Source organism: Malaclemys terrapin, chromosome 12 (assembly GCF_027887155.1).
Source record: "Malaclemys terrapin pileata isolate rMalTer1 chromosome 12, rMalTer1.hap1, whole genome shotgun sequence".
Lineage (NCBI taxonomy): Eukaryota > Metazoa > Chordata > Testudines > Emydidae > Malaclemys > Malaclemys terrapin.
The window spans coordinates 29,338,633-29,915,348 of record NC_071516.1 but is presented as its reverse complement, the minus strand read 5'-3'; the positions used below and the strand labels follow the sequence as shown (position 1 = coordinate 29,915,348).

Below are 576,716 nucleotides of genomic sequence, written 5' to 3'. Positions count from 1 at the left end.
CAGACAAGCTCCTCTGAGCTTCGGCGCTGATTAAGTAGCACTGCTGTGTCTCATTCTGTTACACACACGGCTCACCTGAGGGGAGGATTTAACCAATGATCTTTCCTCTTATCTCCACTCTGCTGCTCCATCCCACTGTCTTTATTGCCAATGGGGGCAGAAGTGGCACCGCAAAAAGCAGCTAACGGTGGGCTCACCCGTTGTTAGTCTCCCTCACAGCTACAGCAGGCAGTTGCTACAAGCGAGAGTGACTCTTAAAGGGACACACTGATGTTTTTAAAGGTCCCAGTTCTGATCTGTGATCCGATGTCCACATATGTGGTAACATTAACTGCACCTTTGGTGTTGCTCTCGCACATTTTGTCCTTTCCCCTCTCACATAGCGGGTGTGATTTTGACCCTTTAATACTGTTTTGGGTAAGCCCAGAAATCTTCTCCCCTAAGGAATTTTCTAACCACGCCCTCTCTACAGAGAAAGCCAGATCACACCGCCAAAATGGCAACTGTAGTAACTCCCCAGGAGTGAAGCCGGAAATACATGGAACGGGATTCCAATGCGTGTTTTCACCTCCTGGATGGATTTGGGAAAAACTCTAAATCCTGTGCATAGATTAGATAAAGGAACTGAGCCCCAGAGGTGAAGCTAGTAGGGGGCCCAGGGGATGAGCACCTGCTCTCCCGCAGACTTTAGGTGTATGTATGATACCTTTTCAACCATTATATGCACAGAGGCCGCTCTAGGCATAGGCAAGCTAAGCAGCTGCCTAGGGTGTCAGCTTTGCAGCAAGCTGGGAGGTGATCAACTGTACACTCGCCTGCTGTGGTGTGGACTGACTGTCCGTGCGCACCCTGACACGGGAGCAGTAACCATTACTTGAGGCCTTTTTGAAACAGGACTAGACCAAAGAGTGATAACAAACCTAATGGGCATCAGCAGACAGCACACAGTGCGCATTAACACACGTACAGAGGCCTCAGCACAGACCATGCAGCTGGAGGGCCCAGACCAGTGGGGCTGCCCCCAGGCCCTGGCGGTGTCTCCCTGGACAGGCATGAGGATGAGGGCCCCTCCCTGGAGGGGCAGTGACTAGGTAAGTAGCATCCCTGACCCCCATCTTCCCGCTCTTGTAGTCCTCCTGCTCTTCTCTGGCCGACATGTCCTACCTCCACCCCAGCTGCCCCATCCTGCCCTCCTGTGTCCTACCCCCCACACCCTAGCCTTCCCCCATTGAAAAACCTGGCTCTGCCACTGCTTAGCCCTACAGGAAAACCTACTCATAGGTGGCACAAGAATTGTGGCTAGAGTCACAAAGAGAATTAGGCACCTAAGTCCAACATTTAGGCATCACTGGCATTCACAAACCATTGCTCAGCTACTGCCTCACCATGCGGGTGCCTGAGGTCCCTAGACACCGACATTTCTGCTGGGAAAATGCGTAAATTCCAACAACTGAGCCTCTGCACAGCCGTCCCGTTCTGACACCCCCCAGCAGGTTTAGCCAGGCATTTCCCTGCCTAACTCGCCTTTAGGTCCAATCCGGTAAGCATACTCTGGGAACACCTAAAACACACACAAAACAGCCAGGGACATGTCCCCACCCCTGGTAACCTTTAACCACTAACCACTAACACAGGTTCAAGTCCCCGCTTGGCCTAACGGAGTGGAAGGACTTGAACATGAGGGCAGGGCCCCATCCACTGGGCCCTGGGGTATGCTGGTAGGAATCACTCTCAGTCTTTCCTGTTGAAGCTCTTCCATGGTGTATTGAATATGCACTGGGCCACAGACTGAGTGCAAATGACTCTATGGCCCAGTGGTTAGGGCCCTCACTGGGGAGGGAGGAGACCGAAGGTCTGATCCTTTTGCCTCTCTGGGTGGAGGAGTAGTTGAACCTGGGTCTCCCACATGATTGGGCTGAGCACTGGGCTGAAGGCTACTGGAGCAGCAGCTGCAGTTTAGTTTCTTACAGAAAACAGCTTAAGTGCCTAACTCCAGGGACAGGTTCCTGGTTATGTAGGGTTACCATATTTTGTGCCTCCAAAAGGAGGACACTCCACGGGGCCCCGGCCCCGCCCCCAGCCCCGCCCACGTCCACGCCCCAACTCCGCCCCCTCCCCAAAATCTCCGCCCCCTCCCCTGCTTCCCGCGAACATTTGATTCACGGGAAGCCTGAAGCAGGTAAGGGGGAGTGTGGGGGGAGGAGGCGCGGCCCAGGCTGGCCCCCCGGCGGCTCCAGCCTGGGTCGGCTCGGGCCCTGGGGTGCCGGCCCCGGCCCCCGGCCGACCACCCCCGGCCCGCCCAGCACTGCCGGCCCCCAGCGGCCCGGCGCACCCCCCGGTGGCCCGGCCCCGCGACCCCAGCTCCCAGCCCCCAGCCCGGCCGGCGACCCCGGCTCCCCGCCCGGCCCCGCACCCGGCCCGGCCCGGCACTGCGACCCCGGCTCCTGGCCCGGCCTGGCCCCCGGCCCGGCACTGCGCCCCTGGTTCCCGGCCCGGCACCGTGCACCCGGCTCCTGGACCCCGGCCCGGCACCGCGCGCCCGGCCCGGCTCCCGGCCCGGCACCATGCCCCCGGCCTCGCGACCCTGGCCCGGCCCCGCACCGGCCCCGGCCCCGCACCGCCGACCCCAGCCAAAGAGGCCCCGGCCGAGCACCACCGAGCCCTCCCTCCCTCCCGATTTTCCCGGACATGCCCGGCTTTTGGGGATTTCCCCCCGGACGGGGATTTGAGCCCCCAAAAGCCGGACATGTCCGGGAAAATCCGGACGTATGGTAACCCTAGGTTATGGATCCCATGCAAAGACAGGCACCTAACTCCCTTGGAGGGGAGCAGCTTAGGCCAGCCCTTTCTCCTCAGCATTTCCTTTGGGCTAGCTTAGACGGCTCCCTGCTGAGCATGCTGGCTTTGTAGATCCCATTCTTAGGTGCCTAACTCTCCCCAGGCCTTGTGTAGGGAGCCTGGGCACCTAGCTCAGGGCAGTGAATTCCACTGGGCAGCAGGACACCGGGTGTTGCAATGCTCAGCTTTACACTGCCTAAGTCCCCTTGTGAATCTGGCCCTGAGTGCTTTCCCCATTAGACTTCTTAACGAGTTAACCTCCCCTGTGCCACTCCCAGGGGACCAGAGGGGACCAGGCCTTCTCCTGTAGCCACCCTTCCAGGCAGCTGAACAGCACAAGTCAGGTGTACGTGGGAGTGCCAGGGGAGCCCCTTTCCAAATGCCTCTTTACCCTTGCGCTGTGATCAGTGGAAGGAGTGGGGGCCGCAGCCCCATTCCCCGGAGGGGCGGTTATTTGAGGCGAATAAAGGGTTTGTGGGGCCCTAGGCTAGAGCAAGTGGGGACCCCTCCCCACCCCTTCTGCCTGAAGTCCCCCTGTCCCCTCCGGCGTTGCTGCCGGGGAGCGGGGTCAGGGCATAGGGGCTTCCCCCGCTCCCCTGCAGGAGTGCCAGGTGGGTGGAGCAGGTCAGGGCACGGGGGTGCCCATTTTTCTGGGGGCCCACAATTGATGGGGCCCCTGGGCACGGGCCCCATTGGCCCAGTGGCTAATCCACCACTGCGGTTATTGAAGGGACACTGGTGGAACTTGGCACAGATGGCGTGAGGCTGCGGGTCAGCCACATGGACAGAGCAGTGAACAGCGTTTTACAAGGTTCCACTTGCTCAACATACCCTGCGTTCAGCTTCGCTCTTTGTGACTGAAACAGCCTCCCTTACCTAGCCCGTGTCTTCCTCACTCTGTCCTGCCGGAGGAGGGGGTGCTGAGGAGAGATTGGAGCGAGACCCCTGCCCGGCCAGCTGAGCAGGCGATGGGAACTTCCATCCTTCCAGCTCACGGCTGCCTTCCAGAGGGATCCTCTCTGAAGCTGAACCTGGAGCCTTTCCAGCTCCCTGCTCTCCCTGAAAGGATGTGGGTCTCAGTGCCGTTAACCCAACACAGATGGGGGCTGGGCCACACCGGCCTTTGTGAGCCTGCTCCTGGCTTGGTGCTACAACTCCGGTGGTCAAGGCTCATGTTTTAAGCCCCAGAGATCCCGATCCCCTGGTTCAGTCATTCCTGCCAATAGCCCTCTCGTGGGTGTTGCAGGTCACCACTTATAATTCAAATACAAAGGACCAAAGTCCCCATTTGTGTTATGCCTTCTCAGAGCAGCGGAGCCCAAATTTCTCCCATCACAGGCCCTGATCCTGGACTGAAAACTGTGAGAGTGTTTCCCTCCCCCTTCCACCCACTGAAACAGCCACACTTCCCCACAGCAGTCACAGAAGCTCCCCTGACATCCCCTCTGCCAGGACGTGCTAAGTGGCCAGACAGAGCAGCCATGCTGGGGGAACGGTCCCCTAGCTGGCCAAAGGGGGGTTGCAGTCGCTGCACGCTGCGGCCGTGAGAGTCCGAATCCTATCCCTGCGTCGTTACGCAGTAATGTGTGTGAGCTGGTGCAGAGGCACTGGCCCCCGGTGAACAAGGGGTTAACTGAAGCTCAGCAGCCTTCTCCCCGGGCACAGGGGCAGGGCCATCAGTGTGATTGCAGGGAGAAAGCCGGCAGGCCGATGCCTTCTGATTAATCACACAAACGTCTCCCGCTCTGCCCTGCCACTGTGCCGCAGCCAGGGGCCACAGGGGAAGGGACCGGGTCTCTGTGCCTGTCCAATCTGCGCATCCTCTGCTACGCGTGCCAGTGAGGGGGCTCATGTGGAGGGTGTGCTTTGTGGGGTGGATACTGACAGACCAGCGCATGGTCTGAAGTCCCCAGCTCCGAAGTACTGTTCCCAAAGGCCTGGTGGGGAGACACTGCATCTGGCCAAAAACGAAGAGGGGACAGTGAATGAATTGGACTGGAGTGACCCAGATGTGATGCGCCTGAAAACCAGAGGCCTCCAGTTCCCTGGCCTTTCCCCGCCCCTTCTTTGACCAAACCGTTATTGGCATTTCTGCTTTCACTGCTGGTGCCTCTCCCTCCGTAACTCTTCGGTGGGTGCTGAGCAGCTGGAGGCTTGTTTAAGCGTCACGTTCTCGGGCGGCCCCGTCTGTGCAGCATTGCTGCAATTATGACTTGCCAGTTCCCGCCGTTGTAGGCTGTTAACGCGTATGGTTACTGTGGCCAATGTCCCCTTGCTCGAGGTGCTGTACTGGAACCAGTCGGTCCCTGAGTCTGGAGGTTATAGTCCCTCTGGGCTTTTGTGGCCACTTCAGTAGCAGCAGCCTCCAGCAAGTGTCGTTCTCCCTCTTGATCCTCCAGCTCATTCGTCTGCTGGGGCTGCTGGAGGTCTTTGAGCCCGGACAAATCCATGCTGCTATTAGCACAGTTCTGTAGAGCCATTGCAACCACGGCCACATTCTGCAGTGGAGGGGTCAGGTACTGGAAGGGAGCCAATGGGGGGGTTGACCAGAGCTGGGAATTTGGGCCAGTCTCCCCTCCCCCCAGCAGATCCTCACAGGGGGTGGGGTCAGGGCAGGCACTGGTGTGGGGCTCTGAACTTTGAATATCAGCGTTGTCATCTATTTCACTGCTCAGCCAAGCGCAGAGGGGAGACCAGAAGGTGGGAGGCTGCAGAGCTTGGCACAATGGGCTCAGTCCTGTGCCATGCGTGGCTGGTGGCTGGGCTGCACCTCCACTTATCTGTCTAACCAGACGGGGGAGCCCAGCCTGAGCAGCCCAGGCAGGCATGTGAGTCCCCTCAAGGGGGAGCGCCAAGATCACGACCGTACTGTGAACATGGGCACCCCCTGCTGAAAGCGGCGACTCACCTTGGCACCTGGGCTGGGCAGAGTCTGGAGGATTCCACTGCCTGTTTGGCCAGCTCTTCCCCAGGCCTTTTCACTCCTTTCTGCAAGCGCTTGGGGATAGATGTGCCAGTGCAACAGGACCCCTCGCCACAAACAGCAGCGCAGTGACCCAGTGGAGGCCGTCAGCCTTCTGACATGGGCAGTGCCCCTCATGGCACATCTGGTTCTTCAGCAGGGCCTGGGTGGCTCTTTCTGGGGCGAGGATCCTTTTCATCTCGTTCCCATCCCTCCTGCTCTATCTCCCCTGAATATGTTAGTGGTGCAGCTGCCTGCATTCTGGATAGTTGTTCTAGTCATCTCCGCTCTGCCAGGTAGAGAGCAGGGCTCTGCAGGTAAGTGAAATCCCAGTCTCCAGGTTGGATTTGCCTTCTGAGAAGCAAGGTTTTGTTTTGGATGTGGAATGGCACATCCCAGCAGTGGCAGCTTTGGAACTCTGGGTGCTGCCTCCATACCCAAGAACCTCTGAGTCAGCCATATTTGTAAGGGAAGAGTTCTCTACACAGTACTCTGAATTCCGCCCCACAGAACTATTACATATCCTAGCTGGGATCGGTCTTGTTTGTGTTCCTGTCCCTTGTTACTATCCATTAATCTGCTCCACAGAGCCACTATGTACCTTTCAATTATTCATATCTTGCAGCGTAGGACTTAATTGAACATTATCAAGTAAACACTGAAAGATAATGATAATGACTTGCACTTAGCTAGCTCCTTTCATTTCAAAGGATCGCAAATTGCTTTGTAGGCAGTATAGACATAGATCACTTCACCCATCACGAAAATGCACCCACCTCTTGGATGGAACATGACAGCTGTTCAACAACTCACACAGCAATGCATGATGGTTTAGGACAGGAAGTGAAGAAGAGCGTCGAATCCAACTGAAGTCTGAATGAGGCAGGATGTAATTGCCTGGATTGGAATGTGACTAAGATACCCGGGCCAGCTCCCTTTACTCCTATACTAGGTGCTCTGTGATCTTTGACAGTCACATAGCGCAGTAGCAGAGCCTCAGTTTGTCATCTCTGTGAAGGTCCCACGGGTGATGCAAGAGCGTGAGTACCAAGCTCAGGGCAGCCTGTTAAAAACCATGGCACAATCCCCATGTTGATTGTGAGTTCTACACTTAGATTTCACCAACCAACTGCACCAAGTGCAAACTCCTCAGGTGCTTTAACAGCCTTACCATGGAGTCATCCTTGGATGCTTTGGTCTGTCTTGCCATCCCAGTGAGTACATCTCTGTGACAGATGACTCCTTATACCAGGGGTCGGCAACCTTTCAGAAGTGGTGTGCCGAGTCTTCATTTATTCACTCTAATTTAAGGTTTCGCGTGCCAGTAATACATTTTGACGTTTTTAGAAGGTCTCTTTCTAGAAGTCTATAATATATAACTAAACTATTGTTGTATGTAAAGTAAATAAGGTTTTTAAAATGTTTAAGAAGCGTCATTTAAAACTAAATTAAAATGCAGAGCCCCCCTGATTGGTGGCTAGGACCCGGGCAGTGTGAGTGCCACTGAAAATCAGCTCACGTGCTGCCTTCGGCACATGTGCCATAGGTTGCCTACCCCTGCCTTATACCAAGAATCACAGCAATATTCAGGTTACTCCTAATCTCAAAGGACCAGTTGCTTACCCCAGGTCAATTGTGCTTTAGGTCTCATACCAAAGACAACACTCGTAGCCAATTCTATAAACAATATGAAGATTTATTAAATTGTTGAGTTATTTATAAGGTTAAAGCAAGCAAACATAGACACATGAATGAGTTACAATCTTAGGCTTCTATAATAATCAAGCTCTATTTATCCTTTAGGGATAACCCAGGCTAAACAATGGGCGATCTCTTGCTTATGCCTAGAAAGACCTTCACCTCCAGAGCCCAAGCAGCACAGAGAACCTTAGTTCCATCTTCACAGTGAGGAGAGCAGAACAATATGAATCTTTAGTCCTTTTGTTGACAGTTTCTCAATCCAGATGTAAAGAGTTTACAGTTGTAAGCTCCAATCACAACCCATCTGAGCTTGGTGGGTCTCCTCTTTCGGGAGGGGCGTAACAATTTCTGTAGAAGAGCACACTCAGTAGTGTTGCTTTCCTGTGTGGCAATTCATAGAGTCACAGATGCTCACAATACAACCACACAAATATTATGTTACAATATGGGACACAGATATTACAAGCGAGATTAAAGCAGGCAGCAACTCACAAGCATTCAATAGAGTCTAAACACTAAACACGTTCTTTATAATTCTAATATCTATTTTATCAATGTGAGCCAGACAGATTCCAGCAGTGTAACTGTCAGTGCCCAGCTGAGAACCTGGGACCCTCCCTGGTGCAAACTGGCACCTGGCCAGCCACCATGACAGGCTCATCCCAAAGATAAATGAAATCTCTTTTTTGCTGTCCCATGGGCATTTGATATATTGTATGTTAGTAGGGAGAGCTCATCATGGACACCTTCCCACCTGTTCCCAATCCCAGGGACCCTCTTCCCCACCCATCCATGCTTGTGGAACATCCCTGTGACACCTACAGCAATCATTTTATGTGGAAAAGCATTAACAGGTGTTGGCAAGTTCTTATTCCAGCCCTAGAAACCCAGGCTGGTAAGCCTTCCTGGTGATTAAAAGCACACGCTCCACCAGTTAACTCCACTAAGTGTCTTTATTATTATTTCTTTCCTTATGCTCCAGGTACAACACAATGTAGCAGCAGATAGAAGGGACTTCCTTTGTGTTCCCTGGCTCAGCCTTTTATACTGCTTGCTTTCTCCTCTGTGCTACCTAGTTAGTGAGCTAATTACCTCATTAGCTCATCAGACTCCCTGTAAGAACATAAGAATGTCCATACTGGGTCAGACTAATGGTTCATCTAGCCCAGTATCCTGTCTTTCGACAGTGGCCAATGCAAAGTGCTTCAGAGGGAATGACCAGAACAAACAGTTATCCCCTGTTGTCCACTCCCAGCTTCTGGCAAACAAAGGCTAGGGACACTCAGAGCATGGTGTTGCATCTCTCCCCATCCTGGCTAATACCCATTGATGGACCTATCCTCCAAGAACTTATCTAGTTCTTTTTTGAACCCTGTTATAGTTTTGGCCTTCACCACATCCCCTGGCAATGAGTTCCACAGGTTGACCGTGCGTTGTGTGTAGAAGTACTTCCTTTTGTGTGTTTTAAACCTGCTGCCTATTCATTTAATTTAATTGGGTGACCCCTAGTTCTTGTGTTAGGTGAAGGAGTAAATAACATGTTGTTATTTACTTTCTCCACACTGGTCAAGAGTTTATAGACCTCTATCATATCCCCCCTTAGTCTTCCCTTTTCCAAGCTGAACAGTTCCAGTCTTTTTAATCCTCATACCTCCACAGGTGCAAAGGACCCCCTCTAACCTTTCAAATTCAATCAGACTGCCTAATTCCCTCCTACTCTAACTACACCCAGTGTCCCGTGTGTTCTAAGTAACCAGGGTGCTGGCTGTCAACAGAGGCTCTGTTTATAGCTGCTAACAGCACCCTGTCAGATCAGGAAAGAATTTAGTTATTTTATAGTTCTGGAAGTGGTCCTGATCCTTAAGAGCACTTCCTCTTTCCCCTGTTCCTCCTCTGATGTGACAGTCTGCTCTCTCCGCTTCCTTGGTTCCAGCTGTTTTAACAGGCCTCCATTTTCTCCTTTACATGAAGAAGCTGGAAGCAAGGAGTAAGAGCCAAGATGATATGATTTGTCAGCCCTTTGGCGGAGTACCAGTGGCCACTGACCACAGGGTGAGAACCACTGCAACATGGCACTGTCAGAGTGGAACATGTCCCATTTTAAGGCCACATGTCAGTTGTCACCAAGTCCCATGGGACTTATGGTGCAGTGAATGCTATGCAGGATTTGAGAGCCCAGCCCTCTAGGCCTGGTGCTCGAAGGTTTAAGGAAGGGGTGCTGGCAGGTTTCTCCCAGAGTCAGCGCTACCTTCCTGACCATGTACATTGCAAGATACACAATGCTGACTGACAGCATTAAAGCCATCGGAGGGGGATGCTCTCGCAGGACAGTGGATGAAACACTTGGGGCCATTGCTCGGGCTGCCCAGGGTGGGCATGAGGCAGAGTTTGGCTCCTAGCGCAGAGCATGTTCTTGCATCCTCTGCTTTGCTCTGGGTGTCTGTGTCATCCTCAGTCCTTGCCAGCACAGCATGGACCCCAGCTCAGGACTCAACTGCTGGGAGCAGGAGGGACTGAGTTTGATTTAGACTGTGATATTTGTGCAGTCGTTAAACCTCCGCAGTCTGCCCCTGAGGTGGCCTCTTAAGCAGCTTACAACGTCTATGCCCCAAACTTCGCAGGTCCTTTTTATCCAGAGGATGCTCACACTAGTTGCAGGGATCCTCTGCCAGCACATCCCCCGGGCTCCCTGCTCCTGCACAGCATAGAACTCAGCATCTAAGGAGAAATACACTCCGGACTCCCCCCTTCCCAAAATGGAGCCCTCATTACAGGGCGGTCTGGAAGTACCTGGCCATGTCTCCTTCCCGCCAGTGTAGCCATGCTTGGGGCTTCTTGGCTTCCTCTCCAATCCCCCAGTGCACCTGAGGTTGTGGCCACTTTGATTTACCTCTTCCCTTGGCCCCGGGGACCTGCACAGGGTCTCAGCCAGACTGCCCCAGTATGAATGTCAGGAAGTGCCTGTGCAAAGGTATTTAGAGATGCATTGGCCACACCTGGGGGCTCTGAAGGTGAGCATGGGTGAGAGCACACCCTCCATCCACTGGATGCTCTGAGACCAATTTCTCCTGTTGGAAGCCATCAGACTCCCGTCCTTAATAGCTGATGTATCAAGTGCTATTTCTGGCAGATCACTAACGCTTAAATGGCAGCTACATTAGCTGAGGATGTAAATTTGCACTGGGGAAGCTGAGGTTTAAGCAATAAGACGCGGCAATGGCTGGATTTCTAAGGGTACGTCCAGACTACCTGCCGAATCGGCGAGTAGTAATCGATCTATCAGGGATCGATATATCGTGTCTTGTCTAGATGCGATATATCAATCCCCGAACGTGCTCCCATCAATTCCGGAACTGCACCAGGGCGAGCGGCGGTAGCGGAGTCGACGGGGGAGCCGCGGCCGTCGATCCCGCACCGTGAGGACCCGAGGTAAGTCGAAATAAGATACGTCGACTTCAGCTACGCTATTCCCGTATTGCATATCTTACATCGACCCACTCTCCCCGGCAGTGTAGACCAGCCCTTAGTGATTAGACTCTGCCTCTGGTGCTCTGGTAAAGCACAAGGCTGGAGGTCAATTGACTCTGAGCACCTGTAGGGTGCGGCGATTGCCCAGAGATGTGCACTCTGGAGGGCCCTCTCACTGTTGCACCCACACAAGCACCTACCAGAAGGAAGTTTAAGAGTTTTATTGAAATGACAGAATAACACACAAGGGAAAGGAAAACCACCAGCAAAATGGAAGCCAGCGGCGGTTATACCGATAGGGAAACCTGACAAATTACACACAAGACCTGATGCACATTGACCTAGTGCCCTCACATCGCGTGTGGGCAAAAGTCTGGAAAGAATGATACATGAGAGATTAGTAGCATACCTAGAAAAAATGAAATGATAACGAGTGAACAAAATAGGTTCAGGAAAGGAAGATGCACAGAGGATCATATTGTAAGGTTAGAAACAGAAATACAAAAAGGCATGAGGAACAGAGAGTTTATGAGAGCTGTCGCTTTGGACATTGTATGACATGCTGTAGAGGGAAGGCTCCCTGTATAAACAGCCCACAATTGGAATAATAATAAGAATGTTCTGCTGGATAAGTGACATCTTAAGTGATAGAACTGTACTAGTCAGGGTGGGGTTGGCATTGTAGAATGTTTATAAACTTACTAATGGGGAGTCTTATCAGCCCGACCATGTCTATCATTACGACTAAGGACCTCCCCGAGAGCACACAGGCAGGAATACATATTACTATATTTGAAGATGACTGTATAGGCCAAATTTAGAGGACTTAAGATAGCTATGGAAAGAACCAATGAGGCACTCAAAGCGATTCCTGGGGATTTAAGTTCTCACTTGCTAAAGCAAAGGGAATGAACGTCACAAAAAGGAAGCTTGGGGGAGAAGGGAACTTTATGCAGAAACAATTCAGATAGTTCCAAATGATATGTTCTTAGGAGTTATGTTTGATAACAAACTAACTTGGAAGGGTCATATAGATAATATCAAGACTAAATGAAAAAATTGGACAAATCTGCTTAAAAATATTGCTGGGAACAATTGGGGTACAGATGAGAACACCTTGCTGATGCTGTATAGGGCACTAATTAGACCTGTTATAGATTGTGAGTGCCAAGCCTTTAATTCAGCTTCTAAATCAACATTTAAAAAATTAGAGTCGACCCAAGCCCAAGCTCTGCCAATCACACGTGATGCGAGCATTACGACACTTGTGTGTGCTGCAGGTAGTGACCAGAGAAATGCCTATAAACTGAAGGATGAAATTATTAGATTTAACCTTTTGGGTAAGGTTAATGGAGACAGTGGAGATAAGAGTACTACACAAATATACCAGGGCAATGAGGATTAAGTGGACAAGATGTAACTGGGCGCTACAAACTCCCACATGCTAACGACATCAAAGGTGGGTAAAAGGCCTGGGTGAAAAGGAAGGACTGGAAGAAATGAAAATCTGTAGTCCTGGGAAATCAAATGATAGCTGGACAGTTGTCTCTGAAGTTGTGGATTTGGAATTATACAATAACAAAAAATGGAAGAGCAGGACTGTCAAATATAATACTTAAGATTTATGAGTTTATACATGGCAAATGGGGTCAGCATTGCCAATCTATACTGACGGCTCTAGAAATGACAATAAGGGTGGAGTCAGGGCCGGTGCAACCTATTAGGCGACCTAGGGTGCTAGCATTTGGGGGGCGGCATTTTCTTCAGCGGCAACCGCGGTGGCCGGATCTTTGGCTGCCCCGGTCGTCATCGGCATTTAGGCGGAGGGAGCTGGGGCAGGGGGGCGCGGAAAGGGCTGCCTGCAGCAAGTAAGGGGAGGGAGGGGCGGCACGCAGGGGAACTCCCCACCCCAGCTCACCTCTGCTCCACCTCCTCCCCTGAGCACGCTGCCCTGCTCTGCTTCTCTCCCTCCCAGGCTTGCGGCGCCAAACAGCTGATTGGCGCCGCAAGCCTGGGAGGCAGGAGAAGTGGAGCAGCGACGGCGTGCTCGGGGAGAAGGCGGAGCAGAGGTGAGCTGGGGTGGGGAGCTGCCGTATGGCTCCCCGGGTGGGGGGGGCAGCTACCACGGGGGGGGGTGCCTCAGGGTGGAGGGGGGGGTTGGGGAGCTGCTGCAGGGCTTGGGGAGGGGGCGGAGCAGAGGTGAGCTGGGGTGGGGAGCTGCTGCACGGCTCCCCGGGTGGGGGTGGGGAGCTGCCATGGGGGAGGCGCCTCAGGGCGGTGGGGGGGAGCTGCTGCAGGGCTCTGGGAGGGGGCAGAGCAAAGGTGAGCTGGGATGGGGAGCTGCCGCACGGCTCCCTGGGAGGGGGGGAGGAGGAGCTGCCACGGGGGGGGTGCCTCAGGGTGGGGGGGGTGGGGAGCTGCCACAGTGTGGGTGCCTCAGGGCGAAGGGGGGGGCAGGGCTCAGGGAGGGGGAAGGGTGCAAGGTGGAAGTTTCGCCAAGGGTGTGAAACATCCTTGCACCTGCCCTGGGTGGAATGAGAATGGCCTTTTGCATCCCTGAATTGAAAATTAAGAAATCTCTGACTATTCAGTTTTGTAGCCATTATGACAGCCAAATTGATGGGTATACTGTTGGCACTAACCTGTGTAAGGGGTGCACGCCCAACTATGGTTGCTATCCTATCTGTCTCTTTATCAGCTATAATGGTAATCAGAAAGGGAGCCTTGGAAAGGAGGAATGACTTAATCAATGAAATATTGTTCTGAACTATGGAGACAGTACAATTAAGTATACATTGTGATAGACCCAGACCAGTTGGGAACAGCAGAGTAGCAGAAGGGAGATATACTGACCACTGGATAAGTAGTTTTCTGTTCCCTGAGTGACCAGAGCAGGGGCTACTCCAGGCTAACAGACCACCTGACTCCAATTAACCTGCTAAGAGTCAGGTGAGGCAGTTAAGCACCTGACTCTAATTAAGGCCCCTCTGATGCTATAAAAGGGCTCACTCCAGCCAAGCCACGGGGAGCTAGAGGAGAGGAAGTGTGTGTGAGGAGCTGGGAGCAAGAGGTGTGCAAGAAGCTGAGAGTGAGTAGGCGTACTGCTGGAGGACTGAGAAGTACAAGTATTATCAGCCATCAGGAGGAAGGTCCGGTGGTGAGGACAAAGAAGATGTTGGGAGGAGGCCATGGGGAAGTAGCCCAGGGAGTTGTAGGTGTTGTGCAACTGTACCAGGAGGCACTCTAAACAGCTGCAGTCCACAGGGCCCTGGGCTGGAACCCAGAGTAGAGGGCGGGCCCGGGTTCCCCCCACACCTCCCAACTCCTGATCAAACACAGGAGGAATTGACCTGGACTATAGCTTCTACCAGAAAGGAAGGTCTCTGGACTGTTTCCTGACCCACAGGGTGAATCTGTGAAGCGAGCAAATCCGCTAATAAGTGCAGGACCCACCAAGGTAGAGGAGAAACTTTGTCACAACATATAGTAATAGTGTGGATTTCGGCACATGTCGGATACCAGGCAATTAAATGGTACCTAAAGCAGCCAAAAATGTCTTAAAATTAGGAGGTTGATAAAAAGATCCCTTTAATCAAAAGTTTGGTTAGGAATGAACTTAAGAAGGAATGGCACGAACTATGGAGCAAGGAGAAAAAAGGGTGAAGGATCTATGACGTATGCCCTCAACTTTAGCATAATGGTTTGGTTAATAGCTATGATCGAAGAAGCAAAGTAACTATCTTTCGAATGCTAGCAGGTCACTGTGACCTAAATGGTGATTTATATTTGCTAAACATGCATCCAGCTGGGTTGTGTGACACATGGAAGTTAAAGAAACAGGTGAGCATCTGCTGTGGCAATGCAGGGAGAACAGCACAGAAGGAAAGATTCTTGATGAAGAACTGAGGTGCCTCAAGGTGAAAGAACAATCTGAAGGGGCTGAGGAGAGTATAGAGACCATGGGGTAGCATTGAACAAGAACTACTTTGCTTTTTTAAAGAGACAGGACTGGGTGAGAGTTATTTAGTTTTTGCTTATGTCAAAACAGGGGTAGATGGTGGTCATAGCCTCATGTTCTGAGGCTGCTGTGCCATAAAATGACAGGGAAAGAAAGAAAAATGGACAATCCTGGGAGGGGAGCAGACAATTGAGCTTCCCAGCTCCCAGGAAGAGGCCTGGAAGTTAGCAGAGCCTCTGCCCTCACAGAAAGGGAATCCAGGTCCGCTTTATTAAAAAGGGGGAAGGGACTGTATGCTGTAGCTTGTGCTGGAGACCTCAGCAAACATTGGAGAGAGGCCAAGGACCTGGCTGGAACTGCCTACAGGTTTTGCCCTTTTGGTTAATTTCTTTTGCTGCCCTTGGATTGTTTGTTTCCCTTGGAACTCCTAAAAGGGGAGAAATAATCAGAAGGCCTCGGCCGGAGGGCTGAAAGCCTGTCATCACTAGACTGCACTGAACTAGGGTTACCATATCTCATAAATAAAAAAAGAGGACCCTCCACGGGCCCTGGCCCCGCCCATTTCCCCACCCCTAGCCCCGCCTCAACTCCGCCCCTTCTCTGCCCTAACTCCGCCCCCTCCTCCCTCCCACTCTCAGCCAGGGGGAAAGGGCTGCCCCAGCGCTACCGGCTTCAGGGTTTGCCGGGCAGCCCCCAGAACCTGCGCCCCCAGCCAGCGCTTCCCCAGTGCAGTTGGAGCCCGGGAGGGGAAGCGCCCAGCCGGGGGCGCAGGGTCTGGAGGCTGCCCGGCAAACCATGAAGCCGGTAGCGCTCGGGCTTTGGGCAGCCCCTATGCCTCCGGACCCTGCACCCCCAGCCGGGCACTTCCCCTCCCGGGCTCCGGCGGCGCAGGGTCCGGAGGCACAGGGGCTGCCCGAAGCCGGTAGCGCTCGGGCAGCCCGGCTCTTAAACAGAGCCGAAGAGGAGCAGAGCCTCCAGCCACTGCGGTTCTGCTCCTCCCCGACTCTTCGGCTCTGTTTAAGAGCCGGGCTGCCTGAGCGCTACCGGCTTCGGGCAGCCCCTGTGCCTCCGGACCCTGCGCTGCCGGAGCCCGGGAGGGGAAGTGCCTGGCTGGGGGAGCAGGGTCTGGAGGCACGGGGGCTGCCCGAAGCCGGTAGCTCTCGGGCAGCCCGGCTCTTAAACAGAGCCAAAGAGGAGCAGAGCCTCCAGCCGCGGGGGCTCTGCTCCTCCCCGATTCTTCGGCTCTGTTTAAGAGCCGGGCTGCCTGAGCGCTACCGGCTTCAGGCAGCCCCCGTGCCTCCGGACCCTGCGCTGCCAGAGCCCGGGAGGGGAAGTGCCCGGCTGGGGGAGCAGGGTCTGGAGGCACGGGGGCTGCCTGAAGCCGGTAGCGCTCGGGCAGCCCGGCTCTTAAACAGAGCTGAAGAGTCGGGGAGGAGCAGAGCCGCCATTTTCCCGGACATGTTCGGCTTTTTGGCAATTCCCCCCGGACGGGGGTTTGACTGCCGAAAAGCCGGACATGTCCGGGAAAAAGAGGACGTATGGTAACCCTACACTGAACGCTCCTGCTGGACGCACTTCCCATGCCACCTCCAAAGGAGGTGCTCTGGTGGGGACACATCCTCGATAGAGAGTTAGTTCCACATCCAGAATTTTAAGAGTTCTTGGGCTGGGCTGGATGGGATGTCCTTGTCACTTACATAAGGGTTTTCCCAGCTTAAAAAGCATGGCAAAATATACAAATAGGGCTAAGGATTGATGGGACTTTTAAACTGAGACTTAATATGTTCCGCAAAGCTCCTTAGGGAAATGGAGCAATGAGTCTCAGTGCTGGGAGAGCTGCAGGAAAGTGGAGCAGCATCCAGTGACCAAGTGACAGCCACTCTGGATTCAGCATCAGACTATCCCCAAACCACTCCCCGATGTTACTAATATACTAGTGACTGGGTAGCTGGCACAGGCTGCAGTCGAGTCATTCAGCAGAGTGCAATGTGTGCAACTGGCACTGAAGCACAAAGTTCTGCAAGTGGCAGCTTAGAGCTGGCACACACATTTCTGTGCTGCTGCTACTCCGTGCTGAGGGGAAGCATGCACCCTAATGCGATGGTAACTGATTGTCTTCCCGTGCCTGGGGAGATGAATCGCTGTGCCTTGCGATTTGCAGCTCAGGGCTATCCATGAGGCTACATGTTTAGGAGTGGCCGGAACTTAAGGTGCACTCCAGTTTATACCAGATACACAGGGGCTCTCTCCAGGGCACCAGCCCTGCCAAAGAACTGGGAGCTGGTGTTTCATGAGCTCTCTGCATTGGGGTGCACACCCACTGCCACACCCTGTACTGGAGTGCAGCATGCGGATAACAGGGTGCAATGCTCATGCTCTGCAGAGCAAACATGCTGCAGGTGGGGCTGGCTCCGCCGCAGGTAGAGGAAAGGTTCCCAGCTCTATTCTTCCTACTAGAAGTACACCCTTCCCTCATCCAGTATCCACAGGGTATATTTCCTTTGCTAGCAGCTGCATGATTAATTTGCTCTCACTATAAACAAACATCTTTCCTCCACGAGTAACCTGCAGCCAGGGGACGATTTGCAGTGTGGCAGGCTAACATACTGTGATCTAGCTCTAAATCCGGCACATCACTTCTTCTGCAGTGTGCAGAGGGGCTGAGGTAGCAAGAAGAGCGAGTCTCTTGTTGCTTCTTGGCAACTTGACAGATTCTGTCTTTGGCATTAAGGGCCAATAAAACTGCAATCAAAGTTTCCTGTACCCTCCCACTAATTTTCTTCTAACCAAGATTAGGGATGAACTGTAGTATACGAGTAGCTGATCCCTGAGATAGGTCAGTTCCTGGCCATTTGCCATACTGGATCACGTCCAAATTCTTGCCTTCAACAGGAGATACTCATGCTTCAGGGGTAAGGGGAAAGGGAGAAAATCTCATGCCCTGGTTTTCTTGAAATGCAGTGCACGATAAGTGTGAGATTCCTTTTCTGACCCCTGTAGTGATCAGTTTGTGCCCTATGCTGGCTCTATGCCCCGTGGGAATTCCCCTTACACCAGAGGAATCCCCATCTGGCTGTTTAAACCAGCCTTGTTCCTGCCAGTTCAGCATAAGCAGACAGAGTGGAGGGCCCAGGATCTGGCCCTAAATTTCATAACCTTGTATTTTAATGGCTAGTATCAACCAAGCAACACCTACTAAAGTGAACAATAAATGTGTCAGTTACACTTCAGAAATGCATCAGTGCAGGACTGAAGAAAGAACCAATGAATCTCTTTAGCTTGTGGAAGCTTTAGCCTAAGAAATCCCAAGGATCACAAGCTAAATGATGTGTAACTTGTTCCAGAACTCAACACATTTCAGTAAAATCAGCTCACACGTTCTGGAACTTCTACTGCAGGAAAAGTATTTAGTGGCGTTTGTTGTCCTGGTACCAAGTCCGTGTGGTGTATTGAAATTGTAAGCTGTCCCTTTAAATGCTCATGGAAGTTTCTTGGTCCTGCTTGCAGGCTAGGGGGTCTGTGTGTGATCTGGATTTAGCAGCAATCAATCTGCAGCCAGTCAGCCTAGAGTAAGGTGGGATATGTTGTGCATCTTTGTTTTAGAGAGCAGCCTGCTTTGTCTCCCTCTCTGGTTTTGAATTCTTGTGTGTATTATTTTTTGAATTCTAAGAAATAACACTTTTATGTTGCAGTCTTCTCACAAGAGTACCTATGTTTTCATCTGAAGTCCCTGTGGGTATGTTGTGAACATAGCAGTCTGATGTTCACAGCACTCCAGCTACCCCGTCGAGTGGGATAAGGGACACAAACAGCTGGGCCCAAAGAGAGAGAGCCCAGATTTATACTGATCTAACACAGAGGAGGCAGCCGTTTCTGATCTTCACTCAGGGAAAGCCATGCTGAGCTGGCTTTAAAAAACGAAGAAATGGATATTTATATGGATACCAAGAATATCCAGTCAGAATTGTTATTGCTAACTAACATTGTGGAAGGGATATTAAAGCTCATGGTTCAAGGCTTATGACAAATGCTAACTACAAGGAAGACCTAAAGTGGGGCATATTAGCTCATATCTGCCTATTGCCAGGTACCTGCACCTTCCTCTGAAGCAGATGGCGCTGGCCGCTGTCATAGACAGGACACTAAGCTGGATGAACCGTGTGTCTGATCCAGTCTGGCAATTTGCTTGTTCCTATTTAAAAAATCAAGTGCAGACAGCATTATTGTACCACTTATTACATATTATTACCTTGGCCCTACTTGATATATATGTCTAGAGTGGTCCCATAACTATATCATGTTAACACAGAAAAACACTACCTTGTGTCGTCAACTGAGGTCACTCAAGATAAGCAAACAGCGATGCAAACATAAGAAATCTAGGGAATTGACAGTTTTCACCGTGGTGCTCCCCAGGGGCACCCAGGGTTCTGAGGCACCCACATTCCCACCTGGCCTAAGCTTGAGGAAATCTTGTCTGTACTTGTTGTGGATCAGCTCCCTGAAACCTGCAGCCTCTGCACAAGCACTGTGAATGGATTGATTTGAATGCATCTTTGGTCATTTGAAGGGTCGCTGGTGTGGTTTACTTACACGATTGGACCTCAATGATTCTAGTTGTATAGGGCAATGGAACTGAATACTGGCACCATTTTCCACAGGTGGTGTTGATTTTAGCTGCTATCTCACTTCTGAGTATAACAGAGGCAGAAAGAGCCCAGTTGCTGCTGCTGCTGCTGGCATCCCAATGCCACCCAGACCCATATGCTGCTAGCCTATGTACTGTATTGGTTCCTGCTGAAATAATCACTGAGTGGCATGGGAAAGTATTCTACCACAGCAGAAGAAATAAGATAGACCTTCCCAGAAACCTTTGGCAGAGGATTGCAGAGTACCTTCATGAGAGTTTCATTGAGATCACTACACAGGATTCACAGGACATCCCGGTGCACATAAACAAACTGCTCCATGTGGCACCCACTGCCTAACTCTAGAGGGGAATGAAAAGCAGATAGCAACTCTACCTCTCTTGGTTGTTCCACTACTTGTCCTAGCACAAGTAAAAATGAATACATCAAATGATGTGTCCTGTTACTTTGGGAGTATCAACCCTGTAATTTCAAAGCAAACTGCACAATTGCCAGCAGTTCCTTCCCCTGCATCAGGCTCACCCGTGCTGAACTGTTGGGACTGGCTGGACTGTGGTGGAGTCAAAAACAGGTCTGGGCTCGCTGTACAGTAGGATCCTCCTGTCACCTATGCTCCTCCTCCTCTTTCTCATCCACCTCCTCCTCCTGACAGTTCACAGCAGAGGACTGTGACTCAGGCTTCTTGAAAGTATCCATGGTGCTGTTGGAAGAGGTGGTGGGGTCTCCACCAAGGATGGCATGCAACTTTTTGTAAAAGTGACAGGTCTGTGGCTCGGCACCAGGCTGATTGTTGGCCTCGCTGGCTTTCTGGTATGCTGTTGCAGCTCCTTGGCCTTCATGCAGCACTGCCACTGGTCCCTGTCATAGCTCTTCTCCTGCATCCCTTGAGCAATCTGCTCATAATGTCCACGTTCCTATGGCTGATTTGGAGCTGTGCCTGTGCAGCTGCTTGTCTTCACAGGCCCAGGAGATCCAGTACCCATAGACACCCTGGCTCCGACCAGCCCCACCCCCACTCCACCCCTTCCCCCAAGGCCCCACCCGCACCCTGCTTCTTCCCTCCCCTGCTCCATCCCTGCCCCACCTCTTCCCTGTCTCTTCCCATCCCTGCCCCGCCTAGTTCAACCCCCTCCCCCGAGCATGCTATGCCCTCACTCCTCCCCTTCCCCCAGCACCTCCTGATGCTGTGAAACAGCTGATCTGCGGCAGGCGACAGGAGTTGGCACCTATGCCAGTACCTCCTGTCTACTCCAGGCAGGAGCACGTCTGGAGCATGTAGCTGGCATGGTCAGCTGGGCAGTTGCACTCAGCAAGGGAGAGCTGTTAGTTGTGCTCGCCAAGCTGGGCAACCAGGGAAAGGAATTTCAAAACTTTGTGGGTCTTTAAAGGGGAAAGGGAGCTTCCAGTCTCCATGACCCGTGGGCAGCTGAGTTCACAAGGGCGACCAGAATGATCAGTGTGGGACATTGTGGGACTGCTGATAGAGGCCAGTAATGGTTGATGTAAGTAATGCAGTTTCCACACTCTCCCTGTGTTGACCTAAGTACATCGACCCTGACTCTATGCTGCTCAGGGAGGTATTGTTATTAAATTGGTGTATCACTTACATCAGCAGGACCCAAACTGAAGTGAAGGCACATCCACAGCTAGTGATGTAATCTGCCTTGCATCAACCTAACAATGTAGTGTAGACCAGGCCTAGGTGAAGCATGCCAAGCTGTCTTCTTTGCCCCCCAAACAGCAAACTTTTGAGGGTCGCATTGAGATAGGGTCCCTCCCCACCCCCGTTTACCTCTCCCTGTTAGTTTCCTTTTGAACTCCCCACTAGCTCTTCATTAGCGTTAACTTAGAATGCTAACAGCTGCCCATTATGAACCAGACTATATTCAGTTTACTTGTAAATGGACAGAGGGATAAACATTTCTTGCCTAGAGAAAAGCCTGCTTTTCACTTTTCCTGGTGATCGATCCCTAGACACAGACCTTAAGGGCACAATTTTCATTGTATGTACATAACTCCATACACAACAACTGTACATGCATTTCACAATGATATTTATGGCAAGTAAAACACAGGCTTTCATTAGAGATGCCACATGACACTCTTGGGTGAACTAGCATGTAAATACCAGATCCAGGGGATTCCTGTAACCCATATGCACACCGGTGCCCTCTGCCAGTTGGCATCAAGATGTCTCTGGTCACACACACACACAGCACAACCACTGATCCATACGCTTTTCCGAATGCGCAATCTTTACCCAGACCACAGAACGCATGGGTGATAAATGTCACATTCCAACAGAAATGCCACAAACAAACCTTGGAAAAATTTCACTCCACAGTGCCCAAGTAGGTTTCAAACTCAATCCTCAGAATCAGTAACTCTGGAAAGGATTTGGGAGACATGGTGGATGATCAGCTGAACAAAAGTGCCTGGTATGACGCTATGGCCAATGAGGTTAATGCAATCCTTGGATGCATTAGCAGGGGAATCTCGAGTAGGAATAGAGAAGATGTTGTTTTACCTCTGTATTTGGCACTGATACAACCGCTGCTGGAATATTGTGTCCAGTTCTGGTGTGCACAATTCAAGAAAGATGCTGATAGATTTGCAAGGGTTCAGAGAAGAGCCATAAGAATGATCAAAGGATTGGAAAGCATGCCTTATAGTGATAGACTCAAGGAGCTCAATCTATTTAGCTTAACCAAGAGAAGGTTAACAGGTGACTTGGTTACAATCTGTAAATACCTACATGGGGAACAAATATTTAATAATGGGCTCTGCAATCTAGCAGAGAAAGGTCTAACATGATCCAGGGGTTGGAAGTTGAAGCTAGACAAATTCAGACTGGAATTAAGGTGTACATTTTTAACAGTGAGAGTAATTAACCAATGAAACAACTTAGCAAGGGTCATGGTGGATTCTCCATCACTGACAATTTTTAAATCAAGATGGGATGTTTTTCTAAAAGGTCTGTTCTAGGCATTATTGTGGGGAAGTTCTCTGGTCTGTGCTATACAGGAGGTCAGATGAGATGATCACAGTGGTCCCTTATGGCCTTGGAATCTATGAGTCTATGAAAATGATATAAAAAGAAACACAAAAATCATGATGACCTAGACTATAGAATCATAGAAGATTAGTCTCAAAGCAGGACCAACCCCAGCTAAATCAACCCAGCCAGGACTTTGTCAAGCCTGACCTTTAAGGATGGAGATTCCACCACCTCTCTAGGTAACCCATTCCAGTGCTACACCACCCTCCTAGTGAAATACTTTTTCCTAATATCCAACCTAGACCTCCCACACTGCAACTTGAGACCATTGCTCCTTGTTCTGTCATCTGCCACCACTGAGAACAGCCGAGCTTCATCCTCTTTGGAATCCCCCTTCAGGTAGTTGAAGGCTGCTATCAAATCCCCCCTCACTCTTCTTTTCTGCAGACTAAATAAGCCCTGTTTCCTCAGCCTCGCCCCATAAGTCATGTGCCCCAGCCCCCTAATCATTTTCATTGCCCTCTGCTGGACTCTCCAATTTGTCCACATCCTTTCGATAGTGAGGGGCCCAAAACTGGATGCAGTATTCCAGATGGGGCCTCACCAGTGCCAAATACAGGGGAATAATCACTTCCCTCGATCTGCTGGCAATGCTCCTACTAATGCAGCCCAATATGCTGTTAGCCTTCTTGTCAACAAGAGCACACTGTTTACTCATATCCAGCTTCTCGTCCACTGTAATCCCCAGATCCTTTTCTGCAGAACTGCTGCTTAGCCAGTCAGTCCCCGGCCTGTAGCAGTGCCTGGGATTCTTCCATCCTAAGTGCAGGACTCTGCACTTGTCCTTGTTGAATCTCATAAGATTTCTTTTGGCCTAATCCTCCAATTTGTCTTGGTCACTCTGGACCCTATCCCTACCCTCCAGCGTATCTACCTCTCCCCTCAATTTAGTGTAATCTGCGAACTTGCTAAGGGTGCAATCCGTCCCATCATCCAGATCATTAATGAAGATGTTGAACAAAACTGGCCCCAGGACTGACCCCTGGGGCACTACGCTTGATACCGGCTGCCAACTAGACATCAAGCCGTTGATCACTACGCGTTGAGCCTGACAATCTACCCAGATTTCTATCCACCTTATAGTCCATTCATCCAATCCATACTTTAACTTGCTGGCAAGTGGGAGACTTTATCAAAAGCTTTGCTAAAAAAAAAAAAAAGCTTTGTAAATCACGTCCACCGCTTTCCCCATATCACAGAGCCAGTTATCTCATCTAGAAGGCAATCTGGTTGGTCAGGCATGACGTGCCCTTGGTGAATCCATGTTGACTGTTCCTGATCACTTTCCTCTCCTCCAAGTGCTTCAAAATGGATTCCTTGGGGACCTGCTCCATGATTTTTCCAGGGACTGAGGTGAGGCTGACCAGTCTGTAGTTCCCCAGATTATCCTTCTTCCCTTTTTTAAAGATGGGCACTATATTTGCCTTTTTCCAACCATCCGAGACCTCCCCCAATCACCAGGAGTTTTCAAAAGTATTGGCCAATGTTTCTGCAATCACATCAGCCAACTCCCTCAGCACCGTCAGATGCATTGCATCCAGCCTCATGGACTTGTGCATGTCCAGCTTTTCTAAATAGTCCTTAACCTGTTCTTTCACCACTTAGGGCTGCTCATCTGCCCAGTGCAGCAGTCTGGGGGATGACCTTGTCTGTGAAGACCGAGGCAAAAGAAGCATTGAGTACTTCAGCTTTTTCCACATCATCTGTAACTATGTTGCCTCCCCCATTCAGTAAGGGTCCCACACTTTCTCTGACCTTCTTCTTGTTGCTAACATACCTGTAGAAACACTTCTTGTTACCCTTTACATCCCTTGCTAGCTGCAACTCCAATTGTGTTTTGGCCTTCCTGATTACACCCCCGCATGCTTGAGCAATATTTTTATACTCCTCCCTAGTCATCTGTCCAAGTTTCCACTGCTTGTAAGCTTCCTTTTTGCATTTAAGCTCAGCAAAGATTTCTCTGTTAAGCCAAGCTGGTTGCCTGCCATATTTGCTATTCTTTCTGCACATCGGGATGGTTTCTTCTTGCACCCTCAATAAGGCTTCTTTAAAATACAGCCAGCTCTTCTGGACTCCTTTCCCCCTCATATTAGCCTCCAAGGGGATCCTGCCCATCAGTTCCCCGAGGGAGTCAAAGTCTGTTTTTCTGAAGTCCAGGGTCTGTATTCTGCTGCTCTCCTTTCTTCCTTTTGTCAGGATCCTGAACTCGACCATCTCATGGTCACTGCTGCCCAGGTTGCCACCCACTTCTACTTCCCCTACCAATTCTTCCCTGTTTGTGAGCAGCAGGTGAAAAGGAGCATGGCCCCTAGTTGATTCCTCCAGCACTTGCATCAGGAAGTTGTCCCCAACACTCTCCAAAAACTTCCTGGATTGTCTGTGCACCGCTGTATTGCTCTCCCAGAAGATGTCAGGATGACAGAAGGCCCCTGGGAGAACCAGGGCCTGTGATCTGGAAACTTCGTTTAGTTGTCCAAAGAAAGCCTCATCTACCTCATCCTCCTGGTCTGGTGGTCTGTAGCAAACGCCCACCACAACATCACCCTTGTTGCTCTCGCCTCTAAACTTAACCCAAAGACTCTCAACAGACTTTTCTCCAGTTTCATACTGGAGCTCTAAGCAATCATACTGCTCTTTTATATACAGAGCAACAAATCTACCTTTTATCCCCTGCCTGTCCTTCCTGAACAGTTTATATCCATCCATGACAGTGCTCCAGTCCTGTGAGTTACCCCACAAAGTCTCTGTTATTCCAATCACATCATAGTTCCTTGACTGTGCCAGGACTTCCAATTCTTCCTGCTTGTTTCCCAGGCTTCTGCGTTCGTATACAGGCACCTAAGATAACTAGCCAATTGCCCTACTTTCTCAGTATGAATCAGGAGACCTCCCCTGTTGCACCCTCCTCCTTGTATTTCCTCCCGGTATCCCACCTCCCCACTTACCTCAGGGCTCAGGTCTCCATCACCCGGCAAACCTAGTTTAAAGCCTTCCTCACTTGGTTAGCAAGCCTGCCTGTGAAGATGCTCTTCCCTCTCTTCATTAGGTGGATCCCATCTCTTCCTAACAATCCTTCTTCCTGGAACAACATCCCATGGTCGAAGAATCCAAAGCCCTCTCTCTGACACCACCTGTGTAACCATGCATTTACTTCTACAATTCGAAGGTCCCTACCTGGGCCTTTTCCTTCAACAGGGAAGATGGACGAGAACAAGATTGCGCCTCAAACTCCTTTATCCTTCTTCCCAGAATCACATAGTCTGCAGTGACCTGCTCAAGGTAATTCTTGGCCGTATCATTGGTGCCCACGTGGAGAAGTAGGAAGGGGTAGTGGTCCAAGGGCTCGATCAGTCTTGGCAGACACTCCGTCACATCCTGAATTCTAGCTCCTGGCAAGCAGAACAGTTCTCGAGTTTCACTCCCTGAATGGCAGATGGATGACTCTGTCCCCCTTAGGAGGGAGTCCCCGACCTCCACCATACGTCTCCTCCTCTTGGGAGTGGTGGTTGTGGAACCCCCATCCCTAGGACAATGGATCTCTTGCCTTCCGGTCTATGGGGTCTCCTTCGGATCCCTTCCCTCAGATGACTCTTTCAAACTATTCTCCACTGTAGTACCTGTGAAGAGAGCCTGAAAACAGTTTCTTACCTCTGTCTGCAATGGGGGTACATGGGTTCTCCTCTTTCTTCTTCTGTAGGTCAGATTCTGCCAATTTTCTTCCCCATTCTGCACTGCCCTCTCTGGTTCTTCAGCATGCTGTGCCTGCAATACCAAGCACTGACTTCTATCCAGAAAATCTTCATTTTCTCTGAAGAATGTGTTCATGCCTGAATAGCTGGACAGGGCCTTAATGTCAGGTGTTTGTCTGAAAACAGGTCACATGCTACCGATGGTGTTTCTCCCTATGGAGCGACATTGTGATGCATTCTACTCATAACTAACAAGTAATGTAGTATCTTGATTCCCTTTCTCTTTGATTTTACATCCGTGAAAAACTTTTCAGTTGTATCTTGCCTCTGAAGTTGCTGGTGTTATTTGAATGTTGTCTGAAATAGAACAAACAGACTTTTCATTTAATGAAATGCCATTCTCCCATCCCTAATTTAAATAGCAAAAGCAAATGGTTTGATTTCTGTTTATACATACCTAGGGCTGTGCATGCAGACAGACACTTTGCAGTACCATGGGTGATCACTAGGTGACTCTGATGCACTGCTGGAATGGCTCTGCCCGTACATCTGCCTGGCTGGAAAGGTGTCTGATAGCAGATACTCAGGAAGGGCATTTGCAGAGGTCCAGCTCCCTAGATGGTTCTATAGCAATGAAATCTGAGATCTTTCAAATACTGCAGCAGTAAAGAAATGGTGTCTCAAACCACTATCCAGGGAAGCCTTCACTTCCCCACCATTTGCCTGGTGTCACCACTTAACTGAGGGTTGCAGTGGAGGGCATCTCACCCACTATAACTACCTGGGATTGCTGATGGAAAAACTGTGCCCACCCCTGGAATATGTGACGGCAGAGAGAGAGGTGTACTTGACACCGATTGCAGTCTCCTTCTTCCAGATCTGCAGGCAGCAGAGGTAAAGATGGGATGGGGCCATTATGTTCAGCTATGATCATCCCCAGAGGAGTTCAGATCCAATGTCTTGATTCTGACCCATCTCAGATTACATAAGTGTGACACCCAATGGCTCCCTATAATGGGCTGTGATCTACATGGGCCATGCACTGTGCACAGTATAGCACTTCTCCACTGCTTAAATGACCACAGTTGCCTGAGAAGTCTTGGATCCTGGGGAACGTCATTCAGTGGCTAGACTAGCTAGGCAAGTCTCCAGGTGTTCAGAGGTTCCATTCAGTTTGGAGAGTTCTGTGGGGCCCTTGTCTGAGCCTCTCGAGCCTGAATCTTTCAAAGCCAGTTTTTTGGAATTCCCAGCACATTCACTTCGGACACTGACTAGAGCTGGGAAGGGCAACGCTGAGTGCAAATGAAAAATGCTCCAAATAAAGCTAGCTGAACATTTTCAAATCCGCAAGAGGGTTCTGCTCACAGCTGTGTTACTCCATGTCCTGGGCCACTGTTGCATTCCTTGGACTAGAGCTACAGTAAGGTCAAGTTTCTCCCCAAATGTTATTTGACCAACTTGATCATCAGATTTTTTTTTCTGAATTCTTTGTATTACCTTGTGCCCATGTTTGATAATTACTACATCTTCCCCCTAGTCCTTCTGCCCTCCCAGGGCTAGAAACTAGTACAATTGTCTTTTTTTATCATGTTGTTTAGGAACATAGGAATTGTCAGCCTGGATCAGAACCAAGGCCCATCTAGTCTAGCATCCTCTGTACGACAGTGGTCAACATCAGAGGTAGGTGTAGGAAACCTGCAGTGGCAGATGTGGGATGATCTGCCCCCCCCCCCCCCCCCAACCCTATGTCCTGAAGCAGGAGGTTTAATATCCCTTCTATGACTCTGGTAGTGTTAACTATTACAGTTCTGGACAGTCTTATTATCCATATAAATGCCCAATCCCTTTTTGAAACTTGTGAAATTTTTGGCCTCAATGACTCCCGGTGTCAGTTCCACAATCTAATCTCATATTGTGGGGGAAAGTATTTCCTTTTATTGAATTTGAATTTTTCTACCTTGTAATTTCAGTGACAGTCCCCTTATTCCTGTGTTCTGAGTAGGGAGAACAGTTGTTCCCAATCTACCATCTCTAGACAATTCAGTATTTTATATACTTTATCGTGTCCTCTCTGATTTGTTTCCTTTCTAAGGCAACAATACTTTTTCAATCTCTCTTTACAGGAGAGTTTTTCCAGCCCCTTGGTCATTCTTCTCACCCTTCTCCAAACCCCTCTAATTCTACAATATCTTTTTTGAGAGGGGGTGACTAGTGCTGCACCCAGTATCTGGATGAGGCCATATCATTGATTTATATAGGGCTATGATAATATTCTCTCTGTTATTCTCCATCTTGTTCCTTAGGATTCCTAACCTCTTCTTCTTCTTTTTTTTTTTTTTTAATTGCAGATGCATATGGAGCAGAAGTCTCCATGGAGATGACTACAGTGAGGCTGTCAGGCCTCAAAGCACAGGCTGCCACGTGGGAGCCTTGTCCTGACCACCCCCAAGCTGCAAGGACTGGTGAGGGAACTGCTGCTAATACCCCACCTCCAGAAGCTACACTTGCTAATGCAGCAAGGTCAGGTGGCTAAAAGCAGGCTGCTGATTGGACACCAGAAGGTATAAAGCTTCTTGTTCCTGTCCCATCCTTTGTCTGAGCAACTAGTTGCTAAGTCTATTGCTGCCTAGCCGCATGAGGGTATGTCCACACTGCAACTTAAGCCCGGAGTACAAAATCAAGCTCAAGCATAACCAGTGTTCCATCTACACACAAATCCTACTAACCCAGAGCTTGGACCCGGGGTTTCAGGATCACAAGGGAGTGAAGAGTCTGAGCTTGCATCAGACTGGGATCCAGGATTCAAGGCCTATTGCTTTCCAGTGTAAACATAGGCTAAATGGACTCGTGCTTTGGGAGTCCACCAAAAATATCCCATAATCCCATGGGCCAACTTTCTTTGTTGTCCGGACAGTCAAGTTTGGTGGACAGTCAAGTTTCCAACGACACCATGAACAAACGGCTAGAGCAGCCACATTTTGGGAGGGTGCTAGGAAATCTGGGATATAAGTGGTTGGATTTGGGCTTGCATAATGCAATATAGACACTGGAACCCCAGTTAGGGACCGAGGGTTCCTGTGATGTTCTGTACCTCGTGGGAACACCCTGCATCCCATGTCATCCATATAAAATGATTGTGTGGTATCCAATGCAATGTTTGTCATGTTGGGTGTCTTCGGAAGGTTCATGATGCACTGAGCATTGTTGTTATAGTAATATTATAGTAATTGTTGTTATAGTAATGTTATAGGTTGTAATTTCATCAATATAGTTATGAGGTTAAAAATGTGTGCTCATGGCTTAAAACAAGCCCAGGCAAAATTCTCCAGGAACAGAGGGGCAGTTCACACCTCGTGAGGGCATGTATGGGACAAACCCAGCCCAACCTCACAGGAACAAAGGACACTGGCCTAGTCAGAAACAAAGGATCTGTTGGACTTTGGAGTGAGTCACCCCCCTTCCCTTGGACAGTTTGGGACTACGATGAAGTAATGCTCACTTGACCCCCGGGGGGGGGGGTCAAAGCCAAGAGGAAAGAAAGAACATGATAAAAGGGAGAGACGTTTGCCATGCTCTTCCTCTCTTTTCCACCTCCGTCTACAAACATCACCATCAAGCAACTGAAGTGCTGATCAAAGGGGAGAGCCTGGCTGAAGGGCAACCAGCCAGCCTGTGGTGAGAAGCATCAAAGTTTGTAAGGGCATTGAAAGTGTTTAAGATCAGCTTAGAATGCGTTTTGCTTTTATTTCATTTGACCAAATCCAACTTGTTGTGCTTTGACTTATAATCACTTAAAATCTATCTTTGTAGTTAATAAATCTGTTTGTATATTCTACCTGAAGCAGTGCATTTGGTTTGAAGCGTGTCAGAGACTCCCCCTTGGGATAACAAGCCTGGTACATATCAATTTCTTTGTTAAATTGACAAACTCATATAAACTTGCAATGTCCAGCGGGCATAACTGGACACTGCAAGACGGAGGTTCCTAGGGTTGTGTCTGGGACCAGAGATATTGGCTAGTGTCATTCGGTTGCACAATCCAAGCATGACAGAGGCTATGCATGAACAGACCAGGAGTGGGGGTTCTCACAGGGTGGATTTGATTTAAATCAAATTGATTTAAATCACTAGTCAGGAAGACTCAATTTAATCATGGATTTCTACATTAAAGAGCATTCTTGTTGGTTGTTATAACCTTAATACATATTCTTCACAACTCAGAGATAGATGTAGGTTTCATTTTTAGAAGGTACACACTATACATTTTTAAACAGTGATTTATTCTGAAAACTTTTCAGATTTGTTTTACAGCTATATCAGAAAATGAATGATTGTTTGGTTATTTCATTTACCAAAGGTAATTGAAGCAGCTATTTATGAAGTCATTGGGAGGTGAACTATCTCCAATTCAGGTTAATCATTAATATTTGGAGGATTTTCTTGCCATGCTGTATTAGGAGGAGAACATCACCAGACAAACATTTAAATTGTTTTATTTAACTAAAACAACAACGTTAAATATTCTCGATTTTTTTCTTCAACAGCAAACATACAATATTTTAACAAAAAAGCGTATGTCGCTCGCTTCTCACATTTATCTCCAGACTCCTTCTCCTTGTCCAGATCTATTCCGCCCCCAACAATCTTCTATTCATTGAATTTTTTGAAACTTTGCACTTTTAGAGAGAGGTAAGGGATTGACTTTGTGTACACAAATTTGCAGAGGGACAATAGCAAATACCAATCATCTATCAAATGTTTGGGGTTCATCCTTTCAGCAGATGTGTGGATGGACCCTCAAAAGGTGTTTGCAATTCGGGATTGGTCTGAACTCTGGAACATCTGAGACATTCAGATGTGCATGGGATTTGCCAACTTTTACAGGAGGTTTATTCCATTCTTCTCAGAGGTCGCAGCCCCTATAGCTGCCATCCTTTACAAACCTACAAGATTTCACTGGCCCCAGAGGTCTGATAGGCCTTTGAATGCCTGAAGATAGCTTTCATTTCTGTCCCGACGCTGCTCCACCCTGATCCTGACCAACCCTTTATCTTTGATGGTGATCCCTCTGAAGTAGCAATTGGGGTGGTACTATCCCAAGGAACAGGGGCCCAGCATGAGATGCATCCATGTGCATATTTTTCATGAAAACTCACCTGGGCCAAATGCAATTATGAAATAGCTGACATGGAGTTACTCGCCATTAGGGTTGGATTGGAGATTTGGAGACACTACCCTGAGGGGGGTATCCTAGTCTTAACCAACCATAAGAATCCAGAATACCTATCATTTGACAAGGTGCTGAATCAGCGGCAGTTGCATTGGGCCCTAGTCATCTTGAGATGTAATTTCACAATCATGTGTCATCCAGGCGATAAGAATGGCAAGGCTGATGCCCTCTCACAAAAAGGGGAATGATACACAGAATCCACCAATGCCAAAGAACCACCAGCTGGCATTTTAAACCCATACCATTTCATTTGTGGGTCGGTATCTTCAGACTTCCTTACCATGCTTCAAGCAGCCCTCCCTAACAATCCTTTTTTTAAACTCATAACCTCATCCAAGAATGTCTTCCCAGTACCACCTTACACCTTATTCCTGTGTCAACAACCTCCTCTATGTCAATAGCTGCCTATATGTCCCCAACAATTCCCCAACATGCTGCACATACCTCATGATACCTCTGTGCCAGTCACTTTGGGCAATCTAAGACTTTGCGCATTATAGTCCTCTCGTTCTGGCAGCCACAAATGTGGGATGATGTTTGGTCCTATGGCAGGTCCTGCAACACCTGGACTCAAACAAATACCTCCTGGAGCAGACCTTTCAGCCTCCCGATGCCATCTGAGACCCCTTTCTGGCCCTGGTAATGCATAACCTTTGATTTTTATAGAGGAGCTACCTGAGTAGGAGGGCCACTACACCATAGCGACTGTCGTGGACCAGCTTACCAAAATGGCCCATTTTGTACCATGCACATGTCTCCCAACTCTGGAAACCACTGCATGCCTTCTGGTTACACGTATCTTCCGCCTCTATGGCCTTCTGACCATTTTACCATAGACCGGGGATCCCAGTTCATATTCAGGTTCTGGAAGGAAGTGTTTCACTTCGTAGACATCTGACCCCATGTGTCCAGCGCATACCACCCTCAGCTGGATGGCCAATTGGAATGGGGCAACCAGGTGCTTAAACAATATCTCTGCTGCTTCCTAAAGCACTGTCAGAACAGCTGAGTTCCATTACTCCTGCTTGCTGAATTTGGTCATAAAAACGTGGAACATCCACCTGATCCAGCCCCTGCTATGCTAACTATGGTTTTCATCCTCGTTTCCACCCTTCCATCCCCCCATCCACAACAGTTCCTGCTGTCCCTGATCTTGTACAAACAATTCATGAAACCCAAGCCAACCTAGAGGAGCATTTGAAAGCAGCCCAAACAGCCTACAAATACCGTGCTGACAAACACCGCCAAGGAGCCCCGACTCTAAAGGTAGGCCAGAAAGTGTGACTGTCCACAAAACATCTACGGACTGGACAACCTGCATGCAAATTAGATCATCAGTATGTAGGCCCTTTCACTGTTACTCAGCAGATCAATCCAGTGGCATTTGAATTACAGTTTTCCCAATCCTGGAAGATCCATCCAGTCTTCCATGTCTCCTTCCCGCAGCCTTTGTTTGACAATCCATTTCCTGGCCGGCATGTGCCCCTTACTCCCCAGTTCAAGTGGACTACCTTGTCCATGATATCCTGGACACCTGAAAGTGGAGAGGGACCCTGTACTATCTGATTGACTGGGAGGATTATGGGACCAAAGAACATTCTTGAGAGCCAGCTCATCATGTGCATGCTCCTGAAAAAGTAATGGCCTTCCACAAGGATCATCCAGAGAAACCTGGCCCCATGGGCATGTGGTAGTATCAGGCACTACAGATCTTGACCCCATGCCTACAGAGTTGGTAAGCAGGAGCTGTCTCTTCTGTACTACCAAGCTGCAAGGAGGAATGTGGGAATTGCTGCTAATACCCTACTAACAGAAGCTACACTTGCAGACTCAGCAGGATCAGATGATGAACTGCAGATGGCTGATTGGATACCACTAAGTATAAAGCTTCCTGTTCCTCTCCTATCCCTTGTCTGAGTAGCTAGTTGCTAGGCTTGTTACTGCTTAGATCTCTAAGGCCAAGTCCTTGCTTGGGAACTGCTACTTGTTCTTACTAGCACACCCTATCTCTGTCCCTGTCACCAACCCTGGTTCCTGCTTCCTTGCACTAACCGTAGTTGATGTGTCTGGCTTGACCCTTCATATGACCTTGACCCTGACCCTACTCTGGGCTCCCACCAGTAGGTCAGAGAGCCCACACTACTGGCCCTGACAGATGCCCAGGTCCCTTTCTTGAGTTGACACAATTAACTTGACCCATGTAAGAGTAGTTCACATTTTTTCACCTTCCTATATAAATAACTTTGCATTTATCAATATAGATTTTCATTTCATTTGTATCATTTTAACCCAATGTGTTAAAAGAGAGACTATTACAGTATGAGTCCCCTAATTAAAGTAATGGCATGTGACCTCTCAGGCTGGAAGTGCACTGTTTATACCAAAAGCTGGACAATGGGCATGTTAACTGGACACAAAGGGCCAGATTCTGCCCTCATTTTCTCTTGCTTTACACAGGTGTAATTTCACTGACTACAATGGAGTTATTCCAGAGTTGCATCAGCATTCCTAAGAGCAGAATTTGTCCTTTAGATAGCTTATCTGAATTCACACTTTTCTAATTCTCTCCCCATTGCACTTTCTCCAGTGCAGCCTCAGCAAGGCTAGCAACAGTTTGCCAGTGGATAGGCACTGATATTGATTGCAGTATGTGGGCTGTACTGGACATGGAATGGACCACATAGAGTGGCTGGCCCCAGACTCCTCCTTTTTGAAGTCAACTCATACCTTCTCTCTCTTCACCGTTCATCCACAGCTTGGAGTACCTGCAGAACCCCCTTCCCTCGTTCTACAGGATTTTCTTTCAGAATAGAGGTGAACATTTGGGATATTTTTAGGTAGGTCTTTCTGTGCTAAAATGTACAAAGGGTCATGAGGCTAATGCAGCCTAGCAATATTTGGCCAGATATTGACCAAAGTAGGTCAAAAGTTTTCCCTCGAGATGTGTTTTTGATGGACAAAATGGTGAAAATTTCAAAATATTCATCAAAAAATGGTGGTGGGGGGGGTTGTCAATAAAAAAGAGAAATTTTAAGAGGCTGCTGAAAATAGAAAGGTTTCAGAAAAGAACCAAAAGCTTTTGAATAGAAATGTAGATGAAAATGAAAAAAAAAATTTCACATGGAAAAAAATTTCCCAGTCGATGCCAATAGTGAATGAGCCAAATCCTTGGGCCAGACTCCTTGTGGGTGTAAATTAGCACAGCTCAAGTTGCACTCAATGGAGTGGTGTAAACTGACATAAGCACAGAATTTGGCCCCTCCTATGGCAAAAGAACCAACAACGAATCAAACAGCAGAATGCCTTCTGCTCTGAGCTACCCTGGTGCAAACCCAGTGTAGCCTCATAAACTTCTAGGGTGACCAGACAGCAAGTGTGAAAAATCGGGACAGGGGTGGGGGGCAATAGGAGCCTATATAAGAAAACGACCCAAAAATCGGGACTGTCCCTATAAAATTGGGACATTTGATCACCCTATAAACTTCCCTGGAGCTCATTGGGATTTACGGCAGCACTGAGAGGGAGGTTCCTCCATTAGCCCCTTCACTTTGCTCAGAAATGGTTGGCGTTGCATCATTCTGCGCACTGTGCATTGTGAGCTGTGTGACCAGCGCCAAGCTGGGAGTGGTTTTGCTCGCTTTGCGTTGAAGAGCGGGGATTAGCTTAGCCAGGAGTGCTCGCGTTTGCATGCGGGGACAACCCCTTTACTCTGGTTTGACAGGACGTGGAATTCTGTCCCTCAGAAATGAAGGGGGGTGAGGCGGGGGAGACAGGACAGAGAAATCGCTCTCAGTTGAAGGCCTGATTTTGATCTTATTTACACCAGTCTAAACTGGGAGCAACTCCGCCGACTTCTGGAGTTACATGAGAGTGAAGCTGTAAGTGAGAGGAAGATCAGGCCCTGGGTTACTTAGCCACTCACCTGCTAATTTGCTAATGAGCTGGAGAGCCTCCATTATTAGCATGTATTTATTTTCCTTCCACTTCACCACTAGAATCCCTGCCGTGGCAAATTCTCCCTGACATTTCAGCCGTTTACGCTACCCTTCCGCCTCCCTCCAGCCCCCACCCCCATAACAAATGAATATTACAGGGATAAATAGCAGCTTCCATCTTTCAGATTCAGCTTTGCACGCTCACCCATATGGCTGTGACAGTAAAAAATGGCCTTTTATGTGCTGCAGAAGTTCATAACGTTCCCATCTTTATAGCAATTGAGTGCAAAAGAAATAAAATCAATAAAATATTCAAAGCTTTCACATGATAAGCGCTAGCAAAACTTTTTACCAAATGTTTACTGTATAATAAATTCTATTAAAAAGCCCAAGCTTGCATGGTTAAGGAGGGTGCAGGGTGGGGGGTGGAACGTTGTCACTTTAATTGCAATGGCATAAATATTTGATATTCAGTAAATTAGATCTGTAGCTATGAAAACATTCTTGCAAATGGATTTTTACCTGTAGCACAGTGCCATTAGCGGGAGAAAGTCAGCACAGCCCCAGGGCCTGTAATTAACTCAGCCCAAGCAGAACTAAATATTTTTGACAGTTTTCCTGGTCTGGAATTAACTGTCATAGCAGAGAATGAAAGAAAGTGCATTGTCACATTATGTTTACGTAAAGTCTGTAAAATGCTGTGTTTTTTATTTTTGTTTTGCTAAGTCTGGGTTTCATGCCCCATTATTTTTTTCATCATTAGAGACAAGCTTAAAAGCAACTAATGATGTATTTTATATCCTCAGACTAGTATCGAAGCCTTCTGAAAAAAGGGGAAATACATTAGCTCAGTAATTCAATTTTTCCCTTCTATAATAAAGCATGGTACACTGTGTGCTGGTATAAATCATAATACTGTGACATTTGAAGACATTAAAAAACTGTGTTTTTTCCTATCTGAATCAAGATTCTCAGATAATAAGCAGTTGTCTAGCCACTGTCTGTTTGTCTATCTTACTAGGTTTGGGGGTTTTGTGTGTGTGTGTTTTTGTATTTATGAAAATAACTGTCATTCGAGTGAAATGCAAACCCTTGAGGGCAAATCTACTTAATGCTTCCCTGAAAGCTACTTATTGTCCAGTAGCTCAGAGGAAATCAGTACAGCAGTAACTGAAGGGTTGTGTTGGGTTTCCTGACACATTGTCCTAGAAATTATTTTACCTGGAATAAAAAAGGTTGTTTTTACTGAAAGAGTTCTGTTGCAGTAAGAATGCTTATAAATCAAAGAATTAAAGTAGAAATGACTTGTAAATATAGAATGATAACCTAAAGAGGGCAAATATTATAGCTTATGTTAAAAAGAAAATGTAAAAAACTGTTTACCTAGAATATCTATATCTATTTATGTATCTGTACACAGAGAGAGAAAGAGAGATGTGCAAAAGCGTGTAGTGTGTTCTCATGTTTTTCCTTGCTGACAGATTGAGAAGACAAGCAAATAAGGACTCAAAACTACCAGATTTTTTCATGGAAATTGCCAAGCAGCGACAAAAAAATCTAGAAGAAATTACAGCTATTTCAGGGCTCTTTCTTTGTAGCATTGCCACAAACGTTCTTCTCGGAAATAATTCATGATCCTTTTATTTTGAATTTCTGAGTGTCTCAGTAAAAGAAGAGGGGAAAAAAACCACCAACCCCCCAAACCCCTCTTTTCCCAAGACACAGCACACAAGACATTTTTATTTTGTAATTCATTTCAGCAAAGAAGTCCTTCTGTTTTTGCTACACAAATGCCAGCTTTGTTGAGGGGCTTTTTTTTAATGGTTTCTAATCAATTTACAGTTGCCTGTTAGCGTTAACCTTCTGTTTTGTCAATTTCAGCATCTTCTGACATGTAAAAAACAGCTTTTTGACTAACAAGCCAAATATTAAGAAAGAAAGAAAGAAAGAAAGAAAGAAAGAAGAGAACAAAAAAATCTGAAGATAAACACCCTCCATATGCTGGGAACAGCGAGTGAACTTTCCAGTCGCAATGGGAAAGGGACCCTAACACACACAGGATAAACAAGAGACAGCAGATGAGAGCTTAACTGCTCTTGACAATCAGAGGTTCAGTTTCAAGTGACTTAATTCAGGTTAGAAATTGCAGCCTCTGCAATAAAGGACCTTAATTTTTTTTATCTGTAGCTATTTAAGGGCCAGATCTGGTGAGATGCTGAGTGCACAGCAGAAGTCAATGGGAGCTTCAGGGGCATAGCACTTGGCTGGAAGCACTCAGCACCTTACAGGACCAGTCCAAAATGGAAGACAATCATTGCTACCAAGATGACTGCTGCTGCATATCCTATTACCAAATTAACCAAATTACAGTACACAGTATCATTACTAAATTAGTTAGTGCAGGTAGGCAGTGAGGGATGGAGAGATGTGTGTTCTTGTTAGTTTTCTTTTTTGGATCAGACATTTACTTTGCCTTGTAGACCCTAAGGCCTGGTCTACCCCAAAAATTTAGGTTGACCTAGCTACATGGGTCTGGAGTGTGAAAATTCCCACCCGTGAGAGATGTAGTTAAGCTGACCTAAGCCCCAATGTACACAGCACTAAGTCGACAGAAGAATTCTCCTGCCAACCTAGCAACCGCCTCTCGAAGAGGTGGATTCACTACAGTGATGGAAGAGCCTCTTCTGTCATTGTAGTAAGTGTCTCTCCTACCGCAGCACTCCTGCATCCACTGCACTGCCTCCATGGGAGGTACCTATCCCTTTGTTCTTAGCATGGCTCCTTTGGTTCCCTTTCTCCTCCCCTTTTGAGGGCCACATCTCCTTACAGCACCAACCCGACCTCTCCAGAACTGTTGAGTTCCCAGGAGGAACATTGGATGTAGGGAAAGTTCCCTCTTTCACTCCCTCTCACAAGTCCCCTGCTGCCCCACTCCTCCTCCCCTTCCTCTGGAGCCCCAATCTTGTGCAACTCCTGTGGCTTACAGGTCTACTTCTCAACCCCCGTGGACATCTGGAGGGGTGTGTGACGGGGTTCACTCACCATTCTGGCACCTCCTGCTGGCTGTCTTGGGAATTAGCTCTGTGTGTTAGTGCACCCTCTTTGGGTGGTGCCTTGCTGCTGTCACTCCTGCTCTAGGACCCACCTCTCTCCAAGGACCGTGGCAGCCTCTTTAGTGACACAGCCCTCTGGCCATGCCACGCACTGTGCTCCCCCTTCCAGGGGGACCTCTAGTCCGCTGTTCAGCCACTTCCCTTAGTGGCTATTGCAGCGAATTGTCTGGCCAGTTCCTTGTGGCCCCAGCATCCTCTTTGCCATTGCCTCAGGGCTTCAGCCTGCAAACCCCAGCAACCAGACAGGAGCTGTTTCTCGCTCCCCCGGTCCCTGCTAGAATCACTGCTCTGTCCAGGGTGCTGGCAGTTCTCTCAGCTCCCTTTTTATATGGGCCTACTTGACCCTGATTGGCTGCTTCCTTCAGCCCTTCTCTGATTGTCTGCCTTCTATAGAGCCTTCCTAGGGCTCTATTAATCCCTTAGCAGGCGCCCCATCACAGGGTGAGAGGTCACTTACATTCATATTAGATACAATCTTCAAGGCACTCTCCAGCACTCCCCACAACATTAGAAGCCCATGTTTTTTGTGTTTTCGCAATATAAAGGTTTCAGCACTAAGTGAGTAAACCGAGTTCCATTTTATTAGCACCAGCTAAACAGGACAAAACAATACATGGCCCATCATTAGCATTCAGTGTTTAAGACCCAATTCAGTCCAATGCACTGCAAAATAATCCAGCAGGTCACTTTTCACGGGATTCACTAGAAGCAATAAGAGGTTTCACAAACAATGCCCAGTATTAATGATCTGCTATAAACAGGATTGAATACACATACTAAAGAAATCATATGTTTCATCTTGGTCTGAGTTAAACAGCCACCTTGTAAGGCTATAGAAGTATCAAAATATTAACTTAATTGGCAGGTCCACTACTCTCCCCAACAGAAATCAAATTGCAGCAGCTTCAGTGTTAATATCCTAGGCCTCAGCTGACAAAGCTTCATCTAGCCGGGGTTTGTGAGTTAGTAGGTGTGTCATAGAATCATAGGACTGGAAGGGACCTTGCGGGGTCATCTAGTCCAGTCCCCTGCACTCATGGCAGGACTAAGTATTATCTAGACCTTCCCCGACAGGTGTTTGTCTAACCTGCTCTTCAAAATCTCCAGTGATGGAGATTCCACAACCTCCCTAGGCAATTTATCCCAGTGCTTAATCTCACCCCGACAGTTAGAAAGTTTTCCCTAATGTCCAACCTAAACCTCCCTTGCTGCAGTTTAAGCCCACTGCTTCTTGTCCTACCTTCCGAGGTTAACGAGAACAATTTTTCACTCTCCTCCTTGTAACAACCTTTTGTGTACTTGAAAACTATTATCATATACCCCCTCAGTCTTCTTTTCTCCAGACTAAACAAACCCAATTTTTTCAATCTTCCCTCACTGGTCATGTTTTCTAGACTTTAATCATTTTTGTCGCTCTTCCCTGGATTCTCTCCAAATTGTCCACATCCTTCCTGAAATGTGGCACCCGGTACTGGAAACAATACTCCAGTTCAGGCCTAATCAATGCAGAGTAGAGCAGAAGAATGAATTCTTGTGTCTTGCTTACAACACTCCTGCTAATACATCACAGAATGATGTTAGCTTTTTTTTGCAATAGCATTACACTGTTGACTCATATTTAGCTTGTGGTCCACTATGACCTCCAGATCTCTTTCCTCAGTACTCCTTCCTAGGCAGTCACTTTCCATTTTGTATGTGTGTACCTGATTATTACTTCCTAAACGGAGTACTTTGCATTTGTCCTTATTGAATTTCATCCTATTTACTTCAGACCATTTCTCCAGTTTGTCCAGATCATTTTGAATTTTTATCCTATCCTCCAAAACACTTGCAACCCCTTCTAGCTTGGTATCATCTGCAAACTTTATAAGTGTACTCTCTATGCCATTATCTAAATCATTGATGAAGATATTGAACAGAACCAGATCCAGAACTGATCCCTGTGGGACCCCACTTGTTATGTCCTTCCAGCATGACTGTGAACCACTGATAACTACTCTCTGGGAACAGTTTTCCAATCAGTTTTGCATGCACCTTATAGTAGTTCCATCTAGGCTGCATTTCCCTAGTTTGTTTATGAGAAGGTCATGCAAGACAGTAACAAAAGCTTTACTACAGTTAAGATATACCATGTCTACCACTTCCCCGCATCCACAAGACTTGTTACCCTGTCAAAGAAAGCTATCAGGTTAGTTTGACATGATTTATTCTTGACAAATCCATGCTGACTGTTACTTATCACCTTATTATCTTCTAGATGTTTGCAAATGGATTGCTTTATTATTTACTCCATTATCTTTCCGGGTACTGAAGTTAAGCTGACTGGTCTGTAATTCCCCGGGTTGTCCTTATTTCCCTTTTTATAGATTGGCACTATATTTGCCCTTTTCCAGTCTTCCGGAATCTCTCCAGTCTTTCGCAACTTTTCAAAAAATTGCTAATGGCTCAGATATCATCTCAGTCAGCTCCTTGAATATTCTAGGATGCATTTCATCAGGCCCTGGTGACTTGAAGACATCTAATTTGTCATGTTTGCTTGCAAGCTCAGAGGCCCTGATTCAAAGCCCATTGAAGTCAGTGGAATGACTCATATCTAGCCCTGAACCTTTGTGTTACCAGCCAGCATTCCAGGACATGCCGCTCATCTGCTAGCCACCTTTGCCCTCTCAGCTCTCGGGAGCAATACGCAACCTTGCTTCTGGTCTAGCTGGTCTCATTGTCTCTTCTTGCATCTATCTAGGGTCTGGTGAGGTGTATCCTCTCATGAATCTGAAAATCTCCTTTTTCTCACTTTGGCTATGAGCCACCTGTGTGCCTGTAAAGATTACAGAGACCCAGGACACTGAGGCTGGGGTGAATGCAAGACTGTCTTAATTTCCTGTTTACACAGACTACACCACAGTGCCCTCCCACCTCTGGGCTCCTCTGCACCTCCTGGCATAATTTAGATATCTGTTGGGGCCTGTGTAAGTTACGGTAGCCTGTAATGAGCACTTCCCAGAATCTATATAGTGCTATGGGGTGGTAGGCCCACCCCATACATGCCATTCCTCCCCCTGTTTATGGCTAGGGCTTGAAAGGGGGTCCTCAGAAGGTAGATGTAATACTGATGCCAGAAGAATTCTCTCTTGGATGGAACTGACCATTTAGACCTTTCCCCAGTGTAAAGAGCCTGGATCAGGATGAAAATCTCACCCTGAAATCTCAGTTGGGGCTGCCTGAGTTTTCTGAAAGAGTTTTTGCAGGGTATCTAATGAAATCAGCAACAGGACAATAGAAAAGAGCATCTGGTTAAAGTTTGCAGAGGCTAATTCCCATTTGGTTGTTTCAGGCTTTACTTCTCTTGTGTTAACTTCAGCACACTTGGAAATGATAAATTCTGAAGTGGCTGAGTTCCCAGTAGTGCTGCTGCCACTGCTCGGTGCTCTGCCTCCTCTTAGTATATTTTCACAAAGGACCCTAAGCACGGGCAAGATGGTCCACTCAGATGCACCCCACAATGGCAATCCCATGGACTTTTACATGGCTACACTGGTTGAAACTTACGTATTTCCTAGCATCAGCTGTTGGCGCCAAGGAAGATGAAGGGGTACATCAGCCCAGGCAAACTGGTCTTCATAGGTCAGCTGACGAGCCACTAGAACAGGGTTTTGCCAGTACTTTCATGAGGCGTACTCCAAATATCATATAAAACATGACTCAATGCAATAGGGAAGAAGGTATCTCAATGTTCCTCCTGTATGTGAGCTACATGCTTCTTCAGAGTCCCATGCAGTCTCGCCACTGTCCCATTTCCTTGGGGATGGGACACAGCAGATTTGTTATGTACTGTGCCAATACTTGTCAGAAAGCCTTCAAACTCTCTTGATACAAACGGTGTCCCATGATCTGGGAGGCCAAACGTCACAGATAAAGTGGTTAGGCAAGCAATGACCTCCTTTGAAGTGTCTTATGAAATTAGGAATGCAAAGGGGTAACATGAGTAATAGTCTAAAACAATCAACAGTGTGTAGCAATGTAGTGCAATCAAGAGGACAGTAATAGCCACTCAAGTTCTTTGCTATGGTCTGTCTATGACTACCCATTTCAAAGGGGACAGGGGAGCAGTAGTTCTATGCATAGGGCATGCTGACCATGCCTTCATATGATGCTCAATGTCTGAGTGCAGCCCTGGCTAGCAAGCACAACTCTGTAGAAATCCCTTCATCTTCATAATCACCAAATGTGCTTGATGAGCCACATCTAGGACTGCGTGTTGCAATGCTGCTGGACAAACACCTGGGCTCCTCTGCATAAGGTATGTTGAGTAGCACGTGTCTTCACCAGGAGCTCAGAATGAATGTTGTAGAATACAGACAAAGTTCTCTTAACGCTGTATCCATCCAACCCATTTGTACAGTTCTTATCGCCTTGCGCAGTTCAGCATCTTGAAGAGTGGCATCAGCGGTCCACTCTAAGTCAACTGGCATTTCTTTCAGTAAAAAGCATGCCATGTACTCTGCTGTTTCTGTACTCGAGGGTGCCAGCCCAGAAGAATTTCTTGAAAGAGCAATGGCAAATAAATCATGTCTTCCTTTGATATGAATCCAATTAAAGTTTGCTGCAACTGAATAAGCCTCTGCTGTAGCCTCAGACTTAGCAGATCACTGACCTTATGACAGAGGCCCAGAAAAGGTAAACAATCAGTTTCTAAGGTAAAAGTTCTTTACCTTTGAAGTGCGCAGTAGCAAAACCATTGCTAAGAACTCTAATTCAATCCGGGAATATTTTGCTACCACTGAGGTGAGAGTATGGGACACAAATATAACTTGCTGTCCCTCCTGGAGCAGAACTGTGCCCAGACCCCAATTGCATGCATCAGTTTGAATCACTCCAGGCTTTCTTGGATCAAAATAAGCACAGGGGTTGGATCCAACAGAGAGCTTGATGTAGAGGTTCAAAACCCTGCTTTGCCTCCTTGTTCTGCATACCTCCAAGTGCATAGGGATAGATCCCTGATCCTGCAGACTTCAGAGGAAAGTAACAGGAAGGGTGGAAGGGACATCATAGGGCCAAACTGGGAGGACTATTGCACAGGGTCATAGAGTTTAAGGCCAGAAAGGACCATTAGATCATCCAGTCTGACCTCCTGTATAGCACAGGCCTTTACATTTCACCCAGCTACCCTTGTATTGCACCCAATAGCTCGTGTTTGACTAAAGTCTCTTCCAAAAGGGCAGCCAGTCTTGATTTGAAGACATGAAGAGATGGAGACTCCACCACTGCCCTTGGTAGCTTGTTCCAATGGTCAATCAACCTCCCTGTTAAACACTTGTACCTTATTTATCATTTGTATTTCTCTGGCTGCAGCTTCCAGCCATTGGTTCTTGTTCTGCCGTTCTCCACTAGATTAAAGAATCCTTTCACATGTGGTATTTTCAGCCTGGGAAGGTATTTACACACTGTAATCAAGTCATCTGCTGCTCTTCTTATTGATAAACTAAACCTTTGCACTGGGGTAGCTGAAATGCTGGTGCTTTTGGTCTACACTGGCATTGCAATAGTGCTGGGCAGCTCAGCGCAGGATGCAGTGGTGGTGAGCACAGCTCCCAGCAACTGCCATTGCAATGGCTTTGGCATCACTTGTGACTGGGTCAAGCAGTTGTGTGTGGGGACACAAGGTGTGTTATAAGCAATTGGCAGGTGCCTGCAACCGGGGCCGGCGCAACCCATTAGGTGACCTAGGTGGTCGCCTAAGGCGCTACAATTTGGGGGGCAGCAACCGTGGCAGTATTTCAGCAGCGGGACCTTCTGCCGGCTCTGTGGGGGGCGGCATTTCGGGGCGGGACCTTCCGCCACCTAGGGCGGCAGAAAAGCTGGCGGCGCTCCTGCCTGCAACAGCAAATTTCTCTGGTGTGCATAGGGTTAAGGAGGTGGAGATACACTAGGCTGCAACTTTGACTTTGGGGCAAGGAGAGGAGACCACCTTTTTCAGTCTTCCAAAGGGCAACAGAGTAGGACTGCTGAGCATTCTGCATACAGAAAGAACAGGAGTACTTGTGGCACCTTAGAGACTAACTAATTTATTAGAGCATAAGCTTTCGTGGACTACAGCCCACTTCTTCGGATGCATATAGAGTGGAATAAATATTGAGGAGATATGTATACACACATGCAGAGAGCATAAACAGGTGGGAGTTGTCTTACCAACTCTGAGAGGCCAATTAAGTAAGAGAAAAAAAACTTTTGAAGTGATAATCAAGCTAGCCCAGTACAGACAGTTTGATAAGAAGTGTGAGAATACTTACAAGGGGAGATAGATTCAATGCTTGTAATGGCTCAGCCATTCCCAGTCCTTATTCAATCCTGAGTTGATTGTGTCTAGTTTGCATATCAATTCCAGCTCAGCAGTCTCTCATTGGAGTCTGTTTTTGAAGTTTTTCTGTTGTAAAATAGCCACCCGCAGGTCTGTCATAGAATGACCAGACAGGTTAAAGTGTTCTCCCACTGGTTTTTGAGTATTATGATTCCTGATGTCAGATTTGTGTCCATTAATTCTTTTGCGTAGAGACTGTCCGGTTTGGCCAATGTACATGGCATGTGATGGCATATATCACATTGGTAGATGTGCATACGTTACTACAGAATAACGAAAGCTGAATGCGTGGGGCACGTTGTCCATGAGGTATGTAGGGCATTGACCTCTATAAAGGCTGTATACACAGGGTGAAATAGGGTGACCAGATGTCCCGATTTTATAGGGACAGTCCCGATTTTTGGGTCTTTTTCTTATATAGGCTCCTATTACCCCCCACCCCGTCCCGATTTTTCACACTTGTTGTCTGGTCACCCTAGGGTGAAAACAGCGTGGAGAGGGGATGTGAGGAGACGTGCACCAGCAGGAAGCGGGGTGACGTAGGATTCAAGCAGAAGATCTGTAGAGAAGTGGAGAGAGAGAGAGAGAGAGAGCAGCTTTCTGTATAATTAGAACTGGTCCGAAAATGGATTTTTTTTCTCTGAATTTTGAATTTTCAGCAACAAAAATGAAAAACTGAATGTTGGGCTGAAAATAAAAAAAAAATAGATTAAAAGATGCCATCGTGATGCCTCATGGGAATTGTGGCTCAGACACCTCATGTGCTCATTCTCCTCTATGGGGAGGGCTCCCTGACAGGACTACTTCTCCCATGATGCACCATGGTCTCCCCTCTTGGTGAGAGCCCCTGGTCGTGCATCACAAGAGATGTAGTCCAGTCAGGGGGGCCAACCCATAGAGGAGAACGGGGCCACACAGCACCCAAACTACCACCCACACGCAGCACCACAATGGCATTTCTGAATTGAAACTTTTGGGGTTTGTTTGTTGACACAATGTCAAAATTTTCTGCCAAAAGCACAAACTCTGGTGAAAAATGTTGTTTAATTGAAAACTCAATATTCTGTCCAAAACAGTTTAAATGGAAAAATTTCCACCAGCCCTTGGGCTAATGCTGTTTTCCTTATTGTAATAAAGTTCCTTGTTCAGAGCTAATAGCAAGTGTCATAGTTTGGAAGCTGAAACAACGAGGCTAGGTCAACGCTGCAAATGTAGCACAGGCAGGCACATGCTAACACAGGTAACAATAGGAGTGACATCATGGCAGCACAGGATTCACTGTGGGGTAGCCACTTGAGTCCTTGGGTATATACATGGGTGGCTAGCCCATGCTGCCACGTCTTCACTGCTATCGTTACATATGCTAGCTAGATTAATGCTAGCACAGCTATGCCCACCTGTGTTACAATCACTGCCTTGTAGCGTAGAAATACTCCGAGAGAGCCCATTCAAGTTCTTCCCACTGTGCAGGAGCAGGGAGTTGCTGATCAGGTTTGTTCCTGAGTTCTGACCCAGTGATGCACCTGAACTTTTGGATGCTTTTCCAGATTCTCTGATCTTCTCCAGTCACTAACCAGAGCCAATAAGCTGCATGTAATTTATCCATTCTCCTTTAAAAACAGCAGCACAGATTATACCCTTGTCCATTTTTAAGACCACAGTCTGGTTTCTTATCAGCTACGGTGACCACTGTGCAAAGTGCTGCTAAGGACATCCCTCCCACGGGTCACTAAGGGGCAGAGAGTCAGAGGACCATTCCCATCAACCTGGCCTTGGGAGCAGAAGATAATGGGGACTTTCTGGATCTTCTGAAGAGCCAGGCTCGTGGAGATTTATGTTACTAGCTTTTGCCTCCTGGAATTTGGGCTTTAAAGGTTTGAAACAGCTGTGGTAATATACAGGAGAAAAAGGAAGTGAGCTAGGGAGAAACAAAAAAAGAGGCTTTTAATGGCACTGTCATTCTATGCCCAACGCTGTCAATTTCATGTTTTGGTAACCTTAAAAGATGAGCCATGTCCAATGAAGCCTTTAGCTCTGACATCACCCTGACCATCCAGCCTTAATCCCAAGCTCAGTTTCTCCATGAGCCATTGCAATCAGCTCCATCTCGAGATATTTCTCTCCTGCCCCTTTGTCTCTCATCTCTTGCCCATCCCCCAGGCATGTACCAGCATGATATTACCTCTCTGAAACCAGGGGAGAAATGAAGGGAGAGCAGCAGAACATGTGAATCACAAGGAAGTGGTTTTCCTCGTGACAATAACCACATGAAAGCGCTCAGCATTTACTCTCATGGGACCTCTTCGCAGTTTGGATTGTGGGAGAGTAAAAGCAGTTAAAAATATTGTAGCTGATGAAGAAACAGGCAAATGCTGAAATGCCAGCTGGTGTTTGCAGCTTGTAAGCTATTGGGGAGCCTCAAATGGCTGATATATCCTATGTAGTGTTTATTGGTTGTTCTCAAGGCCCTGTGTCCAATGTGGTATGTTAGATCTACATTATGCAGCATGGACCACAGATCTATCCAGCAGAGATTCCCCCCAGCTTTCTACCCCCAGCTGACCCCTTATAGTCTAAATAATACAGTCTGCCTGATTTAGTCTGATATACAATTTACTTTGTTTTACAATTCCTCCCCATTCTATTCCCCCACCCCTGCTGCTGGTGTTGAGTAGCTGTACGATGCAAGTTGTTGTGTGGAAGCTGGAGGTTACAAGAGCTAAGTAGGGGACAAATTAGAATATTAGTGGCATCCAGGAAGTCATAGGAGGTCACTGAGGTTTCCAAACTCCAGAGGCCTGTGAGAACCTTGTTATGCAGATCCAGTATACTTGAAAAGAATTCAGTTATTACTGCTGTGGATGCTATAGATAACATGTAGGTAGATAGATGGAGATGGATGGATGAATGAATAGATGGACAAATGGATGAATAGAGAGACATTTATTCCTTAGCTCAATATTAACAATTTTCTTTCTCTGTCTGGAATTTCTCTCTCTTTTTAGAGCATTTCTGAAAGAAAGTGGGAGGAATGGACAGAGGGGCTAAGAAGAGCACCTGATGGCAGATCTCCTACTGGCACAGAGACCAGGAGAGTATGACATCTTTTGTTGAAGCAGGACTCTCTTCTCCTTCGGCAGCACCACACTGGCCACATTAACTTAATAACCAGCTTTTTAGCAGATCTTAGTGAATGAGAAGAAATATCCTTGTTGTCATGGTGACAAAAAGGGGACCCTCTGAAAAAGAGTATGGAGCGAAGAGAAGAAGAATGGTTACTATGCAGTACAATGAGACACTCCCTTCAGACACTGGAATCACAAAGGCCACATCATGGAAGAGAGTGAAGCCAAACCTTTGGATGCAGAAAAGAGTGTTGGTTCTTGATCCTTCGGGGGAGGGGGGGGGGAGAGGGAAAGAGAGAGAATGGAACTATCTTTCTGAACTGTTGTGTGATGCCTGCAAGAGAAAAAAAGCCCAATACCTGGGGAAAGTATGTGTAGTCCCTTATGTTAGACAGCTGAACTTCACTTGCTTGCATTAATGATTGGGAGCCCTATTCCCAGTTAATGAATTCTGAGAATCAGCAAGTGAGTGAACAAACCCAGAACAAGCCAGGAACATGCATCACCAATTATACTTTGTTCATGTATTTTGACAACTCTAGTTTTCCTTTAATTATTTATAACACCTCATAATGCACTGGAGTTGATTTTCACAAAAATAACGAAGCTTTAGTAATACAGCTTTTGTGCTCAGATCTGCAGGGAAGTGGAGAGAGACAGCTGCTCTCTGATCTGAGTCAGAAAGTGAAATACAAGTTGGAGGTGCGTTCTGCTGTGGCAAAGATTTTCAAAGGTTGCAGCAGAGAAGAGGGACGGGCCAGGGGAACTCAGCACCGTAGACGTTACAGACTAGGGACCGAGTGGCTAGGCAGCAGTTCTGCAGAAAAGGACCTAGGGGTTACAGTGGATGAGAAGCTAGATATGAGTCAACAGTGTGCCCTTGTTGCCAAGAAAGCTAACGGCATTTTGGACTGTATAAGTAGGGGCATTGCCAGCAGATCGAGGGGTGTGATCATTCCCCTCTGTTCGACATTGGTGAGGCCTCATCTGGAGTACTGTGTCCAGTTTTGGGCCCCAAATTACAAGAAGCATGTGGAAAAATTGGAAAGAGTCCAGCGGAGGGCAACAAAAATGATTAGGGGGCTGGAGCACCTGACATAAGGAGAGGCTGAGGGAACTGGGATTGTTTAGTCTGCAGAAGAGAAGAATGAGGGGGGATTTGATAGCTGCTTTCAACTACCTGAAAGGGGGGTCCAAAGAGGATGGATATAGACTGTTCTCAGTGGTAGCAGATGACAGAACAAGGAGTAATGGCCTCAAGTTGCAGTGGGGGAGGTTTAGGTTGGATATTAGGAAAAACTTTTTCACTAGGAGGGTGGTGGAGCACTGGAATACGTTACCTAGGGAGATGGTGGAATCTCCTTCCTTAGAGGTTTTTAAGGTCAGGCTTGACAAAGCCCTGGCTGGGATGATTTAATTGGGGATTGGTCCTGTTTTGAGCAGAGGTTGGACTAGATGATCTCCTGAGGTCCCTTCCAATCCCAATATTCTATGATTCTATGATTCTAAGTTAAAACTGGAGCTGGTCAAAAATTTTCCAACAGAATAGTTTTCCACCAGAAAATGTAAAACTCAGCAAATTGAAATGTTTTGTGGGAATGTAACAGTGTTGTGAAATTATTGATAGATAAGGAAATAAAGCTAAGGTCAAGATGTTTTGTTCTGAAAAGGTCAAAATGTTGTGTTTTGATTATTTTATGCCGTAATATAAGACAAAACAATAAGGTGTAAACAGATTATTTCCAAATATTTCGTATTGTGAAAAATTTTCAGCCCAAATTGGATGAAACAAAATTTGACATCTCAGAATTTCCCATGGGATGGAAAATCTGTTTTCAGCCAGTTCTATTTAAAAGGCTCCTGCCACTTTAAAGCCAGTTGTACAGCATCCCAAGTGTTTCAAAGGAGTGGGAGGGCTGGAAAAACTGCATCATTATTATCAGCCTAGCAACCCTCCCTGTGGTGAAGGCACATGCAACAGGGCATCAATAGCACACAGGCTGCTCACCCAACTCCAGGCACTAGCTGAGGGTTGGGGGCTGATGGAGTCTGAAACTCCCTCTGGCCTGCTTGACTGGAGGCAAGAAAGCTCAGGGAGGTCACCCCATGGAGTTTGCTGGCACTGTCCCCTCCCTTCTGCCACCTGTGCTCCTCACTCCATGTCCTGCTCAGATTTCCATTTGGAAATTTGGGCCCAAAGCAGGGCTGGCACCATGGAAAACAGCATCACCCCAGCTACGCTGCATCCGGCCTCCGGCGCCATTCCCAAATGGCCACAGGGCAATGCTCATGCTGAATCCAGGGCAGGGCCAGACATGGATGGCCCCATCTTTCCACCTGGCTCAGCGATGAACCCATCTTTGGAGGGCTGTTTCTGCTCATGGACCTGCCTGGCATGTGGGTCATAATGGGGCATGAGGACCACTGTAGCTGTGGGTCCCACTGAAGTAAAAGGAAACAGTGCCTGCTTACCCCAGGGCTGAGTTTGCCACAGGCTCCCTCATCTACCAAAGCATGGGTACTGCAGGCTCCAATCTATTGCCAGAGCTGCTTCTCCTTCACACTGGCTAGACACACTTATTGACAGCAAAAACCCCATTCTCACAAGCCAATGGTAAGAAAATGCAAAACCACAACCAGTTTATATATGTAACCCCCCCCCCAGCAATATAATTATTCTTTTTAATCAAGTCTATTCAAACCATTTATTACTTTATTCTTCCATTTCAATAGCAGAATGATTAAGATGGAATCTTAAAGGAATTCTTCACAACAACAATGTCTCTTATCGCAAGAGGCAGTCTCTGTCTGCTCCGTCGTGCAAATTCCCAGCATTTAAATATTCACTATATCAAAAAACTCCATTTCAGTCTGCAAAAAACAATTCAGAGGCTACGGAGAAGAAACAGAAAGAAACATTACTGCCTGCAAACAAATTAAAAAAACAAAACCCACAGCCCTAGCATGCGTAACTAGTGGCAAATTTAGCTGCTCCTACAGAACATCAACTTTATGGCAGGAGCAGTCCTGTGGCATATGAAAATTATCATTTTGAAGACTCCTTTATTTCAATGTGCACTGTACATTATATAAGGGCCAGGCTTTTTTAAACTCACAATTTGTTGTCATTTTGTTTTTCAATACAACATATATTGGTAAGAAAAAAACTGCATCTACACCCTGTCTGGGACACATTCGTCAAGGTTCTCAGTGCCCATAACAGAATAATAAATAGGTGGAAAGCAGTGAGCTATGAATAAAGTCTGAATCCTCTTTGGCATAGACAGGACCTTAGCCATACATCCACTGGAAGCTGTTGCAGTACAATGAGGAGAAACGCTGTATGTGCAGCAGGATAACTAGAGGCCACGGTGCTGGTTTCACTGGACTCTCCTGGCTGTTCATATGAGGTTGTGGTGTCTCAGGGACTTGTCTCAGGTCCCCTGAAATGCCTTGATTTCTCAATTCCTCCATTAAAACATTGGGTTTTATTAACAATAAAAAAACATGTGTTTGGAATATCTTGCTGTAACTCTTGGGTCACTCCCATCAGGTAGTGAGCATGGATTTCGTGCCAGCCATTGTTCAAGGCCAAAGCTTATCATAAGTTATCAGGTGGCAACATTGCTATAGCTGAGTCAATGGCCCACTCTAGTCAGTGCAAACCCCTGTTTTAGCCTCTGGGTGGTCAGAGGTACATGACAACACCGGTGTCCCTTGCTTTACAGTCACCAGAACCATAGAGAGGACGAAAGTGAATGTCAGAAGGCTGTGCAAGAAGAGGGAGATCTCTGCCGTGCTTTGATGGCCCCACTGCTCCATTTTCCCAGCCCAAACGGAGCAGATCCAAAGAAGTAGACGGAACATGGAGCGCTGGAGTATTTAGTGACCCTAGCCATGTTGCCACAACAGTGCCCCAGTTTTTGATTTTGAAAATATGGTACCTTAAGCATAACTCTCAACAATATTAAAGTGGGGGAGAATGTCTGTCTGGGAATATTCCCATCAAACTGAAAGAGCATATTGACTGGGGTTCTGCAGGGACCTGTCCTGGGTTTGGTTCTATTCAATATCTTCATAAATTATTTGGATCATGGCATAGAGAGTCCACTTATAAAGTTTGCAGATGATACCAAGCTGGGAGGGGTTGCAAGAGCCTTGGAGGACAGGATTAGAATTCAAAATGATCTGGGCAAATTGGAGAAATGGTCTGAAATAAATAGGATGACATTCAATAATCAATTGCACAAATACAAAAAGGGAAATGACTGCAGAGAAGGATTTGGGGGTTATAGTGGATCACAAACTAAATATGAGTCAATAACGTAACACTGTTGCAAAAAAAGTAAACATCATTCTGGGATTAATTAGCAGAAGTGTGAGCAAGACATGCTAAGTCATTCTTCCACTTTACTCAGCAATAATCAATGTTGTTTCCAGTTCTGCGCACCGCACTTTGGGAAAGGCATGGACAAATTGGAGAAAATCCAGAGGACAGCAAAAAAACCCCACACAAATGAATAAAGTTCTAGAAAACATGACCTATGAAGAAAGGATGAAAAAGTTGGGTTTGTTTAGTCTGGAGAAGAGAAGACTGAGGGGAGACATGAGACCGGTCTTTAAATATGTAAAAGGTTGTTATAAAATGGAGGGTGACAAATTGTTCTCCTTATCCACTGAGGATAGGACAAGTACTAATGGGTTTCAATTGTAGCAAGGGAGATTTAGGTTAGACATTAGGGTTCAGGGTCTGCCTACCTCAGGCCAGATATGCAGCATAAGGCTCAGGTCTGCTTTGGAATGACCTGAAGTTATGTGGTCACATTGCGATGGTGGTGATGCTGTCAACTCTGTGCTGTCGGTCCCAGACCCTAGTGCATGGGGAGGAGTGGGAGGAGTCCATATTCAATTTCCTCTGAATGCTGCAGTATTAAAACCCTGATTTTCTCTGGGTTTTCCTATCACCTGCACTCTGTGCACTGTTGTAGGGGGGCAGCAGCCCACAGACACTTTTCTCCATTTCACTCAAGTGCAGTGCAGGTACACTTTGGGGGCTGAATCCTACCCATTAAGGCATGACCCACTGCAGAACCTCCATACTCACCAGTCCTGTCCATCAGTGGAAAGTAGTCTGCCTGCTAGCAGAATTGCTTTGCCTTTGGTGCAAATTGATCTTGGGCAAGACCCTCAGCTGACATAGATCTAGTGATTTCAATGGACTTATATTGACTTACAGCAGCAAAGAATCTGGCTGCTTGGGTGTTATCCTGGAGACCTCTGGCCAACATTTTCAAAAGTGATCAGGGATTTTGGTTCCTCTTGTTTGGCATTCCTTCTATACACAAACCACTCATATATTGGAAGTTCACTGCTCAGCCTATTGTGCACAACTGATGAGGCACACATGAATCATGACAGTATGTGCTACTCCCAGAATGGAAGAGAAATAGATTCTCTTTGATCTATCATAGCCATTTCTCTCTTAGAATGATGAGTGTGCCAGTCATGGTTTTCCATAGATAAGGTTGAGTTGAATTTTGCACAGTTAAAACAGATATTCAGTATCATTGCTATGTATAACAAATACAGCATATAACATAAGAACGGCCATACTGGGTCAAACCAATGGTCCATCTAGCCCAGTATCCTGTCTTCTGACAGTGGCCAATGCAAAGTGCTTCAGAGGGGATGAGCAGAACAGGGCAATTATCAAATGATCCATCCCCTGTCAGTCAGGCCTAGCTTCTGGCACTCAGAGATTTAGGGACACCCAGAGCATGGGGTTGAATCCCTGATCATCTTGGCTAATAGCCATTGGTGGACCTATCCTCCATGAACTGATCCAAATTTTTTTTTGGAACCCAGTTATATTTTTGGTCTCCACAATATCCCTTGACAATCAGTTCCACAGGTTAACTATGTGTTGTGTGAAGTAGTACTTCCTTATGTTTGTTTTAAAACTGCTGCCTATTAATTTCATTGAGTGACCCCTAGTTCTTGTGTCATGTGAAGGGTAAATAACACTTCCCTGTTCACTTTCTCCACACTATTCATGATTTTATAGATTTTCTATCATATCCCCCCTTAGTCGTCTCTTTCTCAAGCTGATAAGTCCTCTTTAATTTCTCCTCAGATGGAAGCTGTTCCATACCGATAATCATTTTTGTTGCCCTTCTCTGTACCTTTTCCAATTCTGATATATTTTTTTAAGATGGGGTGACCAGAACTGCAGGCAGTATTCAAGGTGTGGGTGTACCATGGATTTATGTAATGGCATTATGATATTTTCTGTTTTATTATCTGTTTCTTTCCAATTGTTCCTAACATTCTGTTCACTTTTTTAACAGCCACTGCACATTGAACAGATGTTTTCAGAGAACTAGCCACAATGACTTCAAGATCTTTCTTGAGTGGAAACAGCTAATTTAGACCCCATCATTTTGGATGTATAGTTGGGATTCTGTTTTCCAATGTGCATTACTTTGCACTTATCAAAGTTGAATTTCATCTGCCATTTAGTTGCCCAGTCACCCAGTTTTGTGAGATCTCTTTGTAACTTTTTGCAGTCAGTTTTAGATTTAACTATCTTGAGTATCGTCTGCAAACTTTGCCACTTAACTGTTCACTTCCTTTTCCAGATCATTTATGAGTATGTTGAACAACACTGGTCCCAATGCAAATCACTGGGGGACACCATTATTTATCTCTTTCCATTGTGAAAAGTGACCATTTATTCCTACCCTTTGTTTCCTATCTTTTGTCCAGTTACCAATCCATGAGAGGACCTTCCCTCTTATCCCATGACAACTTACTTTAAGAGTCTTTGGTGTGGGACCTTGTCAAAGGCTTTCTGAAAGTTCAAGTATGCTATATCCACTGGATCACCCTTGTCCACTTGTTTGTTGGTCCCCTCAAAGAATTCTAATAGGTTGGTGAGGTATAATTTCTCTTTACAAAAGCTGTGTTGACTCTTCCCCAATATATCATATTCATCTATGTGTCTGACAATTCTGTTCTTTACTACGGTTTCAACCAATTTGCCTAGTACTAAAGTTAGGCTTACCAGCCTGTACTTGCCAGGATCGCCTCTGGAGCCTTTTTAAAAAGTCTACATTACATTAGCTATCTTCCAATCATCTGGTACATAGGTACCAAGTATCAGAGGGGTAGACGTGTTAGTCTGTATCCACAAAAACAACAATGAGTCCGGTGGCACCTTAAAGACTAACAGATTTATTTGGGCATAAGCTCTTGTGGGTAAAAAACCCATTTCTTCAGATGCCTCTGAAGATTCTTCCATGCATATGAAGAAGTGGATTTTTTACCCATGAAAACGTATGCCGAATAAATCTGTTAGTCTTTAAGGTGCCACTGGACACCTCGTTGTTTTTCTGGTACAGAGGCTGATTTAAGCAATAGGTTACATACCAGAGTTAGTTGTTCTGCAATTTCATATTTCAGTTCCTTCAGAACTCTTGGGTGAATACCATTGGGGCTGGTGACTTATTACTGTTTAATTTATCAATTTGTTCCAAAACCTTCTCTAATAACACCTCAGTCTGGGCAGTGTGGGAGTCTCCCTCACATCCTTAGCTGTGAAGACCGATTCAAAGAATTCATTTAGCTTCTCTGCAACAGCCTTGTCTTCCTTGAATGCTCCTTTAGCACCTCCTCAAATTTATAGCACTTATACTTTGAGCACAGAATGGATTATCACAAGTAAATCTGTTAATTAGTTTCATGGTTAAAAATCATTTAAAAATGGATTCTTTAAGAAATTTGGTATCCTAAGTCAGATCCTTTTTTTCTCTTGTTCTGAATGATTTTCATAACAGAATATCACAGACTCTTCAAACTTCCCACATACTTAAAATTCACTTAAGTCTTGCGCATTGGCTACATTTGAAGACAGTTTCTCCTTCTGTAAGACCTGATGCATAAAGTTCTTCTACAGAGAGTTCCATAAAGACCTGCCCTCTTTCAAAATGGCTGCCATCTCTCATTATTCTCAATGGCACTGAAACAACAGGCTGGCCTCAGGGAAAATAGTGACCTCCCTTTCAAAATGGTCACTGAGTCCCATTGTTCCTAGTGAGAGCGAAGCCAAGCTACCCTCATGGCAGATGTGGAACCCTTTGGGAACAAAGTGAGGCAGTGGCCATTTTGAAAGAGTGAACCACAATTTCCCCTGAGGCAGTCTGTGGGACCTCAAGTGCTGCTGAATGCCTACCATGTTTCTGACCAGAGCAATCCTCTCTGTCCTCTGTGATCTGAAACTAGCATCTGATCCAGCAGAGATATCCAGAAGTACTGAGATCTAGAGCTTGGTTTGACAATGTGCCAGCCTTGAAAGGTACTTTTTCCAATGTTGGCAACTCAAGATTTTATCATGAGACTCATGCTAGTTGGTGTTTAACTGAAAGCCCTAGCTGCTTGAGTCAAGTGATTACGTGTGAATCTCTGTTTTCAGTTTGAAAAAAGGAAGTTTCTAGCTTTTGTGGGTGCAGAGAAAAGCTTGAAAATGTGCAGTGAGTGCCCCCTGATGCTCAAAACCAGAAGGCAAATAAAAAGAACCCAACATTCATTATCTTTAAAAAACCTCCTGATTTTTAAGTCTCTTAAGCCAATTCTGGGGAGCCTTAGCCTGACATGTTTTTGAACTCTTGGAGTTGGCAGTACAGTCTTTTAGAAGATCCCTTTTATATTTACCTTGCAGAATACAGATCTGCCTTCTTGAACCAGGGAAGATCCACCAAAAACTAAGACAGGCAACATACTCCTGAAATCCTCCCATTGGATCTGGAAAAATCAGAGGTTGACTGACACAGCTGCTATATTTCCTGGGCCAGTTCTCCTCTCTGCAATTGACTCAGGCAGTGAAAGGGGAGGAGTCAAATTGGAATGATATGTTAGCTTGTCCTGCACCTAATTCCAGAGGAAGTCTCTGTGCACCTTCACTTACTAGCCTTTTGTATCAGATTACCTCCCATTTATTGAGGTTGCTGAAGGCTCAAATGTCACTGAGTAAACAATGAATAATATAGGAGAGAGCAGGGGTTTTCAAATCGCCACATTTAATTTATTAAGTAAACAGCTCCTGGAATGAGGCTCTGCCCATGGCTTGATGGCCTGGCAAAGTGGTTTCAAAATTGGAATATGTTTCAATATATTGCAAGTGTTTTGCTTCCTCCAATATGATGAGGCGTGTGCTAAATACGGGACTCACCAGAGAGCTGCTAAGAGATGGAACTTTATTTTCTGGCCTCAGTCATCTGATACGGCTCAGGGTTATCAATGGCCCTGTTACATGACAAGAGTCATTAAAAAAAATTAAATGAAATTAAAACAAAAAACCAATTGCAAACTGGAGATGAAGGATGGTCCAGTGGGTAGAGCACTAGCCTAGAGCTTGGGAGACTCGATTTTCTGCTCAGTCACAGACTTCCTGCGTGAACTTGGGTAAGTCACTTAGCCTAACTGTGCCTCGGGTCCTTATCTGTTTTTTTAAAATGGGAATAATAATAGTGCCCTACGTCCTAGGTGAGTTGTAAGGATAAGTACACTAAGGACAGTGAAGTGCTTTGAAATGTACTGATAAATTGACCTGGGGTATTAAGAGCCACAGACAAATACAAGCAATTAAACCACACACACATGACGAGGCCTGCTGTGCAGGTCAGGGGCCCACCCTGGCTGATGCAGAGCATTGCGACCCTTATTGGCGTTCTGTCGATAGCTCTGAATCCCCGTGACTTTCTGATTACATGGTGACTTCCTGTTCTCAGAACTGTTCCTCCACGTGTCATCTAAAGGACAGTCTAGCACTCCAGGGGCCTGATCCAAAGCCCACTAAAGTCAACAGGTGTCTTTCTATTGGCAACAATGGTCTTTTGGATGTGGCCCTAGAAGCATAAATCTGGGAGCCAACAGAGTGAGCCTAGACAGGCATAATGTGCTGACCCTAAGAGAGTAAAGATGTGGAGTGTGTTACAATACAGTGTTACAGTTACCTGGGGTACCTGGACCAGCGTGAAAAACACAATTGGCCTCCTGCATGAGAACGGAAGCAGAGTTAAGAAAACAGAACCAGGGTTTGCGAAACTGCACAACAGTGGTTTGCTGGTGGAAAAATTAGTTTTCATCCAATTGCCCATTGCATCCAGGCTATTGGTATTTTTTTATTAATCACAACCCACCTTACGCTGGGGTTCAGACTCGGCAGCAGACATAGGGACTGGAGAAGAATACTAGTGCCATCAATCTGGCTGTCTGCCAGGCTCCTCTGCCCACTTCCTGCCACTGTACCTCCTGACTAGTGCTGCCAACAGTCCCTTCTTGCAAGAGACGTCCCTTATTTTTTCATCTCTGCACAGCAAGATTGGGAGTGGCTGAGTGCTGCAAAAAGAAGCAAGAAATACCCTTGGCAAATGGAGGTGAGTCCTACTTATTGATGATGATAATATCGGGAGGATGGGTGGGGTGGGGGTGCCAAGAAAACAGTCCCTTATATTTGAAATACAGTGTTGGCAACCCTGACTCCATTCATGTGCCTGGCCATTAGCTGAGTGCCCCAGTGGATTGGTGTGACAGAAACCCCCTTTGGGACTGCCACCTGATATGCCGCGACTATCTCTGAGCCCGTTTTCCCTGGCAGCTTGGGACTCAGTGCCCTGCCTGGTTTGAGCCAGACATGCTAGCCTGCTACAAACACAGACCCAGGTCTGAACAACGTCCCCCAAAAGCTGCAGGGTTAACTGAAAACAGCTTAAGAAGTGTTCCTGTCTTCAACACTCAAATGCCCAGCTCCCAATGGGGTCCAAACCCCAAAGAAATCCGTTTTACCCTGTATAAGACTTATACAGGGTAAACTCATAAATTGTTCATCCTCTATAACACTGATAGAGAGATATGCACAGCTGTTTGCCCCCCGCCCCAGGTATTAATACATACTCTGGGTTAATTAATAAGTAAAAAGTGATTTTATTAAATACAAAAAGTAGGATTTAAGTGGTTCCAAGAACAAAGTGAATTACAAAGCAAAATAAAATAAAACACGCAAGTGTAAACCTAATACAGTAAGAAAGTGATTACAGATGACATATCACCCTCAGAGATGTTCCAGTAAGCTTCTTTTACAGACTAGCCTCCTTCTAGTCTGGGTTCAGCAATCACTCATACCCCTGTGGTTACTGTCCTTTGTTCCAGTTTCTTTCAGGTATCCTTTGGGGGTGGAGAGGCTATCTCTTGAGCCAGTTGAAGACAAAATGGAGGGGTCTCCCTGGACTTTATATACTTCCTCTCTTGTGGGTGGACACCCCTCCCTCCCCCTGTGTAGAAACCCACGATGGAGTTTTGAAGTCATATGGGCAAGTCACGTGTCCATGCGTGACTCAGAACTTTACAGGCAGCAGCCATTGTTCACATGCTACCTTGAACGCCCCCAGGTAGTCTTCTTATGTGGATTGGAGTCTTCCAAGGTTCCATTGTCCATTAAGTGTTTCTTGATTGGGCACTTAACTTGCAAATTCCTTTCTTAAGAAGATGACCAAATGCCTTACTAAGGCTACTTAAAATCAAACAAGTACACAACCAATGATCATAACTTTGAATACAAAAATGATACACGCATATAAATAGGATGAATATATTCAATAGATCATAACCTTTGCAGAGATATGTTACATGGCATATGTAGCATAAAACATATTCCAGTTATGTCATATATACATTCATAAGCATATTTCCATAAAGCATTATGGGGTGCAACATCACAACTGGTCTATTAAAATATGGCAGCTAAGTAGCAGGCGATAGGAGTCATTACACCTTCTGGTAGGGGCAAGGAGAATGACTAGACAGGAAAGGAGAGAAGCAGGAGCTGTAGGGTGGGGTCTCAGAAATGCTCATAACCTTACATTTCTATTGGACCTTTCTCCCCAAAGGACTCCACCTTACATTTCTATTGGACCTTTCTCCCCAAAGGACTCCACCTTACATTTCTATTGGACCTTTCTCCCCAAAGGACTCCAGAACACTTCACAAATGTAATTCGCTGTCATACCAAACTGTACACAGAGCTCACCAATAAAACGCATTCACTGCTGCATGGCACCCCTACACAGTTGGGCATGGCAGAAAGTGCAGAAAGATGTTTTCCAAATGGCATCACAAGGGGGTGTTGGAGACAGGCAGAATGCAAGTATTCGAGCTGGAATTTGGCCCGGACACCAGGGGTATTACTTTTACCCTTGCAGGCTTGACCATATAAACTTTCCTGACAACAAGCAGTCAAGTTCTGCATCTCACTTCATGGCCAAGTGAGGCTTTTAATGCCCCCAGGGAGAAAAGCTAGGCCCCCAAGCACCATTTAGGTGTGTATTAGAGGTCTCCCAAGAAAGCTCTACTTAACTTGTGAGAGCTAATAGGAACCCAGAACCAGGTGAGACAGCTCTATGCAGTGGCAAGGCTTTCTAAACAGCTGACCAATGATCCAGAAAAGGAATTAGCTTCATGTTAAAGTTTGGGGGGTTTAGATCATTATTCATGCCTGGCCTACATTTCCTAATTTTTATCTGGATGGAGAAAGGACTCAGAGAGCCCACACTTGCAGAGACGTAAGATCTATACTGTGGTTCAACAGATGGCGCTTTCCCCTCTGAGTCAGTACAGAAGGAAGGACTCAGCATGGGACTGGAGGGCTCTGTGCTGCCGGAACTGCTGTCTTGCAGATGAGGTGTAAAACTGAGGCGTTGACTAGCTGTTAGTAAGAGCTTTGGGTGCAAGCCTGTGATGTTCTGACCAAATTCAAGTGTAGGCAACTACATTTCCTCTGCCTGCATTTCCCCTGGACTCAGGATTGTTCTTGGCTTCTTGACCCCATAGGCTCTGTAGTGTGCCATATGCTATTGCAGAGCTGCTGCATGTCAGCGGGGATGGGATCTCTGTACAGTATATAAAGACCTTTGGGTTCCTTTAGGCTGACAGGGGCTATTGGAAGGTAAGAGGTTAATATAATGATTACTAATTGCTTTCAATTATTAGGCTGATGGTAGCGCTTTGAAGTGCTATCCACACTCAGGGCCCCATTGTGTTGGGTGCTGTAGGTACGCATCCTGACAGACAGTCTGTGCCCCCAAGAGTTAGCAATCTAATGTGACAAGCCAGACACAGGGATGTGACGCAGAAGCAGTGGACAGCGCGATGGCTGACAGACAGACTGTTAGTGCCAGGAGGGTTGGCTTGGCTGGGTTTGTTTTTAATATTTTGGATGGAGTGTCAGTGGGGGTGGGGGGATTAGCAGAACAGAGAGACACAGGAAGGGAGAAGGGTCACGGAAAGGTGGGAGTGGAAGAGATCCAGGAAGGGGGAAGAAGGAGGGGAGCATGGGGGGTGGAGCAAAGAGACAACGAGGGGTGGGCAGGGCTTGTGGCAAACAGCCAATCAGCAAAGGGGGGCGGGGAATGTTCAGCACAAACTCTGTGGAAAGCAGCCAGGCACTGATGAGCTCGTCTGCATCTGAAGGTTCCAGCCTCAGCAGTGGCTGAGGTCCTGCTACACCGCAGCTGGGACGTGTGATTGCAGCACTGTCGACATACCTGAGTTAGATTGGCTCTAACTAGCTCAAGTAACAATAGCAGTGAAGCTGCAGCAGCACGGGTGGCAGCCTCTTAAGTATGTACCCAGGGCCCTGGCTGGGCAAGACTAACCTGTGCAACGAGCTGTGCTGCAGCTTCACTGCTAGTGTCATTCAAGCGAGGTAGCTCAAAGCCAGCTCGGGTATGTCTGCATGCGCTGCAGTCACAGCTCCTGTGCCAGACACGTCCTGTGTCTCTGGCTGACTCCTCCCTGGGGTTTTCTTTCCCAAGCGCCAATGGCCAGCGAGAGGGGTGATGCCATGGGGAACCTAGAAGCCCAGAGGGGGCTCTCCCCTGCACTGTTCTGGATCTGGGGGGAGGGTAAGGAGGGTGCTGTGGGGAGGGTAATCCCAGTGTGGTCTCAGCTTCCCACCTGCTGCTGTTCCTTGTCTCTGTTCCTGCTGGCTCTCCTGACCTCATCTTACAAAGCACACTGGAACTCTGAACTTCTCACGTACTCCAATTTCACCCTTTGTTCCGATAGATCAGCTCACAACACCACAACCATTGCAGTATCTGCTTTATATGCATCCGAAGAAGTGGGCTGTAGCCCACGAAAGCTTATGCTCAAATAAATGTGTTAGTCTCTAAGGTGCCACAAGTACTCCTGTTCTTTTTGCGGATACAGACTAACACGGCTGCTACTCTGAAACCTGCTTTATATTGAGAGCTAGAAGTCTGATAGTATGGTGTAAACGCAGTGAATTCAGTGGGATTACCCTAAAGATGAATCTTGTTCTGTCTAGCCGATGATGACCCAAAATGTCTAAATTCAGGTAAAATACAGATCACAATAGTTATTGTTAACAAAATATTTGGATGGGAAATTAAACCTCATGCTTCAGAGCTTAAGCTAATCTCTACCTCTTAGAGAGCAGGATGAGGCAGTGGGCTTGTCTAGACGACCAGTTTGTGTGCAGGAAGCTAGGGTGTAAATCTACAGCGCACAAGGCTGCCAGGCACTAATGTGTGGGACTGTGTGGACCCTGGTAGCATGCACTAGGAGTGCTCTGGTGCTCACTGACCTATGCCCAAGCACAGTAGATCAAAGCGCAGTAGGGGCCACACGGACATCAGCGCATGGCTGGCTCGTGTGCTGTAAATTTACACCCCAGCATGATGTGCACTAACTGTTCATCTAGACCAGGCCCTAATGTGACAGGTAAATTATCCCACATCTTCCTACTGCAGGGTTCTTGCACTTTCCTTGGAAGTATCTCATGCTGGCCACAGAGAAAAGTTCTGAACTAGATGGACCCTGGGTCTGATCCAGTCTGACAATTCCCGTATTTCTATGTAGCAATGGTCAGGAGAAAGACAGAATCTGATCCAAAGCCCAGCACAGCTAATGGAACCTCTCCACCGCACCCTTTGGCTTCAATGGGCTAAAGATAGGCTCCTAGCAAGTGTCTTCTGAACAAAGAGAGAAATTATTTCTTCTTGACTCTTGATACATTTTGTTGGGATTGTAGATTTCTGAGTTCCTTTGAACTGACATGTACAAACCTTTTCCTGTGGCCAAGAAGAGCTAGTTTTAATGCGGCGCCACATGCATAATGCGGAGCCAGTCAGAGAGAAGTCATCTTTCGCCGTTGGCTCTCCCATGAGCTGCAGAAAACAGCTCCCCATTTTGCATCCCATTTGCTTTGTTGCTTCTTCCTCTACTGTGTCTTTCAGAAATATCTTCTGGTGGAAGATTTATGCAGAGGACACTCGTAGATTAATGCACTAATGTGTTAGCATACATAGAGTTCCATGCCTGTGTGGTCTGTACAGCTGGGTTTAGACTGATACCTTTCCCCTGAATTGTGATCTTTGATAATAATATTAGCTCTTATTATAATATGTATAATTAATAATATAATTAAATATATCAATTATACTAATACATAATCAGATCTGTTAGGGGACTGAATACCATCCTGTGGTATGTGATAAGATTAAGGTGTCTGAGAGTAACATGTCCGACATGTGGACACTAGAAATGCCTATAAATATATAAAAATCCATAAATACAGTATTGGATGGATCTCTGAGCTCTGATACGATTGCTCCAGCTCAGTGAGTACAACTCTCAATGAAATGAAAACTCAAACGTTTCTTTAATGATATTTGCTAAGCCTTCTTTACTTTAATTTATTATTTGCATTTTATTTATTTATTTAATTTATTTATTACTATGATGGGTTCCATCACAGAGACCCCCTTGGGACTGTCACCTGATGTGCTGAGACTACCTCTGAGCCCATTTTCCCTGCCAGCTTGGGACTTCAGAACCCTGTCTTGTCGAGCCAGACACACCCGTCTGCTCCAACACTGATCCAGGGTCTGAACCACACACCCCAAAGCTGCAGACTTAACTGAAAACAGCTTAAGAAGTGCTCCTATCTCAAGCACCCATTATTCAGTCTTTCTGGGAGCCTAAACCCCAAATAAATCCATTTCACTCTGTATAAAGCTTACACAGGGTAAACTCATAAATTGTCCGCCCTCTATAACACTGATAGAGAGATATGCACAGCTTTTTGCTCCTCCAGGTATTAATTACTTACTCTGGGTTAATTAATAATCAAAAGTGATTTTATTAAGTATAAAAAGTAGGATTTAAGTGGTTTCAAGTCATAACAGACAGAACAAAGTAAGTTACCAAGCAAAATAAAACAAAACACGCAAGTCTAAGACTAATACATTAAGAAACTGATTACAGATGAAATCTCACCCCCAGAGATGTTCCAGTAAGCTTCTTTCACAGACTGGACTCCTTCCTAGTCTGGGTCCAGCAATCACTCACCCCCCCCAGAGTTACTGTCCTTTGTTCCAGTTTCTTTCAGACATCTCTTGGAGGTGCAGAGGCCATTTCTTGCACCAGCTGAAGACAAAATGGAGAGGTTTCCAGGGCCTTTTATATTCCCTGTCTTGTAGACGGAAACCCCTTTGTTCTTCTGTGCAAAGTCACAGCAACAAGATGGAGTTTGTAGCTGCCTGGGCAAGTCACGTGTCCATGAATGATTCAGCTTTTTGCAGGCCAATGCCGTTGTTTATATGTTAGTTTGAATGGTCCCAGGAAAGCTCAGATGTGGATTGGCATCTCCCAAAGTCCATTGTTAGTTAAGTGTTTCTTTATTGGGCACTTACTGAGAATAGTCCTTTCTCAGTGACCGAATGCTTCACTGAGACTACTTAGAATCAAACACATTGAGATACAAGTACATAGCCAATATTCATATCTTCAAATACAAAAATGATACACACAGACAGACAGCATAATCATAACCAGCAAACTACAACCTTTCCATAGACACCCCACTTGACCTCCTCTGTACAAGACCTGGTGCAACCATAGGCCCCTGGATGCAACTATGATCTATACGGTCACAGTTCATGTCAATAACATCACAATGGCATCGTACAAAAGGTTCAGCCAACTGTCTGCACCATTCAACCACACTGGACTATGTGAGAATGATCCAGACAATGGAGCAAATCTTCACAATGATAGCAACACTGCAGAGTGTAGGATAAACTCACTTTAATGAGAAATCAGCTCTCTTTAGTGTGAACCCTCCCTTCCCCCTCTACCTGTTCACATCTACCGAGCTTCAGACATTATAGACTTGCCTCCATTTGCAGCCTCCACTTGACTGTTTCTAAGCTAGGAGATGGAAGTTTGGGATCTGACATTTCCTAGGGCCACTGCTAATCAGGATCTCTTTCTCCTTCTCATCTCCTCTGCTCACTGCAGGATGTTTCTGTGGGGAAGTTTGGGTCCAGATCAGAACATCCTAACTCAGGCTCATCATATCTTTTTCTAAATAAGCCCTTCACCCTATTCCTCAGCCCACTCTGCAGAGCTGAATTAAGACAGAGCTGGGCCTGCACTCCAATGTGCTCCCAGGAGCATAATTTTGCATCGTGTCTCACTGCATTAATCCAGGCAGTTCCCAAGAAATGCTGAAATCCACAACTCCCACTGAAGTCACGATCAGACCTCTCTGAGGGGCATGTCCTGACCACCCTGAGCCAGCAGAGCTCACGTTCCCTGGAAAGCACCAAACTCCAGCACCAAATTTTACCTTTTCCTCCAGCCCATGCGTTAGTTTCACAGCAACACTGAGAGTGGAGAGGAGAGGAGAGTTTCCATGGCCTATCCAGTCCTTCTGTCTGTCTTCCCTGAGAATGCCATGAAGAGGCCCAGCTGAGTGCTTGCAGCAAGGTAACAGCTGTCCTTCTACCTGCTGCATTAGGATCTGCCCCTCTCCCCCGTGATTTCCTGTCAGTCACTGAGCCAACTTCTAGTCAGTAACAACTTCTGGCCATTTCCACCCATGGCTGGGTTGGAACCTGAGAGCTTGAGTGAAAAGGGGCCATTGGCCATTACCAAGTCTCAGCGCTGCTCAGGCTCCAGCTAACAGCACAGTTCCCCACTCCCCATAGCACACTCTGGTAGTCTCAGCACATCCCTTGGAGGACTGAGGGTGGCATAGGAAGAGAATGGCAAACAGGCCCTGTAGGGGAGGTGGAATAATGTGTTCCTTCACACTCCTTGCAATGGAGGCTGATGGGAAGGAATTATAGAACCAGGGGGTTAGAAGGGACCACAAGGGTCATCTCGTCCAACCCCCTGCCAAGATGCAGGATTTGTTGTGTCTAAACCATCCAAGACAGATGCTCTCCAGCCTCTTTTTGAAAACCTCCAGTGAAAGAGATTCCACGACCTTCCTAGGCCATCTGTTCCATTGTCCGACTGTTCTTACAGGTAGGAAGATTTCCCTGAGATTTAATCTAAATCTGCTCTGCTGTAGTTTGAGCCCATTGCCTCTTGTCCTGCCCTCTGTGGAAAGAGAGAACAACTTTTCTCCATCTTTTTTATGGCAGCCTTTCAAGTATTTGAAGACTGCTGTCATGTCCCTTGGGGGGAGGATAGCTCAGTGGTTTGAGCCTTGGCCTGCTAAACCCAGCATTGTGAATTCAATCCTTGAGGGAGCCATTCAGGGCTCTGGTGCAAAAATCTGTCTAGGGATTGGTCTTGCTTTGAGCAGGGGGTTGAACAAGTTGACCTCCTGAGGTCCCTTCCAACCCTCATTTTCTATGATTCCCTCATTAATCTCCTCTTTTCCAAACTAAACAGACCCAGTTCCTTCAGCCTTTGCAGGTATGGCTGTATTCCATCCCTCTGATCATCTTTGTCACTCGCCTCTGGATCCTTTCCAGTTTCTTCACATCCTTTCTATGCATTGGTGACCAAAACTGGACATAGTACTCCAGCTCAGGCCTAACCAGCACCAAGTAAAGTGGTACTAGCACCTCCCAAGGCTTGCATGTTTTGCCTCTGTTAATGCAACCTAAAATTGCAGGGTTTTTTTTTTGCAAGAGCATTGTATTGCTGACTCATATTGAGGTTGTGATCCACCACAACTCCCAGAACATTCTCAGCAGTGCTGCTACCAAGCCAGTTACCCCCCATTCTGTATTTGTGTGTTTGTGTTTTCTTCCCTATTTGTAGCACCTTACATTTGTTTTTGTTTAATTTCATTTTGTTGTCTACAGCCCAGTTCTCCAATTTATCAAGATCCCTCTGAATTTTAGCTCTATCCTCCAAAGTGTTGGCAACCCCCTCCTCCAGATTTGTGTCATCTACAGATTTGATCACTATACTCTCTATACCTACATCCAGGTCATTAATACAGATTTTAAATGACACCAGACCCAGAACAGATCCCTGTGGAACATTACTTGGGACCTCCCTTCAGGCTGACATCATTCCATTCATAGTTACTCTTTGTTTGTGGTTGTGGTCTGTATCCACTTAATGATAGTTCTTTTGAGCCCACATTTCTCTAGCTTACTTATCAAAATGTCATGTGGGACTGTGTCAAAAGCCTTGCTGAAGTCCAGGTATATTATGACCACCACATTCCCCCTATCCACCAGGCCAGTTACCCTGTGAAAGAAGTTGTCTGGGACCTCGCCTGTCATCGATGAATTAGCAAATATTATTGCCAGTGGCGCTGATATTTCTTCAGCTAGTCCCTTCAGCTCCCTGGGGTGAATAGCCTACAGCCCTGCTGACTTGAATTCATTGACATTGGTCAGAAGATCTTGGATGTGTTCTTTATGGCCAAGGAAAGAAGAGTGAGTGAATTAGTGTTTGGATGGGATTTTCTCTGCCTTTGCTGATCGGCTGTTTGCTTCAACCCTCTTCCTCAGCTCCACTCCAAACCTGACCTCATTACTCTCTTTCCCCCTCCTTTCAGTGTCCCCTCTCCCTTCCCTTTTCTTTCCTTGTGGCTCATCTCCTCCTGACTAATTCCCACTCCTCCCCAACGGTGGAGTGAACAGGATGCTTGCTGCCGTCACACTGTTCACTCTGCTGGTGTGTTCTACCATCTTCCCCCACCCAGAGTCTGTCTTGGCTATTTACACTGTAAGGGCTTCGGGGCAGGTACTCTGTATTTGGACAGTGCCTGGCACAACACACGCTTGGTTGGGCCTTAGGCATCACCATAATAAACATAATTCATAATAAAAGAGAATGGGGAGTTGAAGGGAAGGAGAAAGTGAAAGAAGAGGGGAAATATGGAAGGAGAGAAGATGGAACAGGGTGAAAGATCTGATAAAGAAGAAAGTCAGAGGAAAGTGCCACGTGTGGGAAATATAGAGATGAAGAAAGGCAGAGGCAGCCCAGAAGTAAGTAGGAGGGGCTGGGTGGCTCTGGGGATTGATAAGGGATTTGTGAGCAATTCACCACTAGCAGAGAAGCTTGTATTGTGCCCCAGTCAATACTTGCTCTCTGTAGGCTGTTCCAGTAACTGTGAAATGAGTTTGCCGGGTCTCTGCTTGAAATGGATGGGGGCTGCCATCACAACTGGCAAAGTCAGCAGAGATGCTAAAAAGCGAATGGGCCAGAGAGACTAAGCTGACATGCACCCCCATTGGACTCTGGAACAGGGTGACGCACATTAGAGGGGAGCTGTCCATGGTGCAATGAAAAGGCTGTTGATCTCCAGGGCTGCCCAGACAGCACCGAAAGTAAAGGGTGCAATTACTTTATTTTTTTAATGTCTTTACAAGAAAGGAGAGAAGAAGAACAAGGCTGGCCCTGGAGAGAAAATAAAATTAAACCAAAAAAATACCCAGCCTGGGAAAATGAGAATGAGGCATGGAAAATGATGGAGAGGAGATAGCTGGTATAAGGAAAGGAAAAAAGATGGAGCAAGACATGAGATTCGTTGGCGGGCCTGATTCTGCATTGGATGAGCAATCAGGAGGAGCTCTGCTGAAGCCACTGGAGCTAATGCTGGACTGAGCAGGATCAGGACCAGTTCGTTTTCATTTTTTTTTTCATTTTCCAGAAAATTTGGTGCCAAGATACCCTGCTATAAAACAGAGATAAATGTGAGTCTGTGCATCAGGACACGGCAGGGGCTATGGCTGTGTGGGAGGGGCATGAGGGATGGGCTCAGCTGCTCAACAAGCCCACGCATCCGGGGAAAGCTTAATCCCACTTTGGGAGGGAAAGTGGGGCATTTTAATTAGGAAGGCAGGGCCTGGTCTTGAGAGGTGCTGAGCCCTTGCAGCCCCTGTTGCTATCGACTGGCGCTGTGAGTACTCAGCACCTCCACGAGTTAGGCCCCAAAGGGTTTGGCAGAGATGAGCGCACACCGCACATTAGGAACCACGTCCCGCTCTGGCTCTTTAACCCACTCCAGAGCTCAGATTCGGGGTTGGAGGCCAGCCCTTTTTCTAGATTATTTTTGCAGTGGGGATGCTACATTTTGGACCAGTTTCCTGTAAATGTTTGGCAAAATCAATTCCAGTTAGGAGAGTTGTATCTTCTAAGCTGCTCATTCATGAGCACAATGGAAATTCCAAACACAAGTCAGGGGATCTCTTGAACTTGCTAGAACCAAGCCTGGCTTCTTTGAGCATTGGCCTGTTAAACCCGAGGCTGTGAGTTCAATCCTTGAGGGGGCCACTTAGGGCTCTGGGGCAAAATCAGTACTTGGTCCTGCTAGTGAAGGCAGGGGGCTGGACTCGATGACCTTTTGGGGTCCCTTCCAGTTCTATGAGATAGGTATATCTCCAGATATTATTATTAATCTCCCCTCACCGCCATGTATGGGATTGTGCTGGCACTTGCAGTGCCTCTGCCTCTGTGGTACCTGCTCTGGAGATAAACAGAGCACCTCAGTGTGCAGGGTTTCAATCCTATCCCTTCCACCAGCATTGAATTTGCTAAAAAAGGAAATCCACAGAAAGCAACATGAATGGTCAGCTCACAACAAGGGCAGGAAAACAAGGAACTTCCAAAATACTTGCCCATCTGTATAGCCAATGCTTTATTATTTTTAATTATTGTGATTTTGGTTTTTTATTATTTTTATTATTGCTATGCCAAAAAAAAGCAAACCAGAATGAAGTTTTCTTTTGGACTTTATAAAGCACTCCCAAGTAATTATCCGAAGAGCAGAGTTTAAAAGGATCTGTATACAATTGTGAGAAAATGTAATTAATTTCCTGTAATTCACAATGTAGAAAAAGTGCCGTAGAGAGTAAATTGGACAGGAGACTTCAGTGCTTGGGAGATGAGGTTTTGAAAGGCTGCTGACTAATACAGCACTGACCTGAAAGCAAATCCTTACATTCACGCTGGACCGACTGTTTCCATGACAACCGTTGTTATTAGTAACTGAAAATGTATCGCTGTTAAGAGTGGCAGCATTTTTTTTTCAGTTCAATTCAAGAGCAGCTGGGTACTTTATTCATGAAGATAAAGTGCTCAGATCGCAATGACACTAATGTTATGTGCTGCACCTATCATAATACAAACCTTATACTTATACATGATACAACTAGATGTGTGGATTGCTTTGGGGGAAAGACCTAGGGAAGGCAAGAGGAAATGAGAACTTGTGTCAAAGAAACCATCAGGAAAAAATACCCACATCCCTCATCACCCTTTACATTAACTCTTTAGTGGAATTCCCTGTGGATTCAGTCAGACTGAAATGCTTAAGGAAAAGTAAATCCTGTTATGAAATCACTGTGCGAGCCTAATGCCCCCTGAGAGGTACTCCCTTATATTAAGCAGCTGATCACACTACTCCCCTCTTGACTCTACCCTGCGAGTAATACTTGTTACTATTGTTGGGAAACAACTTCCAGGGCAAAACTCTCATGCTAATTTTACACGTGTGTGTGTAACTTCAGCGGAGTCACTCCTGATTCACATCAGTGAGAGACCAGGGTCACCCCAGCACAGCTAGCAAACTAGTTTCACTCTCTCGTTCAGATGAGTTATTCTCACCCTCGTCTAGTCTAACCTCTCTCTGGCTTGATGACACTTATTGATCATTTAGATTGCACTGGGCCTGATCTGGATCTCATTTACACCAGTTTAAATTCAGAGTCATTCCACTGATTTCAATGCAGTTACACCAGATTTACACCAGTCTACATTTCAGAAGCACTGTGTTGGGTTTTGTGGATTTACATCAGTATAGTGGAAGCAAAATCTGGCCCCAGCGAAGCATCAGTTGTCAAAGTAGGTTATATAGGAAAGAGTCAGTCCTTTATATTGTATGAATCAGTCTGCAAATAGCAGGAGCACATTCAGAAAGCAAATAAATTACAATCCATAATCAAAATATGTTGCAAATTACATCCTTAATAGATTACATTTATAATCTATTTGAAAGAGATCTTTAGGCACTTAATTGACATATTCCAAGATAGCTATAACATATTGGCTAGTTAGATACCAATTGACATACTTATTAAATATCAATTAGCACATTCCATAATTTGATTCCTAATTAGCTTGCTATAGCTATTCTATCAAATGCCAATTAAATGCTTGAAATTTCTTACAAGTCAGCTGTACTAAGATAATAATTAAGTATGCATTGCTTAAGTAATTTTTAGTTAATTACATGGCAAACTAATTTTGGCTACACATATTAGACCTTCCAATAGATTGTCCTTTATCAATCAATTGGTAGCTAATGAACTCATTATTCATTTCCTACATTGGAATGAAATGCATGTTTGCCATTCTTGTTTTTAGTTCCCTTTACAAGTGTAGTTTAGCTCCATCATTGTTCATACAGGCTGGGCTCTATTGTGCTGTTGAGGTCCTGGTGCTGGTTGGAGCATTGTGGAACTGCAGCAATGCAGGGGAAGCTCAGAGTAGCACAATGCCGGCAGCTCCCCAGTACACAGTGGTGCACACAAGGGAGCACAGTACCTGTCCCTCTTTGCAGTGGGCAGGGCCGGCTTTAAGCTGATTCAGCCAATTCCCCAGGATGGGTCCCTGAGCCTAAGAGGGCGCCGCAACGTCCGGGGCTGCCAGCGGAGAAAAAAAAAAAAGGCCGCGTCCTGTTTCTGCCCCCTCCCTCCAGCGCTTGCGCTACCATACAGCTGATCAGCGCAAGCCTGGGAGGGAGGGGGGAGGAGGAGGAATGTGGTGTGCTTGGGGAAGATGCAGGGCCAGGGCGGGGATTTGGGGAGGGATCCAGTGGGGCAGGGAGGGGGCGGAGTCAGGGCGGGGCGGAGGGCGAGACAATTCACGTCCCGGCGTGGGGCCCCGCACCTGCTAAAGCCGGCCCTGGCAGCGGGACAGCTCGCCTGGCAGGCATGGGGCAGTGGCTGGGTACAGCTGGGTGGCTATTTTTCAGTGGAAAACATGTTGAAACTGACACTTTTCTCAGGAATGTATCAGCTCCAACAACATGGTCTCTCAGGTCCCGGACTAAATTTGTGGGCAAGAAGGAAAGGTTTGTAAAGAAACCACAGTGCAATACGAATATGTCTACTCCCAGGACTGCAAGCGAGGTACTTGCTGCATTATTTAATTGCATCACAACAAATTGCGGTGGAGGGCAGGGGGAGGGGGAGGGAGGATGCCCCTTGACTAAACAAGAAGTGAGGGAGGGATGGAGTAACGTCCCTTATAATATTTTGAGTAACACAGTTAACCCATTGGTGACCACTTTACTACAGAAACATTTTTGTGGCAATTTTTTTTTTAATGGCAGCTGTGTGGAGCTGCCCATCAGTCTGGAAGATTAGAAGGGATCCTGGCAGGGGTGGACTAGTGGGCAGAGAGCACAGGTGTGCTGGGCTACTGTGCATGATAACTGCAGCAGTGTATATACAGCACAGCAGTGTACAGTAACTCCTCACTTAACGGCATCCCAGTTAACATTGTTTCGTTATTAGGTTGCTGATCTATTAGAGAACATACTCGTTATTAGGTTGCTGATCTATTAGAGAACATACAGAGTCCTGCACTTAGGACGGAAGAATCCCATGCACTGCTACAGACTAGGGACCGAATGGCTAGGTAGCAGTTCTGCTGAAAAGGACCTAGGGGTCACAGTGGACGAGAAGCTGGATATGAGTCAACAGTGTGCTCTTGTTGCCAAGAAGGCTAACGGCATTTTGGGCTGTATAAGTAGGGGCATTGCCAGCAGATCGAGGAACGTGATCGTTCCCCTTTATTCGACATTGGTGAGGCCTCATCTGGAATACTGTGTCCAGTTTTGGTCCCCACACTACAAGAAGGATGTGGAAAAATTGGAAAGAGTCCAGCGGAGGGCAACAAAAATGATTAGGGGTCTGGAGCACATGACTTATGAGGAGAGGCTGAGAGAACTGGGATTGTTTAGTCTCCAGAAGAGAAGAATGAGGGGGGATTTGATAGCAGCCTTCAACTACCTGAAGGGGGGTTCCAAAGAGGATGGAGCTCGGCTGTTCTCAGTGGTGGCAGATGACAGAACAAGGAGCAATGGTCTCAAGCTGCAGTGGGGGAGGTCCAGGTTGGATATCAGGAAAAACTATTTCACTAGGAGGGTGGTGAAACACTGGAATGCGTTACCTAGGGAGGTGGTGGAGTCTCCTTCCTTGGAGGTTTTTAAGGCCCGGCTTGACAAAGCCCTGGCTGGGATGATTTAGCTGGGAATTGGTCCTGCTTTGAGCAGGGGGTTGGACTAGATGACCTCTTGAGGTCCCTTCCAACTCTGATATTCTATGATTCTATGATTCTATGAAAGTCGCACAATGTTCTGTTATAAGGTTGTTTGGCTTACCCCGCTCCACCCGCCCGGTGCTCCTGCTGGGGAGCGGGGTCGGGGCGCGGGGGCTTGCCCCATTCTGCCCCCCCCGGCACTCCTGCCAGGGAGTGGGGTCGGGGCATGGGGGCTTGCCCCGCTCTGCTTGCCTGGCGTTCCAGCCGGGGAGCAGGGTTGGGGAGTGGGAGTTTGCCCTGTTCCACCCACCTGGTGTTCCAGCAGGGGAGCAGGGTCGGGGCACGGGGGCTTATCCCACTCCACCTGCCCGGCATTCCAGCTGGGGAGCGGGCAAGCCCCCGATCCTGCTCCCCGGCAGGAGCTCCGGATGGGTGGATTGGGGCAAGCCCCCATGCCCTGACCCCACTATGCCCCACCTCAACCAAGCTTCACAATCATCATTGGTCAATAGAGTATTAAATAGTTTGTTTAAAATTATTTAAAACTTATACTGTATATGTATATAATGTCTTTTGTCTGGCAAAAAAAATTTCCCTGGAACCTAACCCCCCCCCATTTATATTAATTCTTATGGGGAAATTGGATTCTTTTAACATCGTTTCGCTGTAGCATTTTTCAGGAACATAACTACAACATTAAGCGAGGAGTTACTGTATATACAGCCTGTGGAGGCATTGCTGTACCAAGATTCTCCCATTCCTACAGCAGCCCCACTCAAGAATTAGAAATAACAAACAATATCAACAGCTTTCTGTCTTCCTCCCTAGTAGACACCAGTCAGCTACTTGATTAGATCATTGCTGTGGGTGTGAGTGATAGCGTGTATCAGCCCCGCATTGGTGCAGCAGGGGTTAACCCTTCTCTCTTGCCCAAGGAGGCCACACCCCCTCAGCTCTGCTGGGCATGCTCCAGCTGGAGACAGGCTATAAAAGGCAGCAGAGCAGCAACAGGGGGAGAGAAAGCATCTGCATGCAAGGGGAACTGACTGAGGGAAAGCGAGCTTGGAGATAAGGTTTGCAGTTAGCTCTGAACCCCTGCTCATGCTTTGTCTGTGCTGAAGTGAGTTTTGTAGTCTATGACCCGCTCCTCTGGCTGTGGAACTTTAGGATGGCAGGTTCATGGTTCAGATGGAACCTGACTGCCATGGGATGCCATGGTCACAGGGGCGAGATGACCTCTACGGGTGCCAGCACGAATCTCATGGAGGACTTTCAGTATCAGGATGGGCATCTTGCACTGGACTTTGTATTCACTGGGGATATGCAGGACATAAACCCCAGCTTGGTGTGATAAACTGCATTTATTATGCCCCTCTGACCATCTTGCTTACACTCTGTGTACTCACTCTTGCCTTCTGGGACCACCTTTAACCTCTGAGCAGATTCAAACATTTGCCAGTGCTTTTTTAAACCAGCCTGCTGGAGAAATGGCTTATTCTTGTCCCAGAAATGTAGAGATATTTGACTACCACATGACCGTGTAAACACAAGGTATATCTACAACACAAACCCACACTCAGCTATAGATCCATCACATGTGTCAAGGTGACAGCCATGTGATAAATTGTGATCAAAATTTGGGAAGGATTGTTTTCCAAATCTCTTTACCTGTAAAGCCAGACTCCATTCCTTACCAGGAGTCCAGCTGGAGAAGGCTCAGAGGGAGCTGTAAGAACCTCTAAAATAGTCTTTCTATAAACGTGTTCAACATTCACTCTCCCGGGCCATTCCAGGGCAAGAAGTGACTGCAGGGGCCTCCAGCAGGAATTCCCCCCATCGAATGACACTGATCTCCCGAGGGTGGGGAGAGAAAAGATTCTAAAAGGGAGACAATGAAAAACCTGTTACGGTCCAGGGCTGATTCTTGCTCAACCTGGGCCTGGGGCAATTGTAACATGGGGGCGGAATCAACATCCGGAAAGATAAGGAAGAAATCTCTCTAAGCGGGCTCTTTGAAGCTTGTCTGTGATAAGGGCCTATGAGATACATCAGTGGGCAGAATCCTGGTGAGTGAGCCATGTATGTGATCTATCAGCTTGTCTGGGGAAGACAAATAACCCAATGGTTAGCACACATGCCTGAGTTTTGGGAGACCTAGGTTCAATTCCTTGCTGTGTCTTTAACTTCCTTGGGCAAGTCACTAGGTGCCTCAGTTCCCCATCTATAAAATAGAGCTAACAGCGCTGCCCTACCTCACTGGGATGCTGTGAGAGTGAAGATTGTGAGGGACTGTGGCGGGGCGACGACTCACCAGCGTGGCACCTCCTGCTGGTTGTCCAGGGAATTAGCTCTTTTTCAGCCTCTGGAGTGCCCTCTGCTGGCCGATGCCTTGCCTGCTGTTGGCCCCCCATGTCCCTCCCGGACCCCAGTGCCCTTTTACGCTGAGGTTCTGCCCCCAGCAGTAACCCACAATCTGGGTCTCCCAACTCTCTATCCCCACCTTGCCTCAGTGGCTACTGCCAGGCATCATCTAGCCCCCGCTCCCTGGGGCAGACTGCAGTCTATAAACCGCTCATCATCGGCAAGGGGGGCTGGACCAGCTGCCTCTGCCTATCTCTGGGCCGCCTCTCTGCAGCTCCGGTACCCTTGTGGGCCCTTAACTCGGCCTGCAGCCTGGGGCTTAGCTAGACTGGAACTCCCCAGCTCCCTCTGCCCTTCCCCAGCACTACTCCACCCTAGGTACCTTCTCCACTTCCCAGGCAGCCAGGTCCTTCTCTCTCAGAGAAACTAGAGAGAGTGTGTGTCCTCTTGAGCTCCTGGCTCACAGCCCTTTTATAGGGCCAGCTGTGGCCTGACTGGGGCATGGCCTCAGCTGTGGCTGCTTCCCCAATCAGCCTTTCCCAGCCAGAGCCCTCTCCAGGGCTGCTTTTAACCCCTTCAGGGCCAGAGCGGGGTAATCACCCCGCTACAGGGACTATCTTAGATTTTTTTAAAAATTTTGTTTATATCCATGAACTAATTAATTACACCGGTGCAAAGCCACTGCAAATGTCATCACACTTTTCCATTCACTAATTTATTGTTTAAAAAAATAAAGTGTAGCTATGATGTTGACTGAGATCATGAACTGAAAAAAGTCAGACAAATAGTCTCAACTGTATTCATTGCTGACTTTTAGCTCATGGTGCAACTTAGTATTTAAAAATTGTTCCTGCCAAACAGTGCCATTGTGTTAGAATAGATATGTTCTGTATTTACATCTTACAAAATTTTTTTGGCTACTGGATTTATATCACGTTAGACGTTATAGGTCTAATCCTCCACTCGGCTATATCAATCTTATACCAGTATAACTTCATTGACTTCAATGGCGTTACTTCTGATTTACACCACCGTGAGCAGAGAATCAGGCCAGAAATATGTGAATTAGCCTTTCCATTAGAAATAAATAGCAAATGTGGGAAAAGCAAAACCGGCTATTGCACAGGTACTGTTGAACTACAGTCCAGGCTACCCCTGTCTATGCAGCACCAGAGACAGGGCTGGTCTTACACTCTGGTAACCATGAGAGCAAAGCCAGCTAACTGACCCAGGTGATGTGTGCATTGCTGTGTTCACATTTCATGTGTCCCTCATGATGCACGGATCACTTATTACCCTAATCCTGCATGTACCCCCAGGTGTGGCGGTTTTAAAATTCATTTCTTTAGTAAATACAAGGAGCACAAAAGGTGTCATGATGCATGTGACAGAGCTGGAGACTGAGATTCTCTCATTGTCCACAGATGACACATTGTAATCTATTGCCCCTAAAATGCGCCATCCATGTACTTGCCTGGAGAAGTTGTCTCCATGATCCCTTCAGCCCTTGGACTCTGAGACTGCTAGCAAGGGAGCCAGGGAGTGGCATTTGTAGAGGCTTTGTGATATGCACACCTGTGATATGTGGGACTGAGATCCCCCACCCCCCTTCACAATGGCCCCATAGTCATTTACAAAAGACCCTAAGCCCACCTGCATCTTTGGTTATCTGCTGCAAAATGCTGATTGTGAGCAATTTGCTTAGAGGTGAGCTCCTGTGCAGACAGGCACCAAGGATTCTTGCCAGGCCCTTCTTCTGGCAATGGGACAGGTAGCAGCTCAGCCTCATCCTCTCACTGTTACCTTGTGTTTCCCCCTCTGTGTGTTATATCCCCCATTGTCTCTGATATTCGACTTAAACTGTAAACTGTTCAGGGCAGGAGCCATCCGTTGATTATGTGTGCATATACAGTGCCTAGCACCGTGGGGCTCTGATCTTTGCTAGATCCCTGTACGTGCGTCCACAATATAAATAATAACACTTTCATGGGATCTAGCCTGTCATTTAAACAGGCGTGTCCACACAAATGTCCTCCCTTCAGCTGTTGTATAGCAGTGATATCTGTAGCTACAGAGTGGAAGAGAGAGGGACTTGGTGTTCTATTCATGTATGGCTTACCCAGGAGACCTTCAATGACCTGAAACTCAAAAAAAGAGTCCTAAAGAAAGTGGAAACTAGGTCAGATTATGAAGGATGAATATTAAAAAAAACAATATAAGGATATAAGGACAAATTAGAAAGCACAGGCATAAAATGAGATTAAACTAGCTAGAGACATAAAGGGTAACAAGAAAACATTCTACAAATACATTAGAAGCAAGAGGAAAACCAAGGACAAGGTAGACCCATTACTCAATGAGGGGGAAAGTCAATAACAGAAAATGTGGAAATGGCGGAAGTGCTAAATGACTTTTTTTGTTTCAGTTTTCACCAAAAAGGTTAGTAGCAATCAGACATCTAACAGAGTGAATGTGAAAATGAGATAGGATCTGAGGCTAAAATAGGGAAAGAACAAGTTAAATATTACTTAGACAAGTTAGATGTCTTCAAGACTGTAGGACCTGATGAAATACGTCCTAGAATACTCAAGGAGCTGACTGAGGAGATATATGAGACATTAGTGATTATCTTAGAAAATTCATGGAAGGTGGGAGAGATTCCCGGGGACTGGAAGAAAGCAAATATAGTGCCAATCTATAAAAAGGGGAATAAGGATAACCAGGGATTATAGACCAGTCAGCTTAGCTTCAGTACTCAGAAAGATAATGGAGCAAATAATCAAGCAATCAATTTGCAAACATCTAGAAGATAATAATGTGATATGTAACAGTTAGCATGGATTTGTCAAGAACAAATCTTTCCAAACCAACCCAATAGCTTTCTTTGACAGGGTAACAAACTTTGTGGATGGGGAGAAGCAATAGATGTTGTATATCTTGACTTTAATAAGGCTTTTGATACTATCTTGCATGACCTTCTCATAAACAAACTAGGGAAATACAACCTAGATGGAGCTACTAGAAGGTGGGTCCATAACTGGCTGGAAACCATTCCCAGAGAGTAGTAAACAGTGGTTCACAGTCAAGCTAGAAGGGCATATCCAGTGGGGCCTGGTTCTGTTCAATACCTTCATCAATGATTTATATAATGGCACTTATAAAGTTTGCAGATGCTACAAGTTGGGAGGGGTTGCAAGTGCTTTGGAGGATAGGATTAAAATTTAAAATGATCTGGACAAACTGGAGAAATAGTCTGAAGAAAATAGGATGAAATTCAATAAGGACAAATGCAAAGTACTCCACTTAGGAAGGAACAATCAATTGCACGCAGACAAAATGGGAAATGACTGCCTAGGAAGGAGTACTGCGGAAACGGATCTGGGGGTCATAGTGGATCACAAGCTAAATATGAGTCAATAGTGTAACACCGTTGCAAAAAAAAAGGGAACAGCATTCTGGGATGTATTAGCAGGAGTGTTGTAAGCAAGACATGAGAAGTAATTCTTCCGTTCTACTCTGCACTGATTAGGCCTCAACTGGAGTATTGTGTCCAGTTCTGGGTGCCACATTTCAGGAAAGATGTGACCAAATTGGAGAAAGTCCACAGAAGAGCAATAAAAATGATTAACGGTCAAGAAAACACAACCTATGAGGGAAGATTGAAAAAATTGGGTCTGTTTAGTCTGGAGAAGAGAAGACTGAGGGGGGACGTGATAACTGTTTTCAAGTACATAAAAGGTTGCTACAAGGAGGAGGGTGAAAAATTGTTCTCGTTAATGGGCTTAAATTGCAGCAAGTGAGGTTTAGCTTGGACATTAGGAAAAACTTCTTAACTGTCAGGGTAGTTAAGCATTGGAATAAATTGCCTAGGGAAGTTGTGGAATCTCCATCAGTGGAAGTTTTTCAGAACAGGGTAGAAAAACATCTGTCAGGAATGGTCTAGTTATTTCTGAGTCCTGCCTTAAGTGCAGGTGACTGGACTAGATGATCTGTTGAGGTCCCTTCCTGGGCTACACTTCTATGATTCTACAATTCTAAGTTCCCATTTAAACCAAAATGCTTCATCCAAGGAAGGAGGCAAAGCCATCAACCAACAACTTACACGGAGCTGCATTTTGCTGGATATGATCATACACTGTTCCTCAGAAATCTGTGGGGTCTGACACCCCCCTGCCCTGTATTGTCATTTGAGCCTGTGCACAGAGAGCTCAAAGTGGGTCAGAACTGCAGGGCCCAATCTTGTGCCATGCCACGAAGCAGGTGCAGGAATCGGAGCCCAGCTGGAGAAGGGGCAGGGGTGACTTGGTGCCGCATATGCACCTTCCTAATTCTGAGCTGCTCCAGGGATTCCTTTAATTTACAGCAGACTTGCATGACTTCCCGTGGGCTGCTCCATTTTGGCCACTGCACCTTGTCCTAGGAAGCCCCAGGGTCAGCAGCATGGGGTGTTTACGGCAGTCCTACACAACCCTGCATTGGGGAAATTCCACCGGGGGCTGTTCCACTTCCTCCCCCTTCACACTCCTCTAGAGGCGGACAGGGGCCGTGGGGGGGAGAATTTGTCCTGTAGCGTGTCTCCCCCACTGTCCCTGTCCACGCATGTAAATGACAGCACAAGGTGCAAGGTGGGGGAGACTCAGGGCCCCAGGTAGGTGGATCGGATAGCACTGTGTTCAGCGGTCACCACTTGAAGCTGTGAGGAGGGGAGGGGTGAAGACTTTGCTGGGGGGACCTTGTCCTGTAATCCCTGCCATGTGGTACAATTGGCTCCATTCCCAAGTAAAAGAAACTGCTCTTCAGAAGTATTTTTATGAGCCTGGGAATAAGCTGTCTCTGGCAGGGTTGGCTTAGGAACATCCTGCGTCTGGCTGACTCCATCAAGGCATGGAAATCCACTAGTCCTCCCGTTGATTTGAGGATAACAGAAACCTGGTGCAGAGCAGGAGCAGGTAAACTGAGACCTCATCATCAAGGGACATTTTCCTACAAACGCTGCAGGGGCTAAAAACACATGCAGGCAGTGACGGGGTGGTACTCATGTCACTGGGGTAGAGTATGGCAGACAATGGAGAGAAAGAAAAATGGAAGATAGTTATTTTGCCAGTGTCAGGGATCTGAGTTCTGTAACCAGCACTAGAGATCAGCGAATAATTGATTTTTTTTTGGTTCAGTGACTGAACCAAAAAAATCCCAAAGAAGAATTCAGTTCGTTTTGACCTGAAGCTAATTTTTTTTCTTAATGAAACTGAAAACCAAAAAAATAAAACCTTTCCACAGTTGATAAAAACAACATGCTGAAAAGAAATGTCAGTCTGAAATGAAACAGCAGAACAGTTTATCCTGATGGTTCCAAAATTTTGTTTTCAGGTTTTTTTGGCTGAAACTATTTGCCAAATTCAGCCCAAATTTGTGAATAGTCTGAGTGTCACAAACAATGCATTTTTTTTGGTGAATTTACTATTTTCCACAAAAAAAAACCACCATATGTTCAACTCACTCTACTAACACCCTTCAGTTAGCTAATCCGTTCACCTGCTGGCAGAAATGGGCTTGTGAAGCAACTGTGATTGCCACTGGTGGCACCCGCAGCCGTACGCACATTACGCACGGTGCGTACCACTGGCAGCAGCGAGGACAAGCAGCACCAGCCGCTCCACTGCCCACTTAGGTTTGGCCCCACCCGCCCTCCATTGTAATGGGCAAGCTGCAGGGCCAAAATAGAGTAAGCTGCATTGGGGGGGGGAGATCGCAGTGCCACTCAAGTTTGGACCCGCAGCCCCTTTGTCATGATGGAAGGCTGGCGGGGCCAAACCTGCACGGTGCCGCAACCCCCGTGTGCTAGGTCACAATGCCACCCACACAACTTTGTCTCCTCCCCTCCCCCCACATAATGACAAAGAGGCTGCAGAGCCAAATCTGAGTGGGCACACTGGGCAGTGGGGGTGCCCAGCACTGCTCCTCCTTGCAGCTGCCATGGGGCTGGCTCCTGCACCAAGGTTCCTGCAGGTGGCCTGCCTGGCCTCACCCTGCTTCCAGCATCCCATGTCCCTTCTCAGTGGTGGGCGGCAGGGCATGCCAGGCTGGAAGGCAGGGGCTGAGCATGGCGCGGACTCAGCGGGCGAGGCTCTGGGGCCGGCGGCTGCAGCCAGGATGGCACCACAGGGATTGATGGAGCGTACCATGGGGATAATTTCTGGGGATGACCTTAATCTATATGCTTGGTCCCTGCAGAGGATCAGACCAGCTGCCCAACAGCTTTGCTACTGTGTTGCTGCTGACCTTATTGTTTCAGACTCTTACACCTGAAGTTTTTGCATTGCTTAACTTTTTAAGCATGTTAACTGTAGCGTGCAACTGTAACACAGCCCGGCATGGAGCTATACAGAGTCAGGCTACAAATGCACATGCAGACGCAGGAGTTGATTGGGAAGGGGTTAGGAAATGAGTGTATGTGTAAGAGTGACAGATTACAGTGCAACTATACCAGTGGGGTTTGTTCTTTTAAATTATCAATCCAATTTAGTTTTATTTTTTGGTTTGCTCCTCCAGCTTTGTTTCTGCGAGGAAGCAGAGTCTAGTGGTTAGTGCACAGGACTGGCCTGCAGGGGTTGTGGGGTCTATTCCCAGTTCTGCCACTGACTCGCTGCGTGACCTTGGTTGAGTCCCTTCCAGTCTCTGGACCTCAACGGTTCCATCTGTAAAATGGGGATGATAATACTGCCCTATCTTGCAGGGCTGTTGAGAAACTCACTTAATTATTGCTTGTTATTATTGATCTTACAGTAGTGCCTAGAGGCTCTATTGTGTCAGGCACTGTACATACACAATGACAAATCCATCCATGTGCTAAAGCATTTACAATGTAAGGGTCAGACTGGGACATCTCACTCTCTTTGAACAGTACCTCATGCCAGGTGGAGACAACCGGGCTATCTATCGCTCAGAGTGAGCCAGGCTCTCACACACCAGCCATAACAAGGCCAGGTAGACAAAGGGATGCTGCTGATGAGGGAACAGGTGAATCACTTAGCCCGTCAGAGCTGGGATTAGAAATCAGGGCTCCTGCTCCCAGCCCTGTGTCCTACCATGGTACCTGCCTCCCCGGCTTTCAGGTCCTTTGTTAAAGAGTCAGGGACACAACAAGGGGGGAACCCTTGACCCCTGACTGGAGCGGGAAATCTGACTTGCCCCCATCATCACAGAGGGGTGGGCAGGCCAAACCTGAGAGGGGTTATGACCCCATGTGCCTGCTTGGACCCCCACCTTTGCAGTCCTTCTGGCACCCACAGGCACCTGCCCCCCAGCCCCAGGGAGAAGCAGAGCAGGGCACCGGGCACCCCCAGCCGGGGGGAGGGTTGGATCTGGGCTTTTGGTGGGGAAGGGAGATGGGTCAGGGGCTCCCAGAACTGCCTGGCCGCTGGTGGAGATGGTGCTCTTAGCCTGACTGGCTCCAGGGTAAGAGCTCAGGGGTCAGGGTTAGGTTGGCAGACCGTGGGGCTGGGTTCCGGGGGTGAGTGTGGAGCTGGGTGTGGGTGGGGCAATGTGGGGGGAAGAGCACAGAGCTGGCAGTGGGGCAGCAGGAGAGGAGTGCGCGAGGCTGGGTGCAGGGCAGGGGAGGGAGAGCTCTGGGCCTTCTCCTTAAGCAAAGTCTCGTTGCGCTCTGGAAGGAGGTGCTGCTCTAAGTTCCTCCTCCAATAGTGCCCCAGAGAATGCGCCTTACCATTTCCCCCCAGATCTGCGACCATTCCCGTTCGGCATTCCAAACCCCACGCTGAGGAACGTTCACTTGTGGCAACAAGAGAGGGGCCCCTGCTCAGTCAGCACAAGGAAGTGAGAGGCTGCCTGTGTCTTTGCTAACCCAGGGAAGTGCAATCCCCTGCCTGCCACTTGACAATGGCATTTTTTACTTAGACTGAAGCAAGCAGCCTGAACAAACGCCTTTGTGGTGACAGAATGAAAGGGCCGCACGCTTAGTTTTGGTTTTGGCAGAAAGAAGAAAGGCGTTTCACAAAATCCATTCTGTCCTTGAACTGAAGTTAGTTGTTTGACTAAATGCCATGCCTGTGTCAAAATTATTTATCAGACTTGCCAGTCATTCCAGGCAACCTTATTCCCAGCAGTGCTGGGGACCAGACTTGGGACACTGGGCTATTCTCAACAACTGGTTACAAATAAACCATGTCAAAGAACTTCTTTCTAACTGTGAACTCAGCCTGGGATCTGAGAGTCAAGCTGGGCTTTGCTTCCCACACATCATCATCATCACCAACAGAAAGGTTCTGCCCTTGGAGACATCTGAACAGCCACATTTGCTGTCAGTGGGTTCGCACAGGCATCACTGATTGGGACTTAGTAAACAATTCTGTTGCTGATGACAAGAGAGAATAGACTTCAGCTCCCTCTCCCAGAGCTGTGTGAGCCCTGCAGGGCTGAGAGAAGTAAAGGGAAGAGAAAAGGCTTAAGGTAATGAAAGAAGAAGAAAGGAAAAGGAGAAATGAGCAGCGCTAAAATGAAAGAGAAAACAGTGATGCTGAAAGAAGAGAAGATAGAAAATGTGGGAAAACGAGATGCTCTGGTAGAAAAGAGAAGGGGTGGAGTTAGACATACACATACCGCCATTGCAAACAATGTTATAAAAGTCTTTGGAAAAAGCGATTGATGAAAGTAATGCAGAGGAACAAGGGCAATAAGAATGGGAGCCAACAGCCCTGGGGAAAATCTGGTTCTTGAAAGGCAGCCTTGTGTTGTGCACATTGAGCAGAGCAGTGGCCTACATTCCGGATGAATATTCCATCCTGGAGCACGTGTTGCCTTGCTGGAATCCAGAGAGGTCCGAGCTGGCATTAGAGGGCCAGGGGTCCCGGTGAGACAATAGCACAGCCTCCAAGAGTGTGTAATTCACCGGTGCCCACTGCAGAATCATACCTCCCTCCCCTCCGCTGCGGTTCTCTTCTTGCTAGCGTTCTCTGGGACGCTGCGCTTGCCATGAGCTCACAAACATTCCACTCCGAGGAATTGCCAATCCATAGAGCCCCAGCCAGCAGTGTGTGGCTCCTGGGCACGTGAAGAGAATGCTGGGTTCTTGGCAACTGTTTCGGGAACATTAACTTCTATGTCCCCATTGCAGGCTGAATCAGTTGGGAGCCTCATGGAAAGCAGCTGCTGAATATTTCTGAATCTTCAATCCTGTGGCTCCTACTTCTCTGGAGGAACGAAACCAGTTAACCTACATTGTTCAGGAGAGATAGTCCTGCTCTTCTGAGAGGCTCCCATCCCTTTTTGCAGTCAGCAGGACTTAGAGACATACTCCTGCATTACCCTGGAGCAATAATAATAATTCTTAGCACTTACATGGCACCTTCCATCCATAAATTCCAATGTGGGGATGTCTTATTATTCCTCTTTTCATACATGGGGAAGCTGAGGTGCAGAGAGAGGTGGTGACCTATATTTTGAAGAAGTGGCCACTGATTTTTGGGGAGGGTCAACTTCAAAGAACTAAGACCTGATTTTCTGAGGGGCTGCCCATGTGCAGATCCCATTGACTGCAGTCAGAATTGTGGGTTCTCAGTGCTTCTGGAAATCAGGCCCACAGGGCTGGAACCGAACCCAGTTCTCCTGTGTTTTCATGCAGTGCCTTAACCACAAGACCTCTCACAAAAAACACCAAGCCCTATTATAAAACAGCAGTAAAGGAAACTGGGCCATTTTATGATGCTTGGGATTCAAACACTCTCAGCCACGGTAGGGGTTGTTGCCATATACATTTCAATTCTGGAACAATCAGTTGTATCTAAACATCGAACACCAGGGTCCCAGCACATGCAAATGTGTTCTGCCTCTCTACATTCTCTGCAGTTTCAACTGGATACAGCATTTCCCTTCCCTGCCTCTCCTAACTGTACAATGTTGCTGTGCACAGTTAGACAGCTGCTCCAGACCATCCCAGAGGCAGGCACTTCAGTGATAGGTGCAGAGCTCCGTGTATCTCAGAGGGGTCAGGTAAAGCTTTATTAATTAATATTGGTAATGCACTTGCCTTGGTGAGATGAAAGGTCTTGTAAAAGTGCAAAGTATTATTACTATTTGTGCCAAGGTGTGGAATACCAAGGTGTGTTGATTGTGAACATTGTTAGTTTGTTATATGGAGCATGATGGGGAAAGTAGTTAGTTATTTCATTTTCTTTTTCTTTCCTTTTATTGTATTTTGTGCCTGGTAAAATATTTGGATTATATTGAGTTTAAGATTGTGATACTTGAGTTTATCTATATCTCCCACATGTATACCTCTTTATACTCCAGTGGAGTTTTGACTAAAATTGTTTTCTAGAAGATGAAGCCTTTTATTGGTTTCCTCATGTCTGAACATTTAAAAATACAAAATATATTTACAAAATATACTAAAGCAAACCGTTGGAAGATAGTATCCATGTTAGTCTGTATCCACAAAAACAACAAGGACTCCGGTGGCACCTTAAAGACTAACAGATTTATTTGGGCATAAGCTTTTGTGGGTAAAAAACCCACTTCTTCATGCCATGCATCTGAAGAAGTGGGTTTTTTACTCATGAAAGTTTATGCCCAAATAAATCTGTTAGTCTTTAAGGTGCCACTGGACTCCTTGTTTTCGTTGGAAGATTGATCTGGGCTCGCAATTCCTGAGTTCATTCTCTGGTGTTCCGCCCTGGGCAGTGGCTAGGGCTGATGCCCCATCTCCCTTAATGACCTCACACGACAATGTTGCAGTGCTCTTTTTCTGTGTGAGTTGCTTGTGAATGGGTGAGTCTGTGGAATTGCTTCCTGACCCCCAGAGGTGAATAGTTTGCACTCTGAAGTTTTAAAGTTGATTAACTTACAATCACTCTACTCACCAGGAACCCTTCCCAGACCAGGTGTATCACAACCGTTCTGGTGAGCTGTAAAACCTTCTCTCCCACATAGCTGGGAGCAGGGGAAGCGGGCAGCAGCATACCCGCTTCTAGCACCTGGAACACAGCCGTCAAGCCTGGTAGGTTCGCTGAGAGCTCAACATCTAAGAGGTGGATTGTTCACACACACTCCCTGGACACATCAGGACACAGAAGGAAGAGGAAGAACAGAAAGCACAAAGGCACCAAAACCAGACTCCCAGAGAAGCATTTCCCACCCACTTTCGTAGCTGCCAGTGCTAGAGAAGAAGGAAGGGGAAGCTGTCACTTCAAGGAGATGATTATCTACTTCTCAGTTCTGGATGGGCGAGAGGACCTTACCCTTTCACAATAGGTTGTAGAGAAACAGGGGGCCAAATTTGGCTCTCATGACATCCATGCATGCTGTGTTCACTGGGACTTGGAAATGAGAGCTGAATTTGGGCCCAGGTCCTTTCACTATATAGACGCATAACACTGAGCAATTTACTTTGAATATTAATGTTGATTATGGTAAATAGCAAGTATTTTTTTTGTTTTTCTCCATACATAATAGATGTTGTCAGGCTTTATTTTAGATTAAGAGACTATGCAAACGAGAAAGAAGAGACGCAAAGTCTCCAAGAGGGAGCACGATGTGTGTATGCCCACCGATAACAGTCTGTACTGAACAGAACACAAAATGGCGGTTGCGTTCTGCAGCCGGAAGAGTCCTTAGAGATTTCAGAGGTGCAGTGCACAGAAGCAGGGTCCTAACACATACATAGCTTATATACACCACAGTTTAGTAAAAATGAGATCCTGCTCCTCTAAGCATAATTTCCTAGAATGCCTCACACACTGCAAGTTTTGGGGGAATCTTTGCCCTTGGTTTGTGGGTCACTGAGCAGAGAGAGTTTGGCAGATCTCCTTACTTGACCATTCAGATGCTGGATGGCAACTTTGTATGTCTTTAAAAGAAGTCTGTAAGTGCACATAAATGAATCCCAGTCACTTGAGTGTATGTGCCTGATACAGCTGCAGAGAAAACCAGGGCAGTCATCAACCTCTAACTGGTTATTAGTGATGAGAGAACTCCAAAGATGCCAAGGTTCAGACAAGTGTCCAAAAGTCTTACCTGGGTTCCAGTATATCCCAGAACTGGGGCAGAGACCCCAGGAGATCATCCCATCTCTTGGCACCTGCACATATTTGCTTCCCAGAGTACTGAGCGTTTTCTGCCAACCTGATGAATAATTGTGTTGTGTTGCCGAGTCACAATGAGGCAATTGCCACATCCTGATGCTACGGCAAGGCGGAAGAGCTAGATCAAGGACAGTTTAATAGGGCCCTGTGTGCCTAGAGTGCACGGGGCAGATGATCCAAGTGCAGCATGGGTGGCAGCCCTGATTCTGGCCTGGTCTAAAACCAGGAAGTGCAGAAACCCATGAAAATGGGGAAAAGAAATAGACCCAAATATCTTCCAATCTCAACACAGATTGGGCTATGAGGGGATCTCACTGGGCCCCAAGAGGAGACAGTGGGGGGCAACAGCATATTGTGGTTACTTTCACTCCATATTCATGGATTCCTCTGTTCCCAGAGAGTAATGGGATACAATTAAACCAAAGGGATTTAAGGGGGAACATAAGCCTCGCAGCAAGATCTGTCCAGTTGTGGCTAGTCTTACCTGGGAATTGGAACAAGTCCCTTCACCCAACCATTGAAAATGAGGCTGTACAAACGCCAGAGAATATAGGGAAGGCAACTCTTGTAGTGTTTGGGGTGGGAAAGTTGGCCTAGATGTGACCTAACAGGCCTTTTCCATTTACTGAGCTCGAGACCCAAATGTATGTTTGTCCCTCATTGACAGAGCTCAGTGCTGATTGTTGGAAATTATTGACATCCGAAATGCTGACTCTGAGGTTACAGAAACTGAACCTAGCAGCGGCAGTTCAATGCCCAACGGCCCCCTCCTCGTCTCATTGTTCTTTGTGGGCTGTTGTTTTTTTGTGGTGTCCCTCAACACAGGTTTTGTTCCTGCATTGTAAAGGCCAGTGCCCTCGGTTTGGCCTGGGTGGGTGGAGAAGTGTGGGGCGGGGTGATCACATTTATTCCGAAGTGGTTTTGGAGATGTTTCACTAGAAAACATCGCATTGGAAGGAGGGGACCATTCGACTGACACAAAGGGAAAATACAATCAGCCAGCACCTTTGCTCTGCGGTCACAGGGATGGGACGCCTCTTTTCCCCCGCGCCAAAAAACCCATATGCGTCATGGCCGAATAATGTCGATTTCGCATGGCCTTTGACTAAACCCGAAAGCTAAGAGAGGCAGAAAATCTGTGGAAATTACCAGGCAGAGCTAAACCACAAGAGGAAAAGAGTTCAATTCTTCTCAGGGCCCAGCATTACTGGAAATATTGCTCTGGGTGCTATTACTAATACCTGCTGAATAAATATCATGCTGCTAAATAGTTATCACACACATTAATAATCAGACCTAACATAATATTTAATCAAATAATTTAGTCTGAAGCAGGACTTTCCTTTGCTTTTAATTACAGTTTTTCTTTTACGCTAACTGTACAAATTAGCTAGATTTATGAAGTCACTCAGCACCATACCCCTGCCTGCACTATGGCTGAACAATTAAAATGCTCATTCTTGAACAGTAGACTTGTTTAATCTGATAAAGGACCCGCGGAGGCAATCAAAGAAATATTTTAGCTTTCATCACCTACCGGCTTTCAATGGGGTTCCATGCTGGATGAAGGTGTCTTTACGAATGCCATGCAAATGTAAACACCACCAACAGCATGCGCTTAGGGCCCCTTTTTGGTTTTTAATGATGGATGAAGAAGGCTGCACAGTTATTTGTTTATTATTTGTGTCAGGGAAGTGACTCTGGTTATTTTTCACAATCGAAATCTGGGTCTTGGCTCCTTGCTTTTCATGGAAGGCTTTAACAACAACAGAAGAGCTGGCACAATAAAAACAGCAGGAACGCCTTGCAGAGCAAGATTTCCACTGAAACTGCTAAAATCCTTTTGATTTTCAGTTTATTGCTATTAGTATTTATTATGTGTTGGTGCCTAGAGGCGAAGGCCCCGCTGTGCCAGGCATTGTACAAACATATAACGAATGCCCCAAAGAGCTTACAGTGCAAATACCCTAAATAACTCAAATGCCTGAGATACACTAGGGAGAAAATTGTTCTCACCAAGAAACTCCCTTGTTAATGATCCCCCTTCAGGAGAGAGGCAGGAAAAACTCTCAATCCACCTTTCTCAATCCACCTCTCCAATGAGCCATCTGGCAACACCAGGAAAGACCAAACCTGACCCTGGTATTTTTCCCCACTTCCAGGCACTCTTTATCACCCATGGATAGGAACAAAGGGCAGAACTCCATGTTTTATCCCTTTGTGGGTCACGGTTAGTCTCATCATGGAGGCCCTGCAGCTCTAGGTAAGAGTTTCCAGAAGGAATCTGAGTTTCTAGCAAGCTTGGCTGGGGCTTACCTGGGTTCCAGAGAGTGACCCCCCCTCCCCAAACATCACTCTGCCCTTTGGGAGGCCGCCCCGCCCTGGGAGGAAGCGTTCAGTAAGCCGGAGGGTCTAGGGTTACCATATTTTGAGTGTCCAAAAAGAGGACACTCCACGGGGCCCCGGCCCCGCCCCCAGCCCCGCCCATGCCCCCGCCCCAACTCTACCCCTTCCCCAAAGTCCCCGCCCAACTCCGCCCCCTCCCCTGCTTCCCGCGAACATTTGATTCGCGGGAAGCCTGAAGCAGGCAGCAGGTAAGCTGGGGATGGGAGGGGGAGAGGAGGTGCGGCCCAGTCTGGCCCCCCCAACCGAGCAGCTCCCTCCGGTGGCTGGCCCCAGCCCCAGCGTCTCCAGCCTGGCTCGGCTCCTGGGGTGCCGGCCCCGGCCCAGCCCCCGGCCCAGCACCCCTGGCCCGGCCCCCGGCCCAGCACCCCCGGCCCCGCACCCCCGGGCCAGCCCCTGGCCGAGCACCCCCGGCCCCCAGCCCAGCACTGCCGGCCCCGGCCCCCGGCCCAGCACCCCCGGCGCCGCACCCCCGGGCCAACCCCTGGCCGAGCACCCCCGGCTCAGTACCGCCGGCCCCTCCCTATTTTCCCGGACATGTTCGGCTTTTTGGGATTTCCCCCCAGACGGGGATTTGAGGCCCAAAAAGCCAGACGTGTCCGGGAACATCCGGATGTATGGTAACCCTAGGAGGGTCTGGGCTTCTGGGAGCCGAGCCCTGACATATATTTTCCAACAGGGACTGAATCCCAGTGCAATTCTTTTGGGGTAAAGCGAACAACCAACTCAAATGTCACTGTGCTGATTGCCAAGGAAGCCTATGGCTGCGACGAGAGGAGAGAAGGTCTTAGGAATAAAACACAAAGCTGGGAACAGATGACGGATCTGGTCTGCAGAGCACACTCTTACATTCCCAGCTCCCCTCTTTGTCTCCCTGGCTCAATGTCACAGGGGCTCCTTGGCTTCCCCATCTCCTTCTGGGCTGCGATCCCTGTGTCCATGAGCAGCCTAGCGACACCTGCATCCCGGGCAAGCATGCACCCTCGGCACAGGGCATGGTGTGCACAGCACAGCCTGGCCCTACTGGCAGCTCACACCCTGCAGTGCCCTCACACAATGGGCTGACTCTGTAAGTTTCGTTTCTGAGCAGGGCAGCTCCTGTCTGCCGAGGAAATGAAAACCAGAAAGAGCGTTTCCAAGTCCTAGCAGCCCCCTCACATGGCCCCTTCCTCCTTCGCACCTAGCCTGCCGGCACCTCATCCAGAGACGTGTGAAGAGCTGACTCACACCCGACATTTTCCCTACCTCATGGCTGCCTCCAGCATGGCTCAGGGCAGCCTCCCACCAGGACTCCACTGACATCTGCACCGAGTGCCTCATGTACAGACAGAGCCAGCTGTGCCAAGGAGCACTGCTGGGGGGATCCTGCCACTGCCCCTGCCCCAGAGCGCCTGGGAAACACCTCACACAGCTCTGCCGGGACACCTGAACTGGGACTGCATGTGCAGCAATGCCATCTTGTGCCAGCAATGCCCAGACTGGCTCTGCGGGGTCCCATCTCATGCTAGTCATGCCCAGCCTGGCTCTGCAGGGTCCCACCTTGTGCCAGCGATGCCCTGCCTGGCTCTGCTGGGTCCCACCTCGTGCCAGCGATGCCCAGCCTCGCTCTGCTGGGTCCCGCCTCGTGCCAGCGATGCCCAGCCTCGCTCTGCTGGGTCCCGCCTCGTGCCAGCGATGCCCAGCCTGGCTCTTCTGGGTCCCACCTCGTGCCAGCGATGCCCAGCCTGGCTCTGCTGGTTCCCCCTCGTGCCAGCGATGCCCAGACTGGCTCTGCGGGGTCCCACCTCGTGCCAGCGATGCCCAGCCTGGCTCTGCAGGGTCCCACCTCATGCCAATCATGCCCAGCCTGGCTCTTCTGGGTCCCACCTTGTGCCAGCGATACCCAGCCTGGCTCTGCTGGGTCTTCTGTGGATAACTGTTGCCTGGGCACCCCCAGCATGTCCCCTCACACTGAGCCCTGGCACCATCTCTCCTTGTCGCCCTCCATTTCCTCTCCTCTATCCTTTGCAGTGCCTTCTCCTCTTTGTCCGTCTGTATTTTGATTCCTTCCCCTTTTCTTGTATCCTCCTTTGCTCTGTTACATGTTTTTTGCTGTTTTCCCCCTCCCTTGTGTTCTTTCTCCAGGGGCCCTGACCTCCCTCCCCAGGCCTCCCTCCCCGCAGTGCCATGCAAGGCTGAGTGGAGTGCCATGGCAGAGAGGAGAGACACATGGGCTGGTGAGCCAATGCCTGAGCCTTTGGCCCTGGGACCTGCGCCTGCAACAGGAGAAGGGGAAGCGGTGGGGGGCTTTCAAGGAGCCAGCTGCCTCTGCCTATAGAGCAGCAGGTTGGCATTGTGTGCATGGGGAGGGCTAGTATGAGTTCCTGCGGTTCTTCACACACATGCTGAAAACTCCCTTCTGTCTGGCACCCCGGTGCCTGCCCCTCGCGGAGTGAGTCACTGTGTGAGCAGCTGCAGAGCTCCCATGGCTATCCTCAGCCTTATCTGTGCCCTCCAAGCAGCCCTGGTTTGGCGCTATATCTCCCAGTGGTTCTCTTCTTCACCCAGTCATGGCAGGTAAGGGCAGACGGGACCATTAAACCATCTAGTCTGACCTGCTGTTGAACCCAGGCCAGAGACTTTCACCCCGTCACGCCTGTAGTTAGCCCAATGACTTGCGATTGGCTAAAGCATCTTCCCAAAAGGCCTCCAGCCTGGATCAAGAGATGGAGACTCCACCAATTCCCTTCACGGGTGCTGGAACTACGGGTGCAGAGTGTGCTGCTGCACCCCTTGGCTTGCAGTGGTTTCCATCATATCCAGGATTTAGAGTTTGGTTCAATGGCTCTCAGCCCCCTGTCTCCCCCCCTCATTGGGTCCTCTTCTGCCCTTCTCCATGAGATGAAAGAGCCCTTTCCTACCTGGTGTTTTCAGCCTAGGGAAGCATTTATGCACGGTGATCAGACACCTCCCAGTCTTTTTGATGAGCTAAACAGATTGAGCTCTTTCCGACTCGCTGCAAGGCATTTCCTCCAGCCCGCAAATAATTTGTGTGGCTCCTTTCTGCACCCTGCCCAGTTACTGAACATCCTTATTTCAAGGAGAGCCCCAGCTCTGTACACAGGATTCCAGGATCAGTCTCACCAGAGCCACAGACAGAGATAGAAAACCACCTTCCTTCTTCTACTCCCTATGCCCCTGTTTATCCATCCAAGGATCGCACTGGTCCCTTGTGCCACAGCATCACACTGCCAGATCATGTTGAGTTGCTTGTCCACTATGAAAGGAGCTAGGGGGCAGAGTCCCTGCTCTCCAGGGTACAGTCCCCCATTCAGTAGGTACAGCCCACAACCCTTGTTCCTAGGTGTATTTTCATGCAGCTAATTGCAAAGTTATACATTTTGTTTGGATGGCCCAGTTTACCAGGCGATCCAGATCGCTCCGTGGGGCTGCCCTGTGCTCATCATTACTTACCACGGCACCAGTCTTTGTGTCATCCGCAAATTTTATCAGCAGTGCTTTTATATTGACTGCCAGATCACTGATGAAAAGGTTAAACACTATCAGGCCTAGAACCGATCCCTGCAGAACACCACTAGAAACATCCCCATTCCTCACTGACAACTATTCTTTGAGATCTGTCAATCAGCCATTTAATATATGCTTTTCTTCAGTGGCATGGCTCATTTGCAGACACTGGGAGCTGCTACATTGGCTGATGGCTGCAGCTCTGCTACTCCCACTTTCTACAGAAGAGGGAGTTTGGGGGTTACTCTCCAGTTATTAATAGAAATCTTTCTAAAGCCAGTCGATAGCTCAGAATTTGTGTAGAGGGGGAGACTAGCAGCCTCTAGCAGTTGAAGGCAGTAGCATGTCAGCTCCTATCAAGCAGCATTGCCTGAAACAAAGAGTGTGAAATTAACTATTGAGTGTAAAACACAGAGAGGGGTTTTCAATGCAGGTCACGACCTGGAGGAGAAAATCACTTTTTTTCAGTTCTTTCCTGTACATTTTGCTGTGCTCCTAAACACCAAGCTGCCATTCTGTCTCTATAAGGCCTCCAGCCCTGCTTGCAGTAGGAGAAACTGCAGACTGCAAACAAGTGATCTCCAGATAGCGAGCGAGGTGGTAAGCCCCTCCTCCACCTTCACACCCATGCACCCGCAATCCAGACATTGCGCCTGGGTGTGCTCGGGACAGCTGCAGAGCAGGTGGGGGAGCAGTTGAAGAGTGGAGTGGGGACTGGAGTCTTGAGTCCATCCCTCCAAGGTGCTGCAGAGGAGCAGTGTCCTTTGCTGCTGCTTTCAGCCAGTGGTACAATTCTACCCTCCCATTGCAAGTGGAGAGCAGGGAGGGATAGGCTTGTCCCCGGAGTGGCACAGCATTATGTCACTCCTCGCTGTGGCCTGTGGCCTTGTGGCACAGAATAGCCCCGAGAGATCGGAGAAGTGCAGAACAATGACAATCCTAGAGACCAGCAACGGGAAATACTCCAGTCATCCCCTGCCAACAAAGGATGGTTTCCTACAGAACAGTCTCCAGCCTGGAAGCTTATTCCACATGCTAGCAGAGCTCATCCACTGGAAGTTTTTAAAATCAATATTCATGCTAAATACCAAACTCCAATCTTAAACTGCTGGCCGCCTGCACCTGATTCATCACAGAGGAACATCAGGTACAGATGGCCAAACCAGGTCAGCTCGTGTGGGGTCTGCCCAGAACGCCAACATTTGGGGAGAGATGGAAGAAAGTTAATTTCACTTTTTCTTCCTTTTCAAATAGTCACATGGCTCTGCCAAGATCCGGGAACAGAAATCCCCCCAAAGGCTGTGTCCCTGATATATCTGGCTGGAATGAGACCTCCCATCCTGTGAGCATGCTAGTGCAAGATTTCCAGCCTGCCTGTCAGTACAAAGAGGAGCTTCAGAGAAAGCATCTGATCTTTTGGGTTCATAACCATTAGAACTGGGAGACTATCCATGTTGGGTGGAAGCAGAGCAAGGCCCATCTGAACCGAGACCTATCATTTAAATCATAGAACGACATGGCAGCATGAGCTGCAGAAGCAATGCCATTCTCTGATAATCCAAAGGGGTAGGTCTCAACTGCAGGTTCCTTGGGGACCCATCGGCCAACAGGCATGATTTCTGAGGATCTGAGGGACGCCGTGGGAGACATAAATAAGGGGACAGGGAAGAGACAGCAGGTGGGAGAGTGTATGTAATATTTGTGTGGTGTGCTTCATCTTTAACTAGTTAATTATGCCATACCTATTTGGGTTGGATTCAGAGGGCAAAGTAGCATTATCTATGGATCCCTGTTCATCAGATGTGCCACTGTTTGCATTCCTGTGTCTTGACAATCTAGCATCTTTTTAAAGCATGGGATATTCTGATGATCTGGGGCGGGGCAGGAGAGTAGCATCTGCAAAGTGCTGCTGACTTGGCATCAGCTATGTACAAAATGGTGAAGGAAGCTGGGGAAAGTCTTTACTCCATTATGAGTGTGCGCCAGGATGCCCAAGGGCAATACACCAGTGGGAGAAGTTCCCAGACTAATAATCAGAGGGGGCTGGAGAATGGGGACTTCAGGGACATTTCTGCTCTTGTTCTGTGAACAGGGCCGGCTCCAGCATTTCTGCTGCCCCAAGCAAAAAAAAAAATAGAAAAAAAAAAGCCGCGATCGCAATCGCGACCGGCGGCAGCAATTGGGAAAAAAAAAAAGCCGCGATCGGCGGCAGTAGGTCCTTCGCTCCTAGAGGGAGTGAGGGACCTGCCGCCCCCGAATTGCTGCACATGCCGCCCCTCTCCCTTGGCCGCCCCAAGCACCTGCTTGTTAAGCTGGTGCCTGGAGCCGGCCCTGTCTGTGAAGGAAATTTATCATTTTAGGAATGTCCCTTACTACATGGCAAGCAGAAGGACTCCCTAGTTATTTCTCCATCTGAAATATTTTTGGTAAGCAGTTGAGTCTGAACTAATACGATTTCGCTGACAAAGAAAAACGAGTGAGGATGTTGAGTAGAGAGGTAAGATGAAAGGAAATTTCAGAAGAGCCTGAAATGTAGAAGTCGCTGTGATCTAGTGACTCAAGCATTATACTAAGGCTTGTTAGGCCTGGCTTCCAGTCCCCACTTTGCCAGAGACTTAAGGCAAATAACTTCAGCTTCCCTGATGTGTCTTTCCCACCCCACCCTTAGTGTGGCTTATTTAGGCTGGAAGCACAGTGGGTCCCCGATTTCAGTGGGGGCCTTTGGGCACTAGAGCCAGTTGGGGATTTTCTGACAAAACGTTTTGGAGTCTGAAAATGTTGATTTGTCCAAACGGATCTGGTTGCAGGAAAGGAGCAGTTCCAGCAAATCTCCCAAGGCACGCATCTTTTGAAATTATTTCTGAAACAAAAAGTTTATTTTTTTATTTGAAACAACACTTTGGGTGGAATTTTTTGTTAATTTATATTTTAAAAAGTTAAACAAAATTAAAAAGGTCAAAATTGAAATGAAAAGTTCCTAGATTATTGCAACAAAAACATTGGACTTGACCCAAAATGATTTTTTTTTTTTTTTGGATTATCAATCAATTAACATTTTTGAGATTTTGACCTTTCATCCTGGGATTAAATTTTGAAATCACAAAAATTCACAGTAAGGAAAAGTCATTCCCTGCCAAGCTCCCATTGGTGCTACTGTAACACCAATCATGGTCACACTTTCTGTTATAGTTCTATTTATATCCCGTTTATAAAAAGTTAATAAATGATTAATAGATGTTTAAATAAATGGTTGATCAATTGTTATAGATTTATTGTAGAGTTCAACTGGCCAATAGGCTGCTTATAATTGCCTATACCACCTTCTACTGATGTGCCTTTAACCATCTATAAGCATACTACTCCTGTCTGTAACTTGCTTGTAACATCTATTAATAATGTATTAATCTTTTACAAACCATTTACAAATGGAACCTCAGTATAAAGTATGATCAAATAATAAGAAGTTCTGAAATAAGTCCATGCTGAAGATGCTGTTGAAACACTAAGGCCCTGGAGGAAGAAAAATAGGACCTGCTCTGGACCCCTTCCAGCCCTGACAATTCTAGAAGGCTGAGCAGAAGACCATGAAGGAGGGAGATGTGTATGGAGCTTTGCAGGGAAATGGATAAGGAGATCAGAAGAAACATCAGCAGCAAAAAGAGTTAATTAAGGAGCAGGGTGGCACAGTCACTTCCATGTTGGGGTTCTAAAGGTTTTCCTTTCCAATCAGGATTTATTAAAAAGACCATGAAGCCAGAACCAAAAGCTACTGTTAGCAGCCAAAATGGTCTAAATTCAGAGTGAGATGCCTGGAGGCCCGTGTCTGCTGATTGCGCAAAGATCTCGTTTGTAATTTCACAGCCAGTGATCTCTGGCAATCTGTAACGAATGAGGAAGATAGAATATTCCACCGCAGCCCTAGTGATGCTTGGGGTGAGATTGAGAGACCACTTATGTTATTAGCTTCTATTATCACAATCTTTTGTCTCTATACGATTTAACACTTTTGTTCTCAGGCTGGGAGTAAATTTCTGGGCCAGAATTAGGGAGGGAGAAAAAAGAGTATCTTTGTACCTTAAAATGGCAGTTTGGGGGTTTTTTTGCATGGGTCTGATATGGTTACGTTTGCGTGGGATTCTATTCTCAGGCACATGAAAGGGTATAGACTGCACTCCTGTGTGCGTGAGTAGGGCAGTGGAAAATAGCAGCATAGGGCAGTAGCCCACACAGACTCAAAAAGTTCCATCTACATCAGCTGCCAGCTGTGGAGTCATGTGACAAGAAGCCAGAAAATCAGCATTCCCAGACAATGTCTCTGCAGCTGTGATAAACATAGGTGATTTCCTGTCTCTGCCATAGATGGGATTCTGTTAAGGTCACTGGTCCATCTCTCTGCAAATGCAGGATCAGGCCCCATCGAATGCTTCAATCCTAGGAGAACAGTGACGTGCATGTTGTCTAGATGGCAGGTTTTGACTGTGTTTCAGCCGACTGGGTGGAAGAGCAGGTGAAGGCGAAGGAGCTGTTTGGCTCTAAAACACTGCAACAAGGCACGAGGAAGAGAGCCCTTTTGGTTCTGCACCTGCTTTTTCATCATCTCATGTGCCACCCTGTGCACTGTATAAGCCACCCTGCATTCCTACCTGGAAGCAACCCATGAGCTCCACCGGGGTCGGCCCCATCTCTCAGTGGGTGCCTCTGGAATGGCCCCTGCAAATCTTTGGTTTCCATGCTGCCAAGGCTAACAATAAAGCCCAAAGCTCCTAAGGTGTGGGCAGGTGGCACAGACAGCCATCCGGGCAGCGTCTAAGGGCTCGAGTGGGAGTGAGGTACCCAGAGACGTGCGAAGCTGGGGCTGGGCTGTGCCCAGAGTGGCTGAGTGCCCAGTGCACAGGGATTTTCTAAAGTGCTCATTAAGATTTCCTGGTTGCTCAGAGCTGAGTGGACATGTCTGCTAAGTGCACGTTAGCATATGTAAATGATTGATTTACAGTTGCTAATTTTGCCTGAAAGCAGAATGGGGAGCAGTGTTAAAGCAGGCACAACTGGAGATTGGCAAATCCACAGGCTTCAGGGCAGGGGCAGGTGATGGCAGAGGAAATTAGGGGGCAAGAGGGTACCCAAATACACAGACCTGGAAACCATCCCCATAGTTACAGACATGCCCCCAGCCAGCTGGGGGAGGGGGTGAGGTAGGGGAGAGGAGCCATCCCTGCCTACAGCCCACAGGGGCTGGACCAGGGATGGAATGCCTGCTGAGTGCAGGTTTGGGGCTGCCAGTTCACAAGGAAGCAGCTCCGTTGGGCTGTGAGCTTGTGGATCACACCATTTAGGAAGCCATCTAGTTTCACAGAGGCAATGGACTGTCTTATTTCAGTGGTATTTCCCTTCATCCTTTGAGAACCCAGTTGAGAACACATGTAGAGTGAGACAGGGAGAGCCTGGCTCCCCAAGGATGGCCGCTCTAGTTCCCCCGTCAGCAGATCACAGATGTCCTGGTGAGCTTTGCACATACTGGAAACTAAAAGCTCCCTAATTCCATGCTATTTTCTTGGGGGCTGTATCACTGCGTTGCTGTCACTTTGCCACTGTTCAGGAGCTGCTGGGAAGCAATCGGACACTTAGAACCTTGATTCTTCTCCCCCTAAAAGCAGAGTAAATCAGGACTAATTCGACTGAAGCCAGTGGTGTTGCTCCAGTAGAAAACTGGTGATGAAGGGAGAAGAATCAGGCCCCAAAGTGTCCCAAACTGGAGAACCAGAAATGGAGAAACCCTAAATGAGAGGGCACTTTTGAAAAAGTGGGCCATGGCTGCTCTGTCTCAGCTTCCACTAAAAGGGTAACATTTGCCTGTCTCCCAAAGGGGCTTGTGACTCACACTCGTATTCCTGACAATTGCTATCACTGCAGTGCCAGCGGCACCAGCCAAAGTTGTTACCATCGGCTCATGGGACACTAAAGATGTAAAGCACCAGGGAGCTGGGAAATTGGCTGGTGCCTCCACTGTTGGCCCATGAGTGGCTTAGGTAAAGCACTCAGGTAACTCAGTTGGGTGTGTGGCACCAGCTGCTGTCATGTTGAGCGATAACAGGGCCCGGAGGGGCTGGCTGTGTGTCACCAGCTGAGCAGGGGAAGAGGCCAACCCAGCTGAATAGTTAGGGTGCTCAGCAGTTCCAACAGTTTCCAGGCTTCACCCCGGGGTACATCCCGTCACACCCATCATCAAATATTTGTTCACAATGTAGGTACTTGTAGACTCTAATCAAGTCACCCCTTAACCTCTCTTCGTTAAGCTAAATAGATTGTTTCTTGAGTCTATCACTCTAAGGGCTTGTCTACGCTGGCAATTTACTTTCTCGCTCGGGGTGTGAAAAAACACCCCCCTGAGCACAGCAAGTTTCAGCGTTGTAAAGCGCCAGTGTAGACAGTGCACAGCGCTGGGAGCTACGCCCCTTGTGGAGGTGGTTTTTTTAGAGCGCTGGGAAAGCTCTCTCCCAGCGCTATGCCGCGGCCACACTAGGCCATCAGCTGCACCAGGTGCTCTTGTTGCGTCTGCTGCTGGACCGCTAATTCCCGGAGGAGCTGCAGCTGGTGCTCTTGGTGCTGCGGTAGTGTTGCCAATGTAGACTAGGCATAAGGCGTGCTTTCTAATCCTTTAATCATGCTTGTGGCTCTTCTCTGAAACCTCTCCAATGTATCAACATCATTTGGACACCAGAACTGGACACTATTCCAGCAGTGGTTGCACCAGTGCCAAATACAGAGGTAAAATAACCTCTCTACTCCTTCTTGCAATCTGGTCCTCAATGAGCTAACACCACATTCTACAGGCCATTATCCTCTGATCCCACTGAGGATTACCTAAAGAAACTACACCATCTGCTAAAAAAACTCCCTGACAAAGCACAGGAACAAATCCGTACAGACACATGCCTAGAACCCCGACCAGTGGTATTCTATTTGCTACCCAAGATCCATAAACCTGGATATCCTGGACGCCCCATCATCTCAGGCATTGGCACCCTAACATCAGGCTTGTCTGGTTATGTAGACTCTGTCCTCAGACCCTACGCTACCAGCACTCCCAGCTATCTTCAAGACACCACTGACTTCCTGAGGAAACTACAATCCATCGGTGATCTTCCAGAAAACACCATCCTGGCCACTATGGACATAGAAGCCCTCTACACCAATATTCCACACAAAGATGGACTACAAGCTATCAGGAACAGTATCCCTGATAATGTCACAGCTAACCTGGTGGCTGAACTTTGTGATTTTGTCCTCACCCACAACTATTTCACATTTGGGGACAATATATACCTTCAAGTAAGCGGCACTGCTATGGGTACCCGCATGGCCCCACAATATGCCAACATTTTTATGGCTGACTTAGAACAACGCTTCCTTAGCTCTCGTCCCCTAACGCCCCTACTCTACTTGCGCTACATTGATGACATCTTCATCATCTGGACCCATGGAAAAGAAGCCCTTGAGGAATTTCACCATGATTTCAATAATTTCCATCCCACCTTCAACCTCAGCCTAGATCAATCCACACAAGCGGTCCATTTCCTGGACACTACTGTGCTAATAAGCGATGGTCACATCAATACCACCCTATACCGGAAACCTACTGACCGCTACACTTACCTACATGCCTCCAGCTTCCATCCAGGACACACCACACGATCCATTGTCTACAGCCAAGCTCTAAGATATAACCGCATTTGCTCCAATCCCTCGGATAGAGACAAGCACCTACAAGATCTCTATCAAGCATTCTTAAAACTACAATACCCACCTGCTGAAGTGAAAAAACAGATTGACAGAGCCAGACGAGTACCCAGAAGTCACCTCCTACAAGACAGGCCCAACAAAGAAAATAACAGAACACCACTAGCTGTCACCTTCAGCCCCCAACTAAAACCTCTCCAGCGCATCATCAGAGATCTACAACCTATCCTGAAAGATGATCCTTTACTCTCACAGATCTTGGGAGACAGACCTGTCCTCGCTTACAGACAACCCCCCAACCTAAAGCAAATACTCACCAGCAACCACACATCACTGAACAAAACCACTAACCCAGGAACCTATCCTTGTAACAAACCCCGATGCCAACTCTGTCCACATATCTATTCAAGTGACATCATCATAGGACCTAATCACATCAGCCATACCATCAGGGGCTTGTTCACCTGCACATCTACCAATGTGATATATGCCATCATGTGCCAGCAATGCCCCTCTGCCATGTACATTGGCCAAACCGGACAGTCTCTACGCAAAAGAATTAATGGACACAAATCTGACATCAGGAATCAAAATACTCAAAAACCAGTGGGAGAACACTTTAACCTGTCTGGTCATTCAGTGACAGACCTGCGGGTGGCTATATTACAACAGAAAAACTTCAAAAACAGACTCCAAAGAGAGACTGCTGAGCTAGAATTGATATGCAAACTAGACACAATCAACTCCGGTTTGAATAAGGACTGGGAATGGCTGAGCCATTACAAACATTGAATCTATCTCCCCTTGTAAGTATTCTCACACTTATTATCAAACTGTCTGTACTGGGCTAGCTTGATTATCACTTCAAAAGTTTTTTTTCTCTTAATTAATTGGCCTCTCAGAGTTGGTAAGACAACTCCCACCTGTTTATGCTCTCTGTATGTGTGTATATATATCTCCTCAATATATGTTCCATTCTATATGCATCCGAAGAAGTGGGCTGTAGTCCACGAAAGCTTATGCTCTAATAAATTAGTTAGTCTCTAAGGTGCCACAAGTACTCCTGTTCTTCTTAATGAGCTAGCTCTGTCACTAACTTGAGGTCAAGTCAACTTCCTTAGCAGAGGGGTGGTTTCCTGCAGCTTGTCTGGGGGCTGCAGTGCTCAGAGCCAGGATGACTCTGGGGTGACTTTGCCAGAAGACTCCCAGTCGGGTTACTAATTATTATTGGTGCCCAGATCATAACAAAAGGCATGCGTGGCATTAGAAGTGATAGGACCTGTCTGGATCTGATTGGGTGAATCAGCCAAACCTCTAGCTGCAGAAACATCCCTGGTGTCAAGGTGTCCTGTTCCATGCAGAAGAAAGAAAGACTTCAACACATGATTCCTTAGCTGAAGCCAACATAGTGGGTACAAATTCAAAACAGGTCATTTGATAATAAATGCTCACTTTCCACACACCAATTTTCACTTTAACTAGAAACTGTTAAGTGACACTTTTGGTAACACCAGCCCAGAACGCATGCTCATGAATCACTATTTAATTGCATCTCTTAGTATCAGTTTGAGGTGAGTGTTCTAATGAAGAATAAGTGGAGCTGTAAGAAAACAGAAATTTTCACACACAAGACTTTCCTTAGCCAGAGGAAACTTCACCGCTCAGAAGGCTACGGATGTGACTGTGAGCCACAGTGCAGACATTTCTAAACACAGTTGTTCTCATGCATTTTTAGAGTCATAGAGTACTTAATGATCAAACCCAGCACTGGGGCTTCTTTCTGAAGTGCATACATGGAGATAGTGACCCAGCCGGGCAGATAGCTGGGAGAGGAAATCTCCTATTGTTACCCCCCGATGCTCACCCAGATGGCACACTGCAACTTTGACAGCCAAATGAAATCTGAAGGGGCTAAGTAGCAATTTTGATGGCACCTCCAGCCGTCAAGGGAATCATGCTTATTTCACATGAGGGTTCAAGAAAAAGTGGCCATTGGTTACTACTCCCTTGTTGCTGCAGCAATTCCATTGTGTCCTTGATGGAGAGCACCAGGTTTGTCAGCCTGCACCACAACATGAGATAGGGTCACGCAGACCACTCTGCCCCAAACTGCTGCCTGTACTGCTACCCTATATGGTGCCAGGCTTGACTGGGTTCCACCTCCAGGGGAAAGGAGAGAGAAGGTGGCTTTGCATTCCCAATATGCTTGAGCCATTTTGCACTACATGTATTCTTGGGCCTTCTGGAAACAGACCTTCTTTCTCCAGTCCCACTCGTCGTATGACAATCAGCACAAAGATTTTTGGAAATGTGACACCAGCCAAACAGCTTGGAACAATTGATCTAAAGCTTCAATGAGCACAGAACTCCCGGCAAATGAAAGCTACTGCTAAGGACAAGAGACTGAGCTCCCTTTCCCCAGATTCAGGAACAAGACTGAGACTATAACAAGATGGTGCTGACAAATCTTATGATGTGCCTGATGGGACAGAGCATCTGCAATGTCGCCGACTCTCATGAGTCTTGTGATATCTGGTGTTTTTGTTAGAGCCGCAGGTGCTGGAATCAGGTTATTTCCTGAGAAATTCAGTCTTCATTTTTTTTAAAAAGTAAGTTTCTGGCCCTCATGACTGAACCAAAAAGCTGGAAAATGTGACCTCAGTGTTCTGACACCAGAGGACAAATAAAAATTTGTTATTTTTTAAAATCTCCTGATTTTTTGGAGCACGACTCATGACTTTTGAATGCTTGAGTTGGCAACACTGGTCCCGACTGGTCATCTTGAACAAGAAACCCTACCTTGGGGCTCATCTCCTGACTGGAGTCCTGAGCTAGAGGGGGTGAAAAATGGGGGAAAGACAGACACCCAAAATAAAGTCACAAAGAAGGAAAAGGGACAGTCAAAAGTCAAGGAGAAGAAGGAAAAGGCCAAGCCTACAATGACAGAGAGGGAGGGTCACATGGGTCAGCCAGAGTCAAAGACAAGAAAATGGAATAGGAGGAGTTGGAAGTCAAGGAGAAGAAGGGGAGAAATGGCAATTTAAAGAGCTGGAAAATTACATTTTTATCCAGAACATTGTGCTAGTTTGGTCCATTGCTCCATGGTCCAGTTCTCTCTCCCAGCTATTGGATGGCAACATCAATAGGCATAGACATTTTCCCATTGTCAAATCATGCAGACAGTATTTCACTCATGGCTGGTGGGTATAATAGGCAAGGGGAGGTTGTGCCTCCCCTAGTGCAGCTGCTCCTGCCACCCAACACCGTAGCCATGGTGGCCCACCCCCCTGCCCTTTCCCCTCCTTGCTCTGACCCTTCTCCGAGGCTCCCACAGCCTGCTGTTGCTGTCTGATGAGTCTTCCTCCTCTCCTCCACTCCACCCCTCCTCCCTTGGGAGGTCAGCACAGCTGGCCTCATCCCTCCTCTTCACCCCCCTTTCTCATGGGGAGGGGAGAAGGGGGAGGAGGTGGCAGCAAGCCAGCGGCAGGCGGAAGAGCGAGGAGGCGGAAGAGATCCCTGAGTAACTTTACACAAGTGAAAAAGCCTTCCAGACACCTAGTAGCAGATCACCGAAATTGTTAAAGGGGCCATTGACGTGGTAATGAAGCCATTTAACAGGCATTTGCCCAGGAAGCCTTTGGCCACATTCAGTTGGCTTTTCTATGGTAGGAAAATGTTTTATTGGGGTTAAAAACAGTTTCCAAATGACCCCTCAGTAATTCCCATGCTCTGTACCCAGCAGAAGTATTTTTGACTAACCTGGCTCAAGGAGGAGCTGACAGAGCCAGTGAGTTTATTTGTTGATCTAGTCGTTTTATTCAAATCCCGTTTAAGTAAACGAGTCTGGCAGGGAAGTCTGTGTAAGAAAGGTGATTAAACTACTGCCTTAATGCAGGCTGTCATCGACAAACACTTGAAAAAGGAGAAATTAGGCATCAGTTTGGCGCAAGTAGCCTGAAAAGCCACGTCTCTCTATACAGTATACACTCAACTCTAACCACACAGAGGAGAATCCATCTGGCAATTGATCTATAGCTGTTCACTTCCCTTGGGGAATGTTATTAGTGCTTTAAGATGAAAAGAGGGGAGGGTCTTGTGGCGGGAGGGCCAGTGGCAGGGTGAGGAGGTGAGCAGCCAGTCAGCGGCACAGCAGGCAGGCGGGGGGACTTGGTGGGGGGGGGTGAAGAGGTGAGCGGTGCACCAATGAGTCAGTGGGGCAGGGCCTGGGGTGGAGCAGCGGTGGAGTGTGGGAGGAGTCATGAGCAGAAGAGGCAAGACAAAGAGCTATCCTCCCCCAAGGGAAATTTCACCCACCACCCAGGATTTCACTCCTCTCAGCCATTTGGCAGTGTAGAGAAACACACATCAGTCCGGCTGAGTTTATTCAGTTCCTCTACCCGTACTGGAAACCACCATAGCTTCTTTATTCACAGCTAAGATCTACCTTTCTATTTCTATCAGAGAAAGAAACGGTAAATTTAGCCTCATAATTGATTTGGGAATAAGAGGTTCACTTAATTAATTTCTCAGCAGACATAGGATTAGGTAGGTGGAGCTACTGGAAAAGCTTTTCCACCTGCACTGGTGGATTGAAATTTGTACCTGACAGAATTGCTTTCCAGCTGCAGGTTCCAGCAGAGGATTTGGTCAGCAGCCAATGTACCTTGCTCAGCACTTAGCATACAGAGGCCACTGGACAGCGGCCGCACTTGTTATAGGCAAACTAGGCAGCTGCCTAGGGCGGCAGATTCTGCCTAGGGTGGCAGGGACAAACCTGGGTGGCATTCTGACCTCGTCAAACAGGTCACTGAAATTTGGCCTGGCCTCACCTGTCATGAGAAAAGGGCAGTCAGGCCAAACCTGAGCAAGTGGCACTGTGACCTGGTGCTTGGCCCCCCTAATTCTACCATTACCACCACACCCTCAGAAGGCACGTCGCCCCCACGCCTGAATGTCTTACACATACTTCCAGGGGACACACCGTGGTTGAGAACCTCTGTCCCAGGGGGCTGAACACTGAAGGTTTGCCTGGGGCATCAGAGTTGAGTTGTCTCTGCCACTGGATCTAGTGAGCTGGGTCCTCCCCCCACGCAAGTACCACTCAGACACAGTGGTGGCCCCGGGGAGCTGGCTCCGCACCAGCGTGCCTGGTGTGAGTTTGAGGTGCTGAGGAGCATGTCTGCTGTGTGGCGCTGCAGTAAGGTCCCTCAGTGATCCTATAGAAGAGCGGATTCATCACTGGCATGCCCCCTTCCGACTGGCCAGGGCCTAGCAGTTCTCTCTTGTCTAGCGCCCCCTGCCAATGGTCACTCTGGCCCTGCATCTCCTCATGTCTCAGCCCTCTGGCCAGGTCACTTGAAAGTCTCTCTCCTTTCAGGGCCACAGAAAGTCCAACAAATACAAATGTCTGATCCCTCCGTCCAGGCTGCTACCCTCAATTCTGGGTCTGGGTCCATATGCCCTTTTCTCAGGGCTTCCAGTTACCCACATTCCCTACTTCATGGCACCTTCCCAGTGGCTGGTAGGGGAGCTCACCCTCTGCATTTGGTTCCAGTCCAGGGACCCTAGGGCAGGCAGTCTGGGTTCACTCCACCAAAACCCTTGTGGCCATCACCCTGGACTTCTTCCTACCAAGCCTTTCCCTGGGCTTTCTCCTCTCCCTGCAAGAGCCTTCCTGTTCCCTGCAGGTGTCTTCACTCCCTACTGCCAGGAGAATGACTGCAGAGTGCCTCCCCTCTCTCTGCACCCCCAAAGGCCAGGCCAAACCCCCATCACTGCCTCATGGGCAATATTGCCACTAGCTTCCTCTGCCCTGAGCATTACAGCCTCCCAGGCTTCGTCCTGGCTCAGGTCCCTCCTGCTCCTGTTCCAAACTTCAGGCTTCTCTCAGCCTTTAGCCCAAGAGCAGAAACTCCCAGTTACCTCTCCTCTGGGTCTCCTCCCTCTATGTGACCATCCAGCTCCTCCCCAACAGGGCTTCCCCTTCAGTTGGGCCTGGGCCACCCTTCAGGTGCAACCAGGTGGGTTAATTGCCACTCAGGCCCATGTTAACCCTTTCACCATGTGTGTGTGGTAAACACCCCATCACAGACTCTACATCAATGGAGGCTTGGGCATCCTGGAGCTCTGCTCTGCCCATTCCCAGCCTGCCTTGGGAGAGCTCAGTACATCCCCTCCCCCTACGCTGTAGGCAGTGGGGTCAGTAGGTGTAGAAGCCAGACCTGCCTGTAGTGTGCACAGGGGGAGTTCACTCACCACTGGCAATTTCTGGCCACTTTACAGCACTTGGGCTAAGCCAGCACCACCCTCTCTCCTCTGAAGTGGTCATTTCAATTCCTCCCAGAATCTCTGGTGAGATATCAACACTGAGCTCTGCCGGGGCATAGCTGTGGCTTGAGCCCACATGAGCTGCTTCCCCTAGCATGAGAGGCCATTTGTAGCACTCATTGTATGTTCACCAGCCCCTCTTCACAGCTCTTGGGCATTTAAGCCTCTTTACTGAGGAGAGGGATTCATACTTTGCACCGAGATAGCACCTTTCACCAGAGAATCTGAAAGCACTTTCCACCCCACGAGGTCTGCTCCCCATCCCATGCTCATCTAAGCCCAGACCACATTCTCCTCCCAGAGGTGGGAATGGAACCCAGGAATACTGGCTTCCAGTCCTCTGCTCTGAGTATTAGACACCGTACTCCCTCTTTTTGCTAAAAGCCTTGCAGCTTTTAACTTCTGTTTGAACAGGAGCCACAGATGGACCGAGGGGGCCGCCAGGTGCATCGCCAATGCATGCATGTGACACCCAGGCCTAGTTGGGGAGTTCAGCCCTGATCACGTGTCCCAGAAGGGTGGGCGAGCCCCAAGAGCTGAAGCAAGGGGAGCATAAACTCCATGTTTACAAGTCATGTTTCTGGTGTAGATGAGCAGGTTCAACAGGTTGTGCTTCTTGTTGTTTTAGGATAGCTGCAGGCACTTGAACTTCATGTCCTGTGCTAAGTGCCCTGTGCAGCATACGGTCCTGCCCCTCCCCAGCTGTGGCCTACAATGGACAGCTAGGTGGACAAAAGATATTTCCAATCTTGCAAAACCCAATCAAAACATCCAATTTTTACAAATATTTTAGCAACAGATGGGATTTTCCAGTCCAGTCCACCGCCTTTGTGAGACGTGAACCCACTGATACTTGAGCACAAGGCCTGGCCTGCATAGCTTCCCTGTGCTCATCCAGGCAGCTTAATATGTAGAAAGCAAAATTTCATCTGGTAACCCTGTATGATCAGAATAAGTTTTCACAGACACAAATTGCATTTCTGCAGGAGGCATTTCAGAAGTTCCATTCGTGATGATACCGAAGATGGAAGGGAATAGGTGTAGAAACCCCTTTCCTTTGAAATAATGCCGGGGCATCATTGCTCAGGGTTGGCATATGCGGATTTTATGGGGCTGTGAGAGATGGAGGCAATCTGAGAATGAGATTTCTCTTTTTTTTTTTTTTTTTTTTTGCCTGAGGTCTGATAATTGTCTGACCCATTGATGGAAGGGTCTGACGGGAGCAGAGTGCTAGTGACTTATAGGCTTCTGTTCAGTGTAATATGTGGTGATGGCAGGGAAAACAGTGAAGGGGCTTTGGAAGACATCTTGCATTTGGTAACTGACTCTAGAATGGCAGCTGATGTTTGAGCTAATATACTAAATTTGAATCTCTTGGTTCAGCTACTGTACCTTGATTAGGGGGCTGAAAGCCTTGAACTTACCTGCCTGCCTGAATGTAGTGAACAGCTGGTTGGAAGGCTATCTCTTACCATTTAATTTATCTCACTTACCCCTCCACTCCGTCACTTTAAAGTAACTACTCTGATCAAAGAGATGTTGTTTCCCCTTCTATTTGGAGGCAAATAATGGTTTCACAGAAAGACATCAAACACTCAGTGCCTAAGTGTTTGTCTTACAAACCGAGAATTCCTAAAACATGTTCCAAGCCCTAGACATAGGGAAGAGTCAGCCCTCATTTTTTATGATGGATCAGTAAAGTACTGCCCTGGACCTAGGTCAGCGCAGTGCACCTTGGATTGGAATAGGCTGCAGTTAATGAGGTAATAACAAAAGAATGACTATTGTGCTCTTTAAAATGGGAACTGATGGGGCACTGGTTAAAAATAATTGTTCCCATGTATGTGTCAGTGGTCGGTATGAATTTATTTGGGCACAGGTTAAAAAGTGGTCAGTAAGCAGGTAATATGGACTAACTGGGTGCTAGTGGAGTTGTTGTTTTAAGGAAATCTTCAGTATCATAGTTATTTTCACAAAAACATGGAGTGACATTTTCAAACACGGGTGCAAAAACTGACTCCAGTGCAGGCTGCATGGAACACTCCCCTCTGAAAAAAAGGCCGGATGTCTAGCTATGAATTTCAAGGTCCAACTCAATGGAAAGTCAATGTAAGGACTTCTGTTGACATCTCTGAGAGCTGGATCAAGCCCCACATCCCCAGCTTCTGGTAGCCAAGTTGGAACATTTTGGCCAAGGCTCATTCTGACATTAAGAGAAATAAACCACAAATCAAATATAACCAACATGGAGAAAAATTAAAGTCTATGGCAGAACCCGCTTCCATTCCCAAGCTATTTTTCTAGCCCACGTTTAGGATTGGTTTTCATTTGGTATCCATGCTGCTCTCCTGCCCATGTCCAGCACCAAGCTTACAAACATCTCAGGCATAGGTTTCAGTGATATTTCCTAGGGCTAGACAGGTCCAGGGAGTGGGGTGGACAAACCACTGCAGGTCACTTTAGCCTACAGGAGTACCCCTTATGTGCACAGCACAAGCGCCTGTTTACAACACCTTCCTTTGCTCACCATGATGCCTGAAGCAGGTGGGTGACCTTGTCGCTGTGGAATGACTTTAATCGGAAATAACCAGCAGAGAAAGAAAAACTCATCTCAGAATTGTGCGACATATCAAGCCAGGGTTTTACAGCGTGTTCTGTCTGCTAGGACAACATCACCTCCAGGTGAAAGTCCATGTTTTGTGAATCAGGTTCTAACGTCTAATCAGCACCTATGCATGTGTGGAATTCCCATTGACATCCAGGGCTAAGCCATGCGCAGCTCAAGAGAACAAATGAGTTGCTTTTCTCCCATATGCCAATCCAGCTAAGAGCTGTCCAGCTCTTCACTGAGAACTCAATGTAAAAGGAGGAGGAAAGAAACCTGTTGCAACCTTCTAATTGAATGATACCAGTTTGGGTAACAGTGTGTTACCTCCGGAGGTGGTAAGCAAGTCATAAATCCTCAAAGAATTTAAGTAATAGATAGGAGACCTCCCCTCTCTCCCTCCTCTATGATTCCATGTGGCTCTGCTCCTGTGTTAATGGATATTTTAAATCTGGAAGGAATTCAAGAGGCTGTAGTAGGCTGTTAAACATCCAGATGTATCAGTAATAATTATGCTCAGCTTAGGGAGGCGAAGCACTTGAATAACAGTCATGGTTTCCATGGATGGCTACAAGATTATAAACATAAAATTTATAAGTGGAATGGGAACATTTGGTTTATTTTCTCTTCTCTTTACAATCACTGCAGTTTAAATTGAAAACAGTGAAGGGTAGCAGAGCCAGGCAACAACCTGAAGATTGTAAACAAAATAATTCATGTCTTACTGATGGGATATGGTCATATAATCAGTAAATTAATTTAGCCTACTCTAGTTTCACCATTAACTTTCTATTTTCTTATTTCATTGGCATTTCTCTGCCCAGTTTATGTCTCTCCTCAATGCATATTGTGCTATAAACCAGAAGCAAATTCTTGAAGGGTAAATAGAGAGGTAATGAGTCTACAAAAAATGTTATTGAGGTACATTAACTCCTACTTACTATCTTTTAAACTTTTCTTGATCCAAGATTCATTTTACTATTTGAACAGGTTCCAGTATAAAAACAAGCCAATACATTTATTACTTTGTGTCCTCTGTACCTAGCACCACAAAATGCTTCACAGAGACAAGACAATCCTTTGTGAGTGAAAGGGGAAAGGAAGCGTTGTAAGGTCAGATGCATAAAGGGCATGTGGAGGTGGGGGAGAGTGCCCCAGATTGGTCTTCCCAGCCCTCTCTCTCCCAGTTGTGGAAGGATGAGGCCAGGAGGAGCCCAAAAAGCACACTCATTTAAATAAGTGCAAACAATGCTTGTGCAATAGCACATCTGTGAGAGTGTGCAGTTAATGCAATTGTGTATGCAAATCAGGTCAATTTATATGCAAACAGATATCCCTTTACTTCATCTGTGTACCCATTTGAATTTAATTCTATACGGGTTTTCTGCTGGCAGAGCTGGGCCTCTGCTTTTTCAAAATTTGGCCCTGCAGAGCAAACTTTCCATAATGTGGACCATGTTTTCATAAACAGATTCCCTCAGGCATATCTTGCAGACCCTTACAGTTCCCAATCACGTGGATGCCACTGTGCAGACCCACTTCATATGAACTTATTACCCGGCTCATTCACCATGGCCTGGCCCCCAGCTCCCCTCCCACACCTTATCACCCAGCCTGACCCTGCCTCCCCTTCCATTCCCGATCAGCTACATGACCACAGTGGTCAAGGAGAGCTGGCTGCTTGCATGGCGCTGGCTCTGCCTCCTTGCTTTCAGCTGCTAAAAGAAGCTACACATGCATCGTGTCCTGTCCCCGTGTTCCCCGGCTGTTTGCAAAATCAGTAATGGCATCGCCTTCAGAGCAAACTCAGTGGGGAGGGGAAGGTCATATCTCCTGTCCTGACAGCCTCACCGCAAGGAGGAAGGTGGAAAGTTGTGGTTGGCTATAAACAAAGCACAGGGTGTCACTAGCATGACAGGATGAGGGATGTGGAGTCAACAGTTCATTCCTGGACTGCTAAGACTGAACCTAGTGAGATGCACCACTGTGTGAGTCAGTCTGGCAGCTGAAGAGCCAGTGAGAACCACAGGGTCTGTCTGAGTCCAGCAGCCTCAATAAAGAATATCCTATGTATTCATGAGGCTGATGTCTGATCTCTTTTCTACTGCAGGAGGAACTAGAGGGGCTGCTCACCTTGAACAACATCAGCCTGAAGTAGCTGCAATAAAGGGGTGCCCAGCATTCAGATACCATGGGGATATATAGCGATACATAGAGTACAGATCTGTATAGCTCTGTCCCTTATGGGGAGTGATGTAAAACCATAGGAGACAGACTGTTATCAGGCAGGGCTGGTCTCTTCCATTGGCCTTCCTGATGGCGGGGTCAATAAGGTGATCAGGAAGCTGAATTCCATGCACAAGCCTGGGGACTGCGCTGTGCCTTTCCCACGTGTGTGGCAGAGTAGGGGGCTCTGTTGGCTTGCACAGTTACTGCGAGCTGCTGTCCATATATTCCTTAGGAATTAGCCACACCTCTGTCACAGCTCTGTCCCATCCCTACAGGGAGCAGGGCCTGCCAGGGGTCTATGCAGTGGGGGCTGCTGTGGGGGTGTTCTCTCAGGATTAATCTCGAGCTGTCAGTCAGGGTGGGACACCTCCTGTGCCACTGCAGTTAGCAGGGGCAGAAGGGCAGCCCCCACACAGCCATCTCCCATCTGCGCCACGACCCGCTATGGCCGATGCCCTCTCCCCTCCTCCCTAAGGCAGACCTTTGCAGGGCTCACGTGGGGCACAGAGAGGGGCAGGCTCCTTTGCATGAGCCCCCCACCTCCTTCAGCAGCTCTGCAGTTGCTGAGCAAACACATCCCCTCTTGACCCTCTGCAAGGCGGAGGGCAGGGACAGCTCACCCTCCTTTATCTTTCCCTAGCCCACCCCAGAGAAGGGCTCTGTTCCCCTCTTGGGACTCAGCACTTTGGATCCCTGGGTGCCTATGACCACTGCCCCCACACCTGCCAGCTGTGCCCATTAACCACTCAGCACCCACTCAGTGGGTGTCATCGGTGTGTTCCAGGATGCCCTGGTGATGGCACTAGCCCAGTGTCGGTGACTGGCCAAATGCCTGGGACGGGACAGTGGCTGTTTTTCCACAACAGCTAAGTTTGGGTGGTGAGGGGCAATACGGGTAACTGGGGCCAGGGCTCTGGGGTTGAGCCCTGCTACTGCTCTGTGTGACCATAGCTGAGTGTCTCAGTTCTCTGTCTGTAAAATGGGGGTTATATGGCTTTCTTGTCTCTTTCAGCTGTTACCTTTTTGGGGTAGGAGTTGTCTCATTCTGCTTGTACAGCACCTTGCACAACAGGGCCCTGATCTCTCCAGGTGCTGCTGCTGAAATACAAAGAGAAACAGTTTTCACCCTTCTCTGGAGTTTGCTTATCCCATGGACCCTGCAGAAGGAATCCAGGTAAGTAAGACGTCTCGGTATGATAGCACCTGACACTATAAATGTAGTAGATTAGATGAGTTAGAATGTAATTGGCCCACTTGGAATCAGGCCAGCTTGCTTGGGTTAAAACCCACAGACAAATTAATGGGAAAGGAGGAGTGGAAATTGTGTGTGTGTGTGTGTGTGTACACATGTGAGTATGTTCACGGTACACAGTGAACACACAAGTTTACAAAAAGAGTATAAATTTTAATGGTAAGAATATTTTTAACTGTTCAACATGTAAACAACAAGCTGGGCTAATCTGATCAATGCTGCTCTCCAGGCCACATTTGGTATGGTGCTATATATAGTGTTCCTGGAGTTTTATTTAATAGGATGGTAGATTTGATCCTAATGTGCCATCTCAAAAGTAATGAAGCAGAAAAGATCTTTATCTTCTGTGAAAGTTGCAGTTATTGGCAACCATTCAGAAAAAAATAAAAGTAATTGCACAATCTTTGGAGATATCGTATTGCTAACTGATTTCAGCGCAAAGCTTGGGTGGTTTTCATTCTGAGTTAATCAGGCAATGGACCATATATGTTGCAAATACATCACTTTCAGCCACTCTCCTGATATTGACAAATACAATTGCTGGGGCTGCTGCTTTGGTCCTTGATCAAATGCTTTTGGGGGCTTGGGCTTCTCCTTTTGGAGCAAAAGAACAAACAACAAAAAAGTTATAAAAAGAAAAACTCGTAATGTGCTAAAAGCACCCTCTGCCTACAGGATGACGTTTCTATCACCTGACTGGCTTGTTTTTTCACAATTGATGCAGATGGCAAAGGAATTCATACGACTGTGATTGCTCAATGTGCTATAAATAGGCCTGGAAGTGAAAACTGTATGTTTAATGTATGCTAATGACCACCAGCTAAGAGAAGCTCAGCACAGCTCTTGCTGATTTGGGTTAGGAGGATTGCATGTGGTGTTCCTTTATTTTTGTTGGGGACCTCAAGCTCCTGATCTTCAAAGGGCAGAAGCCAAGGGTGATGCACAAAAATGCATGTGGAATCATACACCTAATTTATGTGCACACATACCATGACCGTGCATGCAAACTGGAGATGTGCACAAAGCCCTGGAATTGGGAAATCAGGCCCCAAGCATCCTGGTTTGATTCTTGCCATCTGTGCTGACACATGGCTCACAGGGACAGCTGTGGGGTTACATACTTTGGCTTTGCTGAATCACTTTTCTGCCTGGCTATGAGCTAGAAACAAAGCTGAATTTGCCAGTGTGGAGTGTTTTTCTCAGCAGCTGGCAACTTCTAGGGCACGTCACCACTGAGGGGTGTTCTTGTCTTTCACTCTTTGTGAGGTCCCTGTGCAAGTCCTAGCACACTCCTCGACTGTGACACTCACTAAAGCATGTTCAGACTGCAGATGGGCCTGACCCTCAGATCCAAACACAACTGCACACTGAGAAAGTTTAGATCTCATCTGGGCCCATTCCTCATTTGAGATGATGAGATTGATAATTCTCCAGCACCCAGACTCCAGCTGAGCCAGCTACCAGCGCAGAGCTGAGCCAGCACACAGAGAGAACATATTTCCCAGCTAGGAGATGTTAGCAAGAGCTCATCAGAGAGAATGAGGAGGTGGCAGGCTCTCCCTGTAGAAAAGAGGATCTCTGCGGAAGATAAGAACATAAGAATGGCCAAAGGTCCATCTAGCCCAGTATCCTGTCTTCTGCCAGTGGCCAATGCCAGGTGCTTCAGAGGGAATGAACAGAACAGGTAGTCATCAAGTGCAGGAAGAGGGGATATTAGAAGCTATTGTATTAATGGTCATGGACAATGGATGATTAGAATGTACCCCAAGGCCATCAGTAGATTAATCCAACACCTCTCAATACTCTTCCTGGAAACATCGAAAACCAGCTTGGGTCCCTCAGTCTCTGGGTGGCCCAGTTACAGAGGCCATCAACCCTATGGGAACTGTGGTGAGGCCTGACTTCAAACTGCACACAGAACATGTGTAAAAATGCAAAATGCTACAAGTGCAAGTGAGCTGAGTTCTGTTTGCTGCCGGAGCCACAACTGGGGATTGGCCTGAATTTGATACATTTAAATTCATTTACAAAATTACTTCTGTTTTAGCTTCACTGCCACTACAGCCTGAAAAGCTCAATGTTGAAAAGGAAAATAAAAGTGGCTCTGACTCTTCTCTCTCACATTCCTCTGGTACTCACTCTTGTTGACTTTTTGCACAGGAGAGGATTTCACAGAGGCGGTGCTAATTTTACAAAGACTGCAAGAATATAACTTTCTTTCAAAAATACACAGCCAAAAAACGAAGAATGCTCATTACGGGCAGAGGAAATCATAGAATCATAGGACTGGAAGAGACCTCAAGAGGTCATCTAGTCCAGTCCCCTGCACTCATGGCAGGACTAATTATCTAGACCATCCCTGACAGGTGTTTGTCTAACCTGGTCTTAAAAATCTCCAATGGTGGAGATTCCACAACCTCCCTAGGCAATTTATTTCAGTGCCTAACCACTCTGACAGGAAGTTTTTCCTAATGTCCAACCTAAACCTCCCTTGCTGCAATTTAAATCCATTGCTTCTTGTCCTATCCTCAGCGGTTAAGAACAATTCTTTCCCTCCTCCTTGTAATGACCTTTTATGTACTTGAAAACTTATGTCCCCCCTCAGTCTTCTCTTTTCCAGACTAAACAAACCCAGTTTTTTCAGTCTTCCCTCATAGGTTATGTTTTCTTTACTCATTTTTGTTGCTCTTCTCTGGACTTTCTCCAATTTGTGCACATCTTTCCTGAAATGTGGCACTCACAGAATACTCCAGTTGCGGCCTAATCAGCACAGAATAGAGCACAAGAATTATTTCTCGTGTCTTGCTTACAACACTCCTGCTAATACATCCCAGAATGATGTTCACTTTTTTTGCAACAGTGTTACACTGTTGACTCATATTTAGCTTGTGGTCCACTATGACCCCCAGATCCCTTTCCGCAGTACTCCTTCCTAGGCAGTCATTTCCCATTTTGTATGTGTGCAACTGATTGTTCCTTCCTACATGAGTACTTTGCATTTGTCCTTATAGAATTTCATCCTATTTACTTCAGACCATTTCTCCAGTTTGTCCAGATTATTTTGAATTATAATCCTATCCTCCAAATCACTTGCAACCCCTCTGACCTTGGTATTGTCCGACAACTTTACAAGTGTACTCTCTATGCCATTATCTAAATCATTGATGAAGATGTTGAATAGAACCAGATCCAGAACTGATCCCTGCGGGACTCCACTCGTTATGCCCTGCCAGCATGACTGTGAACCACTGATAACTATTCTCTGGGAACGGTTTTCCAACCAGTTTTGCACCCACCTTATAGTAGCTCCCACTAGGTTGCATTTCTCTAGTTTGTTTGTGAGAAGGTCATGCAAGACAGTAGCAAAAGCTTTACGGAACCAGCACCCTGCTTACTAAGTGCCACCAGTGAATGTCTTAAAAATTAATCTTAGAATCATAGAAATGTTGGCTGGAAGGGATCTTGGGGGGTCATCTAGTCCTGCCTCCTCTGTGGGGCAAGGGTGTTTGGTTTTGTGCACGTAGAAAGTTGGCAAGCCTACATACAACACTCCCATTCATACACTCCAGAATTAGAGTGGCCTTTTTCCCAGCTGCTTCACCTTCTTGACTCATATTCAGTTTGTGATCTACTATCACCACCAGATCCTTTTCAGCAGTACTACCATTTAGCCAGTTATTCCCCATCTTTGTACTTGTCTTTATTGAATTACATCTTGTTGATTTCAGACCAATTCTCCAATTTGTCAAGGTCATTTTGAATTCTAATCCTGTCCTCCAAAGTGCTAGCAACCCCACCTAGTGGGGCATAATCCGCACATTTTATAAACATACTCTCCACTCCATTAGCCAAGTGATTAATGAAAATGTTGACTAGCACTGGATCCAGGTACAGGGCTGCCTGGGAGTGGGGAGGAGGCCCCAGAACCCCCCAAAATCCATGGAATAATATGACCAGGGGGTGGCCGAGCCAAATTTAAGTGAGTGGTGGTGTGGCCTGGCATATGGGCTTGCAGTGCTGCTCAAATTTGCCCCAGTCATCCTTCTGTCATGATACATAACAGGGCCGCAGCATCACTCAGATTTTGCCTGGCTGTCCCCCAGTCATAACCAAGAGGCAGCCAGTCCAAATTTGAATGAGTGGCATTGCGACCTGGCACACAAGGTCATAGCACCACCATAGCTAGAGCGGCCGCTGCATGCAGCACACTGCATGCCAGGCCCTCATCAGCAAGCTTCTGAAACCACAGCAGCTCCTCTGATTGCCAGAGACTATCTGGGAAGGAGAACGGGCTGTCACCTAGGGTGAGGCTTGCCCACAGGGAGGGGTAAGGTAAGGAAACATATAAGATATATTCAATTTCAACTGCTTCTGCCTACCTAGTAGGCCAGTAACCTTGTCAAAGAAGGAAATTTGGTTGGTTTGGTGTGATTCATTCTTGATAAATCCATGTTGGCTATTTCTTATACTGCTATTATCTCCTAGATGCTTACAGTCTCTCAGAATGGAGAGAGGTAAATAGTGGTGTCCCCAGGGGTCTGTACTGGGACCAGTCCTATTCAACATATTCATAAATGATCTGGAAAAAGGGGTAAACAGTGAGGTGGCAAAATTTGCAGATGATACAAAACTACTCAAGTTAATTAAGTCCAAAACAGACTGCAAAGAGTTACAAAGCGATCTCACAAAACTGGGTGACTGGGCAATAAAATGGCAGATGAAATTTAATGTTGATAAATGCAAAGTAATGCACATTAGAAAACATAATCCCAACTATATATATAAAATGATGGGGTCTAAATTAGCTGTTACTACTCAAGAAAGATCTTGGAGTCATTGTGGCTAGTTCTCTGAAAACATCCACTCAATGGGCTGTGGCAGTCAAAAAAGTGAACATAAATGTTGGGAATCCTTAAGAAAGGGATAGATAGTAAGACAGAAAATGTCATATTGCCTCTATATAAATCCATGTTATGCCCACATCTTGAATACTGAATGCAGATGTGATTGCCCCATCTCAAAAGAGATATAGTGGAATTGGAAAAGGTTCAGAAAAGGGCAACAAAAATGATTAGGGGACAGATTCCATATGAGGAGAGATTAAAAGACTGGGACTGTTCAGCCTGGAAAAGAGACGACTAAGGGGAAATATGATTGAGGTCTATAAAATCATGATGGTGTGGAGAAAGTAAATAAGGAAATGTTATTTACTGCTTCTCATAACACAAGAACTAGAGGTCACCAAATGAAATTAATAGGCTGCAGGTTTAAAACAAACAAAAGGAAGTATTTTTTCACACAACACACAGTGAACCTGTGGAACTCTTTGCCAGAGGATGTTGTGAAGGCCAAGACTATAACAGGGTTAAAAAAAGAACTAGATAAATTCATGGAGGATAGGTCCATCAATGGCTAATAGCCAGAATGGGCAGGGCAGAGATGATGTCCCTAGCCTCCATTTGCCAGAAGCTGGGAATGGGTGACAGGGGATGGATCACTTGATTATTACTTCTGTTCATTCCTTCTGTAGCACCTGGCACTGGCCACTGTCAGAAGACAGGATACTGGGCTAGATGGACCTTTGGTCTGACCCAGTATGGCCATTTTTATGTTCTTATGTTCAAATTGATTGTTTAATAATTTGCTCCAGCATCTATCCAGGTATCAAAGTTACACTGACTTGTCCATAATTCCCCGGGTCATCTATTTCCCCCCTTTTAAAGATAGGTACTATATTTGCCCTTCTCCAGTCCTCTCGGACCTCACCTGTCCTCTATGAGTTCTTGAAGATAATCACTAATGGCTCTGAGATTGATTTAACTAGTTCCTTCAGTACTCTGAGGTGAATTTCATCAAGCCCTGTTGACTTGAATACATCTAACTTAACTAAATAGGCTTTAACCTGTTCATTCCCTATTCTGGCTTGTGTTCCTTCCCACTTGTTTATATTGATGGTGTTAAGCATCTGGTCACAATTAACCTTATTAGTGAAGACTGAAGCAAAATAGGCATTAATCTCCTCAGCCTTTTTGATATCGTCAGCTATTAGCTCTCCTTCCTGCTAAATAGTAGACCTACTTCCTTCATCTTTCTCTTGCTGTATCTACAAAAGCTCTTCTTATTGGTTTTATATCCCCTGCTAGATATAATTTTGTGCCTTAGCATTTTTGATGTTGTACCTTACAGGCTTGTGCTGTTCTTTTGTATTCATCCTTAGCATTTTGCCCATCTTTCCACTTTTTGTAGGATTTCTTTTTGATTTTCAGATCATGAAAGTGCTCCTGATGGAGCCATATTGACATCTTACTATTCTTCGTGTCTTTTCTTCATATCAGGATAATTTACTGTTGTGCCTTTAATATTGTCTCTTTGAGAAATTGCCAGATCTCCTGAACTCCTTTTTCACTTAGATTTTTTCCCATGGGGGACCCTACCTACCAGTTCTCTGAGTTTGTTAAAGTCTGTTCCTTTGAAGTCCATTGCCCGCAGTCTGCTGCTCTCACTTCTTCCTTTCCTTAGAATCACGCAATCTATCATTTCATGATCACTTTCAACCAAATTGCCTTCCACCTTCATATTTGCAACTAATTCCTCCCTGTTGGTCAGAATCAAGTCCAAACTGGCTGCCCCCCCCCTGGTTACTTCCTCCATAGTTATACTGGGAGCAATGATAACATTTGAAAAAGGAATTCATTTGGAATCAAGAATATGAACTTTAGAGGAAGTACAGTCTAGCAGTGAGAGCAGGAGACTGGAGGCCGCCCACTCCCAGCTGTACCAATGGCTAACTGTGTGATCTTGGACACATCTCTTAATTTCTTTGTGTCTCGGTCTCCTCATCTGTAAAGTGGGTGTAATGTTACTTACAGAACCTTCCTCATGGAGGACAATATTTTGCCTTTCATTCCATGAGCATCAATGGGGTTGTGTGGGTGAAGACAAAGCCAGGCCCAGCCCTGTTGTGGTACTAATTATTTTTCTAAAAATAAAAAATAAAATAATTCAATAATAAGGATGATAAAGACTGAGCTACGTACTGACAGATCCAACAACATGTCAAGCTCACCCCACACGTCAGCAAGTACTAGGTTTAGCTCCTTAGATCTCCTACACAGTTGAGAACTCTTCCAGGCTGGGGTGTTACATGCCTTTGCGAGTTAATGCTTCCAGAACCTTCTAGCAAAGACATCATATTAAGACAAAGGATTAATCGTGCCCCTTTTCTGCTTGCTACACTTCCTTGTATTGCTCTAATTAATTCCTCTCCATCCCTTGGTGTTTACACTCTTCAGATACCTGCAGACAGTTATGGCTTGTGGCTTTACTTAGGGCACGAGCTCTTTGGGGCAGGTACTATCTTTTTTGTTCTGTGTTTGTACAATGCCTAGCATAATGGGGTCCTGGTCCATGACTGGGGCTGCTAGGTGCTACCACAGTACAAATAATGAATAATAGTAATGTGGTCATTTACTCAAGGTATTTGTATTAAATTCATTTAATCTTGCCTCACAAACCAGCCCCGCCAGCCCCCTGATCATTTGCGCTGCTCATCTCTGAGCTCACTCCCATTATTTGGTATATTTATGGTGACCAGGAGTCCACAGTGAGTGCAGAATCCCGTCTGTGTATCAGAAGAGGGTCTAGCTCACCGGGGGCTTGTTACACCCTGCAGGCTCTTTGGCTGCCTCTCGGGGAATTTCCCACATGTGTCTCTGTTGGTTTGACTCATGTGAGATTGAACCTCCCCAACTGCCATTGCAAGTCATCTCTCTGTCATGTAAATGTCAACATGAGTCATCAGGATGGAACCAACCATATCAAAATGGCTGGGTTTCCTGTGGAAGGAGTGATATTTAGCACATTGTGCTGGCCAGCCATCTCCATGTGCGGGGGCTTGACGGGACCTAGTCCCGTGATCTGAACAGCTTTGAGAGCTGCCTAATGAGAAGGCACAAGTGAAGGCATGCAATAAATGGCACACTGCATGAGCATCAAGGCTGCACCTTGAGGAGAGGAGTACCACTGCCTAGGGTATGTCTACACTGGAGCGGAAGGTGTAATTTCCAGCAGTGTTGCCATTCCACTCAGCTGCCCTGAGTACAATCCCATCTGCAAATCCCCCGCAGGGGACTAGCCCATCCCACCACCCATGCAGCCTTGGTTACACTGCTAATTTCAGCACATTAACTCAATCAGAGCTAGCATGGGTACGTCTACTCGAGCTGGGAATTATATCTCCAGCTCCAGTGCAGACATACCCTTTGCCTGACCTCCACCATGAGCAGTACTGGACGGAGTCCCATGGATAAGTAGGAGAAGCACTTCTCCTGTTCTTTCCTCAGGCACGCAGAACTGTAAGATGGTGTTTTATAGCCCATTTCCGCTTGCACTGGACTCAGTGGGAATTCTGCCATTAAAGCAAGCTGGGGCAGGAATGGGCCACCAACCTCTCCTGTTAATTTCAATATTAACAATCAAGTTATTTTTGACTGGGCTATTAACATGATCATTAATGAGTGTTTGGGCATGAAAGGAATGTGGGCCCTTGGGTATTAAAAACAAGTTCTTGTCTCCTTTGCACTCACATCCACACACAGGGGGGCCAAGGCAGGCTCTGTTCATGCTTATGTTCCCCGGTACAGCTCGACCCTGGATCAGAACTCTATTCTGCAACCTTGTGCGCCTCCACCCTTTCTGCTTAACAGCAGCCTCTGTGGGATTCACATTGCGTGGGTTGTAATACGTTTTCTAAATAATCTAGATGTGATGCTGTGTGGATTTAATTTCTTTTGCAGCTGCCTCACTTTCCAGTCCTAGTTGTAATTGTTTGAGTCATTCCTTTTACGAAGGAGAATGGTTAGCCCATTTAATCAAAGTATTTACTAGGAAGAATACCGCCAAATTGGGGAGTGATTTTCCTCGGTCAGGCTGCTTCAAAGAGCTTTTGTGTTTACGGTCTCCATTTCCAGCCCTAGAGAAGAGGCTGCTGTCTCAGCACTTCCACTGCAAACCCATATTTTTCAGGGGTACATGATGAGTAGTGATAAAACTTCCTTTGGGACTGTAGCTTGGCAGAGAGTTAATCAGCCCAAGGGGGCGAGGGGTAATTTTTCAATTATCCATTTTCAGTTAACCTTTTTTAAGCCAAGCTTGAAATGAACAAAAAAATTGTTTAGGTAACTAAATTAAAACCAATCAATCAAACAAACAAACAAACCAAAATACACTCCTACAATTATTTTTTCTGTCCTAACAACCTGGTAGAGCCGCGCACTGGAGTGAACTGAACTGAACAACAAAATGCCTGAAATCAGTGAAAGCCCCTTTGGGCAGCAGCTTTTTAGGTTTGTTATTTTTCTCCCTGAAGCCTCTGTTTCTGTGATTTGTGGCAAAGGGATCCTTCTCTCTTTATCAGTAACATCATCATCACTCTCTGCTTCCTCTCCTGGCTTGTAGATTCCTTCCAATGAATCTGTCTGTCTGTCACAGGTAGCTGGTTCATACTGAAGAATGACAGACTGCCTGCTGCAGGGGTAGGTACAGTACATGAGATAGTCTATAGCCAGTAATAACTATTTCATCAGCATCAATGCTGTTGTTTTATAAAGCATAATTCATAAAAAGAAAACCCTCTCAGAGATGTGCACAATACATAAAAGCATATAAATAAAATATAAATGATGAAAACAAGACATGTTAATTACATACACTGGAATAGGCACATCTAAAAAGCTTGGCTGTCAGTTCTAATCTGAAGTTTGCTGGTGATTTAGTGGGCTTTTTATGGTGTGTGGAAGCAAGTTGGAAGAAAAAAAACCCCACATCCAGAGACTAAAGGCCTAACATGGTTTACGTTTGGGCTGTGGGGTCACAAAAAGGCCCTGGTCAGATGATCTGTGAGGGCAAAAGATTCTACCAAATCAGACTCCAGAGAGAGAAGGACGAACCACAGGTTCAAATAAAGTCTGGACTAAGTGCTTCTAAATTCAGCACAGGACTGCATAAGGAGCCAGCGAAGGGAGGACTAGCTGGGGGACAGAGGCCTAGCACATTCAAGGTGAGCCTATAGCTGGGCACTGCAAAAAAGAATGGAAAGAAGTGACAATGACTGTAAGGCTGGAACTATCAGTCTATGAATCAATGTCTCCATGTGAGAAGCTCAGACAGCAGTAATTCAGAGGAGGTGGAAACAGAAGCTGGCCATGTGATTGATATGGGGCCCAAGAGAGCTGTGACTCAATGAGAACGCCAAGGCCTCGCAACAGAGGCAGGGCAGGGTGAGAGATGCGGTCAAATTCAAATGGAGCGAGAAACCAGGGCCTCAGCAGCAGGACCAGAAACGACAGCCTGAGCCCACGCTTGCTGGAATCACTGGAAAGACTCCCAGTGACTTCCGAGAGCTTTGGATCAGCCATTCTGACTTGGACAGATTTTGCTCTCATCACAGTGTGATAATAAAAGGGGACAAGGCAGGACAAGCGAACCTGCTCCCTCAGGTGACTCGCATGATAAGTTTGCTCATTAACTACACAGAGGAGACGGAGCACTTGCAGTGCACCCTATGAGCCAGAGGTGGCACCTAAGTATATTGATACACAAAAAATGTTGTTATGAGGCACTCGGAGCAGCAGTACACAACATGCCTGACACAAACCCACAAAAGCAGGGAAATGAATAGTTAAGCCCTATAGCAGTACATACTTTCTGCTCTTCCTCTCAGGGGCACACACCATATGATTATCAAAGCTACCATACATGCACCTTACCCTGCAACCTTAACTCTTCCCCTTATTGTCCTTCCGCACTTGCCCTTTTACCTGCTTGTTTCTTTCCCAACATTAGCAGTTGTGGGTGTCTGGTGTAGCAGTTGGTTGTGGTGGAAGAGGCAGTTTGGTAAAAGATTGTGTGCAGAAGGGTGATTAAAAGGGATGATGGAGAGCTGGCATCCCTAGAAGGGCAGAGTTAAGGTTGTGGTATATGGTCAGTGGTGGTACAGCATAGGTCTGTGAGTAAAGCTGTAGAGCCTTTGTGCTAGGAGATGGCTTTTCCTTCCTTTTGTGGGGTTGTGTCAGGCATGTGGTGTGTGCAGCAACTAAGACCACTTCACAACGAAGTTCTCTGTGTGTTAATTTCCTAGGTTTTCTTAAAGCTTAATCGTGGGGGTGAACCTGTAAGGAGTAGATGCGCAGCTCCTGACAGAATATTTTATCTGCCAGCCACCTTAACTGTTCTCTGTTCTAAGATAAAATCTGACAGAAAAGCCTAGCTCCTCAGTGAGAATGTTCCGTATGTGCCCAGTCCCAATCAGATAGGTTTGCATGCCCCCATCCTCACCAATCATACCTGTGTGAGCCCAGCTCCAATCAACCTATCAGACTTGTGTGCATCCACCCCAATCAATCAGATTTGTGATCCCTAACCTCCATCCCCATCAATCAGGCTTGTGTGCACAGCCCGTAAAGTTTCAGTTCTAACATGAACAACAACTAAAAATTACCCCAAATGTAATATTTTAAAAAAATCCTCTGATCAGGATCCATCTCTCTGCCCAGCTTTGTGTAGCTAGACAGTGTTTGGAAATACCTATCAGTCAACAATGGACAGGAAATGTTCCAACCAGAGCCCAAATTTAAATGATGTATAATAAAAATATATGGAGAGAAACTTACCAAAAATGGCACAGAAAATTCAAAGAGCGTAACAACTAACACTGACACTGATAAGCTCCTTATTGTCAGCAAAACCAGGAACGTTTGCCCCTTTTCAGGCCCACTTTAGAACACAGCCCTAACTAAGGAATCACTCCCTGGCACCTCCATGGTAAGAAAATGACACCTTGACTAGATCCTCGCAGAACATACGTGCTACTGCTTGCCAGTGGCAGCGAAGGAATTGTAAAGGAAATCTAGTGGCTCCTGGTTAGAAAAACACAGTACAGGCCTAATGCTGGAAATATGCTGTCCCAGATACAGCAACATATAATTAATTCAAGAGATTATAAAAGAATGAACTGCTCTTTGGTATTAAAATCAACTTTCCTGTCTGGATGGAATAAGAGGGAAATGACTAAAGTTGGCATAATGTAAGATTTTGGTTATTACCCTCAGTAAATTCATTTCAGTATTGGTGCAGTATGTGTCCAGATCAGAACTTCACTAAATGATTGAGTCAAAGGGAAAAGTGGTTCCTGGGAGTGAAATCTCAGGTTTAAGGATATTATTAATAATATATAATTTTTTAATTTCTAAAATACACTGTTACACATTTCAGGGCCCATGCACATATTTAATAACACACCCATGTGTTTACAGAGAACTGTGGGTACAAATATTCATAATTAAATGTGTAATTGCCAGATCTGCAGGTGCAAATGGGGGAAGTGGATGCAAACTATACTAGCATTGCTATCGTTAAGACTGAGATTGTACTGTTGTACAATTACTGTTTACCAGTCAGTTTTTCCAAGCACTCTAAAATCCACAAGCATACTTGAATTGTCTTGACATTTGCTGTGCTGCATCAGGGTTTAGGATACGGTGAATGGTCCAGATTTGGGGACATTTCAATAAGGGGTTCTCGAGATACAGCCCTCTCACGATATTGTTATGTTCACAGTACACACACAGAGAAGCTAGATAAAAACAGAAATACTCTTGCTGGAAGGCTGTAATGTAACACTATGTTATTTCTTAGTATTCAGAATAGTAACACACAAGAACCCCAAACCCGAGAGAGACAGAGCAGGCTGCTCCCAAAGGCAGAGAGGCACAACTCACCCCATATTGTTCCCCAGCAGAGTGTTGACTCTGATCCTAGCTCCCTTACTAAGCCCCATGTCTGCAAGCAAGACCTGAAAATCCCCTGAGAATTTAAAGTATCAGAGGGGTAGCCGTGTTAGTCTGAATCTGTAAAAAGCAACAGAGGGTCCTGTGGCACCTTTAAGACTAACAGAAGTATTGGGAGCATAAGCTTTCATGGGTAAGAACCTCACTTCTTCAGATGCAAGTGAAGAAGTGAGGTTCTTACCCACGAAAGCTTATGCTCCCAATACTTCTGTTAGTCTTAAAGGTGCCACAGGACCCTCTGTTGAGAATTTAAAGTGATAGAACACAGTATTAACACAGTTTTCAATACACCACAAATAGCACATGGTATCAAAATTGTACTGTTCTTTATAACATTTTTGTGTTCTTTATAACACTTGAGGCTCAAACTATGGCTCTGATCCTCCCCAAACTGCTATCATGCAATTGGGATTGATCTCAGCATGGCAGGGCTGGTATGAACCTTAACTCTGCATTTCCTGGTTTCCAGCGATTTAAGATTCACCTACTCTCCACATTCTGGAAGGGCATGAGGCAGCACTGGGCACCTTTAACTCTGCATTAATGAATGTTTTGGGCAGTTAATAAATACCGAGGACATGCCTTGGAAGTCAACAACAGCTGCAGGCGTTCAACACCTCTGAAAATCAGACCCAAGGTGATCAAAAGCGGACACCCAAAATAATAGGCAACTTTCGACAATGTATGCCCTCACTACTGATACTTGTGCCCACAGGTTTTGCAGGCAGAAAAATGCAGATGCAATTATTTGTGGGCACAAAACCAGAGGCCATCTCTGTGGCTATCAGTATGTGCAGGACATGTGGATAAACATGTGATGAAAGGAGTGCTAGAGCTCACTGGTGTCGTGCCAGAAAGCATCTGTCTCAGCCACTGGAAGTGACTTTTGCAACCCAGCTGCTCCCTGGGTTTATCAAAGATCACACAGCAGCCAATGGCCTTTCACAGTTTAAAGACCAAATAAATTGGTGGCTTGCCTCCCAAGGTCTTTCCCCTGGTGTTAGCTGAACTGCCAAAAGAAGCAGTGATGTCAGAGGAGTCTGAGATGGCCAGTTCACACACAGGCTGTACCGCTGCACACTGTCTGAACCCGAGAGGCTCAGAGAGCAGCAATCAGCTGAGCCACTCCATGAAGGCCTGCAGAGCTCTTCAAGGCGGAAGGAGGTTTGGTTTGTGATTCAGGCACAGGCCTGGCAGCCAGGAAACCTGCATTTTAATCCCAGCTCTGCCTCAGCTTCCTGTGTGGCCGTGGGGAAGTCCCTGTGTGCCCCATTTTCCCCGGCTCTAACTAATGAGAATAGTCAACTCTTGTCACCCCTTGATATTAAAGAACAAAGTAAGTAAGACTCATCGGCTTGATGATACAGATGTGGAAACTAAGGGACAGAAACGTGAAATCCCTGACCTCAGGGCAGAGCCTGGAGACAGCCCCGCGCTCCTGAGTCCCAGCGGTGATCATGTATTACTACTTAAGAAACGTGTGAAAAATACAATCTTCCTGTATTCTGAATAACACTGTGATGGGTCTCCTCTCCCCAGGAGCTGGGCAGCTGGTGGGTGTGGTTTGAAAGAGGCTGGGGGAACGGAAAATGACAGTGGTCTTATCTTGGGTGCTGCTGTCTGGGGCTAGAAGAAGATATGGACATGGCTGTGGAACAGCTCTGGCTGCACTGAAGAACTGTTGGATTTAAAGGCAATAAAGATGTTGCCTCATTCATAGAGATACTCTGGATACTATAATATACGGTGTCCTTTTTGCAGTAGCAGGCTGTAGCATGTGGGAACTTTCACCCAATAAAAAGGCAGCAGTTGTGTGCATGACTTTGACTGAACTAGCCATACCAAAAAATGTTGCAGCCACATGGGAACAGTTTCCTCTGTTAGCAAGTTTTATTGAGGCTGTCTGGCCAAGAATCAGTCTTGGGCTGTTGTCTTCTCAGAACTCACAAGCTAAGCAGGGTTGAGCCTGGGCATTAAAATTGCAAGGGTCACGCATGCAAGAGGCAAGGATCACACATGGGACAGACAAGAGCGTCCATGACTCGTATGAAACCTTGAATAGATGCTCTTGCACTATCCATAAGGAACCATCATGCTTTGGCTGGAATTGGGATGCAACACACATTAACAATTCCCTGCTTTCCCCAGTATGAGAAAAAATTCACCCAGCTAACTCCAATGACCTGCTGCAGCATTTTCCCTTGTGTAGGCGATAGGCAAATGTCAGAAGCTAGTTCTGCCTCTTAATGGTATTCATATATCAGCAGCAACTAGTTTATTGCTGGTTGCTTGTATGCTCTTCATTGTTGTATAGGTTTCCATGTGGTGCCAGTTTCTACTAATCAATGTCATACCCCCGCGCATGGATTTGTTCCCTGCCTCCCCTGGAAAGGCTACCGCACCAGTCAGCAAAGCACTGAATGGAGACTTTCTCCACCAGCACTTCCAGGTTTCCGCCTGATAAAAACATTGCTTACTTCTCACAGGCCTCATATGCCCTCGGGCACTTCTGAAAATAGGGGGTATGAACTTCTCTCTGTGGCCATGCCAAAGTATCTCAGCCAATTGCACACATCTGTCTTCCAGCATGCATGGGCTCTGCATTGCACCCAGCCACCCCCTGCGTGAACAAATTTCCCAGATCTACCTGGGAAACACCTGTGTACCAAATTCTGTAGAGTTACATCAGGCTTTTTTTTTAAAGGATATCAGTCGGCAATGGAGGATCACATTGCCCCAGGAAAATTTCAGCCAGGACCTAATTTCAAATATTTCTTATTTAAAATATATGAAGGGAAACCATATAAAATCACATAGAAATTACTAAGGACATAAGAATGAACCCTGTCTGAAATTTCAGCTGATGGGCCCCCTACTTGAACAGAAAAAGCCCATTTTGAAATGCAACCCTAACTATGGTATTGCTAATAGTTGTCACCTGTGATAGGGTGTCCACCCTGCACTGGGCAGAGCAGGTTGAATTAGGACAATTAACCTGATAGGCTGCACTGACCTGGGGGAGAGCCTTGGATTGAAAGGCTGATTGTTGAGAGATCCCAGCTGAGAAGGAACAGGCAGCGCTGGTAGAAAGTAAGGAAGTTGGCAGCAGAAAACGGCTGCAGGGGAAGTACCTGCAGTTACTCCCTGGAAGGAGGGAGTTTGTGCTGCTAAACTCAGAAGCAGAGGAAGGGGTCAGAAAATAGAGCAGAGAGGTAGGAAAAGGTTCAAGGAAATAGCAACAGGGTCTAGGAACAAGCAGACCATAGTTGCTAGACATAAGGTCTTTGGACTGGAACCTGGAATAGTGGGTTGGCAGGCCAAGATTCCCCTGCCAGTCGCTGGGAAAGAGACACAGGACCTGGCCTTGGACAGGAAAATTGTCTGGAGCAGCATGAGAACAGCTGATCCAGTGTGACTTTGACCCCCTGGAAAGAGAGGACTATAGAGTCACCTGGCTGGTGTGCTGAGCCATGAAGACAGAGCACCCAAGTCCCAAACAGAAAGCAGGGAAGATATGGTGTAAGCAATCATTGGGAGGGAGCATCAGACCTGGACAGATCTAATTCCCAGAGCAGCTAGGAGTAGGTGCCATCCCAGAAGTGAGTAGAGAACCCCATGACCTCACCATAACCTCCTTTGCTACTAGTACAACCACTACAATGTCAGGGATGTCTGAAGGGGGTTCACTTGTAGCCTCACTGCCTGACAGAACCAAGATAGAGACATATCTGAAGATGCTACGGGGGACACTCTGATGCCAAACAGCAAGCACTATTGAAAGAGAGACCTGCTAGAACTGACCAGTTTCCCCAGCGTCTTCCACGTCTTCTGAGTCCCGGCATCTTCTCTTCTAAAGGATGTCTTTGGGCTGAGAAGCACAGCCGAGGTGCTGCTGGCATAAGCACCCAGCAGCAAAAAACGTCCACTCCTGTAGCACTGCCAGCTTCATCAGTGGCAGAAGCCTATTTGAATGACACTAAATTACTGCCAACGTGAGGAAATCCCTTGGGCCCTGGTTTCTGAAGCAAAAAGATTGCCTCGGCTCTAACTGCTGTCAAATATTTAAGCCGTTCTCCTTCCAGTGTTAATTCAGAACACATTTTCAGCACAGCTGGGAGTGTTGCTAACCACCAGCCAGTCTGAACACCAAGAATGCCGGAGTGACGGACATCTTTAAGAATAAACATGGAGACTTTGTACTGAGCAGATGCTGTTCACTGCTACAGATGCCGATAGAACTCCTGACACTAATAGTGATGAGTGGCATGAGACGGCTCTTCAAGAAGAGAGGCTCCAATATGGTGCATAGGAATCTTCCAAACATAAATCCCAGAGCATCTCAGCAACACTTAAATGCTTTCACTGCCCTGACTGGGAGACAGCTGGATTTCCTAGAAGGCCAGCCGTGGAAGCAATAGTATCCTTGCCAAATGCATGCAGCTCCTACTTGTCCTCTGGCAACGATGCGACACTTTTCATTTCGCCTCTCTCACAGGCATAGGATTCTGTGGACTACTTCGATTGTAAGGGACTTTTTGTTCAGTATCTGTACAGTGGGGTCCTGGTTCATGACTGTGGATCCTATAATAATAAATAATAATACAATGCCACAAGCAGCAGCTTATTAATGGGAGCGAGGCTTGTGCTGAATGTTCTTTATGAGTCAGAAATTGTAAACAATTTGACCTGCCCAGTTGTTTCATAGAGTATTATTTTGTTTTGTAGAATATTAGGGTGGGAAGGGACCTCAGGAGATAATAAATATATAATAATAAATAATAATGGAGATATCCCATCTCCTAGAACTGGAAGGGACCTTGAAAGGTCATCGAGTCCAGCCCCCTGCCTTCACTAGCAGGACCAAGTACTGATTTTGCCCCAGATTCCCAAGTGGCCCCCTCAAGGATTGAACTCACAACCCTGGGTTTAGCAGGCCAATGCTCAAACCACTGAGCTATCCCTCCCCCCGAAAAAAAATATGTGAAGCGCGTGCTCTACCACTGAGCTACATCCCCCAGATCATCTAATCTAACCCCCTGCTCAAAGCAGGACCAATCCCCAATTAAATCATCCAACAGATTTTTGCCCCATATCCCTAAATGGCCCCCTCAAGGATTGAGCTCACAACACTAGGTTTAGCCAGCCAATGCTCAAACCACTAAGCTATCCGTCCCCTAACATATGGAGATATACCTATCTCATAGAGCTGGAAGGGACCCCAAAAGGTCATCAAGTCCAGCCCCCTGCCTTCACTAGGCAGGAACAAGTACTGATTTTGCCCCAGATTCCTAAATGTCACCCTCAAGGATTGAACTCACAATCCTGAGTTTAGGAGGCCAATGCTCAAACCATTGAGCTATCCCTCCTCCCATGGGTTTTCTGTTTTTATTCCTGACTTGTCCAGAGAGACCTTGAGACTGCAGCAGTGACTGAAAATTCCAAACCGAAGACACCAGGATAGCATGCAGTGCAAGAGAGTTGGTATTTTGTGCTTCACTGCAAAAATCCCAACTTTCCATTTTGATGTTTATCTGGAAATTTCAGGCTCAACCCTGCCTGAAACCTTTAATCAGGCAGAACCACCCTTTGCATAAGGAAGGAGAACAGACTTGGGCCATATAACTGATTTCCTTCATTTTGTATTTATGCAAACGTGTTAAATGACAAGACCCTTTTGCCACTGGGAGCCTCATTGTTCACTATTACCATTATTCATTATTACCATTAACCGTTCATTTATGGGTGTCTTGGCCCAGGGAGTATTTTATAATGAAACTGCCCATCCAATTCCCTGGGCACATGTAAGAAAGTTCAATACTTTAGTCTTATTTTTTTATACGGTGTATTTGAACCTAAGAATCAACAGTCAAGTCCAGCTTGTTGGTCACATACCCAGTACAACAGCCAATTTATCACAATTTATCTAGAATGCACAAACGTTGGTCACACCACCAAGTGCTGTCATGACAGAACCACAGCACACAAACAACCTTAACTCTGCCCTTGTAGTGATGTCAACTTCAGATCTTCCATGCTTTGTTCCTTTTGTATCTAGACAACTATTCTTATTCATACTGGTAAGGATATCAAGAAGGTTAATGGATCTGGGCTCTGCAGGACAAAATGCGGGAGTGAATTCTGGAGTCAAGGGGCTTACATTGCAATTTTTAAATCAAGATTCAATGTTTTTCTAAAAGATCTGTGCTAGGAATTATTTTGAGGAAGTTCTCTGGCCTGTGTTATACAGGAGGTCAGACTAAAGCAGTGGTTCTCAACTTATTTACCATTGTGGCCCACATATGCAGTTCTCTGTGTGTTATGTGGACCACATCCACACAATATATATACTATCTGTATGACCCTGAGGATGTCACATGGGCTGCAGTTGTGTGTTGATTGGGCTGCAAGCAGCCCACAGGTTGAGAACCACAGACTAGATGATCACAATGGCTTTGGAATCTATGAATCTATATATACCTTGCCAACAGCCCCTCCCATTTAAACCCTCGCTTGTGTGCCTCCCCCAACTGAATGGGGAGACAGTGGGCTTCTCAGTTAACCTGTCCCCAAACCATTTGTCACCCGATATCTAGGCATCTTAACAAAAATAAATTGTACACATTAAGGGCTTGAATTTTCAGAGCACCCAGAATTTCCCTAGAAGACAATGGGAACTACAGGGAGTCAGCACCTTTGAAATTCAGGTGCTAAATGCCCACCCCGTAAGTACAATCCCCAGAGGTACCATTACCAATGCTGAAAGGTGTCAGGCCTTTCTGGTGTGGGGAAACAGAGGAGTAAATGGGTTGCGGTGATGGGGGAGCGTTGATCGTGGAGGGACAAGGGAAGAGGAGGGAGTTGTTGTTTTGTCTCTATGGGAAGGTGCTAAGACACCCTGGGGATAGGTGCGGTGTAAGGCGCCAGAGAGAATAGAATGGGGAAAGCACCGTGGTGCTGAATGGGCACATCTGAACACATGGAAATAAACGTATGCATTAATTCACTGAATAAGAGAGGCTGCAATACATAAATAGCTATTCAAAATGGGAGAACTTCAGAAGGAGCAATTCAGAGCAGCATAGCCTGGTAGTTAGGACACATCCCTAGCAGGGGGAAACCTGAGTTCAAGTCTTTGCTCCAATGAATTTCTGAGTATTTATACAAAGTGGAACAGCTTCCACAGGAGGGACTGAGAGCAGCCCACCCCAGAATAGCCTATAGCCTGGGGGTTAGGATGCTCACGGGGAGGAGGGAGAGCTGAAGACAAGTTCCTGGTCCAAGGGAAGGATTTAAACCAGGGTGTCTCACATCCCAGAAAAGGCCCCTGACTGCTAGGCTAGGGCTATAAAGTGGGACACCCACTTTCTCTTTGACTTACTTTTCTGACGCTGGCCCTGGAAAACTTTTTCCCAGTGGCAACTAATCAGGTCCAACTCGAGAATAGTTTTGGGTTGGCCGAAATGACATTTTTTCAGCAAACAAACTGTTCATCTGAGAAATTTCACCCTGCTCTTGTCACAAACTCCAATGAATACTGTGACCCCAAGAAAAATCTTTCTCAGTACCTCCAAGTCCATGACAGCCGGCCCATCCCTAGATATTTTCATCTGAAGAATGCATTTGAAGAAGTGTGTTTTTTACCAACAAAAGCTTATACCCAAATAAATCTGTTAGTCTTTAAGGTGCCACCGGACTCCTTGTTGTTTTTGTGGATACAGACTAACACGGCTACCCCTCTGATAGCTATCTTCGGTTCGTCAAGCTGTGTCGGTCTGCAATGTGCTTCCCAAAAGCTACTCCGAGCATTTCTGAGACTGAAAAGTAACTGCAGTTCTTCTGACCAGTCACTCTTTGGATAATCATTTTATCTTGCTCTTGAACTTGACAGCACAGCTGAATTCATCTTGTTAGGAATCTGTCATCCATTATACTCATACCCATACACACATACACACACTTTACAGAGTGCAGTATTAGTGGAAAGTAAAATCACTGCCAAATGGACAGTTGATGGGCAATGAGTGGCATCACTGATTGTTCTTAATTGTCTGATTAGCCTAATGTACATAGTGAGGAACACAATTAGTGTCCTTTGCTTCTGTCACTTACACATTCTTCACACTTCCACTGCTGTTAAACTGAGAAAAGTGACTATGTGAAGCCAAAACATATTACCCAACAGATCTTCTCCCTCTTTACCTCCAGCTGTTGACTTTATTGACTACTTTTTAATCTTGTTAGCCCTACAGAGACAGCCCAGTTGTAGGAGACTGAGCTGGAGTCTATTCTGCCTCATGCGTCACCACCAGAATTGTTAGCTAACTTCCCTCTACAGAGCCTCATTCCTGTCTTGCTGACAGTCAAGGCATTTTAGGGCATTTCAGAGGTATTGGTGGGCCGCCAGCTGTGATACAGTCAGCTGGTAACCTCTCTGTGCAGTGTTCAGAGCGGAAAGTCTCCCGAAGCTTCGTGGTCTGCGTATTGGTGGGCTAGCAGAAGTCAGCCCTGGAATAATGACATTCATTAAATAAAAGAGACTGGTCTGCATATCACTGAAGAGACTGCACAGGCAGCTCACACCCTGCTGCTGGTTTTTATGTGCACTGCCCCCTCCTCCCCCAGCAGCAGGGAGAGCAACCCCAGCCCCTGGATACCCTCAGAATCATTTTCCAATTCAAGGTCCTTCTCAGATGAGAGGAGCCACTCTCTTGCGGCACTTGGGGAGTGCGAGTGCCCCATCGAACGCTCAGCATTTTGCAGTCGAGTTTAGGTGGGGTTAGCGAGGATTGGCCAGCTAAGCCTGACCTAAACTAGGCTCCCATACCCAGTCAAGACGAACCTCATTCCAGCCAGCACAGCGACTCGACTGCACTACTGTGTACTCACATGGGGCTAGAGCTTTTGGGTAACAGTGGAAAACTGCTGCTCCTTGGAGGGGATGATTTCCCAGCAGCGGGCCTGAACACCCAAAGTTAAACACGCTTGAACTCGAGCACAGATTGTACCTAGCTGCAGTGACCTTCGTTTCTAAGGGTGCATAGGTAAGGAATCATCATTTTTCTTTACATTCTTTAATGCAAACGTATTTTGAATATAAGGTAGGTGCATCTAGAGCCTTGCATCTTTAATTCCTAAGGATTCACTATACCCATGTGGCATCTCCGAAATGCAGCTGTCTTAGGGGAAGAAGGGTAACAAGCAAGCACACAGAACACTACTCAAGGAGGGACTGGGTATTTTTGGCCAGGGACACCAAAGCAAACTCCCACTGTTATGATCAGGACCAGACCTCTTATGGCCATTCCAAGATGGTACGATCTGTTCAAAATATCTGCACACACATAGAGTAATGTGGAACTCAAGCTATGTTGCTGAAGGCCAGATTTTCAGTGCTTTTCTCCATTTGGGTGGGTGTGATTTTGTATCATCTAATAACTACAAAGATGCATTTTTACTCCTTCAGTGAATTGCAAACATAAAAATGCAGATGTTGAATTTCTGCCCCCAGTAGATGGAAGCCAGGTTGAGAATCTGGCTCTAATCATGCAGAACTGTTGTGGGTTTTCACCAAAGCCATGAATTCCTAAGGGGAATGAGATCTCTGATTAAGAGAACTGCCACCTTTCAACGCTGGTTTTCTCCTGAACATTGACATCCCAGACTCCTTTTTCCCCTGCTATTTCATAATGAAACTTTGTTCCATCCACATTTCGGGCCAAATCATGACCGCCTTTCACAGGTGAGTGGCCCATGGACATGAGTGAGTGTATTTGCGTAGTGTGGCCCATCGGAAATGAGTGAACTCTGAGAAGCTGAGGCTTGGATGTAGCTGTAGCTTTCACAAGCGTGTATGTCGCACAGGCCTCTGGGCCCACATCCAGCTTCAACCCTAATGAAGTAGTGCTATGAGTCTCCGGAAGGTGGGGTTGTGTTCAGCTCCAGATAAGCTAGAGTTTAGGGTTTGAGTTTCAGGTTCAGTCAGAGCTAGGGTTACAATTTGGATTCTGCAGCACCAAAATGTCGTGAGCTGATTCTGTGAGATTTTCAAAATGGAGGCCATTGGAGATGATCTGATATTGTGAGATCTCCTGTCCTCTGAAACCTTGCAACATGTCAGTATTGTCTAGCTGAGCTTGGCCTTACCTATCAAAATCAGGAGAGTCCTGCATAGCAGATAGACTCTCTTCCTACACAGTGTTGTTTAGATGCCAGCAGATGGTGAGTAATGCAGGAGGATTGGACAGTAACACCTGGATGGCTTCTGATAGATAAATGATCCTTTTGTAGTTTGCAGATGGAAATATTGGAAACTGTAACGTCCTCAGAGTCAAATGGCTTTGGAGTTACACTCCAAGGTGAATAAGGACCTGCTCCTGACTCCTTTGATGCTGGTAGTTCTGTGAAGACATTTTGACTGCAATCATCTGCTGAAAACTCATGCTACCATTCCAGTTAGCTCAGGAGTGGAGGAGTTAGATGCAGCATCCTGTAATGGAGAAGCTCCAAGCCCTGTTTTGCTCATGCAGGCATTTTATTTTCCTTTCACAATTCAATTCCTGATGCAGGTTTTTAGGGAACAAACAGTCCTTTTGTAGACCAAATATAAACGGTTCATAATTATCTTGAGAACAAATTGTTTATTGCTACAGTTGTAAACACACGGCACACAGATATTTAGTCTTTCCACTATAATTAAAAGTAATTTAGGTCATCCTTGCCAGAGGTTGGTGCCTTCTCAGTATATTGGGCACAAAGTCGGAATTCTTTGACTTGTTATTTGTGCTGCTAGCTACACACTCAGAAACAAGACAATTTATTAGTTTGTCTCTAAATCACAAAACAGAGAGAAAAGACGGTACGCATGCTGCTTCTTTACGTGCGTGTGTGTGTGTATGTGAAAGTGAAAATTAGATCCAGGGTTTTCTGACAAAACATTTCTTGTCAGATGTGCCTAAGAGGCTAAGAGCTTATTTAATTGAACTGAATAAGAGGGAATTTGCAAAGTACATTTTTTTCCCTGGCTGTCTCACAAATGTAAACCCTCCCTCCTACCCCCTGCTTTAAAAGTAGATAATGTCATAAGTGTAATTGTATGCTAATTTTTTCCTCTCAAAATATTTTCAAATAGGAGTAGTATATTTAAACAAAGAACCACCTCTCCTAATTGGTAGCAATGGCCCAGACTCTCTCAATGTTTTTGGATCATCAAGTATCTTATCTGTTCAGTCAAAGAAGAAAACAGCTGAACATCTCCACTTGGGCCCTGACATTTCAGGGGTTCATTTTCATGTTGCAGTGATTCACTGGGGATGTTTCCTGTATCAGGGGTTATCTCTACACAGCAACTAGACACCCATGGTTGACCCATGCCAGCCGACCTGGGCTCGGGGCTGTGGGGGCTGTTTCATTGGCTGTGTAGACCTCTGAACTTGGGCTGGAGCCCAAGCTGTAGGACCCTGCGGGCTGGGAGGGTCCCAGAGTTTAGGCTCCAGCTGGAGCCTGGAAGTCTACACAGCAGTGAAACTGCCCCGCTAGCCTGAGCCACAGGTTTTTCTTTGCTGTGTGGACACACCCAGGGTGGCTTGTCCCTTAAAGGCTGGGGCTAGCTAATCCTGATTACAGAATGAGCCACACCTGGGAGAGATCAGGGTGAATGCCCTGTGTAGAGCAGCAGGAAGCTGCAAGGGTGGGGTGGGGTGTCAAGAAATGGTAGAGACAATGCAGCAAATGTGAAAGGCTTCTGCAGGGAAGACCCTGAGACCAAGGGAGCTGTGATGGACAGGTGCTGCTGTGAGCAGGAGGCTCCTGCTAGAGACGCTGCTTGAGAGAAGGGCTTGGGGCCTGCAAGCCAGAGGGCTGACGAAGGCTGAGTTCCAGCCAGGTAAGAGACTGAGAGACGTTGAACTGGGACCTAGCTCTGGGAAGACGGGCTGGGAATTTCCTACCTCAAGGAAGAGAGTGACAACTGAGGTTGGGACCTGTCAATAAATGGGACTACAGGAGGGGAATGCTGTATTTACGTGAGGCATGTGAGTTATTAAGGGGCACTGAAGCAGAGAGAAATTGGTAGTAGGGTGCTAGAGAGAGTCCTCTGGCCATGAGGGGGCGCTCAGGAGGCAGCCAGCCCTGTTACACTGCCCACATGAACAGATCTGTAAATTGTGTGAACAGCAGCTTGTTCTTGCAGGCATGAAATGCGGTGAGTGTGTGTTTTGTTTAAACATGCCAATCTAACCTAGTAGCTGGGTGGAACAACTTGTTTGGCCCAGAATGAAAATGGCCACGTTTGGGGGGCAGCCTGTGGAATGTATGAAATCTTGAATTAAACACTGGTAGTGCTCACCAGCTAGGTGTTGGGATGCTATTCACCTACATGGGCACTTCAGTCCTACCCTGTGCCTTAGCCCACTGACAGTAGGACAGGAAGTAACGGGCATAATCTGCAGCAAGGCTGATTGAGGTGAGATATTAGGAAAAACTTTCTAACTCTCAGGGTAGCTAAGCTCTGGAACAGGTTTCCAAGGGAGGCTGTGGAATGCCCACATTGGGGGTCTTTAAGAACAGGTTGGACAAACAGCTGCCAGGGATGGTCTGGGTTTTACTTGGTCCTGCCTCAGCACAGGGGACTGGATTAGATGACTTCTTGAGGACCCTTCCAGCCCAACATTTCTGAATCTCTAATGTAACAAGAAGCTCAGTGGATCACTCAATTAGGCCTGTGGAGCCTTGCAGTGCGATCCAATATACAGCGTAACATCACCAATGTGCAATCTCTTCCATTCAGATGCTATGGGCACCGTTCATTCCCAGTGGCAAAACCCACTGCCAGCTCACCTGCAGCCATGAGGTGCAGCTTGGTTTTTATCCCTTGCCAGCGATGAGTATTGCCAATGGAAAGGCCATCAGTGTCCTGCCATTATTTTCCCATGGCTGCCCCGTGTAGCAGCCAATGCTGGAGCTCTGAGGCAGACCAAGAGACAAAGCAACATGTCACTCCAGTGCTTGCTGCTGGATGTCCCAAGTGGTCCAGAACTGCAAAGTAGCAAGCAACTGCAAAGCACATGCATGGGCTCAAAGCACAGCAGCCTACTCACACATTCACTAGGTAGAAACACCCCTCTCTGCTAGAACCCATCCCATATGTGTAGCCCAATTAGATGGCAATATCCAATATCCTTGAGGGGCTTTTAATAACATTGAATGCTAGCAGTTCATTACAGGGGCTGTGTCCTGCTCCCTGCCCAGCAGATCAGTGACTAGGCAGCTCTTTGTTAGCTTACTGTGCTCTGTACTTTTCCATCCAAGCAAGGTCCTTTTGCTTTGAAAGTGCATGTCTCAAATGGGAATTCGAGCACAGAAAGCAAGCTCCTTGCTTGGTGCCCTGTACACAATGTTATCTTGCATGTCTGAAAATGTCACATAATATCAAAACAGCAATTTCAGACCAGACTTCATTTCTGATTTGTTTGTGCTTGAGAAAAATTAAATAGCCAGAACATCAAGTTGCAGAAGAATGTGATGATCTTAAATGCATGAACCATGCCAAGTCTCTCAAAATCCAACATTAGACATGTGAGTTTGGGAAGGGGCAGATTTTTCCCCACTTTTTCCCATCAACAGTAGGTATTCTTATATTTTGACCCTATTCCTGCCTCCCTGCTCCCCAGGGGATGTGGAGACTACTAGAACCAATCAACCTATTGGCCCACAAACAACTTTCATGAGGAATTTAGTCCATGGTTTATATAGAGAATCATTCACCAGCCGACTCTAGCTTTCTGCCCATGGAGTCATTACATGCCCAGCACTGGAGGAATCATTTTCAGATGGTGGGACATTCACAAGCTCTTGGCTTTGACTGTTCAGTGTTCCTAATTTGTGCTGTGCAGCTGGGCACCTGAGACACATGGCTTGGCGGTCTGCCTAATGGCAACCTGGCATAAGCAGGCTTACCCCCCAAGCAATGACAGCAAGCCGTGTCATGACTCCTGGGTCTCAGACCCAGGCCCACAGGAACAGCCACACTCCAACTCTCCACCTGGCAGCCTGCTGACCATGGCTTACCTGGAACCCATGAAGCCCAGCCCCAGGGTGAGGCTCAGACCCTGAGGTCCAAACGACAGAGTCCCAGAGTGGCTGATTGGCCAGCTGGCCCTATTTAAGCCAGCAGCAAGGACAGGGAGCCATCTGAACAACTGGGCTCCCCCCTGCTCTGGACTGTGTGCCTTGGGCTCCCTGCTTCTGCACTTCATTTCCTGCCATCCAACCTGGCTTGACATCTGGCATCTGACTTGTGGTTCCTGGCTTCTAGTTTGGTTCCTGCCTCTGGCCCCCTGGTATCCTGACCCGGCCTGACTCTAGTTCCCAACTTGTGACTGTGGACTCTAACTCTGACTACTGGGCCTGGCTTCACACGATCTGGCCACCATAGGCACACAAGTCCACTGGTCTGTTTCTTGGAGACAGCTCAGCTGCTGCTGCAGTTACGTGTTCTGTTTCCCTCTCCAATGGGAGGAACAGACACCAGACTCCCTCTCAGAATTACTTCCGGGTCCTTCCCATGAGAATAGCCATTCCCCTTGGGCTGCGTGCCCAGGAACCTCCCTCACAGGGCTGGATTAAGGCAGCCCAAGGCGCATCTCACCACGCAGTGCCCCAGGACCCCACCTCCGTGTCCCTGCCCCTACACATCACAATGACATGGACTCAGCACTTTTATTCCTGTACATGTTAGTGCATACATTCACCAGCAGGTGTGGATGCAATGACCCTCTCCAGGTGAGAAGAGCATCCCAGCTGAACAAGCGTCCTGCGATGGAATACAGAGGAATTGTTCCAGGCTTCATCCCCTCCTCCGAATGCCCAGCAGTCAGAGTTTTGGACTTATAAGCTTAATTCTGACTTCTACTCTTTAGCCTCTAGTAGGGGCTTGTTCTCTAAGGGCTGCTCTGGGGGAATCAGGCCATGGTGTGGATATATAGGGCCTTTGCTCTGATGGCCTTGTGCCTTCCCAGATCTCCAAGGTCCAGGGGGTTTTCAGGAGTGGGGGTCTCCAGCCATTCCCTGGAAGGTTAGGCAGTAACCCTCACACACCCACAAAGAATTCTGGGGACCCCGTAAGTCTGAACTCACAGAGCCCTGCCACACACACACACCAGGAATGGAATGAGCATCAGGATAGTTCGACTTGGTTTTTGTTTGTTTATGATTTCTTTGGTTTTGAAGTGCCCTGTGTCAGTCATCTGAGTAAAATCTGCAGCTCTTGCAGGTGACCGCAACTGACCCAAGCTCAGTAAATGTCATACCCAGCTGCATTAGCTGGCTGTGCGTCACAAGGACAGCATGGTGGGCCGCCTGGCACCTTCTGCAGTCACCTGCACCTATGCAAAGTGGAGCTGAAGTGCTACCCGATCAGCGCGCTCCACTCGCACCCATTTTAGCATTTTACACCCACCTTGCACAGCCATAAATGATGGTGCAAAGCAGGGCAGGAATACACCCTGGATGTCTGTTGTGATAGGGAATCAAATCCTCAATCAAAACAAAATCCTTCTCAGGTAGGTGTCTGGTGTAGAAAGAACTGTATGGTAGAGACCCGAGCAACTAGGCTTCCACCCCATTCAAATTCCAGCTTTGTTTCCTTTTTTTATCAGGGATCCCACCCTGCCTGGAACTCTGTACAGTGCACAGAGGCAGCTAATGGCTCAATGACAACACCACAGCTGCAGCACATATCAGTACACCACTACACCACGTTTGGAAATGGGCACCTTTGGCCAGCTTCAGAGCACCCTGTACGGCTGTATCTTCTGCGTCTGGCTCTGTGCACGCTCACCTGCACTCACACGTGCACGCTTGTTCCATAGTTTGGACACGCGCCACTGGCACACAATAAGCCAGAGTCTGATTTCAGATACACCCTGTAACTCTGCTGCCTCCATTGTATTCGATACAGTGTCACTGAGAGTGGACCCTGGCTGGCCCTATGTCTTTAAAATGCAAGTAGCTTGCACGTGCCAAACCTGGCCTCTCTTACAGGAGCACAAGCGCACAGGCGAACGTGCAGAAGAGTAAGCTAGCAGCAGGCGCATGTACGGCTGCATATGGAACTTGTAATTCCTTATGAGCTCAGGAACAGACTGTCACGAAGAGGCACAGTGCTGCGAGGAACACTCCTGATCTGGGGATAATTTATGTTTATCCCATTTGCTACAGGAAAAGCCTGTTTATTTTTCAGAACATTAATGTTTGACCAATATCTCAGGAATCAGTTTTTTTACCTACTGTGTATTCACATGGTTAGACTGATATGGTCACCCACTGGGCTACAACTAGTGCTGGCCCGGGGAGGATGGGAAAGACAAGGCATTACAGCCAACTCCCACCATGACTCTTTAGAACTCTAACACCTTCTTACACACACATACACATCAGGATTGATCCTCTCTCTAGTGCCATCTCTTCAGGGTCCATGTCTGAGCACCTCCTCTTGCGTCGACACAGCCCTGCTCTGTGCTAGATGACAGAAGCAGGTCACCCAACCTCCAGCATCACTGGCTGCTACTAGGACTTGCCTTCATGCATAGAAGCGGTGGGGGCTTCTCCTTGCTTCTTTATTTCTGCAGCTTGCTGCCCACCTAGAGGGCCAGTCCTGCTCTCACTGAAGCCAGCATGGGCTTTGCCATTGGCTGCAGTGGCCATTCTTGCCAATCCCTGAGGCATGGGAGGAAGGCTCTGAGCAGCCTCTCTGCCCCCCCCTCCCTCCCCCCTTCAAATGTAGCAGAGAGGACTTGAATTCCCAGTAACTTCTACAACGGTGTGTATGTCTTTTAAGTAGGGAGGCAGCTGGGCCAAGGTCAGATTCACATCTGAGCTTCCCCAAAGGCTAAAGAGGTTCAGGGCAAGCCCCTCTCTAGTGTAAAATGCATGAGAAGGAGAGTTTATTACTTGTGCCCTTTGACACATCTGCTCAGTCTGAATCCAAACATCAGACTGATAACCCAAAGGCAGGCTCTGTCTGCCTCTCTCCTGTAGGAAATGATTTAGATGGGCTCCAGCCCTAAAGGGGTTAAAGCAGCCCTGGAGAGGGCTATGGCTGGAAAAAACTGGGCTCATTGGAGAAGCGACCACAGCTGTGACCAGTTCAATCAGGGCCCAGCTGGCCCTGTAAGAGGGCCGAGGGCCAGAGACTGAAAACACACTCTCTCTCTAGCTTCAGAGAGAGAAGGACCTGGCTGCCTGGGAGCTGAGCAGGGTACCTGAGGTGGAGCAGAGCTGGGGAAGGGCAGAGAGAGCTGGGAAGCTCCAGCCTAGCAAAACCCTGGCTGCAGACCTAGGTAAGGGCCCACAAAGAGGTACTGGGGCTGCAGAGAGGCAGCCCAGAGATAGGCAGAGGTCCAATCCCCCTTGCCGATGATGAGTGGTTTACAGACGGCAATCCACCCCAGGGAGTGGGGGCTAGATGGTGACTGGCAGTCCCCACTGAGGCAAGGTGGGGATAGAGGGTTGGGGGTTCCCCTGGGTGGGGAGACCCAGAAACTGCAGAGGGCAGAACCCCGAGAGAAAGGGCACCAGGGTCTGGGAGGGACATGGGGGCCAGCAGCAGGCAAAACATCAACCAGCCTGCAGAGGGCGCTCCGGAGGCTGGAGTGCTAATGCCTTGGACAACCAGCAGGAGGCACTGCAGTGGTGAGGTGTTGCCCTGCCACAGGGGCCTTGGAGGATTAATACAAATGACAGCAGAACATTGGTACAGCTCCACTCCAAAGCCCTTATGGAGCAGTAATAGAAAATGCAATAGAGAATCCCTTTCTGTATGCTTTAACCATCCTCTAGAGAATTCTACCCCCCTGTTATAATAAACTATAGTACAGGTTTAACAAAAAACAAACAAAAAAACGTGATAGAAATGGTTTCATTCTCTGTTAAAATCTACAGCTTATTAGAGTCATTTTTATAAAACTCTACATTTTGATGGAATCCCATTCGTTTCATCCCTAACAAATTTGAGAGGACTTTTCTAAAAGGGTGATAGATTACGTGACCCAGTCTGAGTTCCCTTCTATGCACAAGGTCATCCTCCTAGCTGTTCACAGCAGTTACATGTACTCCCCAAGAGGACAACAGAGCTCTAGACAAGTAGAAAGATGATGGAGCTAGACTACATTCTTAGCCAATGCTAATACCCCTTTCAGTTTATGGACTGAATCCAGTTCACTGCTGGAAGCAGATTGCTAACCAGTCCAGTGTTCCTTGCAAAATCAAGTTAACCTCCTTTAATTAAAGCAAAGAAAGGCGCATCTGTCAATGACAACTCCCTTTGGAAGCAGATTTAGAAAACCCTTTCCATTCAGCTTTATGGATGTATAGAATAGAGGGAACCATACATGTTTACAGCTTTTAAGTGGGGATGACTATATTCCACTGAGAGATGCTACCTATAGAGTCTGGTTTAGGATTCTAATAAAAACTAGTTCAAATAGCCTCAACACACACTAGTTACTGTCTCCGTTTGCATTGCTGGTGGAACAAAGGAGAACTCCATTTCCCCGAAGAAAAAACTTTTGCAACCAAATACTATACTTTCACGAAGTTTCTTTCAGGTGAAAAATGATTTGGCACTAAGAGGAGCTTTTCTGTTAAGCAGGTGTAGCAGTCATGTATTTTCCCATCAGGCCGGCTGAATGGCGCGAACAAGATGAATAAATAATATTTTGACGCTCTAAAGTACAATTGAAAAAAAGCCTGATGCCCATCTTCTCCTCTTGCAAGCATCTGCAGGGTTTCTGCCCACAAAATGAGGTGCCAGTCTGAGCACTTGTACTGTGAACTCACTGCCTACATCTGCGCTGATGTTGTTGGAGGCTCAAGTACTCGGATTAATGGTTGTAACAACGAGGGCTCAACTTGCACCACAAAAGGGAGGTTGCCATTCTGTAAAAGATGAATGATGCTGGGATACAAGGAAACAGGAGAAGGGAATGGGGGAATGGTGGGAGACGGGGAAGCACGAGGTGGGAATGAGGTTGATGGTGGGAGATGGGGAAGCCTGAGTCGATAATGGGGGGATGGTGGGAGATGGGGAAGCAGGAGGAGGGAATGAGGTTGATGGTGGGAGATGGGGAAGCAGGAGGAGGGAATGAGGTTGATGGTGGGAGATGGGGAAGCCTGAGTTGATAATGGGGGGATGGTGGGAGATGGGGAAGTAAGAGGTGGGAATGGGGGCGAGGGTGGGAGATGGGGAAGCAGGAGGAGGGAATGGAGGTGAGGGTGGAGAAGGGGGTAGCACAAGGTGGGAACGGGGGCAAGGGTGAGAGGGAGAGAAGTATGAGGTGGGAATGGGGGTGAAGGTGGAGAAGGGGGTAGCACAAGGTGGGAATGGAGATGAGGATGGGTGATGGAGAAGCCCGAGGTGGGAATGGGGGTGAAGGTGGAGAAGGGGGTAGTACAAGGTGGGAATGGGGGTGAGGGTGTGCGATGGGGAAGCCCAAGTCAGGAATGGGTGGATGGTGGGAGACGGGGAAGCATGAAACAGGAATTGGGGGGGATGGTGGAAGATGAAGCATGAGTGGGGATCGAGGGTTAATTAGAGGGGAGGGGAATGTGAGAGTGTTTTACTGAGCCAAATAGCAGACCAAGCAATGCAGAATCCCATAGCCAAGTAAGCAATGGCTGTATGCAAGCCTGAAAGTTTCTGTGTTACACTGGAGAAACTGTGGACAACATGGCATAACGAGGCAGCTGCTTCTGGGAAGATTTAACGAAAGAGCTTTCTCCCCAGTCTGGGGGGACAAAGATCTACTGCTAGCCTTGTTCACATGCCCTCCCCTTTGGAGCTGAGGTTGTAGCTCTGGATGCTGGGCTCTGGAGCCCAGAACAACCTTCCCAGCCAGAAAGTAGGAAATCTCCACATTCCAGAGAGAGAGAGACATAATTATCCCTGATCAACTAAGCCCTCAGTCTCTGATCAGTAAACAGCTGCTTGCACATAATCATCATCCTCATTAAAAACGACAATACTTTTCTTGCTAAGTTTCCCCCACACTCACTTCTCATACGCTCACTCCACATTTCCTCTCATCTCCTCTTCCTTATGAATGAGTGATCTGATCTCCTTCCAGCAGCTCATTATGAGCATCACATACACACAGATGCTTACAAAGCAGAGCTGATTTCTCTGACTGCATGTCCTCTTGTCCGACTTGCACACGACTTCAAACTAGAGACAGAGCACGAGCCACAGAACTTAAATTCAAACTTCTACAAAGTTTGGAGTTGTTTGCATCTGATATACCAAGTCAGGCCCATTTGCTTTTGGTATGTGAACACTGTACATTACCAAGAGCTATTATTGAGACCACTAGCTTAGCGGGCTTCAGAAAAGGACTGGACGTTTCTATGAATAAGGAGACTATCCAGAGGCATAAGAATAATTAAAAACAATAATTCTTAACTCTGTTCAGGTGGGAATAGCAAAAGGCTTCACAAACTTGAATATATTTATGCTCACAACACATCACTGAGGTAGGAAATGCTGTTATCGCCATTTTTTATAAATGGGGAACTGAGACAGAGAGCCTAAGTGACTTGCCCAAGGTCATACAGGAAGTTTGTGGTAGAGGAGGGAATTAACAGACTGTGGTTCAAACCCTAGTGAGTGTCCTAACCACTGGACCATACTTCCTCACTATTTTTGAAATGCATTTAGGAAGAGAGATAAACCCTCATGGTGCAGGGCCTAAGCTAACCAATGAGGGTCAGGAAGAAACGTGCTCTCTGGGCAGATTATTCCCTAGCTGCCCACTGCAACATTTACTATCCTTTCCCCTGAAGTAGCTGGAATTGGCCATTGTCAGAGACAGAACACAGGAGAGACCCTTCTTTTACTGCTGTTATTCTGAGGCATATGTTAATATCTTTGTCATGAACTCCTCCGTCACTCTTTCAGTCTCTATGGTTTCTTCCTGCCACAGATTCCATAGAACAGCTATCAATGACTCCTCCCCACAAAATAAATAAATATAAATAAAATTTAAAAAAAATCATTCTTTCATATGTTGCTTAGATGCATCCACAAACATCCTTACTGTAATTACAGGTTAGCAGACTCCAGAAATACCATTACTGGTGAGTTTTCTGTAAGACACTCAGGCCAGAAATTGTACTATTTTGGAGGAGAAAACATGATCATGTTTTGAGAAGACATAGGGCCTGGTTTACCCCACTATCTTACACCTTGTGTCTAGAGCTGAAGAGGGAATGTTTTTTCCAATCCCGCAAATATTTTCAAGAATTAGGAAAAAAAATGTATCTCGAATGAGGTTGAAAATTTGAAAGCGCCAATATTTGCAAACTGAAAAACAGAAAAATTTCATTCTGGGTCAATTGAAATATTGTTTTGATCATTTCAAAATGTTTTGCTTAGATTTTAACCACTTTTCTGTTGTAAAATCTATTTCCGTTTAATTAGCTAAAATTTGAGAATAAAAGTTCATTCCAAAATGGAAAAGCAGAATTTTTCATTGAAAAAAATGTCAAAACAAAACATTTGAAACTTTTTTCTAAACATTTTTCAAGTCAGCAATTTACTGAACAGGACCCTGGATTGTGAAGTTTCAGTTTTGACAGATTGTTTTTTTTCAATGAAAAATGCCAATTTGTCAAAAAAAATTCCCAGCCAGTGCCACATGTGTAGACACACACACTCGGGGCCAGTGAGTGTAAAATGCTGCCAAATCAGGATGGAAGGCTTTACTCACGTGTAAATAATGACAGAAGTGCAAAGCAGGACACAATCAGGCCCTTCAAATATAAAACTTAAGGCAGAGGTTTGAAAATCCACCTAGGGGATTTAGATGCACAATTCCATTAATTTGCATCTAAATCCCATAGATGGTTAGAAAGAGCTATCCCCTCATGTACTTAAGGCTGCAAGGGAACAACCTAACTAGGATTACGCCCACGCCCATGCCGCCCTATTCTTGCTCATTTGCATAATTGGATACTAGTAGTGAAATGGATCTAAACCTTCCCTCTCTGATTCTTGGCTGCAAACAGACATTTTGTGCATGATTGTGAGTGATATCCCAAGCAGTAATGGATGTACTTAGATCGGATTTATGGGTGACACCTGTCACACAGACCATTATATCAATGACACGTTAGAGAGATTTACACAGTGATAGTGAGCGGTAGTGATGTGGCAATATCCCTCTGAGTCATGAGCAGGACACGTAATCCTGAGATCATTTGGCAGAAACAACAAATTGGGCTTCATCATATGCTTCACATGCCCATGAGTTTGGATATCTTGGTTTGTGTCTACAACAGAATTCCTTAACCCCAAATGATTCATTGGCCTTTTGAGCAAACAGTGTGATGAGGGGATTGATGCACTGTTTGGCACGACCAGTTCATAGAACTAAGAATCATTTGATTTTCTCCTGTGTGTTGTCAGCCCTTCTTCCATTATCCTTGTCCCCTCTGCCCGTTCCCATACCACATCCTTCACTCCATCACTCTGACTTACCCACAGACCTGTCTGTGCAATTAGATTGCCCCTCCTACTCTCCATTCCTCCATCCTAAGTGTACAGATTGCTCACTTCAGTTTCCTATTCCACACTACTCCTGGGAGCCAACTTTGCTGCTTCACCTCCCACCGTGTTTCATTTTCCCTTCCCTCTGTTTCAGCTGCAAGATCCACAGTGGGCATCTACCCCAAAACCTATCCAGACATATATTGCTGTCTTTGTGCCCATTCCCAATAGAGGATTAGCAATAGAAACGATGATGAGATTATTTCTAGGAGACCCACATGGTTCTTATGCTGACCTGGAAAGTCAGTTTCATTCAGGCATAACAATACTGCATGAAAGTTCTAGTCATGATTTCTATTGTTTAAGATTAGGGGGGAAGGGCGGGCAGCGGTAGAATGGGTAGGATGATTTTTGTTTCTTTGCTCTCTCCCCAAAGATCTGTCACTTCTTATTAGTGTGGAGCAGCTCATATCACAGCACACATGCAGCAAAGAACTGACGCTGCCAATCAGTCTAAACATGCAAAATGTGTCCAGCACTCATCCCAGCATGCTGTTTGCTGAGCTGTCCAAGGCAGCTGGGTAGTACCTTGAACTGACCTGTGGGAGTTGACTCCGCAAGACTGTTTTCTCAACAGTGACATGATACATTTTTTGATTCCTTAGGCTTTTTTTAAAATAATTCTGCCATAAGGCAGCGATGGATTTGTAAAATTAGACTGTCATAACAAATTCATGTCCTCATCAAGAGCTGCTGTTGTGCTTCCTCGCAGACTGGAGCATCCAGAGACGAAAGCTGCATTATCTCAGTAATTTCCAAGTTTGATAGTGTATTTGCAAAAGCAATTGCTTTTAAATGTGGTTTGTTACATAAAAGCAAAGCCACGCATACACCTTCCTCAAGGATGAAAATGGAATTCTTTAAACAAATAAGTCAGCTCCTATGCGCTCTCTCCTTTGCTTCTAGTGTTTATTTTAAAATGATCTAGTTGCATTTGGTACCGTGAAAGGGAAGGGCTTTTAGCATTGGCTAGAGCCAGGTTTTGCATGACCAGTTCTAATCCAATTGCTATAGTTGGTGTACACCCCACTACCTCCCATGGGTGACAGTGAACATCAGACCCGAAGGAAGGAACCCGAGCAGTGGCCAACGACAAAGAGCTCAAGAAGGAAAGGAACGAGGAGGCTGCTGGCCCTGCAGAGAGTGAGGATTTCTCTGACACCCAGAAGAAATCCACCCAGATGAGCTGGGACTCACACAGAGCCCAGTGAGGAAAGGGAAGGGAGCTCAGGGAGGTGTATTGAAGTATGGCTCCACTTTCCTTTCCCTCTTCACAGGCCCTTGCCTCCCACCTTCCCACTTCCTCCCCCTTCAAAGATGGCAGTCAAGTACCCACAGAGAGAGAAAAAAGGAATTGCCTTTTCAAATAGCCAGTTCAGTTTATAATGTGCCCTGGCAGTTAAATTAGAGAAGACTATAAACATTTAAAGACTATGAGCATAAAAGCATTTCTATATGCATGCTTTTGGCAGGGCAGCCAGATAGAATTCCTAGCAGCATAAATCAATGCATTGCAAACATGGAAAGAAATATACTGAAACCGATATGTGAGCATTCAAACACAGGACAGAACAAAATTACAAAAATCCTTGCCAGCATACTGTGACGACAGGATTGTTATGAATAAACCTGAAAGCTAAACACGTAATGAAAACACTACAAGAAACAGTGTTTTGGTTTTCTAGTCTAAAGATACGTCTACACGGGGATAAAACCCCCACAGCATGGCTGTGGCTGGCTCGGGTCGGCTGACTTGGGCTCACAGGGCTGGGCCTGAGGAGCTAAAACTTGCAGGACAGATGTTCAATCGGAGGCAGGAGCCTGAGCTCTGGGACCCTCCACCCTCACAGAGTCTCAGTGCTCCGGCTCCAGACTGAGATTGAACGTCTACCCAGCAACTTTCAGATCCTCAGTTTGAGCCCCCCGAGCCCAAGTCAGCTGACCTGAACCAGCCATGGGTTTTTTATCCCAGTGGGGACGTACCCTGAGAGCCTATTTCCATAGCAAATCACTCGCAGGCTGTGCTTGGATTCTGGACAGAACGAGGTAGAGACTTTATAGGGCTTTGTGTTGCTTGTTGGTGTGAAGCAGCAGTACCAACCCTCTTATGCTTGCAGAGTTTTACATTTATTTTCTTATGTATCTCCCTTTTGTCCACAATCTCTGTAAACTTTCGAAGCAGGCACCCCTTAATCTGTGCCCAGACATTTCTGGGGAGGGCAGCCTTGTTTTGCCCCCGGGGCTGGACCTTTCCACGGCACTCTGCACTGAGCTTCTGGGTAGAGTTGCCAATTTTGGTTGGACATATTCCTGGAGGTTTCCTCACAGGACATAATCCTGGAGACTTGGCAACCCTACTTCTGGGGCACCGTGGCTGTGAAGAGCTGGCAGCATAACATGCCAGGGCAATCTTGAGCCACCTAAGCAGCTGCATTTCCTGGGCCTTTGTCATCCCCAGAAGCAATATATCAACCAGGATCAGAGGTGACGGGGAGGAGGGAGGGGCGCACTAGGTCATCTCCCCCCATTTGCTGCTTGGTTTGTATTGAGCACGCTCAGTAACATCTGCTGAAGCTACTGCCCTCACTCTGCTCCCCCACTATCAGCAGGTACAAGTCCTTCCTGGCCAGGATCACCACTGCCTGTAACCAGTTTAGCAACATTTATTACACTAGCCCTACACATATTACCTGGGACACCCGGCAGCTCAACCCATATCCCGCACAGCTACCAGCTTTGAACAGTGCCCTATAGACTCACCCTGCAGGAAGCATCTGTAATTCCTGAAGCTAGCAGCCATGAAGCAAGTCTGACCCAGTTCCTACTTTTATTAATCTCTTTATGGGAACATTTCAGGGAGTTTTTGACTTATCTTTCCTTGTCTGGTGAGCCTTTCAGTCTAACACTGGCAATGTCTACACTTGGGATGTGATTCCCAGCTGAAGCAGACATGCCCACACTAGCTCTCATTGAGAGGATGCGCTATAAATAGCACTGTAGCAGCAGTAGCATGGACAACACAGGCTAGCTGCCCCAAGGATGTACCCATAAGGTCCATGCGGGTTTGTACTTGGAGCAGCTAGCCGGTGCTACTGATGCCCATGCTACCACAGCTGCACCATTATTTTTTGCATGCTAGCTCAAGGTGAGCTAATGTGAGTATGTCTACACAAGCTGGGAATCACACCCCCAGCTCCAAGTGTAGACATAGCCAAAGTCCTACTATACCTTGTTCGTGTGTCACCTGGGGTATCATTGAGAGGCACCCCCTGCACACCTGCTGAAAGACAGACCTTGAGCAGAAGAAATGGACAAGGGAGGACATGATCTCCATTCTTCTCAGGAGCTCTGAGGCTGGCTCAGAAGACGCAGGGGATTGGAGGTACCACATGCTCAAGGAAAGGGAGAAGGAACGAGTGATGCATTTAGAAGTGCACCAGGATGTATTGCAGCTCCTCAGACAACAAACACAAAATATTATGGAGCAAAATTCCAAAAGACTTACACCCCAGTCACCATTGCAATGCATGGTGCCATGGGCCAGGTCCACCCCTGCAAGGTGCCTGCGTGGCTTGATGCAGTATCCCTTCCACTCGACCCCAGCTGCTGTGAGTACAGGCACGCTGAACTCTGACTCATGCAGGAGAACGCCACATACTGCACTGTGCTTATCAATTGTTTTAAATGGTTTTCGTTGACTGCACTGTTCAATAATGTTGGGTTTTGTGAAAATCAAGATTTATTTACTTTGTCTTACAAAGCCACCATGTGATCTCCCCGAACCATCATCTCTCCCATCTTTATGGGTTTTACAGTTTTAACAGGGCACGTACAATTCATATGGAAGCCAACTAAAGTTTTTTTCCCCATCAAGTAACACAAAAGAGCATCCAGCAGCACATTTCCTTCAATGACACAGTGCCAGAGTGTGCGCTCACGGCCTCTCTCAGCCACACAAAACTTCAGTATGCTCTGGTTAGTGCCCTGATGTGTGGCTGTTGAAAAAGGATGTTGATAAATTGAAGAGGGTGCCGAGAAGAGCCAGGAGAACGGTTTAAAGGATTAGGAAGCATGCCTTATAGTGAGAGATTCGAGAAGCTCAATCAATTTATCTTAACAAAGGGAAGGTTAAGGGATGATTTGATTACAGTCTGTCAGTACCTACATGGAGAACAAATATTTAATAATGGGCTCTGCAGTCTAGCAGAGAAAGGACTGACACAATCCAAAGGCTGGAAGTTGAAGCTAGATGCATTCAGACTGGAAATAAGGTGTAAAAGTTTAACAGTGAGGGTAATTAACCATTGGAACATAAGAATGGCCATACTCGGTCAGACCAACGGTCCATCTAGCCCAGTGTCCTGTCTTCCGACAGTGGCCATTGCCAGATGCTTCAGAGGGAATGAACCAAACATGGAAGTTACCAAGTGATCCATCCCCCATTGTCCACTCCCAGCTTCTGGCAGATAAAGTTTTAGGACACCCAGAGCATGGGGTTGCATCACTGATTGTCTTTGCTAATAGCCATTGATGGGCCTGTCCTCCATGAATTTATCTCATTCTTTTTGAACCCACTTATAGTTTTGGCCTTCACAAACAACTTACCAAGGGTTGTGGTCGATTCTCCATCACTGGCAAATTTTAAATCAAGATTGGATGTTTTCCTACAAGATCTGCTCTAGGGATTATTGTGGGGAAGTTCTCTGCCCTTTGCTGTACAGGAGATCAGACTGGATGATCACAGGGTCCCTTTGGGCCTTGGAATCTATAGAATCATAGAATCATAGAATATCAGAGTTGGAAGGGACCTCAAGAGGTCATCTAGTCCAACCCCCTGCTCAAAGCAGGACCAATTCCCAGCTAAATCATCCCAGCCAGGGCTTTGTCAAGCCGGGCCTTAAAAACCTCCAAGGAAGGAGACTCCACCACCTCCCTAGGTAACGCATTCCAGTGTTTCACCACCCTCCTAGTGAAATAGTTTTTCCTGATATCCAACCTGGACCTCCCCCACTGCAACTTGAGACCATTGCTCCTTGTTCTGTCATCTGCCACCAATGAGAACAGCCGAGCTCCATCCTCTTTGGAACCCCCCTTCAGGTAGTTGAAGGCTGCTATCAAATCCCCCCTCATTCTTCTCTTCTGGAGACTAAACAATCCCAGTTCTCTCAGCCTCTCCTCATAAGTCTTGTGCTCCAGACCCCTAATCATTTTTGTTGCCCTCCGCTGGACTCTTTCCAATTTTTCCACATCCTTCTTGTAGTGTGGGGACCAAAACTGGACACAGTATTCCAGATGAGGCCTCACCAATGTCGAATAAAGGGGAACGATCACGTTCCTCGATCTGCTGGCAATGCCCCTACTTATACAGCCCAAAATGCCGTTAGCCTTCTTGGCAACAAGAGCACACTGTTGACTCATATCCAGCTTCATATCCACTGTGACCCCTAGGTCCTTTTCAGCAGAACTGCTACCTAGCCATTCGGTCCCTAGTCTGTAGCAGTGCATGGGATTCTTCCGTCCTAAGTGCAGGACTCTGCACTTGTCCTTGTTGAACCTCATCAGGTTTTTTTCTGCCCAATCCTCTAATTTGTCTAGGTCCCTCTGTATCCGATCCCTACCCTCTAGTGTATCTACCACGCCTCCTAGTTTAGTGTCATCTGCAAACTTGCTGAGAGTGCAGTCCACACCATCCTCCAGATCATTAATAAAGATATTAAACAAAACCGGCCCCAGGACCGACCCTTGGGGCACTCCACTTGAAACCGGCTGCCAACTAGACATGGAGCCATTGATCACTACCCGTTGAGCCCGACGATCTAGCCAGCTTTCTATCCACCTTACAGTCCATTCATCCAGCCCATACTTCTTTAACTTGGTGGCAAGAATACTGTGGGAGACAGTATCAAAAGCTTTGCTAAAGTCAAGAAATAACACATCCACTGCTTTCCCCTCATCCACAGAGCCAGTTATCTCATCATAGAAGGCAATTAGGTTAGTCAGGCACGACTTCCCCTTCGTGAATCCATGCTGACTGTTCGTGATCACTTTCCTCTCCTCTAAATGTTTCATAATTGATTCCTTGAGGACCTGCTCCATGATTTTTCCAGGGACTGAGGTGAGGCTGACTGGCCTGTAGTTCCCCGGATCCTCCTTCTTCCCTTTTTTAAAGATGGGCACTACATTAGCCTTTTTCCAGTCATCTGGGACCTCCCCCGATCGCCATGAGTTTTCAAAAATAATGGCTAATGGCTCTGCAATCTCACCCGCCAACTCCTTTAGCACCCTCGGATGCAGCGCATCCGGCCCCATGGACTTGTGCACGTCCAGTTTTTCTAAATAGTCCCGAACCACTTCTTTCTCCACAGAGGGTTGGTCACCTTCTCCCCATGCTGTACTGCCCAGTGCAGCAATCTGGGAGCTGACCTTGTGCGTGAAGACAGAGGCAAAAAAATCATTGAGTACATTAGCTTTTTCCACATCCTCGGTCACTAGGTTGCCTCCCTCATTCAGTAAGGGGCCCACACTTTCCTTGATTTTCTTCTTGTTGCTAACATACCTGAAGAAACCCTTCTTGTTACTCTTAACATCTCTTGCTAACTGCAACTCCAAGTGTGATTTGGCCTTCCTGATTTCACTCCTGCACGCCTGAGCAATATTTTTATACTCCTCCCTGGTCATTTGTCCAATCTTCCACTCCTTATAAGCCTCTTTTTTGCGTTTAAGATCAGCAAGGATTTCACTGTTTAGCCAAGCTGGTCGCCTGCCATATTTACTATTCTTTCTACACATCGGGATGGTTTGTTCCTGCAACCTCAATAAGGATTCTTTAAAATACAGCCAGCTCTCCTGGACCCCTTTGCCCTTCATGTTATTCTCCCAGGGGATCCTGCCCATCTGTTCCCTGAGGGAGTCAAAGTCTGCTTTTCTGAAGTCCAGAGTCCGTATTCTGCTGCTCTCCTTTCTTCCTTGTGTCAGGATCCTGAACTCGACCATCTCATGGTCACTGCCTCCCAGGTTCCCGTCCACTTTTGCTTCCCCTACTAGTTCTTCCCTGTTTGTGAGCAGCAGGTCAAGAAAAGCTTTGCCCCTAGTTGGTTCCTCCAGCACTTGCACCAGGAAATTGTCCCCTACACTTTCCAAAAATTTCCTGGATTGCCTGTGCACCGCTGTATTGCTCTCCCAGCAGATATCAGGGTGATTTCTATGAATCTACACAAATGAGCAGACAGTCTTTCTGCTTCCCACCCACTCCACCCTGCCAGCAACATAACCCCCTTTACTTCACAAATAGTATGTAAAACACAACAAGGAATATTGGGCTCTCTGAGATCCAGCCTCATCATGAAGCACCAGCAGCCTCCTTTCAATGCATATTCAGCAGCCATCCTGCACCTGCTCCAACAGTACTCAAATCTTTCCTTGCTTCTGTCCTGGGGGCCTGTGAATGACTTCCTGAGCCAGGGAAGGAATGGGTAGGTTAGGTCCCTGAAAATCATGATTGGCATTGCAACCTTACCAATGTGAATGGCTGGTCTGCAAAAAAAACCCCAAACCCTGCTTGCATCTTTTCAAAAAAGTGCTGTAGTCCTAAACATGCATGCATCACCCACCTTTCTTGACCAGCCAACGTTAATGTCAGTGAGATGTTCTCGGTGATCCACCACCACATGCATAACCATGGGGAAGTACCCCTGCTTGTGCACTGAAAAGCAACGTGGGGCTGGGCTATAATAGGGCTATGTATCCTGGCTATCACCCCACCACAGTTTGAGAAGACCATTGCATTGAATCCCTCAGCGATTTCCTGCACGTTGTTCAGAGTCACAGTCCCATGCAGCAGGATGTAGTAAATGGCCTGGCACACCTGGCTGATGCCCATCCCTTTCTCCATTGTCCAAGCAGCTCTGGTGTCTCAGCTCACAATGCCAGGAATGTGGCCTTCCGCATCTGAAAGTTCTGCAGCCACTGTTGATTTGCATCATGACCCAACCCCACCACACGGTGCTCATGTCAGGGGCCTAGAAGCACCACTCCACCATATACAGCAGCTCAGTGAGAGCCTGTGGCACCTGACGACTTTCATTCACTCCCCGCAGCAAGCACTTCTTTCCTGTTCACTACTGCACAGCTGGCCGTTGTGGTAATTGTTGAAGTTCCTCAAATACAATAGAATTAGGTGCCCTGCCTCTAAAACAGACCATCTTTGCCCCAGTCCTGAGCCCCCTCCCGCACCCAAACTCCTTCCTGAAGCCCACACCCCCTCCAGCGCCCCAACCCCCTGCCCCAGCTCAGAACCCCCTTCCACACTCCAAACCCCTCGGCCCCAGCCTGGAGCTCCCTCCTGTAACCCCAAATCCCTCATCCCCAGCCCCACCCCAGAGCCCACACCCCCAGCTGGAGCCTTCACCCCCTCCCACACACCAACCCCTTGCCTCAGCCTGGAGCCCCCTCCCACACTCCGAACCCCTCGGTTCCATCCCCCAGCCTGGAACCCCCTCCCGCACCCCACCCCACTGCCCCAGCCTGGTGAAAATGAGTAAGCAAGGGTGGAGGAGAGCGAGCGACAGAGGGAGGGGAGCTGCAGTGAGTGGGGGGACTCAGGAAAGGGGCGGGGCCTTAGGGAAGGGGTGGGCCTCAGGGCAGGGAGCAGGGCAAGGGTGTTTGGTTTTGTGAGATTAGAAAGTTGGCAACCCTAACTGGGATGCCAACCCACAATGCAGTGCATCCTTTGCCGGGACAGACTCTCATGCTGTGGACATGCGGCACTGGCAAAGGCAGGCAAATGTGCATGAGCTCTAGTGACAGTGTGATGTGGGCAAATATATGGTGGCAAAAATGCTATTGGCAAAACTTTTTAGTGTAGACATGGCCTTACTTTCAACACTAGGGTCCACAAGACAGATGTTTACCCTCTGGTTAATTAGGGCTAGCTTTTCATTTGTCTCTTCCCCATTGTGGTTTCAGACACCAACAATCCAAATGAACAGGAGACGCTCCCAAGTTAACCTTTCTGTTACTGACAGTTTAGGAAATTATGGTCTATTGATTGTCAGTAAATTCCCTACCAACCAGCACTTGAAATCCCAACCTGTGAACAAACTACCATAAATGATAGAGACCTCTCTAGTCCCTCACATACTGAGATTAGACTCACTGATGTGCTAGCCAGGCCCCCCTGCCCAAGTTGTGATCAATAACCACCAGAGGCAAAGTTCTAAGAAACAGCCTATAACGTGGTGTCTGTTGGTAGGTGCTGGTGATGAGTGCCAAAGAATGGCCTCTGTGTTGACTTTTGAATGACAACTTCTGTATTTGGACAGAAGGAATGTGAAAGACTCACTCAGATGCTGTTGGCCTCATGTTCTGCAGAAAACAGACTGTGGGGGAGGGAGAGACAGGGCCGGCTCCAGGTACCAGCCTGGCAAGCAGGTGCTTGGGGCGGCCGCTCCAGAGAGGGGCGGCACGTCCAGGTATTCAGCGGCAATTCGGTGCACGGTCCCTCACTCCCACTGGGAGTAAAGGATCTCCCGCCGAATTGCCGCCACAGATCGCGATTGCGATCGCGGCTTTTTTTTTTTTTTTTGGCTTCTTGGGGCGGCCAAAACCCTGGAGCTGGCCCTGGGGAGAGAACAATTATGGAGACAAAAGTTCACAAATTCTTTACCCCTAGTCTAAGAGAGACATAAAACTTGCTGCCTTACCCCCTCGTGTTCTTTGTACCTCACAATTTAGAAACACATCAGGCTAAATTTCCCCAGATGCTTAAGTCCAGATTCACCTCTACATATCTAGCTCAGCTTTAGAGGCAGTTTTACCCCTTTACATTTTTTTCTTAAAAGACAATAAATTTGCATGCTAGGATGTGTAAATCTGTATTTATTCATGCCATACATAAGCAAATAATAAAATTCATTTCCTCTAAGCTTATAGAAACCTTTTTAATTTTAAGAATAACTGAAATGTACTAACGTCAAGAAATTGAACTGTGCACCAACATTGGGTGGACCAGTATTAAATTGTGTTACAGAAGGTGACTGCCTTGGAATGATAACCCCTAGTCCTATAGTGCGAAAGGTCCATTTTCTCACCTTTGCCCTTGCAAACTGAAGTACAGTGTCAGAGACATCCAAAGACTGGCCAATGGCATTTTCAAGCGATAAAATAGCAAGCAATGTCAGTCTCTCGCTGGCCATGGTCGATCAAAGGTATGTTTTAATGAGCCTGAGCTTTGAAAAGTTGCGCTCACAACTGTCATCAAACATTCCATGTTAAGCATGACAAAAGAAGTAACAGTATTTCTTTTATATTGTTGCGTAGATAGGAGTTTGATAGATATCTCTGGTGTCTGATTTAATATGTCCTTTATTAGTCGCTACTTACACTCTTCTTGTCTTAAAACACAAGTACACTTTCACAATTACACAATAAAACAAGGTTCACAATATCGCAGCTGGGCTCTCACTTCACTTCACTTCGTTCTGATATTTCACTGACTGACTGGCAACACCCTGCCCCTTATATACCTGTGAGGGCATGACTGATAACATTCTAGGAGGTTCCAGGAAAATATAGTTCTCAGAAAGTCTGGAAGGCTCCACAAGCTTCTACAAAGATCCAGAACATTTTAGGAGATTAGTGAAAAATGAATCCACCTACTGATTATCTGAAACATTTTACTTCAAACATTCTATTTTTCCCCTTTGTCTCTAACAACAAAAACAGCATCCCGAGCCTGGCATCCCCCAAGCCCGGCACCCCAGGCAGTCGCCTGGGTCATCTGCCCCTAAATCTAGCCCTGCTGCCTTTTCCCCTTCTCCCAAAGCTAACACCAAGGGCACGGGAATTTGCCAGATCCCCTTCCCATACCCTATACACCACAACACTTAATACAAGTCACATAGCTCTCAACAGATACACATCGTGAGTTAAAAAGCAATCATATGCCAGTTCCATAAACAAGCTTCCAGCCTAGCATTCTTTCCCTAATGCCTTCCATTCTGGGCCTGGGTACTCAAAATTTTCCATTACTGCCGCTCTGCCATTTCTACATATTTCTTGTTTGCTCAAGTACTCTTGCGGTCCAGTCTTTCTCCCTCATACAGAAAAGAAGAGATGCCTTTCCCAGGTACAGCATATATCTCTCATAAAATGCACTAATAAGCAGACACAACTGTACAGTCTTTAAAATAAAACTGATGCGTGTAATATATTATACAGGAAGCAGCAGTTACTGCTATAGGTAGGAGGCCTGATTCTCCTTTCACATACATTCATATCACTCCATTGACTTTAGTAAAGCAATTCCTGATTTATACTGGGAGCAGTGAGGGCTGTTGTTAGAAAAGTTTCCATTAGAAATTCCTATTTTTAGATATTCATAATAACTTTACAAAATGTTACCTTTGGGGCGGAAACGGCCCACGTTCCACATCTGCCCAAAGGTGACTTGTTTTGTTTTGAAAGTTGGAGCAAAACTGGCTGAGCCATTTTTGAATAAGAGGAAAGAGGAGAATACACTTGTTTAAAAAATCCTTATGACCTTTTTCTTTGGCAGCTCTACAGCCCAACTGGCTGCGGTTTGAAAAGATGCAATTTGGCAGGGAAATAACCGTCATTGGGGAGCAGCTCGGGGCTTTGTATTGCAGGAAATTGGGTTTGATTTGACCACGTTATGAGTGCTTGAAAATTGCAATCTGAGCATATGCAGTTGAGATTTTTTTACTAGGCTTGTTCAAGGGCATGGAGCCCAGACAGCCAAACCAGTACATGTTTTCTGAGCTGTGGGGGGAACTGGATTCTGGGGAGGATAGGCAAGAAGAACCAATACCTTGCATGATGCAAAGCATGCTGAAGGCAGGGTCATGGGGAGAGTGGAGCTGGAAAGGGCATGGGGGGGTATAAAATCTGCCCTGTGCCTGGCCCTTGCCTATGTGGGAGGCTTTGTCTCTAAATGTACAGCAAACGCTTGATCCTGCAATACTCTGGCCCCAATACACAAAGCACATAAACTCCTGCTTAACTTTATGCATGTGAATAATCCCATTGACTTCAGTGGACTGCCTTGTGTTTAAATTTCAGCACCTGCTCGTGTGCTTTAATGGTCAGAGCCAGAGTGCTCAGCACTTTACAGGATCGACCCCAGACAGAGCAATGAGAAATGGCTCTTCCCCAGAATGGCTCCAGAGTCTTGGGTTCTGAGGTTCTCAGGAGACTGTGCTCAGGCCACGTTGCACCATTCAAACTTCAGCTCTGCTTTGACACAGGAAAAGGTCTTCTCCAAATCACTCAAAAATGGATGATGGGATTTGGGGCAAATTTCCCCCCGCACTCTCCCCAAAAAGGTTAAAGTCACTTCTTGATAGAGACCAAGCATGGAACATTTCAGGGGACTGTTTTGGAAAGGAATGAGAAGAGCAGGTGGAATATTGGAAGAATGGGTCCACAAATGCATTGTTTGACAACGAATGGGAAAAAAACATGACAAATGTTACTGATGATTATTTTTCAGCCAACCGCTGAACTGGCTGAATAGCAGGAAAAGTATCTTCATGCAAATTCAGCAATTAATGAGGAGGAAATTAGTTGAATAAACTATTCACAAATATTATTCAACCAGCTGAATGTGTGAAAAAGGGGGGGGGGGGTTAAATACGGTTGGAAATGGGTTTTCAACCATAACTCTAACAATTTCTGCCACCATGGTGCTATGCTATCTGCGAGAATATATGGAGGGAGAGAGAAAGAGAGAGAGCTTTACCCATCAGTAAACTAAATTTGAGGGGGTTTGCATATTCTTCTGAAACCTCTGGCACTGGCTATTGCCAGAGATAGGGTACAGGATCTGATACGGTATTCCCTGTGTTCCTAAATTGAATTCTTGTAACACAGATTTCTTTATTCGACTTCATTCACAGCCTGTGCCTGGGATCCTGGTTCACACTGGATAGTTTGTTACTCTGGGAATAGCCCTGTTGAAACTATTGTGGAGTGGGATATCAGAACCCAACCCTTTGACTTGGAAACACCTCCAACCTTGCTTCATCAGGAGGATGAGGATGTAATGTTATATGCAATTCATTTTCACTCTATGGTTCATGCAATTCATGCCCGTTCTATGCGCAATCTCTGTCCATTCGATATGTACCATTAAGATCCACTCCATTCAACAATTCTTTGTCACAGTGTTATATGCTATCTCCATTGTTAGTCAAAAGTGCTAATTATCATATGAGTGCACTATGTTGTGTAAAAAGTGATGCAATGCATAATTCAGAGGTGATTTGCAGTTGAAAACTCATTAACAGCATTTATAGCAATGAAGAGAAACGAGGTACAGGAGTACAGGACCTAAAATATTTTGCAAATACAAGAAACGTTTTCCTCCCGAATAGCGTCTGTTGCATCAAAGCTGCTCTCTGAAATATGCTGATGACACCAAAATGTCTTCATTGGAATGAATGGGGCCCACATAACTGGGTTTGGGTAATAATGCTGAGGCCAAAGGTGCTGGTAATGAGCCAGCATTCAAGAAAGCTGGAGTTGCTTTTAAATCCAGTTGGCAGGAAATGCCTGAAGCTGCAGTGGTGCTGAAGAAAGTGGAAAGAAGAGATAACATGTTGCTGTCCATTTAGTCAACAAGTTATAAGTTCATCAAAAAACAACATGAAGGGAACTTAGAGGTTGCACAGATAGGCATTCAGAATTCTTCCTCCTTATGCTAATGCTCTACAATACAATCTTTATTAGGTGATTGCATAATACTTCTCACGCAATACATACATATCAGTTTTAGGTACTCATGCGAAGCATCTTCTGTTGGTGTGTGTGACTGCTGCTGCTAGGCAGAGTCCATGAAAATTATTGAAAGAGGAGATACGCAGTAAATGAGGCAAAGGATCCTATTCACTTAACAAACTCTTAGAAAATAGTGTGTTACTTTATTTTTTGAGAAGTAGCGTATGACCATGCAATGAAAGACTGGGTTCTAAGGCATATGCACAAGGACAACACATGAAGGTTGCATATACAGCCATAACTTAAGCATTTCCTGGCTTTTACATGCTTGGAAGTGCAACCTTAATACTTTCTTAACATGGCTATTTTTATGGAATTTCCTAGGCCCTGGGTTCTCAACCTGGGGGGTGGTTAGAACATGTGGAGGGGGCAGTGCATGGAAAATGTTGGTGAAAACAAAATATTTTCATCAAAATTTTCAGTGGAAAATTGCAACTTTTCCTTTAAAAAACCAAAAACCCGCGAAGTAAATTTTTTTCAGTTTTTTTGGCCAGAAACTGCTGAAAACCAAAAAATCTTTAAGTTTTTGGCTGAAAATGTTTGGGGTTTGGTTGTCTGACATAAAATCAAGAATTTTTGAGGAAATTTCACTTTCTATGATTTTTGTTGTTGTTGTAGCTGAAAACCCATTGAAAAACATTTTGACAGAAAAATTTTGACCAGCCTTAGTCATGACCCTTCCGTAGGGGCCAAGACCAGGCATCAGGGTGTCACTCTTCTTTTCTTTATGGCTAGATGGGAGGTGAGTCCCAAAACATGTTGTAACGGGGTGCGTGGTCTGGGAAAAGGCTGAGAAGTGACAACCTCTGTCCTGTTTTTTGTTTTGTTGGGTTAAAGATGAAAAAAATCAAAATCTGGCTCTGTTTGGCTCGACACCACTGGCCACGCTGTCCTTGGAGAGCACTGAATCAGAACAGGATGCCCATGGAGATCTGCTTCATTCACTGCACAGTCTGCAAGGTGGCCCTCCGTGAAGCCAGGCTCCTTCCTCCTGGGTGCCCACCTTACTCAGGGTTTGGCTGTGCCAGACAGGAGGTGCACCACCCTGGGGGAAATTTGAGGCGGGAGTGTGCCAGGAAGAGACAGTCCCTCCCAAATCTTCCCTACTCCCCTGATATATTGTGGTACACATAGGCTGGCACAGCTGGACAAGACGGGAACCAACATTCTGCTTGCCTCAATTCCTTCTCTAGTTTAAACTGGATCGAGTATTCTTCTTCACGCCCTGTCCAAAGCTGCTATGCAGTATCTCTGGACACAATTACACGTCTGGGATTTTATTTCAGAGCTGGCTGAGCTTCAGGGGTGAGAGAAAGTGACTGTTGCATGCGGTGTCGTATTTCTATGGAATTATATAAGCTAGAAATGGAAAGGATTTATCAAATTATCCATCTGTGTCAATGCAGGATTGATCTCTGCTATCCACCTTGCCGTGCTTTGGGATCCTTTGTGAGGCCATGCATTACACAAATGTAAAGTATTAGTATTCATTGTGCTTAATAATAAAGCAAAAATTGTAGCAGTAGCTACTTCTGAATAGCCTTCCACCCATGATCTTATTTGATTCAGCAACGGCTGTGTATACAGAACTTTGATCTGAGAAGAGCCCTTATTAGACTGAATACTTCTGCCTCACAGCTGCCTACTGAATGTTCCTTCTCTGCTCATTTGGGAAGAGGAGGGAAAGAGTAGACAGAATGGGTCAAGATTGGATGGGCTGTTTGTCAGGTATGATTTCTATCATCCACCCATTTTCACATCTATTCAGAACACATAATGACTGTCTAAGAAAGCTGGAAATTTGAGTTCAGATCAATGGGAGGCTGATTAATTACCTAAGATGTATTCAGATAACAGAGCTGAGTGCAAATGCAAAGGGAAAGCTTTCAGAAAGTACTCAATAAAGTAAACCAAATCAGTTCAAAATATGTTTTAAGGATAAGTGCAAAGACGACCCAGACAAACGTGGTATCAAAGAAAGAAGAGATCCAAAAGCAAATATCACAAATCAACAACATAGACACGAAGGAGAAAAGAAATCTCTAAAGCTCTTACAAATCTGGAAGCCTATTAAAAACAGAAGAAAAAAAAGGTAAAGGAAATCAAATCAAGAGACATGGAGAGGCACTACAAATGAAACCTTTAACAGCGGGGGGAAATTACTCTCTGATGCAAATGAATTTAAATAGTGGCTCTAGTGGCTATGGAGAATAGCGTTTTCTTAATCCACAAACTTCTCCCCATGGGTGAAATCCTGAAGTTAATGGGAGTTTTGCCATTGACTTCAATAGGACCAGGATTTCGCCCCATGTGTCTACTTGTGGTATACTACCACAACACATCTTTACACCTATTAGTGCCTCATTGCTGAGACAGCCAAAGGCTGGAGATTGAGTTGGATTCGGTTTTGCCTCATGCTTCATCAGGAACAGTGTCAGCTAAATTCTGACTGCCTAGTGTCTGAGCCAGGCTCTCCTCTCACTCACATTGTTGTGAATCAGGAATCATGCCATTGATGTTGATAGAGTAAAATCAGGGTAAGCGAGAGCAGAATCAGTCCCTCAATTATGGGGGATAGTAGAATAGTCTGAAAGTATCCAGCTTGATTCCCAGGCCCCCTGAAGTCAGACAAAATATCTTTTGACTTGTAAACTGAGCAAATCTGACCTGGAGTCAGTGAGAGGCAATAAATATGGAACCCCAGGCTGTAATTTGTAATCATTCAGTCTACAGACAAGAGAGCTGTGATGCTAGTTATGGTCGATGGAGTCACAAGCTACAGGTGAATGGCAAGGCTAAGCCGTGCCAAATCTCTGAAGTGTGCATCAGCTTGGGGAAGTTGCTGTATAATTAAAGCATGTTCTCTCAAACTGAACCGACTAGAGAATGGACAGTGTATTTCCAGTAGTTGCCTAGAGGGGTGCTCATGATCATAATTCCTTGACCTGAAAGGTGCTCATAGTGTCCTTCCATAACCTCAGCTGACTGGGTGCTCCTCCCTCATAGTGAGTGTGCCCAGCAGTTCTGTGCTGGTGACGCTCCTGGCACCGTGACACGCAGTCCCCACTGCTTTGAATGCACCTGGCTCCTCCGTGGGAGGTTTGGGCAGGAACCCCTGGCAGGGCTGTGGTGCTGAATACAACAGTGCTTGCTGCAGCTCTACATTGCATGGGTTTCAAAACCCCCTGGAGGGAATGGTTATTACATTAAGGAGCCAAGTGAAGGGGTTGTGATCAACACATTGGGAGAAACCTGAAGCTGAATTTGCAGGTGCAGGCAGAGAGATGCTTTTATTCCCAGCCACTTTGAAATGGAAACTCTAAAGCAGTAAGAAAGAGCAGAAATCCATGAATTCTAAAGCGAGAATGGATCTCAGTGATCATCTAGTCTGACCTGCTGCATAACAGAGGCCATAGGCCTTCCCTGAATGAATTCTTGTGTGTATGCTCTACATGCCAATCCTATTACTGTTCCTTGATTTTCCTCAGTTGAGTGCAACACACTGGCTTTGCATGGAACAGCAAAATCTTGCAAACACTGTGTATGTGAAGAAAGGTTGGGGAAACTCCAGTTCCAAAGGCCCACACCTCCTCTGAAATGCAGCACCAACCTCTCTCTCATATGGCCATGCCTGAGGATCCTGACAGCATAGTGTAGTTTCCCTGTTGCCCCTGAGTATGCATCATTGGCAGAGTCATGCTCACGCACTGCCCCATGCAGCGGGGTGGAAGCTACCTCCGCCAGATGCACAGGGATAAAAGCAGTCCCAGGAGTTGCTAGAAAGTCATCTTCTTCAGTCCCAAAGCCATCACAGGCACCTCTGCTTCCTCCCCAGGTGCCTCCATAGGGAATGGCAGCAAAACCAGTCCCAAGGATCAAACCTGTATATCTGTCATCACAGTACAGAGACAGCATCTGGCCAGCATCACCTCAGAGCAGAGCAGACCCCTCTGCCTCTCCTCCCTGTCCTACACTTTTCATCATCATCATGTTCCTATTACGTCTCTGGCGTTTAGGGCAGTGACGAAGCTCCTCCACTCCTGTCTGTTTCTGGCAAGTCTTTCAATGGTTCCCAGTTGTGCCCCAGGTATTTTAGCTCAGCTTCCACAGCTCTTTGCCAGATTGTTTTCGGGTGGCCTCGTTTTCGCTTGCCTTCAGGTGTCCATCTTATTGCTACTCTGGTGATGGAATCAGTTTCTATCCAAAGTGCATGGCCAATCCATCTCCAACGCCTCCTGGCAATGATGGTGCTCAGATCCTCTTGGCTGCACTGTGTCAATAGATCTTGGTTTGAGATTGTTCTGGGCCAAGAGATATGGACAATTTTTCTGAGGCAGGTTGTATGGAATGAAGACAGTTTGGACATGTCATACTTTTTCATTCCCCAGTATTCTGAACTATAAAGTAGTGTTGAAAATACACAGCTCTGCTAAATCTTAAGTTTGGTTTTGGTGTTGTATTTTGATGATTTCCAGACTGTATTTAAGCTCCTGAAGGTGTTCCCAGTTTTACTGATTTTGTTACAGATGTCCTGGCTTGTTCCACTGTCCTGGCTGATGGTGCTGCCCAAGTATGTGAATGTTTCTACATTGGTGAGAACATAATCCTCTATCCGTACTGATGATCGTGAGGCAATATTAAAGGTCATGATATCTGTCTTATTGCGGTTGATTTTCAGCCCAATTTGCTGGCTGAATGCATTGAGTCGAGTTGTTTTTTCTTTTATGTGGTGTTGGGCAGGGCCGGTGCAACCATTTGGGCAACCTAGGTGGTCACTTAGGGCGCTAGGATTTGGGGGGGCACCATTTTCTTCGGCAGCGACCGCGGCAGCTGGATCTTCGGCCGCCCCGGTCGCCACCAGCATTTAGGTGGAGGGAGCTGGGGCAGGGGAGCGCGGAGAGGGCCGCCTGCAGCAAGTAAGGGCAGGGGGGTGGCACGCAGGGGAACTCCCCACCCCAGCTCACCCCTGCCCCGCCTCCTCCCCGAGCACACCATCGCTGCTTCACTTCTCCCGCCTCCCAGGCTTGCAGCGCCTAAGCTGATTGGCGCCGCAAGCCTGGGAGGGGGGAGAAGTGAAGCAGCCACAGTGTGCTCGGGGAGGAGGCGGGGCAGGGTGAGCTGGAGTGGGGGGGTGCCTCAGGGTGGAAGGGGGAAGCTGCAGCGGGGGTCGCCTCAGGGCGCAAAACATCCTTGCACCGGCCCTGGTGTTGGGTATGTGATGTTCAGGGGAGGGATAGCTCAGTGGTTTGAAAATTGGCCTGCTAAATCCAGGGTTGTGAGTTTAATCCTTGAGGGGGCGATTTGGGGGAAAAATCTGTCTGGCGATTGGTCTTGCTTTGAGCAGGGGGTTGGACTAGATGACCTCCTGAGGTCCCTTCCAACCCTGATATTCTATGATTCTATGTGATAGGAGAGCAACATCATCTGCAAAGTCCAGGTTTTCAAGGGGTGAGAAGAGTGTCCATTTAATGCCTCTTGGCGTGTCTTCTGTTGTACACCACATTACCCAATCAATGGCAATGTTGAGGATTGCAGACATGACACACCCCTGATGTATTCCTGTTTTGACTTCAAAACTGAGCTCACTGTAATCAACACTGCATGTAAAGTTGAAATAGAAGCTTTTGATGATGTTGATTATACGGCAAGGAATTCCATATGCCTGCAGAATGTGCCATAGGCTGGTCTTGTGAATGCTATCAAAAGCGTTCTCAAAGTCTACAAAATTTATGTAGAGTTGCCGTTGCCATTCTAAGCACTGTTCTATTGTTTCGTAGAGTGAAGATCTGGTCTGTGCATTCACACCCTTTCCGAAAACCAGCTTGCTCTTTTCTGAGAACACTATCAACTGCCTCTGAAATACACTGGACTATGATCTTACATAATACTTTGCTTGGCACAGATAAAAGTGTGATACCATGCCAGTTATTACAATCACTGAGAGTTCGTTTCTTTGGTATCTTCACTATAACCCCATTGGTCCACTCATCTGCCACTTTTCCTCCCTCCAAATTCAGATTGGGACAATGAGAACTTTTTCTATTATGTAATAGCTGCAGCCCCATACAGAAGGGAATCTAAGCTGCTGTGATGGCCAGGTTAACATATGGAGACATACCTATCTCATAGAGCTTGAAAGGTCATCGAGTCCAGCCCCCTGCCTTCACTAGCAGGACCAATTTTGCCCCAGATCCCTAAGTGGCCCTCTCAAGGATTGAATTTACAACCGTGGGTTTAGCAGGCCAGTGCTCAAACCACTGAGTTACCCTCCCCCCTCAGCATGTATATTACAGTAGCTTGCAATCTGGTGGGGAAGGGGGTCATAAAGGAAAAGGCTCACTGGGCAGATGAATGTGGGGGTCCAATGCTCAGGCACTGGGTGTGGTCAGGGAGTGGGCGGAGCTGGAGCAATTGGAGAGGCACGCAGGAGGACTGGTGCCAGGGTGGCTAGAAAGGCATGTGGTGGAGAAAGGGAAGGCAGAGACATGCTGGGGAGCCAAGGTGTGGTGCCTGGAGAGAGGCCTGGCTGATATGACTGCACCCCAGCCAGCAGGACATGCGGCACCTGGAGAAGTGGGCAGAGCCAGTGTCTGACATACAGGAGGTGAAGGGAATGGTGGCAGGTATTTCTACCTCAGCTCCAGCTGGGTTTCAGCAGCAGAGCCCTGTTCAGGCACTGACATTTCAGCAGGCTCAGAGTGGGACAGGGAGGGGAAGTGAGGGGCTTGTAGGAGGTTTGCAGGACCACCTCCCAACGTAGGCCCAGCTCTCCTGTGTGACACCCCTCACTCCTGGCCCTGCTTCAACAGTGCCGCCCCTCTTGCCCCCGCCCCAGTTCTGTCTCTCCTGTGTGACCCATCCCAGCTCGCCTGTGTGACACACACACACACACACACACATCCCGGCTCTGGCTCTCCGGTGTGACACCTAGGGTTGCCAATTTTGGTTGGATGTATTCCTGGAGATTTCATCACATCACAATCTTTAATTAAAGATTAATCTTTAAATCCTGGAGACTCCAAGCCAATCCTGGAGGATTGGCAACCCTAGTGACACCCCCCAGTTCTGTCTCTCTTATGTGACACCCCCGCATGCTCTGTCTCCCTGTGTGAGGTGCCCTCACCTTTTCTCCTCTTGCCTCTCTTCTCCTCCCCTCTTCTTTTCGCAAGCTCCCCTGGTGTCCTTAACTGTCCTTCTCTTCCCTTCTCCACTCTGTCCATTTCCCCCTCACTTCTCTTTTTTCCAGTTCCTCACCACCATTTCTCACACCAACACTTGTCCCTCATCCCAGCTACTCCCTGCCCCACTCCTCCTTTCCCCTTGGGAAGCTGGCGTAGGTTCCATCATTCCCTCCTGCCTGAGCACTGGGGAAGGTTGCCCCAACTACTGTATCTGCCTTCCACCAGGGCTGCTGGAGGCTGCCCCAGCTTTCTGTCCCTTCCTCTGGGGGACCCCAACCTCCTAGCACTGCACTACTTTAATCACTAGCAAAGAGCCAGTCATGGGGCTGGGAAGCTGGAGCACCAGCCAGAGGTTAAGCCAGTCCCTACAAGCCCTTGGACTACACAGGAGGCTGGGTTGGGGGAGGGGCTGGCAGGAAACACCAGCCTTGGGAGCAGTAGGAGAATCTTCACATTAGGGTTGAACAGAGAAAAATCTCCTTTCCTCACCCCCATTTTTCATCATATGAGAATTTTCCAGCAACAATGAGACTGACCCAGATGGGCCCGAACCAGAAGCATCTAACCTTACCACTCAGGTGTATCTCTATGTAGAACTCCTTCATTGGCATAACAGCACTGATGTTCTCTGGAGGGACAGGCCAGATCCTTACCACCCTTTCAGCTGCTTTGTGCCAGCTCCCACTGGCCAGACCACTCTCAGTCATCTCATTTCCTCCCACACTGCCCCTCCCTCCCACTCACACTGCTGTGACGCCATCTTATAATTCAACAAAACGCAGCCAAACTTCGTTTTTTCTTGTTCCCATTTTGTAAAAAATGGAGCACCCTCATTCTTCAGCTGAGCCTTCACGGGCCACATTTCAGCCCAGAGCAAACTTTTACAGCAACGTTCTGAAAAAGAAAATAACCCCCCACACGTTTCAAATACGTTAGCTACAATTCCTGTGCAAACTCAGCAACTGCGGCCTGATTAACATTTAAATGAGCTTGCATTACTGAGATTGCAATTCAGATCTGATTTTTTTTTAAACCAAGACTGTCCTCTAAAGCTAAGCTTTCTGCATTTCCTCCCTGTGCCCATTTCTTATATGGAGACACAGGTGCAACCTCTGCTCTCGGCTTTTAAATAGCCAAAAAAACAATCTCAAGGTGCAATCCATCCAGTGACAGTGGAGAGGTCCTTTCACGGTATTTCCTGCTCTGAGAACTTCTGCTGCAAAATGGGCAATCTACACTAGACATCCTTGCCTGCTGCAGGAAGGGCCTCCTCAGCACAGTGGAAACATGGTGTTTGCATTAGGGGCTGTGTGGCTAATTATTTCAGAGAAATACTGCCACTGGAAGAGAGGGGGATCGTCACTTGCTACTGCTACTGAGCAGATTCTCACTGGTAGCCGTAAAACCATGCCAGGGACTTGTCTTGAGTAGGGTGACTTCTAGGCCAGATGCTTGTGCAGCCATGGTGCCTCCGTGCAGGCCCCTTGCGCAGACTGGTGCCCACCACCCAGCAGAGTCTCCACTGGGCTCCAAGTGCCACTACTCTGCGGGATGGGACAAAGGGATTCCAGAGCTCCTCCTCCCCCTGGCCACTTCAGGTATCACCATTCCGCGGGTTGAGGCTCCCACATCTGCCTGCCCTTCCCCCTCCTTCCCGTTTTAACAGGCAGCCATTGAAGGGGAGGGTGCTGGATGGAAGAGGAGGAGCAGGAGTAGGGTGACCATACAGCAAGTGTGAAAAATCGGGACAGGGGGTGGGGGGGCAATAGGAGCCTATATAAGAAAACGACCCAAAAATCGGGACTGTCCCTGTAAAATTGGGACATCTGGTCACCCTAAGCAGGAGAGGGCAGAGGAAAGTGAAAGGGAGAGTGCGTGCCAGTAAATGAGAGGGAGGCCATGGAGAGAGAAGGACTGGAGGGACAGATGGACTGAGGTCAGTGGTACAGTAAGAAGGGGAGGAAGTTGGAATGGGGGAGGCTGTGCTCAGAGGTTTTACAGCCATTTGTTTCACGCCCAGAGGGAACCTTGACTGTGAGCTGTTCTGCATATTGGTCCGGTCTCTGATCTCAGTGATAGTGGTGTAAATCTGGGGGTGGGGGAGATCCATTCAAGTCCATTTACACTGGCATAAATCCAGAGGAGTGCCATTCAAATCCATTTACACCAAGATCAGAATTTGGCCCATTAAGTAGACTTCAAAATGCTTTTAGAATAACAACATAAGTCTTTGTCTTAGAAATGACAAGTCAGCTCTTATGCAGAAGGGAAGTAGGTGAAATACACTTGGTTTTCTGTCTCACTCTTTTAATTCACTTGTTCAGACTACAGTGTTCTAGTTTATTTTCTAATTCTCCAGGCTCTTCAGAGTAAAATCATTCCTTTATTAATGAGATTCAGCCCAACTTAACTAAAAAAAATGAATGTCCAACAGAAGCCTCTTTGTTGATGCTCAGATGAACAGAAGCAAACACAAGGGGGTTTTTATAAATGATTTTTCAGTCTCATCAGCCGGATCTCACCAATCTACCTTATTATTTCACTTCCAAAACATTTTTTCCTAGTAAAATCCAGTCTATTCTAAGGAAAAGCCAACCTGGAAGAGGAAAACCCTAGAGAATATGCCCCGTTTGTGCCTCGTCACTTACACAGCCACAAAGGGTCACTTGTTTAAAAAGCTTAAGGAAGTTTTGGGTCGAGCTCATTAATCGTGACTGTAGAGTTGGCTCTCTGCAGTAGGATTTCTCTGTAGACTGCGTTAGGGAGATTGGTCCACCACAAGAGGGAAAACGGACTCATGAGATACTAATTTGCTGCTATTGAAATCCTGGTTTCAATAATACATGACACAGGGGAGCTGTGAGGTCCCTTAGTAAGATAATGCACTTAGCTTTGCTCCTCCCCCAGACATCAAGGCCCATGTCGAGGTAGAAGCTCAAGGACGCATTTTCAGAAGTGCCTCAGTAACTTAGGAGCTGAAATGTCACTGGAAAAATCCATGGGAATTAGGTACTTTTACCCTCAGCCACCAGGAAAACTGGGGAATCACCTTGTTGACTGGTGTTAAAAAGCCTGACTTTAAAATAGGGCCCATATTTGCCTCCTCTTGCGGAAAATCCCACCAACTTTGATTCCCTGGCAGAGTTTTCCAACATCATTCCAATGAGTAGAGGGAGGAAGGGTGTCTGTCCCCAGAATAGCCAGGTCCCCAGGGATCTGTGTGGATCTCAGGGCTCTAGCCCAGATCCTCTAAGCTAGTTAGGTGTCTAACTCCAAGTGTTTTTTGTGGGCTTTGGGGCCCTCTGCTCCCCAACCTGGCTCTATGGCAGCTTGGCCCGAAGGGGGCCTCACTGCTGGGGACTGCCTCCAAATTCCCCTCATGGGGGTCCCTATGGTGCGGAAGGGATAATGGAAGGTTAGTGCTGCCTTAAGCTGCATTATCATTCAGTGGATTCACCCCTGGTTGCTTCGGTGGGGGCTGGTGCATGCAACATTTCCGATACGCCACTGTGACATTACTCAGGGTACAAGCTGGACCAAAGAATAGCTGTGTCCCCTCAGTTCTCCAATCTGGGGTGCCTTCTACACTGCTTTGCTGTGAGAGCCACCACTCCTGGTAAGTTACTCCCAGTTATATTATCAGAGTGCTACAGCCAGCCACTCATGCATTACACTGCAGGCAACACAGGCAAATTCCCAGTTCCAGGCGTTCCCCAGAAATGTAAGTCTTGTACTGCCCAGCACCCTCCAGGACAATACAAGCTCATATAAAGTCAGTCATTTTATTACTAGAAAATGATATGCACAAATTCTACTATCCCAAATGGAGTTTCCCAAACATTTCAGTCCAAACACACCGGTTTAGATAAAACTGTAAAACAAGTTTATTAACTACAGAAAGATAGATTTTAAGTGATTACCACTAATGAGGCATAAAAGTCAGAATTGGTTACAAGAAAATAAAAGTAAAATGCCTAACTTAACAAGTTAAGTGAATTCAAAGTCTTTCTCACCACATGTTTCAGCAGTCTTACTGGCTGAATTTCTTTCAGTCAGGATCCCTCCCCCCAGGTCAATCCTGCTTCCTTTGTTCTTCAAGTGTCGTTGATGCTATGGGTAGAGAGAAAGGGAGAGATAATTGGGGTATCTGTTCTCCTTTCTTACAGTTCTTTCTCTTCTTTGAGAATCATCTCCAGCTCAGGTTTGGAGATGGAAAGTCTGTGTGGATGGGAACCCCCAGCTGTTTCTTTGTCAAGATGTAGATTTTTCCCCACATCCTCTTTCCTGACGAAGATTGGCCACTTAAACAGGTGATAGTCCATTTGCTTTTGTTGACACCTGGCTGAGGCAGCAGCTAGCCTTTTGTCTCTGGGGAACTGGTTTGTGACTGCTCTCCAGACTTGGAACATATCTTAGTAATATCATACAGTAGAATCTTATAACTACACAATGTTGCCACATGTATTTTACCAGTATAATAATGATCAGCACATTATGAGTTTTTAAAATGATCTCACAAGGCATACTTTGTAAAAAAATTTATCATAATCTTGTAAAAGGGGTGAACATAGGGGTACAGATGGTCACACGCACCCTGCCTCTCTGTGGTCCATGGGATCGCACAAGGGATGGTACCATGGAAACAAGTAACTCTTTCTTTGGTGCAGACAGCAGGAGCTCCATGGGCTGAGGGTCCTTTCCATGTGTAGACCCAGAGGGGGGAACCATCTCCCCTAGATTTGTATCTGTAAAACTGGAGGATAAGAGGTCATTTGCTGCCAATTAGGAGTTTGCTCTGGTCAGCCAAGTATGGTACCAGGTATAGCTTCACACTTCCTAGGTTTATACTTCTGGTCTGATCTGGCAATTCCCTAGACCACAGGTGCAACTAGACCAGAATCCTGTCTCTGGCTGTGCCCAGTGTCAGCTGCTTAAGAGGATCATGCACGAAATCTCAGAATGGAAGCTATGGGGTAGCCTGACCATAGATAAGTTTCCTCTGACCCCCTTCCTGTCAGTTATCTGTGCGTTGCAGCAGGAGTGTTTAATTTCCTTGTTATGGACTTGGTCAAAGACTTTTGAAAGTCCAAATCAGTTATCTCAACCAGAAGCCCTGCTGGAGTCACTATCAGATCATAGGTCATCCACGTACTTAATAATCCAATTTTAATCATTGTTTCTATTAATTTACCTGATACAGAAGTAAGTACAATTGGTCTGTAATTCCCATGGTCAACCCTGAAGCATCTTTTAAACGTAGGTGCAATATCTGCTACCCTTTACTTTTCCAGTTCAGAAGCTTATTTTAGTGGGAGATTGGATATTTTTGTTTGCAGCTCATTTGTGTAATTCTTAAAGTCCTTCAGCTTTCTTGGGCAATCCAGTCCAGTCCCTGTGACTTGTTATTCTTTAATTTGTTCCAATTCCTCCTCTTCTCACACCTCAATCCCTCACATGGTCTCATCTGAACAGAATAGATCTGGAGGTAGGGTTCCATAGATAGGAATCTCCCTAACATTCTCTGTGATGAAGATTGATGCAAAGAAATAATGCAGCTTCTCTGCAATCACCTTACCTTCCTTAGTTGGTCCCTTTACCCCCTGATGGTCCAATGGATTAATCAATTTTCAGTGGGTTCCTGCTTCTGAGGTACTTAAAGAATTTCTTGGTACACCTCTACCCCGATATAACGCTGTCCTTGGGAGCCAAAAAATCTTACCGCATTATAGGTGAAACTGCATTATATCGAACTTGCTTTGATCTGCTGGAGTGCGCAGCCCCGCCCTCCCCCTCCCGCCCCCGGAGCGCTGCTTTACTGTGTTATATCCGAATTCGTGTTCTATCGGGTCACGTTATATCGGGGTAGAAGTGTATTGGTTTCTATTAATCTTCATCTGTTTCCTTTCCAAATTCCCTCTTAGCCCTCCTAATTTCCATCTTCATATTACTTGACATAGTTTATGCTCCTATTTATTGGTTTAATTCCATTTCCATTTTTTAAAGGATGCCTGCTTGGTTCAAATTACCCCACAAACATAGCCATTGAGCCATACCTGTTTTCCTTGCCTGTCTTGTGTCCTTTCTTGTTTGGGAGGAGTGCATGCCCTCAGCAACTCTGCTAGGGGATGATTGAGTTTAATTATTTTTACTTTTTAACTTTAAAACCTTTTTACCTTAATATTTATATTAGGGCTGTCAATTAATCTCAATTAACTCATGTAATTAACTCAAAAAAATTAATCGTGATTAATTTACACTTATAATAATAGAATACCAATTGAAATTTATTAAATATTTTTGGATGTTTTTCTATATTTTCAATATTGTTTTCAATACAACACAGAATACAAAGTGCACAGTGCTTACTTTATATTATTATTTTTATTACAAATATATTTTTATTTACAAATGATAAAAGAAATAGCATTTTTCAGTTCACCCCATACAAGTACTAAAGTGCAATCTCTTTATCATGAAAGTGTAACTTACAAATGCAGACTTTTTTGGTTACATAATTGCACTCAAAAACAAAACAGGGCAAAACTTTAGAGCCTACAAGTCCAGTCAGTCTTACTTCTTATTCTACCAATCGCTAAGACAAACAAGTTTATTTACATTGACGGGGAGATACTGCTGCCTGCTTCTTATTTACAGTGTCACCTGAAAGTTAGAACAGGCGTTTGCATGGCACTTTTGTAGCTGGCATTGCAAGATATTTACATGCCAGATATGCTAAACATTTGTATGCCCCTTCATGCTTCGGCCACCATTCCAGAGGACATGCTTCCATGCTGATGATGCTCGTTAAAAAAATAATGTGTCGATTAAATTTGTGACTGTACTCCTTGGGGGAAGAATTGTATGTCTCCTGATCTTTTTTACCCACATTCTGCCATATATTTCATGTTATAGTAGTCTCGGATGATGACCCAGCACATGTTCGTGTTAAGAACACTTTCACAGCAGATTTGACAAAACACAAAGAAGGTACCGATGTGAGTTTTCTAAAAATAGCTACAGCACTCAACCCAAGGTTTAAGAATCAGAAGTGCCGTCCAAAATCTGAGAGGGATGAGGCGTGGAGCATGCTGTTAAAAGTCTTAAAAGAGCAACACTCTGATGCGGAAACTACAGAATCCAAACCACCAAAAAAGAAAATCAACCTTCTGCTGGTGGCATCTGACTCAGATGATGAAAATGAACATGCGTCAGTCCGCACTGCTTTGGATAGTTATTGAGCAGAACCCATGAACAGCATGGATTCGTGTCCTCTAGAATGGTGGTTGAAGCATGAAGGGACATATGAATCTTTAGCGCATCTGGCATGTAAATATCTTGCAATGCCAGCTGCAACAGTGCCATGCGAATACCTATTCTCACTTTCAGGTGACCTTGTAAACAAGAAGCAGGCAGCATTATCTCCTGCAAATTGTAACCAAACTTGTTTGTCTAAGTGATTGGCTGACCAAGAAGTAGGACTGAGTGGACTTGTAGGCTCTAAAGTTTTACATTGTTTTGGTTTTGAGTGCAGTTTTTTTTTTTTTTTTACATATTCTACAGTTCAACTTTCAAGATAAAGAGATTGCACTACAATACCTGTATGAGGTGAATTGACAAATACATTGCAAATATTTGTAATAGAAAATCAATATAAAGTGAGCACTGTACACTTTGTATTCTGTGTTGTAATTGAAATTAATATATTTGAAAATTTAGTAAACATTCAAAAATATTTAAAATAAATGATATTCTATTGTTAATTAACCGCGATTAATTTTTTTAATGACACGATTAATCACAATTAATTTTTTTAATCGCTTGACAGCCCTAATTAATATATATATATATATATATATATACCTTTCTAAAGTGTCGTGGCACCAGGCTAGTTTTTAGGATGGATGATCCTTCCCCTGAGTATGCTGAACTTAATTATATTTTGGTCACTATTACTTAGTTGCACAACTATAGTTACTTTTTGAACTAACACCTACATGTTACTTAGGTCTAGCTGGGAATAGCCTCTCCTTTTCCATGGTCTAGAACTAGCTGTTTCAGGAGGCAATCATTGCTTCTCTGAACCCTGTCCCATTGTTACATGCAACCAGATTGAATGCCACTAATATTTGGAGTTAAGTAACAAGATACCAAAAGTTCCCTAGAAACAGCCACTCCTTGCAAGGTTTCTGCTGGATCCTCGAAAGGCTGAATTCTGCAGTAAATTCCAGGGCTGCAGAATCCCAGCATATCCAAGGCCCTGCACACAGGCTACCAGCCAGCTGTCAGAGGGTAGCCGCATTCCATCATTACCAGTTTGGACTGGATTCAAAATGGTGACCTTGTCAGGCAAAAGTCTCGGTAGATTATTAACAACCGACTGAGCCACCCAGCCTTCTCTTCGGCAGGACATAGAAAATGTAACAAACTGTTTTGCTGTTAAATGCCAAAAGGGGAAGAATAGCACCATAGTATTTTTATTTTATTTTTCTTAGTCCCTTTTTATCTCTTGGCAGCCCTTTGTGCAATTAAATAGCTCCACGGGGATGCCATATGTTGCCAATAGTTTTATACTTCTCAGTAGTGAGAGGCTGGAACTCTTTCCAAATTGACATGATAGGATCCCATTACAAAACTCTTCTCTAAGAGGAACAGCTAAATGTTCTGTCAAGGAACTCAATTAAAAATAGACCAACTGGCATTGTTATCTCCCCACAAGAATGCAGTTGGCATGGTGAATAGCCTGGTACATCTGGCGGTACCTCTCTGAATTGTTTGTAACTCAAGCATTACCCTATCATGGGCCTAAGCAGCAAGGTGCAAGCTCAGATCTAGTTCAGGGGCACCTGATTCCATCCCATCCTTAATATTAGCTCCACAATTTGCAATGTCATCGGAGTAATGTCAATCCAATTCTGAGAGATGAGGTGGGGGACGGGCTAGCTTTTATTGGGCCAACTTCTGTTGGGGAGAGAGACAAACTTTGGAGCTACACAGAACTCCCTTGGAAAGGAGGCAGTGTCCACTCACCCTGGCGCTTTCCTTGGTCCCTGCTTTGGGGATTCAGCTAGACGTACGTAGCCCTTCTGTGCCCTGAACCAAGGGCAGACTATGCCCAGACCTGATTGTGGCACAGGGTGAGGGAGAAGGCCCCTCACTTCACCTTTGAGTGCCCATGCAGGGTTGGGCCCGATCTGGCTCCTAGTCATTTATTTTCTGCCCGTTTTTATCTCCATTCCTTGGTTGCCTCCCCCAATGCTTTCAACGTGGCCTTTTGTTCACTTGCTACTTTCTTGTTTGCTCCTTGCAGGTGTGATGATTTGTGTTCCCTCTGCTGGCCAGATGACTTGTTCTGCCACAGTGAGATTAACATAGAGACATTCATAAAACAAGAGTCAGTTTCTGGGCCCAAGGGAGTCACTTTAAAATGAGGGTCAGTAACCGCTGTATAGTAAATGCCATGTACTGGAAAGGAATGTTTCTTTTCTGTTTCTAAGAGGGATGGGTGTTAACTACGAAAACAAGAAAACGGTCTTAACTTGGCATCACAAAGCCTGACTGTGAAAGTCTGGTCCCATGAATTACTCAGTGCCATGCAGACAGCTCTTGTACAGTAGTGACAGCTAAAATAAGCACATATTTCAGGGCAGGATTTTGTGTTCATCTCAATTATTCCCACTTTATAATCTCCCAGAGCACCATCACAGAGTCAAAAGGAAGTGGAGTTCATCTTAGCTGTCCCTATGCCGGACATTACACATGCCATTCCATTATCACCCCTTCTTTACTTTTGATCTTTGCTTGATAGTAAAGAAAAAATAAAAAGAAAAGGTTGTGCTGCTTCCTACTTGAGTTTAAACTGAAAAAAAAAACCCAACGTAAAAAGAAGGTAAAAACATGAAGGATCAAATTCTACTCTGCAGGCTGCCATCTGCAAATTAGTATTCCGGATGCTTTGCTCATCCAGCCAATGGGACATCCAGGCATGTAGGGAAAGCACAGCATAAAAGCTGTGTACATCTCAGAAGAGTGAGTTCTATGTCAGCATATACCAGCCCAGTTACAACAGAAGGTCTTCAGTGTAAAAGGAGCTAATGTGGTGGTCTTCACACAGTTATGTTTAATTCAGACATTTGGGCTATTGAGATCTTTTGCTGAACCTAGGAACTCTCTTGGGTACCTGGTCAAACACCGAGGGAACTCCTAAAGGGAAGGGGATGCAAAGGAACAGAGTGGTTTTTAATTGCTTTATAACAGAGTCACTGAATTTGCAATATATTATATCTGAGACACAAAAGGCTATGTTAAAAGAACGTTCTTTAGGGTGCAAAGTCAAGAGTTAGGAAATGCCAGTTCTGTGGCTGCCCAGGCACATTAATTTGGCCCCCTTGTGCCTACACCCAATCCTCTAACTGAGGCTGGGGTCCTGGGGAAATCATAGAATCATAGAATATCAGGGTTGGAAGGAACCTCAAGAGGTCATCTAGTCCAACCCCCTGCTCAAAGCAGGACCAATTCCCAACTAAATCATCCCAGCCGGGGCTTTGTCAAGCCGGGCCTTAAAAACCTCCAAGGAAGGAGACTCCACCACCTCCCTAGGTAACGTATTCCAGTTCACCACCCTCCTAGTGAAATAGTGTTTCCTAATATCCAACCTGGACCTCCCCCACTGCAACTTGAGACCATTGCTCCTTGTTCTGTCATCTGCCACCCCTGAGAACAGCTGAGCTCCATCCTCTTTGGAACCCCCCTTCAGGTAGTTGAAGGCTGCTATCAAATCCCTCCTCATTCTTCTCTTCTGGAGACTAAACAATCCCAGTTCCCTCAGCCTCTCCTCATAAGTCATGTGCTCCAGACCCCTAATCATTTTTGTTGCCCTCCGCTGGACTCTTTCCAATTTTTCCACATCCTTCTTGTAGAGTGGGGCCCAAAACTGGACACAGTATTCCAGATGAGGCCTCACCAATGTCGAATAAAGGGGAACGATCACGTTCCTCGGTCTGCTGGCAATGCCTCTACTTATACAGCCCAAAATGCCGTTAGCCTTCTTGGCAACAAGAGCACACTGTTGACTCATATCCAGCTTCTCATCCACTGTGACCCCTAGGTCCTTTTCTGCAAAACTGCTACCTAGCCATTCAGTCCCTAGTCTGTAGCAGTGCATGGGATTCTTCCATCCTAAGTGCAGGACTCTGCACTTGTCCTTGTTGAACCTCATCAGGTTTTTTTTGGCCCAATCCTCTAATTTGTCTAGGTCCCTCTGTATCTGATCCCTACCCTCTAGTGTATCTACCACGCCTCCTAGTTTAGTGTCATCTGCAAACTTGCTGAGAGTGCAGTCCACACCATCCTCCAGATCATTAATAAAGATATTAAACAAAACTGGCCCCAGGACTGACCCTTGGGGCACTCCGCTTGAAACCGGCTGCCAACTAGACATGGAGCCATTGATCACTACCCATTGAGCCCGACGATCTAGCCAGCTTTCTATCCACCTTACAGTCCATTCATCCAGCCCATACTTCTTTAACTTGGCGGCAAGAATACTGTGGGAGACCGTATCAAAAGCTTTGCTAAAGTCAAGGAATAACACATGCACTGCTTTCCCCTCATCCACAGAGCCAGTTATCTCATCATAGAAGGCAATTAGGTTAGTCAGGCACAACTTCCCCTTGGTGAATCCATGCTGACTGTTCCTGATCACTTTCCTCTCCTCTACGTGTTTCATAATTGATTCCTTGAGGACCTGCTCCATGATTTTTCCAGGGACTGAGGTGAGGCTGACTGGCCTGTAGTTCCCCGGATCCTCCTTCTTCCCTTTTTTAAAGATGGGCACTACATTAGCCTTTTTCCAGTCATCCGGGACCTCCCCCGAGTTTTCAAAAATAATGGCTAATGGCTCTGCAATCTCATCCGCCAACTCCTTTAGCACCCTCGGATGCAGCGCATCCGGCCCCATGGATTTGTGCACATCCAGTTTTTCTAAATAGTCCCGAACCACTTCTTTCTCCACAGAGGGCTGGTCACCTTCTCCCCATATTGTGCTGCCCAGTGCAGCAGTCTGGGAGCTGACCTTGTTCGTGAAGACAGAGGCAAAAAAAGCATTGAGTACATTAGCTTTTTCCACATCCTCGGTCACTAGGTTGCCTCCCTCATTCAGTAAGGGGCCCACACTTTCCTTGACTTTCTTCTTGTTGCTAACATATCTGAAGAAACCCTTCTTGTTACTCTTAACATCTCTTGCTAGCTGCAACTCCAAGTGTGATTTGGCCTTCCTGATTTCACTCCTGCATGCCTGAGCAATATTTTTATACTCCTCCCTGGTCATTTGTCCAATCTTCCACTTCTTGTAAGCTTCTTATTTGCGTTTAAGATCAGCAAGGATTTCACTGTTTAGCCAAGCTGGTCGCCTGCCATATTTACTATTCTTTCTACACATCGGAATGGTTTGTTCCTGCAACCGCAATAAGGATTCTTTAAAATACAGCCAGCTCTCCTGGACCCCTTTGCCCTTCATGTTATTCTCCCAGGGGATCCTGCCCATCTGTTCCCTGAGGGAGTCAAAGTCTGCTTTTCTGAAGTCCAGGGTCCGTATTCTGCTGCTCTCCTTTCTTCCTTGTGTCAGGATCCTGAACTCGGAAAAATAGCATGTGATCTTGTAATTAAAGACTGTACCATAATGCACACTCAGAAGGGGCAACTCCAAATCTGTGTGGAATGTAAATAACTTTGAGCCTAAAATGAGTGATGTCCCCTGAAATGAGGGACATTTAAGACAGATGCTTACACGGATGTAAGCCAGGGGTAAGACCATTGGTGTCAGTCCAGTCACACTGGTAAAAGTGAAACAAGGGTAAGGTGCTTGGAATCCAGACCTAGGCCCCACTGGAGGCAGTTATGAAATGTAGCACATTAGGGTCTTCAGCCTCTGCCGAGTGAGTATCCTGTGGATGTTTAGTCTGCCCTGGTGTAACATTCCCACGTTACAGTGGCTCACAATAAATGTATCATGAGCAGTTCCTACTGGGTGATGAGCAGCTCCTGGGAGGTACTGAATGCCCTCAGCTAGGTCAGTGGGCACGGAGGTTGCTTAGCAGCACCAGGCCCCGGAGCAGGACAGGAGGTAGGACACTGGGCTAAAGTCCTGCCCTAGCCAAGCTGCTGAGACTCCATTTCACACACATTGTACACTATAGAATGCAAAGGGAAGAATTGTCATCAGGTACAATTTCTACATGCACCTAAGTGATTTAGGAGCCCACATCCTACTGGCTTTAAATGAGATTCAAGCTCCTACATGCCTAAGGGCCAGATTGACAAAGGTATTTAGGCATCTAAAGATACACACAGGCACCTACTGGGATTTTCAAAAACATCTAAGCTGATTAGGCACCTAATGCCTATTAAATATCAATAGGAGTAGGCACCTAACTCATTTAGGCACTTTGTTAATCCCACTAGGCACCTATCTGCACCTGTAGGAGTCTAAATGCCTTTGGAAACTCAGCCCTAAATCCCTCTTGAAAATGAGACTTAAGGAAATGAATTTCAAACATGCCTAAGTCTCATTTGCAAAAGGGACTGAAGAGCCTCAGTCTCATTGAAAGTCAGTGGGGCTTGCGTTCCTAAATCACTTAGACAACTTTGAAAATTTTACCCCCATCATAACACAATGCCTCGCGAACGCATCCCCAACCAAACCAAAGCCCAGTGACTCAGGCCTGGTAAGGCAACAACCTTTTCTTTCTCTGAATGTTCCCTGATGAATTCCGCACTGGTGATTGAAGCCCTCTGCTTCTCCACAGAACAGGTGGAAAGGCATCAGTAGTGCAAGCCCCCAATGATCCCTCTTTTCTGCCCTGGAGCATCTCTCTCTATGCATGAGAGGCCAGTCCTGTCTCCATGGCCCATTCAGTCCTTGGCCTCTCTGCTGAAATTGTTCTCAAGGATGGTGCCAGTGGTGTTCGTCACCTTTGTGTTCTGAACTAGTGCTTCTCAACCAGGGGTCCAGGGCCCCCTGGGGGGCCACAGACAGGTTTCAGGGGTTCTGCCAAGCATGGCTGGTGTTAGACTCGCTAGGGCCCAGGGCAGAAAGCCAAAGCCCCACTGTGCAGGGCTGCAGCCCAGGGCCCCAAGCCCCACCACCCATGGCTGAAGTCAAAGCCTGAGCAACTTAGCTTTGCGATGCCCCCGTGGCATGGGACCCCGGGTTATTGCCTTGCTTGCTACCCCTTAATGCCGGCCCTGACTTTTATATGCAGAAAAACAGTTGTGGCACAGGGGAGCCGTGGAGTTTTAATAGCATGTTGGGGGGGGGTGCTCAGAAAGAAAAAGGTTGAGAACCCTGAACTAGACAACTGGACTGAGACCCACCGACCCTCCCAGTCAGCCATCAGGTGGTAACCACTTTTGGCCACTGCCAGCGTGGGCTGGATTGGAAGTGGTGACAGAGTAGTGACAAGTTTCCTTGTTCCATTTCCTGAGCAGCCAAGGGGAGCATAAAGAGGTACCACCATGCCATGCAGGGCCCTTGTATCTCTATGGCTATGTCTACACTGCAGCTGGGAGCCAGCCTCCCGCTGGACTCACTCAGCTAGTGCACTAAACATAGCAGTGTGGGCTCTCGAGCCCACCCAACACCCTGGGTCTGAGCTCAGGCGGCTAGCCCGCTTGTCTGCCAGAGCCACAACAGCCACACTGCCATTGTTTGTCTACACCAGCTGGGCCACTGGCTCCCAGTTGCAGTGTAGGCATACCCTGGGTTTCATTAGCCTTGTGCACAGACCACTGTTGTGCATTGGCAGGATAGTGTGATGGGGGAGGCAGGTTCTCACCTTCCCCATTCCCAGCCAGCACACACAGAGAGGGGATTAACCAGTGGAACAAATGACCAGTGGCAGTGCTGGATTCTCCATCACTTGGAGTTTTCCAGTCAGGACTGGATGCCTTTCTGGAAGAGATGCACGTTCTCAGGCTCAGTACAAGACTGATGGTGAAATTTACTGGCCTGTGTTATACAGGCGGTCAGACTAGATGATAATGGTCTCTTTTGGCCTTAAACTCTGTGAAACCATCTCTCCTTTTCACCTGCACTAAAAGATTCACAGCTCCTTCCAAAAAAAAAAAAATGCTTTTATGTCTGTTTTGTGCATATTGCTTTCGCTGAGGGGGCATGAGAGCCAAAGAGAGCAAAAGAGAGAACAATCCATTAGATCCTGTGCACTAAATCCCAGATTATAAATGGACAGGTCTAAAAATACCCAGGATGTGAAAGCAGATACAGCATCATAATTAAACACAGCAGGTCTATTGTAGTTTGGAAAAATGCATGAGATTCCTGCTCTAATAGCTACTCTAACCTTCATAAGAGGTGGGAGTATGCCAGCTCTGACAAAGGGATGAGCCACCCCAATGGCCAAGTCGGTATCATTTCATTGAAGCTGTATGGATCCCAGGGATGGGGTCTCCAGTGTAGGAGGGCAAGCTCCCGCACTGGGTATTGTTCCTTGTTGCCTACGTTAGGCAGATTTGCTTCTATAAAGAGACCTTTTAGAGACAGACTTGAGGCCAAACTCTGATGTGGAGCTAAGCATTTGGTCTCAGCAAAACAGGGGTTTTCCAACCTCCTGGCAAAGGGAGGGTGAGGATCTGCAGAGATTCTCAGCCCCAATTTGCCCTGGCTCTGATAGCAAGTCCTTATCTCTAAAATGGGTTTTCTGTTACTGACATCAAGCGCTAATACTGCAGGTGGGCAAGATGGCTTCTGTTTGACACATTTTTTATCGTGAAATAAAGAATTTTCCACATTTCTGGAAAGACAGGAGAGTTGTTTAGGTTTGTGGAATTCCATGAAACTGACTAACTTACGGCCCAATTAGGTATGAAGGGTCAGGTTTTTATACAAATTAGGCCAGCAAAAATGCATGCATCACTGCATTTGTAGTTTGTGTGTGCAGTTACCACAATTGCAGGCATAAATTATCATACTTACCCATTCATCCATGCACCCCCTGATTTGCACACACAAGCCAGCCAATGAGAATGACAGTGACTTTCTACTTTGAAGACTCAAGCAAGGAGCCGATATGAGGGGGGAAAAGAGGGATGGTGGGCACTAAAACCATAATCTGAAAAAGTCTCTGAGGCCCAGTTGAGTGTCTGTCTCTGATACATAGTGTGCTCCATTATCCATCTTTTGAATCAGACATAGAAGCATGGTCCTGATCACTTGGGCTCATTTCCCAAGGGCAGAAAGTAGCTCTGGCATCCTGGCCAAATTCCATACAGGCTAATTATGTTCTACCAACCTTGTCGTTTCATGTGGACAAAACCGATGGATTATGGTGATGAGTGAAGGGATTTCTGGGTATTGCTTGTGAAGCAGCCTGGAATCTATGGAGATGAGAGGTGCCACAGAGACGCAAGCTATCACCTGTAATTCATTACAGTATTGCCAACTCCAAATGTTCAAAAATGATGATTCAGGCTCCAAACAACCATGAGATTTTCAAAAATAACAAATTTGGGGTTGGGGAGAGGGGATTGGCCTTGTGTTCTTTGAGCCTATAGAGGGTGCTCAGGTCACAATTTTCAAGCTTCTCTCCAGAAACCACAAAGGCTAGAAAATTACTTAGGGCACGTCTTCACTAGCAATGTTAAAGCTAGCCACAGCCGCACTTTAATGTGGCTTGTGTAGTCCCGGCATAGCTCTGGGAGAGAGAGTAAACCACCTCCACGAGGGGAATACCTCCCAGGTGCACTGTCTACACTGGCACTTTACAATGCTGAAACTTGCAGTGCTCAGGGGGGTGTTTTTTCACACCCCTGAGCGAGAATGTTGCAGCGCTGTAAAGTCCCAGCGTAGACAAGCCCTTACCAAAAAATGAAAGTGGAGATTCTCATCTAACCACGTGGCTGTAGGATGTGGAGTGTTAAGCTGTGTCAAATATGGGGAGACTCTCAATCAACTCCTGAGAGCTAGCAACACTTCGGGGAGGGGAACATTTTCAGAAGGGCTGAAGCAGGTCTCTTTGTTGTCAGTTGAAAATTGAATCCACATTTTTGCACCAACAAAATGAATTGCATGATCGGATGTGCCTACTTTACTCCTCAAACTCCCTGATATATACCTCTACCTGGCATTTTGAGGATTAAGTACTCAGATTTGCACTGCACTCCGGCTAAAATACAGATGCATTTTGTGGGCGGAAATTACTACCCTTTAATATATTTGACTGCGTTAACAGCGGTTGGGCTAAGTTGTGATGTTAACACCTCATTGTGGTGAATGTGCGAAAGGGAGGGTGGAACTGTCACCTTTGCTACTGCTCTTTAGATGGAGTGCAAGTGTTCATTGCAGCACTGTGGAAATTAGGCAGATGTAGCCCGTGCTGTATATACATTCACTAGACTCTGCACAGAGAACAACTGGGTGGTGATGGTCAAAACAGAAAAATTCTTCAAAAAACAGTAGATTCTGCAGAAAGATCCTCAAGTTATGAGCTCTGCTTCGTTGTTAATTTAATAGGGATTATTGGAAAATAGGGTTTTTTCCCCAATGGAAAATGTAGACTTTTTGTCAAAAAAAAAAAAATAAAATAAAAAACGGGGGTTTTCGACAACTAAAAAGTTTTGGGGTTTGGGCTAATTTTGGGGGCTTGGGGTTTTTGGTTTGCTGTTGAAAAAAATCAAAAATTTTCAAGGAAAGCAGACACCCTGTGAAAATGTTAATTAAGTCAAAACCCCATATTTCATTGAAAAAAAGATGGAAAAATTTTGACCAGATCTAAGGGTTACAGGTTTGTGTATGTACAGCAGCTGGCACAATGGAGCCCTCATCTCAACTGGAGCTAATACACTCGGTATTGCCACAGCACTGCCATCTGGGGATCTCAAAGCATGTTACTAATTGATTTAATGAGCTGCTCAGCAGCCCTGTGACATGGGCGAGGCCTATATTATCATTAGGCCTGATTTTCACAAGATGAAACTGGGGCACAGAGAAATGGAGTGACTTACTGTCACACCGGAAGTCTGTGGCAGAAGTGTGACTAGAACCCAGAGCTAGCTATACCCATGATATAAATGTGAGCCCAGCCTTCCTTCACCCACCACCACATGGCTAAGGGAGTGCAGTCTTGAAGGAGCTCTGAGTTTGGAACAGAGTCTTGCAAGAATGCAAGAAATTGTTGCCATGTCAGAGAGGTGTAGGAGACCTTGAATACACTGGCCAGTGTGCCAGTCTCCTTGCAACCAGGGCTGGATTAATCTTTTGTGGGCCCAGTGCCAAACATATTTGTGGGGCCCCCATGGGGGCAATGGAGCATGGCACAGGGGGGTCGGTCCCCAGAGTGAGAGGCCAGCCAGGAGCATTGGGGCATTGCATGGCCGGGGTGGACCTGCTCCACCCAGCCCAGTGCAAGGGCACTATTTATAAACTGGCAGTTGCCAGACGCACAGTGGCCAACCCGGCTCTGTGCTGCCAGCATGCCCCTTCCCCTCGGGGTAGGCCCATGCCATGCCACACAGCCCCCCGCCCAACACCAGAACATCCCCCAATTCCCTATGGCCAGAGGCCCCCCCCCGGCCAGCCCCGCTATGCCTAGTGCCCCCCCAGACCCTTCCAACCCCCACTCTCTAGTGCCCCAACACAGAGAGAACTTCCCCACCCCCTCACAGCCCAGCACCACCACCCCAGGCCCTCCAGAGCCCCACTCCCCTATACCCTGCCTCCCGGCCCCACTCACCGGCCCTGCTGGGAGGCGACTGTGTCTGCCGGGCTGAACTGGCAGTGCAGCCAGAGCTGGTCCCAGGGCGGGGAATCGCTCCACCCCTTGTAACGAAGCGGCCTGTGGTGGGACACTACTGAGAGTATCAATTCAGAACAAATTGCTTGGAGCAGCGCCGTCACAGCCCAAGGCTGGGGTTCCTTTATTACTAAGGCACCAAACCAGCCAAACAAAGAGTACTTCAGTTTTACCTCACTGGCTAACCAGAAGTCATATAAACAATTGCCTCAGACACTCCAGTATCCCAGTATCACCACCAGCACCACTCCTTAGGGGGATGAATGGTTATGAAAACCTATACCCCAGTAAAAGAAAAAAGGTTCTCCCCATCCCGAAGGACCAAGCCCCAGATCCAGGTCAATATACAAGTCAGATCTTACCCACAAATCATGCTGGTGCCAATCCTTTAGAATCTAAAATCTAAAGGTTTATTCATAAAAAGAAAGAAATATAGCTGAGAGTTAGAACTGGTCAAAGTAATCAATTACACACAGCAATGGCAAAGTTCTTGGTTCAGGCTTGTAGCAGTGATAGAATAAACTGCAGGCTCAAATGAAGTCTCTGGAATACATTCACAGCTTGGATGGGTCATTCAGTCCTTTGTTCAGAGCTTCAATGTAGCAAAGGCAAGCAGCAAGGATTGAAGACAAAATGGAGAAGATGCAGCTGCCTTTTATAGTCTCTTGCCATGTGGCCTGTGCTTCCTTTGTTTCAAACACAAGCTGCCCGGCACATGTCTTGAAAGCCTAAGGCCTTGGCTACACTGGCGCTGTACAACGCTGCAACTTGCTGCACTCAGGGGTGTGAAAACGCCCCCCCCAAGCGCAGCGAGTGCAGCGCAGTAAAGCGCCAGTGTAATCAGCGCCTGCAGCGCTGCACGCTCGCTCGCAGCACTGCAAGCTACTCCCCTCGGAGAGGTGGAGTACTCACAGCGCTGTGAGAGAGAGAGAGAGAGAGAGCTCTCGCAGCGCTGGCGGCGCGACTACACTCGCACTTCACAGCTCTGCCGTGGCAGCGCTGCCGTGGTAGCGCTGTGAATTGCCAAGTGTAGCCAAGGCCTTAGAGTTCTCTCCATAGGCATGTCCCTGCATGCCTTGCTGAGTCATAAGGTGTATCTGCCTTCTCTCAATGGGTCAATTGTTTAGCTTGTATAGATGTTTCCTTGGCGCGGTCCGGAACAGAACCGGCTGCAGATCGTGCAGCCGGCTCATGGCAAATGGACGGGGTGGGGGCCAGTTGGATCCACGGGGCGGGGGCCCGATGAAAAAGTCTGGAGGGCTCGGAGTGGAGGATGGGCGGGGCGTGCCCTCTCGCAGGACCCGGTTGAGATAGTCCCAAGCAGCGGGCGGCAAAGCGGCCTTCACCTCCTGAAGTACATGCCGGGCAGTACAAGGTCTGGAGAGCCCCATGCGCTGAGCAAGCGTCAGCGGATCCAGCCAGTCTCCCCGGTCGTAGTCCAGGAGGTCTCCGACTTTGGTGACTTCTGCCAGGACAAACCTCTGGCGCACCATGGGGGACTCCGCCACCTGCACACGAAGCTGGGGGTTGTGTAGCAGGGGTTGTGTAGTATAGCTGATGGTCCTTAATGGGCCATCAAGCAGGCTAGGCAGTGCTGACGCCAAACTGTCTGGGGTGTCATCCAGAAGCATAGCACGAGTTTGAAATACAGACAGTATAGAGCCAATACTTATAACTTTAAATACAAAAATGATACATGCATACAGACAGCATAATCATAATCAGCAAATCAAAACCTTTTCATAGACACCTTACTTGACCTTTGTACAAGATTTGGTGCCACTATAGGACCTTGGTTGCAACAATGATCTATATGGTCACAGTTCATGTCAGTAATGTCACACCCCTCAGGAGTGGTGAGATCAGCCAGACCTGGGTCTGCCCCGCTCGGACTCCCTCAGGACCCACTTGCCTGGAGGGGCCCAGCCAAGCCCCCCACATTGTCCCCCCCCCAACTGGTCGAGACTGGCCAGGCTTCTGCATCAGTCCCAGGCAGCTCCGCTCTGGGGAGACAGGCAGGGCCCCACCTGTAGTGGGAATCAGAGACTGCCTAGAGCCAGAGGTGCACTGGGGTCCGGCTAGGAGGCAGAGAGAAGCTGGCGGGTGGGGCCAGAGGGTGGAGAGGAGCCCTCAGCTGGCCGGTGGGCAGGCCGAGAGGAGCAAGGGGTGGGCGGGGTAGCCAGGGGGCTGGCAGGGTCTCAGGGCACAGTGCAAGCAGAGCAGGCCGGGGCCCCTTCTGACCATGGGCCTGGCTCCGTGGCACCACTGGCGCCACTGTAAACCCAACACTGCTTGCAACAATAAGGGCAGTGGACAGGGGTTCAGCAGATGTGGGTGTAATTCCCAGCTCTGCCACTGGCCTGCTGGGTGACCTTAGGCAAGTCACTTCCCCTCCTTGTGCATCAGTTTCCCGCCCATAAAATGTGGATAAAGATACTTAACTGCTCTGTTCTGCGCATTGAGATCTGCTGATGATAAGAGGAAGGAGTTATTATACTGTTGTAATGAAAATGGCAACCTAAAGAGGCACAAAGTGAACCCAAAGCATCTAGAGGTGGCCATGGGAATGCAGGAACCACCCCGCTGCCAGGAGGAGGAGGGAGAACATCAAGGACCATGACACAGCAAGACTGCACTATGCCTGATTTTCCATGGGCGTATGTCTTTAAGTCAAAGAACAGCCCCTCACAGCTTTAACTAGGGACAGGGGGCTGAGAATCAGGGAGCTGTGACCAGCTCCCTGATAACCTATTTTCTCCATTGTTCCCAAGCTCCAGTACAATGGAGAATCAAGCTTGTCTACAAATAAGAATAGAGTCCCCAATTCAGCAAACATTTAAGTCCCACCATTGACTTCCCATGCTTAAGCACATGATTGAAGTTAGGCATATCCATAAGTGCTCTGCTGAAAGGACAGTGCATGCTTACATGCTTTGTTTGCTAAATTAGAGGGCTTGTCTATACTACAGCTCCTTGGCGAGTCTAGCTATGCTGGCATAGCTACATCACCTTCCTGAACATTAGCTATGCCAACAAAAGCAGTGTTCTGTCAGTATAGTTGCATCTACGCTACAAAGGTTTGTCAGCATAGCTATGTCAGGTAGCAGGGATGATTTTTTTCCCCAGTCCTAGCTGACATAGCTATGCTGGTGAGGTTTTGTAGTGTAGACCAGGCCAGATCCCAAATGAGTTCACACGAGGTAAAATTTAAATACAAGTTACAAAGACTCTGAATCTTCATGCTTCAGGGCAGAATCAGATGCTCAGGTAGGGGTCAGGAAGACATTTCATCAGCAGGTTACATAGAAATTGGACAACTGAGCAGGTACATTGGGCCACTGGTAGGCCTGGTCCAAACTTGACAGTTGTGCCAATATAACAATGTCAATAGGCGTGTGACTGTTTTACTGAAATAGTTATACTATTAAAAGCCCGAGTTTGGACACAATAATACCAGTATAAAGACACCTTATATTAGTATAGCTTGCTCCCCTCCCTATACAGGAATAAGCTGTGCCTGTATAAGCACTTTTATACTATAATCTTGTCCACACTATGGGGGTTGTACCACTAAGTATAGGGTACAACTTTTATGTGTAGCCAAGCGCTCAGAGACAGAATATGTCAAATTTGTCTATGTATTTATACCAGGAGACACAGTTAAGACAAGTGGGGACAGTTTTAATTTATTTTTTCAGAAAAAGAGAAAAGATGAGACCCATGGAGAGGAAAGGGCGGGGCGGGGGGGAGAGAATAAATAAAAAAGGAAAAAATACTAGATGGAAAAGAAAGAAAATGTTGAAGGATGCAGAGAATGAAAGTGTGAGACAAGAGAGAAAGTGAAGAAATGAACAAAACAGGGAAAGAAGAAACAAGCAACCAAAATTTGAAGGTGATTTAAGTTTAATGATTGTATCTGAGTCCTTGCACCCATTGAGGTTTCCCAGCCAGGTGTTACATAAACCCACATCCTATCCGTGTTCATACATATGCAGCACATAGGCCCTTTGACAAGAAATCCTGCTGTCAGGCCTTTAAACTTCATAATTCATTCTGACATAGCTCAGGTCTGAAGTGTGGATTGTTCAGGATGAGCCTCGCTCTCCTACCACCTGTTAGATACTGTGCATACCGTACATCATTGTGCAGAGTTCTCCGCACAGCCTTTTCAACTAATCTTGCCTCAAATCCTCTTGAAGAGAAGAAGGCAGAGAAGGGAATTTGGGAGTGATGCTAAATCACCCCAACCTCTGTATAAAAATGCCCCAAGGGTACACTCCAGAAATCCCCTTTAGCTTGGCTTGCTCTTTATGGGATTAACTATTCCTCTGCATCATCACATATGTGATGAAGTGTCAAAACACTGTAGGTTACTGTCTCTGTTTAGGCCACTTGCAGGAGCTGGTCTGGATTCTCCAAGTAGCTCAAAACATGTTCTATTCAAGTAGCCTAAAGTAAGACAGGCTGTGACAAAACTATAAGCTACTTGCTACTTGCTTATCCGAATGCAACCACAAATTCAAGTAATTGGAGTATGTTGAACATGCAGAAGACAACCTGACAAAGGCAGGGCATTGGGTTGGCCAACCCCATAGAGGACAATCCAGTGGATCTATAACAGGGTTCTCTACTCACTGCTGGCATGCCTCCTTGTGGCTCATCTGGGGAGAAACTCGTCCCTTCCTGCAGTCGCTCAGCCCGTTGTCTCAATCTCACCCTCCAGGACTCAGGGCAGTCTTCTTCCATGAGACTCGGCCCTCCAGCTAGGCTACTTTAGTTCTCCCCTTCCAGGGTCTGTCAACATCTCTCTGGACAAACTGTCCCTCTGCTGTTCCAGGCAGTTCTCCATTCTACAGCCAAGGCTCTGCCAACTGTCCAGGGGAACCTGCCCTCTACTCTGGGTTCCAGCCCAGGGACCCTATGCTCCCCAGCTATGGTCTAATTACTCCCAGACCTGGTTGCTACTTCCCTGGGCTCTGACCTACTTCCTCCTTCTCTCTTCTGACACGTCTGGGTTTACCACCGATCCAAGCTTGCTCCACTCCCTGTGGCTACTTTCCCCTTTGGCTTCTTGCCAGACCTGTAACCCTCAACACATGTCCCTCCTGTCAGGGAGTGACTGCAGACTGTTGCCCCCTTACGTTCTCAGCTTCCTAGTTTTTTAGAAGCCCTGCATGTTCCTGCCCAAGTGAGCGTCATCCTTAATTAAGCATTATTGATCCCTGGGTCCCCTCCAGGTGCAGCCTATGCTGTTAATTGGCCCATCCACCCTACCTTAACCCCTTCAGGACTGGTGTAGGCTGAACACCCCATCACAGTATCCAACATCTGTTACAAATCTAAATGATACCTCCCTCCCTCCTCTTTTACTGTCTTGGGGGCTGCTCCTATAAACTCTTAACTTTATTCCTATGAATAATTCCTCTGAAGCTTATCCTCCTTGTGTGGGCCACGGAAATAATTCCATGTTTAGAGCTGTGTAAGCATGTGTATTTGCAGAATCATTCTCTTCCGTGGCATCGTTTTCTCCATGCTCCAATAAGGAGATCCGTCCAACATTGCTACACTCAGGGTGCTTTATGGGCGGTCATTTTTCCTCAATAAGGGGTGTCCCATCCCTGACAAAATCAGCTTATGTCTGGTGCCCCCTTATGCTTTCAAAGTTTAGCTACCAGAGCATCTAGCTGAGACCAGAAGGTGTGAAATCAATTAATAATTATTCTGATGCTAATAACATCAGCAGTTGGGTCCATTAGTAACTCCCTTCAAGTGATTTTAAATACGACTACTACTAATATATATAGATATATAGATATATAGTATAAATAATATTTAATAATTAATATATTAATAAATAATGGCTTATGTAGCCCTTTATATCTCTGAAGTGCTTTACCAACAGAGCATCAAATTATTCCCTGGTTTATTCCGTCAAAGTCAGTGGTGTTACAAAGGCATGAATTGACCCTCTGATCCATTAACCCTTACGGCACCCTCCTCAGGACTGCAAGCACTAACCAGAGCTGCCCAAATAGAAGAAAATACTATTTATGAATAAATTATTTGCTGAATGACATAAAAAAAATTCCTGGCTAATTTATTGGCTGACTATTGCTTGACCATCTTCAATGCTAGTTGAATAGTGGGAAAAAATGTCTCCACACACCATTTATGGGACAATTGACAGGGAAAAAATAGATGAACAAGTGATTTGTAAATGTTGTTTAGCCCGCTCTAGTATTAGATGTCATCAAGTTTAGGGATCAGTTTGTGGGCCTTCCCAGCCAGAACAGATTAACGTACCTAGTTGCCAGTACACAGAGGAATTGCCTTAATAGCTGTATTGTGTCTAAGGTGACTCTGGAGTCAGGTTCCTTCAGCAGAGCATTTTCTAATGATGACGAGTGAGCTACTTTTTCTGTGATCAAAGACCCTTGCTACAGCAATGTCTACCTGCCCATTAACGCCTCTGGAACAGTTTCTCTCCTCCTGTTCTAGCCACTTTGTGCTGCTCAAATGTTACAGTGGGCATGATGCCAACTTAACAGTAGAATCTCAAAGACAGAATCTATTGGTCAAGGATTAAAATTACTTTGACAGTTAAAGCCATCGTGTGCAGCAGCAGTGCAATTTATGAGGAAAACTACAATCAACGTTCACAGAACTCCTTACTCTTTAAAATGAAAAACACTTTCACTTAGTAGCTGGAGTGAACATTGTGCCTTAATATTGTGCATTAATAGACTCACTTCTTCAGCTGCTGATGACTGTAGTTCTAGAAAATTTATTGTTGCTATAAAATGAGTCTCTTTCTCTCTCTCTCTCTCTCTCCCTTTTGCTAATTGACAAAGAGGCCCAGTAATTAAAGGACAATAAAAGTTTTCCAGTAATTAGTTTCTGTTGTTTGGTTACAGGCCATCAATTGTTCTTTAATAATACCAATCGTTAACATTCAGTAGTTAGGAGTCTCTCAGAGGATTCTGGGGCACAACCACTTACAAACAGTACACATTCCATTCCCATGAGGGCATTTTGCACTCAGAAGGATATTAACCCTCTCCTACTGTAACATGTACGATAGCTTTATGTTTCCAGATAAACATCTCATACAACTAATGACTAGAAAGTAGCAATTGGGGTAGCAGAGTTAGCCATACCTAAAGGGGCAGGAGGCAAATGGGCAAAGTTGAATGACTTGTTCACCTCTGTTGCACAAATTCTCTTGAGACTTGCATGCCACAATAAAACACTTTGACAAAGAATATTCCTTTTGGGCCTAATCCTGCAGTGCTCACCTGGCAAAACTCCCCGTGATGGCAGTAGGAATTTTGATTTCATAAGAGTAGTAGGATCAGGCACATGCCAGTTTTAAGATGGCAGAAAATATGAGAAAGTTGACACGCTACTTGATAACGTTACATTTAACTAGCAAAAATTCTAATGTTTCTATTCAAAGGGTTAGGTCAGGGGTAGGCAACCTATGGCACACATGCCGAAGGCGGCACACAAGCTGATTTTCAGTGGCATTCACACTGCCCGGGTCCTGGCCACTGGTCCGGGGGCTCTGCATTTTAATTTAATTTTAAATTAAGCTTCTTAAACATTTTAAAAACCTTATTTACTTTACATACAACAATAGTTTAGTTATATATTATAGACTTATAGAAAGAGACCTTCTAAAAACGTTAAAATGTATTACTGGGACGTGAAACCTTAAATTAGAGTGAATAAACGAAGACTCGGCACACCACTTCTGAAAGGTTGCCGACCCCTGGGTTAGGTTCACTAAGCTGCAGGATCTGGTATGCAAGTGGAGGTGGATTGCATAAGCAATTGCATTCCCATATTTGCCTTTTACTGGGCCCGACTGAAGTCAGTGGCCAAATTCCCTTTTGCTTTAGTGTGAACAGGAGTAGGCCCACTGAATGTGTCTCCAAGAGATATTTCCTTAGTACAAAGGACAAAGTGCTTAGCAGAGAAACAAGGAATTCAGATGGAATTCTCTGAGGCAAAGCTTTTCATAGACAGTCAAGCTGTTCAAATGGTTTAAGAAATGAACCAACCTCTGGGTTTGGAGACACTGACTCAAATGGAATCTAACTCTCTTTGGTTATGCTAATGATTTGTATTCGGTATTGCCATCTCATGCAATTTTACTGAGTCTCTCAATATTTGGTGTTCTTCTGAAAGCCCCAGTTTCCTGCAGCAATCTCAGCTTTCATTGTAGAAGGGCTTTTATAAAGACAATAGTAATCAATTGTTCTCCATGTCCACTGAAGATAGGACAAGAAGTAATCTTCTTCAGCCGCAGCTAAGGAGATTTAGGTTAGTGTGATGGGGTATATAAACCCTACACTGAGCTAGAAGGGGTTAAGGAGCAGTGCTGGGCCCTGCTGCCCCTCCCCCACCCCGGCACCTGCAGAGACTGCTCCAGATGGGGGAGGAATATAAAAGAGATCCAGATGGCTCAGAAGACAGCAGACAGGCTAGGACAGACCTGCCCTGGGAGCTCCTGAGCAAAGGCCTCAGGTCTGCAAGGAAAGAAATGCAAGCAACAGCTACCCCAAGCTCTACAGGAGGGACCAGCTTTTCCATAGCCCTAAAGAACTCTTCACTCCGTCATCTGACCATGGTCAGTGGTAGGAAGTGGCCCAGGGAGGCAGACCCAGAGCACTGCTGGGTAGTTGCTATCGCTGCCTTGTGCAGGGTCCTGGGTTGGAGAGAGAGGGCCTGATCTCCCTTAACAACCATGTTCCCATGAAAGGGGCACAAACCCCTTCATGCCCTGGAGATAAGGATGAGAGGGGTGACAGAGACATTTTAAGCCCTGAGGCAAGGGTACACAGCCCACAGGGGGCTGGATATGGGATGAAGCCTCTTTTTGTTTGCAGATGTTGGACTTATATATTTTGTTGGACTCTGTTACCCCAGAGGATCACACTAGACAGGTGACTTAGCCAGAGGGCTGACTTACTATCTACTAGGAAGGAGACTGCCACTACGCCAGAGTGACCATGGGCAAGGGTGCTGCTAGAGACGGGGGAGAGGCATGACCCAGATCCATTGAAGGTAGGACAAGAAGTAATGGGCTTAATCTGCAGCAAGAGAGATCTAGGTTAGATATCAGGGAAACTTCCTGCCTATAAAGATAGGTAAGCTTTGGAATAGGTTACCAAGGGTGACTGTGGAATCCCTGTCATTGGAGGTTTTTAAGAACAGGTTGGACAAACACGTGTGAGGGATGGTCTAAGTTTACTTAGTCCTGCCTCAGCAGATGGGGCTGGACTACATGACCTCTCAAGGTCTCTTCCCACCCTACATTTTTATGATTCTATAAAGAGGAATTAAGTTTCTAGCCTTCCTGGGTGTGAAGGAAAAATGAAAATATGCCCCCCCCCAAGGGTTTAAAAATGAGAAAGCAAATAAAAGCAACCCTACATTTATATATTTTTTAAAAATCTGGCGTTCTTTCTTTGAAAGCTTTGGGTTGGGTGATACTGAGGAAGCCAGTTCTGGTTATAATAAATGAGGTACTTCCCTGGACCGCCATCCAGAACCCATCCCAAACCTAGAGCTTTTTGCTAACATCCTGAGTGCTGATGCATTTAAGATTTTGTTTTCATTTCCCCATGCTTACCCTTGCAGTGGTTTTGAGATTAAGCAGCAGCACCAAAGGGCAGTTCTTGTGGGGTTTCTGACCTGCCTGTAACCAGGCAGTGCTGAAATCTTGAGAAAGTCTGTTCTCCTATGATTTGCTCATGAGATTTGCAGCTGGGTTCCAAAACCAAAGGTTTTGTTTCCACCGCAGCTTTTAACCAAGTTTGTAAAACTTTTTATTTACCAGGGCTCTGAGCATGCTTAGTGTCCATAAACAACTTAGCTAAAACATAGCAGCTGTGTCATGCCTGCCAGAAGCCCAGTCTGGTGCATGGCTGTCTTCCTGGAACCAGTGCTATACAGATGTTTTGCCATGTGAACAGCACTCTCTAATTCTTTCTGTGTAACTAGTTTGTCCAGATCCTCTTCTTCCTAGTTCTCTGTGCAGTAGGACATCTCAGAATGTATGATCCACTAAAAAAGTGTAGTATTGGCTGACCCCAAACTATTTGTGAATTTGACATGAATTCACCAAATAATTTTGGTCAGAAATTTTTTTTCAGGGGCAGGGGGGCTATAATGTATGTTGTTGGACTCCTTTGTAAAGCAGTTTGAGATCTACTAATGAAAATCACTGTACAAGAATTTATTATTATTATTACTAGATTCACAAAATAGCAGCAGCGACACTTATAACTTTTAGCTGCTGCACACCTTATAACTTCTAGCCCAGTGGTTAGGACACTCGCCTGGGATGCAGGAGACCCATGTTCCTCAAGAGCAGGAATTTGAGCTCAGGTGTCCCCTTTCCCAGGTAAGCATTCTGGCAATTAGCACAGAGGCTATTCTGTTGGCAGGCCTTCTCAATCTCTCTTGTTGAAGCTAGCACTTTATATAAATAAATATCACTGGTCTACAATTTTTGAGAAGACGTCTGCTTCAGAGATAAAATGTGCTATTTATTATGTATTTTGATGTGCTGAATTCAAATATGACAATTACAACAACTGATTGGCTACTGTTTCTAAGATATTTAAGCTTTTAGAATTTATGTCTATGTATATTGTGTAGATAGTAGAGTTTTAATAATAAATTGTAAACCTAGGTCTTTTCATGTGTTTATGGTTGCTTTACATGATAATATTTCACCTGTCTTGTTTATGTAACATTTTAAAAATCAGCAAAAGGGTTATATAAATAAAATTTATTATGAAACAAAAGGCAAAAAACTATTATGTACATAGTTTAGTCCTATTCAGTGTCTACTCGGTGCTTCTTGGCTTGTCTCTTGTATTCATTAAATGGAGCATCTCTTGTCACTGTCCAGCAATAGTCTGCAAGCATTGATGGGCTCCATTTGCCCTGATAGCGTTTCTCCATTGTTGCAATGTCCTGGTGAAATCGCTCGCCGTGCTTGTCTCTCACTGCTCCGCACTTTGGTGGAAAAAAATCTAGATGAGAGTGCAAAAAATGTATCTTTAGTGACATGTTGCAACCAAGGCTTTTGTATGCCTTGAGGAGGTTTTCCACCAACAACCTGTAGTTGTCTGCCTTGTTGTTTCCGAGAAAATGTATTGCCACTAACTGGAAGGCTTTCCATGCCGTCTTTTCCTTGCCACGCGGTGCATGGTCAAATGCATCATCTCGAAGAAGTTCACAAATCTGAGGACCAACAAAGACACCTTCCTTTATCTTAGCTTCACTTAACCTTGGAAATTTTCCACGGAGGTACTTGAAAGCTGCTTGTGTTTTGTCAATGGCCTTGACAAAGTTCTTCATCAGACCCAGCTTGATGTGTAAGGGTGGTAACAAAATCTTCCTTGATTCAACAAGTGGTGGATGCTGAACACTTTTCCTCCCAGGCTCCAATGACTGTCGGAGTGGCCAATCTTTCTTGATGTAGTGGGAATCTCTTGCACGACTATCCCATTCGCAGAGAAAACAGCAGTACTTTGTGTATCCAGTCTGCAGACCAAGCAAGAGAGCAACAACCTTCAAATCGCCACAAAGCTGCCACTGGTGTTGGTCATAGTTTATGCACCTCAAAAGTTGTTTCATGTTGTCATAGGTTTCCTTCATATGGACTGCATGACCAACTGGAATTGATGGCAAAACATTGTCATTATGCAGTAAAACAGCTTTAAGACTCATCTTTGATGAATCAGTGAACAGTCTCCACTCATCTAGATCGTGAACGATGTTGAGGGCTGCCATCACACCATCGATGTTGTTGCAGGCTACAAGATCACCTTCCATGAAGAAGAATGGGACAAGATCCTTTTGATGGTCACGGAACATGGAAACCCTAACATCACCTGCCAGGAGATTCCACTGCTATAGTCTGGAGCCCAACAGCTCTGCCTTACTCTTGGGTAGTTCCAAATCCCTGACAAGGTCATTCAGTTCACCTTGTGTTATGAGGTGTGGTTCAGAGGAGGAGGATGGGAGAAAATGTGGGTCCTGTGACACTGATGGTTCAGGACCAGAAGTTTCATCCTCTTCTTCTTCCTCGTCTGACTCAAGTGAGAATGATTCTGGTGCATCAGGAACCGGCACTCCTTCTCCGTGGGGTACTGGGCGTATAGCTGATGGAATGTTTGGATAATGCACAGTCCACTTTTTCTTCTTTGACACACCTTTCCCAACTGGAGGCACCATGCAGAAGTAACAATTGCTGGTATGATCTGTTGGCTCTCTCCAAATCATTGGCACTGCAAAAGGCATAGATTTCCTTTTCCTGTTCAACTACTGGCGAAGATTTGTTGCACAAGTGTTGCAGCATATGTGTGGGGCCCACCTCTTGTCCTGATCTCCAATTTTGCAGCCAAAATAAAGGTGATAGGCTTTCTTAACCATAGTGGTTATACTGTGCTTTTGTGATGCAAAAGTCACTTCACCACAAACATAGCAGAAGTTATCTGCACTGTTCACACAAGTATGAGGCATCTCCGCTCACTTTGGCTAAACAGAAATGTGTCCCTTTGCAAAATCAAACACTGACAAATAGGAGAGCATGACACTGTATGATTTCTAGAGCTGATATAGGGCAATTTGTTCAGCAGAGTGATGTAAGCTTCCTTATGATTGCATCATCCATGACTTCTAGGAATAACATGATGCAATTCATATCATTTATGATGCAATACCAGCTTCAGATTGCATCATTCATTGTTTTGCCTAAAAAGCAAGTACTGTCCAAACCCAGTCATAGATTTATTCATAGATCCAGTCAAAGATGTATTTTAGTCATTTATGGTTTAAATTGAGATCCCTTCCCTTTATAACTCACTTATCCTCCACCATTCCCAAGTCAAGGGTTGTATATACTGACCCAATAGCATATCTTGAAAACTAGAGCCAAGCAACAATTTTAAGCATCATTTTCGTTCTCAGTGACCCAGAATTAGTAACATTTGACTACATTTATTTCAGAAGCATTTTGGCTGTAGAGCAGTGTATTCAGTGGAGCAGGGCGTAGGGGCCCCTCTTTCTAGGTGAGTGTCCTAATCACAAGGCTATAGACTCTGTCTTCTCTCTCTGGCCCAATGACAAGTCAAGTATTTTATACAAAGTGAAACAGCTTCAACAGGAGAGATGCAGAGCCCCACCCCAGAACAGCCTATAAATTCTCTTCCTGCTTCTGCAATGGAATGCTAAACTGTATTATACTGTTCAGCCAGTAAGTGGTGCTCTGGTTAAAATACCTTATTTAAGCTAACCTCAGCCATACCTGGCTGTGCATAAAATGATCTTATGATGAACACATCTGCTGTGTATAAGAAAGTTCTGTATCCAGTCCATATCTGGTGCAGGAAAATGACATGGTGTCAGAAATAAACTAGTGCCAGAAGAGAACAAAAACAGAAGGAAAACAGCAACAAAGGTTGAAAACAGAAGGAACAAAGATTGCAGGATCTCATCAACACACCACTCTTCACTGACCCAGAGAACTTCAGCTTTCACAAAACATCACAATGGACAGACTGGAAGCAGTATTATGGAAGATTATGCATTGGAAACAAGCTCCACAAGGAAACTGGAGATATACAGGTATCTTCTTTAATTTAGGCTATGGGGAAGCAGGCAGAGCATATCTTTAAATCCTTTGACTTTCCTGAAGGCAGTCACAAAAATCACTAGGAAAGAGTTCTGGCTATGTTTGATGCATGCTTTCTTCCTCAGAGCAATGTGGTTTATGAAAGAGCACGTTTTCACCAGCGAATCCAAGAACCATGGGGAAATGTTGAATGTTTTATAAGAGCTCTGAGTAAATAGGCTGAAAACTGATTTGGGGGAATGCAAAATATGAAAATATCAGAGACAGGCTGGTTATTGTGTTAACAGATAAAAATGTTTCACAGCAGCTACAGCTGAAGACAGACTTTACCATAGTCACAGCTGTACAGAAAGCAAAGCAGTCTGAACTAGTCAAACAACAGAACAAAAGTCAGAAGCAATTTGAAAAACCTGAAGCTAGCTTAGAAGCTATAAACAGACACCTGGGCGCAAAACATCATTAATATAAAACCCCTGAGGCAAGGAGAGAGAACTCCCAGGTAAGAGAGACACTGTGCATTGTCGGTAATATGAGTGAACTCCCTGACTGTTTTGTGTGGTAAATGCATCATCTCTTGGGATATGACGTTTTCTATACATTGTGCATGTAGGCTGGAAGTCATATCCCAAGAGATGATGCATGTCCAGGCAGAGGCGCACAGTGTAATAAATACATGCAATATGGACATTTTCCAGCTATTTGCCACATAAAACAGTCAGGGAGTTCACTCATATTACCGACAATCAAGAGCCATTGTTTCTGGGATCTATCACTTGATGACCCAGAGCCTGCCTGGAGCGTGAAACTGAATATTCATGGCAAGACTATTGACTTTAAAACTGACTCAGGAGCAGACATCACAGTCATTTCAGAAGGGATTTACAATCGTCTTCAACCTCTCTATGAAGGAGTTCACTTACCACTAGGCGCCTCCTTGTGGCCACATCTGGGGATTAGCTCCACTAAGGTCTGGTGCTCCCTTCCTTGCACTGTGGCCCCTCTCTCTCCATGACTCAGGGTGCTCCCTCTTTGTGACTCAGCCCTCCAGGCAAGTCCCTGTAGTACTCCCAGGGTAACAAAATCTCTCCAGAACAGTTGTCTCATTGGCATCTCCAATGCTCCTGTGCCACTTTCCAGTGGCTGGCAGGGGAACCCAGACCCACCCTCTACACTGGGTTCCAGCCCAGGGTCCCTATAACAAGCAGCCAAAATATGCACAGGCCCTTGCTGCTGTTACCCTGGGCTTCTTCCTATCCAGCCCTCTCAAGCTTCCTTTCCACACAACTCCTCTGGGGTTGACACTTCTTTTTGGGCTAGAACCCCGGCACTTATTCTCCCTCCTGGGTTTTCACTTTCCCTCTCTCTGCTCCCAGACAGTGATTGCAGACTCTCTCCCTGCAGCCTTCTTCTGCTGGAAACTTCCTGGCTTTATAGCCTGCTTCAGCCAAGTTCAGCCTCCTGTTCAGTTAAGCCTGGCTTTCCCTCCATGTGCAGCCAGGTACCTTAACTGGTCCTTCAGGCCCATAATAACCCCTTCAGGGCCTGTGTGAGGTACACACCCCATCACAACCTCTCAGAGCTGAAGTTACCAGACCCAGCTTTGACTAGCCCTGGAGAGATTCTGAACTGCATGGACTTGTTCACCACAGAAACAACTTACAAACACAAAAACTGTGCATTCAGAGTGGGTGTGATCAAAGGATCACAGACCCACAGCCTTTTCAGACATAATGTGATGGCCACGATGGACCTAGAAAGAAAGGTGGAAGAATTCAGTGGAATATTTGGTGACATTGGACTTGTGAAAGGAGATCCAGTACAAATAACCTGACAAAACAATGCTGAATCATATAGTGTGATACACCTTTCAGAAATCCTGTCCCATTACTTCATCAAGTAGAAACTGAATTAAAGAGAATGGAGCGAATTGGCATAATCGAGAAAATCTCTGAGCCAACAGCATGGTGTGCCCCAATGTTACCACTGGGGAAAAAATGGGAAAATGCAAATCTGTATTGATCTTCAAAGACTTAATGAAGCAGTTGTGAGAGAAAAATATATCCTCCCAACACTGGATGAGCTACGGTATCCTCCAAGCTGGATGCCTCCAGTAGATTCTGGCAAGTTCCTTTAGCCAAAGAGAGTTGACAACTGACTACATTTACCATAGCCTTTGGGAGATCTTTCTCTGAAAGATTACCTTTTGGGATTACCAGTTCACTTGAAGTTTTCCAAAGAAAGATGGCAGCACTGTTAACAAACACAAATGGAGTTGTAGTTTCACGGATGATATTGTGATATATGGGTCTTCAATGGAAGAACACAACAATCCTAATCATAATTTTTCAGTCCAGACTGAAGCTAAACTGGGAAAAGTGTGTTTTCCACCTACCCCAAATTGAGTTTTTGGGACCGAGAACAAACAAAGATGGAATCTGTCCCAGCCCTAAGAAAATAAAACCAATGAGAGACTTGAATACACCAACTAAAAAGGCCTGGATCAAGCACTGCTGAGAACCCAACATCTATTGCTATGGTTAATGTAATTTAACCCAACTGCTAAATATGTTCCTGGGAATAATCTGTGAGTAGCAGACACTCTTCAACATTGGGGCAGCTGTATCTGTATCCAAGTATCTAAAGGACACTAAGGGTAGGTCTACACTTACCTCCGGGTCCGGCGGTAAGCAATCGATCTTCTGGGATCGATCCCGGAAGTGCTCACCGTCAACGCCGGTACTCCAGCTCGGCAAGAGGAGTACGCGGCATCAACGGGGGAGACTGCCTGCCGCGTCTGGACCCACGGTAAGTTCGAACTAAGGTACTTCGAATTCAGTTACGTTATTAATGTAGCTGAATTTGCGTACCTTAGTTCGAAATGGGGGGTTAGTGTGGACCAGGCCTAAGAAAGGGATGAGACTACTTTATTGTGTGTGGACAATGAAGGAAGTTAAATGGGCTCATGATTAAAGACAACTGGAAATTCCAATTGTAATTGGAATGTAAAATGTAAAGACAATTGTAATTCCAAATGAAATAAGAGGAGAAATCCTAAACCTCATCCATGATGGACATCAAGGATTAACTAAATGTCATTAGCAGGCCAACCAGTCAGAATGGTGACTGGGCATCAGCAAGGACATAAAGAATAAATGATCTGCATGTGGACATTGCAGAACAGATCAACGTATCACAAAAAGCCTTTAACAACATCACCTCTACCAGACAGACCTTGGAAGAGACTAGCTGCAGATTTATGCGAAATCAGAGGACATTATTGTGACGTTGTGCAGTCTATATGGTTTTATAAAAACATGATAATAAGTGAATATAATGTAACTGGGATAGTTTTAGAAAAATATGGTAATAAGTGAATATAACGTAACTGGGATATGCTTCATGCAAAAGGTCTCTTGTAAGGTATCATTACAAAGCTTATAATCTACTGAGTGTGATCATCTGATTTGTATAAATGTACCACTCTTTTATCTAAAACTAGAAATATAAAATGTAACTCTGAGGGCCTATTGTAATTATGTAAAGTGTGGGCCATTAATGATGGTTTGGAATCTTGATGACTCCCATTAACAAGGACCATTATCCGCAGATGGCTGTGTTTACCTGTGAGTCTTCCTATATATGTGTGTGCTGGCAAGTGGGCAATGAAGTCTTGCAGTGACATGTGATCATGTCACCTGAACTGGAATCCATCTTTAACCTGGTGCTTTTCCAGTGAGGGGGGGGTGGAAACCCAGAGGGACAAAGGGTTCCCGCCTTATGCAAAAGATATATAAAGGGGTGGAACAGAACAAAGGAGAGAGAGGAGCCATCATGAAGAATCCCCTAGCTATCACCTGAGCTGGAACAAGAGCTGTACCAGGGGAAAGAATTGTGCCCAGGCCTGGAAGGTGTCCAGTTTGAGAAAAACTTACTGAAGCATCTCTGAGGGTGAGATTATCTGTATTCAGTTTGATTAGACATAGATTTGCACATTTTATTTTATTTTACTTGGTGACTTACTTTGTTCTGTCTGTTACTACTTGGAACTACTTAAATCCTACTGTCTGTATTTAATAAAATCACTTTTTATTTAGTAATTTACTCAGAGTATGTATTAATACCTTGGGGAGCAAACAACTGTGCATATCTCTCTATCAGTGTTATAGAGGGCGAACAATTTATGAGTTTGCCCTGAATAAGCTTTATGCAGGGTAAAACGGATTTATTTGGGTTTAGACCCCATTGAGAGTTGGGCATCTGAATGCTCTAGACAAGTACACTTCTGTGAGCTGTTTTCAGGTAAACTTGCAACTTTGGGACAAGTGATTCAGACCCTGGGTCTGTGTTGGAGCAGACTGGAGTGTCTGGCTCAGCAAGACAGGGTGCTGGAGTCCTGAGCTGGCAGGGAAAACAGGAGCAGGGGTAGTCTTTGCACATCGGGTGACAGCTCCCAAGGGGGTTTCTGAGATCCAACCCATCACAATTATTACCTGGTCACCATGGACTATTTTTCCAGGTATAGAAAAATAATGTACCTGAAAGACATAGCATGTCACAGTGTTATCAGAAACTGAAGTGCACTTTTGCTATTTCTGTATTCCAGAAAAATTAATGATGGACAATGGACCACAATTTGCTGCAGCAGAATTGAAGTATTTCCAAATGAAATATGATGATGATCATATTACTAGCAGCCCACATTGTTCACAAGCAAATGGAGAGGCTGAGAGAGCTGTATTGATTGCCAAGAAAATCCTACAGCAGGAAGATCTATGCCCCACTCTTCTGAGTTACAGATCAACACCAATAGCAGCTACTGGATAAAATCCAGCACAAGTCCTGCTGGGAAGACAACTCAGAACTACTGTTCCAACTTTGAAAAAGACTCTGTCTCCAAAGTGGCCAACAGTGAATAAAGTAGCCAAATCATTTGTTGTTGTTGTTGTTTTGCTTTGTTTTTTTTTAAGCAAATAGAGCTTATGAACTCTTTTACAACTGACTACACTCAGGTAGCTGCCTGATCTAGAACCTGGTGACCATGATCATGTCAAACTGGATGTAGAAAAAGGATTGTCAACTCCAGCTGTCATAAATAAAAAGAATGCAGCACCCTGATCATATGTGATAGAGACCAACAGTGGAGAATTCAACAGAAACCATCAATACCTACAATTTGTTCCTCAGAAAGAACAGTCAACAAAGCAAACTCTACGAGTAGCAGAGACAGAACAAGAAGTAGAAGATCCAAGGATTCCAAACTGCACAACTAATGAACAGCCAGATGATCAAGTTGTTATGCATTTGGATCGTGTAATTAGAAAACCGGTATGATTCAGACTGAAACATACTGAACTTCAGAGACTGTGTGATAGTGTAAATATTGTAAATGGTTGGAATGTAGAACTTAAAGGGGGAGATGAAATGGAATGCTGAACTGTATTATACTGCTCAGCCACTAGATGGCGGTGTGGGTAAAATACCTTATTTATGTTAACCTGGGGCATTTAAGCATACTAGAGGCATGATAGGAGTGGCAAAGGGCCAGGGCTGGAGTACTCTAGCCTGCCCTTTCAGTTTTAACAACCACTGGGGACCATTTCAAGATACTGCTAGCTAGAACAGCCTTTAGGCTGCTCTATCTTGCACCAGAGTCTGCGTTAGCCCCCAGGATTGGGGCAAGTGGAAAGACAGCTTAGAGCAGCCTTTGGCTCCACCCCCTTAGGTGCACTGGGCATGAGCTTGGCACAGCTGAAGACGGAGCTTGCTGACTTTTAAAGCTATGAGTGTCTAAAGCAATGGCTTTGGTTCAGCCCATCAGAGGGACAGGGATCAACTGAACAGACTGGTTCCAATTCTGAACCTTGGGTTCTGCCCAGGCCTATCTAGCCATACTACATACTCCTGCTAATGTATTGGGTAACTGAATTGAGGAGCATTCAAAGGGATCAAATAACATTACACAATACTAGAATTAAGTTCAAGAGCTTTGTGATGGTACCAGCTCATCCTGAGACTCGAGACCATTTACACCAGTGTAAATCTGCAGTGACTCCAGTGGAGCAATTACACAGATCTAATCACAAGCAGAATCTGCTCCAGTGTAGTTACAGTCCTGGGTCTGTGACCTTCCTTCTTAGTTTTGTTACAAATAATACAAAACTCCCACTGCAAAGATATAAGGAAAATATCCCTCATCCTATCCTATACATCTCTCTAGCCCCCATCCTGATCCCTTCCCATCCAGCTGCCTCCATTCCTGTCTGCTCTATGTTCTGCATTAGGTTGTTATTTAAATGCTCTAAGAAACAGATACATGATAAAAAGGACTTTGTAACTTGAAATGTTATACACGCCCACTCCCCCCCTTCCCACTCCCTAGCCCACCCACCACCGGTACTGAGGGGCACAGAGGATTGGTAGCTTTATACACTTTGCCAATGGAGTTTGTGACCCTGTGAAGAGGCTGCATTCCCACCGTGCCCGTTTGGGCCTAACTCACCACTCTGTTACAGACAATGGTACACCAGTAACTTGTGGCTTCAGGGGAATGACGCCTGTAAAAGAATAGAGACCCAGGCCCAAAGTCTGCACATGTTGCAAATGGTTCCTAGTCCCTTCCTGACATCTGGCTTTATTGGTAACTCAGATGATAATGCTGTGCCACCTCTCTGCAGAACGGTAGCAGATGTCTGGGCCTTGCAGGTCAGTCTTCCAGTGCAGGAGAAATCAGTATCATGGAGCCTGGGAATATTTAAAGTGTAACTTGTTGTATGCCAGTCCTGAAATGAGATGGTCAAACAGCATGCACAGTAATCCTTTCTTCCAGGATTCATAGACCCACACCAATGCCCTGTTCCCAGGGAATATCTTGTAATGCTCTAACCAGAGACCACAGCAGAGAGAAAACCTTCAGGCTACTTGCACAGTTCCCTCTCCAAGGACCATCATCTCCCCAGGGAACCAAATCAAACAGATCGAAAACTAAGAGCAAAGAGCCTGTCTTCACAAGACTGAACACTTACTCGCACGCCAATAAAAAGAACTTGGCAGATTATGTGTAACAGCCCCACCTGGAAAAACCTGACATAACAATGACAACAGAACAGCAACATCAGCCTCAGCTTTCTCCCCAAGCTGTTCCTAGGGTTTCCTGCAGGACTTCCCTATCTCTTCCCCGACTTCCCTCTGACCAAAGGGTCACACCCAATTATTTTATCTTGCACCTACCACAGAGAGTCATCTGAACTTAGTAGCTTTACACAGATGTTAAAAAGTGATTAGCATTTTGAATCAATCCATTTTTGGATACCCAGAGTGAGACAGCATAAAGAGGACTGATTCTCAGAAAGTGCTGAGCCTTACCCTCTGAAAATTAGTCCTCTATAAGGCACCTCAAGTTGGGCTCCCAAAAACCATGTGTCCCTTTTGAAAATCTTGGTGTCCTAATTTTAGGTACCTAGTTTGGGAAAATACTGATCCGAACCCAGTTCCAGCCAGAGCTAAATAAAATTAAACTGTCTCTCAGATTCCAGGTCAATCTAATGGTAAAGGAAGAAGAGTTTGCCAATGAAAGGTTTGAGGACAGTCACCTTTGTATTTAAGAAGATTGAAATCCTAACTGAAATTCAGTATAAATCTGACAGCCTGGGTGATGAAGAAGCTGAATAGACACTAGTGGATTTTTCCAGTGATCAGAGCTAAGGAAATATGTTGAAAATAGGTTGTTAATTAGCAATACTTTTCCTTGGCATAGTTGGTTTCTTTAGCACTGGGACTAAGTTCCATAGCAGACTTTAGATCTATTGGCAACTTGCCAAATGCTAAAGCAAGATCGTCTGTGTGAGTTAAAATTGGGGCAAGAAACTAAAAACAGCCTTTCATAAATGAGGAAGGCCAAGGATCAAGACTAGAAGTGGTTGGCCAAAGCTTTAGGACAATCTTATTTAAATCCTCAATAGAGAGCACATTCAAATGAGAGAAATCACAATTGCCTGATTTATGTGGGCTAATAGATACACAGAAAGGAGGCAGATCCAGACAGATTCTCAGACTGGAAGAAAAATGCAGCCTAAAGTCATTTACCTTATCAACTAAGTAAAATTGAAATGTCTGACAAAGCTTCTTAGACTGCTCAGGTTCAGGAAGTGACCCAGTCTGGATGTTAAGGAGAATATAAGAAGAAAAGCGATTCCATTCTTTCAGACTCATATCTGAGACTATTTTAAAACCTCCGTATAGCAGGATGAGATTTTCCCCAGGGATAGGTAGTCCAAAAAGCTTTCCATAGTCTTCCTCATGATCTGCCAACCATCTTCACATTTATGAATGCTTCTGTGTCATGGTAAGACATCAAAAGGGTGAAGCAGATCATGGATCTGTTGGTAAACATTTCAGTGAGTCTGATGTGCACACAAAATGGCACCGATGTAACTAGACGTGTGATTTGAAACTGACTTAATCAGTGCAGCTTTTTGACACTCTGAAACCACTTTTACTTGGCTTCTCTTGGTGCAGATTGCTTTGGGACTTTGACAGGTGCAGATTAAACTGGCAAGGGCAGTTTTAAACTGATAGAAGAGAGTCCACACAACGGTTTGCACCAGTTTAACTAAACTGGTTTTTTTTTTAACAGATTTAAGTTAAACCATTCAAGTTCTGTATGAAATCTCTCTCCTTCTCCATACTCATTTGTGGAGATGGTCCCACACCAAGACATCATAGCTAAACCCTGCACCTGAATTTTATTAGCCAAATCCACAGCTGGCACGTGTGGTTGTGACTCCTCTGCAGTCAATAGAGTTGAGCCTGCTTATTCCAGGTGTGAATTTCAGCACATCTCTCTGTAATGGGCAGGAAAAAAACTTTTCAATCCAAGTGCTGAAGCAGAAAAGTGCAGGGACCATATCATGTGTGGGACCGTAATAGTCAGTGGGTTCTTTGAGAGCAATCAGAAATACATGAGCAAATAAGGAAGTGCCCTATTCCCTTCCCGCATGCAAAAATATCTATCACTTGTCATAAAAGGCCGAATTTTTAAAGGTATTTAGGGACTCAATGGGAGTTCAGTGCCTAAATACCTTTATAATCTGTCCCAAAATATTTAGGCCAAACTGTACAAACCTCCTAATTTGCTGATGGAAGCAAAGTAAAGCAAAGCCCCCTATAATCATAAACTCGTTAATAACTTAGAAGATAAATATAAAGGTTGCAAACTAAGCAAAATAATGAGATCAAGTTGTGACCTTCTCGGAAAATAAGGAAATAAACATGCTGAGTGAGGTGAAGAGAGTCTGTGATCAATAAGAATCCCTATGTGAACTATTCAGAGAAATTACCACAGTGAGCATTTGAATCCCCCAGAGTCAGCAATTTTAGGGAGTTTGGGAAATTATTCCTAAAAAATTCAAGAAGAAAAAGAATGTTACCTGTTGTTTTACAAATTAAAGAGAAGCGAATTTAGTCTCGTCTTCAATGTAACTCAAAGGGAAATAACTAACTGAGTTGTAATTCATTACTTTAGATATTTCAGTGCAAGTCTGGGTGTGAACATAATTGAATTCAATAAAAAAAGGCAACTTATCTCAAGCTAGGGAGCTCACTTCAGAATAAGTGTCTGCACCAGACCTGTACCAAAATAACCCAATGATTTGACTTCCAGCGCAGCTTGGTCCGAGTTAATGTATAGTGTATAGCTCTAAGCATTAATGAAAGGCACCAGACTGAGAACCCTGAGCTGGAGTCCTGCTCATGCCCAAAACAGGTACCATATGGTAGTATGGTAAGTCCTTCATGCTGCCCTATCATTGAGTCTCAGTCCTGACCTGAAGAGACTGCCACTGGGAAAGGAGAAGAGATCAGGCTGCCTGACCCACATGCTCGCTGGCTTCTCTACAGAGGGGAGCGTCTACACGAGACAGATGCACCGGTTAAAGTTAACATGTGAATTTAAACCAATTTAGTTAAACTGGTGTAAACTGCTGCATGGACACCTTTGTTTCCCCATCAACCGTGCTTATTTTGGTTTAGCTTAAGTCGTTTAGAATCTGGTTTAAGCGAAACCAAAATAAACTGCTCTTCAACTGAATTAAACCATCTGCACCAGTTAAATGAGATTGGATTTAAAAAAAAATGGATTTAAACTGAGTCAGTTCAACTGTCTGGCATAGACAAGTCATGCTGGTGGTAAAGGGGAGTGTGAGTGAAAAGGAATTTGCTAATCAAGTCAAAGCACTGCAAGAAAGCTGGAAAGAACAGTAGCTGGAATACCCCTCCCCACCATGCTACAATGGATACCAAAAGAATCAAGCCAACTCTTTACTAAAACCAAGGGACCAAAGTCATCCCTGGCATAAGTGGGTGCAGCTCCTGTTTACTTCATTTGGAGTTTTTCTCCCTTGTCCCAGAGATAAAATTGATCCAGGCTCTCCTACTGTAGGTCTTTATCAACTCTTTGAAGTAGAAGTCTTTCGGAAATGAGAGCTGAATGAAGCAATCCCAAAGGGAGGAGCAGAAATCATGGATGAGTTTTTGCACTTATTGAGAGATTAAACCTAGAAAATTGTTTCCTTCCCCTGTGGCTGCTTAAAAGTCCCCTTCAGAGACAGAACTCATGAATGCCTGTGAAGCTACACTGCTGTAGGGAAGCATGAAATACCAGCAAAGCATCTGCTAGTGGGTTTCAGAATGCCTTCTGCTTTGACATAATAATTACTCCTAAAACTGAATAGGGATGAAATATTTTAAAAGTCAGGAAAATAAATAAAAATGAGATTGAGATCTACACAGGGCCAAACTCTGCCCTGACACTGGGTGTTGAGAGAAGAACTATCTGGGGGAAGAATGGCTTCACACTTTATGCCCCAAGAGTTGATTCTAGGCGATCCTGATGCTACTCAAACAATGTAGATGTCTGGTATCTGATATTAATTCCTATAGGATAGCTAGAAAATAAGGACTAACTTGTCCCCTGAGATAATCATTAGGACCCCAATTCAGGAAAGCATCCCTGTTTAAGATGCCATCTTAACACATGCTAAAGTCCCATGCTTAAGTACTTTCCTGAATCAGGAAGTGTGCACCTGAGTGCCATGAATCCAATATGGTGTGGAAGAAAAATTAACAGCTACAAAGAGTAATTGACAGTGTCCTTTCAATTAACTACAAAATGCTAATCACTGGCATCCAATAAAGCATTTTCTAAAGGTAACAGACTGAAGAAAAAAGGTAGGAGACAATTACCACATGGAAAGCAAACACAAGTTGTGTGTGATTGTTGTTTGTTTGTTTGATAGCATTTTAAATGGTCTCGTACACCATCATACATCATACACCATCATCCACAGCGACTGGGGCACCTCGCAGCAGAGGAACACATATCAGTTTATAGTAGCTACTTGACAACCACACACAACTGCCTCAAGCAGTGTCCTGAACATGATTTTTAAGAGATACTGCAAATTGACTGTGGAGGGTTGTAATATGAGAACCAGACAATGGAGTTTGGAAAGAGCTCCATCACTTTTATCCTCTTCACTTCCAGAGAGGTATAGGGGAGGAAAAAGTGGTGCCATGGGGACTGATTCTCCACTGCCTTGCATGGCATGTGGCCCTTTTCACAGGTGCAGAGTGGGTGCAAAACACGGACACTGGTGTAAGTGGTGATTGCTGATCTGGTGGAGGTTTACATGAACTTTGCATAGATGTAAATGACACAAAGTGCAGGGCAGCGGGGAATCAAGCCCAATTGTCTACGTAGCAAGTGAGATTTTAAAATTGCCAAAATGTAGGTGAGGGGAGATTTCATTCAGGGCACCATTTGCAGAAGGCAAAAGCCTCCTGGACAACCATGTGACTATTTATTCAAAAGAGTATCTGTACCAGAGGGCTCCCCCAGCCAGTGCAGAAAGCTCTTTCTATTACTGTTATAATTCATATGATAGATTCATGTCGAACAATTAGAAACATTCGCAGATAATTTGGAATCAGAAAAAAATAAGTGACTCCTGCTTGTAAAGTTTAGGGCATCTGTTTAAGGAACAGAATTAATACCATGTGATGTAGGTGATCGGTCAGAAGGCTCAATAAAAAATGCTCAGCCACACACTTGTCCCCTCAGTCTATCTATCCATCCTACATTCATTAGAGTGGAGAGTGCCCAACAACATTATGTACCCTTTCCTAAATGTTACGACTTGTCTTATTAAGCCTGTTAGCGCTCCTTTGCAGGGAACATGCCTTATTGATGTTTGAAATGCATTGTGTGAATGCACAGGGCTAGCCAGCACAACTGTTTATTAATAAAATCACAATAATCCTTGTCCTCATGGCTGAGCCTGCTGACAAGACTGCCCATTGTGATTGCAGATGAAGGGTGGGGCTGTGGGGACCTCTTTCCTGGGTATTGGACTGACACCAACAGCTCATTTCATAGACCCCCCCACCACACAGCCTTCACATGGTAACTGTTCTGGGGCCTGATCCAAAGCCCATTAGTAAATTTGGCTTTTAATCAAGCCCAGCCGAAGCCCATTACCAACCTGCTTATGACCAGGTTTGAACAGGTGCCCTAAAGACATAAGGGTCCACATCCTATTACCTGTCAGCATCAAGCTGGGGAGCCCTCCACCCCCACCTGACCACAGTGGATGTTTGATTACAAACATTTTCTTTGGCAACTTAAGCACAGGGACAGTTCACTGATTATTAAAACCTCAGGTAGCTGATTGGTTGAGATGCGTTGTTCACAGAAGACGTAAGAGAAACCAATTGGAATTGTAGGTGACTAAGGACCGCAGGGTGGGTCATGTTGAATGTATGGCTCCCCTAGCAGTCATGTCACGAGACAGCTATGGACACATTTTCAAAACGGCCGTTTTCTCATGCAGAGCAGCCCGTAGGCAGCCATGGGAAGGCTGCTGTAAGTTATGCAGGGGGCTGCTGGCAGAATCTGTGTGGAGGCACTGTGAAAAATTTAACCCTTTATCTCCCAAGGCAGATTTATCACTGCAGCCAGCATGATCCCTTCCACAGCTGGTTCAGTGAGCTGTAGAGTAACCGAATAAAAGACCTAATGACAGACCAGAAGACCTGTTGCCCCAGGAAGTTCAAATGGTAAACTCCATTGTACATGGAGCATGCACACCGACGGATTAGCTTCCCTCAGAATGGGACTACTTTCTGTTAAGACACAGTGTCCATTCTCCATTACTTTTCTGTGCTCTTTTAAAATAAATGAGCTGAAACATACATAACCGTGAAGAACCAGAAACACATACTCCAATTGCTCAATAATCTGCTTTATTCAATCCCATTCTTCATCCTTCAACTGCACGTTGTCTATTACCTAGACTGTATGCCCCTTGGGACAGGGACATGTAGACCAATTCTGATCTCAGTTACACCAGTTTAAATCCAGAGTCACCTCGTTTACATTCATAAACTGACTCTGGATTTAAACTATTGTAAATGAGATTAAGTTCTGGACCATTTTCTTTTTACCGGTCTGTAAAGTGCAATGTTTAGTTAGGAGAGAATCACGGCACTTTTATTAACAGCTCACTCTGAGTTTGGTAAGGCTTCTGGAAATATCTAGGCCCAGACCCTCAAGGCGATTTAGGCATCTAAATAACTTTGAGCACCTGACCCCTAATGCACAATCAGGGCCGGCTCCAGGCACCAGTGAAGGAAGCTGCACATCAGGGGCGGCAGCGGCGGCACTTCGGCAGCAGCTCAATCGGTTCGCTTCAGTCTTCCGCGGCAATTAGGCAGCGGGTCCTTCACTTCCTGTCTTCCTCTTCGGCGGCACTTCAGTGGCAGCTCAATCGGGTTGTTTTTTGTTTTTTTTTCGCTGCTTGAGGCAGCAAAAAAGCTGGAGCCAGCCCTGTTGACGATGGGTATACTTGGAGCCTTAACACAAGTCATTAGCATAGACTCTCTCCTACTACTATCACATCATATAATTTACATAGTCACGCCCCTTCTAGTAACTTGATACCTATCCTCATATCCATCCTTTTTTAGCAATTAAAAAAAACCTATAACTAGTTAATTACTTCTGGAACACTTTTTAAAGTTACATGATTATTAGTCAGTTACCGTTGATTTCTGCCCATATGTATCTAACTGCTTTTCCCAGGACATAGGGCCATATTATTAAAGATACTTAGGCACCTAAAGATGGGCACTATATAAGAGCTTGGTATTATTAGTATTATTTATTAACACTACATCATCTAATGTTCATAGTCATCCCCTAACTAAAAGCTTAATTTTTGCTTGAAGAACCTAGCACACTATTTGTGCTAAACAAATAATCTTTCTGAGTCCAATTTCAACTAAATAGAGAGCACAGAATAATATATTTTGTCTTTTATTTTTCCTACTTGAAAGTGCCCAGTCAGTGATCTCTGCCCCTCCCCTTTCTGAACATTAAACTTTGCCTAAATTCATCCCAAGATATTAACAAAGAAAAGTGTCTTTCACCTCCAGATTATTCATATAGTTCCATCATTCAACACAGCATAAAGCCATGCCATTTGTTTACATTCAGTGGCTTTTATAAATACACCATTTCTGACTCAAAAATTTCAAAGATTTACTTAATTTTCACTTCAAAGTCAGTCTTTAAAAAAATCTCTTTTATCAAGCTTGGGAATCTGGTGTCATTCTAATCCCCCTTTATACTCTGCATACTTATCCTTTTCTGAAGTAAACTGATTTCTATATATACACAAAACTTGGAACCGGCACAGCCAGATAAGCTACTTTTGAAATAAAAAGGCAAACTTCAAGGGGTGGTAACATGTAACACTTACAAGCATGAAATGGTAACATTGTTTCACATTGCCATTTTTTCATATACACTTTGTCAATCAGAGGAGGAACACAGCATGTTGAATCCTGAAAACTGTACTAGTGCCTCTCAGAACGTTTGAATATTGCTTCATCATTTGAAACATTTCAGAACCCACCATTAGACCTGGTGTTTGTCTAGTGCCTTTGCTCTAAGAATCACAAAGCCTTTTACAGACATTAGTTAAACCGCACAACACGTCTGTGTAGCAAGTCAGAGATTACAGGCAGGGCCAGTAGTACCATCTAAGTTAAGGTTGCCAGACACTTCCCATTATAACACCCCATCTTCAGTTGCTTATAACTTTGCCAAACTTTTAACCATTAGGGCTGAAATGTTCCATGTTGAGTGTCTGCCTCAAGCATAAGCACAGGAAGGCCAAATTACGGTTGCCTGGGCAACTTTTGAGTACTTGACTTTGCAACATTAACATTCTTTTAATGTAGTCTTTAAATTATGTATTTATTATCTAGATTTGAAATAATAAACATGCTTATTCAAGGCTCTGGTGTCATTTGTAATAATATAGTATAATATAATTAATTCTAATATATACACACATACTACACATAAGGCTGGATCCTCAGATGGTCGCTGGAACTATGCCTATTTATACAATTTAGCCAATAGTTATTATAAATTACAATCACAGAAAAAGAGATCCCAAAATACAAATGATACCAATACTACACTACCACAGGTGTAGTAAAGGGATTTGTGTTTGCTGGTAAATATGATGGAGGAGGTGTACTGTCAGTTGTGTGTGCTGTGGCTGTCTTGATCCATCACTGAAATGCAGTCACGTCTGGGGTGAAACATAGCAGTTCTTTAACAGCACATAGTAAATCTATACAATAGTTTAGAACAGGAAGTGAATAATAAAAATATACAGTTGTGACTATATTCAGGAATAAGCAACATCCGTTTAATTCACCGCTGTTCATAGTCATAATAATAGTTATCCATGAATGTTCTTATGACCACTGATATTGATGAAGATGTTTGTGAATGCTGAATGTTTTATTATATGGTCTGGAAGTGCACTATTCACTATTTGTCATTTGTTATCATTAGCAAAAAGTTTTAGTCAGCCAATCAGTAAGCAGAAAATATACTTGCGACCGATCAAACACCAGTGACCGGCAAATAGTCACAGTGAACAGCACACAAATAGAAAATGATTTACCAAAATTAGTTGGCAAACCCTTACAAATAAATGTGCAGAAATCAGGAACAGTTGGTGAAAGACCTTGGAGCTAAACAAAGCCCTACATTTGATAAAACGTTGCTGTGATGAATACTATGCACCCAGTGCTGCTAAGTAGTAAGAGCTGCCTGCTCGGGTCCTGAATCCTAGTTTTCAAAGCAGGAGTATGGGAAGACTATCTTAAGGCTGTAAATGATACAACAACAGCAAGGGGGAGCAGGGGCAGGTGTAGGCAGCCAGAGATGATGTGTTTCACAAGGAGTTCAGTACTGTTGGGTTGCCTTTTGCACACAAAAGCTTTTTATTCCACTCATTAAAGCTACAAACAAGGTCTGGTTTCAAGTGACATCCCTGTAACACCATGTTTATTTCCCAGTAATCTGTGGAAATGTTCACAGCCATCTCGTTCACCAGAGGCAAAGTCACAGAGTCATTTCCAGGCACTTACAATGGCAAATTAATAATAATAATAATAATAATAAAAGTCCTGTGTGATCTATTAATTCATTATTCTACAGTTCATGGAAAGTCATCTCCTTACATGATTGACCTGCCTGGATTTGATTACAACACACAGCTAACCTTTTCCAAATCTGGTTGTGTCAAACAAGGAAAGGGTTGAAGGCTGTTGCCATGGTATTGAGGTATCTCTTGAGAGAGAGAGAGAGAGAGAGGAAATGATGCTTCTTTACTTCCTAACCAAGTATAAACAGCACATATACATGTTTTAACACTGGAGGAGCCCACAGCTTCCTATGCAGTCACATCTATCAATGCATTTCCTGCAGAAGGAAAGAAGAAATTGTCTGTTTTGCAGATTAGGGCCTATTCATTGAGTGCCTGAAGAGAGAAAAAGGGGTGGGGGGTGGGGGAGAGAGGGATGACAATTGGAAGAAAAAGAAGAATAAATCAGTCTTGCTATCATTCATGATTTATTCATGAGACACGTGAGTTTTGCATTTAAATTTGACATTCTCATGATCTCAATATTGTATATGCAAATCTAAAGATTTCTGCATCCCTTCACATTCCCAGCTTAAGTGGCTTCTCAAATCCACAGTTCTCCTGCGAATACAAAACCAGTGAGGTTCATATAGACACTGGTTTGCTCACTGTTTATTCTATGACTCCAAAGAACACAATCAACCCAGCCCCTGGATTGACATCAGAGGTATAATATAGATGTTACTATTCATTATTATTATTATTAAATCCTCCATTGGAAACTCTTGCCTATGACAGTTTTCTAGTCATAAGTTGTAAGCACTTCAGCTTTCTAAGATTCCATCTTACCCAAGGAGCCAGCATATTTCTCTGTCAATATACACAGAAATCATTCAAAACACTGTATTGGAATTAGGAAGAATGGTAAATTCCAGACAGCCCAGAATCAATATTACAACTTGAGCCACATCTTTTTCAAAATGTTCAACACAAACATTTAAGGCATCATTTGATAAGTGTGTGTGTGGGTGGAGCGGGGGGTGATCTGTTCCTATTTGTCTGCCAGTTTTCAAATAAAAAATGTTAATGTAGAAATAACTGCACATTAAAACTAGCAGAGGTGACCTGCAAACCTCAAGCCAGAGAACACAGGGTTACCATACCAGCCATAACCAAGTAAAGGATTTATTCACAAGTAATCCAAACATGAGCCTGCTAGAGTTAGATCAGTCAGTTCTTGAGGCTGTAGCATTTTGCTGGTTGTGAGTCCCAATCTCTGAATAGTTAATAAACTGACAGGCATAAAGGAAAGAGTTTGAAAACTGAGTACAAAAGACAGTTCTCAATTACATCAACCCAGTCAAACACATGCTAGAGGGGTTCTGCCAGGGAACGTGAGAGATGCATTTAGCGCAGCATTTATAAAAGTGGATTATACAGGCAAAATCCTGCTCTCTGGACTACTACTTAATGAACAACCTATTCACTGGATTTTGCTGCTATTTAATGAATAAATTGTGCAACCAATAACTTTTTGCATTATTGGCCTGGCTCTGTTGCCAGCTGAATACTAATTCTAAAATACATTATTAGACAAATAATAACAAACTCAGCAAATAAATTATTAATCATTTCTGTAGTATTCATCGAGCTTTATCTCTCATCTTCTGCTCTCCCTGCAGACCTGACCCACAGCCTACTGAAGTCAAGAGAAAGATTCCCATTGACTTCAGTGGGCTTTGGATGAGGCCACATGTGCACAAAACTCCCATTGGTCCCATGATACTAAGAGCATGAAATGTTCTGTATGTATTTGACTAAATTCTACCCTTAGATGCATACATGCAACTCCCACAGACTTCAACAGGGGCTTGGTATGCCCATCCGTGAATGTGTCCCTTCTGATGGAAAAGTTAAAAGCAAAAAGGCTCTTGAAAATGAAATACCAGGGAAATATTTTGCAAACATTTCATAGAATCATAGAATCATAGAATATCAGGGTTGGAAGGGACCTCAGGAGGTCATCTAGTCCAACCCCCTGCTCAAAGCAGGACCAATTCCCAACTAAATCATCCCAGCCAGGGCTTTGTCAAGCCTGACCTTAAAAAGGCTAATGTAGTGCCCATCTTTAAAAAAGGGAAGGAGGATCCAGGGAACTACAGGCCAGTCAGCCTCACCTCAGTCCCTGGAAAAATCATGGAGCAGATCCTCAAGGAATCAATTCTGAAACACGTAGAGGAGAGGAAAGTGATCAGGAACAGTCAGCATGGATTCACCAAGGGGAAGTCGTGCCTGACTAACCTAATTGCCTTCTATGATGAGATAACTGGCTCTGTGGATAAGGGGAAAGCAGTGGATGTGTTATTTCTTGACTTTAGCAAAGCTTTTGATATGGTCTCCCACAGTATTCTTGCCAGCAAGTTAAAGAAGTATGGACTGGATGAATGGACTGTAAGGTGGATAGAAAGCTGGCTAGATTGTCGGGCTCAACGGGTAGTGATCAATGGCTCCATGTCTAGTTGGCAGCCGGTTTCAAGCAGAGTGCCCCAAGGGTCAGTCCTGGGGCCAGTTTTGTTTAATATCTTTATTAATGATCTGGAGGATGGTGTGGACTGCACTCTCAGCAAGTTTGCAGATGACACTAAACTTGGAGGCATGGTAGATACACTGGAGGGTAGGGATCGGATACAGAGGGACCTAGACAAATTAGAGGATTGGGACAAAAAAAACCTGATGAGGTTCAACAAGGACAAGTGCAGAGTCCTGCACTTAGGACGGAAGAATCCTATGCACTGCTACAGACTAGGAACAAAATGGCTAGGTAGCAGTTCTGCAGAAAAGGACCTAGGGGTCACAGTGGATGAGAAGCTGGATATGAGTCAACAGTGTGCTCTTGTTGCCAAGAAGGCTAACGGCATTTTGGGCTGTATAAGTAGGGGCATTGCCAGCAGATCGAGGAACGTGATCGTTCCCCTTTATTCGACATTGGTGAGGCCTCATCTGGAGTACTGTGTCCAGTTTTGGGCCCCACACTACAAGAAGGATGTGGAAAAATTGGAAAGAGTCCAGCGGAGGGCAACAAAAATGATTAGGGGTCTGGAGCACATGACTTATGAGGAGAGGCTGAGGGAACTGGGATTGATTAGTCTCCAGAAGAGAAGAATGAGGAGGGATTTGATAGCTGCTTTCAACTACCTGAAGGGGGGTTCCAAAGAAGATGGAGCTCAGCTGTTCTCATTGGTGGCAGATGACAGAACAAGGAGCAATGGTCTCAAGTTGCAGTGAGGGAGGTCTAGGTTGGATATTAGGAAACACTATTTCACTAGGAGGGTGGTGAAGCACTGGAATGAGTCACCTAGGGAGGCAGTGGAATCTCCTTCCTTGGAGATTTTTAAGGCCCAGCTTGACAAAGCCCTGGCTGGAATGATTTAGTTGGGAATTGGTCCTGCTTTGAGCAGGGGGTTGGACTAGATGACCTCCTGAGGTCTCTTCCAACCCTGATATTCTATGATTCTAAAAACCTCCAAGGAAGGAGATTCCACCACCTCCCTAGGTAACCCATTCCAGTGCTTCACCACCCTCAGAGATGCTAGCTATTTTATAATGGCAGCTTTAAGGGGTAGTGACGAACGGGTTTAAAAAAATTACCAAGAGCAATGAGCAGATGACAACCCAATGTTTTTCCATAAATCAGGAAAGAAAGACAGAGTTTGGATATTTGAATTTCTGGACTCTAGATTTATTACTTAGATTAGGTAATGAAGACAAAAGATACTTTCAGCCGTTTACCATCATTCTCATGGCCTCTTGTGCCATTTCTCCAATGCATTGAATGGCTGTGCTGACATATCACGGGATGCTCATCAGCTGATCAGATTGTGATCTCTAACTTGCCCCTTGAGGAAGGAGACTCAGGAAGCATTTTGTAACATTATTTAAAGGGAAGCTGTCAGTTAGTTTCAGGCCCCCATTCAGTCTATGAGCAATAGAAATGTTTTTGGTTTTAAATTGCTGATTAATTCCAGGAAAAACAGGTATGTGGATTGGTTTGATTTTTACATCTGGATTTAAATGCTTGAAATGTTTGCAACTGAATAGGTCAGCGTTGTGCCAGAGCATCACCCCAGGACAGTGACGCTAACTGTAAACAAGAACAGAATGGACTGGTCAGTGCATGCCAGTGAAGCCCACTGAAAAACCCAAACAGTGAAAATCATTTAAAAGTCTTTGGGCATTAATCATTAATGGAGCTGTTTGTAGCACAGGTTAAAAAAATCTGTTGGGTTTTTAAATTATGTGTGGGATGGGGGGGAGGGGCCTTCCCCCTGAAAATGCATGGCGAGGACCTTCCAGGGGCAGTTCTCTCCTTCCTGTGCAGTCACTATCATCATTATCTTCATCCCCAATACCTCACAGGACTCCGTTGTCCTGCCTGTTGTAGGGAAAGGAGTAGCCAGGCAGGCCCAGAGGAGGCAGGCCTATTGTCATCCCATCTCTGACAACATAGAGTTTCTGAGGAAAAAATAATAGCACCATTAGAAGAGCAGTGTGGCTAGAGCAGAGGTTCTCAACCTTTTTCTTTCTGAGGCCCCCCCCCAACATGCTATAAAAACTCCAGGCCCCACTTGTTCCACAACAACTGTTTTTCTACATATAAAAGTCAGGGCCGGTGTTAAGGGGTAGCAAGCAGGGCCATTGGCCAGGGCCCCATGCCACCAGGGGCTCCACAAAGCTAAGTTGCTCAGGCTTCAGCGTTGAGTGGCAAGGCTTGAGGCCCTGGGCTTCAGCCCTGCATGGTGGGGCTTCAGATTTCTGCTCTGGGCCCCAGTGAGTCTAATGCCGGCCCTGCTTGGGGACCCCCTGAAACTTGCTTGTGGCCCCCCAGGGGGCCCAGGACCCCTGGTTGAGAACTGCTGGGCTAGAGCACTGGCCTACAACTCAGGAGATCTGGCTCTAGTCCCAGCTCTGCCAATGGACTTTCTGACTGACCTTGGGTAAGGGCTCTGTGCCTCAGTTTCCCCATAGATGAGGAGATGAGTGGGGGGATGGGATGGGAGATAGGGAGCTGAATGGGAGTGGGGTAGGGGGACAGGAAGCTTATATTCATGTTAAAAAGCCTTAGATGCTCAAACATTTTTAAATATAAAACTTTAAGTGTTTAATGTTTCAGTGTGTGTAAAAGACTCCCCTATCTCTCATTCCATTTTCTCTGCATCATCCACTACTAAACCAGCTTAGGTAATAGGGGGTGATAAAGGATTAGGTGGAACTGGGTAACTAGCTGGATTTTATATCCAGGCATTTTAACATCTTTGTTTTGTAAAGACAATGTTATATTATTTGATTGTTAGCTGGACTCTACTAAAACATGCTTTCAATCTTAACTCTTTTTTAACAAAGATTTTTCATTGTGAAACTCTGTCTGTGAATCTCTCTCTGACTCTCTGTCTCTCACGTGTTTGTATGTGCACACACATATCTATATGCAAAAATACTTTTCAAACACTCTTTGTGTATATAACTCAAAGGACACGGGGGAAATTCCAGCACTAACACAAAATGTCTGACAGCGATGCGTCGGGTGGAAGCAAGAACCCAGGCTCTGAAACATTAGGTAAATTTGTGACAATGAAACTGAAATAAAATGAATTTTGACATTTAATCCTAAATCAATCAGCGAATCTCACAATAGATCATTTTTCTTGTCTCCGCTGCAAAATGAAGCCACACAAAACTGGTAAAAAAGAAATAAAAGGAATTAGTTACCCAAGATCAGCAGCAGTCTTGCCACTAGAATGAGGGTACAAACAAGAGAGCTCTAACGCTACCAAAATACTGAAGTGTAAAGAATTCCTAGCCCCGAAGATCATTTATAGAACAAAAACCACTGTGCTGCATTGAAGAATCTGAGAGATGCTCTGAGAGAGATTAATTTTCTGGTTAGAGGAAGACAGCGTAGGCTTCACCCCTCAAAATGAACTAGCGAGATGATTCAATTGTATCACTTTCAGAGTCTGAGCCTCCGAGACATTCATTCAGAAGGGTAGTTATAAGAAATGACTTCTTCACTTTAGGAGGAAGAATACTGAAGAAACTGTTAAAGTTGGTCACAGTGTGTGACATCCCTGAAATCAGAAGCAATAGTTCTGCTGGGCTACTGCAAAGTAAAAGCAAAGGCAGGGGCCCAAATTTACCCCCGGTGTAATCCAACTGACATCAGGGATGTGACACCAGGGATAAATTGGCCCTGCTGTGTAATTGGATTGGAAGACTGATAAGTGGTTCCGAGTGTTTTTGAAAGGTTTAGTTATAGAAACCTTTAAAATTGTTCAGTATAATACTCTGCACTTCGAAAATGGCGTGACTGTCAGCTGCGGCTCTCAAAGGACTTTGCAAACACTGCATGCCCACAACATATCTGCAGGCACACACAATTCTGATCTCGTTCACATCAGTGTAAATGCAAAGGAATTCCTCAGAAGGCTGCAGAATTTGCAAATTTTACTGTGAAGAAAAATATTTCCATAAATTCCTTTCTGAGTCAGGACAGTACTTAGAGAGTGGTGTGCCTGTCGGGGCCTGGCGTACACTAGGAAATCAGATTGGTATAACTATGTTGTTCAGAGGGGTGAAAAATTCACCCCCCTGGGTGACACAGTTAAACTGAGGGTATCTCTATACTACCCCCGGATTGGTGGGCAGCGATCGATCCAGTGGGGGTTGATTTATCGCGTCTAGGCTCGACATGATAAATCGACCGAGCGCTCTCCCATCGACTCCTGTACTCCACTGCCGGGAGAGGCGCAGGCGGAGTCGATGGGGGAGCGGCAACAGTCGACTCACCGCAGTGAAGACATCGCAGTGAGTAGATCTAAGTATGTTGACTTTAGCTACGTTATTCACATAGCTGAAGTTGCATATCTTAGATCAACACCACCCCCGCACCCATCAGTGTACATCAGGCCTAACTTAAGCCCTGGTGGAGACAGCGCTAGGTCGACGGGAAAATTCTCCTGTCGACCTAGCTTCCGCCTGTCGGGGAGATGGATTACTATCCTGACAGGAGAACCATTGGCATAGGTAACATCTTCACTGAAGCACTACAGCAGCGCAGTTGTAGTGTAGACAAGCCCACACTAAAGGTGAAGTCATCCAGCCTATTAGAGGATCCCCCATCTAAAGAAGACAATGGTTAAAACATGAGGTGTGTAGGCTGCACCAGAAGTTGTAATAGTGGGCACCACACTAGAAGTTGTGCACAAGCTCTGCTATATACAGTCAGTTGTATCAGACAACTTATCTCTAGATGGCGAGCTCGATTCTTGCATCAGAAAGGCAGCTACCACTTAATTTGTGCCAGGGCTTGCCAGGGCTTAGCCCCAGCCCCTCTTTTCACGCTGGGACTGCATCCCAACTCCTCTTCTGTTATGGCATCCTCTGTGCAAGGACACACAGGCTGGCATGGAGCAGTGTGCACTGCAAAAGGGCATCCTCCTTTTGGCAAACTCTGCTTGAGCTCCCAGCCCCTCTTTCTCGACAAGTTAAGCACTGGTGTGGGGAAACAGGAAACTGACATTGCACACCAAGGTATGAGTCTACCAGACGTATTTTTGTGAGTACAGTGCTGTGTGGTGGCAAGACTTGGACCACATAGAGCCAGCATGAGAGAAGGCTAAACATCTTTCACATCCACTGTCTTCACTGTATTTTAAATATAAGGTGGCAAACCGAAGTTCCTGACACCGGAGTACTTGAGAAAGGAAAATTATCGAATCTAATCACTGTTCTCAAATACAGACCTCTCCATTGGCTTGGTCGTCTGCACTGGATCGACAATGGGTATATCCCAAAGGATCTTCTGTATGGAGAACATGCCGATGTTCCAAGGCCACTGAGGCTCAGATTCAAGGACGTTTGCAAGTGGGACCCAAAGATTTTCAGAAGCGATACCACAGACTTGGAAGATGCAGCTAGCAACAAGCCACACTGGAGGACCAGGGAGCCAAAGAAGCTGAAGACAGATGGTTGAGAGAGAGGAAAGCAGAGAGCAAAGAGGAAAGCAAAGTAGGCCTCAAGTGCTAGCAGTGCACCAGCTTCATTTTCTGGCCCTCCACCTTAAACAGTGGTGTTATCCGTGGCAAGGACTGTCACTCGAGAATTGGACTTTTTAGCCACTCGTGATGCTGTAGCATGACTGACAGTAACTGAACAGCTTTGGCCCTTACACCATCATCTTCTGAGGTGGATGGTTGCCAGTGAGGCAGTACCATGGGTTCTGTTCCCCCCACCCCCTGCAATTAATTTTACAGACAGGCAGAATGAGGTTAAGTGACTTACCCAATACCATGCAGTGAATCTGTGCCAGAACTAGGAATACAACCCAGGGCCTCCAGTCTCCTAGTCCTCTAACGCGAGACCACATATTCTTCTCTATACAGAGGGGTATGGCAGATACACTTCTCTGTTTATTCTCTCCTGACTTTTTTCTTTTTCTTCAGGGTTTATTCTTCAAATTCATTCTGTACAGAAAAGGGCCTATATTTACACTGTAGGACATGGTCCGTTCCTTTGCTTACAGTTGCCTGGGAAAAGCTTACACGTTCCGGAGGAATTATAAACCTTGACTTGACATACTGGTATTAATAATGCTAATTCAGAAAAGCTGACATGCAGAACTGAGAACTGCAGGCACCAGCACCTCCAAAGCTCACACAAAGTCTGTGGCCAAGATATTCAAAAGTGATTGTTGGTTTTGTGCGCCCCAAATTTTTGATGCCCAACTTAAAAACTACTTAGAGGAACTTGAATCACTTAAGCAACCTGGCCTCTGAAAATCAGTTCCCTTTAAACTGTCTCAAGTTGGGCACTCAAAAATAGAAAAAAACCCAAAAGCAATTGTCATCCACTGGTTAAGGAGTGTTTAACCTGGAATTTTTTGTATAAACCCCACAGCTTGGACTGCATTGTAATTGCTTTTATATAAAACGTAGAGAAACTGAGAGCAACATGGCTATGTCCTGACTCTCTGATTATACTGCATACTTTCACAATTTAAACCCTGTGCTCAGACCCACTGATTTTTCCAAAGTGCTGTACAGTCATGAATGTATGAATCCTAACGCTGCTGGGCATCAAGGAAGAATCACTATCCCTGTCTGTAAGATGGGGAAACTGAGGCACAGAATGGTTGCGTGATTTGCCCATGATCACACTCAAAGCACATGGTGGATCATGTAATAGAACCCATTGCCAGGCTAGGCTCCTAAGTCCATATTTAGGCACCTACCTGATTTTCAAAAGTGATGAGTACCCACTAGATCGTATGGACCTCAATGGGAGTTATTGGGTGCTTAGCACTTTTGAAAACCAGGCAGGTGCCTAAATATGGATTGAGGAGTCTAACTTTAGCAATTGCAAAACTTCCATCCACTTCAGTAGGGTCAGGATTTCACTCAAAAAAAACCCCTTCTAGTTAAAGGTCTGGTAACAAAACCATAAACTGTCTTTTTGTGTTAACCAGCTTAATGTGCAATATCAAATGCAGCTTAGACTGCATCCATCACCTGGTGGAACTTTAAAATAAAGACAATTAATACTGGTCCTGTAATTTAGCAGTTGACATTCTGAAGCCCATGTGTTAGGATTGTCCCAAAATACAGCTTTTCTGGGAATAAATATTCAGAGAAAGCAGCCCCTGTCTATTACTTCACTTGGTGTGGATAATATCTACCCATCAAGAAGAGTTGATCTCCTCTTCTGAGGTTTCTTCTAGTGTAATGGCTTGATAACTGGTACTGTAAAGCATGTAATGTTTACTTTCATGAAACATGATAAAACTCACCAATAGTTTGCAATTTGGCTACATTATTTAATAATTAATGAAAATTATAATCTTCAAATGAAAAAGTAGCATTTCCAGATACCTTACACCAGACAGTGGAAGATTACTAAACTAACTGCACGCTCAGAACTTATTAAAAACACAAACATCTAATGCATATTTCCATTGTCACTGATACAGGGTCTGCATGAGCTGGGGGAGAAGACTTCCTGAACCAACTTTGTTTGCATAGACATGCGCACTCTGCCTAGGTGTGCAGCATGATGGGGCCGCTTTGCCCAAATGATCACTTTTGGCTGGTGTTGGATCACAAGTCACTTTGTTATTGGGGGCAGGGGTTATCCTTGTTGTGTGACTCAAGGGCAGCAGAACTGTGCTTGGCATACCCTGATTGAGGGACTCACCCTCAACTAAACTGCACTCGCTAGACAAGGGACATGGGTGCCAGTGGTGTTGAGAGAGGATGGGGGCAGGTGTTTGTACTGGGTGGTGTGGGCTCTGTTTAAGAGTCATAAATATCTTTTGATCCTTCCTCTCTCCACTGTGTAATCAGCTGTGCTGTACATAGTACCAGACACAACTATGCACAAATATTATCCAGATATTCCATATGTATAATCATAGCATGTTATATAACAAAATAGCCATGTAATAGATTGCAGTTAATTTATGCACTGCAGTGTAGTGCTGAGTTCTTTGATGTGTACACTGAGGGGGATATTAACATTGAACAGAAGGTTAGCATAATAGAGACGTTATTAGCAAGGCTGGTTCCAGGCACCAGCCGAGCAAGCTGGTGCTTGGGGCGGCAGATTGAACGAGGCGGCATTCCGCCCAATCCTAGGGCGGCACGTCCGCTTTTTTTTTGGGTTTTTTTTGTTCCGCTCCAGCCGCCCTGTAGGGGGTGGTGGTGCGGAGGACGGGAGCACCCTGCAACAAGCCCAGCAGGGCAGTCCTCGTCCTTCCCTCCCCGCCGACCGGAGCGGAGCCCTCCCGGCAGGCAGCAACGTGGCAGGAGGGGCCGTGTTGCAGCACCCTGCTGTAGCCCTGGTCGCCCCCCTTCTCTCTCTCTCCCGCCCACTCCCTCCCCATCCCCCCCGCCAACCAGTCCGTGCCACAGGGTTTTGTTTTGTTTTTTGCTTGGGACAGCCAAAAAGCCAGAGCCGGCCCTGGTTATTAGTATGTTGGGGTGTTTGAATACTGTGATGGTGGTAGGCTAATGTTTGGAGATCATTATTATATGGGTGTGAATGTTGCCTTTACATTTCCTTTCCATGCCCTTTAGTTGTTTGCACTGTTGTGAGGAATTCCACTTGTGCAACCTTAATTTTAAGTTAATAGGTTCTTGCATGTGATAATTTTACATAAGAACATGTGAACCATTTATGTTATGCTTTGCAAAATCCAGTCCTCCAGGCACTCTAAAAAGTATCTTTTCGAATTCCATGAAATAAAAAATGCAAGTTGTAGGATTCTATAGAATTTGCTTCCATAAAACTCATATTGGACCTAATCCAAAAGTCCTTAATAGGGACTGAGTAAAGCATTTGACCCTGATCTAGCAAGGCACTTAAGCATGTGTGTAACTTCAAGCACATGAATAATCCTATTAACCTGTTGTTTGCTAGATCCGGGCCTTTCTGATTTGATCTACTGTTGATTATGGAATTTTTGCGTGAGGAAGGTCTGCAGGATTGGGCCCATTAACCGTGAGCTATCCCACATATGGCTGGATCTTAGATTCTTGTGCTTGTTCAAAATAAGGATGATGTAAATTATCGTGTGAGTATCCTTAGTCCTTTCCTAGACTGTTGGGAGTGTTTTGTGCTTTGTTTTGTTTGGGTTTTTGTAATGTTGTGTCCTATCAGTGACATTAATTACACAGTAATTGCCTTGGTACTATGGAACAACTCTTCTTTCTTTTTTAAATAGCTTTTCACACAATGTGTAAACTTTGTGTATGTGCTGCATTTCTTGTGTCATGAAATAACATGTAGACAAAACAATGTTTTTCCTGTCAGAAATTCAATGGGGATCCAAAGCAAACTGATAGGTGGTTAAATAGCTGCATTTATAAGGATGTCAAGAAGATTTTTCCTTTTTTTTTTTTTTTTGGACAGGTACCAAAAACCTCAAGCCAAAAAGAAGGCTAATGCCATCTGTTTTGGAAGCAGAGATATGCAATTTTACTTTAGATTTTACGTGACGTAAAATGTCAAATGGGTAACCTTGCTTTATGGATCAAATCCGGTTTATATGAATGCTTTTATTTACTCAGAGAGCTCCTAATCCAAAGCCCGTTGCATTAAACAAGTCTTTCTATTGACTTCAGAGAGCTTTGAATCAGGCCCATGTAATAGGAAGTTTTTCAGCGGCATTTAATTTTGTGTTACATGTAAATCCAGATGTAATGTGGATTTAGTTAATCCAGTTTCATTGCAGTTGTAATGTATTCATTTGCATTGTAGTTATTGACAGTTGGTTTTATTCATTTGTTCAGCATTTTTTTAATAACCCAGGACAACTTAACACTGATGAAAGTACTGAATATTTAGAGATCTATATACTTCCTTGCAGAAATTAGAAGTGTAGCTCTGAATTAAATAGTGTGATTAGAAGTTCTCAGATACAAACTGGAGATAAGACTCAAATGTCAAAGACAGAGCTGTGTAATACAGCTCTAAATTAATATCCATATTTTAAAACAAACTGTACAGTATTAAATTATGTTTAAAAATCAATCTAAACAGGCATTTTAAAGGATATGCTGAAAAATAATATACACTTTTAAAGTTAAAGTGCAGTTGGAGCTGGGTGAATATTTCAAAATAAATAATGTATCTGACAAATTTAGCCTATTTTTCTGCTCCTAAAATATCCACCTGCCATTATTTGTTTTGCAGATTTATTCTATTATTTTAAAAAAATTAACTTTAGTTTGATCACAGATTGTTCTCTGCAAGTGTTCGATACTTGAAATTCTAGCTGTGTTGCCTAAATATGATTGGACAGAAAAGTCACATGGTATTTTATTCTTTGATTGAATGCTTGAATGTGTACATTTAAAATTCAGTCTTTGTGAATACTTGTGCATGCAGCCCTGCAATTTCCTTTCCAGGCATGAGCATGGCTAAGGAGAATGAAAACATTCTATTTTTTGCAGGATTCACCCAGATCTAAAAATGACCATGAAAAAATTGCACCTTCTGACTTGGTGTGTCTGCTCTCTGGAGCTAAATTCTGTCCTGGCGTAAATAATGCAACCCCACTGATCTCACTGGAATTGTGCTTATTTGTGCCGAGCTGAATTTGGCTCTTTGTTTATTTGAGATGCGTTCATTTACTGTTTTGATATTTGGCCAACTCCTGAGGTCTTTGCTCTGTTTTTGCTGAATCTGTATTCAAGGATTTCAATGGGAGTTTTGTTCAAGTAATGGCTGAGTGAAAACTGGGGGCCTGATCAAACCTCCCTTCTGAATGAGGAATGCCCCGCTATCAGGTGAAAAGGATTGTCAGTCACATACATGGCAACATCCCCACCTTTTGCCGTAGGCCCTGCAGAGGGCCCTCTGTAGGTCTGGGAATCTGCAAGCAAGTAGGGGGCAAGGAGTAAGCAGGCCAAGGGTAGGCGTAGACTAGTCAGGGTAAGGTGAGGAGATGTGCCTTCTCTTCTCAGCCGGCCCACAGAGACTCCTCAGTAATGTTAACAGAGTCCAGGCTCTACTAATTCCCTGTCTTGCTGTGACGGGGATCCCCCTCTTCAGGAAACCCCGGGGCACTCACTAGCTTCATCGGAGCCATACTGTCAGGGAGTTTAGGTGTGCTGCTGGGGTGTAAGAACCTCCATGCAGATAGCCCTGGCCTTTCCCTGGTCTTCTGGAGTTCATGAGACAGCCCAGCAGCCTGTTCCACTGGTGGGAGTGGATGGGGGATGGGAAAAACAACCCTAGCCCATGGCAGAACAATTTGGGAAAAATTGGGAGAATCTTGGAAACTTTCCTCTTTCCCCCACACACCTTCCATAGATTTCCCTGCAGTAACTGGGTCTTGAGTAAGGGTCTTAAGAGCTGACTGTGTTTATTCTTGTTAGTTCTACAGGCTAAAATGGCAAAAGGAGGGGGAACTGATTTTCCCTCTGCTTTGTGCATCATCAGCAACATTTCCCACTACATTCTGGTTGCAGACTCCTTATTCCTGGCGAGGTGTAAGGTGAGGTGAGCTGAGTTTTCAGGGCTAGCTGGTAAGGTCACTTTGATCTGGGCATCACTGAGAGAAAACAAATATGGAACTTCACATTTTTATGGCCACTTTTCTGACTGTAACTAACCAATAATGAGCTATAATTTTCAAGAACTCCCTAATATGCTGACTCTGATTCAGATGTCCGGAGACTGGTTTACTTCTTGCCACACACACAGCTTAGCACTTTATTCTCTAGCCTTTGGCTTACACAGAATTGCACTGGGGAAAATGTTTGTTTTCCAAATTGTAGTACTAGAGTGCAATTGTAAGAGTCACAGTCTAGTGGTTTTGGTACAGGGCAAAGAGGCAGGAATTATGGGCCAAGATTTTCAAAACTAACCACCTAAAGTTAGGCTGCTAAGTCCATATTTAGGCACTTGCCTGATTTTCAAAAGTACTGACCACCCAACAGCTACCATTGAAGGCGGCAGGAAGTAGTAGATACTCATCATTGAGCAGGTGCCTAAATATAGACCTAGGAGACTAATTTTAGGTTCCAAGTATTGAAAACTTAAAGCTTTCTCTGCCAGGTGTGTACAGGGCAGTTTTCAAAGGCATAACGGATAGTAATTCCCAAATGCACCTTTGAATATCTCCCATAAAGTTTTAAGCAGAGCAGATAACTATTTAAGTGTCATCCCAGCTTCTCTAGCTCTGCTCTCCAGATGCTCAATTAGTCTCCATCCCTGTTTAAGTTCTAAACAGGCATTTTCTGTTCCCTGTCCACTACTCTCTTATCTCCACCCCTACATATCTTCTTGGAAACTATAAGCACTTAGTTTTTATATAGAGACATTTTATCAGTATATCTGTATATGTGTAGAAACTAAGCACTTAGGTACCAGTGCTGGAAAAACGCATATGCTTAAATTTCCCCTTGCCAGTAATCCCATTGGCTGCAATATGTTAAACTCATGAGTATGTGTTTGCAGGATTAGGGCCTTTACAAGAACAAACTGGACAAAGCTGTGAAGGGTGGTGCAGTAGGGATTTGGGGAGTTGGACCAGAGTGGGCACTGTACACAGGGGCAGTGGCCGAGGAGGTTTCACAAGGGGTGCAGAGGCCCAGGACAGGCGCTTCCATCCTGCACACTTTAGAAAGTGCATAAGCAGGGTGCTCTCCTGTGGACCTTTGGAAATCCAAAGGAGAGCACCACCCCCCTGTGAACTTCCTATGGCCTAGGAGGTCCAGGAGACAAGAGCTGGGAGATGGTCCTTTCTGAAAGTTCTGCCAGCAAAAGTGCTGAATGATATAATGGACATAAATTACGAGGCCATTTGTTTGATGAAGAGGTCTTTTTCTGCCAGCTTCCCCTGGTGTATGTGAAAACAGTTAGGGATATGGATAGGAATAGCCCTTTTCTTTTGTGATGACTGATTTCTCAAGTCAGTCTGTGTAGGAGGTCTAGTGAAGGGAGATGAATGGACAACGTTTGACATCTCTGACTGTTGTGAGACTTATGCTCTAGGAATTGGAGAAGACGTTAGGAAAACATTGCTATATTTTGAATGAGAGTGATTTTAACATGTTTTGAACAGGACTAATTTAATATAATAATTGTTTAAAAAATCAGTTTGTATCTGCTGAGGAAATGCTGTGTGTTTGGTGATGAAATGTGTTCATTTTCTTGGGCAATACAGGGATTAAATCTTGCTTGAAGTGAAAAAGTCAACACAGCCTTAACTGTGGAGCTGCAAGCAATGTCTCCATGATATATGAAATATAATAATGATAATAATTAATAAAGATAATAACACAGTAAAACCTTGCTAATTCACACTAACGTCTGAGAGTCTCCTCGCTAATTACTGAATTTTGTGAATAAACAAGCCAAAATAATGCATCAGAAAATGCACTTTGTTCAGTTATTTTGACAACTCTCGTTTAAGTTTAATTATTTATACTTCTTAATGTATTAGTCTATGTACTGGGGTAGATTTTACAAAAATAATGAAGCCTTTGTAATATGACACTTCACTACAGCATCTGCTGAGAAGTGGGGAGACAGCACCATTTTTGGGTGTGTGTGACTTACTAAATGGGCAGATTAGCAAACTGCAGTTCAGGGAATTTGTACTGTAAAATAATATACACTTCCATAGTGCCTTCCATTGAGGGATCTCAAAGCACTTTACAAAAACAATAGAGAATGTCTGAAAGCAAAGCAGAGGTGGTTATTAAACACAATATTGCTAACCCTGAGCATTCAAAAATCATAAATCAGACCCCCCCCCCTTCCCCAAAATCATTAGGTTTATTTCCCTTCTGGCTTTTGAGCCTTTACACTGCACTCAAGTCACATTTTCAAGCTTTTTGCCACAATCATGAGAGCTAGAAACTTAATTTTAATATCAGTGAAAGCTGAGATTCTCTTGTAATCACTTGACTCCAGGAGTTAGGATTTTAAGAAAAACACCAAATATTGTGAGAGTTTGCAACACTGTCACAGCTGGTAGAAAGAACTCCCCATAAATTAGAGACCTCCATCCACAGATGGGTTTGCAGCACTGAGATTGGAACTGGATGTGCAAATAGCCGTGCAGATAAATAAATAAATACACAAATACAATAAAATGGCCATTTCTATCAGTTACTTGCCAGACAACATAGACGCAGACCTGGTCATGATGAGCGACACAATGGTGGTCTCAAAGCTTGCTTACTGCCATTCATATCTAGGAATGGAACCACACATCCTGAAAATACTCCAGCTGGTACAAAATGCAGGAATCCATCTGCTTAGCAACACAGTGCACTGCAAACGTATCACCCCAGTGCTCTGTTCCCCGGCTATCTTAGCCACCTGAGATATTGCCTCTTCCTTCAGCGCCCATGACAGCCATGTTCCACCAGAACAATGAAATTATTGATCAGTCAGGGGAGGCTCATGAATGTGGAAGACCAAGCCTTCACAAGAGGTGGGCTGATGCTATGGAACTTGCTCCATGGCTGCCTTCAGAACTAAATACAAGATTAATTACTTTGACCTGCCTTTCCCTTAATAATTTCTTTACACACACACACACACACACACACACACACACACACACACACACACACACACACACACACATTCTATAGACTACACAAGCACAAGACAGAAGAAATTTCAGCTGCAAAAGAAAAGTTAATTAAAAAGTTCAAAGTGACTGAAAATAAGGAGTTAAAATGGAAGAGCCATTTCATGCCTTCCGTCTTCAACCTGCCTGGTGCAAGCTCTGGTTCTCCAGGCCCCAGTTCTGTTTACTGGCTCTTTCAAAATGCTCTATGTCACATGCTAGCATACAGAACAATTCCCAGAGGCCAGCTTAGGGAATTGTCATTTCTACTGTCAATAATTGGCATTAAAAAAATTAAAATAACAGCAGGTTTGCGCAGAACAGAGGCATATTTTGGTCTAATGATTTTGGATAGTTGAAGAGTAAGTACCTAAGGTCAGGACAGCAGATAGTATTCATATAATCCTGTGGAGGGTAGGGAGCTGTGAACTCACTGTCTCTGATTTTCATCCCACCTCATTTCCTTTATGAGGTTGTTGGTGCCAAAGTATTAAATATCAATATTAATTGTAATTTGTGGAGAAGGCCTAATAGTTGACATGGACCCAAGTAATCATGGAAACTTTGAACTCCCCCCCGCCCCTTCTCCTCATCAGTCTGGGTTACTGGAACAGATTAGAACCCAATTTAGAGTTAAAACATGTTATCAACGATTCCCCAAATCTCCACTGGGTTCTAATGTTAGCTTTCCTCCAACCACTGTGGCCTGAGGCACTCCCTTTGCCTTCTCCACAGGAGTCACCCAAAACTAAGCTTTTGTTTTTAGTAAGTAATTAATAACTGAGAACTGGAACATGATGGAGTGATGAGTCCTCCTTGCCGACAGCTTGCTTCAGCTAGCCCCATGCATAGTCAGGCTTCAGGCTTGGCGCAGCTACTGTGACAGAGCATGTGTTTGGCCAAGCCAAGCATCTTCCCATAGCAGCTTCTTCTGCTTCCTCTCCCCAGCCAAATCTCCGTTTCTGCCAGCCAGGCCTTTCTCTGACCTGCCCAGCAACTCTTCCTCCCGCAACAAACCTCTTGGTTCCCTTACATCCCAACCCTTACCTCAGGCAGAACTCGTCTTCCTTTTATCTCAGCCCCATGGCTCAACCCCCCCACACAGTAGCACCCTACATTCTCCAGTGCTCATCTCCCCCATGTAGCAGCCCTATGAGCTTCTGCTCAGCTCAACCTCTTTTGATGACCACCCTCTTTTCCTTTCTTTGCCTCAGCTGCTTGTTACAGTCCCCCCATCCCCTTGTACCAACAAGAGTGCTCCATAGTCCTCTTCACCTTCCAAGATATTGTATGGCCTACACCCCTCTTCTGGTGAGGAACATCAAAACCTAACAATCATCACTAGAAACACTGATCCCAGGAAATCAAAAAGTTGTATGCCAGGTGTTCATGGCATATGTCTGGATCCAACCTCTCACCCACTTTCCCCTTGTGTTTGGCCCATTCCCACAGGGTGTGCCTCTAGTGCATAGCTTAGCATCTCCCTGGGCCAAATTCTGCTCATTTATGCTAATATCAATCCAGAGTAATTCCACAGAAATCCATGGATTAGCAGTGGAGTAAATGAGAACAGAATATGACCCTATGTATTGTTGAGTACTTGCCAGGCCTATCCTGAGACTCCTAATATGGAACTAGCTGCAGGAGCAGCTCCCTTATGCCTGTCTGCAGGCTCAGGCCATGTCTACATTATAGGTGCTACAACAACACAGCTAGGGTGCTGCAACATTGTAGCATAGACACTTCCTACAGAAACCCAAGGGGTTTTGCCATTGCTGTACCTCAAGCAGCAGTAATTAGGTTGACAAAAGAATTTCCGAGGGTTAGGTTGGAATTGCTGCAGTGCTCAGGGGTGTGAATTTTTCACACCCCTGTGCGCTGTAGCTATGTTCACCTAATTTAGATCAGGCCTAAGGCAAAAGTTTGCCAGGCCCAAGCTACTCTCCTTGCACTCATGGTGCTCAGCCCCGCCAGCCGTGGATGACACTAATGGATGCCCTCTCCAGTATGTAGCTTTCCATTGAGTGGGGGAGTATGGGGTGGGATTCAGCCCATTCAGGGAGGAATTAAAAAGGGAAGAACAGCATTAAAAAATAAGAGAACAAGAAAATCTACAAAAAAATTAATAAAAAAACCCAACAAGGCAAATAAGAAAAGGAATGGAAAAGGAGAAAAGAGAGAAAACGGACCACAAAAGGGAGATGTGCCAGAACCTAATGTGAGGTGACAGCGTGAGGGTGCCCATGTGACAATCCAACAAAACTACCTCAGCCCATGCCCATGCCCAACCTGTCCTCAGAGGGACTAGCCTGTTATGCACAGTTCAAACCCTCGCCATATGCAGCAGAACCTCAGAGTTATGAACACCAGAGTTACAAACTGACCAGGCAACCACACACCTCCTTTGGAACCGCAAGTACACAATCAGGCAGCAGACACACACAAAAAAAGGAAATACTGTACAGCACAGTACTGTGTTAAACGTAAACTATTAAAAAAATAAAGGGAAAGTTTTTAAAAAAAGATTTGACAAGGTAAGGAAACTGGGTCTGTGCTTGTTTAAATTAAAATGGTTCAAAGCAGCATTTTTCTTGTGCATAGTAAAGTTTCAAAGCTGTATTAAGTCAATGTTCAGCTGTAAACTTTTGAAAAAACAACCATGTTTTATTCAGAGTTATGAACAACCTCCATTCACAAGGTGGTCTAGCATCTGATCTATATGGCCTATACCTGCCGAGTCTTGCCCCTTAATACATTGCCCAGCTCCTCCTCAACTATAGGTGAGCATGTGGTACTTGGAAGGAAACTGCATGGTGGCTTTATTCTTGTGAAAGGCAGAGTCTGTTACAGAGACAGGAACGTCCAGGAACCAATGTATGTGTTTGTGGTGGAGCGGGCAGGAGGTGGGAGAGTCACCCCCATTCCTTGGTGAGTGGGGCAGGTGACTCAGATGAAATGTACCAAGATCAGCACCTGTCCTTGGGATGCACAGAAGGAAAGGAGAGTTTTGGACCTTTTCCCCCTTTCAAAACTAGCCTCTAAATGTTGGGTGCCAACTTTAGACACCTGTGGGGCCCTGATTTTCAGAAGTGAGCACACACAGCTCCCACTGAAGTCATTGAATGTTGTGGGTGCTCAGCATCTCTAGAAATCAGGCCACTTAGTGGGTCACTAATTGTGATCAAAAGTGCCTGATTTTAGGCCCTGGCGTTTGAAAATGTTGGTGATGGAGCCTAACTTGGGGCATCCAAAATGAGAAGCCACTTCAGAAGCTTTGGACCTGAGGCATGTTCCTGCGGGATGGGCAGGGAGGAAAGCCTTGCTCCTTTTCATGGAGGGGGGAGGAGACAAGGAGATTCAACCTCTTTATAGTAGGGCAGAAAGAAAATATGCCCCTTTCAGGAGTGCAGTTGCAAATAGCAGCTCAGACCTTTGTAGGGAGAGGGCAGAAGAGACTCAGACCCTCTCTAGAGATTGGGGGTAGGTGGAGACCTAAGAATTTTGGAGGACTGGGGTAGAGAGCGTAAAACTGGACCCTCTCAGGGGAGGGGGAGAGGCAGGAGTGCCAACACCACTAGGGGTGGGGATCAGAGGTTCCAACTCCTTTCCTGGGGGGGAAGGAGGAGGAGTCCCAGAACCTTTACTTTTTTGGGTGTGTGTGTATATAAATCTTAGCCCCTTGCTGGAGGATGCTGATGAGGAGGTTACACTCCCTCTCCTGTTGGGGGGCTGGGGTGGGGAGGGGGAACGACCAGTTTCTCTGCTGCTTTGGGAGGGGGGAGTTAGGGAGGCTAAGGAAAAGTCTCAGCCACTCTCTGGGGGCAGGGGGGAATCCCAGTCCTTCTCCTGTCTGTAGGAGTTTGGGGGGGGGGAGAGACGAGTCCCTCTCCTGTGGGAGGGAGATTTGGGGGGTGAGTCCCAGCACCTCTCTTGGTGGGGGACCTGGGGAGAGTCCCAGCTCCTCTCCTTTGTGTGGTGGAGTTGGGGGGGTGGAGGTTGGAGGGATCTCACCCCCTCTCCTTTTGGGAGGTCCCAGCCCCTGTCCTCTGGGGGGAATTTTGGGGGTCCAAGTCCCTCTCCCATAGGTGGGAGTTGGGGTAGGGGTTGCTAGCCCCTCTCCTGTGGGGGGGAGAGTTTGGGTCGGGGGTCCCAGGCCCTCTCCTGGAGGGGGAGAGTTTGGGTCGGGGGTCCCAGGGTCTCTCCAGTGGGGGAGCTTCGGAGACAGCCCCTCTCCCGTGGCGAGTTGGGGTGGTCCCAGCCCCTCTCCCGTGGGGTGGGGGTCCCAGCCCCTCTTCAGTTGTGGGGAGATTTGGGGGGCAGCCCCTCTCCCTGGCGGGCAGGGGGCCGTCCCAGCCCCGCTCAGCGGCTCGGCGCCTGGAACAATAGCGAGCGAGCGAGGAGAGGAGCCGGCTCTGCCCCCCGCTCCCCGCCCCGCCCCTGCCTGCCGCACGCCCAGCCAGAGGCAGAGCCGCCGCCGCCGGAGGAGCCGGTTCCATGCCCGCTGGAGCCTCCTCGTGCCGCCGCCGCCCCCGCTCGCCCCGCCATGGACGTTCGCTTCTACCCCTCGGCGCCCAGCGCGGTGGCCTCGCTGCCCGGGGCCGAGCCCGGCTGCCTGGGCCCCCTGGACTATTACCACTGCAACAAGGTACCGCGGGCTGGGGGCTCTGGGCCGTGCGCCCAGCCCGGCCGGCAAACTTGCCGGGCGGGACCTGTCACCGCGGGCGGGCGGGCGCGGGCCAAGCCTGGGTGCTCGCCGCCCCTGACGGGCCGAACTCCCCCGGCGGGGAGCCCAGTGCCGCGGGCGGCCGAGCCCCAGCGCCCGGCGGGAGGGAATTTCAAAACTAGTTCCGAGAGCAGCGCCCGGGCCGGGAGCGAGCCCCTGGGGGCCGGGGGCAGGCAGCGGCGGTGCCGTCTCTGCCCCCATCGCACCCGCGGGGCTGCTGCCTGCGAACACCCCTGTGGCTGGAGGGGAAAACAAAGCAACACACCGACAGCAGCGCGCACGCTGGGCTGTGTGTGAGCGAGGGAGTGAGTGGGGACGGGCAGGGGAGTTGCGTGCGACCGGGCGGCGGCTTGCTTTGGAAGTGTGGCGATGGTTCGGGCTGGAGAATGTACGGGCTAGGAGAGAAGCGCTTTCGGGTGAGTGTGGGAGCGTTGTGTGCTGGGTGCATTTATTCCCCACGGGGATGTTTTGCCCAAAGGGATCTCGGCATGTTTTCCCTGTATTTTGCAAACCTGGCTTCCCCGGCGTGGTTAGCTGCTGGGCCGCGGCTCTTGGTACATTTGTTTGCATTTTTCGGAACTCTGGCTTTGGACTCCGGGTTCTTGCCCCCTCACTTGTCAGTATCTCGCTCGCCTTCTCATCCGCCCAACACAGCTACTTCTGTTAAACACAGCAGACAGACCTGAGTTATGTGTATTTCATAAGAGCTATAGTGCAGCATAGCAATCTTTTTAATCTGGATTTTTCCACTTGCTGCTGCACGGAAAAACACCCTTTTTTGTAACTAGCAAGGAATTTGGTGGGGAGTATTCGAGAGTGCCAGAGGTATTTTAGGAAATAATCCTTCATCCAAGAGCAGCAAGAGGATAAAGCAGTGATAGATGGATTCAGCGCTCGAGGGACAAGTAGTTCTCTGCAAGTGCCACCCTGCTCCACGGGTTTGAGGAAAACAACACTTGAACATTTTAGTAACAAAACAGTTTGGAGTAAAACCTTTGGAGGATTATTTATATGGATAAACTTGAATGCGTAGCTGGGTCTGGGTTTCATATTGCCAAATTCTGGTGCTCGTATTTAAAAAGTTAATGAAAGACGTGAAAGTTTTAATGTTTCAGAGCTGCAACTAGAATGCCCATTAGTTTTTCTACAGTAACACTTTGAATCGAACTGAAGAACAAAGCAATATGGTTTATAAAGACTTAGCAAATGAATTTTCATTTGTAAACTGTATGTATTAAACATTCTCTGCTGTTTGGGTCATTTAAATATCTTGTATAACTCGAATTAGACTTACTAACATACTATCATTTCTTAAAAATGCCCAGAAATTTTCCCTGAAGTTGAACAATTTTAATTGGAAATTACTTCTTTCCACCTGACTTTTGCTAGTTGTGCTTTTTTTTTTTTTTTTTTTTTTTTAACAACAGGATCACTCTGAAAATACTAAAAATCGGGCAAACAGCTAAATGGGAGGGAAGATAAATTTTGATTAGTACAGAAATATCAATTGCGAAAGCACATGAGAGCTTGGGTGTCCAGGAGACTATAAGCAGAAGACTTTAAGAGCTACAAGTCTAAAACACTGCTTGTATTAATAATATTATTAATAGTAATATATTGTTATTATTAAAAGATTGTAGAAATTAGCTTGTTCTCAGTTTTTTTGATGTAGAAGATGCTGCATGGGTTATTCATCCAAAGCTCTAACTGGGGCAGTGCTCATTTGTCCATAACCTGAGTGACATGCTCTCCCTGTGGCAGCTTGAGAGCAGAGTGCCCTGTAGTGGAAAGTCACAATGTAAAAGTTAATATGTGCTTCCAAAAACTTTGACTTGAGCGACGGAGAAAATTCTGTGGGGCCCATTTTTGTGGAATCAAAGGTGGGATTGGCAGGTTAGACTCTTGTGATCATTTTGGAGCTATTTGTTAATACATCCAGTGTGAGAATTGCTGTGAGTGTAATGCTCTGAGAGCACAGATGGAGCTACTTTTCTCTAATTAATAGAGTAAAATAAGTAAGAAAATTTCTAGTCTTTGCGCTGACAAGCTGAATGGGATGTTGCAGAGGAACATACAGGGTACCGACCATGCCACCAGGTGCTGCTGTTGTCACTACTACTGAAGATCTTACGACAGGCAGAGGAAGAAGGGAAAATACTAACCCTTTCCCTGATGTTTAGAATTTTTTTTTCCTGAGCTATCAGATGCCATTTGCTTATGCACAGTGCACCAACTTTACCTTAGGTGAGAGCCCACTGGGTTGAATTTGGCCCACTTTGTTTTTTGGACCAAATGCAGAAAGATGCAAGTGTGACTAATTTTAATATTAAAAATTGAGCAAGATGAACAGGAGGTGGTGTGCATCATCTGGTTCTACTCCAGGGTATGTTTGTGGGCTACTGTGTCTGAATTCCTATCCTGTTCTGCACACTGCAGGCTCAAGTTATTGTGCAGTTACTGGTGGTCCGCTCTTCACCTTCCCAGGCATTCCACAGAGAGATACTCTTTGTGTGTGCTCATTTCCTCTGAAACAGAAGGCTGCTTCCCCCTGTGAGATCTTCCCTTTTCATGAGACTCTTGGTCTTCATATACAGATTTCCCTCCACCCATCCATGATACGCGTTGTGTGTTTAGTGCTGACAATGTGCTCATCATTGAACAACGCACACCGATACAGACACAGAGAAGGCAGATGTGGTGGTAAAGTCTGAAGGAAGAGGAAATAAACGCCTTGAAAGAGTTTAATTATCACTACTCATGGCCATTACAAATGGAATGAGTTTTGGGCTCGCTGTGAATAAGGAGAAGGCAGTAATGTGGTACTGCATTCCACCTGCTACTCCTCTAACCCTTAATTCAGACCTGTGGGTGAGCGGCAGCTCCTCAGCATGATCCCCCTTCTCTATTATTAGACGAGAGTCTGGGCTGAAGCAGATTGAGGTGGGAAGGACTCTTGGGCCTGGCTCGTATTTCCTTTTCCATGGGCTGGTTCTTGTGCTTGAAGTCTCCATCTGCATCGAGAACCTCAGCAAATATATAATTTGAATAAGGAGGAGCTTAGAAGTAAGTTTCAAGCTCTCCGACTAAAATGCTTTTAGTTTTAGGGGGGCTCTTCCCCCCCGCCCCCGAATAGGTGGAGAAAGATGAAGATTGAAAGGAGTGCGCAGTGTCACAGTGTATAAATAGCTCTAGCTGAGAGCATAACAATAGCTCTGCCGGTGCTATGGCTGAGCCAATAGGCACTTTCAGTACAACCAGCAAGCTCACTGAGGAAACACACTTTAGCCCAAAGCATCCTGAAATGTTAATGTAATTGTTTTGTGCACTTACTGAACATGATATTGTTATCATGAGATTTCCGATCTCATCTGTGCGCTGCAGTGAGCCGCAATTCCTTTTTACAACTATTGAGGTGCCTATTATGCATGAGAATTTCCATTTTAAAAAAGACAGGAGCTTTTAAAGATAAAATGAAATGGGGGCATACGTTCAGCACCACATGCAAGGGACTGCCTGTGCATCTAAAGCTCTCCCAATGGGCTTCATGGGAGTGGGGCCCTCCGCTAGCTGTGTGTGATGGTGAATGCTGGCTCAGGTAGGGCAAATTCTGGCCTCACTATGTGGCTCTTCTTCCCCCCACCCTTCCCTCTGGGGAAGGGGAATGGTTAGTGGATCCACACCTGTCCTCCTGCCCAGGCACTCCTGTTTACACCCATGACTGTAGCCTGTGAGTGCCCACCTACTCCAGTCCTATTCCAACCCTCCACTCTGGGGCATGGGTGCCTGGAATTGGCACCTCCCCCTCCTGCATGCACACCAGTTCTTTTACATTTAGCGCTGCCACCTACTGGGGAGAGGGGCAGAATTCCCCAGCAGGCTAAGGTTTTTTACATGCTTAGGCGTATTATGATGCATTTTCCTCAGACTCTAATAAGCCGCTTATTTTTCAAGGTGTGTTATTTTTTATTGTGAATATATTATGTACATGACCAAGGCAGCACACATCTGTGGCATGTAAGATGATTGACACTCTGTCATGTGATGGTTTTTACACACCGCTGCCTGCTCCATGAAAATCTTGGGTTCATGCCCACTTTGGTTCAAATAAATATTTATATGGGCCCTTTGCTTTTAAACAATGTTGAAATTCCTGGTAAGTAAATTATGTATAAAGGGTTCATGGTAAATTGCAGTTTTATTGTCCTAGGGCCCCATCCTGCTCCCAGAGCCCTTAGTGAGCATGTACATTGTATTAGCTGAATTGTTGGCATGTATGTAATGAATAATTCAGGTACATTAATTTAAAATAAGTAATATTCAAAGGCCCAGTTTTGCAATCCTTATTCAGGCGAAACTGCTACTGAATAAGAGTAAGATAGTGGGGATCTTGCCTGCGTGAGGAATGCAGGATCAGGACTGTTCTTTGTCTTATGAGCTGTAGGATGCAGTGTTATGTTGTAATGTACTAGATGTGTTATTGGGCTGCCAATGCTCTGGTCTCTTATCTCTATAAGTAACTTTTGACAGTGAATGAGTATGTTTCTGTATATTTTCCTACATAAAGAAATTTAAATATAAATCCCTCTTAATTATAACTGTGCATATTAAAAAGTTCTTGATATTAAATTTGCAAACAATCTGATAATCATAATTACTGAATATAGTTTATGTTGTCTAATTCATGATGTATTTCAGTCCCTGGTGTAGAGAGTATACCTCTTTAACACTAGGAATACATGATCTGCTCACTGCACCTCCCATTATTATTAATGGGAGTTATGCATGCATGTCAGTGGAAAGCTGTAGACGCCTTAACATGTCTAACATTTTTAGAAGTCAATAGCATAATCAAAACCTGTTCCCTAAGCCAGAGGTTCTCAACCTTTTTCTTTCAGAGCCCCCCTCTCCAACATGCTATAAAAACTCCATGGCCCACCTGTGCCACAATAACTGGTTTTCTGCATATAAAAGCCAGGGCTGGCATTAGGGGCTAGCAAGCAGGGTAATTGCCTGGGGCCCCATGCCATAGGGGCCCCCACAAAGCTACATTGCTCAGGCTTCAGCTTCAGCCCCAGGTGGTGGGGCTTAGGGACCAGGGCTTCAGCCCTATGCGGTGGGGCTTTCTGCCCTGGGCCCTAGCAAGTCTAATGCTGGCCCTGCCTGGAGGTCCCCCTGAAACCTGCTCGGGGACCCTGGACCGCTGGTTGAGAACCACTGCCCTAAGCCTTTCTAATAAAACTATTAGTTACTTTGCTGCTTCAGATATACCATAATTTCCCTGTATTTTGCCTTCTCAGTTCTTAAATTGATAAAAAACTATTTTGTTAATATACTGTCATAAATTATAGATAATTAAAACCCACAAGCCATGAGATAAGTATTAATTTGTAGCAACATTTTCTTCTTCAAAAACAAACAAACACTCATTAGAAATTGAATCTGCCCTACTGGTATAAAACAGGGTCAATCTAATGAATACATTTTTATGGAACATTCTGTTTTGTTTTGACTTTTACTGTACATTATAAATTGCAGTGATAAACACTGGCCTTTTTCAATGTTTTATTACTTTGCCATGCTGGAAGATAAAATATTTTCTGTTCCTTTTTACTTTCTAAGCCAGTTCTGTTTTGAAGAAACATAAATCTTTTTTTCTTTCAAGAGAGACTATTGGTTGGGAATAAAATGTCCAGTAAATTTTTAATTTGGGGTCTATTTTATTCTCACTTTGTGCAGGGAACTCCTCTTGATAGCAAATGTTGAATAATTCCCTGAAGATGGGCAAGGACCTAAAATCTTGGGAATTATCTGAGTCACTCAGTGGGCCATCCCAGCTTCCTACAGCATATTCTTTGATGGTTTATGCATTCTATCTGCATAGTAGAAAGTGTTTGAAGCTCTATTTTGCCGTGGGCTTTATTAAATCAGAAATTCAGAGCTAAATAATGAATGCCCATCCATTCATAGAAATTGTTGTTCTAGCTATATGTGCAGAGAGAAGGCTTTATTCTAGTTGCTTTTGGAATAATAGAGATATCTTGAAGACTACGCTGGTTTATATAACAATATGGTTGTAAAGGTCAGTTCTGATTAAATCCCTTAAAGGCCTGATCCACAAAAGTTTTATGCACATGTGGTGAGGAGGGAGTTGGCACACTGAAGATAATGGTTCAAAATCTTAAAGTTTCTTTTACTTATTTATGATTCTTCAAATTGACTATGAACATTTTCCTTAAAATCACTGGGCCAGAGTCTGATTTATGTTATGCAGCCATAAATCTGGACTAAGTATTGATGTCAGTAGAGTTACTGCTTACTGACAGTGGTATAACAGAGATCAGAATCTTTCTCCGTGCATGAACAGTCTAAAAAGCATTACTGGTGACAAACTGTAGTTCACTTTGTATTCATAAAAAGGAGCAGTTCTATAATGGTTTATAAAAGTGTACCACACACATTATTTCTGCTAGTTTCAGGGATGATTGTTAATATAGAGGACACCTGTGACCCACGCTATGCTCTTTATCCCTGTTCTTTCAGTGTCCTACTTTTGCTATTTGTTTTTATTCACTACGGGTAAAGTAGGATTGTTTTCTTTTTAGGGTATTTCTGCATGTTCCACCATTGCTTTCCTTGTGTGTCTGTATTAAACTGCAGAAGAGGCATGGAGCACTCTGTATCCATATGCAGATTATTCAAGCCAGCAGCATTTTGTTGTGAATCAGGGAGGCGGGTGGAGGAGAGGGGGGAATGTGTCATCCCCCTAGATGTGGAATGATTTTTTTTCCCAGTTACCTTTGTGTTCATCCTTTTTATGAATAGCGCTCTAAATGCTTTTACCATAAGTTGGATTATATCTTTCAGTATAAATGAAGCATATAATTGTGTTTTCCTAACAGCTCTACATTAAAAATAAGTTATTATGCTGCTAATGTGTTTTCCTAGACAATTTTCCATCTAGTCACTATCAGGCTTCTGTTTTTAGCTGTTGCGTACAACATCTTCTCTGGCTTCTTTCTTTTTTATTTTGCATTGCTAAAGTACGGGTGAAGTGGTGCCATGATTCCAATTTTGCTACCATTAACTCCTAATGGGAGATTTGAGTTTTAATGTTCCACTTTTGTGATTTTTTTCCATACACCTTTTTTATAATTAAGGCTTACATTTTGGGATTTATTTCCTGTAGGGGGGGGAGTAACCTACAATGCAACATACACTGAAATGAGCAATAATCAAAACTGTTATAAAGATGTGGTTGAGAATGGTGTTAAATCATCTGTCTGACTCACTTATATAAGTAGGTTTAAATATTTTAGTCATGTGCATCCTCCATTCTTTTATTGTTCCTTTTTGGTGTTCTGTTCTGATGGATGCCATTTCTTCTTTGAAAAATGGAACTGTCTGCTGCGTAGCCTGCAGGCTGAATCTTTGCATTATGCCACAGAATATCCATCCTCCATTATAATCTTTTGCATAGATTGGTTGACCTCTGTAGATATAATTAAATCTCTTCCTGGCTACTGTATGGTTTCATTTCAGCTCCGTGCTGTATGTATCTGTTAGGTAAGTGTTAAATTAGGGCCCTATATCAGTAATTGTTATTGTGGTACTATTATTTGAAAATCAGTTTCTACTGGGTAGCGTGAGCTATTTCTGAGAAGCCTTGTCTGAGGAAATCAGGTGACTTTTAGTCTGAGGCAGTTTCTTGACCTCTAATTATAGCATGGTCACAAGAAAGCTGGATTGCATGAGTGCTTAATGTAAAATGTAGATTTTCTGTATTGCCTTAAAAACTCACCCTCTCACTCTTTGTGATATGATTATTCTGTGTTCATAAGGGTCGGCTAACCTCACAAGAGCAAGGAAATTAAAGTGGAAATATCTGGCCTGATCCTCAGTGTGAGTAATTCCTCTAAGTCAATGGAGCAGTGCTGACTTACTCCTGGTGCAGATACAGTCCCATCAACTTCCGTAAAAGATCCTTAAGACTGGCTAATGTACTTGTATCACTTCCACTCTGCTACAGACATTACCCTGACACAAAGGACCATGGCATTGGATGTTGCAAAATATATAGCCCTGGTACTTCAGAGTTTTTATGGAAACAGAGATACTCTGTTCCAAAATGAAAACAATATTGGGAACACTTGCGGCCTTGGCTATGCATGCACGGCTCCCCTTGGGCCAAAGTCAGCCCTGCTCTAATGTCATTCTGCCACTCACTCTGGATTTGACCCATACCAGTGTCTGATGGCAGAACAGGGTTCATTGTTTTTATGGGAGCTCTTTTAGAAGGTGATAAGCATTTTTCTATTGGATTAAACAGATTACATTAACATAGTTTTTCTTCCCACAAGATATACCAAAAATGTCTGACTCACAGTTTCCATTCCAGTTTGGATTCCTTGGAGAGGCTTTGTCTTTTTTTCTCTCCTGGCCTGTCTCTTGCTCCACTCATATAGCCCCATTCTTCTCTTTCTCTCCCCTCTAGAGGAAGTCATCATCTTTCTCTTTCTCCTTTTTGCTTCAGGTCCCCATGGTGTCAGAGTTGGGAGATATGGATTTTATTCCTGGCCTTGTCACTGACTTGCTGTTTGATCTGACCATGTCTCTTAGGCCTTCATTTTCAGAAGTAACTAGTGATTTTTCAGCTCCATTTTTTGTGGTGCCCTGTCTGAGATCCGTATAGGGGCCTGATTATCAGAAGGTGCTGAGCATCTGCTCTCTGCAAACTGGAGCTTTTGAAGGTGGTTCAAGTTGCGCGTCCAGAGATTGAGGCCTCCCAAATCATTGGTCACTTCTGAAAATGTAGGTGTTTTGAACCTCTGCTTTTCTACCTGTAAAATTGAGAGAATAATTCTTCCCTTTGTCACAGTAGTGTTGAAGCTTAGTGTTTGGAAAGCCCTTAAGAGCCTCTAGAAAACAGCAAATGTTATTACTATGTCTGCTTTAGTGCCTCATTTCCCCATCTGTTCGGGATTCCCCTCCATATCAACTTGATTTCCATTCTTTCTCTTTCTGACCGCCTCACTCTTACCCATCCTTCACTCATCTTCTAAAATTCAGTCTCTCTATCTCCTGGTTCTTTGCTTCAAAGTCTCCGACCCCTGTCTCATCTATGCTTATCTCTTCTGCCTTCTCTCTTTCTGCAGAACTCACCTACCACTTCCTGGCTTCAGTACCAACTTGACAGCAACACCAACATTGACCGCACACATAATTTTCATTCCCATTAGCACTAATCCAGAGAAAGGTGGTGGTACTGCCTAGGCTATCTATAATACTTTTAAGAAGATTCTAAACCATTTAAATATTTCGTGATTTCAAAATCAATTTAAATAAGGGAAATGGGTGGGTGAGTAACAGGATTGAAAGTATGTTCTGGAACCTTTTGCTTCCAGGTCCTCAGTTCAAAGCCAGCTCAGGTTGGTACTGATTGAAATCTGTTTCCATTGAATGGCTGCTCCCTGGGCTGTGTGAAAAGAGTTAGTGGGCCTTTGTCCAGGTCGTAGATAGGTGTCTACACTACTACATTTGCTGTTATGTTGGCAGTCTCAATAGAAAGACTAGTGACTGAATGGGTCACATAGACTGAACTACCCTCTCACCTCTAAAGATGGTTTCTCTAGCACAGGGATTTACGCCTCTTTATTTTGCTTTCGACAACCCCCACCCTCCCCCCCTCCGCTCAGCCTCTTGGGTCTTGACTAATCCTAGATTGTGAGCTCTCTGGGTCGTGGTCTTTGACTGGGCCTCTAGGCACTACATCAGCATAAATAAATGAGGGATGAGGTGCAATGGTAAGGAATAGTGTGTTTGTGTGGGGCTTGCACTGCCAGTGCCTGTGCAACTGTATCTGTTCTCTGGAGATGTGCTCAGGCTCAAGGGATGTCTGTCTGGCACTAGTTGCCAGCACTGTATTAATGGACTTCATTTTTTCCTTTACATGCCATTACTGCTCCCTAATTTACAGATAAACATTTTCTCTGTCAAAGAAATAAAACAATGGAGAATATGAAATGGTTCTAATCTTCTACAAAGGTTTATCTTAACATTGCATTTTTATAAAGTGAGCCATTTTAACTGCACTAGTCTGAAGTAAAAGAGTGATCTCATAATAGAAATTTTCTAGGGAATCCTATGGGGAGCTGGATTTGTAACCCTATTGTCTAAACGGGGCAGGGTACCCAAGATTCCTTAATCGGCAATGTGGGAGTGATTATAATTTTATGAAAACTTTTAAGAAAGCTCTTTGTCAAGAGCTGGAATAGAGTTTAATTGAATTATCTTGGCTCGTCTCAGCACTTGGGGTGGGTGGGGGAAGCATTTGGATGTAATTGGAGGAAAAAAAGTAGAAATACTTTAAAAATTGAAAAATGGGCACTTTGACCACAGAAAAATGTGACTTGTCATCACACTAGGAACTAATAGTCACTTCCATTACTTCTGAGCTCTGCTTGCCAGTGGTTTCATGTTAAAATCAGGAAGGTAATTCTTCCTCTCTCCCCCCCCACCCCCCCGCACCTCCACCCCCCATGTATTATCTTGTCTGTAAGTAGTGGACATTAAATGAAGAAGAATGTAGTGTTAAAAATATCAAGCTTTCAAAAATGGCTGGCAGACCTTACCAGTGATAAGCATTGTTGATTGAAGATCAAACGGCAAAAGAAAACCCTTCCAACAAGAGCCATGGAGTGAACCCTGTAGCCAGACAGTGAGGTCACCCAAGCTTCAGTCTGTGTATATTTAGGAACCTGCACTGGAATTATGGTCTGGTCTCCTCTAAACCAGACGGACAGTGGTGACATGTTGTTTTTGAACCTGACAAATCTTAAAACCAAGGAAACATTTGCTGTATGCCAAGAAAACCAAAGCAATGTTTTCATTATTAAGTGGTAAAAAAATTTTTAAGATAAAGAGCCTGCACCGAAGAAAAGACAATGTGGTCATAAAGTAAACTGAAGACTAACAGCATGTTTGTTATTTATTAACTAATTGACAACCTCTGGTTCTACATCAAGGTGGCAAATTAATTGTGGGAGGCCATCTGCCTAAAATTGGGCAGTTCAGCCACTATCTGGCCAGAGAGTGCATAGAGGCTTTTTGGGATTTGATTTAAATCGGATTGAAACATTGGCCTTTGAAAATTATTTTCAGTCACAGTTTCACTTTAGTAATGGGTTTTGAAGAGGGAAACATTTATAATCTTTATAGCTGCTTAAGCCTACCACGTCCTAGACTCTTTGTTAGAATGGCTGTAACTTGGCCTTCTCTTCCCTGGCAGAGTAGCCTGCTAGTAAGTCTAACATGAATAATACAGGTGGAGTTTTCTCTTAAATTATAATTACTTGTGAAAGTACAGTAGCAAATAGTTAACTTGTGTGCATGTGGATGCAACTAAATAGATGTTCTTCTCATTTGAACTCATTCTTCACTGGGCTATATTGGCCAGTCCTTCATCTGATGGAATTGAAATCTCTTATGCCAATCGACAGACTTAGGCCCCAATCCTGCAACTGGCCCAGCATGGACAGATGCCTCCTCACCATTGACTTCAGTGGGCTTTCTGGTGGGCGCAAGGTCTGCCTTTGGAGCCAGATGCAGGAGCTGGGCCTTACACATGAGAGGTAGTCTCACTGCTGCTGTACGTGGTGTGACTTAGCAATTGTATTTGTCTGCATTTGCCAGATGCAGCTTGGTCTGGATACACCAAAGATTGCTTTAAAATGGTTCTGTTGGCACTTCCCAGGTATGAGATGCAGGAAGGAAAATGTCATTAAACTGTGTGTGTGTGTGTGTGTGTACAAAATTGTCAGACACATGGATGAACATAATTTGTTGGGGAAGAGTCAACATGGTTTTTGTAAAGGGAAATCGTGCCTCATCAGTCTACTAGAATTCTTTGAGGGGGTCAACAAGCATGTGAACAAAGGAGATCCAGTGGATATAGTGTACTTAGATTTTCAGAAAGCCTTTGACAAGGTCCCTCACCAAAGGCTCTTAAGCAAAGTAAGCTGTCATGGAATAAGAGGGAAGGTCCTCTCATGGATTGGTAACTGGTTAAAAGATAGGAAACAAAGGGTAGGAATAAATGGTCAGTTTTCAGAATGGAGAGAGGTAAATAGTGGTGTGCCCCAGAGGTCTGTACTGGGTCCAGTCCTAGTCAACATATTCATAAATGATCTGAAAAAAGGGGTAAACAGTGAGGTGGCAAAATTTGAAGAGGATACAAAACTACTCAAGATAGTTAAGTCTCAGGCAGATTGCGAAGAGCTACAAAAGGATCTCATGAAACTTGGTGACTGTGCAACAAAATGGCAGATGAAATTCAGTGTTGATAAATGCAAAGTAATGCACATTGGAAAACATAATCCCAACTATACATATAAAATGATGGGGTCTAAATTAGCTGTTACCACTCAAGAAAGAGATCTTGAGTCATTGTGGATAGTTCTCTGAAAACATCCACTCAATGGGCTGTGGCAGTCAAAAAAGTGAACATAATGTTGGGAATCATTAAGTAAGGGATAGATAATAAGACAGAAAATATTATATTGCTGCTATAGCAATCCATAGGAGGCTATAACAGGGTTAAAAAAAGAATTACCATTAATGGCTATTAGCTAGGATGGGCAGGGATGGTGTCCCTAGCCTCTGTTTGCCAGAAGCTGGGAATGGGCAACAGGGGATGGATCACTGTTCCTGTTCATTCCCACTGGGGGACCTGGCATTGGCCACTGTTGGAAGACAGGATCCTGGGCTAGATGGACCTTTGGTCTGACCCAGTATATCCATTCTTATGTTCCCAAAATCCAGGATACACACTTCTTCTGCACTTGTATACTAAAACAAATCAGTATGTTCAACTTAAGGAATGTTAGGTTATATTTCCAGTAAGGTCATGCAAGGTTCTTAAGCAAGTTGTGAATCTTGATTTCCTGGAAGTATATGAAGGGTGTAAGAAGTCAGATGAGCTAGTTGTTGCTGCCAACAGGAAATCGCAGGAGGGATAAATCCAGTTTTTCAGGGAAACTTCCGTGTCTTACCTTTGGGTTAACCTGAAGTGTTTTGATTCATTTAGATTCCTTTAGTGTTAGAACCCTCCTGTATAACAACATTTAAAATGAGAGAAATGGTGCCCATTAGCTGCAAAGCAGTGCTCCAAGTTGCCTTTGTTACATGGGACAGCTTGGATTTCAATATCCTCTTCGGGTCATGGGGTCAGATCCTCAACTTGATGTAAAATGTCATAGTGCCATGTGTCAGCTTGGAAAGCATGTTCTGTTTTAGAAAGGGATGATTCTGAGAGCTTCTCACTAAATGTCAACATTATAGTGAAAGCTGGATGGCTCTGGAGATTTAAGAACCACTACAGAGCCTTCCAGCACTAGGTTCTTGGTTCAAACTGGGCTCACGTTAGCAGTAACCAAATATTATCATCATCGGAAGCTGGTCAGGCAGCTATGTGAAACACTGGTGCATCTCAGTGCAATTCTGTGTGAACAGGTATCCGCACCACAAATAAGTTCCTTGCCCTGTGGTATTAATGGGCCTTTCCGTGATCAGTTTCAGCAGAAAGGACAAGGATTAAATGGACTATTTGGAATCAGCTGCCCTCATCCATACTATGGTGGCCCCTGTGGGTCAGAGCTGGGGCACAGTGTTGAGGCAATGTGGGGAAGCTTGTGCTGCTTCTGCTTCTATTGTGTTTGCTCTGTGGATAAACAGGGTCTCCAGTTCTATCAGTCCAGTACCTCGCACCCACACTAAATTTGATTAAAAACAATAAAGTGAAGGTGAGCTTGTGTAATTATACATTTAACACGCCAAGATGCTGCTGTTCTAGTTATTTTTCCTAAATAAGCTTATCTAAGCTTCATGGATCTCTGATAATTTTGGCAATGAAACTAAATGGTGTAACCTTTTAGTGCAGTGTTAGACAAAGTTCCTGGTGGACCTGTATGTTCACAGGACTCTGTCCCACCAGGTGGTGAGCACTCTCCATTCCGATTGACTTCTCTGGGTGTTGAACCTGCTTAGCATCTCTCTCAACTTACTCAGTGCAGCATCGAGCCCTGGGTGAGAAGAAAATTCTGCTTTGTAACATTTCAGAGCACAGTTTCACAATGACCAGGCCTTGCTTAATAGGGACCACTGAGTTCAGGGAACTGACTGAACAGGGAGATGACTTGCTAAACACATACCATTTTTCTCTCTTTTGTCCAGTTTTCCTTTTTCCCCTCTTTTATCTGAGCATTGCATCCTATACACATATTTCCTGCTTTGGGGCTGGTGTGGCATGTGTCTGCTTGCTGTGTCTGCCAGTTCTGATGTTTGGTTCCTCCTTGCTAGCACCACTTGCTTCTGCAGAAGCATTTGATGGTGTTATGTAAGCCTCGAATCACAACCTAACACTTTCATAGCAGACACTGCTAAGCACACTGGGTCAAATTCACCCCTGCACTAACTCCACTGATTTCAGTAGAATTGCACCGTGGATGAATTTGGCTCAGCAACTAATGGGAGGAAACCGATATCAGTAATGTCATTCAGAGGAATCTAAATAAGTAGTTCTATTATCTCAGGTAGCTTCAGCTTGAGCTATGAACGAGCACCATAAGTGACTGTAGGCTGGAATTTAAATTGCTTCTAGAACACAGACATTGCACATTAAAACTAATTTTTGGCATTAGAACAAGATGCTCCGTGTCTCCTGCTTGAGATCTGGGGGAGTTCATGTCACAATACTGGTACAAGTTCTTTAGCTGACTCTCACGAAGGACCATGAAGTTTAAACTGAAACAAAAAACACAGCTCTGACTGTGAGTTACCACAATTCTGAACTGAGACTTATCATGACCTTTCCATGTGGGCCTCTCCATTAGACTGGTGCAGGGCCTCTCAGCTATTTTCATGTCAGGCACCACATTTTAATAAAGAAATTGTTTGCTGGGCACCACCTCTGCCATGCATGATTGGATAGGCCTTCTCCCCTCCCAGTGGTGCTTGAATAACATCTTTGTGGCAACTATAGCAATTGCTTACATGGAAAAGTGGTATTAGTAGAATTTGTAATGCACTTCTAAATGTCTCTTAATGGGATTTGGCTGCTAGAGGGGAAAAAAGCAGGAAAGCCAGCAGTGCTGAGTAACCAGCTACTTCTTTGTACTCCATGCACCACAGTTTAGATACCACTGGGTTAGAGAGAAATGAATCCTATTGAACTAGCCTGGTGGTGGTGTTGAACTTCTGTTAGGGACTAGGATAAAACCATCTCTACTTCTGATTTAAGACAAGATGTGAACCTATTGGAAATGCTCAGTTACACCCATGCAACTTCACAAAAATCAATGGAGCTGTATGGGTGTAAGTGAAGGCAGAATTTGTCTCCGGAGCAGAGGCTAATGCATTAGCCTTTACCAGGTTGATAATTCCCATCTTGGTTTCCAGTCAATCCACAGTGCCACAAAGTAAAAGAAATAATGGGCCAGTTCCTCAGCTGGTAAAAATCAACATAGCTCCATTGACTCTGAGTAGAGCTGCTCTTTTACACTAGGTGAGGATATGGCCCACTGCTTTGATACAAGAGTTGTGTACATGCGAGATGGTAGTTACTGTATAGCTCTGTAGTTCAGTCTTTAAGGCCTAGCGTGCCACATCTAATTTTTATAATTGGGTTCACTGTAGCTATCATGGATTCTTACTCATGTGCTGTACACTAAGCCAAACCATGTACCACCAGTCGTGTGAGCACCTCATTTTGAGAACTGCTGGTGTGACTCATAAAAATAGTGCTGTGTCCCACATACAATGCAGCAGAAGTGTATTAATCATATCCTTTTTTGTTCTAACATAATGCTTAGCATTGGATTTAGTTACTGAAATATTTTTTTCTGCTGAGTTCTCATCTTCTTTATTTTTCCTTCTCTGTACTGTCTATAATCAAATTAAGTTCTTGAGGAACAAAAGATTTACTGGGGGAAAATATCCAAGAAATGCATTAACCTGCTAAATGCTTGTATAGACTAGGGATTCTCAGTGGTGTAACTTGTTACACTGCAGCCAACCCCCTAATGTAGTGCACTGCACCGGTGTAATGTAGGGAGGTAGTGCCAGTTTGGGAGGCATTTAATTGGGTCTCTTGATATTGGTCTCAGCAGAGAGGTCAAGGCTTGAGTAAGTGTTAACTGCAGGGCTGGTCCCTCCAGCTCCGGGCTGTAGCACTTAGGAAATGCAGTTGCAGTGTGTGGAGTAGCCTGCCTTGCTACTGTATATAGCGGTGTAAATCAAATAGAAAAAGGGGGGAGGAGGAACACTTTCAAGCAGAGAGGTGCCCTTAGTCCTCAGGCAATGGGAACAGGGTGTAGTGGTAGGAGGAATACGTGGTACATGTTCTACGGTAGATATTGCAAATGCACTGTCGGGGAAACCTACCCTCCTGCTCCTGCCCTGCCCCCACAGCCATAGCACATTCCCTGCCAGTGGAAATTGGGCAGAGCAGGCTTTAGGGGAGCTCTGAATAGCATGAGCTCACTCCCTGCACAATGCTGAGTCCTTCTCTCTGGGCAATCTGTGTGCATCACAGGAGGGTGACAGTGGAGCTATGGAATTCACCCTATTATGGATCCTCTGTTATGGCTGGGGTGCACAAGAGAAGTGGAGGGCTGCAGTAGTGTCCATAGAGTGTCTGCAGAGCCATCTCTTCCATGCCCAGCCTAACTACTTGAGTTTCTCAAGAAGGAAATAGTCACTATTGTAGTGTACGTGGTGAGCTTTGTGATGAAGGTGGATTGCAAAGCAGCAGATATTTCCCTACCTGTTAGTAAAACTAACACAATCACTCATATGTGACCCTTTCCTGCCCAGTTTATTATGAAAAGATCAAACTGTCTGTACTGGGCTATCTTGATTATCACTTCAAAGGTTTATTTTCTCTTAATTAATTGGCCTCTCAGAGTTGGTAAGACAACTCCCACCTGTTTATGCTCTCTGTATGTGTGTATATATATCTCCTCAATATATGTTCCATTCTATATTCATCCGAAGAAGTGGGCTGTAGTCCACGAAAGCTTATGCTCTAATAAATTTGTTAGTCTCTAAGGTGCCACAAGTACTCCTGTTCTTCTTTTTGCGGATACAGACTAACACGGCTGCTACTCTGAAACCTATGAAAAGATAGATCTTTTGGACCAAAGACAAAAAGATCCGAGGTAAAAACAAGGCTACCATGAACTTAGGCAAAAGATGTCCTGTAACCATTAAATACTATGGAACAAAATGGACTCAACATGAGAACTCAGCAAATCTCTCAATAAATTTCACAGTAACCCTGTAGGTGCATGAGACAGCTCGTGGGTGTCTGATGTGTCGATTCACTTCAAAGCCGGTTATAGTGCAGCTGCTAAGGGATCCAGCAAAAGTTGGCTAGTGCTGCTGTGCTTCTTGCTTTCTATAATTTGATGATTTCTATTGCTCGTGAAAGAGAGAGCTGTTAGTGCTAGCTAGAGCCAGGTGCAGTTATCCTGAATGTAATGTGAAATTACAAGAGCTGTAAAATAGGACTTAACTCTCTGTTTGCTTCAACTTCTAGGATGACAGAGGACTGACTTAAAGGGCCAGTTACCAGTCTGTTACACCAGGGTACAATTGGAGTAACTCTATTCACTTCCATTGAGTTACTCTGGATTTATACTGGTATAACTGTGATCAGAATCTGGTCCAGATAATTTTAGACTATGATGGGATGGATGAGAGAAATGAAAGTCTAGCAGTAATTCAATGCCAAGTACAAATACACTGTCAAGTATATTATGTTGTATAATTTAGAAAGGATGCTATTTTTAGAAGGCCATTAGAATTCTGCTTTTCCAGAAAATAAGGGAAAGGAGAACTTGGAATGAAGCATGTCTTAAAAGGAGTCTTTCCATGTGTCGTGAAGACAAAGGACTTTATACTGTCATATTTTTAATGTACAGCATCTTATATAGAATGCATTTGGCAAAACCGTGATACATGTGATATTTCAATGAAAGAGGGAAGAAAAACTGAAATCACTCTGGGGCAGATAGTCAATATCCATTTTTGTTGTTTGTTTGTTTCAAATAAGTAACCATTATACTTATCTTTTTAATATTAATCCCAAACAGGAAAAATTATGGATGTGGCGATTTCTCTATCTGGGAATATTATTTTAAAGCTCATGGGGTTACATTAGTTGAGTGCATAGTGAATTCATTCACTGGAGCAAATAAACCCTGATCAGACTGAATGCTGGGAGCTGACAGTTTGACGTTGGGATGTACATCACAGACAGATCTCTGGGGGCAGGGTGGAGAATTTGGTCCTTCGTGTAATTCTTTCTTTCCCTCCTCCCCTTTTGCTTTAGTGATGAAATTGGTTAAAACACTTGCATTCAAAGCTGGAATTAACTGGGCATTGTTGTGAGGAAGCCTGTAGTGTTGCATGACTTGTTTGTTGACCATTTGTGTAAGCAATACTCATTGGAAGAGGAAGGAGCCGAGTTCCTGAGGAAGAAACCAAGTTACTGCTGCTTTTTAAGATGTAACCTTTCCATATTTCAGTATATCTCTATGATCCCTTTGGTGAAGCATTAATTATTTCTGATCTAGAGAGAGTCTCTTTTGAAATGATGCTGAGAACCAGTTTACTCCTGCAATTTGGGTTTTTCCTTAACTATATCTCAATATAAAAATAAGTGGTACAATACAAACATTAAAAATGTGGGCTCTCTTTATGTTGTATGTGCAAATGATTGCCCAGAAAACTTTCAGCACTCAGTTATGCAAGCAATTTTACGTGTACAAAAACCCATTTGTATGCACAGTATTGAGTGCAAAGGGTTTTTGCATACAGTTCTAATGGTGTCCAAATGACAATGCACCAAAAGTTCAGATGCACAAATAGAGGATGAGCTGCAGCCCTCCTCAAAATTTGTTTTAAAGCAATACATGATATAATATAACAAGTATTAGGGGAACAACATCTTGTAGCTCCTCTGTCTACACTTCCGTTGCAAGCAAGTCTTCAGACCTGTATAAATCTACAGGGTAGGTTAGTAACATAACACTGATATGAGACTCACCCAACCTTATTCACCTACCTCTCTTTTTTTCTTTTACCAAAAATGATTATGGTCAAGAAAAACTTTGTTTTTGGCTAGCAGGATTTAAAACAGTTTTAAAAACATTAACAAGAAAAGAAAATTCAAGTGCTCTTTTTGAAAACAGGCATCTAGATTTTATTTTAAGTTTAATGTTTACGTTAGTTAATAGCCTTTGATATTCTCAAAATGTATAGGAATGACCAAGATATTTCCATGAGAAAATTAGCTCCTGATCATGGATAGCAGCTACTTTCCATAAGGATTTCTGTGTACTCACTAGTATATAGTTTATGTAAAAGTCAGATTGGTCTAGTGAGGTGGTCTGGGCACAAGACTGGGCATTTGGAGCTCCTGGATTGCAGTCCCATAAATGACACAGACTATCTTTGTGTACTGTGGCAGCTCATGCTGTCTGCCTCACTTTTTCCATCTGTAAAATGGAGATAATACTTCCATGTCTTATGGTGGTGTTGTGTGGAGCCATTAAAATATGACTGTGAAGTGTTCTCAAGAGGAAAAATACTGTATAAGTGCTAAGCATTGTTATTATGGTGGATATATATTTTTAGTATACAAACTCCCCATTGATTTCCCTGCATACAGTTGTGTGTGTCTCATACACTAGAGTCCCAGTTCTGCAACAGCATATGTGTGGGTGAAGCCCCATTGACTTCACTGGAGTTTTATGAGTGCCAGGCTCTACCGATATGCATGCTGTTGCAGGATCGAGGCCTAGGAATATTATTACAATTTATTCATTATTTGTAATCCAGTAGTGCCTAGAGGCCCCATTGGGAACCATTGTACAAGGCGCTGTATAGATAAGAGTGCCCTTAGCTTTGTAGGATTCTCCAAGAATGTAGCATGATCCTGCATTCCCTGTGCACTCAGTGATGCTGGTGTTTGACAGGAGCTGTTGTTAATTGCTGTGGAAAGACTAGCCTCCTATTAGAGTGAGAGCTGCTGTGCAGGAGCTCCTCCGTCCCTTGAATGGAGAGTTTGCACAGCGTAAAAAAAATCATTAGAGAACAATAAAACATTTATGGGTGTGATTTAAATCTGGACCTGTGGTGGAGTAGGCAGTGAGGAAACCTTGCAGTGCTTCTACCTGTGCTGTTTGTGTTCTGTGGGTTAAGAGAAGACTTAATTTGCTAGGGTGGCTGGTCTGACACTTTTCGTCACCACTAAATACAATGAAAAAAGGTGATAAAGTTAACTGTCCTGGAGCAAATGCTGTATGTTAATTACATGCACTGTCTTCTTAATGATCCTCCCCACTGTTATCTTTCTAATGACTAGAGCAGAAGGAGAGAACAGAATACTCAGAAGGCTCAGTTCTGCGTGGAAGGCCTGTGCCAATCTCCGCAATGGTCAACGGAGATGACAAAATGCCAGCACGTGACTGTGATATCTGATGCAAAGTTCGTATTTTCTTTGGTACACAAAATGCCTGAGAGTCACTGAAAGAGACAGAACGTCGGATTCTCTCGGAGATTCCACTCTGTCGGTGCAGAGAGTCTGGAAAGCCACCAGATCTGGCCATCTGAGAATTCCCCTTCAGTGGTGGAGCCCACAGCATGCACAGAACTGGTATTTCTGCATCCTGCGCCACCCTCCAATCCCTCTGAGAGTCTGTCTATGTAGCAAGTAGCACCTGTAGCTGGCCCATGCCAGCCAACTCGGGCTTGCGGGGCTTGGGCTGCAAGGCTGTTTGATTGCTGAGTAGACTTCCGGGCTTGGGCGGGAGTCTGGGCTTAGGGTGACCAGATGTCCCGATTTTATAGGGACAGTCCCGATTTTTGGGTCTTTTTCTTATATAGGCTCCCATTACCCCCCACCCCCATCCCGATTTTTCACACTTGCTGTCTGGTCACCCTTCCTGGGCTCCATAACCCTGCAAGGTGGGAGCGTCCCAGGGCCAAGTCTCTCTGGCCTGGGATATTTTAGACCTTTTTCGTAACACTTCCCGTTTTTTGCAAGCACTGGTTCATCTCTGCTGCCAGTGGTCACGGTGTGAGCTCTGTGGGGGGGCAGGGTGCCCGTGGTCACGGTGTGAACTCTGTGGGGGGCAGGGGGCCCATGGTCATGGTGGGAGCCATGTGGGGGGAAGGGAACTAGGGTCACAGTGGGAGTGCTGCGGGGAGCAGGGGGCCCGGGGTCATGGTGGGAGCCCTGTGGGGGATAGGGGGCCCGGGGTCACAGTGAGAGCCCTGTGGGAGGCAGGGTGCTTTGTGTCATCCGGGCTAGTTCTTAGTGCGGTTAGAGATATGGTGTCTAAAATGCCAGTGGCTGGTCTGCATTAGTGCTTCTACCCTTGATACTAGTAGTAGAGCTGCACTGGTGGTGGCACAGTTGGGAGTTTTCTGGAAGCAGAGTCTAATGTAGACAACTTATGGCTGATGGACTGTCTGGTGAGGCTGCCAATGAAGGTGCCAGCTGGGATGGCAGTTTATTGAGTGGGACCTCTCCACTTGGAAGTGGGCCAAGCTTGCCATCCATTCCACATAAGCCATCAAACAACTACACCTCTACCCCGATATAACGCGACCTGATATAACACTAATTCGGATATAACGCGGTAAAGCAGTGCTCCCGGGGGGCGGGGCTGCGCACTCCGGCGGATCAAAGCAAGTTTGATATAACGCGGTTTCACCTATAACATGGTAAGATTTTTTGTCTCCCAAGGACAGCGTTCTGTTGGGGTAGAGGTGTAGTAATAAGTGTAACATTGTCTGGAGTTGAACTGGTGATGCAGAGGAGAGTTACTCTGTATTCCAGGTCCATTTTCCCAAGCCATCCAATGTCCTCATGGCATGTCTTTTAAACCACATATTGTGGAATTAAAACAATTGGAGTCCAGAGTCAGTAATTCCTGTAACAAGTAAGCAGCAAAGTAGAAAAAAGTCATGCAAAAATGCCCATACTTCTCAAATTTCCTGTTGGCCTGGTTTCCAAGCAATCAAGGAGGGCATGGCATGCCGGGTGGGTTTATCCCTGGTAGGGACAAAAGTAAAGGGATAGCCTAGTCTGTTTTTATGCTGTTTTCATGCTCATAGTTAATGCTGATATCTAGAATGTGGATAAGGCACATTCTATAACATAAATAATGCTGTGATGGAGGATGGACAAAAGCCACAGCAAAGATCATGCTAAAGCCTGTATGTATCTTACAGAGTTTCAGGACTCCTGCAAAGCAGCTCTGTTCAAACCGCCAGTCGTGCTGCCTTTCCCTTGCAAATTGTATCTCCCATGGAAAACCTGCATGTCAGAGGTGGAGTTCTCTTTGTATGAACATGTCATGTGCTTGGGCTGTTGCTTTGCAGCCAGGTGCCTGGCCATCTGGGGCTTACCTGGCCTGACCAAGAAGAGCCATTTGAACCTATTGTACTTGCATTTTTTTTTTTAAATAATGTGTGAGACAATACAGTAACAATTCTCTGTACTCAAGTGCCTTAAACTCCTATGGCTGTATCTTCAACTAGTGCAGCTCCATTGAAGTCGCTGGAGGATCTGGTCCCCTGAATTGCCTATGCTTTGTGGATTTGCTTATGTTTAACTCTGCTGCAGGAAATCTCACCTCAGATATTTGTTCTAATGAAACTATTGATTTGATCACTTTTGTCACAATATCATGATGAATGTATCTCAGAGGCATATGATGCTGTTGGAGCACATCAGTTTTGGTGATGAATTAAATGGTTAAATTAAATGTTTCAGTGTGCAGGGTACAGGCTGAGCAAGTTAGAATAATAAAATCCTTTTCAATCATTTATCTTTATAAAGTATTTAGTTAATAGATGACGTACAGCTCACAAAGCTTGTAAGGATCTGACATAGGGTATCATAATATTATGATATTTAACAGTGAAAACTACTGCATTATCAACTTACCTCTCTAGCATGGAGGAGGCAACAGCTGAGGCATAAAAACTAATGCTTCAGTATGACAGAGCTAAAATTGAACTTGGCAATTACCACATGCATGATTCACAGTATTGTGAAGTGAAGCTACTATATAAATCAGCCCCAGTAATCATAGGTTTAAAATTAGTCAGTTACTATTAACTCTGCTACTGTTAACATATGTTGAAGTATTATAAAAGTGAAAGGTATGGAATATTTGAAATACAGGTTTAAAGTAAACCACTTAGTAAGCTCCCAGTGGGAGGGCCTTAAGTTCATATGGAAGTAAGATTTAAGGTGTTCTGAAAAAGGTTTATGAACACATTTAATTGCACACTGCACTCTAATCTTTAGAATGCTTAGTATCCTTTAGAAAGCACCATTTCTTGTGCTCCCAAGACTTTAATATTTTCAGAGTAAAAAGCTGTGACTGAATTTTATTTTTTCTTTGCAATTTTTTTTTTTTTTGACTTGCATTGCCTTTTAAGTAGTTCGCGAGGCTTTTCAATGCCAGAGGTAGAAAAAAGAAAACAGCAGGAAAAATGTTTTAAATCATTATGGGAAGTGAAAGGATGGCTCTGAGCACATCATAGAAATGAACAGCCAACATGGCTGCTTAAATACTCTTTTTCTCCCATATATGATTAACCCATGGAACTTGGTGCCACAGGATAATATGGAAGTCAAGGAGTCTAACAGGATTCAAAGAAGGATCATTATTTGCTTCACAACTGCCACAAGACTCCTCAGAGGGTTAAACGGTAACCAAGAAGTCTCACACTTTTGGGTGGAGGTCTGGGAGAGGTTGTGTTTAAGCTGTGGGGGAGTCTGAAGGGTGGTTAGGCATGTGGATGGTGGGTTCCAGCTCTCAGAATGGAATGCTAGACACAGGGTTTGCACCCTGAGAATGTGTCTAGGAACCCCAAGACTGGGGCAGTGCCTGGACTCTGTTTAGGAGCCGAAGGCTTAAAACACCTGGGGACCCAGTGGCTGGGCTCCCTCACTGCAGTCTGATGAGTGGTCGAGAGGAATCAGGACCTGTAACAGTGACATATCAAGCTTTAACAAATGTGTGTTTGTTGGTAACCTCAGTAAGCTTTTGAAGAAGGGAATGAACATGCTGCTTTCTCACTGCAGCAGTTCGTACCCCTCTTTGTGGGCTTCCTGCCTTTCTCTGTAGGAGGTGCTGCCGTTCCTGCACTTTGCATGGACGCTGTTCAAAGCCCTTGAGATGGGGGTAGGTTTTGTTGCCAATATTCGGCTGCCTCTGAGTAATTTCAGATGGGTAGGGTATAACATGGAGTTGTAGGAGTAGGAGATGAAAATGTCCTGTTAGATCTTTCAGTCCCTCTCTTTGGGGCCAACGCAGGCCTTAGAAGATATTTTCTAGAACTTATTAGTTTTAAATGTTTCTCAATCAATGGGGTTTCTATCACTTCCCCTGAGAGACTATTACATGTTCTGATAGTTTACTATCCAGATGTTTTTCCTGCTATTTAGTTTACATTTTCTTGTACTTAATTTCATCCCATTACTTCCAGCTGGGCCCTGGTACATAAATAATTCCTCTCTATCCATGGTATTTACACCATTCAAATGTTTGTAAAAAGTAGTTAGTATCTCTCTCTCTCCTGCCCCATTTATACTGCACTCATCACTATGATATCTGAGCACCTTGTCAATTCTAAAATAAACACACTGAGAATCTCTGTATCTTTCTCGACATCCTCTTCTCTCCCTTTACCTGTCATCTTGACCTGCTATACATACCTGTAGCTCTTTAACAGTCAAATTCTGTTTGACTTGAATCATTTGCAACCCCACTGAAGTCAGTGAAATAGCACGAAGTGTAAATCAGCACTGAATGAGTCCTTTAGTGTATGTCTACACTGCAATTAAAAACCTGCGGCTGACTCAGACTCGCGGGGCTCGGGCTCAGGGGCTGTTTAATTGCAGTGTAGATGATCAGGCTCTGTAGCCTGGACTCTAGGATCCTGTGAGGTGGGAGGATCCCAGAGATCTGTCTGGGAAGGTCTACACTGCAGTTAAGCAATCCCTTAGCCCGAGTCAGCGGACATGAGACAGCCACGGGTGTCTAATTGCAGTGTAGACATACCCTTAGTCTTTCCTTATAAATTAGTCACCTTCGCGTGCTATTTTTTAACATAGCACTCTCATTTGATATTCTGCAGGGACCATTCCCGCACTGGCCGGGAGATAGGTCTCATCTAGCCCATCAGGTTTTTTCCTGTCTCTATACATTTTACTATGGGGAAATAAAATTTGAGGTGTGCTCATGGAGCAATGGCAGAGCCAGACTCCTTTACTGGTTTGTGTGCAAGTTACAGACAGAAAAGTGCATAGTTGGTCTCTTCAGAGTGCAGGCTAATCAGATTAAAGGATTGAAAAATTAACACAGAGAATTGGAAATCAGAGTTGTTTTGGTGTCATACTTGATAGCTGCCCAGACTTGATTACAAAATGTTAGTTGCTGTATTGTTTGATTAAGGTTCAAGACTTTGAAGGTCACTGTGAACAGACAAGTTTGTTGTTATATTAGGAACTTTGTGTTTTGAAAATGTGCTTTATTTGCCACAGTAGTAACAAGGCATTACCTTATCAGTCAGAGATAAACTTTGCTGCATTCTGTTAAAAGGCTTGAAATAGATGATTTTCTATTGCTGGTTAAATTGCTCCCACACTCCCAATAGCATTAAATAAGGTTGCAAAACAGCTTATCAATACATTTAACATGATATATTGAAAATATATTTTTGAGTTTGTGGAAATGAGCTACAAATGAAAAGTAACTCAAAAAGCAGGAAACATGCCTGTAATGAGGAAAAAGCTGTCACTGGCATTGTGAAGAAAGAGGTGTATAAATAGGGCATTGGGTTAGAAAGCAGGAAACCTGTGTGCTGTGGGTTTTACTTGGAATTTCTTCTGGTGGCCTAAGATAAGATTGTTAACCCTTTTCTCTGTAGACAGCTGTACGTGCTCATTTAGAGGCTCTGTTTTGGCTTGCAGGGCAGTCTGAGTAATTTAACAGTTTGAAAATGTGGCCATTGCATCAATCATCGGTATGTGGTTTTCATGTTTGGGAAGGGCCTCTTTGTCAAGAAGACTAGATTTCTCAATATTATCTCTGTTGTATTATTTAGCTCTAGCCACACCCTGGGGAAAAACAATAGCACAGCCCAAAGGGTCAGTTGCATACAGTGGAGGGGTATACTTCATAGGCTATGATTGCAATGTGTACTGTGGATGTGTGAAGCAATATTGACAACCAAAACTTTAAAAGTCATGTTATGTTTCTGCATACACGAAGAACAAACAGATCATTTCAGTAAGAATGAGCTTTACTGTATATCAAGAGTAAACCCAAGAAAGAACACAAGTAAAGTATCCATGGGAGAGTTCATGGTGTATGGGAATCCTTGGTAACAGTGTCCACTGAACTGAAAACAAAATGGCTGCTAGTCGCTGCACATAACGGTGTCCTGTGAGATTTAAAATTGTAGTACTCAGAAAACGCAGGGATGACAGTTACTGGGCCAAATAACACCAGAGGACTTTGCACTCCTTATTCTGCACACCATGCACAAAAGTCCATATTTTGAGGTTCTAATGGGCTTTTATGCACCCCACACACTAGAGGGACTAGATGCAAAAGTCTCACTTTGCAGGTACACATGCAGAGTTTTGCGCACAACCTTTTCACATGTTTGGCCAAATTTTCAGAGAGCAAAATTGTAGAGATTAGATCTCTCAAATGTTACTTCGGTGAAGAAAACATCTATCAATGTGTCCGTAAATAAGGCACTATAGAGAGTCCCACCTGTGACTGGACTTATAACATTTATATTATGTGACAGGAAAAAATATCCACAGACCATAATGTAAAATGATTGGTCCAAATGCCTTTTTGGACACTTTGTCCAATGGAGTCGTTTTTGTGTAGTTGATGCTGTCATGATTTATAGCTCTGGAATAGCGCACTCTGTCTTTCAAGGTTAATTTTTCAGCATTGCAGGAGTCTGATTTGCACTTGGTGATGTGAGGACAAATTGCCTCTGGAATGGAAGCCTCTTCTCTTCCCTGTCACTCAGGCATCTCCCTTTGTATTAGGTTTCATGATGGTTCCCAGTTTCTAGAAGTGACACCAGCATTGCTCTGTTGATCAGCCAGTGGGGATGCTGAAAAAGTGAGACATCTGGCATCCTTCCCATAACGCATCGTCTCTGTAGCAAGCCTGGTGGAGGGTTGAGATTTCTTCTCTACTCTCCAGTGAGGCCATCCCAAGAGGCAGCACTGCGTATTGTCATTGTGCCAACAACCCAGCTAAATTAAACTTTGAATGACAACAGAACTTCATGTTTATTACCCAATAATGTAGATGAAAAATGATCCCCCAAGAGGTGCTTAGGGACTTTATTTTATTTTATTTTGGGTTTAGGATGTAAGTAATGTACATTTTTCTTTAGCAGTTGATAGTTTGAATAATAGATCTCTGGGACCAAATCTCTCACTGGTGTAAGAGGGGGCAGCCCTTGCCAAAGTCAATACTTTCAGTTCCTCAGGCTTCCAAACCTCTGGTTCTAATGTTGAAATAAGTCATTACTGTATTTGACCTTATAATAAAACAACATATGGATAATATGATTATCCTGACCTGCCAAATTCTGCTCTCAGTCACAGCTGATGTAAATTTTTGGTCTGGGGAGCTATTCCAGACTTAAACAGGTTTGGCACAGTCTGAAATCAGATAACTAAAAAAAAATAAAATAAAAAAAAAATCCACAATATTTCTGATTCCTGTGTGTTTATCATAAAACAATCACTTCGTTTGTGTCATTTGAGGTAGCTTCATAACAAAATTAACTGAGCTATGGGGAGCTCTTGAGCTAGCAGAGATTTGTCTTGTGATTTAAATACAAGGCTGGGAAGCAGGAGACCGAGGTTCTGTTCCCCACTCTGTATGACCTTGTGCATGTCTGTTACCCTCTCTCTGCCTCCGATCACCCAACTGTGAAAAGGAGAGGAGAATACTTCCCTGCCTGGGGTTAGTGAGCATTAATTAATTCTTGTAAAGTGAATTCAAATCCTCCTGTGGAAATTGCCTAGTGTTTTCTTTATTTACTTTTCTGTGATTTCCCTTCCTCCTCCTCTGCAGTAGTAACATGAATTACTTGTGGGGTTTTTTTTAGGGCAGTTACAAGTGGCAAACTCAGAAGCTTAGCGATTGGTTTATTGCAATTAAAAGGGTTCTAAATGTGCATTTATACAAAAAGCCCAGCAGCTCAGGTTAGCTGGCATGGATCTGGCACCATTGGCTGGGCTTCTCACTTTGGTTATAGTGAGACTGAATCATTGACATTAGTGAGGATACTGCAGCTTCACACTGATGTAACTAGAAGCAGAATTTGTCTTTGTGTCTTGCCATTAAGGTGCATGAGGTTTGCTCTGTGTGGTTTATTGCAGAGAATCATTCTGATGTTCTTACCAGTTGTTTTGTTTCCTGTCGTGTCTGAGTTGCTGTTGAGTGAGTTCCCTGCACCTTCTGTTTCTCCCTGGGCTGTTTGCATGGCAGGGGTTTGCTAAGCATATGATAAAATATTGAAGGGGAGGAGGAAAAGCCATTTTTCTTTTTCTTTTCTTTTTGCAATCCAAAAGATTTGTTTTGCTTTAGTCACTTTTAGTTTGGCAGAAACCACAGTTTGATTCAGCATTTACCAAGGTCAAGATGTGGGTTTAGGAGAATGTAGAGAATGTGAATTTTTCCAAGCATTAGTGGCATAACAAAATTTTGAGAAATTATTGGTGTGCATTGGAGCACTGGATAACTCACTGAAATCACTGCAGTTGCACTATTTTTAATTGTGTTAATGGCATTCAGTATGTATGGGTTAGGCAAAGACCTTTTCAGGAATGGTTTGGGTATGCTTGGTCCTGCTTCAGTACAGGTGGGTGGACATTAGATGACCTTTCGAGGACCCTTCCAGCTCCACATTTTTATGATTTTATGGTGGTGCCTATGGGTTAGCCAAGGGTGGGGCCCCATTGTATCGGGCACTGCACAAATACAGAGTGTCAGAGAGACCATGCTTACAGCATAAATAGCCAAGACAGACCAGGGTGAGGGACCAGGATGAGGGAAGGGGAAGGGTAACGCCTGCATAGTTAGGGGTCTACTTAAATCTCAAAGAGATCACACATTTTTTGTGGGTTGGTCATGGCATAAATAGCAAATTTCGTGGATGTGTTCATACAGTATATATACAATAAGTACTGTATTGTTACATTTAGAAGTCACCCTGGACAATTGAATCTGCTAAATCGGGGATTCTCAAACTTTTTTTGTTGGGACCCCCTTTGAAAATATTTCAGGCTGTGACAACCCCCCCAGGTAGTGAGGACTCCCCCACATATCATGCCACCCTTACTTCTGTGCTGCTGCTGGCGGCGGCGCTGCCTTCAAAGCTGGGCACCTGGCCAGCAGCCGCCGTTCTCCGACTGCCCAGGTCTGAAGGCAGTGCAGAAGTAAGGGTGGCAATACTATGACCCCCCCTACAGTAGGCTTGCAATTCCCTTTTGGGTTGGGACCCCCAGTTTGAGAAACGCTGTGTACTTTTGTATATACTTTTATCCTATAATATACTATAGGGTAAAAGTCCACAAAAGACCAGATTTCACGGGGGAGACCAGATTTCACTGTCCGTGATGCATTTTTCACAGCCAGGAATTTGGTAGGGTTCTATGCAGAGTGAATGGTGTGATGGCAGCAAACAGCATGTTAGCGCTAGAATTATTCTTTTGGGAGGGCATGCGTTTTGGTAGGAGAGGTTCAGCTGATTGGAAAGAAAAGAAGAGTGAGTGGGGAAGGGCAAGTGAGAGGAAGGTAAGAGGGAGAGGTGTGAAGTGAAGTTGAGATGAAGAGACTGTGAGGGAGGGGGTGCAAGAGGATCAGAGCAAACAGTCAATCAGCACAGGGCAGAGAAAGCCAAGTCAGAATCACAGGAAGTTTTACAAAGGCCCAAGGTCCCTGCTTTGGTTGCTTCTGCTCCTACTGGCTCGAGTCTCTGGCTGACTCCTCTCTGCAGGGTTCTCCCAAACCACATGGTGCCGGGGGAAGCACCATCTGGGTTCTAACATCTGACTGTGTCAGTGAGGTCAGAGTCAGGTCTGTAGGGCCTAAAAGCTGTATTAAGTGTGGAGGGAGAAACCAGGGAAGGATGCACTAAATAGCAGAATCCTCTGGTAAAACGGCATGTTTTAGGGTCTGTCTACACTGCAGTCGGGGGGGTCTGATAGCAGCTTCAAGCTGTTTTTCTGGATATGTTCCCCAACCATAATGCATTTCCCTGATCCCGTGTGTCTGGGGTTATAGGGAGTTGAATTAGTTCCTGCATTAAAAGCAATGTAGCTGCAGCAGAGGAGTTTGTCCTCATGCCCTCTGGAGTTCTCTTTGGAGTGGTGCAGCTGCTCACCGTTCCCAATGCTGGGCTCTGGCTGTATTTCTTTAGAGAGCTTTCAGAGTTTTGTCCAGCTGTAAGTGTCCCAGGCAAGGGACCTTCATTTGGGAGACAATTCTGCAGCCTAATAGCGCTCATTATGAGGAAATATTTCCTGATAATTTCTTAAAAATGACTTCTGCTCAGTTTCATCTCATTACTGCTAGTTATCCCCCTTGTCACCCTAAACAGCTCCTTTGTGTACTCAAGCATTGCATGTGAACCACAAAGCTCATTTTTCTAAGGGAACAGAGGGCTTTTTTTAAAACGCCATATCATGAAATCCCTGGATTTCAAATGGAATATTTCACAGACATGGAGCCTTTGCGTCCAGATTCTCCGCTGGTGTAAATCAGCATAGCTCCATTGATCCCTGGATTATTCTGTATTTTATACCCTCCCCTTTCCGTTTGATTACTTGGCAGCAGAGTAGGGCCCGTGGTGTGTGTATCCGGGGGCACAGACGGTGTTGCTTTAACATGCAGGGTCTGTCTCTGCACCCACAGACTGACATGTTATTTGTATCTGTTGCTGTGCTACAAGGTAAATGCTGATGTGCCTTGTAATCTCCTAAACTTTCATCATCACTTTGCCCTTATTAGTGTTATCGAACGTTTAAGAAAAAACAAAAAGCGATTCTGACACGTGCACACACGTTTGGAATGTTCTTGTGTCCATGGCTGCCTGCTGATCTTTAGCTGCTGGGCCTCCTTCTGGCTGTGTTCTTTCCATTATGCTGGTCGCAGGGTGACCGGCCCTTAAGAGTGAGTTAGGGCCAATGCTTCTGTACTGGATCAGCACCCCCGCCCTAGTTTGGGCCACTTAATTAACTTTAAAAGCGAGTACCTGACTTTGATAAAAGCTTGAGTGCCTCCTGGAAAGGGGCCTGATTGTAGTAATTAACCCTAGCTGTGAGGAGGGAAGCAGGAAGAGAAATAAGGGGAGCTAAGGACTTACAAGCAGGGTGGAAGGGCAAAGGTGCTGCTGGAGAGCGCTGCCCGATGCAGTCAGGGTCTGTGAAGGGCCAACGGGACAAAGCCTGAGCTCTGGAAAAAGGACTCTGTGGAGCAGCCTGGAATTGCGTGGGACTATAGCCCAGGAGAAGGGTCCTGGGAAGCTCCTGCTGCCCTGAAGTGAAGAAGCCTAGGAAGTAGCCAAGGAGGCTGGAGTTTATGTTCAGTGAGTTTAAAATCTGGCTGAGCTCTAGGAAGGAGCAGGCTGGCAAGCCCTAAAGGGGAAACCCGGAGCTGTGTGAGACTGTAGTCCAGAAGAAGGATTCTGAGGGTATGTCTACACTACGAAATTAGGTCGAATTTATAGAAGCCGGTTTTATAGAAATCAGTTGTATACAGCCGATTGTGTGTGTCCCCACATAAAATGCTCTAAGTGCATTAAGTCGGCGGACGCGTCCACAGTACCGAGGCTAGCGTCGACCTCCGGAGCATTGCACTGTGGGTAGCTATCCCACAGTTCCTGCAGTCTCCGCCGCCCATTGGAATTCTGGGTTGAGATCCCAATGCCTGAATGATGCAAAACAGTGTCGCGGGGGGTTCTGGGGACATGTTGTCAGGCACCTCCCCCTCCGTCAGAACAACGGCAGACAATCGATTCGCTCCTTTTTACCTGGGTTACCTGTGCAGACAACATACCATGGCAAGCATGGAGCCCGCTCAGCTCAGCTCACCGTCACCATATGTCATCTGGGTGCCGGCAGACGTGGTACTGCATTGTTACACAGCAGCAGCTAATTGCCTTTTGGTAGTAGACGGTGCAGTATGACTGGTAGCCTTCATCGGCGATCTGGGTGCTGGCAGACGTGGGGCTGGCAGACGTGGGGCTGCATTGCCCACAGCAGCAGCCCCTTGCCTTTTGGTAGAAGATGGTATATTACAATTGATATCCGTTGTCGTCGTCGTACTGCAGTGGCTGTCAATCATGGGCACCTGGGCAGACATGCTCAGTCCTATCAAACAGTCTCGACGATGATGGCTATCAGTCGTAGTATGCTATTTTCTGCCAAGCGCCCAGTATTTTTCTGCCAAGCACTCGGAAGATGCCGAGGGCTATCAGTCATGCTGCACTGTTGTCTGCCAGCTTAAGATGTAAAAAATAGATTTGTTCTGTATTCATTTGCTTCCCCCCTCCCTCCGTGAAATCAACGGCCTGCTAAACCCAGGGTTTTGAGTTCAATCTTTGGGGGGGGGGCATTCTGTGTGACAGTTGTTTGTTTCTCCCTGATGCACAGCCACCTTTGTTGATTTTAATTCCCTGTACCCGTACGCCATGTCGTCACTCGCCCCTCCCTCCGTCCGTCAGATACTAGTTTCGCGCCTTTTTTCAGCCCAGACGCCATAGCACTGGGATCATGGAGCCCGTTCAGATCACCGCGGCAATTATGAGCACTATGAACACCACGCGCATTGTCCTGGAGTATATGCAGAGCCAGGACATGCCAAAGCAAAACCAGGACCAGCCGAGGAGGCGATTGCAGCGCGGCGACGAGAGTGATGAGGAGATTGACATGGACGTAGACCTCTCACAAGGCACAGGCCCCAGCAATGTGCAAATCATGGTGTTACTGGGGCAGGTTCATACCGTGGAACGCCGATTCTGGGCCTGGGAAACAAGCACAGACTGGTGGGACCGCATCGTGCTGCAGGTGTGGGACGATTCCCAGTGGCTGCGAAACTTTTGCATGCGTAAGGGCACTTTGTGACTTGCTTTCCTCTGCCCTGAATTGCCAGAATACCAGGATGAGAGCAGCCCTCACAGTTGAGAAGCGAGTGGCGATAGCCCTGTGGAAGCTTGCAACGCCAGACAGCTACCGGTCAGTCGGGAATCAATTTGGAGTGGGCAAATCTACTGTGGGGGCTGCTGTGATCCAAGTTGCCAGGGCAATCAAAGACCTGGTGATATCAAGGGTAGTGACTCTGGGAAACGTGCAGGCCATAGTGGATGGCTTTGCTGCAATGGGATTCCCAAACTGTGCTGGGGTGATAGACGGAACCCATATCCCTATCTTGGCACCGGAGCACCAAGCCACCGAGTACATAAACCGTAAGGGGTACTTTTCAATGCTGCTGCAAGCCCTGGTGGATCACAAGGGACGTTTCACCAACATAAACGTGGGATGGCCGGGAAAGGTACATGATGCTCGCGTCTTCAGGCACTCTGGTCTGTTTCGAAAGCTGGAGGAAGGGACTTTCTTCCCGGACCAGAAAATAACCGTTGGGGATGTTGAAATGCCTATAGTTATCCTTGGGGACCCAGCCTACCCCTTAATTCCATGGCTCATGAAGTCGTACACAGGCAGCCTGGACAGTAGTCAGGACCTGTTCAACTATAGGCTGAGCAAGTGCCGAATGGTGGTGGAATGTGCATTTGAACGTTTAAAAGCGCGCTGGCGCAGCTTACTGACTCGCTCAGACCTCAGCGAAAAGAATATCCCCATTGTTATTGCTGCTTGCTGTGCGCTTCACAATATCTGTGTGAGTAAGGGGGAGACCTTTATGGCGGGGTGGGAGGTTGAGGCACATCGCCTGGCCGCTGATTACGCGCAGCCAGACACCAGGGCGGTTAGAAGAGCACAGCAGGGTGCGGTGCGCATCAGAGAAGCTTTGAAAACGAGTTTTGTGACTGGCCAGGCTACGGTGTGAAACTTCTGTTTGTTTCTCTTGATGAACCCTCCGCGCCCCCACCCCCCGGTTCACTCTACTTCCCTGTAAACCAGCCACCCCACCCTCACCTCCCCCCTTCGAGCACCGCTTGCAGAGGCAATAAAGTCATTGTTACTTCACATTCATGCATTCTTTATTAATTCATCACACAACTAGGGGGATAATTGCCAAGGTAGTCCGGGATGGGTAGGGGAAGAGGGAAGGAAAAGGACACACTGCAGTTTAAAACTTTAACTCTTATTGAAGGCTAGCCTTCTGATGCTCGGGCAATCATCTGGGGTGGAGTGACTGGGTGGCCGGAGGCCCCCCCACCGTGTTCTTGGGCGTCTGGGTGAGGAGGCTATGGAACTTGAGGAGGAGGGCTGTTGGTTACACAGGGGCTGTAGCGGCGGTCTCTGCTCCTGCTGCCTTTCCTGCAGCTCAACCATATGCTGGAGCATATCAGTTTGATGCTCCAGCAGCCGGAGCATCGACTCTTGCCTTCTGTCTGCAAGCTGACGCCACCTATCATCTTCAGCCCGCCACTTGCTCTGTTCATCCCGCAATTCAGCCCGCCACCTCTCCTCTCGTTCATACTGTGCTTTTCTGTAGTCTGACATTGACTGCCTCCACGCATTCTGCTGTGCTCTTTCAGCGTGGGAGGACATCTGGAGCTCCGTGAACCTATCATCCCGAGTCCGCCGTTTTCTCCTTCTAATCTTCACTAGCCTCTGTGAAGGCGAAACATTTGCAGCTGGTGGAGGAGAAGGGAGAGGTGGTTAAAAAAGACACATTTTAGAGAACAATGGGTACACTCTTTCAAGTTAAATTTTGCTGTTCACATAACACAGCACATGTGCTTTCGTTACAAGGTTGCATTTTTCCTCTTATATTGAGGGCCTGCCGGTTTGGTGTGAGAGATCACTCACGCAGTGCCAGGCAATAGATTTCGGCTTGCAGGCAGCCATGGTAAGCCACAATCTTTTGGCTTTTTTAACCTTCTTAACATGTGGGAATGGTTTCAAACAATAGCGCCCTCATTTCCCATACCAAGCACCCATTGGGTTGGCCATTTAAAATGGGTTTGCAATGTAAAAGGAGGGGCTGCAGTTTCTGGGTTAACATGCAGCACAAACCCAACTAACCCCTCTCCCCCCCACACCCAATTATCGGGGATGATCACTTCACCCCTCCCCCCCACCGCATGGCTAACAGCGGGGAACATTTCTGTTCAGCAGAGCAGGAAGGGGCACCTCTGAATGTCCCCTTAATAAAACGGCCCCATTTCAACCAGGTGCCCGTGAATGATATCACTCTCCTGAGGATAACAAAGAGCGATAAGGAATGGATGTTGTCTGCATGCCAGCAAACACCGGGACCATACACTGCCATGCTTTGTTATGCAATGATTCCAGACTACATGCTACTGGCCTGGCTTGGTAAAGTGTCCTACCATGGCGGACGGGATAAGGCAGCCCTCCCCAGAAACCTTTTGCAAAGGCTTTGGGAGTACATGAAGGAGAGCTTTCTGGAGATGTCCCTGGAGGATTTCCGCTCCATCCCCATACACGTTAACAGACTTTTCCAGTAGCTGTACTGGCCGCGATTGCCAGGGCAAATTAATCATTAGTCATTAAACATGCTTGCTTTTAAACCATGTGTAATATTTACAAAGGTACACTTACCAGAGGTCCCCTGTGTGCCCTCAGGGTCTGGGAGCACGCCTTGGTTGAGTTCGGGGGTTACTGGCTCCAGGTCCAGGGTGATAAACATATCCCAGCTATTGGCGAAACTGGTTTCTCCGCTTCCTTGCTGCTGTGAGCTATCTACATTATCTTCATCATTTTCCTCGTACCCCGAACCCGCTTCCCTGTGTGTTTCTCCAGTGATGGAGTCATAGCACACGGTTGGGGTAGTGGTGGCTGCACCCCGTAGCATGGCATGCAGCTCCGCGTAGAATGTTTGCGGCTCTGCCCCGGACCTTCCGTTTGCCTCTCTGGCTTTGTGGTAGGCTTGCCTTAGCTCCTTAATTTTCACGCGGCACTGCTGTGCGTCCCTGTTATGGCTTCTGTCCTTCATGGCCTTGGAAACCTTTTCTAATACTTTGCCATTTCGTTTACTGCTACGGAGTTCAGCTAGCACTGATTCATCTCCCCATATGGCGAGCAGATCCCGTACCTCCCGTTCGGTCCATGCTGGAGCTCTTTTGCGATCCTGGGACTCCAGCACGGTTACCTGTGCTGATGAGCTCTGTGTGGTCACCTGTGCTCTCCATGTTGGGCAAACAGGAAATGAAATTCAAACGTTTGTGGGGCTTTTCCAGTCTACCTGGTCAGTGCATCTGAGTTGAGAGTGCTGTCCAGAGCGGTCACAATGAAGCACTGTGGGATAGCTCCCGGAGGCCAATAACGTCGAATTCCGTCCACACTACCCCAATTCCGACCCGCTAAGGCCGATTTTATCGCTAATCCCCTCGTCGGAGGTGGAGTAAAGAAACCGGTTTAAAGGGCCCTTTAAGTCAAAAGAAAGGGCTTCGTCATGTGAACGTGTCCAGGCTTAATTCGATTTAACACTGCTACACTCGTAGTTTAGACCAGGCCTGAGATTCCCTCGCTCCTCTAGAGAGGGGAGGGCTGAGGAGACTGGAGTTTATGTTCAGTGTTGAACAACCTAAAAAGACCTCATGGGAGAAGAGCCACCTTTGCCCAGATGGAGAGACTGGGGGAGACTGAGCTTGATGCACCTGGGAGGTGGGAATTGTGCTTTGATTTGTGGTGTGTCAATACACCAGCCCTGAGAATGGGGTTTTGTTGCCTCACCCTGGCCTCCCTGGTGTGTTGAAGTGTCCCAGGAGAGATGCTGCAGGGTCACTAGTGACTGGTAGGGGGTGCTGCACAGCGGCCCTCTGCCCATGACAGCGCCCATGAGTGAATAAAGGACACTGTTGACATGCTGCTCTCTGCACACAATGTGGCAATGGGAACAGATTGAATTCGCCTCCCACATGTGTACTAAATTACTGCAACTGGGCCACTTGGAGGATTTGCACCCTGAGGAACCTACTGTATGCCCATGCGGTGCCAGCCAGGCTTTCATCAGAACTGTGGCTGTCCTGGCAAGCAGGATTCCTTCCCTCTCCTCAGGCTGGGATGTCTGAATGCCCAGCCATGATCTGGGGAGCAGTAGTGAAACTGATGGGCAAGGGGCAGATATAGCAAAGGGGAGGCCGGGAGGGTATTTTGGAGAGCAGACCACATGTAATTTAGAAACGGGCCAACAGCTTCATGTTTCCTATATTTGCTTCAGTTTTAGACACACCACATTTCCCCCCAGCCCAACCTTTTGGCTCCAGACACCAGGGCTTTGGCCCAAGCTGGCCCCATCCCTGTTTTACCTCTCAGTCTTCCAACAAAATATGATTTTCTACCTACTGGTTACACCTGATTCCTCCTGGCTCCTCAGAAAGACACATTTCAGTAGCCCCCATGGGATGAAGTCACTCACCCCCAATGAGGATGGGGCAGAAACTGGCATGACCCAGGGAGTTATGGACTCAGCATGTCCTTCATCCTCGTGTAATTCTGTGGAGTTACATCAGGGATGAGTTTGGCTCAGTGGCTTTGCATGGATGTAACTGAAGTTAGAATAGAGCTTACTATGTCAAAATGGCACAACTTCAGCTGACAGTATTGGCTATTCAGTATCCGAGTGTAACCTTAAAGAAGCTATAGGTGAGATTCCAACCCTGCAATATAGGGTATGTCTGTACTGCAAAGAAAAACCCACAGCACATAGTCTCAGAGCATGGGTCAATTGACTCAAACTCTGAGGCTTGGCCCTGTGGGTTTTTCTTTGCAGTGTAGACGTGTCCATGGTTATCATTGTTGGGAGGCCCAAAACTTGACCTATATTTCCCCCCATCATGTATGTCTGCAAAGTCCATGCAACTCTTTTTCTTCCTGAAAACAAGTGCATCTGTACTCGTTCTTTCTAAAAAAGAACAACAAAAATCAATGCCATTAACCCAGCTGCACTGCTAAGCTTCCTTACGAAACAGCATCCATGTGACTGGAAATTTGCAAGGAAGGGGAGAAAAAATTATTAGAAAATGAATGTCCATTTTAACTTTTCCTAGAGTATTCTAAACCATGGGTAAAGTGACGCCTAAGATGGTGAAAAATATTTGGAAAGGGTGCTCTCCACCTGTTCTGCATTTTCCTTCAGAGAGAGACAAAATGGTAGTTCCAATTACTGTAGCACAAAAAATTTGGGATGGCTAAATTAGACGTGGGTAGAATGGTCTTTGCTCAGGTTACAGTGGGGCTTGATTCTCCTCTCATTGTCACTGCCATCCATTGGTTGTGACTCCATGGAAGGTAGTGGAATTACATTGGTATAAAACCAGTGTAAGTGAAGTGAGTGGAAGGTCTGGTGTCTCCTGTGAGCTGGAAATAGTTTCTCTGGGTATTATTGCATTGGAAACCACATGAAATGGACTCCTTTGAAGGCAAGCTGTAAGCCTTCCACTTGCATGTACAGTACATAGGGCTGAATCTCCATTGAGGTCAATGAAGTTACACCTGGAATGAATGAATCCTGTGGGGTTACCCTGTCCCTAATGTGTTTAGGAATTAGGAAACTGGCTGTGAGCTGCTCTCTGTACCGTTAAGGTCCACTGTGTAACTCCCATCATGTTGAATAGTACTTACTCAGATGAGTACTCCCATGGAACGGTACTTGCCTGAGTACATATTAGTCAGTTGGAGTAAGACGGCTATGGACTGGCCTTTAACAATTACCCCTTCAATTTTTCACAGTAGACATAGGCTTTATCTGAATTAATTCTCATTAAAATCCGTAAGAATTGCAGCACTAAACCTTTTGAGCAGCGCTTCAGAGACAGCTGTCTTATTTTCCTGTTGCAACTTGCTGCCGCTGAGCTCACCCTCAGCCTTGAAGGAAACAAGCAGAACCAAGTGATCTCTCTCTCTCTCTGTATATAGTTCGAAACAAAAACCACAGCCACTTATGATTGTGTGCTCTGAAGTTTTGGGGGCATTCATCTCTGTTTTTGTTTCAAATGAGAAGTAAAAACACATTTTACAGTGTGTGTGTACGTACAAAAACAGAGATGAATGCCCCCAAAACTTCAGAGCACACAATCATAAGTGGCTGTGGTTTTTGTTCCGAACTAGTTACATCTATCTGATTAACTGTTTTCTAAAGCTGACTTTCCATTTCATAGTGGACATGCAGTGATTGGTAGGCATGCAGTCAGTTGCACAATACAGATTCACATGAGTTTTTAAAAGGAACCATTCTGCACATTCTAAAATTATACTGTTCACCAGCTAATTACATTAGTAGCCACATTTAGACTTTGTGTAAGTAAGCCCAACTCCACTGAATTCACTGGAACTCGAATCCACATATGCCAGGTCTGAATTTGACCTGGAGTGTAAATACTGAATTGTTAAAAAGGCTTCTTATTTTAATGCATACGAAAATTTCAATATTTTATTGCAGAGAGTTGGGAAATTTTGAGTGATAGAGAGAGCGGGACACCAGCTGTCAGGATTCTTGGTTTCTATACATAGCTGAACTCACAGTGTGACTTGCCAAATCACTTGGGCTGAGATTTCAAGAGGTGCTTAAAGGAGTTAGGTGCCCAGTCCCCCTTGAGTTAAGTGGAAGTTGGGTACCTAAGTCCATTAGGCACCTTTGAAAATCTCAGCCTTAATCTCTTAGGGCTTCAGTTTACCCATGTGTACAAAGGCAACAATATGTATCCGCCTCCCAGGGTGTTGTGCAGCTTAGTGTGTGAAAAATGCTTTGAGATTGATGGATGGAGGCACCATATCCACTGAGGGTTAAATAATATGGTCCTTTGAGCCATCTTAGCAACCATCACTGATAGCAGTGGGAGAGATGCATGTGCACAACTCAAGGGGAAACTAGAGTCCTGAATTTCCATGTTTACTGTTTGAGCTGCATAATGCATTTTGCTACATACTGCTTTTCCTTTTCCATTTACTGTTGCGTTTTTGGGTCACTTTCACAATTGTTTGTGTGTTGTGCCGCTAAGAGTCAATAGTATACAGTAATTGGCATTGTCAGGGCTGATCATCTGACGTTGTTTTGGCAGCTTACAGTTCCAGTAGCACACATGAATAGTCCATGCCATAACTCAGACATTTTGGCATATGCATGCTTATAGGTTTGTGTTCACTTTTCTGTGAGGCATCAGATATTGGCCATTTCCAGTGGGAGGATACTGGGGTAATTGGTCTGATCTGACAAATACCATGTACAAGATTACCTGAAACTAGAATTACTTGACTACATGACAAACGTAGGCACAAGTATACAGCATATACGTCCCTAGGGTGTATCAGGAGATGAAGCTGAAGAACAAGCGTCTTTAGCACATGAGAAAAAGACAATCTGTAATATGTTTGCCCACATTTACATTCCACTATCAAAATGGTGTAACGGGCTGGCAGTGTTTACCTGAACCACTCCACCTTGTCAGCAAGTGTTGAACTTGCTGGGGAAATTTTAAATAGGTTCTGCTGACTCATGAAGGCAGGTGGCTCTGCTGACTCATGAAGGCAAGTGGCTCATTACCTCAGGTGGGAGTACCTCTCTAAAGAGAAGACCTGATTCTCTGCTGCCCTGCACCTGTGTAGTCATTTAAACCTGGGCAAAGAGGGTATAAAATGTTACAATTCTAATGAAACATCAGTATGATGTCTGAGTCTTGTCTGCCCCGCTGCTTCCAGCATGGTCCCACCAATGGAAAACTGAATCCTAATTTAACCCATCTAAATGCAGACCTGTGGCCCGATTTTGATCTCAAATTGGTTTGACACCGGTGAAGGTCCATTTACGTCAGTTGACTCCTGATTTACATTGGACTGTAATCAGAATGAAGCCCCTAGTGATTTGTCGTACGCACTGGACATAATCCTTTCTGCCTTTTCATTAGCATGTATTTGTGACAGAGGACAGCACGGCCAAGTTATTCCAACTGTGCAGTTAAAGTGTTCTGTGTCGACGTGTCACCTTTCAATCCTGCCCACAGTGTGAAAGCCAGATAGTTATGCAACTCTGAGCCTTTGCTCGCTCAGTTCATTTCCATTCGGAAGAGAATGACGGTTGATCTATAAATGGCATCTAGCTTCAAAGAAACTTATCTTCATGTTATCAGACAAATAGAAGTTTTCTAAGAGAATAAACGTAACATCCTCAGATGAGATTCTCTCCAATTCTGAGACCCCTATGAAAGTGCATCATTCTTGCAGATTTCCAGCTGCCCTTCTCACTTAAAGCAAAACCAAAAGTTATTTTGAGTCAGGCCTACAGCCAATATAAATCAGAGGACACAAACAGTCGTCCTGAGTTGATGGATTAATTATACACCTGTAATAGAGCTGGTCACGTTGTTCATTGTGCATGATATTCTCTTTTGAATTTAGCCCTTTTTTCTGTTCATGAATTGCTTACAAATATTGATATTTTTACTGATTCTGTATGCTTTGGGTAATTGTTTGAGGAATAGTTTATTATGTGAATGAATTTGTCTGTTTGCACACTGTTCACTTTGGTTATTTGCTATTTGTAGTGTGATTGATGCTCAGATGTATAATTGAGTGACTGTTCACCTGAACATTTGCAAATGACAAGGGGCATGAAGAGAGCTTGAGTGAATATTCACAAACCCTGTTCTGTTGCAGTCAACCAACACTAGACCCCACTAGGTTAGGTAAAAAGTTAAATCATTTCCAGGAATGAGGGAAAGAGCCAGTAACTCGTTAAAGCCCTTCTTTGACAGTCTCTTAAGATGTATGCCCCCTCAGTTACTGGTCTAACCTCACCTCTGACCCCTCCTGGTCGCTTTGAGCACCCTGCACCCCCATCCCCCCACCCCTCAGGCCATCATCTTCCTTGGAATGAAATCACACCATTCTCCCACTCTCAAACAGGGCCATGGGTTGCAACTGTGTCTGCCATGTGCAGTATTTGCAGTTTTCTCTGCTCTCTGGGAGCAATGACAGTGGTGCACAGTGACTAGATAGGCTTTTTAAGGCGAAATATTATTTATTAGAGCTAAAGCATTTCAGAGGAAAACAGAGGGCATAGTCTGTCCCCTTAACTCTCAAACCATTTCTCTCTCCCAGCCTAAAGGGGAGAGTCCTTTAAAAGCTGCTTAGTCCTTTTGTGTGTCTCTCTCTGCCCCCACTTTCCCCTGAGACCCAGTCATTTTTTAACTGGTTTATAGCTCTTTGATCTGTTAGGTCTCAGTTGTGTGACTTCAGCTAGGGGCCTGGAAGTATGTTATTGTCCTGTAATTGCCTTCTTGTTTGTTCTTCCCACAGGTCCCCACTAAGCTAGAACAATACATTCATACACGAATGTATACTTATAACCCAACATATAGTAACTTCACTTCACCTCACCTAGCCAGGTCACACACAATGTTTATAGAATTATTACATCTCAGTATTCTTACATTACATAGCAATTCCATGACTGTCACAGCTCCTTCTTCCATTGCTGATGGATGTCCCCACAGATTAGTTCCACTGGGCACTATAAGAAAAACTCAAAATCTGGCAATAAAGGGCTGTGAATTTCCATTCTGAGCTGCCCTTTTATTGTGAAGACAGCGCACCCACGTTGCCATATGGGGTATGTGGATTCGGAATTTCCTCCTTTTATGGGAGATGGGGTTTTGCTGCACTTGGGTGGCTCTCAGTCCAGATATCTGATGGAAGACATGTTCTACACACCGTTTTTATGCTGATTTAACTATTTCAGTTTCAGTTGTGATTTTTAAATCAATATAGTTAAATAAATACTCCCCTGAGTGGGGACTTGGCTATACCATTATAAGCACATTTATACCATTATAACTGTGTCAACACTCAGGGTTATTGTTAGTCATATCTCAGTTTCTAAAGTGATGCAAAAATGGTGCAGATAAGCCATAAGGTGCCTCGCATTGTGGGATCTGGCATAGTTGTTGCTAGGTGTTGTCCCTTGCTAGGGCTCAAAAGCCTGCACTCAGTCATTGGCTGGACGGGTGTGTAGAAAATGCCCAGTAATAATTAGGGTTCCATGAGCAGAGCCCAGACCTAGCAACCAAAGAATGTAAAAGGCATTCACTTACTTACTTAGATAGCCCCGATCACAGTGCAACTGAGTGCTATACAAGTTACAGTGACAGTAATTATAATAGAGTCAGGCTCAATGACCTAGAGAAAAGCCACAGGAAAATATAAGTGAAAGAAGCCCACAAAACAAAATTAACCACAACACCCTGGAAGTGGGGAAATGGGATATTTAAAAGAAACGTAATCCTTAACGTGCTGGAAGTTGACAAAAAAGGCAGCTGTAGATTTTTGGAAATACCGCGTAGCACATGCTATAGGTTAAGAAACAGGAGAAATCCTGTTTCTTCTTGAAAATGTTGCCTGCTTCTTTGTTTAAGGTGAGCCTGTTAATCCAGCCTACCTCTCAAAATCACTTGCTCTTATTACAGTGCTAAGAGTTATACTATTCTCCATGGTCTGAGATTATTATACACTTGCCTCCCAACCACAGTAATTACAGCATGTTATAATGGCTGCTCTGAGGATAACCCACATTTTTGACTTTAAGGATGATGGATTAAAGAGAGATTCTTTTGTGTTTGAGCGCTGTGTGAAGGCCTAGGTTCTGGTGAACTGAAAATCAAACCTTGTCCTGGTTTGCATTTCATTCGAACCCAATTACCTTGGTGGGGTTGCCTTGGGTTTTTACATTTGAGTAAATGTTGGGTTTCAAGTGTTTCTTGAGTCAGGATTTGTAGTAGGAACCCTGCTCATTGCTTTGATAAAGGAGCACGTAGTGCCTTTGTGTAAATCTTTTAGATTCCATCTCCTTCAGGGCTTGATACCTGTGTTTTATACAGCACCTGACACAAATAATAAATAACCATACAAATAAGACGAGGGAAGAATCCGGTTAATTTAGAAGAGCTGGAAGAGCCAGATTTGTGTTTGGAGTGTATTATCCTGGAATTTGCATGGGACATTTTGGGTGGCTCCAATCATAGGGGAGATATCAGACATGGATTTAAATGCCTACTTGCAGGACACCCATGAATCTGCCACCACTTGGAAGCAGATAAAAAGCCATCTCCAGAACAAGAGTAGTTTTAAATAAGTCTCAGAAAAGAGCAGCCATGGATTTTGGGGTGAAATGTGGTGAGGGCTGCTGTAGAGGACAATACAGATGCTGAGTATGTGTGTGAGAACCTTGCCTAGCTCCATGAGACTCTAGAAGATTAACTAGTGCATCCTCAAATCAAACTTTGACTCAGGGTATGTCTACACTACGAAATTAGTTCGAATTTATAGAAGCCGGTTTTATTGAAATCGGTTGTATACAGCCGATTGTGTATGTCCACACAATAAAATGCTCTAGGTGCTCTAGTCGGCAGACCGCGTCCACAGTACGAGGCTAGCGTCGACTTCCGGAGCATTGCACTATGGGTAGCTATCCCACAGCTATCCCACAGTTCCCGCAGTCTCCGCCGCCCCTTGGAATTCTGGGTTGAGATCCCAATGCCCGGATGATGCAAAACAGTGTCGCGGGCGGTTCTGGGTACATGTCGTCAGGCCCCTCCCTCCCCCGTCACAGCAACGGCAGACAATAGATTCGCGCCTTTTTATCTGGGTTAGTTACCTGGGTTACCTGTGCAGACAACATGGAGCCCGCTCAGCACAGCTGAGCTCACCGTCACCATATATCCTCTTGGTGCCGGCAGACGTGGGACTGCATTGCTACACAGCAGCAGCTGCTAACTGCCTTTTGGCGGTAGACGGTGCAGTAGACTGGTAGCCTTCATCGGCGATCTGGGTGCTGGCAGCCGTGGGGCTTGCCTTTTGGCAGTAAATGGTGTATTATGACTGTTAGCCGGCCTATTACAAGTCGGGTCATCGCACATTAGCAGAGTCTTCCCTGAGCAGCAGCTCGTGCAATAGGCCTGAAGACCATCGTCATACACCGCCCCGTATTTGCTGCCAAGCACCCAGAAAGATGCCGAGGGCTATCAGTCACGCTGCACCGTCGTCTTAAGATGTAAAAAATAGATTTTCTCTGTATTCATTTGCTTCCCCCTCCGTCCGTCAAATCAACGGCCTGCTAAACCCAGGGTTTTCAGTTTAATCTTTGGGGGGGACCAGTCTGTGACAGTTGTTTGTGTCTCTCCCTGATGCACAGCCACCGTTCTTTATTTTAATTCCCTGTGCCTGTACGCCATGTCGTCACTCGGCCCCCCTCCCTCCTTCCCCTAGGCCGTCAGATACTACGTTTGCGCCACAGCTCGAGCCGCGAAGCGGTTCACGCCTTTTCTTTGAATTCTGGGTTGAGATCCCAATGCCCGGATGATGCAAAACAGTGTCGCGGGCGGTTCTGGGTACATGTCGTCAGGCCCCTCCCTCCCCCGTCACAGCAACGGCAGACAATAGATTTGCGCCTTTTTACCTGGGTTACCTGGGTTACCTGTGCAGACAACATGGAGCCCGCTCAGCACAGCTGAGCTCACCGTCACCATATGTCCTCTGGGTGCCGGCGGACGTGGGACTGCATTGCTACACAGCAGCAGCTGCTAACTGCCTTTTGGCAGTAGACGGTGTAGCATGAGTGATAGCCGTGGGGCTGGCAGCCGTAGGGCTGCATTGCACCAGCCCCTTCCAGGCGATGGTATATTATGACTGGTACCCGTCGTCGTCGTACTGGAGTGGCTGTCAATCATGGCCACCTGGGCAGACATGCTACTGTCTCGATGATGACGGTTACCAGTCATAATGTACTATTTTCTGCCAATTGCCCAATATTGTCTGCTAAGCACCCAGAAGAGGCCGAGGGCGATGCTGGGTGCTGGCGGACGTGGGGCTGGCAGACATGGGGCTGCATTGCTACACAGCAGCAGCCCCTTGCCTTTTGGCAGATGATGGTATATTATGATTGGTACCCATCATCATCATACTGGTATGGCTGTCACTCATGCTGCAGCGTCGGCTGCCACCTTAAGATGTAAAAAATAGATTTATTCTGTGTTCATTTGCTTCCCCTTCCTCCGTGAAATCAACGGCCTGCTAAGCCCAGGGTTTCCAGTTTAATCTTTGGGGGGACCATTCTGTGTGACAGTTGTTTGTGTTTCTCCCTGTTCCTGTACCTGTACGCCATGTCGTCACTTGGCCCTCCCTCCCTCCCTCCCTCCCTCCCGCCCTCCTTCTCCTGGTCCATCAGATACTACTTTCGCGCCTTTTTTCTGACCAGGCGCCATAGCTAGCACTGGGATCATGGAGCCCGCTCAGATCACCGCGGCAATTATGAGCACTATGAACACCACGCGCATTGTCCTGGAGTATATGCAGAGCCAGAACATGCCAAGGCGAAACCCGGACCAGGCGAGGAGGCGATTGCAGCACGGCGATGAGAGTGATGAGGAAATTGACATGGCCATAGACCTCTCACAAGGCACAGGCCCCAGCAATGTGGAAATCATGGTGTCACTGGGGCAGGTTGATACCGTGGAACGCCGATTCTGGGCCCGGGAAACAAGCACAGACTGGTGGGATCGCATCGTGCTGCAGGTATGGGACGATTCCCAGTGGCTGCGAAACTTTCGCATGCGTAAGGCCACTTTCATGGAACTTTGTGACTTGCTTTCCCCTGCCCTGAAGCGCCAGAATACCAAGATGAGAGCAGCCCTCACAGTTGAGAAGCGAGTGGCGATAGCCCTGTGGAAGCTTGCAACGCCAGACAGCTACCGGTCAGTCGGGAATCAATTTGGAGTGGGCAAATCTACGGTGGGGGCTGCTGTGATCCAATTTGCCAGGGCAATGAAAGACCTGGTGATAGCAAGGGTAGTGACTCTGGGCAACGTGCAGTCAATAGTGGATGGTTTTGCTGAAATGGGATTCCCAAACTGTGGCGGGGCCATAGACGGAACCCATATCCCTATCTTGTCACCGGAGCACCAAGCCACCGACTACGTAAACCGCAAGGGGTACTTTTCAATGCTGCTGCAAGCCCTGGTGGATCACAAGGGACGTTTCACCAACATCAACGTGGGATGGCCGGGAAAGGTACATGATGCTCGCGTCTTCAGGAACTCTGCTCTGTTTCGAAAGCTGGAGGAAGGGACTTTCTTCCCGGACCAGAAAGTGACCATTGGGGATGTTGAAATGCCTATCGTGATCCTTGGGGACCCAGCCTACCCCTTAATGCCATGGCTCATGAAGCCGTACACAGGCAGCCTGGACAGGAGTCAGGACCTGTTCAACTACAGGCTGAGCAAGTGCCGAATGGTGGTGGAATGTGCATTTGGACGTTTAAAAGCGCGCTGGCGCAGCTTACTGACTCGCTCAGACCTCAGCGAAAAGAATATCCCTATTGTTATTGCTGCTTGCTGTGCGCTCCACAATATCTGTGAGAGTAAGGGGGAGACCTTTATGGCGGGGTGGGAGGTTGAGGCAACTCGCCTGGCCGCTGATTACGCGCAGCCAGACACCAGGGCGGTTAGAGGAGCACAGCAGGGCGCGGTGCGCATCAGAGAAGCTTTGAAAACGAGTTTTGTGACTGGCCAGGCTACTGTGTGAAACTTCTGTTTGTTTCTCCTTGATGAACCCTCCAACCCCCCCCCCCGACCCGGTTCACTCTACTTCCCTGTAAACCAACCACCCCACCCCACCCTCCCCTCCCCCTTGCAGAGGCAATAAAGTCATTGTTTTTTCACATTCATGCATTCTTTATTAGTTCCTTACAGAGGTAGGGGGATAATTGCCAAGGTAGCCTGGGATGGGTGGGGGAGGAGGGATGGAAAAGGACACACTGCATTTTAAAACTTTAACTCTTATTGAAGGCCAGCCTTCTGATGCTTTGGCGATCATCTGGGGTGGAGTGACTGGGTGGACGGAGGCCCCCCCACCGTGTTCTTGGGCGTCTGGGTGAGGAGGCTATGGAACTTGGGGAGGAGGGCTGTTGGTTACACAGGGGCTGTAGCGGCGGTCTCTGCTCCTGCTGCCTTTCCTGCAACTCAACCATACGCTCGAGCATATCACTTTGATGCTCCAGCAGACGGAGCATTGCCTCTTGCCGTCTGTCTGCAAGCTGACGCCACCTATCGTCTTCAGCCCGCCACTTGCTCTGTTCTTCCCGCGATTCAGCCCGCCACCTCTCCTCTCGTTCATATTGGGCTTTTCTCATCTCCGTCATTGACTGCCTCCACGCATTCTGCTGTGCTCTATCAGCCTGGGCGGACATCTGCAGCTCCGTGAACATCTCGTCCCTCGTCTTACGTTTTCTCTTTCTAATGTTCACGAGCCTCTGCGAAGGAGAAACATTTGCAGCTGGTGGAGGAGAAGGGAGAGGTGGTTAAAAAGGACACATTTTAGGGAACAATGGGTACACTCTTTCATTACAAGGTCGCATATTTCGGCTTGCAGGCAGCCATCGTAGGCCACAGTGTTTTGGCTTTTTTAACCTTCTTAACATGCGGGAAAGGTTGCAAACAGCAGCGCATTTCCCATATCAAGGATGAATTGGGTTGTCCATTTAAAATGGGGTTTCAATGTAAAAGGAGGGGGCTGCGGTTTCCCGGTTAACATGCGGCACAAACACAAGTAAACCACCCCCCCCACACACACACACACGATTCTCTGGGATGATCACTTCACCCCTCCCCCCCACCGCGTGGTTAACAGCGGGGAACATTTCTGGTCAGAAGAGCAGGAACGGGCGCCTCTGAATGTCCCCCTTAATAAAATCACCCCATTTCAACCAGGAGAGCTTTCTGGAGATGTCCCTGGAGGATTTCCGCCCCATCCCCATACACGTTAACAGACTTGCTTGCTTGCTTTTTTTTTGTAATGTTTACAAATATTTACAAAGTTACACTCACCAGAGGTCTCCTGTGTGCCCTGAGGGTCTTGGGTGAGTTCGGGGGTTACTGGTTCCAGGTCCAGGGTCACAAACATATCCTGGCTGTTGGGGAAACCGGTTTCTCCGCTTCCTTGCTGCTGTGAGCTACCTACAGTACCTCCATCGTCATCTTCCTCGTTCCCCGAACCGTCTTCCCTGTGTGTTTCTCCAGTGAGAGAGTCATAGCACACGGTTGGGGTAGTGGTGGCTGCACCCCCTAGGATCGCATGCAGCTCCGCGTAGTAGCGGCAAGTTTGCGGCTCTGCCCCGGACCTTCCGTTTGCTTCTCTGGCTTTGTGGTAGGCTTGCCTTAGCTCCTTAATTTTCACGCGGCACTGCTGTGTGTCCCTGTTATGGCCTCGGTCCTTCATGGCCTTGGAGATCTTTTCTAATACTTTTCCATTTCTTTTACTGCTACGGAGTTCAGCTATCACTGCTTCATCTCCCCATATGGCGAGCAGATCTCGTACCTCCCGTTCGGTCCATGCTGGAGCTCTTTTGCGATCCTGGGAGGACTCCATGACGGTTACCTGTGCTGATGAGCTCTGCGTGGTCACCTGTGCTCTCCACGCTGGGCAAACAGGAAATGAAATTCAAACCTTCGCGGGTCTTTTCCTGTCTACCTGGTCAGTGCATCTGAGTTGAGAGCGCTGTCCAGAGCGGTCACAATGAAGCACTGTGGGATAGCTCCCGGAGGCCAATAACATCGAATTCCGTCCACACTACCCCAATTCCGACCCGCAAAGGCCGGTTTTATCGCTAATCCCCTCGTCGGAGGTGGTGTAAAGAAACCGGTTTAAAGGGCCCTTTAATTCGAAAGAAAGGGCCTCGTTGTGTGGACGTGTCCAGGCTTAATTCGGTTTAACGCTGCTAAAGTCGACCTAAACCCGTAGTGTAGACCAGGCCTCAGAGGCAGCTCTGAGTGTTTGCTCTCGCTAAAGCAGACTAAGGTATTTAACCTTTATTGAAAATTGGGGTGTGCGGAAGGCCTCTGCTGCAATGTCCATGTGATTGTAGTTAAACTCTGGCTCTGAAGACAAACTTGTACATTGAAGAGTTCGGTGAAAGGCAGAAGCAAGGGCTCCACAGAATTTCCTGGTCTGTATTCTACGTAGTCTGAGTGCATCCCTGTTCTTGCATATCAGGGTGCGGCATCTCTGCATGCATCTTATTTCTGTTATCTGGGTCAAATCTTGCAGCTGCCCTAGGTGCTGATGCTACTACTTTGGCTTATGGAAGAATGAGGATTTGTCTTGATTTCCTCTTAGGCAGATATGAAAATTGTGCCTTCAGGCAGAAGATGCTGTATGGCTGTTACTGGGCATAGAAAAGATTACAGCCTAATCGGCTTGTACAGGATGGATTTTATTGAAAATTGAAGTGGGATGCTCTTCCTTTGCTTTACTGTGGAGTCTGTTCATGTGTCAAGGAAAATAGCATTTCACGGGGAGCCTGCACACAAGGAGAATTCACTTGTGCAGCACTATCACAAATTTTACATTTGCCAGAGATTTCTGACGTCAGCTTTTGGACACTTACTTGGGCTGCATTGCCATCAGCGAACTCTGCAAGAAGCAGGGCAGGTTTGCCCTGAAGGTTACTGGGACATTCCTATTCTTGTTGTTCTTCAGCCTGAAAAGTGAGGAGAGAATTTACATTGTTTCAAACGGCCTCCCTGGAGGTTTGTGTTTTGGCTGCTGCAGAAGAGGTTGGAGTTTTACTCAGTCAAAGGCAGATCACAGCGTATGCTTCTGACATATATCAAAAGGAACATTGTCTGTTTGAATGTCACCAAAGTGGAAACTAATTCAGACATGTGCTTGTGTGCTTCAGGAAGTCATGCATGTTCACAGCTATTTCCTAGATGTTGGAAGACAGATGTTGTTTCAAGGGGTCAGGCTGAGGGTCCTTGACAAACGGAGATTAAATGAAGAGCACAGGCCAGTTATTCCTAATGAGCGGGTGGGTGGCTGCAGCTCTCCTGAGGGTTTTCTGCATACTTGGGGCATTTTCTTCTTCAGCTCAGTGAATGACCAGGAAAAAGTTAAATAGAAACTAGCCATGCTCTGCTTCTGTGCAGCTGCTACTCATGTTACATAAGCCGTTTCCTAATCTGCGGAGGCATTCACGTTCCATCAACTAGCAGACTGAGATGCAATCTGAGCAACTCAACTATGCCCATGCCCAGGTTTAGGAGGAGAGAGTGCTGCAACCGTGCAGGACTGTACTGCGGCTCCCTTCTATGATTGCCCCTAGAATACCCTGGACCGCTCTAGGGAACCTCAGTGCGAGATGGCATGGAGCTAACTCAGAAAGGAGCATCACAAATGATTAAGTGGCTGAAGGAGCTGACTTGTAAGAAGACACAAACATGAATGTGTGTTGCTTGGCTGAGGTGAAGGGATTCGATAACCGTGTACAAGGATTTAAATGGTGTATAAATGGAGGAGAGAGAGGTATTGGTCAAAAGGGAGGAGATGTAATTAAAAATAATGGAATAAAGTTGCGCAATTAAGACCAAGGCCTGGTCATTTGAAATTGAACTGAAGAAAACACCAGAGAATACTATGTACAGAACAATCCTGCACTAGATGTTACCGATCTGTTCAACTTCCTGAAGTCTTTATTCAGTTCTTACATCAGCTGATTTGGGATGAAATTTGTCACCCCTGTGTCCAGCAGGAAGAGGTCAAAATTGTTTTACAGTAGTAGGATGATTCTCTTTCAAATTATAAAATGTGTTAAATATTCCAGATCCCACATGGGCTAGTGCAGGAATCTCCCTGCTCAGAGAAAAGACGTGTTTCAGAAAGTCCCTGCTTGCCAGCCTGCCTCACAATCCCATGTATTTGCTAATTTTTGGTGTCATCAATCATGAGCGCCTGGATAGCAGCCTACTTATGCCCTCCATGCACTCTGAAGCTCATTGAATGACCTATTAGTGGTTTCAGTTAATTCTGGTGACATATTTATAGCACTGAGATTTACAGCACAGATTTTCTAGAGAGACATATCATGATTTGGCATCAGATTAAGTTATAGAGCATAACCTTCTTGGCTATATCAATGGAAATAGTCCTGCAAAGTCTTGTCTACATGTAGACTCGGAGGATTAGATTTAAATCAGCAAATGGTGGTAATTGCTGATTTCTCTCTCCAAGCAGAGGGAGGGGGAAGAAAGATTGGGTGGAGTGGGGAGGGGAACCATCATTAATAACTAAAGTTTACAGAGAGAGAAAATGAAGAACATATCATATGTCTCTCTAGCAGATAACTGGTGCCCGCTTTTGCTGATAATTCTGTCTGGCAGACAAGCACTATGAAATTATTATGATTATAGTGCATTTGTGAATCTGTTATGAATTTTCTGCAGTCATGACATTTTTAAACAAATATCCATTAGTATTAGAGGTAAAAAATAATCTTGGTAGTGCAAAAATGTAAGTTGGAAAAATACTGCAAAAATACTTGAAAAGGAAAATCAATATTATCTGTCAGACTCCTGAAAATAAAGATTCCTGGTATATCCTTAAGGTAGGATGACCAGAATGCAACACAGTGCTCCTGCTAAGTTAGATAAATGGCATTACAATATTATTATCTATTCTGTTTTTATGCATACTAAGATTCTGTTTGCTGCTGCACACTGAGCAGAGGTTTTCACTGAGCTGTCCACAGTGATGCCCGGCTCTTTTCCCTCCGTATTTCCAGTTCATTTTAAACCCATCAAGTGTGAGTATAATTCAAAGTATCTCTTTCAGCGTGCATTACTTTGCATCTGTCACCGCTAAATTTCGTCTGCCAAAGTGTTGCTCATTCAGTTCACTTTTTTGGGGGCCCTCTGGAGCTCTTTACAGTCATTTCTAGTGCTGACTAATCTAAATAATTGTGTCATCTGTAAATATTTCCACCTCACTGCTTCCCTCCTCAATAAATACATTAAACAGCACCAGTTCTAGTAGGGAACCTTGCAGCACCTTTCTGTTGACCTTTAGCCATGCTGAAAATTGAAGGCTTATTACTTCTTTTTAAAAGTAGGAATAAAAACATGGACACCTGAGACATTTCCCTGGAAACCCTTCTTGGCATTGCATTGTGAAATAGGTAGCTCATGGATCATTCTCTTCCATCTACCTGTCATGTACGTCCATGAATTCCCTATATCAGGACAAGGGGTTGAGCATTTCCCCCTTCTGCACTTTCTACATTTCTCTACTTTTAAAGTTTTCTACTTTTTAAACATATCTGTTCTATTCACCAGTGAATACTTTCATTTTTTTTATATTACGACGGAAAAAGACCAATTGACTCCAGTGGTCTTTGAATCAGGCCTGTATATCACTTACCATCACTATGTGTTGATAATCATTAACTGATCCTTACAACTTTCCCATGTGGTAGCTAAATAGTGCTCTTCCTCTTCGCTGATGGGGAAACTGAGCCATGGAGGTTAGCACGGGTGGAGGCTCTTTTTGTTCAGTATATCACCAGGATGAATCATCATTGGGTTCCTCAGTCTGTTACTGTCCAGATTTTAAGTTCTCGACCATTTTGATTTAACAGATTGTACCCATGAGGTGTACAGCTATAGTAAGGCATGAAAAATCCCAGTTTTCGTTAAAGGCTCCTTTAAAAAAAATGTCCTGTTTTTTTTTTTTTTTAATTCCTTGAATTTCTGTGATTGGATCAGTAGCTACACATTGCCCCTCGTCATAAAGTAAATAAAGCATGATGCTTATGGCTCTACTGTAGTACAGCGTCAGAGCAGGTACTGGTCTTACCCTGTACTCGTTAGAAGTCAGATCCCATTTTTCACAGTAGATCCAAAGCTCATTGTAGTCAATGACTGCTTTCTATTAATTTCACTAGGCTTTTGGGTCAGGCCCAACAAGCCAAATCCTGCAGTCTTTACAGAAGCAAATCTCCCACGGCTGGGAACGAAAGAGGACTGAAGGATGTGGCACAGCAGGGCTCTGATCTCAGCTGGAGCCTCCAGGTGCTACTATGATGCAGTGTGCGACATTCCACCACATGGAAAAATTACTGGGCAAATCAGTTTGTTGCAAAGAGAAATTCTTTTGGAGGTGGTGGTTGTGGAAATGACCGTAGGTGGTTGGGGAATGCGAGAGCTCAACTGGATCAGGCTGTGTATAGCCTGGAGGGGAGGGTTTTGCTGAGCATGCAGAATGCATGGCAGCCTTTGTTCCATGGCGTTGTCTCTGCCGTGTAGGTTTTTGAGAGACCAGTAGAAATAGTCACCAAGTTTTGTCTTCAGTCCAAGCACAGAAAAAAGTAAATCCTCATGTCTTAGTCTGGAGGACTAAGAACTTCTGAGTTTGTGTCAATCATGTGGTTTGTTTCTGAATTGTGGTGCACACTGCTCTGTCTGGGATGCCAGCAGGTAGGTATGGGATATATTCACAAAGGATTGGAGTTTGCCACGCTTGCTCAATCTATGTAGTACCTTACTCTGCGAGTCACCTGTTGGTTTCATAGGCCCAAATGGGCAATGCTTTAATCTCTCTCTGCTGTTTTAGGGATGAATTTGATTCATAGGCTGGTAAAATTAGAACGGTTAACCAGAAATGTGCTCTCACCCTGGGGGAAATTCACCTGAAAGAAAGGGGAATGGGTCTATGGTGAGGGTTTTTTTTTTTTTTTGGGGGGGGGGGGGGGGGAGGGGGGTTGTGGGTAGGACAACTTCTTAAGGGGCCTCTGACCTGGCAGCAGGCATGCATAGTTTCAGGGACAGTCTGGGAGCAGTTAACATGTTTCACAGTTACCAGATCCAGCAGCCCTATCGCCCTGTGAAGAGGTATAGAGTGGTATGGCTGCTATTCTAGCCTCTTCTTGGGGTAGTGGCCTCAGGGAGGTCGTGACAACCCCATGATCCCAGCCTGTGGGTTGAAGAAGTGAATTCCATTTCAGGTTTAGTGCTGGAGGTATGACTTTCACCCATAGCATTTAGGCAGCCTGTAGAACTCCCTGCTGCAGTAGGGTCATTGACTTAAATGTTTTGGCTGTGTCTTTGAAAGATCAGTGTAACTTTTTTATGTATAATAATTGTTGGGTATGACACATGCTAAAATGCGGGTGGTCCACATTCATATTATAGGGTGCAAATTGATCACTGGAAAGGCCAAGGAGGAAATCCCTCTTTATTCAGCATTGCAAAATTGATGAGGTACATTATCATTTATTTTTGTTACTTTCCTCTGAAGCATGAAGCATTGGCTGCTGTTGGAGTCAGGCTCCTGGTGTTGTCCATTCTATGTTCCTCCAGGCATCAGTAAGCTCATTGATTTTAAAGAAACTTCAGTTTCTATTGGTAACACTGAGGCTAGTGCTCATGCTCCATAGCTGTATTATTCTCTGGCATTCATGGCTCGCTTACAGGAGAGCAACTTCCCCTGTTGTATGGAACATTTTAGTCACTATTGTCTGACTGCAGGATAGCTACTGATCCTTTCTCTGCAGAGTTGATAACTTCCCTTGCTTGTAAAACTCCAGAGGACCCTGAGCTCTCCAGTGAAGTTCTGTGCACCATACATATATGCTTGTTCAGCTTCTGAGAACCTTAATTGTGGGAAGTAGTCAAATATGACAGCTCATGTAAATCAACTGGGAAATAATACATAAAAAGAAGTGAGCATGAATTTCTAATTAACTAAATTTGCAACTGATACACACAAGTTAAAGGGCACCTGATTTATCATCTGTCAGTAGAAATCTTGGTTATAGCTATTACCTTCAGTAGTGCAGTGCATGCAGCTGTGATACACAAGTTAAAGGGCATATGATTTATCATCTGACACTAACCACATTGGTTCGAGCAATCATGTCCAAGGATTGCAGAGTATGTTGTTATGTTTCTTGTTTTAATCAAATAACTATTGACTCAGTTACTTCCTGCAGCTAAAAAGCATTAGCATGATTTTGTTTTCAAAGAGTGGAAAATAACTATGATTGCTATTCTTCCCATCTTAAGAGGAACGAGTCTGGGCTAGTGACTGGGAACTAAGACTTCTGCACTCTTTTCAGCTCTGCCTCTGACTAGCTGTGCACCCTGGGCCCATTTGCTTCAACTCTCAGTGCCTCAGTTCCCTGTAAAATGGGTCCAATAATAATTAGCTCACACAAAGGTCAGTTACCTACCCAGTAGTGAAGCTGAGTGGCTTAATTAATTTTTATAAAGTGCTTTGGAATTGTCAACAGAAAGGTATTACTGTATACTAGTGCAAGATTTTATTACAACATTGTGCATTATGTAATACTGAAGGCAAGATTTTTAAAAACTGACCCACAGTTCTGTACCCCTGATTATTTATGGGCACAATGAATATCAGTTGATTTGCACTGACAGTCAGTTACTAGCATGACTAAATTATATTAATCGGGCCTGGAAACCATTGCAGGCACAAAAAAGGGTGGTGGGGGAGGGCAGGTGGAAACCAATCACTAAGCCAGGTCCTAAAAATCCCCATCAGCTACTGTTCAGCTTGGGCCTGATTCCCATAGATAATTAGCTCTGACAGCTTCCATTGACTTCAGTTGGAGTTTTGGGTGTTCAATGCTTCTGAAAATCAGGCCCCATATCATTTGTAACTGGCCAGAATGCCCAGCCTTACATGGGTAGAATATTGTAATTTAAGTAAAATTTGGCCCTTGTAGTTCATCCTGTGGTCATTCAGACAGTAAAGCTGCTAGTGAATTTCAAATTAAAAATGTTGGCTTTTAGGCATCTAACTCAACATTCAGGCATCTACGTAAGTTTGATCTGGTTTCCAAAGGTGCTAAGCTCCACCTGCAAGGTGATGGCAGTTGCAAGTTTTTACTACTTGTGAAAGTCTGACCAAACTTAGTTCAGTGCTGTAGAATAGCTTTAGGTGCCTATCTTGGGCACCCACATTTTGAAAACGTTGGCCTGTGTTTTTCTGTAGCCATACTACCTTGATTTGTGATCTGCTCAGCTCAGAAGGAAGAGTGGGTTTGAGACAGAGGTGGGATGCCTTCAGGGAAAACCCAGCTGCTGCTTAAAGTGGTGATTTACTACTCTTTCCTTTGAGTTGGTACTGGAATCATGCTCCTGCATTATGGGGCACTGTGCAGCTGGAAGTGTTGTCTTTCAGTTTGTATGTAAAACAGAAGTCCTGGCCCCTTGTGGTCATTAAAGATGCCATGGTACATTTGTAGGAGTGTTAGCTTTGGTGTCCTACCCAGATTCCCTTTGGGGAAATGCAGTCAGTTTCCCTAAGTTGATCCCTTGTTTCTCTCCTCCTGCCTCCTACCCTGTTGTGTAGTGTCACTGTGTGATTTTTAAACAGTGACTGCACACCCTCTAAAAGGTATTGTACTTCACTGGTGGGTGTATCAGGTCCTACAGCACAATTCATAGAATTTGGGGTCCTTAAGGATGTAAGATTCTTCTTCTTGCATATTCATGTAGGGATTTTTAGTAGCTTGTCAGTTTTCGTAGTACATGAAGAAAATTATCCAAAGCTCTTCTAAACACATTTGCATCTTGATCCTTGCTGATGACTGTATCAACAAAAGGATCAGTAAAGAATAGTGCTGGGACCACAAAAACCTCATTACATAATGTCTGGTAGGACAAGTCATACATTGAATTCAAGTAACAGATACAGTAAATCTTGAGGCTCTGAGGATCGAGGAAACTGTCTTCTAAGTGTTTTAATTGCTGGTCTTCAAAAATCGAGAGATGTGAAAGCTACCTTCCAAAGTGCTGAAGGTGCTCTCTTCCTGAGTCTTTACACAGAGGATTCCAGTGCCCTGGTCAATTCCAGAGCTCTTTGTGCAGAGCAGAGCTACAAGATTCAGGTTAATTTCATTCTTCTGCTTCTAGCCAAAGCTCTGAGAAACAGCAGAGCCAGGTATTGGAGCTATTCGCTGAGCAACAAGACCCAAGAAAACCCTAGAAGATTGGAGAGGTGCAGAGTAATAGCCATTCATGCTCTCTGACCTTGGAGGATAGCGGAGGAGTCCTGTAGCAGAGATCAATACCCCAGTAGTCAGGAGACTCTGGAGTGGTGTGGGGAAAGGGTGAAAGTTCCTTCTTACCTTCTAGCATCTAGAAGGGGTTTCATGTTCAATAGACACTGAATAGCTAGGGTTGCTAAGAGAGTTGGAGCCTCTGATCAAAGCACAGTACCCTGCTTGAAATCCTTTAAGGATAGGCATGTAGGAATGGTGGTCTTTTCGCTGTGGCTTTGTTCCATGGCTCTATTGTCATCTCATGTTTTGTATCCATTTCTGGCTAGTAGGTTAGTCCTTCAGCTTCTAGATGGCTGATGCATTTTTGTAGTTTTAATTAATATGTTTTTATAAAATCCTTTCTCTTCCTCCGATTTTCCTTTGTTCTTGTATTGGATACTCTCTGAGCAGTTGGCTGCTGATCAGTGGAAGCAGAGCACTCTTCTAGCAGAGGAAATATACCAGAAGCTTTACTTGCTTAATAAGTAAAAACACAACCTGAGAGGCATCTCGGACCAGAGCTGGATTTTAAAGGGGTCATGGAATGTAGAGTGTGGTGGCATTTTTGATTAACTTGGTGTAGGACTGGAATCAAAGTTATGCACTTATTGGACTGTGAATGTTGTTGGGAATGTTTGTCTAATTTGTAGATGTGAAAATTAAGTAGTTTTGTTCTTAATCTATCATACTATTAATTTTTCAGCCATTAGCAAAAATACAAACGGTCATACTGAAATGCACTGTTACATTTCTAAAAACTGCACTGATCAGAGTATTATTCGGGAGCTATTTCTATTTACGTGGGGTGCAGAGGGCCGAGTTAAGCTTCCCCCCTCCCTGTATTTATTATGGAGCAAAAGTGAGGAGCTGGAAAATAGACTTACAGGAAATAAACATTTTTAGTGTTCTAGTGGACAAACCTTAAATTGACATAGGGTGCCGGGTAGCAACAGGCTATGATTGGTGTCAAAGAGAGAGGCAGTTGGGAGTTTTTGAGTGGTCTCTTTGCTGGCGGTCTTGGCAGTGAATTGTACTGGTGCACTTTAGATATAATTTTGTTGTATTTTTAGGTATACCAAAGGTGCCTAGAGCATATGGATAGATACACATTTCTCTCTCTCTCTAAATCTAAATAAATTAAGTGAATTTAGTCTACAGCTGGGCAGGTGCAGTAGCTGGTGTACTGTCACATGGCACCATTTATATTAACGGATCGAGTCTGTTGCACATCTGATTGTGTTATACAGTGAAGATACCCTGGCAATTCAATCCTGAAATCCATCACAGGTGTTTTTACTTATCATATCACCATTTGAATCTCAAGGTGCTGACGTTCCTCAAAGAGTAATTTCTGTTACGTTTTCTGGCTCATTTCTGAAACTTGAGCCACTAACTTGGGCCTAGTTTCCATAGGTTGCTTCTGACATGGGGAGGGTCTGTTCTTACCTCTTGGCCAAATCCTGCTACTGGATCCAAGCAGGTGGATGCCTTTGCCTGCACCAAGCCTCATTGACTTCAGTATGCTCTGCCTGTGCAGATGACTCAGTTGCAGGGTCTGGCTCTATGTCTATGGGATTCCGTTTAACTTCAGTGCAAGCTACGTGTTCATAAAGAGAAGGGAGTAGGACTCTAAAGTGTCTTGGAATCTTTCAAGAGAAACTGACACGATTCAGTTTGTGTGTGTGGGAACAGTTTCACTTTCTGGTTTAATTGCGCTAGTGCAATGCGGTTGTGCTGGAGAGCTACAGAGAAAAATGAAATGTAAGAAATATCATTAAAACAATGAATATTAGGTTCTGTTAAATTTTTCTTTGTAAAACCTAAATTGTATGTCTTTGTTTTTAAAAAGAGCCTTATTTCCAGGTCAAAGCGATGTTATTTCATCTTTTTCTTGTTCAGTGACATCTCCTTCTGGGCACAAGCAACACTTGCTACTCTGATGTATAATTTGGAAACCTCTTGTGGGCTGCTGTCGTTTAATACGCACTTTACAGAAGCCCTGCACAGGTGGCTCACAGGCCTAGCATGTTCCATTCTGCAAAGCGCTTCTCTCCCCCTGGGCCAATTCGTTGTCAGTTCAGTGGAATGTCTCCTGTTCATTTCATGGGGCCTTTGGAGAGCTGTATAGCTGCCTAAATCCTTGGCCACTGTGGTGCCCCAGCAGTGAGGGCTAACTGCAAAAGGAAACTGACTAATTTTAATGCATTTCCTATTGAAGTCAGCTCCTGCATGTAAAATGCTAGGTGCAGAGGAGTTACTAATAAACTCAGTGGGTGTAACTTCAGTTTGGACAGGTTTGTTTGTTGGGAAGGGATGGCTGACATGCCTGCCCCGTGATCCTCGTTAGACAGATGACTGGCTGGCCCTCAGCACAATGCAGGGATTTTACTGTTGGATCTTGGGCAATTTTTTGTGTGTCTCTCTGCTACTGTGTGCAGTGAAACCTGCACTAAGGACCTCACCCTCAAGAGTCAGCTCCCTATCTTAACTGATGTATCCGTTAAGTAATTTTTCCTAGCCATTATTTAAAGAACTGCTTCTGTTAGTTGGCTGGCTTTTGCTGCCCCTTTGAGTGGTTACTTAAAACAGGGTCCTTTGACTAATTATTTGTGCCTTTGGTGTGAAAAGTAAAGTGAAAAATGGACAGTTGGTTTTTTCCCAAGGCATTGGAGGGAGGGAAAGAAGGAAAATTACACTGAATTGCAGAGCATTAGAGGATATGACATTAGGAAGTATGGCCCTTTCTGAAATAGGAGAAGATGGGAATAGAGTTCAAACTCACCCACTTCTGGACCTTTGGCTTATTAACACAGGAAACAGCAGTAAAAAACAACATAAAGTTCAGCTTAAGTCTTCTCCTCAGGCTTGGCTGCATTTCTCCTCCTCTGTCCAGAGTGCTCAGCCTACATTCTAGATCCCCTCTTTCTAGAAAGCCTTTCACCTCCCATATGTCTGTGTTGAGTGACAACCCACTTGCACCAGGGAGTCAGCAGGAACCACTTCATGTGTGTCAGTAGGGTGTAGTGTTTCAGGCAGCACTGCCAGCCATTATAAATCTTTTTCAATATAATATTTAGTTCATGCAAATCAGAGTTTGCCATGTTGTCAAGGTCATTCACACAGCTGTGGAAGTGTTGTTTCCTTCCAATATCGTCCCATTCCTGTACCTGCCATTTGTTTCCCTGTTTCAGAAATGTGCCTGGTAAACAGAAGCTTGAGCTAGAATCCTGACACACGTTTGTATCGATTAATTAATGCAATTACGAGGAGTGTTGAGAAGGCAGCTAGTTAAGGGAAATTCAACAGTCTTCAAACACATTGTTATCCACCTCTCACCTCTCTGAGGAATAATGGGAACAGGGGCGGAAGGAAACAATATTTTTACACTTGTGGTAATTCCAATTCAGTTTCATATTTCATTAATTATTGTTTTGTCATGTTATGTGCACCAGGAGGAAAATATTAATCACAGGTTCTGCTATGTGCTGTGTCTGTAAGTAAATGAATTTCAAACAGGAATCTCTGTTGTTGTTTTATATTTCCAATCTTACATCACAAAGATTTTTCTGGCACCCCTGGGCCAAACCCATCTTTGGTCCAATTCAACACCCACACAGTGTATTTGGCCCCGGTTTATTTTGGTTACAGTGCAGTTCTTTCTGTCTGTAGTGAGCAGTGTGTGTGACTCCAGATACAAAAGCTAAACTCTTCATTTGCAGGTTCCTTCTTTGGAGAGGTGACATGCATACTCAACAGCTCCACTGACCCTATCAGCGCAGTGCCAGTCCTCCAGAGCTGGTACCAGGTGTGGGACATTAATGAATGTACTGGGGTTCCCATATCCTCTCTGGGGCACCTTTGTCTCCCTTTCTACTGCCATCCTGCTCTTTTTTCACACTCCTAGCTTTCCTTTCCTCTTCCAGCCCCATGTCTCTTTTATAGGTCGCAGCTAGGCCAAGGCATTGTGGAGTATTCTGTATCCAGGAGCATCCCCATTCTGTGCAGTCTGAAGAGTTCTCCATTGACTCAAATGTTGGTGGTTATGGATGTGCAGCTGAGAATTATTTGGAAATGGAACACAGTGTGATGTGAGTGGTGCTTCCTGATTCTCCGTCAGCCACAGTTGCTCAGACTCACCTAGTGCTACAGGCTGATACTTGCTGTCATGTAGCATTCTCCATCAAGGAGTACGCTAACTGTGACCAGTTGCCCATGTAACCCATGCTGTGAGGGAGGTGAGGATTATTGTCTCCTGTTTTCTCAATGGGCACTCTGAGGCAGAGCGGCTAAATGACTTGACCAAGTTCAGAGGAGAAGCCAGTGTTAGAGTTGAGATTAGAACTTCGGAGTTATTGTATCCCAGCGCTTAGACCAGCGGATCACAGTTTTCTTCCTTCACTCTTGTCTGTCCGTTCCATCAGAATTAGCATAGGGTATGAAGTCCTCTTTTTTTCCCACTCAAAGCTGGTGTCTCTTGTCATGTTTGGGGGTATCCTGCAAACTGTGCAAAATTCTTATGTGAATACAAGACTATAATGCCTAGTAAGGAGGGAGAGATGTGAGGGATGGAGCATGCATGTGAACTGAGGGAAGATTATACCTCAATATTTCTCTTAAAATGAGATTCATAGACAGAGTGGCAAATTCTGCACTGTGCAGTCTTGCTGAAATCAGCGGATTTTATGGCATGGGCGTCAGTCCACAAGCTGGCCCACTGCATATTATTTTGGGGGCATAAGTAGAGGCTACAAGCAGAAATCATGGTTCCAAAAATGGAGAGCAGTTGGGCCATGCTGTGGCAGGGACCTGGGAATAGACACAGTGCCCCGTTATGACAAATGGGAGCTCCAGTAACCTGCCCAGTTGATGTAAAGGTGTGCCCACAACATGGCTGATACTAGCCGTGTGAACAATCCCTTCAACCAAATTGGTCCTGCTGAGAACAGGAATAGTTTGTGGGGTTGGGGTGGGGTCTGTGCATAGGATCCCAGTGGTTGCACGTCTGTGTTTAAACGTGTAGACTGTGTCCCTTGGCCAGTATCTGGGCACCCAGCTTCTCTCCTGCACTCCTGCTAGCCTTGTTCTATTCTAGAAGGCACATCGGATGCACAATGCCAGTGAGAACAGAGCCTTGCTGCCGCTCATCTGCCTAGCAGCGCAGGTGGAGTGTGTCCAATTCACAGTCCATGCATTTATATTCAGAGCAATTACTCAGACATTTCAAGCGCGGACTATCCGTGTTGTTGGTTTCCCTTTTTGGTGGCGTGAACCACTGTAATTTTGTTTATTAATTTCTAGTAATGAAAGCCACTTTCTCCCATTTCCCTGGGTTATGAATTGTGCCAGCAAATGAGTCTCTGAATTTCGGCTTGAGTTTGAAAGGTCCATCCGGAAATGCAGCATCCTGAGTGGTGTGTGTGTGTGTTTGTGTGTGCTGTTTCTTAACAAACTCCTGAAAACCAAGTTGGGTGCTGTGGAGAGAGGAGACGCCTGGAATATTTCATTCTAGCTCTCTCAAGTGCAGGACATGTCAGAATGTTTGTGCATATATGTTAGAAACGTGAGGCAAGCCCATCTAGAATCATGTGTTCGTGTCTAATATGCTGGCCGAGTGAGCATGATTGTGTTTTCCTCTGGCAGCTGCTCTGCAGGGAGAACAAGAGCCTGCTACTTACTGTTTTCCTCTATCCCAGGCTTTGGGGGCTTGTGCTTTTGATACCAAAGGTCAATAGCTCTCCCCGATGACAGCCTGTATGTTTGCAACCACAGGTGGATTTCATTTCAGGGCCAGATTATCTCTTCTGTGCAAACATAAGAATGGTCATACTGGGTCAGACCAAAGGTCCATCTAACCCAGTATCCTGTCTTCTGACAGTGGCCAATGAGGGAATGAACAGAACAGGTAATCATCAAGTGATCCATTCCCTATCGGCCATTCCCAGATTCTGGCAAACAGAGGCTATGGATGCCATCCCTGCCCATCCTCACTAATAGCCATTGATGGACCCTATCCTCCATGAACATATTTAATTCTTTTTATAACCCTGTTATAGCCTACCATGGATTTATATAGAGCCAATGTGATAGTTTGTCTTCTTATCTATCCCTTTCTTAATGATTCCCAACATTATGTTCACTTTTTTTTTTACTGCCGTTGCACATTGAGTGGATGTTTTCAGAGAATTATCTGCAATGACTCCAAGATCTTTCTCGAGTGGTAACAGCTAATTTAGACCCCATCATTTTATATGTCTGGTTGGGACTATGTTTTCCAAGGTGCATTGCTTTGCATTTATCAACACTGAATTTCATCTGTCATTTTGTTACCCAGTCACCCAGTTTCGTGAGATCTTTTTGTAGCTCTTTGCAATCTGCCTGGGATTTAACTATCTTGAGTACTTTTGTATCCTCTGCAAATTTTGCCACTTCATTGTTTATCCCTTTTTCCAGATCATTTATGAATATGTTGACTAGAACTGGGCCCAGTACAGATCCCTGGGGGACACCACTGTTTACCTCTCTCCATTCTGAAAACTGACCATTTATTCCTACCCTTTGTTTCGTATCTTTTAACCAGATACCAATCCATGAGAGGACCTTCCCTCTTATTCCATGACAGCTTACTTTGCTTAAGAGCCTTTGGTGAGGGACCTTGTCAAAGGTTTTCTGAAAATCTAAGTATAAACTTCATGCAGTGGGTTTCTGCGGTAGTCAGTGCTTTGAAATCCCCTCTTAGGCTGGGGAGCACAAGGGGGTCGCTCTGTGGCAGCCACACGTGCCCCTGCAGGGGGAGTTGAATGTAGGCAGGGTCCTGGATCTGTGGCTCCATTCTCTTTGGGCCCGTTCTGTTCCCAAAAGCCCTACTCTGGTGGTGTCGGTGAGGTGTGCTGTCCAGGTTTTGCCCAACTCCCTGCACAGCAGGACAGTGCTGGATCCGTTACCTTCGGGGCAGGGGCATGAAAGGGACATAATTTTGTCTCCCAGCTCTGGCAGGCTGGTCACATTCTGCTGGCACATTAACATCATCTTTGCAAATCAGACAGCATTTCTTTGTCAAGGAACACAGCCTGGAGGTAGATCTGATGAATGGAGAGCAACATACGGTGTTCCCCCAGGGGAAAACACCCTCGATGTCTTTAAAAAAGCCATGATCTGTGCTGGTCATGTATGGATCATCACCCATACATGTTTTAAAATAAAAAACAAAACACAAAAAAACCCACATACCTTCCAAGTTGGTTATTTCAGGTGATAGCTGTGCATCCCTCAGTTGTGAGCCCACGAACCAAAACAAAAATAAACGCCATTGCTGTGTGTTATTTCTGTCAGCATCACCCACTAACTGAACTTCAGGGTTTTTTGTGTGTGTGAAAACTGTAGATTGCATTAAGATAATCAATTATATGTGAGAGGAAACCAGAACTTTTTCCATTGGTTTTATCAGATATTGTGGTCAGTTGAGGCAATACAAAGTAACTCAGAACCGTATTACATTCACTCTTGCTATAATCACTCCATCTCTGTTTACCATATTCAGTTAAAGTGGCTTGTTTGCTACATCCGCTCTGCTGCCAAAATAACCTCATTTACTCTTGCAAGGGTTTCTGTTGCTGCTGTGTTCCTGCACTGCAAATATATTCTTGGCCACAGCACTGCGGTATGGAATATATTGTTCTTTGAATCCTGCAGGGGAGTTTATCGGTTGGTATTTTCAGGCACTGTTAAATAACATTTGAGTGGCAGTCTTTTTGGAAAGGTGCTTGGCAGGGCTTTGTTTTAACCTGCTGCAGGGTTGGATGGAGTCTTAACTTGGGGCTTCTTCATTCAAAACAATTTTTTTTTAACATTCAGATTCAAATGGAACCGCCTATTCAAAAACTCAAGAAACTGCTTAAATTAAGGCCTTTACAGAAAGCTGGAGCTATATTTAGTGGCAGGCTGGGAATTCTGCAGAATTAGGTCCCAGTGTATTCAAAACTGGAGGCTTTTCCTGGATTCGGTATGGCCATTAATAAACACCATCACTACGGCATCTCTTGGTATTGATTCTGATATCCACTTCAATTAATTTTCCTGTTGCTCCCCAATTTTCATTTTTCTAGAGTGTTCAGACTTTTGTAATTAAAGCTCATCAGTGCATTGTATGAGGTACTGAAATGGAGCTTGAGGTTATGGTAGCCAGAGAGGGGCCAGTCGGGGTGTTGGTACCCAGGAAGATGGGGAGCGGTTGGGGTTTTGTCTCTTAGGAGGTTTTGCCTTTTGTCAGTAGGGTGCAAATGCTTCTCTTTACCCACTAAGCAAGGTAACTAGATGTTTTGCTTGGCGATAGGGCTAGAAAGGCTTTGCTCCTCACCCCAGCAGCCATAGGCAACGATTGGCTGCCCCACTGCCTCTCCCACCCCAGTGTTCTTTGATGCATCCAGCAACCTTGATAAAGCGCAAGAACTGAATGGGCCTGGAAAGTTACCAGCAGCAGAAGGGTTAACAATGTGGACACTTCAGTTGTCATTAGACTCTGTGTTAATACCCCATTGCTTTGAGTGGAAACAGTTCGCCCTTCTATGCGCTCTCACTCCAGGCTATCTGCAGGCTCACGTAGCATTGCAGTTTACATTTAATTTGTATTTTGAAGGTTACCCTTTGCAGCCATAATGGCCAGTGACATACATTTCAAAATGAAACTGATATTCTGCGTCACAATTCTGCACCAGTGGTGGATCACGCTTGTGACCAAAGCCACAAAATCATGCGATATTCAGGGTCTTACATAAGGTTTTCACCAGCTGCTTGTTATCCAGTGCTTGCACCTTAAAATGTCTATAAGGCCTTAATAGTATTAGGCCACTCTCTGATACCTGAGAAATTGCTTGCTGCCCTGCTTCCCTTTCTTCGAGCACAAGCACTTGAGATCAGTGGGGTTGGAGCTGCTGTTTTGAGTGTAAAGCATGCTGGGCCCTTATCCTCTGGAACTCTCACCTCATTATCACTCCTGTTCTGAATTAATTTCCCTAGAAAATGTAGGAACCAAAATGTGCTCTCTCTGCTTGTGTGTTGTGTCCCCTCCCCCCCACACTTGGATTGTAAACTCTTTGAGGTAGGGAACATCTTGGGCCATTTGTTTACATAGCCCCATAGCACAGTGAGTTCCTGATCTCAGCTGGGGCCTCTAGAGTTGCCACTGAAATACAAATAATACACAGGAAGTTGGATGGAAGAAACAAACAAGCTATACAGTGAGGAAGTGCAATAAAATCAGGGAACCTTCCCAGCTCCATTATCAGGACAGACGCTTAAAGGGAACGTCTCTCCAAGACATGATTACAGGCCACCCACCTCTCTGAGTAAGTGTCTACAGGGCAAAAAAAAAAAAAAAAAAGCGGTGTGTAACTCGGTTTAGCTAACCTACATTAGCCAGCTCAGGTTAAAATAGCAGCCAAGACACAGGAATTTATTTGTACCTGGTTTATCAGCATGAGTTTGACCTCAGGCTGCCCTATAGGCTTGAACTTGAGCTGCTATCACGAGTTAAAATAAGCTGCCGTGTCTTCGCTGCTGTGTCTTCGCTGCTGTTTGAACCCAAGTTAGCTCATGCGGGTTGGCTAACCCACGTTAACACACGTTTTCTTCAAGTGTCACCATATCCTATGATGCTGTAAGAAATGGGAGTGTAATTGCTTTCATAGCTGTTCCGTTTGTTTGCTGGTGAAAGATATGACCTGCCTTCTTGATAACGGAGAAGAGCCTCTTGCTGCATAAAATATCGGGGAATGTTTTTAAAAGATAGCTCAAACTGTACAAAATCTGAGCCCCAAGGGTGACCGACTCTCGGAGACCTCTGATAACCCGCTGCTAAGCTCTGGCCATGCAAGTTAGAGGTGACTGGAGTTCCTCTCTTATGCAGCCCATTTTTCGAGGCTATTTAGGAGTGTGGGATACATTTTATACTTTGTACTGGTCCAATTGGGGCAGGCTACTGCTTTCCCTTGTTGTCTTTACCCACTTTGAGGACACAGATCCCCACTTTCTCCCCTCTCCCTCTCTTGCCAACCACCCCCCACTGCCCTCTCACATTGCTTTGTGTAAAAACAGTGAAATAAACTGAAAATATAAAGTGCCTGAGACTGGATTCCTCTGAGTCATCACCGAACAGGAACAGGGTGAACATCTTCTGTACCAAGCCCACCAGTGTGTCCCAGACCTGGCTTTGCAGGACTGCGGATCTCAGATTCCATGATCCATTCAGTCCTTAGTACCTCGGCTGAGGCTGCAAACTAGTGGGCCAGTTACCATTAAAGTGCTAGGATGGTTTTGTGATGCGAGCACAGCTCTATCCAGATTCACAAATGCATTTTACACAGGCCAGTGAAAAGCTGTCAGACCTGGCACATTTGTTTTTTGAGGCCTACATACCGCATGCTACAAAGGAGGCTCTCCATTTTCCCAATCTTCGGGGGGGAGAGCTGCAGTACCGTATAGGCCCCATGAACTGGAGCTGAATAGGGCCTCACTGACACTAGGTCGCACTTCTCCATGTCTTGGTTCCTGGTCCTTTTCAATTCACTGTAATGTGCCTTCCTGAAGACACTGCCTTCCTTTGGCAAGACGATTATGAGCCAAATTCATCCCTGGTGTAACTGCAATAAAGTCAGGTATGCCAGGGATGAATTTACCCTCCTTTATTTTCCTACTGGTTTTTATTTTCCACTTTGAGTCTTCTTGGTTTGGCATAGTGTGTAATTCCGTTTTCTGTAATCTGAGCCCTGATTTGTTTCAGTATGACTCAGGACAGTTCTGACCCAGCCCTGTGTGAGAAATGCATCAATATTACAAAACCGATTATTTGGAGGTGTGAAATAGAAATTGTAGGACTTCATAGGTTACAATTTTGTTTGCAGATTGTGTGTAAGTAAAACCTCATAGCCTCACCAGAGAATCTCAAAATCCTTAATACAGGTAGGTATGTATTGTCTCCATTTTACAGCTGGGGGAAACAGACACCGAGGAAAAGAAGTGACTTCTCTGGGGCACACAGGGATTCCATAGTATATGTGGTAATAGAGCTCAGATTTTGAATGCCACAGAATAGTTTCCCATCCAAATGATGGAATCATAGTCTGCATTGTGTTCATTATCACTCTGGGCTAAAACAGCTGGGTGCATCCTAATATTTAGGTGGGGTTCTAGCCAAATGTCTTCATGTGTGGCTGTGTCACATAGGAGCCAAGGGAAACATTCTTTGGATTCAAGGGAGGCAGAGATGCAAATCTGCATAGAAATCGCGATTTACATCTTATTAAACATTGGAAGGAGTCTTTGTTCAGCAGTGGCCAGTAATGGATGCTTTAGGAGTAAGGTGAAGGATGAGACATTAGGGCAAGTTCCTTCTGAATCCCCATATGTTAGTGGGTGGTTAGTGCCATGAAGCATGAGAAGTTCTATCCCTTATGGTTTTTTATCCTCTTTAATATAACAAAAAATATTCTCATATCCGTGTAAATTTCTAATGATTATTTGAATCCTACTAAGATCTTCATCTCAGTGATGACTTGTGGTAGTGAGTTCCATGTGCTAATTATACTGTGTTTTTCCTTTTTATCACTTTTAGATTGGTTCCCTTTTAATTTCATTACATTTTCTCCACTTCTGACATTGTGACGGGATGGCGAATAAGAACATTAAATTTACTTTCTCTTATACCATACATTAGTTTATATACCTCTATGATGCCGTTCTTACTCATCTCCTTTCTCAACTAAGCAGTCCCAGTCCTTTCAGTTCTCGGAATCCCACCGCATGCACATTTCTGTTGTATCTTTTTTTCAGACAGGGTTACCAGAACTGAACATAGTGTTCCAGGTGAGGGTGTGCCATTGATTTGGATAATGGCATTATAATCTTTCTAGTATTATTTCCTATTCCATTCTTTATAGATTTCGTTTATGTTTTTGGCCGTTGCTATACTCTGAGTGGAGGTTTTCATGGAGTGGTTGACAGTGACACACTGGTCTTTTCTTTCAGTGTTGACAGTTAATTTAGAACCCAGTAAGGAGTATAAGTAGTTCAAATGATTTCTTCCAAAGTGCATTAGTTTTCATAGATTTCATAAACTCAGAGGCCAGAAGGGACCATTGCGATCATCTAATCTGACCTCCTATAAAATGCAGGCCACAGAATTGCCCCAAAATCATTCCTATAGCAGATCTTTTAGGAAACATCCAATCGTGGTTTAAAAATTGTCAGTGATGGAGAATCTGCCGCGACCATTGGTAAATTGTCACAATGATTAATTATTCTCACTGATAGAAATGTAAGCCATATTTCCAGTCTGAATTTCTCTAGTTTAAACATCCAGCCATTAGATGGTGTTATACCTTTCTTTGTCAGATTGAAGAACCCATTATCAAGTATTTGTTCCCCATGTGGATACTTAAGACTGTAATCGAGTCACCCCTTAACCTTCTCTTTGTTAAGCTAAATAGATAGACTCAAGGAGCTCAATCAGTATAAGGCAGGTTTTTGTAATCCTTTAATTATTCTTGTGGCGATTCTCTGAACCCTCTCTAGTTTGTCAATGTTCTTCTTGAATTGTGGGCACAGAACTGGACACAGTATTCCAGCAGCAGTTGCATGAGTGCTGAATATAGAGGTAAAATAACCTTTCTACTCCTAATTTGAGATTCCCCTGTTTATGCATCCAAGGATCGCATTGGCCCTTTTGGCCACAGTATCTCACTGAGAGCTCATGTTAAGCTGAATATCCAAATATTTTTCAGGGCCACAGGATAGAGTCCCCCATTGTGTAAGTATGACCTATATTTTTTGTTCCTAGATGTATACATTTACATTTAGCTGTATTAAAATGTATATTGTTTGCCTGTACCCAGCCTACCAAGCAATCTTGGTCTCTCTATATCAGTGATCTGTCCCCTTCATTGTTTATCATTCCCCCAATTTTTATGTCATCTTCAAACTTTACCAGTGATGATTTTATGTTTTCTTCCAGAAAAATGTTAAATTGCACAGGGCCCCTCTGTGGCACCTCATTAGGAACACACTTCTTTGATGACAATTCCCTGTTTACAATTACATTTTCAGACCAGTCAGACAACTTCTAATCTATTTAATGGGAGCAATGTTAATTTTATATCATTCTAGTTTTTTAATCAAAATGTCACACCGCACCAAGTCAAGTGCCTTATGGAAGTCTAAGTATATTACATCAACACTGTTCTCTTGATCAACCAATCCTGTAATCTCATCAAAAAAGATGCAAGGTGGTTTGTCAACATTGAATTTCCTTTGCCATTGTGTTTCCCACTCATCAGCTTGGTCAGAGCTCTCTGAAGTTTCTGAGTCTTCTTTGGACTTGACTAACCTAAATAATGTTGTTGTATCCTCTGCAAATTTGCCACCACATTGTTTACCCCTGTTTCTAAATACAGTAACAACACTGGACTTAGTAGAGTGCCTGAGGGAACCCCACAGTTAAGCTCCCTCCATCTTGCCAATTGACCATTTGTTCCTACACTGTGTTCTGTCTCTTGGTCAGTTTCTAAACTTTACGTCTCTCCCCATGACCGCTTTAGGCTTGTCTACATTCAAGGCACTGTTCTAACTTTAAATTGTTTCAAAAACTGATTTAGTTAAACCAGTGCAAAACACAGTATGGAAAATCATAATTCTGTTTAAACTAGGTTTATGTTGATTAAGCTTAAATGTATTCATTAACAAATTTAAACCATATCATTATAAAGGTTTAAATTGGATTAAGAGGATTCACACTCTGGCTTGCAACAATTTAACTAAATGAATTTAAGAATCTCACATTAGTTAACCAGGGACAACTCTGAATATAGACAAAGCTTCAGCGCTCTAAAGGACCACTTTGAGAGAGACTTTGTTAAATGTTCTTTTGAAAATCCCAGTAAATTATAGCATCTGATTCTCATTTATCCACTCTGTTATTGAGCTCTAGTAGATGTGAGAGGTACCATTTTCCTTTACAGAAGCTGTGCTGGTTAGCCTCAGCATGGGACTATGATCTTCCAGGTGTCTGACTGTTCTATTCTTAATGATCAGTTTCCCCCCAATTTTCCTGGTACCGAAGTAAGGCTCATGGGTTCAAATTCTTGGGATGACCCCACTAGCTTCTTTTAGAGACCAGTGTAATATGTGCTATCCTGAGGCCTCCATCAATATAGTAGTTGATTTTAATGAGAGGCTGCATATCAGCCATTTCAGTCTTAAGTTCTTTCAAAACTGTTGTATGATACCATTCAGCCATGGTGACTTGTTGCTCTTTAATTTAATATGTCCCACCACTCCTCTTTTGGCACTTTGATATCTGGCACTGTCTCATCTTTATTACCTTAAAAAAGGGTAGATCAGGGGAACGTATCTCTGTAACTTCCTTAATGGGGAGAGTGGTACAAATTAATCATCAAGCTTCTTTGCAATGTTCTTATCCTCCTTATTTGTCCCCTTCCCCTGGTGGCCCAGGAATCCCTCCAGTTCTCTCTCAGGTTTCCTGTTTCTGACGCACTTCAAGAATTTCTTGTTCATTTTTATGTTTGTCTCCTTGCTCTTCAAATTCCTTCTTAGCCCTCCCAGTCTCCATGCCATAGTTTGTTCCTTTTTGCTGTCTTCACTTGGAATGGATTTCCATTTTTGAAAGATGCAGGCTAGAATACCTCTTGAATTTTGCCATTTAACCATACGATTTTGTTGTTGCCTTCTTGGTTCCTTTTCTGTTCGGGGTTATTCATGCCATCAGTGACCAGTTTTGGTTTCTTAAGTAGCCACCATACTAAGTCTAAGGATTTTTTTACTTTTGACTTTAGGGTCTTTTTGTCTATCCCTCTAGTTTGCTGAAGTCCCCCTTTCTTAAGTTTAATGTCATAATGCTAGTTTTAGTCCTTCTCCGGAGGATGTTGAAATTAATTATATTATGGGTGCTATTACTTAGTAGTAGCTACTTGTTGAAGAAACGTCTCTGTGTTACATAGGAATAAGTCAAGAATAGTCTCTCCTCTTGTGTGCACCAGAACTGTCACAAGAAGCAGTAGTTTAAGATGCTGATAAATTGCTTCTCAAGACCTTGTCCTGATGTGACATTTGACGTGTGTGGTTCTCCCCATTCAGAAATTCTCCCTCGTTAGATTCTATACCACCTATACATGGTGTTTCTCCTCCCCTTTGAGCGAAGCCTGCTGAGAGCTGTGGCTGGAAGATGCTATAGAAATGTAGAATGGGGTTATTGTTGGTTTCATTTCCACTGCCAGGAAGGGAAAGAGTGAATCTCATTTCAATACCCAGCAGAGGATAATTAAACACAATCAGTTGATGCTGCCTGGCAATGGTGACCTGTCAAATACAGACACAAATTAGGTGTTGGTTAGTGTATGTCCAGGCCCTGGGATACTCAAAACGAATTGGAAAGGTCTTGGAGACAAGTGGGGTTTCTGCACTGCTCACAGCATGTGTTTCCGCAAAGAAAACGGAGCAAGAACTGAAGCTACAGTCCTGGCTGATATTGATGGTAAACACAGTTTACATGTTAGGTGTTCGCTTTGGGGTTGCCTGCGTCATCTCTGGTTGCATCCTTTGGACCTGACTGTGGATGTTGCATGCAATTTCCAGTACAGTTCACAAGGACTATATATATTTTTTTTACATAAACAGGCTCTGCAAGGTTTCTGTTGCTTCTGAGCTTCATCGTGTTTCATTTTGAGGCTCCAAATCTGCTTTACTTTCACATGAACACTGAAGTGTCCATCCCCATGCACAGAAACAAAGATGATGATTAATTTCTCTGTATTGTAGGCAACAGCGAAACATGGTCTGGCAATACATTACTGCCCCTTCAGCCTCACTTGTGCTGAATTATCTAGCACAATGAAGCCTGTAATTAGCAGTGGAGGGAGGGTGCTGTCTGCATAGCTTTAGAGGATTGCATGGGGACATTTGTCAAGGGAAACAGGTAGAGTACTCGGTTCAGAACAAGAGAGAGCAGTCAAGCAGTAAAAATTAAGCAGCATTATTTCTCTAGGACACTTAGATCTTTATAATACAAATTCAAATCAGCAAATTCTTCATCTGTTACTGGAGTTTAGCTGAAACAGAGTCTAAGCCTGTTGTACCATCCAGCACACACAGCCGGAATAATTTCTGCTGCTCTCTGTAGATTCAGACTGAGGAGAATTCTCCATCTTCAACACTTATGAACAAATTTGGAAGAGAAAAAGCTTTTTGAATAGGCATCATTGCAATATAAGTAAAACATGCAGGCTAGAAGGGCTGGGAGCCTAGAGTGAATCCCAAGGCTAGGATGAGTAGAATTTAGTGGAAATCACTTTTGCCCAGAAACACTTTAGGACCCAGGAGGGGGAATAATCTTATTTATTGGTAAATCTGATTAAGAAGTTTGATTTAGACTCCCCGAGGAGCCTAACAAATAGACCCTGTGTCTAGAATGCTCTGGTCCAGGGGACCTTGCTTTCCTGCTGTGGTAGCATACAGGATAAGGTGCCACTCTAGGATTTTAAATTGCTGTGATGGACTGGGAAATACCCTATTTATTCCCACACTAAAGCTGAGCTCAAAGAGTGCTGTCTGCACAATTCCTGATTTCCAAGGTTTGATTTCTGCATCCATTTTAGCCATAAAGCCTTAGAATCATAGAATATCAGGGTTGGAAGGGACCTCAGAAGATCATCTAGTCCAACCCCCTGCTCAAAGCAGGACCAATCCCCAGACTGATTTTTGCCCCAGATCCCTAAGTGGCCCCCTCAAGGATTGAACTCACAACCCTGGATTTAGCAGGCCAATGCTCAAACCACTGAGCTATCCCTCCCTCAACTGCAACCTGCGGTTTGCCTGTTTTGTGATGGCCCAATAGAGCAGCTCAGTTAAACTTCTTTGGCCGGGGAGCTGCATTTGTGGGGAGGGGGAGTAATAAGCTCAGCCCCTGAGTGATAGTACAGAGCGAGCGGCATTGTGCCCTGGCCAGGCATCGCACCTCTGGAGGGACTGCAAGGAATGTGGTGAGTGAGCAGCAGGACTTGCTATAGCTTTGCCAGTGTTCTCCTACTGGTGTGATTCCTAGTTACACTATTATACACATGCAATTGCAGTCAAGTGTGGCTGCTGGCTGGGAGGGGAAAGGAGTCCTGTCCATTTTCCCCCTTCCCTCCCTCGCACATCTCCCGGGCCCCTGTGCTATGGCAGCAATACATTGGCTTTGTGCCTTTCCTATCTCTGTCTACCGAATGGTTCTTGTACATGGGTTCAAGTCCTGCCCTTGGTGCCAGTCTTGAGTGGCTGGGTCAGGTGCTGGGGGAGATGTGCAGGATGTCAGGGAAAGAGCAATCCTCCCTCCCTGTTCAGAGGAGGTGCATGCTTGTTCCCTCCACTGGAGGAGGAAATGGAAGGACCCACACATAGGCTACACTTGTGCCCTGGCCCCACCTGTGCCTTGTCTGCTGCTGCACAGAGCAGGACTCTGTACCACAAACAGGGTGCAAACCCTCTTTGCACCACCCTACCTCCAGCTCCCCATTGTGCACCATCCATAGCTCTGGAGGAGGGGCTGGATTCACTCCCTGGCAAGCAAGTCCCTGGAGTTGAATTGTTACCTTGCTGGGCGCGCTGCAGCTCCTGGAAGGGGAAAGGAAAAGAGAGCTTGGGGTTGGTGCAAAGGTAGGGGGAACTTTGCATAGCTGCTTCCCCCCACCACAATGCCTTCCTAGTTCCTGTGCTGCTAACTGAGGGTAATCTCTGTGGATGACTACACACTTCCCCTACTGTCTGTCTCATGACCCTGCTAGGTCTCCTTGGGCCTTAGTGAAAGCAAAACAGCTGCCGGTGGCCTCCTAGTTCATTGCTCTGGGGCTAACGAGGCTGCTATCAATTCGTCCTGCTCATTTCCCTCCAGCCCTCCTCCCCCCCCCCCCCCCGCATGACATCAAGTTGAAGCAGAGGGTTGGCTGGACGAGATCCACCAGCATAATTAAGAACGATAGTTAATTAGCAAAAGTAGTGAGTAGAAGGATGGAAACATGAGAAGGTTCATGGGTGAATGTTGATGCATTTTAAAGCCGTAGCAAATTTTGCATTTTTCCCCCTGGATATGTTGATGTCCTGTATTGGGGATTTTCTGAATTTATTTATTTTTGGGCTTTAACATTTTGGGGGGAACTTGGTTAATTTTTTGGTTTCTCTTGCAGTTTATTTTTTCTTTTTAAAGCCCCAATTTTGTATGTAACTATAGAGCTAATCATTTTTTTTTTATTTTTAAGTGTCTAAAAAAAAAATTATGAAAAAATTGAAATTTTTTCACAAAACATGCTCTCTGTTTTTCAGTCAGCTCCGATAAATTAACCTGTGGAAGGAGAGTGGATGGGGCAAAGGATGGGGCATCGGTACTCCTGGATTCTCCTCCCAGCTTTGTCACTGAATTGTGTGTGACATCGAGCAAATCATGTAGCATAAAATATTCCAAAGTGCCTAAATCCCATTTCAAAAGGGACTTAGACACTTCAGAGCTTAAACCTCACTGAAAGTCAATGGGATTTAGGCACTTCAGCCTTTAAGTCACTTGACAATGTGTACTTGATGTAGCCTTGTTGGAGATGGTTGTGGGTCAGCACACCCATCTGTTGAATGATATTTACAGCCAACTCTGGCATGCAGAGGAAGGATGCTTTAATGGTAACACACTGAACCAGAATTCAGGAGATTTGGGTTTAAGTACCAGCTCAACCATGTGCTTCCTGCGTGACCACAGGCAGGTCACTTAATCTCTATACTGCACTTCCCCATCTGTAAAATTGGGATAATACTTACTTCTCAAGGGTGCTGTGAAGATAAAAGCCATTAGTGAGTGTAAGAAGCTCAGCTACCATGGTGATGCAGGCCATATGAATACCTAGACAGATATGCCAAATAACACCTTTCATGAGCATTCCTTTAATAAACAAGGGTAGATAAAATTAATAAATATTAATTTTGATTTAAGAAAACTCTTTGGTGTCAGGAATTGGAATATCCCGATAGAACAGGCAGATGCATAAAACATGAATAGACTTGGCAGAAATTCGATTTTTATTTTGTAATAATTGTGACAAATATCAATGTTTATTTTTAAACATTTTATCCAATTTTTATGCATTTTAAATTTTCAGAGTTGTGGGTAATTATGAGAGGGTGTCAGATAATTATTTAATGAATGTAGACACTGAGAATCAAAAAGCTAAAGACAAATTGTCAACAGCACATGTCAAAATATACGAAGTAAATATTCTTAAATCAAACTATAAGTTCCAAAGCAGCATTTTTCTGACATTCTGTCTGTAAATTTCTGTTGTCAATGGAAATATTTTTTCATGGGTTTGTGTGTGTATGGTGAAACTGACACATACTGACATTTACCAGTAAAAATCTAATCTTTCCGAGCCTAAAGTCAGAAAATGCAGCCTCCCTCCCTGTCAGTATCAGATTTCATCACTTCAGTGTTCTGTAACAGAGTGGTCAAGTTACATTTGTTGTCTTTTCCACTGGACACGTCAGTGGTGTGGGAACAAACTGAATGATTGGGGCAACATGTATGTTCCCTGAGTCAATGCCTCTTCTCAGGGCTTGTCTACACTTACAGGAGGATTGACGCTGAGGCGATCGATGCATCAGCAGTCGATTTAGCGGGACTAGTGAAGACCTGCTAAATCGACCGCTTATTGCTCTCCTGGCGACTTCCGTCCTCCACTTGATCGAGAAGAGTAAGGGGAGTCGACGGGAGAGCATCTCCCGTCAACGTCGCATAGTGTGGATCCCGTGGTAAATAGATCTAAGCTACGTCAATTTGAGTTACACTATTCACGTAACTCAAATTCCGTAGCTTAGATCGACTTTTCCCTTTAATGTAGATAAGGCCTTAGATTTCCTTCCTCTAAGCAAGTCCATGTCTGAATCCCGTAGATGGGCTGTGGTGGCACTTCAAGAATAAAAGAGATGGGAAATTATAAGATTTTTGTGTGTGTATTTTTGCAATAGAAATGTTGATGCCAGCCTAGTTTATACAGTCAACGACAGGTCACCTTCTCCCTCACTTCACCAGTATAACCACATTGACTTCAGTAGATTGCATTGATATCAGTAAGAGGAGCTAGTCCTAGATGTGTTTCCCATTTCCCCTGTGTATTTGGCAAAAGGAGTGTTATGGAGAATGTTGACAATGCAGTTTTCAGCGGTAGCACAATCATAAATCCTGTGTGATTTGGGAATAAGGAATCTGTGAGAAAATTTAAAGGTTGGACTTTAACTTGACAAAGCTGCTTTTAAACTTCTCTTTGTCAGCATGAATCAATGCAGAACAGGGCAAATAACTCCCCTCCAGAAGGACCCTAATAAGACCTTATTTATGAATATATGAATAGTGGTTTTGTAAATATTGCATCTGAATTTATGAATGATCTGACACTGACTGGCAGAAATGAACTCTATAATTTTATTGTGTTAGATTTAGTAGGTCAGGCGCATAGATGCCAAGTGCAAATGACCTAGAAAAACTTTCTAGGTCAAACTATAGCTTTAAAAGCCCCCACCCCCGAGGCATGGCCATACAATTTCACGCTTATTCTGATACATTTTTCTTCCAACAGTGCAGTATAGGTCTTTACTGAGAACTTCTTGTATCATACACTTGGAGGAAAACAAATGTGAAGAACAGGAGATATTCATTTCTTAATGTAACTGTCCTGTGCTGCTCCCTGCATTTATTAGGTGTACTATACATTAGACTCTTAGGCCAAGATTTTGAAAGCCAAGTTCACATATAGGCCTGATTTCCAAGAGTGTTGACCACTGAATAGACCCTGCTGATGTGGGAGCTGTTGGAGGTGCATCACTTTTGAAAATCAGGCAGGTGCCTAAATGTGGATTAAGGAGCTTAAACTTCAGGCTGATGCTTTTGAAAACCTAGCCTGACATTAGTTATCTCCAGTAAAAACTCAATCCCAGGGAAGGTCCAGAAAAGCCTAGATGAGCTTTACATGCACAGTTCATAACACAACTGTGTTCAGTAGAACACTGATATCCACTACCTCTGTTACAAGAAACAAATCTCCCTCCTCTTCTCTGGGCTGCTGACTCTCCTCATGACAACCTGCCTACGCAACCTTTCTGGAGTGGCCAGCTCCTGCAGACTTCTCAGTAGGCAAGGCTAAGACCATGGAGGGAGTGTTATCAATGCTGCTTGGCAGGAAGCCTTAAAGAACAATGGCGCTTTAAAAACCTGTCACGTGCCTTCTGCCCTTGGCTGAGTGGAGGAGATCACAGTTGACATTTTAAAATAAATACAGTGCGAGTGAAAAGTGCCAAGTACACAGCCCTGGAAACCGAAATTCCTTAATGTGAAGGGCCTCAAATACTCAGCACTGAGGAATTCCATAGAAATGCCTTTCAGTAAATACATCCTCATAATTGAGCAAGCACTCAAGTATGTGGTTTAAGTAGATCCACTGACTTTGCTGGCCTTACTCCCATAGCTAAAGTCAGGGCCAGGTTTGAGAGCTTTGATACAGCATGGACAGTAGCATTGTAAGTTCCCCTACACCATCACTATTCCTCATCTGTGCCTCAGAGGGATCATCTCTAGAAGTGAGGGCATAGGCCAGGCCCATGGCCCCGGCCCATCAAGGCAGCCAAATAGCAATGGCTGTGGCCGATGAAGTTGGAAGGCCTTAATCTAATGTATGCTAAGGCCTCTGCCTTCAAGTGGGTGCAAATCCTGAGGATAAGTGAGATTTAGGCCCAGGAGTTTGCAAACCTCTTATGTTGTTTCTGGGTTCCCCAAACAGGACACAGACCTTGTTCTCATGCAGTTTAAACCTGTTCTGCTAGCGCTGATGCAAGTTATACTTATGTGATTTTCCAGCTATAAAGGGAAGCAGGTACTCTGGGCTGGGGTTAAAAGCTTGGCTGTCTCCAGTGGATAGTTCATGACGGCTGTAGACACTGTATCTATTTTTCATTAGTATTTTTCTGTATACACCTCTCTGCTCCTTTGTAGAACACAAACACAGTCCTTTTCAATGTAGCTCTGAACTTCCAAACCTATGGTGACTATGTGGGTCTGAAAATAGGCAAAGGAATTGGCCCATCCCTGTTGCCAGGTGGTGCCAGTGAGGGAGGGGCCGCTGTAATGTGAACTCAAGGAAATAGGCTGGGGCCACCAAACAGCTGCCAGGTGATGGTCATGGCTACAGGACCTGAGCTTAGGGTGGCCGGATGTCCCGTTTTCATAGGGACAGTCCCAATATTTGGGACTTTGTCTTACATAGATGCCCTCTTCCCCCTCCCCCGTCCTGATTTTCCACACTTGCTATCTGGTCACCCTACCAACTGTTTGATCACAACTGGATCTTGGTGTAGGGTGTGTTGCACCATGAGCGGTGGTCTCAGTTTAGGCACAAGCCCTTGTTGGCGGCACCCCACCACTCTGCCGCTTTTCAGGCACCCTGAGCTCCCAGGGGGTATGGCGGGATCACTCCCTGCCCTTGTTCCTAGCACCCCTCCCCTGCCCAGTGCGTCCACATAAGAGCCAGTTTGCCTTTGCCAGCTCTTCCTGGCAAGGTGACATTAGCTTGCCTGGATCACTGGAGAAACGGCTTAACCAAAACTCCACAGGTTCCAAATTGTTTATTCATCCGAACCATGACCTACTTCGAAGAAGCTTCTGCCATCCCAGCAAAGTATGTAATCTGAAGTGGTGGTGCCTTCTGAACAATTACAGCTCACAGCAGTCCAAATGAAAATGTTTGTTGAAAACAACATGTGCATAATTAAGGCTTAATGAGCCCTTGTCTGTTTTGGAATCTGCAATTAGATTTATAATAGAAAATACTAGCAAATGTCAAATAGCTTTAAAAGAAGCTGAGATAAAAGATAATTTTGCTGTAAATCTATAGTAATACTGTAGTTTAATGGACTGGAAGTGGTGCAGAGAAAGACGGTAAAAGCACTGGACTACTTTGTACTGTGCACGTTTATCTTATCTGTCCACATGCCTATCTTTAAAGCTGTCAGTTCAACTTTTAACTATTTAGAAAAAGGCAGGTCTTCTCTGAAATCAGTGAGGATTCTTTTTTTTTCCTCTTTAAGACATTAATTTGCTGGACAAAGTTCGTTTTCCACTGTCTCATTAACATGCTTTAAGTTTCTTGGTGGAGGTAGTAATAATAATAATATATCTGCTGTCATTATTTCAAACGAGGCTTTTACGGTAAAGTTAAGAAATGAGAAGCAGAACAGGTTCTAGGTTGAGAGTATAAGATTTTATGGGTTAGCAATTGATGCTGCGTGCCACGGTTCAAGTCACATAATTAACCTCTTTTCTTATTCTTTATGCGTCACATTTCACATGTAGATCAAAGCCCAGATTGACTAGGCTGAGATTTTCAGAGTCTAAAGTCATTAGGTTTCCAACTCTTATTAAACTCAATGGGATTTGGGTACCTAACACCAATAGGCTCTTTTGAAAACCTCACCCTAAAACACTTAAAATTTCCTGTAAACTTTCCAGTGCTATTGATGAAGGTTGGTCAATTCTCTAATACTACACTGCAAAGCCACAGTATGAAGAAAGTACTTATTTCTAATGACGAATTGGAATATCAGGGTCAGTATTTCTGATTAAATTTGTTTCTTTTGTTAACTTTCCTCTTTCAGCTACCTTTCTGCTAATTTAGGATCTCTTTAATGTTGACGTACATTTTTTTAAATAAAAAAAGATTGAAGTTTTGTTTTGAATTTTCCTGATCAAAGGAATAAGAATATTCCATATTTTTGCCACAGAGATAAAGTTAAGTAGCAGCAAAATCCATCAGGAAGATTAACAGTGACTTGAAGGAAGATGAGCACACAATTACATATCCAAAAGAAATTACTCAGTTTAGAAGTGATCCAAGGGAAAAGTGTTTTGCTAAAAATGTGCTGAGGTTAAGGAGTAAAATTGCACTCTACTTGGGTAAAATGTGCTGGATAATGACTGCACAAATCTAATTTAATTAAATGTTATGGTTGAGATTTTACAGCCCAAAAATCTGGAAATGTAGAATGGTGGTTTTGATTAGCAAATTTAACCCAGCCTCTTAGTGCAGGCTCATCTGTAAAATTTTGTATTACTGCATATGGACACACAGTAAAATCAGATTGTAAGTTATATGTGAAATGTGGCTAAGTTAAAGTCTGTGTAGGAATCATAGCAGTGCATTTTCTGAATCTTGTGCATTTGACATCTCAACCTTTATGCTGTCTTAACTACTTTTTGCATTTAATGTCATCTGCAAAGTTTTGCTGTAATATGCTCCCATGCAGCTCCATAGTGAACAGAATTTGGCTCCTTGTTTTCATTTGCTGTAAATATACACACAAGAGTCACTGAGTGGTTGCATATTGAAACAAAAGTGCAGTGTGGGATTAACATGGTTTCAGTGTTCTCATGTATGTGGGATCCCACATTTAAATAAACACACTGGGCTAGCGTCTGCAGTGGAGCTGCAATAAGGTTGGTGTGAAGGTTAAGGCACAAAGGGCTCCAGTGATTGATACCCAAAGCAGTGCCTTGATCTTGTGCTGGCTCTCTGCTTGGGGTGGATTTTGTCCTTAAGGAATATTTCCCCTGCAAGTAAAACTATTTATCTGCTTTTGGTTTTCTAGTTGTGACAGTTTCTAGACTCGGGCCAATTTGAGCAGTTTGTGGAAAGTTGTGTATACTACACCACTGCTGACTCGCTGTAAAATGCACCCTCTGACATAGTTGTGTGTGATTGACACCAAACCTCCTTCCCCTGTGTGTCCCGTTCAGTCAGTTCCAGTTGCATTGTGGAGGGATACCATATCCTTCAGCATGTAGCTTTCAAATGCACTTCAAAGAAGATATATATATGAGCTCAGTGCAAGCAAACAATATGCATTTTAATATGGCTTAATGTAAATGTATACATCCAGGAACAAAGATTGTAGGCTGAACTTACAGGATGGGAACAGCATCCTGGAAGCAGTGGTTCTGGAAAAGATTCGGGGGTTTGTGGTGGATGATCAGCTGAACATGTGCTGCTAATGCAATCTTGTGATACATAAACAGAGGAATCTCAAGTAGGACTAGAGACGTTATTTTCCCCCCGTATTTGGCACTTGTGCAACCACTGCTGGAATACGGTGTCCAGTTCTGGTGGCTATAGTTCAGAAAAGATGTTGATAAATTGAAGGGGGTTCAAAGAAGAGCCATGAGAATCATTAAAGCATTAGAAAAAATACCTTACAGCGATGGACTCAAGGAGCTCAATATATTTAGCTTAACGAAGAGAAGGTTAAGGGGTGCTTTGCTTACAGTCTGCATGAGGAACAAATATTTAATAATGGGTTCTTCAGGCTATCACAGAAAAGTATAACATGGCTGGAAGTTGAAGCTAGACAAATTCAAATTGGAAATAAGCAGGGCCGGCTCCAGCTTTTTTGCCACCCCAAGCAGCGGAGAGAGAGAGAGAGAGGGGGGAAAAAAAAAGAAAGCTGTGATCGGCAGCACTTCGGCGGCAGCTCTACCATGCCGGTTCATTCTTGGGCGGCAATTCGGTGGCCGGTCCTTCCCTCCGAGAGGGACTGAGGGACCCGCTGCCGAAGAGCCGGACGTGCCGCCCCCTTCCATGGGCTGCCCCAAGCACCAGCTTCCTTCGCTGGTGCCTGCTGCCGGCCCTGGAAATAAGGCATAAATTTTTAACAGTCAGAGTCGTTAGCCATTGGGACAATTTACCCAGGGTCATGGTGGATTCTCCATCACTGGCAATTTTTAAATCAAGCTGGGATGTTTTTCTAAAGTACGTGCTTTAGGAATTATTTTGGGGGAAGTTATCTGGCCTGTGTTGTACACAGAGCCGGCTCCAACTTTTTTGCCGCCCCAAGCAAAAAAATAAAAATAAAAGAGCGCTGCCCCGCCGTAACACCCCCCCCCCCGAGCGCTGCCCCGCCGAAACAAAACCAAAACCAAAAAATACCCCCAAGTGCTGCCCCGCTGAAACAAAACAAACAACAAACAAAAACCCAAGCGTCGCCCCACCACCCCAAGATTGGCCGCCCCTTACAAGGTGCCGCCCCAAGCACGTGCTTGGTCGGCTGCTGCCTGGAGCCGGCCCTGGTTGTACAGGAGGTCAGACTAGATGATCACAGAGAATCTATGATGATCACTATGAATATATATTCCCAGAGAAATTTCTAAGCATTTACGTTTAATTGCTGTTTCTTAACACAGCTACAGCCATATCCTTAACTGTGCTACTCCAACAGCACAACGCTACCCTACAGCCAGCCTGTCTGACCTCTAGAGGACTCCCCTGCATAGGTGAAGAGCTGCTATAGCGACTCCTATGGCACCCTGGTTCTCAACCACTACTCCTGGTGCAGGAGACATTGCTGGTAAAGATGGGCTTGGTTGGGGTTTCCTAGGGCCCAGTGAACAGCAGCAGCTGAAATGGGCTCTTAAGGTTGTTGACTGAAGGCGCAGTTCAGAGGCTGCTCTAGTCTGTGTGTGCGGCCAGTCCTGCGTTGAGTCAGCTGCGGATCGAGATGACATAAAGGGCAACTTTGCACCCCACCCTCTCAAGCTGTGCAGAGCAGCTCTTACTGCTAGGGAGGCACCAGGATGTTATGTAGAAGAAGCTAGGAAATCTTGTGTCTGACTTTGCCACTGATTTGCTGTGTGACCTAAGGTGAGTCCCTTGGGGCCAGATTTTCAAAAGTGGCTCTAAATGTGAGTACCTCCTTTCTGGATGCTCAGCTTTGATGCCTAGATAGATGCAGTGGGCGTAGAGGGAGGCAGTCCTTAGAGGTTTTGAATCGAGCTTGGGCAGCTGTTCATTCTACACACAGATAAAAATTGTGTAGGAATCTTTATAAAGAGCTCAGGATGGAGTAGATGCTAGTTTGTCGTCCTTTCTGCCTGAGGTGGTAAAAATCATCTTCTGTAAAAGAAGAAGCCACAGACCCAGAACCACGGTGAGGGTTTGTGTATGGAACACCATGGGATCTGTAATTATAAACTGAGCTCTGGGTATTTCCTTGGATGGTGAGTTTTATGAGAGAACTTCTTCATAGTAAGGGGAATATTATAACCTCACCTCTGCTTGCTGACAGGGTTTGTTGTTCCCAGCTCCCGTGTCCCTCTTCTCCCCGGGAAAGTTATCGGGCGTTTTGAAACACAAACCCAGAACTTATCACTGGTGTCATTTTTATTTTAAAACATACATTGGCACTGTGAACAGTCTTCGCCTTGTCATTGAGTTCAGCGTTGCTGGTGTTTAGAGAGAATCAAGCAACTCATCCCTGACCAATGCAGCCTAAGTGCTGATGAAATAGAAGCAGATTCTTGGTTGTGTGTGTGTGAAGATATATGTCAGTCCTCTTCATTATTAATTTATATGTAGCATCAAAAAACTCCAACAAAGATAAGGGCACCATTTTGCTGGGCACAATGCAAATACCTAGTAAGAGACTGTCCCTGCCCCAATGTGCTTACAGTGTAAATAGGGAGAAGTGAGAGAGGCGAACTTCCTTAATGAACACATTGCTCCTATTTGGTTTGTTGTTTGAGACCAAAGTGGAGATGGGGACACACCCAGTTTTCCAGATCACGGGTAGCAGTTAGGAAATAATCCTACCATAGCCCTTGATTTTTTTTACTTTTAAATAAAATAGCGTTTTCCCATCACATGGTGAAATAATCTTCCTCTTTTTCGTTTTCCCTCCCAAAAATGTCACCTTTGTAAATTTGTGCTTCAAAACTTTTAGAGTATAAGTTTCAAAATAGCTAGTAGTTGCATAAGTGCATTTTTGAAAATCATAGTATGTACCTCTACAAAACTCATTTGCGTGCAAAATTGAGTGCAAATCAAGAGCAGGCATATTTTTCATTTGTGCATTTAACCATTTCTGTATGTGTGTACAAAAACCGTGCATTCAAATGATTTGTGTGTGCAAACTTGTTCATCTGTGAAATAGAGGCTGCTGTTGTGAGACCTCACTGAAATTTTGGTATGTAAAATGAATGGCTGTCTCCTTGTAAACTTCTGAGATTTTTTTTGCCCCTGCAGTTCACAGAATCATAGAAATTTAGGGCGGGAAGAGGTCATCTCTCAAGAGGTCATCTAGTCCAGCCTCCTGCACTGAGGCAGTACCAAATATACCTAGCCCGTCCCTGACAGGTGTTTGTCTAACCTGTTGTTAAAAACCTCCAATGACAGGGATTCCACAACTTCCCTTGGTGACCTGTTCCAATACTTAACTATCCTAATAGTTTTTCCTAATATCTACCTACATCTCCCGTGCTGCAGATTAAGACAATTACTTCTTTTCCTACCTTCAGTGGACACGGACATGATCATGACTTGATCACATTTATAATGTGCAAGCAAAATAAAGTCCAGACCAGTAATGCATGTACTTTGTGATTTAATACGGCTAATTTCATAAAGCTGAAAACAATTATGAGTCTAATCAGCTGGGAGGAAGAATTTAATCAGAAAAATGTGAGAGATAATTGGGAATCATTTAAAAACATCTTACTAGTTACCCCAAAAGCCACAGTCGAGGAAGAAGGATGTATTGGTTAAAAAACAACCTGATTTAGTGGGGAAGTGGAGATAGCTTTATAGTAAAGTATAAAACAAATGGAAGAAAGGGGAAGTTGACACTAATTAATATAAATTAAGAATTGTAGAAAATTGATAAGGGAAGCCAAGGAACACAAGGCGAAATCTATGGCAAACAGAGTTAAGACAACAACAAGAAGTTTTAAAAATATATTAGGAACAAAAAGAATCCTGACAATGGTATTGGTCGGTTACTAGATGGAAATGGAAGAATTATCGATAATAATGCAGAAAAAGCAAAAGTGTTCAATAAATATTTCTGTTCTGGGTTTGGGGAGACAACAGATTATGAAGTCTCATCATATTGAGATAACTCATTCCATTCCTGTAGTCTCCCTGGAGGATGTTAAACAGAAACTACTAAAGTTAGACATTTTAAAACCAGCCGGTCTAGATAACTTGCATCCAAGAATTTTAAAAGAGCTGGCCGAGGAGCTTGCTGGACCATTATTGAAAATCAACATTAAGTCTTGGAGCACTGCGGAAGTTCTTGAACACTGGAAGAGAGCTAATGTTGTGCCAATATTTAAAAAGGGTAAATGGGATGACCTGGGTAATTATAGGCCTGTCGGCCTGACATTGATCCTGGGCAAGGTAATGGAGCAGCTGATACAGGACTCAATTAGTAAAGAATTAAAGGAGGGTCATGTGACTAACGCAAGTCAACATGGGTTTATGGGAAACAGATCCTGTCAAACTAACTTGATATCTTTTTTTGTTGAGATTACAAGTTTGGTTGATAAAGGTAATGGTGTTGATGTAATAGAGCAGACTTCTGTAAGGCATTTGTCTTGGCACTGCACAACATCTTGATTAAAAAACAAGAATGATGTAAAATTAACATGGCACCCATTAAATGGATTAAAAAGTGGCTAACTATTTGGTCTCAAAATGTAATTGTAAATAGGGAATTGTCATTGAGCAGGTGTGTTTCCGGGGGGAGTCCTGTAAGGATTAGTTCTGGGCCCTATTCTATTTAATGTTTTTATCAGTGGAAGAAAGTATAAAATCATCACTGATGAAGTTTGCAAATGGCAAAAATCAGGGGATTGGTAAATAATGAAGAGAATAAGTGACTGATTTAGAGTGATCTGGATCTCTTGGAAAACTGGGTGCAAGCAAACAAGGTGCATTTTAACATAGCTAAACGTAAATGTATGCATCTAGAACAAAGAGTGTAGGCCGTACTTACAGGATTAGGGATTCTATCCTGGAAAGCAGGGACTTTGAAAAAGATTTGGGATTCGTGGTGGAGACTTAGCTTAACATGAGCTCCCAGTGTGGTGCTGTGGTCAAAAGAGCTAATGTGATTCTGGGATGCATAAACAGAGGAATCTCAAATAGAAGTAGAGAGGTTATTTGACTTCTGTATTTGGCACTTGTGCGACATCTGCTGGAATACTGTGTCCAGTTTTGGTGGCCACAGTTCAGAAAGGATGTTGATAAATTGGAGAGGGTTCAGAGAAGAGCCATAAGAATGATTAAAGGATTAGAAAACGTGTTTTATAGTGATAGACTCAAAGAACTCAATCTATTTAGCCTAACAAAGAAAAGGTTAAGGGGTGATTTGATTACAGTCTGAGTATCTACATGAGGAACAAATATTTAATAATTACTCATGGGGGAACTCTGCACCAAAAAATTAAAAATTCTACAACAAAAAAATGAAAATTCTGCACACAATATCTTAAAATTCTGCAAAATTCTACATATTTTATTTGTCAAAATAACACAATATAATCACACCAGTTTCAATTTTTTTCATCATGTATTTCAAAATATCTGTCAGCAAGTATGTCTGTAACAATACAGACAACAAAAAAGATTCAGGAAATGTTTTTTGACAAATAGACTCCTTATGAGGCATATTAATACAGAACTCTGAGTAATAATTCATTTAAACTACAATACGGAACCATATTTCCTACACTCCTCAGAAGCAGTGCAAAGGCTTGGAGGAGTCAGGGTGAAAAGAGGAGCTGAGGGAGAGGGAACTAAATTGCTGGGAAGGAGCCTGGGTGTGAACTTGGAGGGTTGTTGGGTATGGGTGGGAAAACTATGGAACAGGTTTTGGGGGAGGAGGGCAGAGAGGGATTGTTCGGGAGCTTCCCCCATGCAGACCCTGGCAGACCTCTAGCCTCTCCCATTCAGTCAGGCACATCTGCCCCTGTCCCCATGTGTCCCTCCACCCCCACTCAGACACCCCCTAACCCTATCCCCGTGTTGTCCTGCACCCCTCTGTCATCCCCATGTGTCTCTGTGCCCCCACCCAGGCACTACCGTGTCCCTATGTAGCTCTTCACCCCACCCCCATCACCATGTGGCCCTGCACCTCCCTCCCCCTTGTGACCCTGTTCCTCCACTCCCATTCAGCCCATGCCCCACTCTGTCTTCCCCTACTAGCCCTTATGAGCCCCTGTCTAACCCCACAGCAGCCCCACGCTGTCTGTCTCCTGACCTGGCCCGCTGCAAAGAAGGCAGGCCTCTTTCTCTTCCCTCGCTGGCAGGGAGCTGCTGCAGTGTTCTATTGCCACAGCGCCCTCTGGTGGGCAAAAGGCGGAACTGCATGAACATTTAGGCAGAAGCTTTTTTTTGCGCAAAAAAATAAAAATATGCACGGCTCATTAATTATGCACATGCACAGTAGCACAGAATTCCCCCAGGAGTAAATAATGGGCTCTTCAATCTTGCATAGAAAAGTATAACATAATTCAATGGATGGAATTTGAAGCAAGGCAAATTCAGACTGGAAATAAGGTGTAAATTTTTAATGGTGAGAATAATTACCCATTGGAACAACTTACCAAGGGTGGTGGTGGTGGTGGATTCTTCTCCACTGGCAATTTTTAAATCAAGATTGGATGTTTTTCCAAAAGATCTGCTCTAGGAATTATTTGAGAGAAATTCTCTGGCCTGTGTTATACAGAAGATCAGGCTAAGTGATCACAATGATCCCTTCTGGCCTTGGAATCTATGAAATCTATGAATTGCCCCCAGATAATAAGGCAAGAGAACCTCTGAGACTCAAGGGTACCTTTTTTTCCCGTTGCACTGATGCTCAGTCTGAGTGTTCTGGCTTTCATATGGCATTTATTGTATGTTACCTTTGATTGCAGTGAGAGCTGTTGTTTTTGTATCAAAACCAGTATCTCCTTGAAAGACTTCCACAGTAAAACCACACTTGTATCAGGTTTAGAATCAGGTAGATACAGTCTCTATTTTTATTTCAGACTCCAGGTTTTATCTTTCAAAAAACAATGTTTCTAGATGCCTTTGACTCTCATATATTTCCTTTCTTACATGCTCTGTGGGTTCTTTTAGAACTTTGTACATTTGCTGCCTCTCTGAGTTTCCTGTGAAATACGAAAAGTGTTACTGGCTGAGTAGAATACACAGTCTCATTGTCACTTACTCCATTTGTTTCAGATTGTGTATATGCTAACCTAGTGTCAGTAAACATGCTGCATTAATTTACCCTCTTTCTTCCATAAACAAGGCAAGGTCCATGAGATATTTTCCATGCAAGCTCTGGTCTACTAACCTCATGATTATTTGGCTTCCATCTGCAACCCCTAGTGGGAGAAGGAGCAATATACTAAGTGCCCGCTTTTTGCAGATAAACTCCTTTAGCACCTATTTAAGCGTGATAAGCAATGCAGGATGTGGTGGTTGCTCAGTATCGAGAAGGAAGCAGTGCATGTAAGACTTACAGTCATGTCAGTTTGGCCAGTGATAGTGTCTTGCAAACGAAACAGCTTTGGGCATGGTCAATGATTGGATTGGAGGTCCTCAAAGAAAACCCAGGATATCTTTGGAAGGCATGTGGGTATTTTCAATAGAGACAGTCTTCCCCTCTAAGTCAGTAAGTTTTGTTTGCACTGTGACGCTTCAAGTGCTGACTTTCAGACATTCAGCTCCCTTGTGGACTTTGAAGAACTAGTAAAGTACAGACTTCTCGGACACATAGAGGAAAACGATTTGTTGGGGAAGAGTCAGCATGGCTTTTGTAAGGGGAAATCATGCCTCACCAAGCTATTCGAATTTTTTGAGGGGGTCAACAAACGTGAACAAGGGTGATCCACTGTATATTGTATGCTTGGAATTTCAGAAAGCCTTTGTCAAGGTCCCACACCAAAGGCCTTTAAGCAAAGTAAGCAGTCATGGGATAAGAGGGAAGGCCTTCTCATGGATCAGTAACTGGTTAAAAGACAGGAAAAAAAGGGTAAGAATAAATGGTCAGTTTTCATAATGGAGAGAAGTAAATAGTGAGGTCCCCCAATGGTCTGTACCGGAGCCAATGCTGTTCAACATATTCATAATGATCTTGAGAAAGGGGTAAAGAGTGAGGTGGCAACATTTGCAGATAATACAAAATTACTCAAGATAGTTAAGTCTGTGAAGAGTTACAGTGGGATCTTACAAAACTGGGCAACAAAATGGCAGATGAAATTCAATGTTGATAAATGCAAAGTAATGCACCTTGGAAAACATAACCTCAACTATACATAAAAAATTATGGAGTCGAAATTAGCTGTTACAGCTCAAGAAAGAGATCTTGGGGTCATAGTGGATAGTTCCCTGAAAACATCCGCTCAGTGGGCAGTCAGAAAAGCTAACAATGTTAGGAACCATTAGGAAAGGAATAGATGATACGGAAAATATCATAATGCCAATATATAAATCCATGATACACCCAAACCTTGAATACTGTGTGCACTTCTGATCAACCCAGCTCAAAAAATACATATTAGAATTGGAAAAAGTACAAGGGCAACAAAAATGATTAGGGGGATGGAACAGCTTCCATCTGAGGAGAGATTAAAAGACTGGGACGTTTGCAGCTTGGAAAAAAAGATGACTAAGGGGGGGATATGATAGAAGTTTATGAAATCATGAATGGTGTGGAGAAAGTGAGTAAGGAAGTGTTATTTACCATTTCACATGAACCATTTCAACACAAGAACCGGGGTCATGAAATGAAACTAATAGGCAACAGATTTAAAACAAACAAAAGGAAGTACTACTTCACACAACACAACATGTGGAACTTGTTGCCAGGGAATGTTGTGGAGGCCAAAACTGTAACTGGGTTTAAAAAAGAATTAGATCAGTTCATCAATTGCTATTAGCCAACATGATCAGCAATGCAATGCCATGCTTTGGATGTCCTAAGCCTCCAACTTGCAGAATCTGCAGTGGATAACAAGGTATGGGACACTTGATAATTGCCCTGTTCTGTTCATTCCCTCCGAAGCATCTGGCATTGGCCACTGTCAGACGACAGGATACTAGGCTAGATGGACCATAGGTCTGACCCAGTATGGCCGTTCGTATGTTCTAGGATCCCCTGGCACGACTTTTAATGGTCGGAGTGTTAAAACCTTGGTGTCTTTGTCAAATTCTAGTTGGTTAATTATATTCTGCCCGTTGACATTTGTCTGTAGTTTCAGTTTGATAAATAATCTTCCTTCACTTCCTTTCCTGAACAGTCATTCTGAGATGCTAAAGCTGTGTTGTCACCCAGCCACTGCCATAGAGGAGGTTGCATTGCACTGGTGGGTGAAGTGTTTCCTGGACAGGTCTGGGGTCCTGTATGGTTTTCTTTGCCCATTCCCAAACTCCTAGGAAAATCAGACGGAGTCTAGGGTGAGGAAAGAGCCATTGGGCCTGATTTTGATCTTGCTCACCCCAGTTTGACTTCAGTAAAACTCCTACTCATTTACACCAGCATAAGAGAGAGCAGCCTCAAGCCCATGCTTTGCAAAGTGAAGTATGATTTGTAAGAGTTTATATTGGACAGTTTTATACAAGACACTGGAGTGCCAGGTGGGCTGAAAAATAGCAGACAAACTTGCTTATCTGAATGATATTTGACTATATTAGGCCACATTTTGGCCTCAGTGGCAGCCCTGCAACTCCAAAAAACAAGTAGCTCAGTTGTAACTGAGAGCAGTACGTGGTGTATTTAGGGTTGCATTTCTGTGGAGTGCGTCCATCTCTCATTTGGTCTGGGAGTAGGAAATGCAGACTGAGCATTGGGCAAATGAAGATGCAGTGAGGTTTGATTCACCACTCTGTTTATGCTGTTTTCTCTTCTCCTTGCAGTCAGGCGTGAAAGGGTTAGCCCAGAATTTTGATCTCTGCAGTATTTTCATGCTTATACATTCTGTTTCTCATTTCCATGACAAAGATTGCAGGAAGAGCAGAATAAGGTACAGAATTTCTCAGAGCAATTTTAAGACTGTAATGAGAACAGAAAATGGTAGGGGGGAATAAAAGGATTGTAATTAGAATATGAAATGGGGAAAAAATTAATCTATTTCCATGTCAGTCTTAAGACTAAATTCTCCTGCTGCCCATAGCTTTGAGTGGATGGGTTTTTATTTGTGAAGAATTTTCACTCTTTTGCAGGATCTGAAAGATCTACTTAAATTATTTTAGGTCCTTACTCCTGCCAAATCATGTGAAAAATAACAATAATATTTGGCACTTGGTGTACCGCAATTGCCATAAAAAACTTACACGTTCCCTTAGATAATTAAATAACATTACGTGAGTACCTGCAGCTCTCAAGATCTTTCCTACAGGGAGTGTAGGAAAATTATGACGGAGGATTGTGGACACTGGACCCACTTCTTGGATGGTGTAACTCCACTGGCATAGAATTTGGCCCTGGATCCATTTATCTAAGATAAAATTGGGAAGTTTAAAGGTGAGGGCTGTACTGTGCATAGGACTCTGACAGGCTGGGGTGCTGGAGATCTGCTAAAGTGGAGGCAGCTTTGATTTTTGCTATGGCCCTGCAGAAATGTCACCAGCAGGAGTCGCTGAAATGACAAGTGTCTCTGGGCACAAACCCCTTTTCTTCTAGCACTGCTCACTGTTTGGCTCTCACCCTGCCTCTGTAGCCTCTCACCCAACCTCTCAAAATGGCTGCTGCATGGCTCCACCGCCCAGTCAGCATCATTTCTATCCCAGTGGCAGTGCTTGTGAGCAGAGACTGCACAGCCAGTGCAGAGACGGGATTATGTACCCCCCCCCCACACTCTTGCAGCTTCACATGGGCACCCCACCTGTACCACTGAGCAGCCCCAAGAGGCATGTTCTCGCCCAATGCACCTCCTGGGATGGTGCAGTCCTCACTGCATCCTCTCCAGGGCTCTGCACAAATTGCATAGCTAAATGAAGATCATACAGTGATGGGACAGTAGTAGAGCCATGAATAGAACCCAGGGCCAGATTTTGCTCTCAGTTACCCAGTGCTTTCAGGGCAGTTCATCTGGAATTGCAATGAGACTGCTCCAGACTTATACTAATGTAACTTTTTGGCCAGGATTTGGCCTGATCCTGATCTGCTGCTCTAAGCACTAGATGCCATAATGGATATAAATACCAGATGCTCTAGGCAAGGCAGTACGGTCACTAAAGCCAGAGCATCCATGATAAAAAACCATGATTTAGGTGTTCCTCCCAATTTAAAACAAACTGCTCTTGCAGTCCCACCAACTGCTGCTGAGTAAGACTCCTCCATGAAAGTGCATAGACTGATCTCTACAGTTTAGTGTAAGCCAGTGGGCTAACTCAGTGGCCTGTGCACCAAATAACTCCCTCTAGCCATAAGATTTCAGTCCCTTTTTCCTTTTAAAAATAACACAAGTTCATCATATCAGTCATCTTCCTTCCCCCCGACCTGGGGTCTTCTGTGGAAGCCCGTCTACTCCCTACAGGTTTACACTCCACAAGCCATCCTCCAAGGGGTCAAGATTAACTTCTTTGCTCCTTTTTCCTTCCTAGCCTGCTCCCTGCAGGATTACACTCTGCAGACCATTCGTCTGAGTCGCATATAAACTGGGTTTTCTTCTCTGACATGCATGTGGGCTCCTCCTGGAGCCTTCCTACTCCCAGCGGCTGAGCTCTTGCAGGCTTTTATGAGACCCAGATGATCTTCAAGCTACCACCTGATCCCTGGCCTGTCAGCTTCAGCTGGGAGACAGCTGATTAGTCACAGACCCAACCCCCTTTAAAGGGCCAGCCATGCTGTGACATCCAGATTCAGCAGGGTACTTAGCCATGTGCCTAAGTTTAAGCATGTGACTTATTTCAGTGGAACTGCTCATATACTTAAAGTTAGTCACCATGCTGAGCTGGGCTCTTAAAATCTGGCCAGTGTATTGGAGTGACAGAGGGTTTAAATGATTTTAAATTATTTGTTAAATGTGAAATCATTTAAAATATTTAAAAACTAATGGATATTGATTCTCATAATTTCTTAAGGTAATTACTATTAATGTGTTTTAAAATACTATGTTATGACTTTATTTTATTTTGAAAATAAATGCTCTTCTGTTTTTATCACCTGCTAGTATTTGAAAAACAACCAACCTTAAATCTTGGTTTAAAGGCAGGAGGCTAGTTTGACAATTGGGCCACGATATACCCACAATAAGTCCATATATCTGATAAGCGCTTTTTAAACTGTCTATAGAGTTTTGATCCTTTATAAGGATGTCCTTGTAATCTGCTTGCTTGTGGTCTATAGAGTTCAACGATTGCTCTAACTTCATACATAATAATATTTAACAACTGTGTGTAAAATCCTCCATAAATAAAAGCCAGATTACTTTTGTAGCACCAAGGCTTGCATAGCCGTGCGAGGCACATAGTACTATTAATGCATGCTGGGCTGTTATATAGCCGTTTCAACGTATTCCTCTGAAAGGCAAACTAGTAAGTGGTAAGCCTGGATAGATGTGCTGTAGATAGAAATGGAAATGTCAGTGCTGTCCTTGCAGTAGCATTCTGGAGGTTTAAGTAAATCTATTTTTGAACTTTTGACCCCATCTGACAGGACCAAGTGAGGGGAAATCCAAGCATTTCAGTGGACAAATAAATAATGCTAAATAGATCACTTTGCACCAGAGGTTGTCTAGAGACCTTAATGGGGAAACTGCAGTTAAAGAGATTAGACTAACCTCAGTTGTGTATTCCTTGAAGGAGTCTGATGTTAAATTACTCCTATAGGAAATCACACTTGCGGCCCTGCGGGTAGCAGAGTACAATGGGGGCAGGGCAGAAGCAAATATTTCACATCCTTATGACTTGACAGAAATGTGTGTTGACAAAATAGACTCTTGACAGTGTTTGGAGATGTTTGTTCTAGTGTTAACATTCCAGCACATCCATAAAGCTTAGCCTGTTCAGCTGGCATCTTAGTTTCACTCCAACACCCTGCAATATGAGGAGTTCTGCAGACATGGGCCTATAAATATTATGGCAGAAATGCATTTGAGGAGGGATAAATTTTGCACTTCATAAAAAGTTTTGGTTTTGAAATAGTTCTTGTTTGCTAATAATTCATGATGGAAAAAACCTTTGTAATCCGTTGGCAAAGACAAGTTACATTCGCCAGCATACTGGGCGTGACCTGATCAGATGCGTCCCCTTAAATCTCAATAACGTTTATGCCAATATGATCTGATGAAATTTTTATAAGTAACTTTTTTTTTTAAATATAACGTGGACTATTCTGTATATGGGATTTTGGATCTCTTTGCTTAGTATTAGCAGTTTAAAGGAATTCACTGGACAGCATTATTTTCATCCATTAACCTCAGTGATTTTAGGGCTGCCAGAGATACTAGACTGACCTTCTTGGAGACTGAAACCCAGGCACAGGTTGACTAGAGTGCAAGCTTCTGCCAGCAACCGAGTATCAGATGGCCTCTGGAGAGGTGAGGGGAATTCAACTGTTCCCTTGCTTCTCTGCCGAGGCAAACAGGTGATGGTTCTTGTGATGTGGATACCTGGATGCTAGAAACCACCTGAGATGTCCAGTTCATTCCTCACAGGGCACGCAATAGCTACCTGATGATGATGACTTCTGGGCACTGCTATCCTGGGCTGTCCTGGTCGTGATTCACTTGTTAAAGACTCTGTATTTGTAGGTTTTTTTTTTTTTTTTTAAATTGTCACAGTGTGGCAAATACCAAGCATTGAATCATCATAAGTCAGGCTCCATAAGACTGGCCTAAAAAACATAAGATTAAAAAAAACCCAGATGTATGTCTTGTGGCTTTTGAGTCTTTAGGGTTCACATTTTCAAGTTTTTTCTCTGCAAACTTGAGAACTGGAAATTTCCTTTTTTAAATTGAAAGCGGAGAGTCTCATGTCACTCCATGATTCAAGAAGCTGAAGCTTTAAGAAAATCATCACATATCATGTGATCTGTGAGAGTTGGTAACTCCTCTCAGAAGCTTGGAAATAAGTAATATGTCTTACCAATTTTGTCCATTCTGAATGGCAAACATTTATACTTGTTTACCCAGAACTGAAGATCTCACAACTGCTTTGGTTTAGTTTCTGCTTCATTTTCATTTTTTATTATTTTTATTCATTTTCATCCTACTAACATGCACCCATAGTGACCTGTGGGCACATTTATAAATCAAAACACCCATCATTCTGCAAAAATAACTAGACAAAAGCCAGCCCAAAGTAGAATTAAAAAAAACCCTTTAAAAATGCCAATTCTGTTCCCGGTATAGGGTGCTCCCTCAGCTGTTGCTGCTGCTGTGCAAATTTTTCCTTGGTAAGAACTGAATTAAGAGAATGGACATTTTTGTACATTCTCCATGACAAAATGGACTACAAAGGAAAAAAAAATAAAAAAGGCAAGCTACCTAGCATTTGGAGAACATTTTCTAACAGACGAGAACAGTCTTCATATAGGTTGAGTTATGCACCTAAAGTATTTGACAACATGTGTGATGCTGCCGCACTTGTGCTAATAGCCCAGTTGATTTCAGTGGGGCTGCTCATTTGAATAAGGCTTGCAGAATCAAGCCCAGTGTCCCATTTTGATAGTGGTCCCAATTCTCCACTGCTTTACCTCTTGTCATCATTTGCATCCTTTGTGCTAACAAATCAGAATTCTCTACTCAGTCCCACTGGTGGTAGCATTTTACAGCCATGCTGCAAAGGTGGAAATGGCCACACATGTTGCAAAGCCATAGAAAATCAGGCCCCATGAGCTCAATTCTGGAAGTCCTCAACAGGTCAGTAGGATTATAACCTCTTCTATGAGGTGGGTGTGCCTCATACTTAATATACATTGACTCCAAAAGTTAAACAGTGGGAGTAAGAGTGGCCAGCACAGCTGAAACATCTATTAGATGTTCTTTGTTTATATGTTTCACACTTCAGAGTTCCAGGGTATTTTGGCTTTTTTCTCCTGAAATTTTTGGGATGGATAAATCTAGCTGTTTAAATCTCATATTGATTTTGTAAGGCAAATCTCAGTTGGGCTTGTGTAGAAATGGGTTCTCTTAAAAATAGGGGCCTTGGTTCTGATCTCACTTACACCAGAATCACTCCATTGGTTTTAATGGAGTCACTACTAATTTGCACCAGTGTAAGTGAGATAAGAATCAGGCCCAGGGTACATACCCCTCTTTTCCAAGTTTAGATACACAAAGCTGCATTGTTCCCTGCCTGGCATTATCATTCTCACCTTGGGTGTACAATGCTATCAAATCATTATGATCACAATTTGCATCTACTTTGCATTCACTTTACATGGGTGTAAATAACTAACGAAGGTGAGAATTAGCCCCACCCATTGATTTATTTAATATAGTTTTTACTAAATAGTGGCCATTATTAAGTAATTACAAAAGAGCAGAAGAATGATTGAGGCAAAAGCACAAAACTACATTTCTTTAAAGAGCACTAGTAGAAAGTTATATCCAGCTCTCAGCATGCCTAGATCATTCAAAAATGAGCCAGATCAATTTTTATCAGAGATGGAGTATGATGAATGTATGCGCTCAGATCTGGAAATGGATTCGAATGCTGACATGCATGAGGAGTTACTCCAAAGTGAAATGGGAGGAAATAACAGCAACAAAAGGCAAATATTAAAATGTTTGTTTTCTGCAGTAAATCAGTGTGAAATGATGGGACTGCTTGTTTTCAAATGCATTTTGTGGCAAAATGATAATGATGAGAGCGAGCGAGCAAGAGAGCACGTTATTTATCTGCTCTACCTGGCTAGTGCATAAGTGGCAAACATCTAATTGAAAAAATATCCTGACTTGAGAATTTCTAATAAATTTGTTTGCACCCTTATAGCCTGGAGGGGAAAAAAATCTAATCAGCAATGGGGAAGTTCCGAAGTTTCCACTGCATTTTGAGTCTTGATTTTCAGCCTCACTGCTCAGGTTGGCAATCAGTGGCACAGTAATTTTCAGGACAGGATTCATTATAGTTATTATGAAGGAGTGGGGGCTGGGAGGAAATGGTATAAAGCAATAAAACAAATTTGTTCTGCCAAATAGAATGATGTAGAGAGAGCTTTTCCTATTTCAAATTTGCTCCAGAGAAAGCCACTTCCAAATGAGGTCTATTTTCTATAGGTTTTCTATGAAGAGGTGCTACAAATAGCCCTTTCCTGAGTTTGCAAAATATTTGGCCTTAAATGGGTGGAAAAGTGAGCATGTGTGTGAAAAGATACTGCAGATGGATCTGTACAGTTTATATATTTATAGGACGGTAGGGATACTGTCACTTTGGAAAGAGTTTTAGTTTTTCTACTGTTGAGAATTTCTACGGTGAGAATAACTGATTTGTTTCAGTGGTAGAAACAATTTTTTCCCCAGCAGAAAAAATTATACATATACGTGGAGCTGCTTGTCAAAGTGCTTTGTCATGTGATTCACCTTCAGCATCCCAATATGCACACCCATGGCGCGGTAGCTTTCAAATGTTTGGAGTGTTGTCAGAAGTATTTGTGCTGTTGATTTACACCAGTGCAAGTCTTGGATCCTGCAATGGAATCAGCTGGAGAGGGCCTTTTTGGTCCACCATTGTGTCAGTGGGTTTCTGTGCAGATATAAGGGTCTGAGCTAGCTGATCCCATTGCCGGAATTGGTCCTAAATGAGCTCAGAGCCAGGCCCTGCGTCTCTGAATTCTGCTAATGCCAAACAGGTTGAACAAGCAGAACCCCGGCCTCTAGAAGGCAGTATGTCTCTATGGGGCTGAGTCCCTGTGTCATTAACACCTGCACAAAGTGGGTGTGAAACAGTTACTATTCTGATGTGGTAGCACTTTATACCCACTCTGCACTGGTGTAAATGAGAGCAGACTTCATCTTCTGCATGCTGACGGCCCTGCTGTCAGAGTTCAACTCCGCCAGACTGAGATCTTGATCTTGGTTACATCAGTGTAAACCAGTGGAACTCCTCCAGACTTACACTGATGGGATGGAGGTTGGAGTCTGGGCCATTGCGTTTTAATGAAGTTGCCTCAGGGCTAAATTCAGGGTGTGGTCTTAGCACTTGTACTCAGTCCACTCTACAGGCTGTTACCAGCGTGGCTTTGCCAGTGTGCGTAGTGTGCAGAGGAAATGACGACCTAGTGGTGACAATATCTCCAGTAGGTGAAAATCTAGAGAAATCCTTTGCCTTTCCACTATGCTTTATTTTCCCCATGTGATGGAGTTCCCTCACCAGAGCACCCCCTGCTGGCCGTCTCGGGGATTAGCTCTCTTGGCTGGCGCACCCTCTCCTGGTGGTGTGTCTCCCACCTGCAGACCCACCTAAGTCCAGGAATTGCAGCGTCCTCTTCATGACTTGGAACCTGTGGCCGTGTCACCATCCGGGAAAGGGGAGTATCTCCCAGTTCTATAGTCCAGACCCTTCCCAGTGGCGAGTGGGGGGGACCCGGGTCCTCTCACTACTCTGGGTTCCAGCCCAGGTACCATGTGGATAGCAGCCTCTTGCTGCAACTCTCTAACTTCTCTGGCAGTGCTGCTTCAATTCCCTGGGCCACTTCCCTGTGGCTCCAGCACCTTCTTCACCCTCTTCTCAGAGCCTCCAGGCAGCACGTCCCAGCAGCCAGCCAGGAGCTCTTTTTTGCTCCCCCTGGTCCCTGCCAGCAACTGCTCTGTCCAAGGTGCTACCTTCCTGCAGCTCGGTAGAAACACAATCCTCTCTCCTTGGGCTCCCTACAGCAACAGTCTCATTCTGGCCCTGCAGCTCCTTTTATGTGAGCCCACTGGGCCTCATTGGCTGTTCTGTGCAGCCTCCCTCCAATAAGTTGTTCACTGCGCAGCCCCTCTGGGCTGCTTTTAACGCCTTCCTTTCTGGTGTGGGGCAAACACCCCATCATACCTTATATGAACAAAGAGCTATATTTATTCACTCAGTGGTTTGAGCATTGGCCTGCTAAACTCAGGTTGTGAGTTCAATCCTTGAGGGGGCCATTTAGGAATCTAGGGCAAAAATCTGTCTGGGGATTGGTCCTGCTTTGAGCAGGGGGTTTGGACTAGATGACTTCCTGAGGTCCCTTCCAACCCTGGAATTCTATGATTCATTTACCAGTCAGTTAATGCACAACCGGTATCTGTTTTATAGCCAGGAGCAGAAGAAACACAGAGTGGCCAAGCATCTCCATTTCATCCTCTGGCTTGTAAGGGCAACAGGACTCTCTCTCCCTCTTGCTAAGACTATTGTGTAATTTAGAGCCAATACCACCAACTCTAACTCAGAAATGCTTTAAGGCATATCCCATTGTATTGTCATAATTCATTTGTGAACTGATCCTCAGGGATTGCCCCAGCCTTGCCTTGAGCCAGAGACCGTTCTGGAGGGGTTTTTTGGTTCTGATTCCGAAAGAGCTGTTCTAGCTGATTAACAGGAAGAGTTTTGCAGCTCCAAGGTTCTGGAGTCTAGTAACTGGATTAGTTGTCTGGTGCTGAATGCAAGGGGAGCATGTAAGTTCTGATTGAGCTGATCCTACAAGCCTAGTCAGGTCATTCTCAAGCTGCCTCTGGGATGGACTCATCTTTGACCAGCCACGGGGAGGAGACCTGCTGCAGTCAGAGGCTGGAGTGAAAAGGGAATGGCTTCTTGCTGAGTTTCCAGCTGGTATAGTGAAAGAAAGTTCCCTGCAGGCATGGGGTCTGATTTCCCACAGCTTTACTCTGGTGCAGAACTGGAGTAATGCAAAGGTGAATCAGGCCTGCCAAGAGCTTCGTAAACTGAAAAGAAGAAACGATTTCTCTGTGTCCTCAAGACATTTTCATTCCAAAGCAATTAAGGCTTCTTCTAGCCAAATATAGGCCTATAGTGCACCTCTCCTCCATATTTTATAAAGACTCTGGTCAATGTGACATGGCCTTAAGCCTATAACAAGGGTCTAGAACAATGCTTCAGAATGCAGGGTGCTTAGCTCATTAGCTCCTGCTTGTTAGTTTGAATTAACAGACCCAGGGCTACTGTGATTTGCAGGATGTGTTGTGTCTTCCAATAGAAGGAAAAAAGGGAATGCTGCTATCCAGTAAACTTTTAGAGATTGAATATTTAATCATAAGCCCTTTAAACTGCCATGCTTGCTCCTCATTGCCGGTTACAATTTGCCGATGAATAGATAGCTTCTCCCATGAGTCCCATTTATAACCTGCCTCTTTTCCCAAACAGCTTCCTACTCAGTGCTCGCGATATCCTGGTTTGCAACCAGGAAGGCAAATGTGGTATCAGGAGTAATTATGTCATTGACTGAATCAAGTAGCTCAAAAAGTGCCAGGCTCATACATGCATAATGCACATGTAACAGTGGTTTAGTGTGTGTGACCCTATCTCTCCTGGGTAGTGGCCGTGGCCACTTTAACAGCCTACTACTTACAATAGCTAAAGCAGTGTACTTTTAGCTCAAGTGGCAGAGGCCTGTAATTTTGGTGCTGACGATCCTGATTTTGATCGGGTCTCTGTGGGTGGCCTCATAAACCTAGGATCAGTTGTTCAAAGCGCATGTAGGAATCATGCCTAGCTAAAGATAATCTTGCACATTCAATGTATGATGTTTGTTTCATACATTGTTGCAGTTTTGCTGGCACAGGACTGTGAAGAAAGCTGAATGGGGAAAAAGTGTAGCTGTTACTTACACATCTTTTGGTCATTAGTAGTGGTGGGAAAAGAAATAAGGAATAAAAGATTTGAAAGTTTAGTGTGATTTTTAGTAAGCTCTTAGGCTGGTTAACCTTTGCCCCAACTATGTCTATGGTTTTGATTTGTATGGTTATGATTAAAATGGTTAATTCATGATTTTTCTAAATATTAACACAGCAGTGCTTTGATATTCTAATCAATGTTCACGTCTCCCTTTATTATAATGTATATATGATCCAGAGCTGTGCTGCAGCGCCACGCTAAGAGTATAGCTAGCTTTTCATCATGCTGCAAGTACAGTTTTTATCCCTACTTTCCCTCTGACAAAACCAAACTGTTCTGCCTAGCATTTTCCCGTACGGCCTTCCGTGGAGGGGCTTTGTTTGTGAGAGGGCTGGGGGTAACTGAGCAAGGTGTCTGAGAGATGGGAGGATTTGGAAAGTCAGTTAGTCTCAGTGGGCTTTGGTGCCTTTCAGTATTTTAGGTCTGTTTGGATGGTTCCTTTTTGAGTGTGTATTGTGGGTCTGTTTCAGACTCTCACATAGCTGAGGATATAACCTGGGCGCAAAAACCCTAGGCAAGAAGTTGAGTAAACAGTTATTTAAAACAACTAACTATTTTGTTCCTCAGATCTTGACTCTCCATGTTGAGGGGGGTGGGAAATGCATGGGATCCAAAAAGCCCATCGAGGACAGAGGGAGGTAACATGTTCTGCATTTCACTAACTGTCACTTCCTTTTGTCTTTCCAGTTTGACGGGGAGAACATGTATATGGGAATGAATGACAATAATCAGGAGTTCCTATCAGCGAATCAGGTAAGGGTCACTTTGCTTATGTGGGCTGGGAAGACGCAGTGGGTGGCATTTTCAAAGCGCCTGAGTGATGCAGGAGCAGAAGTCCTATTAACTTTGTGGACTTGTTCTCCTAAGCCATTTGGCTGCTTTGGAAAGTTCAACCCAGAGAAACAAATTCTGCTTTCATTTCCATCCATGCCACACAGCCGGTGCCAATGAGCCGTCATGAGTGTAACAAAAAAGCTAGAGTACTAAAAACAGCAATGTGGCCATGTTGGCCAGGCCAGCTGCCCAGATACATACCTAGGATATCAGACAGGATTGTCCTTGGGCAGCTGGCCTGAGCCACTCCCCGTGCCACCATGGCCACATGGCTATTTTTAGCACGCTAGCTCAATGAGTACTAGCGCATATACGTCTACTCGACCTGGGAGTCAGACCTTAATGATATGGTCCCACGGGACAGCGTGTCAGTGCCTCCCAGTTGGAGAGGTGCCCGATGCTGCGTTGGCATGTCTCATCAGGTCCTGCTACCCGTTGAGCAAAAATACAAGTCTGTCATGAGTATTTCTGAAATGTAAGGTAAGGGCTTTAAAATGGGATGCAGGTTAAAGTGTATCTATTTGTAGGCTTAGCTCCCATAGCAGTGTCCATTGTAAACTATGCCAAGTAAAGTTGTGTTAAGTTATTGCATCACAGATTTCATAAGAAGTCCGTGTGAGGATTTCTGTCCAGGCACCAAATATTACCAGCTTCCTAGTTCCCTGGAAGCTGATTATCTGCTGTATGGGACAAGGTTACAGTATATTCCTATTGTTCAGGCTTCTCACGTACCTCGTCAAGGCTATAAATTTTGAGGCTAGTGAATCATTTGTTCACATCTAGATCAGATATTGAAAACCATGTAAAACAAATGTTAAACTGAAGACAAGAAGAAAAATTGTTTGTCTTCTTGAGAAGTAGCGTACATGAGCTTCTCAGATCCATGCAGAGAGAGAGAGAGACACTTTGCCATAGGCTTTCAGAGACGGCATCGAATGGTTCTGTTGCACCAGCTCCAAAGGAGAGGGGCTGCTTGCTCAAGATATTTCTGAGAGTGGAAAAGGCTTGTATGTTGCAATCATCAGGTGTTAAAATGACTCAGTGGAAACAAATACACAGCAAGAGCAGTGCCTTGTGTTTTGAGAACAAGGTCACAATAAAATAAATACACCAGATAAACCTAACAGGTGACCAAAACCCGCAACCTAGGGTTCACCCCGTCTGCTAAGCCCTGGGTGTGCAGTCTGACCTCCCCAAAGACAGTTTCCCACCTCAGATTTCCAAGCACCCATTTCCTGAGCACCTGGGCAAGGAAAGGGGGAAGCTGAGCTTGAATTAACTCTTCTTTCGTTGGGAACTGGATAGTGCTGCTGACGAGCTAGGATTTTCCTGTGATGTCTGATCTCAAAGAGCTTGAACCCACAAGGCGCTGAGCATTCTGGCCCCAATGCAGCAAAGCTGGGAGCCCAGTGGCAGTTCTTGATAGGTGACACATTTCTGAGAGTACCATGCAGCTTGTGCCTGGCAGGACAGGAAGGGGATGCCCCTTTTGCTAATCGGTGCTTGTTCTCATTTGACTTGTCCAGGAATTGTAAAAGGGCCCCAGCAAAGCGCAGTGCACCCACCACGCTTGGATAGTGGGGCTGAAACAGCCAGGGAACTGTCTGTTGCTTATCAGGATCAGATGCAAAAGAACAAATGATTCTCAAATGTCTGAACTGAAGCCACTGGGATTGCAGGTGTTTAGCATCTTTCGGGATGGAGACCAAAGTGTATTAACGGAGTATGAATCATAAGAAGGGCTGGGAGTCCTTGTGTTAGAAAAAACTCAAGGAGCAATAACTTTACATACTCATCAAGAAAGGTCAGAAGTTCCCAGTCCAATGCACAGCATGACTCACCTGGCCACTTTGAATATGAAATCAGTAATATAGTGTGGGAGAATGGATGTACTGGGACCTGAACGACAGCCAAAAGGAACCATTTGTATTTCCTATTGTAAAATGATAACATTTATCTCTCAGACCTTGTGATATCTTGCTTCCTTATTATGTGGGTAACCTGAGGGAAACCAGAATAAGAAGCACTGGTAAGAGATGATGAGTAAATTCCTCCTAGACAGAGGAGATGACTTTCTAATAAGGAAAGGCACATTGTCATGCACTTGGGAATCAGTGTGCAGATTTAAAATAGGAGAAGGTTAAAAAAAAATGTAAACCCTTAAATCTAGTAAATAATTAATTCAGATAGAAATTCAAGCCATGTTTTAAAACACAAAATAAATTAAAAAAAAAATAAGAAGGGAGGAATTAACTGTGGATGGGCATAGGATCAGCTAAGGGTAACACTAAAATTTCCAAAACACACAGCCCTCTCCCCCCCACCAACACCATATCAGCAAAAACCAAAAGGTGATTTCTTATGTGTCAGTCTGTTGTAAAAGAGAGACCCTCCCCCTGGGGGAAGGGCAGGGAGGCTGAATTTTCCATGTCTCAAAGGAAAAGCAAAGCAGAGATTTAAGCTCTACCACTCAGGCTACTGGCTGGCTACAGGAGAGGCAGTTTGTGAAGGGTGAGGTATCTTTCCAAGCCCTTTCAATGCTGAGGAGGGGAGCATGGTAGATATGAGGGAGGACATCGGTGGAGCCAGCATGATGGGGTTTGGTTTGGAGAGACCAGCATGAAGGGACCTGCTGCCATCCAGGAAGGGAGGTCAGTGGCAGCATGGTTAAGGAGGCAGAGGGGTACTGAACAGTTCCTGTGTGCAGCGCTGTATGTGTCTGTTAGCGTTCTGTATGGCATTCTGTCAATCCAGTCTGGGGCCTCGTAGCCTGACTTGCATGATAGCTCAACTGCCTTTTCCACCTTTTCTTTCCTGCTGGGGAGAATATTTTTCTCTCTCTGGGGCCCTCCAGCTTGTTAGCTGAGCTGCGAGAAAGCTCAGGGCTACTGGTGTCCTTTGCTCCTGTCTTTGCTAGCAGGACCCCTGTCAGCTGCCCTCCCTGGCACACCTGCTGAGACAGCTTTGTGGTTCTTATTTGCTTTCCAGTTATTGCCGCTTTTCTTTGCTCTTTTTTATTGTAGCCCTATAAATTGACATTTTCCCAGTCAATCTGCATGGGAAGGAGGAGAGCACATTTAGTGTCTTCCTGAATTAATCTGCAGAATGATTTTGGGCTCCCATTCTGATGCCTCTAGAGCAGGGGTCGGCAACCTTTCAGAAGTGGTGTGCCGAGTCTTCATTTATTCACTCTAATTTAAGGTTTTGCGTGCCAGTAATACATTTTAACGTTTTTAGAAGGTCTCTTTCTATAAGTCTATAATATATAACTAAACTATTGTTGTATGTAAAGTAAATAAGGTTTAAAAAATGTTTAAGAAGCTTCATTTAAAATTAAATTAAAATGCAGAGCCCCCCGGACCGGTGGCCAGGACCCGGGCAGTGTGAGTGCCACTGAAAATCAGCGCGCGTGCCGCCTTTGGCACCCGTGCCATAGGTTGCCTACCTCTGCCATAGAGAGAAGCACATTCCCCCTGCCTGCAAAGCCCACCCTTGCTCTATGGCACAATGCTTGTTCCTCCTGGGCTCCTCTGTTCTCTCGCACTGTGGCATACAGGAGTAGAGACAGCTGGGAGGGATATAGGTGGGGTAACAGAGGAGGGCATGTATGGGAAGAGGCAACAGGAGAAAGGAGTGGGAGAGACTAGAGGGGACAGGAGGAAGCCAAGAGACAAAGGGGGCCAGGGTTAAAACCAAGAAAGGCGTCATAGGAGGTGGGGAGGCACCTTTCAGACAGACAGCAAGATGTGAAGACTTCACAAGCAATTTGTGAAGTGGACATGCACGGGTAGCAGGTTTCAGAGTGGTAACCGTGTTAGTCTGTATCAGCAAAAACAATGAGGAGGCCTTGTGGCACCATGGAGACTAACAAATTTATTTGGGATAAGCTTTCGTGGGCTATAACCCACTTCATCAGATGCATGAAGTGGAAAATACAGGAGCAGGTATAAATACATGAAAGGATGGGCATTGCCCTACCAAGTGTGAGGTCAGTCTAAAGAGAAGGCAAGGCTTTGGGAGGAGAGTGGGGGCATTTGCTATATGGGAAGTGGGAGGAAGTTTGTTTGGAGCTGGGGTCAGGGCGCAATGTGAGAAAAGTTGGGAGGAGGCAAAAGGTTTGTCTTGATTGGCCTTTAAAGGTGCATTGGTAGATGAAGCTAGGTAACTTCATCCAGTGACATGCCTTTAAATTCTAGTCTAGACAAGGTCCTACTTGCCTTATAAGGCTTCAACTTGGCTGCTTAACACATATCAAAGGTATGGGGTGTCTCCTCTACACCAGACTTCTGGGGCATGTTAGCAGATGCCTTCTAGTACCATGCCTTTGGACTGACTGACAGGGAAGAGTAGTGGACCTGGAAGAAGGAAGGCGTGAAGAGCACAATGCAAAGTATCAGATTACTGGTACGGACATTATCCTGCCAATGCTGGTGTTAAGCCTCCAAACATGCCCAGTGGTGGGGTGCTCATGTAGTCAAAGCGCTGAGTCTCTCCTCACTGCCCTGTTCCTGAGCCCATTACTAACCCTTGCCGGGGGGGAGAAGAGAGCAGGGATAGAAGCAGGACGGAAGGAGTGAGAGAAATTCGGTCCAGGCCCTGAAAGCATCCCAATGTTACCATGAGGTTTCATAGCACATTCCAAAGTTGCCAAAAGGAGCTTTACCTGGTGTGTAATGGCAGCAGTCATTCGGTATTCCCAGCTTCCACCCTCATTAGTCGCTAGCCCTGCCATTGTTTACTTTCTCATGATTGCTTGTTTACCTAAGGGCGTTTTATTACACTGGCCATGACTTCATTACTAACAATACAAGGGTTCTATTACAGGGAGCGCTCCAGATGTTATTTAGTGTTTGCCAAACACATTACATTCAGGAGCACAGCTCCAGAATCTCATTTGAGAGGCAGGTAAGCCACCACCACAGGTACAGCTTTATAGCATGCATGGGAACACCATTCAGAACCCACATTCCTTGGGGATAAATAGAAACCATAGTTATTAATTGTAGCATCCATTACATTATAACCAATGGATCTGTTTTTTTCTTCATTTCCTGTCCTGAACTTTTACATAGTGCCACTGTGTACTGTTAGGTATGGCTTCCATATGAGGAGTGACTAAAAAGATCAGGGCTGTTCAGCTTAGAAAAGAGACGACTCACGGGGGATATGATAGACGTCTATAAAATCATGATGGTGTGGAGAAAGTGAATAACAACCAAAACACAAGAACCAGGGATCACCCAATGAAGTTACTAGGCAGCAGGTTTAATATAAATAAAAAATTATATCTTTTCCCATAACATACAACTAACCTGTGGAACTCATTGCCATGGGAATTTGTGATGGTCAAAAGTATAACTGGGTTCAAAAAAGACCGGATAAGTTAATGAAGGATATGTCCACCAATGGCTATTAGCCAAGATGCTCAGGGATGCGACGCCAAACCTCTGACTGCTGGATGCCAGGAGTGGAAGGTGAGTGGATCATTCCATAATTGCCCTGTTCTGTACACTCCCCCTGAAGCTCTGGTATGAGCCACAGTCGGAGACATTCTACTGGGCAAGATGGACCATAATCCGTACGGAAGCTCTTATGTTCTTACAGTAGGTGCTGCATTTTACCCCAGAAGTGACTGCATGTCAGTGATGGTCAGAGTATATCGTTCGGATCAAATTGATCAGTGACACCTGAGAAATTCTAAGTTAAAGTTAATGGATTATCTGTTTTATATAAGAGCTAATTTTGGGCAGGAAGACTTTGCTTAAAAATATGGGCTAGATTTTGGAAGTGTTACACCAGTTTTATGCTGGGGTCACTTTGTGAAACCCATTGAAATCAATGGAGTTACTCCAGTCCAAGATTAGGCTACTGTGATGCAGTGGAGAATCTGGCCCTAAACGTCTATAATAAAGAACTAACTCTCTTTTTTGCTTACATGCTGCAGCTGATTTTTAAAATGCCGTGTTGTGCTTTCCTGCACTTTTGTTCCAAAATACTAACTGGGGATTAGATTTACGATTCGATCATTTTTCTGTTGAATGTAATGGCTTTTAGCCTTTTGGATTTAAATGGCCTCCATGTGTAGTGTTTATAACTGCAATTTGATGATGATAAAACTTTGCTCTCTTTTAGCACTTTCTATTCAGGAATTTCAAAGTGCTTTACCAACAGTTAATTAAGCCTCTCAACCTCTTCCTTTCCCATCAGGTAGATACAGTTGGGGATATTGAGACAAATGGGGACACTGACACAGAGAGATTAAGAGGCCTGATCCTGTGATAAGCAGCCCCTGTAAGGGGTTGCACATCTTCAGCTCCCGTGACTCAGCACCTTGCAGAATTGTGTCCCGAGTATTTTTCTAAGGTCTCACAGTGGTAAAGCGAGGCTCAGAACCCAATTCCCTATTCTAACTGTGTGTACACTTCTTTCCTTGTGAGCAGTAGCATGTTCCAGAGCTGCTAGTTTATATACACAAAAGCAATGTACATCTTAAAGCTAACCGATCCACTGTTTCCCTGAATCTTATGTTTGAAAGATTTGCTCCCAGGCTATTCATTATATGTCATGTTTTGATGCAAGAAAGAGGCTGTCTCAGTGGAGAACTAAACCCATGAACATGGAGGCCTATAGCATAATGGAAATGCTGACAGACCCTTAGCCACAGTGGCAGAAACTGCTCCATGAGAATAATTCCTGTCGTTCAATCAAACAAGAGGGACATATGACCCCAGAAATGAGTCAAATGCGAAATGTAATTCAACCCCCAACAGGGGCCATGGTATTAATGCCACTTGACATCTGATCAAACGACCATGGACATTTGACCCCCTGAGATGAGTGAAGTATCTATTGTGTCTGATAAAGTTGGCAGGGTGTCATTCTTCACCCTTGTCAGTTTCCTTTTTTTGAAACAAAGAGGAGCAGCTAAATAATGTAAAATCCTGAGGAATGTACAGGTTACCAATCACCCAGTGTACTGTGCAAAATAAGATAGAAGTGGGACTATGCTTAAAAAATGAATGGAGAGACTAGTCTAGCAATGTGAATGCTTGTGAGGGCAAAGGTTAAGAAATTTGGAATGCAGTTTGATATGAGTATAGGGTTGGTTTGTTTGGTATTAATGGTCTTTTCCACTTACAGTGAAAATTTAAAAGCGCTTTACAAACATTAACTAACTAAAGCTCACAGTACCTTTAAGTAGGTGTTATTGCCTCCGTATAATAGATGAGTAAACAGGCACAGAGAATAACTTGCCAGAGATCACCTGTAGTGAAGCAGTAGCAGAACTGCGAATAGAATCAGACCTTGGCCTACCTACTTATGCTGTTTCTCCCACCTTATGCATGTTAGTCAGAGCAGCACAGTCTAATTTGTAGAGAGATACACTGTGCTACAATGTAGATCAATGGAAAGGGGCTCTTCGAGCATCCTACTGGAGATGGTAAGATGTATATAAAATAAAGGCCAGAATTTCATCTCACTTAGTGTACATCTGGGGTAAATAAATTCAGTGGAGTTACACTAATGGAGACCTGGCATAGGTGAGAATAGAATCAAGCATATACATAGACATAGCTAGATAGATATAGTGTGTGTGTGTGTGTGCGCGCGCGTGTGCACATGCATATAAATAAAATTGGGATGTGTCTATATATATGTGTGTGTGTGTATAAATCAACATCCCTCTACTGTATCTATTTTCATAATCTTTGAACTTTGGTCTGTATTAGTCATAACAGATACAGTATCTCACTGATCTTGGGGGACAAATGGTCAGGGTTGTTTGATCAGATGTCAAGACGCATTACCATCATGGCCTCTGTTGGGTGTTGAATTACAACTTGTATTTGACTCATTTCTGGGGTCAAAACGTCCCTCTTATTTGATTGAATGACAGAAACTATATAATTTGTATATATCCCTGAGCCATATGGGTCTGAGTGCCGCTGTAATGTGTTTTATAAAGGCACAGCTGTCGTGGTGACTTATTTAAAATGGGAATTTGAAGCAGTGTTCTTGCCATTAAATGCCCTCATTCAGGGGTATGCAGCTTTTATCAAATAATAAATAACATTTGGAACACTCATTTTAACATAACAATAATTTTGCTAGTTATGAAGATTTGGCCATTACAGTAAAACTGAGTTTGGTAAACAAGCAATAATGTAAAAGTAAATAATAGCATAATTAGAGACTAGTGAGGATACCAGGAACTTCCTCATATATTGCTGGTATTACAGACTAGACGAAGATAGCTTTGGCAACCTGAGGTTATAAAATGTGCTGTAAAACTTTGTGATAACAGCCCTCCCTCCCCCTAAAGATCCATTCTCAACTGAAATGTAACAGAAAGAGTCATATATAAAGTAAAACTGGACTGTGGGCAGATATATACAGTGAGCCCACTCCACACGAGAGACTTCGGGCTTGTATAGACCCTGCTATTGCAAACTAAGTGCCGGTTAGTTGATGCTAGCAGGGTCTATGCGACAACTCTCGCCCCAATAGTCCGCACTGCAGCATGGTGTCGGCAGCATGAATCAGCCAACAACACAGACCCTGAACTCATTCAGAACTGCCACCAGCATCATAGCATGGCAGTAACACTGGGAGAGAAAAGGTAAAGGAGCACAACAGGAGGAAACCCAGGAGTGATTCCACATGTGTGTTCCTAATGAAGAGGAAGGAATACAGTTACACCCACACACATACTCCCCTCCACCCCCCCAGATAGGAAGCTTGGGGCCAGGCAGCACAAAGGAACAGAGAGGCACTTCAATCAGGAGGGCTTAATTGATGAACTACACCTGTGACTGACTCATGCCAAATGAAGAATGGGGAGGAGTCTCCGTTCATTATAATGAGAAATGATGGAGGGTGAGAAAGAAGGGGAAAGTGATAGGAGGAGGAGAAAAGAGAGAACAAGAGGAAGAGTTAAACTCTGAGCCTGCTCTCCCTTTACAGAACTCTCCTTCACCTCCACAGACCATTGTTTCTTCCTCCATTTCTTCCTTGCTCTTTGTCCTCTTTCTCTTTTCCTTTCTGTACATAGCAGAAACTGGGCCCAGATTTATGCACCGGTAGTTTGCTGCCCTACTGCCCAGGCCAGCCACAGCCAACATGTCACTGGGTCTGCAGAATGCTTCCCTTTGAGATCAGAGTTGTTCCCCATTGCCACGGTTTGCCAAGGACCTGCCGTTACACAGCCACTCCTCTGGCAAGGCTGTTCTTCTGCAGTGTGATTGTTTGGCCTTCCCATCCGGCAGCTGTCCCCCAGACAGTTTCTTTGGCCATAAGTGCTGCCCTGCCTCTCTTACCTGCACTGATTAGTTGTTCAGCGTTGCTTCCAGTGCTTGGGGTGCATGGTGTGTGTCAAAGTTAGGGATCTGTATGAACAGCCAGCACCAGGGGTAGTGTGGTTATCACTGCTCCCTTTCAGAACCTGAAAGTCAAGGGCATTTGAGAAGCATTTGGGTGAACATTGTTCCTTAGCCTAAGAACACTGGAAATGGGCTGATTGGTTAGTTAAACAGACTGCCCTGTCATGGATAGGACTGGTACAGTGACTGCAGATAAGCAATCAGAGGCAGGGAATGGATTAGCTGTTACTTCGACTCTGTGAGTGTGTGGGAGGAGAGAGTCATGTATGCAGAGACAAGAGCAGGGGTAGACAACTTATGGCACGCGTGCCGAAGGCAGCACGCGAGCTGATTTTCAGTGGCACTCACACTGCCTAGGTCCTGGCCACTGGTCCGGGGGGCTCTGCATTTTAATTTAATTTTAAATGAAGCTTCTTAAACATTTTAAAAACCTTATTTACTTTACATACAACAATAGTTTAGTTATCTATTATAGACTTATAGAAAGAGACCTTCTAAAAACGTTAAAATGTATGACTGGCACACAAAACCTGAAATTAAAGTGAATAAACGAAGACTCGGCACACCACTTCTGAATGGTTGCCAACCCCTGGACTAGAGGGTAATGGTGGGGTAGAAGGGGAGAGGGCATTGGCTTTCACTCCTGTTAACATGACATCAGCCTTGGATGCTCTGAGCATTACTACATGGGCACTGGTCCTGGGTAGCTTCTGGGAAGGGGAGGGGAAGAAATTCTGAGCCAACATGTGCTGAAGGAGGAGCAGAGCTGTAGCAATGTTTAGTCTGGTGGGCTAGGGTTCGGGATACTCCATTGTCACAGAAAGAGAGAAACGGTCAGAGAAATATTTGACCATGGATTGCTTTTGGGGTGGTGCAGTCCTACGCTCATTAGAGGGAAGGGGAAAGGATGATACATTTAACAATAAAAGAAGAAATACGATCAATATATGGGTTTTATTCCATGTGGGAGCAGGTCTGCTGAGCAGCCAAATATACATAGCAATGCCACAGCTAGACAATGAGATGGGAATGGCTATGCCAGTCCAGGCCATCTGCAAGCAGCAGAGACTTCCCAACTCCTGTGGCTAAAGCTCCAATGCTGCGCTCTTACCCTCCTTCCTTATTGTCCCAGATCCTTGGGCTATTTTAAATATCCTTCTGTTTCCAAACATGACTAAATGTCAGGGCCAGACACACACATACAAACTCAAATCCTTATATGTGTGCCAGGACATATGTATGTCCCCAATAAATACCAGAGAGACAAGGTGAGTGAGGTAATACCTTTTCTTGGACCATGACTGACACGGCTACAACTTCACTGCACCCAGTAAATACCAACAGTCCATTTACTGCTGATTCGTAGGTGTTACTAGGTGCAAGTAAGGTGAATTCGGTATCCTTGCCAAGACTTCAGTGCTGACTCACAGCAGGGGTTTCCTCCAGCTCTTTCAGTGTTAGGCTGTCTATAGATGACACTGCTCATTTGATAGCATTGTTGTAAGAAACCAAGAGACTTTCTCCATGTATGGGTGACAGCTAAAGGTGACCCTTATTTTGAATATTGCTCTATTAAAGAGTGAACAGTAGATAAATACAGGAAAAGCAAAATGGTCCATGATGCTATGAGAAGGTTTCTTGGCATGATTTCCATTCAAGGCTCCTGGTGAATTTTCAGCCTCTTTTGCCATTTAATGAGTCTCGGGGACCTGAGTTTGTTTAAACTTCCAGGGGAAGAGGCAGTCTTTCGTACTCTTTGTAGTCCATTGATCTTGGCTACTTAAGGAAGACGTGTCAGAGGAACATCAACCAGATTGGTAAAAAAAAAAAAACACTGATGTTATCATAGTAGGCTTTGAAGAGTAGGCAGTTTGTCCTACTGGCTTGTTGATTTCTTGGTGATTCTAAACATAAGCCAATATTCTATGAGCTTCCTTGGCTTGACTGTCTTGCTTCATTGAAATGCATGAATGAGATGAGTGACCTGTTCTCTTTTGCTTTTACCCTTCACAGGTTTTATATTTATGAGGTTCATGGCGAACAATTTGGCTATAATGCATCTTACAAATAAAAGTCATGACAATAAAATTGTCAACCATTATTGTTATAATAAAAAGAACTAATATGCAAAGTTTCTAATTGAAAGAGTGAAAATTTAATTTCATTTAGATGTGTGTGTGTGGGGGGAGTACATTTAGAATTCCATGACTAACAAAATGTTAACACAAAGTTAATTACATGGTTAATAAATACAATATCAAGCAGAAGTCAAGAAATGCAAAAGTAAAGGTTGAACAGGGAGCCTTACCTCTGCCCACTTGTGTGTGTGCATTAAAGGTACACTCTTCACTGTTCATATGCTATTTTTCAGATACTACTGTATAATTTTATATGCTGTGTTGGAGGATCAAAAACAGAGGAGCTTTAGCAGCAGACTACAGGGGACGCACCCAGTATATATGAAATGCCCTCCTCAGCAGGTTATGCAGCAACAATATTATGTACCGTATTTTAAAGATTAGCAACATAATGTTATATTGAGGTTAGTGGAATAAGCAGTTAATGTAGATCCTTCCAAACAGGAGTAATATTGAAATGAATGCAAGAACAAATGAAGATCTAAGCTTCTGAATTTTGTATGAGCTTCTATCTGCCAATTAAATTTTTTTGAGGGTACAGTCCAGAAGGAATTATGGTAGGTTAGCCTGAAATTAATGAAGGTTTTGGAAGTAGAAGCATCCATATCTGGGTGTAAGATTGGCTATATTGTTTAAATGGGGAAAAAATTACCTTGGTATTACAATAGAATAAACATCGTCTTCAGCCTCTAGGTCTCAAAGAACTCCTGCATTGTTAACAATAGGGCTGTGTTTGAAAGAACAGCCAAAACGCCTCACAGGATGAAAAGATAATGTAACTGAACAGCTCCTGGAGCCAAAAGGAATAGTCTCTGTTTCTACTGCAGTTACTCTGGGGAAAAATAGCATCAAATACAATTGTAGGTATCTGAGAAGAAGTCAGATGGTCCAGAGTGCCTTGTAGGGACAGAAGGCTGTGAAGAGCAATATATTGTGGCTGAATTTCATCTGTGGACAGGTGGACACATACATTTCACCAATCAACCTAGGTCCCCATATGACGCCAGCTGGATCAGGAACAACTACAACGGGGAGAGTGAAACCCTGGGTACTTCAAAGTAAATAACAGCCACAAACTGTTAATGACCTTGAATTTGAGATCTGACCAAGACCACAGCAGTATCTATCTATCTATCTATCTATCTATCTATCTATACCCCCCCAAGAAACTCCCTTGCTCAAAAGAGTAGGTCCCCCCCCCACAAGAACTTGCCAAAAATCTCTAATTAGGGATCTTTTGGTGTTGAAGAACTCCTAGCATGGATCAGAGCTAGAATGTGTGTCTGTCCTGCAGTGCTGATGATCTAGAAACTCCAAAGACTGATGAAGATAACATACAATAAAGCTGAATCAGTGAAGATCAACTCACCAATGGTCTCCCATAACATAGAGAATCTCTAGTAGTTCTGAAAACTTCGAGACCACTGCATGCCCCTCCGGCACAGCTGAAATATTTGGTGGTCAATAGGATACAGGGGATGTGCTGGACTGAAATCAGGAAAAGTTCAGTAAGCCTTGGGAAAATGCACCCTCCAAGAAAGCAGATCACCTTAGAAACATAGGTGTAATATTTATAATACGGAAAGGACTTTTCTCTGCTTTTAAGCCCACTTACTGCACCTCTACAGTCAGCTATTGCTGCTTCCCAGACCATGCTGTATTTTTCTTTAACAGTAACTGTCACTTCAGACAAAGACAATTCAATAACTTTTATGCATGATCTATTTCTGTCTTCAGATTTTCCAAATTCTTCCACTATGTTAATTCTTCACTGCTTGTCTCCACAACTACCCACTATGATAAAGTTTGATTGGAAGTCAGGACTTTACATATTAATGATTGATTCCGAGCACTGATAACTGTGTTATCACATTATTTGTGACAAGTAAGATTTTCTACTTTGGCCTGTTGTGAGTTGTGTGTGTGTGTGTAGGAGATGGGATCCTTAGATGGGAGGGTGGTAGGTTTTTTTTTCTTCTTTTGCATCATAGGCAGTGTGAGAATCCAAAAATGACTGAGCAGCTGAGTGACGTTTCCTTTCAAATTGATTGATTACTTCTCATATCTGAACACCAGGATCAAGCTTATGTTTGGGCCTTCCGTCATAACAGGGTGATTAACTGTCAGAAGGTTACTTGGGAGCCAGTTACTTCAAGCAGGAAGGCATTATTTTCCACTTCAGTATTTGGATGGAGGCCTGTGCAAACAGGAAGGAGACTCCACAATCCAAACCTGCCTTCAACATTTATGTTCCATGACAACTTTCTACTTCATGTGGATTCAGACTCCACTCCAGCTCACCAAAGGGCCTGATCCAAAGCCCATTGAAATCTGTAGAAAGAATCTTCTTCACTTAATACGCTTTGGCTCAGGCCCCAGCTCACCCATTGCTATGGGTTCTTCATTATTTTCCCAGCATGTAGAAACCCTGCTTAAGCCTGAAAATCTTCTTTCTGATTACTGCAAAGGGCCTGGTCCTGCTTCCATTTAACTCAGTGAGATCAGGGTTGACCTCTAAAAGGGCTAGATTGAGGAGAAAGGGAACAACAGGAATGTTCTCATGCTCTGGCCTTCAGTGAGAGCTCTTGTTGTTTCTCTGCCAGGGATGACGGATCCCGCACCGTTCACCGTTAGAGAAGCTGATTGAAGATTTACTATTGCATGTGTTATGGCAGATAGCAGCTTCAGTGCAGTTGCACAGGCATCACTGTGTTCCCTTGTGGTGATTGTGTTGAGCATTGATGAGACCTGACTTCTGTAACTTCTACTAGAAGCTGCATGAAGAGTGTGTCCAAATCTACCTTTCATTTATTCTGCAGTGCTCATCTCATTAATCCTGCAAATACTTGCTGCTAAGCATGTTCTTTATTCTCCTGAGTAATCTTGCTGAAGTCAATAGGATTACTCATGGTCATAATCCCTGTGCTGGGTAGTGAGTGTTGGTGGCAAATGGAGCCGTATGATGTGGTCTCTTCACTCGCTATGCAATCACCATGTCCACCTATGGTATGGCATTATATTACTTATTAATGTTAAAGAAGACGGGAGCAAAAACTGGCAGTAAGTGGAGGCTGCCCTAATCTTCCATATTCAGATGCAGGTTGGCCTTTGGAATCGAGATGAAGAGCTGGGATGTGTAGAACCACATCCAGCTTTGGTGTAAGTGAATGCTACTCCATTTGAAGTAAATGGCAGCTGAGCCCACTCACATCACACCTGAATTTGGTCCATTGTCACTGCAGGATGCATTGCTGTATTGCCTAGATATCCAGTGTGGCCAGGGGGTGCACTTGAGCTATCCCCAATGAAGTGTATGGCCTTGTTAATCAATGGCACCTCTTTTCATGATTGGGAGTCTTTGAAAAATGTTGTGTTGGATTAATCAGAAACAAAGAAATCCATCAGCAGTAATCAAAAATGTCTGAGCTGGTCCTATGTAACTTAGGTCTGTATGTCTGTGTACATTGTAAAGGGCAAAATATGACTTGGCTTTTATTACTTTAATTAAAACATGAGTGAAGAGTATGAGATTCATATTAAATTGTATTTTCCTGGCTGCTGTGTGAAGGAGCTAACTGATCTGATTACCATGAAGATTATAAACTATCAAAGTGAAAAAGAGCTTTTTGCAAGTATTTCATATTAAACCTTCAAACATAACACTTTAAGAATAATTATAGTTGTATTACTGGAAAATGATTCATGAATTCTGAATAAATATAAGACCCTTCAAGGGAAATGTTCCAAGACCATAGTTTTTGTTCCCATCTGACGAAATTTAGTATCATTTTGCAGCTGTAGAATAAAATGAAAAAAAAATGTACATAGACTGTATTGAGTATATGTCAGACTAAACTAATGAGATTTTTTTCATCAACTCTAAGCACGCACACAGACAAATGGAATAGCTGTTCTCACTTTCTGTAATAGAAGGCAGCAAAGGGAAAAGCAAAAACGAATCTTACTGTGCACAAGTCTTTATTCTATCTTTGATTGTTAAATAATATATTTTAAGTTCTCATATCTAGGCTGCAGACTGTTTGAACTGACATTAATGAACACATAAGAGAAAAGAGCTAACTGAAAAAAAGGCAAGCAAGGGCTTGGATTGGGAATTTTATTAGTATTCCCAATGGACTGTAATAAAGATTCTTTTGACACAATACAGTGAATGTTTACAGCAGACAATTTAGTTTCCTTCCAACAATTATGAGAGAAATTGAATCTCAGGAAATGTTAGTTTTCTCTAAAATTAGACAGAACAATAAAGATATCCCTGAAAGTTTATTAAGCGGTGGGGGGAGAAGCCATTCATCTCTGGAAGACAATTTAACAAATTTATTTAAAGAACTCCAGATGACTTATAAACAAAATAGATCCAAATGTGGCTGCTAAAGTTCGAACATTTCACCCTGGAGCTCTGCTTGGGAAGCATGGCAATGGGGTGCAGTATGTTCTTCCAGGCTGTCGACCCCATTACAAGGAGCTTTTCTCCATCTGTTATTTGGGTAATACAAAGTATAAGAACACTCTGCTGAGTTGATCTTGATTTTGTAAATGCTCATTGAATGTAGGCAGAGGTATTTCCTTTCGCGTAATGTAAAGCTCTTGGCTTGCCATTGGGAGCAAAGCAGATTTACATTTACTTTCGCTGCTATAATGCTGATAACCCACATCTCTTCTAGAAAAGAAAGCAGTATTGTTCATTGTGCTCTCCCAGACGGAAGTGGTTCAGCAATGAGGATACAGTATCACTCAGAAAAATAAGAAAACGAAATCACAGTAGAACAAATTTCCCTTCATCCCAATTCTCTCCACCATTCATTCACAGCAGTTAATTTAATAAGAAGGCTCTTCCACTTGACAGGTCTGTGTGGGGCAGCTGTGTCCCTGGTGCTGCATGAACAGTTCAGTAGGGGGCTCCAAAGCAACTGCAGTAGGATTTCAGGGGGGCACATACATGCCACTGAACATCCTGGCAGCCAGCAGAGACTCTGGGGATTTGTACAGCCAAGGGACGTTACAAACTCCAGCATAACTGTTTTTCCTAGAGCTACCACTTCTTATTGTATTCCAAGGCTTGGTTTGTAGTGTACCTTACAGGCTATGGGCTGCTCCTGCTATAGGGCACCAGCTGTTCACCTTTGGGCTCTGAAGGTAGCAAGTGAGAGAGATGTTGGGAGCCACTTCTTCTAGTCCCTAGTGGACATTTGTCTCCATCCACCATGCCATCTAGCATACTTGAACTCTGTTTCCTGTCTCTGTTCAAAAGGAGCTCAGGGCTGCTTCTGGTGCTTTGGCAGAGCTATTGTAAGGAAACCGGTAGACTGTCTGTCTGGCTCACTGGCCACTCTCTTTCATGTACACTATGGGCAAAGCCTTGCCCTAGCTGTTCATGGACATGCAAAGTGGGCAGCAGAGAAGAGCCACAGATGTGATGGATCTTGAGCCATATTGCCAGGGCAGGGCAGGGCATGGCCCGCTGGAGCACATCATTCTGCTGCACTGAAAAGCAGTAGTGCGCATCCCTTTTAATGCGTGATGCTGACTGCAGCAAGCAGGTGAGAGCCAGGGGACTGACTATGCTCCCAACCTGATGACTCTTACTCCCTTGAGCACCGACCTGTGTGCTCTGCATTTGAAATCCTGTCCTGCTGCTGGAAGGGAAGGAAGATGTCACTGTTTTCTCTTACCTGCTAACCCACCCATGCATCCGAGAGCAGGATTTTGCTCCAGATTTGCCACACCTGAGAAAATTAAAAGAAACTCAATTGATATTAACCAGGAAAGCCAAATTCTCCTTCTCTAATTCAGCAGCAAAGTCATAGAAGGCTGATATCACAAAATCAGTAGAATGCTTGTGTATTCAATGCATGAGTGTTAGAAAGTTGAGCCCTAAAACTGCATATTTTGCATGCCTATTTTGTATGTGCAGTTAACAGGAGTTCCACATGCGAGAGGGATATTTAATCTATCCATGTGCAAAAATGGCCAATCTGCATGGGCTTTCAGATTAAATGCATGTTTTGGTATATACTAGTGACAAGCAGTAGGCAAACACTGCAAATGCAGTTCAATAATTTTCTCTGGGAAAACTGGCCCATAAAATGTCAAATGAGAAACTATATATAAAGGAAAAAAATTATCATGCATTTGAGTGCAACGTAAGGAATGAATTTATCATGCTTGCATAGAGATGCTATGGATCAAAAAAAGAAAGCAGCTATGTAACATGCAGAAAGCTCTTCAGAGTTCTTCAAACAGATCATGCTATGGTGTTTAATTTCTGAACGCCAAAGAGTGGGATTTCAATATACCGCATAATACTCCTTTTTGCCTTTTTATTTATAATTTCAGTATCAAGGATATGGAGAAATGTACAAGTTAAAAGAAAAAGTAACACCACCTCTTTTCCACCAGTTTTTTCCCTAGTGACACCTGATTACCAATATTCTTCCTTTATTGCTTTGGCTATCATGAAAGAAAAGAGGAAAAGATTTTGTGTCGGGGAGAACTTGGTGAAAGACACAATCATTTGGCTCAAATGCAATTATCAAAGAAATTGACACTTGGAAAGAACTCTGTCCCACTCCGAACAGATTTAGGCTGGGCCTGAGGAGAGAAATAAATATGCTTTTGGTAAAGTTTAGTAAGTATCCCAGGAGGCAAGTTTGGTTGGAGTGGTTTTATGAACAGCATGAGCACTCAGCTCCGACTGCGTCTGCTCAAGCTTATGGAAACATCTAGGCCTTGAATAGCCTAACATTTTGAAGATGTGTCAGCTAAAACCATAGCGTGTGTTGGGCAAGTCCAGGGGCTTAACACGGGGATTAGCATTTTGACTTCATGACTATCTGTATCATCCCACTTTCTTTAGTCCGACTTTTACTTGTAACTTGCTGCCTCCCCTTACAATCCCTTTCCCCCTCTTTGGCTGCTTTATTTTCTCTAAGGACACCAGTTTAACTTCACTGGTAATAAAGAATGTTACTGTAAAGACATTTGAAAAGCCTCCCAAGTCACTTAATGAGTGAGGCATTTTTATAAGGTTTCAACCCCTAAATGTCTGGCAGGTTTTCTTAGGATCCAGTTGCTAACACATCTCACTCCAGGCTGATTAACTCATGGCTTCAGCCAGGTTCTGCTTGTACTTGGTGACTCAGGCGATACTGGCTTTGATTTAAATCCTCTTGTACCCTCATCTGTTCCTTGAGGAATTGAGCTTTGACCTTTCCCCCTGTATCCACGAGTATCTGGAATGTCTCAGGAATTGTAAGTAAATCTTGGCTGTCATAGTACCTGTGACTGTCCATTTCCACAATATGTGATTGTAGCTAATAACTGTGGCAGGCTACTAGCTGTTGTTATATGTTCCCAGGTTCCCAGGTTGCCAGGCTGCCATTCTGGACAGTGGATTATATATGTGTCATAGAAAAATATTTTTTATTTACCTTTCTTCCAATTCAGTTTAGAAATCTGGTATTTGTTAATGTTTGAGCCCCTGAACTCTCATGGGAAGTAACGTCCTTGTCAGTCTTCTCATTCTTCTATGCTACCTGTTCCCACCCACTCTGCATAGGGGCACGTTTGGGGCATATTGGGGCAGAGTCTCAGTACCCAGTCATCTGGCCAATCCTCAGCTGGAAGAGCAGTTCTTAAGACATTGCTCAGATTGGCATAACAGAGAGTGGCTCCTAGGCTGCTTTCAGTTATGTGGGGGCCATTTTGACTTTACCGGTTCCAGGATAGAGTAGAAATGTGGTTTAGAAGCACTCTTCACCCTCCCATTCAGTCCCATGGAGGAGTTAGCTCCTTATCTTTGCAGCTTCAGATTCATGTGATGTATTTTATGTTATGCTAAATACAAAAGTCTTCTAAAAAACACTTCAAAATGACTTGTCAGAAGTTCCTCTGTTCCTCTCACAGTAAATAATACTGTTTTTTAAAAAGAAGTTTGTAGCAGTTAATTGCCCTGGTACTGGTATTATATTTCCTAACTCTGAACCAAGCTTTGCTTTAGTTTTATATACCTTTTCCGTAGCTACATTGCTGCACATTTCTGTGGGAATAACATTGCATTGTGTTCCAGTCTGTAACTTGAAGAATACTCTGTCATTAGCATTTGCCAGGCTGAGCCGCTGCCCCCCCCCCGAGCACAGGGCCAAGCAGGCAGTCTCCGCGAGCGCCAGCTCCTCCCACCTCTGAAGACCCCGCCCCCTCCCCCCACCGAGCCGCCAGCCTGAGCAGCAGGGACGTTCTGAGGGTTGGGTGTGGGGTGGAGGAGGCGGTGGGGGTCTCGGGGAAGTGGGGGGGCACCGCAGCCCAGTTGTCCGGCGGTGGGTCAGTGGCCGTGCCAGGGAAGGCAAAGCCTATTATACCCTGGCCTATACCCACCACCCATGAGGAGGTGGCAGCGATGGTGGTGCTCACCTTATAACTTTTATCCCAGTGGTTAAAGTATTCACCTGGGATATGGGAGACCCAGGTTCAGTTCCTCCCCTGTGCCACAGGGGGAGCGTGGTGGGAGACCCTGATCAAATCCCCTCAGGTGAGTGCTCTAACTACTGGGCTGTGGGATATTCTGGTGTGGGTCTTCCTCAGTCTCTCCTTTTGAAGCTGTTCCACTGTGGATAAATAATGGAGGAGTGATTGGAGCAGGGGAATGGACCTGGGGTCTCCCACATCAGTGCCCCAACCACTGGACTGCAGACTTATTCTCACTCTCTCTCTCTCTCACTCTGGGCCAATGAATACTATGTATTCAAGTACACCTCTACCCCGATATAACGCTGTCCTCGGGAGCCAAAAAATCTTACTGCATTATAGGTGAAACCGCCTTATATCGAACTTGCTTTGATCCGCCGGAGTGCACAGCCCCCCTACCCCCCCCCAGCACTGCTTCACTGCATTCTATCCGAATTCATGTTATATCGGGTCGCGTTATATCGGGGTAGAGGTGTATTTATCTATAGTGGAACAGTCATTGGACAACAGAGACAGAAAATGACTCTGTCATCCAGTGGTTAGGGCAGCCACCTAAGAGGTGTGAGATCCAGGGTCCAGTCCCTATTCTCCAGTGAATCTTTTAATTATTTATCCACAGTAGAACAGCTTCAACAGGAGAAAGCAACAGAGGGTTCTGTGGCACCTTTAAGGCTAACAGAAGTATTGGGAGCATAAGCTTTCGTGGGTAAGAACCTCACTTCTTCAGATGCAAGAAGTGAGGTTCTTACCCACGAAAGCTTATGCTTCCAATACTTCTGTTAGCCTTAAAGGTGCCACAGGACCCTCTGTTGCTTTTTACAGATTCAGACTAACACGGCTACCCCTCTGATACTTCAACAGGAGAGTGTGTGTTTGATTACGAATGAAACCCAAATCGCCCATTACTGCAGAATGCCTCTCACCCAAACCTGCTCACTGCAGTTAAGACAGAGAGGATGTTCCAGCTGTCAGTTCCTACAATTCAGCTGTCCCAGACTGGCAGAAAGGGGCCTGGTCTTCAGCACCCCTTCTTGTTTCTGTGGGGCCAGATCCTGAATTTGATGGTCTTCACGGCAGCATTTAAGGTGGATTTATTGTGTTAGTGATGAGGTTAATTTCGTTTTCCCCTCCTAACAACTTCTGGACAAACTTCTGAAGACGGATGGATTGGCAAGGACTTTCAGGCTACTGTTGTTTGGGGGTGCTCAATGGGACAGTGTATATATTATTTGTTTTTAATTTTGTGTGTGTGTGTTTGTATGTGTGTGTAAAAGCAGCATCTAACTGCCCAGGCAACAAGCGCGTCAAAAAGCACTGGATAAATACATATTTGCTGAAGGCATTAGTTGGTGGGAGTTTAAACATTAAACATGCCTCCTTTGTGTGATGCTGTAATAAAGCAGAGGTGTTCAAAGACCCATTAGTGGTGCTCTGACTACAGCTTTACATCTTCACTGTATGTTCCAAGGAGCCTGTATTGTATCAGTGCTGCTTCAGTGACTTTGCCCCCACAGGGGAATGTAAGTGAATTCTAGAAGGGATTTGAACACAGACTTGGACTTTTTTTTTTTTAAGTGCATTTCCTCTTTTGTATTGATCGACATGGATGCTTTGGTGTTGTTCTGTAGTAAGTACTGTGGATTTATACACTTACCATGGGAATCCACTAGAACATCTTCCCCCCCTCCCATACTCATGGTTCTCATCATCCTACCGCTACAGCATGAGCCTCGTGGCATGCGGGGTATGATGATGCAAACAAACAGCAACGTGCACAGGTTCGTGTGTTCGGTTTCTCAAATGACAGGATAAGGAGAACTGCAGAGACTCATCCATTAAGAAATAACTAGGTAGGTGATTCACTACCATTTGTGTAAACGGCACCGACTCTGGGCTGCCTGCACAATTTATTAATACTTCACGGGAGGAAAAAAAAATATTTTAATCTCATAATGGATGATGAGCTGTGAAATTGCTTCTGCAGCAGCTGGGCACCCTGGGGGAGGTGCTAGATTGCACCACATTATGCAAGCTTTCCCCGAGATTGTCTATGTTACTTGTGCTAATCAGACACGTCAAATCTGGGGATGGAGGAGGAGGGGAACTGGCACTGCTTCTATTGTATTTTGTTGGGTTCTTCTTTCCATGCTCTTTTCTCCCCCCTCGCCCCTCCCATTTGAAACCCTGTCGGCTTACTTTTTAGGGCCCAAAGCTAACTTTTGAAGTAAGTGGGTTAGGTCCAATCCTATTCCATAGTGATTTAGGCTGAGGGCTGCAAAGGGACTTTCCAGGGTTAGGCAGGGCCCATCGTTTTGCGCTGTATCTGTACAGCACTTAGCACAATGGGGTCTGGTCCACTCTGGTAATACAGACAATAAATAATAACAATGGACACTCTGCTGCCAGTGATGGTCAGTGGGAGTTGGAAGCCTAACTCCTTTAGAACCCCTGGCAAATGCTTGCCTAAATTGCATTCAGTTATTTAGCCGCTCTTGGGCGGTGCTTGGAATAGTACCAGGGCTAACCCCTGTTCTGTTTGCACAGGCCCAGCACATGAGCTGTGTGCTGAGGAGTTCAGCTGGGTTATGGGGCAGGGGGAAGGAATCCCCCTCCCCAGATGTAGAGGCTAGGTCTACGCTGGGATCAAAAACCTGCAGCACCAAGTCTCAGAGCCTAGTCAACTAACTCAGGGTCGGGCTGTGGGGCTATAAAATTGCAGTGTAGAAACATTTGGGCTCAGGCTGGAGCCTGGGCTCTGCGGCCCTAACCAAGGCAGCTGGCCTGGGCGAGCCACAGGTCCTTTATTGCTGTGTTGAGATATCCAGACTGACAGCATTGCTGTCCTACAGCCGCCTACAGCTAGTGCCTACTTTAGAACACCGACATCCATGGAGCTGCTCCTGTTTATGCTAATATGGAGTTCAGCGCATCACATTTTGATTGTTTCGGCTTTATTTCAGCATCTGTCTCAGTATGAGCCAAACCCTGGCCACAATGAAGCCAGTGGGAGATCTGACAATCACTTAAGTAGGACCAGGCTTGGCCCTGTATTCCTTAGCCCTCAGAACTTCACAGAATTGATGCTTCTTAAGCTTACAGGACATATGGAGAATGGTTTGCCTACACTCATGGGTTCCATCTATTTTATGGTTAATGCCCGAGGAATAGCAAAGGTTATTCAGTGTTTTTACAGAAATAAATGGCAACTTCCAAAACACTCTGCACAGTAACAGTGTTCATCTTGTTATGGTATTCAGCAGCTGTTTCATTGGTCTAGGCCTTGTTTAAAGGAGAACATGTAACAGAGATCCCTCACATACTCATATCTTGGCTGGGAGGTAAAAATCGAAGGCCTGACTATGTACGGTTATTAAATATCTATTGGTACTTTCTGCAAGTGTAATGTGGTTAATTCCAGCTTTGTGGCTCAAATTTCCACCTAAAACTCTCCCTTTGATTTCAGTTGGCTGCATTATTCTTCACTCCCTATATAAAAATTGCAAGAACTGTTGCTATAGGCTGTTAAAAAGCTGCCATGTTCCATCCCCCCAGAGTTGTCTTGGTATTGTGCGTAATATGGCCATTCTAAATCTTCATTTTGATATTCTAAACTCCATGAGATTTTGCATCTATAATAAAAATACATCAAGGAGTTCAGAATATCACTCTGTACATGAGACGGAGGTGTGTGTGTGTGTGTGTGTGTGTGTGAGAGAGAGAGAGAGAGAGACACATACACCAAGGCACACCAGTTATGTACTGGTGAGTCATTTAGTGGGAACATCCAAGATATTCACTAAGGATCTGATGTTGGAAACACTGTGTCTTATTTTGTGAGGAGGGCATCTCTTAGACACCTTCAAAAATTCACATGCTCCTGTGAATGGCCCCTTAGTCACATACTGGTTTATGCACATAAACCCATTTTTGTGCATACAGATGCCAGTTTTTGTGGATGGCGAGTGTGCGTGCAGGATTTGTGGGTGAATAGTCATGCCTCCTTTTGAACACTTGGCCCCTTATGTCTTGAATCTTCATTGCCAAATTAAGAAGAAACGTGAGACGTTTCAGCAGAAACCATGGGTGAATCAAGTTAGTATGTAGCCCTCTCATTGTAGCAATATTTGATCATTTTAATTCCACAGAGCCTTAAATAAAGTAGTGTTTACTGAAATCCATTTGTAACATAGTACTACAGCCATGTGCAGTGCATATTGGCCCTGCGCAGTGGAATATAGGCAGCATGTGCTTTGATGTAAGCCTGCTGAAAACCTACTCCAAAGTATCCATTAAAACTGGCACAACTTCTTTAGAACCATTTAAATTCTGTACACTAGGGAAATATTATGTAAGATGGAAAGGGAAAGAGAATATGCAAAGTGCAGCGTAGTATTGTTCCTGCTTTGGGTACTTTATTTTCCTGCTCCACTGGAGCCAGGTTGCATTAATTTCTTAGAGTGCTTGTTACTTATTCTTTCCTGCATGAATTCCATTAATGTTTTCAAGCAGCCTTATCTTTTGACCTGCATGTAGTGTATTATATATAATTATGTACTGCAGCATTTGCTCAACACAAAATATGAAATTGGTATGGTCCAACAATGCATCTCTACACAATACTGTGATCCTCTCATTATGCATGTGCAGTATATCATGAATGAAAAAAAATATATAAAATCTGTGCTTGTCAAATGCATGGGTGGATGATATCCTTGAATATTATGTTTTAATATTTCTTTTGTTCAGCACAGCCCAAGATACTAGGAAACTAAGGGAGAGAGTCTGGCCCCATCACTGTTTGCAGACACCAGTATTCGATGGACCCTTTGCTAGTGTAGATTGGTGGAATGGAGCTCCACCAATTGACACCAGCTAAGATGCTGGCACTGGCTGTGTAATTCATCCCTAATATTTTTTAAGATCATGCAAGCAATAACAGTGGGATTATCAACCATTTTAATATTACTGAGCTCAAACAAAATATACAGCATGTAACAAAAGTCATGCCTAAGTAACAGTGAGCATTGTGCACCTGGTGATGTCAGCTAGTGGAGTTCAAAGTAAGCTATACACAGAACCCGTCAGTTGCATGAGCAAATGCTCTTAAGAGGATAGCATGAATAGCCAAGAAAAGCAACAATTTGACTCATCTGAAAGAAATGATCGCACCCTTCTCATCAAGCAGAAGTGGAGCAAAGCATTCTTGGTCACAGATGCTACCTAACAATTCAAGAGCAGCCAAGGATCTAACATGCATCTGATGAGCGCTCCCCCCCCCCCCCCCAATCTGACTACAAAGACAGAGGGTGGGATTTCTCAGACATGCTCAATGTTGCCCTAACTTTGTATAAGCCAACAAAATGAGCACGTTCAAAAATCTCACCAACAGCCCCGTGGCCCTTTTCTGGTCTGCTCAGTGGGAGAAGAGTATTTCTCACAGGAACTCATGGTTACTCAACAGAATTCACCCTGCAGGACATGGGAATATTAAAGCTGTAGGACTTGCTGATGAACCAAAATATTGCAGGCACTCATGTTTACCCTATCTTCTAAGTAGATAGTGAAAAACTAAGGGCAACTTAAAACTTGTCAAAGGAAATACTTTTTACACGCTGTATAATTATTCTGTGGAACTAGCTGTCACGAAATATTGAGGCCAAGAGCTTAATAGAAATTTTGAAAGAATTAGACAGTTCTATGGATGATGAGAACATCTATAGTTAAATTATATACAATATGGGAAGGCTAAGCCCTCATGCTGCTGGGTATAAGCCAACTGCTAGCTGACAAGTTCTAGTAAGAAGAAATTTGCCTTAGGAGCAGATTATTCTGTAATTGTTCATTATGGATTTATTGTACCTTTCTCAGAAGCATCTAGTCTGGTCACTTTCAGAGGCAGGATACTTGTCTTGATGGCCTGTTGGTCTGATCCAGTATGCCAGGTGTTCCTGTAATAAATGTGTGTAGTTTCCATTCTTTCTTCTATTTTTTTTTTTTTGTAAATGCTGTTTCTATCAAAGGGTTCGTTCTCCTCCTAGATGAAGTCAATGGGGCTTGAGACTATGTATCTGGAAGGAGAAGTTGTCCCCAAATCTTTGTGTAGATTTGTAATTGGGGACATTCTGCATCTCTTCTGGACTCCTCCTGGGTACTCCTTTACAAAGCAATTGCTGCACTTCAAAAAGCCTAGTAATAAAAGCAGGGAAGGTTGGGAACTGTGATGGATTACAATTTTTTCCTCTTTATTCCTGAGGGTAACTACTTCCAAAACTCATTTCTGGCTTTGTCACTGGGGAATTCTAGGTCTCTATCCTCACACAAGAGGATAAAAGTAGCATTACTAATCCTTTATATACCATTGCATGCTGCATTGCTGCTTTCATGCATGTATTATCTGTGTTTATGGTAACTGTAACCTTTCCTTGAACCAGAGATTTTCCTGAACAAGAGCCCTCTGGGACCTGTGTGGACTTTCCTGGATACATTTTTAATAAACACAATAATTTGACTGTAAACCCATTACCTATTCTATGTTTATTCTATGGGATAATCATTTTCATGCCCACAAAAACACTAATTCACAGAGCAATAAAAGGAAGAATGGCAACCAGCACAAAATTGGTATGTGTTGTGATAAAACAGCCCATCTTCAGCATCACACACTGTACCTTTATATATTGCCTGTAAGTAATGGGCTCCAAAAGACATTAAATCTTTAAAAAAAAAAAAAAAAATCAAGTCTAATTGTAACTATATTTTTGTTTTTCATTTTGGTTTATATACAGTATGTGACTTTTGCAGAGACATTTTTATTCCAGGAAAATGACAGGCCAACAAGAAGCCATAATTGCACTGATTTTTAGAAGTGCTGCACTACTACAGATCTGATGTACTGCAAGACATGAATCAGAAAAATTCTATTAAAAAATCTCTTGAATGGCTGACACAAGAGTATTATCCACGATGATTAATTTGACTTGGTCATTATGAACACAGACAAGTCTGACAAAATTGCATTTCATTCCCCACTGAATTCATAAAATCACTATACACATAATAAGAAGTTATAGTTCTATGCTATCCACTCTATCTGACAGGATTTCAGTTCTGGATAAGATACTGTTTAAAAAAAGGGAAGGGGTAGAGAGACTGTTTAAGCCTACAATAGGATTGGTTTATTTTGCTACAAATTGTACATAGCAACATTTTTTTTTTATTTTCCATTTGAGATTGTGATGAAAGTCAGCTGGAGCTTGGAAAATCAAAGTCAGCGTTCAGTGTAAGCGCTTATTTATATTGTAAGGTTTTAGGTAGGTTCTGATTTGCCAAAGATTTTCATGTGCTAAGCTCTTGCACATTGAGTAGTCCAGAAGTCAACGTAAGTCTTGCAGGATCAGGGTCTTAGATTGTAATGCCTTGGGGCCAGGACTTTCTTTCGTATCACGTCTGTACAGCACTTAGCACAAGGAGGCCCTGATCAGGTCTCTGGGTGTATCTGCAATACAGATGATTGGTCATCATCATCTCTCTTCCTCCCTATTCACACCAGTGTAAATGAAGTACAGATATGGACGTTCAGATCGGAGACAGTTTTGACAACACATTTTCTGGCTTTCATTTTATTTAAATTTATCCTTTAAAAACCCCATAAATAACTCGTGCATGGTTAAAAACCACATATTATTTATACCCAGTCATTGGGCTTTTAGATCCCATTGACAATTGGTATTATTCAGAGGAGCCATAGTTAAAGTTGAGACTTGCCTTCCATTATAAGCTTGATATTAGCCTTCCCTTTAAAATCCTCAGAAAGGTAATTTTCATGTCATAGTTTGGAACCGTGCAAACAGTTCCAGGGGAAATGTACTTCTTCACAAGTATTTGTGCCCCTTTCCCCTTCCACCAACATTCTCTTGAACAAAAACTTGTGCACATGAAGATTTAGACCGAGCTGGATGAGCAACCGACTCAAAGGAGCGATTAGGAAAAAACAGAAAGCGTACAAAGAGTGGAAGAGGGGAGGGATCAGTAAGGAAACTTACCTTAGTGAAGTCAGAGAATGTAGAGATAGAGTGAGAAAGGCCAAAGGCCGTGTAGAGTTGGACCTAGCTAGGGGAATTAAAAGCAATAGTAAAAGGTTTTACAGCCATATAAATAGGAAGAAAGCAAAGAAAGAAGAAGTGGGACCGCTGAAGACTATAGCCGGAGAGGAGATTAAAGATAATCTAGGCATGGCGCAATATCTCAATGAATATTTTGCATCGGTGTTTAATGAAGCCAATGAAGGTATTAGGGATACTAGCACCATTACAGAGGGGCATACAGGATGGGGGATTACCGCATCCGAGGTAGAAACAAAACTTGAACGCCTTAATGGGACTAAGTCGGGAGGACCGGACGATCTTCATCCGAGAATATTGAAGGAATTGGCGCAGGAAATAGCAGGCCCATTAGCGATAATATTTAATGAATCTGTAAACTCGGGGGTGGTCCCGTTAGACTGGAGAATAGCCAACGTGGTTCCTATTTTCAAGAAAGGGAAAAAATGTGATCCGGGTAACTACAGGCCTGTTAGTTTAACATCTGTAGTGTGCAAGGTGCTGGAGAAGATTCTGAAAGAGAAACTAGTTGAGGACCTAGAGGTTAATGGCAATTGCGATAAATTACAACATGGTTTTACGAAGGGCAGATCGTGCCAAATGAATCTGATCTCCTTCTTTGAGAAAGTAACGGACTTATTAGATAAGGGCAATGCGGTGGACCTAATATACCTGGATTTCAGTAAAGCGTTTGATACTGTACCCCACGAGGAATTATTGGTTAAACTGGAAAACATGGGGATAGATATGAAAATCCAGAGGTGGATAAGGAATTGGTTAATGGGGAGAATGCAGCGGGTCGTATTAAAGGGTGAACTGTCGGGTTGGAGGGAGGTTACTAGTGGAGTGCCTCAAGGTTCGGTTTTGGGACCCATTTTATTTAATCTATTTATAACTGACCTTGGAACCGATTGCAAGAGTGGGCTGATAAAGTTTGCGGATGATACGAAGGTGGGAGGAGTTGCAAATTCAGAGGAGGATAGGGATATTCTGCAGGGAGACTTGAATGAGTTTGTGAATTGGAGTATCAGAAATAAGATGAAATTTAATAGTGAAAAGTGTAAGGTGATGCACTTGGGGATGACTAATAACAGTTTTAGTTACAAGATGGGGACGCATTGGTTAGAAGTAACGGAAGAGGAGAAGGACCTAGGGGTCCTTGTAGAACGCAGGATGACTATGAGTCGACAATGTGACGTGGCGGTGAAAAAAGCCAATGCGGTCTTGGGATGTATTAGGCGAGGTATATCTAGTAGGGATAAGGAGGTCCTGCTTCCGATGTATAAGGCGCTGGTGAGACCTCATTTAGAGTACTGTGTGCAGTTCTGATCTCCCATGTTTAAAAAAGATGAACTCAAATTGGAACGGGTGCAGAGAAGGGCGACTAGGATGATCAGAGGAATGGAAAACCTGTCGTATGAAAAGAGATTAGAGGAGCTTGGGTTGTTTAGTCTGACAAAACGAAGGCTGAGGGGGGATATGATTGCTATCTTTAAATATATCAGAGGGATAAATACAAGGGAGGGAGAGGAATTATTCCAGCTTAGTACTAATGTGGACACGAGAACGAATGGATATAAACTGGCCGTGGGGAAGTTCAGGCTTGAAATTACACGAAGGTTTCTGACCGTCAGAGGGGTGAAATATTGGAACGGCCTTCCGAGGGAAACGGTGGGGGCGACGGACCTGTCTGGTTTTAAGATTAAGTTAGATAAGTTTATGGAGGGAATGGTTTAATGGTAAAACATAGTAGCCGAGGAAAACCAAGCAATGGTACGTAAATAGCTAGGCTAGAGACTCTTGCCTACATGCTCGGGGTAGTACTGATCGCCATATTTGGGGTCGGGAAGGAATTTTCCTCCAGGGTAGATTGGCTGAGCCTCTGGAGGTTTTTCGCCTTCCTCCGCAGCATGGGGCAGGGATCACTAGCAGGAGGGTCTCTGCCGATTGAGGTCACTAAAACACAGGATTGGGGACTTCAATGGCAGAGTCCAGGGAAGGGTCATGTGGCCTGCAGCATGCAGGGGGTCAGACCAGATGATCATAATGGTCCCTTCTGACCTTAAAGTCTATGAGTCTATTTGCCGCCACTGAGGGAAAGGAGCAGTGAATACTGTCAAAGACAATTAGCAGTTTGTATATGAGTGACTATTCACAAATGCCTCTTTAGAGTATTCGACCAACTCTACTCAATGTATTTTGTAGGCCCTACAATTCACATATGTGACTATAGGAAGGGTCGTGGATCTATGCGTATTTCAGAGTGTAATCTAAATATAGCAGAAGGTATCCTATTTCTTGTTCCATATACATCAATGGAGAACAGGCTAGATCTCCACACGCTAAGATGAAGCAAATCAATTTCCATTCCCAACACACAGAACTGCTGATGCAGAAAATCAGTGCTGCTGCAGTTCTTTGGCACTGAAGTTTTGAAATCCCAGATGTTAAAGAAGATCCCCTTCTCCATCAGTACTATGCAGAGACATCATGCCAAAGGGACATGAAGGGACATGTTCCCCTGCCCACTGCTTCTCTACCAGCAGTGTGTCCTTCCATTGACATCCATAGTGATCACACTTTTACTCCTCTCATTTCTCTTCAGTCTATAGCATCCACCTGCCACCATTATTACCAGTGTTTCTGTCTCTGTCTGGTATACTTGGTCCACAGCACCATATCACTCCAAGCAAAATTGCCAAAATGCTACCCTTGTAAATCTGCCAAGGTTAGTGAAATCTCATTGCCTTAGACTCTGGATAAATCAAAGATGGACATGGAAATCAGACTTTAGGAGGGTGGGAAAAGATGTCTTGGGAAAACTGATGTCATTCAGTTGTGAACTTGGGCCTTTCACTTGATCATGATGGTTCAACCCTCTTTTCTCCTCATTTGGCCCATGTTTGCCAAGCCCCTCTCTTAAGCAAGTCCCTGCCAACGCCTCTCCCCCTCCCTCCCTCCCCCGGTCTACTGACTATTTAGTATGTGCTGAGGATTGTATGTGGATTTGAAGTTTCATGATATGATTTTTTGGAATAGCTGCCACAAACAGTTTATGGTAAACTTCACCAATACCCCAGCAGTAAATAGTTCATTGTATAGACAGTGTTAGATATTTATTCTCCCTTAGCTACTAAGGCAATATGCCAGTGACATGTTATATATTTGTTGTTGGAAAGAAGGAAAGTGTAAACCCCATGCGTTAGCTAGCTGTGTGGTTCTCTGGCTTCTCCTCTTTTGGACTGTCTCTACACTTCAGTCAGCAAGCCTTCTGACCTTGGAGGATGGAGAAGGAAGAGAAGAAAGGAAACTTCAGACCTACCGCTTTCCTGATTGTTCTCCTGAAATCCTTTCTCTGGTCCACTCACAAAGTTAGATGTTCCTGGTGAAAGAGAACCTGCCCTTTGGCTCAGAGGGAGGCCTCTGGGTCTATGCCTTGTCGCCATGGGGAGTCAGCTCTCTGCTGCCTGTTCCTAGCTCCCCCGGCATAAGGATTGTGTTGCAGGTGGGCTGGAGGCAGGAGGGGCTGGAGGCAGAACAACCCTGCACTCCCACAATCTGGGAGCAATGGAATGGCCCCAGGGGGCTGTTACAGCCTTGTAATTAAGAGAAGGCCTCAGGCTGCTCTAAATTAGGGCAGGGGCTGACCTGGCTCTAGGATTGGGGGATGGGGAATAGGATGCTTTGAGACTCCTTTCCCCCACTTGTTAGGTCATGCTCCAAGTGCAGTTGGAGTGGACCTGAGGATCTGCTGCCTTGACTCCACCTGACTAGTTTTTAAAATCAAGGGAGAACACATCACATGGGAAATGAGTAGAGAGATTGTGCTAGTAAAGAGCTGTGTAGAGGAGTGTGTGTTGGGGCTGCTTTCTTGTATCTTAAAAGCAGCCCCTGTTAGGAAATGAAAGGAAGATTTTTTAAGAGCAGGTTAGACAAACACCTGTCAGGGATGGTCTAGATAATACTTAGTTCTGCCTCAGTGCAGGGGACTGGACTAGAAGACCTCTCGGAGTCCCTTCCAGTCCTATGATTCTGTGAACACACAGTCCATCCCATTTTGCATTGTCTCTGGTGTTAGGGTGGGGTGGATCACACCATTCTCCATGGTTCCTTGCAGCTCACCGAAAATAAATTCTCTGCCGTTTTCTCTCTCATACTCAAGTTTGCCTGTGAACATTATTTCACAGGGCAAATATTTACCTGCAATAATGCTGAAAATCTCCCCTTCTAACTGTGAATAATATTCTTTGAGATTGTCTGAAACTCCTGGATCCTAGCAGATAATCACAGAGAACATGACTCAGTGGAGAATTGGGGTCACTGGATATTTGGCGTGTTACAAAGGAGAATTGGTTCCCAGGTTCACGGTCAGGTTGTCTTCTCTGTGACCAATAACATGCTGAGATGAGGCTGGCTAGCTGTAGATCTTAAAATGCTTTTTAAAGAAGGGCATTACTGTCCCCATTTTCCATATGAGGAGAAACTGAGGCACAGGAAGGTTAAGGGTCTAATTTTCAGAGGTTCTAAGCACCCACAACTCCCATAAGGTCCATGTAAGCTGTGAGATCTTAGCATCTCTCAAAATCCAGCTATTACAGTCCTTGCTGAGATTCCCCCTTGTGGACAGTCTCAGGTCTGCTGTATTGGACCCAACCTGTGGATCCCCATTATTCCCAGCCCACTGGGTGTGCCAGAGACCAGTGCTGAAAGCTACAATCTCCCAGAGCTCCATCCTCATTGGCAGTTGGGTGTGTCACTTAACTCTTTGGGGACACATAGCAGATAAAGCAAGGAACCCACAGGCTTTGCACAGGAATTTTTTACACACACACACTCACTTTACTCTTAGCAGTACTGGAGCTATGCAGATCTATGCAAAATCAACACCTACATGCTCCACCTTATGTCTATGCTCACTCCTTCTGTGAGGTCCTGGGACCAGTCCATGTGTGAGGTGGGTAGTCCCCTCCTGCCTTCGACCTCCTGCTTCCTGGCAATGTTCTGATGGGGAAAGAGGTCACATTCTGTCATTAAAGTTTCAGACAACTCTGTCACTGACCGTCTTCAAAGCCCTGGGTAGGTGGTTAAAGTCCCAGCCTCCCTGGAGACAAACTGGGAAAACCAGCTTCCTTTAGCCTGGTTCCCTTTTTGGCAAATCCGTTGTTCCCATTGTGGAGGGTTGTTCGAAGTTGATGCCCCTTTGTTGGCTCTCATGCAGAGTCAGACATCTAGGCACTAGGCTCACTAACAACAGAGTGATGATACAATCCAGCATGAGGGTTACAGTGTACAGGCAAGGACACCGCCAAAATGGAGGCTGAAATGCAACATGGATTCACAGAAACCGACTGCCGACAGACATAGCCCCGGAACTCTCCCACAGGTCATGCTGTGAGTTAGCAATGGAACCATATCCCTCAGCTCATGTCAAGGAATGTCACTCATTTTAGTCTCAAAGCTCCATACCTTTCACAGGTTGATTGTTGAAATGGTTGACGTCAGCAGTTAAGAATCATGCAGCTGAGGTGGTAGAGCAGGGGTTCTCAAACTGGGGGTCGGGACCCCTCAGCGGGTCGCGAGGTTATTATATGGGGGGTCGCGAGTTGTCAGCCTCTACCCCAAACCCTGCTTTGCCTCCAGCATTTTTAATGGTGTTAAATATACAAAAAAGTGTTTTTTAATTTATAATGTGGGTCGCACTTTGAGGCTTGCTATGTGAAAGGAGTCACCAGTACAAAAGTTTGAGAACCACTGTGTTAGAGCCATTTGTGCTGAAGGAAGGACTCCCACGGCATTCTTAGTTTCGTGTGTGAATAACTTTTTCTTGTTTTGGGTGCTTGTCACACATGGCAACGTTGTTAGACTGCAACAGCGTGAGAGAAATGGGCAGAGCTGGGAACAAAGGCCAGAGCTCCTGACTCCCAAACCTATGATCTGTTCACAGGAACACACATTCTATTCTGCACTGTTGGGAAACTGGAGGGTGAGAGAAATCCAAGTTAAAAAAAAAACAGTGAAAAATTTTCAACCATTTCAAAAAAACAAACAAAAAAAACCTTCTTGTTTTCTTTAGAATTTTTTTGGCCAATTTTTTTCCCCATATTCCAACCAGCTCCACTAAAGAACGACTGACTTTGGAGCAATTAAATATCATCTATAATGTTGCATTCATGCTGCAGTTTTCTACATCTGGTCATTGTGGACCAGACTGTCCCCTTTGTGGTCTGCTAATGCACCAGGGATGGGAAACTCCAAGGTTCTCTTCTCAGTGCTTTCTACCCATTCCTATCTGTCAGGGAGAGAGCTTTGCTTCTCTCGCTCTGGCACATGGATGGAGGAAGCAGCTGGGGGTTCAGGCCCCCAACAGAGCAGATCCTTGAAGAACCATGTACATCTCAGGCAGTCAGAAGAGGTACAGGCAATCCGCAGTGACCACACCAGCCTCCTAACAGCCCATCTCTTTTTATGATGGTAAGATGGACTCCCCACAGGTTGCTGGACCTGGAGCCCCTCCCAGAAAGGGCAGTAGGTTCCACAGCATGGAGGAGAAAGGTACCTGAGTCATCTTTCACATACCCACCACATTCCTGTGTAGCTGGGGATGCAGGCAGCTATGATGTCACTAACAAAAACATTCCCCAGAGCCCATTCACACCCCAAACCTAGATCATGCATCACACAGGGCCCTTGCTGGGAGGCTTCTATAGTGTCATGAAAGAGGAGAGTAATTCCACAGAAATGGTCTTTCCATACCTCAGGGCAGATGTCTGCTGGCTCCTTGTACCCACCCAGGAAGAGAAGTAGAATGGATGGCATGGTGCTTCAGGTTAATTTATTAAGAGGGAGGTGGGGACTTCCCTTTTCCTGGGACCTGTCCAACAACATGCTCTGTAAGCCATGTGTGATGATGCCTATAATTGGCAAGAAGGCAGAAACAGGCAAATCCGGGGTTAACACATGAGGAAAAGTTGCCTGGCACTCTAGAGCTATGTGGCCCAGCAAGTTCTGTGCTTGCAGGAGACAAGACAGGACAGTTGTTTATTGGCACAAGTTCCTCCCACTTTTCTTGCAGTCTGTACCACAACGTTCCCATGTGCAATGATTTTGGAGCAGCTGAATGTCCAGTCTGACTGCTGAAGGGGAGATCTGATTCCAGCATCCCGCCTACCTAACCTCTCCACGAAGCTGCCTTGTGCAGCGCGCTGATAAGAGCAGAACAGAACTGCAATTGTTTCTCTCCAGCATTGGAAGCAGCAGAAGCAGCATGTTCCTTTGTCACATACGCTTATGTTGTGTTACAACAGTGTTAGATGTTTGCATTGAAAAGGTTCAGTGCTGCTTCAAACTCACTAGTCTTTGGGCCCAAGTTATCTTAATGGAAAAATCCTGGCATCTGCCCTTGCGCCCCCAGTAATTTGCAGATGCGGTTTAAGGTATCTGTAGTAATGTCCAAACACGTGAGTGTACTCGCACTTCAGGATCTTTGATGTCTAAGTGACCTAAATGGTGGGCACAAAAAGGGAAAGTGGTTAAGCCTTAGAAGAAAGTCAGGCTCTTAACTCCTGGGGCACTGACGACATCCTCATTTTTCACTGAGCTCCTCAGGATCTCTGTTGTCCTCAGCATTTCCTCCATCTCCAGAATAAGATCCTCCACCTCCCTAGCCTCTCCTTTGGGCCCTCTGAATGATGCCTCCCCCTAGGTCAGCGAAGGCACTCTGGGCTCTTCTGTGTATTGCCTACCCCCTTCGAACCAATGAGCTGGTAGGAGTTGCTCTCTAGCCACCTGAATCCTGAGATGAACCTGATTTTGTCAGCAATCGCTTCCTCTGACATTTTACAGGGAGCAGTTTTTCAATGGGACCAATTAATTCTCGTTTACAAAGGTGATTGGGAGTTGAGCACAACTCCCTGTTCCCCCTCGCAATTCAGACCTCCCTCCAGTAACTCTCACTGTCTTCAGCTTTGGTGTCATCCTTGACCATGAACCCTTCTTCTCTTCCATCTGCAAAATATGCTTATCACCAACTCTGTAGCATCACCTGGGCACGCCGCTCCCTCAGGTTAAACTCTTCTTCTAAGCTTTCATCTTCCTTTATCTTGGCAATTGCAGTTCCCTGCCCTAAGACCTCCCTATGTTCCTGCTCCCCAGGCCTCAGCATGTACAGAACATGGCTGCTTGAATATACATGAAAGAAACATGAATTCTCAGCCACCTTCCTGAAACAATCCCACTTGCCCTCTGTGCAATTCAAAATCTCCCTCTGTTTATAAACAACCTTCCATGGACTTTCTGTAGCCAGCCTAACAGAGCCTGCATTGGGTCTCTCTTCTCCCTTTCCCTTTCCCTTTCCCTTTCCCTCTCCCCATGGACTTCATACACTTGCTCCAGCTGACTGCCCTCCTTGCTCCCCACCCTCTTCCAGCTCTGGCATCCTCTCTGCTCATCCCCAGTCAGGCCACTGGTGTGTGCGGTCAGGAGCAGCCCCTTGCGTCTCCGCACCTCCTCAACTCTCCTTACCAAGCTCAGCTTGGTGCATCTCTTTTCCCCCATGAAAGTGACTGGGAATTAATTGCCTACTTGCTATTTGTGCCTTTGAAAATCTCCTTCCTCTTCATTTGTGTCTCCCTCAGCTGTTAGTGAACCTACTCGATAAAGTGTTTGGGGTTGCAGTTTGCATGAAAGATACTACACGGGCTGGAACGGCCCCAGGCTTTACTGATACTGTGCTTGGGTGCAAAGGAAACAGGAAATAGGCTCCTTGATCAACCAACAACAATGAGGCTGCAGGAGAAAATCCTCTTCTAACAAAGCTGGTGGATCCACTGATTTGTCAGTGCCTGTTCAGGCTGCCAAAATTAAGGTGACAGATGTAGGATTCAGACACTACCACTGTCCATTTTATAGTGCACTTTTATTTATACTGGTCAATAGAATAGGCTGTAGTGTTGTACAGGATGTGGAAATAACTGGCTGGGTGGTAGTACTGCTGAAAGGCATCTGGGGATTATAGTGGATCACAATTGAATACGAGTCTGCAATGTGATACAGCTGGAAAAAAGGTGAATATCATTCTTGGGTGTATTAACAGGAGTTTTGCATGTAAGTCATAGCAAGTATGTGTCCCACTGTACTTGGCACTGGTGAGGCCTCAGCTGGAGTACTGTGTCCAGTTCTGGATACTACATTTTAGGAAAGATGTCGACACGTTGGAGAGTCCAGAGGAGAGCAACAAAACTGATCAAACGTTTTGAATACCTGAGCTCTGAGGAAAGATTAAAAAAACACTGGACATGTTTAGTGTTGAGAAAAGAAGACTCGGGGATGGGGGGGCTTATAGTCTTCCAGTATGTTAAGGGCTGTTATAATGAGGACAGTGATCAATTGTTCTCCAGGTCCACTGACAGTAGGGCAAGAAGTAATGGGCTTAATCTGCAGCAAGGCTGATTGAGGTTAGATATTAGGAAAAACTTTCTAACTCTAAGGGTAGTTAAGCTCTGGAACAGGTTTCTAAGAGAGGTTGTAGAATCCCCATCACTGGAGGTTTTTAAGAGCAGGTGGGACAAACACCTGCCAGGGATGGTCTAGGTTTACTTGGCCCTGCCTTAGCCCAAGAGTTGGACTTGACTCCTCAAGGTCCCTTCCAGCCCGACATTTCTATGCTCTATGAGAGAGGGGTATGATCTCACTAGGGATCAGAGGCACTGCTCCCTCTTAACAGCCCATGCAGTGTTACCTTTGCAAAAGTGGAATGGGCATGGTAAATTGGGGGTGGAATCATGGCTGCCCTGGTGTCCTGTGGAGGGGAAGGCATGTGGTACCTGCTGAAAGGATGGCAGAGAGGCTGCTGCAGCTTGAATTCTGTCGGAGTCAGCCAGAATCCTTTCAATAGCTACCCTTGTATTGTAGCCCCTCTGCATCCTGCTGGGCTCTAGTTTTAAAGTCACAAACTAGCCAGGCTATAGGGTAAGCTGAATCTTCGAAATTCAGAGTCATAAATTCACACTTTAACTTTGAAACAAGTTTATATTTAATTGCAATTAAAAACAAGATGTAAAAAATATTTTTTACATCTCTCCCAGTACCGCCTTGTGGCTCCCCTCCCACAAAGACCCTAGAATGAGTTTCTGCACAGATACAGTCTACACAAGGATTAGCTAGTTCCATAAGAGTTGAACATACTGGACATGGTCCTTGAACTCTAGCTCCATTACCAACATCACATAAAGATATGAAAGGGTCTGAATACAATGAAGAGAGAAGTACAAGGGGGTGGGGGGAGATGCAGCCATTTTACCATATGGCAGAGATATTGCAAAGTTGGAAAGATACATGGATCCTTGGCATCATCACTTCATTTTAACTAGGGTTGCCACCTTTCTAATTCCTGGTAACTGAACCCCGCCACAAAGCCCCGCCTCTTCCCATGAGGCCCCGCCCCTTCTCTGCTTCTTCCCCCAAGGCCCCACCCCTGCCTGGTGCCTCCCTCTGTCCCATAGTAACTGGGCCTTTGGTTCAGGTGCCATTTAGGGTTGCCAGGACCCTGAAAATCTGGCACAGAAGCCAGAAACTAGACTGTCCGGGTAGAAACTGGATGGGTAGCAACCTTAATTTTAACATGCGCCTATTACTGCAGAATAAAGCAGGGACTTTGCACCCAACTCTCCTCTCCCCCCCAGAAGTCGATGGGAGTCGTGCAGATTCAGGCTCCTCGCTTCAGCTGAACTCCGTATACTTGAAAGTGGAAAATCCTACGTCTTCCGCATTTATAGTATACTAGAGCAAGCCGCCTTTTAGGGAAGTTGAGCTTCACTGTGGTGACATCTTTCAGTCCCTGGTGGGATGAATGGGTTTGAACATAAACCGGGGGGGGGGGAGGGAGTTTGTGATAGTAAATAAGTAACATTTAACGTAATTTATAATGTAATCTGTAGTGTATATTATAATGCATAATCTACTGCATAATTTAATCTAAAATAACATTAACATGCAAAATATGTTGTGTAACACACTTGATGAGGAAATGGTAGTTGGTTGTTACTGAGACAAGTAGACTGACAAGTAGAGACTGAGTTTTAGAGGACAGCATTTCTTCAGTGGTAACTTTAAACCACCACTTGTGAGTATGGATTCAGTCATCCCAAACGTGAAAATAAACAGTGTGTATTACAATACATCATCATCATGGATTCCACCTATATACAGTATCTGTCTACTGAATCTCTGTCTTATTTTTCTAGCTGTCTTTTTAAAACACATATAGAGTAAATATAGGCTTGGAAAATTGTTCTTAGCTGATATGGTGTGAATGGTTGCAGGCGTGAAGTCTGATTATGTTGATTGGATATTGTCTAATCTGATTCTGATTGTGTACTGCTTTGATCCTTATTTTGATATGACTGCATAATACTGTAGTGATTCGGAAAGCTTTGTGATTTAGACAGTTCTTGTTTTCTGAGTTGAATAGAATGAGGAGACAGAAATGCGCAGGGGGTGTGAGCCGCGATGACAGGTTTTCCATACTCCTAACAAAACCTCCTCAAAGCCTTTTAGCAAGCTGCTCAGCAGAAACATAAGAAACTTGTATTTTTGAAGAGCGCTTTAGGAAACTTGGAGTGGATTTTACATAATTTAACTAAGTACAGCAAAGCCACTTGCTTATATACCTGATTCCAAAATAAACCAGTTGGAAGAAGTTTGCTGTGCAATGATTAATTCAAATCCCTCTCTGTATACCGTGGAACAAAATCCTCTTAAATATCTGGGAAAGAATCCGTGCACTTCAAACTGTGTAACCCAAATGAAAACTAACTACCAGCCCTATTAAATGGAATCCATCGGCCCTATACTCTTTTATGTGCAGCCTGCCATCCCCGCCCCTTCCAATGTAATATCTGAGCTAGACAAGCTGACTGGAAGAATAACTGAACTGGAATCTCCACTTGATAACTGTGTTGATACTAATATATAGTAGTATAGACCTTGAGCCCCCATTTCTTGTGTACACAGTGTGAAGTCAATGGGAATTTTGAGGGCATATAAATCACAGGATTGGCCCCACAATAAGTTCTCTGATTACTATCTTTATTGCAATGGTATCATGTGAACAACATAGGGGAGACAAAAAAGGGAGGGGAATCACCTTAGCTAAGGATAATGAAAATGTTAAACTCCCTGCACCTCTGTGTAGAGTGACGAAGGGATGGTACCATTGCAGTCAATGTTTCTCTCCAAAGAAAGTGCCAGGACATTCAAGCTCATGCCCTCTCCGACTGGTGCTTCATAATGAGATTCCAGACAGCCTCTTCTTCACTTGCTCTCTGCTGCGTTTCATGAAGACTTTTTAATTCAAGTTACATAAATCTTTTATTTTATTATTATTTTAATCTGGGGTGATGGAAGGTGAGGATTTGTGTGAGAGTTTTGAGGCAATGGCTTAATAGTCTACAGTGTTTAACCATTTTTACACACGTGAATTTCTGGTCTTAAATCAAGTATTAAATCAAAATCCAACCATGAAACTAGGTGATCTTGGAAACTGATCTTAAAATCCATGTGTATAACACTAGGGATAAACAGAATTTCATATAGTATAGTCATATATGATGTAGGATATCTTTAAAATAAGCTTTCTCTTTAAAATAGAACTTATTATTATGTTCTTCCATACCACAATTAACAATCTTATTGCAAGATTCACATTTATTTTAAATTTACTGTAGATCTAATATATTTTGTCTCAGGAGAATTACAGGGGTGCAATTTCAGATTAATTTTTAACATAGGTCAGGGAAATGTTTTAATAAATCCCACTGAACTGGAAATGATCACGATAAAACTATCTGCACATTTGTGTTCTTCTTCAAGGTAGTGTCATCAGGAAAAGAGCTAGTTAAAGGTATTTTTATTCTTAAATATCTTTGCACAATGAAGTAAATATGGGCACGTCTCCATGCCTGGAACAGTCAAATGAGACTCATTTTTTAAAAAAAGATGCTACAGCTACATTTCTGAATAGGTCTCTCAACTGGTAGATAAATACTGGGTTTTTCCAAGGAGTCTAAAGGAATTTGGTGCTCAGATACCACTGACTTTCCATGGGAGCGGAGTGCTGATTTCCCTTAAGCCCCTTTGAAAATCCCAGTCATAAATATTGCACACTCATTTGTGTGTCCAAAGAAGCATTTGTACTCACAAATGCAGCAGTTGTATGTATTACTACCAGATTTATGCATGCAAATATCCTTTCAAAAAGCAAGCTTAGAGCCCTTTTTGCAAATTTAGTTATTTTGGTCATACCTTAACATTGATCCATGCACGGAATTGTCTGCTGAGGTGGATGAGAGTTCTACAAAGCAGATGGAGGCAGGACATTATACCTTAGTGATAGAAATTGAAGCTCAGGCCATGAGAAATGCCCTTCTGTTTGATTTGGGATGATCTTGATATTAACTACAGCATACTGTGATAGTCTGATGTTGCTTTGGGACCTGCTTATGAACATGACTGGGCATTGTCATTTAGAAATTATTGTATTATCTGGTTGTGGTTAATTTGTAATTTAATTTTTTTTTTTTGCATCACAAAACATTTCTTTTGCTGAAGCAACAAGGAAGTGACATATTGTAAAAATGTCCTTTTATTATTTCAGACGTATAATGGTCAGAATGAGAATAATGAAGACTATGAAATCCCTCCTATAACTCCTCCTAACCTCCCGGAGCCCTCGCTTCTTCACTTGGTGGATCATGAAACTGGGTATCATTCACTGTGCCACGGCCTCCCTCCAAATAGCCTGATACCAGCATATTCCTATCAGAACATGGACCTTCCAGCCATCATGGTGTCTAATATGTTGAGTCAGGATGGGCATCTGCTCTCCAGCCAACTACCTACGGTGAGTTTTCTCTTTTATCATGTTCTGTTTGATCTGATACAATCCACTGTGTGTCATTATGAGTCGTTTGAATTTAGAAGGATATTCGAGGAAAAAACATTTCCAACTAAGGATTGAATAAAGGCAGTGAACACTGAGCTGCCTTCAGTTGGACAGGGAGCATATCTCAAAGATGGGGGTGGTTTGATTGATTCCGTAGAAGTCATTTGCATGGCCATGGTCATGGTGCTTTTCAGCGTAATTTTGTATTTTAAATTCTATGCCTTTTTTGGACCCTGTTAATAACCTAATTGTATTCAAGGGGTGGTTTTGTATTTCGCTCTTGGTGCATAATGTCATACTCATTGATTCTTGCCTTTAGGGAGTGAAGTACGCAGGCTTTATTTTTCCTGCATACTTTGGTAGGGTCATCCAAAACACATTGGAAAAAATAACCCCAACTATACATACAATATGATGGGGGCTAATTTAGCTACAACTATTCAGGAAAGAGATCTTGGAGTCATCGTGGATAGTTCTCTGAAGATGTCCACGCAGTGTGCAGCAGCAGTCAAGCAAACAGGATATTAGGAATCATTAAGAAGGGGATAGAGAATAAGACGGAGAATATCTTATTGCCCTTATATAAATCCATGGTACGCCCACATCTTGAATACTGCGTACAGATGTGGTCTCCTCATCTCAAAAAAGATATACTCGCACTAGAAAAGGTTCAGAGAAGGACAACTAAAATGATTAGGGGTTTGGAACGGGTCCCATATGAGGAGAGATTAAAAAGGCTAGGACTTTTCAGCTTGGAAAAGAGGAGACTAAGGGGGGATATGATAGAGGTATATAAAATCATGAGTGGTGTGGAGAAAGTGAATAAGGAAAAGTTATTTACTTGTTCCCATAATATAAGAACTAGGGGCCACCAAATGAAATTAATGGGCATCAGGTTTAAAACAAATAAAAGGAAGTTCTTCTTCACACAGCGCACAGTCAACCTGTGGAACTCCTTGTCTGAGGAGGTTCTGAAGGCTAGGACTATAACAGGGTTTAAAAGAGAACTAGATAAATTCATGGAGGTTAAGTCCATTAATGGCTATTAGCCAGGATGGGTAAGGAATGGTGTCCCTAGCCTCTGTTTGTCAGAGGGTGGAGATGGATGGCAGGAGAGAGATCACTTGATCATTACCTGTTAGGTTCACTCCCTCTGGGACACCTGGCATTGGTCACTGTCGGTAGACAGGATAGTGGGCTGGATGGACCTTTGGTCTGACCCAGCATGGCCATTCTTATGTTCTTACGTTAAAACAAAGCATCCAAAAAAGATCCCAGGGCACTTCAATATTGATGATCTTTTGAATAATAAATATACCACTACGTTCGTTGCAAGTACTGTAAAACGGGAGCAATCTGCTCACTGGCATAGTAAAAAGGTTAAGGTATGGCATGAACTACCTCATTCTATGGTTTAAAAGCCCATTTAGTGAAAGAACTGAGCCTACGCCATGTCCTCTCAAAGTCAGTGGGAGCTTTGCTTGTGACTTTGAGGGGAGCAGGATCAGTCCCCAGTCCTGTATAGGTTAGAGGTGGCAGTCCTAAAATGCCTTTTGGGTTACTCTGGAGCAAGGCGATATCGTCAGAAGTTTCATGTTAACCTATTGCAGAAAGGAATAGCACAGGGATAATGAATTAAAAATGGAGGTCTGGGGTGCAGGAGGGGGGGAAATGAGCTTACTTAACCCAGTATAGAGATTCGTTCAGCACAGAACCAGCCATGTTGTGTAAGCTTTTGTCTTGATTTCATCAGCTGTATTGAATTTATGATGAAGTCATTTAATAATATTTTCCCTTTTAGCAGATTTAACTACATGGTAGGTTTTCTATATTAGTTGCTTCTAAGATCATTGATTTCCATGGGTGTCACTGGAATGCATCAATATCAAACAGAGCTAATTTTGTTTAATTAACATGCCTGCATCTCCACAACCATCCTAGCTAAAGAGTATTTGCTTTTCCTTGTCTCAGTAGATAAGGGTCTGGAAGGTAGTAGTGTTCACAGGAGCTATTATCACTTTCTCTAGGAACATACCAAAGCTCCCAAAATCCTTGGCATGTCTGCACTTTTTTTTTCTTGATTAAGTTTATGTGTTTAAAAACAATCGATTGAGCATGATATTGAAAACAGATCTCTTTCTGTGAAATTAAATATTACTATTACATTGGGCTCCTCTTTAGCTTTTAGCTTCTTAGTTCATTAAATTATTCATTTCTGAGACAAAAAGAGTCAAATTTGTATGAAAGATGTTTTCCCTAGTTTAATTTAAAGCACAGCCCCTACTTCTGACCCCTATTTTCATACCACAATATTTTTATCCAGTGTTGATTGTCTCATTTTTGCGAGGTGATATTGCATTGATAAATCAGTTTCTAAAATACCCAAAGAAACAAGAATAGTGGGATTTATTAAGCAGCTTCTGAATGTCTGAAATAATTTATTTTGGAGTAGTCCTTGGGAAATGTTCTCTTTCTTATTTTATGGTTCTGTTTTACAAATGCAGCATCTTGACAATAAATCAGGACTGAGCTAGGGAAGATAAGAAGGGGGCTTAGAATGCTGAAAACAGAATAGAGAGATTGAGTTGTTTCCCCCTTACCACTAAAATTAAAAATCCAGGAAACCCTGAATTTTTCAGCTGATAGTGAATTGGAAGTGTTTGGTTTTAAAGCAAAGCCGTTGAGAAAGATATCTCCATAGGTCCCAGCGGTAACAAGGCAGATCAGTAAATGAATTGTGTAGTAATTTTAGGCCCAAATGAAATCCTTTCTTACCCTCCTGTCAAACACTTTTCCTCTGCTATCAAACTTTTTGTTACAGGCTGACCCCTCTTTTCCCTCACAAATTGGCCAAATTCTGCCTTTGGATGCACGGACAGGGATCCCATTGACTCCAGTGTGTGCACATGGCAGTACAGCGTTTGTCCCAATGTGCATGTGTAATCCTGATTAGCATTAATGGGAGCTGTGCACGCACAAGAGGGAACAATAAAATCCCAGAGATGGAGCAGATTTTTAAATTTGTATCATTAATACCTTCTGCCCACATGTCCATCAAGTCATAACCCACTTGGTAATGGTCTAATGAAATAGACGGTGCTTCAGGCATTTCTTGGGTGACATTGCAGGGCGTCTGAAGTGCTGTTGTCCTCCCTGAAAGTTACAAGGTAGATATTTGCAACAGGAAAAATTCATTCTGAGGAGGAACATGTTTACTGACTTGACAATAACAAAGCATTAATTGTTTCACTGTGTGTAGTAATGGGGGCATCAGCCAGTTAGGAAGGTGACTCTTGTTTGAGAGTTCAGCAGGAAGCCTGATGAAATTTGGTCTTTGTTTCAAGTCCTAAATGACTAATGCAAATGTTAAGGGTATTAACATGCCGCCGATGTGCTTCGGCTCGCAATGGGCTGTACGTTTTTTTGCATACACAGATGTTTCCTACCTTTGCTGCCATTTATTTTATTTCTGGAGTAAAAATATTTTTAATGAAAGGGAAAAATTGTAATTGCAAGAAGTTTGGGATACAAATCTTAAATGTTGTTAAGAATTTATGTCCAGTAGCTAGGATTTTTTCATGTGCGCTCATGAAAAATCTAGGACTATTAAAATGACATGACCTAGGCATTACTGAGAGCAATGGGAAATGACATTTACTCTACTGCTCAAAAAGTAATTGGGAATAAGGGAGGCTCTGCAATCCTGTAGTGTCTCCTATCCAAGAATCTGATAACTAACACTTTCCAACCATTTCATGAAGCTTCACAATACCCCTGGGAGGTAGGAAATTGCTATCCCCATTTTACAGAAAGGAGCACTGCAAGGTGAAATAGTTTGTTAAAAGTCCCACATTGAGTCATTAAAGGGCCAGAAATAGAACCCCAGTCTCCTGACTCCCAGGGCTGTGTGGTCATGTTTCAAAAATGGACCAAAACTGAAATATTTTATCTGATTCAGAGATTGTAAGCCCTGAAGGGACCACTGTGATCATCTAGTCTGCCCTCCTGTGTAGCATTCCCTGCTCTTGGAATGTAGTGGTATTGATAAAATGGGACCTTGTATTACATCTCCAGAGCAGTAACCTGACCAAGGAGGTTTTGCAAAACTAAGGTCACCTCCATATTTGCTTATCATGAATACATCCTATCAACAGTCTCCCTTCCTCAGCACCTCCTTTGCGCTACCTGCTTTTGCTTAGCCAGTTGCTCCTCGGGCGTTTCAGATTGCTTCATGAGATCTAGTGTCTGGTCTCCCTCTTGCAGACTTATGTTTCCTTGGGACACAATTAGATAGCATTGCCAACCATCCCAGATTCCCCAGCAACATCCCATGGTCTGGATTGATTTGCAAGGGGATCAAAAAGCCGCTGATTTTATTCCTCTTCTTTCTATCTGAGTGTTTGATACGTCCTGGCTGGCTTGAATTGGGTGTTCATCTTCAAACCTCTTCCTTTGTTGAAGATGTGAGGTTCAGCACATTTGTGTGGCACATGGGACATTCCAAATTTCATGTACAGGCTGCCTCTGTGGAAGAGCAGATCTTTGAAGGAGAAGAAGAGGCCTACAGAAAACTTGACAGTGGTTTAGGCTGCTGGTGTGCTGTGATCATAGCCTCCCATGTTGACCGATATAGTTTCCCTGTACCCTCATCTGTCTGTCCCTTTTTGGTCACTTGTCTTATACTTAGATTGCCAGCTCTTTGGGGTGGGGGACTGTCTTTTTGTTCTATGTTTGTACAGCACCTTGGACCATTGGTTCCTGGTCCATGACTGTGGCTCATAGGCGATATGATAATACAAATAATAAATAATAATAATTGAATAGATACTACTGGGATAGTAGTGCCAGCAGCAGCACAGAAGTAAGAGTAGCAATACTGCAACCCCCGCTCCCCCACAATAACCTTGCGACACCTACACAACTCCTTTTTGGGTCAGGACCCCTGCAATTACAACACTGTGAAATTTGAGATTTAAATAGCTGAAATCATGAAATTTACCATTTAAAAAATCCTATGACTGTGAAATTGACCAAAATGGACCGTGAATTTGGTAAGGCCCTACTGATAAATGGGGGTGGGTGGGAAAGAGAATCCCCCAAACCTGTTTTTCCCCTCCTTTTCCAGTGGGGACAAAATGGGGGCAAAGGAGGGGGAAATGTAAAAAAGGGGGGAAAGGGCGGGGGGAATCTAAAATCCAAAATCACAAACAAAATGAAAATTGTGATTTGAAACAAAACAGAATTAACCGTTTTGTTTCATTTCAAATGTTTTTGTGGAAAAATCTCCTTGAAATAGTAGTGCTTTTGTGAAACATTTTTATTTCAATGAGGCTGCATTTTTTGATGGAGAAGTTTTTCAATTGAACAATGTTTAGCCGCTCAGCTGTGTTCTCAGGATCTCTGTTCTTCTATCCTGTGCCTGCTTCTCTGGCTGAAGGCGGGGAGTTCTGTGGATGGTTCTGTTCTGTTCTCCTCTCTGGCCCTCAGGCCTTTTCCTCAGCGCCTGAAGCATGCAGAAAGCTAGTTGACGTTCTCTCCATTGATACGCAGAAAGCGTGCTGCTGTGTCACTAGTAAGGAAGCATTTATTGTGCAAATTTCCTGCACAAATAAAAATCTAACATGAAATAGCAAAGCAAAAAGCTGAGATGCAACCGTAGGTGTCTTTCTCAGGCCTGAATTTTAAGGAATATTGTTACAAACACAGTGAGAATAAATGGAGATGGTTTTCATGCCACCTTTGACCCAGGCGCATAATTACAGATACTGTTAGTTATTTATAGTTAATCACACCTAATACCTCAGTCAGAATCAGCGGCCTGTTGTGTTGGGTGCTGTGCAAACCTACAGGACACGATCTCTGCTCCAATGAGCCTGTGACCTACACGATGCATGAGTGAATGAAATAAACAATTGGAAAGAAGAGCTGGAAGTGGGATGGTGGGGAAGGGCATATCGGAAATCCTGTCCCATTGAAGTCCTTGGGAGTTTTGCCATTAACTTGAGTGGGATTAGGATTTGACCCCTTGTGTTCACTCTCTTACATTATGTGCTCATCTTGGTAATGTAGATGGTTCTGTAATGTAGTGGCGGGGTTTGCTTCTCTTGCCTGTATCACTGTTAATACAAATGGTGACTTTTTACAGGTTGGGGAAATAGGTGAAGGTGATGAGAGGAAAGAAGGTGGTGGGAAATATGTGAGGGGAAGGAAGCGAGATGGCAGAGGACAAGAGAATGGGAGAGCTAGAAAGGATGGAGGAGAGAAGGAAGGTGTCCTGGGGTGGGGATAGGCAAGGGGTGGAGAGATGGGAGGAACACAAGGATAGTTGGGAGGCAGGGAAAAGTGTGGGGGCTGATCAGAAAAGGTTGCTTTTTGATGGGAAAATTTTTGACAGAACCCAACCCCCCAAATTGTCAGGTTTTTTCCACTTTCTCTCTATTTTTTGCCTCCAAAAATGGGGGGAAATAAAAGCGGGAGTGGAGAGGGAGAGAAAAAAGGGAGAGTGAGTGAGGGGAAAAAGAAACAGAAAATGTTTTGGTTAGTAAGGGAAAACATTTCGAACAAAATGAAAATTTTCCTCCCCCTCCAAAAACCAATAATATAGAAAAATGGTGTTTTCTGTCAGAAAAAGAGAGTTTTGAAAGAAAATTTTTGATCAGCTTCAGGGAGCACAAGGATTTTTGCCTGGAACCAGCAGTTGTTGCTACCTGTCTGTGTCCATCAGGAGTGTCTGTGGTGATGGGGCGGGCAGCAGAGCACGTCCTGGGGTGATTACTGAGGACAGAACAGTGAAGAGAGTGGTGCAGCTAGAGCAGCTTGGATGAAAGTGACTGGAGGCAGCATAGCCCCAGCCTTTGAAAAAGCTGAGGTAAAATGGCAGTGGTAGCAGGGAGAGTGGGAGCATGTTGGGTTAAAGAGCTGTTGTGAATAAATGAGTTTTCAGAAGGGATTTGGAAGAACATGTTTGACAGAAACAAAGGGTGATCAAGGTCAGAGCTGAAGAATTTCCAATGCAGTGCAAACATATTTCCATAAATATTAGATAGGGGTCTCAGAATGTCTGCGTTCCTCATCGTGTGAGCCTGCCGAACGGAGCCTGCAGGCACTGGAGGCTCCCCTACTGGAGGGTGGCTCCTGTGCCACACTCCAAGCAGAGGGGAGGAGTCGGGGGAGTATCCTGGCCCAGAGATGGAACTTTACTGCACTGTGATGGGAACCGCCACTCGCAGTGACTCCTGCTGGGCCCTCCTGCGCTGCCCTGGGCCATGCTACCCTCTCTGCACACAGTTCTGCCCACAACCATTTTGGACTGGGCTTTCCTGGCTGCCCAGGGGTTCATCCCATAAAGGGGAGAAGTCCCCTGAGTCTATTGAGGGCCCAGCCCCTACACCTCACTCCCTAACAGCAGCGCTGCTGGTCGGCCAGATGGGAGCCCATTGACAGCTCCCACACTGGCCCAGTTTGGAACAGCGCCTCCCATGGTAACTTACCATTGACTCAAACACTTGGGGTCACGTTGTTTCAAACCTGCTCCTAGGAGATGAATATCACAAAACTCCACGTGAACAAACACCAACTCCAGGAACATAGCCTTGTTTTTCCATGATCCTAGCCTGGCACAATGGCAGTGAAAGGATATTAGAGCACTGGAAATGCAAAATGACTGGGGCATTCCTCCCTTGGGCTTGGGCATTGTGTGTGACTGGTTCAGGGAGGGGGTTCAAGATGTTGAAGGTATGATTGCCGAGAGTTCTGTCCCCTGTGCTCCTCTCCTACGGGCTCCACCACGGTAGGGGCAGAACCCAAAGACATTATTGTTTTATACACTGTTGTGTGTGTGGAAGCTTCAGTGTCTTAGATACCATGCAATGGTAACTATTAGCAAGTGCTCACCTTTTAGTGGTGATCACTGTATTATAGGGGAAACTGGTAGCAACCCCTGTATCTAATCTGCCTAACACTTTCCATCATAAAACATTCTTGTGACTTTATTTGAGAAGTTCAAAAACGTCCATGGTTAGCAATAGGCCTTTGAAATTTATAAGAGTGCCTTTTCTTTGTTCAACAAAATTCCATTGAGATTTTCTGAGCTGTAAACTGTTGAAAGTCAATTTTTATTTCACTTCTGTCTCTCCTGTGTCTCAGGAAAATGTTGGCAGCCCACCGAAGTAATAACTGAACATGAACATCCTAAGGTTGGGCCTACACTGCCACCAAATTAGCAGCAGCAGCAGCAATCACTGTGGTGAGAGTGCCTGGGAGCTGCCAGAGCAACTGTTTTGGAGGATTAGGAAGAGTTGGGCCAGGCTGAGCTCCCCCACACCAGACTACAACCTCCAGTGTCCCATATTTACTTATAGGGGCACCATGTGGGGAAGAAATTCCCCTAGATCACCGTGGGAAAGAGAGTCAGCCTGGGCTTCCCATAACCATCCTCTGGACTCAGTGGGATGACAGATTTCTTCTCCTACCAGCTAGTGTAGTTAGTCCTGTAGGTCAAGCTGTAGCAGTTTGAGCACCAGGGCTAGAAATTCAAGGTTCAAATCCAGTGCATGGGGGGAGTTGTTACAGTTACAGAAAAAATGAAAATTGTATATTCCCTCCACACACACATTAAGGCTTGGCCTACACTACAGACTTATGTCCGTATAATTGCATCGCTTGGGTGTGAAAAATCCACACCCCTGAGTGACATGGTTATACTGACCTAACCCCCAATGTAGACAGCACTAGATTGATGGGAGGGCTTCTCTGACTGCCTCTTGGGAAGGTGGAGTACCTATGCCGATGGGAGAAGCTCTCCCATTGACGTAGGTAGTGTCTTCGCGAAGCGCTACAGTAGCGCAGCTGCAGTGCTATACAGGGAGACGAGCTCTGAGTTAAAAGAACGTTAAGGTTGCAAGAACTCGAAAGTTGGACTATGCCAGATTTACAGTTGCCTATGTCACCTTAATTCAGCCCCTGGTATAGATGCATTATGATACAGTCTTTAATTATAGCATATGCTGTTTTTTTCCACATAACCCCAGTGTCATTTAGTGCACAGGATAAATACACAAAGAAGTGGAATTAAGATTGCAAGGGCATCTGTAAATCTGGAATTTCCTAACAACCGACTGCTTGATTTTGCAACCTAAATAACGTTCTTTTAACTTTGTGGCAGTTTTGAATGAAATATAAATAAAAGCCAATTAAACAATCCACCTGTAAACAATCTGCCTATCTCTCAATGAGAAATGGTAACTAAAAATAGCCACTTCCTTTGGCTGGGGCTGGGAAGTGTAAATATGTCTGCGTGATGGGGGAGATGAAGCCTCCCCTCTCCCTGATCAAAGCCTAGAGTCATTAAAAATGCAAATGGTAGAAGACCATAGACTGTGAACTGTTCAGGGTAGGGTCCTTTGTGTTTAGAAAGTGCTTCATGCAGTGCAGGCCCCAAACACAATCTGAATAATATATAATAAACAACAACATTAAATCAGATGTTTGAAATGTCAAATGGAACCATCCAGAGCCCTGTGACTGTGTTGCTGCATTTTCTCTTCTGATTCACTACTTTTTCTTCTGTTGCTGAATATGTCTTTGCTCCATGTGTCTCCTTCCATCTCTCTCTTGTTGTTGCTTCTCCCCATTTCTCAGACCTTATTCCTTTTCCCCAAGTGCCCCAGTTCCCACTCCCTTGGTTCTCTCTTCATGACATTTCCCACACCTTCCCCTACCCCAGCAATTTCTCTCTCGGCGTCCAATCCTGCAAACAGCTATGCCCCCCGAGTATCGTTATTCCTGCACATTGTCAGTGGGACCTAGCAGGTGTAACTTTTCCCAGGTTCAAACCCTTGGTCATCTCTGTTCTCTTTCCTCAGACTGCTCACATACTTGAATTCACTCTTTCTCCTGAGTCAGACCTGCTGTGCTGATGAGCCCATACATAACTGTGTGCTCCCTTAGGGCCAGATCCAAATCCCATTGAAGTCTGTGTAAGTCTTAATAATGTATTGTTAGTTATTTGTATTGTGGTACTGCCTCAGAGCCCCAGGCCTGGACTACGGGACCCCTTTGTACGAGGCCACCGTACAGACCCAGAGCAAAAAGAGGGTCTCTGCCCTAAGGAGCTTACACTCTAAAGATAATAATTGATTACAATTCATTTTGGATCATTTTCTAACACGGGAAACAGCCCCAAAAGGAAACCAATTAGAAATATACTAGAAAAACAAGTGTTAGCCATTTGCTGTTTCTCCGAGGTATGGAAATTGTTAAATGTGGTTTTTAGCTTGGCAGATGGTATAATTTATTTATTGTTGATAAATATTTAAATACGTAACTATTTAAATAAATATATATATATATATATATCTTAAATTCCTATCTATTTTAAATAAAAGTTACATATTTTAAATAAAAATGTATTAAAAGTATTCTTTGTAATCTAGCACTATTCCTTTATAAGAGGATTTAAAGGAACAATGTCATGAACAGGATATTGCTATTGTTATGGTAGAATCCAGAGGTCTCTGCTGAGACCAGGGTTCCATTGTGTTCAGTGCTGTACAAACACACAGTGAGAGACAGCCCTGGCTCCGAAGAGCTCACAGTCTAAATGGTCCAGGTAGTCACAGAACAGAAGGGGAAACACACAAAAAAATTATTTCAATGAGACTTATTTCAAATATGAAATTAATGTATAGTGTTTTGTACATCCAAATCCCATCCCCCACGTTGATACTGCATATATCACCATAGCATCCCTTGGCCTAGCACTGAATCAAACCCAATGGCTTAGATTATTAGAGCTGAACAATTAAAAAGGAAATTGAATCGTGTTCCCTCTAGCTCTGGTATTCGTCTCCTTTTTTTGTTTTACTTCAGCACGAGAACAGGCTGGAAGTCAGCTTTGCTTCTGTATGTAAGTTAGGCCCTGATCCCACAATGTTTAAATATCATGGAATTGCACCTTAGTCAGTTTCACTTTCCTGTTCTCTGCTTATTTTACTGATTTTTAGAAAATCTGTTCCCATTTTAATTTTGTTTCTTTATCATTTAAAACAACATTTCCATGTGTTTTAGGATTGGGGGAAAATATTAAACCTGGCAGCAAATTTGCTCTTATCATTTGCTCTAAAACGAAGAAAATCCTGTAGAATGATTGGCTGCATTGTTCACAATCGGGCTGTGATTCTGTCCCGCTCCTCCTCCTTCCCCCCAAGAATTATGGGTCAGATTGTAGCTGGTGGACCCCTGCCCAAGACATGATCTCTGCCTTTCCAGACATGGAAGAAGGGAGGTCATAGGCTCTGTGGCATGGCATACTTTCTATGTTGGATGCTGTGGAAGGCCCTCATGGGCTGAGGTGAGCAGGTGGGACATGGGAAGGCAACACTCAGAGGAAAGTTATGTCTGCAGTCCTACCAGCGTTGTAAATGTCTGTGTGTTCCGGGGCAGGGCCGCCCAGAGGGGGGTGGCAAGTGGGGCAATTTGCCCCGGGCCCCGCAGGGGCCCCCACGAGTATGTCAGAGGCTCCCCCTTCCCCACGAGTATGTCGAAGGCTCCTGGGAGAGGGGGTAAGCGGCATGGTAAGGGGCCAGGGCCGGGCACCCCCCACCACCCCATCCCCCACAGCCCTGACCCCCAGCTCCAAGCCCAACCCCTCTGAGCCGGAAACCCCCTGACCCCATCCTCCCCACAGCCCTGAGCCCAGCCCCTGTGAGCCGGGCAGCTCCCCACCCAGCCCTGGGCAACAGCAGCACCACCCCCAGGCAGCGACAGCCCATTGGTACCAACCATCACCATCACCCAGCAACAGCCCATTATGTAATTGCAAATGTATACATACCATTAAAGCTTTTAATGTTTTTAAATAATGTATTTAGTATATTTTCAAATTATTACAAATTATTTTTTTAATGTATTTCACTAGTTATTTTTTACATTTCCAAATACATGTTACTAGAGTATTGCAACTTTTTTTTATGGAAGGGGCCCCTGAAATTGCTTTGCCCCAGGCCCCCTGAATCCTCTGGGCGGCCCTGATCAGGGGCTATATTATTGTGGTTCAGTTCTGGAGGACGGGGGGTTACTTTCATAACTGGAGAGTTCATTCTAAGGAGATATCCTCCCCGTGCCTTAAAATTCCACCTGTTCAGCCGGAAGTCCATTGACATCCATGGAGGCAGGATTTCGCCTAATGTATTTATTTTTAAAAAAACAAGAACTCAGTGTAATTCAGTGGAATTCCCCCAGGTAGGCAAAAATCCTTTGCAGGAGAGATGGAATGATAAGGTACCAGGACCGTATGTCTTACTTTTCCACTTGGTAGCGGTGAAGACCTGCTTTCCTGAGTTACAGTGTTTAGAAACACCTGTGATGCGCAATCAGAAATAAATAAACTTAAATACGGTGCTCCAGTTAGCAGACATATTGCTGAGAACAGCTGCAATAAAACAGAGCATGACGCCACACAAATCAAGCTGCAAACCAAATTAAATTCCAAATTAGCAAGCTTTACAACACAATGAACAGCAGTAATATTGGTGCAGTTTAATGTAGGGACAGGCTTTGTCAACGCAGGGACTGACGGTGTCCAAAGAGTGAAACCTTACGGATTTTGACCCAAGATGGTTTGTGCCTTTCTGGAGTTGTACTAATTCTTTACATCTTGGGTTTTAACTCATTTGTAATTCTGCTCATTAGTTGTTCACTATTTAAAAACTAAACTGCCTAAGATAAGGCCTGGGTGGAAAATAATAATAATACAATCATATGTGAAGGTTTCTTTGTATTAAACAGAGCCCTGTTTGCAATCTCCTGCTAGTGTTTTTCTCAGAGGCAATAAATGAAAGAAATATGTCTTTTTAAATTTTATAAAACTCAGAAAAATGGTTTTAAACAGCTTTTCTTCACCTCGTATAATTATTTATTTTCAAACAGTCCTTCAGGGTAATGTTCCGTTTTCTTATTTCACACTCCTTTTTCTCATAAATGAACCATCACTTCAATAAATCATTATGAAAACAGAGACTAACACAAACCCTGAAAGGTTGAAAGATTTATGTAACACATTTATGTTTTCCATTTTCTCATTCTGGTACTCTGCTGCTAAAGCTAAGCTAATAAAAGCTGCTATTAATATTTCTTGTTGCCTAGCAACCGCAGAGAGGGAGTAATAGCTTTAGCTAGAAAAATAGATGACCGATAAGGAAAAATTCAATTCTTTTATTATCTCAAGGGAAAATGGGCTTTTACTGGAACATTATGATGTACGAGTGCGAAGTTGAATACAAAGGATATTTTTTCAGTTGTTTTTCTATTTTTAATGAACATTATTTTGCCTTCACTAACTCTTTTAAGGCATTTGCCCCACCTCCTTGTGAGCTTAGTTTAGCAGCACCCACGCGTGCTCCTGTTAAGATTCTGTTGGCATTTTCATTTGAAAGCCCCCCCTTTTTTCCCTGGGGTTTATCACTAGGTTATAAAATTTCACTCCAGGTTGGAACCTAGAGGACAAGTTTAGGAGCAAATTACTTTTATACATATTAAAAAAATAAATAAACCAAAACCACTTTCCTCTTTCTAGATCATAGGAACGGGCATTTGTAAAAAGTTGTCTGAATTCTTTGCTTTGCACTCAGGTTTGGGAGTTTCTGTGCCTTTTGGGGTGGTTGAGCAGCAGTGCTGTGATTAGCGGTCACACTTTCAAGGCAGCTTGTGTGCAGTGGGGTTTATAGGTACATGGGATGGTGTCTATATTCAAAGACTGATATGCCTAGGCAGACAGAACTGTGCAGTCAAGGTCTGGGCATGGACATGGATTCTGGCTGTGTATTCCGCACTGGAATTGTGTAAAGAGCCTTCCCAGTGCCATCCAGCAATTCTCCCCTCAACAGCTTCAGGAGGAAGATGCAATCCAAGATAAGCTTTTAGATGATCACGATAGTCCCTTCTGGCCTTAAAGTCTATACGTCTGTGTGCTAGATGTCCCGGTCCCACACCAGTTGCTGTTGCCAGCAGGCCAGGCCCACCAGGAGTAATGGTGCCTGAGGCGTAGCTTTTACTTTGCAGTAAATTGATCTGCTGTTTCCATTTGCTTAAAATCCTCTTTCTGAGTCTTATTTGCAGCTTCCCTTAACTTTGCTGTGCCTCTTGACTTGCACTCGCCTGCACTGTGCCTCATTTGCCTGTGCTGCGCTGCACTAGGTGGCCCCTGAACAGCTCTGAAAGAGGTTGAGTATGCCTATTCCAAGGTCATGCCATGACACTACCCAGCAGTGCATGGCCACATCATTTCAAAATCCCCTGCTTGCACACTCCTATAGCACCTGCTGTCTTCTGAAAGTTCAACCCTCTCCATCCGGTTCTGGGAGATGCAGAAAGGTGACAACTTCCTTTGGGCTCTCATGAGAATCAGTGGCAAAGCTCCTCTTGGCTTTAGTGGGAGTAGGACCACGTCCATTGACTTCATTGGGAGTTGCAGATGCTCACCAGTTCCCAGAACCAGGCCCTATGTCCATGGGAAGTTTGAATGTGCATGAGTACAGATCAACTCCTGGTGTGGACCTTTCCAGGGCTTCCCACTTCAACCATGCTAATTAAATGGTCGAGATGCTAATATGTGAAATTCAGCAATTGCATCTGCACACTGGGTTACTTGTCCCTAGCCTATTTGTAGATCTGTATCATATTGTACCTCAGCTCCATAGGAGACACTGCTGTGGTATTATTGTTATTACAGATGCTCAGATCCTCCAGTGAAGAGCACAGGATGTGGATGGATGAATAATTATTCATGCTGGGATTTTCATATTTGCTGGAGGGAGGGAGTTAAGAGCACAACTCCTATTGATCTTTCAAAATCCCTTTGAAAATCCCAACCTTATTGTTCAGTGCCAACAATACACTCAGTACCGTTAATACATCAAAATAGAGAGCCACTCCACTGTAGCGTTCTATCTGCGGGACCCAGAGAGGGGAACAACTCAGATTTTTCCTTGTCCTCCATCCCTAATCAGTAATTAGTTCACTCCCTACTGGCCTCACAGAAAAGAGGGTTTTGAGGAGGATTGGAATGATGAGAGGCAAGGGGCCTGGAGCGCTGGGACTGGGAGGTCATTCCATGCCTTGGGAACAATGCAGGAAATAGCAAGGAGAGAGAAGTGGGAGTAGGATCTAAATGGGATGTCAAGGCTGGTGTGGCTGGCACGGCAGAGAGGGGAGGGGAGATATGAGAGGAGAGGAGGTCCCAGATGCCCCTAGCAGTTTTAAACACACTGCATGGGAGATTTTCAAAAGCACAAAGGTCAACTAGGTGCACAATTGCCTTTGGAGACAAGACTCCTATTAGTGCCTTTAAAAATCTCCCCCTTCATACAGCCTCATCCTGTTGGCTCAGATCTAGGAGAAGGGGTTTAACCACAACTTCCGAAGTACTAGGCTGCAGGGTCTGGCCAATGGATGACAGCTCTGATTTCCCTTTCAATAAGCATATGTAAAGGGAGGCCCAGAAGTCCATGTTACACAGTGTTTTCCCAGGATCGTAGAGGCTAGAGGCAGAAAAGACCTTTTAGGTCTTTGAATTCTTCCAGTTCTTCCATTAGCCAATGCAGAATTATTGTCCACAGTTATATATGTATTTTATATTCTGCAGCTCTTTGCCACTCGTTATGTCTCAAAGGATGAGCTTCTACAACTTGAGAGAGACTATTCCACCCCCTAATAGTAGGTCTCACCCTTATGAGATTTTCCTGGACATTCAGCTGTAAATTGCCTGTGCCCCATTTCATCCCACAGAACATATGCCAAGCGGGATGATCATTTCTGTTTGCATTGTTCTGTGCATTTCTTGCCATTAGGAATTTGCAAAAAACAATTTGGTTCATTTTTATAGCAATTTAGAATATTACCAATTTAAATGCAAACTTCTTTGGAACAATAATCAGAGCCGTAAATAAGCTGTTTGTCTAACACCAATGAGGAGGCTCATTGTGAGCAGCAGCATGTATGTATTAGTGGTGTAATTAAAATATCAATTACGCTGTGTTGACAGTTTGCCAAATAGCTGGCTTTTGTGCACAGTAAACTTAATCACTCCTAAACCTACTCACAAGGCCTGATGCAATCTTGAAACTGAACTAGTCCAAAATAACAACAGCATTTGTTAAAGCACAGTTTCAGTATTACTCTACATAATGGTGCAACACTCCAAGTGCATATTTGGTATCGTGTTTGGAAAATTATCTTTTAATGTACAATTTGTATTGCTGCGAAATGTCACGTACTCTGTAAACGCCTCACTGACATAAAACCCAAGATTTATTTCAGTCAATTGTGTTTCCTATGTCAGGTTGATAATGAGAAGTCTACTTTATGTGTGTGCTGTTTGTGTCTGGTTTGAAATTTGGGATTTCACAAAAGACGGTAGCATAAATAAAACATGATATAAATTAAAAATGTTGTGGAAAATAAAATCTGTGAATTACTGTAGCAGAGAAGATAATACAGCAGGAAGGAGATTTTCAGGAACAATATAAAGTGGCTGGAAATATGCACAATAAATATGTTTAGGGTGTATGGGAGCCATTTCTAATGAATTTAAAATCCATGTGTATGATATATATGAGTATGCATGTATATACATACATATACTTATATGAATGCTTATAACTTTGCTAAACTTAAACACTTTAGGCTGCAATTTTCTATTTTTCGTTGAGTAGCTTTAATGCCTCCATGCTTTGAAACAGGGGCTTGAAATTCAGAAGGGGGTTGCCCTGGCATCAGGGACAGGCCTTTTGCCATCCCAATTTATGAGCCTCTGAAAATCTCAGTTCACACCTGCTTAGAAGAGAAACTGTGGAGTTTGGTAGCTAAATTCTTTGAAGAGTCTGCTTCTACTGAGCATGCTCCATCCCCTCACAGCTCCTGTGTTCCGACTGGGCTGCACACGCACCATGCCATCGCCACACACCAGCTGAGCATGCTCCATCCAGCAGGAGCTGCATAGGCTGAGCAGGACTTTTCCTGCAGTTGTTCCACCCAGCTGCCAAGGATTGTGGTGGTACCAGGCACTGGAGCTGAAAGCAGGGAGATTGTCTCTCCTGTGTGCTCAGTGTCCTCCTGCTGGAGCATAGGCAGCAAGGAGGAGAAGGAGGAATCAGTCTGACTGGAGTACTGAGGGGTGAGGACCTGGGTGGCGAGGGGTGTGACTGGGACAAAGAGCTGTAAGATAGTGAGGTTGGGCTAAGACAAGGGGCTGAGTGGAGTTAAGGAACTGAGACTGGCATGAGGACAGACTGGAGGGGCCAAAGGCAGAAGGTATCGGACGTGGGTGGGGGACTCTTTGACCACTAAGTACACTCCCTTCAGAACCTGGAGTAGAACTAAGGATCCCTGAGTCTCATCATTCCTCTGCCATCAGCAAATACCTGTGAAACCTGCTGGCAAAATCTGTGGCTCTGTTCCCTCTAATGGCTGGCCCACATGTAGGATGACTACTAATGCCACCAGTTACTCTGGGAACACAAGTAGCAGAGGTGTGTGCTGTGGATCTAAGTGTCCTAATCCGGCTGATGAACCATATGGGAGTTCCACATGGAATTTCTATTTTTTTTCAAACCTAGGAAATTACATCCAAAAAACCTACATTAAAAGAATGATAAGGTTTCAAAGTCAAGTACTCAAAAGTTAGAAATTGCCAGCTTTTAAGGTTGTCCATGCAATCTTAATTCAGCCCCCTTGTGCATATGCATCATAGTGCAGTCAGTCTTTAATTACATGAACACATACCATTTGTAATTAAAGACTGTATCATAATTTCCTCCGTCAAAGATGACAGTGTCATACTGATGTCTAAGAGTTTCAGGTTCTGGAATTTGCATACTCTGTTTGCATACTCTATATTTTAACTATAACCTCTTTGGGAACAATAAATAATGGTGGCAGCAATTTGTAGTTTTTCAAAGGCAAGGACTAAAAGGGAAGTCTCATCAGAAGTTAGCTGCAGTATATATGGGGCCAAATGATGTTTCTAAAGTGTTTAATATCTATAGACAGGAGTATTTTGTTTGTTTCTAATGGGGGATCCCTTTGGCTTCACTAGTAATTTCCAGATGACAATAACCCCAAAGGCTGCGAGTCTGAGCATTATACTGTATCCTACTTCCACTGACTATATGCCATTTGTGTAGAGAGGAGGAGGGTATTGGCACAATTGTGCAGTGTGGAATAAAGTTGCTATTGCCACTTGTCTGGGGCAGCTGGCTTTCCCGAATGCGTGGCGCTCCCACGCCATCCCACAGTCTGTGCCACATATTTTGTTTGTTTGTTGTCCTTTAACTTTTATGCCACTCTCTCCCCTTTGATGTACACCTCTACCCCGATCTAACTTGACCCGATATAACACAAATTCAAATATAATGTGGTAAAGCAGTGTCCGGGGTCGGCAGGGCTGCGCACTCCTGCGGATCAAAGCAAGTTCGATATAACGCGGTTTGACCTATAAAGCGGTAAGATTTTTTGGCCCCCGAGGACAGCATTATATCGGGGTAGAGGTACATTAGATACCATGGAAATGATGTTATTTTATGGGTGGAGCTCTGTGGCATGCACAAATGTCATATGAAGTCAATATAAGTAATGGTTTTAATTTGTGTCATGACCTCATATATGGGATAAAGATAGTTCTTTATATTCCCGTATGTTTTTGTTTACACTATTGTAACTCAACATAAAATCTATTTTAACTGCAATGGGCAGTCGGAGTAGAATAATTTTTAACTTCAAACAGCATGATCTCACAGACCCAGAAAGAGCTGTGTTTTTGTAAATAACCACGCAGTGTAACTGTGGGTAGTCTTTGATGACACCCGTAACACTCTTGAAAATCTGCTCTGCAAATGTGTTACAGTTGATCTTTAATTATTTCATCTGAAAATTATTTATCTCTTTGCTCACAATTGCCTCCTCTTAGCATCTTATCAAGTTGGACTGTTCACAATATTTACTCCTCATTCCTGAAGATGATCTGAGTTTACATGCCAAAAAGCAAGGCTAAAAACTACTTTTAGACTTGTTTCCAATCAAAATATACGTTGTGTTAAATTGCTTTCTTCCAACCTTCTTTATGCAGGTTTTATTGGTAATGAACAAATGTTCTTGCAGTAGTTTGTTTATACAGAATATGGAATCACAGCCTGCATGCCATCCCTACAGTTGAATTACTGCTAAGATATAGGCTAAAGAACACAAAGGAATGGAAAATTCCATGGCTTTTGTTTCAGACATAGGGGTTAGGATGACTGTACAGTGATGTAGGTGTATGCACACTGAATACCTCTATTTTTATTTAAATGTGAACCATTTTTAGCGTCAAATAACAGAAAGTGCTTACAATAAAAATAATAGGCTGTAAAATGCTTTGTTATGCAATGAGTAGATCAGAGAGCTGCATCAGCCACTCTTCAAATGCTCTTGGTGAACTGAGAAATAGGTTCTAATTTGTAGGTAAGACTTTTCTTAGCTGGTAAATATAAAGGGCTGAATCCTAAACTCCTTACTCCATTTTTACCCTGTCCATGGCCTCAGTGGGGGCTTATTTTCACGGTGTAAAGAGTAAAAAGCAAATATTTGGCCTTGGAAAATATTAACTGAAGTCAGATTTTGCCTATATGCTCGGGGTTCTACTGATCGCCATATTTGGGGTCGGGAAGGAATTTTCCTCCAGGGTAGATTGGCAGAGGCCCTGGAAGCTTTTCGCCTTCCTCCGCAGCATGGGGCAGGGGTCGCTAGCTGGAGGATTCTCTGCGACTTGAGGTCTTTAAACCACAGGATTTGGGGACTTCAACAGCAGAGTCAAGGGAAAGGGGTTGGGACGGCTTTTGTGGCCTGCATCATGCGGGAGGTCAGACTAGATGATCATAATGGTCCCTTCTGACCTTAAAGTCTATGAGTCTATGAGATTTCTCCTTTTGAGTCCCTCAAATCTGTGCCTGCATTTTGCATCTACAATTAAATTGTGGGTGCAAATCTGAGTATTTTCAGCTGTAGCCAACTATCTATCTGCAGATGGAAAATGTTCAGGCCCCAAATGGGAGGCCAGGACTCAACCTTCCCAGAGTACACCGTTCCTGAATATCCTACTTCGTGCATCAATGGCACAGATCGAAATGGTTTAAGTCTATGTGGATCAGAAAAATCAAAGCTACCTTTTAAATAAAGAATCCTGTTTGAGTCCTGCCACTGTAAAAAAAAAAAAAAAAAAAAAAAAATGTGGCATGCAGTGTCAAGAGAAATTACGATGATTGCTACAGATAACAGCTCGTCATCCAGAGAAAGATATGTTTCCATACCATCTGATGCATGGCAGGAAGCCAGATGGTAATGTTACGAATCCGAATGTTTCACTCTGACTCTGTTGGTTATAAAGCGTCCCATAATGCTGTATCTGGCTATTATATTTGTGTCTCAGCTCTACAGAATCCCATTACTATCCTTCCGTTTATACCATGGAAATTGTTTGGTTTCTCAGAACTGGCTTGCGGAGAACGTGGGATTGTATTGCTGCAGTTCTTCAACATCCATAAAAATTCCCAGTGTCGTACTTCTCACTGATCTCTCACTGCTTTGGGCATTTCTCATTATAAAGTGAGATGCACTAGTCAGCTGTTACACGCTTTTGCAGGAGAGTCACAATCTTCACTTACGGTCCTGCATTGCAGCCAGTGATGCAAACCCCAAACTCCGGATGGGGACAAAGAGAAAGTAGTATTGTTGAATCCCTGTCCCTCAGCCTTCAGGTGTTGCTGAAGTTGATTATAGATGCCGCATAGTTGGGGTTTAGAGGGCAGGAGGGCTGCCCTTCACAGCATCTCCTGCCAGTCAACCCATGCAGTGGCATTGGTGATGGGGCCCTAAAGGGAAGCACTTGCCTTCAAGAAGTATGTTGCAGCCATACCCATAAGCATGAGATTTGGAGACTCAGACTCAAGTTAGAATGGCTTTCTGTAGCAGCAAGGCACGGTCAGGATGGGTGCATCTTTGGATTCCCGGCAATTTGTCTTCTCTTTCCCACACAAAAACACGCACGTTGACACCACAACACAAACTGAAATGCAATAGTCACTATAGTATATGAATATTAATAAAAGCTTTATTTTTACTGAAAGCTCTGGCAAGTGAAGTCTTCTCTTAGAGCAGGTGCAGTATGGACCAGATCTCCCCTCCCCACCCTCCTTGTGAGCCTCACCTCTGCTTGTGTGAGCCCTGCAAGGCTCCACAAACCAAGTTTCTTTCACAGGGATTGGACATTAGGTCAAACTCTGGTGGTTATCAAGGAGACTTGGGTCCTGCAGAACATGAGCATCCCAACTCCCACCTAGCATAATCCTGAATGTGCTCACGACGCTGTGGAGACTCTCATGGTGTGCAGCTTCTTTGCAACCCCAGGAGGTACACTGGCTAGCTAGCTCTGCAGGTAAATGGAGGCCTGCCTTCCACTGACAGCAGGACCTGGGCCCTTCTGTTTCCTGGCTCCTGCTCTCCTGTGTGTGTGAGCACTTCATGTTCCCCGCATATTCAGGAGAGGCAGCAACCCTTGCCTGGTCACTCTCCTGCCCCCAGGATTCTGGGGAAGTGACAAGAGCTAGCTGCTCCTCCCCTTTGAAATTCAGAGACTAAGGGCTGGTCTACACTTAGTCCGGACTTCGGACTAAGGTACGCAAATTCAGCTACGTTAATAACGTAGCTGAATTCGAAGTACCTTACTCCGGACTTACCGCGGTCCAGACGCGGCCGGAAGTCTCCCCCCGTCGACGCCGCGTACTCCTCTCGGCGAGCTGGAGTACCGGCGTCGATTGTGAGCACTTCTGGGATCGATCCGGGATCGATTTATCGCGTCTTAACCAGACGCGATAAATCGATCCCAGAACATCGATGGCGTGCCTCCGGACCAGCCGGTAAGTGAAGACTAGGCCTAAGAGGGCCACCACGCCCCGCATGGGGGGAGGGGAGCAAAGGGAAATCATGTCTCACTGATCTCTTAGAATTCTTCTAGCGTGTCGATAAAGTAGTGAGTTAAAGAAGAAGAAGTTGGCATGATTTATTTAGACATCCAAAAGGCTTCAACAAGGTCACATTCAAAAAGTCACTAAAGAAATGAAGTTATCATGGGATGAGAGGCAAAGCATTGTCTCGAATCAAAAAAAGGGTCAGGACACAGAAAACAAAGAGTAGAATTAAGTGGTTAGTTTTCATCATGCCAGAAGGTTAACAGCAGGTGCTTCAAGGTTCTGTACTAGGTCCTGTGAATTTCAGGGAGTAGTGAGGAGGTAAAATCTGCATGTGACACAAAGTTATTTAAATTACTCAGGACGAGAGAGGATTGTGAAGAACTTCAGAGAGACCACGCAAAGTTAGGTGAATGGGCAACACAATGGCAAATGGTGTTCAGTGCTGATAAATACATAGTAGGGCACGTTACATGGAAAATTTTAACCTACACATACACCTTACACGGTTCTAAATTAATTGTAGCAGCTCCAGAAAGAGACCATGACATAACTGTGGCCAGCTCAATGGAGACCTCTGCTCAGTGTGCAGCAGCAGTCAGAAAAGCAAACAAGAGGTTAGGATACATAAGGAATAGGATGATGAATAATACAGAGATGTTATATTGTATTTGATATTATAAATCTGTGGTACACTGTGTGCAGGACTAGTGTGCAAGACTGATTCAATCTGGCAATTCCCATGTTTGTACTTAATAATGACTTTTAGCAAAACAAAGTATAGAATACATAAAGCCACTGTACATGGTCTATATCAATCCATATCTCATTTAGGCCATTAGATAATGCTTTGATCCTATTAATTTGCCCTAGATCCTTGTTAGCCAAGGTGACTGCGTCAGTACTATGCTGTAATTTTCTACATAGTTACACTAACTGAAGTTGTCTGTGTAATTTTTCCCTTCCATCCAAGTCCTAGCTCCTTTGATTCTTCTTTTCAGTTGAGGGAAGAGAGGAAGGGAGAAATGTGGGTGCATTTCCAGATTAAACCTGGTAGCTTTCTATGCAAATTATCTGTTTGTCTTATCAATGTTGTTTTATCTAATGCAAAGAGGTTGATCACATTAGTGCATCTGGCTTGCATGCACAAAGCTGGTCTCCTGAAGAGCTGAGCTTGTATTGCTAATACGATGCAGGTTTCATTTTCTGTTCGTCGAGAGCAACCGCCTTTACCTTTGCCAGCCCACCTGCTCAATTGCAGAATGCTTCTGCTCAGAGTTGGAAACTGTCCTGTTTGCAGCTCTTAGGTCTTATCTATTTGAGCTTCCATGGCATTTCTCCAACCCTGTCTTGGTTTTCTATGGCTGGCCTTGATTCTTTCTCTGATCACTTTAGCAGTGTATGTTTTAGTTGTAGGGCCCTGTGCGGATACAAAAATTTGGCTTTGCATCCGATGCGCATCCATGATAATTAACTTATATCTGATCCACACTCGACCTTTTATATGTACCTGCACCAGCACCCTATCTCACTGTTAGATCCCTGCGCAGATACAAATATTTGGATCCCTGTCCAATCCACAAAGATGATAAACAATACAACTGCATCTCTGGATGCAGATATAAAATGGATATCTGCAGATTTGCAGGGCTTACTTAGTAGTCAGTCACTACAGTCTACAGACCCTTGGCCGTCCAGTGAGCATTAATTTAGGGTAGGATGCTGATGACCTGCCTGTCATAAACTGGCTTTCCTTTTTAAGAAGAGTCTTGTTTGTGTTTGCAGTAATGTTGAATTGAGTTGAGTACAGGTTAGGCTGAGCAAAGGGCTAGAGAACGGTATGGATGGAAGGGGGAATAGGTGAAAGGCGACTTACAGAACAAACTCTGCCCCTATGGAATCAGCACAACCCAGCGAGCATAGCTGGGAAGGGTCACAGCTCAGTCTCTAGGGTGTGGCTGGCACTATCTACTAAACACAAATGCTGAGCCTTCACTTTGGGGAACTCTGTTACTTTCCAAGGTTCCCCACTTTCACTGGACTTGGAGTAACGAAATCCCCTGCCACTCTTGATTGCCCTGACGGTGGCATACAAGGTGCTATCTGTTTGAAGCTCTCCCCTTGCCTGGCACGGCTACCTCTGTATCATTATCATAACGGTTGTATTTATTTTTAGAACAACAAAAACTGAGAGTAGTAACTGACCTTGCCAAGGAACCCAGCACTATAAGTGTTTAGAACATTATGGGCCAAAGCTTCAGCAACGGGCCTTGTCTGAGCAGCTCTGCATGGACACTGAGCAGATAGCGCAGAGCATCCTCCCCATGGGCAGAAAACTGGCTTTGGAGCCATTCTGTTGGGGTTTCTTAGCTAGTTGGCAGAAGCAACGCTTTGCACCCTGTATCTACCCACACCACAGGGTGAAGGATGGGAAGATCTGCTCAGCTGCCCCCTGACCCCTTTCTCCCCTGCCTTCTCTTGCCCTCATGCACTGCAGTTCAAGGAGCATGTGCAGAGCTGGGCCTTGTGCTTTTCATGGATTCATCACTCCTCACGGCTTCCACAGGTCCTGTTTCCCCTTTGCACAGCAGACTCCCAGTAGTCCCATGGCCAGTGGGCACTATGCAGCTGCAGAGATGGGACTCAGGTTTGCCCTAGAAACAAAATCAGAATGGTGGCGGTCTGGGCAGGGAGAAAATGGACTTTTGAAGGACTTTTAGACCCTCCCCTGAAGCAAATACTATTCTTTTGGTGCATTACCTGAGTCAAGAGACTATGAATGCAGTTGCAGGAAGTGTGCAAATGCAGTTTTCAACAAGTTCCTCTCCTATGCAGGGCATTGCTGCTTTTGAGCTTATTCAGCATCCACCTGTCTTTTGATTAGGCAGTTATGGTTCTGTCACACTGCTTTATGAGGAAGTGATCCAGTTCCTGAGTGGATGAAATCCAAAGCTGAATACCAAGCAATATGTCCTAGGGAACTGCATTAATACCAAGTTAAAAGATCACATGATGGCTGTTACTGCTTTTGTGTTACATCTGATATGTGTGCATGTCACTGAGCTGTATGGGTGCCCTGTAAACATTTCCTTTACTAGTCAGTCTAGTGAATATTTGTTTAGAAGTGATGATATTTATTGTTAGACCACCTGTTGAATGGTCTCTCCTAGAAAGTGATGGAAGCTCCAGCAATTGGGATATTTAAAACTAGGCAGGGCAAAAAACACGGATAACCAAGAGTACTTCTGCATTGGCCCCTGGGGCTTTCAGAGAATTGACTAGATGAGCTCTAACAGATAGAAAAGCTATCTTTAATTTCTATGAAAGTAGGAAGGAATCCAGCTTGGTGACACAGAACCACATTTTGAAAACATAGTCTCTAAGGAATGATTGCATGCACAATGCAACTTCTGTGTGCAAATTATGGAATCTGCACAGGCAAAATATTTGTCCATGTAAATCCTGTCCTTTGCACAGACAGGTGATTTCATGCATTGGATCATATGCTTTCAAAAGCAGAGACAGTGTTGAGGCCTCTCTAAAAATTTGGATCTCAAGATCTATTATGGTTGATTGAAACTGGATTTTTTTTTTTGAGTGATAGTTTTCCTTATTCGTTTTTGTTTTGCTTTCTCACTGAAGTAGAAAAGTCATATACAGTACAATGAATTTAGTTCAGTCAGCAACAACCCAGCCATGCTGATTTTTTTCAAACCATTCAGAGAGGAGAAATACACGGAAGTGGTAGTGCCCATCTGGTTTTTATGTTGATCTTTGCCTGTTGTCCATGGATGGTCAAAAGGTTTTAGTTATGACGGCCAGACTTCTGCTCTCACATCCTCAAGGTGAAGCTGGACTCCAATGTTCATCTCTGTCTCGTAGATTGTACATGTAAGCAGAGCGGAATATCCAGCCTGAGATCCATTGAGCAGATCCAAGAGCAGAATTATTGCATTGCATTTTTAATAATTTCATGGCATCTTTACCTTTTCTAATGGATCATATTGCATGGGAATATTGCAATATGGTTAGAAGAAATAGAGTGTTTGATCTGTTGTAGAAAAGGTGTTCACGCAGTAATGACATTACACTCATTTACCTGGCACGCTTTAGGAGTATGCAAATAATTAATAATATTAATAACTGAACTTTGACTATACTTAGATACTATGGATCATCAGGGGAAAATTAGGTGAGTACAGTTATGTCAGAGCAAGCGGGTTCCTTTGTAATATGTAACCTATTGAAATGTAAAAATAGTGGATCATTAAAATAAGTATGTATCTATTAGATTTTATGGGCCTGATTCTTCTTTATGCTAAGGCTGCTTTACACTGCTCTGGCAATCTAAAGGGTAGTCTGAGTATAACTATCATTTAATCTCATTTTAAGGCCTCTTTACACAGCTAGGGTGATGGAAAATGGAATTATGTAAATGAGAATCAGGTCTACTGTTTAACTTAAAAGCGTTTGCCTAACACATTTATTCCCTATATTTATCAATTGTTGTGTATTTAATTATATAACACATGTATAGTAGACTGCTCAACCAGTCACAATTCAAGGTAAAAATAATGATGGTCAGTGATGAAATTACTTTTATGGTAACTCGTGCATTTCTTGTTTATGAGGTTTCAACTGCATTCTGTTAGTAAACTCAGGCTTTTGGACTCAGAGATCATTAACCAAGCATACTGTGTTACCATATTTACAGGAAGCACTCCCAAGTTGGTGTTAAGATGAGATGTGCTTTCTGGCCTCTCACCATTGTATTGTGATCTGTACAGCCATGTGCTGTGAGTGTCTTCTGCTCTGAGAACTCTCTGTCCAAATACCCGTAGCAAACCGTATCCACCCAAGCTCTTCATATGCACGGGGAGCTCTGAGTGAGTGTGCTTTTACAGGGCTGTGTTTCAGCAGGAAGTGTAAAATTGATCCTGCAGGACCCCGTTCAGTGCCAGGATTCCTCGAGTTTCATGGACTCACTCACATAGAGAACCAGTTGCAGCTGGAGACAGAGAATGCGGCCAGGCTAGATTACAGCAGCATCAGTACTGTTTAGTATACAAATTATTCCTTGTTGTTAGCTAAGTAAATGAATTACCCAAAACACTGCCTCAGCCTCTAAAGAAATACCACATGGCACCAGGAGACAAAGGCCCAAAGTGCAGGTGAATCTAGGAAAAGATCAACTACATTTCTCATGTCTGTGGACAGCAATTCTAATTTCTGCAAGGATAACGGTAAACTAAATATGACTGTGACAAAGCTTGTGCTACTGCAACATGTAAATCTCTTCCTTCCTCTTCCTTCTCTCCCTCTTCCCCCCCCACTACACACACACACACACACACACACACACACACACACGCCATAGGGAATGCTAAGGAGACCTGGTAGTGATACAGACAGCAATTTGAATAGTGTATAAATGCCATAGTGACTAGAAAAATGGACAGTTAGCAAAAACACACACACACACATATATCACTAGTTTTGTAGCTATTGCAGGAGTGCTGAATATATACAATACCTTCCATACTGGGGAGGCCGAGGAGGAAGGGAAAAAGCTATGAAGAAGTCTAGAAAAGATGTGAGGATCACTGAGTCCCTAGGACAACATTTTCTTTATGAAGGACAGATTTCTCAGATACAGGGCCGGCTCCAGGTTTTCTGCCGCCCCAAGCGGCAAAAAAAAAAAAAAAAACGCCGCGGCAGCGCGATCGTGCTGCTCCACTCTTCGGCGGCAATTCGGCAGCAGGTCCTTCGCTCCGGGAGGGACTGAGGGACTTGCCGCCGAAGACCTGGACGTGCCGCCCCAATAGCAGACGGAGTGCCACCCCTTGGTATTGGCCGCCCCAAGCACCTGTTTCTTTAGCTGGTGCCTGGAGCCGGCCCTGCTCAGATAAGACCAAGAATCAAATGGCCAAGTAAAGGGAAATGTCAAGCATGAGTAGAGAGATGCCCAGCATTTGGGCAAACTGCACCAAGCTCAACCACTTTGTAAAAATGAGCTACAGCAGGGGAGTGCCCAGGTCAGTAATGCGCGGCTTCCTCTGTGGAATGGAACGAACTCTTCATAAACACAGTGGACAAAGAAGCTGCATTTTTTTTTTAATGGTCAATAAAATGATGCACAACTGCTCTGTATGTGACATACAAAATAAACACAAGAGTCCACATGAATGTAACTAACTGACCTAGAGTGGCTCAAAGAGAGAATAAAGTTGGAAAAGTCAAAGGTGAGCGTCTATAGAGAGCAACAAATTCTAAACCTGGATGTGTGTGAAGTGTTGCTGTTGTATAAAGGCAAAGCCTTAGAACAAGAGCTTGTGGTTGTACATCAAGGAAAGTGACCACTCTTGGGCTTATACACGTGTGAAGTGCTTGGCCTAGTTAGCAGGGTGTATGCCATAACTCTAGTAAGAAATGCAGCGCAGGCATGAATGAGCTAATCATATGGTAGGAAGATACATTCAAAGGAAAAGGCTGTCTTCAGGTGACATGCGAGATCTGGTTACGGGAGAATGCAGAACCCATTATACACAGCAGCTACTAGGTTCCACAAGCTTTGTAAAAGAACCTTGAGGAGGAGCTGCAAAACATCACGGCAGATGTCATCACTGGTGTAAGAGCCACTCCTTAGTAGACTTGGGTTCTCTCCTTCGGCCTTGTCTATGCTACCGCGGTAAGTTGACCTACATTATGCTACTCCAGTCATGTGAATAACATAACTGAAGTCGAGGTAGCTTAGGTTGACTTACCGTGGCATCTACACCATGCTATGTCGATGGGAGACGCTCTCATGCTGACTTCCCTTACTCTTCTCGGGGAGCTGGAGTACTGGAGTCGAACAGAGAGTGCTCTGAGATCGATTTAGTGAGTCTTCGTTAGACCCACTAAATCGATACCGCTGCATTGATTGCAGCAGTGCCGATCTACCAGTAAGTGTAGACATGGCCTGAGTAAATTTGGAGGAAATAAGGGGGGGGACTAATGCTTTTTATGGATCCCAAAGAGCTAAACAAGAACTTTGAAAAGGAGCATTTGTACATGCCACTAGGAACAAAATGTTTGCTGTGACGGCAGGAGCCAAACTCTTTTGTAAATTAAAATACATTGACAAGGTTTGGGCAGTGTCAACATCTGTCAACATTACTTTCAATATGTAATTTGTCAGACACTGCTTCTGCAGATTGCCTTTTGGAATATGGTAGGCATCGGAAGTGTTTTGTCGCATAATATTGCAGGTGCTAGAAGGTCTAGCAGGAGCAAAAGGGTATACTGCTGACAACAGTCTTGGGCCACACAGCTGTTGGACACCAGCCACAACCAAAGAGAGTACTTGAAAATGCAGGAAGAGGAAACCTTAAGTTGAACAAGGCCATTGTGTCAATTTCAAATGACTGAAATCACCTGCTTAGCAGAGAAAGTGACCACAAAGGGAATAATGCCTGAAGACTCTAGTCTAAGGTGTGAGTTATACTGAGCACATAGAGATGGAAAGATAAAATGGGAATTCAAAGACCACAGGCCATGCTGAATTATACAATAAGTTCATATCCAGCTATGCAGGTCTCTCTGAGACACAAAATGGGCATGAATGCCAGAGCATGAAAAAAAGTTAAAGTATTTGAAGCATGTACTGACACCACCACCAGTGCTTCAGTTCTTTGATTCATTGTTAGAGCTGTATTAGTACAGAGATATGGGACCAGATGGCTGTAAGTTAGGCGAACTATGACAATGGTAGACAAAATTATGCACAGATCAAAAATGAGCTGCACATGTCAGTACAAAACTCTGTAATTTTCTCTATGGTTCAAGCTGTAAAACTGAAACTGGCCATAAGTCACTGATTGCAGTGCATAAGAAAGGGCTTGAAGAAGCACCAGCAAGGATACAGTGATTATTTTTGGGAGATCACTACAGTTCAAGCCAGGATATCACCTCTTAATTGCAGTAGTGCTATCAAGAGTATATGCTCCACTGCTGACCCACAAACAGATGATCTGGAACAAATAGTATCAGTACATAAAAGCATGATAAAAAATCATCATGTGCTGTATCACTAGAAATAAGGGTTGAACTGCAGAGAGCCAGAGATTAAACACAGTAATTAATAGAAGCATCAGTGTTTCCCACTGGCTTATTCCCAATATAAAAATTAATCTTTATTGATTTCAGAAGTACTCATGGAAAATACAGTAATTCCCACAGTGGCCAGAAAGAAAATATTGAAAAGACTAAATGAAAGACACCTAGGAATGACTCAGTCAAACAGAAAAGCTGCAGATGTTGTATTCTAGTCAGAAATGAGCAGTGATATTGAGGAAATGGTGAGGAAGTTTAGAACCTGCCTGTGGTACAAAGACTGAGAGCAGTAAAAACCTATGATACAGTTTGAAAAGCCTTTAGTCCAATGGGACAGAGTGGGAATTGATTTGTTCACTACTTGACCATCTTATCATAACAGACTTTTATCACTAATAGTGACACGTGAAGATCACAAAGGTCGATTTATAAGCTGATTTGTTAATTCCATCTTTTTATGTCATAGAATTCCAAGGACTGTAATGACAGATAATGGATCATAGTTTGAAATCAGATAATTCCTGGGCATTGCTAAAACTTAAGAATTTCATCATGAGAAATCTAGTCCTAGATACCCACAAGTAAACAGCACAGCAGAATGTGGAGTCCTACGGTGAAGAACTTGCTCAGAAAAGCAAGTGATGGTGTGTGTGTGGAGGGGGTGGGGGAAATCTACATTTAGCAACACTCTACAAAGCAACATTGCTTCAGTATGAAAAATCACCATCACAACTTCAATGTAACAGACATATATTTACTTGATTACAAGATAAAACAGAGGAGACAAATGTGGTCTAGGCAAAGAGATTAGACAATTCAGACAGATACAAAAATATAACACAGGGACTTTTACCACAGTTAAAAAACAAAGATTCTGTTAGATTTTGGCAAGATGATTGCTGGCCAGACCAATTTATGGAGAGTAAAGAAACAGTACCTCATATTTATTAATAACTGAAAGTGGAAACATTTTACAAAGGAATTGTAAATGTATGCTAATAGTACTTGGGAACACTATTCAGGACTGTGAAAGAGACTGAATAGACTGTTAAAGGCATGAAAATGCCTAAAAGTTGCTTTGCTTTACAGTAGTTCCAGAAGACTGTTAAAGTAGCCAAAAAGATTAATTGAAACCTGTTGATGAATATCATTAATGTTATTACTTTTTTTGTTTAATCACTGTACTTTATTTTGTTGAGTCAAGGAATTTGGCAAACATCTTTAAAAAGGGAAGGTGCCGTAACTGTCTAAATATATGGCACATCACCATGACATCTAAGTGCCTCACAAATATTCAGTAGCTTTTCCTCACATAAGAGAGGAAAGTAATTATTATAGCTACTTTACAGATGGGGGAATGAGGTGCAGATATGTACCTGATTTTTGTCCAGGGTCAAGTGATGGTAGAGCTGGGAACTAGACTCAGGTCTAGTTGTTTTGGGTTGTTGTGTTTCTTACACTCACCTTAAATGGCAGGAATATCATAGCTTGTCTGTTTCCCTCCGCAATCAACAGATTCCATTGTTGTGATAAACTGCTTGGCCTTTGATCTCCTGATTTATCCACTTGCTAATCAGATTACCCCATAAAACAGAGGGTCAACAATATGATCACTTAAACAAACAAATCAGTTGTCTAATATACATGGGAATGCACAGATGGAGAGTTTGCTGTAAAATCTCCTTATTTCTCGGGGAATGAGCCCTTTGAAGTGAAACTATGGTCTGAAAATGACTATGTAAAAACAGCATTTTCTTACTCAGCAGTTCTGACCCCTCTGAGAATCATTCATCTTTCTACAAAGAACAGCACAAGGCCTAAGGCGGGACCTAGGTGACCAGCACCAGACAGCTTGAGTGAGATCTCAGTGGTATGCAGGCTTCGTGCTGGCCCTTTGCGGAGGGCTATGTTTCACCCTGTGTATATTCAGCTGCCTTCTGTATTGCCAAAGTAATGTTTTTCTCCCATTTGCCCTTCAGAGGCCATAGACGTAAAGGAGAGTGAATTGGGATGTGCAGTGCAGCATCAACAGAATTGTTAACTAAGGCCCTGATTCAGCCAAATGCTAAGCACATGCTTGCATCTCATTGCTTTGCTGATAGCTCAGTGGTTTGAGCATTGGCCTGCTAAACCCAGGGTTGTGAGCTCAATCCTTGAGGGGGCCACTTAGGGATCTGGGGCAAAAATCAGTACTTGGTCCTGCTAGTGAAGGCACGGGGCTGGACTTGGTGACCTTTCGAGGTCCCTTCCAGTTCTATGAGATAAGTATATTTCCATATATTATATTATATAGGTGTGGATCTTAATCGTGTGCTGAATTGCTTTGCTGAATCATGTCCTCCTGATTGCAGAGCCTATTCCACCGGCGAGGATAACTGGGTCTGAAAGAATCCTGTTTGATTCTCAGTTCCCATGCCGAGTTTACAGGAGTTGCAGTTAGGGGGAAAACATAATTTAATTTATAAATTGAGTAACTGTTATATGGTGCCACTGAGAAGCAATAAACATGGAGCCCCACAATGTCATTTTTACAGCCACTTTTCACAGTAGAACCAAATGTTAAATAAAAATTGTCTAAATTAAAAAAATAAAAGCACACAGAATTATACAGTACTTGATAATTATTTTTTAGTGCTGCTGCTAAAAATGCCCTCTGAAAGGCTGCAGAATGCTGCTGGACTCCCACACATCAGGATTTTATTTCCAGCTGATTTTATTTACTTATTTTGGCTGGTCCAGGTCTACAGAGTGGAGAGTAAATATGTACAGTGAAATAGCGACTGCTGATGTCTGAGCTACTCACTTGAGGTCTCACCCACCACCAAAGCGAGCGACTAGGAACTGCCGGTTCCTGTGTATGCTAGTGCCTTGCCAGTCAGTTTGCCAGGATCTTTGGGATTCTTCTCAACTGAAGGCAAGACTTTCCTCGTGATCTTCATGGTGGCTGGCACTCTGTGGTGAAACGCAAACACCTGTGGCCTTGTATGCTGCCTACCAGAACAAATGACTCCTTCCTACCAGGAAAATCCGTTCCTGGCAATATTCTGTACAGAAGTGCTGAGCACCCACAGCTTCAGTCAAAGACAGAGGGAACTGCACGTGCTCAGCAATTCAGAAAATCAGGTCCCAGAAATTCACCATTTGTGTCTGAACACAGATGCAGGCTGCCCAACCAGCAAGTCCTTTTGCAGCTCACATCAAATCTCGTGGTCCCAATCATTATGCACTGGATCCTGCAAGACACTCAGCACTAAGGCCGTGATCCAGCAAGGTGCTTACTTGCTAAACACGTAACAAGTCCGAGTGAAGTCAGTGGGCCTATTTATGTGCTTACGTGCTTTGTTGAATTGGGACTGCAGTGCTCTGTACCATGCAGGATCAAATCCTAAACCAGTGCACTAGGTTTCTGGGTCCATTCAAAGCCAAATGCCAGGCAGGCACAGGCACAAAGCCCAAGTAAAGGTGCTTTGTGCGGGGGATCTCTGCTGAGCATGTGGTGATAGATAGAACCTTTGCCCAAGGAGCAGAGCTCCAGCTCAGACGCTCTGCAGCCATTACTACTGCCCACAACTACTGTGTTGGATTTGGGGCTGTGGACACACGGGACTTGCCTGCCACCCATGCAAGCACGTCCTAGGTCTTCTCTGCACTGTCACCGAGGGAGCTGGCACAGAGCATCCTCCACAGCATGGAGGGGGTATGGAGCTCCTGATAGTGACCTCCCTATATAGTTGTGCTCCATTGAGGTCCTTCTGCAGTGAGGGTACGGGGATTAGTAGATATGGCCCTGGCTGCTTGGGAAAGCTGTAGCGCTGGAGCTGCATTGTATGTAAATGTGACAGTGTTTGAAATGGTGCCAGTCCACATGTTCAAAGCAAAACAGTAGGAGAATAATATCTGCACAATGTTAATTATGACTTTTGAAGCTTTGCCTAATTACCTTGCCTCTCTTAAGGCAACGACACAAATATTTATGAGTGGGACTTTTTATTCTCATTGTAATCAGTGACATAAATAGGTAACACCTTTATAAAGAGTTAATAAAAATGTGTAAACATAGGATAGAGCACAAAATATTGAGCAGTGTGCAGTAAAACATTCCAATATTTATTGTTTTAATTGAATATTCATGAGATGCCAATTTAAATTACAGTTCACAACTGTTGCTGTGTCTAATGAATAATTTAAACAAGTGTGGCCAAAGAGATTTCAACGCTGCATTAGCAAACTGCAAGGGATTAGCAACAGAGAATTTATAATTAGCTTTGTATATCCTATAATAAATTCATTGGAAAGATGGTTTTAATTATCCCACATGTTAATTTGGAATACAGTGCATTAATTTTTGACTGAAAAGTAACCCATTTCTCCCAGGTAATATTTTTCTCTCCTTTAATTTTCTAATAATTTTGAACAATCTGCTTCTCAAATTCAACAAGTTCCATCTGCAGAATGGCTGCAGTAATTGCAGGTCTTTTACAATCATAACTGGCACTTATACAGTGCTTCTCCTCCAACCATCTTAAAGAAGAGGAGTAAGCATAATTATTTCTTTTTACAGCTTGGGGAAACTGAGTAACAGTTTGAGATTAAGTCACTTGCCTAAGGTTTTACTGCCAGTCAGTAGGAGAGATGTAAATAGATACCAGAAGCCCTGCTTTATCCATTCCCAGGCCCACGTTATATCCACTTGGCTGTGCTGGTTCTTTGGTACAATTATTGCTGGTCAAGAAATATTTTATTATCCTGCGAAAAATTTCAATTGTCAAAAAACCAAAACCCCAAACCAATTTTTTTCTGCCAAAATTGTTCAATTTTTTGGTGCTGAAAACTGAAACATAATTCTCTTATTGGTTTTTTGAAGAAAACCTGAAATGTAATTGAAAACAGACCCAAAAAAGTCATTTTAATAATACAGTAATTTTAAATAATGGAATGAAAAATTGTCAGTGGCTCTAGATTCAATGTAACTATCCATCTGTTGTTGTGATATCTGAAATAGAGATTGGTTTGAGATTTGTTTAGTAGATTTTCTTTTCCTCCTCTCCTCCCGTCTGTCATTTTCAAGTCTTGGTTTGAGGAGGGCCTATCTGCTTTCTGGAAGGACTCACGCCTGCTGCTCTGCTCTTTGCATGCAGTTGGCTTGTTGAGCTGCAGGCCATAGAAGAAGAGAACTTGAGGCTTGGCACAATGGAGTTGTGAAACCTGGCCCTGTGGTGGGTGGTTTATCGCTGTTGTGGCATGTTAATGAAGTGTTTATTGTGGGATATTTGCCAGTATCACAGAAGGGACTGCCTTGCTGTTTTGACTACATTAAGATGTTCTATAAACACTGTCATGGAAGCTGCTCACCTCAAAGCTCAGTCCATGTGAGAATTGGCCTTATTGGAGGGCTGACATCTTAGCAGAGGGGGTTTAAAGCCTGGAGTAAAGTTATATGGCCAACATGCTGGGCCTTGGAATTATTCCTCCCTTCTTGTATTGGGATTAAGTTTTCATCAGAGGGTTTCATTCAGCAAGGTGCTGAGTTTTTCCTGGGCAGTACTGAATGCTTTCTGCTAACTGTGACAGTGATGGCAGTTGAGGGCACTGAGCAGTGCCCAGGAGTGGGCCTTTACTGTTTAGGATGTTGTGACTGTTCTACTAGAGGAAGGGAACCCAAAGCTGTACGTGAGAATCCCCTTTAACTGAATTTACTAAAAAAGCCAAGAAGTTTCTCAAGTTCCCAGAATCCCCGTTTTCTTCATCCAGGCAGATGGCGGCAGTGGGAAGGCACAGACGTCATGATCAAATTCAGTATACAAATACAGAGATCAAAGGGAAGAGATGTAAAAAGTGTCAGCCTCCAGGGCGCTCTGTGGCTTACCCAAGCATGAGCTGCTCCTGTCAATCAGGATAGAAAGAGAGGGAGTGGGTGAGACAGCAGGCAAGGGTACAGTGGCTTACAGTGCTTGGCGTTATGGGGAGTGTACTTGTTTTGTTATTATTTGGTTAAATTGGGGGCATGTATTTAATTTTATTTATTGAGATTTTAAATAATGAAAAGATGCATGTCCAAGGGCCTAAGTGCCCTAGCACATCATTAATGCAGTGAAATCCCAGCATCATTCCAGTAATAATTTCACAAGAACTCAGCCAGACAGACACCCACAGAAGCTCCTTCCCAGCGCCTCATTGTTATGGAGAGCTCACCCTCAGCCCTCTACAAAAGACCTTTCAAACAGGTGGTGTTTCTTGCAGCCTGCTCAGAAAATCACCACATTTGGGCTATTTTGGACCAGGGCATGAGGAGCAAGTTCCAGAGACTCTGAACCATCACAGAGCATGCCCTGCCAGCCGCCCTTCTCTTCTGTAATGAGGGGGATCCAGCTCAGGCACCCCCGCCGACTGCAGCTGTGGCAGTATGGCCCAGGGAGAGAGGCAGTCCCTAAGGTGGGCTGATCCCAGGCCATTTAGGGCTTAGTATGTCATGATCAACACCTTAAACTCCACCCAGAGACCAATGGGCAATCAGTGCAGATCTGGAGCAGTGGTGTCACATGCTCCCAGAGAGATGTCCCACTCAGTAAGAGAGCTGGTGGTTCTGCACTGGCTTCAGTCTCAGAACAATTTTAAGATGCAGCCCCACGCAGAGCACATTGCAGTAGTCTGATCTTGAGGTAAGAAATGTGGAACACCGGCAATGTCTGCATCCAAAAGGGAAGGGCAAAACCTCCTACTCATGGACAGTAAAAAGCTGACCGGGCTACTACTGTAATATGTTCAGAAGCTGGGGGTCTCAAATCACCCCAGCATTGCAAACCCTCAAAACTAATGGCAGACGTGCTCCCCAATCAAAAGGGCTGATACTACTGCTGTTCCCCCCCCACCCACCCGTATTACCTCATTCTTTCTGGGTATGCTCTTTCCAGTTATAAAGCCCTACTGTTTATATGTATGGAGACTGTTGTATCTTCTTAGGGCTGTATCCATTTTGAAAGCACGCATTGAAGTTCTGTGGACTGGGAGATATTCTAGAGAATCAAGATCCTTAGGCCAACATAAGGCAAAACATATTCAGGGCCTGGCATGACATGGCATGCATGTGCCTTTTGGTTTATAGTGAATGAAAGAGCTTCCCTTCCAGGTGCTATTGTTTACGTCCAGGTTTTTAAGTTGATAAGATCTATGTGATGTATGATTTGATCTGGAATGTAAACATAGATTTGGCATGTGTCCTTAATATCTGATTGGATGGAAATGCAGTTGTGGTGTTGAGTGTGCCAATCTTTCTGAAATATTTTGGTGACACAATGTGCAAGATGAACAGGGGTAACTTTTCAAAGTACCTTAATTGAAATGTTTGTCATTGCCTTTGAGTTTTACCATATCTATTAACATGGCCCTCTGACATGTCTAATGTGGAGATATCGAGATGGAAATTTTCCTATTGTTCTCCTCTCCCTGGTGCACTGAAAAATAGTTATTCTGTCCTTTCATGCTTATAGTAATTCCTAATGAGTTTGGCCACTCTGGTTCCAAAATATTAACTGCGCACTTCCCCAGATACTGATGTATTTTGGCACATTATAAATACTCAAATAGAGAGACTTCGCTGTTATTGGAATGACTGAGGCTTTAACTGGTGGCTTAATACACCTTTGTTTTGGATGCTTGGGTTTATTTAACATGATAAAACAATAATGTAACCATAATGTAATACATTGTAGCTGACACTTATGGATCAAGATCCTCCTTCCAAAAATTTAATCCCAACTGGGAAAATCAAACCTGTAACAGGTCACATGTTGGTCTTAGTTTTCCCATTGGGATTAAATATTTGGGGGAGTATGATTTCGGAACAAGTGTTTTTGATTACGTGAGTCCCATATGGTCACTGTGATTAATTAAAGATCTGCGCAAAGCACAGTTTTTGTTTTTATAATGAAGATCTAGGACAGAGCTAGGCATCCTTAGATCCAGTGCATTTCAAATCCCATGAAAAGCACACTCTGGCTTTCTTGATTTCATAAGGGAAAGAAAGAAGGAAGTTCAGGTGTTCTTTATCCCTCATAAAGAAGCAAGAGGGGCACAAGACCATTTTTTTTTAACAATCCTTTGCAGGTCACCTTTAATATATTACTGTTAATGTCATGAAATATATACACCTCTACCCCGATATAACGCGACCCAATATAACCGGAATTCAGATATAATGCGGTAAAGCAGCGCTCGGTGGGGGGGGAGGGGCCCCGCGGGGCTGCGCACTCCGGTGGATCAAAGCAAGTTCGATATAACACAGTTTCACCTATAACACAGTAAGATTTTTTGGCTCCCGAGGACAGTGTTATATCGGGGTAGAGGTGTACTATAACATATACAGGAGGCACAATGGGCCCTGTTAATGAGGCAATTGGGCCTTTAAAGATGGTATTTCTTGATGTTTTATGACTTTAACTGTGCAACCTTAATGTTACATTAATGTAGCTTTTTGCATTTACCATCATTTGTGTCTTCAGTTACCCTAGCTCAAATAAAAATTAAAAATGTTTATCAGTTCTCATGATTCAGAGCAGAAACTGAAGTGGTCAGCAGCTGGGGTAAGAAGGTAGTTCTCATGCATCCCTTTTCCCTCCACTCCTGGGGTAAGTATTGTACATACAGGTGCATTGTGGGAGTTTTACACCTGTTAGAGGTATCCAGCATTGGCCATTGCCGAAGACAAGGTACTAGATTCGAGGAACTATTGATCTATTCTGCTATCTACTTATATGTCCCCACTCAGAGTAGTATTTGAGCACCTCAGAGGTATTAATTAATTTACCCTATGAGGTAGGCACATATCATTATCTCCATTTCACAGATGGGGAATTGAAGTACAGAGGTTAAGTGACGTACCTTGAGACTCTCTGTTAGAGCTGGGATTTACAGCCATGTCTCTCGGATACTGGGCCAGTGCCTTAGCCTTAAAACCATCCTCCGTCCCTGTATCCTGGTGTTTCTGGGAACTCTCTCAGTGTCATAAAAACACGCTGCAAACCAACAACCCCAGACAGTCTTCACTAGAATGCTAATCTCTCTAATTCAAATGCAATTTACAGCATTTCCAGGTAGATCAGATCAAAACATAGAGGGCTAAATTCTGCCATAATTGATACCCTGTGCAATTCCATTGAGTTTGTTGAGGTAGTCTGGGAAATAACTGGGGACAGAGTTTTTTCCAGTGTATGTTCGGGTGCCCACTCTTGTTAGCTGTCTATTTGAAGGTACAGTGTAAATGTTGGGGTACATATTTAGACTTCATTGTTGTATAACTGAATGGTTTTTTTATGATATTTGAAAAGTGAGCTGTTAAACTTTGCAATGAAAAAGCATGCTTTTAAAATGAATTCACAGAGCACAATCCCAAGGGGGTGATTTTTTCCATAGTCCTCCCATTTTTCCTGTTCTGAAATCACACAATTTTTTTTTTTTTTTTTTTACTTCTTGCAATAAAACTTAGAGGCCTGTCATTACTTTTCAGCCTCTTGCTTTATGGGAATACAATATCTAAAATGTCTGGGAAAGGCCAGGAGAGACATAAAACAAGGTGGATGGTACTGTGCAGAAAGGGTTCAATAAAAGGCAAATGTTCATGCTGAGGGGTATTACTGCTCAATAAACATCATGGTCGCTGTCACCCTCTCTTCTGCACAGTGTGGAAGGGATGGAAGTAGCAAAAGTTGTGCAACAAGGGCCCCATAAACATAGAGGGAGCAGACGGGAGCCAACTTAGCATCATTTCCTGGCCCCTCAACCACATACCTCCATGGCAGTGGCGCACCATGGGCTAGGGCAGTGTATGACTCTGTGGGTGTGGATGGACAGGGGCACTCCATAGAGTCTTCTTCCAGATGGCCTATATAATTTCCTTTCGAAATTCCCATGGGAATCATAGCTGATGCTGTCAGTGTTAACATCTACAGTCCTGATCCTGCGATGCGCTGAAGCTTTAGGCAGCCTTACGCTGAAGTCTTCTCCTTATGCAACTCCACAGAGAGGATAGCATGCTGGGCAGGCTCCCTGAGCTCAGCGAGATCTCTAGTATTGGAGGGCAGAGGGAGATCTCTGCCACCATCCCAGGCTCAGAACTCTCTCACCCCCTCCATCAGCCTTTGGCGTGTTCCGCATGCGTTTCTCCCTCCTGTGAGCTTTTCCATGGAAGAAATTGGTCTAACTGAGAGAGTCGTTAGAAAGGTTTTCATGTGGACAGGAATTACCAGACCAGACCACACGAGTGGTCCATATAGTCCAGTATTCTCATGCCTATGACAGTAGCCAGCACATTGTTCCCTGTTATTTCCATGCAAGTTATCTGAGGGATTCAGCTTGTTTTTGGTTTCTTCAGCAACGTAATTCTGCATCATGTGAGTATAAGGTATGTGTGGCACCTGAAAATAACAGAACCTAGGTCCTGATTCAGCAAAGACTTAGACATGTGCTTACCTTTATGCACAGTAAGTAATCACATTGACATTAGTGGAACTACTTACAGTGCATGAAGTTAAGCATGTGCATAAGTCTTTTCAGGATTGGGGTTCTTAGTCCCTTCTTTATCTATATAATTATATACGAAAAACCCTACTTTAAAAGAATGTTAAGGGTGAAAAGTCAAGCACTCAGGCCCTGTGTTCCCAAAATTCTCTTACTGTCTCCACATGGAGTTCAGCTATCACTACAACCTTGAAGCTGCCAACACTTACACATGTGCCTGAGTAGTCCCATTGACGTTAACAGAGGTAGGTACATGCTTCAAGTTAAGTGTGTGCATAATTGTTTGCAGGAGCAAGCCCTAGGGGAAGAAAAAGGGACTTTGATCCATTTTAATAGTGCAAAACTTTGCAAAGAGAAGAGTGAACCATAATTCAAGCTATAAAACACATTATAATAATGTCAAGGATTGGCAAACCCACCAAACAAAGCAACCTCCTCCAAGAGAGTCTCCTACAGCTGGAGATACTGAATGGAAGACGTTCTCTATCTCATATTTTTCTGCTTTTGTTTTTTATTCCTTTAGTTATATACGTGACAACAAGCTCTTTGTTCATTGGGAATCTGTTTCTGTTTCTGGTGGTAATTAAAGATTGTTAATTATATTCTGCCTCCCTAAATCCTCCCTGACGTCTCAGATGGACATGTATAGTCATGTTCATTTTGGGTGAAAATCGCCTCTGTGCAAAGAGCCAGCACGATGCCTAGGCACCACTTTCTGAGCCTTGGTGAATGTAATGGTTGCAGCATGCTGTTGTGCTCTTTTAAGCAATCGCTGCCTTCCTTATCAGAGGAGAAGCACTTTTTTGGTGGCTGGAGTGATCCTCCGTGGTTAGAGGAGGGGCTCTAGCTTATGCCACTGGCATATAGTCCTTCAGATACCCTATGTCAGTGGAGGATCGGGTGTAGCTCCTCTGCCACATGCCTCCATATCGCCAACATGCCCTCCAATGCCCCAGGGAGTTTGTGGTGCTGGCTAGCACAAGAGGCAACTCCACTGCTTCTGCCAGCAGGTATAATGTCCCCTGTGCAGGAGAACTCTGCTGGTCATTTCTTCCCAGTTGACATCCACTTTTCATCACTTGGGGCTGTGCAAAGAAGCCTTAGTGGCCCTAAGTTTACCCCCTCTGCCCCCCAATAATGCAGTGAAAGTCTGGCCGGCACAGCTCTTTGAGACTCTGTGATGAAAGGCACTTGAGATTGCAAAATATTATTATTTATTATCAGAAGGTCAGTGGAAGTTTGACTCTGTCCTCTATAGATACATTTCAACAGCTTCTTTAGAGGCATCGGGCCTCACCTCGTCTGTGTCCAGAACACGGGGAACAGCTTTGCATAGGGAGATTTGGGTTGGATGTGGTGTCTCTGTTGGGCTGTCTGATTAATAATTTCTCTTCCCTGCATTTGTGTCAGGATGGAGTCTGTTATCATTAAGGCATGGCGTCTGGTCTCCTGACTGAATATCCCCAGTGACTGAGATGATACCTCCTCCCTGGGCAGTTTATTACATTCTTCTTTGCATTTCTCCCAATATTTAAGTGCATTATTTCCTGTTGCAGTCTAAATGATGATCCCTGCCCTCTTTACCTTGTTTCTGTACATATCTGCAGACATGTCTCTTCATAGCCTTTTGTTTGCAACATATATGTCTGATTCACACAAGCTTCTCTCACAGATCTTATTTGCAAAGCTTTGATCATGTTTGTTCTTCTCCTCCTTTCAAATCTCTCCATTCCCACTTCTTTTTGAATGGGTGAATCCTAAACTGAATGCACTTCTCCAGTGAGTAGAGAGAATTCTTTATATACATGTTTGAGGAAAACTTACTGCCATTTATATCCTGCAAATATCCCCTGAACCCCACCCCTGCAACCAAGAACCTTCCTTTCCACCACCACCCCACAATGCACAAACAGGGAAACTGACTATTTTGCTGTTTTTAGGTCTTTCTGTGCCCAAGCAACAGGCTCAGGATTTGGCCCTAATTAATTATCCTCCCAACCATCCTTTACAGGAGCAGGAGGTAATTCCTGTTACATGCCCATAAGAAAAATCCTGGCTCACAATTGGTGGGAAACAGTGATGCAATGGCTGGTTGAGTTTCTATTGTGTTCATTCTCCAGCAATTTAAAAAAGATTGTCAAATAATTTATTCACAAAATGTCATGAGACTTAATTGAATAGATTATTTGAAAATATGTTCATTGAATTATCAGCCTCGTTTTGTCGCTGGATAGCAATTAACCAACTAATATGAATATTTTTTTAATATCATAAAGCTCACCGAATACATTAGTTGAAGAATATTATTTGACTTTCTCCAGCTGGGATCTAGAGCTATGCACACTGGTTGGCACATACAACTTGATTACTTGCAGCGTGCAACATGAAAACTGATTCACCTCCAGCGAGAGGAACAATACAGTACTTTGTTTTTTCCTGCACCACTAAGATCACCATCTACCTTTTGGAATCTAAGTTTGAAGAGAGAAACATGACTGCAGTTTCTGCAGCTAGATGGAACTTTAGCTCACTTGTATGGTTGTAACCAGAAATGATTGTCACAGTATACACATTGACTTCCTTTGGGTCTTGATCCTGCTTCTGTTGAAGTCAATGGCAAAACTCCCTCTGGCTTCAGTGGTCACAAAGTCATAAAGTTTAAGGCCAGAAGGGATGACCAGACCATCTAGACTGACCTCCTATATAAGGGCTAGTCTCCACTATGGGGAGATCCATGCATCAGGGATCGATTTGGCGGATCTAGTGAAGACCCACTAAATCGATGGCAGAACGCTCACTGGTCGACCACGGTACTCCAGCTCTCATAGAAGAGAAAGGGAAGTCGACCGGAGAGCATCTCCCGTTGACTCAGTGCTGTGAAGACACCATGATAAGTCAACCTAAGCTACATTCACATAGCTGGTATTCACATAGCTGGAGTAGGATAACTTAGGTCCACTTACCCCCGTAGTGAAGACAAGCCCTAAGACAGGCCACCAGCACTACAAACTAAACCAACAACTGACATTAAACCAAAGTATTACAGCCCACAGTGGACTAGAATAGGAGGGACTAAGGTGTACCAGTGCCTGATACTTTTGCTGTGTCAGGATATACCCAGATAATCCCTGCAAGTGACCCACACACTGCAGAAGAAGGCAAAAAAAGAACCATGGTCAATCTGACTTGGAGGAAATTCCTTCCCGACCCCACATGTGGTGATTTATTAGATACTGACCATGTGAGCAAGACCAGCCAGCCACGCACCCAAGAGAAAGAGAATGGTTGGTACCACTTTAGAGCCCTGGCCCTCCAGTGCTCCATCTCCAGCTGTGGCCATCGCTGATGGTTCAGAGGAAGGAGACAAAAAACAAAACCAACCCAGAATACACTGGGGAGAAAAAATCCCTTCCTGACACCTGAAGCATGAGGTTCTGAGCCATGCCCAGTTAATCACAAGCAACCCTGTCATACATTTGCACTCAAATTTCTCCAGCTCTCTAAAAACAAATTCAGTTGTTTGCCCCCACAACTCCTATTGGGAGGCTGTTCCAGAACCTCACCCCTCCGATGGCTAGAAACCTTCTTCTAGTTTCCAGACTTAATTTGTTTATAGCCAGTTTGTACTTATATGGTTTTGTGCCAACATTGTCCTGTTGCTTAAATAGCTCTTCACCCTCCCTGGTGTTTACCTCCCTGATGTGTGTATAGAGAGCAATCATATCCCCTTTCACCTTTCTTTGTGCTAGACTAAACAAGCCACACTCTTCCAGTCTCCTCTCGTAAGATAGGCCCTCCATTGCCTTGATCATCCTAGAGGCTCTTGTCTGCACCTGTTCTAGTTTGCATTCCTCTTTCTTGAAAATGGGGCAACCCTGAATGATCAGGGTTAACTTTGTCAATCCAGACATGATTACCACAGTCCTCTCTGCTTTGGGCAACACTTGGAACAGCACTTGGCCTTCAGCTGCTGTAGAACGCAGTAGCCTGTCTGCTTTCATGGGCTTCTCAGCAGGAGCATGTTTTACACCTGTGCTCCAGGGAGAGCACTGGCTTCCAGTCATGTCCGGGTCAGTTAAAGGTTTTGCTCTACCAAAGCCCTTTATGACGGAATCTTTGGCATCTTGGCTACCAGCGCCGCCTTCTTACCATATGCTGTCATCGGAGATTAGCTTGGACATATGCGCTGACAGTGCCTTGATTTTCATGTCAACCGACTGAGGGCAGAGCCTTCTTCACGGAGGGTCTTTGACTCTGAAATTCACTCCCCCACTTTCTGCCCCACAGGACTAAACTCAGTGACCTTCTGTGCAAGTATCAAGGTTTATCTGTTTGCCCAGTAATTCCATGAAGGGTGAACTGAAGGAGACACGATTGATTCTTTTACTTTACCAGCAGAGTTTTTCCTTATCTGCCAATATGGGTGAATGTGCAGGGGTGATTTAGTCGTGTACATAGGTGGACTCAGTGCAAACTCAGTACCTTTATGTTCACACCTGCAGCGCCCACACGGGGGAATTACAGCACAGCACTTTGGTGAACACTGTTATTCACACCCCCTTAGTCCATATTGCGGGGCAGTGTAGACATGGCTTAAGTCTGTCTGTGCTGCTTGTGCCTGTTATAAAGCTGGATCAAATGAAACACACAGAGGTTGAATATCCTTCTCATGGTCTCACTGTAAATCGGAGGCAGAGTAGAGAACAGAACAGTAGCCTCTAGTAGCATGGTTCTGCCCTCCCTTGCAACCTGTGGAGTTCTTTACAGCTGGACCGACTAAGGATAAAATATGGCCATACTGACTTGCACTTTGCTCAGGTGTGACGTTGCAAGGTGCAGGCTGGGAGAGAAATCAGACCCTTGCTGTCCTAACTCTGTTCCCTTCTCCTAGCCCCTAGGCACTCACTCACATCTCCCAATACATTCCTAATGCAGGTTGGTGCATGGAAAAGATGCCAGCTGTTCTGAGTGTAGCTCAAGACACCCCACTTGCAGCATGAATCAAATTTGGGGCAAGGCAGGTTCAGTGACCAAACTACAGAACGATCATTCAGAACTAGGAAGTTCAGTCACTTGACCTTTCCCAAGTGAACCTAGACAAGAGACTCAAGCCAATGATTAAAGTGGAATGAAGCCGAGGGGGAGTTGTGGGGCTGGGCAGCTATCCCAAGTCAGGAAGAGGAGGCGGGAGTCTCCCCCTGCTTTTAGCAGAGGAGGGGATGCTGTGCATTCCTCTCTTACCTGAGCCTCTGACTCAAACCAGCATTCAAAATCTCTCTCTAGACCCCAGCTCTGTCCAGTGCTATCAGCTTTCCTTTCTTCACAACATTCCAGATGTTTCATATAAAAACCCACTCTCAGCAGGGCTCCTAATAAATCTCACAACACTTTCTGTGCCCAGACAGTCTTGTGCAATATACCGTATAGTAAATTCCTGGACCTTTAATGAGAATTAAGTACATAAATGTATGTCTATAGAAACCTGCCTTTCCCCATGTGAACCAATGAGCTCGGGGAAGGAAGCGGGCTGGCTCTCCAAGGCTCCAGCCCATGCTGCGATGGGGTAACACATTCACTAGAACCTGTCAGAGATCTCAAGTTTCCTGGATCAAGATGTCCAGGAAAACGTAAGTTCCAAATTCTGGAGCACACACGTGCCAGGTTCCATTGAAAGTTGAATGTGACCCTAAGCATTGTTCTAATTTTATTTTATTTTATTCAGCTGAATGTATTTGAAATGATTAGTGAGCATAGGAGATCCCAGGCTCCTTCATATACCCAATCCCGCAGTATCAGCTGCAAACGCTTCAGTTTTCAATAGTAATCCCAGCTGCTAGGCCCCTTACGCAGACTTGTTGTTATTTGTATTCCAGTGGTTCCGAGACCAAAGCCCCATTGTGTCAGGGTCTGTACATATGCATAAGAGACAGTGCCTGCCCTGAAGAGCTCAAATGTGAAATTGAAAATGTGAAATGTGAAGAGCTCAAATGTGAAATTGTGGAACTATTAACTATGGTTTGTAACCTATCCTTTAAATCAGCTTCTGTACCCAGTGACTGGAAGATAGCAAATGTAAAGCCAATATTTAAAAAAGGGCTCTAGAGGTGATCCTGGCAATTTCAGACTGGTAAGTCTAATGTTAATATCGGGCAAATTAGTTGAAACAATAGTAAAAAAATAAAATTGTCAGACACATAGAAGAACATAAATTGTTGGGCAAAAGTCAACATGGTTTCTGTAAAGGGAAATCATGTCTTACTAATCTATTAGAGTTCTTTGAAGGGGTCAACAAACATGGACAAGGGGGATCCAGTGTACTTAGATTTCCAGAAAGCCTTTGACAAGGTCCCTCACCAAAGGCTCTTAGGTAAATTAAGTTGTCATGGGATAAGAGGAACGATCCTTTCATGGATTGATAACTGGTTAAAAGACAGGGAACAAAGGGTAGGAATAAATGGTAAATTTTCAGAATGGAGAAGGGTAAATAGTGGTGTTCCCCAAGGGTCAGTCCTAGGACCAGTCCTATTCAACTTTTTATAAATGATCTGGAGAAAGGGTAAACAGTGAGGTGGCAAAGTTTGCAGATGATACTAAACTGCTCAAGATAGTTAAGACCAAAGCAGATTGTGAAGACCTCAAAAAGATCTCACAAAACTAAGTGACTGGACAACAAAATGGCAAATGAAATTTAATGTGGATAAATGTAAAGTAATGCACATTGGAAAAAATAACTCAGACTATACATACAATACAATGGGGGCTAATTTTGCTACAACTAATCAGGAAAGAGATTTTGGAGTCATCATGGATAGTTCTCTGAAGACGTCCATACAGAAAAGATTCAGAGAAGGGCAACTAAAATGATTCGGGGTTTGGAACGGGTCCCATATGAGGAGAGATTAAAGAGGCTAGGACTTTTCAGCTTGGAAAGAGGAAACTAAGGGAGGATATGATAGAGGTATATAAAATCATGAGTGGTGTGGAGAAAGTGAATAAGGAAAAGTTATTTACTCATTCCCATAATATAAGAACTAGGGGCCACCAAATGAAATTAATGAGCATCAGGGTTAAAACAAATAAAAGGAAGTTCTTCTTCACACAGTGCACAGTCAACCTGTGGAACTCCTTGTCTGAGGAGGTTGTGAAGGCTAGGACTATAACAGGATTTAAAAGAGAACTAGATAAATTCATGGAGATTAAGCCCATTAATGGCTATTAGCCAGGATGGGTTAGGAATGGTGTCCCTAGCCTCTGTTTGTCAGAAGGTGGACATGGACAGCAGGAGAGAGATCACTTGATCATTACCTGTTAGGTTCACTCCCTCTGGGGCACCTGGCATTGGTCACTGTTGGTAGACAGGATACTGGGCTGGATGGACCTTTGGTCTGACCCAGTATGGCCATTCTTATGTTCCTATGTTCTCACAGTCTAAATAGACAAGACAGACAAAGGGATGGGAGGGTGAACAGGCCTGGAGAGGTGGGAACAGACCCCTGGTCTGCTGATTCCCAGTCAGTATCCAGTCTACTATACCAAACTGCCTCAGCGTTAAGGGAAATTAAAGCCAGTGGGGGAAATTATGGGTATTACTGATGGTACCATTTGGTTCAGCATCTTGTAACACCACGTTATTGGAATTATGTGACTTCTCCTCCTGTGAATTGTAGTATAGTAAACTATTGAGTGTCCTTGCAATGGAAAAACTTTCACACCAAGTATGTACACAAGTGCCAAAAAGGGAACAGCTATTTAGAAATGTGGTGACCTTGTTTAGCATATTCAGAGAAGGAGGGCTCCCAACCAGCAAGCCAGAATCTTTAGCCAGGTTCTTTGAATATTAACCTGATCCTCCATAAGTAATAAGTAGTGTACAAGGCTGCATGTTAACATTTTATTGTAACTTTGCCTTAATAAAAGGTTTCAAAATTGTTTGTTCAACAGAAAGTAAACAAACAAACAAAAAATACTACTTTTTTGCTGGAAAAAGCTCCATTCATGGATTGTTAACCAGCAGGCAATGTCACAGCTGAATCCGTTGCTTTGCACTAGCTATTTTTATTCCTTGTGAAGGGCTAGCAGGATTTTTAAAGAAAGATAAAATGTTACAATCTGTAATAATTCTGCTGTCCCAGAGACAAGGAATCTCTCTGTTAAAAAGAGACTAACACCTTCCTGGGTTTTGAGAGTTACTGGATTTGGGTTCGCTGTAGATATTCTGCCACATTAGTCCAACGTTACGTTCATTATTGGAAATGTACATGATGGCATGTTTTTATAATATGAAAATAACAAGGTTTAGGAACCACTCCAGAACCCTGGGATATCCCTTTTGGTCTTGCTCTTACAGTGTGAGAGAGCTAGGAATATTAACAAGAGACATCCCTCATTTGTTAAATGCTGTCTCCATCCTGTTTTCTGTCGCTTTCCTTGCACAGAAGTCAGAGTGATTTATCTTCATAATGAAGTGTTAATTGTGTTTGGATGATTCTTTTCCTACTAATAATAGGATATCATAACATTAGATCAGAGCCTGTCAAAATGCTGAATTCAGATTGTCGTGCAGGTATGTTCCAAAAACAATACCGGGTTCCCTTTATCTGTGACATGACAATGGATGAGGAAACTTGTGATAATATCTGTTTTGATCAAAAATGTACAGTTACCCATTTACCTTAATTATTAACTTAGCAACCATTTGAGATGCTGATGATACCTGTGCTATCTAGGGCCCAATTTTCCAGTCCTTACTCAGGCAAAACTCCCACTGAGGTTTCTGATGAAGACTATTAAAATGTGCTGGCTGATGGTATAAAGATTTAATCCAGTAATGATTATTTAATCTCTCATGTACGTCTTTACATTTTTTAAATGTAATTCCTATTCCCAGCTCCATAATTGTACGAAGCTTATAGACTCTAGGGAGAACTTCGCATGTTGGAAAGATGTTTTGGGTACTTTCCATATTTGTTGTAAATGTTGTGATTCTGTTGATCAGATATACATGTATGCAGTGTAGCTGTAGCTGTGTCAATCCCAGGATATTAGAGACAAAGTGGATGAGGGGATATTTTTTATTTGACCAACTTCTGTTGATGTGGGACAAGCTTTCGAGCCACATTCAGCTCACCTTTGGGTGTGAGAAAGGTACCTGAATAAGAGCTCTGGTGACTCTCTCCCCAACAGACATTGGTCCAATAAAAGATATTACCTCACCTACCTTGTCTCTCTAGCAGAAATACACATGTTTTCTATATGCTTCCTCGTCCCTGCTAACCCTCTTACCATCCTGTCTTACTCAGCGGCATTCTGTTCTGAGTGGAAATATTCTGCTGTAAAGCGAGGTAACTCCATGGAAGCTAATGAAGTGACTCTACTTTCACCAGTGAAAATGAGACCAGAACATATCCCAGTTTATTTATTCCTATCATAAGTTAATTAATGGCTAACTCCTGCAAACTCTTATGCATGTGAGTTATCCCTCTCCAGACAGTAGGGCTATTTGTATGAGTAAACTTAGGCATCTGTTTAAGTGTTTTGCAGAATCAAGCCCTGAGGCCTGTTATAAGGGTACTGTTGCAAAATATTGCTTACAGGATGTTATGCTTTTCCATATCATGTTTTAAAGGTGACCTACAAAAGGGGAAAAAAATGTGCTTGTACTATACCTCTTTTGCTTCTTTGCAATGGATACATAATACTTAAAAGACGCCAAGGTTCTTTGTTTCAAGTCTGATTTCTTTGTTTTTCTTCTTGTTCTTTTTACATTAGAAAATCAGGGCCAACCTGTCCTGAAAGGCTGTATGACAGTTGGGAAACTAGTGAAATGATGGCACCCTAAATGCTGAGAGAGAGAGCCAAGCAAAAATTCTTGTTTTGTTAACGCCTATTAACGGCAATGACTAATTAATATTTTAGAGAAAGGAAACTTCCATTAAAACCTCCAATTGTCACATCTTCAATTAAGGCATGAGAATAACAATAAACATCCTCTTAGAACCCCTACCAAGTCCTGGAGCTAAGCCAAGGGAGGCCAGAGTAGAGATTCCTGATATTCCCAAGGTAAAAAAACAAGCAGAACAAAAACATTACAAGTGAAGATGCAGAAATAAATGTATCTTAGCTCGAAGAATCTCTGAGAGATTTCAGCTGATAATGTCCTGGGTCAGTTCTATGGCAAAGAAAATGAAACATTGCGTTTGCAAAACCTGAGCTAATTAAAATGAGTAGGGTTTAAGGTAACTGACCTTTAAGGCAAACTTTAAAAACCTCCCCTTATCAAACATTATCTATCTAATCTAGCTTTCATGATCTTGGTCAAAACCCAGATTCTTTTTCAAACCTCACGTCAGTGCTAAAATCTGCTTGACTATGTGTTTTTTGGCAGTGGGTACTGCCCCTACAGCCTCCATCACTGCCTGCTGCCCTCCTAGTTCCCGTGCAGTGGGTGGTAAAATGTCTGTCTGTGATGTCCTGTTGCTTCCATCTGCCTGCATCATACTCTAATTATATCAGGACAGTGGGTCTCAGCCTTTATGTCACCAGTCAGGCTGCCAAAACACTAGTTTGGTTTTAAAATCAAGATTTTTTTGCAATAGTGAATGTTGGGTTCTTTTTCTTTGCCTTCTGATTTCCAGCCTTTTCTCTTGAACCATGAGGGCAAGAAACTTTTTCTTTTTTAAGGAAAGCTGAAATTTGTTCAATCACATGCCTGCAGGTGCTGGGACTTTGAAACACCAAATATCACTGGCAATGCTGATACCAGTCTAGCAGGGGAAGACTTTATCCAATCAGATACTGCTGCACCAGCTGTTGTCCATTGCCTCCATGTTCTAAGCTGCCAAGGAACCTGTTGACCTTCAAAGCCCTGGACTTGTATGTACCAGACTAAGCTTTGGAGCAGTACAAACTCTATTAAGGGATAAAATATGTACCAGTGATTGAGAGATCGTAGTGGCAGTTCCCTGGGGCCCCTCAACAAGGCCGATTTCTCAGAGCCTGGTTCTGGTAGGTGCAGAGCACCCTCAGCTCCCCCGGAAATCAACAAGCACTGAGGGCACTCAACCACTCACCAGAGACACTCAGCACCTGGCAGGATTGGTCCCTGTGACAGGGAGGGGAAGCCTGTTCTGTGAGTTAGCAAAACTGGCATACGGACCAGTGGTTGGGAACCACTGCACTAGAAGGCCTCTACCACATGATAAATGCAGCCCCTACCAAAATAAATCACTTCCTTTTTAAATCCTTCCCTACTGTTCCCCTCATATTCATAATAGGATGATCGGTGGAACCAAAGATGTGGCTGTTACTTTAAAGGATAAATTAGTTTGACTCTTAACTCAATAATTAAAACTGTTATGGCTATGAGCCTGCAGGGATAATGTACTATTATTATAGTCATTTGTTTCAATTAAATGCTTACTGATTTTACAATAGCAGCTGGGCACCTGTGTGAGATAGCTATTACTCTGAACAAGACATCTCAAATTCCAGCAGAAATTTGTCACTGCGCTAGAGCATTTTCTGTAGACCATGAAAGTTTATTAAGAGCAGTTACAAATCGAGAAGAGGAGGGGTGGTAATTGGGGATATATTTTCTTATCAGCGTCTCTCTCTCTCTCTCTCTCTGTCTCTCTCTCTCTCTTTTTAAAGTAAATCATCTTTACACATTTCAACTGTGGTGATGCGTTTACATTTAAACTTCAGTACAGAAAAAGCCTACTGGGAAAACAGCTTCAAAGCTGTTCAGCAGATAATTTCCCTCCCAGGTTGATTATGATTGTAATGGCTTGTTCTTTAGGAACAAATCTAAGGAGAGAGAATCTATGCCAGAGATAGGGGTTGCCAGAGGATCCCCCAAATAATCTGCCATTGAAATAGCTGCTCCTCTATTGGTGTGATATCAGCAGGTTGTAGGTTTTGGATTGCCAAAGATGCAGGAATATAATATGATAGATGAAGTTTGAAAGGACAAGTAGCTCTTGTCTGAGACATGCTGTAGGAGCTAATCCTGGAAGATGGACCAAAGTCACTCGAGAATGTTTGGTAGCCCTGAAGATCTTTGGTAAGTGGAGCCTCCCCTCACCTCCTGGTGTGTAGAGTTGGGATGTGATCTTGTAGTCTGGTTTTGATATGCATGGCTGATGTCATTGTCCATTGTCCTGAACTATTGAACCTTTTTTACCAGGCTCATCGGACTTGTTTAGACTAGAAAAAGTGGTCAGGTCAGGGTTAGCGAACATGTTTTAGCAAGCCCTGACCTAACCTCTTTTTTCCCCAAGGGAAAACACCTTCTACATCAGTGGTCACCAACCTGTAGATCGCAATCGTCTGGTCCATTGCGGAGCCTCTGCCAGTCGATCATGATCTCCAGCCGCTAAAAGTATGGCAGTGCAGTGGGGCTAAGGCAGGCTCCCTGCCTGCCCTGGCCCTGCGCCGCTCCCAGAAGCAGCCAGCACGCCCCTGAGGCCCGGGGGGGGAAGAGCGCAGGAGTCTCTGCGCGCTGCTCCTGCCTGCAAGCATCATCCCCGCGGCTCCCATTGGCCGGGAACGGGGAACTGCGGCCAATTGGAGCTGCGGTGGCGGTGCCTGCAGAGAGGAGCAGCACGCTGAGCCATGTGCCGCCCCTGCAAGGGACGCAGGGGTGTGATGGCCGCTTCTGGGAGCGGGATAGGTAGGGAGTCTGCCTTAGCCCCGCTGCCCGGGAGCCGCCCAACGTAAGTGCCACCCTGTGGGAGCCTGCACCCCTCCCAAGCCCTGAGCCCCCTCCTTCACCCCAACCCCCAGCCCTGAGCTCCCTCCCACAGCGAGCACGCGCTATTGCCTCCTGCACTCCTGCCCCAGCCCTGAGCCCCAGCCCGGAGCCTCCTCCTGCATCCAAACTCCCCAAACTTCACCCTGCACCCTGTCCTGCACCCCAACCCCCTGCCCCAGGCTCAGCCTGGAGCCCCCTCCAACACTCCAACCCCCTCGGCCCCAGTCCAGAGGCCGCACTCCAACTGCCTGCCCCACCCTGGCGAAAGCAAGTGAAGGTGGGGGAGAGTGAGCGATTGAGGGAGGGGGATGGAGTGAGCAGGAAGGAGCCTCGGGGAAGGGGTGGGGTTACTTCTGAATTGCACTTAAATTCAAAAAGTGAATGTATGTTAAAAGGTTGGAGACCACTGTTCTACATGGATTTAGCTACTGTAGGTCCCTCCTGGGTTTCCCCCTACAATGTGTTAGCTGTCCCCAAGCTCACCTCTGTCACCTGTTGTAGTCTAGACAAACTCGCAGTGCTTTGTAGAAATAGAAACTGTGGGCAAACTTCTCTTCTATTTTCACTGTAGCCTATTCTGCATGAGGAGCTTTCATCAACATGAATAGAAGTTCCACATGTAGAACAAGGGCAAAATATGCAATGGAGATCAGCAAGGAGAGAGAATGGTTTCAGAGGAGAATTTTACCATCTATATGCTATATATAAGGATCTAGTCTTCTACTGCCAGACACAACTAATCCGAGATGCAACATGATAGCAAAAGTATTAGCAGCCATATGCACAACAGTCTAGGGGTAGGAGGTGGAAAAGAAGAAGAATACTTTACAGAATGAAAGAAACAGGGAATTTTAGATAGGCAGAATTATCTAGGGTGGAATTCAGCCAGGGCACTGGGGTTAAAATCTCATCTTGCAAAAAGGGACCACAGACTTTTGAATGGCCAAAAGTAGTCAATACCTGAGTTCCACTTCCTATTTTGAAACAATTCATTCATGACTACACTGTCCAAAGCGTGGTGCTGCTTGGAATGACAGCATATTATCTGCTCAAATAAATTGGTTAATGCTGTGCTACTTACTGCTGGAAAGAGCTGCCTTTTGCCCATGAATTTTCTGGGAGTTAACATAAAACTGCACTTGATATATTTTAAAACATTATCTTTGCTGCCAGAGTGTCCAATTCCCAAATCAGAATCTTTAGCCTGTTTTTAATGGTGTTTTGTTACTCATGCTGCAAAAGTGTAGATTACTGTTTTCCCCATAAACAAGGAGCTCAGAGCATGTGCAGTTTGTCAACCTATTTTTCTTTCCTTTTTGGAGGATTAGCTGGAGTGTTTATATGCCTGATATGCATATTCATTAAAAAAAAACTAAAATATTGTTAAAAAAAAAAAGAGGCTGGCTTTGAATTAGAGCAGCCTTTGGGAATCTTTTAAGTAAGATGCATTTAATTACTTTAGTAACTACTACATCACATTTTACTCGTGTTCCTCTGAGATGCATAACATCTTATAAACAGAGGCAGCAAACGTGTCCTTTGGAGACTAGAAGTTTGCATTTCCGTAGTGCCATGTAGCGAGGATGCCAGTGCACTTAATAAACAGGACCAAATTCCCCCTCAGATACTCATGTGCAGCTTCTCTTTCTGTGGGAGCCACAAACACACATAGGAGAGCAGAATTCAGATCATTGTTTCCACTTCACAGTTGGGGGAATTGAGGTACAGGGAAAGGAAATGACTTGCCCAGGGTGTTTGTGGAAGATCCAGGAATGGAATCTGGGTTCCTTGTGACCCACACCTGTGCTGTATTCACTAGGCTGTCCTCTCTTCTTTGCCTTTTTAATGATATGCTCATGATGATGATTTAATTATGAATGTATTTGCATATGGCTCCATCAGGGCATATGGAGCTTTATGGAGACTAAAGACACAGAGCCTGCGCTAGTGAGCCTACATCATAGATTATATTCAGCATGACAGGAAGCAGAGTTAGATAACATTGGGGATGGGATGCTTATGCCTGGGAAGGTAAAGGGGGGCTTGCTTTTGTAAAGGGAACACATCATACTACAGGCGAGTCTCATCTTACCCGCGGGTTCCGTTCCGCGGTTAGCGCGTAAAGCGAAAACCGCATATAGTCAAAATTACATTGAGTTGAATGGCGGGGGGAATTGCCCGCACTACAAGTACAGTATTAAAATGGTTATTTTTCTCTTTTTTTGTTGTTGTTTTTGTTGTTGTTTTTGCCGACCGCATAAAGCTGAAATTGCGCAAGTTAAATGCGCGTAAGATGCAACAGACCTGTAGTGCCCTTGTTCTGGTTAGGGGCAGTTGTTGTTGCTTTGTTTATTTAGCTAATTAGGCTGGTGCCAGCAGGTGGGTCATTTTGGGAGAGACGGAAGGAATGGAGACTTGGAATTTTTCTCCCTGGCCTTTTCTGAATAAAGGTTCCTTCTTTGCCAAAACTACTCACAGTTATTGGTTAGAAGCTGAGTAGAGATCATCCAAGTTATTAGTATTTCTGAAATGAGCAGAATTTGAATGTAGGTCTCCAAAAAGGAGAGGCTGGAATACACAGGACTGTATCTCCTGCGTCTTCACACTGAATACTGCCCATCACAGCCTATGTTAAAAAATCAATGATTGTGGTAAAGGTATATAAAAGTAAGCCATGCAGAATGAAGGGAGTGGGCGTGCAGGGGATGGTTGCAGCTTTGTCTGTTTGAAAAATGTGCTTCAGAAAAAGAATATGAGCTTAGTGAGTGACAAAGGCTGGGCCAGCTGCTGCCGACGTCAGTAGCTCACTGGCCTCAGTCGGACTGCTCTGAGGAAGGGTTGGCAGGGTCGGGGCAATTGAGTGCAGACTCCTGTCATTCACTGAGTAAAAATGCCCTGGTCATGAATGAAAAATAACAGCTATTAATGCAGTAAGCAAGGAGATTATGGAGTGCAGACCGTGCCATTGACTCTCTGCGTTCATTATCATGATTCGGAGAGTTACTTGAGTGGGTGCTTGAAGGCTGAGTTGCAGGATTGCATGAAGAAGAGGAGAGAGGAACCAAGAGTAAGCAGCAAAGAGGAAAAAGGGTAAGTGGAAACAGGGATGTCTCGGAAGAGAGAGGATGCAGATACCCTTTCTTGGAGGAGGTCTGTGGGCTAAGATGTGCTGTCTGTTGGAAGCTCCTGGGAGCAGAAGAATCCCCCCAGGTGATGATCTCCATGATGAGAAGAGACCATTCTGCCATCCACCCAGTTACTTGTGCCTCTGTCACCTCCAGCTTGGATTGCTGAAATGCTCTCTCCTTGAACATGCCCCTGTCCTCCATGTGTTTCTCTGGCCGCCTGTCTGGCTCCAGGGGCTAGTGACAATCTTTATACTCTGCAAGGGCTGGGAGACACTTAAATAAGAAGCTGCCCAGGTGTATCAGCTAATGATGACTGGCGCTCAGCTTTCTGAGTTCAGTAGCAGGGCAGACCCAGTTGGAAGCCCACCTGCCCTTCCCTCCCACCTTTGGAACCTGCTCCCCCATATCGTGCATTAGGATTATTTCAAAATATATTTTTCAGGTTGCTCAGGTAACCTTCCAAATGTGACCCCGTGAGTGCTCTGCAGGCAATAGCTCTGAGTGAAGATGCCGTGCTTAACTTGCTGGTCTTCTGTCACTACTAACCAATAATACTGGTCTCCCTTGTTTTAAGAAGGAGGCATGTGCAGAAGTTAGAATAAATGTCTATGGATTAGAACATTGTGGAGCTGTTACCATCTCTGCTATTGGCTCACTGGGTGGCCTTGGGTCAGTCACTTCCTTGCCTCAGTTTCCACATCTGTAAAACAAGAATGAGGGTGCTGTCCCTAGGAAGTTGTGAGAGCTGATCAGTGTCTGCAAAGCACCTTGTGACCTCGGTGGTTCCGTGGCAATCAGTGTTGTCAGCCCACCTGTTCAATGTGTATCTGAGGCTTCAGGTGGCGGTTGTGCTGTGGTTTGGGCGGCAGTGCTACTAGTAGGCTGGTGATACAGAGCACTGTCCCCTTTTCTTTGAATGCAGGTGGTGCAGTGTCTCAGTTTTTCAGTGCTTGGCTGAGGCCGGGAGCCGGATGGGAGTGAGCTTGACTGAAATTTAATCTAAACAAGGCAGAGGCGATCCTGACCAATTAAGGAGCATTCTGAGAGTATGGCAGGGAATGTGCCAGTTCCTGTTGTGAAGGGATTTTGCCAACCCTTTGTTATGGAGGTTTGCAATTTTTTGATATTGCTGGAGTCCCAATTTCTCCCAGAGTCCCATGGGGTTTGGTGGAGAAAATCACACGTGGGTCTTTGAAAGACAACAGAAAGCAGAGCTGCTGAAATTTCCATCCTACCTGCTGGATAAACTCTCTGGGGACCTGTCCAAAGACCATTACGGTCAGTGGGAGTGTTTCCATTGTCTTCAGTGGTCACTGGCTCAGGCGCTAACTCATTCCCACAATTTTTCATAAGAATTTGTAGCACGTGTCCATTATCCATAATTACACTCCTGGACTTGTTCTGCTCTGCTGCATAAATAATATGCACTTTAAAGAAAAAATGTATTGTTACATATTTAATGGATAAATGGAGCCGTTGTGGTCTATTGCCCACATAATAAGAGGTTTTAAAATTGTCTTAATACAGTATTTACCCAAGAGACTGGAATGGTTGCAAATGAGAATGAGCTATTTTAGCTTTTAGGATTTTTTAAACCACATTTTAAAGCCTTCCCCATTTATAAAACACACATTTTATAAACTTTTCTTCATTTAAATTTAAAATAAGGGCAATAAATTATGCTTTTCCTAGTGAGCTGGCAGATCATCTTGAACATGAAAGGTCTGGATTAAACTGACAAAATCCAAGACAAATTTACCATTTTCTCCTTTGAAATTTGCAATTGAACTCAGTGTGTGTGAGCCAGACAGGTCCCATACTAGCTTCCCCACACCCAGCTCTGCCCCTCACCTCAGTCCTGCTTGTCTCACCCCCTTGTTATTACAGTTCTCTCTTGGCTCCCAAGAATATTCTGCCTAGTGCAAATACACTCCGTTTCTGACCTGCAATAGCCCTTACTGTGCCATTTCTGGGATCACTAGCCCTCTCAGTCAATGCACCTGCAGCACCCTCCTCATTTAGATTAAAAGATTCATAGATCTTCATGCCAGAAGGGACCATTAGATCATCTCGTCTAACCCCCTGTAAAACGGAGGCCATGGAATTTTGGTGGCTACTCCTGTATTGTGCCCAATAACTTGTTTTGGCTAAAGCATCTTCCAGAAAGGCATCAAGTCTTCATTTGAAGTCTTCAAAAGATGGAGAATCCACCACTTCCTTTAGTCGTTTGTTCCAATGGTTAATCACCCTCACTGTTAAAAAGACAACTGTAGAATGAAATATTGTAGACAGGCAGACGCCGTTTCCAAGAGCCTCATGACTTGGTCCCCAGTTCTACAGGGTACTTAAATGTGTGCCTAATTGTAAGCACGAGCGGTCCCCCTAAAGTCAGTGGGACTAAACTCCGGTGGTTACAGTTAGGCACGTGCTTAAATCCCTTGCTGAGTCAGGGCCCTAGTCCTAGGCCTCTGGTGAACAGAGACGGGCTGTTGAGCAGTATTTCATTTTACTAAATACACGGATAGGGGCTTGAATCAGTCCCACCCATCTTTTTTGTGCTTGTATCCTGAGATAGCTGTTGAGCATAAGGCTCCCAGAAGCAACATGCAAAACCTGCTGTTCACAAACATTTTCATAACGTGGACCACATCTTTCATACAGAAACTGCCTCACTGGCCCCTCCTTTCCCATTGATGATCATTCGCCATCCCTGCTGCCACGACAGCAATTGCTTAGATGGAAAAGTTTTAGGAGACAAGTATTTGATGTGGTTGTAGTTGTCTCAGAGCAATTTAGCATTTGGAAAAGAGGAGGAGGGGCCAGTGCCTGGTGACCAGTCAGCTGTCCAGCGAGCCCCACAGTTTGGGAATGTCTTAGCTGGACAGTCCCCGTTCTTCCCCCCACCCCCCCTCCATGCATTGGAAATTCCTTGCGATTTATAACACAGGCCACTGCTGTCATTCTGGCATTAACTCACATTTCTGTAGGTTCTCCGTGTATTTATTTGTATCTTTTCACAGTGATGTGAGCTGAGGACAGTGATGCAGCCTGACCCTAAAGGGCATGAAACGTAGTCAGCCTAAGTCAAATTCTTGGTGTTATTTCTATGCGGGACATATTTGCTGTTTGAAAGTTAAATCCCAGCACTAAGTAATTAACACAGAAAGGGGTTGCTCTTGTCAGAATCTGTTCTCCCCCCACGTGTATGATCTGAAAGCACGAGCGGAGTGTGCTGTCTGGTGTTGTGGAAGAGCTCTCGATTCCTGACCTGCAGCAGTAAATCTGCTTCTGCGTTTGGATTTATTTCCACTTAAGCCTGCTAGCCCTAGCAGCTCTTCCCTCCATTTCTTACTTTATGTGCTGCTCATGGGGTTGGCAGGACTCCCCTGTTAATGAGAGATTGCACCTCAGTGGGCTTATCGGAAACGAAGATTGTTAATAAATAAAGCCCTGGGTCTTTAAACTCATGTTAACATTAATCAGATTAATATAAAAAGGAAAAAGTCTGGAAGATATTTAAGACTGTGTTTGATTTCCCTCCTGCTGACTTCTTCTGTGGCTGAATCAGATTGTACGTAAGTAGCTGGCTTAGCCCTGTCTCTGAAATTAGTAAGAGAACTCTGGCACACTGCTGATGACAGTGACATGTGGATAGGCCTCGTTTACAGGGTGGGGGGTAATTGTTTAATCTGTATGTGGGAGGGGGAGGTGATAAATAGCCTAATGTGAATCCTGGTAGGGTTTTCTCTGGAAAAGGCAGCACAGATTTCGGTTGCGTGGGCTTTTCCGGGCACTTCTGAGGCTGCTGTTATTTGACTAGTCCCCAAGAGTAAATTCTGGTCTAGGTTCTGATCTGACAAGCATTACTGACACAAGTAGTCTTTGTTCATGTGAGTAGTCATATTGGATTCATTGGGACTGCTTGTATGTGTAAGGATCCCTCGTGTGAGTAAGTATTTGTGGGATCAGGCCTGCGGTGATATCAGGGCTTAGGTCCAGATTCTGCACAAATTTAGACACGTTCTAAACTTTACAAATACGAATAATTGCATTGACTTTGAAAAGTACTCATGTCTGTAATGTTCAGTGTGTGCCTAAGTCCTTCCAAGATCGGGCCGTAGCTGCCCAGATGAGAATGTGGGGGAGATAGTGGATTAATTGAGGGAGAGGTATACAAACTAGTTTTCTTTTTTTTCAGATTTGCCAGCTTCACTGAGTAACAGGCAGTACAGTGAGGACTCCACACAGTCCTCCCATAGACACAGGAGAGTAGGTTTTGTGATGGAGGAGAGCAGAATGGAGCATGGGAATTTCCCTGCTAGATCAGACAAATGGTCCATATAGTAAAGTGTTCAGTGTCTTTGGTCAATGCCCTGAAGAAGGCTCTATTTTTCTACAACCTTGGATCCAAACAAGTAGCACATCATAGTAGTGTTATTATTCTGTTATTACATCGAGTCTGGACCTTCAGTAACCCCTCACTGTCCTATTTGTGTGATTGCTACGTGTCTCAGATATTACTCTGTGTATATTGGATAATCAGATGACAGGAAAGTCATCTCTATGAAAAGTACAAAGGCATGCAAAAAGTCAGGGGTAGAATGCAGGAGATCCTCATTTAGAGACCTGTGCTTCATCCACTAAATAATGCTGCATTTGTAGAAAGGCAACTCTGTCCTCTATTTGTGCATGCAACTGCAGGTGCAAATTGGGTCAATGCATTGCCAAATTTATGCACACAACCCTAGAATTTGCATGCATAAATAAGGTTGTGTATTTTTGGTGTCTGTATGTATATGGTCCTCTGCCCTTTGGAAATTTGATCTAACTGATATAACTTCAAACATTAAAGTTCACAAAAAGGAACTTTTAAGAGAGCAATAAAGCAAGTTGGTTTGCACTGTCTTATATTGGGTTCCTTATGGTCATAGATTACAGCCATTTCTTTACTGCAATTCCCAGAGCCTGAAGGAAGATGTGAAAAGCCAGTTGGAATTAGAAACGTTGGACAAAATTCAGCCCAGATGTAAGCAGATGCAACCCATTTGACTTCAGTGGAGCTGCAGCTGCTTACATCATGTTTGAAGTTTGCCTGATGTTTCTAATAGTACAGCTCATTCTCAGTGGGAAGGGCTTGTTATCATGTGGCATGATCTGAGCAGGGCAGCAGTCCTCTCCAGGATTTCTTCTTCATGAACACATTATATTCCTGAGGCTGATTACCGTGAGTCAGTGCTCAGTTACTGTGTGATGGGGTGGTCTAGAAGTACCTTTGATAGACAGATTATGGGCCAGGTTCTCAGATGGTGTAAATCAACCTAGCTCCATTGACTTCGGTTGAGCTACAATGATTTACACCAGCTGAGCATCTGGCCTTATATCTCTATTTTATCTGTCTTTTCTCCCTTCAGTATATAGGTTCCCACACTCTGCCTGGCACCATGGTATCCCACCATATGAACAACAGCCTGGAAGATCATCCATGTCCAAAGGGCCTTCAGTTTGAGACTGGGCTGGTGGTATATTCTGAGGCTTGTTCAGAGGTGGATGGCAGAATGGTAAGGCTGAAAATGGCTAGACAATGAACATTTCTTTTGTTGGTGAACAAGGCGTTTTAGCTCTTCGTGCAGTAACACTCCTCACCGTAGCCTCTCTCCCTAGCATAGCTTGGGAGTATTTAAGCATCTGTTGGCATTTCACTCCTTTTCCTTCTGCGTTTTAATGATTTGTGTAACACTTTTCATCGCTGGTGTTTGCGATGTACAGACGTCAGGCTTAAAATCTGCCATACGAACCGGACATACAGATTTTCTGCCCAAAATAATAGTATTCATTTTTTTCACCTTTTCACACAGTTGGCCCTCAAGCAATTATAATTTCAGCCCTTCCAGTAGGCTCTGTCTGTTGTTTTACATTACTTTCCTGACAGGTGCAAAGATGAATTTTTGCAGGTTGTGTCTGATGTGCTTGCAACATTGGATAAGGCCCGTGCTATCTTCTGAATCTGGAAAAGGGCTGAGCTGCTGAAGTGTGCAAAACAAGCCTGTTCCCTTGTTATGGGCCCAATCCTGCTGCCTGTTTCCTCATAATCCTGCTCCCATAGAAACAAATGTGAGCTTTACCATTGAGTTCTGTAGGAGCAGAACGTGGCCCTGAATGTGTGAGTGTGATGCTGCTCCCTTGGAGCCATGGACTGAAGTGGAATTTGCTCACAGTATGGAGGTTTACATTGTAAGCTGTCCTTTGGCGTGAGTAGGCCGTCACCATTCCGTTGGGGAGTTAGAGGGTCATGCTGGATCTGTCTTGCTCTGTCTGTCGGGTGTTGTTTGTTTTCTGTGTTCGTGGATCCAGTCTGACTGTGGTGGTTGCAGGCTAATGGGATGAAGATCCTGATTTTCAAGTGTGGTCACATTAAGAGGGGATCCTGAGGGAGCTCAGAAGGACACTTAGCCCGCAGAACCACATGTACATGCCACACTGCCGACGGCAGCACCTGAAGGCAAGATCTGGGCATCCTGCTGGGGTGGCGTGAGTCTGATCATGCACAGTGCTGTGCGCCTCTGAACACATCCTGTTTGATTGCCGGGGGCTAGAAGCAGAACCGTCTCAGTGAGGGGTTCTAGGGTAAGATTGTCCAAAGTGACTCATGGTTTTGGCTGCCTCCATTGAAAAGTGCTGAGTCCCTACGCTCTGTAAATTTGGGGCCTTTAAGGTGTCCCAAGTCGGGCACCCAAAATCAATAGTCACTTCTGAAATCCTTGGCCCTCTTGGCTGTGGAATTTGCTTGTTGCCTCAGTCTGCCAGAACCCGAATCTGCTGGCCTTCAGGAGATGGGACAAGGCCCATGTTTCTGGGGGACAGGATGTATGATAGAGCAGGGTCAGATCTTTGTGGGAGGTATCTGTGGCCGTGTTTGGTGTGTGGGGAGCAGGATATTGGTCCGAGTGTTTGTTGTTTCGTGCCATTAGTTCCAGTGTCTGGAGCACTGAGTGCCATGTTTTAAGTACATAAATACAGAAAGTTCTTGACTTATCTGCCAGTCTGGGGGCTCAGACTTGCCAGAATGGCACCCCGCTTTGTAAACACGGGGCTTTGATGACAAAGGGAGGGTTTGCACCCATTGTTTTACTGTTATTGAAAACATTAAAAGGTAGTCCATAAACCTCCGTGAAAGGGATGCTGCAGTCGGAGCAGTGTCAGGTAAGGTTCTTGGCAGTAAGGCTCAGGCATCATTCTTAACACACCCCATTGTGTGCCTGGGCCAGTCTGTACAGCACATGGGAGCAAACTGTGTGTGAGACTCCCTGTGTCTAGGACACAGTCGCTTCTGGGACTTGGAATCTTCTTGGTTTTACTATGCTGAAATCACTTCCCTAATGATATCTCAGCATGGGTCCAGATCCTCAGCTAGTTACGTTGGAATTCGTGTTTTCGCAGTGCGGTCAAATAACAAACTTGTGCAACAAAACCTACTTACATTCTGCTATCTGACCTAAAGCCAAATCTAGGCCTGTCTGGGAAAGGTGGGGACTTCTGCTTGTTCTGCTCCAGAGTATATGGTGTATTTATTTATTTCTACTTGTACTTTTCTGTTTAAGCCAGAGAGCAGGGGAACCGAGAAGTTGTGGTAACTTGGTAAACGTGAAGAAGTTAATTTTTTGAGCCTGTCAGTTTTCTAAGCAATAACATATTGTATTTGATCATGTGCAGCGCGCGAGGAATCGCAACTCTCTGCAGCTGCATCCCTGAGCAGAGCAGGGCTGAACTTTCAAACACAAGGGCCTACGATGTGTCTGCACAACGTGTGTGTGTGTGTGTGTGTGTGTGTGTGTGTGTGTGTGTTCAATTGGTTGGCCCAGGTGCTTCAGAGGAGGGTGTGAAAACCCTCACTTTGGACAATTTGGCTGTAGCCTGCCCTTGGGGGAAGTTTCTTCCCACTATTACAGCCTGAAGCATTTCTCTGCTGGTTACTCACATGCTCACACACATTTTGCTGGCACAATTTAAGCCCTTATGTTGTAATCCCTTAGGGTACGTCTACACTGCAGCTGGGAGAAGTAATTCCCAGCTCAGGTCGACGTACACATGCTAGCTCTGCTTGAGCTAATGCACTAAAAATAGCATTACGGGGTGGCCCCAGCAGCCGAGGCAGCAGTTTGGGTTAGCCGCCCAGGCACAATCTCACCTGAGAGCCTAAGGATGTACACAGGCAGCTAGCCGTGCCGCCACAGTCACGCTGCTATGCTATTTTTAGTGTGCTAGCTCAAGCAGACCTAGCGTGTCTGCATCTACCTGAGCTGGTACTTACACCTCCTAGCTGCAGTGTAGACGTAACCCTTGTTTTCCCACAGGGAAATTATGGAAAGGAGAAATCCCAAGCACACGTTGCCCAACTCGCTCTCGTCTTTTGTTTTGGAAAGGGGCAGGGAAGAAGATTTTTCTCTACCAGTTCTGTAATATAATTTCTAAATCAGTCAATAATAGTTCATCATAAAGTAATTTTATAAGACAATAAATAAAATACATTTTTAATTAAAAAGTAATATTCTCCTAACTCAGATCCAGGAGATGGTCCACTCAGACGCCACTTCCTATGATTCCAACCGTCAAGTCCCCCTGATCAATCGACCAGGGATGTTAGCCGGTCACATGAGTGCCCTCAGCCAGTCACAGCTGATTTCTCAGATGGGTATGAGGAGCGGTGTTACCCATGGTTCCCCATCACCCCCAGGAAGTAAATCTGCTACACCATCTCCCTCCAGTTCTACTCAGGAAGAGGAGACAGAATCACATTATAAGGTACGTGCAGCCATGCCTGTTTTGACAGACATACAGTAAGAGAATGACAGACAGTATTTACAGTGATAGAAATAATTGGCTCTAATAAGAGAACAGGCCTTTTGTTTTTCCTTTGCATAGAGATAGAGAGAGACTTTCTCTGTAACAGGCGATTGTTTACAGAGAACGTTTCTGGGCTAGGACGCGCGAAAGCATGGCAGCTTTGCAAATCATATCAAACATTGCTGTGCTATATTGGTGCATATAACAACTAAAGGAATGAAAGTCTCTAATTCTGAGAGAAGTTTCCTCCCCTAAGTCTTTTCTTTCCTGCTGCAGTTGCCAGATACATCATGCTACATTGTTCTTTCAAATTAGGATTTTGACAATAAATACATGGTTCAGTGCTCAATTTTTTTCCAGTTTCAAAGACTGTATCTGTAAAACTAGACTTTGTGTTGGAAGAGAGAAGCAAAAATCCAGCATGTGATTTAGCAGAGTCCTTAAGAAATGGTATGTATTAGTTAACTACATCAGCACCTGTGTCAAATAACAAAGAAAGCACCCTCCGTCTTTTAATTCACCTGGGTATTTTTTAGCAACCAGTTATTACCTAGGACAGTTAATAAAGTGATGGTGACACAGGATATAGTGAAAGTTGCTTGTCGTTCTTGTTTGGCTAGTGGTCAGAAGCCATTAGGATGCCAGTTGTCTTGAGTGGATGAAGAGAACTGATAAACAAAGAGGTAAAATGTAGAGAAGATTATAAAATAAAAATCACCTGCCTCATTAGGACTGGTGTGGAGGAAGCGTTGAAGGACAGCTTGGGCTAAGATTTCTGAGTCACCTTAGGCATCCTGCATCAGTCTCAGAGAATGCACTAGCAGAGCAAACTCTTTGCACTGTTGTCCACACGTCTTCCCTGACTCTCCTTACATGTGGGCAGATTGCAGAGATGATTATGGTACAGCCATAATGACTTGTGTACCTGATACATGGGCATTCACTGATCATTGGGTACTTTGATGATTAGACTTGTAACTTTCTGGGACGGTGCTGATCCATTTGTTAAGCCTTCATGGAAGGGCTATTTCTGAAAGATGCTACTTCTAAGGAAGACACTGTATTACCAAAATCACTGGCTTGCAGGCAATGTATCCTCATTCCCAGAAGAAAAACCTCCTGAAGATCCAATTGTTACAAGTTGTGTGTATGTTACCCACAGTAACAAGTGCTTAGCTCTAGTACGATGGCTGAGCAAACTAGCAAATGCTTTCTCATGAAACTTCCGGAAAAATTATTCTTCGTTTTCATTTCACTTTTCATAAATTGGAAGTTTTCATCTCAAAACATAACATTTCAAAAAGTGTGTGTGGATGCAAATCTGATCTTCATTAGAAATAACTTACAAAAATAAAAATACATTTTTGCTTGAAAATGGAAGTATTTTATGAAATCCTCAGATTTTGCAGTTTAGAATTTGGTTGTGTCTATTTGGCACAGTCCTATGCAGCTAGAGTCGTTCGGTGATCTGCTGGCTAGAAGAGACTGCATCACTGACAACTCGGGGGTCACAGAAAGCAAATGGCATTTGCTTTGCAGCTAAAACCTTTCTTGCAGTGTTAGTTTTAGACTAGCTACACTCAGTGTATGCAACAGCTTTTTTCATTGTACCTTTACCAATCATCTTCAAGGTTTAAGCCTGACAATATGATAGTACAGGAGTTACCTGTTAGGTCACTGATTTTTTGCTGATACATTTCTTATAGGTCCAGTGAGTCAGTATTGAACATGAGGGAGACGGAATGTGGGGATATGTCCGATTCTTGGAGCAAGATAGCTAAGGCAATTTACAAAGCCCTGTATTTTTTTTCTGGCCATAAATATATACCTTACCTATCCTGTATACCCATAGCAAGTTAGGCGAAGCAATAATCAAGTGGTATGTTTCCTAGAGAAAAGAAACCACAGTGTAAAGAGAGCACTAGAGTCACGGTGGCTTTTGCGTTTTTGTTTGCTTTCTCTATATACACAGCTGTTGGAAATATTTAAAGGGATCAATCCATCATTTATTTTATGACCATTAACGACCTTTGTACACCAGGTCATAAAAAGAGTTTCTAACAAACAGGAATTAAAATATCTACCAAGAAAACCATATTAACACATAAGAAATGGTCCTGCTGCCAGGAGGTGGTTTTTCTACTCCCACAAAAGCCAGTAATTTGTGAAAACTGGATAGAGACCAAACGCTGAACTAAATTGTAACTCTTATTGGAAGAGTAGTGTCCTGCTGCAAGAGGTATCATGAAAGATCCCCTCATTGGAGAATTTTCAAAGCCTTGAGGGGTGAGTGGGGGAACCCAAGCAACATACTGGGAGATAATTCAGATGTAGGGGCAAAGGAGCACACTAACATTTTGCGCTAAGTGACTTCACTTCCAGCACTTCATGGCTGAAAAGTCATTTTTGTTGTTGCACTAAGGCAGAAATGAGGCTGTTTTGTTTTCACTAGTGGTGTCTGGAAAGCTAAACGTTCTTCTGTCCCTGCTCTGTCTGCACAGACTAGTCATTTGAATTCACATCCATTAAAACAGTAAGCCTGGGGTTTTCAAAGGAAAGACCCATGGAAATTTCAGTGGCATTTGGGGGCTAAACTCCCTTTGAATACCCCAGCCTAAGAGTTTAGTGTCTTTCCGGGCTTAGTTGTTCCCAGGGTTGAGCATCCAACTCTTACTCACCCAGCTGGGGGAGTGGGTAGAGTCCCTATTACTCTTGCTTTAGAAATCTCCCTGCAGGTTTTATAAAGTCCAGATGTGACCAATGAAGCCCCTGCCTCTTTGAGAATAGTCTAGATGACAGCAAAGCAGCCTGTTTATAATGTGATAGCCCTAACCTGTGAATCTTCTCAGCTTACTCTTTGTGTTACATCTAGTGTTCTGCACACCAGCCTCTCCAATGGAGTAAAGCGCATTAGCTCAGGGCATTTATAGCTGGATACACATCACAGCACTGTCACATGTTAAAATAACATTCACAACAGCAAACCCAGGCCATTCTGAGCAGCCCCTTGTATTATTGGTGACCCTCGGCAAAAGGCATCCAGTCCTTGGGGCAGTTCCCATTGCTGTGGGCACTAGGCTCCTGAACCCATGGGGGTAGACCGAGAGCCAGATTGTGCTAGGAAGACACTGGCTCCCTTTGGGCGCTGTGTAGAGCCAGCCTGGCCCAGAGGACCTCAGAACATACAATCCCTCCCCAAGCTCCCGGTGCTGGGGGGCAGGGGACATGCTCAATGCACCAACTCTTTAAAGGTTGCAGTCTGTTCTCCCGGCAGCATACCCAGCCAGCTCCACAGGCAAAGGGGTGGGGTCATGACTGTGCTCCTCTGTGGGGTGGGGCGCACTCCTGCGGTGCTTGCAGGGAGCAGGCCTTGATTGTCTCTGGCACTTATGCAAAGTGTGAAGGTGGAGGAGACGGGAGGGTGAAAGAGACATAATGGCCCAGAACAATTTATCCCACTGTAGAGAATAATCCCTCTGTACATTGGTTGGCATGATGGGGGCGGGGGCTTACATAATATCACAGATTGTTCCATCTCCACCCGATGTGATTCTGTGACCTGGGCCTTGGTGCAGGTTTGGTTTAGGGTGCCAGTAATACATAATACCTGCCTGCAAGACACTCCCTCTAGCCAGGACTACGTCATACTACGCTGTACCAGATTCACACTCAGCAGAAAATGAACTCTGAACAGTGATGTAGCTCTGCTCACTGCTTAGCACGTGGGGCATGAAAGCTGCACAGTCCACACTGCTAAAGACTGTAAGACCCAAATCCACAAAGGCATTTCAACAGAAGTTAGGAGCCTAAATACTCTGAGGGGCCAGGACATGGTATGTTATTGTCTGTAGAGTGCCACGCACACTTATGTCTCTGTATAAATAAGAATGATCATGAAGTCCTAATAGTTGCTGAGAGTTGCTGGTTCTTGTTCTTGGTTCCTCCACTTAATGCTGCACTTTGGCCAATAACTGCTGGAGGGTTTGTTTTCTTTCCCATCAGTACAAAAGTAGATGAACTGAGATTAAAATGAGATAAAATGCCATCCAGCTCACCCACGGAGTGAAACCTTGTTATGAATTTTTTCCTCCTAATAAGGTGGCCTTTCACCCCCAGGAATCCCATTCCAACCCAATTGGCAGTTTTAAATTAAATGCTTTTTTCTGTCTCATTCCGGGCTTTTTTTTTTTTTTTTTGCTTATTCGCTAATGGGCAACTGTCCATTTGATAAATGCCACTGCTCTGAGACCGAGCTTAATGGCCAGTCAAGAGCTGATGAACAGAGAACATTAGAACTGTGCCAGCTAAAATGAGTCCTCTTAAACTCTGTGGTTTCCGAGCACTTCTGGTGCTTGCAATCAAATCAGCAAAGCCATTATGACAGAGGCCTTCTTTAGACAGACAGACAGCCATGTCTAGTTACATTGTATGCTTAAGGGCTTGGTATTCAGCCTAATTTCTATCATAAAATGGTGTTTTTCTTCGAGTGCTGGTCCCTATGTGTAGGTATGCATGCGCTTCATGCGCCTGGAGCTAGACAATTTTGAAAGCAGAGTCCATTGATCCGCATATGCACCCTCACTCTTCCCATGCCTCCAACAAAGGAGATAAAGGGTGAATCAGACCAGCCGCCTCCCCAGTTCCTTCTCACCACCAGGTCGGAACCGCCAGAGTCCAGAGCTTTGTCGTCTTTATCCATTATCTGTAAAATATACACCTATATTTTGCTCTGCTGTCTAATCTCCACCCCCTCATGGGGTGAGGGCTCATTCTATGAGAGCACAAGTTACATCTATGGCATCACTTCAAGAAATACTTCTACTTGATATTTACAAAGCAACTACATGGAGTTTCAGCCCACTGCCGGGCGTTATGCTTCAGTACAGGACTCCCCCACCAGTGCATCCTTTGGAATGGTGACCCTTCATTCGGCTCTGCCATCTGCATTCTCACACCCTCCTCCTACCTGAGTACTGCTTGTCAGTCACCCACAGTGGAATCCACACAGGAACCAGCACTCGAAGAAGAGGAAGTTACTTACTGGAGATTCTTCAAGATGTATGGTCCCAGTCTGTATTTCATTACTCGCCCTCCTTCCCCTCTGTTTTGGATCATCTTTTGATTCACAGTAGAGCAGGAATTGGAGAGATGGTCAGTCCGCCCGGCCCTTTATCTCCTCAGTTGGAGTCATAAGGAGAGTGAAGATGCAGGCACAGACCAACAGACACTGCTTTCAAAATTCTCTGGCTTCAGGGGCCTGGAGCACATGCATAACCACAGGGGAATACAGATAGGGCCCACACATCTCAAAGAACTTCCAATTATGAAAGTAAGTAACTTCCTCTTTTAAAATCATCTTCCTGATAAAGTGGGTAACTCTTTAACTAATGTAACTGCTGAGCAGTCTGAGAAGTGTCTCGACACTGTCAGCATTTGATAAGCAGAGATGCTAGTTGACTTTCTGCCTTTGAGGAAGTGTTTCTAGTGGTTAGAATACAGGACTGGCAGCCTTTGGTTCTGTTCCTGGCTCTGCTGTTGACATGGGACAAGTCAATGAACCTCTTTGTGTCTTAGATTTTCCTCCTGTAAAATGTGTTTAATAATACTTCCTGCCTCACAGGGGTGTTGTGTGGCTTAACTCACTAACGTAGAGATCCTCGGTGTATGAGTTCAAAGTGGTTTAAAAGTATCTCTTTCCTCTGTAGGTGAACACGTACACTTCACTATTCATGGATTTTCTTTTGCCTGTGCCTGATATACTTACCCATACTGCATCTTACCATCTTCTTTAGCTAATGCCCTACACCTGGAAATTTACTTTCTGTTTTCAAGTTCCGTATGTTATTTCTTATCCCTGTGACTGTGTGTTCTGGTTACCGGCTGTCACATATGCTACATTAGCACCCTGGAATACCTGGGCATGCCAACCTGGAACAGCAACCTGCAAAGAAAGTGGTTACATTTCAGCAGCGTGGCCTTTGAAGCAGTGCCAAAGGGAGTGCCCAAGGCCAAAGATCAGACCCTATAAGACGCAGAAGTTTGGTGGTGACACTTACTAAAAAGGGAAGCTATGGATTCTGCCTCACTGGAGGCTGAGTCTTGGGGTATGACTCTCTTCAAGAAGAACTCAGAGAGAATGAATTCAGTTCTGTTATGGTACAGGGAGTGTTCTGATGAGACTTGGTAATCACAGGTAACAAAATGCAGCCCTGATCCCGTAGCCTTCTGCACTCAAAACTCCCCTTTGCTTTGGTCAATGTTTAGGTAAGCAAGGAATGCAGGAGAGGGCCTGTTCTCCCTTAAAATCTTGCCAGATGCTGCAGATCACTAAATAATCAATGTTACCTCAGTCTTTTCAGTGCTCTCAAAGTTCATGGACTGCTGAATGCATTCAGATAGCCGAGTCTACTTGTTTAACACGAAATTGGCAGGTCTGTAAGGATAAGCGCTGTGTATAAAGTGTTTTCATAAAAATATACTACAGTTTACTTGTGAATTCCCCCAGAGCTACTTGCCCTGTTGTTGTGGAGTGTGTGTGTGTGCGCGCGCGCATGCGTACAGGCCCTGCACTAGTAGGGGGGGAAGCAAGCTGCCTTTCAAAGTATAGATGTTCCCAAAAGGGCACAGTGCTCGAGTGTCGGTGTTGTTTCTGTAGTGCCGGTAGTGCTTGTGGCCCCTGCCCGGGACTGCTCCGGGGGGCGAGATGGACCTGGTGCAAAGGAACCCAACACACACAGTCAGAATGAGGAAAGTTGGGGAATGGCTGGTAAAGATGGACCATGACTTCGCCAGGGTGAAATCAGGACAGGGACGAGTCTGAGAAAGGGAAAAGTGAATTTTGGAAAAATGTGTGCGCTGCTGAATGAAACCATCTGGAAAGCAAAATGAACGGGGTGGTCACGGGCAGAGGAAATGGGCAGGGCACAGGGAGGGAATATATGAGCCTCAATTGGATGGTTAGGGGAAATAAGCAAGAGCAAGTGAAAGTATCTGGGGAGCTGTTTAGTGGAAGCCATGCGGGAGGTTGTGTCCCTAGGAGAGAGCATGAGGAATGTGGGGATACATCAGGCTGTCATTTTAGTCTTGGTGCTCACGAAAGAGAAGGAGGGAAACATGCCGCACACAGAGAGGAATGTACTGGGGGACAGGTAGTGAGAAGCTCATGAAACTACATGACACAAGCACAAGTCAGAGAGAGAATTGCAGTGACAGGTCCAGAGCTGTACACCCAGCATCCCACAATGCAGAAAGAGGCGGTGAATGGAAAATCTGAATGCCTGGGCACAGCTGGAGGGGAGCAGAGTGCAAAAGGAGAGAGAAGCTAAAATGACCCCCCCATATTAAAAAGGGATCAGTGGAAGAGCTATGGCAAACTCAGCCCAATGTATCTAACATACGGACTGGGAAAGATTCCTGAATGACTGTTCAAGCATGCAGTCGGAGGCCAGGTGGAACTTCGGAGGAGTTATTCCACAGGCTACACCAAGGGAGGGCCTGCTTAACTAACCTGACTAATGTCTTTGGGGACTGACAATAGGAGCAGCATGGGGTGAAATAGACGCATTAATCAGAATTTCCAAAGACCTTCAATGCACTGCTGCTTAAAAACTGATTTACACTAGATTAACAATGTAGTATCAGTGGTGAAATCCTCAGGGGCGTAAGGAGCTGGCTGGTCACTGAGATCAGAGAGTTGTACTGGTGAGAGATCAGGTGGGAGGGAGTTGAAAAACAGTGTGTGCTGGCCCAGTCTTGTTCTATACACAGCAAGTACATCAGGCACCTCGAGGTGGGAATAAGCAGCAAAGTGCTCAAGTGGTTCAGGATGGCAGTAATGGGATACCTGTGTTGGAGGGCGGGGCTGGGTAGCTAGGGGAAAGCCCAGCAGCTGCCTGCACTAGGCCTGCCCCTAGCCAGGGGTATTCGTTCCTCACTTGGTTGAACACTAAACTTCACAAGTTATTTGTACAAGTGAAAGGTATGATACTGGGGAGAGAGTCAGGTTCTGGTGCCAGGCACCATCCTGTGCCTATCATGAGTGCTCTTCCTTCATTGGCCTCCTGTCTCATCATTTTCCCAATACTACCAGAATCTTCAACTCTAGCCAGAGAGAGTTGGTCATTACTGGGTCCCTTTTGGTTTTACAGGTTTCTGGAGAGAAGAGACCATCAACAGACCTGGGCAAGAAACCCAAAAGCCAAAAGAAGAAGAAAAAGAAGGACCCCAACGAGCCCCAGAAGCCTGTGTCAGCTTATGCCCTGTTTTTCAGAGACACGCAAGCAGCTATCAAAGGGCAAAACCCAAATGCTACATTCGGAGATGTTTCAAAAATTGTTGCATCGATGTGGGATAGTTTGGGAGAAGAACAAAAGCAGGTGAGTTTCTGATCTGGTTGTTACAGCTGTTGAATTGGTTTTGTTTTGCTACATCTAGCGAGTTAGAATCTGGCCCAGCAAGTTAGAAGCACAGTTTGGAGCTTAGGCACCCAAAGGGGTATGCACAAAAAAGGAGGCTATTTTCAGGAGTATTGTTGAAGTGCCTTTTGCCACTAGAAGCAAGGCTTTAGGGTTTGCATGCACAATTTTGAGCTCCTAATTCTGTACAGCAATTGTGTGACCTGGCCCCTGGATAATTCCAGTGGAGGTAAGTTCTCTCCACACACAAATCTCAAGAGCAGCTATATCATAATGCAGTGCAGCTGCAATGAATCTAAGATAGTTTTTGATGGACTTGGCCTGGAATGCTCACAACCTGCTGCATGCCATTTGATAGAGCTGTGATTCAGAAGCCACTAGTGAATATGTTCTGAGTGCTTCTGTCCTTATCGCATCCTCCAGTGAGCACACACAGATGGAGTTCCTGCATGCAACAGATTTTTTAAAGTTTTGTATTCAGAGCCTGACCTATCAAAGCTAACATTACAACTCCCATCCCACCACACTGCATGTCGGAATTGCAGCTTGCTTGACATGTTGGAGACCTGCTAGATGATCAGCTGTTAACACAGTGCATCCGCTAGTCACATCTTTACTGTTGCAGTTCACAAGTAATTAGCCTTGCTGGCAGTATTTGTGATAGTCCCTAAATAAGTATGTAGGGAACACACTGATTGCTGCAGTAATATTAACTAGGGCACAGAGTAGAACTGTATGGATTTTAATGGCAGTTACTCTACTGGAGTGAGTTAGAATGATGGTGTCAGATCAGATTAGGTCTAAGGCTGAATTATTGCTCTGACCTCCATAGAGCTGGTGTGCGGGTGATGTGCCCCAGCCTCCCTCTCTCCCTGCATGGATCCCCTGGCTCCTGGGGCACTCCCTGCAGACTGCAGGGAGGTAGACACGTTCATGGAGGTAGCTCAGGCTCCTACCCCTGGGAAGGGATAGAACCACACACAGAATGTCTCCCACCTGTGCAGGTCAGGGGAGATGATCAGGCTCATACCGTTGTAGTGTCTAAGGGAAGATAGCTTGAACTTTAGCACTGAGCTGCTTATGCAGTGTGCAGTCTGCTTTGCACATTGGAAAACATAATCCCAACTATACATATAAAATGATGGGGTCTAAATTAGCTGTTACCACTCATGAAAGTTCTTGGAGTCATTGTGGATAGTTCTCTGAAATCATCCACTCAATGTGCAGTGGCCAGGGCCAGCTCCAGGTTTTCTGCCGCCCAAGAGGCAAAAAAAAAAAAAAAAAGCCGCAGCAGAGCAATCGCACCGCTCCACTCTTCGGCGGCAATTCAGCAGCAGGTCCTTCGTTCCGAGAGGGACTGAGAGACCCGCTGCAGAATTGCCGCCGAAGACCCAGACATGCTGCCCCAATAGCGGCCGGAGTGCCGCCCCTTGGTATTGGCCGCCCCAAGTACCTGCTTCTTTAGCTGGTGCCTGGAGCCAGCCCTGGCAGCGGCAGTCAAAAAAGCAAACAGAATGTTGGGAATCATTAAGAAAGGGATAGATAATAAGACAGAAAATATCATATTGCCTCTATATAAATCCATGATATGCCCACATCTGGAATACTGCGTGCAGATGTGGTCGCCCCATCTCAAAAAAGATATATTGGAATTGGAAAAGGTTTACAAAGGGCAACAAAAATGATTAGGAGTAAGGAACGGTTGCCATATTAGGAGAGATTAATAAGACTGAGACTTTTCAGCTTGGAAAAGAGATGACTAAGGGGGGATATGATAGAGGTCTATAAAATCATGACTGGTGTGGAGAAAATAAATAAGGAAGTGTTATTTACTCCTTCTCATAACACAAGAACCATCAAATGAAATTAATAGGCAGAAGGTTTAAAACAAAAGGAAGTATTTTTTCACACAATGCAGTTAACCTGTGGAACTCCTTGACAGAGGATGTTGTGAAGGCCAACATAAGAGGGTTCAAAAAAGAACTAGATAAATTCATGGAGGATAGGTCCATCAATGGCTATTAGCCAGGATGGGCAGGGATGGTGTCCCTAGCCTTTGTTTGCCAGAAGCTGCGAATGGGTGACAGGGGATGGAACACTTGATGATTACCTGTTCTATTTATTCCCTCTGGGGCACTTGGCATTGGCCACTGTCGGAAGGCAGGATACTGAGCTAGATGGACCGTTCGTCTGACCCAGTACGACCGTTCTTATATTCTTTGTCCTTTACAAAGAGACCTTTCATGCCATTGGGAAGGAGAGGAGGGACTTTCCTTTGGGAAGTAATTTCATTTGAATAATAATAAACATTATTTAAGACCATAGAAATCTCTCGTGTGCATGCAAAAGCTGGGAAATTCTCAGGGTTTGTTATTACAGCTAGTCATGTAAAATATGCCTAGACAGGAGACAGTTTTGATGTGCTGATTCACTGTTTTGGGGCTTGCCTATAAACTACAATAGCTTCTCGCCACATTGGCAGCCTCAATTCCAATGTCAAGACTTCAAAAAAGCCCAGGAAGCAGATCTTCAGTGTAACATCACACAGGGAACTTCCCTGCTCTGTAGCCATCACACAGCCCACAGTCTGTTTCACGCAGCGATTTCTAGGCTCAGTTTAGCTATTCTTGTTGATGTTGAGTCAGTTACAAAAGCCCTGTAATTGCCTATTGCCTATTGCGAAGACCCCAGGGCATTCTTTTTTGGTAGAAAGTGTGTCTTTTTATCAGAGGGGGAGAGATCTGACATTTTCTGCGATTGGTCTCTGAATCCAACCGTTTGGAAATTCACCATTCTCTCCTAAAGCACAGAGCCCTCACTTTAAAGGCTTGCTGACAGCTTAGGACCTCTATCTCTGAGTTCCCAGTGCTCCCACTGCCAGGATTCCAGGTGGCTATCCTTAAGACAGGAGCAGCAGATATCTTTCGTTTCAATTGGTTCTGTCTATGCTGAGAAAATAGCCCCTGTTGCTTTGGGTCAGACACAAACAACATAGATGTTTTTCACTCCAGTGGGGTAAAAGGCATTTTATTTAACCGCAAAGATTCATGACTCTCCACACTAGTGTTGTTTGCCAGTCTGCATGAGGCTTCCGTACTGTCTTCAGTACCACTGGTATTGGTTATTCCTTGATGTATTTTATTTTCTTACGTTCTAAAGAAATCTATAACCTGTATAAATATAAAAATGCCAATTGAGAGAAGTACATCATTCACCCTGAGAGGCTGCAAATGACATCAGAACAGGAGGGTCAGGGGGCCATGCCCCACATCCCCCCCACACACACACTTTTTATCTGCCATAAAGCCGAGCGATGGGGAAAAAGAGAGGGGCCTCAGGGGAAGGGGTGGCATAGGTGTGGGACCTCGGGGGAGGGGCCTCAGGGGGAAGGGGTAGCATGAGAGTGGGGCCACGGAGGGAGGAGTGGGGAGGGGTCTTGGGGAAGGGGCGAGGCCACTGATTGGGCACTGGTGGCTCCCCCACTGTTAGAAAGCTTCCACGACCACTGCATCCGAAACCCAGAATCAGTTGAGAAAATGAATATTCAGATGACTTCTAAATTGTGACTAAAAAGGATTTTTCATGCTTCCTGTCCTTTACATGATAAACCAGATGGTCAGACTAGTTCTGGTGGGTGCTGTCAGAATATTCATAGGCCCTTTTCACACGATGCAATGCTGCAACCCTCAGTCACTCACGTCAATGAGTGTTTATTCAGGCAGAGTCCCACTGACTTCAATGAGATTACTAGCATTGTGATCAGTGGTTGCACAATCGAGCCCATATTCTGGTTATTATTTACCTAATGGAGTTTAACAGCTAGGGTATGGTAAAGTCTTGGACATCCCTTTCTATGGCAATGATTATTTGCTGATCCAATCATCTCCCCATCTCTCTGCTGCTGTGTCTTGTCTCCTGAATACACCATAACTTCTTATTACTAAACAGCCTCAAAGTTCTCCCCCTAGGTAAAAAGTACTCTGTTCCATTTCTCTGACCCTGTTCTCACTTAACACATTCACCTCTGTTTTGCTCCTACAGCCAGACCTCCTGGAATTCCTCTTGGCCTCACACCTTCTCTGTCCTCTTACATCTTAGCTCTCTGTAAGGTATCCAGCACCATCCTCTTGCTGGGATTCATCTTGGCTTTGACCAGGCCTCTATTGAAATTCTTAATCCTGAAATCCTTATCTACTAGCCTTCCTAAATAATTACTCTCTGTACTTCAGCAAGTCCAGAAGGTTGGCCTGTGGAACTCATTGCCACATGATATCATTGAGGCCATGAACTTAGCAGGATTCCAATAATAGTTGAACATTTATATGGAAAATGAGAATACCTAGAGAGATGATATTAAGGTTTTTTTAAATAAACAGAGTTGTTTTAGGAGGGATATAAACCCCTCTGCTTCAGGGCATAAGACAACAACCACTAATGGGGGTCAGAAAGAAATATCGCTTGGCAGTAGGCTATCCTGCAACTGTCTATTGCAGGGCTTCTTGCACTTGCCTCTGATTTATCTTTCATTGGTCACTGTTAGGGACAGGATACTGAACTAGATGGACCCCGAGTCTGATCTGGTCTGGCAATTCCCATGGTCCGTATGAATGTTCTTTCTTTCCAGGTCTGGGAATCATACAGTCTTATCCTCACTGTCACCTTCACTCTGGCTTCCCTCTATACAGATGTTAAACCAATTCAGAATGGCTCTCCTACATTTCAGATCTCTCCAGGGCCTTATTCCACCTCCATATCTCTGACCTCATACCCATCTGCTCCCTGACTTCAGCTCTGATCTCAGTTGCATTGGTGTAGTGCAGAAGTAATCCTGGTCAATGTAACCAAGGCAAAAAAACAAGCCCACAGACTCCACTTCTCCATTCTGGGACTTCTTTCTGTCTTCCTCTTCCATACTGTCCACAGCAGTTGGTGCCTTTTGCATGGGCTGCACCCTTCATCTGGAAATCGGCCCTTCCTTCTCCCCCCTCCCCCCCCCCCATCTCTAAGCCATGGAGCCACTTTCACTTCTAGTTGTTAATACTCTGCTTAAAACCTACCTTCCCCTGTAGCTTATGGTTGACTCTCACAGTAAATCGTCTTATGACACCATATGAATTAGGACCCTCCAGGAATGTAATGGGCTAAATTTACCCCTGATATAACCCCATTAACTCCAGAGAGCCACGGGAGAGGACTCTGCCTCCCAGACTATGGAGCAGCTGCACAAAGGCCCGTCTGGCCCAACGGCTGGAGTAGACCCCAGGGGCCCTCCCTTCTGCAGCATCCAGTGGAAGAGGAGAACAGGAGGATTCATGCAGCCCACACATGCCCCCCTCACGCCCTTGTGTGCTGCCATACCAGAGTCCAAGCCCTGTGGTCCTTCCACCTCCCCCTTACACAGCTCAGCTGCATCAGTTCTGCTGCCGAGAGACCCTCCGCAGAGCAGGGGTTGGATTTGCCCCTAGGTTTCTGTCCGCTTCCATGTACAGAGCCAAGGCATATCTGAGTTATAGATGCACAGAAGAAACCCAGCTGAGGCTTCTGAGACAGCAGCTTTCTCTGCCTTTATTCTTGCCACTTAATTTCAGCCCTAACTGCATCTTCCTTTCTTAATATGTTAAAGATGTCTCTGTGGACGGGAGACCCAATTTCAGCCCATCCCAGCTGAACATCGGGTTTACATAATGGAAACACTGGTGCAACCCCTGACTGAGCAAGGTGCGAACGCTCAGCTCTAATTAACAGAAGGAATTAAACCAGCCCATTTTTCTTGCCTGCTAATTCTCCCTTATTTCCTTTTACAAGAGAGCAATGGCACTCACCATTTCTTTACACATGCTTTATAAGTGGCTCAATTTCTCTCTCTTTCTAATTGATTTAATTAAGTCATTTGTTCCTTGTCTGAATGCTTAAATATTAACTTCCTGGCTTTGTCTCCATCTGTATACATTTCTCCTCCTACAATTACCCGGCCCGCCTGAGGCCCTGGCAGGGAGGACACTATTTATCTTTGACTCTGGGGCTGCACTGGTGGCTTGTGAGATGGGGCACGTTTGCTCTTGAAGAGTTTGGCTGGATTATGGTTTGTTTAGTCCCTATTTGCTTTCTCTTGGCCAAGCTGCCAGTATTTCCAGTCTCTTTCGTTTACATTCCTAAGCAAATGCTAAGGAAAAAAAGACAGGTTAAATTAACACAATTTCTTTGATATATGAAAACACTGGTGCTTAAAACATACAGTATATCGGGCGTTTCTTCTAAGCATCTCAAAGCATGATACAATCCTCCTAACTGTAAGGATAGCTAAGCACTGGAACAAATTATTTAGGGAAGTTGTGGAATCTCTGTCATTGGAGATTTTTAAGAGCAGGTTAGACAAACACCTGTCAGGGATGGTCTAGATAATACTTAGTCATGCCTCAGTGCAAGGGGCTGGACTATCAAAGTCCCTTCCAAGCCTACATTTCTACGATTAATATATTAACTCAAATATTCCTTTGTAAATAGATAGGTAAGCATCATTATCCCTATTTAACAGATGGGAAAAGTGAGGGGGGGAGAAGGTGAGTGGCTAGAATAGTCAGTCAGTGAATCCTTGGCCGAAATAGAAATAAAAACCAGGAATCCTGACTCTCAGCACTCTCTTTACTAGGCTACAATTCACTAGATCCTCTGAAAAGACTCTTTAGAGTTCATTACTGGTTCTAGTAGATGGCTAGCTCTAGAGACATGGATGTTTTTTAAATGTTTATAAAGTATTTGAAAGAAATTTAATTGACATTGGTTTGCACATGGAGATAATCTCTCAGTAAGGTCCATGCAAAGTATGAATTGCAGTATGCCACACAACCCAGTGTTCAGAAAAACATAACGTTAGCCCCATAATAAAGGATTCCTTACAACAATTAAAACTAGACAAACGACGGGCCAAATCCTGAAGGGCTTACTCAATTTTTACTGAGTTCTTGCTCAGACAAAACTCCCATTGACTCCAACAAGGGTTTTCCTTCATAAAAACTGTGGATTTAGGGATATGTCCCCAGAATGTTACTGTGTAGCTGGCATAACATGGAGAACCCAACCTTGCATTCCTTGCACACACACAACTCCCATTGATGTCATCAGAAGTTTGGGATCTGCAAGGTATGGCGAATCAAGACTGTAGATAGCTGATGTTCTCAAAAGCAAAGTAGGGAAATGGAGTGTAGATGAAATGACTAGAAGGTGGTTGAAAGACCATACTCAAAGTGTAGTTGTGAATGGATCTCTGTCAGAATGGGAGGATTTATCTAGTAGGGTCTCACAAAGGCCAGTCCTCGGTCCACTGCTATTCAGTATTTTCATTAATGACTTGGATAATGTAGTGGAGCATATGCTTATAAAATTTGCAAATGACCCCAAGCTGGGAAGGGTTTGGAGCACAGGATTGGGATTAAAAATGACCTTGACAAATTGAAGAATTGTTCTGAATTCAACAAGATGAGACTCAATAGTGACAAGTGCAAAGTACTTCACTTAGGAAGGAAAAATCAAGTGTACAACTAAAAAATGAGTAATAACTGGCTGGATGGTAGTACCGCTGAAAAGGATCTGGGAGTTATAGTGAAGTGCACATTTAATGACTCAACAATGTGATGCAGTTTTGAAAAGGGCTAATATCATTCTGGGATGTATTAACAGGAGTGTCATATGTAAGATACTGCAGGTAATTGTCCCATCTACTTAGCACTGGTGAGGCCTCGGATGGAGTACTGTGTCCAGTTCTGAGAAAAGATGTGGACAAATTAAAGAGAGTCCAGAGGAGACCTGCAAAAAGGACAAAAGGTAGAGAAAACCTGTGAGGAAAAGTTATAAAATGGGGCATGTTTAGTCCTGAGAAAAGAAGACTGAGATGTGGACCTGATAACAGTCTTCAAATATGTAAAGGACTATTATAAATAGTACTGTGATCAGTTGTTCTCATGTACTCTGGAGGGTAGAACAAGAAGTAATGGGCTTAATCTGCAGCAAGGGAGATATAGGTTAGATATTAGGAAAAACTTTCTAACTCTAAGAGTAGTTAAGCTCAGGAACAGTCTTCCAAGGGAGGTCGTGGAGTCACCATCACTGGAGGTTTTTAAGAAGAAAGGTTGGACAAATGTGTCAGGGATGGCTTAGGTTTATTTGCTCCTGTCTTAGCACAGGGGACTGGACTTGGTGGCCTCTCAAGGTTCCTTCCAGCCCTACATTTGTCTGATTCTATGATTTTAAAGAAGGCAAAAGTGCTCCCAGCACATTAGTCATATTCAGACAATATTTTAATGCATCATTTGCCTCATTGAGCTTTCCGCTTTTTGTAAGAGGATAACTGGACGTGAACTTCTCCCACAGCCCCTTGGACTTGATGGCTCTATTTCGCTTGGACACAGATTGCAAACCTTATCATTTCTTGTTTTCAGATGGTCTCAAAGCTCTCCCTGCAGGTGAGTTTTGGTGCCAGCTCTTCAAGAGAATGTCTAGGATGAGGCAGGAGAGGAGGACCAAGGGCAGGGGTTTGAATCTGGTTGTCTGATGAGTCTATTCATAGCTGACCGGAGCCATTGCATTATCGAGTCACGCCTTTCTGATACATGCTGACCATTTCACAGCACATGCCCATTAAGTATTACAAATACATGGATCTGTCTGTCCCATTATGCTACATTTAAAAGTTATATGGCATTGAGTGAACCCAGCCACCATCTCTGAGCGGGTGAAGGATGGTCCATAAATTCCTTGCCTGTGGCAGTACCTTGGCCAGGATCACAGCAGGGGTGAGCAAACTACAGCTCGTGGGCTGGATCCAGCCCACCAGCCATTTTAATCCAGCCCATGAACTCCAGCCGGGGAGCAAGGTCGGAGGCTGCTCCATGCGGCTCCGAGAAGCAGCAGCATGGCCCCCCTCTGACTCCTACTCATAGAGGCAGCCATGGGGCTCTGCTCTGCATGCTGTCCCCGTCCGGAACAGCGTGCAGAGCCGCCTGGCCGTGCCTCCGCACAGGAGCCGGAGAAGGGACATGCCGCTGCTTCCAGGAGCCACTTGAGGTAAGCGCCACCCAGAGCCTACATCCCTGAGCCTCTCCCCAGCCCCAACTCCCTGCCCCAGCCCTGAGCCTCCTCCCGCCCACCAAACCCCTCAAACCCAGCCTGGAGCACCCTCCTACACCCCAAACTCCTCAGCCCCAGCCCGGAGCCCCCTCCGCACCCTGAACTCCTCATTTCTGGCCCCACCCCAGAGCCTGCGCCTCCAACCAGAGCCCTCACCCCCTCCCGCACCTCAAGCCCAATTTTGTGAGCATTCTTGGCCCGCCATACAATTTCTATTCCCAGATGTGGCCCTCAGGCCGAAAAGTTTGCCCATCCCTGCTACACAGTGTATCCAATCCCTCCAGTTAGAGAGGGTGGCCCAGTGCCAGTCCTCCTGGCAGGCAGAATCTAATACCCTCCCACAGCTGGCTGATTGGCAGTGTGTGTTAATTTGAGAGACACTGCGTATGGCTTCTCTACAAATTGAAGCGAGATGCTGCTGTTTGCAACGTACCTCTGACAGCAAGCAGAGGGTTAATCCTCTCTCTCCTTTGGGTTGCTAATGATTATATGCACTGCAATAGCAAAGCTGTAGCCTTTTATTTGCCATTGAACAGGTGCTGCTGCTCCCACAAAGCAAATTTGCTTTTTTCTCCTGATGAAATAAGCAAAATAAAGGTTGCTTCCGTCCCATTTCAAATATGTTTTTTCTTTCTCCTCCACTAACTGAAAGACAAACACAGACTGGGAAACAGAATGCATATTATGCAAGAAAACCTATAATCTAGGAACATCTTTGATTAGATGGCTGCTGTCACGGACGTGTATTTCTTAGCCTTTTTTTTTCTTCTGGTTTATCACTTGTGCCTTTTGTCATATTGTTCCTTCTTCTTCTCTTCCTAGCCTCTTCACAATGAATCTTCATTTTCCCTCTGACACACTTGTATCTAAATTCCTCATTTCCTGCCTTTTTTTATTTATATCTGTTGCCTGGTGATTTGATCATGCTGTGGAATACAGGATTAGCAATCTCCCTGTCCTTGGGTACTGCTCAAGGACACCTGTTCGGCAACTTGCACCATTTCCTTCCCCTCCTTAACCCTTTCGGGCATTGAACTTGCCATGTGCAAATAATAATAAATATAATAAATAATAATAATAACTTTAAATACCTTAACCACTACTTTTACAGTACATTATAATCTTCATTCTTCAACAGCTGGCATGGCCTTTCCTGAGAGGCTTACGCTGGAATCTAAAGAATGTGACACTACAAAAAAAAATGATAATACACACTCTTTGAACTTTGCAAATAGTTTAGCAGCTGTTCCTGTCGAGATAGCTTATACTTTACTCAAAAGTGAAATGCTAATTCAGCTATTATCATCAAATGGGGTACCTGCCACTAGTAATCCTCCTTCAACTCCCAGCTCCCTGTATAATTCCTTGCCACGATGTGTTTTTTTTTTTTTTTTTTTTTTTTTCCCCATTAAACGGCTACAATCACAATATTAGAGAGAGGTTTAAAGGAGCAGGCTGATTTGACACTAACTGTAGCAGATTTTGAGGATTGGATTGAAAGGAACTCTTCTAATTTTGCAGAGAAGATTCTGTCCTGGAACAAGCATTGAGTTTAGGCAACCTGTCGAAAGGGCAGTCAAGATGCTGGAATCTAGTTAACGTTAGCACCATTTAGAAGAGCTTAGGTTATCTAGATAGGTACCATTCAGACACTACCTCACAGGACTGACTAGGTTCTAGTTTCAGACTGCTTCTTTAAATGCCATGCTATCCCATTATATTGAATGAATGGCAAATGCTGCCCTCCGTCGAGCTGGCCATGCTGTGGCAGGCTGCACGCTCTGCAGGAACAAGGGCTGGGATTTGGGAAGAGCCTGAACGTAAGTCGGCCAGAGACTGTTGCATTGGGTTCCCAGGATGAGGTGCAAAGTGCACTGCTCTCCAGTAGGGCTAGCTGTTGCACCTGGAGGGTGTGGCATGTATTTAAACGTGGGCAAAAAGGTCATGCTAGAATGAAGAAGGCAGTCAGAGCCTTTACTCCTCTGTCCCTTAAAAAATGGGAGGCAGAATCTGATCTCTGCTCTTCTTAGAATGCCTTAATGGTTCTCCAGGATGTCCCTGCTGGAGAGGGGAGTGGACCCTCGCTCCCGTTTGAGGGAGGCACAGTCCTAGCACTGGAATTGGCGCTAATAGCACGGGGTCCCACGGGACTGCTGTCATTACAGGGGGTGAGTTCTTGATGATGAGAGCCCTCACTGAGGAGCTCTGTGACCGAGCCCATCTGCCTCTGTAGGTGACGCAACAAAGGCCCTGTCCATGATACCCATATAGCTGTGCCAGGGATCCGAACAATTTGGTTGTCCCCTAGACTGGCTACAAATGTAGCTCAAATCTGTGGTGCAGATAACCCTGTTTCATACCCAGGTCCAGCCTATGCTATAAGTCTGAACCAGGTCAATAGGCAAATTAGGGGGAAACACAATGGCAATGAGGTTCCCTGGCCTCTCGGTGTTTGTGCACAGAGGACCCCAGACCCCATCCAGTGCTGTCCCTCTCAGTCAGCACGTTCACATTCTGGCACAGTTTTTTGAACAGACGGAACCCCCAAACCATTTTGGGCCTGTGCTAGAGGAAGCATGTTGCTGAGATAAGTCCCCGAGGCTTGCTGAATGGTTTGGGAATAATCGGGGTGATCCAAGAGTACCCTCCTGTCTTCATAGGTTAGGCCGGCTGCGCATCAAGAAAGAGAGCCATCTTCGGTTCCGTATCTCCTGCTGGCTAGGGCCCTGATCCTCTGAGGCAGAGAGCGACCTCAGCTCCTCCCTGTTGGCGCCAATGGGAATGGGGAATGCTCAGCACCTCACAGGATTGTGCCTAAGGCCAGCAGGGGCAGATGCTCACTCCTTGAGGGAGTTGAGGGGGAAAGATGCAGAATGGTGACCCCAATGGCTGATTAAGGAGAAGCATAGAAGTGTAGGACTGGAAGGGACCTCGATAGGTTACCTAATCCAGTCCCTGGCACTCAGGCAGGACCAAGTAAACAAGACCATCCCTGTCACGTGCTTGTCCAACCTCTCATTATGAGATTCCACAACCTCCCTAGGTAATTTGTCTTAACCACCCTGCAGTTAGGAAGTGTTTCCTAATGCTTAACCTGAATTTCCCTTGCTGCAATTTAAGCCCATTGCTTCTTGTCTCATCCTCAGTGGATAAGGAGAACAATTTATCATCCTCCTCTTTATAACAACCTTTTACGTACTTGAAAACTGTTATTCTGTCCCATCCCCCCCAGTCTTCTCTTCTCCAACTAAACAAAGCCAGTTTTTTCAATCTTTCCTCATAGATAGGGCAACGAGTAGGTTCTAAAGGGATCCTGTCCTCCTTTCCTCAGCCAGGAGATTGAGGGGGAGGATGTACAGATAGGGAAAATGGGGGTCGGAGGCTCTGATCGTTGTGACTCCTTTCTCCCTGCTGTCCATGCATCTCCCTCATGCCATGCAACTAAGCTCCTCAGTTCCACAGAGCAAGAGAGCAGACATTGGCCCTCAGCCATCTGTCTGCCTGCCAGCCCTCCAAGAGCACCCATCGCTATCACAGTATCAAGGGAAGGAGCTGGTTTGCCTCAGTTTCATTTCCTTGGTGCAAGGTGAGCACTGCCATCACCTTGTCAGCCACCACCGAGTGAAATGCAGAGACTTGGCTGGCACTGACTCTGCTCCAGGGCCCTACCCAGCCTTCATATTCAATGTGATGCATGTTTGATGCTTTGATTCCCTTTAATTCCTTCTGTCGAGTGACATGCACGCCCTGCCCTCGTGCCCTTCCTCCGACAGCTCAGCTATAGTTAGCTGTATTGATTGACTGAATCATCCTTCTCATATAATTTTTCTCCTCTTCCATGAGCTCAGCCTCTATGAGCTTGTCGCCTGGTTTAATCTCTTCCTGGTTCAGTGGCTCTTGTCCCATTCCATCTCTTTACCATGAGCGCCCCAGGACCCTACCTCATTCCCTATGTGTTGCCTTTGGTTTTCCAAGCCAGAGACCCCTGTTATTGCCCCGACAGTGAGAGAGAACTACATTAACCCGAAATATGGAGCCTGCTCCAAGAAGCTTTCAGAGACCAGGTTTTCCCCTTTAGAAAAATGTCATGTTCAGCACTGTCGGTAAACTCTGCCCTGACCAGTGCAACCTCCCTGAAGTCAGTGGATAGCACAGGTATAAATCAAGACAGGAGTTAGCCTTAGTTCAGTGCTACTCTATTCATCTCCAGCAGGAGGAACCAGGGCAAAGACCCCAGGGTATCATCATTACCTCCTGCTTGTCGCTTGTATGTAAGCAGCCCATGCTTGACTCCGGGTGACAGTGGCTGAATCGCCAAGGGCTGGGAGATTTTGTTTGGCTGAGATGTCCAGAAGAGGTTCTGCTGCATATTGAAAAGTTACATGAATTATGTGGCCTCCTCTTTCCCCCGCCCCCATTCCCTCGCCTCCCATCCTCAATTCCCTGATCACATTCCCTGTGTCTCACTCCCCAAAGCCCTATCCTACCTCAGAGGAAAGACCCAAAAGGCTCTTACCTAACATGTTGATGGGAGCGCCTAGACACCTGCATAGAACAGAAAACCACAGATTTCCTTGGTCACTGCTGTCAAGGTCTCTGGAGTGGCCCATGGCTCTGAATGCCCACCTCAAGAAACAGGGCACAAACCCCCAACTGGTTGTGTGTTGTATACTTAGATTTCATCAACCAAGTATCAAGTGTGAACAAATCAAGCACCACAACAGCCTCAGCATAGAGCCACAGACAGTCCCCTTGGGTACTCCGGTCTATCTTGCTACCCAAGCAGGCTTGCCTTGGTGATAGATGGTCCCTTACACCAAAAATCACAACAATATTCAGGTTACTCCCAGTCCCTAAGAACCAGTCACTTACTGCAGGTCAAGTGCATCCTAGATCTCTCACCAAAGCGAACACTTGTAAGCAATCCTATAATAAACTAAAGGTTTATTAACTAAGAAAAAGAAATGAAAGAGTTATTTACAAGGTTAAAGCAGGTAAACACACACACGAGTTACAGTCTTAAGTTCCAAAAGATGAGAGTAGCTGCTATAACATGCCAGCTTTATATATCCTTTAGGGCTAACCCATGCTAAACAGCTGGGGACCCCTTGCTTATGCTTCAAAACTCACCCCTCAGAGTTCAGGCAGCATAGGGATACAATTTCTCCTTAACAGGGATTTTTATTCCCTTCCCCCCAGCATTCAAACTGTGATGGGATGAGGGCGTAGTTTGATTTCTGTATTTGGGGAGACAAGGGGCTTAATAATATATATAGGTCTAACTTCTGGATTTACCGATTGTTAGTGGTAGGTAAATTACGGAGTACTTGACATCACAAATACAGTTTACGTTCGTTATTTAATCACCTTTTTTTTTTATTTTCACTTAATTATTTGCCGTGTATTATCAGCTACCACTTAAAAAGGAGCATTAGCATAAAAACAAATTCTTGAATAAACAGAACCAAGCACTTTCATGTAACTATGAATCATGTCTCCCTGATTTTAGAGTTACATAAACATAGTCTTAATATAAAAATACTGTATTTATCTTAATGTAAAAGCATCTTTCCCTTTGGTTAGCTTTTCTTAGTTTTAGATAGAGTAAAATGGACCTAAGTTAAAACAGAGTAATATTTTACTCAAGTTAAAACTTTTAAAAGTCACAGAGTCACTTTTCCATAGGTGTTTTGCGTCATCCTATAGAATCTAATAGAAAATTATCTCTCTGCTATAGGTTTTTAGCGTCATTTCTCAAGGTGCTTGATCTAATTCCCATTGAAGTCAATAGGAGTCTTTGACAAGGTCTACACTGAGTGACATAATTATATGGACCCTCTCTCCTCCTTCCTCCTCCCCCCCCACCCGTGCAGACAGGCAGAAGCAGCCAACAACGTATTTTATCCATTCGTGCTTCACAATGGCTTGTCTGGTCTCTCCAGGCCTTTTGTTGGGGAGGAGATAACACTTCTTGTGGTAAACTAGCATTTCACACTTGGTAATGTTTCTTCCCAACTGTGGGGATTTACAGTCTTAGCGAACATATTAATAGATACAGAGCAAACACTTAAACATTACCTTATAAGATGGGATACAGATGATATAAGTAAGATTAATGCATGCAGCATCCTACAATCATTTCATAAAGTCTAAATGCATTCTTGTAACTCTAATATCTATTTTAACAATACGAACACACAGGCAATCCAGACTGGTTTCCAGCTATGCATTTGTCAGTGTTCAGTGAGGCCCAGGAGACTTGGCACTTGGTCTACAAGCATCACAGTTAAATTGTCATGTAGATAAATACTGGAGGCTTATGGAAGTTGCATTATGAAACCATTGAACATCTGAAAGTTGCTGGTTTGGGGTTTCATTAAAAACTTGAACCTCAGACCAGGATCAGCACAAGATTCATGAACAATGCTTTCAAGTGACCCTGGGCTTTACATCATAAAACAGGTGAAATTCACCATTTCACAGAGCTTTCATGCAAAATCAGGTTAAACTCACCAGCAGGTTTCAGTGCATTTTTGAGGCTTGGGATTCAGTGGGATTGCACGAAACTGAGAGCAGAATATAGCTCATTGTGGCTACATTACACTCCGCAATGGACACGTTCAGTATGCTAAGTAGCGATATACAGTACCCCTAGCAAAATTCTTGTGCGACATTCCCATATAAACACACTGCATGGGGAGTGGAACAGAGTTTATACTAAATGGATAAATCACCCAAGGAAAAAATTACTTGCTCAGCAGAAAATAATAGATCACCCATCTAATCAGAGACATCTGCTCATTGGACCAGATACATCACTTACTGACAGGGTACTGCATATATCACCTGCAGGATATAAGAGAGTCTGAGGCCTGTTGTAAACTTATATTACATTTCAGCCACAGTGAAGCCTAGACTTGTTGGGAACAATATACAGCATGGTGTTGTCAGGCAACCTGGCCATAATATTGACCAGTAATAGTGTTTATACAGAGAGCTGGCAATGATGAACCGTGGTAATTCAGTGGGGAGGTAATAGGCGACAGTGAAATGACCTGGCTGTTTCTAGCGACGGGGTGATGCTAGACTGGTACCACTAACTGGAAGCAGACAGCAAGGCCTTGTGAGTGCCATCCAAGGCTTTTGCACAGTTCTTCGTGCCCTGAGGGGAATACGGGCTGGGGGAAGCTGAACAGAATGAGTGAAGTTCCCTGGAGAGGTAAAGTGATCTAGCAGTGCTGTATGGTGAAAAAAGGAAGGCTTGAGCTTCTCTTAACATAGCCCCAAGAGTCTGAGCTCTTCTCCTCAGAGAGCCAAGACAGAAATCTAGTGGGTGCTTGTTACATCCTTGATATTCTCCCAGGATACCTTAAGTTGGGTGCTGTCTTCCACCCACTCCTTACCCAAAACAGCTGCTTCCTCCTCAGCTGAGGGAGGAGGGGAAAGAGAGGACAGGCCCATGAGAACCGTTTTTCCCACTCCACTCTGTGTGCGAGTTACTTCGCGGGCACCATGCGTTCTGGTCACCAGCCTCCCTAGCCTGTGGACCCATCCTCACTGCACTGGGATACACCATTCCTCCAGGCCATGGAGTGGGTATTTTCCCAGTGAGTGACTGCAGTTGCACGTACACACACACACACCGTGTCCACATCATCCATGTCCAGTCATTCATGTCAAGCCAGGCTTACGTTGCACCACTGTTTTTTTTTCTTCCTCCATTAGCTTACATTTCATTGGCATCATATCCCCGTCTTCCCGTGCTTTCTGTTTCTAAGGTCTCTACTCAGCAACATATTCCCAAGTCCACAGTAGTTCTAATCGTTTGAACCACCATTAACACTAGGCTCAAGGAACGAGGCAGGGGCTGCATGTTCACCTCCTATGGGGACAGCTGTCTTTAAAGCCTCCTAGCTGTGATTTCACCTTGGCTTTTATTTTAATTACATTGTGATAAACTGCTCCAAAATATAAAAATCTTTTGATTTGTCACCACTGGCATGAAACAGAGCACAGGCCAATGAAAATAACATTCCCTGGGTTTATACCAGGAGTGTCCTCTTCAGCCACCCCACAGTACTTGTTATCACCAGCATGGGCACTTTTTACTTTATTAACACTGCAGTATCTCAACCGTACTATGTAATTTGGAGGCTGCTCTCCCACAGTGAACCCTCAGGCCGTCAGTTCTATCTGCAAGATATTACACCTGCACATGTAAGTGCCCCCCAGAGGCAAACAACAGAACAAGGCTGAGGCTTTCCAGACCTGGCATTGTCTTGCAACAGTATCTGAGGAGAAAAAACAAACTTCTTCCACACTGTATGGGCTGCAGTGCTTTTCTGTGTTGATACAAAACAGCAAGTTTTCTTGCTCCATGTCACTTAAGGCTGCTTCTACTTGGTATGGCATGTACTCCTTATCTACTATTCATGGCATTATTATTAGAATACATTGCCCCTGGGGCTGTGGAGGACGTTGCCCAGGAAGTCGGAGGAGTTGTCCACCTGGGAGACCTTGGGGTTGACAGTGGCGAAGGCCTGAGCGGGGAGAGAGCCATCAGGAGTACAGAGCAGAGAGGACCAGTGCATGCAGCCCTATATGGCTGCATAGAATGATCCATATGGAACTGCCACTGGGCAGTGAGGATGGTAGGGCCATATGGAGGATATTGCCCAGCCAGGATGCACAGCTGCAGGCTGTATATGGTTATAGTGTGGTAGGATAGTTCATATGGAGTTATACTTCCCAATGAGGACCATGGTCAGTCTGGGTTGGTGGCAATGCTGGTAATGGTCTCTATGGCTTTATATAGCGATACAGTCACATTCAGAGTGGGGAGGTGATGGGGGAAGGCTGGTCATTATGGGGTCATATGGCCTGGGGCAGGATGGGTCTTATAGAGTTATGTGGTGGGGGGGCAAAGGGAGAGCAGTTTGATCCTCTTCATTATGAAGTGCACCAAATTTGCAGTCAGAAATAACAGTAATACTGAACTGCACCTTGTTGGAAAGTAACTGATACATATTTGATATCACACACACACACACACACACACACACACACACACACACACACACACACACACACACACACACACACACACACACACACACACACACACACACACACACACACACACACACACCCCTCCAGATTTCACCAAAAAACTAGACTTTCTGGGCAAAGACAATCAGTCACTTGGGTGGTCATTGTCATTGTAAAATCAATCCCAGCTCCTGGATGGATGAGGAGAATGTTTCTGTGGTAGTTCTGGGTTCCTTTTCACCCCCAACCCCACCTTACAAAACAGTTTCTTTTCAAACAACAGGGCTGGAATGGACAGCTTCTTGATACTGCTACTCCTGTCATTCTGTGTGTGCGCAACACAGAGCAGTTCCGCGGGCGTCAGCAGGATTTGGAATAATTGTCTTCTCTAATTAACTGGTTATCAAACAAGAACATTTCATTATGGTACAATTACTAGCTGCTTTGCTGAGACACAGAGGTGTCAGGATTACGACTCCAACATATGCTTCTTACAGCTCTGATATTTTTTTTTCATAATCACTATCTGTATTTGCTCCCCCCCGCCATCCTCCACCCCCTCCCTCAATGACTAATGAATTCTGCTTACGAATAAGCAAAATAAATCAGCAGGCATGGCAGATTATCAAGGAACACATGTAAAATATTTGGAGCATCTTTAAATCTGATAAATGACTTTGAAATTAAAATCCCTGGGAGAAAATGTGATTTAATTAGAAAGTAGCATGGTTCTGTCAATATTTAAATGAAAACTTTAAAAGGTCATAAACACTGCTTCAAAGCTCCTTTAACACAGAGGGGTTTTAAGCGGCTCCGCTAGGATCTGGTGTTTACACTTAAGGCCTACATTTTCAAAGTGTCATGCAGTGTTTTTAGCCACAAGACTCCATGGCTCAATGGGTAAATTCCTGGTCCTACTGAATGGGAGTTTTGCCATTGACTTCAGTGAAGCCAGGATTTCACCACAGGAAGCCAGGTCTGGGCTGTGACCTAAACAGTGTTGCCACCAGTTGTGTTAACGTCATGCTGAATATGGTTTAACGGTCAGCGTAGAGCAGCTGAGTGTGTCAAGACAATTGTTGGTCAGCATGTTCGGACATTTTGTCTTGAGGATCACGTGGCTAAACCCACACACACATACACACAGGCCTTTGAAAGCTACTTCAGATAGTTTCCTGCTGAGTGTTTCCAGAATCACCTTCCTCTAATGTTACTCACCCCTAGTGGATCTAAGAGATATCAGATTCCAGGACTTGGCAACAACTTCCCAAGTAGCACATGCCAAGAAGTCTCCCCACCTCCCCTATGTGAAGGGCAAGCCACATGGCTGCTGTGTGAGAAGGACTTGGAGGAGGATGCTTCAGAAAGAGCGCAGACCCCGGGAAGGCTCTCAGAATATATTAATCTGTGACTTACTGCAGTCTCGCAGCGCTGAGCTTCCGGATGCCTCGTGTTTCCTTAAGAGTTCAGCGCACTTCACCATCGATTAAGGAGACGAAATGTCGGTGGGGCCCCTCTAACATGCCACCTTCAGGAAGAGGATGAGTAGCTCAGAAGTGCAACTTCTCCCTGGAAATGACCATTTCAAGTGTCACCACGATAAATGTGTCAAAAGGAGAAATTGCCCGTTTATTTTTAAAACAAAAAAAATCTCTTGAGGGGCTTCTGTAGGCCTGAGGAGGAATAGTTTGATGTCAGGTTGGTTCCACGCTTAACCATAAAGCAGTTTTTCCATTTAGGAACCACAACCTTGTTGACAGCCGCTTAAATAGTGCACCACATACTACATGCCCCAGTATTACATTGCAACATCAGCGTAGAGTAGGGTCGTAAATCTAGTGCAGCAGCAGGAGACCATTATCCTGTGACAAAGTTCCCTTCTGTTATTACTGCTTCTTAATATGAGGTCTCTTTGTTCAATTATCATGTAATAGATTGCTGTAGCAACCACAAGTTACTAGCACTTTCCAAATACAAGAGAAGACGCAGTTCCTGCCTCAAATTGCTTACAATCTGAAAAGACAAAGGCAGATGAAGGGGGTGGGAAAGGGCTATAACACACAAGCAAAGTGACTGGGGTGATAAGCACGTTGCTTATTAGTTATTTGTTTCTTTTTGTTTGTTAAGTTAAAAACTCTAAATTCCCCTCCCTTCCCCACTCTCCCAAGCACTAAATTGCTGCTTCTCCGTGTGTGCCATAACAATAGTATCCACTGTCATTGAATGAACTTCCATGCAGCGTTTGAGTCAAGAGCACTTTTAGTTTATGTGCTACCAAAAACAAGAAAATCCCGTCCTAGGTATTTTACAGCAGCATAAGAAGAAAATAAATATGTTTTTGATTAATCACCATCAGATATGGTCACTGTTATGTACTGACTTGAGAGAGGGCGATGGATATTTCATTGTTATACCGGCATCTGATATTGCATTTGAGAGCATCCATTAAAAGCAAATTCCTCAGTATTACATATTTCTTTATACAAATCAATGAAGAGGACATGGGATTGAAAAGCCCCTGGGAAGAGGATGGCATCCTTCATGCACTGGGACCAGATGAGCGTTTTTCTGCACATTTTGGAAGAAACAGTTTCAGCACTGAAATCACTTCTGATTAGCTTTCATCCAATTTTCAGCTTTTACACACGAGATGATCTTTAAAATGTCTGCCTTCCAATCTTGCACTCAGATCCTTTGTTAGTGAATCTGAGTTGAAGCAATACATGTCTGCAGCATGAATAAAAAATAATGTATTCCAACTGGAACCGTCTTTCCTGACACTGTTTTAGACACATGCGTGCACACCCAAACATACACACATCAGTATGTGTGCAATGTATATATGTACATGCATATATAGGTGGGGCTGGTAGCACCACCTACTGTTAAGGTTGCCTAATACTATATAGCATATAGGCAGTGTATATGATGTATATTACACCACAAAAAATACGTTAAAAGCAAATAAAGGCTGCAAACTCTAGCACTCAAAAATTAGGAAATGTCCGAATTAACTATGCCTCTGTATTCTTAATTGGGTTCCTATATATGTATGCCAGACATCACACAGGAAGTCTGTGAAGAGTGCCCAGCTCTCCTGGGTTCCATCAGTGCCTTAACCACAAAAAAGCATCCTTCTAATTCTGTTCTTGCACCATCCACTCAGTGAACTGAACGAGGCAGGGACCATGTAGAACAAATGTGATCGTGTAACTAAAGATTGTATCATAATACATCCTTACTAAGGGGGAAATTAAGATTGCATGGGCAACCTTGATTCTCCATTTTTCACTTTAGAGGGCTTGACTTTGCCATTTGAATGATCTTTTAGCATAATTTTTATATCATATTTCATATTTTGTAAGTGAAAAGCCAGAAATTTCATCCTGGGAAACCATATTGACTCCTGCATGATCTTTAGATCTGTGGGGCTGCTAAATATGCTCAGTGCACATGAATGTCTGTGGGCTGGAACACCTTCTCAATTCTATTCACTTTACTGGAGGTTTTGCGTGTGCAAGGACTTCAGGACCAGGACCAGTGTCTCCCAGATTGATCCTTTTCAAAAGTGTAAAGAGAAATGATCCCATTCTTAGACTATGCATTCAACCTAGAGCAAGTATGGTTTGTAAATTATAATCCTAAGGAAAGAAAAAGCATGATACAAAACCTCTTTTTCGCCTTTCTGGTACTACTGGGGTAGGGTGACCAGATGTCCCAATTTTATAAGGACAGTCCCGAGTTTGGGGTCTTTTTCTTATATAGGCTTCTATTACCCCCCACCCCCGTCCCGATTTTTCATACTTGCTGTCTGGTCACCCTATACTGAGGCCACAGTTATTTGAGCTCTCACTGCCCAGTGTGGTAATACTGCGGGACTGCAACAGCTATCAAGGCCGAGAGACCAGACATAGTAAGATAAAAAAGATCAGGGAGTGGACAGACATGACACAACGGGACATGCTAGGCAGCCGCCTTCAGGGTGTGCAGAAATGTGTATGAACTCAATGGTAAAAACATTATTTACTCTTTTGCATTTGACTGTAATAAAATACTCATTTGTAATTGGATGGTTATCTTCCAATCCAGCCGGAGTAAGGGGCAGCGCAGGGACCAGATTGTGACTGGACCTTGAACAGCTTAATCTCCCTTCCAGGCTGACTCAGCTGGACTGGCCAACTTATTGGGAGCATGCGGGTGGACCTCTGCCAAATCCCTGTCCATCTGAGCCGGGAAGGGCATAGCAGCCCAGCAGGGGCTGCTCATCCCTTTGCACAGATATACGGGTGCACATAGCCCACAAAGGGAAGAAAGGGGGCTCCTTATAGCTCCTTGCCCCCTGGCAGGCATGCAGCTGGGCTCACAAGTGAGTCCTTGGTCATTTACATTACTTGACTATAATACGCGATGCCACGATGGAAACACGTGGCAAAAAACAACTGAAAATCTCCTCTGGACATCAGCATATTTACTGTTGTAAAGTTGTTGTTGTTTTGAAAGCAGAGTTAAATGTATTCAAATCTGTTCTAACTGAAATTAACTTTGACTTGTTTGATGAGGGATTTGGGTTTCATGCAGGAGGTTAGTAAGTATTTTATTTCAGTACTTTCCTCCCTTGCCCACATTTTTCTTTCATTTGAAAATATTTTTCTCACTTGATAATTTTAGCTGGTTCCAGTTTGGTCCTTGGGGGCCATTGGGGAATTGGCCTGCATGAGATAGGGCTGTATTTCTGTGTCAGTTCTACAAACAGCACACCAGATTCTCCTCAGACTTATGCTCCTTGCAACCTATTGACTTCATACTAAGGCAGGGGTTCTCAAACTGGGGGTCAGGACCCCTCAGGGGGTCACAAGGATACTACATGGGGGGTCACGAGCTGTCAGCCTCCACCCCAAACCCTGCTTTGCCTCCAGAATTTATAATGGTGTTAAATATATAAAAAGTGTTTTTAATTTAAAGGGGGAGGAGGGTCGCACTCACAGAGGGGTCACCAGTACAAAAGTTTGAGAACCACTGTACTAAGGTTTCATGAGTGTCATTCTGAGCTGAAAATTAGCCCAGCACAATACAGCTAGAGTAAAACGATTATTCTTATGGTGGAGAGAGACTAATTATCAACAGTTGTTAAAGTCTGGCAAGCTCCATTTAGTGATGCTGAGTCTCACAATACATAGTGTTTTTCTCAAAGCCCCAATTCATGGAGAATTTCAGCATTCGTTTGAAAAGGAAAATTAAGTTTCTAGCCCTCAAGGTTGCAGAGGAAAGCTTGAAAACATGAGTCTTAAAGACTCAAAAGTAGAAGGCAAAGAAAAAGAACCCAAAATTTAGGATTTCTGAAATTGTGATTTTTAAACTAATCTCATGATTTTGGGGGGCCTAACTCATGATTTTTTAACATTTGGAATTTGCAGTGTTGGGAGGCTTCCTTATACTGAATTAATTTTTCAGATTCTGTTCTCATTCACACATGGGTTAACAGTGTGGAATGACTCCATTGATTTCACACCAGTGTCATCCAGAGCAGACCTCCTCCCGCTGACTCCATGACACTTACTCCTACCATGAAGATTTTCCCCATGTATTTCAATGAAATAGACAAAATCTCACTCATTCAGATTGCCACAGCTTGACAGCCCTGATGGCCGTGAATCAAAGGGTGATTGAAAAGGCACCTGTCTCTGAAACAGGTCTCTGGCTAGGGCAGATGGGTAGCATAGAACCCTGTTGGGATTCTGTTTTTTGTAGTAGATTTGCTCCATTGACAGGGCTGTCCTCCTTTGGCATGCACCAGGAACACAGACCTCTCTGAACCATGAGAGAGAGGCTATCTTTACTACCCCTAACCCACTCTCTCAGATACCATGGCAATGAGCATGTACAAATACCTAGCAAGGTTCAGATCCATCCCCCCACACACACTTCCCCAAAATTTGAGGGTGTTCAGATCTAGGGGTTTATTTGGGTCAAATTTCTCTTCCACCCCCCCACCCTCCCTCCCCTCTTGGCAGCAGCACCTCAGTGAGAAACCTGCTTTTCCTGAATACTGTATTTTAAGGCCCCATCCCTGTTCCTTGTAACAAAGCAACACAGCCCAGTGGAGACACGGGCGATCTGCAGAGGGTGAGATGTAGCAATGCCAGACAGCACCCGGTTTTGCTTTATTAATTATTATTCATTGTTTGGTCCTTTCAGGCATATAAGAGGAAAACAGAAGCCGCGAAGAAGGAGTATCTAAAGGCTCTGGCAGCCTACAGGGCCAGCTTGGTTTCCAAGGTAACAGACAATGTGTTTCATACATGAGTCTCTATGGATGTGGCAATGACGAATTAGCTGGAACTCCTGGAAATCTCTGGGGAGGAGCAAGTTTATAAGAAATACACTGTAACCGTGCTATCAAAACTAATATCAGTGTTAAATACCTTCTGGAGGAGCTAAATGAAATGCTCTGCAGCACGACTTGAGCGTACACAATGCAGTGTGGGTGCCAATTTTTTTTCCTTAACACACCAAAATAAGATCTCATTTATTATGGCACATTGCAGTGTTTGAAGGCAGGACTGCCATGATCCCTCACTGCAGTTGGATTGCTCTGTAACCACACTGAGTAATAACTGATTTGCAGCTTTAGATAGGTTTCCGTTTTGTCTTGGTTCCCCCCCCCCCCGCCCCCATCAGAGGGGGGCTGAATTGTCTGCGCTATGTTATCATCGCTCAAAGGTGAGATGTTATTTGAATTCCATTACCTGGTTCTGTTGCTCACTTACACCATTCCGGAGCATGGTGCTTGGATTCTTTACACCACTCTTGCAATTGGCATCCAGGTGATAGGCTGACGAGCAAAAGGATTTGCAATATATAGGCATTTTGCAAAAGACACTAAAGACAATGGGCCAGATCCTCAGCTGGTATAAAGTGGGGCAGAAATGTCCATGGATTTACACCACCTGAGGATCTGCTCCAGTAGTTTTATAATTCTTTGGAGGTTTTGTCCCTTCCATGCCCCAACAGGAGACTTTCTTATGCATTTCAGCTTAGGGGACTCTCAGTACGTTAATTCATGGCCTTACATGGGAGTGTGCAGGACAGAAGTAACGCCCAAGCCCAGTGCCCCCCTCACTTGCCAGTGTCTCCTGGAATGGTAGAGTGAGCCATACACCCTCCTCAGCACATCTGTCTGAGCGCCCGGGGCATTGGTCAGGACACTGTTTGCCTTCCAAAGTAAGAGGAAGGAAGAACCTTGGGCTGGATTTAATTCCTGAGAGAGGAGAAAGGAACTGATCCGTAAGGTTCCTACACACGACCTACGGATGTGAATGTATTCCCCAATTTCCACTCCTGGCTCAGCACTGATCCGCTTGCTGTTTGCCATCTGTGTCCTTATCGGCAGGTGCCACGGCAGTCAATGGGCATCTCTGCCCATGGGGAGGAGGGAACATGTCTGCTGACTTTGTCCGCCTCCCAGTGGGCTACCTTCTCATATCCCGGGCTCTTTCTCCTGCCCCCCAAATCAAGAGGGGCCATGAGCAGTGAAGAGAGTGATGCTCATGACTCCTGGAAAAGGCTGGGGTGGCAAGGTGAGCCCTAAGCTGTCCTGGACTGGGCTCAGTAGCCAGACAGGAGCCACATTCACTGAGCTGTGGGTTCAGCCCTCCTGGTGGCTCCGGCTATGAGTCGAGCGCCCTGAGCAGTGTAAATACCTAGTCTCATAGACTCATAGACTTTAAGACTCATAGATTTTAAGGTCAGAAGGGACCATTATGATCATCTAGTCTGACCTCCCACATCTAGTCTGACCTCCATCTAGTCACTCTATTGGCCTCGGTGGTATTACTGTGAATTCACACTGCTGTTAGTGAAAGCACACTGGGCACATCCGGACTAGCGGGGAGGAGACTCTGGCTGTGTGAGTGAGCAATAGCAACTCCTTCTGGAGGGCACAGGTTCATACTGTCATGGGGAGAACTCTGAAGGAGCAGCACAGCCATCTGATAGTGTTACAGGGTTCTGAGGTGGTTGTTTATATTGGCTCCCTGGGCAGAGAAGGTTTTAGTTTCCCCTCCCCTGAGTCTGTCCTCTCCAGACCATGCTCCAGGTCCCCCTTAATTCCCACTTTTCTCCCCCCACCCCTCCCACCCCCAGCCAGCCCTGTCTTTCTTTCCTTTCCTTCCAACCTATCTTCCCCATTTCTCTCTCTGCATCACTCGGGTGGGGAGGTTGCCTTCTGCCCACCTCACTCCCCGTACAGCTACTCTGGGGTGGTCTCCCATGGTGTGGAGGGCAATCGGCTTCTTCCTGCACCAGAACTCCCCCCATGATGCCCCTTGGCCTATCCAGCTTAGTCCTCAAGTAGCACCTGTTGGCCTCGATGCCCGGAAGCACCCAGTGCCTCCCCTCCTCTCTCTTGATGTGGCCTGGGTGCCGTAGTAGACTCGGGGTGCAGTTCCAGATGCTAGCTGAGTGGAGTTAGAGGCAACATCAATGGAAGTGGAGGGCGGGGGCAGAGGATCAACCCTCCGGACACCGCCAGGTAGTGTTAGTTCTGGGTTGTGACTTACCAGGTCACTGCACAATATGGGACGTGACAGGAGCTCAGATACCACAGTGGTAGGTTCCATAGAAACAACATAGATTCTCTTTGTCCTGGATCTGGGAGGAAGGGAGTTATATGCAGGCAGCAGATTCTCTAGACCATTATTATAGGGGAAAGTGCCTGTATTTTGTCATTGGAATTGTGCTAATCTCTCCTCCCCGCTCCTCTGTGCTTACTCTTCTCTTCCATTTGGGTTTGTACACAGCGCAGTGGTAGGGAGAGTTTACTTTGGTGTAATCTAATGGATAGGTCTGCAGTTCAGACAGACCTTCTAAATGGAAACAGAAGTCTGCAGTGCATTTAAGAAGGTGAGAAGGGTGCTGTTTCCCCATGCCAGGTTAGGAGAAAAGGTTAAAAGCAAATGTGAATGAATTCCTAGAAAATGGGAAAGTGTACCATCCCAAACAATGAAGAAATAAATAGCTAATTAGTGCCATAACAGCTGTGAGCTGGGTAAATAACACATGGCAACAGCAATAGTAAAAAAATAAAAACAACCTCCTCTGCTATAGAGGATTAATCCAATTCAGAGGAAAAAGGATGGAGAGAGAATGGATCTGCCACTTTCAATTCTGGAAGTGTATGAATGTCACTCACAGTGAGGTCCCAGGTGGTGCTTGGCAGTTCTCTCCCCCTCTCTCCCAATTGCAGTAGTATGTGACTATCCACTGCATGGCAATGGAACTAGGTGTAGCTGTTGTCCCTTTCCTGCAGAGGGCGCCATCACAGTGACGGACCAAACTAAGCTTCTGCCCGTGCTGAAGGGGTGGTGGGAGGGGACCAAATATACGTTTTCCTTTAAGAATTGGGACTGCTCTCAATGACATGGGTGCCTGGCATGGAAAACTGTTAAAGTTGCATGGGCTGACAGCCCCTGGAGTGAAACTATGTTAGGCTGGGAGCTTAGTGATGTCAGCCCGTCATTAATATTGTGCACAATTATACTTAATGTTAAAAATAAACCCACATGGCTTAAACTGGAATGTAATTACAAGCGGAGTAACTACACATGTCATGCTGTGCAGTGAGCGCTGAGGCACCTTGCCTTAGAGTTAACCAAGCCACACTTGAAGGTTAAGAGCTGTGGCAAAAAGGTCAAAAAGGAAATAATCTAAGTCCCTTTCATTGGTTTAAGTGCTTAAAAAGATTCATAACCGCTCTGAATGTTTTTAGTACGAGCTTGCCTGGCTATTTTGATATTGGAATTCTGTTTGTGCTGCCTTTAATACAGTGGAGCAGTATCTCGGTGCATACAGCAAGAAAGCAATAATCACTGTTGTGTGCGGGAGGGGTTAGAGAGAGCAGGAGTTTTAAAGGGTGAGTTTCATATTTAAATAAATGTGGAAATGAGAGCATTTAGAGGCAAAAATATTTCCTGTGTCTGTATGTTCCTTAGAAACTTGCCTGTTGTTTCAGAGAAGTAAATAAGTATTTGCAGTTAGATAAACTTAGTATTTGCTGTATGCAAGTAAGCATAGGGAGGTCCAAGGGGATATTGCGGGTGGGGCCCAATTCTGCTCCAGATAGAGTCTACACACACTGCATTGTCCCAGCTGACCTTCCTACTAGGGCTTATTGGTAAGTCAAATCACAAGGCAGTGTTGCCTAGTGAATAGAGCCCTGGGTTCTAGCCCTTGTTATGTCACTGGCCTGCTGGGTGACCTTGGGCAAATCATTTCACCTCCCTGTGCATCTGTTTCCCCATCTGTAAAATGGGGTAATAATACTCCCTCCTTTGTAAAGTGCTGTAAGATCTGCTGATGCTAGTATTACTATATTATTAAGAAAATGTAGATTTCAGCCTAGCTTTCTCTTTGAGCACAGCTGCTGCTAGAGTTTCCCTGCAGGAACCATCTTTCCCAGCCTAGTTCCCTCTGCCCCATAGATCCCCTCCAACCCCATTTCTATCCTGATTGGAGCTAACAAGATCCATCTGACAGTGGGAGATGGCAGTAATTCATCTGACTCTTTATGCAGGGCTCTAGCACTCCTGTACCGGGCCCTAGCCAGTGCAGTCCTGTTACGTGCAGATACTGAGACTAGATTGTTTATTTTATGTAAGATTCCCATGCCTGTAAGAACCACCACTGGACTTCTGCAGTTACTGAGGGTGTGGACATGTCCAACTTTTGTGTATGTGTTTATGGGTTTGATCATTCACCATTTGAAGTTAATTGCAAAACTCCAGTCAGTGGTGCAGAATCCTATGTGTCTCTGTGTGTCTGTGAGAATATTAGGGCCTTTTCCCTCCCAGCCCAGTTTCTCCTCCTTGGTCCTGCACCGAAGTATTAAGTCTTAGTTAATTGCATCACAGTCAGTTACCATGGAAAATAATGTGATGTCCCAAATCCAGCATCCTGATTGATCTGTGGGATCAAAGTGGAGGATGCGATGGGCAGCAAGAGAACAGAGCCGTTGTACAAACACACACACTGCAGCATTCGTAACTGTCAGGGTCAGAGCAGCTGAAAAGTGACTGTTTGTGAGGGGCAGTTTTGATTCAAGTTCTGCCTGGCCTAACAGCCTCTCACTAAGTCTGCCTAAAAAGAACAGGAGTACTTGTGGCACCTTAGAGACTAACAAATTTATTAGAGCATGCTCTAATAAATTTGTTAGTCTCTAAGGGCTGGTCCACACTAACCCCCCAGTTCGAACTTAGATACGCAACTTCAGCTACGTGAATAACGTAGCTAAAGTCAAAGTATCTTAATTCGAGCTACAAGGTACTTACCGTGGGTCCACACGCGGCAGGCAGGCTCCCCCGTCGACTCCGTGTACTCCTCTCGCAGAGCAGGAGTACCGGTGTCGACGGCGAGCACTTCCGGGATCGATTTATCGCGTCTAGACAAGACGCGATAAATCGATCCCAGAAGATTGATTGCTTACCACTGAACCCAGAGGTAAGTATAGACATACCTTAAGGTGCCACAAGTACTCCTGTTCTTTTTGCGGATACAGACTAACGCAGCTGCTACTCTGAAATAAGTCTGCCCAGAGCAACTCACAGGATCTTTCCCTGAACCGACCACAGGCAGTGACATAAGGCAGTTAACTTAGCAACTGAGGGCAGTGGAGCACTAGCAGGGCTTGTGAAGGGTTTATGTGCAGCAGTGGTTGGGTGTGGGTGGGGTGGGGTGGGGTGGGGTGGGGCGGGAGAGGCTTGAGGTTATGGCAGAAGTACTGGGAGTGTGCCTGAGGTGTGAGATGTTAGTGCTGTTTGTGTTACTGCGGCAGAAGCAGCTGTTGAGCTCAATCCTGAGAAGTAGTGAGAACCCACATTTGCTGGGACAGAATAACAGTCTTTTCCAAGGAACAAAATGTACTGAAGTTATTGCTATAATATGCTGCTCTTTACAGGGAGATGGGTGTGGGCAGTTAATGGGGGCGGGGGAGGGGGGAGGAGGGAAGGGAGATTTTCTTAATTTCAGTTAATCCAAAGGTCACCTGTCTACAGAAGGGCAACTCTGTGTTGAGTGAAAGTCAGATTAGGCAGTGCTCCCTCTTTCTCTGGCAGGAAGAAACTGTTAGTTACATTATAAAGCCCTCATGAAAAACCCTGCTTATCCAAGCCAAAAAATATCCCATGTATTCCTCTTTGTTCCAAAATGAGGCCATTCCTGCATTGTACTTTATGAAGCCCTGTCAGGATTGCAGGAATTCACACGATTAAGAAGTCAGCATGTTATATTTTTTTTAATTGGAAAAGAAAGTGATTCTATCACCCATCTCTCTGGGTCTAAAAGTGAACTGCAGACAGGCACCAGTTCTGAGGAGTTTGCCTTCCTTGTGCTCTAGTCGCTTCGGAGTCCACTGCTGAGTACTGGGCTTGATTTTCCTGGCTTTGGATATTGCTGCCAGTCTGGTTTTACAGGCCTGCTGGCTTGAGTTGGGTGGATGGGAGGAGAAACAAAGGAAAGGAAGGTGTTACCTGTGCACCTTTGTATTGGAGGAGGGATAGCTCAGTGGTTTGAGCATTGGCCTGCTAAACCCAGGGTTTTGAGTTCAATCCTTGAGTGGGCCACTTAGGGATCTGGGCAAAAATCAGTACTTGGTCCTGCTAGTGAAGGCAGGGGGCTGGACTCGATGACCTTTCAAGGTCCCTTCCAGTTCTAGGAGAGAGGATATCTCCATTGTGGATCCTGCAGAGGAGACGAGAATCAGCATGGAGGGATTTTAACAGGAAGGATTCAGTGACATGCTGAGAGCAGTGGGTGATGGTGCCGGTCTGAGAGGGCTGGGGGTATAAGGTGGGGAAGAGAGCCAGGGAAACTAAAATGACTTTTGCTGCAAGATTTTAGGGAACAAAACTGTGGGGAGCACAATTGAGTGAGTGTGAGCCACGTGGTAACTGTGTGTGTGTATATAGTGTTTAAAACTGTGTCTGCGCTTGTTGTTATTACCTTATTATGAATTATTTGTACTACCATGGCAGCTAGGTGCCCTAGTCATGAACCTGGACCCATTGCGCCAGGTGCTGTACAAACACAGAACAATCATGAGCACTGTCCTCAGTGTGGGAGAGGTGGAGGCCGAGTGCCTGTGAGGGAACAGGCAAAGGTGGATGATGATGTTTTCTTCATTTAAAGAACTCCTTTTTCATTTGACCTCTGTTTTGTTTTCTTGCAGGGCTCTGCCGATCAGGGTGAGACGAAAAGCGCCCAACCCAACCAACCTTCCAAAATGATACCACCAAAACAGCCCATGTATACGATGCCACCACAGGCCTCATCGCCTTATCCTGGCTTAGGCTCATTCCTGTCCCCATCAGATCTGCAGAGTTACCGGGGACACCCTCACCCCAGCCTCTCCCGAACCCTCAGTTCCAAACCCATGTTGCCCAGCATCAGTGCCTCGCCACCTCCTTCTTTCCAAATCAGCCCTCCTCTCCATCAGCAGCTGTCTTTGCATCACCCACAGAGCTCCCTCCTCAACCAGTCACTCAGCATGCAGCAGGTCCCACAGCAATCCATCTTGTCTCCTTCCATGGCACTACAGGTACAGCCCCCAATGAACGCTTCACCTCCAGGGCAGCAGGTGAGTGGCCTGGATCCTGAATACCAGTCTAAAAGGGAACACATTTTTAAAGCAAGATCTGCTATGCATCAGAGACTGTACTCTCAGCTTAAGTTTCTCGTGTTACTGGTGGAGCCTATTACTAATAATGATTTTCCAGGTCATGACAGTACTAATGTGGCACTTTGGGCAAAGATGTCACTCTAAGAGAGTATTCCATTGTCAACTCCCCTAGCCCTGAGACTCTCCTGTAGATGGCTGCTGGCTCTGTTACCTCCCAGCTCTGTTGTTTGTCTGACATTTTAGGGTGGGAGTTTGAAAAGGGAGTAAGCGGCTTGGGAGCATAAATCCTGTTGACTTTCATTGTATGTCTCCATGATCTGCCATTCACAACCCGGCTGCAATGTAGACATGCCTTTAGACTCCCATAGCAGTCAAGGATGTACCAGGTTTAAGTTCTTGTAAGACAAGCTGTCCCCTAGTTGTCCACTGGGCTTCAGGTGAATTTAGCAGGGTGGAGTGGAGCTTTCTGTTCATCTGACACAGTGCCCTGGATAATCAGGCAAAGAAAGCATGTGTGACAGCACTGAAATAAAGGATGAAAGCTCCTGGGATAACAATAGAGGTGAATGTAGGATTTTTTTTTTCCAAAGGTTAGCATGTGGGAAGAGAAAATAACTTAAAAATGCAGAGGGAAAATCAAGCGTTTAATGGAATATGATTGATTTTCTAGTGACTTCCCAGCAATGGGAAAAATTACCCAATTCACTTGCTTGATAGAAGAGCTGAAAGGATAAAAAATGGGTTTAACTTGAATTGCATGGCAGCAAAGTAGTTCCTGTAGTGTGTGCTCATATGCAGGTGGCCTACCTTAAGATGAACAAACCATTCTTCGCAATGTCCAAACTCAGCCTGTGAGCCCACATTTAGAGGGGCCAGTCATGGGTTTCTGATATGAAGAAAATAAACCAGGAGGAGAGAGAGCTTTTGGATGAATGGGCAATGGTGCAAAGTACATCATATGCCCTAAAGGGAACACTCTGGCATTGGCTAGGGATGAACGGGATGACCTAAGAGATCTTTTCCATCTGTAATTTCTAGGAGTCTCTGATTCTCCCATGTAACTAGAGCTGGATGAACTATTCAGAGTGGAGGGCTTACTCTATCAATTTCACAGCTGTCAGATAACTTATTTGATTAATCTTTTACCCCATTATTTTCCCAGCCAGAGGACCTGACTGAATAATTTGTTGCATCATTTATTTATTAAATATGTTTCACAAAATTCATCAAATAATAGAATTAATGAACAGGGTTTTTTCCATGATTCTGCCCATCCTATTCAGGACCAACTTTGAGAAAAGATCATTTGATAACCTTGGCATATAGAGTAGTGGAGAAAAGTATGATGTGAAATGGGCCTTGGTAACAAAATTCGCCCTCAGGCTATTAAAAGCCATCATATCCAAGAGAGCAATATCCTGCATAGTCCAGATGTCCCAAACGCTCTTTACAGAGCAATAACTTCAATATTGGCATGGTGTGGTCCCGTGTAAGCAAAGGTGGCCACCGTATAGTCAGCAGTAGCTCTCACCCCGTGGTGGGGATAAGCGACAATCATATGGCGATCGTTTAAAATGGGGTGTCAGGCAAGGTTGGACACAGATTTTTTTAAAGCTTAATTCCACATATTTTGTTAGCAACTTAAATACCAAAAGTGAATGTTTCGGGAGAAGCCTTGTTCTCAGTCAAGTAGCTGCCTTGATTCCATTGTTAATATCTGTTCCCTAACATTTGATAATTAGGTCACCCATGCACAAACAGTATCATGATAGGTTTTCAGATAATATGTTAAACTGCCAGCCATGACAGTTGATGGAGAGAATGTTGCCTGCTTGGATTTTCTTTACCTTGTTACTGTACATTAGGACAGGCTAATGTATTATTGCGAAGAGAACCGCACTTGAGATGGGAAAATGGCTTTCATTACCAGAATGCTGATGCAAAGGCTTTCATCACGTTGCATATTCTGCAGCTGTTTACCAAAGCTCTCCCTAGGAGAGAGGCCCTTAAAAACATGGGAGAGAAACAGTGAGGTGAAGTAAATGTTGTCCTTATATTAGGGATCATTGTGAAATGGTTCCACTCTCCCATTCAGTTCTTAAGCACATGCTCAAGTCCTTTTGATTTCAGTGAAATTATGCACATGTTTAAACGCTCGTCTTAGCTCGGTTCTGCCCATACTTTCTGGGCAGCGTATTTGGATATGCATAGGCAAACATTAACTAGAACTTCTGCTTATCTGCCTGTTGGTATGGGTGTAACTTTTTCTTCCCTTCTTTTATTGTCTCCCCACACAGGACTTTTCACATATTTCATCTGAGTTTCAAAACAGTGTTGGACCCCGGTCACCTGGTGCATCAAACCCCCCAGGAAATACCGACTGGGACAATGATTACTCTAGCAGAGAGTGTGGAATTAACCACTGCAGGCCAGTAAACAAAACAATATACAACTAACATGCTTGGAGAGTTGTCTGCGCTGTTTTCTTATGATCAGACACATGATAGTTTATAACTTCAAGAAAGGAAAATGTAAAAGAAATCAAAATGCCATGTTCCAAAAACATGCATTATTTTAACGTTACAGTGCTCCTTTTATTTAGTAACCTGGGTTTCTGGGAAAGTGAGCTGTCCTGTCCCCAAAACAATTGCTTGAATCTGAGGACTAAAATGATAAAAGGATAACTCAGTGAAAACTCCAATTAGCTTCAGCTCATTTTCATTCCTGAGTTGTGGAAGCAGTTTCTGCCACTGAGCAAAGTTTTAATCAGCACTTTTTGACCAAAAAAGAAAAAAAAAAAAAAGAAAAGGGGGGGGGGGAAGTGGTACACATCCACAGCTGTGTAAATTGGTAGAGCTCTGCCAGCTTATGCCAGGTGAAGATCTGCCCCAAAATGTCCAGCAAGTCGTTCTGCTAATGAAGGTAAATGAAGCTGTTCAATTGTCCCTTCTGCCCAGGCTAATCTAAACCACGCTACACGAGCAGGCAGTTTGAAAATTACATATACATTGAATATAAACATATTTTTAAAAAAGGAAAGACAATGACTGAATCTTGTGATTTTCTTGTGTATGTAAATGCACAGTAAAGGGACATTTACGTTGAGCACAACAGGCCAGCCTGACCCATTGCTGTTATGTGCATTGGACAGTTCTTTTCTCATCCCTACCAATATGGTTCTCATGCACTGAAGTGAAAAATCCAGCTTGACTTTTTTGACTTTTTAAGTTTTGAAAATGTGAAAGACCTTTTCAAGTATTAGCAAGGATGGCCTCCCCCCGGCATGTGCTGGTTAATCAAGAGGAGCAGCTTCTTGTAACCAGAGAGAGGTTGATTTGCTGCCCCCAAACTTGAGAAAACGAGATTTTTCTCTTGATTGGACAGCTTCTGTTTCATGCGGGGGGAGGGAGATGCAGGGCCTAATCCTGAAAGATGCTTGACTTCAGTGGGAGCTGTGGTATTGCAATACTATGTCTGCAGACAATAGACTTGTCTTTTCAGCTTCCAAAATATTGGCCTCTAACACTTAAGCTAAACAACTCCCCTGGCTAACACTAGTAGTAGGTCCATTATCTTTTCTGTAGGGCTGAGCACTAGAGGACAACATGCCTCACTCCCTAATACACACACAGTATTTTACAGGCTCAGGACGAGGCCTGTAAATTCTGCAGGGCTGAAGAGAGCTCTTTCCCGTTATCCCATGATGAGAATTACGATATTGAGGATGTCAATGGAAAGTTCAGTGCAATGACATTCAAACTGCAAGGGAAGAATAAACTAAAACTCTGGAAGCATCTTAGTTCTTGAAGTTGAGAGGGGAGTGGGTGTATTAAAAGCACTCCAGCCTCTGCTGTATCCACTTCTCGTGGCACAAAAGTGCAGTGATAAGGAGTTGGGAGTCATTCTGTTTACCCTGTGAGATGCTGCCCACTCTGAAAGTATGGAAGGGGAAGTATGATTGTTTTCTGAGTGCTTGTTTGACTTGACTGAAGTATAGTGCTGTACTGGAACATAGTGCTTTCACTATAGATAATAGCAAGCTTACAGGTATTTTGGAAATACAACACTCCTCTGTGCCAGCATTGCAATTATGATCTCTTGATTCAGCCCAGATAACACATACGTTATATTTGTTTGGGGGAAGTAAATAATCTGCTGAACCTGTAGGATGCTTTGGACTCCTGTCTACTTGAAACAGTTCAGCTACATGGACTATTGCAGACTTTTCAAGGAAACCTTTGCGGGGAGTCCTAACGATCTGAATAGACCGTCTGAACGAAGTGAACTGCCTCCCAGACCCCGGGAAGGTACTTTTGGGTATTAAAGCCAAAATATTAAGACCTGGGTGCCTAAAATCAGGCACGTACATCTAAGAGGGTCCTGATTTTTAGAGGTGCTGAGCACCCACAACTCCCATTGCAGCCGTGTGGGTCCACATTTTCAAATTTTGGGCACCTCAGACCTGACTAATGATTCGTCATCTTGGAAAATCTTAGCCAAGGTCTCTGAAGTTGGGGCACTCAAATCTGAGGTGCCCAAAAGCTCTGAGCATCTTGTGCCGGCCCCTTTGAGATGACTGAACTTGGGCATCAACAGTTGAGGCACCCAAACTCACTCGTTATTTCTGACAATGTTTATTGTTACGTATCGGTATGTCAGTGGTATGCCGGAGTCCTGGCCCAGAGCCCCCTTGTGCTAGATGCTGTACAAACACCGGCCAGAAAGGCCATCCTGCCCAAGAAAGCTTACCATCTAAATAAAGGTGGCCTGAGGATATCATTTCCAGAGGTGCTGAGCACCTGACAATCCTATTGGTGCCAGGTGCCATCGTAGGTCCTCACCAATTGTGAAAATCAGGCACAGAGCATCTCCGTTGGGCACCAGAATTCAAGACACGCAAAATCAGTGACCACTTTTGAAAATGTGGCCCTAGGCACCTAAGAGATGTCTGAACATTTTGGCCTGAAGGAGCAGCACTGGATACCAAACATATCAGGAAAAACAAAACCCTCTTTAGATCCCACAGCAGCAAATGAACATTTACGCGCCGGAGCTTGAGATGGTGATTCTGGTCAGGGCAGGAAGAGTTTCTACAGCTTTGCCTGCGGAAACAGTCAGGCCAGCATTCTGAGAGCAGCTGGCTCTCCCTGCTGGTCCTTTGGGCACCTCAGGAGCTCTGAGGGGGTAGCCCTTGTTCTCTGGGGAAGTCAGAGGAAAGTGAGGTCTTGTTCTCGTGCTAATTATGATACCTTGGGAGAAAAATAAGTGATACTCAGTGTAAACATCAGCATTCAGGGCTGTCCTCAGCAGCCTCTTTCAAACACTTAATGAAGCTCATCAGTGAGTTTGTTTTATAAACGTTACGTGCATTTATCTCTGGTGAAAGGTGCTGGATTTTCAGGCCTAGAGATAAGTCACACGCACCCTTCCCCCAGACTCCATGGAGGGAGCTCTCTAGGGATTGGGTGGGGAGAGAAGTTCCCCATAGTGCGCCCCTCCAGGCATCCTGATAGAGGTAGTTTGATAAAAAGTGTATTATACAGAACACTTGGGGTACCATGGTAGCCGCATGAAGCACCAATGTATTTGGCCCGTGTGAGCTGTGTGTTGCTAAAACAAGCTCTTTAATAGCCTGACAAAAAGCTGTATTGTATGCACAGGGCCCCATGCGATTCATGATCAAAGTTCATGCATTTCATGCCTTTGTCACAGAGAAAATATCAAATTTCACGGGTTTATCTCAGATTCCTGGAAGAATCATATTAAAACCACGCTGATTGCACAGAGAACGCCAGAAAATAATTATAACAATGAACTGAACTGAGTATGGACCTGTCTGTGGACGGTCTTTCTGTTCTTTCCACTTGTACAGACAAGGCTCCGTAGTGAAGAAACACAGTTCCTATCGAGCAAAGAGCAAGGCTCTTAGAACTAGAGCAGGGTTCTCAAACTTCATTGCACCACCACCTCCTTCTGACAAAAATTACTACATGACCCCAGGAAGGGGGACTGAAGCCTGAGCCTGCCAGAGCCCCGCCGCCCCGTGCAGATGGGGGGCAAAGCCCAAGCCTTTCAGCCCCAGGCAGGGGGCCTGTAACCTGAGCCCTGCTGCCCAGGGTTGAAGCTGAAGCCTGAGCCCCACTCCCTAGGGCTGAAGACTTTGGCCCCGTGTGGCGCAGCTCAGACTTCGGCTTTGGACCCGGGCCCCAGCAAGTCTAAATACCAGCCCTGGCGACCCCATTAAAATGGGATCAAGACCCACTTTGGAGTCCCGGCCCACAGTTTGAGAACAACTGTACTACAGAGACAGTCTGTTGGAAGCACAGTTTCCAAAGCTACATTTCAGAGTCAAATTCTTATTTCATTGTAAGCACAGTTTGTCAGTGATTGTATCCACAATAATGAATTTGCACCTCTTGCACTTACTAAAACCTGGTATTTGCTACCAAGATGCATGGTTTGAAGGGTCTATGGTGCATACACATTTTTTCAGGAGGACTCATTTTGCTTAGCTTTGAATGCTTAGCCCTGTATGTCTCAATGAGACTATAACTCCATCTGTCTATATAGGTACTTGTATGTGAAAGCTGAATGTCTCCATAGCATCTCCAACAAACTTCACGATAATTTGCAGATCACATTAAATGTTAAACTGGACTGCTCTTCTCCCATCATTTCTACTCTTGGCTGTGGATTGTTGACCACATGAATAAACTGACTTTGTATCAACAAAGTTTAGGCAATGCTCTGTCATAAAGGAAATTCATATCTCATTGGGTTTGATTGATTGGCGCAGTTTTCAGTGTTATCAGATAATCGCTAGATCGGGTAATTCCCACTTCAACCTCAAAATTGTGCTCAGTATAACTCTAATTAAAGCAACAATCTGGGGAGAGAAATCAGCAATGGGCTGGTGAGAATCTGAATGTTTTCCATTGTGATGTGACTCACAAAGTGCTCAGGTTCCCATTAGCTAGGGTTGTACCAACCTCCTTAAAGCAACAGGCAATCCCATCTTGCTTTCTGTGCTTCACATCTGATCCATACCTTTGCTTTGTTTCTATATATTTGTAGTCATCTTGCCCATTCTCTCGGTCAATGTTGCATTGTTCTCCTGAGTCTGTTGTCCAGAGAACTTTTAAATGAGTAACAAGATTGTGCTTCCCTCAGGAGACTATTCCGCATCTACTAACTCCTTGGTGTTAGGAAGTATTTCCTGGTAATTCAACTGAAATTTTGCTTAGCTCAGTTTAATCCAATTACTGCTAATTATATCCCACTAAATGATTATGCTGCATTTATACCCTTCAAATACTGATATATCATGGTCACATATCCCTTCAGTTATCACTCAGCCCAGCTATGCATATTTAGTGTTTTAAATATTTCTTCATCAATCAGTCCCTCCTAACCCTTCATTATCATGTTGATTTTACAGAACTCCACCCAATTTTTCAATATCTTTCTGGTCCTGAGTTGCCCAGAACTGGAAGTAATAATATAGCTATTATCTCCCTATTGCTGCCTAAAGAGTGGCTATCATTTCTCTGATTTGTTGCAATCTAGAACTCTGAAATTGCGTGGCTTTCATTTCCCCAGATGTATCACAAGCTACTGACATGAGTTGTCTCTTCTCTATCACCCCTTGGCTTCTTTCACCATCACTGTTTCTCAAGTACCTACTGAATACCTGGGTTTTGGATCGCTTTCCTTCAAGTATTTCAGCTTGAAGCTCATGTTGTGATTACCTGCCAATCTTTCTAATCTCTCCAGGCCCCTTTGCATGTTTCCTCTGCCCTCACTGGCAGTTGCAGTTCTTCCCAGTGTAGCATCATCTGCAGATTTCATTTATGTTTAGCTCCCCCATCTAGGTCTTTGTAGGTAGCACTTCATTGAACACCTCCTTACGATTTAAGGCATTATAATTCCCCAGGCCTATAACCACTTTTCCAATCTGACAGTCATTTACAAGAGTTAATATTTTCAATAAGATTACACGAGGCACGGTAGTAAATACTGTACTAAAATCCAAATTGAGGCCCTCTATTGCATTGCCTGCATCTGATAAGAAGGTGATTTGGTAAAAAGAAAAAAAGTATCCAGTAGCTCTGGCATGGTGTTTTCATTATAAACACATACTGGTGATTGCTTATAGTAGCTGGGGTCCTCCAGGTCAGCGGTGATTGATCTTGAAAAGCTGAAGAACTAATATGTCATCAAATGGAGTTGCAGAGAGATGTAAAAACCATCTCAGTTCTGCGGTTGTGATGTTCACGTCGTAACAACGCCCTGCCATGACTCATCAGCATCATGTCCTGGTGGAACTTCAAGATGCAAACATTGCAAGACAATGTCTCATCTCCATGGGCTGATTGTCTTTGTGACTCTGTAACTCCATTCAGCAAATTTTCTCCCTTCCCCCCACTCCACCTTGCTTACAAGGAGAGAGTGAGGGATGGTCTCCTCTTCATCCCTCTGTACCTGGGAAAGATTCCCCACTCGCACTCCCTTTCTGGAGCCCTGCACGCTCCCCACAGCCTCACCGGTGGGAGAAGCACTTCTGGAATCAGCTCAGCGCGGTCTCATGCACAGCAAGAGGCTCTGATCAGATCCCGTCGCTTGTGTCACCCCTACATTCCATATAAAACTCTAGAGCCACATGGTGAGCACTGGTGCTCAGGCTTTTCTTTTAGTATTTGCACCATGAGATTAGTAGGGACTGATGTTCCCAGAGGGGTATTACCGACACGGATGGGCTTTCCCTTGTAAAGATGCTACCACGTGTGTTCTTTTCCAGTTATGTGGTATCTGCCTGGCTCATAGTTTCTCAAAGATATGGTTAGTTGTCCAGTCCTTATAACCCTCATAACTACTACTTATGATTTGCTATTCTTTGGCCCCATTTCCCCACCATCCTCTGGGCACCTTACCAAAGCTGAATAATTTACTTTGGGATGCATATCAACCAGGCCTGCAGATTTGTGTATGCTCAGTTTGTCCAAACGAGGAGGCGCTCACTGATTCATACTAATGACTGGGAGAGCCATTCCAGATGGCTGAATTTTCCAAATCAGCAACTGACTGAACAAGCTCCATAAAAAAGCAAAGATAAAACATCACAAATAGACTTAGTTTGAATTCAGTTATTTATGGTAATGCATTGTAATATACTAGGAAATGTTCTGTAGTGCATATTGTAAAATTAATGAAGTTTTGGTACTAGAAGACCTCACTATTGCTCGTTGGTATTAAATCTTTGCTAGTGCGGTAGGGAAAGACTGTGCATTTTAAGTGCACATTATAAAACATGCAGATTAGTGAAGTGTGGGCCAGGCTGCGTTCCATTGCTCTTGTTTTATCAACAGCTGCATCAACTAGGCCTTCAGTACTTCATTGCCCGCATTCCTTTTTCGTTATTCCTCTAGTTAATAATCACACACACAAGAATCTCCCAAAGTTGTATCATTTTTCTCATCACCTTTTAAAGCCAGACTTTTTTATGGGGCTAAATTTGTTGGAGCAGATTTGTGTATATTATAAAAGCCATAAAAGAGCCTTCCAGAGTTCATGCCTTCGCTTTTGGCAACCCTCAGTACTTTACTTGCATGACATAACCCTCTAGAGCTGGGAATGCCTCTTGTTTGGCTGGCTCCATTCCGTTGCTTGTGGCTGATACGTTCCCAATGGGACCAGCTAGGGTCACCTGCAATCCACTGCTAATGGCAGGTTAAAAATTCAGTTACCATAAGAAATTGCAGGTGACTCATTTTGGCCGAAAAGCGATTGGGCGGCGGCTGTTCTGTGGGTTCCATGTTGGGAAATGTGTAGTATTATGTTGTGAATTCCTCTTGGGAAGTGTTACCATTGGGAGAGAAACAAGGAACCTGATCTGGTAAGCCCATTGATTTTGGTGGGAGTGCCAGGCTCATAGTGCACATCTACACTGCACACTAAGCCTGGGCTCTGACTCAGGTTTGAGCCCAAGTCCCCCTTCCGTCCACACACAAATCAGTCTGACTTGAGCCAGCAAGTACTCAGAACCTGGGTCCTAGGACTCTGCAAAGGGGCGGAGGGATCAGAGCCCAAGTCCTCCTGTGACTTAAGTCCAAGCCCTGTCACATTGCAGTGTGGACGCAGCTCAAGCTGCAGACTTGAGTCAGAGGGTCTGCATAGTGTAGCATGGCTGTGAGACTAGGTTTACAGTGTAGTGTGGACGCTGAAGCACAGGCTTGGAACCACTGAGTCCACTGACTCCCACAGACCCAGGCTTAGTGTGCAATGTAGATATACCCGTACAGAGCAAAGGACTCTTGGATAACAGAATCTCTCTGGCATGGGTGGCTGTAAAATACTCAGAAGTTGTTGTTTTGAGGCCTAAGGAGACAACCACTGTTGGACAGGAGATTTGGAGACTGATCACATGTGTAAAGTTAACCCCATTTATTTAGGGTCGAATCCCGGTCAAATCCCATCAACTTCAAATGGGGCCAAGATTTCCCTAAGTCTTGGCAGAGCAGGGCCCATGCAGAGCCCAGTTCTGCAAGCACCTACTACCAGGTGCAGGGTGTGCTTTTCCTGGGATTGCTCACACCACCAAGCACTAGCACTGGTACTAAGGCTCAGGTCCTCGAAGATAGTTAGGCTCCCAACTTCCATTGATTTTTGAAGACAGGTCCCTTGGTTAGGTCTGGATTCTGCTAAGCACCTACACAGGCAGATAGGTTGGGGGAGCAGGCAAGGTGTTCCCCCAGCCCTCCTGACACCTGGCAGAAGGGCTTCTCAGAACAGCAGTCCCTGTACTCCATGGGGCTGCCCCTTATGTGTGCCCCCAGGGCTCCCAACCCCCAAAAGGGCCAACAAGAGTCAGGGCTCTGCCACCAGCATGCAGCGGGAGGGGTGCTGTGCCCCATGAACACGTGAAGCAGCTGGGTGCTCTCCTGTGCAGCGGGGGGGGGGGAAGCAGCTGGGTGCTCTCCTGTGCAGCGGGTGGGGGGGGGAAGCAGCTGGGTGCTCTCCTGTGCAGCGGGTGGGGGGGGGAAGCAGCTGGGTGCTCTCCTGTGCAGCGGGGAGGGGGGGGGAAGCAGCTGGGTGCTCTCCTGTGCAGCAGGTGTGTGTGGGGGGGGAGTCTGGGCGGGACTGGGCCTCTGGAGCGCTTGCTCTCTCCGCCCCTCCCCCATACATGCCAGTGCCTAATAGGCACGACAGATATTTGTTAAAAACTGACCGCATTAAAGTATTTGCTTGTGGGGGAACCTAGTATGGAAAGTGTGTGAGGAGAATAAAAACTGAGAGCAAATGTTTGGCCTCCCTGTAAAAAGCAGATGTTGGGGCAGGCCACGAGCTGGTGTAGTGCTGGAGGCTCGTTAGGTTTATTGAAGTTCATTAAGAATTAAAAAGTGCCCAATTTGTTGCTATTTTAATTGCCTGTTTGTCACATCAGGCATTGATGTTGCTGCTCGCACACGCACCCCCAGGCAGGCCAGTGCGGCTACATCTATTAAAATCTGCCTCATAACACCATAAAAACCATAAACCAGCTCAAAAGATACAGTCGCGATTTGTGGGACAGCTCATCTCTGTGCCCTCCCCTCCAATGCACTTTCCCTGAGGGTTGTTGATTTTAGAATTGCTGTGCTGCGTGTCTCACCGCTCTCTGTCTTTGGTTTCCCTTACAGCATGCTGCCAAGGGACAAGTCACTCTACCTCACCTAAACCCACCATCTCTTTCCAATAAGGCTCAAAGGAAGGACACTTGAGAGGGTCTATAATACGGACCACCCAGAGGGGCGTCACGCAAGTCATACAGACGAGAGAGCTGAGCTAACACGTCTCGTTGCTGGCTTCATTTCCAGGCTCTAAGAGCAGTTTTCTTTTATTATTTTGAACTCTAAAGTCTACTTTTCGTGGAAGCCCAAACCTCATAAATCATGAAGAACAAAAAACAAAAAAAAACAAAAACAAAAAAAAACAAACAAAAAAAAAATAAGAACATGGTTTATCTGCTTGCCATCAGCTTAGCTATGGACTGTTTTCCTAGTGAACTGCTTTTAGACGCAGAGTAGGCCCAGGTCTGGTGTCCTACTGCATTAGGCCGGCTCAGTAGGAGGATGCACTCTTTGACTTGCTAACAGCACTAAACTTTGTGCAGGAAAATGTGAAGTTTGTGTGAATATTGTACATGCAAAGGCCTTGGATGTCTGGCAAGAAAAAAAAAAGTAAAAACTATTCCTAGATGGGTGGGTGGAAAGAGCAGCTGGCAAAATATGAAAGGAAAAAATGTGAAAAAGATCATGAAAAAATATAATTTGTTGGATAGTTGTAAGTAGTTTACTAAGTGTTTTAGAACTGTGCTAAAGACATCTTTAAGATTTTTTTGTGGAAAAAAATTAGTAGTTTACTTTATAGTAAAAGCATTTTATATTAATTGTAGCACATTTTTTAGTTATACATAGAAGGGAGATGTGTATAAAAAAACAAAAACAAAAAAAAGCCTGCCAAACTTGTTTCTATTATTTGTACAGCAAGAAATGGACAATTTATATCCATGTTGTATGGCATTATTATATTTTTTTCAGCCATATGTCCATCTATTTAAAATTGCTGACAATGATTTTTGTCTATTTATGAAGAATTAGAAAGCAGAATTACAATTTATCATAAGGTGCGTTTTTGGGGGTTTTTTAATTTTTTTTGATGGTGCTGTTTTCTCAGCACCCAGCACATTCAGTTCACAATGCTTATCTTACCTTTCTTTATAATAAAACATATGAAAAGTAGAAATGAACCAGACTCTTTTCTTATTTTGTGGGCAGCACCCAGAAGTAATGCATACAAACTAACCACCCTGCATTGACTGTGGCCCCAATCCTGCAAAGATTTATGCACATGCTTAATTTTACACACATTCCCCTTGATTTAAATGGGATTATTCACCCTGTGTAAAGAGAAACATGTGCATATGTTTTCACAGGATCTGGACCTATATATGCAATGGTTTTTTACCCTTAAATTTCTGATATCTACTCTCAACCTTATTAGACCTTAACATGGTTTATTGTCTGGGAATTTCCTTGGCCTTTTTAATTATTAAAAGGTCATATATGAACATTAAACTAAGAAATCCAGAAATGAATGCTATATATAAAACTAACTGTTAATAACTTTGTTTCATTATGACATATTTTTTTAATATGGAACCTGTGGACAAGATTTATCTTAATTACAGCCTCATTTCTTTAAATGTCAATTTTTAAAGAGTTTTAACTATATGGAAAATTTGAAGATTCTGTTATTCCATTATTAATATCATTGGGGGCAGGGGGAAACAAGGTCTGATACCAAATCCTACATTTTTTAAAGGAGCCCATTTTTAGCAGAGATGATTGAGACATTTTAGTATTTGTGGTCTCAGATTAGTAGATTAGGTTTTTTCATATTTCACCTGTCCCCACCCAGCATTACAGCAGGGCAGAGTTAAGGTTGTTTGGAGTGTGATAGAGTGTATAAACCCCATACTGGTTAACATGGCTTAATAGAAGCCTGAGTCCAGTTAGGCCACTGGGTATTGGGCATCATGGGTGATGAAGCCCAGCTGGGTGGTTTCTATAAAAAGGGACACACCGAGTAGAAGGGGGAAGGGGGAGGAAAGAGAGGGAAGGAACTTGTCAGCCCTTTGAATAGCAGAGTGGAATCTGGAGAGATACAGGGAAGCTATCAGGATGGAGTGTGCTCCAGGGGTGAGCCCCAGCAGTAGGGCAGGACCTGGGCCTCCAGGGAAGAAACCCAGCAAGACATTCACCGAAAGAGGAGCTTCAGGAGGAAGTGCCCCAGGACGGGCCTGTGGTTGAGGGCATTGGGGTGAAGGAGCCAGGAGTGCACCTGAGAGAAAGTTACAGGAGGGAAGAGGTAGGGAGTCCAGCTCTCTGTGAAGGGCCTGGGGAAGATGGATGGAAGAGGGCCCTGGGATGGAATTAGCCCCTGAGGTGGGCCTGGAAATGGGGCACAGAGAGGCAGTCCTGGGGGAGCTGCATTCCAGCAGAGAATGGAGGCGCTAGGGAGAAGCCAGAGGCCTGGGGACCAGAGAAGAGGCTGTGTTAAGTGCAGGCTGCAGGGAAGCAGCACAAGGCGCTCGGAGGTGGGAAGTGATGAAAGGGGTGGAATGCAGGCCATAGGAACAAAGGCTGAAGGAACTAGTTCTGTTTACTTTGGAAAAGAGGAGATTAAGGGGGGACATGACAGCAGTCTCCAAATACTTGAAAGGCTGCCATAAAAAAAGATGGAGAAAAGTTGTTCTCTCTTGCCACAGAGGGCAGGACAAGAGCCAATGGGCTCAAACCACAGCAGAGCAGATTTAGATTAAATCTCAGGGAAAACTTCCTAACTGCAAGAACAGTAGGACAATGGAACCGACGCCTGGGGAGGTCGTGGAAGCTCTTTCGCTGGAGGCTCTCAACAGGAGGCTAGAGAGCATCTGTCGGTGGTATAAACCCAACAAATCCTGCATTTTGGCAGGGGGTTGGACTAGATGACCCTTGTGGTTCCTTCTAACCCTCTGGGTCCATGATTCTAAGTGGCCCAGGGAACAGAAGTGTGTCTGAAGGAGCAGACCTGGCTGCTTCAGATGGGGTCCCTGGGCCGGAACCCAGAGCAGAGTATGGGCTCGGCCCTCTGGCCAGCCCCGAGGAAGATCACTGTACAGATCACTGTAAGGACTATTGAGCCCAGCATGGGGCTGAAGAGTAGCAGAAGGAGCTTTTGTGTTGGGACATCTTTGGACCTTAAGTTGAACTTCTGTTACTCCAGAAGGGGAGGGAGTTTAAAGTGACCTGGCCAGAGGACTGTGTCACAAGAAGAGGCAGACTAGTGCAGGGTTGGAGTGGCTGTTGGCAGCGGTGCTAGATGAGAAGAGCTGCTATGCCATGCCCAGCCAGGAAGGGATGTGCCAGAGGTAAGTCCATCCTTTCCATATGGGGGTCTTAAATGTTCATTTCAATTGAACCCATACAGGTTAAAGGTTTTACATACTGTTCTCCGGGCACAAATGCTAACACAGCTGGTATCCCATAGAATAAGCACCCATTACAGGAACACATTCTTACCTGAAATTTACCAATTTCTATTTCCTACTTATAAGACCCCTTAAAAACAGAGGGAAATATTTCTCTCAATTTTGTTTCTTTCATACTTTGTTTCTCACTTCCTTTCAGCACAAGCCAATCTATATTGCATTGATAAATGAAGCAGACTGCTCGTGACCCTTTATCTTTGGTCACTACTACCAATAAATCTGTGGTTTTGCATGAGCCCTGGGCACCTTATTAGTCTGTTTGATGAAACGTTGGCAGCCTTTTATTATTATTTATTATGAGTATTGCCATAGTACCTAGGAGCTACAGTCCTAGACCAGCACTGCATTGCGCTAGGTGCTCCACAAACACAGAACAAAAAGAGGGTCCTGCCCCAAGGAGCTGACAATCCAAGTATAAGACAGATGGACAGACAGACAGATGGGGGAGTACAAGGAAACAATGAGACAATCTTGGGCAGCATGATAGGCCTGCTGGGTAGGATGCTGAGAGCTTTCGATACTTCCTTCTTGAACCCTCCCATTTGATCCGTGTTTGGCTGTGGTTCTTGTTATCTGGTGCAATCACAATCCTCGGCTGCCCTCCACGCCGCAGCTGTCACCAAGATAAATTCCTAGATGCCTAGGCTGATAGACTCTAATGGGACATGTTGGGTCATGTCTTCAGCTCTAGGGAAGCCTTGGATGTTTTATGAAATGTATTCAGGTAAAAAACGAATCCTGCTGTCAGCCTGACATAAAACCCTTGTTCTCATCAGTTTCCAATATCCCCAAGATATTTATTGCTAGGCCACTCCATGGCAGCCCTCCCCACAGAAAACATTTATTCTCTGTGTGAAAAAGTCAGGGAACTGAGATGTGAAGAAAGCCCCGCATTCATTGGCCAATTTACCAACCATTCCTGATCCCCTTCAGACCATTTCCCCCCTCAGTCATGGAAAAATAAAGGCACATGTAGGAAGCTGTTAGGGCCTATGCCTGCTCCCATGAAACACAAGGCATGTATTTTATTCCTGATCCTGGAATAATTGTGAGCAGGGAGCAGTGGAGAGAAATGCAAAGGACTGCCAGCTCCCTGTGAAACCAGCATAGTTCCCTTAGCAAGCCTAAGGGACGCTGTTTGCACTATGACTACAGCAGTCTGGCTAAGCAATAAGAAATTGAGCTGTTGAGTAAGACAACAAAAGTAAAACTCTTCCATGCTGGTGTTCCGGGTAACCCCGCTGCTGTGCATCAGCCTTTGTACGGCTAGTGATCTTGATCCATTTTAAAATAGAACCTGGGAGAGTGATAACATTTCTGAAAATGATGACATCTCAACAAGGCTGGGGATCTTGTCAAGTGTTTAATTACTTTCCAGTATCAAAGTGGGGAGATTTCCTCAAAATATGCAAGTATGAAACTAGAACACTAACCTGAAAACCTAGCTGGAATTCTCACAGCAAGAAGATAGGACTTCTTCCAGAGGGCTTTTCTTGAATGTTAATATTATTTTATGTAACAGGGAAGTGTGGCCCTGCTAATTTGGTAGTTATAGGCAAACTGGTTCAGGGGATGGGTAATGGGACATGAAGCCTTCTACTCCAGAGAAGAAATGCCGGACCCACTAATGGCAAGACTTTTATTGACTTCAGGAAGGGTAGGATTTTACCCCAGGTCACCGGTTTGAGGTCCACCCATGCCTGCAGCAAAAAAACAGTCATTCTCATTTAGTGTGTGTCCAGGGACCTCTGTGAAATAAGTCAGTAGAGCTCAGCTCAGCCCTGAGAAGACAATTTTGTCATGTTCTAGGAATTACAGGGTGAAATTCTCTGCCCTGTGTTATGCAGGAGGTCAGACTAGATGATCAAAATGGTCCTGTCTGGTCTTAGAAGCTCTGAATCTTTGGCTACATCTACACTGCACGCTTCTTTCGGCAGAGCGTAGAGTCCATATGGGGTAGCCCCCCTAGCACTGGTATAAAGCAGTGTAGACAGGCAGGTAAAGACACACCTGAAGGGTGTGGGTATGTACCTGAGTACCTCTCCTACATGGCTCTTTCCTCACCCAAGCCATGCCTCCCTGTCTACACTGCTATTTTTAGCAGTGTCGTGTCCTGCAGGGCGCCATTCCCTGCCCCAGAGAATGGCTGTCCTGGGGAAGGCAGTGGGGAAAAGCTCATCCTGGCAGAGCTTTTGACTGAGTAGACACGTGAAGCTACAACTGCAGTGTGGACACAGCTTGCTTTTCACTGCGGCGGGTAGCTACGCATACCCTACACATTGCCAAAAGTGGTGAGCAGTGTAGATGTAGCCATATGATGTCTCCATCAAACAAACCACTCCCCAAACTGGCACCAGGCGAGATGCACAAAGACTGATGACCTCCTGGGGGCGGTTTCCCTCAGCAGGCCAATGCACAGTTGTGAGCACTGTGGGGGAGTTTACACTGCTGTGGCCCATATGGCAACCTTTTCGTTGAGAGCCAGAGGTTTTCCCGCTCCATCCAGCACTTTGCACAAACACGGAAAGAGCAAAGGCAGGAGGAGAACATTGACTCCATTTTTGATTTACCACACATCTATCTTTATCAATCAGCTGCCTATGTGCATGTGATGGGGTGTGCTCCCCACACTGGCCCTGCCAGAGCTGAATTAGGCCAGGTGGGCCCAATCAGCTAATTAGCCTGCAAAGGGGGAGGGAGGGGAAGCTTTAGGCTGGAGGCAGATAATTAGAGAGAAGCTCACCTGTGAGAGGCAGGCGGGGTTTCTACAAAAGCCAGGAGGCTGGCAACAGAGGTGACTGCTGGGAAAGGGCCGTCACTCCCTGGGAGGAGGGTTGGGAGCTGATACACCCAGAGCAAGGAGGGGAACCAGGAGTGGCAGGAAGCGGTCTAGGGAAGGAGCAGTGAGGGCTGGGAAAGTAAAGCCCAGAACTACTGGGTAAAGGGCTGGAAGGGACCTCAGGAGGTCATCAAGTCTGGCCCCCTGTGAAGAAGCAGGACCAAATATACCTCCAAATTGTTTAGCTTCTCTAAAGGAGGGTCACAGAGAGATTGCAAACAGGGGCCAGCAGAGCAGTTGAACCTGTGCAGCTTCCTTTGTATCAATGCTTCTTATCCCTGAAGTATCCAGTTTCCCTGCGGGTTAGTGAAAACTCCTCCCAGCTGGATTCCGGTTTCATGTGTGTAACAACAGCCGCTAGGGTCAGTGCATATTGATCCATCATGTGACAGGTGGGAGAGCTATCGTAACCCTAACATAGTGAATGCTAATGGGAAGGGGTAGGTTTAGCAGATAAAATTAAAAAAAAAAAGAACAAGTTAAAAATCACTTAGAAAAGTTAAATGCCTGCAAGTCACCAGGGCCTGATGCAATGCATCCTAGAATACTCAAGGAGCTAATAGAGGAGGTATCTGAGCCTCTAGCTATTATCTTTGGAAAATCATGGGAGACGGGAGAGATTCCAGAAGACTGGAAAAGGGCAAATATAGTGCCCATCTATAAAAAGGGAAATAAAAACAACCCAGGAAACTACAGACCAGTTAGTTTAACTTCTGTGCCAGGGAAGATAATGGAGCAAGTAATTAAGGAAATCATCTGCAAACACTTGGAAGGTGGTAAGGTGATAGGGAATAGCCGGCATGGATTTGTAAAGAACAAATCGTGTCAAACCAATATGATAGCTTTCTTTGATAGGATAATGAGTCTTGTGGATAAGGGAGAAGCTGTGGATGTGGTATACCTAGACTTTAGTAAGGCATTTGATACGGTCTCGCATGATATTCTTATCAATAAACTAGGCAGATACAATTTAGATGGGGCTACTATAAGGTGAGTGCATAACTGGCTGGATAACCGTACTCAGAGTGTTGTTATTAATGGTTCCCAATCCTTCTGGAAAGGCATAACAAGTGGGGTTCCGCAGGGGTCTGTTTTGGGACCGGCTCTGTTCAATATCTTCATTAACGACTTAGATATTGGCAAAGAAAGTACGCTTATTAAGTTTGCGGATGATACCAAACTGGGAGGGATTGCAACTGCTTTGGAAGACAGGGTCATAATTCAAAATGATCTGGACAAATTGGAGAAATGGTCTGAGTTAAACAGGATGAAGTTTAACAAAGACAAATGCAAAGTGCTCCACTTAGGAAGGAAAAATCAGTTTCCCACATACAGAATGGGAAGAGACTGTCTAGGAAGGAGTACGGCAGAAAGGGATCTAGGGGTTATAGTGGACCACAAGCTAAATATGAGTCAACAGTGTGATGCTGTTGCAAAAAAAGCAAACATGATTCTGGGATATATTAACAGGTGTGTTGTGAGCAAGACACGAGAAGTCATTCTTCCGCTTTACTCTGCTCTGTTTAGGCCTCAGCTGGAGCATTGTGTCCAGTTCTGGGCACCGCATTTCAAGAAAGATGTGGAGAAATTGGAGAGGGTCTAGAGAAGAGCAACAAGAATGATTAAAGGTCTTGAGAACCTTTGAAGGAAGGACCTATGAAGGAAGGCTGAAAGAATTGGGTTTGTTTAGTTTGGAAAAGAGAAGACTGAGAGGGGACATGATAGCAGTTTTCAGGTATCTAAAAGGGTGTCATAAGGAGGAGGGAGAAAACTTGTTCACCTTAGCCTCTAAGGATAGAACAAGAAGCAATGGGCTTAAACTGCAGCAAGGGAGGTCTAGGTTGGACATTAGGAAAAAGTTCCTAACTTCTCAGGGTGGTTAAACACTGGAATAAATTGCCTAGGGAGGTTGTGGAATCTCCATCTCTGGAGATATTTAAGAGTAGGTTAGATAAATGTCTATCAGGGATGGTCTAGACAGTATTTGGTCCTGCCATGCGGGCAGGGGACTGGACTCGATGACCTCTCGAGGTCCCTTCCAGTCCTAGAATCTATGAATCTATAAACCCTGAGCTACCTCCTATTGCCACGCTACTGCCCCGTCTCCACCCGCAGCCCTGTGTGTGCCACAGCTGTACTGTTGCTGATGCCACTTCCTCTGAGGCAATCAATGCAGTTCAGGGTAAACCAACAACAGGTATTTTATTGCCATGGATATTTCTGAAGAGATTCCAGGTGCCAGGGTCTCTGGCACCTTCTCTGTCCTTCCCAAAAGCACCAAGGGGCAGATTTTCGAAGGTAAAATTGGCAGTTAGATCCCTCCCGCCCCACCCCCCTCCACTGGAAATAAAGGGACTTTTGCACATCTCCTCCCAGCTGCTGTGCCTCACCCTGCTCAGGGCGGGGTGTGATTCTGGAGGAGCCTCCCAGGTACCAGCATCGGTCTAGAAAGCGTTGGCATTAGACATCTGTGCAAGCGGATGGAAGATAGTTGGTGGTGGGGAGAGAACAAAAGGGGTTAATAATCTCTGGGTGGGGGATGGTAAGTGTTTTGCCTTTGCAGATTTAGACTCAGGATTAACTGGTTCTAATGAAAAACAATATTAAATCTTTCAATTACTATCCAGCCACATTACAGGACTGGGCTGTTCCACCCCCATCCTTCCCTGCTGCTCCCCTCTGCAGTTAGACAATGACAACAGGACCGCTTCTGCAGCCACCTGACATGGTTGTGGGCACAGTGACGTCACTCGCACAAGGACAGTGGCGAAGCCCTGTGCGCAGATCCAGGTCAGTTGGCTATTATGGGACCAAGGAATTAGGATGGGATTGTGCAACATGCCAGCCCAGTTAAATCCTTCATAATCCTTACATTTTCACAAAGGCAGCTTTGCCTAACCTGCATTCCAGCTGCTAGCAAAGTGTCATGAGTTGGAGTCACTCCAGCATTCCAATTGGAAGCACCACTTTCCATTTGTCCATACAAATGGTGTCTCAGACTACATTTACGTCTACATGATACCCAACAAAGAAAAGAGTCAAAATATGTCTGTGCTGCACCCCTGGCAAAGAGGAAGCAGCACCAAATGACCCTTCTGTAACCACTCCCAAGAGGCGAGCACAGCCTGTGTGCGCGGGGTGGGGGGAGCACGCTGGGTAATGACATGCAGCAATAGCACTGGGGTATGGCATGGGTAAAATACAGGAAATCTTGGTTCAATTCCTAGCTCTGCCACAGACTTTGTGTGACTTTGGGCCAGTCAATAGAGTTCCATCATGGCTGACTTCGGAATCACTTCTGTGCGGGCTTCAAATTCCTATGCTTGCCTATAGGAAGGCCACATTGTTGCATGGTAGAGCACCATTCTATCGATCTGAGGTACTTATATAGCCCTCATCACCATAGCCTCTGAGCACCATGCCCTCTTCAATCTAGTTATCCTCATAACACCCCTGGGAGGCACAGCTGTTATCCCCATTTTACAGATGAAGTAGTGAGGCAGAGTTTGCCTCGGGTCACACAGGACTTGAGCAGAGACTTAGGCTAGTGTCCTTGGCTCTGGGCCATCCTTCCACTGAGTCTAGTGTATAACAACATCTTTTATAGAACCTTAGTTCCAGGGCCAACTTTAGGTGTGGGCGGGCTGGGCGGCAGCCCAGGGCGGCCTGCTCAAGCAGGTGCTGTGCACGCAGTTTGGTATCTAAGTCCCATGTGACCACCGAGAGCCACCTGGGCTGATGGAGGAGGCAGGCAGGCGAGCAGCAGCATCTGGAGAGGATGGAGGGACCTGAGCTACAGGGGGGCAGTTGGAGGACCAGCCAAGTGATTCCTTCTGAGCATGGAAGTGTGCATCTGCTGCTGTTCCTGTTCCCCACCCCCTCCATTCTTCCCCGGAGCTGCCCCTGGCTACACTGCTCCGCACTGGGAGAATCCTGGCTGCTGTGCAGGGGGAGGGGGAGGCTGATGTCGGGGTGTCCTCCCTAGCCCGGGTACCTGGTCTCCACAGAGCTGGGGTGGTGGCACCGAGGGAACCTGTCTGTGCTGCTGCCTCTTTGGGTCTGGAGCAGGAGCTGCTCGTGTCCGAACAAGCCTTCAGGTTCCTGATCCTGAGTGCTTTCTTAAAGAGACAATGTGCTCATACACTCACCCAGGCACCTCCCCAACACACACACACACACACACCCTCTCTCACACACGTCCCAACTCTCTCTCACACATACACGCTCTCTCACACACTCCTGCAACACTCTCTCTCTTTCTCACACACACACACACACACACACTTGTATTGTTGTTACTTAGTATTTCCTTGCAAAATGTGCAATGCACATATATTATCTGTAATTTTATTCTTTCAAAGCTCATTAAGGATTACAGTGCTGTTATTTTAGTTTTTTGACTGGTCTGTGCATTTCATAATTTTATTTCTCTCTTAGGCTTAAATTTAATTATTTGAGTAGTGAGTTCTAAAATGCCTAACCTGTCCTGGCTGGAGTAATTATCATTATTATTTTTATTACCATATTGTGCTTTGTCATTCATTATTTGAAATGGTACAATCAACTAATAGTATCCTTCTAGAATGTAAATTTGGCTTGTAGAAACCTTAACAGTGCCAGTTTAAAAAAAATTAGCTAAACACATAACTTTAGACACTGGGCAGATGAAGGTTGCTTATTTTCAAATTGTATTTTTAGTTAGATCTGTAAAATAACTTAAAATTTGTACAAAAATAAATGTGGTTCCAATTCTGATACTAATAGCAATAATGGAGTCAAATGTTAGTGAGTCACGTACATGACTGTGATTGATAAACATAAATGCCAAAATAATTAAAATTCCTTCTTCTTAATAAAAGAGGAAAAAACCTTAATTGCATATGTTAAAATTAAGTAAATACATTTTTAGTGGAGTGAAAAAACAATTGACTAAAATAGAGTAGATAATGGCAGTTACAGAGTGTGTGTGTTAGAGAAAGTAAGCAGATTTTATTTTTATTTATCTCTACTAAAGATAGTGTATTATCTCCTGATTGTTCTAAACTTACATATAAACTTAAAATATGGCTTTAATTGGTGTTTGTGTATATATTTTTTTCCCTCTCTTTCTATAGAAATTTGATACAGTGCTTCTGTCAGCTAATTTCTAAGTTATTTGCAAAAAATAAACCAAAAAAACCCCCTAGTTTTCAGGTGCCTAAGTAGCCCCTGAAATCATGGCTAAAGTTGCCCTCTCCTTTCCCCCAATCTGAAATGGTGCCTGGTGAGCCAGGAGTGGCCAGAGGGCTGTGGGAGGACCATGGGCTCTGACAAGACGCAGCCCCCGTGTGACAGCATGAAGCCCGCCTTAAGCCGCAAGCCAAACACCAGACACCACAAGCCACAACAGCAGTGTATTGCCACCCTTACCTTCTGCACTATCTGCCATGCCACGTTTTCTTCTGTGCTGCTGCTGCTGGCAGTGGCGATGCCTTCAGGGCTAGGCGTCCAGTATCAGGCTGGCCTGCCAGTGCTTAATTTATGCTGGGGCTGAGCCCCGTCCCCTCTTTCAATACAAATTAAGCACTGGAGGGAGGTAGTGGGCCTGGAGGTGATTGGGGGGAGGGGGGGTAGTGGACCTGGAGGTGATGGGGGGGGCTCCAGGGGCACCAAAATACAAGTTCGCCCAGGGGGCCATTTTCCCTCAGGCTGGCCCTGCTCAGTTCCCAGAACAATGTACGGCCTTCAGTCTTCCAGGGCAGAGTACAATACACAATATGAAATGAGAGAAAACAGTGCTGAAAATTAGAGCTTTCAGTCATCAGGCTAATAACAGAGACAGAAATTAAGAGGCAGAGGCAGATAGAGATCATTAATTGAGTTTGTTTTATGAAGAGGTAATTAAAGTTATTATAGAACTAGGGTAAATGTCATGGAGAATTTAACAACTCTCATCACTGAATTCCTCCGTGTTATTAACCCTTCTAATGCCTGGGGAATTGGGCTGTTGGGCTTCCCCCTCCCTGAACCTAAATGGGTGTGAACGTCCCTGCTCTCTCACTGAGATGGAGCGGGCTGATCCTGGCCATGCCAAAGATCTAGGACTAGAAGAGGCAGGAAGAGGGTATGCTCTGTAGCACCCAGCCTCTCTTTTTGGAGGCAGATGCCACATTTGTGGAATTGCTACTGACTTCTGATTCCACCAGCTCGCCATGCACTGGAGCCAAGAACATTAACATCTGCATTGGTCTTGCCCTTTCACTGGGGCCTCCTACATCCTGTGATGCACAGAGATGCCCATCCATTCTGTGGCAGATCCTCTCCTGTCCCATCCAAGCATGGGTCAACCCAGCCCCTGCACATCTTTGGAGACCTGCCATGACCAGTCTGTAGTGGTACAGCTAAGAGCCAAGTCACCAAATTATATACACACCAAGTCTCTTCTGTTGCTTTCTTCCTTTCCCTTACTGCTTCCCCCATCCACTCCTGGTACCTGCATGTATCCCATCATCTTCCTTGGCTAAGGCTATTACATTCCTTCTGGTCAATTCAGCCTCCCACAGGCAGACATTCTTCTGTGCCATGTTCTCTTTCTTTGGTCAGTATTTTTCCTGAGTTGGACGCTGGTTCCCCCTTGGCCTTTAAAATCAGCCACAGGGAAGAGATCATGGACAGACACATCATGAACTGCTTCCTGCTGAATCTGACCAGGCTGCTCCTTTCCTGTCTCCTTACTGTCCTCCCACCTTGTGTGCCAAAGCGTAGCTTTCCTCCAGGCTGTCTCCCCAGGACTCCTTAGGAAATCACAATGTACTGCCACAGCATCTCTACCGGCTCTTGCTGTTTGCAGCGATCCTGGAGATTTAAAAGTGCACCTGCCCTCCCGGATGAATTCCCCTGAATAGCACCGACTTCCTGCAGAAAATCCTCCCTACCTACAGGACATGTGGGAATGTAAAGATCCCAATGAGCTTCTCAGGTCTCCTCCTTTATTGATAAGCAGGATCATGGGAGTTAGAGATAGCAAAGACCTATTTGATCTGTCCCAATGCTGGTGCAAAATTGTCCTCTACAATACTTGCTCCTATAGAGTTTTAAATAATTCAAGAGACTGAGTTGCCACTATCCCCTTAGCGGCCTAGGCACAGAAAGTTTAGCCAGAATACTCTTCCATTTAACTTCACCCCATTGCTCCTGGCTATACCTCCTTGGACCTTCCTGAGCCATTCTCCTTTCTCTGGTGTTTTCCCCCTTGAATTGCCCATCTTTTGTGCCTGCAACCAAGCCTCCCTGAAGTCCCAGCAGAGAGCGTAGAGTTGGGTGAGCTCCGATGGCGCATCTGTGAGCTGATGGAGGGATACTTTGTCTTTGTTACATTTCTGTTATTGTTATTAAGATGATGGAATGGAAGTGAAAACAGTGTTGACAAGTAATATTGAAAATGTTATGCAAGAAGGATCAAAGCAAAGAACTAAATTCCAGGGCCTCCAGCAGACAAGATCACATGATCTGCAGTTAAGAAGACAACAGTTCTGCCCAGGGTGTGCATTTTCTGTTCTGTCTGCAGCCAGAGGTGTCGTCACCAGTTTCTGCCAGTGGGAAATGATTCTGGGTACCCCTTTCTGATTTGTTTTCTCCCGGCTCACTCTTAGAAGTCACCAGCCTCCACCGGCTCCATCACAATGATGAATAACAGAAACCACCTAACTGTTACCTGACAGACCAGATCTGATGGGAAAACAAGCACATTTCACTGACGCATTTCGCTTTCACAGTAGAGAGAACAGCTCCCCCAGGTGAAGACCTGACTACCCCCTGCCTTGCACCTTGGATTGCATCTCACACCTGGGAGATTGGGTGTCAAACCTAACATTCTGGTTTGGGAGCATTTTACACAGGTTTAAGTGATAGCATACGGTACAGGGCCCAGGAGATCTACACAGCCAGGCACATTAGAATACAGTCTCTGGACCTGGGCCAGCTCCAGCCCCAGGTAACTGGAGCTTGGCTAGGCACAGCTGAATGTGATTGCCTCAGAAGTCACTGATAACTCCCACAGTGATTTAACCCCAAACTCCACGCTGCTGCCAAGCTCAGTAGAACCTACTCCTAAGAGTGCCAGCTGTAGCAGGTCATGGTTACTCACCACTGCGGTGCCTCCTGCTGGTCATCTGGGAATTAGCTCTTTTCAGCCTGGGAGCGCCTCCTGCTGGCTGGTTTCTCCCTACCGGTACCTGCTTCCTCATCTCCACCACCTCTGCCTGCGTGTCCCTCCTGAACCCCTTATCTTGGGGTGCTGCCCCACAGGGGCTCCCAGGGGAACCCCCTCCCCCTATGCCCACCTTGCCTCAGTGGCTACTGCCCTCTTTCTCTGGGGCAAACTGCAGTCTGTAATGGCCACTCGTCATTGGCAAGGGGGTTGGACCTGCTGCTTTCTAGCCCAGCTGTCTCCCTGCAGCCCCAGTACCCGTCTAGGCCTTCCTGTCGGGCCTCAGCCTGGAAGGTTGCCAGGCCTGAGCTCTCCAGCTCTGCCTGCCCCTTCCCCAGCACTGCTCTGTTGAAGGTACCCTGTCTCTCCCCGGCAGCTAGGTCCTTCCCACCCCAAGGCCGGAGTGAGACTCACACTGATCCTTACTCCCAAGCCCTCTTATCAAGGCCAGTTCCCCAGCCAGCCTCCCTCAGCTGCTCTCACTCCTTTTATCCCAGGAGGGGTAACCACCCCACTACACAGCATTCCAGAAACTGCTCCAGGGGGCACCAAACCCAGTACACTCCTTCGTGGGCACGTGGTGTAACCGGTGTCCCTGGCCTGGGATCACAAATCTTTCAGGGGCACTCTGCAAAGTGGAAGATGAATGTTAAACGGGGTGTTGGACTAATCTTCTTTTATGAAGGGCATCCTAGGCTCATAGATAGCAGAGAGAAGCACAGATTAACCACTGATCAGAAGTTTCGTGTTCATCTGGACCACCTCAGAAGAGAGCCCTCTCCCCGCTTCACCTGAAGGACAGCTCCATGAACAGCAGAGCAACCCCAATGGAGTGCTGCTATCGACCCAGGTGCAGGCGGGTCGGGTGGGTGCCCTTCTAGTTCAGAGGTGATATTGCTACTCGCAAGCATCGACTGACTCAAACCCCATCCAGCCAGTTTCTGCCCCTGGATGTGTGTGTATCCAGTCATGTCACTGGAAGCTGCTCACTGGCACCACAGACAGAATCTGGCCTTTAATCTCTTCCTTCCTTTCAATATAAAAAAGGACCTGTAACGGGCTCTTTGTCCTGGGCTGGAAGCTCCAAAATGCATTAACTTTGCTTCCATTTTCTCTTTGATCCCCACCCCGACCCCTGAACGCTGTTTGTGTTATGTGGGCCCAGTGCTTCAAAATGCCCAGTGCCCCTTTAACAGCTAATTATAAAGCACCGAGTGCATGGAAAGCATTTACTCCAATGGGTGAGGATGCAAAGTGAGCAGTTTGCACTCTGATTTTTGAAGAGGAGAAATCAAAGGAATAACAATTCTTCTGGGTGAAATATCACGCTGGGCAGAAGGGTAATTTAGAGTCCGATTTTAGATCAGACGTTTTATCACTGTATCCTCAACTCTTCTTGACTTTCAACTGTGATTTGATAAATCAGCATAATACCTGGCACAGTAATTGCGTTAGGTTTTATTCCGAGTGGGGTTAGTTTATTACACTGCAAGCACATTAGAGAGGAGATTTTTGTTACTCTACCATTATTAGTTGTGGGTAAAGCAGCTCAAAGAATGCAAAAAAATGTTGGGTAAATATTTTTGCAGATATACTGTCCTGCTCCATTCTCTGTTATCTGCAGTGTCAGGAGATTTGTTGCTTATGAGTATTCAAACTATCCATCATACTTATCTGGCCTTCGCCACCATAATATCTGATTACCTCCCAACCTGTAACATATTTAGCCTCACAACCTTTTCCCCCACTCCCGCAAGGCAGGGCTATTATTCCCATTGTACATATGGGACACTGAGGCTCAGACAGGCTAAGTGACTTGCCCAAGGTCACAAAGTCTGTGGCAGAACAGAGGATTAACCACCAGTCCACCAAGTTTTAGGCCAGTGTCCTAACCAATGGGCCACCCTTCTAGCCAGCTAGCCCAAGCCTCTTTGAGAGAGCCTTTAGGAATCCCCAAAGTTTCTATAATTTCATATTGGAATCATTAAGAAAGGGATAGATTATAAAACAGAAAATATCATATTGCCTCTATATAAATCCATGGTATGCCCACATCTTGAATACTGCTTGCAGATTTGCAGATGTAGTAGCCCCATCTCAAAAAAGATATATTGGGATTGGAAAAGGTTTACAAAGGGCAACAAAAAGGATTAGGGGTCTGGAATGATTGCTTTATGAGGAGAGATTAATAAGACTGGGACTTTTCAGCTTGGAAATGCGGGCAGGGGACTGGACTCGATGACCTCTCGAGGTTCCTTCCAGTCCTAGAATCTATGAATCTATGAAGCTATGTTGTGAAGGCCAACATAAGAGGGTTCAAAAAAGAACTAGATAAATTCATGGAGGATAGGACCATCAATGGCTATTGGGCAGGGATGGTGTACCTAGCCTCTGTTTGCTAGAAGCTGGGAATGGGCAACAATGAATGGATCACTTGATGATTACCTGTTCTGTTAATTCCCTCTGGGGCATCTGGCATTGGCCACTGTCAGAAGACAGGATACTGGGCTAGATGGACCTTTGGTCTGACCCAGTATGGCCATTTTTATGTTCTTATGAAGTGCACTTAGTTGATATGCATTATTCTTCTGTTTGAAAAGTTTCAGCTAACCAATAAGACAACAGGAACAATATCATGTGACATAGCTGGCTAATCAAAAAGCACAGATAACAATTAGCAACTAATCAAAGTGAACAATTTGGGAGCATCCCAAAGGGTGACCTTTATTTGCATAAACTATTCAGCGAATGCAGGACATCTTCTTAGTAATCTCAACAAACAGCCATAGGTGCCCTCTAAGGGTAACTGAGCCTCACTGCAGCCTTTCTAAAGAAGGCAGGCAAGCCAAGGGATTGGTCACCAGTCAAGAGAAGTTGGATTCTCTTCCTGGCTCTGCCAGTGGCTCACTGGGTAAGTTTCTTAACCCCTCTGCAGCTCATTTTCCCCTTCTGTAAAATAGGGATGATGCTACTTTCCCCCTATCAGTGAGTTTTCTGGGTGGAAAGCGCCATATGGAATCTAGGTGATGCTCAGCATTATTAGAATGGTCAACCCTGCTCTGTCCCTGAATAGAAGCAGCTCTGGAGATCCCCAACCAGAAGGAATGTCCAGCATCCTCTCGTTCATAGCCCACAGTTGAGATGCCAAAGCTCTGGTCCTTCATTCCGCTGCAGCATTGCCTGGGACCAGGGATTTGAAAGGTTCATTCTGCGCCCTGGCTCTCACTTTCACTGCAATAATGGTAGTTTCCATGGCATCCACTTGCATTTCAGTTTGAGCTACTCACCCCTCAAGTAAAACAAGCTTGGCAAAAAATGCCCTTACATGCTCCCTCTGAGCAAGGTGAACGCTGACTAGCCTCTGTCTTTTCCACCAGCCTCCTCAGCAGTCCACAAGGAAGTATCACATCTTAGGAACAGAGGCCACCCAGCCAATGGCTGCAGGGGCAACTTGCCAGAAACCTAGCTGACAAATCAACTGAACACTTTGCAGGTCCTCTCATCTTTAATAGTAGGGAGGTGTGGTCTGTGGAGACTACAGGTTCCAGCATGCAATGCTATGCCTAGGGATAAGCCACTCAGCAATTGGCTCCATCTCCATAGAATACAGTGTAATAACAACAAGGAAAATAGTTCAGTAGGAAATACTTTGTTTTTACATTCTTTTTAAATCACATTAGTTTTAGGGTAATACTGACCCTTTCTCCAGGCTACTGGTCTGATGTGCCCTTCCTGACACTATCAGATGGATCTTAGGAGAAGTTCATCTGTTTTGTTGGCCCTTTTGATGAATTTATTGGTGAAGGACCTGGACCATTTTTCCACTCGAAAATAAAACAATACTGCTCATATGCATTTAGCAAAGGGATCCCTCTTTGATTAGCAGTTACTTTCCACGCCCCCACCCCTCCAAGCTGCACAGTGTACTGTGTCCACCCTATTCAGGAACCTACAAAATGCTGTTAGCACGTTCTGCTCTCAAAGTGATGGGGAATGTTTGGAAGCTACAAGGAAATTTAGTTTTCCTTCTGATGGGACATTCTACTATATGCACCACATTTAAAATACATCGAGAGGCTCGTCACAATTTTTCAAATGAAATACGTTTTAACTGAAAGTAGAGCTGTGGTTTGTTGGTAAATCTGAAAAAATGTGGAAAAAAATACATTTGGATTGAACTAAATTTTTTTTTTAAATGTTAATGGCACAAAAAGTAAAAAAATCATTTTGCTTTTGAACATTTTTAACATTTAATTTTTTTAAAATAAAATTAAAGGAAATTTGAAGCAAAAATTATTTTGAATCGAAAAGTCAAAATGTTTTGTTTTAAAAATGTTGAAATGAAATGTTTGTGGGGTGGCTTTTTTTAGAACCCCCCCTTTTAAAGCAAAACAATTAATTGAAATTGACATGAATTCGCAAAATGTTTGTCACCAACTCTGCAAGTTTTTTTTGCTAGGGAAAAAAAAGTTGGTTGAAATTTTTTTACCAGCTCTAATTGGAAAATGGCATTTTTTAAAAAACACAACGTCATGGAAAAAAACTTCAGTTTTTTAAAATGTTCTGGTTTTTCAACAAAACCTGAAAACAAAAACATTGGGGTTTATTTGTACAGTTTTGTTTTTCCTTTCCATCCACCCCCTTTTCCAAAGGCAACAAGGAAAAAGGGAGGGGGATGGCAGGAATAAAAAATTTTTCAAACATTTTTTGAAAAATATTTTTGCAAAAAAATAAAATAAAAAAAAGACAAATAAACAAAAACTCATTGTGCTTCCAAGCCTGGAGCATGAAAATGTTTTAGAAATTCTTAATGAAAAATGGTTACCATTTTTCAGCTAGCTCTAGTGCAAACAAATATATCAGTGTTGTAAAGCCCCAACAGTGCTCTAGGGAGAAGGTCTTATAGCTCCCGTTGACAGTTGTTTCAGCAGAACTTAGCTTTTATCGTTAGCCAAAAAACAAAGCCATCCTCTACCCCAAACTGCTCCCGATTCATTTTGGAGCAGGGGACTGGACTGAACATTCCTACCCGTCAAATTACTTAATAACAGGTCCGTTGCGTTGTGGCTCTGCTGAGCACCCAGGCAACAACTCTGCAAACAGAAATCCAGAGAAGGATTTCTAATAAATGAACACGCCCCACAGGTAGGCCATCGGATGGCGTCAGTGTCCTATCACTGCCCCTTGGGATGCCAGCACAACCACTTGGCTTCTCTGTCCTGCTCTCTAACTCCCAACACTCGCAGCTGGTCCAGGCGTTGCCGCTGAGCAGCTGCAGGGATAGTGCTCCAGGTCTGTCCCAGCACACAGCCTTGACTTTAAGGGCAGCCAGCTCTGCCCCCTCTCCTCCCGCCCCCGTTTTATGCCACTTACTGCAGTTAGTCCTGTTGCTATAATACAATTCCTCAGAATGTAATCACATTAAATCTTTATTATGAACGAAGCCTTTTGCACTGCGAGTTGATGGGAGAGAGGAAAACTTTTACTGCTTTTCAAAGTCTAATTAATGTACATTTCATTGCTTTCCAGATGAATTTTTGTCATGGGAGATAGTTATGGCTGTAAAATGACAGTTAGTTTTGATGGGGTAAAGAGTATAGGTCACACTCTTCTACAAAGCTGACAGAGTCCTCCCCCGTACTTACCGTGTAATCAGCATTACTCATGCTGGCTTCAGCGGAAGGGAATGGAGCAGGACAATGCAGCCCTTTGGATACAAAGCAGAGACTCCACTCACTGGGTAATAACACAGACGAGCTAATAAACAGCCTGAAGTTGGGAGCGTGCAACAGAATTAGCCCAGAGTACTTGCATGCAGTCAGCCCACCTGTTGGAGACACAGTCAGTCTAGCTACTTAGCTGGAACCGCCAAACATCTGAGAGGGTGTCACAAAGAAAAGAGCACAAATGAAAATGTTCAAAACACCTTTAAATAAAAGACCTGCTCTTTCCATGGAACATGGACTGGGTCAGAGAAATGACTGGGGGAGGAGGGGAGAGGCATCAATAGCATAGTGGAGATTTTTTGTTTCTGTCTATTTTCATCTTCGTCCTCAAGTGTTTCTGTATTGCTCTTCTCATGCCCTGGCCGTGGTGCTGAATGGTTAAGGGACATGGTATGTGGGGTGACCCAAGGCCGTCATGGTCAGAGAAGGCTGTAACCATTTCTGGGAGAGGAATAGCTGCTTCTAAAGACTGCTTCTAAGCCTAGTCTTATGGCTTCACAAAATAGTTTTTTCTGCTTCCTTGGGAGTCAAATCACCAAAAGTGGCTTCTGAAATTGAATTCTGGTCTGATTGCTCAACTCTGTGTGGGTGTGATTTTGCATGCCCCCAAGTTTATACATATAGCTGTGTGTGCACATTCTCTTGCAAACAATATTGGGCATGAAAAATTGAGTGCATATAGACAGGCAATTGCAGGTGAAAGGTTGAGATCCTTCTGAAAATTTGGCCTTCAGAGACCTTCAGATTACTGCAGACACCCCTTTTTATCTTAGAAGCTAACGCCCCCCGAAACTGGACCTGCCATGGTCAGACAGTATGTGCCCCCAGAAATGTGCTTATAAAATGCAGTAAACCTGAAAAGTTTAGCTTGGAAGCATAAGTGAACCCTGCAGATTCCAAGCTCAGCAAAACTGCCAGAAAACACACGTCCTAAACATGGGTGGATCTGTTAGGCTGAGGCATTTATGCCATAAATACTTGAAGGCTTAGACTGGCAATTATATATTCCCCAATGTGGAAATCACACTGGCCTTGTAATGCCTCCCAAAGGGCCACAGGGGACAGTCTCCTGCCCCTTAGCAGACTATGTTGATGCTGCGGATTAGCTTTTCTCTGTAGATCTGTAATGGGGATTGAGGGGGTGGGAGAATTGTTCATGGTGCCAGAAGAATCTCAGTAAAATTGAGAACTCAGTAAAAAGACCCAAGGTGCAGGGAAGAGTCTCAGAAGTGGCTCAGAGAACAAGGAGATCCAGATTTCATAATAAAAGCCCTGTTCCTTAGTTCTCAGTCACAGGGGCTGAGTGTGAGCTAGACTGTGGGTTTCAGAGGGGCTAAGGGAATTAGCCCCATTGATTGTATCAGTCCCATTGATCTGGGTACCTCCTTCTTTTAAGCACCTGTAAAAGGGTGTACTGGGCCCCCTGGCCCATTGCTGGAAGGCTCATGGTTCTAACACACCCCACCACAGAAAGAGCAATAGAGATGAGTGTTCCAGACTGCACAGAGAGGCTGTGGGGGAAAACAGCCAATCAGGGAGAGGCTACAGGGATCGGCAAATCAGGGTGGTGCAGGCCTAGTTCCTGAGCAAGGGTTGCTACCTGGAGCTAGAGGACCAAGGAAGGTGCTCCTGGCTGGCTGAAGAAGTTGCAGCACCAGGAACAGACTGGTTGCTGGCAGGGGCCGGGGAAGCAGGAAGGAGCTCCTGGCTGACTGCTGGGACTTAAGCTGGAAGAACCCTGAGCTAAGGGTGAAGGTGAAGGAGCCATGTGGGAAGTGGCCCAGGGAGCAGTAGCAGTTGAAGCAGATTTAGAGGGAAGCAATGGGTGGCTGCTATTTATAGGGTCTCTGGGTTGGGGCCCGGAGTAGTGGGCCTGAGCCCAGGGATGGGGCTGCAGACAAAGACATTGAGAAAGGCCCTGTTGGACATGTATCCGGGAAGGATTGTGTGTGACTCGGCTGCAGGGCTAAGTCACAGAGCAGCTGCCTGAGAAAACCAGAACAACCAACAGCACAAGCAGCACAAGCTGAGGGAGGCACATGCGCACCTGGCCAGGGGGCGCTCATGAGAGGTGAGAGGCACATGATTACAAGCCCCCATTTGTAAATCCCAGCCCTAGTGCTCAGCTAGAGTCAGGACAGCTGCATTCTGCTCCTGTCTCTGCTACTGCCTTAGTATGACCGTGGGTAAATAATTTACCCTCTCTGGGTAAAAGTCTCAAAAGCATCTAAGTGACTTAGGAGCCTAAGTCCTGGTGACTTTCAGGCTTCTAAGTCACATAGACCTTGTCTACACTTGCAGTGGCATCTAGGGTATGTATAGCTACACACTGCAGTGAAAGGCCCGGTGGTGTCCACACTCACATGCGGCAGTGAAAGGCTCAGGTGGGGACAGGCAGTAGGGAGAGGCTCCAGCAGCAGGGAGCTGCCACCTTTCCCCCCGGCAGAGTCTTTCACTGCAGCAGGAAAGGACGGAAGCAGTGGGACACTACGCTGCTAAAAATGGCAGTGTAGATGGGGGAGCCTGGCTTGGGCATGCGGAGTGCCATGTAGGGTACATACCCTGGGGTTCAGGTGTGTAAGGCACTCTACTCTACCCACCTAAGCAGTCCCTACACTGCTATTCATACCCTTGCTAGCTGGTGTGCAGAGTCTACACTCCAGGCACTGCTGTCAGTGTAGACCTGCCCGTAAATGCTTTTGAGAATTTGAGTGTCTCCGTTTCCCATCCGTAAACGAGGATCACAAACCCTATTTCTCTAACTCAGGAGGGTGCATGGTTCAGTTCACTCCCTTTTCCAGAAGCATTTCAAGGTCTTTTGATGAAAAGCCATATGAGCAAAGGCTGAAGGAACTGGGTCTGTTTAGTTTGGAAAAGAGGGGATTAAGTGGGAAGATGATAGAGGTCTTCAAATACTACCTAGAGAAAAGTTGTTCTCTCTTGCCACAGGCAATGGGTTCAAACTCCAGCATAGCAGATTTAGATTAAAATTTTAGGGAAAATTTCCTACCTGTAAGAGCAGTAGGACAAGGGAACAGATGGCCTAGAGAGGTTGTGGAAGCGTCTTCTCTGGAGGGTCTCAAAAAGAGGCTGCAGAGCATCTGTCTTGGCTGGTTTAGACACAACAAATCCTGCATCTTGGCAGAGGGCTAGACTAGATGGCCTTGCGGTCCCTTCTAACACTGTTGTTTTATGATTCTATGACGATAAGCTCTTCAGGGTGGGGACTGTCAGAATCTGCCCTCTTTATTCCCCCTGAGTATCTTAGGCCCAGATACTTAAAGGTATGTAGGTGCCTAATTCCCATTGGTTTCAGCGGGAGTTAAAGACCTAAATACCTTTGAGGATTTGGACCTTAGTGCTCGAGAGCTCTCAGTGAAATGAATGGGAGCAACCAAGGAGTACATTACAAGTCAGCAGGAGTAAAGGTGGCAGAGTTTGTTCCAAAATGGTCTGGCTGGTGAGTATAACTAAGAGCAATCCTCATCTCCAGGTGGTTCTTTATTGTGCCACTCAGAGCTCATTCTCTGTGTGAGGGAAATGACTGCGTTCAAGCAACTCATGATTGCTTTATTTGGGGGTGGGGGGAGAATGGGTGATTGGTGCATGAATAGCAAGAACAGAAGGCACAGAGAGATCTAGAAGTATCTGCCATCAAGGGTTTTTATTGGGTTGTTTCCCCCCATTCAGTACAATGTGTAACAACACTTTCCAGCACAACCTACACACACAGCCCTACTGCCGTCGCAGCTGCAGAGAGGCAGTGGGGGCCGGGACAGGGTGCTTGTTGGGACAATTTTTGTAAAATGTCATCTTCTCCAAGCAATTTAATGTAATGGCTGTGGGATAATAAGGCTTCCCTGTTATGTTCTTTCTGTCAGGTCCCCAGCAGATCATGATAAAAATGCATGGGATGCCGGTTTCTAAATGGATCCAGGAAAACAAGTCCCATCCCCCACTCTAGTCCAGGAACCAGAAAACAACAAGAGCATTTGGCTCTTCTTGGAAATTCCCTGCTCAGGATTCCTGTCCCTTTAGCTAGTGGGGTCACTTTAGAGCCGAGAGATACTCCGTAGGGGAGTGATGGAGGGCCACCAATGCAGAGCACTACACCTGTGTCAGAATGGAGCTCTGCTTTTGTGCATGCCAGTCTGCATTCATGCTCTGGACTAGGCTGGGGAACACATGCACTGACTGACTACTTGAGATGAGTAAACCATCTACAGCAAATCAATGCCTTTTGTTTTCTCCTGGTGGAATTTCTGGAAACAAATTGCAATTTCCTCTGCATGTGTTCATATTCACCCAGAGCCAGGTTGTCACCAAAAGCAGCGTTTTAAGCTTTTTTTTAGCAGTGTGCTCATGCACAGAAAAAACAGATTGCGTAATTGAGAGCCAATCACGCTCTCTGGCAGGAAATTAAAAGACAAAACAAAAACCAAAAAAAAAAAGCGGAAGCCACACACCCCGAAAATGCCCCCCCCCCAAACAAGCAACGAGCAAAATATAGACACAAGAGGCAATTACACAAAGAAAGAAGCCAAAATCCGCTTACTGTGAGCGGGTGGCCTCACTTGATCCTTCCCGCAGTGGGCGAGAGGGGTAAGGCCTGGGAGTAGTCTGGGATCTCACTCATTCACTGGCCAGACTAGCTTTTTTTAATTTCTTCCTACTCTAGGGAGCGCTGATGCTCGATAGTCTAAAGTTTACCTGTCTCAGATAGTTTTGATTTGTCATGTGATATCATTTCAGTTTCCCGATTGGATGATCATAACTCTTAGAATATGGAGAAGGGCTGGGAGAAGCCGCTGGGGTTTGGAATTCCTCAGGGAGTGGGAACGGCCTGGGGAGAGGGAGCAGAGACACAGGGTTAAGGTGTTGTAGAACGTATTAACCCTTTTCTTTTATTGACCACACAAGCCTGATCCAAAGCATTGTTTCTGATGACTTTAGAATACTGTATTGGCTTGGGGCAAGGTTTACACTGAATTTTCTCTCAGTGCATTTATACCAAATATTTCTATAGGTGCATACCAGGCTGTTTGCAAAGGGTGAGATCAGATCCTTGTCTGGTTTCCTTACTCACCTCTGTGCCAGGACTCTGGTAAGGGGTTTGGGCAGCCCTGTGACTTGCTGGGTTAATCAATCTCAGAAAACTAGGATAGAAAGGACATGAACATTCACTCGCCTCTACTGCGTGTCCCTGGAGAATAACACTGTGCAAGGCACTTCTTGTTGCTAAAAGTATCTGAGGGAAAAGGAGAGACATGATGGAGTAACATATTTAAAGGCTTCTCCATCCTCAAAGAGCATCCAAGGGGAGCTCCGTGTACCGTGTTCCCTGCTCACACTGGTTGCCAAATGAGCATCCCTGGACATTGATTTCAAAGGAGCGGAGATGCAAGGCTGCTTTGCTGTCTCCTCTACTGTCAGGAGACCCGTGAGAAGAAGCTGCATTGTGCTCTGAATATGATACAACTCAGCCAGTGTTCACAACCAAAGACCTACATACTCATAGCTGTCTGCTCTGGGCTGTTTCCTAGAACAGTGTGAAACACAGCAGTTTCAGTTCCCACAGCTTTCGACAACATTTCGGGGAGAGAGGCTGATTCCTATTGGCCTGCGCACCTTCTGAATTTTGCACTGTTTGTCCCAAAATTAAAAGCAACATTCAGCTGAAACCTCAAAGATTCATTTTGTTTTGAGTCAAAACTCACATGGGTCGAACCATAAACGCGGAGGAGTTTGCCTGGAAAACAACTGCTCCACTTAAAATGTTTGTGAACCTTCAAAAAAACTCCAGATGTGGCCTCACGAGTGCCGAATAGAGGGGAATAATCACTTCCCTTGATCTGTTGGCAATGTTCCTATTAATGCAGCCCAATATCCCGTTAGCCTTCTTGGCAACAAGGGCACACTGTTGACTCATATCCAGCTTCTCGTCCACTGTAATCCCCAGGTCCTTTTCTGCAGAACTTAGCCAGTCGGTCCCCAGCCTGTAGCAATGAATGGGATTCTTACGTCCTAAGTGCAGGACACTGCACTTGTCCTTGTTGAACCTCATCAGATTTCTTTTGGCCCAATTCTCCAATTTGTCTAGGTCTAGGTCACTCTGGACCCTATTCATACCCTCCCAGTGTACCTACCTCTCCCCCGAGCTTAGTGTCATCTGCGAATTTGCTGAGGGTGCAATCCATCCCATCATCCAGATCATTAATGAACATGTTGAACAAAATCGGCCCCCAGACTGACCCTGTGGGCACTCTGCTTGACACCGGCTGCCAGCTAGACATCGAGCCGTTGATCACTAACTGTTGAGCCCGACGATCTAGCCAGCTTCTATCCACCTTATAGTCCATTCAGCCAATCCATACTTCTTTAACTTGCTGGCAAGAATACTGTGGGAGACTGTATCAAAAGCTTTGCTAAAGTCAAGGTGTCTCACATCCACAGAGCCAGTTATCTCATCATAGAAGGCACTCAGGTTGGCCAGGCGTGACTTGCCCTTGGTGAATCAATGTTGACTGTTCCTGATCACTTTCCTCTCCTCCAAGTGCTTCAACATGGATTCCTTGAGGATTTGCACCATGATTTTTCCAGGGACTGAGGTGAGGCTGACTGGTTTGTAGTTCTCCAGATTCTCTTTCTTCCCTTTTTAAAAGCTGGGCACTATATTTTCCTTTTTCCAATCATCCGGGACCTCCCCTGATTGCCACAAGTTTTCAAAGATAATGGCCAATGGCTCTGCAATCACATCAGCCAACTCCCTCAGCACCCTTGATACATTGCATCTGGCCCCATGGACTTGTGCATGTCCAGCTTTTCTAAATAGAATTTAACCTCTTCTTTCACCACTGAGGGCTGTTCACCTCCTCCTCATGCTGTGCTGCCCAGTGCAGCAGTCTGGGAGCTGACCTTGTCTGTGACGACCAAGGCAAAAAAAGCGTTGAGTACTTCAGCTTTTTCCACATCATTTGTCACTAGGTTGCCTCCCCCATTCAGTAAGGGTCCCACACGTTCCCTGACCATCTTCTTGTTGCTAACATACCTGTAGAAACCCTTCTTGTTACCCTTCACAGCCCTTTCTAGCTGCAACTCCAATTCTGCTTTGGCCTTCCTGATTACACCCCTGCATGCTCGAGCAATATTTTATACTCCTTCCTAGTAATCTGTCCCAGTTTCCTCTTCTTGTAAGCTTCCTTTTTGTGTTTAAGCTCACCAAAGATTTCTCTGTTAAGCCAAGCTGATCGCCTGCCATATTTGGTTGCCTATACCTATATATTACTGGAGGAAGCTATTACAGCATTGCAGCAAATTGTCTAACACTAGCTTTCAAGGGTGGAAGTAACCTTCCTGTGCTCTGAGTGGGAGTCAAGTGACAGTTTTCTCTCTGGTATGCACAGCCTGTTCTGTAACTGTGGAGCCCAGTGCAGGAGAAAAGTAATGTGCCTAAATCCGGCCATGCAGCTGGCAAGCACTGAAAGGGCCGTGCAGGTGATTCATCTAGACAAGTGCTGTTAGGACATATATTGGTTCTTCAAGCAGGAACAATGGGGACTCAATACTCCAGTGATTGGGGCCATATAAATACCTACAATGGATTAGATCCTCTATATATGGGCCAAATGCTTAGCTGTTGTATATGGTATATTCCCTTGGTGCTGATCTGGCCCATAATTCTCTGAGCATGCTTAGCATGGATGGGGGAAAGTAATAGGTGCTGCTCAGAAAGGCACGAACTCTGTGACCCTTTCTTACACTGCGTAGCACCTTCCTACTCTACAGTTAGTCCCTCGGGTATCAGTGGAACTGCTCGCAGAGGCAGGTGGTACCAACACTACTCAGCATGAGTGAAGGCACAGAAATCCAGCTACCAGCTTCTTCACCAGCCTGATTCTAGTCCAAAGCCCACTGAAGTTAGTAGAAGTCTCTCCATTTATTTCAGTGGGCTTTGGATCAGGCCCTAATTAATATTATTTTATTAGGCTCTCCTCTAAGATCCAGGCCCCTTTGTGGTGGTTGCTGTACAAACATATCCAGAGATATAGCCCATGCCCTGAAGAGATTACCTTTTGAATAGATGAGACAGACAAAGGTTGGGAGGGGAAACTGAGGCAGAGAGGTGCAGGAACTTGCCAAATTTCACACAGCAAGTCAGTGGCAGAACTGGGAATGGAACTCAGATCTTCTGGCTCCTAGTCCACTGCCCTCCCCACTAGACCATCTCCAGGAGTTACATGAAGTAAGCGCTGTGGGATCATCTTTTTGCTCTGTGTTCGTACAGCGCCTGGCACAGTGGGAGCCTGGTCCAGCCTGGGGCTCCTAGATGCTACTGCAATAGTAATAACAGTTAATTAAGTGTAAAGCATCTTTCTTAGAGAACACTGTGCACCCTGCCATCAGACCTCACAATTCAGGATGGCTGCCTGAGGCCTGTCGTCATAGTGATGTCTGCACAGTGCTGTTTTCCATAGAGTTGGTCTTTCACTGCTGCTCTTGGTCTAAGCTAGTGCACTAAGCTGTTGCAGAGGAACCCACCTGCATGACTACCTGAGGCAATGAACAGATCTTGCAATAGGGGCAAACTCGTCAATGTATCAGATTCACAATTTGAATCCACTGATTTTTTCCTCCTCTCTCTTCTCCGTGTCTGTGTAGGTACCAAAGCTACATTTTGTTCCAGTGAGTGCCTGCTCCCTAACAGTCCACTGGATTCTGCAGTGAACAGTGAACTCCTAGGATTCAGCCCTGGCCCAAGCAAGTGCAATCCTGTTGAAATCAGCTCAGCTGAGTTTGCTTGTAGTTTTTGGCATATTGAAGCCAATGGAGTTGAAACCACTCACACCCAGACTGATTCTGGCCCATCATGTGGGACTGCTGACATCCAACTCCTTTGCATGTCCACAGTGTGTAATGTTATAGGCATAGCACTCACACAAAACCCACCCTCCCACGGGACTGGAAAGCAGGCCTTTGTTTACAGACTCGCAGCCATGCAGTTGCATTGATATAGGCTTTTGCATTCCATTCCCTGGAGATTTTGCAGATAGAAAATAAGAAAGGAAAAGAAAAGCTCTAGGGGTAGGTGTGCCTTACACATCACCCTCGGTTTTAAACGTCCTTCAGAAAAAACACACATGACAAATGTAGCTGTAGTTGTACAAACATTGCACAAGTGCAAAGTGGTACAGACAGTGGTATAAAAAAAAGCCGGGAATTGTACAAACATTGCACAAGTGCAAAGTGGTGCAGGCAGTGGTATAACTAAAGACCATCTTTTAGGTCCTGATGCTGCTTTTTTTGCACACCCAGACTCCTACAGATTCAAGAGGCATTTAGGATGCATAGCTATGAATGAGTGAAAGTGGACTTTGCTATGAAAATCTATGATAAAGTGTCATGGGATTTGATTTCCAAGTGCTGCTGAGGCCCGGCCAGCTTATGGTGTTACTAATAGTAGCTGAAGGCCCAGGCAGTAGGATGGGGGTAATTCATAAAGCCATGTGTGTTTAAAAGCCAAAAATGACTGAATTTAAAAACTGAATGGCAACAGACCACGAATCCCAGCAATGACTGAACCTGGTGATATTCTAAACAAAAAGAGCCCTTAACCATGTGTGAAGCTTTCCATTGCTTCACCCTGACTCAACAGACGTTCAGAATGATGCTTGGGGTTATTGTACGGGCTGGCCATGTTGCTGAATAGGTGGTTGGGTTGATTTGCATCTGTGGGGATTATGCTGGGAGCTATCCATTGAACTGTGTAAGTAGCAGTTGGGTGCACAGGTGTGGCAGCTGAGCCAAGTAATACACCTGCTCTGCAGTCTTCATCATACAACCAATGAAATTATAGCATGCAAATTACTGGAGAGTGAGGGTGGTGATTGATTGCGTTACCGAGGATATCACAATCGTCTGGAACTGTTGGCATGGCATAGATACATGCCTTATTGTAGCTGTACACACCATGAGCATAATTAGTAAAGTTAAAATGGCTGAGAACTTAAAACATGGACAGTAACAGACCACGAAACCCAGCGATGACAGAATCCAGTGATATTCTGAACAGAAATTGCTCTCAGCCATGCTTGTAGCCGCTTCCATCACTTCACACTGACTCAGACATTCCAGGCTTCGGAGTGACGTTCCTGGAATCTCGTTATATAGATACACAGCACAGAGAAGCATTTTACTGCTCAGGATTTACTCATCCCCATATGCAATGTAAGCCAAATATGGCAAAATATGCTAGATCCAGGACATTAAAAAGGTGGGGGGTAAGCAGAACTGGAATTTCAAACGTTTCCCATTCTGTTTTGCATAAGTAGTAGTGGCGTGCCATGACACTTTTAGTCAGGCATGCAAAATGGCATCATCCATGGGGTGTGACCTCACACGGATGGTGTGTGCAAGGTTGCACTATTTGGCGATGCCATCTTGTTCTATAAAATGACATCCTCCATATGCATTTTGCCAGATGGAACCATCCCGTTGGCACAGCAGGTCCTGGGGCATGCAATGCGTGCCTAGTGCATACAGACAGCATGCTACTGATAAGCAGTGACAGATTTAGAGCAAATCACTTAATTATCGGTGTGAAATTGGAGTCCCCTGTACAGGCTGTATTGTTGCTTTGCCGCCAGCCCCATTTGGGGGCAGCACATTGTTATGCTGCAGCCTAGGAGGCAGACTGTGACTTAAAGTCAAAACCTGTTTCCTGACTTCCCTCTGCTGCCTGGTGCATTGTGGGAGTGGAACTCCAGGCTCCACCTGCAACCTGCTCATCTGCATGGGGGGAGGAGGAGTAGCAGCTCTGCAGAGCCTCCATCATCCAATGGCCGGGAGCTGAACCTAGACAAATCCAGACTGGAAACAAGGTGCAAATGTTAACGCTTTTTAACTATTGGAACAATTTACCCAGGGTGGTAGTAGGTTCTCCAGCACTGGCAATTCTGAAATCGAGACTGGCTGTTTTTCTAAAAGATCTGCTCTCATTCAGGCATTATTTTGGGGAAGGTCTCTGGCCTGTGTTATATAGGAGGGCAAGTTAGATGCGCACAATGATCCCTCCTGACCTTGCGATATATCAATCTATGTCCTGTGTTGCCACATACATCATGGAGAGCTGATGCAGGGCTGTAAGAGGGAGCCTGCCTGGGCTCGCTGGATGGGGCACAATCTGGACCTAAAGATTTGCCCCTTGACGGTCCCAAAGTAGCTCAAAAATAAATAAAACTAAAAGCTGCCTGGCTTGGAATTTGCCTGGATTTGCCAGGTGCCTTCGCCTTGGGGATGCATCGTGACTCCTGAGAGACAGATGTTTGGTGGACGAGTGTGACGAGCAAGCCTGAGTCAAGGCTCTCCTCCACGCTAGGATAATATACTATCTCTCCGAACTCCCTGTGCTCAGCTGGCAGAGTTATGGAGATTCATGGGAGCCTTTTGTTCGTGCCTCCTCTCCCTAGTCTTCCTAATTATGATGTTTTAGTCATGAAATATGCTCTGGGGTTTAAAGCTGAAGTGCCGTATAATCTATCGGTGACATGCTAGTGAAATTGTGCAGGGCTCTGCTTGAGCAGGGATGGGAGGCAGAGCGATGTGTGGGCAAACGGAATGCACTTGTGGGCTGACCCTCCTATTGTTTTGCTCACTAAATAGGTGGATTGTTCAGCTGATCCTGCTGTGTATTTACTAGAGCTAGGTTCAGTGACACTCTCTGGATCCTGGTCTGACCGAACTAGGTTTCCATGCAGGACACACAGCCCTCTTTCACAGTATATGGACCACAGTTAGCTTTAATTGACCACTGGCCTCCACAACCCCAAATATATTATCTGATCCATGTTACATTGGGGATACTTTCAGTTGAGGGGGATGGAGGGAATTTAATGTAATATCCGTTACAGTCAGTGGAGACTGACATGGCCAGGATCAATGCCCCCAAGCTTCTCTGTCTATTGGAAATGTTTTAATTGATAAGCACATTTCTCACTACAGCTCCTTTAATCAGTTTTTACTCAGCCCTAATGCCGACAAATTCCTCTCAAAGTTCCAGGGAGTTTTGCCTGAGAACAGGCCAGGTAGAACTTGAGCCAGAACTTCAGGATTTGACCCAATGTGACTGTCTCCAACCTTATTTTCTTTAGGGCCCTTTCATTAGCACTGCCCCCCATGACACATACAAACCCACTGCTCTGAGCTTTCCCACACAGACCAGTCATTGTAGAGATGCTGGAGCAAGTTCTGGAGTCAATTGATGACGATGGAGTGCATACTCCAGATTTACTCCAGCATAGGTGTGGACAGAATTTTGTCGTCATCTGTGTCCTCTGTGCTTTCTTGCTCCTGCCTGAGATCCCTGCCACTCATTGATGTTAGATACTTACAGGCTTCAGAAAATACTAACAAAGCCTGATAGTGAAGTCATGGTGGATGTTCCCCTGAGAGCCAGCAGCATCGCCCAAGGTCTCTGCAGTGCTGTCTCAAAGGCTGGTGTGCTGTTCTTCCTCCGTGTACGAAGCCGTGCGGCCAAGTATCAGTTTGCAATGCTGCCACCTACAGGCCGCATGAAGAAATCTCCTCACTTCCAAGAGAACCCAAACATAGCCTGGTAAAGCGGCTGGAATGTGTCTTTGTGAGAGTGAAGAGCACCAGGCCTCAGTGTCCTCCTTCCCTCTGCCTGCACCCCACTCCTTTCTAAAGCCTTTTCACTGGACATTGCTTCCCCTTGAAATGTTGGTGTTTATTTCCATTTTCCATAATGGTGACCTGGATTCAGCCTGCTGTCTGTTTGCCTTATGATTGTGAAGCCCCTACCTAGCAACCGGGGGTTGTCCCAGGACTGCTGCCTGCTCATTTTTAAAAATGGGGAGCAGATGCCAAATTCCTCCTTGGTGTATCTCTCTGGATGCCAACAGGCTTCCACACAGGGAGCTTTGGGCCCAGGAGTCTTGCTGTGGAAGCCCGAATATCAAACCATCAGGGTGTTCAGGAGACAAAAACGAAAAACCTTGGTAAAGAATTAAAAGGATAATATACAGCATGGTGAATGTAGCTCATGCCAATGTGCCTAGCACCCCTCCTCCAATTGCTGCTTCTTCACCAGGCCATGGGACTTCCATTGGGTCAGATGGGCAAAGACCCAGGGAGGGGGTGGGGGGGAAAGGGCAGTTTCGATGTCCTCTGCTGCATGGGGCAAGGATCACTTGCAGGTTTAAACTAATGTAAATGATGCATTCTCTGTAACATAAAGTCTTTAAATCATGATTTGAGAACTTCAGTAACTCAGCCAGAGGTTATGGGTCTATTACAGGAGTGGGTGGGTGAGGTTTTGTTGCCTGTGATATGCACAAGGTCAGACTAGATCAGTGGTTCTCAACCAGGGATATGTGTACCCCAGGGTGTACACAGAGGTCTTCCAGAGGGTACATCAACTCATCTAGATATATGCCTAGTTTTACAACAGGCTACATAAAAAGCACTAGCGAAGTCAGTACAAAGTAAAATTTCATACAAACAATGACTTGTTTATACTGCTCTCTATACTGTATGCTGAAATGTAAGTACAATATTTATATTCCAATTGATTTATTTGATAATTATATGGTAAAAATGAGAAAGTCAGCCATTTTTTCAGTAACAGTGTGCTGGGACACGTTTTTATTTTTATGTCTGATTTTGTAAGCAAGTCATTTTTAAGTGAGGTGAAACTTGGGGTACGCAAGACAAATCAGACTCCTGAACAGGGAACAGTGGTTTAGAAATGTTGAGAGCCACTGGACTAGATGATCAGATGGTCACTTCTGTCCTTACAGTCTATGGGTCTATGACTCCTTCTAAACAAGGCCTCAGTTAAGAAGGGAGCCTGGGACAAATGAGATGACTGAAGTATGCCTCTTTCTCTCTAAAGTTCTGATACCAGACTCAGCACCATAGTGTATGGGCACCTTACAAAGGTTTAAAAGAAATACCCAGCCCCTGAGGCCTTGGCTACACTGGCAATTCACAGGGCTGCACTCGCTGCGCTCAGGGGTGTGAAAAAACACCCCCCCTGAGCGCAGCGAGTGCAGCGCTGTAAAGCGCCAGTGGAATCAGCGCCTGCAGCTCTGCACGCTCGCTCGCAGCACTGCAAGCTACTCCCCTCGGAGAGGTGGAGTACTCACAGCGCTGGTGGCGTGACTACACTCGCGCATCACAGCGCTGCCGCGGCAGCGCTGTGAATTCGCGAGTGTAGCCAAGGCCTGAGTGTCTCTCTCCCTTGCCCCAGGGGGAGGGAATTTCACCGGATGAGTGGCGTGCGGCATGGCCCTGAAGTGATCTGTGCAGAAACGGATCCTGGTTCTGATCCAGGCAGTGAATATTTCCGACCCAGTGAACCCCTGCCCACCCTTTCAGCAATGCCTGGGGGTGGGGGGGCATTGCCTTCTCAAGGCCTGCTATTGCCAGTGAGAAATCAGCCCTTTCGGGCTGTGTTGCAGAAAGGAAGGATTATCTAAGAGTTCACAAACCTGTTGCTTAAAATAGCAGCTGGTGAGAACGCTGTGAGGAACCCAGAAAACCAGCCTCAGTGCCGGTGAGCCCCCAGCTGCTAGCACGAAACTGCCGTGCAGCCAGGGCAGGCTGCAGGAGAGGGGAGAAATGACCTTAAAAGGCCGGAACTCATTAAAGTCATGTCCCGAGCCCCAACAAGTTATTGTAAACTTCTCCGTTGACCCAGGCTGTGGTTATGTAATAAGCAGGCCACAGATTTCCGGTGATATTTGCACAAGGAGGGGGAGCAGGCGAGGTGCAAAGGTCCATCTCGAACCGCACCCGGCTCCATAGCCACAGACCTTTCCACTTGCCATTTGATGGGGGGCTGCTGAAGCTTACTTGTCAGTTAATTTATTCTCTTGTGGTTTGAAACAATACAGGAAGGATGTAGGTGTATGCAAGAAGAAAGAGGTGGGGGAGAGGGCCCTTGTGCAGCTGAAAAGGTCTCTGTGTGTTTGTCACTTGCAGGAAGGTGAAAGGACACAGTGAGAAGTAGACATATAGTCATTCACTCATTGTTACAAAGGCTGATGAAATAAACCTTGGGGTGAATGGCGCAGCAGGGGTCAAGTTCCCATCAGGGAGGCTTGGGAGGGGTAACACAATGCTTGTGAGGGATTCACTGCTCAGTGAGAGGGAGAAGGGGCGGAGCTAAGCCCCTAAAACCATTTTCTCCCATACTGCCCAATCCAGCTCCTGTTCAGTGGAAGGGCTCTTGTCTTCAGCGGGAAGAGCCAGAGGACTGGTTACAAGCTGCACCTGTTGCTGTTAGAGGGATAACTAGATGTTCAATAACAATTGTGGTTATGCATGGTAACATGAGGGCAACCAGACCCCTTGCTTCAGGACCTAAGGTGCTCCCAGGGGTCGGGAAGGAATTTGCTCTCAGCTCCTGTGCAAAGCATGACATTCAGACTAGCCCGGAGTCTGATAAGAGCAGTCACTGCAGCACAGTTCCAGCTTCCACATCCCATGCAAACTGAGAGACCAGCTCAGTCTTCCGCTGCCTCTTGAATAGGAAGCTTTCATTAGTTACAGCACGGCTGCATTACTGAGCAGCTGTGGCCAGTTCACACTATTTTTTTCTATTATTATTGTGCCGTGCTATTAATTTGTCACAGTCTTTTTATGGGACACTGCCAGAGGGCTCAGCTCAGGGAACTGGCATTCTATCAGATGCCGATCTGATCACAAGGCAAACCCAGGGATATCCTGAGTGCGTACTCCATTTCTCTCATGGGTCATTGTTGTGAAGTCTTACAGGAGAGGGGTGTGTGAAGGAGGGATCTGAATGAAAATCAGCCTATACTTTGCCTCATTGAGAGGGTGCATGGAAACAGGCACAAAGACAAGAGTGAGAGATGGCTACACAAGGAGTGTTGGGTGGAATAGCTGCTTGGGAGGGCCATATACACCCGGCTCCTCGTTCTGCCGGAGGATGCAGTTTCTTAGGGTATGTCTACACTACCCGCCGGATCGTGTAGACATACACGGATCGGCGGGTAGTGATTGATCTATCGGGGATTGATTTATCACGTCTAGTGTAGACGTGATAAAATCTATCCCCGATTGCTCAGCCGTCGACTCCTGAACTCCACCGCGGCAAGAGGCGGAAGTGGAGTTGACGGGGGAGCGGCAGCGTTCGACTCGCCTTCGTCCTCACGGCGTAGCTGAAGTGGTGTATCTTAGGTCGACCCCCCCGCCCCGCAGTGTAGACCCAGCCTTTGTCTTCAGTTCACAAGGCATAGTCCTCTTTTCCATTTGTGTGCCTTTAAATAAATACGAAGAGTTCCTCATGTTTCTCTCTCGTGGCTCTGCTTTCTCGTTATCCATCATCATCACTGCTTCTAACCAGAGCAAAGATTTGACTTGGGGGATGCTCATTACAAGTCAGTTTGAGTAGCAGTCGCTCAGAAGAAGATGAAGCAAAGTTCTCTGCTCCACTCTCCTGCTGGGAGCTGAGTTCCCCACTTCAATGCCTAAGATCAAGGAATTCTCCACACTAGACCAATCCATTGGTCCAGTCTGGAATGGTCTCTCAAGCAGTGAACAGGACCGTATGTTTCAGAGAAAGACAAATGCCCCTTTCTTCCATAACTCTTCTAGTCCGATACCTCTCCCCTCTCTCAGTCCCAGGCATGTGCATTCAGGTTGTGTGCAACCACAGTGGATTCTTCAAATCAATGCGCTTCTCAGATTTGGTTTTGCTTTTCAGATGGCATTTTTGTCTTACCAGTGAGATGAGATTTTTCTTGTATCTCCGCAGGAGATATTCTCTCTAGACAATGACCTTCATGAATCACATAGAACTACAATATTTCTCTCTGCCTACAGACCTCATTTCTTTATTCTTAAATGTTGTCTGTCCTTTAGAAACCACCAAGTCAGCAATGTGGCATTCAGAGGTTAATACTGAGAGAAAACACCTCACCGAGGTTTCTGACTTGCTTGCTGGATGATAGAACAAGCACAGAACTACCTGGGAGCAGATAAAATGTTTGCAGAGTTTGTTAATTCTAACTTCAATTAGAGCACAGAAGAGTAAAATGAATGGTTGCGGGCTAATGTATTTTTTGTGTGATGTGCGTTTCAGCTGTTCATACAACTGAGATATTAATTGCATTCTTCATAGACTCATAGACTTTAAGGCCAGAAGGGACCATTGTGCTCATCTAGTCTGACCTCCTGCAAATCACAGGCCACAGAACCTCACCCACCTACTCCTGTAACAGACCCCCTAATCTCTGGCTGAGTCACTGACGTCCTCACATCATGATTTCAAGACTTCAAGTTACAGAGAATCCCCCATTTACACTAGTTTAAACCAGCAAGTGACCTGTGTCCCATGATGCAGAGGAAGCGAAAAAAACCCAGGGTCTCAGCCAATCTGACCTGAGGGAAAATTTCTTCCTGCCCCTAAATATGGTGATCAGTTGAATCCTCAGCATGTGGGCAAGACCCACCAGCCAGACACTTGAGAAAGAATTAACTGTAGTAATTCAGAGCCCTCTCCATAGAATCATAGAATACCAGGGTTGGAAGGGACCTCAGGAGGTCATCTAGTTCCAGAACTTCACTCCTTTGATGGTCAGATACCTTTGTTTAATTTCAAGCCTAAACTAGTTGATGACCAGTTTGTATCCATATGTTCTTGCGTCATCGTTGGTGCTAAATTTAAATAACTCATCTCCCTCCCTGGTATTTATTCCCCTGGTGTATTTATAGAGAGCAATCATATTCATTCACTCAGCCTTTGTTTGGTTAGGCTAAACAAGCCAAACTATTTGAGTCTCCTCTCAGAAGGTTTTCCATTTCTCTGACCATCCTATTTGCCTTTCTCTGCACCTGTTCCAGTTTGAATTCATCTTTCTTAAACATGGGAGACCAGAACTGCACACAGTATTCCAGATGAGGTCTCGCCAGTGCCTTGTGTAATGGAAATAACACTTCCCTGTCTCTCCTGGAAATACTTGGCCTTATGCATTAACCTTTTTCACGGTCACATCCTGTGACCAACCAACACACCCAGGTCTTTCTCCTCTCTGTCGCTTCCAACTGATACATCCCCAGCTTATAGTAAAAATTCTTGTTGTTAGCCCCTAAGTGCATGACCTTGAACTTTGCACTATTCAATTTCACCCCATTTCTATTATTCCAGTTTTCAAGGTCCTCCAAATCTTCTTGTATGATATTCTGGTCCTCCTCCATATTGGCAATACCTCCCAACTTTGTGTTATCCACTAATAATATTAGCACGCTTGCAAATACCAATGGCCCTGATGCACCACAAAGTCAGTCCAGCCATAGGCCAGTGGAAATGCACTCAATCAGGAGTAAAAGTGGAGTAACACAGTGATGGATACGAACCCATATTTATACCGCAAGTATTATGGTAACTATCCCTGAAACCCCAGAGCTAAAGTAGCAGGGAGGGGTGTGTGTAAATCAGTACTAGTAAAATGGCAGAGCTGTGGGTAGCAGGTGGGGGTGTTAACATAGGACATGTGGGCACTCTGCCCGATGCCAGCCACACGGTAGCAGCCCCACACGCTTATCAATGGTTAGAACACAAACATAATGCAATAGCAACCATCCAGACAAAGCCATGTTCAATCTTGCAGCTTCCTTGTGTCCGTTGTTAATCTCTGTACCCTCTTGGAAGGGTAAATCCTACCTCAATCGTAACTCTGTGAGCAAAACAAGTCACTGTATGTGTGTAACCCACACTAAGAAGAGGCTCTGGTGGCAGGTCTGCGCAGGAAGTTTATGTGTGTGCTACTGCTCACACCTCAGGGGCTTGGTGCTTTGGCTGAGTTTAGGCTTTCGGCTCTGAAGGACCTGAGTTCACAAACAGCCCACATGAGGTTGGCTAAATAGACATCCAAATGGTGCACAAAAAGCAGGTAACTGCACAACTGTGGCCTCCGTGTGCAATTATCTATTTGCCTGAGCCAGTTGTGTGGTTTCAGGGCAATTGTTCTTCAGTAGCCCCCAATGTAGTCAGTAATGAGAGTTGGCTTAACAACCTCACTCCCACCCCCCGAAAGGAACCCCTGTCAATGTGAAGGAAGTTGGCACTTCTCCATTGCTGGATTTGAAAGGTGTATCATTGTTTCTGTGACAGGAAAGCTGTTCTCTTGAGCTGCGTTATCTCATCTATTTTGCAAATACAAATGTGATAGAAATCTGCAAAATAAGGAATATGCATTAACTTCTGAAAAGTTTTGACTACATATCATTATCTGTAATTTCACTGCTTTGATTTGCATATTCATAAAAGAAACATACAGCACTGATGTGTCAAAGGCTTTCAAATGAACATGAACAAAACCAGCAGACTTGCCAGCTCAGTTCTGAAATAATTGCCAAGAAGGTTCCATTTTCTCTAATGTTATTTTAGTATTCTGTTCATGATCATACTAGGAGCATCCTGTAGAATGCTCCTAGACTCCATGAATACTACCTGGTTAATTTACACAATGGTAGATGTTAGAGATGGCTCCATTCCAATACCATGGTTCTGCATATCTATTTACAAGCAAGGTCGTCCAGTGAGCAAAACGCTAGCAGTCAGGAGACCTTGGTTCTAGACCCATCTTTTTCCCAAGCATGCAATGTTGCCTTAGCTATATTGCTTATCTTCTCTGCTCCTCACTTTGCCCTGGAATAATAACCCTTCTCTTTTGAAAAACATTGAAATCTTCAGATAAAAAAAGCTATCTCCAGCTTAAAGATGCACCAAAGTTTTCATCTTAACAGAAGTGTCATGGTGAAAATGACAATAAACAAAACACAGAAATGAACAGGCATGCAATCTTTGAATTCTGCGTGTCGCTTGGGTGGAGATCGGGTTGCAGTGTGTTATCAGCAGTGTAGTCAATATGAAAGTGACAAAGAATGCAAGTGACTTTTCTCTTATCTTCGTGCTTTGAAGGGCTGAGTGGGTGAGGCATGTCCTGACGCAACTTTAACTGCCACTAAATAAAATGTTCCTTTGTGTTAATTGTTCTATGCGGTGACCTAGTAATATTATTTAAGAAGTTTGAAGGTATTTAAGATCCAAACCTGGGTCTGGATCCTCATTACATAAATGCCCCTATCTTTATAATGTACCAAAACAAAATCCTGGATCCACCCCCCCCCCCCCAGCCCCGAATTCTCCTTCTACTCCCTGGGATGCCTGACATATTCATCTGGATCTGGATTTTTTTTTCCCTGTGGCCCCTCTGTTGTAGCTGTATTCTGCAATATGTTTGTGTATCTTTGGGCTCTCCGGAGTGTTGCATGGCTCAGTGACGGTGTACACTGCATGATGGTATTCTCTCTGCACATAATCAGGACCTCACTGACGGATGCAACAGCAGCCAGTGCTGAGAATTAGAGCTGCTCCAAAAATCCCAATTGTTTTTCCTGGGAAACATTAGAGGAATTTTGGTTGCTATGCCTGGTTTTCTTTTTAAAAAACATTTTAGGTTAAAAAGTAAAAAATTTCAGTTTAAAAAAAAGTCCGTTTTCAACGACGGAACATTTTTATAGAAAACCAAACCAAACCCCCAAACTTTTAACTAAAGAAGTGTGGCTTTTGTGGTTCAAAATATTCATTTTGGCTGAAAAACCAATTTTGTTGGTGAAATGCTAACCAGATCTACCGAGAGCATCAGATACGGACAATTATTAATTAACACATTTTCCCTGGACTAGTGGCACTTTTCACCAGTCTTAAAGCCCTTCACAGTCTTTAATGCAACATCCCTGTCAGACAGGAAAGTATTATCATCCCATTTTACAGCTGGGAAACTACAGCCCAGAGAGGCTAAGGGGCTTGCCCAAGGCCATGGAGACAGTTGATGGCTAAGCAGGTAATTGAACCCAGTGTCCTCCAGTTGTAGGCTAGCACCCTCAGTCCGGGGCTGTCCTTCCATTCCTGAGCCAGCCGCCAGGCAGTGCACAGTGCATTGGCTCTTCCTCCTCCTCCTCCTTCCTCGTGTCTGTGCAAAGAGAGGCAGACTGGATCTTCGCACGGCCAGATGATGAGGGGAAGCTCATTTGTGTCCCATTCACAGGAGAGGTCATGAGCAAGTCACTTGTGCGTATAAACATTAGGGCAAGGGAGAGGTGTCCATCAGCCCAGGGCCAGAGTAAGGCAATCCAGGCACACCATGACACAGGATTTGGCTCCCTGCCTCTGCTCCATGATCCTGACCCCCATTTGTGGTGGGAGAGGCTAGGGAGCCTGCCTCATCTTCCAGAGATGCTGAGCCAAGGGCATCATGGAGCCCTGGAAGGGCAGCATGGAACCCTCTCCCCTCAGAAGCAGAAATGGTCCCTTATCCCCTGGGTGGTAACAGAAGGGCTGTCCAGTGTTTCCCTAGCCACTAACATGTATCTGAGTGGGGCCAGGCCCCTTCTGCCCTACACAGGACACGTCTGGACTAGGGCTTGTGGTCCAGCCTGGGTCTCAGCCTGGAGTAAACTATGTACATTTTTGTCCTGGAACAAACACCTGTTGAGTGCCTGGATTAGCAATGTCACTAACTCTCAGGAGTTTATTGTGGGCCCCATGATATTTGCAGTTTGCCTTGAAGTCCTAGCTCCTGGCGGCATGTGATTAGGTAAGAATCTCCGCTTTTATTTTAAAAAGTAGGTTTCTAGCCCTCGTGGGTGCAAAAAAAAAAAAAAAAAATCTTGAAAACATGAACCTGAGTACTCCCTAAAGGCTCAAAACCCAGGAAACAAATTAAAAGAACCCAAAATGCATTTATTTGATGACAAAAATCTTCCTTTTTAAGACAAACTCATGCTTGGCCCATGAATTTTGAACATTTGGGTAGGCAATACACAATTAACATTTGCAAAGGTATCAGAGGGGTAGCCGTGTTAGTCTGAATCTGTAAAAAGCAACAGAGGGTCCTGTGGCACCTTTAAAACTAACAGAAGTATTGGGAGCATAAGCTTTCGTGGGTAAGAACCTCACTTCTTGCATCTGAAGAAGTGAGGTTCTTACCCATGAAAGCTTATGCTCCCAATACTTCTGTTAGTATTTGCAAAGGTGTTAGTTAACTCAAGTTAACGGGCAGTAGCTTAGCTCAACAGAAACAAGAACTCCAGTCTAGACACATCCACAGATTCCTCTGTAGAACTGGTGTTAGCAAGATGGTGTGGTTTGTAGCTAGCACCCCCTTGAGGTGAATAGGGCAGATCACACCTCCCAGGGCTTGTTTCAGGCTGTCTGCAGCCTCAGGCAAGCAGCTAAACTAGGGTTTCATTTTCAAGCTTTTCTCGTGAACTGTGATGGTCAGAAACTTGCACTTTTTAATTAACGAAAACTGAGATTCTGATTTAATCACATGACTCCTCCTGGGACCTAGGAAAGATCCTATAGTGCCTATGCCTCTGTCCAGCTCTGCATCAGCTTCAATATGTGCAGGGAACATATTCGGTGGGGGGGGCACTTTATGAGCCATTCACTCACTTCTAGGGACCACTTTCTGCTGTCCTTTTCAGTTTCTCTGGCCTGTTTAGAACTAATGTGAAGAGAAATTCAGGAATCAGCGTTTTTCATGCACTCTAGCTGGGCCAACTCCTATCCACTCATAATGCCCAGGGAGGGCCTGACATGCAGTGGGGCTGATCCACAGCTGAGCACTGGCAAAAGTATTCATTGCAACCTGAACATTTCATGAAATGAAGGTCCCTCAGAAATTCTCTTCTGAAAATGGGTATGTTTTATTTGCTACTAGTGGTTCACCTGTTTTAAAAGTTCAGGTTCTCCAATCAATCAGCAGAAACAGTACCATGTGATTTAGGTGACCCATCACACACCACAAACAGCCAACAATCGAAGTGATCAGTTCACAGAAGAGCCAGAGGATGACAATTATTCCTCCCAACTGTTCAGTGAGTGCTAGTGAATAACAAATCCATTCCCAGAAAATCAGGATGGCTCTCAGACCCCCAAAAGGAGCTGCATAGAAAAAAAAAAAAAAAGAGTTGATCTCTTCCAATGGGGCAGCAGATTAGAGGGTCCAGGGCTCTGATTGGTTATGGCAGCTCCCATAGTCCTCCATTTCCCTTGGAAAACCTGAGCGTGGGCTTGTCAAAGGTATCCCACCTGCAGCCAAATCAAAACCAGAATATAAGTATAAACCTGGTCACAATCTCGCTGAAGAGAGGCGGACAAGCCCCGCGAAGGATGCAGGCTGACCTTACCCAACTCACATGCAGCATTTCTCCAGCACAGTCTGCATCTCTTCTTTTGGGGGATGCATCAGTGATTTTGCTTAATTACTGCTGACATTTCATCCGTCACACAATGGCTTTTATGAAAGGACAGAACTAAATTAGCTCGCCTCCTTAAAGAGCAAGTGTAAACTCCATAAAGAAAGGCACAATAGAGAATGAATTAATCACAGACATAAATGTTTTTGCTCTAGACTTATTTGTACTATTAATGGCCTGCAGTAATATCAAGAGTCTGTGGATACAGGCAAACCCAGAGTAAAGTGAATGTGCTCTGCTGAGGAAAGATGCTGGCTTCTGGGGGCAGCCCACCAATGAAAGGCCCATCCGCTCAGGTGAGGTAGGGGCCACCAACCTGAGTTTCGGTGATGGTGGGGGAGAAAAATGAAAACCATGGCTGGGGGTATAGGTCACCAGGTCATAACAAGGGATCCAGAGGGACGCACCAAGTGAAGAACCTCAGATAACACCCACTGCAACTGCCAGCTCGAAAGGCTGAAGCCCCCTGTTTATCCACAGAACTAGGAGAGCAGAGACAGCAGTAGTGCACGCTTCCTTCATACCACTGCCCAGTATGGCTGAACCTCAACCTAGAAGGTCCATGGATAAGGCTGAGCTATGTAAAGGGGTCTGGGCCTTTACATCTCCGTTTGCAGAGGCTGGCTGCCTTTTTCAGGTCAGTGCAGACTGTTCCAGAAGAGCCACTCATATTATGCTGTGATGAGATCAATGGGCGTTAGTGACCTGTATCCTACTCCTTGCCTATCTGCATTTTTAAGTGCCTAAATACCTTTGAAAATCTGGTCCTACTGGATGATCAGTAGAATCTCTACCTCTTACCCATGTAAAGGTGAATCCATGTAAAGGTAGCTACTGGCACTGGTCAAATATTTACCTGTCCAGCTCTACATCTCATGGTCTTTTACACCAACATGTGGCATAGTAAGACACGTTAATATTACATGCAGTAATACTTGCACATGCCATTGTAAGCAGGGTCTGAATGAACTCTCCCCTGACAGCTAGCTGGGGTGGGAGAGAGACTTCAGGAGCAAATTGTATTTACATGAACATACCTACTCTGTGTAGGTATCTAGCAGACAGGAGCTGTGTAGCTCCAAGTGATCAGCTTTGGCTGTTGTTGGGTTACAAATCACTCTAGTATGGAATGCAGGGGTAGTGAAATGTTGTTATCAATGTTATCTTCATTGTATGACTAAAGGGGAGCAGAACTGTGCTGAGCTTGTCCCTTTTGAGGGCTCATCCTCAGCTGATAGGAACTCGCTAAGCCAGGGGCTTGAATGCCAGACCCCTGTGAAAGTAAGTGGGGACAGGTGTCCCAGCCAGGAGATGTGGCTTCTCCCTCAGGGTCCCTGATCTGGTTTAACCTGTTCCTCCCCACTGTTCGAAGATAGAGCTAAATAGGCTTCATTAGGAGCCTTTTGTTATGTTAAAGTGCTCGAATGAGAGCTGAAATCACTTGTGGGGGGGCAGTGTTTCTGCCCAGCCTGCAAAGAGCTGAGAATCACTAATAGACTGATGTGCAGAGGTCACAGCAGAGAGGCAGGTGGCAGCAGAAGGTGACTGACAGTCGGCTGGTGAACGAGCGGCTGGTGAGGCGGAGAGGAACCGCGGCTGGTGGGCTGGCTGGCGGAGAGGAACCGTGACTGGTGGGCTGGCCAGCGGCTGGCGGGATGGCCAGCCTGTGCAAGTGCTCAGAGGGCAGAGCAAGCAAGGTGCCTTCTTCCCAAAGTGGGAGGTGGACTCACACAGATGCACCTCTGAACCCTGGGTCCTCACTGACCAAGGACAACCACTGTGAGTGGGGTATGGTGAGGGAGCAGACAGGGACACAGAAAAGGAACTTTTGGTTGTAGAACTCAAGAACATGAGGTGGAAGGCACTGCCCCACGCACTCTGGGGTGGGTGTCCTGCTCACAGTTTTATTATAATGAATCCTGCTTGTGGCATTTTCCCTAATTAACGTCGGGTGACTTCCCTCCTTTCATTAAAAGTTTCTTTTCTACACTCAGACTCTGTGCTTGTAAGTGGGGAAGTATTGCCTCTCAGAGGCGCCCAGGGGTGGTGTGTAATTTTCCCAGGTTACTGGGTGGGGGCTTGAGCGCGTTCTGTGTTGTATTGTTAAAGAGGAACCCCTAGATATTGACCCCGGCCCCTGGTTGTTGCTGGCTCCACCGGGCAGAAGGGTTACACCAGGGGTAGGCAACCTATGGCACCCATGCCGAAGGCGGCACGCGAGCTGATTTTCAGTGGCACTCACACTGCCCAGGTCCTGGCCACCGGTCCGGGGGGCTCTGCATTTTAATTTAATTTTAAATGAAGCTTCTTAAACATTTTAAAAACCTTATTTACTTTACATACAGCCATAGTTTAGTTATATATTATAGACATATAGAAAGAGACCTTCTAAAAACGTTAACATGTATTACTGGCACGCAAAACCTTAAATTAGAGTGAATAAATGAAGACTCGGCACACCACTTCTGACCTCTGGGTTACACCATTGTTATGTAGACGCACGCAAGTAACACATGCACAATTACTGTCATGTAAAACATTTGCTAACAATTTGCATCACCGCCCAGCCTACCTTTCATTTACAGCTTGCTCCATGGCAAATAACTGATCTGACAAATTTTGCCTTTTCCAGCATGTGGATTGTCCACAAGTGGTTGATGGTGATGGTTGTCTTCATGCTGCAAAGCTCTATCAGATGTGTTTGGTGCAAGAGCCATGGTCTGTATCGTGTCCATGAGCATGTTCATTGTGAGCATTCCAAATCTCAGGTGGGTTGGTTAGTTTTGATTGGCTGCACAGGTCATAGGGGATTGTTTCTGTTCCCTGGTAGGAGGAGTGTAACTCTTAAACTCAAAAAGAACAGGAGTACTTGTGGCACGTTAGAGACTAACAAATGTATTTGAGCATAAGCTTTCGTGGGCTAAAACCCACTTCATCGGATGCATGCAGTGGAAAATACAGTAGGAAGATACATACATACATACATATATATATATATATATATATTACTAGCTAGCTCACCTTAACTGATCACTCTCGTTACAGTGTGTATGGTAACACCCATTGTTTTATGTTCTCTGTGTATATATATCTTCCTACTGTATTTTCCACTGCATGCATCCGATGAAGTGGGTTTTAGCCCACGAAAGCTTATGCTCAAATACATTTGTTAGTCTCTAAGGTGCCACAAGTACTCCTGTTCTTTTTGCGGATACAGACTAACATGGCTGCTACTCTGAAACCTGTCTTAAACTCAAGTTTCCAGCGAAAATATTCACATGTACTAGCTCCAGATTCACTTTCTATAAATATTCTCCAGAGCCATTTGAAATTCATGACTGTCCCAGGAACTCCTTCTCTGGGAGCTCATTCAAGAGAATATTCCAGGAAAGTAGACAATGGGGATGCAAACAAAGTTGAAGGAAATTCATATAACAATTCAGATGAATATTCATATTACACACATTGCAGTGTTCGTCCAGCTCTGCTTTTGTTACCTTGCAAACAAAGGTGAACTGTGCAGCCAGCAGAATTTCTATCCAATACAAAACACCCTTCTCTATCCATAGCAGTGAGCTGTGTGCCCAGGGTGGGACCCCCAACCAACAAGCCTTCTGTGGGTTGATGTGTGGCCAGCTTGTGATCAAAGATTTCTATATTGGGGTGAATTGAAAAAACTGATTTTAATTTTGACTTTTTTCTAATGTTGTATTTTATAGTATGTTATATATCCACTATCTGAAACACACAATTTAAAATAATTCTCAATGACCAGTAATTTCAAAATGAAAAATCAAAATGTTTTGTTTCAAAAATGCCCACCTGGGACGTTTAAAGTCAGAAATTCCGCCCTGCCCCCCAGTTTTCTTCCAAAATGAAATTCTGGCAAAACTGTCCTGATTTTGTGGAGTGTTTCAATTTGGAGGGAATGGTATATTCCAACAGAGTATGGTTCCATTGAAGTTCCTCTGACCAGCTCCAATAAATACCCAGGTAGGCAATATACAAATGTATCAATGGTTGCAGCTGTACCAGGTGAGCCAAATGACAGTCTTTTATACTGTTTACACCAGTAGTGGCTGGGGAGCAATCTCTGCCCATCTTATATGGGTCACATAAAAGTGATGTTGCCCCCTGTATTCAACCCTAAAGCTAAAAAGTGTCTCGTTTCCCCTTGCTGTTACTATGGGACAGGCCTGTACAGCTCAGCAGCATGCCCTCCTCAGCAGCCCTGTAATAATGCTGTGCTCCGTCCAAGAATCTCAAAGCACTTTACAACCGTTGAGGAGACACCACGGGTGTCTACACTAGAGCTGGAAGGTGTAAATTCCGGCTCAAGGAGACATAGCCGCTCTAGCTCCGATCAAGGTAGTTCTCTAAAAAAGTGTCGCCATGGTGGCATGAGAGGCTAGCTATTGGTAAGTGTATAGGTAAAGTCTTGGATGGGCCTGTACTTGGGGCAGCTGTCTCCTCCCAGCACTGTGGCCACATTGCTGTGTTTATCGCACTAGTTCAATTACTGCTAATATGGGTATGTCGCCTCGAGCTGGAATTTACCCCTTCTGGCTCTAGTGTAGACATACCCTGAGTGTCAACATGAAAGCTACTCAATTGAAAAAATAGTTAAAAGTAGTTTCAAATTCTGCCCATGACCCTGAGTCTGCTAGATAAGAGGTGGTTTCAAGGGACATTTTTCATAGCTTTTAAATGTGTTTTCTCTGTTGCTCATAGACTCATAGACTTTAAATAAATAAAAAATTATTGGAGATATCCCATCTCCTAGAACTGGAAGGGACCTTGAAAGGTCATTGAGTCCAGCCCCCTGCCTTCACTAAGAGAACCAATTTTGATTTTGCCCCAGATCCCTAAGTGGCCCTCTCAAGGACTGAGCTCACAACCCTGGGTTTAGCAGGCCAATGCTCAAACCACTGAGCTATCCCTCCCCTTAACTTTAAGGTCAGAAGGAGCCATTATGATCATCTAGTCTGACCTTCTGCACAATGCAGAACCAGTAGCAAAATGGTTGAAATAGAGCCCTATACAGGGGACACATGCAGCTGACTGTACACAAAGCTCTGTCAAATGCACACAGGAAAGACTACGGAAGAACAGAGAATGTTTCCCTATCATTGTTTTCAGGTGCAGGATTTGCAGGAGTCACCTGTACCAACGGGGGAAATGTCAAATGTCAGTGTGATTTTTAAGTTGACAATACCCCTTTAATTGATTCTCACAGCTTCCCTGTGACGTGGCCTCATTCGGATTATGAAGCTGAGGAAGCTAAGGCATAGACAGGTGAAGCGACTTGCGCAGCATCTCTAAGTCAGCCTGTGAGAGCTAGGACTATGAAGAGAACCCACAGCTCCTCCTGACTTTCCATGCTGTGCTCTCACTGCAAGGCAATTCTTCCTTCTCACTCCATTGGCCTCTAGGGTGGGGGGAGAGTTTACTGAGCAAATATGAATTCACTCCACACAACTGGCAGCCGGCTAAAGCCATTAAAATGGCTGATGGTGCCTAGGCCTGAGCGAGCCAGCCAATCTAGAATACAGAACATTTCCAGTCAAGGAGAACAATGTTCTGAAATCTGGCTATTCCTGTTGTTTGGTGGTATGACTCTGTACCTGAACACACGGTGATGCCGTTTTCTTTCTATTTTCATGGGTCTAGATTGTATCTGTCTTACTCCTACTGGTGGTCCATTCCTCACACACGCAATCCCACTGAAATGAATGGGGTCACTTCTGCCAGGACCTTCTGGCTAATGACAATTGGGATGATAGCATTTATGTTCTCCATGCACTGGTGCTGTCTTTTGATGTTCTTCTGCTGGTTGCCCTTCCTGTTCTATTCCATCATGCCCAGCGGAATAGAATATGTGCTGAAAAGGAGTTAGACTTTGTCTACATGGGGGGTTAATTTGCATTGAGTTTTTGCGCAGTAACTGGTCCTTCTTCTCCTATTAGAGTCCATAGGAGTTGAAGGAGCCCAGGCTCTTGCACGTTAGGCCACTATATACTTTTGAGGATCTGGAAGTGCTCAGCCCTCTATTCAACAGGATCAGCTCCTCAGCACAAGTGCAATCCTTCAGCAAACGATAGTGGCCAGTATTTATAGGGCCCTGAAGATGAGGTATCAGTAGGGCTGCTGCAGTCTTGACCCTTGAACTTGCATCCCTGCTTTGCTTTCCCCCGTTTTTATTTCATCCCATATGTCTCTGTTTCATGTGGGCCATGGTCTTACTCGCAATGTAGAAACTCCTCTCCAGTAAGGGCTCCAAGGAACTATGAACCCAGCCAGACTTATCCCTACCACACAGACAGAACCTGGAGTGTTGCTCTTTTGAGGTTTGAAAAAGTTTGGCTAGCTTAAAAATCTCTACATTTGCTGTTGCCAGCTCTTATGATTCTATCACGAGTCTTGCAATATTCGGTGTTGTTCCTAAAGCCCCTGCTCCAGGAGTCATGTGAGTTCATGAGACTCCAGCTTTCATTAAAGATCCCATGAGTATCTAGTAGCCCTTTTGGTTTCAAAGAAAAGCTTGAAAACGTGAATGCTAAAGGTTCGAAAACTAGAAGGTTAATAGAAAGAACCTAGCTTTATTATTTTTAAAATCTCATGATTTTAAAGCCAGTCTCATGATTTGGGGGCTGGGGCTGAGTCATGCTTTTTGAATGATTGGGGTTGTTAATTCTCCTTGCTGCTTCAGAATTCCCATTGGCACCATCAGTGGAAATGCAGAAATACCCCACGAAAGGCTGATTCCTGCTTATCTCCAGGCTGAGCGAAAACCAGGGCCAGAAATCTCATGGAAGAGCCTGTTCTGGTGAGATTCCCAGCAAAACTTGCGGCTCCAAAGGCCCTGATTCTACTCTCGCTTATACTGGTGTAAATCAGGAGTAACTGCATTAAAGTTCATGGAATTACACCGCTATGAAACTGATGGAAGTGACAGGAAAAGCAGGCTCAAGCAGCTCAGCCAAGTGCTGGGGAAATGTCTGGACTATTGGCCCTTGGGAAGTTCACCCATTGCAGCATCTCCACCTCTGCCCTGAGCTCAGCTTCCATTCCATAGTCAGGCTGTCAGGGCTATTTTGTCTGCTGGTCACTCAACTTGTCATTGGTTGAAAAGGGCCATAAAATGAGTGATCACCAGCCTGAATGGTGCGTTATATACTGCTGAGCCCAAGTGTGCTGGGAAGATAAGGGAGGCTGTCCCTGTGCACTCTGATGCCAGGCAGCAGAGCTCAGCACAGCCACAAGTTCTGAAAATAAACACACCAATGAGCAGAAACTGGGCACTTGGTGTTTCTCATAATGATCAAGTGGGAGTTTCCCTTTTGCTGCAGAGACTCACCCTGCTGAGAAAACGATCCCAGCAAGCGGATGGCTGGTTTTGTGGTTGGGTGAAAAGAAGCAATGACGCAGCAGAGACTCTGTGGGGTGTGATCCCTGCTTTTAGCGGAGTGGTTCCAGTCGTCTGTGGGGCAGAAGGAGCAAAGGGGAGACCGGGGGGGAGCACTCACATTGGGTGGAGTGAATCCTACCTCTTGGGAGAGTCTCTTTGTGCTCAGCTAAATAAATACTGCCTGGAGGGAGACAGAGACAATGCTTCTGGTGTTTGCCCTGCCAGTCCACCATGACCACTTCCTCTCCCAGCCTTCCAGCCATCTACACCTTCCCCAGTTCTTGTCCTGTCTTCCCTGGTCCCCATTGCATGCTGCCCTATGTCTTCCTTCCACCTCCCATGCTGCTGTGGCTTCTGCTCCTCTTTCTCTCGTTCATGCCGCTCCTGGCTCTCCTCCCTGGCGGCAGTTCCTTGCGCTGTCCCACTGTCCTCTGCCTTAGCAGTGGTGTCTGCTGGCTCCTCTCTGATCTCATTGGCAGCTGCTCTTCTTGGTGGCAATGCTTTGCCCCTCCACCTTCTTCTTTTGTAGGCAGCAACTGCTAGTGGACAGTCCTCGGCAGGCTCTGTCTCCTAGGAGGCCTTTGTACCATGCTTCCCACATGTCTCATCTGACCTGCCAAGCGCTGTTTGCACCACTGACGCCCTCGGGTGTGATCTGAAGGAGCACTGATCAAGGTTGTTAGACTGGAGAAGGAGCCACCAGCCCTGACTGGTCTTCGTACTTTGCATAAGAGCATTTTCACAGGTGGCTTGGCCAGTGTCCTTCATAGCAATTGCTACATGGCTTTCTGTTCTGAATACCAGTTAATAAAACAGTCCAACAGGAGGCACTCAGATGTGTCAAGTCTGCTTCCCTTTGTGTTCACCCTAAGGCAGTTTTTGAAGCACCTCCCTCTTATTCATTATTCTTACAATCCCCCCCAGCAGAGCTTCGGGGGTGCAAAGTGTCAACTATGGTTTCATGCAAAGAAACTCTGTAGAACTGTAGGGTGGGCTTTTCAACACCACCTGCGTGAGTTCGGAGGACCAGTCAGTGATCCTTGACTTTCAGTGGCTACATTCATCTACACTGCAGCTGGGGGGAGAATTTCTGGCTGGGACAGACATGCCCATGCTAGCCACACAAGTGCAACCCTGCCCGACCACCTGGGTATGTACTCAGGCAGCTAGCTGTGGTTACACTGTCATTTTTAGCACGCTAGCTTCATCACAGCTAGTGCAGCTACATCTACCCGAGCCCGAAATGACATCCCCGACTGCAGTGCAGACATACCCAAGGGGAGTTGTGCTCCTAACTCAGGTGTTGTTGAAAATCCTACCCATTAAGACCGACTAACGGTTCATATCACCTAAGAGTGAGCAGCTTTCACTTTTTGCCCCTACGAGTCATACTAGCTTGATAGGAGGAGCTGTGCTGAGCCTGAGGGCTAGATGGAAGGAGCTGGTGGAAGCAGCAGTTCTCCCTAATGTAGCAGTTGGAAAACTTCAGCTGACCTAGAATTTGATTGTATGATGTTTGGGAGAATGTGCATGTGCCATGGAACCGCCATCCTGGCTGGAGCCATTGTAGTATAAATGCCACCTAATACAAATAATAATAACTGAACAGTTCAGTAGGGCAAGATGGCAATAAACTCTTTGATCACCTGGGTGCTGGTGCTTGGACTCCGCTGCCAGAATGTTACCTTGAGCCAAGTGACTGCGCCCTCCATCTTCTGCCTATTAGCAGTGGCTTCCAAGGTCCATGGTAGTGCGTAGAGTGACTGTGTCTTTAGTACAGTCAACAATGTCTTTGAACAATCAGACCTCATAAGGCCTGTCTGAAGCCTGCATTAATGGAGGAGCTTGTTTCCATCCAGACCAGGCTATAGACTGTAACTTTATTTGTGTTGCCAATTTACATTCTTGGCTGCAGTTCCACAGCAGCAGGGATTTTGCAGGGGATCATCAAACTGGCAGTTATTACAATCAAAATGGTCATTTTAAAATTATTTTTTAATTTATCCCCTTCCCTGTGCAACAACTACGCTCAGACAGGAGTTGAACTGCTTTTATTGCATTGCTCTGGAGTACATGCCTGCTTCCCTTCCAGCAGCAACGGAAAAGCTCATGTGAACTGGTAAAAAAACACAAATACAACTATTAGACCCTACTCACAGCCCTAGAACTACTGAATGTGGCACTGGTTCTGGGGGCCTTACAGGGAACAGGGAATGTACCTCTGCTCCCGGGCAGCAGACCCAAGAAACGCACCCTAACTCCCTCCGAGATCCCACACTCCAAGCCCTTGCCCCAGCCCTGAGCACCCTCCCGCACCCTTAACCCCTCATTTCTGGCCCCACCCTGGAGCCTAGGGGAAGCCCCAACCCTCCTCCCTCTCTCCCCATCCCCCGCAGGACTCTGTGTGGCCTGCAACTGATTTTTTCTGTGGGTCAATGGCCCCTGATAGAAAAAAGGTTCCCCACCCCTGATCTAGTCTGACCTGTGCACATTGCAGGCTACTGAACCTCACTCACCCACTCCTGCAATAGACCCCTAACCTCTGGCTGAGTTACTGAAGTCCTCAAATCATGGTTAAAAGATTTCAAGTAATGGAGAATCCAACCTCCCTCAAACCTCATCCAGATCTAACCATCCCCTTAGCCCATCTCTGTTTATTAGAGGAATCTGCTGCAGATAATACCATCTCAAATTAGATCCTAATCTCAATCCATACCCTGAGATACATGGACAAAATTCACCCGTGCAGAAAGACTGAAGTTTCACTGGGGATTACATGGTACCTAAACCTTGTTCTGGTCATCTCCCCAGGGAGAATTTCACCCAGGTTGGTAGCACGATAGTCAGAATCATCAGCCCACAATGTATGAAGAAAGTGAGTAGAGGCAGGGAACAAAATCACATCAGACAAGCGACGTGACTGCCAACCGCATGTTCATAGAAACACTTCCTCATGTTGCCCTGTGCATAGAGATACACTCATCAGAAAAATGTTTCATAAAAAGAGGAGGTGTCACGAAGAGCATCCTCAGACCATGAATCGGGGGAACCAGACCTTATCAACAGCTCTGAATTCCAGGTGATGTGACTACCTTCCCTTACTCCTGCCACAGGGTCGTCTTCCAAGTCCAGCCCTCAGGAAGCTGCTGCCTATTTAGAATTTGATGGTGTCACCGTAAATAACAGGGGCATGTCTAATTCCCTGCTGAGCAACTGTGCGCCAAATTCTATCTCCCTAGAAATGCTCTCTATCACTGCAGTACCTCAGCACCTCGCAAATTTGGAGGAATTCATCCTCAGAACACTTCTGCAGGATAGGGGAGTATCATTACCCCCTTTTCATAGATAGGGCACAGAGAGATCATGTGATTTGTCCAAGGTCTGTGGCACAGCCAGGAATTGACCCTGGATTTTCTGAGTCCCAATCCAGTGCCTTATTCCCAAGGCACTGTCCTGTCTTGACAGCATTCATCTTCACTGGGGGTAAATGAAAGCAGAATGTGGCTCTTTGAGTTTTGCTGGATGAAATGAACAAACAATTCCCCTATTTGCCACCACACAAAGGAAATCAAACCAGCCCGACCCCAGTCTCTGTTCTGGTTTTGTAAACCTGATGTTTGCACAGTCCTGGTTTCTGCCTCTTGAGCTGTGCTGCACGTGAATGATCTGGAAGCACAAGGACCCTTCTGCCCACATAATGTTGTCTTGCGTTATGAACAAAATGTGCTCCCTTTCATCCACGGAGGAAAATGAAATGATTAATCTTTGACATCATTCTAATGTCTTTGCTCAATTACCAACTCCATTGGAGCTACCTGCCATAGGGCTGGGAACAGAAAATACCTTTGCTGCAGAGCGGGGATGGACAGGGATGTGCCTTCACCTACAGGATTTGTTCCAACCTTGAGGAGAGGGAGGAAAACGCTGCTGCAAAGGGCAGGGGACCCCATGATCCTTTCTGGATGTTCGAGATGGAGTCGTCATGCTCTGGGGCTCTTTTGTGCCTTCTTTGGGGGTTTTGTTCTTCGGAGCTGTGTCTAGCCCTCACAAATATCCAACAGGTCCTTTGACAAACACCACCAGGTATCAAAGGCCTCTCTGAAGCCTACACTGAGCGAGACTGGGAAGGAGGGGCCTGCTTCTCTGAAAGCCTGTCTGAAGCCTGTATGAAGAGAGGGCAAGAAGGAGGGGTCTGCTTCCCCCACTCACAAAACCCAAATGAGTGGAGCTGTAGCAGAGGGTCCCCACCACCCCAAGCTGCCAGATCTGGCCCCAAAGATTTAAATTTCATCGGCTCATTTGGAAGCATCTTGGATCATCTGTGTCAGTCCCTTCCCGCCATCAGACAGGAGGATTCCCTGCTACAGGCTCCACAGACACTGAAAAAGAACCACTTCGCTTCTCGCTCTGCCAGCAGCTCGCATGGCTGATATGCTGGGCCCAGAGAACTGATGCTACTTCTCATGAGGAGCTTAGCCTGAGGTGGGATCGGTGCTTCTTCGAGAGACGACTGCGCTTATCTGAATAACGCAAATTAGAACGGAGGAGACCTACTAGGTCCCATGCAGCCTGTCAGCCTGAGACCAGTGCAGGATTGTTCCCTGTAGCCCGTGGTTCCCAAACTGGGGTTCGTGAATCCCTGGGGGTTTGCAAAATGTTACAGGGGATTCTCAGGAAAAAATGGCAGACAGGGCTGTCCCTAGGGACCCCAGGCAGCACGGGGCCAGCAGCCCGGAGCCCCTGGACTTCCCAGAGCTAAGCAGATCAAAGCAAGCATATCTATCAAACTTCAAGACTCCTTATAAGGAATGGAAAGGGAGGTGGATATTTTTTGCTGTTTTTAAAATTAAATAGGCAACTAGTCTTGTTTTTAAAATTATGATGAAAAACAAGTTTAAGCTTTGTTGTAACGTGCGTTGTTTGCCTGGACTGCTCAAGACCTGAATGCTTGTGTAGGAGGAACTCTTTGAGTTGGCTTCTTAAATACCTTCCTGCTCTTTCACATCTGATACTCCTTGATGAAACGTAGGAGCCTTGTCTTATAACAGGCTTATTCAAAGTGATACAAGCTATGAAAGTGAGATCTTGGAAGAATGTTGCCGTTTTCATAATGTAATAAAAATACTGTAATGATAAAACATAATTAATAATAAATAGTGTGTAATAAGCAAGTCATAAAAACAAATTTTATATGTGCAAGATCACTGCTTTTATAATTTATACTCAGGTAAAGGAGAAAATCCCTGGAAATATTCGTTTTTAGGAGGGGGTTCGTGAGACTTGACATTTTAGTGAAAGGGGTTCACAGGCTGTTAAAGTTTGGGAACCACTGCTGTAGGCCATTTCTGACTGCTTTGGCCAGTCCACTTTTAAACGCCCCAAGCCATGGGGCTTATGCCACCACTGGTTTATCGCCCATGGCAAATTCTATTTACCCCGGGGATTCAGTGCAGAGAAATATTTTGCTAGCTCTTCCAGGGCTATGAGCTGGAGACTTCTTTATAACATTGATGCTCCTGTAACACCCTGTGTCTGGCCATAGGGGATGAGTCACATCAGCTAGTTTCTGTCCCCACGCTCCTGTCGTGATTTTGTATTCATTTCTAAAGGCTTCCAGCAGGTGCAGCCTTCCCCCCCTCTGTGATGAAGAGACAGCCTCTGGAACCCCAGCCCTCTAGAAATGCTGACCCAGCACAGCCGATGGCAGGGACAGGCTCCCAAGTGCTTTCGGCAGGGATGGAACACCTCTAATTCTATGTCTGAGGGAGTTCCAGACGCTGCCTCCCCGTTATCTGTTCACTCACAGGCCGATCCTACATGGTGCAGTGTACCCTCAATGTCTGCTAAAGCCAGCTGGAGTTGAGAGCACTCAGCGCCATGCAAGGGCTGGAGAACTCTGGGTGCTTATCTTCGTTCCCTGGGAGCGTTTGCTTCTGCAAATGAAACAAACACACTCATCTGACTCATACCAAGAGCTAACCTATTAAACTGAAACCACAGGCAGAAATATTACGTGCAGCTGTACATTTAGCAGGCACTTCAGAGTTAACAAAGACTAAAAAGGTGAACTTCCAAAGGTTGGGTTCTAAGCTGTCTGACCCTGAGGCTGTCCTGCCTGCACACACATGGGAATCTCTTGGAGTTGGAGAGTTTGCAAACAACTTTGAGTGTATTCTCGGGTGCCCCAGGTTTGTTTGGCTAATTTAAAAACAATGAGTAGATTCCTAGTCCTAATGGGGCAGCTGAGGCTTTGCACTGAACTCCTCGTGTGGTACATGGCTGTGAGATAGCATGCGGTCGGTAGCATGCCTGGGAGAACCTTTAAAAATAATCCTACATTCCCTTGGACAGGGCTGGCTCCAGGCACCAGCTTCTCAAGCAGGTGCTTGGGGCGGCCGCTCCGGAAAGGGGCGGCAGGTCCAGGTATTCGGCGGCAATTCGGCGGACGGTCCCTCACTCCGCCTGGGAGTGAAGGACCTCCCGCTGAATTGCCGCCGCAGATCGCGATCGCAGCTTTTTTGTTTGTTTGTTTGTTTTTGTTTTGTTTTGGCTGCTTGGGGCGGCCAAAACCCTGGAGCCGGCCCTGCCCTTGGATGCTGTAAACAAACCCTAGATCAATCAGTGGTGGGCAGAAGTATTAGCCAAGCTGCTCTCAATGCAAAGAAGGGGAATGTCAGGGAGTGGACATGCTGGGGCGGAAGCTTGACCAGAGCAGCAGACCCTCTGGACTGCTGAAGGCAGCATACCTTAGAGCAGCCCTTATGTTTCCCTAAATTACTCTGGGAACCATTTTAGCCCTGGCCAACCCAGAATCAGTGGAGTAGAATCATGAGCAGAAACTTGGCAACACAGTTGGAGATGTGGACCCACATGTTTTCTTAACTATAGGGAAACTGCACTTTGAGTGAGGGACAAGCGACACACTCCCCCACACCCTGGAGCTCAGCAGGCACAAGTTCTCCCTCTCTGTTCTTTCCCTGTCTCCCCCAAGCAGCACGTCGGCTCAGTAATGTGGAAGTCTTTGTGAAATTGCAGATCCCAGAATTTTTGAGTGGGTTTGAAATTAGACCAAACAAGTTCCTCTTGCATCTGCCAACTTTCTAGCAGTAGATAAACTATGGCAGTGGCCACCACTGGACCCGGCTGGGTTTTCAAAATCCACCCCTTGGAGGATAACAGCCTTGGCTGCAGGTGCAGGGGAAACCACTATTGATTTCTATTTCACTCCCCCACCGTCATGGCATACCAGACTGGGAGGAGCCCTGGACAAGTCTGCTGCTCTCACTCATGCATGCAAACAGCAAGTGGAACTCCACACACAAGATTCCCAATCAGGAGCAGGAGATAGAGACCACAGTCACCTTGTCTTTGCTCTCTTTGCCTAGAGATGGGGGCCTTTTCCCACACCAAGCAAGAGGGGCTTCAGCCTGCTGTATGGGGCAGAGGTGCTCCATGGGGCAGCCAGCCTTTCTTGCAGTATTTTGTGTGGTGCTTTCCATCCTGGCTGGGTTAGGAAATGCAGTGGCAGGGCAAAATTAAAAACCAATATAAAAAAAGTTAATTAAAAAATGATCACACCATTTTTGAAGCTCACCATAGATCCTGGTTCATTTCACACTTTGTGCAAACGACAACTGGATCTCTTTCTAAAAGAGATGCGCTAGCTCAAGCAGACATTATGTTATGCAGGAGATCGGGCTAGATCGGGGGTGGCCAACCTGAGCCTGAGAAGGAGCCAGAATTGACCAATGTACATTGCCAAAGAGCCACAGTAACATGTCAGCAGCCCCCATCAGCTCCCCCCCCCGCCCCGCTCCCAACACCTCCCGCCCACCGGCAGCCCCGCCGATCAGTGCCTCCCCGTCCCTCCCCACCTCCCGATCAGCTGTCTCCTGGCGTGCAGGAGGCTCGGAGGGCAGAGCCGGCTCTAGCATTTCTGCTGTCCCAAGCAAAAAAAAAAAAAAAAGCCGTGGCAGGTCCTTTGCTCCTAGAGAGAGTGAGGGACCTGCCGCCCCCGAATTGCCGCAGGTGGCGCCCCTCTCCCTTAGCCGCCCCAAGCACCTGCTTGTTAAGCTGGTGCCTGGAGCCGGCCCTGTCGGAGGGGGAGGGGGAAGAATGAGGGAACAGCAGGCTCAGGGGAGGGGGCGGGAAGGGGTGGAGTGGGGGCAGGGCCTGTGGCAGAGCCAGGGGTTGAGCAGTGAGCACCCCCCGGCACATTGGAAAGTTGGCGCCTGTAGCTCCAGCCCCGGAGTCGGTGCCTATACAAGGAACCGCATATTAACTTCTGAAGAGCCGCATGTGGCTCCGTTGCCACAGGTTGGCCACCCCTGGGCTAGATGATCCTAATGATCCCCACTGGCCTTAAAACCTATGAATCTATGAAACTCAGGTGGGTTTGCATTTTCCTTGAATGAGTTCACCCACCCTACAAGTGACCAGGGCTCCAGGAGCAGATCAGTGCAAACAGCAATTGCTTACACTTTTCTTCTTTACTATGCACCCAACAGTAGGGTTACCATATGTCCGGTTTTTTCCGGACATGTCCGGCTTTTTGGTAATCAAACCCCCGTCCGGGGGGAATTGCCAAAAAGCCGAACATGTCCGGGAAAATGCCGGCCGGGCACTTCCCTTCCCGCGGCTGCTCTGCTCCTCCCCTGACTCTTCGGCTCTGTTTAAGAGCCGAGCTGCCCGAGCACTATGGGCTTCAGGCAGCCCCCATGCCTCCGGACCCTGCACCCCCGGCCGGGCACTTCCCCTCCTGGGCTCCGGCGGCGCAGGGTCCGGAGGCATGGGGGCTGCCTGAAACCGGTAGCGCTCGGGCAGCTCGGCTCTTAAACAGAGCCGAAGAGTCAGGGGAGGAGCAGAGCCTCCGGCCGCGGCGGCTCTGCTCCTCCCCTGACTCTTCGGCTCTGTTTAAGAGCCAAGCGCTACGGGCTTCGGGCAGCCCCCATGCCTCCGGACCCTGCGCCGCTGGAGCCCGGGAGGCGAAGTGCCCGGCCGGGGGCGCAGGGTCCGGAGGCATGGGGGCTGCCCGAAGCCCGAGCGCTACCAGCTTCATGGTTTGCCGAGCAGGCTCCAGATCCTGCGCCCCCAGCTAGGCGCTTCCCCTCCCGGGCTCCAGCTGTGCTGGGGAAGCGCCGGCTGGGGACGCAGGGTCTGGGGGCTGCCTGGCAAACCGTGAAGCCGGTAGTGCTCGGGCAGCCCTTTTCGCGTGGCTGGGAGTGGGAGGGAGGAGGGGGTGGGGTTGGGGCGGGGAAGAGGTGGGGTTGGGGCGGGGCTGGCGGGTGGGAAATGGGCGGGGCCAGGGCCCCGTGGAGGGTCCTCTTTTTTTATTTGTTAAATATGGTAACCCTACCGAAAAGGACAAAATTCTGTCCTGCCATACATTTCCACTGAGTTGCACCTGTGGATGCCAGGACTGAATGTTGCTCTGCTAATCTGTATATGTTTCCTTCTTGCAACTTTCTGTCTCTATTGCACAAGTTCCCTGTTTCAAAGTGTGAATGTGACGGCTGGTGTAGCACTGAATTTTTATTCTTTGAGCAGCAGCATGTTTTGCTTATGGCACAGAATGAGTAAAACAGAGTCACTGGAAATTTTAAAAGCCCTTTGTTCTCCTTTTGATGGAAACAGAGACAAAATTCACTCCTGTCTCTTGATGGGTAAAGCTCTCCATGGAGATCCCCTGAATACTACCATCACCCCTGAGAAGGGAGAGGGTCATTGCGCTAGTCTCCCATAGGTAGACTCCTTTTGGGCTCCAAGAGAAGGCCAGCAGAGTTATTGGGATTGAGCTTAATAACTGCTCAAAGAAACAAGCTGTTTTGCTCCCTGGGGCTGAGCCTGATCTCATTCACACTGGTGTCAATCAGGAGTCGCTCAGTTGAGAGCAGAATCAGTCCATCTAAGTGCAGATCTCTCTCACTGCACTGATCAATGTTGTCTCACAGAGAGGAAGGGCAGTTCAGTTGTTACAATGTTAGCCTGGGACTTCAGAAATGCAGGGTTGATTCCCTGATCTGACACAGGTTTCCTGTGTGACATTGAGTAAGTTACTAGTCTCCTGCTGCCCCATCTGTAAAATGTGGACACTTGTATTTTCCTACCTACAGGGGTGATAAGGCTAAATACATTGAAGATTGTAGACATTAGGTAGATACAAACTCAGGGCAAGTTGCCCACCTGGGTCTCAGTGATTCACATTTTAAAGCGATCAGCCTCGCTGGAGGTTTGGAATGGAGTTTGGCGAACACGGCACTTTCTGGGAGGTAGTGGGCCTATTTTCTATAATGAATATAAATATTTGTTGGATGAATAATGTTTTCCCAGAGGTATGCACCTAATGGATCTCAAGAAGTCCTGAGCTCTCTGCCGATGTCTCACAAAGAAGCTTGACTGTTCAACAATTGGAGGAACAAGGCTAGAGGATTAATAAAGGCATACTTCCAATGTACAAAAATTAATGAATTTGTACGGTATCCTGGCTACAAGATGCATTAATTTAGACAGGCAGCACTCAAAGCCTTAAGAGCAGGCACTGCAGAAGATGGACAGAATGAAAGCAAGAGAGAGTAAACGGGAGATTTCTGAGTGCAGGTGACATTTGTGCAAATACTTTATTTCAGTCAGCTTAAGGGAAATACAAAGCTGGGGTCACTCGTAGGAAAGGAAACGAAATTGAAAAACAACGAATGTTCTGACTGCAATTAAACTGAAGCTGAGAAGCCACTGTCCTCTCCAGAGAGGCCCTAAACATTGCTATTTCAAGGCTTTGCTTTTCCTTTGCCTTTGGTATTTTTTTTCAAATATCATCCCATTACGACTGGCGTGTGAATTAGAGAAGCTGCTCCAGGAAATCCCTGAGCCAGTGACATGATGGCAGTTCTGCTGACACAAAACAAGGAATTTATGTTTTAATATTTACATTGCAGTAGTGCCCAAAGACCCTGATCCAGATCAGGGACCTACTTTGCTAGTGCTTTGCATGCGTACAGTGCAACACAGCCCCTGCCCCAAAGAGTTTAAAAATCTAAAGAGAGGAGACAAACAAACAGAAAGAGACGCACACAAATGTCAATGGTACATTTGAGAAGGTTTCACTGGGAGGCATAACACAGAACAAAAAGTGATCAAACTTTTTACATATATACAGCACCTTTCACGTGAGTACCTCAAAGCACTTTGGGGGCATTAATTAATTGCCTCAAACTACGTCTGGGGGTAGGTGAGTCGTATACACCCATTTGATAGATCAATAAACAGGCTGTTGTTACTATGGTGATGGGAGCCTTAGAAAAAGATGGAGAGAGGCAGAGCCTGAATTAGAGTAGTATCAGAGGGGTAGCCGTGTTAGTCTGAATCTGTAAAAAGCAACAGAGGGTCCTGTGGCACCTTTGAGACTAACAGAAGTATTGGGAGCATAAGCTTTCGTGGGTAAGAACCTCACTTCTTCAGATGCAAGTAATGGAAATCTCCAGAGGCAGGTATAAATCGGTATGGAGATAACGAGGTTAGTTCAATCAGGGAGGGTGGACACAAGTCAGATATCAGGAATGGCAATATCCAAAAATCTGTAGGAGAACACTTCAACCTCCCTGGCCACACAATAGCAGATGTAAAGGTAGCCATCGTACAGCAAAAAAACTTCAGGACCAGACTCCAAAGAGAAACTGCTGAGCTCCAGTTCATTTGCAAATTTGACATCATCAGATCAGGATTAAACAAAGACTGTGAATGGCTATCCAACTACAGAAGCAGTTTCTCCTCCCTTGGTGTTCACACCTCAACTGCTAGCAGAGCACCTCACCCTCCCTGATTGAACTAACCTCGTTATCTCCATACTGATTTATACCTGCCTCTGGAGATTTCCATTACTTGCATCTGATGAAGTGAGGTTCTTACCCACGAAAGCTTATGCTCCCAATACTTATGTTAGTCTTAAAGGTGCCACAGGACCCTCTGTTGAATTAGAGTAGTTCATTACGGCACAGAGAAGGTAGCCCAGCATCCCAGAGCCAGGCCTGTTCATTAATTGTTATAGCCCGGGCCCGGGTAAGTGGTACCTCAAGTCATGACCCTCTGCAGCAGTCCCAAATGGTCAGAATTTTGTGGCTCAGAGGAGTTGTGTCTAATTAGGCCACGGAGCAGTTATTCTGCATGGCATATGTCTCAGCCTTAGGATATGTTTATATACTGTATTCAGGGGGTGTGATGAAACTCAGGTAGATATACACAAGAGACCTTTAATCTAGGCAGCTTGGGTACCAGAGCAGGGAAGCTGTGGCAGCACACCCTACCACGCAGGCTGAACAAGGCCGCCAGGAACCCTGGTAATTACTTGCATAGCTAGCCTGTGCTCCCAGGGCTTCACTGTTCCAGTACTCCAGCTCACTAGATCAAAGCTAGCTCAGGAATGTCTACCCGAGCAGCAATCACACCCTGGGACTATAGTATAGACGTACCTGAAGTTATAGTATTTCATCTGGATTGTTGGCAGAAGCAGCATCAACCTGCAATTGGTGCTGTTCTGCTATCTTCTCTTTAGGGGCAAGGGTAAGAAAGTTAGCATGGCATAGGCAGCCAAAGGCAGAGAAACCTCCCAGGGATTTTAAATCTAAATTTCCAAATGGAAAGAAAGCTGCCAAATGGTTTTATGGCCATTCCTCCCACCTGCAAAAGTGGTAGGGGGAGGGGAGAGGAGGTTATAAAACCTCACGTGATTCAAAATTATTTCTCTGAAACCAAAATTCACTAAAGCCAGTTTCTGACATGGTTTATACACTTCCTGGCCAAAACCCAAGGCCCCTGTGCTAGTATCTGAGAAACAGGAAGAGAAACTGATTAGAAAGTGACTCCAAACAAAGAGGAAGAGTCGCAGGCGGTTTTTACTGCCCAAGATGAGTGAAATGTCCAAAATAAATAAATAAAATAATCATAGCACCAGTGGCAATGACTAGAGATAGGCAGAAATTATTCATCAAAACTGTTTTTCAGTATAAAATTTTGTTTTCGACAAAACAAAAATATTCATGGAAAGTGTTTGCCTTCCATGGTAATGTTTGACTTTTTGTCGGAAAACTTTTGATCTCTGGTATTTGGGTTTTTTTTTAATGCAAAGTCAACATTTTCTGTGGAGATGGCAGGAAACATTTCCTGACCAGCTGTAGTAAGACCCAAATGGGACCTTTTAAAAAAATCCATTCATTTTGATTATGAAAGGTAGGTTTTTGTATATATATGATTTTTCATCTTGGCACTGTCTCCTTTAACAATTACATACATTTTCATCTATCTATCTATCTATCTATCTATCTATCTATCTATCTATCTAATTAGTTAAATTGTCCTGCAGAGTCCTTTTTATTAGTCCTTTACATTTAACTCAAGTGGGTGCCATTTTCATACATATATTTGAAAATGTGAAATTGGCACGTACATGGGATAAAGGATTAATATAAATGTCTCTTTGGAGGACAATTTAACTAATAATTCCTTAATTCCTTTTTACCTGATCTTTAGTGCAAGCAGTGTAATATGCATAATTCAGTCTTTACAATGCTATTTAACCTCCTTGTTCAGTTGTTTGCTAGCTTTTTTGCTGTTAGCTTTATAAGTGTTCGAACTGATACTGTGACCAGAAAGAGATTCCGCTAGAAAATATTCTGTCACTTATGCTTTATTTGTAGCCATCCAGGGCAAAGTCTGGAATTCCATCATGGGAATATTCTTGTTCCATCAAAGGAAGTAAAGGTTGCAAAAAATGAAAACCTTCCAAAAAAACGAGGGTCAAGTCTGATTTTTCCTAGCTGCTTTAGGTAAGTGGTGCAATTTCATCCTCAAGTTACACAGGAAAATATGAATTTATATGTCAGTAGAAATGAAAATACACACACATGAGCCAAAGCAAATGTGGTTTCAGGTAGTGGTGGGAAATCTACCCACAGAAGTGATTTTCTCAAACAGCAGTGACTTTCTCAGCGCATTTGTATGTTTCCTGGAATTTCTCCATTCGGTGCTGCACATGTATTAGCAGCAGTAAATCTAGATGAAATGTTATAACAATCCGTGTAATATTGATGTCTTAACTTGAAAATCATTTTGGTGCAAAGTGACATGTAACCCTGACCCCGCAAACACGGAGTCAGTGGCGTGCAGGGTTCTGCTAGGAGCTCTGGCTTAGCCGCTTCAGCAAGTCTTTGCACAACACTAAAATAAATTCAAAGACAAAGATTGTTTCTGTTTTGTAATACACAAAACCAAATGAAAGTAGTCTTGTGTCACTGGTGTATCATTTCATTCTGGACCTGCACTTGGGTCCCAAATAGGAACACAGTCCTTTTGTAGACAGCAGCGAATCCCATTGCTTAAAAAATCCCATCAAAGTCAATTGTGCATGTGCAGTTTTGTGAGTATGTGTGTGCCTGTGAGTGTTTGTGTGCATATGTCTATGGGCACATTGTGGGTGTGCACAGGTGTTCATAGAGAAATGTGTGTGTGCTTATCTGTAGAACCTCCCAGCCTTCTGCTGCAGATGTAAGACCTGTGGCCTATTCCTTTCTGTTAGAACAACCAGTTAGCTCCAGTTTACATCTGAACATTCTCCTGGCTCTCTGCAAAGGCAAGGGCTAGAAAATTCCCCCACTTTTTAAAAAATGACTCATTAGATTCTCTTTCATGGAGCCAAAGGCCAGCGGGGCCATTGAGCTGCTCACACAAGCCCTCTTCAGCTTACAATGCTCTTTGCTCAGGCCAGCTCCCCTTTTGCCTGAGGAGGGAGTGAGTAAAGGGTACAAGCTGCACGTTGGGGGTTTAGGACCGGACTATTTCAGGAGCATTAGAAAAACGATAAAAGGGCTCAATGCTGCATTCAGTGACACTGGTATCAATTTAGATAAAAGCCAGTACTTCAGGTTTACACAAGTGGCAGTGGGAGCAGAATGTGTCCAAAGTCTGTCTTTCTTTCTGACTGATGTCAGATAAAATATTTCACCCTTCAAACAGAAACCGTGAAAGTCTCCTGCATGCTTTTCATAATCAGCGAGTGTGCAAGCTTCTGCAGAGTGAGGGATTGCTGAGCCAGAGTTTGGATCCTCCCTGCTGCCTAAGCTCTCCCTTGCTGTATTTTCAGAGTGCAATGCCTAGCCAAAGCCATCTTGAGTGCATTGGCTGGGGAGGTGGGGGAGGGGGGGAGTGTGTGTGTGTATGAATATGATTGTGAGGTACAAACAAATGTTCTTTGTCAGCTGTCATTTATAATTTACTTCATGAACTAACTGTCCCAAATTGCAGCAGAGAGTCATTAGGAGAAAGATATGATCATCTTCAATTTCTTTTAAGTTAGTTTGGGAGCAAACTGCAAGATATGAAACTTTGGATCATTTGCAAAGACTACTCTGAAAAAATCAAATTAGCAGAGTATTTGCTGATAATTTGTGACACTGTTTTGAAAACACAACAGCTCCTCCTACAGCACAGAGGGAAAACTGCCTAAGAAGGAGCCGCTGTATCCTCAGTTGGAATGGCTTGCAGGCCAGAATATCATTTTGAGTTACTTTGGGCTCGTCTACATGCAGAGATGTGCTGATGTAATTCAAAGTGTGATTTTAAACCAGTTTAGTTAAACCAATTCAAAAGATTGTGTGGACACTCTTCTTTTGCTTTAAACCAGGCTTACTTCAGTTTAGTTCAAGTTGCTTGGAAGCAGATTTAAGAGAAACCAAAGTAGGTCACTCTTAACTGAAATAATAGTGTCCACCTAGGGGTTTGCACAGATCAAATCAGTTTAATTAAGCCAGTGCAGATTTGTGTGTACACAAGGCCTTATTCTATCTAACCATCTATCTGGTCCCCCTCACTCTCTCTCTCAGACCCAAATTTCAGCTTTTTTTGGTGCCTTTTCTACATTGTATAGAACCTTCCAGTATTTTATAAACATAATACAGATGGGCCAAATCCCCAATTCCTTCCTCGGGCAAAAATCCCATTGGTTTCAGCGCATTTGGCTTGGAATTGTGTCTGTAGGATAGGCTGTTTTGGGGAAATATAAAGATTTCTATTGGCACGAGTGTGCTGGTCAATCCAACCCATGCCAATAAAACCCTCACACCACACCATAGCACCGTGTTCTCTTGCCATGCTCCATATTTTATTGAAAAATTATTTTTGGAAATATTTCAGAAAGCTTTAAAAAAATGGATTGGTGTTATTTCCGCTGCCTATAAACCCTTGGTTCCATAAGGCCAATTTTTCAGGTGTCAGAAGGAAAGAAGAAAAACAAAGGCATTTTTAGAACCCTTGAAACCAGCATTTTTATATATAACAATATTCTGATTTTAAGATCCAATATCCGGCAATTCGCTAGGGTTACATAAGACCCTAAGAAGGGCCATACTGGGTCAGACCAAAGGTCCATTTAGCCCAGTATCCTGTCTTCCAACAGTGGCCAATGCCAGGTGCCCCAAAGGGAATGAGCAGAACAGGTGATCATCAAGTGATCCATCCCCTGACCCCCATTCCCAGCTTCTGTCAAAACCGAGGCTAGGGATACCATTCTACCATTCCTTGCTAATAGCCATTGATGGCCCTATCCTCCATGAACTTATCTAGTTCTATTTTGAACCCTGTTATAGTCTTGGCCTTCATAACATCCTCCGGCAAAGAATTCCACAGGTTGACTGTGCGTTTGTGTGAAGAAATATTTCCTTTTGTTTGTTTTAAACCAGGGCTGTCAATTAATCGCAGGTAACTCACGCGATTAACTCAAAAATATTAATCGTGATTTTAAAAATTCATGGTGATTACTCGCAGTCTTAATCACACTATTAAACAATAGAATACCAGTTGAAATGTATTAAATTTTTTGGATGTTTTTCTACATTTTCAGTATATTGATTTCAATTACAACACAGAATACAAAGTGTACAGTGGTCACTTCATTATTTTTTTAATAAATATTTGCACTGTAAAAATAATAAACAAAAGAAATAGTATTTTCAATTCACCACATACAAATACTGTAGTGTGATCTCTTTATCATGAAAGTGCAACTTACAAATGGAGATTTTTTTGTTACATAACTGCACTCAAAAACAAAACAATGTAAAACTTTAGAGCCTACAAATCCGCTCAGTCCTATTTCTTGTTCAGCCAATCACTAAGAGAAACATGTTTGTTTACATTTACGAGAGATAATGCTGCCCACTTCTTATTTACAATGTCACCTGAAAGCGAAAACAGGAGTTTGCATGGCACTTTTGTAGCCGGCATTGCAAGCTATTTCCATGCCAGATATGCTAAACATTTGTATGCCCCTTCATGCTTCGGCCATCACTCCAGAGGACATGTTTTCATGTTGGTGATGCTCATTAAAAAAATTATGCACCAATTAAATTTGTGACTGAACTCCTTGGGGGGAGAATTGTATGTCTCGTGTTCTGTTTTACCTGCATTCTGCCATATATTTAGCAGCCTTGTATGATGACCCAGCGCATGTTGTTCGTTTTAAGAAACTTTCACTGCAGATTTGACAAAACGCAAAGAAGGTACCTGTGATATGGGACCCCTGGGGTGCAGCTTGGGACTATGGGACTGCTGTGCCCCACTGAACTCTCTCCAGCCTGGGTTGTCTCTCACAATGCCTTGCTAGTGACAAGCAGCAAGCCCCTCTAGGTGCTGTGATCACTCAGCACAACAGCATGTGGAGCCCCACACACCCAGCTATATTGCATGAATGCTCCCAGAGCCACTCATGAATCACACAGAGAAAGGCACCAGAGCCAAAGCCCCCCATCTCCCATCATTGTACCCCAGGAATATGCCATTTTGCATTGCAAAACCTGAGTAGATTTGCCACACACTTCATACAAACTCACTGGTAAAGATAAACAGTTAAACAAATTTATTGATTACAAAAGATAGATTTTAAGTGATATTAAGTGATAGGCAAAAAGTCAGAGTTAGTTACCAAAAGAAATAAAATATAAGCATGCAGTCTAAACTCTCAACCCTATTAGACTGGGCAACAACTAGACTAAGTAGTTTTTCTCACCCCACTGGATATTGCAATCCATAATACACAGATTTCACCCTTGAAATCTGGGCCAGTCCCCTCAGCTGGAGTCTTCAGAGTGTCCTTGTTGCTTGCAGCATAGGTGGGTGAAGGAGAAAGGTCCCACATGGGCTCCCTGTGTTCAGTTTTATACTCTCAGTCCATGTGCTTGGAAAACACAAGTCCAGGCATGTCTGGGTGGGCATTGCTGAGTCTCCAGGCAAGGTTGAGCAATTTCCCTGGTGTGGCCTTATGCAGGTGAGTCATTGCATTGTAGCTCCCTTGCTGGACAATGATTGTTGATGGGTTGATTGACACCCCATCTGGGTATTGGTTACTTTCTTTGTTGTTGCCTCTGGGGGCTGATTCCCCAATTTACAGCATGTTTTAGTGACAAACATACAACACAATCTCATAACTTCATATGCATTAATAATATACATATATGGATAGAGAAATGACTTTCAGCAGATCATAACCTTTCCCCTGATACCTTACAAGGTATACTTTATATGTAATATCACAATTATATAAAGATGAGGAATATGGGGGGTAACAGGGTGCTCCCCCAGGGTACAGAATGTCACAGTACCAATGTGAGATTTCTAAAATAGCTACAGCACTCAACCCAAGATTTAAGAATCTGAAGTGCCTTCCTAAATCTGAGAGGGACGAGGCGTGGAGCATGCTGTTAGAAGGCTTAAAAGAGTAACATTCTGATGCCAAAACTACAGAATCTGAACCACTACAAAAGAAAATCAACCTTCTGCTGGTGGCATCTGACTCCGATGATGAAAATGAACATGCGTCAGTCCGCACTGCTTTGGACTGTTATTGAGCAGAACCCGTCAACAGCATGGACACATGTCCCCTGGAATGGTGGTTGAAGCATGAAAGAACATATGAATCTTTAGCGCAGCTGGCATATAAATATCTTGCGATACTGGCTACAACAGTGCTATGAGAACGCCTGTTCTCACTTTTAGGTGACATTGTAAACAAGAAGCGGGCAGCATTCTCTCCTGCAAATGTAAACAAACTTGTTTGTCTGAGCGATTGGTTGAACAAGAAGTAGGACTGAGTGCACTTGTAGGTTCTAAAGTTTTATATTGTTTTGGTTTGGAACGCAGTTTTTTTTTTTTTACGTAATTCTACATTTGTAAGTTCAACTTTCACGATAAAGAGATTCCACTACAGTACTTGTATTAGGTGAATTGAAAAATACTATTTCTTTTGTTTTTTACAATGCAAATATTTTTAATCCAAAATAAATATAAACTGAGCACTGTATACTTTGTATTCTGTGTTGTAATTGAAATCAATATATTTGAAAATGTAGAAAACATCCAAAAATATTTAAATAAATGGTATTCTGTTATTGTTTAACAGCACGATTAATTGCACGATTAATCATGATTAATTTTATTAATCGCTTGACAGTCCTATTTTAAACCTGCTGCCTATTAATTTCATTTGGCGATCACTAGTTCTTGTGTTATGTGAAGGAGTAAATAACATTTCCTTATTTACCTTCTCTACACCTTTTATGATTCTATAGACCTCTATTGTATACCCCCTTAGTCGTCTCTTTTCCAGGCTGAAAAGTCCTGGTCTTTTTAATCTCTCCTCATACGGAACCTGTTCCATACCTCAAATCGTTTTTGTTAGAAATTTAGAAAGTTATGCCTTGTCCCATTGCTAGGGGGCATTCTCAGTTCCTCTCTAATTGGAATAAGGTTTCACCGATAGTTTCAGTGGGTTTTGAAATACTAGCATGGGTGCTGGAACTAGGGGTGCTGGGGGTGCTGCCACACCCCCTGGCTTGAAGTGGTTTCCATCATGTACAGGGTTTACAATTTTGTTCTGTGGCTCTCAGCCCCCCCACTATACAAATTGTTCCAACGCCACTGGATACTAGGCCTTAAATCCGTGCCTGGTCCAAGAATGAATATTACCCATGCTGGCCATCAGCCCAGGGTAATTTGGGGGATACATTCTGCACCTGGAGGAAAAAGAGGAACTAGTTTGCTGGCAGTTTGTTTGTTAGAAGCTGCTCTGAGCTTTGAATCATTACAGCAAACTCCAGAGGAAAAGAGTTAGAGAAGCAGAGTACAAATCCCAGATTTGCTCATACAAGTGAGGATTTATGCACTGGGGCGGGGGGAGTTACTGCAAGTCACCAAGTGTGGTTCAGGGGTGCATATGCATATTTAACAAACAAACTGCGACGCTCACATTTGGAAATTTGACCTCAAATATTGCTCACATCACAGCCGAAAGCACTGGGAAGAAAATGCATTCAACCCTGCGCTGAGCTGCAGATTTCACAGCCATGCAGCCCCAGGAGTCGGGGGACTGGACATAGTACCAGTGAAGATGCACAGGACATCTGGGCACAGCCCAGGGCCATCTTGTGTCTGTTGGTTTGAGGGGCCAGGACCCCTGATATGTGTGTGTAACAGCATATGCAAAGGGTGGCAAGACAACAGCATGAGTGCAACCTTGTGGGGTTTCCTGTCCCCTGTGAAGGGCAACGGGGCCCTTGATAAATGCAGGAGAGACTATACTGGTCCTCAGATGGATTCGAATGGAGTAGCTCTGCCACAGGCCTATCAGGGAATCTTTGCTGCTCTTGCTTCCCTGCTAGACATGAAGGTTATTAGAATTACCATTCACTCATATTTCAGTCTCCTGAGTTAAGATAATGTCCTTGGGATTATGAAGTGTTATTGGATAGTGGCGCTAAGATATAATGCTATAATCCTGCTAGTCTGTTGCATTTATTTATGGATTCTCAAGAGCATGCTCTTGCTTAGAGATCTCTATATAGATGACTTCTCTTTAGTACAAGGACACCAGGTGAGAGTTTTGTCTGGTCAACAGATTTCGCTGGGTCTCATGATGTGTTTATTAAAATGCAGTTAAAGGTAGGGTTGGCAACTTCCTCTTACAAAACTGAACACCCTTGCCCCACTCCCTGCCCTGCCCCTTCTCTGAGGCCCCGCCCCCGCTCACTCCATCCCCCCTCCCTCCGTTGCTTGCTCTTCCCCATCCTTACTCACTTTCACTGGGCTGGGGCAGGGGGTTGGGGTGCAGGATGGGGTGAGGGCTCTGGCTGGGGCCAAGGGGTTTGGAGTGTGGGAAGGGGCTCGGGGCTGGGGCAGGGGGTTGGGGCATGGGAGGGGGTGCGGGCACCGCCTGGGGCTTTGGGCTTTGTGGTGGGGCTAGGACTGAGGGATTCAGAGTGTGGGAGGGGGCTCTGGGCTGGGGCAGGGGTTGGTGTGTGGGGTGCGGGCTCTGGGAGGGAGTTTGGGTGCAGGAGGGACTGCCCCCCACACTCACTAGAGGCAGGAAGCGGAGTGGCGGAGTACAGCGGGCTGGGG

At 45.1% G+C, this 576,716-nt stretch overlaps 1 protein-coding gene across 3 annotated transcripts; it reads left to right on the top strand.

Moving 5' to 3' along the window:
• The first annotated feature begins 241,178 nt into the window (after positions 1-241,178).
• TOX2 (TOX high mobility group box family member 2) lies at positions 241,179-505,533 on the top strand. 3 transcript variants are annotated; one of them, XM_054046242.1, is made up of 9 exons: positions 241,179-241,360; positions 344,988-345,053; positions 386,887-387,132; positions 452,214-452,453; positions 460,643-460,870; positions 485,276-485,356; positions 492,300-492,707; positions 495,047-495,177; positions 504,425-505,533. In XM_054046242.1, exons 1-9 carry the CDS (start codon positions 241,259-241,261, stop codon positions 504,459-504,461), a joined length of 1,539 nt encoding a protein of 512 aa, XP_053902217.1. In that variant the 5' UTR covers positions 241,179-241,258; the 3' UTR covers positions 504,462-505,533. The 3 variants fall into 3 exon arrangements, with proteins under 3 accessions (XP_053902217.1, XP_053902219.1, XP_053902218.1); XM_054046243.1 differs by lacking the exon at positions 241,179-241,360 and adding an exon at positions 241,720-241,854; XM_054046244.1 differs by lacking the exon at positions 452,214-452,453.
• Positions 505,534-576,716: the final 71,183 nt, after the last annotated feature.

Bases quoted from the DNA above. Each gene is read 5' to 3' on its own strand.
- TOX2 (XM_054046242.1), top strand. From the start codon at position 241,259: ATGGACGTTCGCTTCTACCCCTCGGCGCCCAGCGCGGTGGCCTCGCTG. The intron at 241,361-344,987 runs GTACCGCGGGCT...TTGTCTTTCCAG, and splicing joins ACTATTACCACTGCAACAAG to TTTGACGGGGAGAACATGTA. The intron at 495,178-504,424 runs GCCAGTAAACAA...TTTCCCTTACAG, and splicing joins TGTGGAATTAACCACTGCAG to CATGCTGCCAAGGGACAAGT.